This window comes from Pristiophorus japonicus, chromosome 14 (genome assembly GCF_044704955.1).
Source record: "Pristiophorus japonicus isolate sPriJap1 chromosome 14, sPriJap1.hap1, whole genome shotgun sequence".
NCBI classification, from domain to species: domain Eukaryota; kingdom Metazoa; phylum Chordata; class Chondrichthyes; family Pristiophoridae; genus Pristiophorus; species Pristiophorus japonicus.
The window spans coordinates 176,255,776-176,812,750 of NC_091990.1; the positions used below are offsets into that span (position 1 = coordinate 176,255,776).

The window sequence follows — 556,975 nt, forward strand, 5'->3', positions numbered from 1 at the left end:
AAGGCTGGATGTTGACTGGATCCTGTTGCAGGCTGGGCATGGGCTTCTTCATTGAATAAATTTAAGACAGAGATAGACAGTTTCTTAACCGATAAGGGAATAAGGGGTTATGGGGAGCGGGCAGGGAAGTGGATCTGAGTCCATGATCGGATCAGCCACGATCGTATTAAATGGCGGAGCAGGCTCGAGGGGCCATATGGCCGACTCCTGCTTCTATTTCTTATGTTCATTATTGTGAATAGAGCGTAATACTGTAGAATCATCATTAAACACAATGATAAGATTGGTGCAGTCCTTGATTGATGTACCTTGCTTATTCCACAACATGGCCTCAATTCTGGAGCAGTCCACTTCCTGTTGTCTTGCTGCCCCAACTCAAAAATACACAGGCATCCTTGGCGTGGATGGCATTTATTGAATATCTGATGCACAGTCCCTCACAGAACAACTTCGTTGCCAGCCTGAGATTTTCTCATGAATACTCAAACTGCAGTAATACAGGCCATCAGCAACTTGCACTTCCTCAAGCAAAGGTGGGATTGCAGATTGCCAGATTATAGAGGAATCGGTAAATGGCAAGGGTACTTGGCATTGGCCGCCATTATTTTAGACTTGTGGTTGCACACAAGTTACATATTTATGGAATAATTCCCCTTTCTACTTATGTACAAGGCACTCCTCTCCTAAGGACCACCAAGCCCCACGTGAAAATGATTTATTGGTTAGCTACGGAAAACAACTCATCTGTAATCTGCTGAATGCAGCAGACTTAATGGTAAGAATATCAACAAAATAAAGAAGCAATATGTGACTATAAAATAGCTCTACCTTCAAAATGTTGGTGTATTGCACACAATAGAAGCATTCGAAATGATCTTAGTTCTTCGGCAGCATTCTGTTTATATGTGAGTTACCTGTATATAACCTTTGAATTTTTCTAAATGCGGAAATCAAGTCCCAGGTCATTGTGATTTTGTCAGCAAAACTGATTGTGGATATTATGGCTCATCATCTGGTGCAGCCAAGTGGAACCCAGACAAACATACTATCGGAATCTCGGGGATATTGCTATGGAATCGGAGATAGGGCATTTCAAGTCTGCACCCATATTTCTGGTTTGCTGTGCATCTGGCCAGGAAAAATAGCCTCGGAATTTAGCCTCTTGGTTTTGCATTCCATTAAGGACACATATTACAGATGCTTAGATACAAGCATTTCTGTATAGTACTGCTGCTTTGTAAACATATTTCCATGACAGGAAGAGTCCGTCTAAAAATATCATGAATATGCAATATATGATCAAGAGCTTCTCGGGCCAGGATATAAAATGAGGTTAGTCACACTGTTTTCTACTCCAACAATATTGAGGGCCGCTGGTCTCAAATAGTACAATGTGCCAGTTTTACAATTTAAAAAAATTATTAATGTTGCATTTTAAAGTATTCAATAACAAATGGGAAATCCAAAATATTTTTCTTACTCTCCCCATTGCATTCACTCCTGTTAATTAAATTGCACTTGTTAAAATAAACCAGGATTAGACTGGAATATTTTTAGTGTTACAATTTGACTTTGTCCCATATTTAATTTTTGTTCACAGCAAAAAGGTGGTTCCCACAAGTAGCCCAAGTCTCCTATGAATTGAAACCTCCACCCTTATGTATGAGATCAAATGAAATAGCGTATCACAGGACTAACAACTACTCTTTTACCTACCCAGAATCGAATGATAACCACAATCAATAGACAAGCAGATGTTCGCCCTAAGTGGAGGAAGAGCATCCGGGAGGGCGCTGAGCACCTCGAGTCTCGTCGCCGAGAGCATGCAGAAATCACGCGCAGACAGCGGAAGGAGCGTGCGGCAAACCAAGCTCCCCTCCCACCCCTTCCTTTGGCCACTGTCTGTTCCACCTGTGACAGAGACTGTAATTCCCATCTTGGACTGTACAATCACTTGAGAAGTCACTTTTAGAATGGAAGCATGTTTTGCTCGATTTCGAGGGACTGCCTATGATGATGATGATGATGATGATGATGTGATGGTTTGTTTGCTTTTGGCACCTGACCACAATAGAATCAATTCCGAGGGCGGGATTTTCTTGATCCAACCCCTACATGGTCGGGGTAGGACCTTTGCTTGCAGACCTGACTCCGCCATGATTTTCACTCAGTTTCTTGGGTCAGAGGCCATTATGCATTTAAGACCTGCTCCTGGTGGGAGTCCCACCCCCAAGTGGAAGTCCATCAGTGGCTACGAGGAGTAGCCAAGCAGTGTTGCAGCAACAGAGGCAGGAGCCAATTTAATGGGACAGAAGAGCTCCAAAGGCTTTAATACATCTCCCACTGAAGGTCTTTATCTAGTGACGCCATCAACAAGTAAGTGCTGGGGGCTTAATTTGAGATATAGAATGCCTCTCCTAAACCTTCCCCCTCCATTTATCACATGGGGCCATTCCCAGTGCTGTCCCAGATCAAACGCCAAGCATTACGCGCTGAAAACCGGCTTTTCCGATACCTTCCCGGATCCGTAGAAACTTTGTATGGGCCTGGGACGTTGGAATTTCTGCCCCAATATCCAGCTGATTGTATTTTCTTGATGCCAATAAAAGTTAACCACAGAAGATCAATGCATTCAGAAAACATTATTGTATTGTCTTCACTTACCTGAATTAATTACCTTTGTTTATTGGAAACACAATTTCAAGATAATTAGATGTTTTCCTCCATAGTCTTCCTGTTTACTCTCCAACAAATGTTGTCTCTATTTCAGGAGAGTAAATCTCATCTCTGGTAATTTGCCGAGCTTGGAAATAAATGTCTCAATATTACTGCTTCAACCCACTCTCAGTCAAACAACCTTTTTCCATCTTCAATATTTTTATAATTAATAAACAGAAGTGTTCAAAGAATATAAAATATTTTTCAATGATGCCCCTATGGTTTTTCTCCCACGTTGCTCTCAGTCATATCCCGGAGGTTATTCCTCAATTCCTGGAGATACCAGGCCAATCCTGGAGGGTTGGCAAACCTATTCAAAGTGTGTGTAATAGACTCCAGATTATCCAAGGTGATTGGTATGACTTTGATCGTGTGGATGTCAGGGGTGCTTTTCTGAATAGTTGCATAACGTTACAACTATGGTAAATTGTTGTAACTGTTCTAAATTTATGAAACTTGGTGAGATTTACAACAGCTAAAATGGGTGTCTTGTATTTTTTATCTTACCTGTGTAATGCTGTATGGATGCCGCATCAAACAGATAATGACAATACTTTATATTAACTGTGAAAAATATGGTTACTGAGTTCCAACACCTAATCCCAGAGCCTGTATTTGAACGTCAGTCTAAGATTTGAGTGAGTTTTGCCAGGTTTCAATCATGGAATGAGATGGATAACTCTCACAGTAACTGCTCCCTTCAACAGGGCTCAATAAACTGCACATCCTATTCAGTGTATAACTTTAAGGGAAACAAGGGTGACCCGCACTTGTGCAGACAACAGAAGGACAGCACTCAACAGTTTGAAGCTGCAGAGGGTAGTGCATGTCAGTGGGAGAGGAGCTGCGGGGATTTGTTTGGTTTTTTGAGGATTCTTTACCATTTTCACAATTATATAATATTATAAAAGAATATAAGTAATAATTATTAAAATAATAAATCTGAAAAATAATAATGATAAATAAATAAATATTTAAATTGAAATGTGTCTATATATATATAAATCAATATGCAAAGGATGGAGAATCAAGCCATGCAAGTGGAGAGGGCGTTAGGTGGGAGAAAAAGGGCGACGCGTTCCTTGGAGGAAGCCCAGGAGGCATTGCTGGGCGTAGTGGAGGCACGATGGCATCATGGGGTGGGTGAGGGCAACAATCACCGCTCGTGTATCAGCGGTTATAGTGAAAGATCGCTGAGGCGTTGTCCTCCGTCGCGCCAGTGATGCGGGGATCGAAGCAATGCCGCAAATGGTGGAATGACATTGTTGGATCTGCAAGAGTAAATGCTAACTTTTATCATGCATTAACGATTTATTCCTGAATAGTGACACATTTTATGATGTTGTAAAGCTTGGTATCATTTTCATTTTCCATCATTGATATCATTGTGTTAGTCCTCTGTATTTTAATGTGTTCATCATGCAACATTTGCATGCTAACAAAACTGAAATCGTGCAGTCGTTGATGAAAAGATTGGGGATGGTCAATTGGGGATGTGTACCAATATATTGTGTATGTATGTGTGTGTGTGCTCAGTATTAGTGGCAGGGGAGCGGAAGGAGGAGCGTGGTGGCCTGGCCCAGCAGGCTTAGCGGCCCACAGCCTGCGAGCACCATCGGAGCAGGCCGAGTAGCAGAAGGAGCGGCCTGGACCACTCAAGGGAGCAGCACGTGCTGGAGCAGGAGAGCGATGGCTGTGAAGAGGGACGTCACCAAGATCCAGGTCAGTGATTGCAGCATGGCCAGATACAGCAGGAGCGGTGAGGTCGGGGCGAAGGAGCGGCGAGAGATTGTAGAGGGATGTGATCGGGGCCCAAGAGAGGCGTGAGTTCGGGGTCCAGGAGAGGCGAGGGCCCAGGGGCAGCACGGGCCAGCCCACACTGCGATATGTGGGCGCACTAGGTCCGTGTAGCAGAGCTGGTCTCCAGTCGTCTAGGTTAATCCTTGCCACTGGACCAAGACCTAGCTCTGTCAAGCCCGTGTTGTGGCTGGTGTTAAACGTTAAAAAAATCCACACACCAGCATCTTCCACCCTTAGAAAGCAATAAAGAAAGGAAAGATAGATTACAAAAGTAAACCTGCGCAAAACATAAAAACAGATAGTAAAAGCTTTTACCGATATATAAAACGGAAAAGAGTGAATAAAGTAAATGTTGGTCCCTTAGAAGATGAGAAGGGGGATTTAAAAATGGGAAATGTGGAAATGGCTGAGACCTTAAACAATTATTTTGCTTCGGTCTTCACAGTGGAAGACACAAAAATTGCTGGTCACGGGAATGTGGGAAGGGAGGACCTTGAGACAATCACTATCACTAGGGGGGTAGTGCTGGACAGGCTAATGGGACTCAAGGTAGACAAGTCCCCTGGTCCTGATGAAATGCATCCCAGGATATTAAAAGAGATGGCGGAAGTTATAGCAGATGCATTTGTTATAATCTTCCAAAATTCTCTGGACTCTGGGGAGGTGCCAGCGGATTGGAAAGCAGCTAATGTAACACCTCTGTTTAAAAAAGGGGGCAGATAAAAGGCAGGTAACTATAGGCCGGTTAGTTTAACATCTGTAGTGGGGAAAATGCTTGAAACTATCATTAAGGAAGAAATAGCGGGACATCTAGATAGGAATAATGCAATCAAGCAGACGCAACATGGATTCATGAAGGGGAAATCATATTTAGCTAATTTACTGGAATTCTTTGAGGATAAAACGAGCATGGTGGATAGAGGTGTACCGATGGATGTGGTGTATTTAGATTTTCAAAAGGCATTCGATAAGGTGCCACACAAAAGGTTACTGCAGAGTCAGAGGAAATGTATTAGCATGGATCGAGAATTGGCTGGCTAACAGAAAGCAGAGAGTCGGGATAAATGGGTCCTTTTCGGGTTGGAAATCGGTGGTTAGTGGTGTGCCACAGGGATCGGTGCTGGGACCACTACATAGATGACCTGGAAGAGGGGACAGAGTGTAGTGTAACAAAATTTGCAGATGACACAAAGATTAGTGGAAAAGCGGGTTGTGTAGAGGACACAGAGAGGCTGCAAAGAGATTTGGATAGGTTAAGCGAATGGGCTAAGGTTTGGCAGATGGAATACAATGTCAGAAAATGTGAGGTCATCCACCTTGGGAAAAAAAACAGTAAAATGGAATATTATTTGAATGGGGAGAAATTACAACATGCTGCGGTGCAGAGGGACCTGTGGGTCCTTGTGCATGAATCCCAAAAAGTTAGTTTGCAGGTGCAGCAGGTAATCAGGAAGGCGAGTGGAATGTTGGCCTTCATTGCGAGAGGGATGGAGTACAAAAGCAGGGAGGTCCTGCTGAAACTGTATAGGGTATTGGTGAGGCCGCACCTGGAGTACTGCGTGCAGTTTTGGTCATCTTACTTAAGGAAGGATATACTAGCTTTGGAGGGGGTACAGAGATGATTCACTAGGCTGATTCCGGAGATGAGGGGGTTACCTTATGATGATAGATTGAGTAGACTGGGTCTTTACTCGTTGGAGTTCAAAAGGATGAGGGGTGATCTTATAGAAACATTTAAAATAATGAAAGGGATAGACAAGATAGAGGCAGAGAGGTTGTTTCCACTGGTCGGGGAGACTAGAACTAGGGGGCACAGCCTCAAAATATGGGGGAGCCAATTTAAAACCGAGTTGAGAAGGAATTACTTCTCCCAGAGGGTTGTGAATCTGTGGAATTCTCTGCCCAAGGAAGCAGTTGAGGTTAGCTCATTGAATGTATTCAAATCACAGATAGATAGATTTTTAACCAATAAGGGAATTAAGGGTTATGGAGAGCGGGCGGGTAAGTGGAGCTGAGTCCACGGCCAGATCAGCCATGATCTTGTTGAATGGTGGAGCAGGCTCGAGGGGCTAGATGGCCTACTCCTGTTCCTAATTCTTATGTTCTTATGTTGAACATGTCGTTCAGGACCTGGAATTTTAGGTCCTTCGTTGAAACACCTGTGAACTTCTTGACGTGGAAGTAAGTCATCCTCGATTCGAGGGACTGCCTATGATGGTGATGATTAGAAGCTGTCAAATTTGTGCGCACATTTTTTGTCACCTTTGCAGAAAGAACTAGCCGCCAATAGGGCGGAGTTCCACAAAACGTGCGGTGGAGCGCCCAACACTATTCCTCTCACGGACTTGGAGGAACGTGCTGCAGCCCTCAAGGAGGGTGTATGATCGCACCGCCACATGTGTTGGTGCCAAACCAGTTGTCCCGGAGGGTAAGTCTGCATAATCCCTGGACAGTACTGCGGTCATGTAATTGAATGTTATGGCAATATAATGTAGAATATAATTTAATGATGGGACCACGAAATGTTGTAAGTTGTGACATAATTTTTTGTTTGATCACACTGTGCCACTTGGAAACCAAACTGTTTGAGACTAAAGTTTTGTTATGTCATGTACTTTCTCTATCCTTTGCTTATCCTTTGATGTAATGATTCTCAATAAAAAAATGTTTGTTCTCTACATAAGCCTGTGCAACGTGAATTGCTCTGATGTTACCTCTGACCCTTCCCCTCCCCTGTTGCCAACCATTAAGGTTATGTTTTTACAGTTGCAGAGGTGGAGCCATCTGCCGCTCCCAGAGAGGAGTCATTGTAGGGGAGACAAAATCTACAAATGATGGTGGAGGAGATGAAGGAGATGGTGCTGGAGATGGGTCCTTAGCACTTCCATCTTCTCCCCCCCCGCCCCCCCCCCATCAGCAGTCATGCTCGAGGTGCTCTGCTGGTGCAGAACATTCTGGTCCCGACGTGGGCAGAGCCAGGGGTATTGTTAGCAGGGGGAGGAGGAGGAAGGGGTCAGGGCCAAGGGTCAGGGGGGGATTGGGGAGGAAAGGCGTTGGGAAAGGTAGCTGCAGGTAGAATTGTGAGAGGGTGCAGGGTCTTTTCAGTGCTGTTTGTACTGTTGTTGATGTTGTTGTTGTTGCTGTTTGTTCTTTATAATGTTTGTTGTGAAAATTTTTATTCATAAAAACTGTTATTTTATTACATTGTAAACATTTTTAAAAAACTACTTTTATATAAAATTTTATTCAACTAAACCATTATTGTACTGTGTCTCACTCACTTCTGGGAAGGGGAACATATATCCCATTTGACAACTTTTATGAAAGACAACTTTAAATGCGTGATTGCCGGTGTCCCTTATAAACTCATACCTTATCCTGGATGACCTAGACCCAACTGACTGGGGTTTTCTTGAGTCTTGTGAACATCACGTAACTGGGTAAGCCACTCACAATGCACCAGCTCTACCAACTGTGAGCATTCTCTCCGGGGCATACATTACAGTGTGAAGCCTGACACAGTTGAATAGCCCCACGACCACACCGTCAAGCCACGGGAACAATGGTTACACCTAGTGAGTGACTCCCTTCTCCCCACTCCCTCACCCCCCTCCACCTCAGGTCTCCTTGCTCACGCACTGACTTAATCCCCCCTCCCTCTCTCCGCCCGCCCCCCCCCTCCCCCCCTCCCGCCTCTCCTCAGGTCGTTATGTACAAACAGTGACTTGGATGAGGCCCCATTGCGTGGACACAATTCCGTATGAGACAGTGAGCCCCTTTCTTTCTGTAATCCTGTACTGGGAGTTAATTCAGTGCCTGGTGTGTGTCTGAGACAACGAGCCTCTTTGAATACCCGTTAGAATAGAACGTTTTTATTACACAATCCAATCATTTGCAAGGCTTTACAGGTCACAATCCTTCATAGACTTCCTGATACAATGTTTGCACAATGATGAGGTGATGTTCCAGTCCACCACAGAGTCGAAGTGTCAATCAGCTAACACAGAACCAATTTATAGCAGAAACTCAGCATAAATGTCAGCCCAAAGCCTACTGAACAAAAGGTTCTCACAATTCTCCCAATCACATTCAAATGATACAAAAGTTCATATTCTGGATAGAATCACTTCAGTAGTGTAGTGGTGGTCACGTTGCTGAAACCTCACGTTTCTGTTAATATGTACAGCACATATCATTACATTTGCATCAAAAATGGCTTTGCTACATTATCCAGCATCTTCTGGGCCATTGCGAAGCTGCAGCAAAATGGAGGGAGTGATAACATTGGGCCCAAGTCAGGTAAGTCCTCCAGGAATGGACGGTATCCAGCGCAGCATTAACGGGCAGTAATGGGCCTTAAACAACAGATTTTAATGGAATTTAGGGATGGGAGGGAATTTTCCGACTTTTTTCGATCTCCAAAGTGGCCGGGCGATCTGCAGCACCGCCGGCGGTAATGGTCGTCCCAGATTACCGCCGGCACTAATCGCAGGCGGTAACGGGCAGTAAATTCCATTTTCAATGAAAACGGGCGGTAACTGGGTGGTAAGTGGATGATTTGAGAGGAAACTCTAGTCCTTCAAGAGTTATTGTAGCTGTGTAACTGATTCTCATGATTTATTATTCATTTCATGTATGCTCTGCTACACGATAAATCCTAAAGCAATATTACAAAGGACTAAGATAAATGATGTATTTGTAAAATGTCTTCAATACAAGGTTTTTTATTTTGTTTTTGCCTTGTTTATGCCTTCCTGCACGACAAAATTTGGGCCTGATCCCATGGATCTGCAAATGCTGCTCTAAATCCAGCCACAAAGAAGCAAGAAAGAATATCCTGATTATCATTTCAGTTGCTTACCAGTTTGGAATTAGTAGCATAAAAAATGATCTGATTTCCATTTTCTGCTGCTTATTAATTCATCTTTAATACTTACCCTTCTGCTGTACTTCCCAGTCCTGCTGCTCACTTGCCTACACAGCATGAGTGCTTCTTGGTCTGTTTTCTTGCTTGCCTTTCTACCCAGGGGGCTTTATGATCCATGTGTTCATTAGTCTGCCCAGTGCATTTGCATCATCAACATCATCATCACCATAGGCAGTCCCTCGGAATCGAGGAAGACTTGCTTCCACTCTTAAAATGAGTCCTTAGATGACTGAACAGTCCAATACGAGAACCACAGTCCATATCACAGATAGGATAGAGAGTCGTTGAGGGAAAGAGAGGGTGGGACAGGTTTGCCGCACGCTCTTTCCGCTGCCTGCGCTTGATTTCTGCATGCTCTCGGCGATGAGACTCGAGATGCTCAGCGTCCTCCCGGATGCACTTCCTCCACTTAAGGCGGTCTTTGGCCAGGGACTCAGTGAGGATGTCACATTTTATCAGGGAGGCTTTGAGGGTGTCCTTGTAACGTTTCCTCCGTCCATCTTTGGCTCGTTTGCAGTGAAGGAGTTCTGAGTAGAGCAGTGATTTGGGAGTCTCGTGTTTGGCATGCAGACAATGTGGCCTGCCCAGCGGAGCTGATCAAGTGTGCTCAGTGCTTCAATCCTGGGGATGTTGGCCTGGACGATGACGCTAATGTTGGTGCGCCTGTACTCCCAGGGCATTTGCATAAGTGAGACACAACCCACCTATTAACTTGCTCATTGCAATTGCTTTCTGGTTGATATGTGGAAGTCGGTAAAAAAGAGCAAGAGGTGGACAAGGAGACTGAAAAAGAACAGGAAGTGCCAAAAAAGAATGAGCGAGTGTGAAGGAGGAAAGACAAAGAGAGGAAAACGTGATCGAGAAGAGTGAGCAGAGTAAAGTGAAAGAAAAGGAGGAAAGTGAAAAAGAGTGAGAAAAACAAAAATTGAAGAAGAGCAAAAAGTGAAGGCGAGTCAGGAAGTGGGAAGTGATGTAAGAACTAGAGAACCTTTTTTATACAGACTACCTGTACCACGGGAGAGGCTAAACATTTTTGATGCCCTCACACAGTAATGTTTGAGAAGTACTGAATTAGATAATTTTTGGTGATATTTCTTGTCATGGTGGGCATATTGGTTGATAAATCTGTGAGCAAAGGCAAGCTTAATTACATAAAAACAATGTATTATGCTGTAGATCTTCAGGATTTTATTGCAGCAAAATTAGATGTCTACTCCAGGGCCCGACCAGGAGATATGGGGACTCACTTTAATTCGGCTCATTCCCCACAACATCTCTGGCCTGCTTGTCCCCTCTATACCATCTTCATAGGCTCTTAAGCAGTGCATTCTCAACAGAATCTCTTACCTTCTGCTGAATGCTCCTGCTTCACACTATTGCTGCTGTTGGCATCAAACCTTTATTGAGTTACCAGAACATGCCTCTGTTCTGTTCCCAGTCTGGCCATTAATGGGTCTAGGCTCATACTTGGGACCTGTTCTTATACTCAAAGCCCAACCCTGTCCTACATACCATCAATGCTACTGGATTCCTTAAACCCTCACCCCCATCTCATGATTCCAATCTCCTCCTCGGTGCTCCTAGAATCTACCTTCTTCCGTCAGTACACCCAGACTCATCCCAGTCCTCATTGCCTCTTAGTATCCCCTTCTTCCCTTTCTGTGCTTCCATATGGCAGCACTCTGTCATTCCAGTGCACCAATCCGCAGTATTATCATATCCCAGTCTATCTCATTCCTTCAAAGCGCCAGCTGCTTCAACTGGCTTCATACTCAAATCCCTCTTGATCCCAACCCCTCTAGTATATCTACTCCCATCGCTGACTGATTACAGATGCCAATACTTCCCACTTTTCTCAGTACCAGCTTCCTGGGTTCTCCGATTCCTCAAATTCCCCATTAAATGTTCCCATCCGCTTGAGTATTCCCAGGTACCAATTCCGTCTTCACTCGCCCACTTCTCTGAGGCCTCATATCTCATCCTGAGAATATTCCCATGACTGGCCCCGTACACCCTTCCCCCCGCACCGCCCCCCCGCCCCCCCACCCCTCCCAAAGTCATGCCACCATCAAAGTCTTCCCAGGTCATGAACAACAATCTGACCTCAATTTTTTTCAAGATCCCAGCATTCCCACACCCTTATTCTCAGGTACAACTCTTGCCCACTTTGTCTCAGGCCATGACCCTTTCTTCCTGCTCTCCCCCATGGCAAAGTCCAATCCTTTCCTTCCTCCTCATCCCAGCGTTACAACTGAACAGACCCTTATTGCCTCTTTCATCTCTACCACCTATGTTGCAGCACGTCTACAACAGCTGCCTCCATCCCTATCTACACAGCCATGTGTATGTTGCCTGGCCTCCATCTTCCTGCGTAAGGTTGCCCATCAAAAATATAAAACACATTTGTTTTTAACTATACTAAGGATAAGGGGGAAGCCATTTAGGACCGAGATGAGGAGGAATTTCTTCACCCAGAGAGTGGTGAACCTGTGGAATTCTCTACCACAGAAAGTTGTTGAGGCCAATTCACTAAATATATTCAAAAAGGAGTTAGATGAAGTCCTTACTACTAGGGGGATCAAGGGGTATGGCGAGAAAGCAGGAATGGGGTACTGAAGTTGCATGTTCAGCCATGAACTCATTGAATGGCGGTGCAGGCTTGAAGGGCCGAATGGCCTACTCCTGCACCTATTTTCTATGGTTCTATGTTTCTATGTCTACTGGCAAAAGAACGTGTGAGAACCATATTGCGATGTTGGACACATACAAGAGAGAGCGGGATACTCCCGAAAGAGTGAGACAGAAACAATGGGAAATAGAGTTAGGCAAAGGGATACAAGAATGAGGAAAATGGGATCGCCAAGTTATTGAGCCGGGAGAGGCAGAGAAAGAAGGAAGACAGAGAGAAAGTGACGCAAACAAAGGGTGAAAAATAAGCAGAGAAGTAATCACAGAAACATGTTTTTGTTAATGAACAATGGCGTGGGAGATCGACTGGGATACTTCAAATATTGTATTTGTTATAACGGGCAAAAATAGTTTCGAAAGCTTTAATAGCGGGACTATGAAACCATCCAGTGTGGGTTGAGCTTATCTTTATTGCTTCTGAAACAAAATAGACTTTTTGTGATCATTTTAAATCCTGGCATATTTAGAAATGTATCAATTTCTTTCTCATTGTGAGTTAAAACCTTAATGGATAAAATGTTACATTAAAAAAACGAATGAAACACGAATAAGGCTTGCAACTGTCAAATCGCTATCTATTTTAGTGGTGCTTCTGTTACTGTGTTGTTGGAAAAAGCTCCAAATATGTGATTTGGGGTTACTTGTACGTTTTCTAAGGAGGTTCTTGGACCGACTCGGTACTCGGATGGGACTTGGGTTGTGAGTGCCCTTTGTGGATTTCAACAATCAGAGATACAGCAAGCCCAGTAACTTTGTGTAAGACCAGCTTTAGAGGTGCTGCCTCCAAACGAATTGTACTGACACAATGTTGGCTTTTCATTTGCATTGAAGCGAAAGAATCACACATTCGGTAAACAAGTGTTGACATCAGATTGCCTTGCCCCAGGGTCTTCGTTTATGCGCCTTTACATTGCTCAGAGCTCTGCCAAACGAGTGTAAGTACCACGGAGAGCGCTCCATTGCAATCTGATCCGTGTGAAACATCCTACCGCATTGTTCAAACTCACCGGGTCACGGTCGAAACCAAAATGCAGCTCGCCACCGAAACGGGATCTATTTCTTAGCGGTGTCCTTGTCATTTCCCAGTCTCGGTTGCTCTCCAAGTCGGTCAGTACGATCCGCAGTTCCCTGGCTTCGGGACTGCAGCTATCCACCTGAACTCCAGCAGCCAGAGAGATGGCGACAGAACGCGAGTGCGAGCGGCTAAAAATATCATCGCAATAAAGGAATGACAGCGCCGACCTACTTTGGGAGAAAAGATGGAGTTTGAACGATAACAAAGCAGGACAATTCGGGAACAGATTTCACGACCAGAACACTGCAGTTTCAATCTGCGGGACTGGCCCTTTCCTGCTGTATGAATGAGCGCGAACATCTTTTGTAACACTCAATGACACTGTATTTACAACCGGGATCCTGCACTAAAAAATGATAACCAAATATAAAGAGGTAAGTTATTTTTAAAAATCAGAATGTCATGATCATCGCAACTTGAAAACGCGCCTTGTGTGGCCCTTCGGCCAGTGTTGCATTGGTGCACAGTTCGGGTTCTTGGCAGAGACACAGGGACAGATTGGGACAAGGGGGTCCTGTATCCCCACTCCCGGGGGGGGTGGGCTGCTGCAGATACTGTATTCGTCGGAATGCTGTTAAAAATGTGAATGCTTAATTCATTTTTTTGAATATTTATATAAATGTTTTATTTTTTTTAAATGGTATCTACTTTTTTAAAACAAAGGTGAATCCCGAATGAAAGAGCTCGGTGGGTGTCAGAGGCAAAGTCAGTCCAAACTAGGGCATTTTTTTGAAATGATGTTTCCGAGCGGCATGGAGACGCCACTGGAATTGCTGAACCAATGAGGGAGTGGGAGGAGGCGGGCACGCTGCTGCTGGGGCTGAGAGAAGGTCACATTCTGGGATTAAATCGCCACTTTTTCAATCAAATGCCCAATTTAATGACTATCAGCCCTTGCAGAGTCTCAAGCGCATACAATTGGACATACTGAGCAAGTGAACTGCAGCATGATTTATTTCCTATACAGCTCAGGGTATTTTTCCCCCGAATACCCTTTAAGCTTTCATAATTTCTTTACTGCAGAACACCTTTCATTCTCCTATCGGAATGACGTATTGATGTACTTTAAAATTCACCTTCTTCCAACAAAAAGGAACGGATAATGAACACAACACGAAGAAAATATTTCTTTTTGCAGCATTCTTTGAATTAGAAGGCATAGTCTCAGGTTAAGGGGTAGGCCATTTATGACTGAGATGAAGAGAAATTTCTTCACTTAGAGGGTGGTGAATCTGTGGAATGCTCTGCCTCCGAGGGCTGTGGAGGCTCAGTCATTGAGTATAGTCAAGGCTGAGAGCGATTGACTTTTGGACTTTAGGGTAATCAAGGGATCGGGCGGGAAAATGGAGTTGAGGTCGAAGTAGAATTATGAATGTATTGAATGGCAGAGCAGGCTCGAGGGGCCGAGCGCCCTACTCCTGCTTCTATTTCTTATGTTCCCTGTGATCATGTTTGGGTATGTTTAATTTATGCTGTTAAGAATGCAGTATGTAGGTCAGTTTTGTATAAATTGAAACAGTAAATTCATCCCAACATCAAAATAATGTGCATATCCTGGTCTATGGTTTTATATTCTTTAGACGTGTGCACATTAGGTAGTTCCCCACCAGCTATGTTGCTTTGTTACACAACTGCAGTCTTGATTTTGTCTGGAGCAGTGTTTGTTCTTGGTTTTATCACGTGACAAGGGGTCATCTGCTGGGAATGAAGTATGAACATGTCGGCTCTGATTCAATCAGTGCCATGTTTGGAATCAATTTTATTATTAGATATGTAATGCGATGGGAATGTAGATATATTCCAACTAAACATTTTAGAAAATATTTTCATTCTTATGGCCTATTTACCTTACCCTCTGGCTAAGTAGCCCAGACTTTGGCAAAGGGTGCTAAAAGGTGTTAGATGGCAAGACAAACCTGAAGAGATGGTGAGATCCCATGTATTCCCAGAAGAAGCAGCACCAGTCAAGCAGTAATTGCCTTGGGTGGTGGCAGCTCCCTTTGCCCCAGCCATTTCCTGGTTTGTACAGATATATCCAGCATAATGTAATCAGAGCGAAACCACTGCTTTAAAATTCAGTTCGTGAGCTGTGCATTTTTAGAATCTGTCAACCTGAGAGTGTAAATTATGCACCAGCATTAAAAATATTCTATCGGCAAACTCGCTTTAATGTAATACACTTGACTGATCCAAAAGTATATTGTGTTTATATATGAGGTAGAAATATTTTGCCAGGCATAGACAAAAATTGTAAGCAATTCAACTGTGAAATTCAGATCAATTTTCAAGGTAATTGAAGCCAATGAGTAGCATTCACGAGTGTCATTACCATCAGTAGAAAAGGCATTTGTCTATCAGTATTATAGAATTGCAGGTTATAGCCTTTAACAGAATTCACAGAAATGATTCAAATACTTTCTAATTACAGTAGTTCGAGGATCTGATAAGCATCTGCCTTGAATTTTAGGATTTTAATTGGCATATAATTGCTCCTCCCTTTTGTCAATTAAAGGGGCAAGCAAAGCACAAGCATTTGCTTTAGTGAATTGCTATAGCACAAACTTACTGTCCCAGACCCGGAGAATAAATCGGTACTGTAGCAATTCACTAACCAAATACTCATGTATGTTATTGAACACTAGACTCAAAGTATTAATATCATGGGCAACTAATCAGTGCAGGGAAAATAGCTTCTATTCGACATCAGCAAATGTATTCAGTGAGTGATGTTAGAGGCAAAAAAACAGAGACTACTGTCTACCAGTGTTATAAAGCTTAGTCTATCACGCTAAAAAAGCTAAAACCGGATTCCCTTAACAATTAAATGTTTTAAAACAGCAGTCAGAGGCTATAAAACAAATATTGACTTAGAGACTATAAAGTAAACTATTACGTTACTGATGTGACTTTGAAATAATGCTTTTAGCCATTGTTCCTGGCTTTTTTGGACAATTCTCTTTGATATTAAATCAAAAGTTTCCCTTCAAGCTTTTTGGACACATCTCTTTTGATGTTAAATAGTTTCCCATCAGCTGCAGTCAATATTTGTATATATTATACAAATAAATCTACAGTTAAGTAGTCAGATCTTTACTTTAGGGTTATAGATGTAAGCTATCGACCAGGAGTTACAGAAGAGTTGAACATTTTAATGCTGCGCTAATTAAAGTCTGCAATTATTATTGAATTCTTGGATTAATTCTGTAACCTGAGGAATAACAGTTCATTTTACATTGCCTGGAAATGACACTACACTGTACATATCCATGCACCATAAGTTCTTTTTAATGGTAGAAATTGTGTTCACAATTATTCTGTAGGCTTGAGCCCTGTGATGTTGTTAAAAAGTAATGTTTGTTTAGTTGGCCATGTTAAACTTTGGACTCTCTCCAACCCTCTTCCTTCAAACTATCGCAAAAGATGGCTTCCATAAGCAGACCTGCACCTCCTATCATCTCAAACTGATAACCTTGTATATGCAATGAATAGGATTAACAATTACTGAGTTAGTTCACATATTTTACCCATCATATATTCCTGACCCCTTCAATAGGTGCAAAAGAATCACGCTGTCATAGGTCATAGGATAGCTAGACTACCAATCAAATTTCTTGCAAAAGAAAAGTTCACACAGAAGAAAAAATAAATGCATCAGAACTATTTTAAAGTTAGACACAACGTATTTAATAACTTGAAAATAACAAAGCTGTCTAAAATTGGAGAGCCTCTTTCAGAATCTTGAAATTGAGCTCTTTAATGATCTTTTACATACCTCTCGGCTCAAAGTCCAGATTCACTGTTGTGACGTAGAAATATAGTCAAACTGAGTGAACTAATCTGATTAGGTGTTGTTTGAAGGCAATAACATAAAGAGAGACAATTCCTTCCCTTGCAATTATTCTCCAAGCACTATTATATTGCCCATGCCACAAACTCCATTCCATAGCCGCCATTGCTCTTCCTGACCACTGTCTGATCCTGAGCTGCACTTTCGACCCCATATCCTCTCCATCATCAGCTTGCAACCTCCGTAAACTTGAGCTCATCCAAAACTCTGCTGCCCATATCCTAACTCGCACCAAGCCCTATTCGCCCACCACCTCTGTGATCGCTAACCTACATTGGCTCCTGGACCGGCAAAGTCTCAATATTAAAATTGTCATCCTTGATTTCAAAACCCTCCATGGCCTCTCCCCTCCCTATCTCTAAACTTCCTCCAGCCCTGAAACCCTCTGAGATCTCTATGCTCCTCGAATTCTAGCCTCTTGCGCATCCCCAATTTTAAGCACGCCACCCATTGGCGGCTTTGCCCTTAGTCGTCTAGGCCCTAAACTCTGGAATTCCTGACCTAAACCTCTCCACCTCTCTATCTCTCGCTCCTTCTTTAAGATACTCATGAACACCTACCTTACCTGTCCTAATATTTCCTTATGTGGCCAGGTATCAAATTTTGTTTGATAATGCTGCTATGAAGCCCCGTTGGAGGGTTTGCTACATCGATAGCACTATATAAATGCAAGTTGTCATTGTTGTTGGAACTCAAGCCCACAGCAACAACAAAATAAATTCCTTCAGAAGCAACTAACCGAGCCCCATTTTAAATTCAGAGGATATTGGCCTAACGACAATTCTATATGATCAGGATAAAAGGCAGAAATATGTTATAATAGTCTGCAGGATGGAGCCTGTAATGTCACGCACCACTCATGATTTATTAAAGAATATGCTGTTGATTAGCAGTTAATAATACACTCGACTTGCACATAATTTTGTTTCTATGATTCAATAGCGAGATCCCTGTCAAAATTAGGGTGTAAATGTATACTGCCTGTTAATTGCCAAGATGATCACTTGATAAATTAGGAAATGATTACTTTACAATTGCTAATCTTCCAGTGTGGATGTCATCGTGCATCTATTACACAAAGCCATAACTAGACAAAAAAAGCTCATTAAAGTAGAATAAAGCCATCCCAAATGTACAATAGTATATTTACAGGAAAGAAGTAGATACATGGCAATGATTGTAAGACCGTAATGTCAACGAGTTCAGAAGTTACACCACTCAAGTTTCACTCTTAGGTGTTAAGGTACCTAAACGTGCGATGAAATTACTGCCAGATAATCATTTTCATTGACTATTATTTCTATGTATCATTTAAAGCCATGGATTAAATTACAACCCAACATTTATCTTGCATGTAACTCACTTCAATAAAACTGATACCTTATTCAACATGCAATGGTGCAACCAATTAGTGTTGAAGACATGCTGCATTGTGGGCAATGCCATTGTTTTACAAAAGAACATAAGAACATAAGAAATAGGAGCCCCTCGAGCCTGCCCCACCATTCAATAAGATCATGGCTGATCTGATCATGGACTCAGCTCCACTTCCCTGCCCGCTCCCCATAACCCTTTACTCCATCAACGCTCAAAAATCTGTCTATCTCCGCCTTAAATATATTCGATGACCCAGCCTCCACAGTTCTCTGGGGTAGAGAATTCCATAGATTTACAACCCTCTGAGAGAAGAAATTTCTCCTTTTAAATGGGCGGGCCCTTATTCTGAGACTATGTCCCCTTAGTTTTCCCTATGAGTGGAAATATCCTCTCTGCATCCACCTTGTCGAGCCCTCTCATTATCTTATAGGTTTCAATAAGATCACCTCTCATTCTTCTGAACTCCAATGAGTATAGGCCCAACCTATCCTCATAAGTCAACCCCCTCATCTCCGGAATCAACCTAGTGAATCTTCTCTGAACAGCCTCCAATGCAAGTATATCCTTCCTTAAATACGGAGACCAAAACTGCATGCAGTAATCTGGGTGTGACTTCACTAATACCCTGTACAGTTGTAGCAGGACTTCTCTGCTTTTATACTCCATCCCCCTTGCAATAAAGGCCAACATTCCATTTGCCTTCCTGCTTACTTGCTGTCCCTGCATACTCACTTTTTGTGTTTCATGTACAAGGACCCACAGGTCCTTCTGTACTGCAGCAATTTGCAATTTTTCTCCATTTAAATTATAATTTGCTTTTCTATTATTTCTGTCAAAGTGGATAACCTCACATTTTCCCACATTATACTCCATCTGCCCACTCACTTAGCCTGTCTATATCCCTTTGCAGATTTTTTGTGTTCTCCTCACAATTTACTCTCCCACCCATCTTTGTATCATCAGCAAACTTGGCTACATTGCACTCGGTCCCTTCATCCAAGTCATTAATATAGATTGTAAATAGTTGAGGACCCAGCACCGATCCCTGTGGCACCCCATTAGTCACTGTTTGCCAACCGGAAAATAACCCATTTATCCTGACTCTGTTTTCTGTTAGTTAGCCAATCCTCTATCCATGCTAATATATTACCCCCAACCCCAAATCATCTGATGAAATCAAACACATCAATTAGATTGCTCTTTGCAAATCATTTCAAGAACTCAGTATTCTGTATACAAGTCTGAACATCTCAATTAGATTCTAGTCAGCAGTCACTCCCAAGTATTCATTATTCTCTCTGTCATTTTCACTGTATAGGAGCTCATACTCAAGAGGTGGCAGTGTGCCATGCTAAAGTACCTGCAAAAAACTTTTTTAGGACTTGGTACAACTCTTCCCTCTCCTGTAGCACTTCATCTATGCTACATGTTGTTTCAAATTGAACAAGTACTTTGGTTCGGTATACACGAAGGAGCACACGAACAACCTTCCGGTTATAAAAGGGGTCTGGGGGTCTAGTAAGGAGGAGGAACTGAGGGAAATCCTTATTAGCCGGGAAATTGTGTTGGGGAAATTGATGGGATTGAAGGCCGATAAATCCCCAGGGCCTGATGGACTGCATCCCAGAGTACTTAAGGAGGTGGCCTTGGAAATAGTGGATGCGTTGACAGTCATTTTCCAACATTCCATTGACTCTGGATCAGTTCCTATCGAGTGGAGGGTAGCCAATGTAACCCCACTTTTTAAAAAAGGAGGGAGAGAGAAAACAGGGAATTATAGACCGGTCAGCCTGACATCGGTAGTGGGTAAAATGATGGAATCAATTATTAAGGATGTCATAGCAGTGCATTTGGAAAGAGGTGACATGATAGGTCCAAGTCAGCATGGATTTGTGAAAGGGAAATCATGCTTGACAAATCTTCTGGAATTTTTTGAGGATGTTTCCAGTAGAGTGGATAAGGGAGAACCAGTTGATGTGGTATATTTGGACTTTCAGAAGGCGTTCGACAAGGTCCCACACAAGAGATTGATGTGCAAAGTTAGAGCACATGGGATTGGGGGTAGTGTACTGACATGGATTGAGAACTGGTTGTCAGACAGGAAGCAAAGAGTAGGAGTAAATGGGTACTTTTCAGAATGGCAGGCAGTGACTAGTGGGGTACCGCAAGGTTCTGTGCTGGGGCCCCAGCTGTTTACACTGTACATTAATGATTTAGATGAGGGGATTAAATGTAGTATCTCCAAATTTGCGGATGACACTAAGTTGGGTGGCAGTGTGAGCTGCGAGGAGGATGCTGTGAGGCTGCAGAGCGACTTGGATAGGTTAGGTGAGTGGGCAAATGCATGGCAGATGAAGTATAATGTGGATAAATGTGAGGTTATCCACTTTGGTGGTAAAAACAGAGAGACAGACTATTATCTGAATGGTGACAGATTAGGAAAAGGGGAGGTGCAAAGAGACCTGGGTGTCATGGTACATCAGTCATTGAAGGTTGGCATGCAGGTGCAGCAGGCGGTTAAGAAAGCAAATGGCATGTTGGCCTTCATAGCAAGGGGATTTGAGTACAGGGGCAGGGAGGTGTTGCTACAGTTGTACAGGGCATTGGTGAGGCCACACCTGGAGTATTGTGTACAGTTTTGGTCTCCTAACCTGAGGAAGGACATTCTTGCTATTGAGGGAGTGCAGCGAAGGTTCACCAGACTGATTCCCGGGATGGCGGGACTGACCTATCAAGAAAGACTGGATCAACTGGGCTTGTATTCACTGGAGTTCAGAAGAATGAGAGGGGACCTCATAGAAACATTTAAAATTCTGACGGGGTTAGACAGGTTAGATGCAGGAAGAATGTTCCCAATGTTGGGGAAGTCCAGAACCAGAGGTCACAGTCTAAGGATAAGGGGTAAGCCATTTAGGACCGAGATGCGGAGGAACTTCTTCACCCAGAGAGTGGTGAACCTGTGGAATTCTCTACCACAGAAAGTTGTTGAGGCCAATTCACTAAATATATTCAAAAAGGAGTTAGATGAGGTCCTTACTACTCGGGGGATCAAGGGGTATGGCGAGAAAGCAGGAATGGGGTACTGAAGTTGAATGTTCAGCCATGAACTCATTGAATGGCGGTGCAGGCTAGAAGGGCCGAATGGCCTACTCCTGCACCTATTTTCTATGTTTCTATAAAAGGTGGTGGGGGAAGGGGCAACTTTCAGTCAGAAGCATTCCTTATTAAAGGTTAATAATGGAAAAAATAACTTATTGTCTTTCCCAATTCTAACAGTTGGTGGGCATCTTGGCAGAGCCAAAACAAACCCCCGCCCTGCTGATGTATCACCGATTTGACATTGCATCAACATCCTTTTAGATCTGCATACTGATCACAGTGCTCCAGCAGTTGTAGAGAGTTAAATACCAGCTAGGACTTCAATAGGAGAGGGTCTTTACCTCCTTTGGGTTCCTCTAATTTTAATTTAAATGGCAGTTTCTGATTAGTGAAAATTCAGCAACTGCTAAATATATCTATTTATCAACTGAAGCTGCACAGGTGATTGCCTGAAGAGCTGTCATGTATCGGAGGATAGTTTTCATTGATTCCAGCCAGTTTACATCAGTTGGCAATAACCCTGAATTACTGAGAAATAGAAAAATATAGTTGTTTGCTGACATGAAAATAATAGCAACTAAGAGCTTATATGAAATTGGTAGGAAAACAAATCCTCGGGCACTTCGGTGTGGCACAGTTCCACACTTGGAATGTTTTGGGGAGTTGCAGTATTGACACTGATTGTGCATAATGCCCTCTACCTTTTACTTTGAACATTATATTGCCTACAAAATAATAGTGACCACATATCAGAAGTAGTTAATTATCTATGAAGCACTTTGGAACTTCCTGGGGACATGAAGGTGCTACATGAATGCAAGGTCTTTCTATTAGCACTATGTTATTTCTAAAACAAACTAAAACTGAAATTTACTGCTCAAATCTTCAGTTGCAGTCAGTATTTTGTTACACATAACCACATTTAGTTATCCAGCTATTTGCTTACTTATACTTAATTTTGCATTCTTTTGGGTGGATACAAACCCACAGTCCACCTTAGTTTACACTGAGAGATGACAATACCTCAGTATCGACAGCTGCTATTTGGTATGCTAATTGCACAGTACTAACAGCTGAGACAGCCAAGATTATGTAACTGAATTCTGTTAAACTGAACTCTTATAGTGCCTGTAGCCTGCACTTGGTGTAGGATTTTGGTAATTACACAGTCAGAACTGATAAGATGAACTCCTCTTGTTACTATTGATTGAAAGTGTTTTACATGAAGGTAGTGTGAGTTCTCAACTTAGATCTTGGTGGTGAACATTGGTGATGAAAACGTCATAATAGAATGGCCGTAAGAATGATATTTAAAAGGACACTATTGTGTTAAATTGGATGGTGTGTCACATTGCCAGGTTTGTAAACTGGAATGTACAATAATACAGCTGCAGCCACAATCAAGCAGAGGCATCACCAATTAGTTCTCTCTCAAAAAGAAGTATTATTGTTTTAGAATTTTAAAAACTGCATCAAAGCATACTTTAAGAATTTGCTAACAGAAGATGTCACATCTACTATAGTGCAGCTTTTCTGACACTCCAAATGACAGTTCCTGAAAGAAATATATGGTCATCATACAAGACTAGGGTCTGCATTGTGCCAAATTTTCACCTTGTTAGTTGAATCAGAAAAGTACAATTCTCTCTTTCTCATTTAACCAGTGCATTTCTTGCAGCTCTTGTTGTGCACTTTAGCATAGTGCTAGCATCTTCTCCGAACTTCAATCCTGGCTCCTGCTGATTTATGGGGTTCACTTACAACAATAATAGCAACAACAACTTGCATTCATATAGAACCCATAATAGAAAAACATCCCAACATGTTTCAGAGAATTTAAGAGGTGTAATAAAACAGAGAGATAGGTGGAGAAGCAGAGACATTTAGGCACAGAATTCTAGAGCTAAGGGCCTACTAGATAGCTGAAGACACGACCATCAATAGTGGGGCAGAGGCAACAGGGGATGCACAAGACGCCTGCGTCAGAGGAAGACAGAGTTCTTGAAGGTTGAGGGGTTGGATGAGGTTACAGAGATAGGGAGACATGAGACCATGAAGAGATTAAAACACAAAGATGAGAATTTTGATGTTGAGGGCCTACGAGCCAGTGTAGATCAGCAAACACAGGCATGATGGGCGAACTGGACTGATGCAAGTTAGAATATTGGCAGTAGAGTTTTGGATGAGCAACAGGTTTTGGAGGGTGGAGACTGGCCAAGAGAGCATTGGAACAGTTGAGCCAGGATGTAGCAAAGGCATGGATGAGGGTTTCAGCAGCTGATAGGCTGAGACAGGGGCAGCGACAGGCGATATTATGGAGGTGGAAGAAGGCAGTCTTGGTGATGGGGAGGATATAGAGTAAGAAGCTTATATTAGGGCCAAATAGAACATCTCGGTTGCAAATCTCAGATAGTGGCCAGTTAGGAAGATGAAGTTGGTGGTTTGTGAATGGAGTTTGTGGTAGGGGCCGAAGATAATGAATGTGGCCCTCCCAATATTTAAGTGAAGGAAATTTTGCTCCTCCAATCTTGGATGTCGGACAAATCAGAGGCAGTGAAGGATCAAGAGAGGTCACCGTGTAGAAGAGAAAATTGAGGTTCCAGCAATGGTTGGGCTGAGGCAGGGGCAGAGACAGATGATATTCTAGAGGTGCAAGTAGGCTGACTTTGATGGAGAAGATATGGAATCAAAAGCTCAGCCTGGGGTTAAATAGTGTGACAGATTGCAAATAGTCATTGTCAACTTGAGACAGTGGCTGGGCAGGGGGATGAAATCGGTGGTAGGAGTACAAGGTTTTCGACAGGGACTGGAGATGGCAGCTTCAGTCTTCCCAATGTTTAACTGGAGGAAATTGTGGCTCATTCAGGACTAGATGTTGGACAAGCCTAGAAGGGTAGTGGAGAAGGAGAGCTGGGAGTTGGCAGTGTACATATGCAAGCTGATAGCATGTCTTTAGAAGACATTGCCGAGGGGCTGCATGTGGATGAGGAAGTGGAGAGGGCAAAGAATAGATCTTTGGTTGTCTGCACAGGTAACAGTGTGAGGGGGGAAGTTAAGCCATTCTCCTGGAAAACAGGCACAACATGGTACAATTTCATAAGAACATAAGAAATAGAAGCAGGAATAGGCCATTTGGCCCCATGGCTGATCTGATCTTGGCTTCAACTCCACTTCCCTGCCCGCTCCCCATAACCCTTGACTCCCTTATCGTTCAAAAATCTGTCTATCTCCACCTTAAATATATTCAATGACCCAGCCTCCACAGCTCTCTGGGGCAGAGAATTCCAAAGATTCACGACCCTCTGAGAGAAGACATTCCTCCTCATTTCCCTTTTAAATGGGCGACCCCTTATTCTGAAACTATGCCCCCTAGTTCTAGATTCTTCCACGAGGGGAAACATCCTCTCTGCATCTACTCTATCGAGCCCGCTCATTTCAATAAGATCACTGCTCATTCTTCTAAACTCCAATGAGTATAGGCCCAACCTGCTCAACCTTTCTTCATTAAACAATCTCTTCGTCTCAGGAATCAATCTCGTGAACCTTCTCTGAACTGCCTCCAATGGAAGTATATCCCTCCTTAAATAAGTAGATCAAAATTGTCCAGGTGTGGTCTCACCAACACCCTGTACAGTTGTAGCAGGACTTCCCTACTTTTATACTCCAACCCCCTTGCAATAAAGGCCAATATTCAATTTGCCTCCCGATTGCTTGCTATACCTTTGTGTTTCATGTACAAGGACCCCCAGATCCCTCTGTACTGCAACAGTTTGTAATCTCTCCCTATTTAAATAATAATTTGCTTTTTTATTTTTCCTACCAAAGTGGATAACCTCACATTTTACAACATTATACTCCATCTGACAATGTTTTGCCCACTCACTTAGCCTATCTATATCCCTTTGCAGATTCTTTGCATCCTCCTCACAACTTGCTTTCCCACCTACCTTTGTATTTCACCCCCTTTATGTTCTTCCTTGTCCCCGCTCTACACACAATGTGTTGAAATTAAGATTTATTGCCTCATCTCCTACACTACCTCATTCTTTCCCAGGGCTTTAATACCGTAGAGATCCTTAGCTCATTCAATGTTCCCTGCCTTCTAAAATCTACAAGCTTTAAAAACCAAAGTTTAGCAGACCTAATCACAACTTACTCATTCATTGCATTATCTCTCCTATTGCTTTCAACCATAGCATTGTTCTGTACAATTTACTTGTCCTTTAGTTGTGTTTCTCAATAAAAAAGAATTGTAACTGCACATGAAAAAAGCAGTATTTGATTATTTTCAACAAAAATAGTGTTGTAACGTTTAAAAGGGGAATTATTGTAATGTAGTGTAATGGTAAACAGAATAACCACGCAGCAAAAATATAATTATAGTGTCATGCAGAAGTGATGCAATGTCATTTTCAGGATTATGAAGGAAATTGACAAAACTGATTTAAGCAAATTGTCCTTTGTGGTGATGGCTTTGAATATTAGGGGACAAACATTAGGAAGTTAGATATAAGCAGATGAAGTCAAGTGAACTTTTTTAACTCAAAAATAATTGTTATGTAGATTAAGTTAACAGGGGAGGCCATTAAAATGGACAATATAAATGAGGCAATTAGATGGATTCTCTTTCCACCCAATACCATTGAATCTGAAGACCCCAAGGATCTATCTTTGGCCTCCACCGCAAACTCCGTTTCATAGCCACTGATTCTATCCCCCACCCTGGCCACTGTCTGAGACTGAAACAGACTGCTCACAACCTCGGCATCCTATTTGACCATGAGCTGAGCTTCTGCCTCCATATTCTCACCATCACCAAGACCACTGACTTCTACCTCTGTAATATATCACCACTGACTCAGCCCATCTGCTGCTGAAATCCTCCTCCATCCTTTTGTTACTTCCAGACTTGACAACGCTGTCCTGGCTGGCCTCCCAGCTTCCACCCTCCAGAAACTTGAGCTCATTTAAAACTCTGCTGACCATATCCTAACTCGTACTATGACCCATTTACTCACCATGCCTGTGGTCGCTGACCTATATTGGCTCCCGGTTCACCTACGCCTCGATTTTAAAATTCTCGTCCTCATCCCTCACTATCTCCTCCAAGAACTCTGTGTTCCTCCAACTCTAGCTTCTTGTGCATCCCCCCATTCCATTCACCCCATCATTGGAGACCATGCCCTCCGCTGTTTTGCCAATAAGCTCTGAGTCCTTTGCTCAACTTCTCTGCTTCACCACCTCTCTCTTCTCCTTTAAGACGTGCCTTAATACCTACTTCAAACTTTTAGTCAACTGTCCTAATATCTCCTTCTTTGGCTCAGTGTCAATGTTTATCTTATTACACTCCTGTGAAGCACCTTATGACGTTTCATTGGATTAAAGGCATCATATAAATGCAAGTTGTTGTTGTTTTATGGTGGGAAATGCGCCTGAGGAATATGTATCTCTGAAACAGGGGCAGGCTTATTGGACCGAATGGTGATTACCTGTTCCTAACATTCTTATGCACTTATATTGTAATAAGTTTTCAGCATGAATTACATCACTTTGCATGTTGTCAAAAATATTTACCTACTGCTTTTCAGGGATAAAACATGTAACTACGTTTTCAGAGAAAGGATTGTGAAGGAGGAGATTGTTATTGTACTCAAATATTCACATTATTTAGTAACTGCACAGCACAATTCGTGATTAAAAGAAACTATTTTAAACAATTAATTGTTTAAGTGTATGGAAGTTTATTCATAATCACACTGCATAAATATTTTCAGTTTTAGCTTCCAATATTAATTACTAAACTGCCTCAGACATCATCTATTCTGGTTAAATATCTTTATAGGCAGCACGGCTCTGTTTTATCGATGTGCTTGTGACCAGCTCTGAGCGGCTGGTAGATTTGCTTAGGGTTGCAGAAGTGAGCCGCTGCTGCAGTCATTGAAGTTGGATCCTGTTCTCGGTTTACCAGCGAGAGGTACTGATGTAATGAGAGAAATGGTTCTCAACACTCACTAGTCGGGAACGCTGACAGCTCATTGACAGTACATGCTGCTTGAGATTCTCGTGCTTTCTTTTATTTACCCCCGGATCGTTTACCTAATGGTTCTCTGAAAATGTGCTAAAGCTTGTCCTTTGCCTCTCTTCGCTTCGACCAGAGCCCCAGTTCGACCATGTCCTTGTCTTTTTGTGGCAATGACAACGACACGGCTGCCTACAATGTGGACAACGGAGTGCTCAACAACGGCTGCTTTGTGGACGCTTTGAATGTTGTCCCACATGTGTTGCTGCTCTTCATCACCTTTCCCATATTGTTCATCGGTAAGCTATGACTGAGTGGCTCCCAGTCATTTCGGTTAAAGTTATATGTATATATATCTTCGCAGCGTGGTAATTGTGAAAATGGAAATAAAATCTCCGCCTTGTTTTGGATTTTAAGGTTGGGGAAGTCAGAGTTCCAAAGTCCACATTCATCATAGCACGTGGTTGCATTTTCCGGGGCATAATTTGCGATGGATCCTCACTTTCATACTCTTGTTTGTCCTGGTGTGTGAAATAGCAGAGGGGATCGTGTCAGATGGGTAAGTGGCCGCATGTGTTTTCCACATCGTCTCGGGCTATTTTTACTGATGGAGCCGAGCGCGCTTTCCGTCTCAGGGCCTGCTCCAGTTGTCCTCTTCCAACTGTTCACTTCACTGTCAGGAGAGAGAGAGAAACGTATTAACTCCGGCCAGAAGTTGTGTCGGGAAGTCTGCGCCACCATTTCAGTAAAAGAACCTGCTGTGATACACGTTGGCTTGATTAAGACGATGTACTCTCTACTGACTAAAATAGACTCAGGTATAATAGCTAACGTTTTCCTTTAAATTATAGATGAAATAGCAAGTAAAATGCCTCCATGATCCTGAATACCCTTCCATTTGCGTCAGAGTGGATTAAAGTGCTAGCCTTCCACAGTGGGACCTTTATTTAAGTCAAACAAAAACAGATAGGATAAAAAAAAATCTTTGTGCTGGAGAGTAAGTCCAAGGTGAATTAATCTGGGGCCAACTAAATCAATGCCCCAGTGTATCTGAGTTCACAGTTTAAAACGTCGCATAATTTGGCCCTAATTTGGTGCTTCGGTCATGGGAAGGCCACCGTGAGAAATGAACATCCCATACTGGTACATCAGGGGGTGCTCTCTCTGCTCATGGTTCAGGCACAGCACTCAAGAAGCTTTACCCTGCATTTAACCCATATTGTACTTGACCAGCAACTGGTTAATGCAGAGATTTGGTGCAACAGGTGGAAAGATGTTCCATTCCACCACATTGCTCGCCCTAAAAGGTTCGAGGAAGACACTGAAAGACTCGTTTAAATATTGACCTAACATGGCTAGATAAAAGGTTTGATGTAGCCAAGAACATTTAAATTGTCTCTAGGGTCTCTAGAAGATATTAGCAACAAATCTCAATACTTCCAATGGGGTTAGGTTTCCAAATATATAATTGGATGGTTTGACAATATTAAAACATTCTGATTTAAGCAAGTACAGAGGAAAAAGGCCGTGATTCACATTTAGTGATTACTCAGGTTTTGAAGTATGTTATCTTGGTCTAGTCTGGACACTATTTTAGACTGCTTTAGAACAGAGCAAACTGATAGTGCCGAACTATTTTACTGCTGGCACTTCATTGCTTTCAGGTCAGGGAAAGTGGAGTTTTCTGTATGTATACATTCAATTCAGGGTTACATTGCAACGCTACTAAAAAAGCAAAGAGTATTGTCAGCACTTTGCTATCATTGGAAAGTTTTAAAATTAATGTTAGGAAGTTGTTTTTGAGCAGATGTAGTTACACATTGTTATATGTAGCCTCACACCTTGCCAGAATTAAATGCAGTATCTGATCAATGATTTTACTCCCTAGTTATACCAGGAAGTAAACCACATTACATTGCTGAAAACTGGCAGTGCAACTAGGCCATTATTAATTGGTTTTATTGGTCACACAATTTCAACCATAAATGCTTGACCTGTGGAGAGTAATAATTGCATTGGAGTGTTTTACAAAATTGTTATGCAGTTAAAGGTTTAATATGATTTCAAACTGTAAGAATGAAACTAGAAATGTTGTTTTGTGTACCCTGAGCACTGATTTTGCGTTTTAGTTTGCAACTCACTGTTATTTTTTGTATTATATTGTGATTGTTCACTTTATACTTAACATCCAGAAATAGTCTGCAAATATTTACCATGGAAATATTGCTAGTTGTTATGTTATGCGACAGAAATAAAGAGATACAGCAGCAGTTAGAATAAAGCACATATAATGTTACAGAAATACAGTAAAATTTAGTTCTACTGGTAGCTTTGGCCAAAGGTGTAAATGGTCACTAGAATCAGCAGTGAGTCTAAGCGCTGCACGATCTGTAATGCCAGGCATTGTTACTTCATGTTCATTGGCACATTAAATTATCTGCTAAGTCTCTCCTTTTCATAACAGTTGTTAAGTCAGTTGTTCTTAATATCACTTTTAAAAAAAAATTGCGTTCACTCAGTCCTAAATGGGCATTCTGAGCAGAGTACTGCTCAGATGTTTGAAGTTCTGGTTAGTACCAGAGTGCCAGTTTGGGAGTGGATGAATGCAACAGAAACAGTAATAATATTAAAAACCAGTTGATATTAAAAGAACTGATATTAAGAAGAGAGGTTAAGCAACTGATTATTTGGAAACAGTCAGATTAAGAAGTTTGAGTTAGAGTTATCTGGACCAGCAGTAAATTAAGATATTATAAAAAATTACAGAGTCACGGCAGAAGATGGGAAATAATTCACTCGACAGAGGTATCTAGAAAGATAGAAAATCACATGAGGAGGTATATTTTAATACGTGTTGGAGAATTTGCAAATGCATGGAGACAAATTGATGTCAGGAAAAAACACAAAAAGAGTCTGGCTTGAGTTAACGGACAAGCAGAGGACAGAATTAACAATAAGGATCTAATGCAGATGCCCTCAGCAAAGCAAGGATTTTCCAACTTTTTTCTGGTGCAATTAGAAGGATATGTAAAGACAATAATGTTGTTGAAATGGGTGGCTTCAAGCAACCCAAATATAAACTGGGAATGATGGAAGTGAGGCAACCAATGGATTTGGCACAAGAATGCTTTTTGACACAATGGGGTAAATTCTATGATTTGTTATCCCTGCCATAGAAATCTACATGGCAGATGCATATATCAGGAGTTTAGACATCGAGGTCAGTGTGGATGATATTTATAATCTGCATAATCTTCTGTCCAATAGATGGGAAATTTTATGGCCATAAATTGGGCTTGCTAACCTCTGCAGCTAAATTCTTTTTAGATATTCCACTCACACAAAACTCTGCACTGAGAAAGTAGAATTACACAATATATCCCAATGTACTAAGGAGCCACTGATGGTAACTCGCATGTAAAAAGAAAGGCTTACTTATATATAGCACCTTTTAAGTCCTCAGGATGTCTCAAAGTTCTTCACAACCAATTAATTACTTTTTGAAGAGTAGTTACTGTTTTTATAGGCAAACATGACAGCTAATTTGTGCACAGCACACAAACAGTAATGGGATAAATGACAGTTCTAATGAAAGGCCTATGTCTGAAAAATTAGCAGATAGTTAACTCATCTGTATTATTCATGGTTGCTGGCTGACGTGCTGAGTGTTTCCAGCACATTTTCTTTTTGTTTAATGACCACTGAATTTGTTTTGATGGTGTTGGTTGAGAGCTGAACATTGTCCAACACACTGGGAGAACTCCATGTGCTTCTTCAAAAAAGTACATCCACCTCATTTGGCAGATGGGGCCTCAATTTAATATCTCATCTGAAAGACAGTAACTCCAATACTGCCGCATTCCCTCAGTACTACTCTGAGATATGAATCTATATTATTTTCTCATATCGGGAGTAGAAATTTAACCTGCAACCTTATGATAAGATCATCATCATCGGCTGCTCCTCGGAATCGAGGAAGACTTGCTTCCACTTCTGAAGTGAATTTTTTGGTGGCTGAACAGTCCAATACGAGAGCCACAGACTCTGTCACAGATAGGACAGATAGTCGTTGAGGGTAAGGGTGGGTGGGACTGGTTTGCCACATGCTCTTTCCGCTGTCTGCACTTGATTTCTGCATGTTCGCGGCATTGTGACTCGAGGTGCTCAGCGCCCTCCCGGATGCACTTCCTCCACTTAGGGCGGTCTTGGGCCAGGGACTCCCAGATGTCAGTGGGGATGTCGTACTTTATCAGGGAGGCTTTGAGGGTGTCCTTGTAACGTTTCTGCTGCCCACCTTTGGCTTGTTTACTATGAAGGAGCTCCGAGTAGAGCACTTGCTTTGGGAGTTTCATGTCTGGCATGTGAACAACGTGGCCTGCCCAGCGGAGCACTGTGGTCAGTGCTTCAATGCTGGGGATGTTGGCCTGGGTGAGGACGCTGATGTCGGTCCGCCTGTCCTCCCAGGGGATTTGTAGGATCTTGCGGAGACATCATTGGTAATATTTCTCCAGCGACTTGAGGTGTCTACTATACATGGTCCATGTCTCGGACCCATACAGGAGGGCAGGTATTACTACAGCCATATAGACCATGAGCTTGGTGAATGTTTTGAGGACCTGGTCTTCAAACACTCTTTTCCTCAGGCGGCCGAAGGCTGCACTGGCGCACTGGAGTGATAAGAGTGCTACCACTGAACTTAGGTGACACTTAGGTCTGAGTTTAGAAACTGCGGTTGACAATATTAGTGGGCGAACACGCTTGTCACTATTTTATAGAAGGCATTTAAATAGATTATCAAAATTATTAAATCATTGAAATAGAGGACCAATGAATATCACACAAATGTCACATAATCTACTCATCCACTAATATTACCATCAGACATTTTTAGGTTTTGATTTTTATAAGTCATTTGGGTGGCATTCATAAAATAGAAAATAGAATAGAAGCAGTGGTGCGGGGAAAGAGATGGGGAGTGAACTAATTGGATAGGTCTTTCAAAGAGCTGCCACATACACGGTGGGCCAAGTGGCATCCTTCCGTGCCATATCTATGATTCTATGACTAGTAATCATAACGTAATACATTTTGATTGTCAGTTAATCAGCAGAAGCAAAATTGCTGAAAGATAACTCAGTTTAGTACACTTTTAAAACTATAATGCTGAGTATAAAACATAAGTATAGATCCAAGAAAAATAAGTGTGTTATATAGGAATTCTCCAAAAGGGATGAAAAGATCAAAGTATGAATAAAAATAATATTATACAAAGAGTACAGGGAAGAAATCTGGGAAGAGGATAAGACTAGTTGAAATAGATTAAAAGGGATATTTGAGTTGCAAAGAAGAACATAAAAATCAACATAGCTGAAGATGTTAGGCACAATACTAACAAGTTCTTTTGGTATCATAATGGTGAAATAATGATTAAGGATAAAGTGAGAACTATAAAATTATAAAAATGACTGATCTTAAAAAAAGATAAATTAGTTGAAACATTAAATGGAAGTATTCACTGGTTAAGATGAATCAGCAGAGTGAACATACTTTCATGAAAGGGAAATCATGTTTGACAAATCTATTCGAGTTTTTTGAGGGTAAATATGGGGGAACCAGTGGATGTAGAATATTTGGATTTTCAAAAGGCATTCGATAAGGTGCCAGACAAGAAGTTGTTACACAAGATTAGGGCTAATGGGATTGGGGGTACTATATTAGCTTGGATTGAGGATTGGTTAGCAAAGTAGGAATAAACAGGTCATTTTCAGGTTGGCTAGCAGTGAGGTGCCGCAAGGTTCAGTGATTGGGCCTCAGCTATTCACAATCTATATCAATGACTTAGATGAAGGGATCAAGTGTAATGTATCCAAGTTTGCTGGGAATAAAAAGCAAGGTGGGAAAGTAAGCTGTGAGGAGGACACAAAGAGATATAGACAGGTTAAGTGAGTGGGGAAGAAGGTGGCAGATGGAGTATGATGTGGGGAAATATGAAATTATTTACTTTAGTACAAATAGAAAAGCAGAATTTTGGAAAAAATAATTGAGAGACTAGTAATTGTTGGTATGCTGAGAGATTTGGGTTTCTTTGTACATGATTTACAGAAAATTAATGCACAGGTACATCAAGCCTTTGTTGCAAGGAGATTGGAGCATATGAGTAAGGAAGTCTTGCTGTAATTATATAGGGCTCTGATGAGACAGCACCAGGAATATTGTGCACAGCTTTGGTCTCCTTACCTAAAGAAGGATATACTTGAATTAAATGGGGTGCAATTAAGTTTCACTAGATTGATTTCTGGTATGAGAAGGTTGTCCTCTGAGGAGTGATAGAGTAGAATGGGCCTATATTCACTGGAGTTTAGAAAAATGAGAGTTGATCTCATTGAAATGTGTAAAATTCTTAGAGGGCTTGAGAGGGTAGATGCGGAAAGGCTGCTTCCCCTGGCTGGAGAGTCTAGAACCAGGGGTCACAGTCTCAGGATAAGGGGTCGGCCATTTAGGACTGAGATGAGGAGACATTTCTTCACTTAGAGCATTGTGAATCTTTCAAATTTTCCACAATAGAGGGCTGTGGAGGTTCAGTCGTTGAGTATATTTTTGCACACTAAGGAAATCAAGAGATATGGGGATAGAGAGGGAAAGTGGAGTTGAGGTAAATCAGCCATGATCTTATTGAATGGTGGAACAGGCTCAAGGGGTCATATTATAGACCCCCAAACAGTGGGAGGGAGATAGAGGAGCAAATATGTAGGCAAATTGCTGTGGTCCAAAAACCATAGGGCAGTAATAGTAGGGTATTTTAACAATTCTAATATTGATTGGGACAAATATAGTGTGAAAGGTATAGAGGGTACGGAATGCTTAAAATGCATTCAAGAGAACTTTTTTAGTCAGTGTGTAACAAGCCCAACACGAGAGGGGGCGGTTCTGGATTTAGTTTTGGGGAATGAAGCTGGGCAGGTGGGAGAGCAATTGGGTGCTAGTGACCATAATTCAGTCAGATTCAAGCTAGTTATGGATAAGGACAAGAATAGGCCTGGAATAAAAATTCCGAATTGGGGAAAAGCTAACTTTGCCAAGCTGAGAAGTGATTTGGCCACAGTGGACTGGAAACAGTTACTTGTAGGTAAATCAATGTCGGAACAGTGGGAGGCATTCAAGGAGGAGATCTGGAGGGCTCAGGCCAAACATGTGTCCCTAAAGAAAAAGGGTGGGAATAACAATTCTAGAGCCCCCTGGATGTCTAGGGACTTACATGGGAGGATAAAGATAAAAAGGGAAGCTTATGTCATATATCGATGTCTAAATACTGTAGAATCTTTGGAGGAATATAGAAAGTTAAGAGGTAAAATTAAAAAGGATATTAGAAATGCTAAGAGAGAGCATGAAAAATTATTGGCTAGTAAAATTAAGGAAAACCCAAAGATGTTCTATAAATATATTAAGAACAAGAGGATAACTAAAGAACGGTTAGGGCCTATTAGAGACCATGAGGGTAACCTTTGTGTGGAGGCGGAAGATGTTGGTATGGTTCTTAACTAATACTTTGCATCTGTTTTCACAAAGGAAAGGGACAATGCAGATTCTGCTATCGAGGAGGAGTGTGAAATTCTGGATGAAATAAAAATAGTGAGAGAGGAGGTATTAAGGGGTTTAGCAGCTTTGAAAGTAGATAAGTCCCCAGGCCCAGATGAAATGCATCCCAGGCTGTTGAGCAAAGTAAGAAAGGAAATAGCAAAGGCCTTGACCATCATCTTCCAGTCCTCTTTGGATTTGGGCATGGTGCTGGAGGACTGGAAGACTTCTAATGTGGTACCCTTGTTTAAGAGGGAGAAAGGGATAGGCTGAGTAATTACAGGCCTGTCAGCCTAACTTCAGCGGTGGGAAAATTATTGAAAAAAATCCTGAAAAACAGGATAAATCTACATTTGAAAAGGCAAGGATTAATTAGGGACAGTCAGCATGGATTTGTCGAGGGAAGATCGTGTTTAACTAACCTGATTGAATTTTTTGAGAAGGTAACCAGGAGGGTCGATGAGGGTAGTGTGTACGATGTAGTATATATGGACTTTAGAAAAGCTTTTGATAAAGTCCCACATGGTAGACTGGTTATGAAGGTTAAAGTCCATGGTATCCAGCGCAAAGTGGATATATTTCTTATGTTCGTATGTGGCAAGTTGGATCCAAAATTGGCTTAGAGGTAGGAAGCAAAGGGTAATGGTTGATGGATATTTTTGTGACTGGAAGGATGTTTCCAGAAGGGTTCCGCAGGGCTCAGTACTGGGTCCCTTTTTGTGGTTTACATCAATGATCTAGATTTGAATATAGGGAGTATGATTAAGAAGTTTGCAGATGACACTAAAATTGGCTGTGTGGTTGATAATGAAGAGGGAAGTCATGGACTGCAGAAGGGTATCAATCCACTGGTCAGGTGGGCAGAGCAGTGGCAAATGGAATTTAATTCAGAGAAGTGTGAGGTAAAGCACTTTGGGAGGGCTAATAAAGAAAGGGTATGCACATTAAGCGGCAGGTCACTTAAAAGCGTAGATGAACAAAGGGACCTTGGAGTGCTTGTCCACAGATCCCTGAAAACAGCAGGCCAGGTGGATAAGGTGGTTAAGAAGGCATACGGAATGCTTGCCTTTATTGGCTGAGGCATAGAATACAAGAGCAGGGAGGTTATGCTTAAATTGTATAATACTGTGATTAGGCCACAGCCGGAGTATTGCATGCAGTTCTGGTCGCCGTATTATAGAAAGGACGTGAGAGGGTGCAGAGGAGATTTACTAGGAGGCTGCCTGGAATGGAGAATCTTAGCTATGAGGACAGATTGGATCGGTTGGGTTTGTTCTCATTGGAACAGAGAAGACTGAGAGGAAACCTCATTGAAGTGTCCAAAAGTTGAGGGGCCTGGATACAGTGGAAAGCAAGAGCCTATTTCCCTTGGTGGAGGGCTCAATTACAAGGGGGCATAGTTTTAAGGTGGTTGGTGGAAGGTTCAGAAGGGATTTGAGGGGAGGCTTCTTCACGCAGAGGGTTGTGGGGGTCTGGAACGCACTGCCTGGAAGGTGGATGCAGAAATCCACACCACATTTAAAAGGTGCTTGAATGGGCACTTACAGTGCCGTAACCAACAGAACTACGGATCTAGATCTGATAAGTGGGATTAGACTGGATAACCTCTTGTTGTTTGGTTCAGATACGATGGTAAGTACTGCAGGGAATCGAATACGGCCAGGGTGATCTCCTGGACTAGTTTCGTTCGCCTGGATGGATCGGAGAGGAATTGTCCCAGATTTTTTTCCCCTGGGCCTGGGTTTTTATCTGGTTTTTGCCTCTCCCCGGAGATCACATGGTTCCGGTTGGGGTGGAGGGTAGAATGTTTCAGTGTAAGGGGTGTCGCAGTTGTGTGGGGTGGACTGGTTGGGCTGGGTGCTCTTTACCTTTCCGCCATTGTTCATTGTTCATAGGTTTATATGTAACCTTCAGGGCTGCTGACCGAGGGCCGTGCGGCTCTTTGTCGGCCGGCACGGACACTTCTGCACTGTAGATTTCTATGTTTCTATGTATGGTCTCCTCCTGTTCCTATTTCTAACATTCTTATGATACTAATTAACTATCCATTTTCTATAGTACACCCAACATCCTGGAGGATTTTGAAATCCGCATGGCAGAGGTACTTGATATGTTAATTCTTCTGAGGATTAATAAATCTCAGCTAAATGTTACATTACCTAGAGTGAGGAAGGAGTTCAGAGAAGACATTTCTGTATTTCTGTATAGCAAAACGTTAGGTGCATAATAATGCTTCATTGATACTGCATTAACAATTCCTGCTTCACAAGAGCATCCATATCTGCATTTTGCACTGCAGCCATCCTTTGACCTCTGAGAGTGAGACTGCTTTGATTATTTTATGCTATAAACTCAGGTCCATTAGAATCTCAGTTGAGTTTTCATCAGCTTCATTTAATTAGGACTCAGTCATCAGAGAGAAAGGGTGATTTTTTTCCCCAGTTTGTACAGGATTCAAACTATGATCTCAGAAGTAAATAGTATGGTATTCAAATTACGTTATTGTTGCCCTTGATAAAATATTGTGCTATAAAATAAGCAAAGAATTTCCCGCTTTTAGCTACAATGTGATTGTGATCATTGTTCATCTCAATGCAGAATTCCTTTTCCAAATGCACAATAAAAATTACATCGCTGGGAACCTCCTCAGAGGTTCTCTCAATCGGCCACTGGAACTGCACAGAAATCCTGGCTATCCGCAGTTTCTGCTGATCTTCTGTTGAAGTTACACCAGCCGGTTGGGAGAATCCCAGAGGAAATTTCTGGCAAAATATATGTATACACCGATGTAATAAGTGTTAAGGCGGAGCAGGCTCAAGGGGCTAGATGGCCTACTCCTGTTCCTAATTCTTATTCTTATGTTTAAAGTAATTAAATACGCTGATTCTTTTGAAAGTATTGTATTGAAATGTTCACTTTTGGTCTTTCTTTTTGTCTCTATGATCTAGGTTTACTGACTCACGTCACTTGCATCTCTATATGCCGGCTGGCATGGGCTTCCTGGCTACGGTAACATCAATCATTTATTACCACAACATTGAAACATCAAACTTTCCCAAGCTATTGCTAGGTAGGTTTTGCTTTATTAGGAGAGACACTGTGAGGCTGAAACTTGGCTGTGGGATAGCAAAGCAGTCAGGAAATCTGTGGTAGTTTCTTGCAGAACAACTGGTCAGAAAACCGCTTTTACATAAATGAGATGGCCTTTCAGAGGTCACAGTAACTCAGTTGCAAATCTGATGAAGCAGCTATCTTCAAAATATTAATTGGGCACTTATTGAAGTTCTTGGCAAATCATGACCGATCCACTCTCTGGAGCAGTGTGCTGAACAAGATTAACTGCCCGATAAGATCCCAGCCTGATAATGTATTTTAATGGATGATAGTTTGCAAATAGATTGAGTTTATTTGCCCATTTATGGAGATTCTTTTCCAAAATAAATGCAATCCTCTTTGGCCCATCAGGCGACATCCCAGCATCCGGCAAAGAAACATACAGCACACGAGGAGGCCATTCAGCCCAAGACATCTATGTCAGTTCTTTGCCAGAGTAATCCAAAACTAATCCAACTGCCCTGTTCTCTCCCCATAGTCCTGCGTCATCCTTTGCGTCAAATCTTTATCCACTTTTTCCTTAAACAATTCCATGCTCTCAGACATAACTATTCCCTGTGACAAAGCATTCTATGATCCAACAAATCCATGCATAAAGACATTTCTCCCGCGCTTTCTCCTCTGTCTTTTAATGACAATTTTAAAATGTTGACTTTTCATTACTGACTTTCCACCGAGGAGCAAGACGATTTCTTTGGAAACTTTTCAAAACCATCATAATTTTTTTTTAATTCCAGTAAATCCTCTCCCAGTATCTTAAATCTCTCCTCATAACTTTAGATTAAAATCACGGCTATCATCCTGACAATGAAGTTAACAGAGAGGTAGGTATGAGTTGAATTTATATGGCATTATGTGACTAAATGTGTAGTAATTTCAACTTTTTTTTCAGAATGCAGGAGTCAAGTGAAACATTATTTAATATAAAGGATGCCACTGTAATTCTTTACTGTTGATGTTTACAACAACAATAACTTGGATTTATTTGGCGCCTTTAACATAGTGAAACGTCCTAAGGCGCTTCACAGCAGTATTATAAGACAAAATATTTGACACCGAGCCACATAAGGAAAAATTAGGGCAGGTGACCAAAAGCTTGGTCAAAGAAGTAGGTTTTAAGGAGCGGCTTGAAGGAGGAAAGAGAGGTAGAGAGGTGGAGAGGTTTAGGCAGGGAATTCCAGAGCTTAGGGCCTAGGCAACAGAAGGCAAGATGGAAATACACAATTTATCAGATAAATGAGGCAGTTTTGTGAAAATGAAGCAGACACAGCACTCCCTTGGGGATTATTAGAGTAACTAGATATTCAGCTGCAAACTAGATGTAATTGTCATTTGAATGTGTGGATTAAGTATATAATCCTAAGGATAATTGCCTGAATACCACAATTTTTAGGCAAACAAATGGATTTTTTGGATTTTAGCTACCGTATTGAGTTGCAATATTAACTCCTTAACAACAGGAACATAAAGGTAGGATCTCTACAGTAGTTGCTGTGTACTACTGCACAGCCAAGCTATATCATGTTCTCATCTACACGTATAAGTTCCAGCAAGAGCTACAATCAGAAGTGGGAATCCTGGCTGATTTTTTTCTTACCCATTGCTAGTCCAGTGACATTGAGGTCAACTGTAGTCCCTCAATTGCTGTGCTAGCTGAGATCACAAGATACTTACAGATGAGGACAACCCTACGTCCCCCCCATGGCTATATCTACTTGTATCTTAAATGGTTCTAAGGCTTTTGCCTCAATCACTCTGTTTGAAAGTCCATTGTGAATGTTGTTCACTCTTTGCTTGAAAAATAACTTTTTGTCTCAGTTCTAAAGTTCATTCAACTAGTTTAAAAATGTGCCTCCTTGTCCTACTCCCAAAGTTTCATTTAAAGAAAATTCAGGATGACCCTTTTCAAAACTATATCTGTATAAGAGCAGCTGTCAGATGTATCCATTCCTGGCCAAAAATCACCACTTCTTCTTTATAACTCAGGGCAAACACAAAGAATCATCCTCGTGGCTCTTTTTTGCACTATGTCAAGGGCGTAAATATTTCCCTTGTTTCTCTGTGACCAGAACAGACATAATACTCAAAGTGTGGTCTGACTAGAGTGCTGTACAGTTTGATTACAACTTCTCTACCTTGTATTTTATTGGTTTGGTTCTGAAGTTCAATATTCAATTGGCTAAGCTATTTCAGTGCAGATTAAGGATCAAACCAGACACCATATGGGGGGAAAAATTGGGCTTGGTAGTGCCTGTTTTTTGGGGCGCTACTGGGCTTCTTAAGGTTCTAAAATGGTGTCTGCGGTGAGCACATACTTCTGATGCGAAGTGCGCTGGATACCCTATTGGTAAAGGGGTTAGTATGCAGTGCAGGCAGATCATGACGTCACTCAGAGTTAAACGCTGACATCAGCGCTGCCATTTTGGAGCTCCACGCTCCAGCCTCCGCCCTCTCTTAACCCCACACAACTGAACACATGTTAAGCAGCATGATAGCCCACTAGTGCTATTTAAAGGGATCATCAACTACTTACTATTTATTATTTATTCTGGCTGTTGCTGCAATTCTATGCATTTTGGGTATATTTCCATACTTGTTAAAATTTCAATTGTCTACAGGGAATGGTCTGGCTGGTGAAGTACTTTTTTGGTAACTTAAAGGCTTGGGCACAAAATAGTTACTTCCAGACATGTTTGGCCCGGTAGGCCTTCCTCTTGACATTAAGCATATCTGGGAGAATGAGCAGAGGTCATGCAGAGCAGGACAAGCTGCTAGAAGAGGGAGGGTGGGGAGGGGGGTGGGGTGGTGGGGGGTGGGTGTGTGGAGGGGTGACAGCTCTCAGCAGGAGGACATACCCACCCAGTGTTTTCAGGACGCAATTCTCCTATCTGATCTTCAGTGATCACCAAGGTTTGAGATGCCTGCACTACACTAAAGAGGTTGTCACCGAAATCTGCCAACTGCTGCAGCCACAACACCAACCTCAGAGCACAGCGAGCACTGCATTGCCGATGGCTGTGAAGGTGACTATGGCCAGGAACTGTTATGCATCTGGCTCCTTCCAGGCTGGTGTTGGAGATATTAACAGCATCTCGCTGTTTGCAGAGCACTGCTGCATAAAGAAGGTCGCTGAGGCTCTCCATGCCAAGAGAGATAACTGCATTTCATTACCTCTTGCCAGAGAGAAAAAGGTGGGGCGAGCATGAGGATTTGCAAGAACACAAGAAATAGGAGCAGGAGTAGGCCATACGGCCCCTCGAGCCTGCTCCGCCATTTAATAAGATTATGGCTGATCTGATCATGGACTCAGTTCCACTTCCCTGCCCGCTCCCCATAATCCTTTATTCCCTTCTCGTTCAAAAATCTGTCTATCTCCGCCTTAAATATAATTCAAAGACCCAGCCTCCACAGCTCTCCAGGGCAGTGAAATTCACAGATTTAAAATCCTCTGAGAGAAGAAATTCCTCCTCATCTTAGTTTTAAATTGGGGGCCCCTTATCCTGAGACTATGCCCCCTAATTCTAGTTTCCCCCATGAGTGTAAATATACTCTCTGCATCCATCTTGTTCAGCCGTCTCATTATCTTATATGTTTCGATAAGATCACCTCTCATTCTTCTGAACTCCAATGAGTATAGACACAACCTACTCAACCTATCTTCATAAGTCAACCCCCTCATCTCTGAAATCAACCTCGTGAACCTTCTCTGAACAGCCTCTAATGCAAGTCTATCCTTTCTTAAATACGGAGACCAAAACTGCATGCAGTACTCCAGGGTGTGGCCTCACCAATACCCTGTACAGTTGTAGCAGGACTTCTCTGCTTTTATACTCTATCCCCCTTGCAATAAAGGCCAACATTCCATTTGCCTTCCTGATTACTTGTTGTACCTGCATACTAACTTTTTGTGTTTCATGCACAAGGACCCCCAGGTCCCTCTGTACTGCAGCACTTTGCAATTTTTCTCCATTTAAATTGTAATCTGCTTTTCTATTTTTTCTGCCAAAGTGGATAACCTCACATTTTCCCACATTATACTCCATCTGCCAAATTTTTGCCCACTCACTTTGTCGAAATCCTTTTGCAGATTTTTTGTGTCCTCCTCACAATTTGCTTTCCCACCCATCTTTGTGTCATCAGCAAACTTGGTTACATTACACTCGGTCCCTTCATCCAAGTCATTGATATAGATTGTAAATAGTTGGGAACCCAGCACTGATCCCTGCGGCACCCCACTAGTTACTGTTTGCCAACCGGAAAATGACCCGTTTATCCCGACTCTCTGTTTTCTGTTAGTTAACCAATCCTCTATCCATGCTAATATATTACCCCCAACCCCGTGAACTTTTATCTTGTGCAGTAACCTTTTATGTGGCAGCTTATCAAATGCTTTCTGGAAATCCAAATAGACCACATCCACTAGTTTCCCCTTATCCACCCTGCTCATTACATCCTCAAAGAACTCCAGCAAATTTGTCAAACATGATTTCCCTTTCATAAAACCATGCTGACTCTGCTTGATTGAATTATGCTTTTCCAAATGTCCCGCTACTGCTTCCTTAATAATGGACTCCAGCATTTTCCCAACGATAGATGTCAGACTAACTGGTCTATAGTCTCCTGATTTCTGTCTGCCTCCTTTTTTAAACAGGGGTGTTACATTTGTGGTTTTCCAATCGGCTGGGACCTCCCCAGAATCCAGGAAATTTTGGTAGATTACAACCAATGCATCCACTATATCTGCAGCCACTTCTTTAAGCACCCTAGGATGCAAACCATCAGGTCCAGAGTACTTGTCTGCTTTTAATTCCATTATATTACAGAGTACTACAGGTGCAGAGTCCCAAATCCAGAACCCCCGGGACTGAGGCCATTCCGGATTTTGCGTTTTGCCGGACTTTGGAATATCTTTCTGGCGTCACGAATCTGGAAATATCCGAGCCCAGGTTTGGATATTTCCGGATTTCAGAAGGTCAGAAAGGGGGGTGGGGTGCTTGCCGAAGAGCTGTTCAGGTCGCCGGGCGATGAGGTCGCCGGGCGATGAGGTCGTCGGGCAGGGGCCTGCCGCCAAGGAGACGTTCAGGCGGGCTGGCAAGGTGAAATCCCGAGGTCGGGCAGCAGCGGCACCTCGAGGTCGGCAGGGTCCGGATTCCGGAACATTTTACTGATTCCGAACGACCTTGCCACCAATCGGTCCATAGTCCGTATTCCGGAACTCCGGATTTTGGACGCTGCACCTGTAAACATGGAAATATAGAAAGGAGGTGCAGGAGTAGGCCATTCGGCCCTTCGAGCCTACACCACCATTCAATATGATCATGGCTGATCATGCAACTTCAGTACCCCATTCCTGCTTTCTCACCATACCCCTTGATCCCTTTAGCCGTAAGGGCCACATCTAACTCCCTCTTGAATATATCTAATGAACTGGCCTCAACACCTTTCAGTGGTAGAGAATTCCACAGGTTCACAATTCTCTGAGTGAAGAAGTTTCTCCACATCTCAGTCCTAAATGGCTTACCACTTATCCTTAGACTCTAACCCCTGGTTCTGGACTTCCCCAACATCGCGAACATTCTTCCTGCATCTAACCTGTCCAATCCCGTCAGAATTTTATATGTTATTATGAGATTCCCTCTCATTCTTCTAAATTTCAGTGAATATAAGCCTAGTCGATCCAGTCTTCATATGTCAGTCCTGCCATCCCGGGAATCAGTCTGGTGAACCTTCGCTGCACTCCCTCAATAGCAACAATGTCCTTCCTCAGATTAGGAGATCAAAACTGCACACAATACTCAAGGTGTGGTCTCAACAAGACCCTGTACAACTGCAGTAAGACCTTCCTGTTCCTATACTCAAATCCCTTCACTATGAAGGCCATCATGCCATTTGCCTTCTTTACTGCCTGCTGTACCTGCATGCCTACCTTCAATGACTGATATACCATGACACCCAGGTGTTATTGCACCTCCCCTTTTACTAATCTGTCACCATTCAGATAATAATCTGCTTTCTTGTTTTTGCCACCAAAGTGGATAACTTCACATTTTTCCACATTATACTGCATCTGCCATGCATTTGCCGATTCACCTAACCTGTCCAAATCCCCCTGCAGCGTCCTCGCTTCCTCCTCGCAGCTCGCACTGCCACCCAGCTTAGTGTCATCTGCAAACTTGGAGATATTACTTTCAATTCCTTCGTCTAAATCATTCATGTATATTGTAAATAGCTGGGGTCTCAGTGCTAAACCCTGTGGCACCCCACTAGTCACTGCCTGACATTCTGAAAAGGACACGTTTATTCCCACTCTTTGCTTCCTGTCTGCCAACCATTTCTCTATCCACGTCAATATATTACCCCCAATAGCATGTGCCTTAATTTTGCACACTAATCTCTTGTGCGGGACCTTGTCAAAAGCCTTTTGAAAGTGCAACTACACCACATCCACTGGTTCTCTCTTATCCACTCTACTCGTTACATCCTCAAAAACTCTAGAAGATTTGTCAAGCATGATTTCCCTTTCATAAATCCATGCTGACTTGGACCGATCCTGTCACTGCTTTCCAAATGCGCTGCTATTTCATCTTTAATAATTGATTCCAACATTTTCCCCACTACCGATGTCAGGCTACCGAGTCTATAATTCCCTGTTTTCTCTGTCCCTCCTTTTTTAAAAAGTGTGGTTAAATTAGCTACACTCCAATCCATAGGGACTGAACCAGAGTCGATAGAATGTTGGAAAATGACTACCAATGCATCCACTATTTCTAGAGCCACTTCCTTAAGTACTCTGGGATGCAGACTATCAGGCCCTGGGGATTTATCGGCCTTCAATTTCCCTAACACCATTTCCTGACTAATAAGGATTTCCCTCAGTTCCCCCTTCTCGCTAGACCCTCGGTCCCCTAGTATTTTCAGGAAGTTATTTGTGTCTTCCTTAGTGATAGTGATTGTATTACGTTCCTCCCTCCCTTGATTTTCCACTATTGGGATGTTTTTAGGCTTAACAATGGTGCATGCAGATTGCTGCGCGTGCACCTTATGTCAACTCTGCCAAGTACCTAAATCGAAAGGGATTCCACTTCCTCAACGTGCAGTTGATGTGTGACCACAGACAGCGCATCAAGCAGGCCAATGCCCGATATCCTGGCAGCAGTCTTGATGCATTCATTCTGCGGCAGTCCGCTATGCCTGCCGTCTTTCAACCACTATGGCAAACCAAAGGGTGGCTACTGAGTGACAAGGTCTAACCGCTGATGACAAAGCTCCTGACTCCAGTTCACAATGCACTCACACATATGCAGCAGGAATACAAATGAGAGCTATGCTGCCAAAAGATCTTCTGATAGAGCAGACCATTGGCAGCCTGAAACAACGATTCCGCTGCCTGGAATGTCTCTGGAGGAGCCCTGGAGTACTCAGCTGAGTGGGTCTCAAGATTTGTCATGGTCTGCTGTATGCTGCATGCTGCACAACCTTGCAATCATGAGGGAACAGCCCCTGCCACCACCTATCTGGAGGAGGTAGAGGAGGAGGAAACGAAGGAAGACGAGGAGGTGGAGGAAGAGAAAGGAGCTGAAGAAGAAGGGAGGTTGCAACCTAGATAGCCCCTTTCTGCCCGTCTGTACGCAAAGAACTAATTCAAGAGCGATCATTATCATAGGCAGCCCCTCGAATCGAGGATGACTTGCTTCCACGTCAAAAAGTTCACAGGTGTTTCAATGAAGGACCTAATATTCCAGATTCCGAACTATATCTTGAAGGGTGGAAGATGCCTGTGCGTGGATGTTTTTAACATGTGGTGGCCGTTGAACACCAGCCACCACACTTGACAGAGCTAAGCCTTTATCCAGTGGCAAGGATTAACCAAGATGACTGGAGACCAGCTCTGCTGCATAGACCTAGTGCACGCACATATCGCAGTGTGGGCTGGCCCGTGCTGCCCCTGGGCCCTCGCCTCTTCTGGGCCCCGAACTCGCACCTCTCCTGGGCCCCGATCACGTCCCTCTGTAATCTCTCGCCGCTCCTTCACCTCTGCCGCTCCTGCAGTATCTGCCCAAGAGTGATACAAGTAACCTCAACCCCAATTCCCCATTCACTAACAATCCTTACCTTCCCTCTGTCACTGAACATCACATCGTCCTTTTGCCCACATGCAACACTAAAAGCCAACAAAAAGTACACATTGCAATCAAAATTTACAAATGTAATTGTGCCACATTGCATAGAAAAATAAAGCAATCACCCTTGTGCATTGCTTTAGTGCCTGTCTTCCGTGTGCCTTTGCCTGGCCTAGTGCACCTACCATGTGCTTCTCCAGTGACTGCAGCCTGACTGGTGGAAGGCTACTGATCTTCAGTGGAGGAGACTGCAGATGGCCTTGGAGGATGACCTCGAGCATCTCTGGGCCTAGAAATTCCAGCTTCAGACTGCACCATCTCAGCATGACATCACATGCAGTATGCATTTAATTTGAATGAATGAAATTCTAGTACTATGAGTCAGGCAGTTGTATTCAGTTATTGCTATTGAGTCATTTTCATACTTAATATTCCACTCATAAAAAATAAATAAAAATGATACATAAAATTATGTAAAATTGGGCAGGTTTTGCATGGCTCTAATTCAGGGCAGGAAAGGAATAAAAATATTACTATTGTGATTTACTCAGGTATTCAGGTGACTTCATGGGGATAATTATGTGAGGAAAGGTTCCTGGGAAACTGAGTGTCACTTGTTGCAAAGATGCATCAGAACAATGGCCCAGAAATCCCGGTTTCTTCTTCCCGCGGGCATTCGACTAAAAATAAGACAAAAGATGCGCACCTACCTTTTGGTGGAATGCCCGCCCGAAATCCTGGACTCGAGGCCTCCTCTTCTTGCGCAACGGAGCGCGTTCACGTTGGGACGTCCGCAGGAGTCACATGGGCCTGGACACCCAATCACGGTTAAGTATTTTCTCATTCATAGTAATAGGAGTTTCGTAAGTCGGAAACTCCTATTACTATGAATGAGAAACACACCCGAATACTACATAAAACATTAAAAAAACACCTAAATACACTAGAGGAATTAAAGTTGATAGAAATGTTTTGGAAAAAAAAAATATTTGCCGATTTAAAGAAAAAGTTTTGCTTATGTTTTAAAATAAAATGACCTGAGTGGGCAGGGTTTTTAACATAAATATGTATTTTAAAATTTTATTTTAATTTTTTTTGTGTGTTTTTATACTCTTACGCGGGTAAAAGTAGGCTATGCACCTGCTTTTACCAGGCGCAAAGGTTTTAAGGACATTCGCAGGGCAAATAGCGCAGTCTCTGCCGTGGGAATATCCTCCCCGAGATGTGGGAGATCTGTCAAGCCAGAAACTTGACAGATCGGAAAAGCCGGTTTTTAGCACATGCGCATTGCGCGCCGAAAACCGGCTTTTGCGATGCCTTCCCCGGTCCGTACACACTCCGTACAGACCCGGGGAGGCTGGGATTAGGGCGATAATATTGTGGTCGCGACACCACTGTTGTGCTCACTGTCAGTTTCTGTACTTGGGGCCAAGTCCTGCAGATTGCCCCCCATTAGCTACGAAGCAAAGACTGAATGGTATAAGGAGACTCAGAACTCTGAGAGTAAGTTACCTCCTTGTACTCATTTTTTTAATGTAACAAAACATGTAGGGCAATTCTAATTCTCCCCGATTGGCAGGAAAGGAGCAGGGGAACAGCTAAAATGGAGAGGTACTATTTCCTGCTCCTTTTTTGCCGATCTGCAAATTTAACAACTATAAATCGGGGTCCTATGACGTACATAGGAGCCTGATGAATTTTTAGGCTACTCGTCACAGGGAAGCCTGTAACAGCTGCCCCACTAAGTGAAGCCAACTGAAGGTAGGTTTTACTAACCTTTCCTTAGTGTGGCCCAGAGGAACAGGATTGCTTCTCAGGACCCTATCAGTCCGGGCCTCTTCTGCCTCGAACTCCCTATCCCCAGCCATGAGACCCTCACAACAGCACCCCCCTCCCAGCCCCCCCCCCCCCCACTCTCTCCCAGACTTGCTTTACTGCTGGCAGCCTGCTCCTCATGCCAGCAAGCGACTGTTGAGCTGCCTGATTTTCATCGCCTCATGATGGCCAGCTGCCATTCTCTGGCAGCATTCAAATGATGCCCAACTGTTGAAATCTGCTTGGCCTCCGATTCAAACTCTCCGATGGGAATGCTGTCCATTCTTACCGGAGATCTCAATAACATTAAAATAATTTAAAAACTGAAATCAAGTATCCTGAAGAGTATAGCAGGCTGACGTGATGTTGTCAATGCAATATACACAGCCAGAAGTTAATGTAGGAATAGGGTCCCAGTTGTAAAGGGGAGTTTAAAGGTTTAACTAAGAACCTTGCTACTGATTCCATTACAATAAATGTCTGTTTTATTTGGGAGCATGGAATAGTACATATTTAACGTGTCATTATGAGACGTTGCAGAATTACTGATTGGAGATGCTATAGTGCTGAATTTATGCATTAGTCTTGTTGAGCTTGTTAATTCTGGCATAATTGGTCTTTAAATAGAACTTGGACCATTTTTAAGGCTCACACTTTGCATGTTCAGTGCATTCCCAACCCTCATTTAAAACTGGCATTGCAGCAAAGCTAATGAGTTACTGGCTTCTGTGATAGATGATTAGTTGCAGAACAGAACTGCAACGCACAGTATTTTAACTGGAATGGGTTGTGGATTCAGTGCTGCACTTGTACTGCAGTTGCCTGAGGAAGGACATTCTTGCTATTGAGGGAGTGCAGCGAAGGTTCACCAGACTGATTTCCAGGATGGCAGGACTGATATATGAGAAAAGACTGGATCGACTGGCCCTGTATTCACTAGAATTTAGAAGAATGAGAGGGGATCTCATAGAAACATATAAAATTCTGATGGGACTGGACAGGTTAGATACAGGAAGAATGTTCCCAATGTTGGGGAAGTCCAGAACCAGTGGTCACAGTCTAAGAATAAGGGGTAAGCCATTTAGGACCGAGATGAGGAGAAACATCTTCACTCAGAGAATTGTGAATCTATGGAATTCTCTACCACAGAAAGTTGTTGAGGCCAGTTCGTTAGATATATTCAAAAGGGAGGTAGATATGGCCCTTATGGCTAAAGGGATCAAGGGGTATGGAGAGAAAGCAGGAGTGGGGTACTGAAGTTGCATGATCAGCAATGATCTTATTGAATGGTGGTGCAGGCTCGAAGGGCTGAATGGAGTACTCCTGCACCTATTTTCTATGTTTCTATGTTTCAATAAAGGATCAGTAAAAGCAGAAAAAGGCTTTCTGTGATATTAGGTAGCACACAAGATGTACATTAAGAGCCAGAAGGCATGTATTGCATTGGATATGCCTTCCTAGGTATAGCTATCTGGGAATGATTGAGGAGTTATGTCTGAGGATGATGTGGCTAAACAGGATGGTAGTACAGGTAATAGAAATGTGCTTCTCTTCAATAAAAGTGCTTAGGACATAATCAAAGACCTGTACAACAGTGTCAATGACCCAAGAGTTTGGGGAGTCATTGACTGCATGCATGTTGCCAATGAAATCACCATGCACAATGCAATGCCCTATATGAACTGCAAATAATTTTATTCTATATTATTTATGGATAAACTTTGGTTATGTTCCCAAGAGATGACATGGTTAAGGGGATGAACTGATTGAGAGAGTCTAATATAATGAAGGCATTTGAAAGGGTGGATAAATACACCAGTGGATGTGGTGTATTTGGACTTCCAGAAGGCATTTGACAAGGTGTCACATAAAAGGTTACTGCACAAGATAAAAGTTCACGGGGTTGGGTGTAATATATTAGCATGGATAGAGGACTGGCTAACTAACAAAGAACAAAGTGTCGGGATAAATGGTTCATTCTCGGGTTGGCAACCAGTAACTAGTGGGGTGCCGCAGGGATCAGAGCTGGGACCCCAACTATTTACAATCTACATTAACGACTTGGAAGAAGGGACTGAGTGTAACGTAGCCAAGTTTGCTGATGATACAAAGATAAGAGGAAAAAAAATCTGCAAATGGACATAGACAGGCTAAGTGAGTGGGCAAAAAATTTGCAGATGGAGTATAATGTTAGAAAGTGTGAGGTCATGCACTTTGGCAGAAAAAAATATCAAAGAGCAAGTTATTATTTAAATGGAGAAAGATTGCAAAGTGCCGCAGTACAGCAGGACCTGGGGGTACTTGTGCATGAAACACAAAAGGATAATATGCAGGTACAGCAAGTGATCAGGAAGGCCAATGGTATCTTGGCCTTTATTGCAAAGGGGATGGAGTATAAAAGCAGGGAGTCTTGCTACAGCTATATAAGGTATTGGTGAGGCCACACCTGGAATACTGTGTGCAGTTTTGGTTTCCATATTTACAAAAGGATATATTTGCTTTGGAGGCAGTTCAGAGAAGGTTCACTCGGTTGATTCCGGGGATGAGGGAGTTGACTTATGAGGAAAGGTTGAGTAGGTTGGGCCTCTACTCATTAGAATTCAGAAGAATGAGAGATGATCTTATCAAAACGTATAAGATTATGAGGGGGCTTGACAAGGTGGATGCAGAGAGGATGTTTTCACTGATGGGGGAGACTAGAACTAGAGGGCACGATCTTAGAATAAGGGGCCGCCCATTTAAAACAGAGATGAGGAGGAATTTCTTCTCTCAGAGGGTAGCAAATCTGTGGAATTCGCTGCTCAGAGAGCTGTGGAAGCTGGGACATTGAATAAATTTAGGACAGAAATAGACAGTTTCTTAAATGATAAGGAGATAAGGGGTTATGGGGAGCGGGCGGGGAAGTGGACCCGAGTCCATGATCAGATCAGCCATGATCGTATTGAATGGTGGAGCAGGCTCGAGGCGCCGTATGGCCTACTCCTGTTCCTATTTCTTATGTTCTTATATTCTTACAAGATACATTTCTTCCTTTTACTAGGGGAATTCAGAGCACAGAGACAAACAAATCTAGCAACAATTTCTTCTCATAAAAGGTCATAGATGCTGAATAAACTGAGTGTTTAAAAGGGAGATATTGTCTTGGAAGTAAAGATATTTATTATGGAGAAAGGATGGGGAATTGGGATGTAAAGGGTATAATGGGTAGATGGATCAAGTAGCCTACTCCTGTTCCTATGTTTCTAATTCAGAACTTCTTGAAGAAAGTAATAGAATAAAAAATTAAGAATTTTAACAGGACAAATATGCAGATAAGAAAACAAGATTAAATCTTGATGTATGCCACTTAAAGGCTTTTGTTTAAAATTTCTGGTTTCCACAGGCATAAGACTAGTGATGAGCTTAGCTGTGTACACAGTGCTAAATGTTTTAACTGTGGAATTACAAGTTCAATTAAGTTTGCATTTTTTCCTGTTTAATTAAAAGTTGTTATCAGTAATGTGTATTTTTGTTTTGCAGCTTTGCTGATGTACTGGTCTTTAGCTTTCATTACAAAAACTGTCAAATTTGCCAAGTTTTGTGAGCATGGAATTGGGCTGAGCCAACTCCGGTTCTGTCTTGCAGCACTATTGGCCATATTGTATGGTATGTTATTGGCTGTGGAAGTCAATGTCATCAGAGTACGGGTAAGTGAGGGTCCATTATTTTTTTTCCTTTTCCAATTTTCTTCCCCACCTCCAAAGGCAGTGTGAAAGCAGGCCTCCACCAGCTCATCCAAATGATCATTCCGCATGTACTACCCCAGACAGTGAGAATCAACAGGCTATTCGATTCTAGGAGCATCACAGTCTTCATCCATCATCCGCATGTGCATTTTCAACAGGGAATCACTATCAGTCACAGGAACGTAGGAACAGTAGAAGGCTATTCAGCTCCTCCAGTCTGTTCTGCCATTGAATGAGATCATGGCTGATCTCTATCTTAACGCCATCCACCTGCCTTAACTCCATATCCTTTTATGCCCCTTTTGAGCAAAAACCTATCGATCTCATATTTAACATTATTAATTGAGCAAGCACCAACTGCTTTTTATAAGAGAGTTGCACACTTCTACCACCCTTTGCGTGAAGAAGTGTTTCCTAACTTCTCATTTGAATGGCCTGGCTCCGATTTTAAGGTTATATCCTCCTGTGGGGAGGTTTTCTTTTCTCTGTTTCCCTACTCTAGAAAAGTAAGCATTCCTCGAGCTGTCCCATGAGATCTACTTATTTAATACAAATCACATGAATACAGTAATATAACAATTTTCGGGCAGAAATTTACCATTGGACTGTCTAGCCTACCTATCAACTTCCCATAATGTTACCTTGATATATTTCTAAATCTAATAACTGAATCCTATCAAGAATCCAGCTTTGAACTTTCCTGCTGTGTTTGATTCAGTATCACACCTGATGGTACAATAGTCCACTAAGACATTAGAGGAGCTGTGTGAGTCCATTCATGATTACACTGCAAGTTCGTGCGAATCCTTGTCTAACTATCTTGCTGGTTAGTGAGTCTCAGCTTAAATCTTGCTGCTTATACTGTCAGGGAAGGATGGGTCTCTTTTCTCTTGAAAAGAGGAGGTTGAGGGATGACCTAATAGAGGTCTTTAAAAGGATGAAAGGTTTTGACAGAGTGGATTCAGAGAGAATGTTTCTACTGGTGGGGAAGAGCATAACCAGAGGCCATCAATATTATATAGTCACCAAGAAATCCAATAGGGAATTCAGAAGAAATTTGTTTACCCAAAGAATGGTGAGTGGTTGAAGCGAATAGTATAGATGCATGTAAGGGAAGGCTAGACAAGCATATGGGGAGAAGGGAATATAGTATTATGCTGATAGATTTAGATGAGGAAAGACAGGAGGAGGCTCGAGTGGAGCAGAGACGTCGGCATGGACTGGTTGGGCTGAATGGTCTGTTTCTGTGTCATAGATCTTATGTAATCCTATGTAATGTGAGTTGGCGTGACTCTTATTTAACCACGTAAATTATTGCTTTAAAGATAAAGTCAACCAAAGTCTAACCTCTTCAAATGAATACCAGACATCAACAGCATGCTTCATCTGGACAATGGCATGACTGGTAACACAATAATTCCTCCGAAACATAATGCAACACTTAAAGTGAAAAAAATTAGACATATTGTTTATCAATTAAAAAAATGTACAAGGTAACTGAGTGTACTTCTGAGCATAGAAAATATCAAAAGATGATTCTTGGTGAACATTATGTGTAGGTCACAAGCATAAAGCAGGAGGTGAGTGTAACTTAGATAAGTTAAAATAATGGAGACTATTTAAAAGGTGGACAATGGATCATACTTCACCCAGGTTCATTTGCAAGCTGAACACTAGAGGAGTGACTTTTGTAAGTCTTCACTTTTGGTGTGGAGCCTCACTAGGCAGTCGTGCAGGTTGCAAAATCAGCCTTATAGTGTTATTGTTCTGTTTTCGACTTACATTACCATGTAGAGAATCTGCACACCAGGACAGGAGTCTCGCAAAGTTCCCCGAAGATCTTATTAATTTGAAAAAAAGAGGTAAAAATGAAATAGAAATTTTGACCTGCATGTATACAATGCAAAGCTTTATTGTAATACTCCTGGAGAGGCTGAGCAAACCAAGATATAAGAATTACTTTTTACACTCCAATATTTAATGATTAAAAAGCAGGAATCATGTAATTACTAAATCAACTTGAAATCTGTACGGAAATGTCATAAAGAGCAGGTCTCCAGTCGTCTTTGGTAATCTTTGCCACTGGACCAAGACCTAGCTCTGTCAAGCCCGTGTGGTGGCTGCTGTGCAACGGCCACCCCACATTAAAAAAATCCACGCACAGGCACCTTCCACCCGACACTATATAGTTCAGGACCTGGAGTATTAGGTCCTTCATTGAAACACCTGTGAATTCATCCTTTTTTAAGTGGAAGTAAGTCATCCTCGTTTCGAGGGACTGCCTATGATGATGATTACTTAAATTTTTTATGGGTGCGCGGCCTCTTTAAGGGGCTGCGCGGCCCATTCAAACATAGAAACATAGAAAGTAGGTGCAGGGGTAGGCCATTCAGTCCTTCGAGCCTGCACCACCATTCAATATGATCATGGCTGATCATGCAACTTCAGTACCCCATTCCTGCTTTCTCTCCATACCCCTTGATCCCTTTAGCCGTAAGGGCCACATCTAATTCCCTTTTGAATATATCTAACGAACTGGCCTCAACAAATTTCTGTGGTAGAGAATTCCACAGGTTCACAATTCTTTGGGTTAAAAAGTTTCTCCTCATCTCGGTCCTATATGACTTACCACTTATCCTTAGACTGTGACTCCTGGTTCTGGACTAACCCAACATCGGGAACATTCTTCCTGCATCTAACCTGTCCAGTCCCGTCAGAATTTTATATGTTTCTATGAGATCTCCTCTCATTCTTCTAAACTCCAGTGAATAAGAGCCCAGTCGATCCACTCTTTCTTCATATGTCAGTCCTGCCATCCCGGGAATCAGTCTGGTGAACCTTCGCTGCACTCCCTCAATAGCAAGAATTACTTTCCTCAGATTAGGAGACTAAAATTGCACATAATACTCAAGGTGTGGTCTCACCAAGGCCCTGTACAACTGCAATAAGACCTCCCTGCTCCTATACTCAAATTCCCTCGCTATGAAGGCCAGCATGCCATTTGCTTTCTTTAATGCTTGCTGTACCTGCATGCCTACCTTCAATGACTGATGTACCATGACACCCAGGTGTCATTGCACCTCCCCTTTTACTAATCTGTCACCATTCAGATAATAATCTGCCTTCCTGCTTTTGCCACCAAAGTGGATAACCTCACACTTATCCATATTATTCTGCATCTGCCATGTATTTGCCCATTCACCTAACCTGTCCAAGTCCCCCTGCAGCCTCCTAGCATCCTCCTCGCAGCTCGCACTGCCACCCAGCTTAGTGTCATCGGCAAATCTGGAGATATTACATTCAATTCCTTCGTCTAAATCATTAATGTATATTGTAAATAGCTGGGGTCCCAGCACTGAACACTGCGGCACCCCATTAGTCACTGCCTGCCATTCTGAAAATAATCCGTTTATTCCTACTCTTTGCTTCCTGTCTGCCAATCAGTTCTCTATCCACGTCAATCCATTACCCCCAATACCATGTGCCTTAATTTTTGCACACTAACCTCTTGTGTGGAACCTTGTCAAAAGCCTTTTGAAAGTCCAACACTCGTGGGTGTTGTTCCTATTTAAAAACCGATGAGCCGGCTGCGCGGAGCTGCAACGCGTGGCCACACAGCTTAAAGGAAACATTGGACATCACTGTTGCCAATTTGCATTGTACCCAATTTGCACACATGTCCAATAAACAGCAAGTCAATAAGTGATCAGTTCATCTATTCCTTTGATAGTGTGGGTCGAACAATAAATACTTACCAACTAATTTTTGTTCCTATTTTATCCCAATTTGTGACCTGGGAGTAAAAGTGATGTTGTCATTTGTTATAGAACCCTCCCAATTTTAATTTCAATGGAAATAAAAATCGGGCAGTTTCTCTACGTGTGGCCAATCGGCAAAGCTCACTTGATACACAGGCAGCAGGAGTACTGCAACGTATTAGTGCTCAGCGTACTCTTCCACTATCCCACACTTTCAGGTTTAATTTATTTTCATTTTAAATAATGGTACATACATTTTTTAAATCACTTGAAGTATAATTAAATACAACCCAATTTAAAACAGCATTCCTTCCTGAAAGTTGGCCAGTAACTTACGTGCTGATTTGAATACTGAAACACTGAGGTTAATTTGTTGCACACCAGTTAATAACTTTGCTTGTATTAAATTCTTGCAGGTGCTATTTTAATGCAGTCACTAATATATCAAAATAAACAGATTAATTACCATGTAGACTAGCACAGTCAGGCATTTAAACACATTTGTTAAGCAGCGTGTTAAATATAGTACATGGGAGTAATTAATATTCTTTTAAATACAGAAGTTGATATCTGCAGTTGCATTTATGCTGAGCTCTCTGATCACAGGTGGGGGTATTGTGTGGAGGAGAAAGCAGTGGAAGGAAATGAGCTGCTGTCTCATCAGGGTGCAGCAACCCAGAGTTGCTGTGAGAGAAATTAAGGTGAAGAGCAACATTGGCTAAGGCCTGGGTACAGGCTGCCTGTCTGTATTTTTGGTGGAAACGAAGTGGAAATCAGTGTAAGGTGATTTAAAAGCAGCAATGGAAAATAGTAATATATTTGAAAACAATGTAACTAAATGCTAAGCACAGCCCGGTATTAAAATGCACGACAATAGGAATTCAAATCTGAGACCTCCTTGCGCAAGGAAAAATTGGATAAACATTTGAAGCAAAGATAGAAGAGAACATGGTAGTGCGATTAGTTTAGGCTAGCTCGAGCAATGAGCTAGACTTAATGGGCTGAAAAGCCTTCTCTGCACTGTAAACTTCTACAGTTCTATGAGTAGAGGATAATCTATTCACTTTAATACTTGCGTTTCTGAAGATTTTCTTATTTCTGTAATTTCCATGCAGTATGTTTTCTTAATATAATTGCTACACCCAGTGACAAATCTATGACTGCTGTAGCATTCTAGTTCACATGAATATTCCACCCCTCCATGTCTTCAATCCAAACTCGCAACTTGAGAGAATTGATATGTCATCCAAATGGGATTGATTGAAACAGTTATGTTTCTGCTTGTGAGTATCTGCAGAAATAAGGGAATCCCCTTTCGCATTAAACATGAACCGGTGACTCATATGTAGCCACGTGTAATCTGAAAATGAAATTGAGCTGGTTTGGAGCCTGCAGAGATGATCTTGAAAGTGTGTCATACTATGCTACACAAAGACAGGTAATTGATGTAAGACGTATAATGTAGGATATAAAATTATGCAGGTATTTGGAGTTTTGCTTTGTGTAACTTTGGTGGAGGTGAAGGTAGGAAAAGGCATTGGTAGAAACAAGGCAAAAATAGAATCCATATGGATAGAGATAAAATATAAAAAAGGATCTATCATATTAATAGGTGTAATCTACAAATCACCTAATAGTGGAAGGAAGGTGGAGGAAGAAATATGCAGACAAATCAGGGAAATGAGTAAAAAACATTGAATAATAATTATGGGGGATTTCAACTACTATGATATTAATTGGACAGAAGAGGTAGGTAAAGGGGATAAGGGAATGGAGTTCCTACAATATGTACATGACTCCTTTCTAACCTAATATGAAAAAAAGCCCAACAAGGGAGGATTCACTATTGGATCTAATAATGGGAAATGAACCAGAACAGATAGAAGCAAAAGTAGGGGAACATCTAGGCAACAGTAACCATAATATAATATGCTTTAAGATGATAATTGAGAAGGACATAAATATGACAAAAACCAGGGTAATAGATTGGAGAAAAATGGATTTTGAGGGACTGAGAATAGAACTTGGGAAAATAAAATGGGCGACATTATTGGCTAAAAAACGTTGTAGAAAAGCAATGGGAAACATTTAAAATAATGTTCAACAGAGTACTGGAACAATATATTTGACTCATGAACATTTTTCTTGTTTCCTGGGGGCTGTGTTGACATTCGATCCCCTGCTCCGACGTTACCGTCGGATGTTATTTGGCAGAGAGAAAGAGAGGCAACAAGACAAGGAGGAAGAGAAGGAACAAGACAAGAGGAAAGACAGAGAGAAAGAGGGGGAGCAAGCCAAGGAGAAAGGCAAAGAGAAAGAGGGGGAGCAAGGCAGGTACAAGGACAGCAAAATGTGGTCAGAGGGAGAAGGTGCAACAGGGCTGGCAACAAGAGACCTTACCCTCCCAGGGTATTCCGGCAGCAATTCTCATACATCAATTTCACTGAGGAGCAGTGTGTGCGAAGGCTGCGTTTCAGCAAGGACCTGGTCACAGAGCTCTGCCGTCTGCTGCAACCAGACCTCGAGCCTCAGACCAGGGTGAGGATGGCTCTCTCAGTGGCAGTCCAGGTCACCATCGCGCTTAATTTCTACACCAATGGATCCTGCCAGCGTGCAACAGGAGACATCTCCAACTTCTCCCAGTTTGCCATACATTGCTCCATCCACGAGGTTACAGATGCTCTCTTCAGAAGGAGAAGGGACTACATTTCCTTCCCCATGACCAGAGAGAAACAGCACGAGAATGTATGTGGATTCATCAGGAGAGCGGGCTTCTCCATGGTGCAGGGCACCATTGCCTGCATCTACGTACCGCATCATAATCCTAAGATCTTCCGTAACCACAAAGGCTACCACTCACTGAATGTGCCATTGGTGTGCGACCACAAATGCAGAATCCTCACTGTCAATGCCCACTATCCTGGCAGCAGTCACATGCCAGACCGGTGTGCCTGCTCTCTTCCAATGGATGGCTGCTTGGAGACAAGGGCTACCTGCTTTCTACCTGGCGCATGACTCCCCTCTGCAACCCCACCACTCCTGCCCAGCACTCATACAATGAGAGCCATGCCTCCAGCAAGAACATCATTGAGCAGACCATCGGAGTGCTCAACCAGCGGTTCCGCTGCCTTGACTGTTCAGGAGGAGTCCTCCAGTACTCGCCAGAGCGGGTGTCCCTATTCATCATCGTCTGCTGCATGTTGTACAACCTGGTCATCATGAGGGCACAGCCATTGCCACCAGGCATAGCCGCACCACCTGAGGAGTAGGAGGGGGACCAGAAGGAGCAGGAGGAGGAGCAACAGCAGGAGGATGAGGAGGAGCAGGAGCAGCAACAGCCACTGGAGGCAGGCAGCGACTCCAGCACCATCCTACAAGGGAGGTCTGTGACTGTCCTATCAGAGTTCGGTTCCAGTGAATTCCAGCCCATTTCTCGTTTCCTCTGGATGTTCCCATGACCACATCCATTTTCCCTTCTATTCCAAAGCCCCAAAACTGAAATGAGAGACAACGGCAAAGATTAAACATTCCAATCGAAATTTACATCAGAACAACAAAGGCTTACATAATTCATTTACTAATCACCCTTGTGCATTTTCTTATAATCCCCTCTTTTGTCTAACTAATCTAGTGTGTCCCCTGTGGCTGCAGCACAGCTGGTGGAAGGCTGCTGTGTGTCAGGGTCAGTGACTACAGATGGGGAAGTGGTATGACAATAGGCTATAAACATACTATTGTTGCCCCCAGCGGGCTCAAAGCCAGTGGCCACGGTGCCCACCACTGCGGGCCAATGAGCCACAGCACTTGCTCCTCCAGGTCAGAAAGCTGGCACAATTCAGCTTCCCCCCCCCCCTCCAGTCCACTGTTGCTCCCTTCTGTTGTGTGCCATCTTGGCCTGCAAAAGAAAGGAACCTGTGTGAGTAAGATTCCAGCTATGTATGTGGAAGATATGCCTGCCGTGATTTAATAGCTGTGAATGTAGGCAAGGCATGAAATGAGGATGTGATTGTGAGTAGGTACAGATGCTTGATGGTTGCCTGTTGGGTTAAGTGCTGGTTTGCAGAGTGAGCACAGAGAGAGGCTCAGAGGCTGGTATGTAAGAGTTGTGGAAACATGTACTCACCTTGACCACCCGACTGAGGTTGTTGAATTTTTTTGCGGCACTGTGTAGGGCTTCTATCCGCCACAGTGCTGACCGACACCTCCGTGGCCACCTCTGCCCACATGGCCCTAGAAACCAGCGGAGTTTGCCTTCTCCCAGACGGAGGGAACGGTGCCTCCCTCTTTCTCTCCACTGTCCCCACCATGTCCAATGCCACCTCATTGACGAGCGTGCCCCCCGTAGCAGGATTTAGCCATGTCAAAAGTTGCTTCCAACTCTAAGTGACCAGGTGCTGCCTGAAACGACAGCCCCTTTAAGAACTGGAATGAGCAGGAGGCTGCTGATTGCTGAATGAAAGTCACCTGAAATTGGGTAGAGCTCTGGCAATAGTTACAGCCGTTCCCCACTGAGGCCATTAGTGCCTCAGATACCACCCCCCACCCACCTTCCGCCCTGAGGCGAAAATGCCCAAATTTCCAGAATTTGGCATCCCATCTCGCCAGGCGCTAACTTTTCACAAAGTTAAAAGTTAGCGCACCAAATGGGGCGCCCTACCGAATTTCGCCACACAATTTCTAAATTTGCAGATAACACCAAATTGGACAGTGGGGCGGGGGGGGGGGAGGTGGGAGCGGGGGCGGTGGGCGATAGTCAATACTGAGGAGGACTGCAACAAATTACAGGAGGACATTAATAAACTTGCAGAATGGGCATATAATTGGCATGTGAAGTTCAACACAGTTAAATGTGAGGTATTACATTTTGGTAGGAAGAATAGGAAGGTCACTTATTACTTGGAGGGTGCGAGTCTAGGTGGGGTAGAGGAACAAAGGGATCTGGGAGTACAAATACATACATCACTAAAAGTTGCGACACAGGTTAGCAAGGCCATAAAAAGGCAAACCAAGAACTAGGGTTTATTTCCAGAGGTATAGAATTGAAAAGTAGGGAAGTTATGCTAAACCTGTATCGAACCTTGGTTAGACCACACTTAGAGTGTTCAGTTCTGGTCACCATATTATAAAAAGGATAACGAGGCACTGGAGAGGGTGCAGTGAAGCTTTACAAAGGTGATACCAGAAATGCGAGGATATACATATCAAGAAAGGATGAACAGGCCTGGTCTCTTTTCTCTTGAAAAAAGAAGGCTGAGGGGTGACCTAATAGAGGCTTTAAAATTATGAAAGGTCTTGATAGAGTGGATACAGAGAGAATGTTTCCACTCAGGGCCAGAAGAGGCGCAGGGCCAGGGGCAACACAGGCTGGTCACACTGCAACATGTGTGCGCATTAGGTCCGTGCAGCAGAGCTGGTCTCCAGTCGTCTTGGTTAACCTTTGCCACTGGACCAAGACCTAGCTCTGTCAAGCCCGTGTGGTGGCTGGTGTGCAACGGCCACCATACGTTAAAAAAATCCACGCACAGGCATCTTCCACCCTCCAAGATGTAGTTCGGGATCCGGAATGTTAGTTCCTTCATTGAAGCACCTGTGAACTCATCCTTTTTTGGCGTGGAAGCAAGTTATCCTTGTTTCGAGGGACTGCCTGCAATGATGATGACTTGTGGGGAAGAGCATAACTAGAGGCCATCAATATAAGATAGTCACCAATAAATCCAATAGATAATTCAGAAGAAACTTCTTTACCCAAAGAGTGGTGAGAATGTGGAACTCGCTGTCACAGGAAGTGGTTGAAACGAATAATATAGATGCATTTAAGGGGAGGCTAGACAAGCTAATGAGGGAGAAGGGAATAGAGGGTTATGCTGATAGATTTATATGAGGAAAGATGGGAGGAGGCTCGAGTGGAGCAGAAATGCCGGCATGGACTGGTTGGGCTATATGGCCTGTTTCTGTCCCGTATATCCTATGTAATTCCATGTAAAACTTTGAATAAGCTTTCCTTTAGAGATTACATGGGTTGAATGGAATCTGTGATGCAGCAGAATATACATAGTTTGTAAAAGGGACAGGTCTGTTGGGCTTAATGGCCACTTCTTACTTTTGCTAGTGTTCATAAGTCTGTTCATAGTACTGCGTTCCCACAAATGGTTTGCAGCTCAGTTTGTGACAACTGCTTTAAGCTAAATTAAGAATCTGTCACCCTTCTCACGTTTTTGCATTTCGTATATTTGTCTCTACATTTTTAAAAAAATGTAATTTTAAATATTCATGACTGGAAATTTGCAGATTTTTTCACCAAGTATTTAGTGTGAAAATTTAGCGTTCAAAGGATTAATTGTGCCCATGTCTTTTTACCTTTACAGTTCTGAGGTTGCAATTGGTCTGTCATGTGTATTTTATCCAATACTTACACAATTTGAATAAAGTCAAACCTAAGAGGTCAATTCATTGATCCACACCTTAACTGGAGAGCCATGTAAGTGAGAGATAGGACTATGATACTGCAGCACAATTTTCCATTCTACGATGCCTTTCAGGGTCGCTCCACGCTAGGAGCACCAAATCAAGGAACTTACTTTCCGCTGCATTATAGTTTAAAAGTTCATGATTTTCCAATGAATGTGCTGTTCAGCTCTGGTGAAAAAATAACTTTTGAACAGCACTCATCCGTCCCTACACTCCCATTTCTCAATATGTCTGTAAAGCATCAGAACAGCCTTAAAGATTGGACCAGGTAGCCCACTGTGTTGAAACACTGTTCTTTCAGCATCTAAGACATGGGGGCCAAAATTGATGGCCTTACCGCCCACTGCCACCGAGGTCCGCTGACATTCCTCCTCGGGTCCCGCCCTGTGCGAGTTTCCATTTGGTTTGTAGCGGGCGGGAGGGGAATACCACCGGGAACTGTCTGCTGACATCAGCGGACGGCCAAGTGGCGCAAGTGACCTCCCGCCCGCTGAGAGTTGGCGCCAGAACGGGGAAGGACCGCTGCGAGGAGGCTGGTCTATCCCCGACGGTAGGTATGAAAACCTGCAAAAAAAGGTTAGTTAATATTATGCTCATAATAATCATCATCATCATAGGCAGTCCCTCGGAATCGAGGAAGACTTGATTACACTCCCAAAGTGTGTTCTCTGGTTGCTGAACAGTCCAATACGAGAGCCACAGACCCTGTCACAGGTGGGACAGACATTCGTCGAGGGAAGGGGTGGGTGGGGCTGGTTTGCCGCGCGCTCCTTCCGCTGTCTGCGCCTGACCTCTTCACGCTCTTTGCGTTGAGACTCGAAGAACTCAACGCCCTCCCGGATGCACTTTCTCCACCTCGGGTGGTCTTCGGCCAGGGTCTCTGAGGTGTCAGTGGGGATGTCGCACTTTACCAGCGAGGCTTTGAGGGTGTCCTTGTAATGCTTCCGTTGCCCACCTTTGGCTCGTTTACCGTGATGGAGCTCCGCATAAAGCATTTGCTTAGGGAGTTTCGTATCTGGCATATGAACTATGTGACCTGCCCAGCGAAGCTGATCGAGTGTGGTCAGTGTTTCAATGCTGGGGATGTTAGCCTGGACGAGGACACTGATGTTGGTGTGCCTGTCCTCCCAGAGGATCCACAGGATCTTGCGGAGACATCGTTGGTGATATATCTCCAGCGACTTGAGGTGCCTTCTATACATTGTCCATGCCTCAGATCCATACAGGAGGGCGGGTATTACTACAGCCCTTAAGACCATGAGCTTGGTGGTAGATTTGAGGGCCAGATCTTCAAACACTCTTTTCCTCAGATAGCTGAAGGATGCACTGGCGCACTGGAGGCGATATTGAATCTCCGCATCAATATCTGCCTTTGTTGATAAGAGGTTCCCGAGATATGGAAATGGTCCATGTTGCCGTGAATCTTGATGGTTGGAGGGCAGTGTTGTGCGGCGGGGACAGGCTGGTGGAGGACCTTTGTCTTATGGATGTTAAGCGTAAGGCCCATGCTTTCATATGCCTCAGTGAATATATTGACTATATCCTGAAGTTCAGTCTCAGAATGTACGCAGACGCAGGCATCATCCACGAACTGCAGCTCAACGACAGAGGTTGGGGTGATTTTGGACCTGGACTGGAGACGGCCAGGTCCAAGGATGAAACTGAGTACTGTATGCAATGAGTAAGTGTGACCTTAGCTCCTTTAATTAAACTCCAGAGTGCTGGTACAGCGTAGGAGGCCTGCTTATATACAGTGCTCGCAAGGGATGCTGGGATCCCTTGGGACTCCAACAGGTAGGCCCTCTGGCGTTGATGTGATGCAGGTTGCCAAGGGTTACATACATAACAGTTAACATTTTTTTTTAAATTTCTTTACGGCGACTTACCTGGATGCGGTCCCCTGAAGGTGTTCCGATGTTTTTAATGATTTTTATCTCCAGCTGTTCGACTCTCCCTGGGCCTGTCTCCGTCCTCGGTGGCACTTGGGCGGCCCTTGGCCTTCATCAATTTCGGCCTCATAGATTTCAAAGCAGCCAAGACCTATGGGATGAAGGTCTCCTCTCTGCTGCCTATCTGAAATACGTTTGAGCAGTTTCAGTGCACTTCATAATTGGTGTTCATAACTGGGTAATAATTGATAGTAAATTTTTAGTCTTTCTTAGCATGCTCATGGCCAATATTTATCTCTGAAGCAACATCGCCAAAACAGATTATCTGGTAATTATCACATTCAATTTGTGGGAGCTTGCTGTGCGCAGATTGGCTGCGATTCCTACATTACAACAGTGAGTACACTCCAAAAATACTTTATTGGCTGCAAAGTGCTGTGGGACATCCTGAGGTCCTGAAAGGTGCTATACAAATGCAAGTCTTTCTTTAACATCAAAACAAATAACTTGGTCGTCCATCTCAATATTATTTGTAGAACTTTGATGTGAACAATTTGTATCCTGAGGCTGTGAAAAGCATTATATAAGTGCAAATGTTATTTTGCTTCAATGTAAATAGCTTTCTAATCGCAACTGACAACATTTGAGAAATTTGCAGGATTATTAAAAAATTGCAAAGATTCTTAAAAAATGCACGGGGGTTCTTTAAAAACAAGTCTGACGACTTTGCAAATGCTCTCTGTAACCTTCTGCTGGGGGAGAGGGGGGGGTCAGATTTACACCTCATTTCATTTACTTTCCCTCCTTATAAGGAATACCTAAACTTCCATTGACTTTAATGGAAAGTAAAATGAAGCGGGGTGTAAAATGGGTGGTCAATCCGAGACGGTCAGTTTTCCGTGGGGCCCCTTAAGTTAACGTTAACCCCTGTTTAGCAAGTTTCATACAGTCGCTCCTGGGCATTTTCACTTCTGTCTGGAAATGCAGATAGGAAGATACCAACGAGGACATAGACAGGCTAAGTGAGCGGGCAAAAATTTGGCAAATGGAGTATAATGTTGGAAAGTATGAGGTCATGCACTTTGACAGAAAAAAATAAAAGAGCAAGTTATTATTTAAACGGAGAAAGATTGTAAAGTGCCGCAGTACAGCGGGACCTGGGGGTACATGTGCATGAAACACAAAAGGATAGTATGCAGATACAGCAAGTAATCAGGGAGGCCAATGCTCCTGTGAAGTGCCTTGGGACATTTTACTACGTTAAAGGCATTGTATAAATACAAGTTGTTGTTGTAATTGTTGTTGTGTCAATGAAATATCAGTGCCAGAACATTTGGCACAATGAAGGAAAAAAACAAGCAACGTGCACACTTTGGGAAATATAGTAGTAACAACGGAATGGCATAGATGTTATTAACATGACTGGACTGAACTGGATAATTTATGAGATTCAAAATCAGAAGTGAGTTATGGTGTTAATCAAGTGTGCCAATAAAAATCCAGAGCCCAAATTCCAATCAGCCCCTGGACCGAACAAGGGGAGGGGGATATCCCACTGGGGAATTGGAAAATAGGGCAGAACCGGTTCTACCGGGATTCCATTTTGTGGTTTCTGTTCTGCTATAGACGGATCTTCCACACACTCTCCACATGAAGTAGGCTTGTCAGTAGGTAGTTTCTGAGCTCCCCGAAAATGGCCTCAGCAGAGTCCTCGCCGGCTGAGAGCTGGTGTGAGTCCTACTGAGGTCATAACAATATAAGAAATAGGAGCAGGAGTAGGCCATACGGCCCCCCGAGCCTGCTCCGCCATCATGGCTGATCCGATCATGGACTCAGGTCCACTTCCCTGCCCGCTCCCCATAACCCCTTATACACTTATCGGTTAAGAAACTGTCTATCTCTGTCTTAAATTTATTCAATGTCCCGGCTTCCATAGCTCTCTGGGGCAGAGAATTCTACAGATTTACAACCATCTGAGAAGAAATTCCTCCTCATCTCAGTTTTAAATGGGCGGCCCCTTATTCTACGATTATGCCCCCTCGTTCTAGTCTCCCCCATCAGTGGAAACATCCTCTCTGCATCCACCCCGAAAAGGTCTCAGGCCTTGGAAGAAGCCATCAATTCTGGACCAGATAGGTAGCCTAAATTTAAACATTGATGGCTCCTATTGGAGTTGTAAACTTCTTCTGGCTTCGATCCTCTTGATAAAGCAACTCTGCCTTTCAACAGGCGGATCAAGGCAAGTGCCTCTAATGTGCCCTTACAAGCGCAATGCACCTACCGAAACCATGTTAATGACCCAATCTCCGCAATTAGGGATGGGGTCGACAACCTTTGATTTGGACAGCAATAGGTTCCACTCAGCTGCAGTTGCACCAATGGAGCTGGCCCTTCAGAATTCTGGGTCTCTTGCTATATAGCAGTATATTCACTATTCTGTTCATAGCCTATTGCCAAGCCGGACCAGTCTCCGCTTTCCAGTGTCATCGGCTTTATATATAGTTTGCTCATTATTCCTTTGTGTCCCTAAAATTATCTTAAGTTTTGATATTTTTTTTAATCAAGGTTGAAACATCTGGTGATGTCACTGTTATGGAAATGAGCCATTCACTACTGAAGTGGGACATCTTCTAATTCAATCTATCTGTAATGCTGCTTGGATATTGCTGCAGCTGGGGTCCAATGAGCAAATAAAAGCAGTCTACTTTTATTCATTTTGTTAGTGCATTAATAATATCAAAGGCCTAGAAATTCGGGTCACTTGTGCCTCCCGTTGATGGGGAGCAATCGACTTTTCACCTGGGCGCGGCGACAGTAATGACTCCCACTGCATTCCATGGGAGTTTCACGATGGCGGTAACCCATAGTGCCTCACTCCGCTGCGCTGGCGATGACAATGTCATCACCGTGCGCAGCGCCCCATTGTCGCCCCGGAACAAAAATTGGGGAGTGTCCCCTGAAACTGCAGCGGATGATGCCAGCGACAGATTCAGGGGACGTGAACCAGGCTATAGGTCACTCGCGGGGCGATGGTTAAAGGGGAGGTGGCAGCCATTTAAAAAAATAAATCACCTGACTTTCTTTGCGCATTGTTGGCCCTTCGCATGCAGGATCCGTGCCGCAATCGGTCAGCCACTCTGCTCGAGTGCCGGGCTATTGGCAAGGCACCCCCGCTCCCCAGTGGTCCAGGAAGGCCTGTTTCTTAACTGCAGAGTTTGTAACTTGGGCCCTTCCCTTTAACGAAGGAAAGAGCCCCTCCTACACGGCAGCGCCACGCAGCCCAGTGTGTAGCGCTGCGCCCCGCCCCCGGCCTGTCCGCCGCACTACCGCCCCGGAAAGGAAGTGGAGCACGTTATTTCGGGGGCAGTAACCCGAACTTTTAGATCAGGACAGAACTTCTGCGCCTGTTGCAAAATGTCCCGCCTCCCAGATGTTACCGGCACCAAACGGGGCGCGACGAAATTTCGCCACTTTAGTTTGTTGTACTTAACCTAATGGACATTATATCATAAACAGGAGCCACAAAACAAATATACATTTTTGTAGAAAATGCACAAGTGTGTTTTTTATTTGTCCATATCTGTTGAGAATTGCTCAAACATCCAGATGTACAGTCAAGTTACCTGAAACTCTATGTTGCAATAAGTGATTTTGCAAAAGCTGTTAAAATCACTTGAAGTGTGAGAAATATTTCATGCAGGTATCCTTTGAGCTGTATTAGTTTCCATTTCATTATTCGTCACAACTGGAGGTAACACTGTTTCATGCCTGGTTCTGATTCTGATCCTTCAGAAAGCAGTTTATACCCTGAGCACAGTAACCCTTTGAGTGTTATAATAATTCAGCACAAAGATATAAACCCAATACATACATATCTAGGTTTCCTGTGGGGTGTGTGGGGGGTAGAGAGAGAGTGCAGCACATGGATGCAGTATTTTGTTTTATGATGTAAATTTAAATCTAAGATTCCAACATGGAGCGTCTGCAGTCTTGGCTTCAATGCTGGCAAGAAACACAAGGAAAGTCATAACACATCTCGGAGAGAGAAACTCATAGTGGCACAATTTGGGCGCCATCTAATATCTGGAACCAAAACAACGGTGATATGGTTTTGGAAGCAAGTTACCCTGATCAGAGCCTTGGTGCATGTGGTGGGGTAAAGCTAAAGAATGGGTAAAGTACGCCAACATGCTGGAGAGTAAAAAGAAATGAAAAAGAAAGACTTGCATTTATATAGTGGAGTGATTATCTGCAAACACTTTTGTGCTTTTCTGCGAAAACACGTGGTATCCCAGAGCTGCGCACGCGTACCTGATTCCCTTCTGCGCATGCGCGCTATTTACCAAAGCCACGCATGCGCAGTACCCAACAGTTGCAGCCTGCTGTATGGGCCACGTTTTCCTCGGCTCCATGGGAGAAGACCGGTCAAGGGATCCATTGGTGATCGGGAGAAATGAGAGAGGATCGAGGGGGAGAGAGAAGGGAGATCGGAGAGAGAGGATGGAGAAAGGAGGAGAGAGAGAGGAGGGGGGAGAGTGGGGGTAGAGGCAGAGGGTGTGAGAGAGAGGAGGAGAGAGAGATGAGAGGAAGGGAGAGAGAGAGGATCAAAGGGGGAAGAGAGAGGATAGGAGGGGAGGGGAGAGGAGGCCAGGAACTCGGGGCATGGGTAAAGAGCACGGAGAGCACAGGGGGATTGGGGGAGAGAATGTAATCCAAGGTCTAAAGGGGAGAAATGAGAACGAGAATTTGATCCAAATGGTAAGAGGGTTCTTCCAAACCCTCCCCCTTTACACCCACACCACATTCTCCCTGTCCTCCCCCTAGACCTGGTTGATTTCTCAGAAAGCTCGGTGTGTGTGTGGCAAGTGACATCATTGGACTGGACAAAATCCAGAAGTCATGACACTGTCAATATTCACTTCATACCCAATAAACCTGTGAACAATCTATGACCCACACACAGTGCTCCATTTATGGGAGGGGGAAGATCAGAAACTTGTTGGGGGGAAAGGTCAGGAACCGGGGTGGGGCAGGGTGGGGGGGAGATGGGAGAGGAACTCAGGCAAGGTGAGATGTTCAGGAACCCGGGTGGGGGAGGAACTTGGGCAGGGAGAGAAGATTAAAAACCCGGGGGGTGGGGGGCGTTGGGGGGAGGGGGGAGGTGAGGGGTGGTCAGAAGCTTGGGATAGGGAAGGTAAGGAACTTGGGTGGGGAGGAGGTCGGGACTCATGGTGGGATAGAGGTCAGGCACTTGAGCAGGAGGAGAAGGTCAAGAACTTGGGTGGAGGGACAGTCAGGGTCAGGAACTTGTTGGGGCGGGTAAAGGTCAGAAACTCGGGGTGGGAGGAAGGTTAGGAACTTGTTGGGTGGGGCAGGAACTTGTTTGGGGGTGGATGAAGGTCTTAACCAATGAGGGTGAGCCCTGCCTGTCCTATGTGAGCTCTGTTCTATCTGGAGCCTGGCAGTCAGAATGGCTCAAATTACACTTTGCAAAGAAATTGATTACTTCAGCAGGATCTAATTACACATTGCAGAGAAACTGCTGGGTGTGTCTTGTCCTCCAAGATGACCAATGATAAATCTGGTGTTGGAAATAAACGCAACCTTTATATAGTGCCTTCTGGGACCTCAGGACATCCTAAAGTGCTTTACAGCCATTTGAAATACTTATGAAACACTGTTGTTATGGAGGAAACGCAGCAGACAATTGCACATGGCAAGTTCCCACAAACAGCAATGTGATAGTGACCAGATAATCTGTTTTTGTCATGTTGATTGAAGGATAAATATTGGCCAGGACACCGGAGATAATTCCTCTGTTCTTCTTCGAAATAGTGCCAAGGGGTCTTTAACATCCACCTGCGAGAGCAGACGGGGCCTCGGTTTGACATCTCATCTGAAAGGCGGTAACTCTGACAGTGCAGCACCCACTCAGCACTGCACGGGAGTGTCAGCCTAGATTTTTGTGCTCAAGTCTTGGGACTTGAACCCACAACCTGTTGACTCAAAGGTGAGAGTACTACCCACTGAGCCACATAAATACAAATATAACTCTACAAATAGGTACAAGGTATCATATCACTTTGGTTTAAACATCGCAAGACAGTAACCACCAATACATCTTACATTATTCCACCCAGGCCATATTAACTCTCACTCTTTATAATCAGTTCCATTAAATTCCAGACAGGTTCCCGACTACTACAACCTCAAATCAAATCTTAATAAAGCGACTCCAGTAATTCTTGCACTTATTATATGGAATAAAATAAAATAACTGTGTTTCAAGGCTGCAACATACCTTGGCAACATAACATCAAGAACTCAAACTTTAACCCCCATGGTTTCTGATATTATGTGAACCCCACAATGTATTGCAGCTTTTTTAGCATACTCTTCAAAGTACTCCTCTAGTTTATAGAGAAAAGTACTGTACTTACAAAAAAAGCATTGCATTTTTTAATAAAAGCATAATTTTTCTAAGCTGAGTGGACAGCCTTAAATCAGGACCTCCACCCTGTAAAATTGCTCATGGAATTACTTCCCATGCATTCCAAAGCAGATCCACGGAAATCAGCGGAGATCATGAATCCAGATCAGCCGAATATAATTAATAAAATGCTGACACAGACTGGTTGGGGCCAAATGGCATGTTTCCATGTTGTAACTTTTAAGTCTTTTAATGTATTATGCAAATATTTTGAAAATTGCTTTTGGGAGCATTAACTATTGATGATTTGTCATATCAAATTAATTCAGAAGCAGCTAAAATGTTGTTGGTAAAAGAATCCCACCCGTTCCCCTCATCAGATGCCATTTATTGGGATTGTGTGATATCCTAAAGCAAAAAGGCTGATTTCTGAAGAATTAAATGAATATGAAGTAAGGAACTTTAAAGCATTTATATAGTGCCTTTCAAACATTAAGGATGTCCAAAAGTACATCACAGTCAATGAAGTACTTCTGAAATATAATCACTTTTGTAATTTGTAATGGCAGCAAACATTGAACTATAATGAACCAGAACAGATACGAGAAGTAAGCATAGGGGAACATCTAGGCAATAGCAATCATGACATTATAAGGTTTCAGATACAGATTGGGAAGGACTTAAGTAAGACAATGACTAAAGTAATAAATTGTAAAAAAATCTGATTTTGAGAATGGAACTAAGGAAAGCAAACTGAAAAAATTTACTGACAAACATAGAAATAGAACAGCAATGGGAAACATTTAAAATGGTGATCAGTAGAGTCCTGGAGAAACATATCCCAATAAAAAGCAAGAACAAACTAGCCAGTAATTACACACTATGGCTGAATTTTTAAAAAGGGCAAAATTGAAACAAAAAAAAGCATACAGTAAGTACATAGATAACAAAGGAAAGGATGACAAAAGGAACATGAAAAGGTTTGGAAAGAAATCAAAAAAACAATTGGGAAGGCAAAAAGAAACTACAAAAATAAATTATCAAGGAATACAAGAAGAAATAGTAAAGTATTCTACAGACACATAAATCAGGATAAGGATAAGGCCACTAAGGGATACACACATTAAACTACAGGTAATGACAGCAAAATGTCAGAAATATGAAATAATTACTTCATCTCAATATTTACCAGGGAGACTCAGTATAAGGGGTGTCGCAGTTGTGTGGGGCGGACTGGTTGGGCTGGGTGCTCTTTACCTTTCCACCATTGTTCATAGGTTTATATGTAACCTTCAGGGCTGCTGACCGAGGGCCATGCGGCTCTTTGTCGGTCGGCACGGACACGAGTAGTCAGCACTAATTTTAAAAGAGAAAGGTCATGCTTGACTAACTTTATTGAATTATTTGAAGAAATAACAGAAAGGGTAGATGAAGTACTGCAGTAGACGCAACATATTTGGATTTCCAAAAGGCTTTTAATAAGGTACTGCTTTAGGGCCCGAACTCGGTCGAAGCCAAGGCCTGCCCAAGTGCCGCCCAAAACACCACCGATGGCCGCCGAGAGACTGGGCAGTGCTTTGCCAGGAAGATCCCTCTAAAAGAGGTGGCAGTACCGCCCGGCGGTGGCACCACAACAGCTGCCGTCAATCTGGGCGGCAGCTCTCAATCTCGGCGGCAAATGCACTTGCCGCCCAAGTGTCGCCGAGGATGGAGTCGGGCCCAGGGAGGGGGGGGGGAAGCTAAAAATAAAAACCATTACCAAAAATAAATAAATAAACACCTTCAGGGGACCCCATCCAGGTAAGATGCTGCAAAACATTTTTTTTTTTTTAAAAAGGATGTTCACCAACTTTCTTTTGCAGGTCTTCGTACTTACCGTTGTGGTTAGACCTGCCTCCACGCAGCGTCCTTCCCCCTGCTGGCGCCGACTCCCACCAACTCCCGTCTGCACCAAACTTCCAGCTCGGCGGGCAGGAGGACACTTGTGCTACTTGGCCGCCAGAGGCTGTCAGCGGGTGGTTCCCGGCGTTGCTCCCCTCCCGCCCGCTGCAGCCCGAGTGGAAACTGGCACAGAGGGGAGATCGGCGGCAGTGGGCGGTAAGGCCACCAATATCAGGGCCTTAGTATTTAGTGCCACAATGTATGCAATATATAATCCCATCTGCTTTTTTTTTAAAATGACCTTTTCTACCTATACTCCACTCTTTAAAGATTTAATTATCTGCTCCTCTACATTACTGTTCCTCCGCTCACAGAATGTTACCATGTGGATCAGGGTCTGGAGCAGAATGGATAGCAAGCTGGCTACAAAACAGGAAACAGCAAGTAGGGGTGAAAGGTCGTTCCTCAGACTGGCAAAAGGTGGGAAATGGTGTTTCAGAATGATCAGTGCTGGGACCACCCATGTTCATCATCATTATCATCATCATAGGCAGCAACTCGAGTCAAGATGACTTGTTTCCACATCAGAAATTTCACAGGTGTTTCAATGAAGGACCTAATATTCCAGATCCCAAACTAAATCCTAAAGGGTGGAAGATGCCTGTGTGTGGATTTTTTTTAACGTGGGGTGGCCATTGCACACCAGCCACCACACGGGCTTGACAGAGCGAGGTCTTGGTCCAGTGACAAGGATTAACCAGGACGAGTGGAGACCTGCTCTGCTACACAGACCCAGTGCGCACACATATCGCAGTGTGGGCTGGCCCGTGATGCCCCTGGGCCCTCGCCTCTTCTGGCCCCGAACTCATGTTCACCATTTACATAAATGACTCAAGGAATCAGAAGTACAATTTCAAAATTTGCAGGCGACACCAAATTGATGGGTATAGTTAATACAGAGGAGAACTGCGGCAAAATAAAGGAACCATTTAATAAACTTTCAGAATGGACGTATAATTGGCAAATTAACTTCAATATAGATAAGTGTGAGGTTGTACTCAGATTAAGGAGGCCACATATTCCTTGGTCGAGGAGCAAAGAGATCTGGAGGTACGTGTAAGCAAATCACTAAAGTAGCGATGCGGGTTAATATAGCTATTTAAAAATGCAAACAAAGGGGTTAATTTCTGGAGGGATAGAATTGAAAAACAGAGAAGGTATGTCAAGCTTGTATCCGACCTTGGTCTGACCACACAGAGTACTGTGAACAGTTCTGGTCTCCATATTATAAAAAGGATATACAGGTATTGAAGAAGCTGCATAAAAAAATGACTAGAATGATACCAGAACTGAGAGGTTATACCCATTAGGAGATTGAACAGATTGGAGCTCTTCTTTCTACAAAAAGAGAAGTCCTGATAGAGGTCTTTAAGGCTATGGAAGGGTTTGATAGGGTAGACGTAGAGAAGATGTTTACACTTGCAGGGAAAGACCAGAACTAGGGACCATTAATATAAGATAGTCACTATTAAATCCAATGAGGAATTCAGGAGAAACCTCTTTACCCAGAGAATGGTTAGAATGCTACCAGAGGTTGAGGTGATTCGAATAGATGCAGGTAAGGGGAAGCTAGATAAATGCATGAGGAAGAAAGGGTTAGATGAAGAAAGGTGGGAGAAAGCTTATGTGCAGCATAAACACTGGCATGGACCTGTTTTGTCAAATGGCCTGTTTCTGTGCTGTAAATACTATGTAATATCTAATATGACAGATGCACTGGTTATGATGCAAATATCAGATATGAACTGAGTATGTAGGTTGGATCTAGATATACCAGTGATTAGAGATATAATTCATATATGTCTTAATGGCTCAGAAATCCCGGTCTCTCCAGGTCCGTATGGAGCGTACACGGACCCGGGAAGGCATCGCAAAAGCCGGTTTTCAGCGCACAATGCGCATACGCTGAAAACTGGCTGGAGCTTGACAGATCATCCACATATCGGGAGCGAGGACATTTGCGTGGGCAAGATTGCGGTATTTACCTATATCTTGCCCAGCAAATGCGCGTAAGAGTTTTAAAACACACTTAAAACATGCAAAATCAAATTTAAAAAACACATTTTATTTTTAAAAACCCTGCCCACTAAATTAAATTAATTTTAATCCATAATTAAAAAAAACATTTTACAACTCGGAAAACATTTTTTTCTCTAAGATATTTATTAACTTTAATTTCAATGAATATTAATTATGTGAGGTGTGTTTTTTTATTTTTTTTTATTCGGTGTTATTATGTTTGTTTTTCCCATTAATAGCAATGAGAACTCGCAGATACGGAGTTCCCATTGCTATTAATTGAGAATACCGTACCTGATTGGTTGAGCAGTCACACGTGACTGCACCTTCTGCGTGGGAGTGGAGCGCGCTTTGCAGTGCGGGAAGAGAAGGCCTCCCCACCGGAATCCCCGCTCCTTCGGGACCACCAGGTACTTTCGGAAAAATTCTCCGGTTGGAGGCGTTTGTCCAAAAGAAGCCTCTGAACAGAATTTCAGGACCATTATGTTTGATCCCTTTGTCAAAATTCTTCTTTGCCATGAGTTGACTTGGGCATGATTTGCAATACTAAATGAAGCTCGCTAATTCCTTCAGGCTAAGAATCCATTATGCTATTCTATTCAGTAAATTTAAATAGAAGAATAATGTTCACCTCAACCAGAGTAGAACTAGAGGCACTATATTTGCCCTCAATGTTCTCCAATGAAAGAGGGAGGAATTCACCTGTGTTTCTACTGATGATTGCTATCTAGTGACCCTTGCTGGAAAACGTATGGGCGTGTGTGCATGTCTGTCTGTGTGCACGAGAGAGAACAGAAATAGTTTCTGCTGTGATTCTGCCCCACAGTCACAAAGCCTGCTGAAACTCACTGTCTGGACTCACATGAAGAATGGTCATCACCTGAGTGAGGTACCAGAGGGCTATCAAATAACATGGGACTCTACCTCAGTTACATTCAGCACCTTCAGGAAAGGAGGGAATAAAAATGGAAAATAAATGTTTGACAGTGTATGCATGCACCTTTTGTGTTATTATGTTAACAAAATAATACTAATGATTCTTAATTTGCTATAATCAGGAAATATTTTAAACGTTCAACTTCATCACTGTTTACGCAGAAACAGTTATTAACTTGGGTATTCCTTTTCCTGCTTTAGCGCTATATTTTCTACAAACATGTGCGAGAGGTGAAACCTCCTGAAGACCTGCAGGATTTGGGTGTCAGATTCTTGCAACCATTTGTGAATCTACTCTCCAAAGGCACTTACTGGTGGATGAACACCTTCATAAGAACAGCACATAAAAGACCTATTGACCTTAAAGCCATTGGCAAGCTGCCTTTTGCCATGAGAGCTGTGACCAATTATATGAACCTGAAGGATGCGTATGAAGCACAAAAGGTAGAGCACTCAAATATTTGAAAGTTTATTGTTCAGTTTTACATTGTGTTTTTTAATTAATTTAGTGCTGTGTATCGGGGGCTCCGTTGACTATTCAGTGGGCAACTACTCCACGAGACGTGGCACTGGGCCATGTACATCAGGAAGTTCATAGGCTCAGCTGCAGGTCTATGCTGTGTTAGCCGATCTCATCCAGGATAGGGGTGGAAGTGCCACAAAATTACCTCAGTGCCTCCAAGCTAGGAAGGGGGAAATCAGCCCGATTCCTTGCTGCTGATCACATGCCAGTGACGCCTGCTGCAAGGCATTCAAGTGTAAAACATCAGGTGAGAACCACCACCAATGGTTAAGCAGCTTACTAACGCTCACCATTTTAAGTTCATACCAGTACAATGGGCAATTAGGTGAGTACCACAGGGTTGCTGGCACTTATGGAGCAGTACCCCAGCATAAGCCAACACCCTCAGAGGAGGAGTATAAAACTGAGAGAAAAAAGACTGACAGCGGAGGCTAGTTTATTTGGCATTTAAGGGCCCAAGCTTTGGATGTGCTCTCAGAATGGCGCACTCCCAAGAGGCCCAACTATTTTTTTTAAGAATAAAAAAAGCGACTAAAACTTACCTTGCGATCCTCCGAGTGCAGCAGGCCTGTTTCACAATCAACGCAGCGCAGCACAAGCAGCTGGGGGCAGAACTACAGCCCTGGGCCAGAAGGAGTGCCGGAAGCTGCATGCATGCGCAGTGGAGACTGCGCGCATGCACAGTAGCTCCTAGCCCTCCCAGCGCGTCCTGTCTCTGGGCGACCCTATCCCTGGCCAAAGGGACATCGCGATGTTCGCCGCCCCTATCCCGGGCCGAATGACCTGTCTGCTTCACCGTTCCTCGCCTCGTTGCTACTGCCATTACCTCCTTGGCGGCGGGCCCCTCTCGAGCACCTCTTCGGTGGCACCACCGCCCCCCGCCCCCCCGCCGAACACCTCCTTGGTGGCGGGGCCCGCCCGACCAGCTCTTCGGCAGGCTGTCGGAGGGCGCCTGGTGCTGCAGTAGGATTTTATTAATCGAATGATTTTTTTTTTTTAATTGGTTGATTTATTGATTTATTTATCATTTATTATTGATGATGGCTCTTGATTGGTAAAAGTGAAGTGCTTAATGTTTTGTAAAATCCCCTAACTTCTCTCTAACTTCTCTTCACCCCCTATTTCTCGGTCCAAGTCAGCATGGATTTATGAAAGGGAAATCATGCTTCACAAATCTTGTAGAGTTTTTTTTGAGGATGTAACGAGTAGAGTGGACAAGGGAGAACCAGTGGATGTGGTGTATTTGGACTTTCAAAAGGCTTTTGACAAGGTCCCACGCAAGAGATTGGTGTGCAAAATTAAAGCACATGGTATTGGGGGTAATGTATTGATGTGGATAGAGAACTGGTTGGCAGACAGGAAGCAAAGAGTGGGAATAAACGGGTCCTTTTCAGAATGGCAGGCAGTGACTAGTGGGGTATAAGAACATAAGAATTAGGAACAGGAGTAGGCCATCTAGCCCCTCGAGCCTGCTCCAGCATTCAACAAGATCATGGCTGATCTGGCCGTGGACTCAGCTCCACTTACCCGCCCGCTCCCCATAACCCTTAATTCCTTTATTGGTTAAAAATCTATCTATCTGTGACTTGAATACATTCAATGAGCTAGCCTCAACTGTTTCCTTGGGCAGAGAATTCCACAGATTTACAACCCTCTGGGAGAAGAAATTCCTTCTCAACTCGGTTTTAAATTGGCTCCCCCATATTTTGAGGCTGTGCCCCCTAGTTCTAGTCTCCCCGACCAGTGGAAACAACCTCTCTGCCTCTATCTTGTCTATCCCTTTCATTATTTTAAATGTTTCTATAAGATCACCCCTCATCCTTCTGAACTCCAACGAGTAAAGACCCAGTCTACTCAATCTGTCATCATAAGGTAACCCCCTCATCTCCGGAATCAGCCTAGTGAATCGTCTCTGTACCCCCTCCAAAGCTAGTATATCCTTCGAATCCGCAGGGCTCAGTGCTGGGACCCCAGCTATTTACAATATACATCAATGATTTAGATGAAGGAATTGAATGTAATACTCCAAGTTTGCAGATGACACTAAGCTGGGTGGCAGTGTGAGCTGCAAGGAGGATGCTAAGAGGCTGCAGGGTGACTTGGACAGGTTAGGTGAATGGGCAAATGCATGGGAGATGTAGTATAATGTGGATAAATGTGAGGTTATCCACTTTGGTGACAAAAAACAGGAAGGCAGATTATTATCTGAATGGTGACAGATTAGTAAAAGGGGAGATGCAAAGAGACCTGGGTGTCATGGTACATCAGTCATTGAAGGTAGGCATGCAGGTACAGCAGGTAGTAAAGAATGCAAATGGCATGCTGGCCTTCATAGTGAGGGGATTTGAGTATAGGAGCAGGGAGGTTTTACTGCAGTTGTACAGGGCTTTGGTGAGACCACACCTTGAGTATTGTGTGCAGTTTTGGTCTCCTAATCTGAGGAAGGACGTGCTTGCTATTGAGGGAGTGCAGCGAAGGTTCACCGGGCCGATTCCCGGGATGGCAGGACTGACATGTGAGGAAAGACTGGATTGGCTAGGCTTATACTCACTGGAATTTAGAAGAAGGAGAGGGGATCTCATAGAAATATATAAAATTCTGACGGGACTGGACAGGTTAGATGCAGATAGAATGTTCCTGATGTTGGGGAAGTCCAGAACCAGGGGTCACAGTCTAAAGATAAGAGGTAAGCCATATAGAACCGAGATGAGGAGAAACATTTTCACCCAAAGAGTTGTGAACCTGTGGAATTCTCTGCCACAGAAAGTTGTTGAGTCCAGTTCGTTGGATATATTCAAAAGGGAGTTAGATGTGGCCCTTACAGCTAAAGGGATCAAGGGGTATGGAGTGAAGGCAGGGGTGGGGTACTGAGGTGAATGATCAGCCATGATCTTATTGAATGGTGGTGCAGGCTCGAAGGGCCGAATGGCCTACTCCTGCACCTATTTTCTATGTTTCTTTGTTTCTACCTGCGCATAATTTCTAAAGTGCAGGCAAGGTTTTTCTGAGCGTACAAAAATCGACACTTGCTCCATTCGAAGTTAGTTTGGAGTAACGTTTCGCTGTCTAAACTTGCAAAACAGGCGGAAGTGGCTGCTAACGTCCCCTTTTGAAAAAAAAAAACTGTACTAAAACGAAACTATTCTAACTAACTAGAACTGGAGCAAACTAAATGCCAAAATTGTGATTTCTAAGATACTCCATACTAAACTAGCTGCTCCAAAAAAATAGGAGCAACTCGAGCCGAAACTTGGGCCCAATGTTTCTAGATCAATCTAACAATAAACCTGTTACAAATATTTAACAGTCCAAAAAAAGAATAGGTTTTTCACATCTGTAGAGTTGCCACAAATATAAGAAACTGGTTGATAAAATGATTAGCAGACTTTGTTCATAATGGATACATGAGGTTTCTGGCTTAGTGACAAAGCCAAAAGGATGATTTTCTGAAAATGTGTGGCTGGCGGGAGAGAGTCCATTATATATCAACAACAACAACTTGTATTGATATAGCGCCTTTAACGTCATGAAACATCCCAAGGTGCTTCACAGGAGTGTTATGAGATAAAAAATTTGACACCGAGCAGCATAAGTAGAAATTAGCGCAGGTGACCAAAGGTCAAAGAGATATGTTTTAAGGAGCGTCTTGAAGGAGGAAAGAGAGGTAGAGAGGCGGAGAGGTTCAGAGCTTGGGGCCTAGGCAACAGAAGGCACGGCTACCGATGGTTGAGTGATTATAATCAGGGATGCTCAGGAGGGCAGAATTGGAGGAGCGCAAACATCTTGGGGGGTTGTGGGGCTGGTGATTACAGAGACAGGGAGGAGTGAGGCTATGGAGGGATTTGAACACAAGGATGAGAATTTTGAAATCGAGGCATTGCTTAACCGGAAGCCAATGTAGGACAGCGAGCCCAGGGGTGACGGGTGAGCAGGACTTGGTGAGAGTTAAGACATGGGCAGCCAAGTTTTGGATCACCTCTAGTTTATGTAGGGTAGAATGTGGGAGGCCAGCCAGGAGTGCATTGGAATAGTCAAGCCTAGAGGCAACAAAGGCATAGATGAGGGCTTCAGCAGCGGATGAGCTGAGGCAGGGGCGGAGACGGGCGATGTTACGGAAGTGGAAATAAGCGGTCTTAGTTATGCTGCGGATATGTGGTCAAAAGGTCATATCAGGGTCAAATATGACCAAGGTTGTGAACAATATGGTTCAGCCTCAGACAGAAGTTGGGGAGAGGGATGGAGTCAGTGGCTAGGGAACGGAGTTGTTGCAGGGACCGAAAACAATGGCTTCGATCTTCCCAATATTTAATTGGAGAAAATTTCTGCTCATCCAGTACTGGGTGTCAGACAAACAGTCTGGCAATTTAGAGACCGTGAAGGGGACGAGAGAAGTGGTATTGAGGTAGAGCTGTGAGTCATCAGCGTACATGTGGAAACTGACGCTGTGTTTTCGAATGATGTCGCCAAGGGGCAACATGTAGATGAGAAATAGGAGGGAGCCAAGAAGGATAGATCCTTGGGAGATACTGGGGAGAGAGGAGATTGGAGGAGAGAGAGAGAGGAGATCGGAGAGAAACAGAGAAGATCAGAGGGGGGAGAACAGAGATTGGAGCTGGGAGAGAGGAGATTGGAGGGAGGGAAGCGAGGAGATCAAAATGGGGAGAGAGCAGATTGGTCGGGGGAGAGACGATCAAGGCGGGAGAGATGAGATATCAGGAGATTCAGTAACGATTCGTAAAAATGACAATTATTTCAATCTGATCAACAAAACATCCACCATCTCTAAGTGGGTGAATTTAATGATTGTGACTTTCTCAGTGAAATGAAACCAATTAAACTCACTTAGTGAAAATAGCCTCATTATTTTCCCACCATTCTGTCGTTGCAGGAGGGAGAAGGATTCCTCAGTTGCAAATAATTATGCTGTGACTATTGGCACGGTGTCTGGGGGTTGACCCTGAACACCAGCTCACCTCACCCCCCCGCCCCCACCACCAGAACCCCGCATGCACACACCCGATATTGCAGCTGTGCATGCATCTAGCTGGAACCTGCGGCCTGTGGCCAGAAGCACATTTCCTCCCTGTTGCCAGCCGTTTCCTATCAGCTGGAAATCTCAGCGGGTCAGGCAGCATCTGTGGAGAGAAAGCAGAGTTAACGAGCCGAAACATTGACTCTGCTTTCTCTCTCCACAGCTGCTGTCTGGCCCGCTAAGATTGCCAGCATTTTCTCTTTTTATTCCAGATTCCAGCATCTGCAGTATTTTGCTTTTGTTTTCTACATAACATAAGAACATAAGAAATAGGAGCAGGAGTAGGCCATACGGCCCCTCGAGCCTGCTCCGCCATTCAATAAGATCATGGCTGACCCGATCATGGACTCAGCTCCACTTCCCTGCCCACTCCCCATAACCCCTTAATTCCTTATCGATTAAGTCACTTTCTATTTCTGCCTTAAATTTATTCAATGTCCCGGCTTCCACTGCTCTCTGAGGCAGCGAGTTCCACAGATTTACAACCCTCCGAGAGATGAAATTCCTCCTCAGCTCAGTTTTAAATGGGCGGCCCCTTATTAGCTATTTGTATCAGCTTGCTGCTTGCCTGGAGAACATCAAGAGATTAGAGGGGGGGGGGAAAGAGGAGATCAGAGGGTGGGAGAGAGGAAATCGGAGGGAAGTAGAGAGGATCGGAGGGGGGAGAGAGGAGATTGGAGCAGGGAATGAAGAGAGGAGATCAGAGTGGGGAGATTGGAGGGAGGGAAGAGAGGATATCAAGGGGGCGAGGAGATCGAGGTGGGAGAGAGGAGGTCAGAGATTGCTGGACTGCTGTGACACACTGCAAGCCCCTTTCTACACACATAAGCCCAGCCACATTGACAGCAGTCTGAGCTTGTGTGGCGGCGTGCCGAGACTGCGGGAGAGCAGTTTGCAGTTCCACTGCAGCACTGACGCGTTGGGTCCAACGTTCCCTTTAAGCTGCACAGCTGTCCCAAGGTCCCGCATAGCTGGTGAGCTGGCTTCCCAATGCAAAAAAACCGTGCAGGTGTGGAAGTTTGAAAGGGCCGTGCAGCCCATTAAAGGGACTGTGCGGCTCACAAAAATATTAGGGGGAACATTAGTTGGGTCGTTTCCCCTGTGCCGCAATTGAAGCCGTCAGATCACCCATCACACCCAGCGTCACCTTTGGGTCCACAAGATCTCTCATGGAGTTGCCCGTAGTTTCCATCCGTGCAAAACCCCGCCCAACATTGGAGCCAGGCTCCTCCATGCTCCTTGACACTGACAAGAGGCTTGCCCATTGCACCAAGTATTTCTGAGTGTATGCTCATCACTCTTCTTCTGAAGATCGCCCCATCGAGGTCATCATCTGAGTCATGTGGAGTAGAACTCACCCGACGGGGACCCGACACCCGGGCAACCCTCACCCCCCTGGCCTGGCTGCATTCCACTCATTCCTAGTGACTCACCATTAGCAGATCCCATCTCGATACTACCCTCTAAATCTGCGCAGTCATATTCCGAGCTGGTGTCTGTGAGTATCGGATGCAGTGTCGATGTGCCTTCTACTCCTCCATCACTTTCCTCAACAACTTCAGGGACAGTCCGGCCAGTTTGAAGTTCAGGTGCAGCGTCGAGAATCCGCAGTTCCGGAATCCGGACTGTACTGGAATCCGGACTGTACCGGAATCCGGACACCGGGTCGATCCGTGGCGGGGTCACCTGGAAAATGTTCTGGAATCCAGACCCCCACCACGGACGCCTCAGTCCACCACCAACCTCGCCCCTGCCCCCGCCCCTGGCAGACCCTCCCCCCCCCCCCACCCACCTACCTACCTACCTACCTACCTTGGTCCAGGCGTTTCCGCACTCGGGATGTCGGAAAGACATTCCAAAATTTGGTAATACACGAACCTTGGGTCAGGCGTTTCTGGGGACATCATAAAGACGTTCCGAAGTCCGGAAATACACAGAATCAGAAGCGGCCTCGATCCCGAGGCTTCCGGATACTTGACTCTGTATCTGTACTTGTCGATCTGAAAGCAGAAAGGTAGGGTTGGGATGAGGGGAGTAGGGAGGAATGCTTACACCATTAGCAGCTTATAAGTGAGAAGAGATTGTGGGATGAGGGGATAATGGGATGTGAGAAGAAGGATTAGGTATGAGCATACCATCATCATTAGCAATGGTTTCAACTTCCCCGCTTACCATGGACTCTGTCATCATCGCTCCAATGATGTGCAGCACTGCTTCCTCCAGCTCGGTCAGGTGGTCAAGTCTTGCTGGCCACCTCCTGTCTGCTCTCTCCGGCTGTGTGCCACCTTGACCTGAAAGAGAAAGGGACGTGTGTTCGTGAATGTGGCGCAATGTGTTTGGGTGATGTGCCTGCCATGGTTGAATAGCTGACAGTCTGTGCAAGGGGTGAGATGTGGGTATGAGTCTTGCAGCAGTGGTAAGTGTGTAAGGGTGAAGTGAAGCTATGATTGTGAGGTATGAGTGGTGATAGCGAGAGACTGTTGGTAGGTGAGTGATGCATTGAACATTGTGTGAGGCTTGTGGTGCAGATGGTGGGATCTGGCATTTACTGATGCATTCACTGACCTTGACCACCTGTGTGAGGTCATTAAAATTGTTTGCAGTACTGGGGCAACACTTGTCACAGCGACAGATTGAGTGATCTCCTCCCAGATCAACCTTGAAGGCCTCTTGCTACCCCTCAGCAGGTAGAGGATGTCCCAGTGTTGTTATGCCCCTCCACCCCCACCGGACCAAGGCCTACTGTGCCACATCAGAAAATCGTTTTGTCCTTTGTCCTTTGTCCTTTGTCCTTTGTCCTTTGTCCTTTGTCCTTTGTCCTTTGTCCTTTGTCCTTTGTCCTTTGTCCTTTGTCCTTTGTCCTTTGTCCTTTGTCCTTTGTCTCAGCTGTTGGGTCATGGCTTCCGTTCATCTGACACTGAGATGCTGCTGTAAGAAAGCATCTCCGCTTTAACTAGTGGGGAGAGCCTAGGCTAAACTTCGCTGGCCAATAGATGGAGCCTGATATTGCCACCTCCCTCCATTGAGCGCTAAGCCAATCAGCAGTGCATTTAGCGCCGAGATCATCACTGCAATCATGTAAATGAGCTGACAGCATGAATTTTGCATGCTGCCTGCACCACTTATGTCCAGGTCCATCTGTTGCACTAGCTTCATCAATTCTTTCTATTACTTCATCCAACAACTCAATCAGGTTAGGCAGACACAAGTTGCCTTTAACAATCAGTGCTGGCTGCCCCTTATTAACCCATGCTCTCCAAGTGAGAATTAATTTTGTCCTTGACAATGGTCTCCAGTAGTTTTCCCACTACTGTCGTTAGTCTGATTGGCCTGTTGTTACAAGGTTTATCCCTCTCTTCCTTTCTTGAACCTGGAAAGAGGAACTCGGGGGAGAAGGTCAAGACTCTAGGGGGCTGAGAAGATTAGGAACTCGGGGTGGGGGAGAAGATAAGCAACTTGTTGGTGGAGATAGTTCAGTGAGAACAGTGGGGAGGGGTGAAGAATGCGATCCAGGTCTATAGGAGGAGGGGTGAGAGCAAGAATGTGATTCTCCCACCCTCTGTTAGTTCTGTATCACATCCTTCCACCCCCATCCCTTTACACCTGCACCGCATTTGCCCTCTCCTCCCCCCAGACTGCAGCAGTTCAAGAAGGCAACTCACAACCAGCCTCTCAAGGGCATCTAGGGATCAGCAATAAATTCATTAATTTTTAAAAATGAGAGCGCATTTTCTGTTGGACCCATCAACATGCATGACGATACATTTATGTGTTATTAGCGCGACTTGACTATTCCAGTGTTTTCCTCGCCAGCCTCCCATCTTCCACCCTCAATGAACTTGAGCTCATCCAAAACTCTGCTGCATATATCCTAACTCGCAGCAAGTCCCTTCACCCATCACCCTTGTGCTCGTTGACCAACATTGGCTCATGGTCCACCAACATCTTGATTTAAAATTCTCATCCACATGTTGAAATCCCTCCATGGCCTAACCCCTTCCAATCTGAACTGCAGAGTGTGAGCACTGTGTGTTCTCTGAACTCGGGAGTGTGAGCGCTGTGCGTTCTCTGAACTCAGTACTATTATCGCTATGTGTTCACTGAACTCAGTAGTGTGAGCGCTGTGCGTTGTGTGAACTCGGGAGTGTGAGCGCTGTATGTTCTCTGAACTCGGGAATGTGAGCGCTGTGCGTTGTATGAACTCGGGAGTGTGAGCGCTGTGTGCTCTCTGAACTTGGGAGTGTGAGCGCTGTGTGTTCTCTGAACTCGGGACTGTGAGCGCTGTGCGTTGTGTGAACTCGGGAGTGTGAGCGCTGTGCGTTGTGTGAACTCGGGAGTGTGAGCGCTGTGTGCTCTCTGAACTCGGGAGTGTGAGCGCTGTGTGTTCTCTGAACTCGGGAGTGTGAGCGCTGTGCGTTCTCTGAACTCGGGAGTGTGAGCGCTGTGCGTTGTGTGAACTCGGGAGTGTGAGCGCTGTGTGCTCTCTGAACTCGGGAGTGTGAGCGCTGTGCGTTCTCTGAACTCGGGAGTGTGAGCGCTGTGCGTTGTGTGAACTCGGGATTGTTAGCGCTGTATGTTCTCTGAACTCGGGAATGTGAGCGCTGTGCGTTGTGTGAACTCGGGAGTGTGAGCGCTGTGCGTTGTGTGAACTCGGGAGTGTGAGCGCTGTGTGTTGTGTGAACTCGGGAGTGTGAGCGCTGTGTGCTCTCTGAACTCGGGAGTGTGAGCGCTGTGCGTTGTGTGAACTCGGGAGTGTGAGCGCTGTGTGCTCTCTGAACTCGGGAGTGTGAGCGCTGTGCGTTGTGTGAACTCGGGAGTGTGAGCGCTGTGTGCTCTCTGAACTCGGGAGTGTGAGCGCTGTGCGTTGTGTGAACTCGGGAGTGTGAGCGCTGTGTGCTCTCTGAACTCGGGAGTGTGAGCGCTGTGCGTTGTGTGAACTCGGGAGTGTGAGCGCTGTGTGCTCTCTGAACTCGGGAGTGTGAGCGCTGTGCGTTCTCTGAACTCGGGAGTGTGAGCGCTGTGCGTTGTGTGAACTCGGGAGTGTGAGCGCTGTGTGCTCTCTGAACTTGGGAGTGTGAGCGCTGTGTGCTCTCTGAACTCGGGAGTGTGAGCGCTGTGCGTTGTGTGAACTCGGGAGTGTGAGCGCTGTGCGTTCTCTGAACTCGGGAGTGTGAGCGCTGTGTGCTCTCTGAACTCGGGAGTGTGAGCGCTGTGCGTTGTGTGAACTCGGGAGTGTGAGCGCTGTGCGTTCTCTGAACTCGGGAGTGTGAGCGCTGTGCGTTCTCTGAACTCGGGAGTGTGAGCGCTGTGCGTTGTGTGAACTCGGGAGTGTGAGCGCTGTGCGTTCTCTGAACTCGGGAGTGTGAGCGCTGTGCGTTGTGTGAACTCGGGAGTGTGAGCGCTGTGCGTTCTCTGAACTCAGTACTATTATCGCTATGTGTTCACTGAACTCAGTAGTGTGAGCGCTGTGCGTTGTGTGAACTCGGGAGTGTGAGCGCTGTATGTTCTCTGAACTCGGGAATGTGAGCGCTGTGCGTTGTATGAACTCGGGAGTGTGAGCGCTGTGTGCTCTCTGAACTTGGGAGTGTGAGCGCTGTGTGTTCTCTGAACTCGGGACTGTGAGCGCTGTGCGTTGTGTGAACTCGGGAGTGTGAGCGCTGTGCGTTGTGTGAACTCGGGAGTGTGAGCGCTGTGTGCTCTCTGAACTCGGGAGTGTGAGCGCTGTGTGTTCTCTGAACTCGGGAGTGTGAGCGCTGTGCGTTCTCTGAACTCGGGAGTGTGAGCGCTGTGCGTTGTGTGAACTCGGGAGTGTGAGCGCTGTGTGCTCTCTGAACTCGGGAGTGTGAGCGCTGTGCGTTCTCTGAACTCGGGAGTGTGAGCGCTGTGCGTTGTGTGAACTCGGGATTGTTAGCGCTGTATGTTCTCTGAACTCGGGAATGTGAGCGCTGTGCGTTGTGTGAACTCGGGAGTGTGAGCGCTGTGCGTTGTGTGAACTCGGGAGTGTGAGCGCTGTGTGTTGTGTGAACTCGGGAGTGTGAGCGCTGTGTGCTCTCTGAACTCGGGAGTGTGAGCGCTGTGCGTTGTGTGAACTCGGGAGTGTGAGCGCTGTGTGCTCTCTGAACTCGGGAGTGTGAGCGCTGTGCGTTGTGTGAACTCGGGAGTGTGAGCGCTGTGTGCTCTCTGAACTCGGGAGTGTGAGCGCTGTGCGTTGTGTGAACTCGGGAGTGTGAGCGCTGTGTGCTCTCTGAACTCGGGAGTGTGAGCGCTGTGCGTTGTGTGAACTCGGGAGTGTGAGCGCTGTGTGCTCTCTGAACTCGGGAGTGTGAGCGCTGTGCGTTCTCTGAACTCGGGAGTGTGAGCGCTGTGCGTTGTGTGAACTCGGGAGTGTGAGCGCTGTGTGCTCTCTGAACTTGGGAGTGTGAGCGCTGTGTGCTCTCTGAACTCGGGAGTGTGAGCGCTGTGCGTTGTGTGAACTCGGGAGTGTGAGCGCTGTGCGTTCTCTGAACTCGGGAGTGTGAGCGCTGTGTGCTCTCTGAACTCGGGAGTGTGAGCGCTGTGCGTTGTGTGAACTCGGGAGTGTGAGCGCTGTGCGTTCTCTGAACTCGGGAGTGTGAGCGCTGTGCGTTCTCTGAACTCGGGAGTGTGAGCGCTGTGCGTTGTGTGAACTCGGGAGTGTGAGCGCTGTGCGTTCTCTGAACTCGGGAGTGTGAGCGCTGTGCGTTGTGTGAACTCGGGAGTGTGAGCGCTGTGCGTTCTCTGAACTCGGGAGTGTGAGCGCTGTGCGTTGTGTGAACTCGGGAGTGTGAGCGCTGTGCGTTCTCTGAACTCGGGAGTGTGAGCGCTGTATGTTCTCTGAACTCGGGAATGTGAGCGCTGTGCGTTGTGTGAACTCGGGAGTGTGAGCGCTGTGCGTTGTGTGAACTCGGGAGTGTGAGCGCTGTGCGTTGTGTGAACTCGGGAGTGTGAGCGCTGTGTGCTCTCTGAACTTGGGAGTGTGAGCGCTGTGTGTTCTCTGAACTCGGGAGTGTGAGCGCTGTGTGTTCTCTGAACTTGGGAGTGTGAGCGCTGTGTGTTCTCTGAACTCGGGAGTGTGAGCGCTGTGTGTTCTCTGAACTTGGGAGTGTGAGCGCTGTGCGTTCTATGAACTTGGGAGTGTGAGCGCTGTGCGTTCTCTGAAATCAGTAGTGTTAGCAGTCTGAACTCTGGAGCCTGCCTGACAATGACTGGAATAAATTACATATTGCAGAGAACATTGAATTACCTTACGGCAGACAGGATCAAATTACACATTGCAGACAAACTGTTGGGTGTATCTTGTCCTCCAAAAGGACCAATCAGAAATCTGGTGTAGCCCACTTGTGTTGCAAATCGACGCAGCCAAATAATTCTTACATTCTTTATGCATTTAAATAATCTTCATAGTCGCTGGTGCTCGAGAATTAGAATATTGTCTCTGTCTACTGGTAGTCACATATGGGGCAAATTATCTGCTTACCACAGCTTCAGCTTTGATTTCATAAGTGCAAGTAAATCATTCTCCCATTCATTTTTCCTAACTGTGAGCAGAAGTCACAGAACTGAGACTGCTAATTGAGAAGTATCGTTATACAATATCCTGTTGATCACGCTCAACATTTGGAAAGTGGTGACATGATAGGTCACATTTGGAAAGAGGTGACATGATAGGTCCAAGATAGCATGGATTTGTGAAAGGGAAATCATGCTTGACAAATCTTCTGGAATTTTTTGAGGATGTTTCCAGTAGAGTGGACAAAGGAGAACCAGTTGATGTGGTGTACTTGGACTTTCAGAAGGCTTTCGACAAGGTCCCACACAAGAGATTAATGTGCAAAGTTAAAGCACATGGGATTGGGGGTAGTGTGCTGACGTGGATTGAGAACTGGTTGGCAGACAGGAAGCAAAGACTAGGAGTAAATGGGTACTTTTCAGAATGGCAGGCAGTGACTAGTGGGGTACCGCAAGGTTCTGTGCTGGGGCCCCAGCTGTATACATTGTACATTAATGATTTAGACGAGGGGATTAAATGTAGTATCTCCAAATTTGCGGATGACACTAAGTTGGGTGGCAGTGTGAGCTGCGAGGAGGATGCTATGAGGCTGCAGAGTGACTTGGATAGGTTAGGTGAGTGGGCAAATGCATGGCAGATGAAGTATAATGTGGATAAATGTGAGGTTATCCACTTTGGTGATAAAAACAGAGAGACAGACTCTTATCTGAATGGTGACAGATTAGGAAAAGGGGAGGTGCAACGAGACCTCGGTGTCATTGTACATCAGTCATTGAAGGTTGGCATGCAGGTACAGCAGGCGGTTAAGAAAGCAAATGGCATGTTGGCCTTCATAGCGAGGGGATTTGAGTACAGGGGCAGGGAGGTGTTACTACAGTTGTACAGGGCCTTGGTGAGGCCACACCTGGAGTATTGTGTACAGTTTTGGTCTCCTAACTTGTGGAAGGACATTCTTGCTATTGAGGGAGTGCAGTGAAGGCTCACCAGACTGATTCCCGGGATGGCCGGACTGTCATATCAAGAAAGACTGGATCAACTGGGCTTGTATTCACTGGAGTTCAGAAGAATGAGAGGGGATCTCATAGAAACGTTTAAAATTCTGACGGGTTTAGACAGGTTAGATGCAGGAAGAATGTTCCCAATGTTGGGGAAGTCCAGAACCAGGGGTCACAGTCAAAGGATAAAGGATAAGCCATTTAGGACCGAGATGAGGAGAAACTTCTTCACCCAGAGAGTGGTGAACCTGTGGAATTCTCTACCACAGAAAGTTGTTGAGGCCAATTCACTAAATATATTCAAGAAGGAGTTAGATGTAGTCCTTACTACTAGGGGGATCAAGGGGTATGGTGAGAAAGCAGGAATGGGGTACTGAAGTTGCATGTTCAGCCATGAAGTTATTGAATGACAGTGCAGGCTCGAAGGGCCGAATGGCCTACTCCTGCACCTATTTTCTATGTTTCTATGTTTCTAAGGCTTTCTGAAATCCAACTTGCTTACGACTTTGACGTTTCACTGCAGACTAAATAAATGTCTTGGAAACCCAATTTATTTATATTTAAACTTCACTTAGAAAAAGAGAGCCTGTGAGTTATTCCTGCATTGCTTTCAACGAAAGGTATCCATTGTGAAAGCTCACATCAAAGGCTCCACTACTTTTAGTTAGATAAATGATCAATCTAATTTCTATCACCATTTTTCAAGTCATGTTAAAATGATTAAGGATTTGTTGTATACTACTTTGTTTTTTTTAAGCCCTCCATTGCTAGTTTTTTTTGTTCCTCTGCATTAGGTTCCTCAGTGGGTAGTTTTCCGTGGCTGAAAGGAGATTGAGGAGTCAAGCTGCTTCCAGACTTAAGTCAATGCTGCTCTGTAACCTTCTGCTATGAGGTGCACCAAGGATAGTTCAAATTGACAGTTAATTTGTTTTTCTCTCCCTCCCTGTGAGAAATCGCTTCATTTCAGCTTAAAATTCAGATCAGGAGAGCTCACCACATAACAAGGCATGTACTTCTGTTCTGTCGCCAATGGTATAGCCAACACCTATCCATGAAGTGTTGCGTTTAATAATACATTCAATCATTTCTAAAGACTGTTATAAAAAAAAAATGATATTGCATAGAGCGAATGCAGTAATGGCTCCCTGTGGCCTTACACTGCCAGTTGTGATAAATGATGTGTTGTTGCCTTTCTCATTTTTCATTGGGATCTTTAAAGGGCAAGTCATCTGTTCCTCACTGCATTATCATACGCCAACATTAATCATCATCAGCGTATATAACTATCTTTATAAGAGCTGCAGATCTTTTTTCCATGATTCATATTTAGAATGGACACATAAAAATAAAGTTGCAATAACAACTTGAGCATTGAGCCATACCATGCTATCTGACTGCAGAAGAGAAGAGCCTTTGGTTCTGTAAAGAAAAGAACTTAACTATTTGGAATCAACTTTGTGACTTGCTGTTTCACTAGACATTCATGATTGCCATATATCATAGTTGGCAGGCGTGCAGATGTTTGAAAAACTGCCAGCAACAATTATTTCAATTTTTGATACTGTTTTCTTTTGTGTGAGGAAGAATGGAATAGTTGTTGTGGAATGACTTATAGAAATCCAGAGTGTTACCTCTAGTCATATATTAAAGTAGCTAATGAACAGTTGACATTCCATAAAGGCATCATAGAAAAGATTTTAGTTATCAGAAGCAGACAATCTGTTAGTATGATAATCTACCTTTGTTCATTTGTCTTAAGATGACTGCCGCTTGGCTGACAGTTCCACAAGGCGCTCTTCACCTCTATCCATGGGAACCTCCTGCCATCCTTTGCTCTTTCCCAAATCTCCTCGCTTCCATTGGTCAAGTTACCCTGGCTCCATCAGTTGTTGCATTTCAGCCCTAACTGCAAGTTAACTGCAAGTTTACTACAAGTTAACTATTTTAAATCACCATTGCCCATCCCCCACCCCTGCTCTCTGCTTCTCACTGAGCTGTTGAATTCTCTTCTCAAATTTGGTTTCCGAATATCTGAACTTCTTTGGACATTAAGACTACGTTTCTGCATTACACCACTGAGCTTCTACGCTGGACTACACTGGACTACACCATAAGACTCACCTGCTGTGTCTCTGACTCTACTGCTAAAACATTTGAAATAACTTTGAATCATCTTCCCCACTGTGGCTGTCTCTCTGCTGAGCTGGGTGACTCCATCGACTGGTTTTTCAGCTTTGCTGGTCGTTGGCTAGTGTGGTTTTACACTTTCTCCGCTGCTTCTGATCCATGCTGACCTCCAACTTCGCACCAACTTCGCAATCGCCTTTCTGCACTTCAACCGATTCTCATTCCTACGCAATAACCTCAATCCTCCAATTCTCTACCTGTCCCCGAGCTTGAACAACAGCTCATCGATGCTCTATGCTGACTCCATCCTACCTACGTCAACTTTTTCCCTCCACGGGATATCTGGTTTTAACTCGGGACTCCCTGCTATTGTCCTCACCCTATCCCCTGTTACTACCAGGAAATATGTATTCCTATAATTTCTATATAACCAGGCCTATGTAACTTGCATTTTTCCCTGTGTCCATTCGCATGCACACTTTGGCTGCCGCTCCAGAGCTGAGCCATTCATTTCTATTTCCACTTTTTTCTCATCCTTTTTCTTATCTTTCTATCCCTCCCTGACCAATCTCTCCTTTTGCCATGCCACCTTTCATCTCTCCGCTATTGGATACACTGCCCTTCCAAATCCCTTTCCCAACCCTTCAATACTCTTTGACATTCCTACTCCCCTGCCGCCGTCCCAGGCTTGACTCACTCTTGGATAAGCCTGCAGCTTCCCTCTGTGCCTCTCTTGGCGTCCTCCAAAAAAAAACCACCGTGGGACTCATTGCCGCCTCCATATGAGCAGCAACCCCAACTGCCCCATCCTACTCTCTCGCCGACCTTCCCGCCCAGCGCGACAACTGGGGGCTAACCTTGCCAATCTCCTCCCTGTCCAAGTGCTGACCCTGTGGATCCTGGCAGTAGATCCGCCATCACCGACCCTCTCCGCATCTCCATGCAGAAAGTCCGTTCACTTGCGAACAAGGCCCTGCCATCCATGAACTCATCACGGATGATTGCATCGATATGGCCCTGACGGAAACCTGGCTGAGGGATGATGACACCTTACGCTTAAATGAAGCCTCCCCGCCATGCTATACCTACCACCACTTAACCCGCCCAGACCGTCATGGTGGTCATGGTGACGGTGTGGCTCTCATCACCAAATCATACCTTAGTCTGTTCCCCTACTCCTTCGGCACTTTCTCCTCCTTTGAGCATCTCACGTTGGTCCACCCTCTCACCCCTCATTTAAAATTCTTGTTCTCTACCACCCCCCCAAGTACCATAAACGTTTAATCACCGAGATACCTTCATTGTTTTCCTCTCTCAGCCTCTGCACCAAGCGACTTCTCACCCTCGGTGATTTCAACCGCCATCTCAATTCATCATGCTATCTCTCCTCGAAGATCACAACCCTTCTATCCTCCCTTAATCTCTCCCTCCATGTAAACACCTCAACCCATATTCACGGCCACCCCCTTGACCTTGCCATCTCTCGTGGCCTCGTTACTCCCATCGTGTCAATTGCAGGTAAAGCCATCTCTGACCACTTCCTCGTATCGCTCTCCACCCACATCCCTCTTACCCCCGACTCCCCCCTCTCCCCCGCAATCCTACTTCCATCTGTATCCACCCATGGAAAAACTTTCTCCCAACTCTCTTACAACTGCACTTACAAAATACCAACTGTCCATCCTTTGGCCCTCCATTCACCATGATGTTTCTGCTCAACCACACCCTCACCACCATCTTTGATGCCCTAGTGCCAATTAAATCCATTACTCTCTCTCACCTGGCCATTCTCCCGGGACACAAACTTGAACGGATATAGCGGACAATTGGTTGCGCCATTCACTGCTTATGGACCACAACTGTTTACAATATACATAGATGACCTAGAAGAGGGGACAGAGTGTAGTGTAACAAAATTTGCAGATGACACAAAGATTAGTGGCAAAGCAGGTTGTGTAGAGGACACAGAGAGGCTGCAAAGAGATTTAGATAGGTTAAGCGAATGGGCTAAGGTTTGGCAGATGGAATACAATGTCGGAAAATGTGAGCTCATCCACCTTGAGAAAAAAAACAGTAAAAGGGAATATTATTTGAATGGGGAGAAATTACAACATGCTGAGGTGCAGAGGGACCTGGGGGTCCTTGTGCATGAATCCCAAAAAGTTAGTTTGCAGGTGCAGCAGGTAATCAGGAAGGTGAATGGAATGTTGGCCTTCATTGCGAGAGGGATGGAGTACAAAAGCAGGGAGGTCCTGCTGCAACTGTACAGGGTATTGGTGAGGCCGCACCTGGAGTACTGCGTGCAGTTTTGGTCACCTTACTTAAGGAAGGATATACTAGCCTTGGAGGGGGTACAGAGATGATTCACTAGGCTGATTCCGGAGATGAGGGGGTTACCTTATGATGATAAATCTTTATTCGGGGTCTTTACTCATTGGAGTTCAGAAGGGTGAGGGGTGATCTTATCGAAACATTTAAAATAATGAAAGGGATAGACGGGATAGAGGCAGAGAAGTTGTTTCCACTGGTCAGGGAGACTAGAACTAGGGGGCACAGCCTCAAAATACGGGGGAGCTAATTTAAAACCGAGTTGAGAAGGACTTTCTTCTCCCAGAGGGTTGTGAATCTGTGGAATTCTCTGCCCAAGGAAGCAGTTGAGGCTAGCTCATTGAATGTATTCAAATCACAGATAGATAGATTTTTAACCAATAAGGTAATTAAGGGTTATGGGGAGTGGGCGGGTAAGTGGAGCTGAGTCCACGGCCAGATCAGCCATGATCTTGTTGAATGGCGGAGCAGGCTCGAGGGGCTAGATGGCCTACTCCTGTTCCTAATTCTTATGTTCTTATGTTCTTATAAAGCATTATCGTGTCCTACTCTTTTCTGCCAAATCTGCTCACTGTTCCCGGATCATTCTGGAATGCAAAGATAACCCTGGCTTTTTTTTCTCTACTGCAAACCGCCTTCATAAACCCCTCTCCCCAGTCTCCACCCTCACCTCCAACAATAATGCGCGGAGCTCATGAACTTCTTTGTCTCCAAGATTGAGACCATCCGATCGGCTGCCTCTGCCACTTCCCTTCCTTCCTCTAGCCCATCGGGCCAAAGTTCCTCTACGGTTGCCTCCTGCCCTAGCCTGAATGTGCATCATTTTCCAGTTTCTCTCTGACCTCCCCTCCTTTGACCTCTCCATGCTCATCTTGTCCACTTCCCGATTCCTCGACCCAATTCCCACTAAACTGCTGACCATCCAATTTATTTTTCTGGCTCCCATGTTAGCCGACATCATTAATGGTTCTCTCTCCTCAGGTACTATCCCCCACTCCTTCAAATTTGCCGTCATCACCCCTCTCAAAAAAACATCCTTTGACCCCTCCATCCTTGCAAACTACCGTTCCATCTCCAACCTCCAAAGTCCTTTGACATGTCGTCCACCTCACAAATCCGTGCCCATCACTCTGGGCACTCCATGTTTGAACCCCTCCAATCTGGTTTCCACCCCTGCCACAGTACCGAAACGGCTCTCATCTAATTCACAAAAAACATCCTTTGTGACTGTGACAAAGGTAAACTATGCTTCCTCGTCCTTCTCGACCTGTCTACAGCCTTTGACACAGCTGACCACTCCATCCTCCTCCAATGCCTCTCCACCGTCGTCCAGCTGAGTGGGACTGCACTCGCCTGGTTCCATTCTTATCTATCTAATCGTAGCCAGAGAATCTCCTGCAGCGGCTTCTCTTCCCGCCCCTGCATCGTTACCTCTGGTGTCTCCCAAGGATCTATCCTTGGCCCCCTCCTATTTCTCATCTACATGCTTCCCCTTAGTGACATCATCTGAAAACACAGCATCAGTTTCCACATGTACGCTGACGACACCCAGCTCTACCTCACTGCCTCTTCTCTTGACCCCTCCACTGAAGAAAAAAGAAAGACTTGCATTTATATAGCGCCTTTCATGACCACAGGACATCTCAAAGCGCTTTACAGCCAATGAAGTACTTTTTGAAGTGTGGTCACTGCTGTAAAGTGTGAAACTGTTTCTAAATTGTCAGTCTGCTTATCCGACATCCAGTACTGGATGAGCAGATATTTTCCCCCACCACCAGCTCCATTCCCTAGCCAATTATTCCATCCCTCTGCCTAGCATCTGTCTGAGGTTGAACCAGACTGTTCGCAATCTTGGTGTCTTAAAGGAGGAGTAATAGGTAGGGAGGCGGAGAGGTTTAGGGAGGGAATTCCAGAGGCTGAGACCATGGAGGGATTTGAAAACAAAGATGAGAATTTTAAAATCGAGTCGTTGCTTAACCAGGAGCCAATGTAGGTCAGCGAGCACAGGGGTGATGGGTGAACGGGGCTTGGTGCGAGTTAGGACACGGGGCAGCGAGCACAGGGGTGATGGGTGAACAGGGCTTGGTGCGAGTTAGGACACGGGCACTAGAGCTTTGGAGCACCTCTAGTTTATGGAGGGTAGAACATGGGAGGCCGGCCAGGAGTGCATTGGAATAGAGTCAGGTCTAGAGGTAACAATGGCATGGATAAGTGTTGCAGAACATTTTCAGTGTAACAAGTCCACTTTGACTCCTTGAATCTCATATTCAATCCCTTGATTCAGAATTCATGCTCCAATGTTAGAAGTGGCGGATAGAGTAAATAATGTCTGAGTTCCATGTGTGTTTGCTTGGATACAATGTATGCTAAGGGATATCAAAAAGATTAAATTCCGATCTAACAAGGTTCAGCATTCTCTACTGTTCCCTCAATTAAACACCTGGGGTAAAAATTCCCCAGAGTTTCTCCTGACCTCCATCATAATTTAAACGGAAAGCCCGGAGAAACAGCATTTGTCTATGGTTTCCGCCAGGGTTATGACAGGAGATCGGAGAACCCCTCTCGAAATTCTACTCCTTGATCCCTTCAAAACTGCTCAGATGATTAAAAGGTGCCTAGAGATACTTGGAAGGTTTTACATTACACACTTTTTGTGGGCTTGTTAATTTGACTGGAGCGAAGAAAAACTTTAAAAAACTGTAGGTGCGCCCTGCTTCAGGTGGAGGGAAATTTCTACTCCTAGAATTTTTAATATCTAGCTGACCAACCTCCATTGAATATCCATTGTTCGCCTTTAGGACTCTCTTCACTGGATTCAACAATATTTGGAAAGAACCATCATCATCATCATGGGCAGTCCCTCGAAGCGAGGATGACTTGCTTCCACGCCAAAAAAAGGAAATATCCCTTCATATTTGTTGTCTAGATTACTGTCTCTGCACTTGAAAAGCAATTTGTTATATAAAGCACTTTGAGATATTGAATGTGATATGTCATTATATAAATGCAAGAATTATTGCTATTTATTAGCTGTGAAATTTACGTAAATTACCATATATACTCGCGTATCCTACGATCTCACGTATCATGCGACCCCTAAATTTTCATCCCCAAAACATGATTTTATCATATATCTCATGTATCATGCGAGTCACTTTTTTGAGATACCAGATGCCACTAGGCTAGGCTTTCAAACAAGTTTAACAAGTACCCAACACGTAACAAGTACCCTAACACATACCAACGATCGAATACAGACCTTAACAACCGAATCATGAAACATCGAGTGGATTCTGTTGTGAAAGCTGTTCGCGAATCGAACACCGATATAGTTGTGGGTGGCGATCTCTAGACCACAGCAAAGATACAGTACAAGTGACAATAGAGGCTGCAATCCAGCCCAGGAGATACCTGCCGAGATTCAGCGTGGATATGGTCTGCTTAACAGCCTAACAGCCTAATCTTGGCCAGCACTTCACACCCGCAAATTTTGTATCTCGCGTATCATGCGACCCCCCAAATTTAGGTTACAATTTAGGTCTTCAAAAGTCGCATGATACGCAAGTATATACGGTAAGTAAACCCATAAAATGGGATCAACTCTAACATTTTCCCTGAAGTGTTTTCTAAATCCTTCATTTGAAGGGCAGAACATTTTCCTTTCCATCCTTATGTCTTTCCCACAAGTTAATTATCTATAATTTTAAACCTAATCTGGCGAATGATTCACCCTGTCTAATTCAGATGTTTATTTTTACCAGTGGTTTGCCCAAATTACATCAATATTTGATGTAATGGAGGAAATGTGAGCCAAGAGCAAATCAGATGATCTCTGCATCAGTTAGAGAATTGACTGTGAACTTCTCAGATCTCTTAAGATTACTAGCATTGTGTATTTTTGTTTTATCTTTCACAATGCAGTCATTCTTTCTGTGTTCTTTCCAGTCGTCTTGGTTAACCCTTGCCACTGGACCAAGACCTAGCTCTGTCAAGCCCGTGTGGTGGCTGGTGTGCAACGGCCACCCCACATTAAAAAAATGCACGCACAGGCATCTTCCACCCTTCAGGATGTAGTTCAGGATCTGGGATATTAGGTCCTTCATTGAAACACCTGTGAACTCATCCTTTTTTTGGCGTAGAAGCAAGTCATCCTCGCTTCGAGGGACTGCCCATGATGATGATGGCTCTTTCCAAATATTGTTGAATCCAGTGAAGAGAGTCCTAAAGGCGAACAATGGATATTCAATGGAGGTTGGTCAGCTAGATATTAAAAATTCTAGAAGTAGAAATTTCCCTCCACCTGAAGCAGGGCGCACCTACAGTTTTTTTAAGTTTTTCTTCGCTCCAGTCAAATTAACAAGCCCACAAAAAGTGTGTAATGTAAAACCTTCCAAGTATCTCTAGGCACCTTTTAATCATCTGAGCAGTTTTGTTAACATTAACTTCAAAATTGAAAGACGAGATCATCCTCTAAAAAATAATGCAGGATTTAGGCTGCATCGGTCTGTATACACACACACACACACAGAATGTCCTTGTCTCAGTACAATGACGGGGTTGGAATATATCGACCTCAATACACTAAAGTTTAAAAGTGTGATACACTATTATTATCTCTGTATATGACCTAAAAAAACAGAGAGCCTTATTGATTCTGCACAGGAACAATATTAACCATTCAGCCCCTCGAGCACATTTCCCTATTAGATTAGATTCTAGCTAATCTGTACCTCGAGTCCATTCACCCGCCTTTGCTACCTATCCTTTGATACCGTTACCTGTCAACAAATCTAGTGATCTCAGCCTTTAAAATTTTAATTGAGCCAGCATCCATAGCCTTTTGGAGGACAGAGTTCCAGATTTCAACTGCCCTTAGTGTGAAAAAATGTTCCCTGATTTCACTCCTAAATGGCCAAGGTCTAATTTTAAGATTGTACCCTTATTCTGGATTTGCCCACCGAAGGAAATTGTTTCTCCATATGTACCTAATTGAATCCCTTTATTATGTTAAAGACCTTGCTTAGATAACCCATTAATTTTCAAAACGCAAAGGAACACAAGCCAAATTTATACAACCTGTCCTCATAATTTAAGTCTCAAAACCCTGGTTTCATTCTGATAAATTTGGGATGTACCTCCTCCAAACTTAATGACCTAGAATTTACAGTCGGAAGCTTCCGACTGCAAACGTTTCTACGAAAGTACCTGTTGTTCCCGGAGTTTTGGAGACTTCTGGTCCTGGGCCTTTATGCGAAGGCCTGCGTAGAAACCCACATATCCCAGCAGCGTATGCACTTCGCACGCATCACTGGGATCACGTGGGCCGGCCCAACCTATCAGAGTAGAGCTATTCCCATTCATACCTATGATGATTCTAATCACCATAAGTATGAATGGGAACACCCCCAAAAACACACAAGCACTTAAGATTATTATTTTTTTAAATCACAAATTTGAAATAAATCAAAATAGAATTTAATTAATTATATAAAACAAAAATTAAATTTTTTGAGAAATAAATTTACGTATTTTAAAGGGTCTAAAAATAAACTTACCTTATTTAATAGGATTTTTAAATGTTTAAATTATCGAAAACAATGAATTAATCGGTGCTTTAAAAGTCTTACGCTGATAAAAAAACAGGCCTTACGCCTGCTGTTATCAGTCGTAAGAATTTGAAGGACATTCGCTGGGCAGGAGTTGGGCAGATAGCCTGACTCTCCGCCCGCGGAGGCCCTTTAGTTGCGGAGGCGTGCGATCTGCTTGACAGATGGCAGGTTCTGGGTTTAGGCACATGAGCGTCGCATGCTTAAACCCCGAACTTGTGGGGACCTCAAGGGCACATGCGCAGCTCGCACACACCCGCCCGAATTCAGCCCCAATATACCTTTCCTGAGGTTTGATGCCCAAAACTGAATGCACAGCTCCAGATGTGTTCTGACCAAGGCCCTTTACACTGAAGCATCACTTCCTCACTTTTGAATTCCACCTCCTTGAGATAAAGGCCAACATTGCATTAGCCTTTTCGATTACTTCTTGTTCCTGTGCACTAGCTTTTAGTGCTTTGTGTGCACGGACATCCAAATCCCTTTGCTCGTCCTCAGCTCGCAGTCGCTCACCATTAACAAAAGATTGTGATTTGTCTTTCTAGCATCCAAAGTGGATGACCTCATACTTACCCGCATTGAACTCCATCTGCAATTGCTTTAACCTCTTACCTAATATTTCTATGCCCCTTTGTAACTTCCTGCTCCCATCTACTATGCCTCCTAACTTAATGCCATCTGCAGATGTGGATATGCAACTCCCTATTCCTTCATCCAAATCATTTATGTACAAATATGGTGAAAAACTGAGGCCCAAGTTCAAATCTTCTGGGAACATTACTTGCCACTGAGGCATCCGTTGCTGCCTTCCGACCAGCAGCAACCCCAACTGCCCCATCATATCTCTCACCGATAGTCCCACCCAGAGCGGCACTATGGGCTAATCGTGCGGACCTCCTTACTGTCCGACAGCTGACATAGAAACATAGAAACATAGAAAATAGATGCAGGAGTAGGCCATTCGGCCCTTCGAGCCTGCACCGCCATTCAATGAGTTCATGGCTGAACATGCAATTTCAGTACCCCATTCCTGCTTTCTCACCATACCCCTTGATCCCCCTAGTAGTAAGGACTACATCTAACTCCTTTTTGAATATATTTAGTGAATTGGCCTCAACAACTTTCTGTGGTAGAGAATTCCACAGGTTCACCACTCTCTGGGTGAAGAAGTTTCTCCTCATCTCGGTCCTAAATGGCTTACCCCTTATCCTTAGACTGTGACCCCTGGTTCTGGACTTCCCCAACATTGGGAACATTCTTCCTGCATCTAACCTGTCTAAACCCATCAGAATTTTAAACGTTTCCATGAGATCCCTTCTCATTCTTCTGAAATCCAGTGAATACAAGCCCAGTTGATCCAGTCTTTCTTGATAGGTCAGTCCCGCCATCCCGGGAATCAGTCTGGTGAACCTTCACTGCACTCCCTCAATAGCAAGAACGTCCTTCCTCAAGTTAGGAGACCAAAACGGTACACAATACTCCAGGTGTGGCCTCACCAAGGCCCTGTACAACTATAGTAACACCTCCCTGCCCCTGTACTCAAATCCCCTCGCTATGAAGGCCAACATGCCATTTGCTTTCTTAACCGCCTGCTATACCTGCATGCCAACCTTCAATGACTTAGACTGGGGTAAGGCCCTTTGGCTGGAGTAGTGATATACTTGGACTGGTGTAAGGCATTTGGACTGCAATAAAGAATTTTGGCTGGGGAGGGGGCACCTGTGCTGGGGTAAGGCACTCCAGGTGGGGTGGGCGTGCACTATGACTGGGGTAAGGCACTTTGGCTACGGTAGGGATGTACTTGGACTGGGGAAAGGCACTTCGACTGTGGGAGGGATGCACTTGGACTGTGGTAAGGTACTTTGGCTGGAGGAGGGATGCACTTTGACTGGGGTAAGGTACTTTGGCTGGTTTGAGGAACACGCTTTGACTGGGGTACGCATCAGGCTGGGGGAGACATGCACTTGGACTGGTATAAGGAACTTTGGCTGTGGGAGGAACACTCTTTGACTGGGGTAAGGCACTTCGGCTGTGGGGCGGCATGCATTTGGACTCAGTTAACGCACTTTGGCTATGGGAGGCATGCACTTGAACCATTGTAAAGCGCTTTGGCTGGGGAAGGGATGTAGTTGGACTGGGGTAAGGCACTTCAGCTGGGGGAGGCATGCACTTGGAGTTGGATAATGCACCGGCTTGAGGAGGGATGCACTTGGATTGGGCTAAGACTCTTTGGCTTGGGAAGGTATGTACTTGGACTGGGGTAAAGCAATTCGGCTGGGGAAGGCATGCATGTTAACGGGGATAAGACACTTTGACTTGGGGAGTGATGCACTTGGACTGGGGTAAGGCACTTCAGCTGGTTTTGGCAACTGGGAAAGGAATGTTAGCTGTGGGAGGGATGCATTTGGACTGGGCTAAGGCTCTTTGGCTTGGGAAGGGATGCACTTGGACGGGATACGGCACTTCGGCTGAGGGAGGCATGCACTTGGACTGGGGTAAGGCTTGTTAGAGCAAAGCAGATTAGTAGCTTTCTCAAAAGCTCTATCTTGAGACACATCCCAAACCCAGTTGTCGCCTTTTCTTAGCAGCATATGCAGTGGCTCTAATAAGTTGCTCAATCTAGGTAAGAAATTACTGAAGTAGTTGAGTAGACCAAGGAACGAACGCAGCTCCGTCACATTCTGAGGCTTGGGTGCATTCTTGATGGCCTTGTTTTTTGAGTCCGTATGCCTGACACCGTCAGCAGCAATTTTCCTCCCCAGGAATTCGACTTCCGGTATCATGAAGACGCACTTCGAGCGTTTCAATCTGAGTCCCACTTTGTCCAGACGATGTAGAACCTCTTCCAGGTTATTCAGATGTTCGGTGGAATCACGACCTGTGACCAGGATGTCACCTTGGAACAGGACGGTTCTGGGGACGGACTTCAGTAGACTCTCCATCTTCCTCTGAAATATGGCTGCAGCCGAGCGAATTCCGAAAGGACACCTGTTGTAGATAAACAGTCCTTTATGAGTGTTGATGCACGTAAGTTTCTTCGACGTGTTGACCAGCTCCTGTGTCATGTAGGCCAACGTCAGATCCAATTTTGTGAACGACTTCCTCCCGGCTAGCATTGCAAACAGGTCATCAGCCTTCGGTAACGGGTATTGATCCTGTTTTGAAACTCGGTTGATCGTAACCTTGTAGTCTCCACAAATCCTGACAGTGCCATCACTCTTCAACACGGGTACAATGGGGCTGGCCCATTTGTTAAATTCGACCGGTGATATGACCCTTTCACGCTGGAGTCTGTCCAGTTCGCTTTTGACCTTCTCATCATGTACGGAACTACCCGAGCTTTATGATGGACGGATCTTGCATCCGAGTCCACGTGGATCTGCACCTTGGCTCCCGTGAAATTGCCGATGTCTGGTTCAAATAGCGAGGGGAACTTGCTCAGCACTTGAGCACATGGAGTATCCTCCACCGACGACAACGCTTTGATCTCGTTCCAGTTCCATTTGATTTTTTCTAACCAGTTCCTGACCCCACCAGTGGATCTACAATCGTCACCCCACTATGCATCGCCCTCCAGAATGTCCGTTCACTTCTGAGCAAGACCCTTGCCATCCATGAACTTATTGTGGATAATTGTATGAACATCATGGACTTTAGTGGAAATTTGACTCACAGCTGATGGCATGTTTCCCCCGCTGCGCTGTACTCTCCACCACCTGCCCCGCCCAAACCGACATGGTGGCAGTGTGGCATTGCCAAATCTCACGTTGGTACGTCCCCCTACTCTTGGGCAGCTTCGCCTCCTTTGAACATCTCAGATTCTTCCACCCTTCTCACCTCCTGTAAAATCTTCATTCTCTGCCAGCTACCCAAACTCACAAAGATATCCTCACTCCTTTCCTCCTCCATCCTCTGTACAGAGCAACTTCTCATCCTCGGTGATTTCAACCTGCAACTAAACTCACCTTGCTATCACATGTGGCCTCTCTATTCACATCGTCTCAATCACAGACAAGGCCATCTCTGTTTACTTCCTTGTATTCCTCACCACTCGCATTCCCCTTCCAACCCCACTTCTTCCTGCATCACTTACAATGGCACTTTCAAATTCCCCACTGTCTAGCCTTTTGCCCTCATTTGCCACAATACTTCTGCAGTTATCGATTTGCACAGTCACACCCTCGCCACTCACTGTCTTTCATGTCCTTGTTCCCAGTAAAACCTTTATCTCTCCCCCTCTGGTCCTTCCCCTTGGTACCACCCCCATCTTTGCTCCATTAAGTCCAAGAGAGGCAGACTTGAACCTTTACAGTGCACAACTGGTTTAGCCATTCATTGCCAGATTTAGCTGGACTACATCGAGTACTATCAGGCCCTGCTCTCCTATGCCAAAACTGCTTACTACTCCAGGATGCAAAAAACACTAGGGCTAGAATCAACATTTTTGAGCTTATCGCCCAAAAATGGGCGTTATTTCCGACGTGGGCATTAAAAAAGGGTTTTCAGATCGCTGGCTTTTCGTCCATTCTCAAAACATCAAGTTTACATTTTTGAAAATGGGCATTACCACGAGCGATATCAAATGGACGGTAGCGTTAAATTTTTCTGACCTTCTGCTATAAAGTGTGGCCGTCCTTAGCAACGGCATGGCAATGCTCGATTCCTGCGATTCAGGAGGTCAAGGGTCATCATGACATGCGCAGAAGAGGAGACAGGGAGAGAGAGGGAGCTCAGAGGCACTGAAAGCGTGTGTGGCTGTGGTGTGTGCTTGTCTGGCTGTTGTGGGAGGAACAATGGAGATTCACCAGCAGCAAAAAGCCTACTAAGCACGAAGAACATAGTTGGCACCGAGTTTTTGTCCCACAAATAAGATATAACATGGACGGGGTGGAGGAGGCCCTGGAGCTGGTAGCCAGACACACTGGTGGCAGAGGGCTCCCAGTGGTCCTGGAGCGCGGCACTGCACCCCAAGGTGCCACACCCCCATTGCCAACCACACACGAGAGCCAGCAGCAACATCTTGCTTCTGGCTCGGAGCACGTTCCCACCTCGGGACCGTCCTCTCCCGTATCCGTCCAAGCAGCGCTTCAGCCGTTCCTTCCGCCAGTGCCAATGAAGCATCGCCTGAGGACCTCCTCGGCCAGGCGGCTTGGAGTCAGGAAGGTAAGGGGTAGAGGTGGGGAGGAGAAGTGGGGGGATGGGTGGGTGGAGGGTTGGTTTGTACAAAAATACTGATGATTTCAGACTAATGTTCGGTTTAAATGTTTTTTATTTATCAAAACCTTGCAGCACATTGGCTCAAATAGTTCCACCATTACACACTGGTGATTCCTTAACATCAAAGAGTATAATCACATTTAACTTCAATCAACTTAAACTTTAACTGTCACCAAGGTGATGCCCACCACTGATGTATCACCTGCACACCCAGCAGTGTGTCAGCCTTGTAAATATAACCAACGTTCTTTCAGGCAAAGCGATCATTGATGAGCTCCTGACGTAAGGCTCGTGCAGCTATCATGCCACCATGGGCCCTTTCATGCGGTCTACAGGGGGGCAGGGGCATGGCTTCAGCATCAGCCTGATTGTGTGGGCCAATGTCAACGTCTGCCTCCTGGTCCTCCTCTTCCGCTCTCTGGTGAGGTGGACTGTCAGACTCATCAGGCAACTCTTGTCCCCTCCTGATAGCCAAGTTATGTAGCATGGAGCAGACCACCATGAATTGAGCTACCTGCTCAGGGTGGTATAGGAGCTCACCTCCTGAGTGGTCCAGGCATCTAAAGCGCTGCTTCAACACTCCAATGGTTTTCTCCACGATATTGCGAGTGGCTCTGTGGCTCTCGTTGTATCGCCTCTCGGCCTCGGTGTGGGTGTCATGCAGGGAGGTCATCAGCCAGGTGGTGAGGCCATATCCTTTGCCCCCAAGCATCCAGCATTGACCTTGTGGCTCATTGTTAAACAAGTCAGATACAGTGCTCTCATGCAGGATATGAGCATCATGGATGCTGCCCAGAAATTGAGCATTCACTGCCAGTATAATTTGCTGGTGGTCGACAACCAGCTGGACATTCAGGGAGTTGAATCCCTTGCGGTTCCTGAAAACCTCAGTATTCTGAAAAGGTGCCTGCATCACGATGTGCGTACAGTCTAGTGTTCCTGCACCTTGGGGAAGTTTGCAATTCTGGAGAATCCTAGAACCCTCTCACTCTGTGCCTCCCTGGTCATAGGGAAGCTGATCAAGTCCCTTCTGTGTGCATACAGGGCTTCAGTGACCTGTCTAATGCAGTGATGCGTGGCATGCTGAGAAAGTCCGCAAATGTTACCAGCTGTGGCCTGATAAGAACCCGAGGCGTAGAACGACAGTGCCGTGGTGACTTTGACCTCAATGGACAGTTCTGATGGTGCTGGCAGGCTGTAGATCTGCCCTTATCAGCTGGCATACCTCAGTGATAACCTCTTTGTGGAAGCACAGTCTCTGAAGGCAGGTGGTGTCGGGCAAGTCGAGGTAAGAATGCTTCTCCCTGTACTTGCTGGGGGTGTAACGTCTGGTCACATAATGCCGTGCAGTGTTCAGCGTTCCTTCAGCGATGTCGAGTCTGCTGCATGTATTTGGTCTCCAAGAGAGGCTGAGAAAGGACAGGCCCCATTGCAGTAGCTCTCTGTTTTCCACCGATTGCTCACAAACAAGGAATGTCCCGACAAACCACACCTCTTCAATTCCAATCAGTCACAGTGTGGTCAAGATGTTTTTAGAGATGTTCACATCAACTCCAACGACCTGCAGAGTACATCCGAACTCCACCGAGGCTGAAACACAGCAGCCTTTTAAAGAATGCGACATGTGATCTACAACATGGCGTCCATAACGCTGTGATTCGTCCCGGTTAGTTCCACTTTTTGTGCGGGGTTCTTTGGGCGAGTGATATTGTGGCCGATATGCTTGCGAGGTGGTGAAATTGATGATGGCCGCTAGTTTGGGTAAATTTGCTCTTTACGACAAAAAAACAATTGCTGAGCGTTAATATTGAATCTCGGCGTTAATTCTGTGCGGAAAGTAACACTGGCCGATATTATGGGCGTTGAAATCGCCCATTCTGCTGATTCCGCCCAAAAAAGTGGGCGGGCGTAATATTTTTTCTCGCCTTTAAGCACATGGCGAAAGTAACGTTCAGCGCTAGGTTTCCAAAAAATGCCAAAATGGGCGATATATGGGCGTTATACATCACTTCAGTGGTAAAATGGGCATTAAGTGGGCGTTAAGCATGCAAAAAAAGTGGAGATTCTAGCCCCTCGAATGCAAAGATAAACCCTGGCTTTTTTTACACTACCAATCGTGTCCTTAAACCCTTCCCCTGCCCTTTCCACCTCACCTCAAACAACAAATGCGAATGCCTCATGCAATACTTTGTCACCAAGATTGAGGACATCCATTCAACTGCCTCTGCTGCATCCTCTCTTCCCTTTGCCCACCAAGCCAAGGTTCCTGCCTGCTCTAGCCATGAACTCACAGATTTCTCGAGTTACTCTCCTACCTTCCCTCATGTCCCCGAGCACATCTTGTCCAAAAGAACCACCTCCTACTCTTGACAATATTCCCAATAAACTGTTGATCACCCAACTTGCTTTCCCAGCCCCCGTGTCAGCTGGTAATGTGAACTTTTTTCTCTCCTTAGGTACTTTCCCCCTCTCTTTCAAATCAGTTGTCATTGGCCTCACCTCCTCAAAATCCCACCCTTGATCCTTCTGTCTTTGCAAACTACTGCCGCTTTTCAACTTTCCACTCCTCTTTAAATTCCTTGAACGTGTTGTCACCTCCCGAGCGCGTGCCCATTTTTCCTGCAACTCCATGTTTGAACCTTTCCGTTCAGGTTTGTACCCCTGCCACAGCACAGAAATGGCTCTAATCAAAGTCACAAATTGCATCCTTCAACCTGTCTGCAGCCATTGACATGATTGACAACAGCAACCTCCTCCACATCATTTGCAAATCACCAGACATAATATCTACCACGAGCCAGTGCAATCAGGCAGTGTTTTGGAAAGTAATTTTTAAAATTGCTTTAAAAAACATTCCTTGATATATTTAAGAGTGGTACCTTGGTGCAGTTTTATTGATACAGCTGATAATGGGTTTTTCACAAAAAATAAGCATTTTAATCAGTGTGTCTAGTCCAGCACCTGTGAGTAACCCAAATTTAAATAACTGAAAATGACTTTAAAATATTATACAGGACCATTTGCTAGTTATATTGGTGTACAGTAGTCATTTTCTTAGTAAATCTTTTTAAAGAGCTTTTAAAAGTGCCTATTATGTATGGGCTTTGCACCTAGAAAACACAGCTTAATGTTTAGATCCTCCTCAGAGGCCAGTGCACAGGTGCAATTAGCGGAAGCTCGCAATGGTGATTAATTCAATCTGAGTTTTGTGGGTGGGGCTAGCTTCGAATGCATTGTGTTCTGAAGTAGCGCGAAAGATCGTGGAAACTCGATTTGCGCTGAAAGTAATTTGTGCTTAAAATTCCGTGATCTTTTCCACTGCTCTGGCCGATTTTGTGCTAATTGCGCTGAAAAAAACCCAGCACAACTCCTCTATTGAATTCTCTAAGCTCCCCCTCCTCGTCCTCTACTGTGAAAACATGTATAAAGTATTCATTTAATAAATCTACCATGTCCTTATTGTTCATAGAATCTCACCTGCATTTGTGTTTAATGAGCCAAAATTCCCCTTTATCACTCTCTTTTTCTTAACATATTCATGATAACTTTTGTTAGCTAGGAATTTGTTGCCTTTACTACAGAAGTTATTCTGCTCCCCAGTCTGTGTAAAAATTAAAATCTCCCATTATGATAACATTGTTTTTGCTACGCGCTTCCCCGATCTCTGTACTTGTGTATCTCCCCACTGCATCACTATTCATCATTATAGGCAGTCCCTCGGAATCGAGGAAGACTTGCTTCCACTCCTGAAGTGAGTTCTTTGGTGGCTGAACAGTCCAATACGAGAGCCACAGACTCTGTCACAGGTGGGACAGATAGTCATTGAGGGTAAGGGAGGGTGGGACTGGTTTGCTGTGCGCTCTTTCCGCTGCCTGCTCTTGATTTCTGCATGCTCTCGACGTTGAGACTCGAGGTGCTCAGCGCCCTCCCGGATGCACTTCCTCCACTTAGGGCGGTCTTGGACCAGGGACTCCCAGATGTCAGTGGGGATGTCGCACTTTATCAGAGAGGCTTTGAGGGTGCCCTTGTAGCATCTCCGCTGCCCACCTTTGGCCCATTTGCCGTGAAGGAGTTTCGAGTAGAGCGCTTGCTTTGGTAGTCTTGTGTCTGGCATGCGGACTGTGTGGCCTGCCCAGCGGAGCTGATCGAGTGTGGTCAGTGCTTCAATGCTGGGGATGTTGTCCTGAATGAGGACGCTAATGTCGGTGCGTCTGTCCTCCCAGGGGTTTGCAGGATCTTGCGGAGACATCATTGGTGGTATTTCTCCAGCGACTTGAAGTGTCTGCTGTACATGGTCCATTTCTCTGAGCCATACAGGAGGGCAGGTATTACTACAGCCCGGTAGACCATGAGCTTGGTGGCAGTTTTCAGGGCCTGGTCTTCAATCATTCTTTTCCGCATCACTATTATCAGAAGGTCTGTATACAATTCCCAACAGATTCTTGCATCCTTTACTATTCATTAATTCTACTCAAATAGTGTTTCCACTGTCTGATCATCCTTGCTGAAATCCCTCCTTTCTACCAATTTAATTATGTCTTTTATCAATATTGCAAAATGAGGTTTCACTGGATACATTGATTTGTTGCAATTCTATTCTTATATAACACTCTTATACTGTTATAGTATCTGTAGTACTAATTTTGTTTACGTGAATTTTTTTTAAGAGAAAATGTTATATTTCAAATAAAAAGAAAGATTAAATAGGAATTGAAATTGGCAAGCAAGGTACTTCTGGTTATTGTTCCTCATGACTGTTTAGTCGAGTGGTATGACCATAATTCTGGTAGCAGGTTGTGCAGCTGTGTTTGTGTAAAACACGCTTCAAAATATGTTTGTTTTTCTTTCTGTTGCAGAAAAAGAGCACTGCAAGTCCTCAGGACTCAAAGCTGATCTGGCATGTGTTGCGGCAGGCATTTGGTCGTCCCATTGTTCTCAGCAGTATCTTTCGCATTGTGGCAGACTTGCTGGGGTTCGCGGGGCCACTCTGCATCTCTGGGATTGTACACCACCTGAGCGATGAACACAAAACCTTCCGTCCACAGGTACAGCAATTTTATTGCTATTGCAAAACACAGTTAGAATATAAGAACATAAGAAATAGGAGCAGGAGTAGGCCATACGGCCCCTCGAGCATGCTCTGCCATTCATTAAGATCATGGCTGATCTGATCATGGACGCAGCTCCACTTCCCCGCCCGCCCCCCATAACACCTTATCCCCTTATCGTTTAAGATAGCTTCTAGCACAAGTCTAGTTTAATGGAAAATCTGTTTCATAAAGCTCGTGTGGTGAATTCTATTCATTTATGAATAATACTCAGCAAATAGGCATGTGATACTAAATGGGTTGGAATTTGCGGTGGGTAATAATGCCTTTGAAACATAGAAAACATAGAAATTAGGTGCAGGGGCAGGCCATTCGGCCCTTCGAGCCTGCACCACCATGCAATATGATCATGGCTGATCATGCAACTTCAGTACCCCATTCCTGCTTTCTCTCCATACCCCTTGATCCCTTTAGCCATAAGGGTCACGTCTAACTTCAGGATGTAGCACATGCGCATTTAAACGCGGAAATCCTGAAGTTGCGGTCAGTCATTCACTGCTCCGACACTGGCTGCACTTTCCCCCACTCCCTTCCCCCTGGAGCCGGCTATCAGTGAAATCAGTGAAACTGACAAAAACTTGGGCTTTTCTGTGGTAATATCGCCGTTAAATACTCCATTAAATGTTAGGCCTTGTTGGATTAGGTTTAACTGGGGTTTTGACAGCGTATTGACTGCTAAACAAACATTATAGCCCTGAAAAATGACTTTTCATTTTGTGAAGTGTCAAATTTCTCCATTGTGATCGAAATTGCAATTTTAAAGATATTTGAAAATATATATTTTTTTCAAAGTTTGTTCATAATATTTCAGGTTCTCTTTTATCCCCATTTAAGAGCCCCAATCAATATTGGGCTCAATTTTACTCAGTTCTGCGCAGTTCTTTTGGCTAGGATTAACATATCCAAGTTTCCCCAAAGTTTCTGTGCCAGTGTAACTCAGTTAGTTACGACCTTTTTAGGTTAGTATTTTTTTGAGTCACGGTGGGAGGGGTGTAACCTGATGTCTGCGCAAGTTTTTCACATTTAAGCAAGTTTGGCCAACTTACATTTTTCCTAGGATGGCGTATGTGACCACTCCCAAAAAACTTTTCTTATTAAGAAAAACCAGCACACAATAAAGAATCAGCACAGAAAGACGCCATTGTTTTTATGCAAAGTTTTGGAGGGAGTCAAGAAGACAAAGAATATGCATCATGAAGCTTAATTTTTTCAAACTCAAAACGGAGAAATTGGAAGTCTAATGCAATTCTTTAATTTTGGATTTTTTTCGAAGTGCCATGCTACCACTGAACGTCTCCTCACCGGGCTTGAGGGTCGGAGTGTCGGCCGTCAGAATCGCTCCCTCGCCCGGACACAGAGGCTCGGGGCTCAGCTTCAAAAGAAGCCCAGGGTGGGTGGGTAGAAGCCGAACTGAAGGCATGAGAAGCCTTACACTATACAGCAGCTTCAAAAGAAGCCCGGGTTGGGGTGTTTGCCGAGCCCCTGTGTCCGGGCGAAGGAGCCTCGAGCCCGGTGAGGAGACGTTCAGTCAGTGGTGGGCTGGTACTTTGCAAAAAATCCAAAATTAAAGAATTGCTTTAAACTCCGTTGCCCCAAATGTCTTCATTGAATGCCTAGCTTCCCGTTCTAAGCAAGCCTATTGCACATGAGCAGACCAGGGTGTGGTCCATACTTGGGCATCGGCCTTGGGGAGAGAGAGAGGAGGGAAGCTTTAACTCCCTGGCCTGGTGTTTTGAGCTTCTTGCAAAGGTTCAATTTAATTATGGGCGCAATATTGACAATGCCATACCTCGTGCAAGTCTTCTGCAAGATGGTGCTGTGGAGGAGACGATTGATTCGACGTCGTCACATGAGGAACCTCAGAGCACGTAGGATGATGGGCAGGAGGCCTTACCCACATCGGATATGTCGAGACAGGCGTTCATACCTGCACCTGAGTGATGCAGACTGTGTGAGAAGGCTGCGTTTCCACAAAGAAGTTGTAACCGAGATCTGTGAGTTAGTAAAAATAGACCTGCACCCTAGAAGTGTCAGGAGGACTGCTTTGTCAGTTGAAGTAAAGGTTACCACTGTACTTTCATTTTATGCATCTGGATCATTCCAGGCCACAACTGGGGATGTGTGCGCCATTTCTCAACATGCAACACATATCTGTATTCGGCAGGTGATTGCTGCACTATATGCCCGGAGGAATGACTAAATAAAGTTCTCCATGACTGCCCAGGTAATGCATGACAGGGCTGTAGGCTTCTCCAGGATTGCTGGCTTCCCAAAGGTATAGGGCTGAATTGATTGTACCCACATCTCCTTGCGAGCAGTTTTGGAGGATTCCGAGATATACAAGAACAGAAAAAGCTTCCACTCCGTGAATGTGCAGCTCGTGTATGATGACATGCGTTGCATCATGTCAGTCGGTGCAAGATACCCTGGGAGTACCCATGATGCATTCATCCTATGCGAGAGCGCTATATCTGCCATGTTTCAGCAGCAACCAGAAGGACAGAGCTGGCTACTGGGAGACAAAGGGTACGGCCTCGCCACCTGGCTCATGATGACCCTACGCTTAACCCGGACGGAAGCTGACTGGGAATACAACATGTCGCACATTGCGACGTGCAGCATCATTGAGAGGGCATTGGCATCTGGAAGCAGCGTTTCCGATGCCTGGACCATTCCGGAGGCTACTTACTATACTCCTCTGAGATTGTTGGTCAGTTCACTGTTGTGTGATGCATGCTGCATAACTTAGCCATCATGAGGTAGCAGCAGCTGGTAGTAGAAGACCCACCTGAGGTGAGAGTGGCTGATGATGAGGAGGAAGATGCAGATGATGATGATGAGGAGGAGGAAGCCATGCAACTACCTGAACCCAGAGTATGACAGTGGAGGAGGACGGGCAACTATTCCACATGGGCCATGTTTACTGTTTGGACCTGTTCCGTAATGTTGTGTTGTGTTAATGGAACAAATAATGGAAATTATTCTTCTTTAGTTCAAAAAGTTGGGTTAATAATGGAACAATTAATGGAAATGATTCAGTTATCATTTAAAATATATTTTATTCAAAACTTTAACACTTGTTTGTTCTTAACTTAACTTTAACACAAATATTCTTGTATCAAACTTTAAAGTTTTCAGTTAAGATCACATACAACCTTTAAGATCACTTACAAACTTTTAAACTTGTAAATTTACATAATTTACAAAAAACCTTTAATTTGAGAACAGTTATAACAGTAACAACAATAATAACAACAACAACAACAACAGCAGCAAAGAAAGGCTACACCCATCTCTCTGCCACCTTATTCTAAGACCACCCGCTGCGCTCGATCTTAGTGACTCCACCCCTGCCTGCAGGCAGTGGCGCAGCATATCTTGGGTTGGTACCGAGCTTATTCTTTCGAGCATCTCGGGTAATGTGCACTTCTTGATGGGGGGGCGTGGGCAGGCGGTAATGTGGAAGGCCCAGCTTGGGCCTCTTCAGAGGTTGGTCTGGGGATTGGAGTGGGAGTGGCAGTTGATTCTTTCAATGGCCGCAGGGTCTGGGCATGTTCCCTTATTGCAGCAGCTAACTCTGACATTCCCGCCCTCATGTGCCCTGACAGTGTCTCAACTACCTGCAACATTCCCTCCCTAATGTTCACCAACAGTGTATCCGCTGCCTGCAACATTCCCTCCCTCGTGTTCACCGACAGTGTTCCCATTTCTCGTGAGAGTGTTGCTACTTCATCCGATAGTCCCGATACTTCATCACCCACTCCACTGATGGTGTCCAGGAATGATCGTGTAAGGTCAATGCTCTCCGCACTCATGGCCATCTACTGAACCACATCTGTTAGATCCTGCACCTCAGGAGAGCGCTATCGAGCTCACCTTCCACTCCTCACCCTGGGTGTGGCTCGCTGCATCCCACTGGGACCCACAACCTTGGCTGGTGGGGCCCTGGGTGTGCCTTACTGCATCCCACTGAGACATGCAACCTCGGACGGTGGGGCCCTGTGTGTGGCTCGCTGAATCCCACAGGGACCCGCAGCCTCGGATGGCAGGGCCCTGGGTGTGCCTCACTGCAACCCACTGGAACCCGCAGCCTCGGACTGTGAGAAACCATGGAATGTCCCAACACTCATACTACTCAGGAAATGGCCTGGCACCTCAATAGGCAACGCCTGCACCTCCTCCAGCATGAGTACAAGAGTGGGGGCTTCAACCATCCTCTCCCCCTCGCCCATCCATCCATCCTCTCCTCCGCCCCTCCGCCTCCCCCTCACCCCCATGTTCTTGGTCTAGAAGGTGTGATTGGAAGATGTTCTTCTCTTCAGGCTCGTCTGCGTCTGAATCTTCTTCTGCATCGGCTTCAGCCTCGTCAGGGTTGGCCTCAAGTTCTGCAAAATGTAACAGAACAGACAAATGGTTAGCAGCAGAGGAGGGGCCAGGGTGGGTGGCATGAGTAGGCTCACACAGCGCAGGCAGCAGGCTGATTTGAAGGACCACGATGAATGATAGCACATTGCATCAACCGAAGCGTAGCTGATGGAGACATCCCCATGAACCGAAGCATGGCTAGCCCGCACAGTACTTAACATTTAGCAAAGCCAGACTGTGGAATTTGCAGGACTTACCCTCTCCCTCGAGTGTGGGCCCAGCTTGTGCAGTGGTGGTTGCTGTTCTCCAGGCAGGACCCATCAAAGAAGCAACCCTCTCTTCCAAGGGTGTCAGTGGCTGCAGATTTGCCGGGCCTCCTCCTGTTCGAGTTACTTCCCTTTTGTTGTGTGCCACCTTCCTCTGCAAAGATGAAAATATAACTTTTTAGAGAGAATGTCTTTCTGTTGGGTGGGACATATACAGCTGGTCACATTTACAATTGCAATTCCAGTGAATAAATGAAAATATTACTTGCACTAACTATTTCTTTTTGCACTGGCCTCCAGACCTCGAGGTGGTGACCATTGCACAGTAATCTTCTGCAAGTTGGTTCCAGCGTTTCATTTCTTTTGCTGAATCTTTTATGTGACCTCTGCTGGTGTCCAGCTCATGCCACCTGGCCTCAATCACAGTAACTAGTACTTCCTCTTCATCCTGTGAGAAATTCTTGGTCTTTGAGCCGTGTTGCATATTGTATTGCAGTTCCGATTTTTTCACTGAGAATTAAAGTTCTCACACACAACTGGCTCTTTAAAAATGTTCGAATGCAGACCGGGAGGTGTACTGGGCATGTGAGTCCATAGCAATCATATCAAAAACTTATTTTTTTTTCGTGCATGCGCAGAAGCGGGAGCTATCATTTTTTCGGCACAGACATTAGGCTCCACCCACTGAAGCTAAGGACAGGCAGCACGGCGGCAATTAAAAAAATTAAATCGGGGAAAATTGCTAGTTAGTTTTTTGGAGTAGTCGCGGCCAAAAACAAACGGGTGTAACTCTTGCAATACGCCAAAAAACGGCATTGGGAAAAATTGAGCCTTTTGTTTTGCTCTTTGTAACATTTTTTAAAAGTCAGGATAAAAGCAGGTTCTCATTTCCTGGTACCCTTTCTGTCAGAATTCTGCAATGTGATTGGCTGCTTCGACAGCTTGTTGATTCCACAGCAGATCGCGAGTTCCATACGTTCTGATGGTTCTCCATATATTTGAAAGTTATTTAATTTTTTGGAAACCATTTAATTTCTTCAGAGCAGTTCAACCCAGTAACATAGATTTTCATCGGCTGCATTCTAAAATAACATGTTTGAAACATTATGAATCAATCAGTCTTCAAGAGAGATGATTAACTCTGAAATCACTTATACCAATATAAGCACATAATGAGGCAATTCAACTAGAAAGTTGCACATCAACCCCAATGTGAATGAGACAGTGTGACTCAAAGACCACAGAAGGGTTGAAAGCAAGCGCTGTTGAAGTACTTTAAAGTAGCTCAGAAGTGAAAATAAGTCCATGCAGGTAGAAAATAATGCCAGCATCATTTTGTTCAGGCATGCTATTTATTACTGGTACCAAGGAATGTGTTACTGTGCTCCACAAAGAGCACCTAAACATCAGTAATGATCATGCTGCCTAAATAAGGTCACAGTTATGTGAAATAAAAACAGAATTCTCAGAGCAAATATAAGCTGAAAGTATAAATCACAACCTGTCAAACATTTCCCAACACAATGCACACAGTGAATTACAGACTACATTAAATACAACATCATTCTGTTCAGAACAGCAGTTGGTCTAAAACAAAGATAATTGGGGTTCAGCAATCATCTAGATGGGATGTTGGTTTTCAAATGTATTATCCACCTCTTACAGCTAAGTGAAGACTATTTGTACTGGTTATTCTGTGTCTGCTAATTTCTCCATCATTCATTTCTTTAAACGATATCTGTATATTCCTTCAGGGAACGAAACCTGCCCTCCTTACCCAGTCTGGCCTATATGTAACTTCAGACCCACAGCAATGTGGTTGACTCTTAACTGCCCTCTGAAATAGCCCAGCAAGGCACTGTGGAATACCTTCACCACAAGCACAGCAATGGTTCAAGAAGGCGGCTCACCACCACCTTCTCAAGGGCAATTAGGAATGGGTAATAAATGACGGCCTCGCCAGCGAAGCCCACATCCCATGAACGAATAAATAAATTCTTTGTTTACTGTTATGTATTTAACCCTTTGTAACCTGCATCACACCTGACCACCAGAGGGCCCACCTGTTGGAGTCCCAAGGGTTCCCAGCATCCCTTGGGAGCATAGTATATTAGCAGGCCACCCACGAGGTACCTGCACTCTGGAATCTTATTAAAGGAGCTAAGGTCACACTTGCTCATTACACACAGTACTCAGTCTTACCATTTATTATGAGTGTAACAATTGCCGACGAGGTAACGAACAACTGCGCGAAAATGCAAAGAACATTCGGCATCCTGGAGAAGTTCTCAGAAGGGGACAATTGGGAGGCCTTCGTGGAGAAACTCGACCAATACTTTGTGGCCAACGAGCTAGAAGGGGACGAGAACGCCACCAAACAAAGTGCGATCCTCCTAACTGTCTGTGGGGCAACAACCTATGGCCTCATGAAGAGTCTCCCGGCCCCGGCAAAACCAACAGAGAAATCCTACGAAGAATTGTGTACGCTGGTCCGAGACCACCTAAATCCTAAGGAAAGTGTTTTGATGGCGAGATATCGGTTCTACACGTGTCAACGATCGGAAGGCCAGAAATGGCACAGCCAGCGGATTTGCTCATGGTCATGGAGGCATTTGAGAATGAGAAGTCCTCCATCACGGCCCGCCAGATCAGGACCTGGACCAGCCAGGATTCTTTACTGTCCTTAGTAAAAAAACTGTGTTCTCCATGGGAGCTGGTCCAGTGTCCCAGTGGAGATGCAAGAAGCGATTAAGCCTTTCCACAGACGCAAAGACGAGTTGTCCCTGCAGGCGGACTGTTTTTGTGGGGCAATCGCATAGTCTTGCCCAAGAAAGGCAGAGACACATTTATTTTTGAACTGTACAACACCCACCCAGGCATCGTAATGATGAAAGCCAAAGCCAGATCCCACGTGTGGTGGCCTGACATTGACTCAGATTTAGAGTCATGCGTGCGCCAGTGCAACACTTGCTCTCAGTTGAGCAATGCACCCAGAGAGGCACCGCTAAGTTTGTGGTCATGGCCCTCCAAACCATGTCGAGGATCCATGTAGATTATGCGGGCCCATTCCTAGGCAAAATGTTTTTGGTTGTTGTGGACACTTACTCAAAATGGATTGAATGTGAAATAATGTCTGTAAACACATCCACGGCCACCGTTGAAAGCCTACAAGCCATGTTTGCCACGCATGGCTTGCCTGATGTCCTAGTTAGCGACAATGGGATGTGCTTCACCAGTGCTAAATTCAAGGAATTCATGACATGCAACGGGATCAAACATGTCACATCTGCCCCATTCAAGCCCGCATCCAATGGCCAGGCAGAATGGGCAGTTCAGACCATCAAACAAAGCTTGAAACGAATGTCGGAAGGCTCCCTGCAGACCCGGTTGTTCTGAGTACTGCTCAGCTACCGCGCCAGACCCCACTCACTCACCAGGATTCCCCCAGCTGAGCTGCTCGTGAAAAGAGTGCTTAAACAAGGCTCTCTCTTGTCCACCCTGATCTACATGATCACATGGAGGGCAAACGGCATCAACAAAGTGTGTACCATGACCGTGCAAATTTGTCACGCGATATTGAGATCAATGATCCTGTGTTTGTGCTCAATTATGGACATGGCCCCAAATGGCTCGCTGGCATGGTCACAGCCAAAGAAGGGAGTAGGGTGTTTCAGGTCAAACTGACCAATGGACAAATGCACAGAAAACATTTGGACCAAATCAAATTGCGGTTTACCAACAGCTACAAACAACCTGAAGAGGACACCACCAACTTTGACCCTCCAACACACACACACAAGTGGCTACTGACATCATGGTTGACCAGGAAACTGAACTCATCACCCCCAGCAGCCCGGCAAGACCGGCTGCCCAACAGCCCAGTGAAGAACTGACCAACCCAACCACATGAACATTTGTACCGAGACGATCGACAAGGGAGCGCAAAGCCCCAGATCGTCTTACATTGTAAATAAGTGTACGGGAAGTGATGTTATGGATTTAACCCTTTGTAACCTGCATCACACCTGACCATCAGAGGGCCCACCTTTTGGAGTCCCAAGGGATCCCAGCATCCCTTGGGAGCACAGGCAACCCACGAGGTACCTGCACTCTGGAATCTTAATAAAGGAGCTAAGGTCACACTTGCTCATTACACACAGTACTCAGTTTTACCATTTATTATGAGTGTAACATTTAATCCAATTATTTCAGTGACTGGGACTGTAATACGCCTTATTAAAAAAACACTTAACATTTAATTTAGCTTAGCATTTAACTTAAGTTAGTTTAATTGTTCCTGCAATAGCTCAAGTCGTGCTCAATTCGAACATTACGGAACAAAATTGCTATTAAGATACAAATGCTTAACAATAATTCAACACAAGCGGTGTAATATACCCTTCCAGTGTATTCAATTATTTTGTCTGTTATTTCAGTGAAGGCATTACTCAATGGGTTAGCACCTCCATTAAAATACTGAACAGAGGTCTTTAATATGGACACATTAAATGTTTATCCAGTAATAATAAAAAGTCAGATTTCAAGGCACAAGGTAAGTTCAATGTTCAGCTCAGCATGGTACCAGTCTGGTCTGAACTTGATCAAGCCCGAGAGGTTTCACATTTAATCCATCTGCGCACTAACGATTCTGAGGACAGATGCCTCAGTTGTGCCTGACAATATTTGGGAAAGCTCCTTAATGATAATAGAATGAAGCAGAGCTTTTTATTCTGAATGTTAAGCTTTATGGAGCTAAACTTTTGCAATCTTTTCACTCGATTACCACCCGATTTAGCACCCAATTTAAGGTTTCTAATGCATTACCGCCCGATTTAAGCTTGAGATCCAAACTTGTATCCATATACCATCCGATTACCGCCGGCGGTAGTTTCTGGGTCCAATGAACGGCAGCGGTAAATCCAGCCGTCTGCCCAGTAGATACAATAGATTTTCGCTCATAAATGTTGTGCACCGCCCGTTTACCGCCCGCAAGACCGCCCAGCGCTATTTTCGGCTTTTTTAAAAAGTACCGCCCAAAATACCATTGCCAATTAATAGCGCCATAAAAAGCATATACTTAAGTGCTCCTGACCCAGCGATACGGACACCAGTTGAGGGAGGCAATCATTCCATTGGGCTCATTTAGTACTCGACCTGGGAGTATTTGATCCTGACACACCCAACGGTGATATCTGTCACTTTGATAATCACATAAATTTACTAATATTTATGAATGAAAGATGGGGTTCTGAGCCACTGCTGCTTTGGCTTTTTCAGATTTATGATTGTAAACAATATTGAAGCATCATTTATTGAGTATCATTTTGTTTTACAGATTTCCTGCTGGCTTACAATCTTTAAATCTGGTTAACTTAAACTATTCTTGTAGAGCAGTAATAAAGTTTTCCGTAATTAATTTCGGAGTTGTATTTTCAGTCTGCAGTCTAGAACAAGTCACCTAATAAATGTTAAATTCTGTGGGCTCTGCTTTACTTTCAATTACCACCAAATTCTGATGGGATTGGACAGGCTAGATGCAGGAAGAATGTTCCCGATGTTGGGGAAGTCCAGAACCAGGGGTCACAGTCTAAGGATAAGGGGTAAGCCATTTAGGACTGAGATGAGGAGAAACTTCTTCACTCAGAGAATTGTGAACCTGTGGAATTCTCTACCACAGAAAGTTGTTGAGGCCAATTCGTTAGATATAGTCAAAAGGGAGTTAGATGTGACCCTTATGGCTAAAGGGATCAAGGGGTATGGGGAGAAAGCAGGAAAGGGTTACTGAAGTGCACGATCAGCCATGATCATATTGAATGGTGGTGCAGGCTTGAAGGACCGAATGGCCTACTCCTGCACCTATTTTCTATGTTTCTATGTTTCAGTGAACTCCATTTGGCACTCTTGGTTATCCTTGGCATGCTCTGATAGATGAATTTGCCACCTAAGCAGCTATGCTCTGATACCAACTTGATCAACTTTTTTCTCACTCTGACCTTGATTTGGTGAGTTGCTGATTTAGTTGAGCGGGTGCAAGGACCACCAACAGCCCCTTCCAACAAACTACTCTCCCCCCAACCCCCCCACCCGTCCCCGCCCCCCCCTCCCCGAAAATCGTGGGATCCATGTTCTGCCCTATTTTCCGGTGCCCAATCCAGGAATTCAGTATGGCCGTTATCAAAATTTGCATACCAAGAACAATTTATATCACTGTAATATTTTGTCCGGTTGGGTGTGGGGTGGGGTGGGTGGGGAGGTTGAAACGTTGCTAACATGCCCTGGCAGTGAAGGCACACACCAGGTACAGAGGAGGTGGTGAATCAAGAGCAGAGCCCTAGCGCCCATTTTATGGTGACTTGTGCTAGCCTTGACTTTCTCAGTGACATACACTGGTGGCACAGGAGGCTTGCACTGCCATGGAGCATTCATTTACAGTTTTGCATCTTGCCCTCTTCACTCCACCAATGAGGCTTTCCCATTAGCCGCCTAGGTCACAGGAACATAAATCTCCTAATTAAAGTAGCAGCCCTAACTTTCTGTGCTGAATTTGATTCGTATTTTACTGCACAAATGCAGCAATTTCTTGAAACTCACGGGGAGGTTGAGGACGAGCTGTTGGTTCTGCGAGACTAATAGTGGAGCAACACAAATTGTCCAACAAATTGTGGAGATGCGCAATTCATGGGGTAACTCTTCCTCACCACAAGTTGCTGGACGATTTAGACATCAATAATTGTGAGCGCCATTAAACTCACTGTTATTTTGGCAGCAAAATCTGGGCCATTGGCCATGGCAGACACTGATGGAAGATTACCTTGAAGGAAATTGATATGCTGAGAAAGAAAGCTTCAGCAGTTAATGATAAAAAAAAATCGCGCGTGCACACAAAAAAACTCGCGCATGCGCAGTAAGGCCGTTTGAGATGAAGCCGGCCTTATACGACGACTGAGACCACCCGCTGCGGCACACTGCCGCCAACCGCTACCGCCGGGAGGGAATCTGGTAAAAGTTACGGCTTTAGATCTCGGCGATAATCGGGCGCTATGGATGACTCCCTATCTTCATACTGCCCGATTACCACCGAGATATGGGCAGTGGCAGCGGGAAGTGGAAAGTCTAGCCCACATATGCACTTTCAAGTTAAAACTCTGCAGATTAATGTCATGGGGATTAATCCTATGACATAGTAGCTGGATAGATTATATTCCCTGTAGTTCTTTTATGTTTTGCATGCATAGCGTGATTTGCAGCTTTCAAGTTGGGTTGAAGAATTTCCTTACGGCTTCTTGTTACTGAATATTAAAAAGTACAAGTGAACGCTAACTTTGCGTTGCAGCTATTTGGTGGTTAACATAGAGTCTGAGAAGGGCCAAATGTGAAGCAGTGGTTAACACATGATCTGACCGGTGCCAAGTGTATGGGTGTGATTAATGCAAGAGGGCATAATCTTAGAACAAGGGGCCGACCATTTAAAACTGAGATGAGGAAAAATTTCTTCTCTCAGAGGGTTGTAAATCTGTGGAATTTGCTGCCTCAGAGAGCTGTGAAAGCTGGGACATTGAATAAATTTAAGACAGAAATAAACAGTTTCTTAAACGATAAGAGAATAAGGGGTTATGGAGAGCGGGCGGGGAAGTAGAGCTGAGTCTATGGTCGGATCAGCCATGATCGTATTAAATGGCGGAGCAGGCTCGAGGGGCCATATGGCCTACTCCTGCTCCTAGTTCTTATGTTCTTATTTCTCATTAAGATTGACCAGATCAAGGATTGACAAAGTGATAAAAAGAAGCACTGATTGGGGCCGGGAGTGAAACATTGTTTAAAGAAGTGTCTGCCTGGGACCAGGATAGAAGCACTGATAAAGAAGGATCTGTCTGGGACCAGGCGTGAAGCATTGATTACAGAAGGTTCTGATCAGGACCAGGAGTGAGGCATTAATTAAAATTGGGTTTGATCTGAGCAAGATTAAAGCAGTGTCTGTCTGGGGCTAGAAGTGAAGCACTGTTTGTAAAAACAAACCATTTTAATTAACTTTGCATCCATATCCTAATTTCTGTCTTGCTGATAATTTTGCTGAGCTAAATCATTCAACAGGTACTGTTTTCTGCTTGCTCTAATGAAATAATATTTTGCAAGTTGCACGGTGCGGTCTTTACTGCTGAATGCTTACACATTCTGTTTGGTCCTTATAGGTCAAGTTGCTGGGTGTTTACTTCATTTCCTCACAGGAGTTCTTGGCCAATGCTTATGTCATCGCAGTCCTTTTGTTTCTTGCCCTTCTTCTGCAAAGGACATTTCTTCAGGCATCTTACTATGTTGCCATAGAAACTGGAATCAACTTACGAGGAGCAATTCAGGTACTTTTTTATGTGTGTTCCATCCTACATCCAACATAAGGGGTATCCACTAGGCTGCTTTCTCATTAGAAAAATTAAGGTATTTTCTTTCCCAGTAAGGACCAATTCTAAGCAAATGTTCTTGCAATAATAATGGAAAAGTACATTAAAATGAGATTTCCAGAGTATGCACTTCAATAGAAAAGATTACTTTCAATATATAAATTATGCTGAATAGATAGTATGCTGAATTATCACATTGTACATTCTCCCTATGACCTGGGTTACATCCAGCTGTGACCAATGGTCTCTCTCTACCATTTGTAAGTGTGAAATAAATGTTGGTAACCCAAACCTCGTATGTGCAGCGTACATTGACAAAATTCTCAAAAAGCAGTCTCAAGTTGATACTAAGTGATACTAAATCCAATGTGCCAGGAATGCAAATCACAACCTTGCACACTCCCAGTCCTGACTTTCTCTTCATTATCCCTAAACTCATATCTTTCTCTAGTTTCTCTCTGATTTCCCCTCTTGATCTCTTCAAACTCATCTCGTCCCTGAGACCCACTTCCTGCTCTCTTGATCATATTCCCACTAAACAGCTGACCACCCAACTTCCTTTTTTGGCTCCCATGTTAGCAACATTGTTAATGGTTCTCTCTCCACGGGTACTGTTCACCTCTCCTTAAATCTGCTGTCATCACCCCTCTCCTCAAAAAACCAACCCTTAATCTCGCTTTGCTATCTCCCCACCTCCAACGTCCCTTTCCTGTCCAAAGTACTTGAACGTGTTGTCATCTCCCAAGTCATTGACCATCTTTCCATGAATTCAATGTTTGAATCTCTTCAATCAGGTTTTTGCCCTGCCACAGTATCGAAATGGCTGTCATCAAAGTCACAAATGACATCCTTTGTGACTGTGATAAAGGTAAACTATCCCTCCTCGTCCTTCTGGACCTGTCTGCAGCCTTTGACGCAGTTGACCATTCCATCCTCCTCCATTGCCTATCCACCATTGTCCAGCTGGGTGGGACTGCACTCGCCTGGTTCCATTCTTATTTATCGAATCGTCGCCAGAGAATCTCCTGCATTGGCTTCTCTTCCAACTCCTGCATTGTAATCTCTGGTGTCCCCCAAGGAACTGTCCTTGGCCCCCTCCTATTTCTCATCTATATGCTGCCCCTTGGAACTATCATCCAAAAACACGGAGTCAGTTTCTACATGTACACTGACGACACCCAACTCTGCTTCTCCACCACTTTTCTCAACCCCTGCTTGGTATCGAAATTGTCAGATTGCTTGTCCAACATCCAGCACTGGATGAGCAGAAATTTCTCCAGTTAAATATTGGGAAGACCAAAACCATTATCTTTGGTCCCCACCACAAACTACGTTCTCTAACCACTGACTCCATCCCTCTCCCTAGCATCAATCTGAGGGTGAACAGACTGTTCGCAACATTGGTGTCACATTTGACCCTGAAATGAGTTTTCAGCCATATATCCATGGAATAACTAAAACCGCCTTTTTTCACCTCAGTAACATTCCCCGTCTCTGCCCCTGCCTTAGCTCTTCTGCTGCTGAAACCCTCATTCATGCCTTTGTTACCTCTAGACTTGACTACTCCAACTCAGTCCTGGCCGGCCTCCCACATTCTACACATAGAAACATAGAAAATAGGTGCAGGAGTAGGCCATTCGGCCCTTCGAGCCTGCACCACCATTCAATATCATGGCTGATCATTCACTTCAGTACCCCTTTCCTGCTTTCTCTCCATACTCCTTGACCCTTTAGCCATAAGGGCCATATCTAACTCCCTCTTGAATATATCCAATGAACTGGCCTCAACAACTCTCTGCGGCAGTGAATTCCACAGGTTAACAACTCTCTGAGTGAAGAAGTTTCTCCTCATCTCAGTCCTAAATGGCCTACCCCTTATCCTAAGACTGTGTCCCCTGGTTCTGGACTTGCCCAACATCAGGAACATTCTTCCCGCATCTAACCTGTCCTGTCCCGTCAGAATCTTATACGTTTCTATGAGATCCCCTCTCATCCTTCCAAATTCCAGTGTATAAAGGCCCAGTTGATCCAGTCTCTCCTCGTATGTCAGTCCAGCCATCCCTGGAATCAGTCTGGTGAACCTTCGCTGCACTCCTTCAATAGCAAGAACGTCCTTCCTCAGATTAGGAGATCAAAACTGAACACAATATTCCAGGTGAGGCCTCATCAAGGCCCTGTACAATTGCAGTAAGACCTCCCTGCTCCTATACTCAAATACCCTAGCTATGAAGGCCAACATGCCATTTGTCTTCTTCACCGCCTGCTGTACCTGCATGCCAACTTTCAACGACTGATGAACCATGACACCCAGGTCTCGTTGCACCTCCCCTTTTCCTAATCTGCTGCCATTCAGATAATATTCTGCCTTCGTGTTTTTGCCACCAAAGTGGATAACCTCACATTTATCCACATTATACTGCATCTGCCATGCATTTGCCCACTCACCTAAGCTGTGGAAGTCATCCTGCAGCCACTTATCATACTCCTCACAGCTCACACAGTCACCCAGTTTAGTGTCATTTGCAAACTTGGAGATATTACACTCAATTCCTTCATCCAAATCATTAATATATATTGTAAAGAGCTGGGGTCCCAGCACTGAGCCCTGCGGCACTCCACTAGTCACTGCCTCCCATTCCGAAAAGGACCCATTTAACCCGACTCTCTGCTTCCTGTCTGCCAACCAATTCTCTATCCACGCCAGTACATTACCCCCAATACCATGTGCTTTGATTTTGCACACCAATCTCTTATGTGGGACCTTGTCAAAGGCCTTTTGAAAGTCCAAATACACCACATCCACTGGTTCTCCCTTGTCCACTCTACTAGTTACATCCTCAAAAAATTCCAGAAGATTTGTCAAGCATGATTTCCCTTTCATAAATCCAAGCTGAATTGGATCGATCCTGTCACTGCTTTCCAAATGCGCTGCTATTTCATCCTTAGTAATTGATTCCAACATTTTCCCCACTAGTGATGTCAGGCTAACCGGTCCATAATTACCCATTTTCTCTCTCCCTCCTTTTTTAAAAAGTGGTGTTACATTAGCTACCCTCCAGTCCATAGGAACTGATTCAGAGTCGATAGACTGTTGGAAAATGATCACCAATGCATCCACTATTTCTAGGGCCACTTCCTTAAGTACTCTGGGATGCAGACTAATAGGCCCCGGGGTTTTATCGGCCTTCAATCCCATCAATTTCCCCAACACAATTTCCCGCCTAATAAGGATATTCTTCAGTTCCTCCTTCTCACTAGACCATCGGTCCCCTAGTACATCCGGAAGGTTATTTGTGTCTTCCTTCGTGAAGACAGAACCAAAGTATTTGTTCAATTGGTCTGCCATTTCTTTGTTCCCCATTATAATTTCACCTGAATAAGACTGCAAGGGACCTATGTTTGTCTTCACTAATCCTTTTCTCTTTACATAGCTATAGAAGCTTTTGCAGTCAGTTTTTATGTTCCCGGCAAGCTTCCTCTCATACTCTATTTTCCCCCTCCTAATTAAACCCTTTTTCCTCCTCTGCTGAATTCTAAATTTCTCCCAGACCTCAGGTTTGCTGCTTTTTCTGGCCAATTTATATGCCTCTTTCTTGGATCTAACACTATCCTTAATTTCCCTTGTTAGCCACGGTTGAGCACCTTCCCCGTTTTATTTTTACTCCAGACAGGGATGTACAATTATTGAAGTTCATCCATGTGATCTTTAAATGTTTACCATTGCCTATCCACCGTCAACCATTTAAGTATCATTTGCCAGTCTATTCTAGCCAATTCACACCTCATGCCGTCGAAGTTAGCTTTCCTTAAGTTCAGGACCCTAGTTTCTGAATTAGCTGTGTCACTCTCCATCTTAATAAAGAATTCTACCATATTATGGTCACTCTTCCCCAAGGGGCCTCGCACAACAAGATTGCCAATTAGTCCCTTCTCATTACACATCACCCAGTCTAGGATGGCCAGCTCTCTAGTTGGTTCCTCGACATATTGGTAAAAAAAAACATCCCTAATACACTCCAAAAAATCCTCCTCCACCGCATTGCTACCAGTTAGGTTAGCCCAATCTATATGTAAATTAAAGTTGCCCATGATAACTGCTGTACCTTTATTGCACACACCCCTTATTTCTTGATTGATGCTGTCCCCAACCTCACTACTACTGTTTGGTGGTCTGTACACAACTCCCAGCAGTGTTTTCTGTTCTTTGGTATTCCGTAGCTCCACCCATACCGATTCCACATCATCCAAGCTAATGTCCTTCCTTACTATTGCATTAATTTCCTCTTTAACCAGCAACGCCACCCTGCCTCCTTTTCCTTTCTGTCTATCCTTCCTAAATGTTGAATAACCCTGAATGTTGAGTTCCCACCCTTGGTCACCCTGGAGCCATGTCTCTGTGATGCCAATTACATCATATCCATTAACTGCTATCTGCGCAGTTAATTTGTCCACCTTATTCCGAATACTCCTCGCATTGAGGCACAGAGCCTTCAGGCTTGTCTTTTTAACACACTTTGCCCCTTTAGAATTTTGCTGTAATGTGGCCCTTTTTGTTTTTTGCCTTGGGTTTCTCTGCCCTCCACTTTTATTATTCTCCTTTCTATCTTTTGCTTCTGTCTCCCTTTTATTTCCCTCTGCCTCCCTGCATAGGTTCCCATCCCCCTGCCATATTAGTTTAACTCCTTCCCAACAGCACTAGCAAACACTCCCCCTAGGACATTTGTTCCAGTCCTGCCCAGGTGCAGGCCGTCCGGTTTGTACTGGCCCCACCTCCCCCAGAACCGGTTCCAATGCCCTAGGAATTTGAATCCCTCCCTTCTGCACCACTCCTCAAGCCACGTATTCATCTGAGCTATCCTGCGATTCCTACTCTGACTAGCATGTGGCACTGGTGGCAATCCTGAGATTACTACTTTTGAGGTCCTACTTTTTAATTTAGCTCCTAGCTCTCTAAATTCTGCTTGTAGGACCTCATCCCGTTTTTTACCTATATCGTTGGTATCTATATGCACCACGATAACTGGCTGTTCACCCTCCCTTTTCAGCATGTCCTGCACCCGCTCCGAGACATCCTTGACCCTTGCACCAGGGAGTCAACATACCATCCTGGAGTCTCGGTTGCGGCCGCAGAATCGCCTATCTATTCCCCTTACAATTGAATCCCCTACCACTATAGCTCTCCCACTCTTTTTCCTGCCCTCCTGTGCAGCAGAGCCACCCACGGTGCCATGAACTTGGCTGCTGCTGCCTTCCCCTGATGAGTCACCCCCCTCAACAGTACCCAAAGCGGTGTATCTGTTTTACAGGGGGATGACCGCAGAGGACCCCTGCACTACCTTCCTTGCACTGCTCTTTCTATTGGTCATCCATTCCCTATCTGCCTGTGTACCCTTTACCTGCGGTGTGACCAACTCGCTAAACGTGCTATTCATGTCATTCTCCAGCGTTCATCCATCCGCAGCTCCAGTGCCGCAATGCGGTCCGTCAGGATCTGCACTATGGAAACTTGAGGTCATCTGAAACTCACCAGCCCATGTCCTAACTCGCACCAAGTCAAGATCACCCATCACCCCTGTGCTTTCTGACCTACATTGGCTCCCGGTTAAACAATGCCTCGATTTCAAAATTTTCATCCTTGTTTACAAATCACTCCATGGCCTCGCCCCTCCCTATCTCTGTAACCTTTTTCAGCCTCACAACCCCACAAGATGTCTGCGCTCCTCAAATTCTGCCCTCTTGAGCATCCCTCATTTAACAGCGCAACCGTCGGTGGCCATGCCTTCAGCTGCCTGGGCCCTAAGATCTGGAACTCCTTCCCTAAACCTCTCCGTCTCTCTACCTCTCTTTCCTCCTTTAAGACACTCCTTAAAACCTACCTCTTTAACCAAGCTTTTGGTGATTTGGCTTCATTTCTTCTTTTGTGGCTCGGTGTCAAATTTATTTATTTTGTCTTGTAACGCTGCTGTGAAGCGCCTTCGGATGTTTTGCTACATTAAAGGTGCTATATAAATAAAAGTTATTATTTATTGTAAAGAAACATTTCAAGCTGGGAATGCAAAATTTTTCAATATTTTCTCTTGGCACAAACCAGGAGTTCTACCTGTAAATTGTATTGGAGAAAGCTGCAAGGGTGAAGTTTTTCTGGTATAGGCAAGGTATGTTGTTCAAGGATTCCTGCACCTGAATTGCAAGCACTTGATACTATTTTGCTCAGATGCAATGAAAGTGCATGATTTTTCGCACAATGAACCAAAGTGAAAAGTGCCCCAAGTCCTAGCATTGAAACCTTGATGAACCTAAAAAAAACATACAAATATAAAATTTAAAAATAAATGGCAAGTTATGTGTCATTTTGGGAAGCAGCTCGAGCAACTAAAGTTTCACCAGAGAACCGACTTAAAGAAAAGGAGACCCAAATTAACCCCTGAAAATACAGAAATGCTTCCTGTAAGTATACTCATGGTAGAAACTGGTCTATAAGTAAAAGCCGGATTGAAAAATACTGGTAATGTCATGAAATTGCTGGGAATGGCATCAACTACATCCAAGATATGCCAACCTATAGAGATAAAGGGGAAAAATGTCAATTGTCGGCCACCTGTTTCTCACCTGAAAAATGTATGATCAGTCGTTGAAAATGTACCAGGCCCATACTTGAGAGAAGGTCACTCTGTGACCAGTTGCCTTTATTACCAAGACTTCAAGTGATGAAGGTGGATGCAGCTTATCCTTTTATACCTGGAAAGTCCAGGTTAGGAGTGTCTCCCACAAATTTACCCCCTTGTGGTCAATGTTCTCAAGGTGTACAACTTAGGTCAGCTTATATATGGGTTACAATGATAGTTGAATACATGACATCACCTCCCCCCCAAAGTCTTATGGGGATCACAGGTTAAGTCTCTCTGGTGGTTTACGCTCCCTTGTGGAGCGCCTGAGTTGGGGCTCCGGTTGTTGGGCGCTGGCCTGAGTGTCTGCTGTTTGCGGTGCCTCAGGCCTGTCCGGACTGCCCACAGTGTTTTGGCTCTCCTCCACTTGGTTCTGATGTTCGGTCACCTGTGGAGGAGTGAACTCTACATCGTGTTCTTCCTCTGCTTCTTCTCTGGGGTTGCTGAACCTCCTTTTAGTTTGATCGACATGTTTGCGGCAGATTTGTCCATTGGTAAGTGTAACTACCAAAACCCTATTCCCCTCTTTGGCAATCACAGTGCCTGCAAGCCATTTAGGCCCTGCAGCGTAATTAAGGACAAAAACAGGGTCATTGACATCCACACATCGCGCCCTCGCATTCCTGTCATCGTAGTCACATTGTGACTGATGCCTGCTCTCAACAATTTCTTTCATAGTAGGGTGTATATGCTCAAGGCGGATGGGTTGCAGAGTGGTCCTCTGCTCTCGGTAGTGGGTACTGGTCTTGGAGTGACACCCGATTGATGGTGGCCTTGTAATCACCACATATCCTGACCGACCCATCCGCCTTGAGCACCGGCACGATCGGGCTCACCCAGTCACTGAATTCGACTGGCGAGATGATGTCTTCCCTCAGCAGGTGATCCACTTCGCATTCTATCTTTTCCCGCATCACGTACGGCACCGCTCTGGCCTTGTGGTGTACTGGCCTGATGTCCAGGTTTATGTGAATCACTACCTTGGCCCCCATGAAAGTGCCGATGCCGGATTGAAATAATGTCAAATTTGTCCAGGGCCTGTGAGCATGATACTCGCTCCACAGAAGAAATTGCATTGACATCGCCCCCTTTCCAGTTCATGACAGCAAGCCAACTCCTCCCCAGTAGTGCGGGACCGTCCCACGGGACAATCCAGAGTGACAACCTGTTCTCTGAATCTTTGTGGGTCACGACTACCGTGGCGCTGCCTAGCACCGGAATGATCTCCTTTGTATATGTCCGTAGCTGTGTGTCAATCGGCAATAATTTTGGCCTCCTGGCCTTGGACACCCACAACTTTTTGAACTGTTTGATACTCATCAGGGACTGGCTGGCCCCCATGTCTAGCTCCATTAATACTGGGATGCCATTGAGGAGCACTTTCATCATTATCGGTGGCATCCTGGTATATGAACTGTATATGTGCTCCACAGAACTCGCTGAACTTCAGCTTCCAGCAATTTCCCCCAGTATTTATTTGGCCTCGTAGGGTTTACATCGGGCCCGTCCTCCTCCTACATCAACCTGGCTGCAGGCTTCCTGCACATACGCGTCAAATGACCGCTGACATTGCAGTTTCTGCTGGTATATTGCTGATACCTGCAAGCTCTGGCTGGGTGCTTGCCTCCACATCTCCAACATGAACTGGAGGCCCCGTTGTTGGAAACAAAAGGCCCAGTACCAGTCGATCATCTCTGACTGTCTCTGTAACTGTCCTTAAGCGCACCATTAACAGGTGTTGATGGCCCCATTACTGGCCGCATTGTCCATTGCGATGGCATGAGTTGCCGTTCAGCTAGCCATTATCTCTGTTGAATTCCCCCTTTGGGTTCGACTGCATGCTGAGGCATGTCCGATTGCCCTTGTCTGCCTAGAGAACTGTGTGCCACGTTAACAATGTTGACTCCCTGGTCGTTTGCCGAATTTGAGCCAAGATTTTTGACATACATCATTCTGGTCTCTTCCTCCCCTGAGATAAATGTCTGAGCTATCAGAGCCGCCACTTCCAAGATCAAGTCTTTGGTCTTAATCAGTTTCCTGAAAACCCCAGCGTGCCCGATGCCCTCACTAAAAAAGTCTCGCAGCATCTCCGCTCTGCATGCATCTGGGAACTTACATAGGCTTGATAGTCGGCGGAGATCTGCCATGAAGTCTGGAACGCTTTGCCCTTCTTGCCGCCGGTGCGTGTAAAACCGGTGTCTCGGCATGTGCATGCTGCTCACCGGTTTAAGGTGTTCCCCGATCAACTTACTGAGCTCTTCGAACGTCTTGTCTGCCGGCTTCTCTGGCGCCAGAAGGTCCTTCATCAGGGAGTGCATTCTGGATCCACAAACCGTCATGAGATGAGCCCTGCATTTGTTGGCCGAATCCTGTCCCAACCATTGCTTAGTGACAAAACTTTGCTGTAATCGCTCAATAACATCGTCCCAATCATCACCAACACAGTACCTCTCACCTGTGCTGCTAGTGGCCATGCTCGCGTGGTTTAAATCCCAGTTTCTCGTCGCTAATGATATGTCCTTACTATACAGTATCAATGCACACGAGGCCCATACTTGAGAGAAGGTCACTCTGTGGCCAGTTACCTTTATTACCAAGACCTCAAGTGGGTGAAGCTTCCCCTTTTATACCTGGAAAGTCCAGGTTAGGAGTGTCTCCCACAAGTTTACCCCCTTGTGGTCAATGTTCTCAAGGTGTACAACTTAGGTCAGCTTATACATGGGCTACAATGATCGTTGAATACATGACACGTGAGTTGTTTGGTTGTTCACTGGGCTGCTGGGCAGCTGGCCTTGCTGGGCTGCTGGGGATTGTGAGTTCAGCTTCGTGGTCAACCGTGATGTCGGTTGCCACTTGTGTGTGTGTTGGAGGGTCAAAGTTGGTGGTGTCCTCTTCGGGTTGCTCGTGGCTGTTTGTGAATCGCAATTTGATTTGGTCCAAATGCTTTCTGCACATTAGTCCATTGGCCAGTTTGACCTGAAACACCGTACTCCCTTCTTTGGTTATGACCGTGCCAGCAAGCCATTTGGGACCATGTCCATAGTTGAGTACAAGTACAGGCTCATTGATTTCAATGTCGCGTGACAAATTTGCGCGATCATGGTACATGCTTTGTTGATGCTGCCTGCCCTCGACGTGACCATGGAGATCAGGGTGGACAAGAAGGAGCCTTGTTTTGAGTGCCCTTTTCATGAGCAGCTCGGCTGGGGGAACCCCAGTGAGCGAGTGGGGTCTGGTGCGGTAGCTGAGCAGGACTCGGGACAGGCGGGTCTGCAGGGAGCCTTCTGACACATGTTTCAAGCTTTGTTTGATGGTTTGGACTGCCCGTTCCGCCTGGCTGTTGGATGTGGGTTTCAATGGGGCAGATGTGACGTGCTTGATCCCATTGTGGGTCATGAATTACTTGAATTCAGCACTGGTGAAGCACGGCCCATTGTCGCTGACAAGGACATCAGGCAGGCCGTGCGTGGCAAACATGGCTCGTAGGCTTTTGATGGTGGCAGTGGACGTGCTTACAGACATTATTACACATTCAATCCATTTTGAATAAGCATCCGCAACAACCAAGAACATTTTGCCTAGAAATAGGCCTGCATAGTCAACGTGGATCCTCGACAACGGTTTGGAGGGCTATGACTACAAACGTAGCAGTGCCTTTCTGGGTACATTGTTCAGTTGAGAGCAAGTGTTGCATTGGCTCATGCATGACTCTTAAGTCTGAGTTGATGCTGGGCCACCACACATGGGATCTGGCTATAGCTTTCATCATTACTATGCCTGGGTGGATACTGCGTATGAACATTTCCCTGCCTTTCTTGGGCAAAATCACCCCACAAAAGACAGTCCGCCTGTATGGACATTGCGCCGCTGGAACGGCTTGATCTCTTCATGCATCTCCACTGCGACGCTGGACCAGCTCCCATTGAGGACACAGCTTTTTACCAGGGACAGTAAAGGATCCTGGCTGGTCCAGGTCCTGATCTGGCGGGCCATAACGGGTGACTTTTCGTTTTCAAATGCATCCATCACCAAGAGCAAGTCTGCAGGCTGTGCCATTTCCACCCCGGTGGTGGGAAATGGTAGCCGACTGAGAGCATCAGCACAGTTCTCTGTGTCTGGTCTGTGGCGGATTACATAGTTGTATGCAGACAGCGTGAGCGCCCATTTTTGGATGTGGGCAGTGGCATTGGTGTTAATCCCTTTGCTCTCTGAGAATAGCGATATGAGTGGCTTATGGTCAGTTTCAAGTTCAAACTTGAGACCAAACAAATACTGGTGCATTTTTTTCACTCTGTAAATGCATGCCAGAGCTTCTTTTTCAATCATGCTGTAAGCCCTTTCGGCTTTGGACAAACTCCTGGACGCAGAGGCAACCGGTTGCAATGTTCCCGATTCGTTAGCTTGTTGTACACACACCCGACCCCGTATGACGACGCATCGCAAGCTAGCACTAATCGTTTACATAGGTTATACAGAACAAGCAGTTTGTTGGAACATAACAGATTTCTGGCTTTCTCAAAAGCAGCCTCTTGTGATTTTCCCCATACCCAGTCATCTCCCTTGCGTATTAGCACATGTAGGGATTCTAGCAAGGTGCTTAACCCAGGTCGGAAATTACCGAAATAGTTGAGGAGTCCCAGGAATGACCGCAGCTCCGTCACGTCCTGTGGTCTCGGCGCGTTCTTGATGGCCTCTGTCTTGGCGTCGGTGGGTCTGATGCCGTCTGCCGCGATTCTCCTCCCTAAGAACTCGACCTCCGACGCCAGGAAAACACACTTCGAGCATTTCAACCTGAGTCCCACACGATCTAGCCGACTTAGAACCTCTTCCAGGTTCTGCAAGTGTTCGATGGTGTCCCGACCTGTGACCAGTATGTTGTCCTGGAAAACCAGAGTGTGCAGAGCCGACTTTAGCAGGCTCTCCATGTTCCTTTGAAAAATTGCCACGGCTGATCGAGTCCCAAACGAGCATCTAATGTAGATGAACAGACCTTTGTGCGTGTTGATGCAGGTGAGGCCTTTCGAAGATTCCTCCAGCTCCTGTGTCATGTTGGCCGAGGTCAGATCCAACTTGGTGAATGTCTTTCCTCCAGCCAAGGTCGCAAATAGGTCGTCTGCCTTGAGTAGCGGGTACTGGTCCTGTAGCGAAAAACAGTTAATCGTTACTTTATAGTCCCCTCAAATTCTGACCATGTCATCACCTTTGAGAACCGGAACAATCAGACTGGCCCACTCGATGAACTCCACCGCACAATGATGCCTTCTTGCTGCAGCTTGTCCAGCTCGATCTCCACTTTCTCTCACATCATGTGAAGCACCGCCTGTGCCTTGTGGTGGATGGCCCATGTACCGGGAACCAAGTGGATCTGCATCTTCGCCCCCGAGAAACTTCCAATACCCGGCTCAAATAACAACGGGAACTTGCTCAGAACCTGCGCACATGAGGCGTTATCGACGGAGGAGAGCGCTCGGATGTCTTCCCAGTTCCAGCGGATTTTTCCTAGCCATCTCCTGGTACAATCCATAGTTGGAGTTGGTGCACTGCTCCATCATAGGAGACTTTTACTTCTGCGCTGCCAATTACAGGGATCAGCTCTTTGGTGCAAGTTCTCAGCTTGGTGTGAATAGGGCTCAGCTTGGGCCTGTGTGCCTTGTTACAGCCTGTCAAAGGCCTTTTTGCTCATGATAGACTGACTCACACCTGTGTCCAATTCCATGGATACTGGAATTCGCTTCAGTTCAACTTTTAACATGATCGGTGGACATTTTGTGGTGAAGGTGTGTACCCCGTACACTTCTGCCTCCTCGGTTCGAGTCTCTAGTTCAGCCTGATCCACCATGGATCGATCTTCCTCTGCAACGTGGTGGTTTGCAGGGTTTGCAGCTCTTCTGCACATTCGCTGGAGATGTCCCATTGTTTCACAGCCTTTGCACGCATAGTGTTTGAAGCGGCATTGATGGGCTCGATGATCACCTCCGCAGCGCCAACAGCTGTTACCTGCCTCGCATTAACGATTGATGGCAGACTCTGGGTCATCTGAGGTCGTGCAGCTGCAGGCGTGTACGTTCTGCAATATGCATTCCTACCTGAAAACGACGTTACTTTGTGTACAGCACTAACCGTAACCTCTTTATGCTGCAAAATTTGTTTGGTGTTGTTGCTGGTGGATATAAATGCCTGGACTATCGTTATAGCTTTGCTCAGATTCGGTGTTTCAACAGTCAATAGTTTGCAAAGGATAACCTCACGGCCAATGCCAAGCGCAAAAAAGTCTCTTAACATTTGCTCAAGGAATCCGTCGAATTCACCATGTCCTGCAAGATGCCTTAGTTCGGCGAAGTAGCTCGCCACTTCCTGGCCTTCAGACCATTGACACGTGTAGAATCGATACCTTACCATCAAAACGCTTTCCTTTGGATTTAGGTGCTCCCGGACCAGCATACACAGTTCTTCATAGGATTTGGCTGTTGGTTTCACCGGAGCTAGAAGATTCTTCGTGAGGCCATAGGTTGTTGCCCCACAGACGGTAAGGAGGATCGCCCTTCGTCTGGCAGCATTCTCGTCCCCTTCCAGCTCGTTGGCCACGAAGTACTGGTCGAGTCTCTCCACGAAGGCCTTCCAATCGTCCCCTTCTGAGAATTTCTCCAGGATACCAACAGTTCTTTGCATTTTTGCGTGGTTGTTCATTGTCTCGTCGCCAATTGTTATGCTCATAATAAAGTGATGCAACTGAGTACTGTAGACATTGAGTAAGTGTGACCATAGCTCTTTTATTTAAACTCCAGTGTGCTGGTACAGCATGGGAGGCCATATACAGTGCTCCCAAGGGATGCTGGGATCCCTTGAGACTCCAACAGGTAGGCCCTCTGGCGGTAGTTTGATACAGGTTGCCTAGGGTTACATACATAACAATTTTAACCTTCATATTGATTGGACAAAGCAAATTGGTCAGGGCAGCCTTGAGGAAGATTTCATAGAGTGTATCCAGGATAGTTTCCTTGAACAGTACACTGCCGTACCAACCAGGGAGCAGGCTATCTTAGATCTGGTACTGTGTAATGAAACAGGATTAATAAATGATCTCGTAGTAAAGATCCTCTAGGAATGAGTGACCATAACATGGTTGAATTTCAAATTCAGTTGGAGGGTGGGAAAGTTGGTTCTCAAACCAGTGTCCTAAGCTTAAATAAAGGAGACTACAAAGGAATGAGGGCACATTTGGCTAAAGTGGACAGGGAAAATAGATTAAAGTATGGGACGGTTGATGAGCAGTGGCAGACATTTAAGGAGATATTTCATAACTCGCAACAAAAATATATCCCAATGAGAAGGAAAGACTGTAGGAGAAGGGACAACCATCCGTGGCTAACTAAGGAAATAAGGGAGGGTATCAAATTGAAAACAAGGGCATACAATGGCAAGGGCAAGACTAGTGGGAGGCCAGAGGATTGGGAAACTTTTAAAAGCCAGCAAAGAATGACTAAAAAAATGATAAAGAGAGGGAAGATAGATTATGAAAGCAAACTAGCATGAAATATAAAAACAGATAGTAAGAGTTTCTACAGGTACATAAAAAGGAAAAAAGTGGCAAAATTAAATATTGGTCCCCTAGAGGATGAGACTGGGGAATGGAAAACAGGGAAATGGCAGAAACGTTGATCAAATATCTTGTATCAGTCTTCACGGTAAAAGACACTAAAAACATCCCAATAGTGGATAATCAATGGGGCTATAGGGAAGGAGCAACATAATACAATCACTATCATTAATGAAGTAGTACTCGGTAAAATAATGGGGCTAAAGGTGGATAAGTCCCCTGGACTTGATGGCTTACATCCTAAGGTCTTAAAAGAAGTGGCTGCAGAGATAGTGGTTGTAACCTACCAAAATTCCCTGGATCCTGGGGCGGTCCCAGCGGATTAGAAAAGAGCAAATATAACGTCCCTATTTAAAAAGGAGGCAGACAAAAAGCAGGAAACTATAGACCAGTTAGCCTAACATCTGTCATTGGGAAAATGCTAGAGTCCATTGTTAAGGAAGCAGTAGCGGGACATTTGGAAAAGCATAATTCAATCAAGCAGAGCCAGCATGGTTTTATGAAAGGGAAATCATGTTTGACAAATTTGCTGGAGTTCTTTGAGGATGTAACGAGCAGGGTGGATAAGGGGAAACTAGTGGATGTGGTGTATTTGGATTTCCAGAAGGCATTTGATAAGGTGCCACATAAAAGGTTACTGCACAAGATAAAAGTTCACGGGGTTGGGGGTAATATATTAGCATGGATAAAGGATTGGCTAACAAATAGAAAACAGAGAGTCTGGATAAATGGGTAATTTTCCGGTTGGCTAACAGTGACTAGTGGGGTGCCGTAGGGATCGGTGCTGGGTCCTCAACTATTTGCAATATATATTAATGACTTGAATGAAGGGACCGAGTGTAATGTAGCCAAGTTTGCTGATGATACAAAGATGGGTGGGAAAGCAAATTGTGAGGAGGACACAAAAAATCTGCAAAAGGATATAGACAGGCTAAGTGAGTGGGCAAAAATCTGGCAGATGGAGTATAATGTGGGAAAATGTGAAGTTATCCACTTTGGCAGAAAAAATAGAAAAGCAAATTACAATTTAAATGGAGAAAAATTGCAAAGTATTGCAGTACAGAGGGACCTGGGGGTCCTTGTGCATGAAACATTAAAAAGTTAGTATGCAGGTACAGCAAGTAATCAGGAAGGCAAATGGAATGTTGGCCTTTATTGCAAGGGGGATAGAGTATAAAAGCAGAGAAGTCCTGCTACAACTGTACAAGGTATTAGTAAGGCCACACCTAGAATACTGTGTACAGTTTTGGTCTCCGTATTTAAGGAAGGATATACTTGCATTGGAGGCTGTTCAGAGAAGGTTCACTAGGTTGATTCCGGAGATGAGGGGGTTGACTTATGAAGATAGGTTGAGTAGGTTGGGCCTATACACATTGAAGTTCAGAAGAATGATCTTATCGAAACATATAAGATAATGAGAGGGCTCAACAAGGTGGATGCAGAGAGGATATTTCCACTCATAGGGGAAACTAAAACTCGGGGACATAGTCTCAGAATAAGGGGCCGCCCATTTAAAACTGAGATGAGGAGGAATTTCTTCGTTCAGAGGGTTGTAAATCTATGGTATTCTCTGCCCCAGAGAGCTGTGGAGGCTGGGACATTGAATTTATTTAAGACGGAGATAGACAGATATTTGAGCAATAAGAGAGTAAACGGTAAAGCGGGCAGGGAAGTGGAGCTGAGTCCATGATCAGATCAGCTGTGATCTTATTGAATGCCGGAGCAGGCTCGAGGGGTCAAACGGCCTAATCCTGCTCCTATTTCTTATGTTCTTAAATGTTGCCAGTGCATCAGCCTTATGGTACCTATTAGTAAGAGAAGCTAAAAATCCTTGATTAAAATTTCCCAGATAACAAATTATTCTGGAAGGGTGACATGTTGACACAATATATTGGAGTATCACTACACGGTACCACTAAGTGGTGGAACATGATCTTACACCTGTAATTCTCTGACACTGCTGAGTGCAAATTTTAATTGTTTCATTGGGGAAAAGTTGAGAAACGGAAAGCACGACCAGCTTAGGCACAAGATGCGGAAGAAGAGAAAATGAGAAGAAACAACATCCATTGCTGCTCTTGTGTGTTTAAAGGCTCAGTCAGATTGCTGTTACTTTAGCTAACCTAACTATTACGAATTTCAAGCTTATATGCCATATGGCCAGGTAATAACATTCTGAAATCTTTTCTAATAAACACTCGGGGGTCTGAAAGTGCCCCGCGCTGGGTTTGGGGGGTCATTTGGCTGATGAAGATTTTTTTGCACTGGCATGGGATGCGGCAGTCCCAGCGGGGACTTGGGCTTTTTGTGCAAAACAAATGTTGACTGCGCTAACCAGCCGTTCCCCCGGCGTTTGTGTGGCGCTCGTGGGGAAACAATGCTCAGCGCCATGCTCAATCGTTTCTTTTGATAGCCCAGATACAAGGAGAAAACATACTGGAAGACAGTACCCAATGAGCAAACCAAATGTATAACTTCTACTAAGAGGAGTATTACCTCATCCTCGATTTGTACAATAGGAGCAATTGCGGAAGGCAATAGCTTTCTTCGCATGAGTTCTCCTTGCTATAACAAAGCATCTTAATTGTCCTTTAAAATATTCATCTGGGCCATTGCAGCATTTATAAGCTTGAAGGTATAATTGAGCCAAAAATAGCACGACCAAAATATCCCCTAGCATGCCACTAGATACAAGTGGCAATCACAATACAAATCATTATGCATGACTTTCAAAGTACATTTGAGGAAAATTATATTTGTGAACAATTAACACTGGGACCGTTAACCTGAGTGCAAGTGCAGAAAATGTAGAACGCGACAGACGGCATTACCTGTGCTCAAATCAAATGGTTCTGATGCCTTTAACATTGCAAATATAAGCAGACAAGATGCATAAGTCAAAACTATCAGAGTATACTCGTGTGAATTGCAAATTTATATTTTAGCCTTACATCAGTAGTAGGGAAAATGCTAAAAGGAATGTGTTAAAAAAGCACTTAGAAATCATAATATGATTGGATAGAGTCAACGTGGATTTATAAAAGCAAAATCGTGTTTGACAAATCTGTTAGAGATTTTTGAGGTTGTAACAAACAGGGTGGATAAGGGGGACCCAGTGGATTTGGATTTTCAGAAAGCATTTGATAAGGTGCCATACAGGAGATTATTGCACAAAATTAGGGCAAATGGGACTGGAGGTAATATGTTAGCATGGATTGAGAATTTGTTAATGGACAGAAAACAGAGAGTAGGAATAAACTGGTCATTTTCGGGTTGTAATTAATGGGGTACCGCAAGGATCAGTGATTGGACCTCAGCTATTTACAGTCTATATCAATGACTTAGATGAGGGGGCAGAGTGTAATGTATCCAAGTTTGCTGACGATACAGAGCTAGGTAGGAACGTTAGTTGTGAGGAGGATGCAAAGAGTCTGCAAAGGGAGACACTGCAATTATATAGGGCCTTGGTGAGGCAACAGCTGGAGTACGGTGTATAATTTTGGTTTCTTTGCGTAAGGAATGACATACTTGCCTTAGAGGGAGTGAAACGAAGGTTAACTAGACTGATTCCTGGGATAGGAGAATTGTCCTATGAGCAGAGATTGAGTAGACTAGGGGCTAGATTTTCGGATTTTGGCAAATACAGTAGATTTACACCAAAATTACCGTTTATGCTGTGCCACCATATTTAGGCCGAACTTTCGGCCTTTACGTCTGTGTACAGGAGGCGATGCCCGACGATACGCGGCGCAAACCACGAGTTTTGGCAACATTAGTCCGGGGCCGGGAGTGCTGCGAGAGACGTAAAACTCCAAAAAACATTCACAAGACATTCAGAAAACCCTTAGCTACTAAATTGCTGAAAAATTATTTAAAAATAAAAACTTTAACTTACCTTTTTTATATGGTTTTCATACTTACCACTGCTGGCAGGGCTGCACTGACAGATTTGACCTGTCGGTATTCTGGGCGCGGTGTACGGGTTGGGAGAGTGACGCAAGTACGACGGTAAGGCAATCTGTGTTGTTGCACGTCAGTGCACCTCTCCCCGGTGGGACTTGGAAGTGCCAGTGCAAAGAGGTACCAGAGGATCCTGCCGGGTTTTCGCCGCGGAGGGTCAAAGTCGCGGCGAACACCTGGTCGCAAACCTGGTGAAAATCCGGCCCTAGGCCTATATTCCCTAGAGTTTCGAAGAATGAGAGGTGATCGCATTGAAACATATAACATTATTATGGGGCTTGATGGGATAGATGCAGGGAGGATGTTTCTCCTGGCTAGGTTATCTAGAACCAGGGGTCACACAGTCTCAGGATAAGGGGTCGGCCATTTAGGACTGAGATGAGGAGAAATTTCTTCATTCAGAGGGCGGTGAATCTTTGGAATTCTCTAGACCAGAGAGCTGTGGACGCTCGGTCTTTGAGTATATTCAACGCAGAGATCGATAGATTTTTGGATACTAGGCAACCAAGGGATATGGGGATAGGCTGGAAAGTGGGGTTGAGTTAGAAGATCAGCCGTGATCTTACTGAATAGCGGAGCAGGTCCCAGATCCTCTTTAGAGAGCGCCGCAACAAAATGGATTTCAAATTACCGCAAGTTCCAGCGCAAAAGTCCATAGAACGTCTGTAGGCAAGTGTAAGTGTAATGAACGGCTGGGATCGTTCATTCGCTGCTGTCCGCAAAATACTGGCCATAGTATTTGTTTGTTCCAATGTGGTTATATCCTCTCTCCAGCCTGTCAGTAAGAAAGCCAGACTGGGTGTATTTACAATATTTGTGTCGAGTTAGGCTGAGACATAGATAAGTTGTTAACTTCTTCGGTAAGATTTTTCTGCCCGTTTCCTCCAGTATGCCCATTTCCCTGGGCATAAAAGCCAAGATAAAGGGGTGGAGCTCCATTTAAGAGGGCCACTACTCCGTTGACGGGATGCCATAAGATTTCCAGAACTTTCCTTGGTGGTGTGGGAGGGGATTGAGCTGGGCCTGTGGCTGCAGTAGAGAGCATGTTGATGAAATGGGGGGGGGGGGGCATTTCTGGCTTGTCCTCTCTTTGTTCTGGGTCATCGTTGACTGGGTTATCCAAAGCAGAGGCACTCCGAGAAAAGTGACATTATGGTCTGTCTTTCAGCCCCTGTTGGAAGGTCTGTGGTTGTCAGATAACAAGCTGAAGATTCAGAGGTAAGTATAGACACTCCCCACCCCCCACCTCTTCAGCCCAACCCTCCCACCCCCACCCCCATGTTTAAGTCTGATCGAGATACTTGAAGGCCTAAAACAGCTTGCAGTTGTGCTTAAGTTTCCTGCCTCTTCTATTAGTAATTGCAGGTCTTGCACTGGGGGTATCCCTGAGCTATGCTTATGCCCAATGCAGGAATTCCCAATATTCCTGCCCCTAGATGGGCAGGCGCAGGGGAGGAGAAGGAAAATATACCCTCTTATGTCTTGTGACAAAGTTGAAGGAATTTCTACCGTGTTAACACAGGATGGACTGATCTAATTTTGTCACAAGAATGTTCTGACTTTCTTTCCACCTCCTGTGGGAGGTGATTGTGTTCTGTGTGAATCTCCCTAGTGTCGTGGCTGAAAGCAAGAACTCAACAAACTAGAGGGTGAATCCTGGGTCCTGCTCCAGGTTCAAAATGTTCCAAAGTATAACACTAATGTGCTGTCCCCATATTATTTAAGTTTTGCAATTAAAGCCTTGGAACTTCATCACCCAATTCATGCAGAGCAGAACTTGACCACCTTTTAATTACTACGTTTGGATCAAAAGAAAAGCTAGTTATTTAGATACAGGAAGATTATCAGTCACAGGCTACATCTAAATGAAACAGGAATAGAGACTTGCAAGGAACACTGAGGCAGCAATTAAAAATAGTTTAAATTTGATAGCTGGAAGTCTCGGGGCCGGGGGGAGGAGGGATGTGGGAGTGGTGTGGTGAGAACATAAGAACATAAGAAATAGGAGCAGGAGTAGGCTATTCGGCCTCTGGGGTGGTGGGGTGGTGGGAGTTGTGAAGAGCAGGAGGGTAACCAGATCCCAGACAGGCCAGACTGTAGGGTACAAACTAGTTAATCGACAGGTTTGGAGAGAGTAACCCAATGAGACATGCATGGACCAGAGCTCAGGAAAAAGCAGACTCTGGGCGACACGATTCAACCAAGCATGATTCAATCAGGCAGAGTCACCATGGTTTTATGAAGGGGAAGTCATGTTTGACAAATTTACTGCCATTCTTTGAGGATGTAACGAGCAGGGTGGATAACGGGGAACCAGTGGATGTGGTGCATTTGGATTTCCAGAAGGCACTCGATAAAGTGCCACATAAGAGGTTACTGCACAAGCTCACAGGGTTGAGGGGAATATATTAGCATGGATAGAGGATTGGTTAAAATAACAGAAAACAGAGAGTCGTGATAAATAGGTAATTTCCTGGTTGGCGAACAGTGACTAGTGGGGTGCCACAGGGGTCGGTGCTGGGTCCTCAACTATTTACAATCTATATTAATGACTTGGATGAAGGGACTGAGTGTAATTCTCTACCACAGAAAGTTGTTGAGGCCAATTCACTAAATATATTCAAAAAGGAGTTAGATGAGGTCCTTACTGCTAGGGGGATCAAGGGGTATGGCGAGAAAGCAGGAATGGGGTACTGAAGTTGAATGTTCAGCCATGAACTCATTGAATGGCGGTGCAGGCTAGAAGGGCCGAATGGCCTACTCCTGCACCTATTTTCTATGTCTATGTCTATGTAATGTAGCCAAGTTTGCTGATGACATAAAGATGGGTGGGAAAGAAAATTGTGAGGAGGACACGAAAAATCTGCAAAGAGATATAGACAGACTAAGTGAGTGGGCAAAATTTGGCAGATGGAGTATAATGTGGGAAAGTGTGAGGTTACCCACTTTGGCAGAAATAATAGAAAAGTAAATTATAATTTAAATGGAGAAAAATTGCAAAGTGCTGCAGTACAGAGGGACCTGGAGGTCCTTGTGCATGAAACACAAAAAGTTAGTATTCAGGTACAGTAAGTAATCAGGAAGGCAAATGGAATGTTGGCCTTTATTGCAAGGGGGATAGAGTATAAAAGCAGAGAAATCCTGCTACAACTGTACAGGGAATTGGTGAGGCCACACCTAGAGTACTGCATGCAGTTTTGGTCTCCGTATTCAAGGAAGGATATATTTGCATTGGAGACTGTTCAGAGAAGGTTCACTAGGTTGATTCTGGAGATGAGGGGGTTGATTTATGAGGATAGGTTGAGTAGGTTGGGCCTATACACATTGGAGTTCAGAAGAATGAGAGGTGATCTTATTGAAACTTTTAAGATAATGAGGGGGCTCCACAAGATGGATGTAGAGAGGATATTTCCACTCATAGGGGAAACTAAAACTAGGGGACATAGTCTTCGAATAAGGGACCACCCATTTAAAACTGAGATGAGGAGAAATTTCTTCTCTCAGGGGGTTGTAAATCTGTGGAATTCTCTGCCCCGGAGAGCTGTGGAGGCTGGGTCATTGAATATATTTAAGGCAGAGATAGACAGATTTTTGAGTGATAAGGGAGTAAAGGGTTATGGGGAGCGGGCAGAGAAGTGGAACTGAGCCCATGATCAGATCAGCCATGATCGTATTGAATGGCGAAACAGACTCGAGGGGCCAAATGGCCTACTCCTGCTCCATTTCTTAAGTTCTTATGTTCTTATGAAAGGAGGCAAATCTATATTAAGATACTTATACATGAACGCTGGAAGCATTAGACATGAGATGCCAGAACTACAAATAATAGGCAATGTATTAGACTGTCTCAGTAATCAAGAAATGCTTCACACCCATTGTGTTGGAAGCTTTTTGAGCTCTCAGGATGTGAAAAGTCAACAAATAAATTAGAATCACTGCCAACTGCTCAGGCTTTTGGAAAGAGGATGCTGTGCAGGCAGTCAGGTATCAAAAGGCGTTAAGAAGGGAATGCAGTGGAGAGGAGTTAGAAAATTAACTATAAGTCAAGCAAAACAACCTGCTGAAGTTGGATGGTGTAGCATTTTCATTGTTTATATATTATTATGCAAAAGCAAGTTGAATTGATAGAAATAAGTGAATACGATCATATATGTTCTGTATGTTTACCTATTGGCAAATAAAATAGCTTAACAATTCATATCAAGACTCAAGTGAGTCAGCTCCCATAAAAATAAAATACACATACCACTTAATTCGTGGCACTGAGCCTAAGGAGGTATCTACGGTAGATCCAAGTTACCAACATGGGTAATTGAAGTCAATGGAAAGGAAAATCGAGCAGAGTATATAATGAGCAGCCAATCTGCAACCACCAGTTTTGTGTCCCTGCCGAAGCTGGATTTTACCCCATTGTCTCTCAATTCTGTGTAACTTGCAGCCTAGGAGCGACCGTGGGCTGCATTTAGGATAAGCATTAAAACTCTGAACAGTCTCCTTTGTATGGTAGGAAAGGAGGAAATGGAGTATTTTTGTTTAGAGTCAGAAATAAAGAGAGCGATGTTCAACTTCGCTGTAATATTGAGTGTCTTGGTTAAGCTAATTGATCAACTAATGAAAACTGTCTGAATTAAATAGCTTCACCTTGCTCAGAGCCAAGTGTTTGGTAAATGGCTATAAAAAGCCTGGATGAATTTTAGACAGTGCGTTTACACAGTAGGAATTCAGGGAACCGAAGAACATGAGGTTTGCTATTCAGGCTGCTAGGTTGAAGGATCTTATCGTGCATTCCACGTGGGGGTGGGGCAGGGAGCAGACGGGAATCAGAGGAGGCAAATGGTGGTCAAGGGGAGCAGATGGTGGTCAGGGGGAGTAGATGATGGACAGGGGAGTAGATAGTGGTCAGGGGAGCAGATGGTGGTCAAGGGGGGGTAGATGCTGGTCAGGGGGAGTAGATGATGGACAGGGGGAGTAGATGGTGATCAGGGGGAGTTGATGGTGGTCAGGAGGAGTAGATGGTGGTCAGGGGGAGTAGATGGTGGTCAGGGGGAATAGATGATGGACAGGGGGAGTAGATGGCGGTCAGGGGGAGTTGATGGTGGTCAGGGGGAGTAGATGATGGACAGGGGGAGTTGATGGCGGTCAGGGGGAGTTGATGGTGGTCAGGGGGAGTTGATGATGGTCAGGGGGAGTAGATGATGGACAGGGGGAGTAGATGGTGGTCAGGGGGAGTAGATGATGGACAGGGGGAGTTGATGGCGGTCAGGGGGAGTTGATGGTGGTCAGGGGGAGTTGATGATGGTCAGGGGGAGTAGATGATGGACAGGGGGAATAGATGATGGACAGGGGGAGTTGATGGCGGTCAGGGGGAGTTGATGGTGGTCAGGGGGAGTAGATGGTGGTCAGGGGGAGTTGATGGTGGTCAGGGGGAGTTGATGATGGTCAGGGGGAGTAGATGATGGACAGGGGGAGTAGATGGTGGTCAGGGGGAGTTGATGGTGGTCAGGGGGAGTAGATGATGGACAGGGGGAGTTGATGGTGGTCAGGGGGAGTTGATGGTGGTCAGGGGGAGTTGATGGTGGTCAGGGGGAGTAGATGATGGACAGGGGGAGTAGATGGCGGTCAAGGGGAGTTGATGGTGGTCAGGGGGAGTAGATGATGGACAGGGGGAGTTGATGGTGGTCAGGGGAGTTGATGGTGGTCAGGGGGAGTTGATGGTGGTCAGGGGGAGTAGATGATGGACAGGGGGAGTTGATGGCAGTCAGGGGGAGTAGATGATGGACAGGGGGAGTTGATGGTGGTCAGGGGGAGTAGATGATGGACAGGGGGAGTTGATGGTGGTCAGGGGGAGTTGATGATGGTCAGGGGGAGTTGATGGTGGTCAGGGGGAGTAGATGATGGACAGGGGGAGTTGATGGCGGTCAGGGGGAGTAGATGATGGTCAGGGGGAGTAGATGGCGGTCAGAGGGAATAGGTGGTGGACAGGGGGAGCAGATGGTGGTCAGTGGGAGTTGATGGTGGTCAGAGAGAGTAGGTGGTGGACAGGGGGAGCAGATGGTGGTCAGTGGGAGTTGATGGTGTTCAGAGAGAGTAGGTGGTGGACAGGGGGAGCAGATGGTGGTCAGTGGGAGTTGATGGTGGTCAGAGAGAGTAGGTGGTGGACAGGGGGAGCAGATGATGGTCAGGGGGAGTAGATGATGGACAGGGGAAGTAGATGGTGGTCAGGGGGAGTAGATGGTGGACAGGGGGAGTAGGTGGTCAGGGGGAGTTGATGGTGGTCAGGGGGAGTTGATGGTGGTCAGGGGGAGTAGATGATGGACAGGGGAAGTAGATGGTGGTCAGGGGGAGTAGATGGCGGTCAGGGGGAGTTGATGGTGGTCAGGGGGAGTTGATGATGGTCAGGGGGAGTAGATGGCGGTCAGAGGGAATAGGTGGTGGACAGGGGGAGCAGATGGTGGTCAGTGGGAGTTGATGGTGGTCAGAGAGAGTAGGTGGTGGACAGGGGGAGCAGATGGTGGTCAGTGGGAGTTGATGGTGTTCAGAGAGAGTAGGTGGTGGACAGGGGGAGCAGATGGTGGTCAGTGGGAGTTGATGGTGGTCAGAGAGAGTAGGTGGTGGACAGGGGGAGCAGATGATGGTCAGGGGGAGTAGATGATGGACAGGGGAAGTAGATGGTGGTCAGGGGGAGTAGATGGTGGACAGGGGGAGTAGGTGGTCAGGGGGAGTTGATGGTGGTCAGGGGGAGTTGATGGTGGTCAGGGGGAGTAGATGATGGACAGGGGAAGTAGATGGTGGTCAGGGGGAGTAGATGGTGGTCAGTGGGAGTTGATGGTGGTCAGGGGGAGTTGATGGTGATCAGGGGGAGTTGATGGTGGTCAGGGGGAGTTGATGGTGGTCAGGGGGAGTAGATGATGGACAGGGGAAGTAGATGGTGGTCAGGGGGAGTAGATGATGGACAGGGGAAGTAGATGGTGGTCAGGGGGAGTAGATGGTGGTCAGGGGGAGTAGATGGTGGACAGGGGGAGTAGGTGGTCAGGGGGAGTTGATGGTGGTCAGGGAGAGTTGATGGTGGTCAGGGGGAGTAGATGATGGACAGGGGAAGTAGATGGTGGTCAGGGGGAGTAGATGGTGGTCAGGGGGAGTTGATGGTGGTCAGGGGGAGTAGATGATGGACAGGGGGAGTAGATGGTGGTCAGGGGGAGTTGATGGTGATCAGGGGGAGTTGATGGTGGTCAGGGGGAGTTGATGGTGATCAGGGGGAGTTGATGGTGGTCAGGGGGAGTTGATGGTGGTCAGGGGGAGTAGATGATGGACAGGGGAAGTAGATGGTGGTCAGGGGGAGTAGATGATGGACAGGGGAAGTAGATGGTGGTCAGGGGGAGTAGATGGTGGTCAGGGGGAGTAGATGGTGGACAGGGGGAGTAGGTGGTCAGGGGGAGTTGATGGTGGTCAGGGGGAGTTGATGGTGGTCAGGGGGAGTAGATGATGGACAGGGGAAGTAGATGGTGGTCAGGGGGAGTAGATGGTGGTCAGGGGGAGTTGATGGTGGTCAGGGGGAGTAGATGATGGACAGGGGGAGTAGATGGTGGTCAGGGGGAGTTGATGGTGATCAGGGGGAGTTGATGGTGGTCAGGGGGAGTTGATGGTGGTCAGGGGGAGTTGATGGTGGTCAGGGGGAGTAGATGATGGACAGGGGGAGTAGATGGTGGTCAGGGGGAGTTGATGGTGATCAGGGGGAGTTGATGGTGGTCAGGGGGAGCAGATGGTGGTCAGTGGGAGTTGATGTTGGTCAGAGAGAGTAGGTGGTGGACAGGGGGAGCAGATGATGGTCAGGGGGAGTAGATGATGGACAGGGGGAGTTGATGATGGACAGGGGAAGTAGATGATGGACAGGGGGAGTTGATGGTGGTCAGGGGGAGCAGATGGTGGTCAGGGGGAGTAGATGGTGGACAGGGGGAGTAGATGGTGGTTGGAGGGTCCGATCGTGGGGGTAGGGAGCAGACAGATCATGGGAGAGGGTTACTGGTATGCTTGTTGGGCCTGGAGGAAACATTCCTGCACCTCCTGGCCCACAAACAGTGCTGTAAAGGCACTTGCTTCCTGGATTCAGCCTTTCTCGTTACCTTTCACCTGTCAGATTTCCCGAGGCCTGGGAAACCAAACCGACTGTGGTTAAAAATATAATCGCTGTTAAAATGCAGTCACACAGCCTCATTAAAATATTCAAATGACCAACCAGCCTCCTGAGAGCGGATTGGTCGGCCGCCCCTCGTCCCACCTCCGTTAGCATCCGAAGTGGCCGAATTCGAGGCGGGTTGGGTTGCTGCCTCAGATGTTTGAGTTTTTTACCTCCTGCCTGATCCAAACCCACCCGTTTTGGGTGTTTAAAATGACCCCCTATATTTCTGTCCAGAAGCAAGTTTGTCTCCGGTTTGGATGAAGCTGTATTGGTGACCATGGCCATGGAGAACTACAATCCTTTAATTGATGGTGAATGAATGGAGCAGAGAAATGAAGGTGGATAATGTACTGCTAGAAATAGATTATCACTCATGGAAGTTATAGAAATTTTTTCAGGAGTGCGAGACTGAATTGAGCTCGGACCACCAGGCACGACCTGGGTGGTTGCAGCATTGGAGCGCTGCACTTAATCCCCCATTCCCACTCCAATTGTTCCCACCATATTGCCCAGGGCTTAGACAAGAGCGGTCCGGGTGCCCAACTGAATCAGACGAAAACCTCATTAAGTTATGTAAATCTGACTTTGGTGACAACATAGGACACTGATTGCAACTTTGAGGCCGGAGATAACGGAACAACGCTTGTACGTCACCACGCTCTCCCCTTCATTTAAAGGGGCGAGCGTTCGGCATTTTTAAACTGGACCACCGGGGAGGGTTTTGCCCAGACCAATGGCCTGGCACCCAAGAGGGGGTGCCAGGCTGCCTGTTGGCGGCCCAGCCGATCCTGAGGGCAACAATCGCCCGGCCGATCAAGAAGTCGCCCGGCAAAAATTTAAAAATGGCGGCCGCGGCAGTGCGCCCTCCCCTTGAAAGGACGCTGTGCTGCCGTGCTGCACACACACAGGACAAGGTGCCCCCCTGACAGAAAACACCGTCGGGGGCACCGCGCGGCGCATCAAAGATTTTATGAGGTAAATTTGGGGCGGAGTATGCTGGAGGTGCGGGATAGCACTTGCGGCGGCCAGCAGCAGCGAGGCTGAAGTGGGGACAGGCTGAAAAACCCCCGAGCTGAATTTGGGTCTTGGTGGCCAATGGACTGCAACACGAAGGCCACTCAATTCCGCCGCAAAATGGCGGTAACGGGCCTTATACGGACACTGAATTTCGGCCCCAGCAAATCTAAAACAGTGGGGGATGGCGGGGGGGGGGGGGAATTCAACTTTGTTGGGATTCAAAGCAGGAAGTAGCAGATTAACCACCTGTTGTACACATGGCTCAATATTCCTTTCCAGTGACTTCTGTTGCGTATGCAATAACTCAATAGGCTTAGTACCGTGAACTCAATCAGGTGCAACCTGACTACTTTATTAGCTCTCAAAGTGTGCATTAAACATGGAGGCTTTCTTTATATACAAGAGCTGCACATGTGTGTCTGTGGCCCAATGATCTCCGACAGTCACTCCCCCTGGTGGCAGGTAAACCCAGGCATACATACATTACAACTTCAATGCTGCTCACAGCTCTCCTGCAGCATGGTATTCTCTTTCGGCACATAAAATGGATTGGGACTCCCACCGGCAGGATTGGGTGCCTGGCTGGTCTGCCCCAAATAGCTACCACAATGGGTGAGGGGCTGCAGGGTGCTTCTGGATGGATGAATAAACATTGGTCAAAATAGTCTTGCTCATTCATAAGTAACATGCTGTGGGAAAATTCATGCTCCTCACTTTTGGATCACGTGATCCCATGTACTTTTGGATCACGTGATTCCCATGTACTTTTGGATCACGTGATTCCCATGTACTTTCACACAATACTTCCACTACATATATCCCCAGGCAGTTCACCTTTTTCAGTTACTTTTCTTAAAGAGCGAACACACCCATTGGTGAGTTAGAGAGACTGCTGATTCGATGGTTGTAGTGCAGGATAAATTAAGTTCCAAAATCTGTGTCAAAAAAGATTGAGGCCATTATTGCTTTGCTAACACTGTACAATAGTGAAGAAATGAAACTTGCTGTCCAATTTATAGAACGTGGAGTATATTCCCAGTGAGTATATTGGCTAAAGGTCTGATACCTGGTTTTATTAGAGTTGATGTGGCTGTGTAACAGTCATCGTTATTACAACTTATAAGACAGATTTGGAAGACCAAAGCTTGTCTTGAGGCTGTAACTCCTGTCTTACAGTTAAACATTTTATTAAATAAAATTTACATGAGTTCATAAAATTCCACTTTGCTTGTGGTTTATTGGCCTGAAGTTTAGGGCCTCAAACTGGCAGCGTTTGTCGTTATTTCGCCTTTGAAACTGACCACAATTTTAGGATTTAGCGCATGTGCAGCCTGATGCGGAAATCCTGAAGTTATGGTCTATTATTCACTGCTCCTCCACAGGATACGTGGCGGTGGCAACACCTGAGGGGCGGAAGTTGGGAGGGGGTGCGGAATGGCCGCGGGCACCACGACTCTCCCCTTCACTTAAAGGGGAGAGCCTTCGCGATTTTAAAACTTCGGCCCACTGGGCCACCAAGGAAGGTTTCAGCCGGGCCAGCAACCTGGCACCCAAGAGGGGCTGCCAGGCTACCTGTTGATGACCTGGCCGAACCTGGGCGCCCAATTGTTAGGCCGACATGATAGTCGGCCGACCCCAAAAAAACATGGCGGCAGCAGCAGTAGGTCCACCCCTTTAAGGGGAACTGCGCTGCCCTTGCAAAAGACCACAGCCTCAGTGCACCACCGGGAAAAAACGGGTGTTGACACCGCCGGACGGGCCGGCGATTTTCACAGCGGATTTTCGCCATCGCGGGGGGAGGGGGGTTAGATCCGCAGTGTGCACTGTGATGACACACTTAACACGGATCGGCAGAAGCGGAGCGGTGGGGGTGGGGGGCATGGGTCACCGCCAGGATAACACGGGAGCGGAATTTTGATAATGGCAGCCATTGCATGGAAAGTCGGCGGCCATTGCACTCCTCAGCATGGCCGCTAATTTCCGGTGTTAAGAGGCCTTCAGGAAAGGGGCAATTTTGGCCCCTGACTCATCCAAAGTAATTACTCTTGTTAAATATCCCATTAAAAGTTAAACCCAAAGAGATTAAGTATAACTGAGGTTTTAACAGCGTATTTACTGCTAAACAAAGGTTATGGCCCTGAAAAACGACTTTTAATTTTGTGTAGTGTCAAACTTATCCATGTTAATAAAAATGTTAATTTTTAAGGAACTTAAAAAAAATGAACTGTGTTCTTTTGTATTTCAGGTTTGCCTTGTCCCAATGTCAGTGTGCCAATCTTTGTTTTGCTCGCTCCAATATTTTTTTAAAGTTAGAATTTTAAGAGCTTACCCACTTCCTGGTTTGCTGTCTTTGAGAATTCTGCATTTTGATTGGCTGCTTAGACAGCTTGTTGAGGTCACAGCAACTCGCACTATGGGATTCCCACTAAACTACATTGATTTAAATTACGCGTTGGAAAATCCGAATTTCTCGATACAGAGATCGCAACATCTTTGTGCGAAGTTTACTTCGGGGCCAGCGGTGAACGCATTTGCTTCGCCACTGACCACAAATTCGGGGCACATATCACTTCTAATTCCTGACTTATACTGCCACTATTACAGTAGTCTTAGTTTTAGTTGGTTCATAATCTGGCTGAAAATAAATGAATATTTATCTGTGAAGTATTGTCCTGATAATTTCTCACAGCAACTGTATTTCATTACTTTTATTTCAGGCAAAGATCTACAATAAGATTCTTCGTTTGTCAACATCAAACATGTCCATGGGGGAGATGACTGTTGGACAGATCTGCAATCTGGTCGCCATAGATACAAACCAGTTGATGTGGTTTTTCTTTCTCTCTCCCAATCTATGGGCCATGCCTGTGCAGGTAATAACATGGTACATTAACGATTTGGATGAGGGAATTGAATGTAATATCTCCAAGTTTGCAGATGACACTAAGCTGGGTGGCAGTGTGAGCTATGAGGAGGACATTAAGAGGCTGCAGGGTGACTTGGACAGGTTAGGTGAGTGGGCAAATGAGTGGCAGATGCAGTATAATGTGGATAAATGTGAGGTTATCCACTTTGGTGACAAAAACACGAAGGCAGAATATTATCTGAATGGCGGCAGATTAGGAAAAGGGCAGGTGCAACGAGACCTGGGTGTCATGGTTCATTAGTCATTGAAAGGTGGCATGCAGGTACAGCAGGTGGTGAAGAAGGCAAATGGCATGTTGGCCTTCATAGCTAGGGGATTTGAGTGTAGGAGCAGGGAGGTCTTACTGCAGTTGTACAGGGCCTTGGTGAGGCCTCACCTGGAATATTGTGTTCAGTTTTGGTCTCCTAATCTAAGGAAGGACGTTCTTGCTATTGAGGGAGTGCAGCGAAGGTTCACCAGACTGATTCCAGGGATGGCTGGACTGACATATGAGGAGAGACTGGATCGACTGGGCCTGTATTCAGTGGAGTTTAGAAGGATGAGAGGGGATCTCATAGAAACATATAAAATTCTGACTGGACTGGACAGATTGGATACAGGAAGAATGTTCCCGATGTTGGGGAAGTCCAGAACCAGAGGACAGCAACTATCAGTGGCAGGTCGGGGCCATAAAAGGAGCGGTGAGCGGCAGCCATGAACAGCGTGGAGGCCCCAGGAGCTGCGTGGGGGCCACTACAGGGAGCAGCGCGAGCTGGTGCAGGAGGGCAACGGCAGCGAAGAGTGACGTCCTCAAGGTCCAGGGTCGGTGATTGGAGTGGGGGCAGGTGCAGCAGGAGCGGCGAGGTCGGGGCGAAGGAGCGGCGAGAGACTGTGGAGGGATGTGATCGGGGCCCAGGAGAGGTGTGAGTACGGGGCCAGGGGCCCAGGGGCAGCACGGGCCCAGCCCACATTGCGATATGTGCGCGCACTAGGTCCGTGCAGCAGAGCTGGGCTCCAGTTAGTGTTGGGTAATCCTTGCCACTGGACCAAGATCTAGCTCTGTCAAGCCCCGTGTGGTGGCTGGTGTGCAACGGCCACCCCATGTTAAAAAAATCCACGCACAGGCATCTTCCACCCTTCAGGATGTAGTTCGGGTTCTTCTTTCGAAACATCTGTGAACTCATCCTTTTTTTTTGGCGTGGAAGCAAGTCATCCTCGTTTCGAGGGACTGCCTATAATGATGATCAGAGCAATGGAAAGATTGTAGACTTACCTGAAATTGAGTGCAACCTGCATAACCTAAGCATAATAAATCCATTTGCTCTGAAAGTCTCCAGTCATTCCAGTGTCCTCCCAATGTACTTCGATGGGGCTCCGACAGAGAGCTGGAATTTAGGTCGGAATGAATATGCCCTGCATGACCCTCTGCTCACACGAGGTGGTGGAGCACAGATAGGGACTCAGAACAGTACCAGACTGTGTCAGAGTGCTCAAGTCTCTGGCCTCTCAGGTAGTAGGGACAAAATCAATGGCAAGTGTATCTGAGGAAACCAGGTGTACCAGGCTACTGAAGTAGGACTGACCTGAAGATCCAGACTCGAATTACTGATTTTTAAATACATTTTTACGTGTGGCCCTCTTACAAAATGCAGGAACATCTTCTGGACGAGGGGGGTCGAACATCTCCCTATCACATCAAATATACGACAGATTTCCTCACTGAAAATGGTTCAGGATCTTGGAATAACATACTTCATTTGGTAGCATTCTCACCTCTAAATTTGTGAGTTAAAGCCCACTGCAGAACTTGAACACATAATGTATGCTAGAACATCAGTGCAGTACTAAATGAGTATGTCATTGTTAAGGTTCATATGAGATGTTAAACCAAGACTTTTTCAGGTGGAAGAAAAGGAAAATATGTTGTGATTCATTGTGCATTGTCATTGTGATAAACCATGCATTCGAGAGAGAAATATATGCCTGTGTGATTAAAAGTATTTCTTTACAATAAGGAAGCGACATTATTGCCTGAAAGAAGTCAACTTTATTATACAAGAGCATCCAACTGTAGGTGATGTGGGTGGGCAGATTTTTGTGACTCCTGGCCCCACGAAAATCAATTCCACAGATGTTTTGCCACATTTTATGTGCAGCCTGCAGCGGTCCATTTAAGCACCTCTGGTTATGGTGTCTGTGCCTAGTACCAATGGGTGGTGCGTACATGGTGCATGTGTACATGGAGTGCTTTGCATTCATAGTTTCTGTCAATTGTAAAATGCTTTTACTTTGTAACTTAATACAGCACATATCATAGTAAAAGCACTGCACCACACTCAATTCTTGGCATCAGTCGCTTATAGATGATTGGGAATACTATCACCTTCATGTTCCCCTGCAGTCACACAACATCCTGACCTAGACATATCCCACCAGTCCTTCTTCATTGCTGGGTCAAAATACCAGAATTCTATAACACCATTTCAAAGCACCATTAGCACAAGGACTGCAGTTGTTCAAGGAGAAGGCTCACTGTACTGTATTTGCTTCCTGGGTTCTTTGCTTAAGCATTCATGGCAACACATTGCTAGTTGGTTTATTAACAAAGGTTTAGCAATCACACCACACATTAAACTGTTCATCCACAAGGCTCACAACCACTTGCCTCATCGTGGATCCCCTAAACCCAACTGACTGGGGTTTTATTGAGTCTTGTGTACATCACGTGACTGGCTAAGCCACTCACAGTTGAACAGTCCTACAACTATTTTAGTTGAAAACATAAATCAAGTGCCCCTGGTTAAAGTGGGGGGGGGGGGGGGCACTAAAACCGACAAAATAAACCAATTAAACTTGGCTCGGATGTAACCACGGAAGAGAGGCAGGCAGTCAGGCTGGATGAGCCCCTCGTGAACAGCTCTACAACTATTTTGTTGTAATCTGTAAAACATAAATCGTTAACTCAAATGCCCCCTGATTAAAGGGGCACTAAACAGAAACTTTCAAACAAGTGCCCCCATGTTGTTTGTTTTTTTTTTGGTTTTTCTGAGGGCACCAACACACAAATTATACAAGTGCCCCCTGGCTTAAGTTGGGGAGAGGGGGGGGGAGGCACTAAAACCGACACAATAAACAAATTAAATTTTGGACATTAAAGCAAATCAAAATTTGATTACCGGGGGTGACGATGCACTCCAGTCCCTCCGGCGCCCACCTCTCGCGGAAGGTCGCGAGGGTACCGGTGAACACCACGTACTTCATCTCCAGGGACACCCTGGCTCGGATGTAACCGCGGAAGAGAGGCAGGCAGTCGGGCTGAACGACCCCCTCGTGAACAGCTCTACAACTCCTTTGATAGGAGACAAAATAAACATTAAATTAAGTGCCCCCCAATCTGGGGGACACTCCAGACACTTTTCAACTGCCCTTTTTAAAAAAATGTTTTTGTATTTTTTTTTGTGTTTTTTGTGATTTTTTTGGGGGCATTAAAATCATAAATCTTACAAGTGCCCCCTATAAAAGAGGAGGGGGACACTAAAACCCGGCAGTTAAAACAAATTAAACTTTAAAACATAAAATCAAATTAAAATTTGGTTGCCGGGGGTGATGATGCACTCCAGTCCCTCCGGTGCCCACCTCTCATGTAAGGCCGCGAGCGTACCGGTGGACACCGTGTGCTCCATCTCCAAGGACACCCTGGCGTGAATGTAACCGCGGAAAAGAGACAGGCAGTCGGGCTGAACGACCCCCTTGTGAACAGCTCTACAAACCTATGAGTATACTCACAGGTGCATACAATATACCCACCACCACCTCAGAGCTACTAAAGATGGACGATAAAACTTGCAGCTTTACCAGTGTTGACCACGTCCTGAGAATGACTTATAAAAAAGAGGTATTTTTGACAACAGAGATTTAAAAATGTGTCTTTCCTTGCCCCACTGCTAACAAAAGCAGGCAGGCAACATCCACAGGTCCAGGATGCACAAGATTGATGGGATGGAATGCTCACTCTGCTAGCCCCTCTTCCAAGGCCTTGTGTGAGCCCAGTTAACCCTGGAACAGAATCACGCAATGTCCTTGGGCTCTGTTAAAGCCTTTCGAGGCCAATGGGCACCACAAAAAACAAGTCGTTTTATTGATGATGGAAATAGTCTCATATTCTAATTTGACGCATTGGTTTTGAGTTTGTTGGAAGCGGACCATGTACAGTAGACACCTTAAGTCGCTGGAGAAATACCACCAACGATGTCTCCGCAAGATCATACAAATCCCCTGGGAGTACAGATGCACCAACGTTAGCGTCCTCGACCAGGCCAACATCCCCAGCATTGAAGCACTGACCACACTCGATCAGCTCCGCTGGGCAGGCCACATCGTTCGCATGCCAGACACGAGACTCCCAAAGCAAGCACTCTACTCGGAATTCCTTCATGGCAAACGAGCCAAAGGTGGACAGAGGAAACGTTACAAGGACACCCTAAAAGCCTCCCTGATAAAGTGCAACATCCCCACTGACACCTGGGAATCCCTGGCCCAAGACTGCCCTAAGTGGAGGAAGTGCATCTGGGAGGGCGCTGAGCATCTCGAGTCTCATCGCCGAGAGCTTGCAGAAATCAAGCGCAGGCAGCGGAAAGAGCGTGCGGCAAACCAGTCCCACCCACCCTTTCCCTCAACGACTATCTGTCCCACCTGTGACAGGGACTGTGGCTCTCGTATTGGACTGTTCAGCCACCTAAGGACTCATTTTAAGAGTGGAAGCAAGTCTTCCTCGATTCCGAGGATTGCCTATGATGATGATGATGTTAGAAGCGATTACTTTAGTGGCGCTCCCCTGAGAGGACACGTGTTGGGAACTGGCCGTGTTTGTTGCGCTGGAACACCCAATGCCATTTCACTGGTTCAGACAAAATAAGAAGAAGGCTGTGTGATTTAAATTGGGGAGTGCCATTGGCTGTATTTCCTCTGCATTGGGAGTTGATAGCACCATGTTACCATAAAAAATCTTTGAACTAAGAGTAATATATTTCACAAGTATGTATACGTTTCCGGCCATTAAACCCCTGGGAAACCCCCAGAATGAAAGTCTCAAAGATACTCAACAGAGGGTGACACCAAAAGGCTGTCCCACAATCATTTGAGTCAAAAGGAGGAGTTTTTTAGGAAGGGGTGACACAAAGCTTGGTCAAAGAGGTAGGTTTTAAGGATGGCCTTCAAAGAAGGAGAGGTTTAGACAGGGGCCCATTAAAATGACATAGATCACTAAAATGTCATGGACAGATACAGAAAATAATCAAAAAGGCAAAAGGCAAACTGGCCTTTATATGGAGAGGACTAGAATACAAGGGGATCGAAGTTATGCTGCAGCTATACAAAGCCCTGCTTAGACCACACCTGGAGCACTGTGAGCAGTGTCTGGGTACCATACCTCAGCCAGGGTATATTGGCCTTGGAGGGAGTGCTGTTTAGGTTTACCAGAATGGTACCCAGACTCCAAGGGTTAAATTACAAGGAGAGATTATACAAGTTAGGCATTGAACATCTGCACACGAATGACCCTCTCTGTTGTTGCCTTTATATTACAATTCTACTGGCAGTGGCAGCCCTGACTTTAGTTGCAGTGATGGGATATAAACAGGGTGATACGAATGCCTCGTGTGGCATTACATTTTATCTTGAGAAATGCTTGTGGCCTGCTCTGCAGATACAGGCCAGCCATGTGTTTTTTGCATTGCTTTTTAAACCCATCCCAGAGCGGGCAAAATCCTTCGCATCAGCAGCTGCAGCACACTGTAAATAGAAGGAGATGCAATTTACGTATCAAGGCTTATATGAGTGAAGTAGTCAGTGAACATAAAACGGGTTTCTCCATTTTATACATATATTTATTCTGACTTTTCAGCTAACGTTAGTGACAAAAATATAGACAGAAATATACCCCAACATGTTTTCCCTTCTCAACATCACAAGTACTTACCTCCGATACATAACTGATTGAATGCACACCTTTTCTGTACAGTATTGATTGAAGATGGAAAAAAGGCTCAAATTCCTATTTGTTTCTGCCAATTGTCCTGTATTTTATTGACAATAATTTTCCAGAACCCTGTGAATGGTACCAAGTGGTCTTACCGTTGTGGAAATGTATCACCCTCCACTCTAGTCACTGAGTAATTATCACGGATGTTCTAGTTAACAACAATGGCAACCCATATATGAGTGCCTATCATGCCTTCTTAATAGGAGTATTTAGATCAGAATGAAAGCCAATGTGGAATATTGCAGAATTGGTTGAAGATAATGGGCTGGATTTTTGGTTGTCCATCATAGGCAGTCCCTCGGAATCGAGGAAGACTTGCTTCCACTCTTAAAATGAGTCCTTACGTGGTTGAACAGTCCAATACGAGAGTCACAGTCCATGTCACAGGTGGGATAGATAGTGGTTGAGGGAAAGGGTGGGTGGGACTGGTTTACCGCACGCTCTTTCCACTGCCTGCGCTTGATTTCTGCATGCTGTCGGCGATGAGACTCGAGGTGCTCAGCGCCCTCCCGGATGCACTTCCTCCACTTAGGCCGGTCTTTGGCCAGGGACTCCCAGGTGTCAGTGGGGATGTTGCACTTTATCAGGGAGGTTATGAGGGTGTCCTTGTAACGTTTCCTCTGCCCACCTTTCGCTCGATTGCCATGAAGGAGTTCCTAGTAGAGCGTTTGCTTTGGGAGTCTCGTGTCTGGCATGTGGACTATGTGGCCTGGCCAACGGAGCTGATCAAGTGTGGTCAGTGCTTCAATGCTGGGGATGTTGGCCTGGTCGAGGACGCTAATGTTGGTGCGTCTGTCCTCCCAGGGGATTTGTAGGTTCTTGCGGAGACATCGTTGGTGGTATTTCTCCAGCGACTTAAGGTGACTACTGTACATGGTCCATGTCTCTGAGCCATACAGGAGGGCAGGTATCACTGCAGCCCTGTAGACCATGAGCCTCAGTTAGCATTTACAGGGGGGTTATTTGCGCGCGTTAGAGCTTAGCGACCGGGCGCGCACCTTTTAGCATTCCAACGAAAAATTCATTAGAGGCTCACCGGGGGCGCAAACCATTAGTGCCTGGCTGCTGACGATCGCGCCGATCGTGACGTATTCCCGGTGCAACGCCCACACTTGCGCCCCAGTCGGTAAATTCAGTGCGGCTGCCTCATTGAGCGCCCTCCAATAACAAAGTCTGGAAAAACAGTCGGTACATGCTTGCCGAGTCGTTAACTGGTGGCGACTTAAAGGGATGAGGAAGCGCTTCCTTCAGAGGTCACAGTCAGTGCAACGTTTACACACAGCACGGTGCGTGAGCCTCCGAATTTGCAGTGGCAGACAGACATAACAGTTCAGCTTGAGAAAAAAAAGCATTTCTAAAACTTGAATGGGGGAATTACTAGTTCGCCAGTGTCGTACTCTACATGCTCTAGCAAGGTGTCGTGAAGAGAGAAGGGCTGTTGGCCATGTCAGCCGCTGAAGGAGCCCAGCCCCTAGACATCGGTGCAGGAGGCCTTACCTCCCACAGCTTTACCGGCGGCATCGCTCATACCTGGACCTGCCCGAGGAGCAGAAGTGGTCAGAAGGCTGATCTTCCGAAAGGAGGTTGTTACATCTCCTGGAGGCAGACCTGTAGCCTCACATCGGCACCGGGACTGCGCTGCACGTCACATGAAGGTCACGGTGGCACTCACCTTCTATGCCTCCGGCTCCTTTCAGGCTGCATCAGGGGACATATGCAGGGTCTCACAATTCGCAGCACATCTCTCCATCTGCGACATCACACAGGCTCTCTACACCCGTCGAATGGACTTCATTAACTTCTCTATGACCATGGAGAAATAACACGAGCACGCATGTGGGTTTGCCAGGATAGCGGGCTTACCGGAGGTGCAAGGAGCAACTGATTGCACGTGGTCTTACGAGCAGCATTCCAGAATGCAGAGGTCTTCAGAAACAGAAAAGGATACCACTCCCTAAATGTGCAGCTGATGTGCGACCACACGCAGCGCATCCTCGCAATCAATGCTCGGTATCCTGAAAGCGCACGTGATGCGTTTATCCTGCGGGAGAGCACTGTGCCACGATTGTTTCAGCCACCACGGCAAGGCCGAGGCTGGCTGCGTGGGGACGAGGGATACAGCCTGGCCACTTGGCTAATGTCCCCCCTCCACAATCCCACTACACAGAGCCGGAGGAACGCTGCAATGAGCACCATGCTGCCAATCACAACAGGGACTGTGGTTCTCGTATTGGACTGTTCAGCCACCTAAGGACTCATTTTTAGAGTGGAAGCTTCGCTTAAATGGAGTGAGCCGAGTGATGCAGCTAATAATGACCACGCATTGTGCCATGTTAATGCCACATCTCCATCACAAGTCCACGGTCATACACCAGAGGCTGAAGGAGACGGGCAAAGTAGCACTTTATTAAACACACAGTTGTAACATTCCCAAAAACCTCACACCCTCAAATAAATCAACATGGAGCACCCGCCCCTTCAAAGGAAAAAAAAAATCAGACCGTGGACCTTTTCATTAAAACACCACACCCTCAAATAATACACAATGGAGCAGCAGACCCTTCAAATTATACAACAGTGGAATAACACTGACACCATGATGTACATGGGACCCATGGGAATACCTTTAATCAGTGTGTTTTTGGTTGGCATTTCCCACCCTTCTGCCTCACTCCCCCGCCGACACCCCCCCCCCCCCCCACCTCGCTTCCTGCTCCTCCTCAATTTTTTCTCAGTGCCTGCAGCAAGGCCGCTTGAGGGCTGCTGTGTGTCTGAGGGAGACAGGACAGATGGCCGTGGAGGATGCCTGGATCAGCTGGACGCCCGACTGCTAACTGCACTGCTTCACGATGGGCGGCAGCAATGTGGGACAGCTGGGGTGCAGGCCGTGTCGGGTGTAAAGGCGGGAGCCGGAATGCTGTCATCGTGAGGAAGGACAGCACCTTCTATATCCTACGGTCCACTGACACTCCTCCATCATCCTCATAGGCAGTCCCTCGGAATCGAGGAAGGCTTGCTTCCACCCTAAAAGTGAGTCCATAGGTGGCTGAACAGTCCAATACGAGAACCACAGTCCCTGTCACAGGTGGGACAGATAGTCGTTGAGGGAAAGGGAGGGCGGGACTGGGTTGCCGCACGCTCTTTCCGCTGCCTGCGCTTGATCTCGGTGACGAGACTCGAGGTGCTCAGCGCCCTCCCGGATGCACTTCCTCCACTTAGTGCGGTCTTTGGCCAGGGACTCCCAGGTGCTGGTGGGCATGTTGCACTTTATCAGGGAGGCTTTGAGGGTGCCCTTGTAACGTTTCCTCTGCCCAGCTGTGGCTTGTTTGCCGTGAAGGAGTTCCGAGTAGAGCACTTGCTTTGGGAATTTTGTGCCTGGCATGCGAACAATGTGGCCCGCCCAGCATATGACCCTCCTCTGGGGTGGTGCCAGAGCATCGGGAGCAATATGTGCCCCCACAGATTGCTGAGCTGCTGCAGCACCGTGTGTTCCCCGTCCGACTGTGGGGCAGACAGAGAGTATAGCGGCAGACACAGCTTGCATTGCAACACACTGACACTGAATAAACACAGGGAGTGCCTGAAACATAGAAACATAGGGCTAGATTTTCCACTTCACATCGCTCATTTAAAGCCCATATATCGCCCAAAACGGACCTCTATCGCCCATTTTGAGCATAAAGTGGAAACTAGACCCAAAATATCGTCCGAAAAACAGGTGCCTAAGTTTCCACTTTGATCGCCGAGAAGATCGCCGAAATTATAGCCCACACAAGGCCCATCCCAAGTTTTAGCATCTAGCATGCACTTCGCTGGGCCGTTGCAAGGCTCAAAAGAGTGCTGAAAAATAGTTGCTTTTTCTGGGCTTAAAAGAAAGAAATGGGCACTACAGACGCCATTTTCACTTCAGAGGAAGAGTGGAGGAATAGTTGTGATATAATTAGAGAGTTGGTTGTAATCAGAATATTGGGATCAATAGGTATTATGTTATTTTTAGTAAATATATAGTAGAATTTACTGAGAGCTTTTTCACATAGGCATATTTACGTTATTCTTAGTAAATGGGTTTTATATAATAGAATGTAATGAGAGCTGTAATTTTTCATACAGGTATTATTAAGTTGTTTTTAGTAAATAGGTTAGAATTTATTAGAAGGTATTATATATATAGCAAGCTTTTACATATTTTACTGATATTGTTGGAGAGTGCAGAGAACAGTGATTAGATATTGTTGAAAGATTAAAATCACACAGTAACACGCCACACACAGCTGCATTTGTCAAGTGACTGAAGCTCTTTACGCTCGTGGATTAACTTCATGAGCTTCACAATGATCAGGAAGGCACAGACTGTGAGTACTTTTCGGAAAGGGGTTCCACTCGCTAAATGTGGACATTTCAGATGTTGATTTACAGTTAGGGTTAATCAATACTTTCAATTGCTTGGGGTGTCCTTTAGGTCTTGCCTGCAATGGCCTATCATCAAAACTTATGCTTAATTTAGTCTTACTGAAATGTTACTAAAGTACTCGTATATTAAAAGAATGAACAGATATGGAATAACATAGTTGATAACTAATGTAAATAAGAGAGAAGACACACACAATTTATTGAATTAAAGAAAAAAAATGTTATTAACAAAAAGACAAATAAAAATGGAGAAATTATCCCTCCAAACCCCCGCCCCCGGCACCAACCCACCCTTCCCTCAAATACACAACAATCTTAAACATTTAACAATTAACAATTAACAATTTTCAACTAACCTTTAACCTTTAACAACTAACAACTAACAAAAGTAACAAAACAGGAACAAGAACAATTGAACTAGTGAACAAACTGTGAAAAAATGCCCCCCTCCCTACCAGCGGCCACGTTTCCCTCCAGGTCCAGCCCACCCCGTGTTCGCACCCCACCCGCCCGTTTTGGTCTACGCAGACCGACACCAAGTCGTCGAGCAGAGTGGGACGGCAAGACTTCCTGCCGTGGTGGAGGTGACGGAGCGGAAGCGGAAGCCTAAAGCTCCACTTCCGAGTCAGGAGGAACTGTGCCCTCTGTACTCGCTTGTGTGCTCGGGGTCTCACTGCGAGCAGACACGACGCCTTGGGGTGCAGCGCCGTGTCCAGCCAGCATCGCATGCCGTAGGGCATTGGTTGCGGCTGTCTGCTGACGAATAGCCTCCAAGGTCTCCCTTGCAGTCTGTGCAGAACTCGCTCCAGGATGCTGGAAAGTGGCTCCAGTTCGCAGAGAATCCCGAGAACCCCTGGATAAGATCGTGACCAATCACGACCGTCTCCCTGCACAGGGAAATCAAGCTCTCTGTCTGGCCCTCCAAGGTAGGCAATTGCTCGCCACGCTGACCGGACCTCCGTGGGGTCGGCATTTGCAATATGACATGCCTTGGCGTCGCCACCTGCACACCGCTTGGTACCGGTGCTTCTTCCATCTCAACCGACGCCGCAGGTTGTTACCACCCCCCCAAAAAAAATCACTTCATCATCCTCCTCCTCCTGCTCCTCCACCTCCTGCTCGTCCTGCGCAGTCTCACCCTCCTGTGAGGGGTCTGTGAGTGGTACCGAGCAGTGCTCAACGGACACTTCACCTTAGAAAGAGGAATGAAATTTCTTAAACAACTCATAACAATACATATCAATATATTTCAATATTTCAATATCAATAATTTAAATATAATGCAAAACATTGCAATATTTTGCAAAACCACAAATGCAGAAGGGTTCATCAGCGTTAACATGGCCTCACTCATAGATCAGACTACATCTGAACTAATGAATTATAATTGCATAACAAATGCATAACTACGATATTTTGCGTATGTTATTAATAATGTTTGATATTTTGCACATTCCGCATTACTCACCAGGCTCAAGGGTGGGCTCGGCCAGGCCACGAGTCGTGACCGTATGGCTTTCAGGACCCACCAAGGCCACTGCAAGCTCCTCATATGGGTTGAGAATGTGCACTGCAGTGGGGCCGCCACCCGTCCTCCTCTGCTCCGCGCGGTTTAAACTTATCTTTTTCTGTAAATGATAATTTAACATTGCATGACATAAGCTACCTTTCCTGACAATAAATATTGAAGACTGATTTAAATGTTCCATTATTACGTAACCTCGTATTGCATATGAATAATTTTTAATATTATTCTAATTATTCACGGTAATTATACCACACATATGTACGTATGATTTTAAATATGACTTTTAAATATCTTTTAAATATTACAATGCAACGTACTATGGTGGCTGCATATGAATAATTTTTAATACTATAACATGCAACTTAGTATTAGGGTGAATAAATGTAATTGGTAATGTAATTTTTTTTTCATTTAATGTAGTTTTTAAACTTCACATTATAAATAATTAAAATTGAGGAATTTGCAATTAATAAACATCAAGTAAATAATACATAATTATTTATAAACATGAGTTTTATATATGTTTTAAATACACAGTAGAATCAAACTTACTCCGGCAGCTGCCAGGAGGCTGTTCCACCTCTTGCGGCACTGGTCAGACGTCCTCACCTCATGGGATGCCGATGTGACCACATCAGCAATCTCCTGCCAGATCCGTCTGTAAGCACGGGGTGCAGGTTTCCCAAGGGCACCCCGTGTCAAGTCCTCCCACCTTGTTGATACAACATGGACAAGTGCCTCGTTAGCCTCTTCACTGAAGGCTTTGGCCCTTCTTCTTTCAATTTCACTTTCATTTTGATTTTGAATGGACATGGCCATTACTGAAACATCTGTAATGATAACTGATAACAATCTACCGACGAACTCCTCTCTCTCCTCTCTCCCACTCGCGCCGACCCTCCTTTTCCTTCTGAGCATGTGCAATGACCCATGAACTCTCCAAACGCGGCAAAAAAAAATCGATCCAAAAAAAAATCCCACACATGCGCACAATATCGTTGCTAGTGAAGCTTTTTTTTAGACTTCCGTTTCACTTCCTCTTTTTTTGGGCGATCGTGAGATGGCTGAGAAATCTGATCGCCCATTTGACATCGCTGGGGTAAGGCCGAGTGGAAAATCGTGAAAAAAAAAATGGGCCTTATGCCGGCGATCAGCATGGGTGATACATCACAAATCGCTGCATTAAGGTCCATTTTTTGGGGCCTTAGCCAGCTAGTGGAAAGCCTAGCCCATAGAAACATAGAAACATAGAAAATAGGTGCAGGAGTGGACCATTCGGACCTTCGAGCCTGCACCACCATTCAATAAGATCATGGCTGATCATTCACCTCAGTACTCCTTTCCTGCTTTCTCTCCATACCCCTTGATCCCTTTAACCGTAAGGGCCATACCTAACTCCCTCTTCAATACATCCAATGAACTGGCATAAACAACTGTCTGCAGTAGAGAATTCCACAGGTTAACAACTCTCTGGATGAAGAAGTTTCTCCCCATCTTAGTCCTAAATGCCGCTTACCCCTTATCCTTAGACTGTGTCCCCTGGTTCTGGACTTCCCCAACATCGGGAACATTCTTCCTGCATCTAACCTGTCCAGTCCCGTCAGAATTTTATGTTTCTATGAGATCCCCTCTCATGCTTCTAAACTCCAGTGAATATAGGACCAGTCAATCCAGCCTCTCCTCATATGTCAGTCTCGCCATCCCGGGAATCAGTCTGGTGAACCTTCGCTGCACTCCTTCAATAACAAGAACGTCCTTCCTCAGTTTAGGAGACCAAAACTGAACACAATATTCCAGGTAAGGCCTCAGCAAGGCCCTGTACAACTGCAGTAAGACCTCCCTGCCCCTATACTCAAATCCCCTAGATATGAAGGCCAACATACCATTTGCCTTCTTCACCGCCTGCTGTACCTGCATGCCAACTTTCAATGACTGATGTACCATGACACCCAGGTCTCGTTGCACACCCCCCTTTTCCTAACCTGCCGCCATTCAGATAATATTTTGCCTTCGTGTTTTTGCCACCAAAATGGATAACGTCACATTTATCCATATTATACTGCATCTGCTATGCATTTGCCCATTCACCTAGCTTGTCCAAGTCACCCTGCAGCCTTTTAGTGTCCTCCTCACAGCTCACATTGCCACCTAGCTTAGTGTCATCTGCAAACTTGGAGATATTACACTCAATTCCTTCATCTAAATCATTAATTTATATTGTAAATAGCTGGGGTCCCAGCACTGAGCCCTGCGGCACCCCACTAGTCACTGCCTGCCATTCTGAAAAGGACCCGTTTATCCCAACTCTCTGCTTCTTGTCTGCCAACCAGTTCTCTATCCACGTCAGTACATTACCCCCAATAACATATGCTTTAATTTTGCACACCAATCTCTTGTGTGAGACCTTGTCAAAAGCCTTTTGAAACTCCAAATACACCACATCCACTGGTTCTTCCTTGTCCACTCTACTAGTTATATCCTGCAAAAATTCTAGAGGATTTGTTAAGAATGATTTCCACTTCATAAATCCATGTTGACTTGGACAGATCCTGTCACTGCTTTCCAAATGCGCTGCTATTTCAACTTTAATAATTGATTCCAACATTTTCCCCACTACTGATGTTAGGCTATAATTACCCATTTTCTCTCCCTCCTTTTTTAAAAAGTGGTGTTACATTAGCAACCCTCCAGTCCATAGGAACTGATCCAGAGTCGATAGATTGTTGGGAAATGATCACCAATGCATCCATTATTTCTAGGGCCTCTTCCTTAAGTACTCTGGGATGCAGACTATCAGGCCCCGGGGATTTATCGGCCTTCAATCCCATCAATTTCCCGCCGAATAAGGATATCCTTCAGTTCCTCCTTCTCACTAGACCCTCGGTCCCCTAGTACTTCCGGAAGCTTATTTGTGTCTTCCTTCGTGAAGCCAGAACCAAAGTATTTGTTCAATTGGTCTGCCATTTCTTTGTTCCCCATTATAAATTCACCTGAATCTGACTGCAAGGGACCTACGTTTGTCTTCGCTAATCTTTTTCTCTTCATGTATCTATAGAAGCTTTTGCAGTCAGTTTTTATGTTCCCAGCAAGCTTCCTCTCATACTCTATTTTCCCCCTCCTAATTAAACCCTTTGTCCTCCTCTGTTGAATTCTAAATTTCTCCCAGTCCTCAGGTTTGCTGTGTTTTCTGGCCAATTTATATGCCTCTTCCTTGGATTTAACATTATCCTTAATTTCCCTTGTTAGCCACGGTTTTGCCATCTTCCCAATTTTATTTTTACTCCAGACAGGGATGTTACAATTGTTGAAGTTCATCCATGTGATCTTTAAATGTCTGCCATTGCCTATCCACCGTCAACCCTTTAAGTATCATTCGCCAGTCTATTCTAGCCAATTCACATCTCATACAATCAAAGTTACCTTTCCTTAAGTTCAGGACCCTAATCTCTGAATTAACTGTGTCACTCTCCATCTTAATAAAGAATTCTACCATATTATGTTCACTCTTCCCCAAGGGGCCTCGCACAACAAGATTGCTAATTAGTCCTTTTTCATTACACATCACCCAGTCTAGGATGGCCAGCCCTCTAGTTGGTTCCTCGACATATTGGTCTAGAAAACGATCCCTAATACACTCCAGGAAATCCCCCTCCAGTTTGGTTAGCCCAATCTATATGTAGATTAAAGTCGCCCATGATAACTGCTGTACCTTTATTGCACGCATCCCTAATTTCTTGTTTGACGCTGTCCCCAACCTCACTACTACTGTTTGGTGGTCTGTACACAACTCCCACTAACATTTTCTGCCTTGGTATTCCGCAGCTCCACCCATACAGATTCCACATCATCCAAGCTAATGTCCTTCCTTACTATTGTGTTAATTTCCTCTTTAATCAGCAACGCTACCCCACCTTTTCCTTTCTGTCTATCCTTCCTGAATGTTGAAAACCCTTGGATGTTGAGTTCCCAGCCTTGGTCACCCTGGAGCCATGTCTCGGTGATACCAATTATATCATATTCATTAATTGTTGCCTGCGCAGTTAATTCATCCACCGTATTATGAATACTCCTCGCATTGAGGCACAGAGCCTTCAGGCTTGTCTTTTTAACACACTTTGCCCCTTTGGAATTTTGCTTTAATATGGCTCTTTTTGATTTTTGCCTTGGGTTTCTCTGCCCTCCACTTTCACCTTTCTATCTTTGGCTTCTGCCCCCATTCTACTTCCCTCTGCCTCCCTGCATAGGTTCCCATCTCCCTGCCATATTAATTTAATCCCTCCCCAACAGCACTAGCAAACACTTCCCCTCGGACATTAGTTCCGCTCCTGTCCAGGTGCAGACAATCCGGTTTGTATTGGTCCCACCTCCCCCAGAACCGGTTACAATGTCCCAGGAATTTGAATCCCTCCCTTCTGCACCGCTCCTCAAGCCACGTATTCATCGCTGCAGTCTGAGCTTCAACCACTGTAGTCTGAGAGTACATGCCAGCAACCTTGTCTGCCTGACATCACGAAGACCTTACGTGGCTTCGGCCTGTGATATCATGGCTGCTGCCACGGCAACCATGGCACGCACGCACTATCACCTCTGGGACCCCACTGCCTGACTGTGAGCAGGACTCCTGGGCCGACTTACCCTCCGGAGAGCTGTCCCCCGAGCTTCCCTCGCGCTGTGCTTTGCTGCAGACCACTGGGTCCAGGTGTTACGTCCTTAATAAAGTAATGTGATTGAGTACTGTAGACGTGAGTAAGTGTGACCTTAGTCTCTTTATTGTATCTCCAGACTGCTGATACAGCATGGGAGGCCTGCTTATATACAGTGTTCCCAAGGGATGCTGGGATCCCTTGGGACTCCAACAGATATGCCCTCCGGTGGTGGTAGAATGCTGGTTGCATACATAACATCACTCCCTGCCAAAGTCAATATTCCACTTATTTACAGGGTGAGACGATCTGGGGCCTTTCGCTCCTTAGTCGATTGTCTCGGTACAAATGCAGGTGCAGGTGAGTTGGTTGGGCTTTCGCTGGGCTGCTGGGGATGATGAGTTCAGCTTCGTGGTCAACCGTGATGTCGGTTGCCACTTGTGTGTGTGTCGCAGGGTCGAAGTTGGTGGTGTCCTCTTCAGCTTGCTCGTGGCTGTCTGTGAATCGCAGTTTGGTTTGGTCCAAATGCTTTCTGCAAGTTAGTTGATTTGCAAGTTTTACCTGAAACACCCTACTCCCATCTTTGGCTATGACTGTGCCAGCAAGCCATTTTGGACCATGTGCATAGTTGAATACAAATACAGGGTCATTGACTTCAATATCGCGTGACAAATTTGCACGACCATGGTACCTGCTTTGAAGATGCCGCCTGCCCTCGACGTGATCATGGAGATCAGGGTGGACGAGAGAAAGGCTTGTTTTGAGTGCCCTTTTCATGAACAGCTCGGCTGGGGGAACCCCGGTGAGCGAGTGGAGAGTGGTGCGGTAGCTGAGAAGGACTCGGGACAGGCGGGTCTGCAGAGAGCCTTCCGACACACGTTTCAAGCTTTGCTTGATGGTTTGGACTGCCCGTTCTGCCTGGCCATTCTTCGGGCTTGAACGGGGCAGATATGACGTGCTTGATCCCATTGCGGGTCATGAATTCCTTGAATGCAGTGCTGGTGAAACACGGCCCTTTGTCGCTGACAAGTACATCAGGCAGGCCGTGCATAGCAAACATGGCTCGTAGGTTTTCGATGGTGGCCGTGGACGTGCTTACAGACATTATTACACACTCAATCCATTTTGTGTAAGCATCCACAACAACCAAGAATATTTGCTAGAAACCTGCCAGCGAAGTCAACGTGGATCCTAGACCACGGTTTGAAGGGCTATGATCACAAACTTAGCGGTGCCTCCCTGGGTGCATTGCTCAGTTGAGAGCAAGTGTTGCATTGGCGCACACAAGACTCCAAATCTGAGTCGATGCCGGGCCACCACACATGGGATCTGGCTATAGCTTTCATCATTACTATGCCTGGGTGGGTACTGTGTAGGTCGTGTATGAATGTTTCCCTGCCTTTCATGGGCAAAATAACGTGATTACCCCACAAAAGACAGTCCGCCTGTATGGACATTTCGTCTTTACACCGATGGAACGGCTTGATCTCTTCATGCATCTCCGCTAGGACACTGGACCAGCTCCCATGGAGGACACAGTTTTTTACAAGGGACAGTAAAGGATCCTGGCTGGTCCAGGTCCTGATCTGGCGGGCCGTAACGGGTGACTTTTCATTTTCTAATGCATCCATCACCAAGAGCAAGTCTGCAGGCTGTGCCATTTCCACCCCGGTGGTGGGAAATGGTAGCCGACTGAGGGCTTCAGCGCAGCTCTCTGTGCCTGGCCTGTGGCGAATTACATAGTTATAGGCGGACAGTGTGAGTGCCCATCTTTGGATGCGAGCAGAGGCATTGGTATTGATACCTTTGCTCTCTGAGAATAGCGATATGAGTAGCTTATGGTCAGTTTCTAACTCAAACTTAAGCCCAAACAGACACTGATGCATTTTTTTTACCCTGTAAACACATGCCAGAGCTTCTTTTTCAATCAGCCTTGGACAAGCTCCTGGATGCATAAGCGAGCGGTTGCAATGTTCCCGATTTGTTTGCTTGTTGTAACACACACCCGACTCTGTATGAAGACGTATCGCAAGCTAGCACTAAACGTTTACATGGGTCATACAGGACAAGCAGTTTGTTGGAACATAACAGATTTCGGGCTTTCTCAAAAGCTGTCTCTTGTGATTTCCCCCGTACCCAATCATCTCCCTTGCGTAGCAACACGTGTAGAGATTCTAGCAAGGGGCTTAACCTGGGTAGGAAATTACCAAAATAATTGAGTCCCAGGAACGACCGCAGCTCCCTCACGTTCTGTGGTCTCGGCGCATTCTTGATGGCCTCTGTCTTGACGTCGGTGGATCTGATACCGTCTACCACGATTCTTCTCCCTAAGAACGCGACCTCTGGTGCCAGGAAAACACAATTTGAGCGTTTCAACCTGAGTCCCACACAATCTAGCCGACTTAGAACCTCTTCCAGGTTCTGCAAGTGTTTGATGGTGTCCCGACATGTGACCAGTATGTCGTCCTGGAAAACCACGGTGCGCGGAACCGACTTTAGCAGACTCTCCATGTTCCTTTGAAAAATAGCCGCGGCTGATCGAATCCCAAACGGGTATCTGTTGTAGATGAACAGACCTTTGTGCGTGTTGATGCAGGTGAGGCCTTTCGAGATTCCACTCGCTCCTACGTCATGTAGGCCGAGGTCAGGTCCAACTTGGTGAATGTCTTTCCTCCTGCCAGCGTCGCAAATAGGTCGTCTGCCTTGTGTAGCGGATACTGGTCCTGCAGCGAAAAACGGTCAATCAACTGAGGAGAAAGGCGGAGAGAGAGAGGGTGGGAGGTAAGGGAGAAAAGCAGCCCACTGTCACCTGTCGGTTAATGTAAGTGCCGGAAACTGTCGAAAAGGACAAGAAATTGTAACTTTTGAAATATTTCGATCAATATATTAGAAGGACGAGAAACAGTTTGGAATCAGCGAATCTGACAGTACAAAAAGGGCCCGTTCGGTAGAGCTATCCAATTAGTCCCACTCTCCTGCTCTTTCCTCACAAATCTGCATTTCTCCTTTTTAAGTCAAGATCCAATTCCCTTTTGAAAGCTACTATTGAACCTGCTTCCATCACCCTTTCAGTCAGCGCATTCCAGATCAGATAACTCCCTGAGTTAAAAAAAAATCTAATTTCCCCTCTGGCTTTTTTTTGCCTATTATTTTGAATCTGTGTCCTCTGATTGTCTACTGCCAGTGGAAACTGTTTTTTTCCTATTTCGTTGAGGATTTGTTTTTAAATGATCTGAAAGAGAGAGTGGAAAGCATCAGTTCCAACTGTCACAGGATGGGAGAGTGGAGAGCACCAGTTCCCACTGTCACAGGACAGAGAGTGGAGAGCACCAGTTCCCACTGTCTCAGGACAGAGAGTGGAGAGCACCAGTTCCCACTGTCACAGGACAGAGAGTGGAGAGCACCAGTTCCCACTGTCACAGGACAGAGAGTGGAGAGCACCAGTTCCCACTGTCACAGGACGGGAGAGTGGAGAGCACCAGTTCCCACTGTCACAGGACAGAGAGTGGAGAGCACCAGTTCCCACTGTCACAGGACAGAGAGTGGAGAGCACCAGTTCCCACTGTCACAGGACAGAGAGTGGAGAGCACCAGTTCCCACTGTCACAGGAGAGAGAGTTGAGAGCACCAGTTCCCACTGTCACAGGAGAGAGAGTTGAGAGCACCAGTTCCCACTGTCACAGGACAGAGAGTCTAGAGCACCAGTTCCAACTGTCACAGGACAGAGAGTGGAGAGCACCAGTTCCCACTGTCACAGGACAGAGAGTGGAGAGCACCAGTTCAAACTGTCACAGGACAGAGAGTGGAGAGCACCAGTTCCCACTGTCACAGAACAGAGAGTGGAGAGCACCAGTTCCCCCTGTCACAGGACAGAGAGTGGAGAGCACCAGTTCCCACTGTCACAGGATGGGAGAGTGGAGAGCACCAGTTCAAACTGTCACAGGACAGAGAGTGGAGAGCACCAGTTCCCACTGTCACAGGACAGAGAGTGGAGAGCACCAGTTCCCACTGTCACAGGACAGAGAGTGGAGAGCACCAGTTCCCACTGTCACAGGAGAGAGAGTTGAGAGCACCAGTTCCCACTGTCACAGGACAGAGAGTGGAGAGCACCAGTTCCCACTGTCACAGGACAGAGAGTGGAGAACACCAGTTCCCACTGTCACAGGACGGGAGAGTGGAGAGCACCAGTTCCCACTGTCACAGGACAGAGAGTGGAGAGCACCAGTTCCCACTGTCACAGGACAGAGAGTGGAGAGCACCAGTTCCCACTGTCACAGGACAGAGAGTGGAGAGCACCAGTTCCCACTGTCACAGGACAGAGAGTGGAGAGCACCAGTTCCCACTGTCACAGGACAGAGAGTGGAGAGCACCAGTTCAAACTGTCACAGGACAGAGAGTGGAGAACACCAGTTCCCACTGTCACAGGACGGGAGAGTGGAGAGCACCAGTTCTCACTGTCACAGGACAGAGAGTGGAGAGCACCAGTTCCCACTGTCACAGTACGGGAGAGTGGAGAGCACCAGTTTCCACTGTCACAGGACAGAGAGTGGAGAGCACCAGTTCCCACTGTCACAGGACAGAGAGTGGAGAGCACCATTTCCCACTGTCACAGGACAGAGAGTGGAGAGCACCAGTTCAAACTGTCACAGGACAGAGAGTGGAGAACACCAGTTCAAACTGTCACAGGACAGAGAGTGGAGAACACCAGTTCCCACTGTCACAGGACAGAGAGTGGAGAGCACCAGTTCCCACTGTCACAGTACGGGGGAGTGGAGAGCACCAGTTCAAACTGTCAGAGGACAGGGAGTGGAGAGCACCAGTTCAAACTGTCACAGGACAGAGAGTGGAGAGCACCAGTTCAAACTGTCACAGGACAGAGAGTGGAGAGCACCAGTTCCCACTGTCACAGGAGCATCCAGTCGTGCCCCGGTAACTGCCCCTAATGGAAGTGGAGTGTGGGAAATTACACTCCGCTTCCATTGAGGGGGGGTAAGGCCAATTCTGCGGCGGGAGCAGGACTTCCACGCTGCGGGCTAAAATTCCCGGTCCCAGAAGGTTACCGCCCCCAAGATGGGAGCCTGTGCGGGGAGGCGGAGGGAAGATGAGGGGAGACGGGGCGGGGGATGGAGGGGAGAGTGGTGGAGGTGATGGGGTGGAGAAACCCAGGGCGGGGGACAGGAGGGGCCACATTGCAGCAAAGGTCTGGGGGGGGGGGGGCGAAGTGTGTTGGAGGGGCGGGCCTGGGGGCTCTGTGCTTCGGTGCGGGGAGTGTTCAGAGTGGGGTGGACGGGTTGACTGCGCAGATGGTGATTGGTGGATGTGGTGTGGTTGGTGTCGCGGGGGCGTGGCTCTGGGGTGGCCGGGGCTGGGGGCTCGACATCCGGGGGTGTTCGGCATTTGGGAAGGATTCTGACGGGACGGGGCGGGTTGGGTGCGGGGGGAGTGTTCCCGGTGTTGGGTGGGTCCGGAGCCGGGGGGGGGGGGGGCGCTCTTGGAATGGGGGGTGGGCTGTTTGGGGCTGGGATTGGGAGAGACTGCTTCACTCGGGGAGTTGTTGGCCTGTGGGGTTCCCTGCCGCGGAGAGTTGTTGATGCCAGTTCATTGGATGTGTTCGGGAGGGAGTTGGATGTGCTCCTTGCAGCTGGTGGGGTCGGGGGGGGGCGGGGGTGTGGAGGGGGTGTGTGGGGGAGGTGCTGGGGTGGGTGATCAGCCATGATCTTGTTGAATGCCGGTGCAGCTCGAAGGGCCGAATGGCCTACTCCTGCACCTATTTTCTATGTTTCTATGTTACTTTATAGTCCCCGCAAATTCTGACCGTACCATCGCCCTTGAGAACCGGAACAATCGGACTGGCCCACTCGTTGAACTCCACCAGTGTGATGATGCCCTCTCATTGCAGCCTGTCTAGCTCAATCTCCACTTTCTCTCACATCAGATATGGCACTGCCCGTGCCTTGTGGTGGATGGGTCGCGTAGTGGGAATCAAGTGGATCTGCACCTTCGCCCCCAAGAAACTTCCAATACCTGGCTCAAACAATGACCAAAACTTGCTCAAAACCTGGGCACATGAGGCATTGTCAACGGAAGAAAGTGCTCGGATGTCTTCCCAGTTCCAGCGGATTTTTCCCTGTCAGCTTCTGCCGAACTGTGTGGGGCTATCTCCTGGTACTATCCATAGTGGCAGTTCGTGCACTGCTCCGTCATAGGGGACTTTTACTGCTGCGCTGCCAATTACAGGGATCAGCTCTTTAGTATAAGTTCTTAGCTTGGTGTGAATGGGACTCAGCTTTGGCATGTGTGCCCTTTTACACCTCAGCCTGTCGAAGGTCTTTTTGTTCATGATGGACTGACTCGCACCCGTGTCCAATTCCATGGATACTGGAATTCGGTTCAGTTCAACTTTTAGCATGATCGGTGGACATTTCGTAGTGAAGGTATATACCCCGTACACTTCTGCCTCCTCTGATCGAGTCTCTAGTTCAGCCTGATCCACCATGGATCGCTCTTCCTCTGTAACGTGGTGGTTTGCAGGGTTTGCAGCTCGTCTGCACAATCGCTGGAGGTGTACCATTGTTCCACAGCCTTTGCACGCATAGTGTTTGAAGCGGCATTGATGGGCTCGATGCAGCGCCTACAAGGTGTTAACTGCCTCGCATTAACGCTTGATGGCGGACTCTGAGTCATCTGAGGTCGTGCAGCTGCAGGTGTGTACGTTCTGCCATATGCATTCCTGCCTGAAAATGACGTTACTTTGTGTACAGTACTTACCGAAACATCTTTATGCTGCAAAATTTGTTTGGTGTTATCGCAGGTGGACATAAATGCCTGGGGTATCGTTATGGCTTTGCTGAGGTTCGGTGTTTCAACAGTCAATAGTTTGCGAAGGGTAATCTCATGGCCAATGCCAAGCACAAAAAAGTCTCTTAGCATTTGCTCCAGGAATCCATAAAATACGCAATGTCCTGCAAGGCACCTTAGTTCGGCGACGTAGCTCGCCACTTCCTGGCCTTCAGACCGTTGACATGTGTAAAATCGATACCTTGCCATCAGAACGCTCTCCTTCGGATTTAGGTGCTCCCGGACCAGCGTACACAGTTCTTCATACGATTTGGTTGTTGGTTTCACAGGAGCAAGAAGATTCTTCATGAGGCCCATAGATTGTTGCCCCGCAGACGGTGAGGAGGATCGCCCTTCGTTTGGCAGCGTTCTCATCCCCTTCCAGCTCGTTGGCCACGAAGTATTGGTCAAGTTACTCCACGAAGGCTTCCCAATCGTCCCCTTCTGAGAATTTCTCCAGGATACCAACAGTTCTCTGCATTTTCGCATGATGGTTCATTATCTCGTCGCCAGTTGTTATGTCCTTAATAAAGTAGTGTGATTGAGTACTGTAAACATGAGTAAGTGTGACCTTAGTCTCTTTATTCTAACTCCAGAGTGCTGGTACAGCATGGGAGGCCTGCTTAGATACAGTCCTCCCAAGGGATGCTGGGATCCCATGGGACTCCAACAGATACGCCCTCTGGTGACGGTAGAATGCTGGTTACATAGGGTTGCATACATAACACCAAGAATGTTATGCCAGCATCTGGGAAGCCCCGGAAGTTGCTGGTGTCCTCCACCGAGCTGGAGTCCCCATTCGCGGGCACTGGGGTCGGGTCCTGGTCGGTGGGTACACACATCCCGACAACCTCCTCATCCTTCCCCTCGTGTGAGGTTGCTGGCTGATGGGCAGGCTGCGGCACATTTGGTTCATCATCTGTAAGCACAAAGCAACACAAGTGTGGGTAGCAGTTGGGGAGGGGGCAGGAAGGCACGAAGGAGTGGGCCTCTTTATTTTACAGATACACATTGCAAGGCATGTGGGATGAAGGGTGGGAGGTGTTACAGAAAATGGACGTCTCATTGACAAACCATCAGTGTCCTGCGGGGGCTCTGCCTGTCCGACGACCACCGCTCCGACTCCAATGAGGGCAGACACTGGTTCCTCAATGGCGGTGAGGTCCTGGAGGTGTGGCTCCCTTCCTCCCGTCCGCTCCTGATCTCGCCTGTTGTGGGCGAGCTTGGCCAGCAATGAGCAAAACAAGACACTGTCTTTGGTGCAACATCTGTCTGTAGTAAGTGACTCACTGTTGATGTCGCAAGGTGTGAATGTCTGCATCTCAGACTGCGTGGAAGCTCACAGTAGATGTTTAAAAGGTGGCGTCTGGGCATATGGAGCTACGAGTAAGTATGAGGCCGAAGGCCTGTAACTTGATATGGAGACTTAAAAGGTGTCGTTGGTGTCCTCAGGCTGCGTCGGGAGCTACAAGGGGAGAGATGCTTGGACGCAGGGAGTGCCTGAAACGCTGCAGTCTGCACTTCAACCGCTGCAGCAACCAGAGTCTGCATGACATCACAAAGACCTTGTGTGTCAACCATGGCGCACGCTATCACTGCTGAGACCCCACTGTCTCTCATTGAGGCCGTTTCCTGGTTTAGACGGGCATTGATAGTGAACTGCTGAGGGGCATAGGCCATGCTGGAGTCGGCCTCCGCCCCACTCACAGCAAGTACAGTGTCCTCATGAATTGGAATAGTGAGTTATGCATAGTTATCCTAACCTTTGAGGTATTCAGTTTTTTTCTATTTTGCTCCTCTTGTTTTTCAGAGTCCTCCTGTTTGACACAGCAATCATGACTGTGACAGCAAGTGGATCACATGTTTTCAGACTTCTGTTAAGACCATTTTAACAGTGACCAACCATGCCATTCTGCCTCTTTCCCTCGGGGTGAAAATGCCAAGCTTTCATCGCTTATCTTTCCGTGATGATCCTAAACACAAACTTAAGAACGGGTGGTGGGGTTGTGGAAAGAAAGTTCACATTGATGTAATATGAAGAAGCTCTTCTAAGTTTAGAGGCAAAGGGATATAATGGGAGTTTGGTGCTCCATTTAACCTGTGCTATAACTGATCTGATGCTGGATGGCAAAAGGAGTAAGTAAGGAACTCCAATCTCCGGCACTGACATCACTCACCGAATGCAGTCACAGCCATCTGACCGGTGATTTCCATCAGCGGGCAAACGATCCTGATCTCAGTGGCCAAGTGCTTCAGGCCCTGGACTGCAGCAATGCACTTAGATTTCCTGCTCCAGTCCAGTGCAGAAGGGGGCCAGGAAATTCAGCCCCGCTATCGCCAAAGAAAATGTACACTCATTCATGCATTGCACAGTATTCCACTAATTTTAAAAGCTAACATTATTTTAATCCAAATATATAAATCGTCTCCAGTACATTTTACTTTTGGTTATATCTGACCTTCTCTTTTTAAACACTTGCATTTCAATAACATTTGCTTGTAGGAAGCAGGGCGTGCCAGTATTTATTTTCAGGGATCGTGTGGTTGGAAGCGACTAACTATCTGAGATTTAAGCTCCCCCAAGCTTCAAAGGCAGAATGTGACAGCTAATAGTAGCTCCAGTAGAATAGAGGGTTTGAAGCCTCTGGAGACTGTAATTTCCAAGAAGAGATTAATTAGACAATCAAGAATCCATAGTGCTGCCAAACAAAAACAACACATGGATGTTGATGAAAGATAGAAACAGATCTCGAAGCTGGTGAGAATTTGCATTTGAACTCTGCAAGCCATTCTGGAATTGGATTGTATTATATGGCCTGTAGTTATACTGCATGACCAGTTTGAGACTGGTGGCTGCAGATCACAGAATGCAGCCAACAACAAGCATGTTATATTGTAGGTTTCTCCTCGCTGAGAATCGCAGTGACTGGACACCAGCTGATAAATGTTATTGATCTGAGAATGCCGATAGATATGCCCGCTTTCTCAAAATCATCATCATAGAAACATAGAAACAAAGAAAATAGGTGCAGGAGTAGGCCATTCAGCCCTTTGGGCCTGCACCGTCATTCAATAAGATCATGTCTGATTATTCCCTCAGTATCCCTTTCCTGATTTCTCTCCATACCTCTTGATCCCCTGAGCCGTAAGGGCCATATCTAACTCCCTCTTGAATATATCCAATGAACTGGCAACATCAACTCTCTGCGGCAGAGAATTCAACAGCTTAACAACTCTCTGAGTGAAGAAGTTTCTCCTCATCTCAGTCCTAAATGGCCTACCCCTTATCCTAAGACTGTGTCTCCTGGTTCTGGACTTACCCAACATCGGGAACATTCTACCCGCATCTAACCTGTCCTGTCCCGTCAGAATCTTATATGTTTCTATGAGATCCCCTCTCATCCTTCAAAACTCCAAAGTATAAAGGCCCAGTTGATCCAGTTTCTCCTCATATGTCAGTCCAGCCATCCCGGGAATCAGTCTGGTGAACCTTCGCTGCACTCCCTCAATAGCAAGAACGTCCTACCTCAGATTAGGAGACCAAAATTGAACACAATATTCCAGGTGAGGCCTCACCAAGGTCCTGTACAACTGTAGTAAGACCTCCCTGCTCCTATACTCAAATCCCCTAGCTATGAAGGCCAACATAGTATTTGCCTTCTTCACTGCCTGCTGTACCTGTATGCCACCTTTCAATGACTGATGAACCATGACATCCAGGTCTCGTTGCACCTCCCCTTTTCCTAATCTTCCGCCATTCAGATAATATTCTGTCTTCGCGTTTTTGCCCCCAAAGTGGATAACCTCACATTTATCCACATTATACTGCATCTGCCATGCATTTGCCCACTCACCTAACCTGTCCAAGTCACCCTGCAGCCTCCTAGCGTCCCCCTCACAGCTCACACCGCCACCCAGTTTAGTGTCATCTGAAAACTTGGAGATATTACACTAAATTCCTTCATCCAAATCATTGATGTATATTGTAAACAGCTGGGGTCCCAGCACTGAGCCCTGCGTCACTCCACTAGTCACTGCCTGCCATTCTGAAAAGAACCCATTTATCCCGACGCTCTGCTTCCTGTCTGCCAACCAGTTCTCTATCCACGTCAGTATATTACCCCCAATACCATGTGCTTTGATTTTGCACACCAATCTCTTGTGTGGGACCTTGTCAAAAGCCTTTTGAAAGTCCAAATACACGACATCCACTAGTTCGCCCTTATCCACTCTACTAGTTACATCCTCAAAAAATTCCAGAAGATTTTTCAAGCATGATTTCCCTTTCATAAATCCATGCTGACTTGGACTGATCCTGTCACTGCTTTCCAAATGCGCTGATATTTCATTCTTAATAATTAATTCCAACATTTTCCCCACTACTGATGTCAGGCTAACCAGTCGATAATTACCCACTTTCTCACTCCCTCCCTTTTTAAAAAGTGGTGTTACATTAGCTACACTCCAGTCTATAGGAACTGATCCCGAGTCGATAGACTGTTGGAAAATGATCACCAATGCATTCACTATTTCTAGGGCTACTTCCTTCAGTACTCTGGGATGCAGACTATCAGGCCCCGGGGATTTGTCGGCCTTCAATCCCATCAATTTCCCCAACACAATTTCCCGCCCAATAAGGATATCCTTCAAGTTTCTCCTTCTCACTGGACTCTCGGTCCCCTAGTACTTCCGGAAGCTTATTTGTGTCTTCCTTCGTGAAGCCAGACCCAAAGTATTTGTTCAATTGGTCTGCCATTTCTTTGTTCCCCATTATAATTTCACCTGAATCAGACTGCAAGGGACTTATGTTTGTCTTCACTTATCGTTTTCTCTTCACATATCTATAGAAGCTTTTGCAGTCAGTTTGTATGTTCCCGGCAAGCTTCTTCTCGTACTCTATTTTCCCCCTCTTAATTAAACCCTTTGTCCTCCTCTTCTGGATTCTAAATTTCTCCCAGTCCTCAGATTTGTTGCTTTTTCTGGCCAATTTATATGCCTCTTCCTTGGATTTAACACTATCCTTAATTTCCCTTGTTAGCCATGGTTGAGCCACCTTCCTGTTTTATTTTTACTCCAGACAGGGATGTACAATTGCTGAAGTTCATCCACCTGACTTTAAATGTTTGCCATTGCCTATCCACCGTCACCCCTCTAAGTATAATTTGCCAGTCTATTCTAACCAATTTACGCCTCAAACCATCGAAGTTACTTTTCCTTAAGTTCAGGATCCTAGTTTCTGAATTAACTATGTCACTCTCCATCTTAATAAAGAATTTTACGATATTATGATCACTCTTCCCCAAGGGGCCTCGCACAACAAGATTGTTCATTAGTCCTTTCTCATTACACATCACCCAGTCTAGGATGGCCAGTCCTCTAGTTGGTTCCTCGACATATTGGTCTCGAAAACCATCCCTAATACACTCCAGGAAATCCTCCTCCACTGCATTTGCTACCAGTTTGGTTAGCCCAGTCACTATGTAGATTAAAGTCGCCCATGATAACTGCTGTACCTTTATTGCATGCATCCCTAATTTCGTGTTTGATGCTTTCCCCATCCTTATTACTGCTGTTTGGTGGTCTGTACACAACTCCCACTAGCGTTTTCTGCCCTTTGGTATTCCGTAGCTTCACCCATACAGACTCCACATCATCCAGGCTAATGTCCCTCCTTACTATTGCATTAATTTCCTCTTTAACCAGTAACGCCACCCCACCTCCTTTTCCTTTCTGTCTATCCTTTCTAAATGTTGAATACCCCTGGATGTTGAGTTCCCAGCCTTGCTCACCCTGGAGCCATGTCTCTGTGATGCCAATTACATCATACCCGTTAACTGCTATCTGCGCAGTTAATTCGTCCACCTTATTCCAAATACTCCTCGCATTGAGGCACAGAGCCTTCAGGCTTGTCTTTTTAACACACTTTGCCCTTATAGAATTTTGGTGTAATGTGGCCCTTTTTGCTTTTTGCCTTCGGTTTCTCTGCCCTCCACTTTTACTTTACTTCTTTCTATCTTTTGCTTCTGCCCCCATTCTACTTCCCTCTGTCTCCCTGCATAGGTTCCCATCTCCCTGCCATATTAGTTTAACTCCTCCCAAACAGCAGTAGCAGACACTCTCCCTAGGACATTGGTTCCGTTCCTGCCCAGGTGCAGACCGTCCGGTTTGTACTGGTCCCACCTCCCCCAGAAGCGGTTCCAATGTCCCAGGAATTTGAATCCCTCCCTCTGTACCATTCCTCAAGCCACGTATTCATCTGAGCTATCCTGCGATTCCTACTCTGACTAGCACATGGCACTGGTAGCAATCCTGAGATTACTACTTTTGAGGTCCTACTTTTTAATTTAGCTCCTAGCTCCCTAAATTCATATTGTAGGACCTCATCCTGTTTTTTACCTATATCGTTGGTACCAATGTGCACCACGACAACTGGCTGTTCACCCTCCCTTTTCAGAATGCCCTGCGCCCACTCCAAGACATCCTTGACCCTTGCATCAGGGAGGCAACATACCATCCTGGAGTCTCGGTTGCAGCCGCAGAAACATCTATCTATTACCCTTACAATTGAATCCCCTATCACTATCGCTCTCCCACTCTTTTTCCTGCCCTCCTGTGCAGCAGAGCCACCCACGGTGCCATGAACTTGGCTGCTGCTGCCTTCCCCTGATGAGTCATCCCCCTCAACAGTACCCAAAGCGGTGTATCTGTTTTGCAGGGGGATGACCGCAGGGGACCCCTGCACTACCTTCCTTGCACTGCTCTTCCTGTTGCTCATCCATTCCCTATCTGGCTGTGTACCCTTTATCTGCGGTAAGACCAACTCATTAAACGTGCTATTCACGTCATTCTCAGCATCGTGGATGCTCCAGAGTTCATCCACCCACAGCTCCAGGGCCGCAATGCGTTCCCTCAGGAGCTGCAGGCGGATGCACTTCCCGCACATGTAGTCGTCAGGGACACCGGAAGCGTCCCTAACTTCCCACATCGTACAGGAGGAGCATAACGCATGTCCGAGCTGTCCTGCCATGACTTAACCCTTAAATTGGCAACAACAATGCTAAATCTTACTTACTGATATAGAAAAGAAAAAGAAAAACTACTTACCAATCACCAGCTAATCACTTACTCCCTTGGCTGTGAAGTCACCTTTCGATTTTTTTCTACATCTTTTTTGCCATAGGCAGTCCCTCAGAATCGAGGAAGACTTGCTTCCACTCTTAAAATGAGTCCTTAGGTGGCTGAACATTCCAATACGAGAGCCACAGTCCCTGTCACAGGTGGGACAGACAGTCGTTGAGGATAAGGGTGGGTGGGACAGGTTTGCCGCATGCTCTTTCCACTGCCTGTGCTTGATTTCTGCATGCTCTCGGCGATGAGACTCGAGGTGCTCAGCACCCTCCTGGATGCACTTCCTCCATTTAGGGCGGTCTTTGGCCAGGGACTCCCAGGTGTCGGTAGGGATGTTGCACTTTATCAGGGACGCTTTGAGGGTGTCCTTGTAATGTTTCCTCTGCCCACCTTTGGCTCGTTTGCCGTGAAGGAGTTCCGAGTAGAGCGCTTGCTTTGGGAGTCTCGTGTCTGGCATGCGGACAATGTGGCCTGCCCATTGCTCAAAAAACAAGGCAAAGGCACTATGTTGAATCTGACCGCACTGGAATTATACTTCCACCGTGCCAAACCAAATTTGTGAATAATGGCATCACTCACACCAAATTTCCTGGGACTTTTGCACTGGAAAATGAACCCTGTGTTGTATTAAAGAGACTAAGGTCAAATCAGTTTTAGCTCATGGTACTCAGTCTTGTGGAGTAAATCCATACTTAACAAACCCAATGCCATTTTAGTGGATTTTTCATCTAAATTCCTAACCTCAACTTGTCTGTTCATCAGTAAATCAAACAAAATAGCACTGCCTTTTTTCAGCAAGGAAAACATCTCTGAGCCTTTAGACTTTTGAAGAACATTCAATAAATGATGGCACTTTAATGCCGATATCCTTTGGCTACTTTTAAGACATGAGACTTTAGTTGTGCTTATTAGAACTGTCCAGTTACTCTGTACTAACTTATTTCTGGTCCATGAGGCTAACTATGTTAGTTGTTAATTTCTGAAACCTCCAAAGAATTAGTTGTGAATTGCTGATCGGTAAAAATAAACGCTGACTACATATCTGAGGATTTATATTACAGTGCTTTATAAAAGCAGTTTGATGTGGAGAGTTTGGATACAAAAAAGGCCACTTTCAACTGTGTAAAGGAGGCTATCTGAGAGCAGTATGAGGAATTAGAAAAACGATCAATCTGGTGGCAATATTGTCAGAAGCAGTGACAGAGAATTTATAACTTTTAGATGCATCCTCACATAGCCCATTATTTATACCACGAACAAGACTTCATGGGAACATTTCATGTGGTTGAGCCTCTAGCACTAAAGCAGTGCTCATTTTTTTCCTGGTAATTAAAAAATCATTTTTTGAACAGCTGATGAAGTTCACGTTCCAATTCTAAAGTCATTAACCACTGCTCAGCATCAGCAGATTCCATTCAATTGGCATTCCATGGCAAGCAGCTGTTGTGAAATATTATCTTGTTGTCACACTTTCAGCAGTGGCGGAAAACCAGCGGTAGAGGATGAGCTGCCTGTTGCACACACCGCCGGATTTTCCTTTAGCAGTTAGCCTCATGGACGAGAAATAAGTTAGTACAGAGTAACTAGACAGGGTTATGGGGAGCGGACAGGGAAGTGGACCTGAGTCCATGATTGGATCAGCCATGATCGTATTAAATGGCGGAGCAGGCTCGTGGGGCCATAAGGCCTACTCCTGCTCCTATTTCTTGTGCTCTTATGAAAGGAAAATGGGGAAGGGTGTATAATGGCCGGCCCATCTGCTACTGCCCATTTTCCGCCACAGCAACAAGTTAAAATCTCTGCAGTTTTGTCCAGATACAGAGCCTTTGAAGATTAATGTATTGTGTGTCTCGGTACTAGTGCATTGTGTCCATATTAATTTGAGGTGCCTGTAAAGTGAAGGCAGTCGTACTTATTGATATGCGATTCTATAGAACCTGGAAAAGCTCTGGACAATCAGCGAAGTCGCCATTCTTCGTGTTGAGCCTGAGCAGTGACTGAAAGCGGGCTATTCAACATCACAGTCAAGACCAATCTTGTCATCAGTGATGTCGATGCATGCACTTGCCAGCAGGATTCCCTGAATAGCAGTCAAGAGCAGGAACACTGTTTCAATTTCCTTTTCTGAGGCTAACCACACTGTCTGGCATAGAAATAAAAAAGGGAAGGTGGCTCAACCGTGGCTATCAAGGGAAATCAGGGATAGTATTAAAGCCAAGGAAGTGGCATACAAATTGGCCAGAAATAGCAGCGAACCTGGGGACTGGGAGAAATTTAGAACTCAGCAGAGGAGGACAAAGGGTTTGATTAGGGCAGGGAAAATGGAGTATGAGAAGAAGCTTGCAGGGAACATTAAGACGGATTGCAAAAGTTTCTATAGATATGTAAAGAGAAAAAGGTTAGTAAAGACAAATGTAGGTCCCCTGCAGTCAGAATCAGGGGAAGTCATAACGGGGAACAAAGAAATGGCGGACCAATTGAACAAGTACTTTGGTTCGGTATTCACGAAGGAGGACACGAACAACCTTCCAGTTATAAAAGGGGTCGGGGGGTCTAGTAAGGAGGAGGAACTGAGGGAAATCCTTATTAGCCGGGAAATTGTGTTGGGGAAATTGATGGGATTGAAGGCCGATAAATCCCCAGGGCCTGATGGACTGCATCCCAGAGTACTTAAGGAGGTGGCCTTGGAAATAGTGGATGCGTTGACAGTCATTTTCCAACATTCCATTGACTCTGGATCAGTTCCTATGGAGTGGAGGGTAGCCAATGTAACCCCACTTTTTAAAAAAGGAGGGAGAGAGAAAACAGGGAATTATAGACCGGTCAGCCTGACATCGGTAGTGGGTAAAATGATGGAATCAATTATTAAGGATGTCATAGCAGTGCATTTGGAAAGAGGTGACATGATAGGTCCAAGTCAGCATGGATTTGTGAAAGGGAAATCATGCTTGACAAATCTTCTGGAATTTTTTGAGGATGTTTCCAGTAGAGTGGATAAGGGAGAACCAGTTGATGTGGTATATTTGGACTTTCAGAAGGCGTTCGACAAGGTCCCACACAAGAGATTGATGTGCAAAGTTAGAGCACATGGGATTGGGGGTAGTGTACTGACATGGATTGAGAACTGGTTGTCAGACAGGAAGCAAAGAGTAGGAGTAAATGGGTACTTTTCAGAATGGCAGGCAGTGACTAGTGGGGTACCGCAAGGTTCTGTGCTGGGGCCCCAGCTGTTTACACTGTACATTAATGATTTAAATGAGGGGATTAAATGTAGTATCTCCAAATTTGCGGATGACACTAAGTTGGGTGGCAGTGTGAGCTGCGAGGAGGATGCTGTGAGGCTGCAGAGCGACTTGGATAGGTTAGGTGAGTGGGCAAATGCATGGCAGATGAAGTATAATGTGGATAAATGTGAGGTTATCCACTTTGGTGGTAAAAACAGAGAGACAGACTATTATCTGAATGGTGACAGATTAGGAAAAGGGGAGGTGCAAAGAGACCTGGGTGTCATGGTACATCAGTCATTGAAGGTTGGCATGCAGGTGCAGCAGGCGGTTAAGAAAGCAAATGGCATGTTGGCCTTCATAGCAAGGGGATTTGAGTACAGGGGCAGGGAGGTGTTGCTACAGTTGTACAGGGCATTGGTGAGGCCACACCTGGAGTATTGTGTACAGTTTTGGTCTCCTAACCTGAGGAAGGACATTCTTGCTATTGAGGGAGTGCAGCGAAGGTTCACCAGACTGATTCCCGGGATGGCGGGACTGACCTATCAAGAAAGACTGGATCAACTGGGCTTGTATTCACTGGAGTTCAGAAGAATGAGAGGGGACCTCATAGAAACATATAAAATTCTGACGGGGTTAGACAGGTTAGATGCAGGAAGAATGTTCCCAATGTTGGGGAAGTCCAGAACCAGGGGTCACAGTCTAAGGATAAGGGGTAAGCCATTTAGGACCGAGATGCGGAGGAACTTCTTCACCCAGAGAGTGGTGAACCTGTGGAATTCTCTACCACAGAAAGTTGTTGAGGCCAATTCACTAAATATATTCAAAAAGGAGTTAGATGAGGTCCTTACTGCTAGGGGGATCAAGGGGTATGGCGAGAAAGCAGGAATGGGGTACTGAAGTTGAATGTTCAGCCATGAACTCATTGAATGGCGGTGCAGGCTAGAAGGGCCGAATGGCCTACTCCTGCACCTATTTTCTATGTTTCTATGTTTCTATGAGACCAATTGTAGCCCTCAGTACTGCTGCTCTGCCTGAGATAAGCTGACTCAGCACAGACCAGGAATTGGATGTAAGACCTTGCTAGTCTGCAGTTCAGCTCCACACTGTGTGATGTATCTAACAATCGGGAGTCCTGATGTCTCTAATCTCATTATCATCATCATAGATAGTCCATCGAATCGAAGATGACTTGCTTCCACGTCAAAAAGTTCACAGGTGTTTCAATAAAGGATTTAAATCCAGGTCCCGAACTAAATCTTGAAGGGTGGAAGATGCCTGTGCGTGGATTTTTTTAACGTGTGGTGGCCGTTGCACACCAGCCACCACACAGGCTTGACAGAGCTAGGTCTTGGTCCAGTGACAAGGATTAAGCAAGGCGACTGGAGACCAGCTCTGCTGCACGGACCTAGTGCGCACACATATCGCAGTGTGGGCTGGCCCATGCTGCCCCTGGGCCCTCGCCTCTTCTGGCCCCGAACTCGTGCCTCTCCTGGGCCCCGATCACATCCCTCCACAGTCTCTCGCTGCTCCTTCGCCCCGACCTCGCCGCTCCTGCTGTACCTGCCCATACTCCAATCACTGACCTGGATTTTGGTGACATCCAACCCAGTCGCCCTCTTCACACCGCTGCTCTCCTGCTGCAGCACGTGCTGCTCTCTGGAGTGGTATGGCGCCACACTGCTCCTTCCGCCCCCCAGCCTGCTCCGATGGTGCTCGCAGGCCAGAGGCTGCGCAGACTGCTAATCTAATTTCATAATGATAGCATTTTTATTAAGGAGGAGATGGTTCCCACTGGAAAAAAACCCTCCAATTACTTGGTATTGAATGAGGATGTTAGCTATAAACTCAGCAGAATCTGGACCACTTAGAATTCAAATGGTCTGAATCATTAATCTGAAGAACATTAGTCTATTGATTGAAGTACAGTTCAGGAAAAGGGAACAAAGATGTATCTCACCACAGCTACCGTCATCATCATCATCATAGGCAGTCCCTCGAAATCGAGGAAGACTTGCGTCCACTCTAAAAGTGAGTTCTCAGGTGACCGAACAGTCCAATACGGGAATTACAGTCTCTGTCGCAGGTGGGACAGACAGTGGTCGAAGGAAAGGGTGGGTGGGGAGTTGGTTTGCCCCATGCTCCTTCCGCTGCCTGCGTTTGATTTCTGCATGCTCTCGGCGATGAGATTCGAGATGCGCAACGCCCTCCCAGATGCTCTTCCTCCACTTAGGGCGGTCTTTGGCCAGGGACTCCCAGCTGTCGGTGGGGATGTTGCACTTTATCAGGGAGGCTTTTGAGCATGTGCTTGAAACATTTCCTCTGCCCACCTTGGGATCGCTTGCTGTGCAGGAGTTCCGAGTAGAGCGTTTGCTTTGGGAGTCTTGTGTCTGGCATGCGAACAATGTGGCCTGCCCAGTGGAGCTGGTCGAGTGTGGTCAGTGCTTTGATGCTGGGGATGTTGGCCTGATCAGGACGCTAACGTTGGTGCGTCTGTCCTCCAAGGGGATTTGCAGGATCTAGCGGAGACATTGTTGGTGGTATTTCTCCAGCGATTTGAGGTGTCTACTTTATATTGTCTACGTTTCTGAGCCATACAGGAGGGCGGGTATCACTACAGCCCTGTAGACCATAAGCTTGGTGCCAGATTTGAGGGCCTGATTTTCGAACACTCTCTTCCTTAGGCGGCCGAAGGCTGCGCTGGTGCACTGGAGGCGGTGTTGAACCTTGTCATCGATGTCTGTCCTTGCTGATAGTAGGCTCCCGAGTATGGAAAGTGGTCCACGTTGTCCAGGGCTGCGCCATGGATCTTGATGACTGGGGGGGACAGTGCTGTGTGGCGGGGTCAGGTTGGTGGAGGACCTTTGTCTTACGGATGTTTAATGTAAGGCCCATGCTTTTTGTAAGCCTTGGTGAAGATGTTGACTATGACTTGGAGTTTAGCCTCTGAAAGTGCGCAGACGCAAGCATTTTCCACGTACTGTAGCTCGACAACAGAGGATGGGACGGTCTTGGATCTGGTCTGTAGGCAACGAAGGTTGAACAGGTTCCCACTGGTTCAACAGTTTATTTTCAATCCAGCGGGGAGCTTATTGAGTGTGAGATGGAGCATTGCAGTGAGGAAGATCAAGAAGAGGGTTGGTGCGATGACGCAGCCCTGCTTGACCCCAGTCCTGATGTGGATTGGGTCTGTGGTGGATCCATTGGTCAGGATCACGGCCTGCATGTCATCGCGGAGCCGGCAGAGGATGGCGACAAACTTTTGGGGGCATCGAAACGGAGGTGGACGCTCCATAATCTCTCGTGGTTAAGAGTGTCAAAGGCCTTTGTAAGGTCAAAGAAGGCCATGTAAAAGGGTCGGTGCTGTTCTCTTGCAGTTGTCTCGCCGTAAATATGTCGTTGTGCCCCGTAGTGAACGGAATACTTATATAGCTACCAATAAACATTGATCCCAATACCCCTCCTCCATTGCCATTAAGCAACAAGGTGCCCTCATCCACCACCACCAAGAAACTCTGATGTACTTCTCCCTACTTTCCACAATAGGCAGCTCGGCAACACGGACAGTAAACAAATTGCAGCAAAGACACCGATATTCTGTTGTTGCTTCATTTTTATGATAACCCCACCAACTAGCAAATACATGGGATATGTTTCTAAAAGGACAAGCAACCAACTTATAATGCATATAGATGACATATAATTGTTTTGTGTACTGGTCAATCTGAATTGCATTACCAGTTAGATTTCTTCCACAAACATCCAAATCTAGATCAGTGTGGAATTTAGCTTTAGAGTCCATCCTTGTAAAGAAATCGTTTTCACCTCACTTTTAACATTCATTAACAATAATGTTGTTTAAACTGGCAGTCACAGCCACAAAATGAACAAACCTGTTTGGCATTTTGAAGTGATGATTGCTATCCAGTATCACTTTTGTGTATGAGTCACACTTCAAGATTTAAAGGGCACAAAAGCAGGTCTAAAAGCAGAATATATCTGGGTTTTTTTTACTATCATTACATTGCAGTGCTAAGTGAATACCTGTCTAAATTGTCATTTTGTTTTATTGCAGATTATTGTAGGCGTGATTCTTCTCTACTCCCTCCTTGGAATTAGTGCCTTAATTGGAGCAACGGTGATAGCAGTGCTGGCCCCTGTCCAGTATTTTGTAGCGACCAAATTCTCTCAGGCCCAGAGAAGCACATTGGTGAGTATCACTTAAATAAAAAAATGACCCTATAATACGTCTTAGCTTTCGGCTAATGCTGATTTGTTTATCAAAATTATTTTTGTTCCTTTTATCTCTTTCACACCCACTAAGCAGGTAAACAAGAGACCTGATCCCAAAGTTATGTCTTTGCTGCACTGTCATTATCATAGGCAGTCCCTCGGAATCGAGGAAGACTTGCTTCCATTCTAAAAATGAGTTCTTAGGTGACTGAACAGTCCAATACGAGAACCACAATCTCTGTCTCAGGTGGGACAGACAGACAGGGAAAGGGTGGGTGGGGCTGGTTTGCCGCACGCTCTTTCCGCTGCCTGTGCTTGATTTCTGCATGCTCTCAGCGATGAGACTCGAGGTGCCCAGCGCCCTCCCGGATGCTCTTCCTCCACTTAGGGCGGTCTTTGGCCAGGGATTCCCAGGTTGGGTGAGGATGTAGCATTTTATCAGGGAGGCTTTGTGGGTGTCTTTGAAACGTTTCCTCTGCCCACCTTGGGCTCGTTTGCCATGAAGGAGTTCCAAGTAGAGCGCTTGCTTTGGGAGTCTCGTGTCCGGCATGCGGACAATGCGGCCCGCCCAGCTGCTCTGTAACCACTTACTAGTGGGTCGGGTGCACGTGAGCAGCACAGGTTAGTCTCGATGCCAGTTCAACCATTCTGAGGGAAACATCTTTGAATTGGTACCTCCCTTTAATAACCCAAACATGAAAGAAGCTTTGTTATGTGAAGAATTGGGGCCATGAGCCCACTTCTGTCACTTTGTGGCACAGAATGATAGCGCATCAAACTGCGCTGCTCCACAAATCCCCAGTTCAATTGAACGAAGGACCAATAATACATATATCTCGGAGTAATAATAGGGAATATTTGGATGTCAGAGGTTGTCAGATCCTTAAACTTCTGAACCTACACATTTTAAGGTTACTTGGGAAAATGATATAATAATTTGCTATTATATGGGTTTTTTTTTAAATAAAATTAAAATACTTTTAAATATAAGGGGGATGCAATGCTAGCTCAGTGTACTGTAGTACCTGTGTGTCATGCCACAGAGTGGTGGGATACTGGTTTACTCCACCATTCCACTAGTGTCTATTTCAGCTACGTTGCTGTGAAAATATACTGAGTGGAAGCTGTTATGTAATGATGTGTGTATCGTCCCAGTATCTTAAATGTAATGTAAGTACTATGCCACACCACAGAGGGCGCTGCGGTGGGAAACCCTGGTAGTACCTGTAATAAGGACTATATAAGGCTGACCACCACACCTGGGAGGCACTCTGGAGCTGAACAATAAAGGACGAAGGTCACAGCAGTTAGACTTACACCAGACTGTGTGAAGTCAGTGATTTGTGTGCTACATACACCACATTATACACCACAGAAGCAAACATTTTACCACAAGGATGTAAAACTGGATGGATTCCCAGCCCTTTTTCACATAGCTCCTTGCAGCTAAGAACACCTCTAACAGAATTCTGAGGGCAAGCCACCTGACTTCACGCATGACACACAGGCACTACAGTAAACTGAGCTAGCATTGCATCCCCCTCATATTCAAAATTATTTTTATTTTATTTAAAAAAAACATATAATAGCAAATTATTATATCGTTTACCCAAGTAACCTTAAAATGCGTAGGTTCAGAAGTTTAAGGATCTGACAACCTCTGACATCCAAATACTCCCTATTATTACTCTGAGATATATGTATTATTGGTCCTACGTTCAGTTGAACTCGGGATTTGTGGAGCAGCGCAGTTTGATGCGCTATCATTCTGTGCCACAAAGTGATAGAAGTGGGCTCATGGCACCAATTCTTCACATAACAAAGCTCCTTTCATGTTTGGGTCATTAAAGGGAAGTACCAATTCAAAGATGTTTCTCTCAGAATGGTTGAACTGGCATCGAGACTAACCTGTGTTGCTCACGTGCACCCAACCCACTAGTAAGTGGTTACAGAGCAGCTGGGCGGACCGCATTGTTCGCATGCCGGACACGAGACTCCCAAAGCAAGTCTTCCATCATTCTGTAGCTGGGGGAGAAAACAAAAGTATTCAGACCCTCACATAAAACAAATAAGCCCAACTAAGTTGGGTTTATTTTTCTTTTACGAAAAATAGGAATCTACATCCCAAATGCTTAATCTTGCTAGAAATGGAAAGTAATACATTTGCTGATAAATGGATAGGAAAATTGAAATAAATTTGGAACATAAAAAAACCCTATTACTTAAGAACATAAGAAATAGGAGCAGGAGTAGGCCATTTGGCCCGTCGAGTCTGCTCCACCATTTAATAAGATTATGGCTGATCTGATCTTGGCCTCAACTCCACTCCCCTGCCCACTCTCCATAACCCTTAACTCCCTTATTGCTCAAAAATCTGTCTATCTCCACCTTAAATATATTCATTAACCCAGCCTCCACAGCTGTCTAGGGCAGATGACCAAAAGCTTGACCAAAGAGGTAGATTTTAAGGAGCATATTAAAAGAGGAAAGAGAGGTGGAGAGGTTTAGGGAGGGAATTCCAGAGCTTAGGGCCTAGGCAGCTGAAGACACAGCCACCAATGGTTGAGTGATTAAAATCAGGGATGCTCAAGAGGTCAGAATTAGAGAAGTGCAAATATCTCGTGGGGGGTTGTGGGCCTGGAGAAGATTACAGAGATAGGGAGGGGCGAGGCCATGGCGGGATTTGAAAACAAGGAGGAGAATTTAGCCATAATGTTACCCCCTGCATTGGTGATGAGTGTGAAAGGAATGGCTTGGTTATTGTACCGATGCTTTATGGTGTTGGTGTGGGGTGGTGCCAACCTAGCGCATCATGTGGGGCTCATCGTGGTCCGATTCTAAGGACCAAGGTGAGACAGTATAAATGGCACCCATGCTGATGGGATAGATGGCAGGTGAAGTACAGATGACAGAAGCAATCTATCATTGGTGAGAGAGGTAATGAGGTGAAACTGGATGGAGACTTGAGGAAAGACTTGCAGCATGCTGAATCTGTTGTGGAAATGCAGCGAGGAACAGCTTGTGGCTGAGGAAAGTGATGATCTGTCAGGTGGGAGCTTTTACTGTACATTTGAAGCTGTCAAGTAGTCAGCGGGAGCAATGACCACTGAACTCCCGCCTCAGGTTGACAGACATGGTCACCAAACAGCGTGGTTCCTGTGACCATGAAGTTAAAGTAAAACGTAAGGTAAAAAAGCCAGTTAAGGGTTTGGTAAGTACATTATAATTAGTTTAATTTGGTCGCCGCCGCTGCCTGTCAGGTCTGCTCAGCGCTGACAGACCCGACATTGGGAAAGGTACATTGTGGAGGGTTGACAGCGGGTTCCCGACCCGCTGTCAAAAGAAAACACTTTCCCAGCCGACCTGCCACTGATCCCACCCGCTGACACTCTGGAAAATTCCAACCAATTTTCAGGTCCATGACCTTTCATCAGAACTGGAAAAGTGAGAGATGTAACAGGTTTTAAACAAGTCATAGGCCCTCGAAAGGAAGATGACTTGCTTCCATGCTGAAAAGGTGTTTCAATGAAGAACCTAATATTCCAGATCCCGAACTACATGTTGAGGGGTGGAAGATGCCTTTGGGTGGATTTTTTTAACATGTGGTGGCCATTTCACACCAGCCACCACACGGGCTTGACAGAGCTAGGTCTTAGTCCAGTGACAAGGGTTAACCAGGACGACAGGAGACCTGCTCTGCTGCACGGACCTAGTGCGCACACATATCGCAGTGTGGGCTGGCCCGTGCTGCCCCTGGGCCCTCGCCTCTTCTGGGCCCCGAACTCACGCCTCTCCTGGGCCCCGATCACTTCCCTCAACGAACTTAAGCAAGTGCAGAGGCAGGGAAAGGAGGGAGGGGAGGAAGAACAAAAGGGTAGGTCTGTGATAAGGTGGAAGGCAGGAGAGGTTAAATGACAAAATGGTGCAAAGGCTAAAGGGGATGATAATGGGACAAGAAACAAAAGATGGTTCCAGAGGAGGTGTAAATGGGAATCAACATATAGTTCAACAAATTCAGATCATAACCTCTGCCCTCATTTTTTTGGACGGCAACTGTTGCTGATACTGCTGATATTCCCATTTACACCTCCTCTAGATATCAGTTCTCAACATCTGTGGTGCCGTTGGCAAGAATTCAAAGTGGTGTGAAGAGATCTTCCACTGCATGTTTTAGTGTACTTGGGTGTTATACTATGATTTCTTGTGTGTATACTTAGGAAACATGCTGTACATCTACGTGAAAATGCCAGCATAACTGCACCGTAACCATCCTCTGTAAAATGAGTTTGAGTTGCCCTCTCCCTAACTCTGAAACCTGCTCCCGTCATACAACCCTTCGAGAGGTCTGCCTTCCTCCAATTCTGGCCTCTTGTGCAGCCCTGACCTCCTTCGTCCCACCATTGGCGGCCGTACCTTCAGTTGTCTAGGCCCTTAGTTCTGTGATTCTCTCCCTAAACTGTTCCATCTCTCCACCTCTCTGCCTCTCTCTCCTCCTTTAAGACGCTCCTTAAAACCTACCTCATTGACCAAGCCACTTGTCCTAATGTCTTCTTATTGGCTTGGTGTCAACTTTTTCTGATTACACTCCTGTGAGGTGCCTTGGGACATTTTACTATATTAAAGGTGCTATATAAATGCAAGTTGTGTGTTGTTGTTGAGTCAATCTAAGCACAATTCCTACCTGGCAGACCAAAAGCTGCCTATAATTCAACAAATATTCCAGTAGCATTCTGGGAGATTATTAAAGTGTGAAATATGAGGACTGGTGCTTTTTGGAGTACATTTCTCTTCTCAGGGTAAAGCACATAGTTGGATCAGAACAGAGTAAGTTTTATTTTACATATGCCTATGCTACTTAACCTGGGAGTGCTTGGTGCTGACATTTGTTACAAAAGTGTGAATGTACTCCATTCACCAACAATGAATTTTCTAACCTTCATGAGCCAAAAAAAAAAGTAAAGAAATGAATTTGAAAGAAAAGGACACCATCACATACCATGGTTGAGATAATCAACAGGGCTGACAGACAGTTCTGCTGCTTCGATGTTCTTGTTAGATTAATTTGTCCTTCTCCAGGTTCAGCCATTAATTGTCCTTCCTATTGCAGGATTATTCAAGTGAGCGTTTGAGAAAAACTACTGAACTGCTGCGAGGAATCAAATTACTTAAACTCTATGCTTGGGAGCAAATCTTCCATAAGAGTGTGGAAGAGACTCGACACAAGGAGCTAACAAGTCTCAAATCCTTTGCCCTCTACACCTGCATATCTAGTAAGAATCAGTTCCCATTTCATTTTAAAAGGTGCAATGTCACTTTGATGTTTGCTTATTTTTATTTTTATTGCACTTATTCATCAAACTTGATTGAAACTGTTTCTTTATTCTTTACACTCCATAGAACTTGGATAAGATAAGTCATGCAACCAAAACAGGACTGCTTTTTTTTAAAAAAAAGGTCGACTTGTGTAGCAACCTACAGGAAGCATTTTATAATCGGGTTTAGTTATAACAATGTATAGCCCCCTTCTCTTTACAGGAGATGACATGGTTGGGAAATCATTCCTTCTTTAATTATTGAAGGGATCTTCAGTTTAGACATGAGTAGTAATGTGAATATGGTGACCCTGAACAGACTTCTGGAAGGTCGGAACTAATCTCACTGCTCCTTTCATAAAGAAAATAAGGATGGCAAAGTTAATTGTATATATCTTTCTTATATATGAACACGTCACCAGTAAATAAATTGTGAATCATGTGGAGTCATCATGTGCAAGACCCCTTTTGACATTTGACTTTGTCCCAGTATCTGATCAACTCTGTCAGAAACTTGTTGGTCCATAGTGATTCATTTTTATATTCCTTAATTGCACATCATAACTGAAAATATCTTCTTGCCTTACAAAAGATCAAATATTTTAACATGAAGGTTGTTATATCACACCTATTCTCTCCCTAAAGTGTTACTATTTGGCAGTCGATCTTGGTCGCTGATTGCAGTGCGGGCAGGCACAGCAGGAGGGCGAAGGAGCGGCAAGAGTTTGTAGAGGGAAGTGACCGGGACCCAGGAGAGGCGTGAGTCTGGGGCCCAGAAGAGGCGAGGGCCCAGGGGCAGCACGGGCCAGCCCACACTGCGATATGTGTGTGCTCACTAGGTCCGTGCAGCAGAGCTGATCTCCAGTCGTCTTGGATAACCCTTGCCACTGGACCAAGACCTAGCTCTGTCAAGCCCGTGTGGTGGCTGGTGTGCAACGGCCACCACACGTTAAAAAAATCCACGCACAGACATCTTCCACCCTTCAACATGTAGTTCGGGATCTGGAATATTAGGTCCTTCATTGAAACACCTGTGAACTTATCCCTTTTTTGGTGTGGAAGCAAGTCATCCTCGCTTCGAGGGACTGCCTATGATGATGATTCTGTCCTATTAATAGCAATCATAATAAATAAACATAAGGGGCTAGTTATAAAACAAGTATAAAAGGACTGTTAAAAATAAAGTAAAAATAACAACTATTAAGGATGAATTAAACTGCCTGTACAGCAATATACACAGCATCCAAAATAAAACAGGGGAACTGGAGGCGGTAATCCATAGCGAGCAATCAGATGTAGTAGGAATAACTGAAACATGGCTATATAAAGAACAGGACTGGCAACAAAATATTGCAGTTTATAACATAATCATAAAGGATAGGAAAGGAAGAAGAAGGTGGGGTTACTGTACTGAACAGAGATAATAGAAAGGCAGTAGTAAAAAACGAAATAACTAACAGAAGGATAGAAACAGAATCCATATGTATTGCAATAAAAACAAGAAGGGATTGATCACGCTAATAGGGGTATACTACAGACCATCTAATAGTGGAAATTGGTGGAGGGAGAAATATGTAAGCAAATATATGAAATGAGCAAAGGATCTATATAGAGTAATAATCGTGTGAGATTTTAACTACCCCCAAATGAGCTGGCAAGAAGAGATAGCAAAAGGGGTACAGGAAATGGTGTTTTTACAATGTGTGCAGGACTACTTTATTATCCCGTATGTAAAATTCCCAACAAGAGAGGGAGCACTGGATCTAATAATGGAAAATGAACCAGAACAGATACGAGAAGTAAGCGTACGGGAACAACTGGGCAACAGCAATAACAACATAATGTTTAAGATAAAGATTGAGGGCTCGAAATTGGGTCCCGCTGTTTTTGAAGCGGTGTCACCGCCTGAGTGCTGATTTTACCGCCGGGCGTTAGGTGCAGCCTCAAAGTTCTAATTTCAGTTTTTACGCCCAAAGATGAGAGAGCAGCACTAAAAGGTGGCGTTGCACACTCATCTCGGGCGGGAGTTCAGGGGGCTTACTCATTTTCCTGACGGGAGGCTGCCACCATGCTAGAAAAAAACGGGAAGAAAAGAACTAAAACTTCTCCAATCCACACACACACACACACACACAAACATGCTGAAATAAATAAAGAGAAAAACTTACCTTCCTTTCTGGGTGATTCTGCCCGAGATCCGCTCTTTTACGACAACTTTTTCCTGGCTGTACCGCTGCCTGTTTGTACGGCAACCGTACAAAGCAAATGTAGCGACAGGCATTAAAGAGGCGTTGTACACTGGATGACATCACCACGCAGGAGGCGTTAGCTGGCGCAGTGTTAACTCTTGGCGCCTCTGCCAAAGAGCCGACTGAATTTAGGTTGCGGCATCAACACCGCTTACCGACGACGGTGGGCATTTGACGGCCGTTAGCCGCTTCCCGCGCGCAGTAACAGGTGACGTCCACAACCCAATTTCAACCCCTGAGAATGGAATGGAATAAACTGGAAAATTTTACTGACAAAGAAATAAAGCAGCAGTGGGAAGCATTTAAAACAGTGATCAATCGAGTTCAGGGGATACACGTCCCACTAAAGAGAAAGAATAAGCTTGCCAATAATGACACACCATGGATGAATCAATAAATAAGGGCAAAATTAAAACTAAACAAAAAGGCATACACTAAGTACATAGACAAAAAAGGAGAGGATCACAAAAGAAAATACAAAAAGGTTAGGAAAGAAATGTTTAAAAAAATTAGGAAGGAAAAGAGAAATTACAAAATTAAATTAGCGAGGAATATAAAAAGAAATAGTAAAGTTTTCTGCAGACACATAAATAACAAAAGAAAAATCAGGATAGGGATAGGGCCACTTAGAGATACACATGATAAACTCTCAGATAATGACAGTAAAATGGCAGAAATTTTAAATACTTACTTTGCCTCAGTATTTACCAAGGAGACTAATATGGCGGGCATGACATTAGAAGAAGAGATCAAAGAAGATATATAGAAATTTAAGATAGAAAGGGGGAGAAAATTAATAAACGAGTCAAACTTACAAAGGATAAAAACCCTGGTCTGGATGAATTGCGTAGGCGTATATTCAAAGAGGTTAGGGAAGAGATAACAATGCCACTATTACATATGTATATATAAATTGATGTATATATAAAAGAGGGAGCAGCGTGCGGCGGCATACCACTGCAGGAGGGCGACGGCTCCAAAGCCAGGTCACTGATTGCAGTGCGGGCAGGCACAGCAGGAGGGCGAAGAAGCGGCAAGAGTCCGGAGAGGGATGTGACCGGGGCCCAGGAGAGGCGTGAGTCTGGGGCCCAGAAGAGCCGAGGGCCCAGGGGCATCACGGGACAGCCCACACTGCGATATGTGTGTGCACTAGGTCCGTGCAGCAGAGCTGGTCTCCAGTCGTCTTGAATAGCCCTTGCCACTGGACCAAGACCTAGCTCTGTCAAGTCCGTGTGGTGGCTGGTGTGCAACGGCCACCACACGTTAAAAAAATCCACGCACAGGCATCTTCCACCCTCCAAGGTGTAGTTCAGGATCTGGAATATTAGGTCTTTCATTGAAACACCTGTGAACTCATCTCTTTTTGGCGTGGAAGCAAGTCATCCTCGCTTCGAGGGACTGCCTATGATGATGATGATATAAATTGATTAGAAAAGGGAATAGAACCAGAGGGCTGATAGACAGCTAATGTGATTCCTTTACTTAAAATGGGAGATAGAATAATCCAGGGAACTGTAGATAAATTAGCTTAACATTGGTGGTAGGATAGATAATGGAATCCCTACTCAAAGATATAATATAACAACATCTAGAAACTGAAAATATGATAAAGAATAGTCAGCTCATGTGTCAAAAGGGTAGGTCATGCTTGACAAACCTTATTGATTTTTTGTAGAAGTATCAGAAAGGATAGACGAGGGTAATGCAGTAGGCGTAATATAGTTGAATTTCCAAAAGGCCTTCAATAAGTTAGCACACAGTCGTCTCATGGCTAAGGTCAGAACATGTGGAGTCAGGGGAAAAGCAGTAAAATGGATCGCAAGCTGACTACAAAACAGAAACAGAGAGTAAGGGTGAAAGGTAGGTACTCAGTCTGGCAAAAGATGGGAAGCGGTTTTGCAGAAGGATCGGTGTTGGGACCACTGTTATTCACTATTTACTTAAACAGTTTGGACTTGGGAATCGGAAGTATTCCAAATTTGCAGACGACATTGGGGAGGTACAGTTACTACAGAGGAGAACTGTGACAAAATGAACAAAGACATTAATAAATTTGCAGGATAGGCATGTAATTGGCAAATTAACTTCAACATAGATAAGTGTGAAATGATACATTTTGGTCAGAAGAATAAGGAGGCTACATACTCCTTAGAAAATGTGTCTAAATGAGGTAGAGGAGCAGAAGGATCTGGGGCTATGGAAACACAAATCACTAAAATTAGTAACGGAGGTTAATAAGGATATAAAGAAGAAAATAAAGCACTGGGGTTCATTTATAGAGGGATAGAATTGAAAAGCAGAGAAGTTATGTAAACTTGCATAGAACCTTGATTCGATCACAATTGAAATACTGTGAACAGTTCTGGTCTCTATTAATTAAAAAAAGGGATATGGAGGCAGTGGAGAAGGTGCAAAAAAGATTTAATAGGATGATACCAGAGATTATACCGATCAGGAAAGTACAATGTTTACATTGTACATTAATGATTTAGATGAGGGGATTAAATGTAGTATCTCCAAATTTGCAGATGACACTAAGTTGGGTGGCAGTGTGAGCTGCGAGGAGGATGCTATGAGGCTGCAGAGCAACTTGGATAGGTTAGGTGAGTGGGCAAATGCATGGCAGATGAAGTATAATGTGGATAAATGTGAGGTTATCTACTTTGGTGGTAAAAACAGAGAGACAGACTATTATCTGAATGGTGACAGATTAGGAAAAGGGGAGGTGCAACGAGACCTGAGTGTGATGGTACATCAGTCATTGAAGGTTGGCATGCAGGTACAGCAGGCGGTTAAGAAAGCAAATGGCATGTTGGCCTTCGTAGCGAGAGGATTTGAGTACAGGGGCAGGGAGGTGTTACTACAGTTGTACAGGGCCTTGGTGAGGCCACACCTGGAGTATTGTGTACAGTTTTGGTCTCCTAACTTGAGGAAGGACATTCTTGCTATTGAGGGAGTGCAGCGAAGGTTCACCAGACTGATTCCCGGGATGGCGGGACTGACATATCAAGAAAGACTGGATCAACTGGGCTTGTATTCACTGGAGTTCAGACGAATGAGAGGGGATCTCATAGAAACGTTTAAAATTCTGACGGGTTTAGACAGGTTAGATGCAGGAAGAATGTTCCCAATGTTGGGGAAGTCCAGAACCAGGGGTCACAGCCTAAGGACAAGGGGTCAGCCATTTAGGACCGAGATGAGGAGAAACTTCTTCACCCAGAGTGTGGTGAACCTGTGGAATTCTCTACCACAGAAAGTTGTTGAGGCCAATTCATTAAATATATTCAAGAAGGAGTTAGATGTAGTTCTTACTACTAGGAGGATCAAGGGGTATGGCGAGAAAGCAGGGATGGGGTACTGAAGTTGCATGTTCAGCCATGAACTCATTGAATGGCGGTGCAGGCTCGAAGGGCCGAATGGCCTACTCCTGCATCTATTTTCTATGTTTCTATGTTTCTATGTTTCTATTGAACAGACTGGGGCTCTTTTCTCCAGAAAACAGATAACAGGGGTGACCTGATAGCGGTCTTTAAGGGGAGACCACAACTAGGAGTCATAAATATAAAATAGTCACTAATAAATCCAATAGGGAATTCAGGAGAAACTTCTTTACACGGAGAGTGGTTAAAATGTGGAACTCGCCACTACAAGGAGTAGTTGAGGCAACTAGCACAGATGCATTTAAGGCGAAGCTAGATAAACACATGAGGAAGAAAGGAATAGAAGGATATGTTGATGGGGTTAGATGAAGGATGGTGGGAGGAGGCTCATGTGGAGCATAAACACCGGCACGGTCCTGTTGGGCTGAATGGCCCTATTTCTGTGCTGTAAATACTATATAACAACCTTTACATGTCGAGATAGGGCTTTATTATGTTCATGTGATAGACCCAGCCCCTGTGTAGTCAATTGCATATCTTGACCAGATAGCTTACCTCACTGTGTCATTCCACCACTGTGTACGGACCTGCTGAGTGAGCCCGCAACTTTTTGCACTTTCCTCAGAATAGCACACACATGTCTACCTATTACTCCCGGTGCTTTGTACTTTTCTAAAATTACTTTCTTCCTGGTATTAAAGAATTGTTTCATTAGTAAAATAAAAGTTCCTAATCAATAGGCCATTCCAAACCCTACCAAGCTCACAAATAAATGTACATTGTGAATTAGCTTTTAGCCAATATTTTGATCAGATATGCTAAATCGTGGGTGAACAATGTGAAGCACTGCAGCAAAATGGTTCCAAAATATCAGTGAACACAAATTGGTGCGCGGGGTGCTGACTTTTTAAATTTTGAAAAGTTAGCGCCAGTCACAAATGAATCTTAACTTCTAAGTTGGGCTTTAGCGCCCCAGGAAGGAAGGGGAACGGTAAATCAAGCGCTAATGACCTCAGTGGAGTGCTCCAGGGGCGCTAACACCAGAGCATTACACAGTTTCAGGTGACTTGCATTCAGCAATCGTCCTTCAATCCTTCACACTGGCTCATTCCAGCTCTTAAAGGGGACGTTCTATCAAGTTGCAGCTGCTCATTTTCAGCAGTTCTGCATCTGAAGGAGGCCTGAGAGGAACTGCAATAACTTTTTGCTATGGCTGCTGCTAATCCAGCTGTAAGGGAGGGAGATCGCCGTTTCAATGACGTAGCATTGGTGGCGGCGGTCGAGCAAAGGAGAAAAGCACTGCTCCCAGCAAGTGGAAGGAGGCCATTAGGAACATAGAAACATAGAAAATAGGTGCAGGAGTAAGCCGTTCGGCCCTTCGAGCCTGCACCGTCATTCAATAAGATCATGGCTGATCATTCCCTCAGTACCCCTTTCCTGCTTTCTCTCCATACCCCTTGATTTCTTTAGCCATAAGGGCCATATCTAACTCCCTCTTGAATATATCCAATGAACTGGCATCAACAACTCTCTGCGGCAGGGAATTCCACAGGTTAACAACTGTCTGCGTGAAGAAGTTTCTCCTCATCTCAGTCCTAAATGGCCTACCCCTTATCCTAAGACTATGTCCCCTGGTTCTGGACTTCCCCAACATCGGGAACATTCTACCTGCATCTAACCTGTCCAGTCCCGTCAGAATCTTGTATGTTTCTATGAGATCCCCTCTCATCCTTCTAAACTCCAGTGAATAAAGGCCCAGTTGATCCAGTCTCTCCTCATATGTCAGTCCAGCCATCCCTGGAATCAGTCTGGTGAACCTTCGCTGCACTCTCTCAATAGCAAGAACGTCCTTCCTCAGATTAGGAGACCAAAACTGAACACAATATTCCAGGTGAGGCCTCACCAAGGCCCTGTACAACTGCAGTAAGACCTCCCTGCTCCTATACTCAAATCCCCTTGCTATGAAGGCCAAAATACCATTTGCCTTCTTCACCGCCTGCTGGACCTGCATGCCAACTTTCAATGACTGATGAACCATGACACCCGGATCTCGTTGCACCTCCCCTTTTCCTAATCTGCCGCCATTCAGATAATATTCTGCCTTTGTGTTTTTGCCCCCAAAATGGATAACCTCACATTTATCCACATTATACTGCATCTGCCATGCATTTGCCCACTTACCTAACCTGTCCAAGTCACCCTGCAGCCTCTTAGCGTCCTCCTCACAGCTCACACCGCCACCCAGTTTAGTGTCATCTGCAAACTTGGAGATATTACACTCAATTCCTTCATCTAAATCGATAATGTATATTGTAAAGAGCTGGGGTCCCAGCACTGAGCACTGCGACACTCCACGAGTCACTGCCTGCCATTCTGAAAAGGACCCGTTTATCCTGACTCTCTGCTTCCTGTCTGCCAACCAGTTCTCTATCCACATCAGTACATTACCCCCAATACCATGTGCTTTGATTTTTCACATCAATCTCTTGTGCGGGACCTTGTCAAAAGCCTTTTGAAAGTCCAAGTACACCACATTCACTGGTTCTCCCATGTCCACTCTGCGAGTTACATCCTCAAAAGATTCCAGAAGATTCGTCAAGCATGATTTCCCTTTCATAAATCCATGCTGACTTGGACCAATCCTGTCACTGCTTCCAAATGGGCTGCTATTTCATCCTTAATGATTGATTCCAACATTTTCCCCACTATTGATGTCAGGCTAACCGGTCCATAATTACCCGTTTTCTCTCTCCCTCCTTTTTTAAAAAGTGGTGTTACATTAGCTACCCTCCAGTTCATAGGAACTGATCCAGAGTTGATAGACTGTTGGAAAATGATCACCAATGCTTCCACTATTTCTAGGGCCACTTCCTTAAGTACTCTGGAATGCAGACTATCAGGCCCCCGGGATTTATCGGCCTTCAAGCCGTCAATTTCCCTAACACAATTTCCCGCCTAATAAGGATATCCTTCAGTTCCTCCTTCTCATGAGACCCACTATCCCCTCGTACATTCGGAAGGTTATTTGTGTCTTCCTTCGTGAAGACAGAATCAAAATATTTGTTCAATTGGTCTGCCATTTCTTTGTTCCTCATTATAAATTCACCTGAATACGACTGCAAGGGACCTACATTTGTCTGCACAAATCTTTTTCTCTTCACATATTTATAGAAGCTTTTGCAGTCAGTTTTTATGTTCCCTGCAAGCTTCCTCTCGCACTCTATTTTCCCCCTCTTAATTAAACCCTTCGTCCTCCTCTGTTGAATTCTAAATTTCTCCCAGTCCTCAGGTTTGTTGCCTTTTCTGGCCAATTTATATGCCTCTTCCTTGGATTTAACATTATCCTTAATTTCCCTTGTTAGCCACGGTTGAGCCACCTTCCCCATTTTATTTTTTACTCCAGACAGGAGTATACAATTGCTGAAGTTTATCCATGTGATCTTTAAATGTTTTCCATTGCTTATCCACCGTTAACCCTTTAAGTGTCCCTTGCCAGTCTATTCTAGCCAATTCACGTCTCATACCATCGAAGTTACCTTTCCTTAAGTTCAGGACCCAAGTTTCCGAATTAACTGTGTCACTCTCCATCTTAATAAAGAATTCTACCATATTATGGTCACTCTTCCCCAAGGGGCCTCGCACAACAAGCTTTCTAATTAGTCCCTTCTCATTACACATCACTCAGTCTAGGATGGCCAGCTTTCTAGTTGGTTCCTTGAAATATTGGTCTAGAAAACCATCGCTAATAGACTCCAGGAAATCCTCCTCCACCGCATTGCTACCAGTTTGGTTAGCCCAATCTATATGTCGATTAAAGTCGCCCATGATAACCTCTGAACCTTTATTGTACGCATCTCTAATTTCTTGTTTGATGCTGTCCCCAACCTTACTCCTACTGTTTGGTGGCCTGTACACAACTCCCACTAGCGTTTTCTGCCCTTTGGTATTCCGCAGTTCCACCCATACTGATTCCACATCATCCAGGTTAATGTCCCTCCTTACTATTGCATTAATTTCCTCTTTAACCAACAATGCCACCCCGCCTCCTTTTCCTCTCTGTCTATCCTTCCTAAATGTTGAATACCCCTGGATGTTGAGTTCCCAGCCTTGGTCACCCTGGAGCCATGTCTCTGTGATGCCAATTACATCATATCCGTTAACTGCTATCTGCGCAGTTAATTTGCCCACCTTATTCCGAATACTCCTCGCATTGAGGCTCAGAGCCTTCAGGTTTTTTATTTTAACACACTTTGCCCCTTTAGAATTTTGCTATAATGTGGTCCTTTTTGTTTTTTACCTTGGGTTTCTCTGACCTCCACTTTTACTATTCTCCATTCTATCTTTTGCTTCTGCCTCCATTTTATTTCCCTCTGTCTCCCTGCATAGGTTCCCATCCCCCTGCCATATTAGTTTAACTCCTCCCCAACAGCACGAGCAAACATATGTTCAGGGCAATGAGGAGGGAAGTAGCAGCGGGGATCTCGGCCAGCACTGTCATCCAACGCAGCCTCATGCAGTGCTGTAAGAAATTCAACAACCACAGTCAAGGTCAAGATGGTCAAGGTGAGTACATGCTTCAACAACTCCTACTTACCAGCCTCGCAACCTCTGTCTCTACACACTGCGCAAACCACCACTCCCCAACTAAACATGTGCAGCTACTCAAACTCACATCCTCATCTCACACCTTTTCTACATTCACAGCTATTCAACCACGGCAGGCATATCTCCCAGACACATAGCAGGACTCTGATTCACACCCATTCCTTTCTTTTACAGGCCAAGATGACACACAATAGGAGGGAGCAGCAGAGGACAGACAGGGGTGAACCTCAGCTCCAGCAGCTCTCAGACCTGGAGGAGCGAGTGCTGCATCTCATTGGGCAGCAGGTGGTGGGCACCGTAGTCGACGGCGACGTCAACCCCGCTGGGGGCAACAACGATATCTTTATACTCTCTCCATTTCTCATCCCACTTGCCTCTCACACCAGAAGGCTTTATCACTTTTCAGCTCCTGATACTGTCTGCCTTCCTTGCTCCATTCCTGCCTCCCTGCCCTCACTTTAACACGAGTTTTGTGCCTTTTTGGCTTTCAGATAATGAGCAAGCAGATGACCAGCCTGTCCCTGAGCCCGCCAATGATAGTGAAGAAGGAGAAGAGGAGGAGGACCCAAGCACCCCGTCACTGCATCTCTCACCCGCAGGCACCAGCTCAGAGACTGGCACTATGCATTCGTTAGAGGTTAGCTTAGTAGAGAGTAGCTTAGTAGCACTGGGTGATGCACCAGGGACTAGCGGGCTGCAGAAAGGCCATGGGGAAAGGGTAGCTCGGGAGCTGGCTCCCCGAAGGATGAGTTCGTGTGCGAGTTCTGCTCCTCAGGACTCAGATGAGGACCTCGATAGAGAGGCGTTCACAAGAAGGGTGATGGCCATGCATCTGACATGATAGATGCAGTGGGTGTCCGAGAGCCTCTCGGCAATAGTGAAGAGTGTGGAGGAGCCCACCTCCACTTTGGACAGAGCTCTGCGCACACCATTGAGCCCATCACTGCCAATGTGAAGATGATGGTGGACACCCAGAGAGTCCGTGGGGATCCAGACTTCATGACGCAGGCCATGGGCGATGTGGCAGCTTCCATTGCAGCACAGGCAGAAGCAACAAACCGTCTTAGTGCTGTAATGGTTGGTGGCATCAAAGTTCAGACCACTCTCATGCAGTCTCAGCTGGATGCTACGCGAGCTAAGACTGCTGCCATCGTCGCTGGGTCCACTACAATCGACCAGGGATCTCACAGTGTCGCAGTAGGCCACCAATCTGTGTTCCAGCACATTGGGAGGGATGCTGAGGTGCTTCCCCGGGGGAGTGGCAGTGAGTCAGTGGAGCAGGAACCTGCTGTCCTCTCTCATGATGACATAGAAACATAGAAAATAGATGCAGGAATAGGCCATTTGGCCCTTCGAGCCTGCACCACCATTCAATAAGATCATGGCTGATCATTCACCTCAGTACCCCTTTCCTGTTTTCTCTCCATACCCCGTGATCCCTTTAGCCGTAAGGGTTATATCTAACTCCCTCTTGAATATATCCAATGAACTCGCATCAACAACTCTCTGCGGTAAGGAATTCCACAGGTTAACAACTCTCTGGGTGAAGAAGTTTCTCCTCATCTCAGTCCTAAATGGCTTACCCCTTATCCTTAGACTCTGACCCTTGGTTCTGGACTACCCCAACATCGGGAACATTCTTCCCGCATCTAACCTGTCCAGTCCCGTCAGAATCTTCTATGTTTCTATGGGATCCCCTCTCATCCTTCTAAATTCCAGTGAATATAGGCCCAGTCGATCGACAGCATTCATGAGCTCACCACTGCCACTCTGCCATTGCCCTTGTCATCCAGCCAACCCAGACTGCCACTGCCCAGCCTGAGGTGGTGCCAGAGTTAGCCCAGAGCTGGTCGAGGGCATCCTACAAGGCCACCTGTAGTTTCTGAGCCTGACACTCAGCAACCTTCCACCAGCCGTGCTGCAGACACAGGGGACACACTACAAAGGAACATTAGAATCAGTATAGCCAGTATTAAGAGGGGATATCAGATTTTGCAGAAGGGTGATTAGTAAATGTAATTGTTGTTTATAATTGTGGTGAATGTTATGAGATAACATTTTAATTGGGATGTTGCATATTTAGTGCTGACTCTCATTTCAGTTTTGGGGCTGTGGTATAGAAGAGGAAACTGATGTGCTGATGGGAACGTGCAGAGCAACCGGGAAATGGGCTGGAATTCATTGGAACCGAAGTCTGATGAGGCGGTCGCGGACCACCCTTGCAGAATGCCGAATGAGTGGCTGCCTCCTCCGTCACTGCTGTTGCTGCTCCTCCTCCTTCTCGTCCTCCTCCTGCTCCTTCTCCTCCTCCTGAGGTGGTGGAGATATGCCTGGTCGAATTGGCTGCACCCACATGATGGTAAAGTTGTGTAGCCTGCAGCAGATGATGTCAAAAAGGGACACCCGCTCAGCCAAGTACTGGAGGACTCTTCCCGAGTCATCAAGGCAGCGGAACCGTTGCTTGAGCACTCCGATGGTCTGCTCGATGATGTACCTGGTGGCAGCATGGTTCTTGTTATGCAAGTGCTGGGCAGGAGTGTTGGAGTTGTGGAGGGGAATCATGAGCCTGGTGGAGAATGGATAGTCCTTGTCTCCAACCAGCCAGCCGCGAGCTTGATGTGGTGGCTGGAAGCGAGCAGGCACACCGGTCTGATACAGGAGGAAGGCATCATGGCTGCTGCCATGATAGCGGGCATTGACGGTGAGGATTCGGCATGTGTGGTCACACACCAACTGCACATTCAGTGAGTGGGAGCCTTTCTGGTTATGGACTACCTCAGGATTGCGATGCGATGCCCTCAAAGTGACATGGCTGCAGTCAATGGCGCCCTGCACTGTGGGGAAGCCCGCTCTCCTGACAAAGCCACATGCACGCTCGCGCTGCTTCTCTCTGGTCATAGAGAGGGAAATGTAACCCCTTCTCCTTCTGTCGAGAGCATCTGTGACCTCACGGATGCAGCAATGGACAGCAAATTTAGAGTTGGAGATGTCACTTGTTGCACACTGGAAGGATCCATTGGCATAGAAATTGAGTGCACTGGTGACCTTGACTGCTACTGAGCGAGCCGTCTTCAGCCTGGCCTGAGGCTCCAGGTCTAGTTGCAGGAGGTGGCAGAGCTCGGTGACCATGACTTGCATAAGCACAGCCTTTGAACTCATTGTTCCTCAGTGAAATTGATGTAGGAGAACTGCGGCCGGAATACCCTGGGAGGGTAAGGTATTCCTTGTTGGCCCTCCCCCCTCTGGCCATATTTTGCTGTCTTTATCTCTGCCTAAGTTGCCTCCAACAGTGACGTTGAAGCACAAATTCCAGTACCAACACAGCCCCCATAAATAATATAAATGTTGGACTTTCAAATGTGCCCTCAATGAAAGTCACAAATCTTTAATAGCCGGAACACTCCTTCAACTGAAAATCGGTGAAATCTGTCAAAACACCTGTCTGCCTATTTGGAGCTAAGCATCAACTATTGTTGGCCGACTAAAACTTTACCCGATGCTGGTGCCTTTAAATAGTTCTCCTCCAGCTGACATCCAACTGAAACTCGACTGCAGTTGTAAGCACCAGGCGCTAAAACGGGGGGCGAGGGCCAATTTCTCCTTCTGGGGCAGTAACGGGGTGCTGCGCATGGTGACGGCGTCAACATCGCTGGGCACAGCCAAGCGGCATGCTACAAGTTAGAGTCGCCGCAAAACCCCCACCAAATTTAGCGGGAGGCGCTGTTCTCGCCGCGCCCGGGCGGAAACTCATTTGCGCCTCGCTAGCGCTAACGGGAGGTGCAAAGTAGACCAATTTTCCTCCCATTGAACCGACTACACTCACAAGTACTAAAAGCTGATAGTAGCAATATTGGTCATTGTTTGCGCCGCTTCTGATTCGCCACAATGTTCACTGCGGTATATTCAAGTTACAAATCCAGGAAGATTTGGAATAAGTTTGCAACCGCGAGATCGGTGTGCAAAAAGGAAAAATCAGCATACATCACTGATCTCATCATTGCAGCAAGTTCCGGATCATTATATAGGAATAAGGAATGCATAACTTTAAAATGGGGATTGAATTATGTCTATAATTATCTCCTGCCTTTTATCCCCACTTTAACTAAAGAATATGCTCAGTATTGACTCCCTGTGTGCAACACCATCAGAGAGTTTTATTATTTTTCTGTCCTCCTCAATGGAAACATGCCTCTCTGATAGTGTTAACAGACCATATACTCGGTGTTTGTATAGCAATGCAAATAATGAGAGTCCTGCAGATTCTCGGCTACCTCCCTGTAAACAAATCACAAACATGTCAACATTTCATCCTAGTCAGTGGGGTTCAGTGTATGAGGGTAGCATACAGCTCAGATTGCCAATAAGCTCCTCTTCCAGCCCATTCATCTAAGGATTGTATAAGTTGGATCGAAGTTGTTTTATTTCGAACTTTTAGCATAATTGAGTGACTAGTTGAGACATAAAATCAGACCCATGATCAGACAAAACCTCTTTTGGCAGCCAGCTCAAGTATACATGAGCCAAGTTTGAAGTGGGTATCCCTTGTCTCCCATGCGTCAGTCCCTAAGTCTGCTTCCTGGAAGGAAAATGTCTGTAATGTTGAATTTCTGTAGCATGATAGCATCATGACAGCTCCCAGGGAATCTGGCAGGCGCCGGCCTGATCCACCACTTGTGGTTGCACACCAGCAGCGCACTGATGGTAGAATATCCCTTGTGGTTGATTAAAAACTCCTGGTTGTCGTGGTGGTGCTTCGATTGCCATATGTGTGAGGCAAATGCCTGCTCATTCTGGCTATTTTCATCACAGGGGAAGATTACATAACACCCAGCTCTGGGAAGCAATCCATCCCTCACCTACCTTATTCATTTAAAAGCAGTGGATTGCGAGACCCTCGATATGGTCTCCAGTAGTAACCTGGAAGGAACCAGAGGCAAACAAATTGAGTGTAGTGTTGACTTTCACGGCCATTGGTAATGGGCGACTGCCGGGTCCAGCAGGTATCAGGTCCTCCTCTAGGAGGCTGCACATGTCTGCGACCACCTGCTGTGACAGCCTCAGCCTGCGGAAGCATTGCTCTTCTGAGAGGTTGAGGAAGCTCAGCTGCTGTACCCCCTGTTACATTGGTAGTGTCCCCTGTGACCTTGGCCCCTCTCCCTCTCCTGTGCACCTCCCTCCCATGCACTTATCCCCTCTGCATCGGTGGATCCCCTACCGTCGCTGCCATGGATGGTGATTGTCTTCCTCTTCTGATGTATTGCCAAAAACATCCAAGGTGCCTCCCCTCCTGCTGATTTCTGTGTGGAAGCCCCCAAAGTTCTCCAAAAGCTGTATGGTGACAAGAATTCTCAGCGAAACGTTTGCCAGAGAGAACTGACAAAGCAGCTGCAAGAACTGAGCATTTATTAAGTTTGGGCTATTTGAAATGAATAGACCCCAATGAAGGGCACCAGAAATTCGCCGCCTTTTTACTGGTCAGATTCCCGAGCCTGCTAGAAGCATTCAATCTGAAAGAAAGTTTAATTCCTATGAAAAGGTATTTATTTGCATCCAATTATCACCTGAAATGATGCCTCCATTGCCCAGCCGCCTGCACTGATAATCGCGCCGACTTTGATGAGCTGGTTACTCGCACACAGCCAACCGCAACTCACTGAAACCTGGCAGCTAGGTTACAGTCGCGATTGTTTTTTTCTCCAAATTTAACTATGCACCCGACCCCCAACCCACCCATTCTTGCATTTTAAAATTTCCCCCATTAATTCTACCCATTAACTTTGCAGCACAGAGGAAAATCTGGGCTAGTGAAACTGATCTAAAGCGATATGTGATTCATGATATAAAAGGGGTCAGAGGGTCTAGTAAGGAGGAAGAACTGAGGGAAATCTTTATTAGTCGGGAAATTGTGTTGGGGAAATTGATGGGATTGAAGGCCGATAAATCCCCAGGGCCTGATGGACTGCATCCCAGAGTACTTAAGGAGGTGGCCTTGGAAATAGCGGATGCATTGACAGTCATTTTCCAACATTCCATTGACTCTGGATCAGTTTCTATCGAGTGGAGGGTAGCCAATGTAACCCCATTTTTTAAAAAAGGAGGGAGAGAGAAAACAGGGAATTATACTGACCTCAGTAGTGGGTAAAATGATGGAATCAATTATTAAGTCATAGCAGCGCATTTAGAAAGAGGTGACATGATAGGTCCAAGTCAGCATGGATTTGTGAAAGGGAAATCATGCTTGACAAATCTTCTGGAATTTTTTGAGGATGTTTCCAGTAGAGTGGACAAAGGAGAACCAGTTGATGTGGTATATTTGGACTTTCAGAAGGCTTTCGACAAGGTCCCACACAAGAGATTAATGTGCAAAGTTAAAGCACATGGGATTGGGGGTAGTGTGCTGACGTGGATTGAGAACTGGTTGTCAGACAGGAAGCAAAGAGTAGGAGTAAATGGGTACTTTTCAGAATGGCAGGCAGTGACTAGTGGGGTACCGCAAGGTTCTGTGCTGGGGCCCAAGCTGTTTACATTGTACATTAATGATTTAGACGAGGGGATTAAATGTAGTATCTCCAAATTTGCGGATAACACTAAGTTGGGTGGCAGTGTGAGATGCGAGGAGGATGCTATGAGGCTGCAGAGTGACTTGGATAGGTTAGGTGAGTGGGCAAATGAATGGCAGATGAAGTATAATGTGGATAAATGTGAGGTTATCCACTTTGGTGGTAAAAACAGAGAGACAGACTATTATCTGAATGGTGACAGATTAGGAAAAGGGAAGGTACAACGAGACCTGGGTGTGATGGTACATCAGTCATTGAAGGTTGGCATGCAGGTACAGCAGGCGGTTAAGAAAGCAAATGGCATGTTGGCCTTCATAGCAAGGGGATTTGAGTACAGGGGCAGGGAGGTGTTGCTACAGTTGTACAGGGCCTTGGTGAGGCCACACCTGGAGTATTGTGTACAGTTTTGGTCTCCTAACTTGAGGAAGGACATTCTTGCTATTGAGGGAGTGCAGCGAAGATTCACCAGACTGATTCCCGGGATGGTGGGACTGACCTATCAAGAAAGACTGGATCAACTGGGCTTGTATTCACTGGAGTTCAGAAGAATGAGATTGGACCTCATAGAAACGTTTAAAATTCTGACGGGTTTAGACAGGTTAGATGCAGGAAGAATGTTCCCAATGTTGGGGAAGTCCAGAACTAGGGGTCACAGTCTAAGGATAAGGGGTAAGCCATTTAGGACCGAGATGAGGAGAAACTTCTTCACCCAGAGAGTGGTGAACCTGTGGAATCTCTACCACAGAAAGTAGTTGAGGCCAATTCACTAAATATATTCAAAAGAGAGTTAGATGAAGTCCTTACTACTCGGGGGATCAAGGGGTATGGCGAGAAAGCAGGAATGGGGTACTGAAGTTTCATGTTCAGCCATGAACTCATTGAATGGCGGTGCAGGCTCGAAGGGCTGAATGGCCTAATCCTGCACCTATTTTCTATGTTTCTATGTTTCTATTTTATTTCATTGCACCACGGTGACTGGGAGAAACTGAAGCTTTTCAAACTGCACATTAGTCAGATGCACCACAATTTTTGATACAGTTTACACTGTTTCGAGCTGCTTCACTAATTTAAAACCATATAAAATATCCTATAAAATACCATATATAATCTCTTATTGCAGCATGTTCTTTATATAACTCATGAAGGCCACATCAATTGTTGTAGTGAACATTAAATCACAGCACAAAACTGCTGAGAGTTCAGTGCTAATTGTTCACATACCAGACACGAGACTCCCAAAGCAAGCGCTCTACTCGGAACTCCTTCACGGCAAACGAGCCAAAGGTGGGCAGAGGAAACGTTACGATGACACCCTCAAAGCCTCCCTAATAAAGTGCAACATCCCCACTGACACCTGGGAGTCCCTGGCCAAAGACCGCCCTAAGTGGAGGAAATGCATCCGGGAGGGCGCTGAGCACCTCGAGTCTCATCGCCGAGAGCATGCAGAAATCAAGCACAGGCAGCGGAAGGAGCGTGCGGCAAACCAGTCCCACCCACCCCTTCCCTCAACGACTATCTGTCCCACCTGCGACAGGGACTGTGGTTCTCGTATTGGACTGTTCAGCCACCTAAGGACTCATGTTAAGAATGGAAGCAAGTCTTCCTCGATTCCGAGGGACTGTCTATGATGTTGAATGGTAATTGGTACTAAATTACCAATCTCACAAGAGTCCACAGGATGGTTGTTGTGGGTAATGGAACTATTATTGAGATTTAATGGAGATGATTTTTTGAGCTTGGAGCTAAGACAGATTATTGGGATAGAGTACATACGTAGTCTGATTCTTCATCTATCTATGCTATATATGTGAGTACTTGATGCTCACACTGTGCAAAACATGGGAAAATATTCCATTCCTCCGCACTCTTAGCTCTCCCATTCATTGCTCCCCATAAAAACTTAAAATATCAATTTACACGTGGCTATTTTGAGTGATTCTCAGGAAAGGAAACAAGAGATGAAAATACACTTTCAAGCTCATTCGTTTTCTTGTCAATTGAGTCATGTCATTAATGCCTGTTTACTTAATATTTCAATATATTGTCAGCACCAAAGGGAGCAGCATAAACAGGCAAGGCAGAAACATGTTTGGCAGTTAACAGAATGGCTTGCAGTATTTAATATTAACATGGCGCTGACATTCTAAAGATATTTTCAGTTCCGTGACAGCTGATACATATATCTGGAACTAATGGATGTCTAAGACAAATTAAATGCATGAAGTGACTAAAGGTAAACATTAGTGCTGCTAACCATGGTCAACAAATATCCGAGGTCAATAAGCTTGAACTTGACTATCACAAGACTGCTTTCGGGAGAAGCGGTAGATACTGAATTAGCCTCATGCAATCACAGAATGCATTTTATATAAAAATATTGTACGACTATCACTACATCCCATCATTGCAAAGAAAATACATTATTTGCCAAGTATTCTGACTATAACAGGCTGGAGATACATATCTCTGACTAAAATGTCACAACCACACTGGAATGTTTCATTGTTTGGAATTTGCCATTACCGATTTCTTAGCGACCCTGCTTGATTCCTGGAGTGTCCCAATAAACAGTCAATAAAGCATTTTAGCCCCAATTTTAACCCTGCTTGCCCGGCAGCAATGATGTGGGACCAGTGCTAAAATGGTGTTCAAAAGCTACTCACTATGGGCTCAATTTTCCCCAAAGCCTTTTTTTGCCATACTTGAAGAGTTACGCCCGTATTTTTGGGTCCTAATTATGCCAAAAAAAATATTCTAAATTTCCCCGTTGGATTTCTTCATTTTGGCGCGGCCTAATCCGACCTTTAGTTTTGGGGGTGGAGCCTTGATCTGCACCAAAAAGATCGGGCTGCCGTGGTAACCAGGGTCACAATGCGAGTTGAAGCAGAAAGCCAGCTCCCAACACATTAAAAGAATTGAAAAACACATAGCACCAACTTACCTCCAACCCCGCCCGAAGGACTTGCCGGTCCGGTCCCATTCTCGGTCCCCATTCTCCCGGTCCGGTCTCTCTCTCTCTCTTCTCTCTTTCTCTCTCGCTCTGTCTGTCTCTCTGTCTCTCTCTCTCTCTCTCTCTTCTCTCTCACTCTCTCTCTCTGTCTGTCTCTCTCTCTCTGTCACTCTCTCTCTCTCTCTCTTTCCTCTCTCAGTCTCTGTCTCTTCCTCTCTCTCTGTCTCTGTCTCTTTCTCTCCTCTTCTCTCCTTTCTCTCTCTCTCTCTCTCTCTGCTGCAGCATTAGGCTGGATTCAAGGCCAGAAGAAGCCCAGGTAAGCAATTTTTAATCTAAAGATTCCCTTATGGGCCAGGAGGAGCAGGAGTGGACCTCCCATCCTGAACCCCTCCCTCTCCCCCCCGCAGCCCTAATCACAATTACCATTGGACCCCAACCTCACCCCACTCGATAACTTACCTTCGTGTTGGAGACTGTTCCTTCAAGTTCCCAGGGGCGGTCTCCCACTGCGCAAGTTCCCGCCCATTGGCCTCTATGCCAATCCCGCCGGCCTCAGACAAGAGTCAGCATAGCAACATCTAAATGAGGCTCAGAGGTTACATTTGCCCGGCCCTCACGTTGGCGCCATTGTTGGCACTTCCCTCCTATCCCAGCCCCCACAAACTGCATTCCTGCCCCAGGTTAAACTTCATGCGGTATAAACCAGAAGAGCCCATTCAACTTTGTTCTAGTGTCCAGGTCCTTTTTCAGAACAAAATCTGATCTTGACTTACCCAAACTCACATCTCTTCCTTCCATGTTGAATCAGAAATTGATCGAATTAGCTTTGGAAATCTTTAACTAAGTTAACATTCACTGCAGTAGGTGTCATTGTATTCCATAAGTTGATTATTATACATGAAGAGGTTGCCCTGTAAGTTAACTTACAGTTTCTTTTACTTATAGTGCTCTTCCATTTTGGTTTTGCACAATAAAAAGCTCTGCCATTCATTTAATTGATATATAATGGATGAAGTCTAATCTGACTAATAGGGAGTAATCCAGGTGTGTAACATTGGGAAAGCCATCATACATCCAGTCACATTGGCTGAGATTTTTGGTAGAGGTTCTGGGGTCCAGTCACTCATCATCATCATAGGCAGTTCCTCAGAATCGAGGAAGACTTGCTTCCACTCCAACAATGAGTCTTTAGATGGCTGAACAGTCCAATACGAGAACCACAGTCCCTGTCACAGGTGGGACAGATAGTTGTTGAGGGAAGAGGTGGGTGGGACAGGTTTGCCGCACGCTCTTTCCGCTGCCTGCGTTTGGTTTCTGCACGCTCTCGGCAACGAGACTCGAGGTGCTCAGCGCCCTCCCAGATGCACTTCCTCCACTTAGGGCGGTCTTTGGCCAGGGACTCCCAGGTGTCAGTGGGGATGTTGCACTTTATCAGGGAGGCTTTGAGAGTGTCCTTGTAATGTTTCCGTTGCCCACCTTTGGCTCATTTGCCGTGAAGGAGTTCCGAGTAGAGCACTTGATTTGGGAGCCTCATGTCTGGCATGCGGACAATGTGGCCTGCCCAGCGGAACTGATCAAGTGTGGTCAGTGCTTCAATGCTGAGGATGTTGGCCTGGTCGAGGACGCTAATGTTGGTGCGTCTGTCCTCCCAGGGAATTTGTAGGATCTTGCGGAGACATCGTTGGTGGTATTTCTCCAGCGACTTGAGGTGTCTACTGTACATGGTCCATGTTTCTGAGCCATACAAGAGGGCGGATATTACTACAGCCCTGTAGACCATGAGCTTGATGGCAGTTTTTGAGGGCCTGGTCTTCAAACACTCTTTCCAGTCCAGTCACTAGTGGAGGGATCGATGTCAGTGCCATTGCTCATCACCATCTTTATCAAAAATCAGAATGAATGTACTGAGGGAAATATCCACAAGTTTCTGAATGACATGAAGATGTGTGCAGGTGTGAGGACCTTAGATGAAAAAAATATACTGTAGATGGATCCGGATGTTTATAAAGTCAAATGTAGCATGATGCATTTGGGTAGGGACAACTCCAAGCATGTATACACCATGCAGGAACTTTGACAATTGGCCACGCTCACTCTTATATCACTTGCATTTTATGGGGTAGGTAGAGACTCTATCTCTTATAAGATCATCCTTTCTAAGACCCAGCAAAAATATTCATATAAGGCTCTTCTGGCACATGCTCACCAAAGCTATGGTGGTCATATATCAGAAGGTCCATGGATTTTCAGGACAGTTATGTCCAGTCCACATTTTCTCTGTCACATCACATTTCTGGTGTTACACTTTAGCATGACATTTGTATGTATGCTGATTGATGCAGATGATTATTTTTTGTAAAACAACAATAAATTGCAACTGAAGAAACTGGGGAGGTATGAATCAAATGTGAGGAAAACAGGTAGATACATTTCCAATAAAGAATCACAAAGACCTTATGAAAACAATAAACCAAGCATATCATCATCATCATAGGCAGTCCCTCGAACGAGGATGACTTGCTTTCACGTGAGTTCACAGATGTTTCAATGAAGGACCCGATGTTCCAGTCTGAACTCCAATTGAGCGGGTGGAAGATGCCTGTGCGTGGTGACCATTGCACACCAGCCACCATATGGGCTTGACAGAGCTAGGCCTTTATCCAGTAGCAAGGATTAACCAGGACGACTGGAGACCTGCTCTGCTGCACTGATCCAGTCCGCACACATATTGCAGTGTGGGCTGGCCCTTGCTGCCCCTGGGCCCTCGCCTCTTCTGGACCCCATACCCTCATTTGCCGCACCTCCACCACGATCTTTTACCGCTCCTCCGCCACAAACATTCGCCGCACCTCATATTTCTTATACTGATCTATTGTCCACCCGCCAATCACAATGTTGTAACAGTAGTAGTTGTTGTGGAGAGCATAAGCAGTTAACTAAATCTACCAAGGAAAGGAAGAGCAGCCAATTAAATTGGCATCTTGTTTTCTACATTGTGGATTTACTACTGTAAATTTGGTTTGCAACATAATAAAGGCAGAAAAAAATTACAAAATTTGTAAGCCAATGATTAAACTTGCTTAACTAGCTGTGATGTTGTTTTCTGTTAGTCGCCTGTGCTTATGTGGAAAGCCTAACCCTTAGATTTATTCAGATTCCCAGGCAGATCATTATCAGAGACTTAACAAATTACCAAAGGCTTTTTATAAACATTTAAAAATAAAATAATAGTTAAGGAATGGGTAGAACTTATCAGGGATGATGGTAGATGCAGATTGTGGCCTGCAGGTATATTAAATAAACATTTTGCATTGGTTTTTACAAATGATGGTGGAAGTGAGAATGTAAGTGTACTAGAGGAACATATGAAACAATTGTCAGAAATAACTGTAGAAAAGGAATTGGTTATGAAAAAATTAGCAGCGCATATGGTGGATAAATCACTGGGATGTGATGGCATGCACTCCAGGCTGTTGATAGAAGTTAGAGAGGAGATAGCAGAGGCTCTGACCACAATTTTTCAATTCCTTTTAAAGATGTAAGTTGTGACATTGGATTGGAAAGTAGCTGATGTAACACCTTTGTTCAAAAAGAGAGAGAAGGATAAACTGGGTAACTATCAATCAGTGTGGGGAAACTTTCAGAGTTCATAATTTGAGATAACATTAGTGAGCGTTTAGAAATGCATGGGTTAATCAAAGATAGTCAGGAAAGGCAAGTCATGTTTGACAAATTAATGAGTGTTTTTGAAGAAGTAATCAATTGGATAGATAGAGGCAATGCAATAGATGCAGTGTATATGGATTTCAAAAACATTTGATAAAGTATGACACTTGTTAGGAGAATTCAGGTATATGGTATAAAAGGATATTTTCCAACCTGAATAGAAAGTTGTTTTCTGGACTGGAAGCAAAAAGGGAGAGTAAATGGGTGTTGCTCAGAATGGGAAAAGATTGAAGTGACCCAGATGGTCATTTAAAAAAAAAGCCAACAGCATTTTACTTTTTTATAAGTAGTGGTATAGCTATAACAATAAAGAATTAATAATACATTTGTGCAAAATATTAGTAACGCCACAATTTTTGGCATTCTATAATAGAAAAGACATTTAGTCACCGTAAGTGCAAGGGAAACTTTAGCTATGTGGAGAGACAGGACTCTTTTTACTGGAATGGAGAAGGCAAAGAGAAGATTCAATAGACATTTGTAAAATTATGGTTTTGATAGTGTGTATAGGGAAAGAGTCAATGACAAGGAGTGACACATTTTACGTTGTTCCTAAGAAAGTGAGAAGAGTGATTCTCACTCTTTATGCAGAGGATTGTTAGCGCATGGAATGCTTTGTCACAGGGAATGCTTTAGATAAAGACAATTGTGACTTTTAAGGGAAACTTGATTAAATATTTGAAGTAGAGGTAGATATTGGATATATTCAAGAGGGAGTTAGATGTGGCCCTTACGACTAAGGGGATCTAAGGAGAGAAAGCAGGAAAGGGGTACTGAGGGAATGATCAGCCATGATCTTATTGAATGGTGGTGCAGGCTCGAAGGGCCGAATGGCCTACTCCTGCACCTATTTTCTATGTTTCTATGTTTCTATACAGGACTATAGGGAGACAGCTGGGAGTGGTATCAGACTTGGATTGCTCTAACAAAGAACAGCACAGACACGGTGGGCTAAATGGCCTCTTACTATTCTGTAGACTTCTAAGATAGCAGGATATAGCTTGCACCTGTGCGATAACTTATAGAAATATTATAATTAACAGCTAGACATATTCGCTATAATTCATAGAGCGTAAAAAATGTGTTGTTTGTAAACCATACCTCTTTCAATAGAAAGTTACTGATGATGAAAGGAAAACACCAGGGAAACCATTTTTGGGGTAATCAAAATTACCAGAACTTGATTTTCTGGTATAAACCATTTAAAATAAAGTTTATGAGCTCTTCAAACATTTACTGAGGCAACTTTGAAAGTAAAAATACCAGCTGAATACCTGCAGCTGCAGTCAGCAAGCTCACTGAGAACAGAGATTCAGCTGAGAAGGAAAATAGTGAGTGGGGAAGAGATCAGGCTGGATAACGTTGGTATTTATATTAATCTATTCTAAATTGTTGCATTAGCAACATTATATTATGTTTATCTAACAAAAACCATCATTGTTCACGTAATCAGTAACAACGTCTGGAAGGATGACAATTCAAGTCTGTCGAGAGGTTCTGAATAAAAGCACTGAATTTAAATATCTATTTAAAGATAAGCTTTTAATAACACTGTACTTTTGCAGTGGTATTTGATAAAGAAGACAAGATACAAATTAGTTTAATATTTTCTTTAGCTTTATATATTTCTTAACATTTGCTATGAAAACTCATACACTAATCAGTAAAAGTAAAAATTTGCACCCCTCAAGAGAAGATGGGAATGTGCGCTCTCCCCTCCTCACAAATAACCCCAGACTCGCCATAAACTATATCATGGGGAGTTCTGCCATTGTTAAAATAAATCTGGCATCTTGCATCTTGAGTCACTGGTTGTTGTTTTAGTTTAGTTGCAACTTCCACCTATTTCAATGCCAATGTGACAATGGGCTAGAGTTTCCCTAACCTGTTTTTCTGGCGCCCTCACCCAAGGTGCGCCGTTTCTGTCCGCCTCCAAGCGCGCCGAAAAAAGACGTCCATATTCTGGCCGCTCTCTTTGGTCGTGGCGCAATGTGGCCCAATGGATTTGGGGCGGAGCCAGGTCCCGACGCTGAAAACAGTGCCGGGACCTCTGCACATGCGCGCTAGAGTCTGCGCGCATGTGCAGTAGCTCCTGGCAGGCCGTTTCTGTGAGTACGCGCAGCAGGCTGTGTGGGAGGGGCCCGAAGCACGCCGTCCCTAGCCCTGGCCGAATGGGCTCCCTCATCGGCAGCTCGCTGCGTTCCCTAAGGTAGGACTTCTATTTTTTATTATTCACTGATTGATTTTGGTGCTTTAGGTGCAGGGTTCCTTCTATTTTTTATTTGTTATGTATTGATTGCTTATTACTGTGGTCTTGGTGCTTTAGGTGTAGGGTTCCTTCTATTTTATTTGTTAATTAATTGCTTATTACTTTTTGTGCTTTGTTTGGTGCTAGGTGGTGCTTTAAATGTAGTTACTTGCGCCGATTCCTTAACTCTAGGTAAGGTTTTTCTGTGCAGACAGAAGTGGCAATATACACTGGGCTAAGTTAGTTTGGAGCAACCATTTGCTGGCCAAATGCCTAAAACAAGGGTAAGTGGTTGGGAACACTCCCTTTTGAAAAAAAAACCTAACTAACTCACTTACACTGGCGCAAATTAAATGGCCAGAATTGCAACTAAAAAGATAGTCCAGAAAAATCAAGTTGCTCCCCAAAAAAAGGAGCAACTCCTGGGGAAACGTGGGCCCAATATTGTTTCAGGCAGGTTTTTTTCAGCTGGTCCCCTTTTGATTCAACTCCTCATACAGGATTGATGGACAAGAATAAGACGATGGTTGTCTGGGAAGCAAGCAGATGTGTCAGCTATTGTGACAGACATGCATCAAGGTGCAATAGAAATGTAGGTGCCCCAAAATGACAACTAAGCTGTGATAGATTAGAACATTGGGCCCAGTGAACTGGTAACATTCAAGCCACATTTCCAGCATGAAACGTATTTGTTTGTCTGTTGTAACTGTTAGTACTGAGCTGCTTTCACTTGATAACTTCATGAAATTTTCTCCTTATTTGCAGTTTTCATGAATGCAGCGATACCCATTGCAGCAGTCCTCACAGTAAGTAGCTGGTATTCAATTTGCTCTGAAACAATATTTCCTTTGCAAATGTTAGCCTTGCATTACATGAATTGAAATAATCAATATGTTAACAATTCAAAAAGTAATCGATTTCTGAGGGTAATGACTTTTCTAACTCTCTGGTCCATGTGACTAAGATTACAGGTGGCTGATGCGCTTCAGGTCTCCACTTATCCCATTGAGATCTGACAAACGGATAAAGCTAGTCTGTCTCCAATTTACCCTTTTCCCCCATCTGGAGATAAATTTTACTTCCGCTCGGTGCTAACACCCATGTTCCACATTGACATATAGTACTCAGTAACGAGCAGGGTGGATAAAGGGGAACCAGAAGATGTCATGTATTTGGATTTCCAGAAGGCATTCGGCAAGGTACTACACGAGGGGCTCAATTTTGCCCAAGCCCGTTTTCTGACATATTGCCAGAGTCACACCCGTTTTTCGAGGCCAGAAAAGCGTCAGAAATATTTTGCCAAAGTTTCCCCGATGTATAATTCAAATTTTGCGCCGCGCAGCGTGTCCAGTCGCCTCAGGGGCCTGCTGTCTGCGCCGAAAAAAAGATGTTGCACCTTCTGCGCATGCACGACAATAAAAGTGAAGTTTTTGACGTTATTTCAATGGACGCACATGCGCAGTACAGCTCCGGGTTGGCCTTTCTTTGCTGCTGCTGTTGTTGCTGTTATTATTGTTACAGTTGTAACTGTTCTCAAATTAAAAGATTTTTGTAAGTTATGTAAATTTACAAGTTTAAAAGTAAGTATTGTGTTACTAACACAGATGAGGCTGTACACAGGAAGGTTAAAGTAACAGTGACCTCAGTCTTTAATAAGACACTCCAGAGTGAGGAACAGGCCTTCGGGGCCGGCCTATATACAGTGCTCCCAAGGGATGCTGGGATCCCTTGGGACTTCAGGGGATGCGCTCACTGGTGGCGGAACATGGGAGTGCACGCTTTACAGATACACACCATCACTGCCCCGCCAAAGTCAAAGTGAAAACTATTTACAAGGTGAGGCGGTCGGGAGCCTTTCTTTCCCTGGTGGACCGCCTCGGTACAAATGTCTGTTAGAAAGATAGAAACATAGAAAATAGGTGCAGGATGAGGCCATTCGGCCCTTCTAGCCTGCACCGCCATTCAATGAGTTCATGGCTGAACATTCAACTTCAGAACCCCATTCCTGCTTTCTCGCCATACCCCTTGATCCCCCGAGTAGTAAGGACCTCATCTAACTCCTTTTTGAATATATTTAGTGAATTGGCCTCAACAACTTTCTGTGGTAGAGAATTCCACAGGTTCACCACTCTCTGGGTGAAGAAGTTCCTCCGCATCTCGGTCCTAAATGGCTTACCCCTTATCCTTAGACTGTGACCTCTGGTTCTGGACTTCCCCAACATTGGGAACATTCTTCCTGCATCTAACCTGTCTAACCCCGTCAGAATTTTAAATGTTTCTATGAGGTCCCCTCTCATTCTTCTGAACTCCAGTGAATACAAGCCCAGTTGATCCAGTCTTTCTTGATAGGTCAGTCCCGCCATCCCGGGAATCAGTCTGGTGAACCTTCGCTGCACTCCCTCAATAGCAAGAATGTCCTTCCTCAGGTTAGGAGACCAAAACTGTACACAATACTCCAGGTGTGGCCTCACCAATGCCCTGTACAACTGTAGCAACACCTCCCTGCCCCTGTACTCAAATCCCCTTGCTATGAAGGCCAATATGCCATTTGCTTTCTTAACCGCCTGCTGCACCTGCATGCCAACCTTCAATGACTGATGTACCATGACACCCAGGTCTCTTTGCACCTCCCCTTTTCCTAATCTGTCACCATTCAGATAATAGTCTGTCTCTCTGTTTTTACCACCAAAGTGGATAACCTCACATTTATCCACATTATACTTCATCTGCCATGCATTTGCCCACTCACCTAACCTATCCAAGTCGCTCTGCAGCCTCACAGCATCCTCCTCGCAGCTCACACTGCCACCCAACTTAGTGTCATCCGCAAATTTGGAGATACTACATTTAATCCCCTCATCTAAATCATTAATGTACAGTGTAAACAGCTGGGGCCCCAGCACAGAACCTTGCGGTACCCCACTAGTCACTGCCTGCCATTCTGAAAAGTACCCATTTACTCCTACTCTTTGCTTCCTGTCTGACAACCAGTTCTCAATCCACGTCAGTACACTACCCCCAATCCCATGTGCTCTAACTTTGCACATCAATCTCTTGTGTGGGACCTTGTCGAACGCCTTCTGAAAGTCCAAATATACCACATCAACTGGTTCTCCCTTATCCACTCTACTGGAAACATCCTCAAAAAATTCCAGAAGATTTGTCAAGCATGATTTCCCTTTCACAAATCCATGCTGACTTGGACCTATCATGTCACCTCTTTCCAAATGCACTGCTATGACATCCTTAATAATTGATTCCATCATTTTACCCACTACCGATGTCAGGCTGACCGGTCTATAATTCCCTGTTTTCTCTCTCCCTCCTTTTTTAAAAAGTGGGGTTACATTGGCTACCCTCCACTCCATAGGAACTGATCCAGAGTCAATGGAATGTTGGAAAATGACTGTCAACGCATCCACTATTTTCAAGGCCACCTCCTTAAGTACTCTGGGATGCAGTCCATCAGGCCCTGGGGATTTATCGGCCTTCAATCCCATCAATTTCCCCAACACAATTTCCCGGCTAATAAGGATTTCCCTCAGTTCCTCCTCCTTACTAGACCCCCCGACCCCTTTTATAACCGGAAGGTTGTTCGTGTCCTCCTTCGTGAATACCGAACCAAAGTACTTGTTCAATTGGTCCGCCATTTCTTTGTTCCCGTTATGACTTCCCCTGATTCTGACTGCAGGGGACCTACGTTTGTCTTTACTAACCTTTTTCTCTTTACATATCTATAGAAACTTTTGCAATCCGTCTTAATGTTCCCTGCAAGCTTCTTCTCATACTCCATTTTCCCTGCCCTAATCAAACCTTTTGTCCTCCTCTGCTGAGTTCTAAATTTCTCCCAGTCCCCAGGTTCGCTGCTATTTCTGGCCAATTTGTATGCCACTTCCTTGGCTTTAATACTATCCCTGATTTCCCTTGATAGCCACGGTTGAGCCACCTTCCCTTTTTTATTTCTATGCCAGACAGGAATGTACAATTGTTGTAGTTCATTCATGCGGTCTCTAAATGTCTGCCATTGCCCATCCACAGTCAACCCCTTAAGTATCATTCGCCAATCCATCCCAGCCAATTCACGCCACATACCTTCAAAGTTAGCCTTCTTTAAGTTCTGGACCATGGTCTCTGAATTAACTGTTTCATTCTCCATCCTAATGCAGAATTCCACCATATTATGGTCACTCTTCCCCAAGGGGCCTCGCACAACGAGATTGCTAATTAATCCTCTCTCATTACATAACACCCAGTCTAAGATGGCCTCCCCCCTAGTGTGCTGGCTGTGCCCTCGCTGGGCTGGCGTGTTGTTGGCCCTGCAGGGCTGTTGGGTGTGATGGGTTCAATTTCCTGGTCCGGCGTGGTGTCGTTGATCCTTTGGGTGTGTGTTGTGGGCTCGAAAAAGGTGATGTCTGCTGTGGGTTGTTCAGGGCAGTCTGTGAACCGCAGCCTTGTTTGGTCCAGGTGCTTTCTGCAAATTTATCCATTGTCTAGTTTGACTACATAAACCCTATTCCCTTCTTTAGCTATCACCGTGCCTGCGATCCACTTGGGACCATGTCCATAGGTTAGCACATACACAGGGTCATTCAGATCAATTTCCCGTGACACAGTGGCGCGACCATCGTTTACATTTTGTTGCAGCTGCCTGCTCTCTACCTGATCATGCAGGTTGGGGTGAACCAGCGAGAGTCTGGTTTTAAGTGTCCTTTTCATGAGTAGCTCAGCCGGGGGGACCCCTGTGAGCGAGTGGGGTCTTGTGTGGTAGCTGAGCAGTACTCGGGACAGGCGGGTTTGGAGTGAGCCTTCTGTGACTCGTTTGATTGTTTGTACTGCCCGCTCTGCCTGCCCATTGGAGGCTGGTTTAAACGGGGCCGAGGTGACATGTTTGATCCCATTGCAGGTCATGAATTCTTTAACTTCGGCACTGGTAAAACATGGCCCGTTGTCACTGACCAGTATGTCAGGCAGACCGTGGGTAGCAAACATGGCCCTCAGGCTTTCAATGGTGGCGGTGGCGGTGCTTCCCGACATTATTTCACATTCAATCCATTTTGAAAAAGCATCCACCACCACCAGGAATATTTTACCGAGAAACGGGCCCACATAATCGACATGGATTCTCAACCATGGTCTGGAGGGCCAGGACCACAAACTTAGTGGTGCCTCTCTGGGCACGTTGCTCACTGAGCACACACGCTGCATTGCCATACACAGGACTCGAAGTCAGAGTCAATACCGGGCCACCACACGTGGGATCTGGCTATCGCTTTCATCATTACTATACCCGGGTGTGTGCTGTGGAGATCCCGAGATGAACGTCTCCCTGCCCTTTTTTGGTAGCACTACGTGGTTACCCCACAACAGGCAGTCTGCCTGAATGGACAGCTCGTCCTTTCGCCGCTGGAACGGCTTGATTGGCTCTTGCATTTCAACGGGGATGCTGGCCCAGCTCCCATGCAGTACACAGATTTTTACTAGGGACAGCAGAGGATCTTGGCTGGTCCAAGTCCTAATCTGGCGGGCCGTGACAGGTGATTTATCATTTTCAAACGCTTCCATGATGATCAACAAGTCTGCGGGCTGCGCCACCATCAACACGTTTGCATGTTGTGCCATTTCCACCCCCGTGGTGGGCAATGGTAGCCGACTGAGAGCATCCGCACAGTTCTCGGTGCCTGACCTGTGGCGGATGGTATCGTTATACGCTGATAGCGTGAGTGCCCACCTTTGTATGCGGGCTGAGGCATTAGTATTTATCCCTTTGTTTTCAGCAAACAGGGTTGTGAGGGGCTTGTGATCGGTTTACAGCTCAAATTTGAGGCCAAACGGGTACTGATGCATTTTCTTTACCCCGAACACACACGCTATTGCCTCTTTCTCATACATGCTGTAGGCCCTGTCGGCCTTAGACAAGCTCCTGGAAGCATAGGCGACAGGTTGCAACTTCCCTGCAATGTTACCTTGTTGTAACACACACCCGACTCCGTACGACGACGCGTCACATGCTAGCATAAGTCTTTTACACGGGTTATACAATACAAGCAGCTTGTTGGAGCATAAAATGTTTCTGGCTTTCTCAAAAGCAATCACTTGGTTTTTTCCTCATACCGAGTTATCACTTTTGCGCAATAACACATGTAGGGGCTCTAAAAGGTTGCTTAACTCTGGTAGGAAGTTACCAAAATAGTTGAGGAGTCCCAGGAACGACCGCAGCTCCGTGACGTTCTGTGGCCTGGGTGCGTTCCTGATAGCCTCTGTCTTGGTGTCTATGGGCCAAATGCTGTCTGCCGCGATCTTTCTCCCCAAAAACTCCACTTCTGTTGCCATCAAGACGCATTTTGACCTCTTCAGCGCAGCCCTACGCGATGCAGTCGCTGGAGGACCTCCTCCAGATTTTGTAGGTGCTCGGCGGTGTCCCGACCCGTGACCAATATGTAATCCTGAAAAACCACCGTGAATGGTATCGACTTGAGTAGGCTCTCCATGTTTCTCTGGAAGATCGCTGCAGCTGACCGAACGGGCATCTGTTGTAGATGAACAGTCCCTTGTGCCTGTTGATGCAGGTGAGGCCCTTCGAAGACTCCTCCAGCTCCTGCATCATGTAGGCCGACGTCAGGTCAAGCTTGGTGAACGTCTTGCCTCCTGCCAGTGTGGCAAATAGGTCGTCTGCCTTAGGTAGCAGGTATTGGTCCTGTAGCGAGAAACGATTAATAGTTACTTTATAATCGCCGCAAATCCTGACCGTGCCATCACTTTTGAGTACTGGAACAATCGGGCTGGCCCACTCGCTGAATTCCACTGGGGAGATGATGCCCTCGTGTTGCAGCCTGTCCAACTCGATTTCCACTCTCTCCCTCATCATGTGAGGTATCCCTTGCGCCTTGTGGTGAATGGGTCGTGCCTCTGGGACCAAGTGGATCCGCACCTTCGCCCCAGAAAAGTTTCCAATGCCTGGCTCAAAAAGAGAAGGAAATTTGTTAAGAACCCGGGCACATGTCATCCCAGTTCCAGCCGATTTTGCCCAGCCAGCTCCTTCCAAGCAGTGTGGGGCCATCACCCGGGACAATCCAGAATGGCAGTTCGTGCACCGTGCCCTCGCAGGTGATCTTGACCATGGCGCTGCCCAGGACAGTGATCAGCTCTTTGGTGTACGTTCTGTTTCATGTGGATGGGGCTCAGGGCCGGTCTGAATGCCTTGTTGCACCACAGTCTCTGAAACATCTTTTTAATCATGATGGATTGGCTAGCGCCAGTGTCCAGTTCCATGGCTACGGGTAAGCCATTCAATTTTACGTTTAGCATTATAGGCGGACATTTCGTCGAAAATGTGTGCACCCCGTGTACTTCAGCATCTGCCTCCTCTCTCTGAGGCTCGAAATTGCTTTGATCCACCATGGACCGATCTTCCTCTGCCACGTGGTGGTTAGCAGGTTTTGCAGAGGTTGCAGCTCATTTGCAAGCTTGTTGGAGGTGCCCCATTGTTCCACAGCTCTTGGAAACATACCCTTTGAAGCGGCATGAATAGGCTGAATGGAAGCCTTCACAACGCCAACAAGGTGTGAATTGCCTTGCATTCATCCTTTGTTGGGGAGTCATCTGGGTCACCTGAGGCCTGCTGGCAGTTGCAGACTTGTGGGTTCTGCCCTGTACATTTCTGCTCGCAAACACAGTTCCAGTTAATTTATGAACATTGCTAGCACTTGTGTGCTGAGAGATTTGTTTGGTGTTATCACTGGTGGACATAAACGTCTGTGCTCTCGCATTGGCCTTACTGAGGGTCGGTGTCTCTACAGTCAAAAGTTTTCATAGGATGGTCTCGTGGCCAATGCCCAGTACAAAAAAGTCTCTGAGCATTTGCTCCAGGTAGCCAACAAATTCACATTGTCCTGCAAGTCGCCTTAGCTCGGCGACGTAGCTCACCACTTCCTGACCTTCAGATCGCTGGCACGTGTAGAACCGATACCTCGCCATCAGCACGCTCTCCCTCGGGTTAAGATGCTCCTGAACCAGTGTACACAATTTGTTCCATCAACACAACATTACGGAACAGGTCCAAACAGTAGACATGGTCCATATGGAATAGTTGTCGCTGAGCCGTCAGGCAAAAAGCGTTCACAGATGAGCTGCTGGTGCAAGGCTCGAGCAATCGTTAAAGGGGCACGATGGCCCGCTCTTCTCCGCCGTTGTGCTCCAGGTTCAGATACTTGCATGGCTTCCTCATCCTCATCCACCTGCTCATCATCTGCATCTTCCTCATCATCATCATCAGCCACCCTCACTGCAGGTGGGTCTTCGACTACCAGCTGCCGCTGCCTCATGATGGCTAAGTTATGCAGCATGCAACACACAACAGTGAACTGACCCACAATCTCAGGGGAGTACAGCAAGTAGCCTCCGGAATGGTCCAGGCATCGGAAATGCTGTTTCAAGATGCCAATAGTCCTCTCTATTAAGCTGCACGTCGCAAGGTGCGACATGTTGTATTCCCGCTCAGCTTCCATCCGGGTTACGCGTAGAGGCATCATGAGCCAGGTGGCGAGGCTGTATCCTTTGTCTCCCTGTAGCCAGCTCTATCCTTGTGGCTGCTGCTGAAACATGGCAGATATAACGCTCTCGCATAGGATGAATGCATCATGGGTGCTCCCAGGGTATCTTGCATCGACTGACATGATGCGATGCATGTCGTCACACACGAGCTGTACATTAATGGAGTGGAAGCCTTTTCTGTCCCTGCACATCTCGGAATCCTCCCAATGTACTCGCAAGGCGATGTGGGTAAAATCAATGGAACCCTGTACCTTTGGGAAGCCAGCAATCCTGGGAGAAGCCCACAGCCCTTTCACGCATTGCTTGGGTGATCATGGGGAACTTTATGCGGTCATTCCTCCATGCATATATTGTAGCTGTCACCTGGTGAATGAAGACATGTGTTGCTTGTTGAGAGATGGCACACGCATCCCCAGTTGTAGCTTGAAATGATCCGGAGGCATAGAATGAAAGTGCAGCTGTAACCTTCACTTCAACTGAAAAAGCAGTCCTCTTGACGCTTCTAGGTTGCAGGTCTGCTTTCATCAACTCACAGATCTCAGTTACAACTTATTTGCGGAAACGCAGCCTTCTGATGCAGTCTGCATCACTCCAGTGCAGGTAGGAATGCCTGTCTCGATATACCCGATGTGGGTAAGGCCTCCTGCCCAGCACCCTACCAGCTCTGATGTTCCCTATGCGATGACGTCAAATCAATTGTCTCCTACGTAGCACCATCATGCAGAAGGCTCACACAAGGTATGGCATTGTAAGTATTGCCCCCATAGTTCCGCCATTCAATGAGATCATGACTGATCTGCGACCTAATTCTATATACCCGACTTTGCCCCAATACTCTTGCTTAACAAAAATCTATCAGTCTCAGATTTAAATTAACAATTGACCCAGCATCAAGTGCCGTTTGCGGAAGAGAGTTCCAAACTTCTAGCAACCTTTGTGCGTAAAAGTTTTTCCTAATTTCATTCCTGAAAGCTCTGGCTCTAATTTTTAGAATATGACCCCCTAATCCTACACTCCCCAACCAGTGGAAACAGTTTTTCTCCAACTATCCTATCTGTTCCCCTTCAAGCAAATCACCCCTTAACCTTTTAAATTACAGGGGATACAACCTTTGTAATTTAACCCTTGGAGTGTGGGTAGCATTCTGGTAAACCTATGCTGCACTCTCTCCAGAGTGCCAATATATCCTTCCTAAGTTGTGGTGCCCAGAACGGCTCACAGCCCATCAGGTGTGGTCTTACCAGGGCTTTGTACAGCTGTCGCATAACATCAACCCCCTTGTATTCTAGTCCTCTAGATAAAAGGCCAGCATTCCATTAGCCTTTCTGATTATTTTCTGTACCTGTTTGTGACATTTTAATGATCTACATTCCTGGACCCCCAGGTCTATGTACCTGGACAACTATTTGCAATCTATATTAATGACTTGGATGAAGGGACAGAGTGTAATGTAGCCAAGTTTGCTGATGATACAAAAATGGGTGGGAAAGCAAGTTGTGAGGAGGACACAAAAAATCTGCAAAGGGATATAGACAGGCTGTGAGTGGGCAAACATTTGGCAGATGGAGTATAATTATTATTTAAATGGAGAAAAATTACAAATTGCTGCAGTACAGAGGCACCTGGAGGTCCTTATGCATGAAATGTTAGTTTGCAGGTACAGCAAGTAATCAGCAAGGCAAATGGAATGTTGGCCTTTATTGCAAAGGGGGGTGGCTTATAAAAGCAGAGAAGCCCTGCTACAATTGTACAGGATGTTGGTAAGGCCATATCGAGAGTACTGTGTACAGTTTTGGTCACATTATTTAAGCAGGGATATACTTGCAATGGAGGCAGTTCAGAGAAGGTTCACTTGGTTGATTCCGGAGATAAAGTGGTTGATTTATGAAGATAGGTTGAGCAGGTTGGGCCTCTACTCATTGGAGTTCAGAAGAATGAGATGTGATCTTATTGAAACATGTAAGATAATGAGTAGGCTCGACCAGTTAGATGCAGAAAGGATGTTTCCACTCATGGGGGAATCTAGAACTAGGGGCATAGTTTCAAAATAAGGGGCCGCCCATTTTAAACTGAGATGTGGAGGAATTTCTTCTCTCAGAGGGTTGTAAATTTGTGGAATTCTTTGCCCCAGAGAGCTGTGGAGGCTGGGTCACTGAATATGTTTAAGGCAGAGACAGACAGATTTTTGAACGATAAGGGAGTAAAGGGTTATGGGGAGCGGGCAGGGAAGTGGAGCTGAGCCCGTGATCACATTAACCATGATCTTATTAAATGGCAGAGCAGGCTCAAGCAGCCAAATGGCCGACTCCTGCTCCTATTTCTTATGTTCTGATGTCTCTCTCGACCGCCACTGTTTCTAGCTTTACACCATTTAGAAAGTACTCTGATCTATCCGCTATAGGTCCAAAGTGGATGACCTTACATTTGCCTAAATTGAAATCTATTTGCTATAGTTTTGTCCGATCACTTAATCTAGCAATATTCCTTTACGTTTTCATTTACTCTGCCAAAGTAGGAGTGCTTCTCTGGGTTCCACAAAAGATAACCTAGACCTCTGCCACTTCAGGCTTCCCATCCCCTCCCCCATTCTTGCCTTTCTACCAGCTGGGTGACCTTTGTGCCAGCCGACATTGTGCCCACCCACCTGTATCCGGCGAGCTGCATTGAGGCGCCATTTGGGCCAGCAGCTCTGCCAATTCTATTTAAATGAAGCCCAGGCCTCAAAATGGCGTCAATCTCCTCACTGCTAGAATGGGCCGGTGAGCAGCTCAAAAGTTAAAATTGACCTCTTTGAATTTATATACCTTTTTAAATGGTGATTAATAGTGGTCGCACCCCACCCAAAATGAGTGGGAAGTAACTGCCAGCCTCAGGAAAATGAGTTCAAGGCTAGGAAGGTTTAAACTTTCCTTGTGGCATCCGGAGGAGCCTCTTCAGCTTCCCGATGCTCTTCACATTAGCATTTAGCTGGTGGAAAAGCCAAGGCAGCTTCTCCCCTCAGGCCGACGTTAACATTGCTAGCAGGGTCTGATGATGTTGTTGGATGCCGATTAGCAAACGCGAATCAGGACCCCATCGGCTTTGGCCTGGCCGCGTCATCATCATCGTCATCATATGCAGTCCCTCGGGATCGAGGAAGACTTGCTTCCACTCTTAGCATGAGTCCTTAGGTGGCTGAACAGTCCAATACGAGAACCACAGTCTCTGTCACAGGTGGGACAAATAGTCATTGAGGGAAAGGGTGGGTGGGACAGATTTGCCGCACACTCTTTCCGCTGCCTGCGCTTGGTTTCTGCATGCTCTCGATGACGAGACGTGAGGTGCTCAGCGCTCTCCCGGATGCACTTCCTCCACTTAGGGCGGTCTTTGGCCAGGGACTCCCAGGTGTCAGTGGGGATGTTGCACTTTATCAGGGAGGCTTTGAGGGTGTCCTTGTAACGTTTCCTCTGCCCTCCTTTGGCTCGTTTGCCGTGAAAGAGTTCCGAGTAGAGCGCTTGCTTTGTGAGTCTCGTGTCTCACATGCGAACGATGTGGCCTGCCCAGCGGATCTGATCAAGTGTGGTCAGTGCTACAATGCTGGGGATATTGGCCTCGATGAGGACGCTAATGTTGGTGCGTCTGTCCTCCCAGGGGATTTGTAGGATCTTGTGGAGATATTGCCGGTGTTATTTCTCCAGCGACTTGAGGTGTCTACTGTACATGGTCCATGTTGCTGAACCATACACGAGGGCAGATATTACTACAGCCCTGTAGACCCTGAGCTTGGTGGCAGTTTTGAGGGCCTGGTCTTCAAACACTCTTTTCCTCAGGTGGCCAAAGGCCGCATAGCCGCATGTCCAAAAACATCTGGTAAAATTGAAAACGGTGGGATCAGGCAACTTTCTGGCAGGTAAATAACCCAGGCATTTTAATTACCAACCCGTCTGATTTTCACTGGGTGTCTAGAATTAAAATCCCCCCACTAACATGTTTGAACCTGAGACTCATTTCATAAGAACATAAGAAATAGAAACGGGAGTAGGCCATACGGCCCCTCGAGTCTGCTCCGCCATTCAATAAGATCATGGCTGATCTGATCATGGACTCAGCTCCACTTCCCCGCCCGCTCCCCATAACCCTTTATTCCCTTATCATTTAAGAAACTGTCTATTTCTGTCTTAAATTTATTCAATGTCCCAGCTTCCATAGCTCTCTGAGGCAGTGAATTCCACAGATTTACAACCCTCTGAGAGAAGAAATTTCTCCTCATCTCTGTTTTAAATGGGTGGCCCCTTATTTTATTATGCCCCCTAGTTCTAGTCTCCCCTATCAGTGGAAACATCCTCTCTGCATCCACCTTGTCAAGCCCCCTCATAATCTTATACGTTTCGATAAGATCACTTCTCATTCTTCTGAATTCCAATGAGTAGAGGAATAACTGAATGACTCAGTTCTTTGTGTGTGATTGCTTTGCATATCTAATGTTGAATTCAAATGTATTTTTTATTCATTTATAAAGAGCTGATTTTAATTTTTTTTTCTAATTTCCCAAAAGACTTTTGTAGTTCACACCCATCTCTATGAGGATCCAGACCTCTCTCCAGCAGTGGCCTTCGCCTCACTCTCCCTCTTCCACATCCTGGTCACACCCCTCTTCCTGCTCTCCAGTGTGGTTCGCTGTACTGTCAAAGCTTTAGTGAGGTAAAATACAGTTCAAAGATGATGTTTGATCTTTTGCTCTACTTAACACTTTCATAATGCCTGGGTGCTAACACTGAGACAGCAACAACAAGAGCATCATGCATTTATGTAGTGCCTGAGACACAGAGAAGCAACTTGTATCTGCAAGTGCACAACAATAGTCAACGTTTAAATAGTGGATAGATAATTAGTTTTACAGCCTTTCCCTTTAATATTTTCTTTAGCGCTGGAGGGCAGGAGCGGGAAGATGCCTTGGGGGCCTAAGGATGCCTTGGGAGTCTTAGAGCGAGAGGCAAGGCTGGGGCTGGGGAGGCCCAAGGATTGCTTGAGGGGCCTGGAGGGAGCACGCCTGCTCCTCCTGGCCCACAAGGATTTCACTGAATAGTAATTGTTTTTAACTTTCCTGGCCAGTCAGACCCCGCACAGTGCGGGACTCCCCCTGACATAGTGTTAAAAGCGCATCACATCGCAGCATCAATGACATCATCAAGCTGCAACTTTTTCATTTAAATTAGGCCCCTGCCTGCCTATAATGGGAGCCTTAGTCGACTTGAAAGTCAGTGAAGATATTAAATGGCGCTGCGCGGGAATGAAGCAAACTCAGGCCGATAAATGGACCTGACCTAATCTTAACCCCTGCCATGCACCATTCTTGTTGGGTGAGGGGTGTTAAAATCGAGGCCATGGATTATATTTTTAATGTAACTGGTTTGAAATAATTCGCATTAACTTTTAAATCACTTTTTCTATGATTTCTATGTAAACAACGGAGTGTTGATGGCGTAGCAGGAAAAATATCTTAGTGGAGTCAAGCAGGCAACTGAATTGATATACAGATACTAAAGAGAAAATTGGTGTGGGCTTCTGTTGCTGACCACTGCTGAGTGGTACACGTATAGACATCAGTTGGTATGTATTTCTCCACATGCCAGTGTTAGCAACAAAAAAAATCGGAGTGGATATAAAGTGCGTTTTGCAAACTTTAGCAAATTAAGGAAAATATTAAGGGTTAGAACTGGTTTAGGTTCAGTTGCATTTTCTCCCCTCATTCACCCCAGTTTGTTGAATAATCTGTTAATATGCATGCATACAACAAAAATACATTTTTGGACAAGTTATTGGAGTACAGCCACCACCTGTGCACCTGTACAGTGACATCTGTCATGGTGCCCAAAGAAAAGGGGACAACATTTGTAAAAACATTTGAAACATTTCTTGCATTGAATTGTGCTGTTTTATCAGATATCAATGCACGGATAACTAAATGTACTTTCACATGTTCTCCTGACTATCCCGGTGATTTGCTATAAGTCGCTGTATTTTTCTTTCAGTGTGCAGAAACTAAGCGAATTCTTCTCCAGTGAAGAAATTGGAGAGGATCAAAGTAAAGTTGTGGTGGAGCTGAACATTGACAATAGTAGCAAGTACCAGACTGTAGTGAGTATACGTTGACATTTTCCGCAAGGCAGCCAGCCAGCTCCTCAGTGCTATCCACCTGTTTTTATTATTCCTGCATCTTCACCATCAGCAGTACAGTACAGTGACCCAGTAATTGAAATTCCATCACAGTCATTCCTTGTATTAATAGCATCCTTACTGCAATGCACGAGCTGTTAAGAATGTGTTTGTAGGATTCAAGCTATATGTGTGTGTCTGTGTGTATTTATTTAATTGGCACTTCTCATGCAATGAACACTTACCCTTCCGTTTTCCACTCACTCCTGCACAGCCCCTTAAAGTTATTAACCGCAAACGACCCACCAAGGAGGAATGGCACAATTCTGAACCTCTGTCCAGACAGCAAATAAGCTTCACAGAAGGAGATGATGTTTTTATAAAGGTGAAATAAATGTCAATTACATCTACTTTTAGTAGCTACTTTTAAAAATCTTTCTAAAGATGAGGAATGCTAGTTTAACGGTGCAGGTTTATTTGTTTTTATGCACCTTTAATTTAAAAGGAATTAATATTAATGTTGCAATTATCTCAGGACTGTGAAGATCAAGAAAATATTAGCAGCCAGATATGTGATCTGAAATAGTGAAACCAATTACAATAATTTGTACAAATGGAGCTCTGCTTACTTTAAATTTATAATAAGTGACTTTCATCAAAAATAGGTAACAACATACGAACACAAGGACAAAAGAAATAGGAGCAGGAGTAGACCATTCGGCCCCTCGAGCCTGCTCCACCATTCAGTAAGATCATGGCTGATCTTCTAACTCAACTCCACTTGCCTGCACTGTCCCCATATCCCTTGATTCCCTTAATATCCAAACAATCTATCGATCTCAGCCTTGAATATACTCAATGACTGAGCCTCCACAGCCCTCTGGGGTAGAGAATGACAAAAGTTCACCACTCAAAGCAACTTTTTGCCGGTAACGGGTGGCATTAAGCTCCCAAATTTTTACCGCTAGTCTGTTTTTCTTCCTTCAATGGGTGGAATCCAATGCAATTGCCTCCAATCACATTCTCACATGTCTCACAAGGTCACCTTGCTCCCGATGTGCATTTGATGTATTTCTCATGAGTAGGACAACTGAGATTTAAAGATGAAGCACTCCAACGGTGAATGCGATATGGTAATTCACTGCTGAAGATCAACAAAAGTGAATGTTTCGGCTTTAGGAAAAGTAATTTTTGGCAAATAGATCATTGTGTAAATGGGTTATGAGAACTGATGTTGATGATTTTTTTTAATGGACCAGGTTAATTAGATTTTAAAATCTCAGCTACAACCAAGATGTATGCTTCATCATCATTTTCTAACATTATGAATGAAGCTCTTTGGAACTGAACAGAAGGCCCATCCAAGACTCTTCCATACAAATAGATCAAGGGATAGATCCCTGTGCCTGAATGAGTAGGCCTCAATTAAATTACTCCGGTGAGCTGCAGACACCTAATAGGCATCCCCAGGCAGCTTGCTGACGAAGAGGGTTCGAAGATCACGCTGCTGCGATGTCAGCAGGGCCCTTGGTTAAGTGATTAAAGGGGGAGGAAGGCGATCAGGTGAGGAGGGAGGGTAGCGATGGTCAGGCGGGGGAGTTATCAGGTCGGGAGGGAGGGTAGCCGCTGGCAGGGATCGGGGCCAGCAGAGGTCAGGACCACAGTGGGGGAGGGGGGACAGGGGAGGAATGCAGAGACCAGAAATGGAGGCGGGGGGGGGAAGGACGGAAGACAGAGGGTTGGTGACGGTGATCAGGGGCACTCCAGCTCTTCCCAGCTCCATGTCCAGGCAAGTATTTTTTAAACATTTCTATTTCTGGTGACAGCCTGCAGCTTTCCCTTTATGGACTGCCTATTTGGACACATGTAGACCTGGTTTTCCGGCTGCCTCAGGGCATACCATTCTTGCACAAGGAGCCTCAAACAGATGATAGATTCCTTATTTGTATATGCAAAGGAACTAAAGCCTGCTTCAGGCGTGGGCCCTGGACACCTCGGACTAGATATAGAAATATAGAAACATAGAAACTTACAGCACAGAAGGAGGCCATTTCGGCCCATCGTGTCCGCGCCGGCCGACAAAGAGCCGCACGGCCCTCGGTCAGCAGCCCTGAAGGTTACATATAAATCTATGAACAATGAACAATGGCGGAAAGGTAAAAGCACCCAGCCCAACCAGTCTGCCCCACACAACTGCGACACCCCTTACACTGATACATCCTACACTCCACCCCAACCAGAGCTATGTGATCTCCTGGGAGAGGCAAAAGCAGATAAAAACCCAGACTGTTCTTCTTGTCTGCAACCTTTGACATGGTTGACCACTCTATCCTTCTCCAACGCCTCTCCACCGTTGTTCAGCTGGGTGGGACTACACTTGCCTGGTTGCATTCTTATCTATCTAACTGGAGCCCAAGAAACACCTGTAAAGGCTTCTCTTCCACTCCAGCATCGTTATTCTGGTGTCCCCAAAAGATCTATCCTTGGCTCCCTCCTATTTCTCATCTACATGTTGCCCCTTGGCGACATCATCCAAAAACACAGCGTCAGTTTCCACATGTACGCTGACGACACCCAGCTCTACCTCACCACCACTTCTCTCGACCCCTCCATGGTCTCTAAATTGCCACACTGCTTGTCCGACACCCAGTTCTGGATGAGCAGAAATGTTCTCAAATTGAATATTGGGAAGACCGAAGCCATTGTTTTCGGTTCCCGCCACAAACTCCTTTCCCTAGCCACGACTCCATCCCTCTCCCCAACTTCTGTCTGATGCTGAACCAGACTTTTCGCAACCTTGGTTTCATATTTGACTCAGAAATGAGCTTTCGACCACATATCCCCATCATAACTAAGATCGCCTATTTTCGCCTCCGTACCATCGCCCGTCCCCGCCCTTACCTCAGCTCATCTTCTTCTGAAGGTCTCATCCATGCCTTTGTTACCTCTAGACTTAACTATTCTGACACACTCCTGGCTGGCCTCCCACATTCTACCCTACGTAATCTAGAGGTGATCCAAAATTTGGTTGGCTGTGTCCTAACTCGCACCAAGTCCCATTTGCCCATCACCCCATGTACTAGCTGACCTATGTTGGCTTCCGGTTATGCAACGCCTTGATTTCAAAATTCTCAGCGTTATTTTCAAATCCCTCCTGGCCTCACCCCTCCCTATCTCTGTAATCTCCACCAGCCCCACAACCCCCCGAGATGTCTGCGCTCCTCTAATTCTGCCCCCTTGAGCATCCCTGATTATAATTGCTCAACCATTGGTAACCGTGCCTTCTGTTGCCTCGGCCCCAAGCTCTGGAACTCCCTCCCTAAACCTTTCCACCTCTCTACCTCTCTTTCCCCTTTCAAGATGCTCATTAAAACATGCCTCTTTCACCACGCTTTTTGTCACCTGTGCTAAGTTCTACTTATGCGGCTCGGTGTCAATTTTAAAAAATCTCATAATACTCGTGTGAAGCTCCTTGGGATGTTTCACTGCGTTAAAGGCGCTGTATAAATGCAAGTTGTTGTTTTGAGTTCGGGGAAACCCGGAAGTACGAGTTTCCTGAAAACTGAAGGATGTCTTTAAACATTTTTCTGTAGGTTTCTCACCCACAGCCAACCTGATTGACAGCTGGCTGCCTGTCGGGTGGTAAATGAAGGCACACAGCCTCATTAAAATACTTAAATGACCAACCTGCCTCCTGAGAGGGGATTGGTCGGCCTCCGTTAAAACTAGAAGTGGGATGATTCGAGGCGGTTTGTATTTTTATGCTTTTAACTTCCTGCCCGACCCAAAACCACTCGTTTTGGGGGGTTAAAATTCCCCTTTCCCTATTTTTTTGACGATACCAATATGGCAGCTGGTGCACTTTCGCGTCAGAGGCTTTGGAGGCCATTTAGTGTCTAAAAAACGGACACTGTGCAGTCAAATTTCTGGCTTAAGTGTTACTACAAGTTAATCCTTCTTGACAACATGATCCGAAAACATGGCGTCAGTTTCCACGTTTACGCTAACGGCACCCAGCTCTACCTCACCATCCCTTCTCTTGACCCCTCCATGGTCTCTAACTTGTCAGAGTGCTTGTCTGACAACCAGTACTGAATGAGCAGAAATATTCTCCAATTAAATATTGGGAAGACCAAAGCCATTGTCTTTGGTCCCCACCACAAGCTGCGTTCCCTAGCCACCGACTCCATCCCTTTCCCTCGCATCTGTCTGAGGCTGAACCAGACTGTTCGCAACCTAGGTATTATAGTTGACCCTGAAATGAGCTCCCGGCCACATATCCACGGCATAACTAACACCGCCTATTTCCACCTCCATAACATCAGCCGTCTCTGCCCCTGCCTCAGCTCATCTACTGCTGAAGCCCTCATCCATGCCTTTGTTATCTCTAGACTTGACTACTCCAATGCACTCCTGACTGGCCTCCCACATTCTACCCTCTGTAAACGTGAGGCCATTCAAAATTCGGCAGCCCATATCCTAACTCGCACCAAGTCCCGCTCACCCATCACCCCTGTGCTCGCTGACCGACATTGGCTCCCGGTTAAGCAACGTCTCTATTTCAAAATTCTCATCCTTGTTTACAAATCCCTCCAAGGCCTCGCCCCTCCCTAGCTCTGTAATCTCCTTCAGCCTCACAACCCCCCGAGATATCTGCACTTCTCAAATTCTGCTCTCTTGAGCATCTCTGATTATAATCGCTCAACCATTGGTGGCCGTGCCTTCAGCAGCCTGGGCCCTAATCTCTGGAATTCCCTCCCTAAACCTCTCTGCCTCTCTTTCCTCTTTTAAGACGCTCCTTAAAACCTACCTCTTTGACCAATCTGCCGTATTTTCAGCTTACCTGGCTCGGTATAACATATTTTATTTTTTTGTCTTATCATCATCATAGGCGGTTCCTTGAAACGAGGATGACTTTTTTCCACACCAAAAAAAAGGATGAGTTCACAGGTGTTTCGAATGAAGAACCCGAACTACATCCTCAAAGGTGGAAGATGCCTGTGCTTGGATTATTTTAACGTATGGTGGCTGTTGCACACCAGCCACCACACGGGCTTAACAGAGCTAGGTCTTGGTCCAGTGGCAAGGATTACCCAAGGCAACTGGAGACCTGCTCTGCTGCACGGACCTAGTGCGCACACATATCACAGTGTGGGCTGGCCCGTGCTGCCCCTGGGCCCCTGGCCCCGAACTCACGCCTCCCCATGGCCCCGATCACATCCCTCCACAGTCTCTCGCCGTTCCTTCGCCCGGATCTCACCACTCCTGCTGCATCTGTCTTATAACACTGCTGTGAAGCGCCTTGGGACATTTCACTACGTTAAAGGCACTATATCAACACAAGTTGTTGTAATTAGGTTTTTATTTTTGAATCTAATAGCTTATCATGATGCAAGTGTAAATGCGCTTGTGTACAGAGATGTGTTTTTTAATGCAATATTGAAAAGAGTCACATACATTGATCATTCCTACTTGCGCTAAGAATGTGCTGGTGGGCCTTCTCAATGAACCTCTGCAGTCCTTGTGTTGTTTGTGCTCCCATGGTGGTGTAAGGGATGGAATTTCAGGATATTGATCCAGTGACGATTAAGGAACAGAGATATATATTTAAGTCAAAATGATGTGTGACTTGGAGGATGTAATGTATGTACATAAGGCCTGCCCACCACCAGAGGGCACTACCGTCGGAGGTCCTAGGGTCATAGATACACTCGTGCTGGGCCCGGTATATAACCTGAACTTCACCTTTGTAGCTTCACTTCTGGAAGCCATTAAAGACTGACCAGGTTACACCTGGTCACTGGCTCACAGTACGGAGTTCATTGTATCATTTCATACACTATAGAGGGGAATTTAGACCCAATGGTGTTCCTATGACAATGCTACTCTTGACCTTTTCAGGGAGGGAGGTGCAGTCAAAGTAAACTTTGTGAGTTGCTGCAGTGCATCCTGAAGATTGTACCTACTACAGCCACAGTGCGCTCATCGTGGACATTGAGTTCAGTAGCACAGGAACTAATTAAGTGAACTACTCTGACATGGATGGTGTTGAGCTTCTTGAGTGTTGCTGCATTTGCAGCCATCTAGACAAGTGACGAGTATTCCATCACATTCCTGGCTTGAGCCTTTTAGATGATGGAGAAGTTTTAAGGAGTCAGGAGTTGAGCCACTCTTTAGAGAACCAGCCTCTGCCCTGCTCTTGCAACCACAGTGTTGATATGGCTTGTCCAGTTAAGTTTCTGGTCAAAATTGAACCCAAGATGTTGATGGGTGGCTCAGCAATGGTGGTGCCTTTAACGGTCATGGCAAGATGGCTGGGCTTTCTCTTATTCAAGATGGTCATTATCTGGCATTTATCTGGATGTTATCAAGATCATGCTGTAGGTTGGTATTACTTCTTTGTTGTTGGAGGAATTGTAACTGGAGCTGAACACTGGAATTGCTGTTGTCACGCATTGATGGCATGACCATTTAATGCAACCATGTACCAACATGCATTCATTGCACAGGAGTATTATCGCTTAAAGAGACATTGGATGTGAAAGAGGTGTCCTCAACAATATGATCAGGCTGCAGTGACATCATAAAATCACCAATCACAGCTGCTGCAGATCTTTTACTTGAAGTTCCAGTTGTTTGAGCATTTTTTGGGCTATAACATGTCCGTTGGTATCCGAGCCACAATATCTCTTGTGCTTTGGTGCTTCCTGCAGCCATGAGGATCAAATCTGTGAGATACCTATTCTTCTTGCAGTTCTTTTCTTGCAACTCACAAATATACAGAACGAAAATATTCCCAGGTTAGGCACAGCAAAGGCCAGATGCAGAATAAAACTTTCTCAATTCTGATCAAAAAATGTCTTAATCCCTGTCTCCTAAGAACCTCCTGCCCCTCACCCCACCACACACACATAACCGCCACATAAGTGACTTATTTCTATTTTCCATACCTGCTATGTGTTCTATGAAACTATCAACTTAAGTCAAATTATGGGCACTTTTGCACTGTGCCCAGTAGGAATTGGTTTTAGTTGTCCAGTCTCACATCACATAAGACCCTTACATCCAGGAGAGAGAGAAAACTCTCATCCCCTGTCTATACTGGGATATCTTATGTTTTCTATATCTGATAATATAGTCCAGAAGTTTTAAGAGCTAAGTAAACAGTTATTTATTGATGAATTAGCTGCATCTCAACTCAATCCTTTTTATGTCGGTAGCCATTACAGTCATATTTTAGTATTTAGCGATGGCCATGGGCAGCGTGGTGGTGTACCACTTCAAGGTACAGCGTGAGCTGGTACAGGAGGGCATCGGCAGCGAAGAGGGATGTCATCAAGGTCGATGTCGGTGATTGGAGCGTGGGCTGGTACAGCAGGAGCGGTGAGGTCGGGGCGAAGGATGGCGAGAGAATATAGAGGGAAGTGATCGGGACCTGGGAGAGGCGTGAGTTCGGGGCCAAAAGAGGCGAGGGCCCAGGGGCAGCACGGGCCAGCCCACACTGCGATATGTGCGCGCACTAGGCCCGTGCAGCAGAGCAGGTCTCCAGTCGTCTTAGGTAATCCTTGCCACGGGACCAAGACCTAGCTCTGTCAAGCCCGTGTGGTGGCTGGTGTGCAACGGTCACCCCACGTTAAAAAAATCCACACACAGGCATCTTCCATTCTTCAACATGTAGTTCGGGATCTGGAATATTAGGTCCTTCATTGAAACACCGGTGAACTCATCCCTTTTTGACGTGGAAGCAAGTCATCCTCGTTTCGAGGGACTGTCTATGATGATGATTTTAGTATTACTGCAGTTAAATCTTAACCATTTTACCATAATTTGCTTTGTTGTGATTTAAATTTAAAAAAATTAAATTGCTCCACATTCCAGAGCTATAAGGACAATCTACTCACCACTGCATCACTCAGTTCACCATGGATATCAATTTATTAAAAAACGTGCCTTTTAATAAATGTTTACCATTAATTATCTCCCCTCAATAAGTGTCTTTCCTCACCCTGGGTTTCTCCTTTCCGCTCTGCTTTTCCTCAATTTCAGATTTTATCTTATCCACAAATGATTTCCTCTCTTCAGTGCATCGCCTCACCCCAATTGGGAACTTTTCACTTGAATTATAAGCAAACACAAGCACAAACTCATGCCCTACCACACTAGGACTCAGCATAAAGCATCAATGCATTTTTACCACAGAGCCATCCTTATTTTGCAATTAATTATGTAACTATTGCCTGTAAGTATAGACAGTATTTCATATTCATCCGGAATTTGCGGTCAACGGCAAAGTAATGGCATTCGCCATTGGCCCCCAGGTAAGCTTCTCACAAATATCTTGTGATCTCTGTGTTGAAGTTTGGGTTTTCTGACGTTTAATTCAAATCAACATGGTTTAGTGAGAATCCCATAGTACGAGCTTCCAGTTCACTGTCATCAGGACCGCAAATTCTGGGCCAATATGTTTGTAAAGCTGAATAAGATACAAAGTCACGCAACATTATAACTGTGCACTGAATTACAAAACTCACATAATATCACCAGTAGTGCACTTCCTTGAATGAACTTTGGTCTAGTCTGAAGATACTGTGATTTGATATTGCATTGAATTTTGGTTGCTATATCAAATCGCCCCCCCGCACTGCTTGGAAGCCCCCCCTCTAACCATCCTGGGCCCAGCACTTACTTTGTCCTGTGGCCTCCTTGTCTCTGTTCTCCGTACGACTAAAAGCCACCCTATCAATCAGCAATTTTTCGGACAGCAATTTTTGAATATTCGCATTTAACCACGCATCTGCAGCTCACCTGAAGTTGCTGTACCATTTACCTATAAATAACAGTGAGCGCCATTAGCCTTGCCGCTATTTTGACAGCAATTTCTGGCCCAATGTCTGAGGGTATTTTTATCTTTCCCATAATGCCATGTGAGCTACCTCTGACCTATCTGGAGGTGAACAACTGCACGCAATATTGAACATCCCTTAACTGGAGATTAAGGGCCCAAGTTTCGGGCAGCGCCTAAAACGGCACAGCCCGGACCTGGACGCCCGTTTTTCGCACCACAAAGTGCGCCTAAAAAAAACTTCCAGATTCTCGGGCTCCCTGCAGGCCCTCTGGAGTTCGGCACGGCGCAGCACAAGCAGTAGGTGGCGGAGCCAGGTCCCTGCGCTGAAAACAGTGCCGGGACCTCTGCACATGCGCGCTACAGTGGGCACGCATGTGCAGTAGCTCCAGGTGCCCAAAACTGTGTGGGCGGGGCCCGAAGCATGCAGCCCCTAGCCCTGGCCGAATGGCCTCACAGGGGCTGTGTGCATAAGACTCACCTCCCACCCGACCCGACCTCCGCTTCCCTCTGCCCGGCGACCCGACCTCCGCTCCCCCTCCCTCCCCCGACCCGACCTCCGCGACTCTCCGACCCCCGGACCTCCACGACTTCCCACCCCCCGGACCTCCGCGACCCGGGACCCCCGAGACCCAAAGCCACCTACCTGGAAATCCAGCCTGATGTCTTGGGCCCGGCCATTCAGCTCCTTCTCTCCCTCCACTCCCCTCCCTTCCCTTCCTTCCCTCCCTCCTCCCCCACCCCTCCTCATCCCCTCCTCCCCTCCAATCCCTCCTTCCCCTCCCGACCCCTCCTCCCCCCACCCCCCTTCCCCTCCCCCACCCACCCTTCCCTTCCCCTCCCCTCTCCCCTCCTCCTCCTCCTCATTCCCCCTCCCCCTCTCCTCATCCCCCCCTCCTCCCCTCCTCATCCACCCCTCCCCCGCCACCCCCTCTCCCCCTACACCCTCTCCCCCTCTCTTTCCCCCCCAACCCTCTTCTCCCCCCACCCCCCTTCTCCCCCCACCCCCTCTCCCCTCCCCTCTCTTTCCCCCACCCCCCTTCTCCCCCAACCCCCCTTCTCCCCCTCCCCTCCCCCCACCCCCTTCTCCCCCCCATCCCCCTTCTCTCCCCTCCCACCCTCCTTCTCCTCCCCTTCTCTCTCCCCCCCTTCTCCCCCCTCCTCCCCCCTTCTCCCTCCTTTCTCCCCCTCCCATCCCCCCTCTCCCACCTCCCCTCCCTTCCCACCCCCCCTTCTCCCCCCCCCTTCTACCCCTCCCCTCGCTGTCAGAAACACAGACACTGACAGAGAGTGAGAGACACACACACAGCTAGACAGAGAGATAGAGACACTGACAGAGACACACTGGGGGGGCCGTCCCAGCACGCTGTTGGAGGACTCCCGGTGCTGCAGTCGGTAAGTAGAAAATGTTTTATTTATTGATTTTTTTATTTTTTTTTATTTTTTATTAATTTTTTTTGATTGACTTATTGGTTGATTTATTGATGTATTTATCATTTATTATTGATGATGGCTTTTTATTTGTAAAACTGTAGTGTTTAATGTTTGTAAACTTCCCTTTAAACCCCCCCCCCCCATTCCCTACACCTAATTTGTAACCTACGCCTGATTTTCTAAAGTGTAGACAAGGTTTTTTCGAGCGTACAAAAATCTTCACTTACTCCATTCTAAGTTAGTTTGGAGTAAGTTTTCACTGCCAAAACTTTGAAAACAGGCGTAAGTGGCCGGACACGCCCCCTTTTGAAACAAAAATTTTGTTCCAAAGTGAAACTGTTCTAACTGACTACAACTGGAGCAAACTAAATGCCGAGAATTCCAATTTCTAAGATACTCCGTTCTAAACCAGTTGCTCCTAAAAATCAGGAGCAACTCAGGCCGAAACCTGGGGCCTAAGTGTTACATTCACAGGGCCATGGCAACTCCAAATAGAACTTGTTTCACTGGTAAGTTCCAGAACAGATGTGAATTTCTAGCTGTGGGCTATGCAAAAAAAGAGTAATTACCTATCATAGTATTTCAGTTCTATACAGCATATAATAAATAAGATGCTGTTATTGTGCAGAGCCAGAGTACAGGCACACTTAGCTTTTCTAATACGATGACAATAAGTCCGCATCATCCTGAAATTCTTGGAATTATCCGCATAGCCCGTTTCCAGTCATCATCATGTCAGCTGACTGATGTAGTGCTTCCCAATCGTTAATGCACATATTGTCAGGTTGTTATCTTTTTACAAATCCAAAGTCAAAACTGGACAAGGATAGTTGCAGAGCAAGGCATAGGATCAGAATTGAAGTTTGAATGATTGCTTTGCCGATGCTAAAAAATAGTTTAGAACTTCAATAACAAATGTCACCACAACACCAAATGGCACCGAAGTAGAAAAACTGACTCTTTGGAAGATTTTCGGTTTGCATTTTAGAAAGTTCAGGACAATCTGCACGAAGACCAAACTGTCTGGTAAAAAAATCAGATAGGTGGCAACCCTAAATTGCATAGACTTACTATGGATACAGTAGAGGTGATTCTGTTTCCCTCTGCCTGCCATGAATAGGGAGCAACAAATTTAAAATCGAGGTGGTCAACTTAGTCACTCATTTCAGCACTGCCGCCATTTTAACGCAGGCCTTCCATTGGGCGGTCCAGGAACTTGCCTGGATCAGGCGGGGACCTCATGAATCCATGCTAATTCGGGTTCAATGTCGTACATAGGACCCTGATGCAATTTTAACAACCTACTGGGGGAGTGTGCACAATGAACACTCCACTTGGTAAAATCAGGTGGGCAAGGGGAAGAGACCAGAAAAGGTAAGTGTTAAAATTATTTCTGTGGGACGAGGAAGAGCATGAGTGTTTCTCCAGGCTCCACAATAATAATGTGGGCTGCTGCCACCCCATGCTCTCCCTAGCTGTAGCTCCCCCCTCCCCTCACCCACCCACCCACCCCCATCCCTCCACGACCTACCTTCCTGTTGGCTAGCTGACGCAATAGGGCGCCAGCCCGGAGTGGCAGAACATCTGTGTGGGTCATGCAGCTCGGTAATACAATGGTAATAAGGGCTTGCACTAAATGGACCGGGCCTCCTGCTCAATAATTAAAATGCCCATGTTGCATCATTGAATTTCCAGACATCGTTAACTATCGAAGTAAATAGTGTCGATGGGAGCAGAAAGATGCAAAGGGACATTGATAGATTAAGTGAATGGACAAAACTGTGATAGATGGAACATGTTTGGGAACATGAGCAGTCATCCACTTTGCACCAAAGAAAGATAGATCAGAGTATTTTCTAAATGATGAGAAGCTGGGAACTGTGGATGAGCGGAGATATTTAGAGGTCCAAATTCAGAAATCACTAAAAGCTAGTGGATAGGTGTAAAAAAAATCATTATAACGGCAAATGGAATGTTGGCCTTTATCTCAAGAAGGCTGGAATACAAAGGGGTGAAGTTATGTTACAGATGTACAGAGTTCTGGTGCAAACTTATCGGGAGTACTGCATTCAGTTCTGGCACTGCACCTCAGGGAGGATATATTGGCCTTGATGGGGGTGCAGCACCTGAATGATACCCTAAAAGGGTTCAATTATGAGGAGCGTTTGCCTAGACTAGGCTTGTATTCCACTCCATGTAGAAGATTAACGGGGGATCTAATTGAGGTGTTTAAGATGATTAAATAATTTGATAAGGTAGATAGAAAGAAACTATTTCCTATGGTGGGAGAGTCCAGAACAAGGAGACTTAGCCTTAAAATTATAGCTAGGCCATTCAGAGGTGATATCGGAAAACACTTCTTCACACAAGTGGTAGTGGAAATCTGGAACGCTCTCCCCCACAGAGCTGTTGAAGCTACGTCAATTGAAAATTTCAAAACTGAGATTAATAGATTTTTGTTAGGTTGCTAGGCGAGGGTATTTAGGGTTATGAACCCAATGCGAGTAGATGGAGTTAAGATACTAATCAGCCATGATCGAATTGAATGGCAGAACAGACTCAAAGGGCTGAATGGTCTACTCCTGTTCCTATAATCCAAACTGTTTTACTGCAGATTGGCTAAGTGCAGTGAGAGTCAACACAGAGTGCTTCCAAGTGTTTAAATGCAGTGAGGATACGTCACTGTGGGAACTATGTCACTGTACTCCAGGCATGGAAGCATAGCTGTGTAACATACACTACGTACAATTGTTCCTGAAACACTAATGTTGATCCCTGATGTTTAAGAGCTAATTGTATTCTACAGATTTTTCTAATACATTTTTATATGAATGCAGGTGACAAATGGATTTTTTACCTGGACGTCTGATGGAGCCCCAACTTTGTCTAACATTGATATCAAGATTCCTCATGGTAGGACAGTGAATGAATTAAATTATCAATTATGAAAAATGTCTCAATAATAAACCCCTGTTATGCTGATTGGGAAAACACACTAATCACCTCCTTTTACCTGTGGATAGTGTTGAGGTGCAGCTAATAAAATCAGCTGTTGTGCTTTCTGTTCTATTCAATCTGGAAGTGCTGTTCAGCTGAGCTTGGAGCAACACCAAAATTCATATTGTGAGGTGCATAAAACTCTTGCAAATGTGAAGCAAACCATGAAAACAGGAACTCCCAAGTTCACGTTGCCTTGAACCCCCATTATTGCAACTGCCACAAATCTCCATAATCAGCCTTCGTTTATGGATTCTGAAATGGAAACAGAGATAGCCATGATTCTAAAACTGGGGTATAGTACCGCTATAGCATTAAACAGTGAATTGATTGATAATATTTTATCACTAACATTGGAACATGAGCCCTAAAAATGTGCAGGCATTCCCCATAACTCGATAAAATGCTTGAGAAATAGACCAGGGTTCAAATATGATGGGTCCAGACCCTCACAGTTAGTTTCCAGGAGGCCTTGTCTGGGGTGGAACCTCCATCCGACCAAACATATTTCCCCACTTCAAAGGAGACAGGGCCAGAGAACTGGGACCCTCTACACTGGAGTCATCAGCTCCATAGCCTCAGTGGGACCCAGTTTATGTGTATGTATGACCCACACTGCGATTATGTGTACGCGCTAGGTCTGTGCAGCAGAGCTGGTCTCCAATCGACTTGGGTAATCCTTGCCACTGGACCAAGACCTAGCTCTGTCAAGCCCATGTGGTAGCTGGTGTGCAACAGGCCACCACACGTTAAACAAATCCATGCACAGGCATCTTCCACCCTTCATGTAGTTCGGGACCTGGAATATTATGTCCTTCATTGAAACACCTGTGAACTCATCCCTTTTTGACGTGGAAGCAAGTCATCCTCGTTTTGAGGGACTGTCTATGATGATGATGTGTGAAGGCTGGCACACCCAGTGAGATGAGACATAGCAACTTCCTGAAGGGCAAAAATGGGCCTCACCTAAATTGGGTAATTTAAATAAAAATTAAAATTCTCTATCAGTAAGAGGGCCAAAAGAACCAAAAAAATCATTACTCCATTGCAGGGCTGGGTGAGGTTGGGGGAATGGAGGTACCCGCACCCCTAGATGGCAGTAGATGCCAGAGCTTTTGGCCTGTTTAGGCTGATGAGCACCCAATGTAAGCTCATAATAGCACAGGCACCTGCAGGGCCCATGCTAATTAGATATCCTACCCCTGACTTTATATACTGTGGTGGGGTCCCTGCGTAACTGCTAGGATCGTGTCCCCAGGCAATTTTGGGGTTGTTGTAATTATTATCTGTGGAAATGTGCTGCTTTCATTGCTCAAACACTTACTTAAGTAAAACACAAGGACAGTAATGCAGTCAACATTCATGATATGGTGAGTTTTGACACTGATATTAGCAAAATAGCTATAATACTGTGACATTGAAGGCTATGAATGCACTATTCGTAGGCATTGGGTTAAATTTGTCTCTAAAATGACATGAAATGTACTGTTTCCAGGGAGAAGAAAGTGCTGAGGTTTGGCTGGTGTAGTTGATGAAAACATTGTTCTGAGAATAAGGATTGAATCTAGCCTGCACCAATATCTTCTGTGCTGTCTGGCAGAGTCATAGAAACGTAGAAATTAGGTGCAGGAGTAGGCCATTTGGCTCTTTGAGCCTGCACCGCCATTCAATAAGATCATGGCTGATCATTCCCTCAGTACCCCTTTCCTGCTTTCTCTCCAAACCCCTTGATCCCCTTAGCCGTAAGGGCCATATCTAACTCCCTCTTGAATATATCCAATGAACTGGCATCAACAACTCTCTGCGATAGGGAATTCCACAGGTTAACAACTCTCTGAGTGAAGAAGTTTCTCCTCATCTCAGTCCTAAATGGCCTACCCCTTATCTTAAGATAGGTCCAACCTACTCAACCTATCTTCATAAGTCAACCCTGTGTCCTGTGTAGAATGAGTTTGTCCTGTTTAAAGTCAGTTTTTAGATGGTCAAAAACTGCCCACAGTTTAATACACATTGAAGGTCATTTTAACTTTTGGCGAAAGTGTAAAATGGACAATATCGGATCAGCTGTCTGTCATACACTTCTACTAATTTTTTTAAAATGTATTAATTCATGGGATGTGTGCATCACCGGCCATGCCAGCATTTATTGCCAACCCGAATTGCCCTTGAGAAGGTGGTGGTGAGCCACTGTTCATTGGTACAACTGAGTGGCTTGTTCGGCCATTTCAGAGGGCAGTTAGTCAATCACATTGTTATGGGTCTGGAGTCACATATAGGCCCAAACCAGATAAAGACAGCAGATTTCCCACCCTAAAAGGACATTAATGAACCAGATGGGTTTTTACAACTACTGATACTAGATTTTTAATCTAGATTTATTTAACTGACTGAATTTAAAATCCCCCGCTGCCGTGGTGGGACTTGAACTCATTTCTCCCAATCATTAGTCCAGGCCTCCGAGTGTAATGTAGCCAAGTTTGCTGATGATACAAAGGTGGGTGGGAAATGCAAGTTGTGAGGAGGACACAAAAAATCTGCAAAGGGATATAGACAGGCTAAGTGAGTGGGCAAAAATTTGGCAGATGGAGTGTAAAGTGGGAAAATGTGAGGTTATCCACTTTGACAGAAAAAATAGAAAAGCAAATTATAATTTAAATGGAGAAAAATTGCAAAGTGCTGCAGTACAGAGGGACCTGGGGGTCCTTGTGCATGAAACACAAAATGTTAGTATGCAGGTACAGCAAGTGATCAGGAATGCAAATGGAATGTTGGCCTGTATTGCAAGGGGGATAGAGTATAAAAGCAGAGCAGTCCTGTTACAACTGTACAGGGTATTGATGAGGCCAGTTTTGGTCTCCGTATTTAAGGAAGGATATACTTGCATTGGAGGCTGTTCAGAGAAGGTTCACGAGGTTGATTCCGGAGATGAGGGGGTTGACTTATGAAGATAGGTTGAGTAGGTTGGACCTATGCTCATTGGAGTTCAGAAGAATGAGAGGTATTTATCAAAACATATAAGATAATGAAGGGGCTCGACAAGGTGGATGCAGAGAGGATATTTCCACTCATAGGGAAAACTAAAACTAGGGGACATAGTCTCAGAATAAAGGGCCACCCATTTAAAACTGAGATGAGGAGGAATTTCTTCTCTCAGAGGGTTGTAAATCTATGGAATGCTCTGACCCAGAGAGCTGTGGATATATTTAAGGCGGAGATAGACAGATTTTTGAGCGATAAGGGAATAAAGGGTTATGGGGAGCGGGCAGGGAAGTGGAGCTGAGTCCATGATCAGATCAGCCATGATCGTATTAAATGGCGGAGCAGGCTCGAGGGGCCAGATGGCCTACTCCTGCTCCTATTTCTTATGTTCTTATGAATTATTAGTCCAGTAACAGAACCAGTATGCTACCGTTCCTATTTTCTGGAAACAAAAATTGGGAGAGACGTATAATGGGCAGCCGATCCAATATAGTTTGTTTTACTCTATCAAAATTTAAAATGACCCCATTGGCACTTTAAACTGTGGTCATCTAAACATCAAGGTACCGGGCACTTTCCAGGTTGTATTGCATGGATCCTTTGACCATGTGGAGAGATGATGACTGTCATATAATCGATGAAGAAAGTCTGAAACTTTGGATGACAGTGGTTGGAAGGTGTTAACTGGAGGCCGGGCATGAGAATATCGGGGAGAAATTGGCCTCCTTTGCACCTCTCGTTAGCCTCTCCGGGGGAGCGATAACGGGGCGCTAACGGCTTACCGACTGAGCACAGCGAAATTACGGACGCCTTCGAACTTGCATGGTGGGAAAACTTACCACCTCAATCTCTTGCGGCCCAGAGATCGCGACGTCATCCGATGTGCAGCGTCCGTTATCGCCCCGGGTATTAAATTCGCTCCCGCCCCCTGCAGCATCACCGGGCGTCATCAACGGCAGTTGCAGGAGGTGTTGTGACCTCGGCCAGCCGGTTGGAGAGAGGCAATGAAAGGCAGTATTGGGGAGGTAGGCCAAAATGTTACTATCACCCCAGTGTACTATTTTTACAGTGCTTGGGGCTGCAATTCGCAGATCGCAGATGCCATCGCCAACTATTCCCAGAGTTATCCTACAATGAAGTCAGCATTGGTCTTTCCCTTTATGGGAAGGAAGGTGTTGTGTATGGAGAAAGAGTCAGACTGAACACTGTGAGCTCAAAGTAAAGTGTGACCTTAGTCTTTTATTGCAGGTATCCAGAGTGCCTCTCCAACCTGTGAGGCCTCCTTAAATACCTGTGCTCCCAAGAGATTATGGGATCCCTTGGGACACCAGGGGATGAGCCCTCTGGTGGCTGTACAGAGTAAATACAAGTCCACATATAAAATAACACTCGCCCCCCCCCCTCCCCAAAGTCAATAGTGTAACTATTTACAATGTGAGTCGATCTGTGCCCTTCTTGCCCTGGTTGATCATCTCGGTGTGAAAGCTGGTGTTGTTGAATCATTTGTTTGGCCCTCGCTGGGCTGCTATGCAGCTGGCCTTGCTGGGCTGCCTGGTGTGTTGGGCCCTGCAGGGCTGCTGTGGATGATGGGTTCTGCTTCGTGGTCAACCGTGGTGCCGGTTGCCATTGGTGTGTATGTTGAGGGATCAAAAAAGGTAGGGTCCAAGGTGGGTTGCTCAGGGTAGTCCATGAATCTGAGTTTGATTTGGTCCAAGTGTTTCCGGTGAATGAGTCCATTTGAAAGTTTGACCCGAAACACCCTGCTCCCCTCTTTGGCCATGACAGTGCCGGGAAGCCACTTGGGACCTTGTCCATAATTTAATACAAATACAGGAGCATTGATTTCAACCTCGCGTGAAATATTTGCACTATCATGGTATGCACTTTGTTGAAGCCGCCTGCTCTCTACCTCTTCATCTAGATCAGGGTGAACTAACGAGAGCCTTGTCTTAAGTGCCCTTTCATGAGCAGTTCAGCAGGTGGGATCCCAGTGAGTGAGTGGGGTCTCGTCTGGTAGCTAAGCAGGACTTGGGATAGGCGAGTCTGCAGTGAGCCTTCAGTTACCCTCTTCAAGCCTTGCTTGATGGTTTGCACTGCTCTCTCTGCCTGACCATTGGACGCTGGTTTAAACAGAGCCGATGTGACATGTTTGATCCCATTACGGGTCATGAATTCTTTGAACTCAGCACTGGTAAAACATGGCCCGTTGTCGCTCACCAGGACATCGTGTAAGCCATGAGTGGCAAACATGGCCCGCAGGCTTTCAGTAGTGGCAGCGGACATGCTAGTCGACATTATCTCACATTCAATCCACTTGGATACGTGTCTACAACCACAAGGAACATTTTACCATACAACGGGCCTGCATAGTCAACGTGTACCCTAGACCACGGTTTGGAGGGCCAAGACCATAAACTTAGCGGCGCCTCCCTAGGTACATTGCTTAACTGCGAGCATGTATTACATCTGTGAACACAGCACTCTAAGTCCGCATCGATACCGGGCCACCACACGTGGGATCTGGCTATCACTTTCATCATTACAATGCCTGGGTGGGTACTGTGGAGGTCATTGATGAAGGTGTCTCTGCCCTTCTTGGGGACCATTACTTGATTGCCCCACAGAAGGCAGTCTGCCTGTAAAGACATTTCATCTCTGCGCCGCTGGAATGGCTTTATCTTTTCCTGCATTTCCACTGGGACACTGGACCAGCTCCCGTGAAGCACACAGCTTTTGACTAGAGATAGTAAGGGGTCCTGGTTGGTCCAGGTTTTGATCTGCCGGCCAGTGACGGGTGATAGCTCACTCTCAAATGCTTCCAAAACCATGGCTAGATCTGCGGGCTGCGCCATTTCCACCCCCATGGTGGGCAATGGCAGCCTACTGAGAGCATCGGCGCAGTTTTCTGTGCCTGGCCTGTAGCGCATGGCGTAGTTGTATGCGGACAACGTGAGCGCCCATCTCTGGATGTGGGCCGATGCGTTGGTATTTATTCCTTTACTCTCGGAAAACAGGGATATGAGTGGCTTATGGTCAGTTTCCGATTCGAATTTTAGCCCAAACAGGTATTGATGCATTTTCTTTACCCCATAGACACACGCTAACGCTTCTTTTTCAATCATGCTGTAGGCTCTTTCAGCATTAGACAGACTCCTGGCTGTATAAACAACCGGTTGCAGTTTCCCGAAATCATTAGCTTGTTGTAATACACACCTGACGCCATATGACGACGCATCACATGCTAGTACCAAACGCTTACATGGATCATACAACACAAGCAATCTGTTTGAGCATTGGTTCTAGCAGTGTACTGAGACCCGGTAAGAAGTTACCAAAGTAGTTCAAGAGTCCCAGAAACGACCGCAGCTCTGTCACTTTCTGTGGCCTCGGTGCGTTCTCGATTGCCTCCGTCTTCGCGTTGGTGGGCCTGATGCCGTCCGTCGCAATACTCCTTCCCAAGAACTCCACTTCAGGCACTAGGAAAACGCACTTTGAGTGTTTTAACCCGAACCCCATGCGGTTGAGTCGACTAAGAACCTCCTCCAGGTTCTGCAGGTGCTTGACTGTGTTCCGACCTGTGACAAAGATGTTGTCCTGGAAGGTGAGCGAGACTGACTTCAGTAAACTTTCCATGTTTCTCTGGAATATTGCCGCAGCTGATCGGATTCCAAATGGGCACCTGTTATAAACAAAAAGACCTTTGTGCATGTTGATACACGTGAGGGCCTTCGATGATTCCTCCAGTTCCTGCGTCATATAGGCTGAAGTCAGATCCAGCTTCCTCCCGCCAGCATTGCAAAGAGGTCGTTGGCCTTTGGTAGTGAGTATTGGTCCTGCAGAGAGAAACAATTGATAGTTACTTTGTAATCGCCACAGATTCTGACGGTGCCGTCTCCCTTGAGGACTGGGACAATAGGACTGGCCCATTTGCTGAACTCGATCGGTGAAATGATGCCCTCTCTTTGCAGCCGGTCTAGCTCGATCTCTACCCTTTCTATCATGTACTTCGCCTTGTGACGGATGGGTCGCATCCCTGGAATTAGGTGGATCTACACTTTTGCTCCTTGGAATTTCCCAATGCCTGATTTGAACAGCGAAGGAAATTTGTTTAAGACCTGGGCAGGATGGAAAGGATGGGTGGGACAGGTTTGCCGCACGCTCTTTCCGCTGCCTGCGCTTGATTTCTGCATGCTCTCGGCGATGAGACTCGAGGTGCTCAGCGCCCTCCCGGATGCACTTAGGGCGGTCTTCGGCCCGGGACTCCCAGGTGTCGGTGGGGATGTCGCACTTTATCAGGGAGGCTTTGAGGTTGTCCTTGTAACGTTTCCTCTGCCCACCTTTGGCTTGTTTGCCATGAAAGAGTTCCGAGTAATGAGACATGGAGGGATAGACCTGGCATTAGGAATCTTTCCACATGATTCCAGATAACCCTGTAAGTCAATGCCCAAATGAGGGAGAGTGATCCTACCTGGACAGTGGAAAGCTTGCCAGCGCTCTGTGCTGGTAAATTGCATAATATCAGCTTATTAACCTCCAAACGCAACCCCATACTCTGCCAACCTATACCTAAGTTTTCTGCTGGGGTGATGAGAAGAAGGTTTGCACTCCATACACGTAAACAGAAACTGCATCTGTGTAGTTTTCTAAGTAGCTCAGTTTGGAAACTGTTGAGCATAATAGGTTTCTGCACATTTTAGATTAAAATAAAAAACGTGTATCCAAAATTTGGAATGGTGTAGAGGAAACTATTTGGTTGAGCGCTGAAGAAGGTCATCATGGATGCCGTTGTCCTTTTGAACTCCACTGAACTGTTGAACACTGGGACAACAGTAGTTTTTTTCACATGGCTCAAATAAAACCTCTGAGGCTGGAAATTCATCAAATACCGCTACCACTAGTTTGCCGCCAAAAAAACTGATATGAATCCGCTATGATTTTGAGGCGGAAGAATTGGGAAAAAATCCGCCCGGCGGGAAAAATTGCCGTTGTACGAGGATTCATGGCAGAAACCACGATCCTCGCCAATTTTAGTCCAAGGCCGATTACCGCTGTGAGTTGGGCCTAGGAAGGGGGAAAACACACAAAATATTTTTCCCCCCCAAAAAATCGCAGAACATTCACTAGACATTTTAGTGAATCGCTGCAAAATAATTAAAAAATGTTGGGCTCAATTTTCCCCAGTGATTTGTGCCTTTTTTTTTTGGAGCAAGCTGCTCTTTTTGGCCTAAGTTGAAAAAGCAGAGTTTCCCCAATAAAGTTGCACCAGCGTAACTCAGTTAGTTACGATTTTTTTAGGTCAGTGTTTTTTTTCAGCCAAAGGAGGCGTAACCAGCCACTCGCGCCAATTCTGGCCATTTAGGCAAGTTTGGCCAGCTGAGAGTTACTACAGTTCTGTTTAGGCCAGCATATGTGGCCTCTCCAGAAAAACCTTGCGGAGAGTTAAATAAATTGGCGCAAGTAAGGAAATCGTCACAGCAGGTGCCTGGACACACACTAAAAGAATTGAAAAACACATAGCAGTAACTTACCTCCAAACCCGCCCGAAGGCTGTCCGGTCCCATTCTAGGTCCCCATTCTTCTGGTCCGGTCCCATTCTCAGTCCCCGGTTCACACACACACACACACACACACACACACACACGAGAGAGAGACCGAGGCCCGGAAATTGCAGAATAGGATCGGGGACCGAGAATTGGAGCGGACAGGGAGACTGGGGACCGAGAATGGGACGGAACCGGCAAGCTCTTCGGGTGGGGTTGGAGGTAAGTTGCTGTTATGTGGGAGCTAGCTGTATGCTTCACTTTGCAGCCTCAGTTCGCACTGTGTCTCTGGTTACCATGGCAGCCTGATCTTTTTGGCGCAGATCAAGGCTCCACCCCCAAACCTAAAGGACAGGTTAGGCCACGCCAAAATGAAGAAATCCAAAGGGGAAACTTAGAACATTTTTTTTTTGCCATAATTAGGCCCCAAAAAATCAGGCGTAACTCTTCAAGTACGCCAAAAAGAAGCTTTGGGGAAAATTGAGCCCAAAAACTTTAACTTACCTTTTTGCAGGGTTTCATACCCACCGCCGTTCCAAGGGCTGCTCTGTCAGGTTTTTCCTCTGCGTTTTTTTTCCCATCTACGGGTCACCGTTGTGACCAAACTCGGCCAGAAACGCTTTTTCCAGTCTTGCACGCCAACAGTCCGCTCCCCAGCGGTATTTCAAAATCAGCGGCGGAAGACTTCGATGAATTTCTCGCCGGACCGTTTTCCGCCAAAATGCCGAAATACTGCCGAAAAACATGGCGGAAGGCTGATGAATTTACAGCCCCGATGATCCTGGTGATGGTGTTAAACTTAACTGCCCTGGTGTGTTCCTTCAAATATTTTAAATAGTATTATTCTTGAATGACTGGAAATGTCATCACCATGTAACTTAACATGTTTATAGAAGGGATGGTTTATGGGTGCAAGGTTACATTTTGTAGCTCATATTTCAAGATCACAGGATACTTATGGGTGAGGATGGTCACTCAACCCGTTCTAATACATCCATCCAGAACAACCCTACTCATTCCCCCATTGCAGCCTCTAGTTGTTTCTTAAATGATTCCAGGATTTCCACCTCTACCACTCTGCCCAGAAGTCATTCCAAGTGTTGATCATTCTCTGTGTGAAGAAGAACTATCTGATATCAGCCCTGAAGTTACCTTTTACTAGTTTGAACTTGTGTCCCCTTGTTCTCTCTCAGTTTGATTTATAGCAGTATAGTCCAATACATTAGCTGCGAGCCACATGTGGCTAATTGGGAATCCAGATGCAAATCATTGCATTTATGATTAGTAAATAAAAAATTAGTAATAGACACTGTCCATATCACTACCATAGAATTACCAACTACATTGTATGGAGAGGGGAGCTGTCATCGTGGCCAGCTTGACCAATCGGAATAACCACTCCAGGCCAGCAGAGGAAAGCAAGCCCAACCAACACTGAGCAGCTCCAATAGGACCTGTCCTGGCAATGGACGGGCAGCCTCCAACCGTGTTCTGAATGGAGATTGGGGTGGGTCTGCTATTTTATTATGCAAGTCAACATTCTCATCAATGAATCTGAGGAAGTCAAGGTACACGCATGAAAATCTAGAAACTGCACAAAGATGTGCTGTGTTTGATAAATTCATGGCAGAATTTCAAGATAAATTTTGCACTGAATGATGGTAGATGTTTATAAAGTAAATGCATACATGTGAAGTACATTTACCTATATTGTGTGAATCTATGTAAGGAATTTTGTAGTTAAATTAGTGCATGTGGCCAAAACAGTGTCACTGGAGTCACACCTGTGGCTAGTCAACGATTTCTATTGGACAACACTAACTTTTTGGATTAGCCTTTTCCATACACTTTACGATCATATATCCTTTATAAGATCAGCTCTCAGACGCCTCATTTCCAGGCTGAAAATGTCTTTCCCCATAACTCAAACCCCTGACACTAGCCCTGTGGTTCTTCTCTGCATTGCCTCCATCACTGGAATGTTTACTTTCTTATCCAAGTCCACATTTTCATGAGTATTTGTGCATTTTGGTTATTAGAATATGAGCTGCATAGAGAAACTAAACAAGAGCCAACATTCCATCCTCATTACAAGTTCACTGACCAGAAACAACTCAAATTGCAGTAAGCACTGAAGTAATGTATAGATAATGTGAAGCTGAAATGTTTCCCTTTTTTTTCAGGACAGCTAACCATGATAGTTGGTCAGGTCGGCTGTGGCAAATCTTCCCTGCTCTTGGCAGTTCTTGGAGAAATGCAAAAAAATTCTGGAAATGTCTACTGGAACAGGTATCGATCCTGCTAATCCTATTAAGATGTGTGCTGAATTGTAAGGGCTTTGGTAATATGTTAAATCGGTTGTAATCAGCCATAGGTTTGTGTTTCATGAATGGTGTAAAGCAAGCGCTCTACTCGGAACTCCTTCACGGCAAACGAGCCAAAGATGGGCAGAGGAAACGTTACAAGGACACCCTCAAAGCCTCCCTGAAAAAATGCAACATCCCCACCGACACCTGGGAGTCCCTGGCCAAAGACTACCCTGAGTGGAGGAAGTGCATCCGGGAGGGTGCTGAGCACCTCGAGTCTGATCGCCGAGAGCATGCAGAAATCAAGCGCAGGCAGCGGAAAGAGCGTGCGGCAAACCTGTCCCACCCACCCCTTCCCTCAACGACTATCTGTCCCACCTGTGACAGGGACTGTGGTTCTCGTATTGGACCATTCAGCCACCTAAGGACTCATTTTAAAAGTGGAAGCAAGTCTTCCTCGATTCCGAGGGACTGCCTATGAGTGACTGGGATCTTGATATTCCAAAGCGAGTTTTGTTTTGTTCTGTAAACTAGATGATATTAATAAACTACAATCCAAGACTGTAATTTTCGCAAAAAGGAGACAAAACAATTGTAATTAGTGAAACCTTGTCCCGACTCTCTCCTTTGAAATTCAGTTTATGAAGAGTCAGGGCTGAGAGCTCGTTTCCTGCCGGTTTTCACTCTGCCCTCACACCATGCACTTTTACATGGTATCTTTATTCATTACACCCGTCTTTTGGATAAAACATTAAATTGAGGCCCTGTCTGCCTTCTTAGGTGAACAGTAAAAGATTTCAAGGCGCTATTCAATGAATAGTGGGGGATCTTTTTCAGTGTTCTGGCCAACATTTATCCTTCAACTAACACCTAAAAATAGATGATCTAGTGATTTAGTTCTTTGCTATTTGTGGGACCTTGCTGTGCGCAAATTGGCTGCCGTGTTTTCTAAATTACAACAGTGACTACACTTCAAAACATACTTCATTGGCTGTAAAGCACTTTGTGTTGTTCTGAAGTTGAGAAACATAGAAACATAGAAAATAGGTGCAGGAGTGGGCCATTCGGCCCTTCGAGCCTGCACCACCATTCAATATGATCATGGCTGATTATGCAACTTCAGTACCCCTTTCCTGCTTTCTCTTCATACCCCTTGATCCCCTTAGCCGTAAGGGCCACATCTAACTCCCTTTTGAATATATCTAACCAACTGGCCTCAACAACTTTCTATGGTAGAGAATTCCACAGGTTCACAATTCTCTGAGTGAAGAAGTTTCTCCTCATCTCAGTCCTAAATCCTTAGACTGTGACCCCTGCTTCTTGACTTCCCCAACATCGGGAACATTCTTCCTGCATCTAACCTGTCCAATCCTGTCAGAATTTTATATGTTTCTATGAGATTTCCTCTCATTCTTCTAAATTCCAGTGAATATAAGCCTAGTCGATCCAGTCTTTCTTCATATGTCAGTCCTGCCATCCCGGGAATCAGTCTGATGAACCTTTGCTGCACTCCCTCAATAGCAAGAATGTCCTTCTTCAGATTAGGAGACCAAAACTGTGTACAATATTCAAGGTGTGGCCTCACCAAGGCCCTGTACAACTGCAGTAAGACCTCCGTGCTCCTGTACTCAAATCCTCTCGCTATGAAGGCCAACATGCCATTTGCTTTCTTCACCACCTCCTGTACCTGCATGCCAACTTTCAATGACTGATGTACCATGACACCCAGGCCTCGTTGCACCTCCCCTTTTCCTAATCTGTCACCATTCAGATAATATTTTGCCTTCCTGTTTTTGCCACCAAAGTGGATAACCTCACTCACCTAACCTGTCCAAGTCACCCTGCAGCCTCTTAGCATCCTCCTCACAGCTCACACCGCCACCCAGCTTAGTGTCATCTGCAAACTTGGAGATATTACATTCAATTCCTTCGTCTAAATCATTAATGTATATTGTAAATAGCTGGGGTCCCAGCACTGAATCTTACGGCACCTCACTAGTCACTGCCTGCCATTCCGAAAAGGACCCGTTTATTCCTACTCTTTGCTTCCTGTCTACTAACCAGTTCTCTATCCACGTCAATACATTACCCCCAATACCATGTGCTTTAATTTTGCACACTAATCTCTTGTGTGGGACCTTGTCAAAAGCCTTTTGAAAGTCCAAATACATCACATCCACTGGTCCTCCCTTGTACACTCTACTAGTTACATCCTCAAAAAATTCTAGAATATTTGTCAAGCATGATTTCCCTTTCACAAATCCATGCTGACTTGGTCCGATCTTGTCACTGCTTTCCAAATGTGCTGCTATTATATCTTAATAATTGATTCCAACATTTTCCCCACTACCATTGTCAGGCTAACCGGTCTATAATTCCCTATGTGGATGGCGCTATATAAAGGCAAGTTCTTTCTTAGAACGTAAGAACATAAGAAATAGGAGCAGGAGTAGGCCATACGGCCGCTCGAGCCTGCTCCGCCATTTAATATGATCATGGCTGATTTGATCATGGACTCAGCTCCACTTCCCTGTCCGCTCCCCATAACCCCTTATCGTTTAAGAAACTATCTATTTCTGTCTTATATTTATTCCATATCCCAGCTTCCACAGCTCTCTGAGGCAGCTAATTCCACAGATTTACTACCCTCTGAGAGAAGAAATTTCTCCTCATCTCAGTTTTAAATGGGCGGCCCCTTATTCTAAGATCATGCCCTCTAGTTCTAGTCTCCCCCATCAGTGGAAACATCCTCTCTGCATCCACCTTGTCAAGCCCCCTCATAATCTTATACGTTTCAATAAGATCACCTCTCATTCTTCTGAATTCCAATGAGTAGAGGCCCAACCTACTCTTCTTTTGTTTCTACTTGTACATGAACAAACGTTATTCTTTTTTTCTAACTTGTTCTCCTTTTACGCTCCTCCAGCATTCCTGACAATGAACCCATGGAAGGAAGAGGCAGGTATGGTCTCCATTTCTGTTTGCTATACTTCACTGCCCTAATTTCCTTCAGCTTTAGATGCACAGTTACAGGACAAGCTTAAAAAAAGATGATTTTCTTCAACGTTTCTTTGTCAGACTCCGGCTTGTTTATCACCACGTGCTGCTTATTTCCATGGATTGGTGCTTTATAAACAGACTGAATTGTTTTTTTTATTGTGTTCCTCTATAAATGATTTATCCCTTCAGGTTAATGCTTGTTCGTTGCTTGGTGCTGTAAGAAGGGGAGCTATTGCTGGCAGTATACGACACTGAGGTGGTCCTGCCAAATGCTGTGATTTTTCTTTGAACATTTTGATATAATTCTAGCCTAGCACTTCTGATCAACATTCTCCACCCCCTCCCCCCCCACCCCCACTCCCCCCACCCCAATTCGTCTGAAACACCTCACTAAAGTTTAAGATATGTCAGCTTCCCTTTATTTTGTTGTTTCTGAGTGATTGATGCTCATTTAAAAATGTTAATGCAACTTTCCAAGATGCATTACTCAATTGACATACAGTACTAACCTTTGGTATGTGTATCCAGATGAATTTTCAACAGGCTAATGATAATTCTGTTGAATAAGATATCTTGTGAAATTAGGTTTGCATAAAAAAATAGTCTGCACTCCCAGTGCACATCACCTGTAATTTCTCATTCATTAAAATTAATGGATTTAAAATCACTTGCCAGTATGTGGAATTTTCTAATATGTGCTGCAAGCACAGATGCAGACATGTTGCTCTCTAATTCATATATCAAAATTTTACTCATCATACATCATCGTTTGGGAGAATAGAGATGGATAGAAAGAAATGGTAATTCATTGAGAATAATATGGGATGAAAATTAACAGAAATAACATTTCATTTGGTGTGTATTTGTTACAGTTAAAATGAAGAAAACTAAGGTTTATTACAGAGAATTACATTGAATTTACAGCACTGAAATAGACCACATATGCCGGTGTTTATTTTCCACACGAGCCTCATCCTGGACTATGTATTTCACCTCACACACCCTAACGTAACTTTCTATTCCTTTCTTCCTCATGTACTTATATAGCTTCCCCTTAAATGCATCTATGCTATTTGCCTTCATCACTCCACGTGGTAGCGAGTTCCACATTCGCACTACTCTTGTCAACACAAGTTCATAAACATCACTCTTAATTCCACCTATAGCAGCATACTAACTAGGGTCTTTGTTGTAAAACGTGTCACCATAAAATAAACTGTGACTCACTAATATATCATAATGTACTGCTGGTTTATTATTTCAAAGGATGTGCTTCCATTGGATGATTTTATAAACTGGGCAGTAGAAGCAAATGAATTAATTTAATAGTAAAGCATTTTTATCTGTAAGACCTTTAATACTTTAATCTTAAAATCACTATAACGTGTTCCACCCAGTGTGCTTGCAAACCTCAAATGATTAATCAGCCCAAACTATTTCAATTTGAGCTTAGGACCTGTTAACAATATTCTTCCTCCAATCCTCCCCCCAAAAATAGCAGGTACTGAAGACTGTTGGCAAAACAGTCTAATGAAAGCTGTAACGTGTATTTAACACACGTCTTTTCAATATTTCACAACTGGAGCACAAATCACCTGCTGGCAGAGCACGCTCAATAAAACATTCTGGAACAGCACTGCCATTTGTGTGAAGCTGGAGTGTGGGCTGTGTGTTTGAGGGATAACAAGAGAAACTGCAAATGCTCGCATTCTGCAATAACAGCAATCGAGGCTTGAAATGGTGAGCAATTGAATCAGCATCTGAAATAGAAACATGAGTTCATGTTTAAGTGGGATCTTTTATCAATTTATTTTCCAAAACAGAGAGATGGGGAGAACAAGTGATGGGTACAGTTATCATCAGCAGGCCGGGACCATTAGAGGGAGCAGAGTGCGACGGCATACCACTGCAGGGAGCAGCACACGCTGCTGCAGGAGGGCGACGGCTGATTGCAGTGCGGGCAGGTACAGCAGGAGCGGTGAGGTCGGGGCGAAGGAGCAGCGAGAGACTGTAGAGGGATGTGATCGGGGCCCGGGAGAGGCGAGAGTTCGGGGCCCAGAAGAGGCGAGGGCCCAGAGGCAGCACGGGCCAGCCCACACTGCGATATGTGCGCGCATTAGGTCCGTGCAGCAGAGCAGGTCTCCAGTCGTCTTGGTTAATCCTTGCCACTGGACCAAGACCTAGCTCTGTCAAGCCCGTGTGGTGGCTGGTGTGCAACGGTCACAACATGTTAAAAAAAATCCACGCACAGGCATCTTCCACCCTTCAAGATGCAGTTCGGGATCCGGAATATTAGGTCATTCATTGAAGCACCTGTGAACTCATCCCTTTTCGGCGTGGAAGCAAGTCATCCTCGTTTCGAGGGACTGCCTATGATGATGACCGTTATGCTCATTTCTTTTACAAAGAGGCAACTAATATGTTTGACAGCCTGTAACAGATTGGAAAGATGTGTAAAGATCTATCCTCATTCTGTTAAAGGGTGCAGATTCTGACTGACCTATGTATTTCCTGCATTTTCTGTTTGTATTTATGCATTTAGGAGGATTTAACTGAAGTAATAAATGCTTCACTGTCCTAAAGAAACATAATACGTTGTCCTCTTTCTGTTTAAAATATTGCAGCAGTACCGAGGAGGACACGGCTGTTGATGTTGAAGTGAGGTATATCAAGTCATTCTTTCCCAGTCATTGGAACGCTGTTCTCTTGCCCAAATTCCTCCTAGTGTTGCTTCACGATTTAAGATATGAGCAGACTTTGTTGGGTGTGTCTCCTGAGTTTTGGGTTTCCAACTCTCCAGGATTGTCCTGGAGTCTCCAGGAATTGAAGATTAATCTCCGGGACACTGCTCCGAGCAAACCCGGAGAAAAATCATCGGATCATTTAAAAAATATTGGTTGTGATTTTTTTTTCATTTTCTTTGAAACATTTATTAGTTTTAAAAATATTGGAAATGGGATAAAAAGACTGTTTGACTGACGTCCAATCGGATTATTAAGAGCCTATTTGCTTTCCAATTGGTGTGGGAAGTCAACGTGCTACAAGGATGCACATGCTGGGCGGCCAATGGCGGGAGTGGGGAGTGTTGGAGGCTGGAGGTCATGTGATGGAACCTCCAGGAATATATCCAACCAGAGTTGGCAACCCTACCTGAGCTGTACTTACTCTCTGATTTATCTTTGCATCCTCTGTCTACACGCCTGTCATTAATCCTTTTGTAACAGAACTTCACTGGCCCTTATATGTGTGTTCCGTGTAAAGATTAATTTTTAACTTTCATTTTAAATTCTTTGTGTGCTGTGCCAGACTGCTGTGTTTTGTTGTGTACTAAACAAATATATTTGTAAATTGTTTTATGAAGTTTAGGTTCTGCAGTGCCACAAGAAGATTACTACAATTAGAAGCTCTACTTATAGACCAGTGAAACCCCTTTCAAAACAATCTGATTAATATTTTGCATTGTAGCTTTATTTTTTCCAGTAATATTTTTGCATCAACAGCAAGCCTTGATAACTTTTTGTGTGAAATTTCATTCGACCCCAAGTCTCTAAGTGCAGAGGCACTAGATTAAAACAAGCATGCGTGCACATTCTTAAAACGGTATGTGAAACATCTGGTTAAATTAATATATCATCAGCTTCCTCATGCCGTTGAGTTCAGTCAGTCCTCCCAGAAGCGCAAGTCCTTTCTGTAAAAGCAATGCCCCGGAATTTGCGGACAGAAGCAAAGCAAAGGTGTTCACCACTGGCCCCGAAATAAGCTTTGCACAAGGATCTCGCAAAATCTGTGTCAACAATTTTGGGTTTTCCGACGTATAGTTGAAATCAATGGCAGTTAATAAGAGTTCCCAGCGAAGACTTGCTGTGTCATCAACAAGCTAGCTAAGCAGCCAATCAAAATGCAGAATTCTCACACGAACCAGGACGCTCTTAAAATTCTAACTTTTTAATAATGTTAGAGAGAGCAAAACAAAGATTGGGTCTCTCACATAGGGAAACGGCAAATCTGAAATAAAGGTGAACAATCTTTTTGTTAATTAATTTTTAAAGTTTCTTAAAAATGTTAATTTTTCTTAAAATGGCTACATTTGATGCTCCACAAAATTTTAATTAGTTTTTCAGGTCCGTAATCTTTGTTTAGCAGTTAATTAGGCTGGATTTTTGGCTTTGATGATTTCGGGGCAGTAATGGCGGTGGGGCGGTAAGGTTTGCGCCCGGGAACAGTTTGCGCCCCAGTCACCAAAATTGGGCAGCTGGGCCCTGAGTCTGGAGTGCAGCGCTAAGGGAGGCGTTGTACACCTCTCTCAGGGTGTAATCGCCCTAAAAATCCCGGGCTAAAGAGCCGGCCTGAGAGCACACTGAGAGACGCCTGGGGAGGAAAATAAAAGCTGAAAAAAATCCCACAAAAACATTCCCAATACATAGCCCACGCCACCACAACATAACTCGCAAAAAAAGTTAAAGGACAAACAATCACACTTCCCTTCGGACGGCATGACTTACCTCTCTGCAGTCAGTATAAGTTGGACTGTGCGATTTCCCAGGCGGTCACTGTGGGGGGCGCTGTGGGGCAGACGGGTCGGGCGGGAGTCACAAAGCCCGCCGGTGTCACAACGAGGGGTGTTGCACACCCGGTGTAGCTCTTCCAGGCGGTGCTGCTCCGCACTGCCCCGAAACTCCCCGCGGGGCGCTGGAGTATGAACGCCCGCCCAGAAGACTTCATCGCCACCATTGCTGCTGCTCCGGGCTGAAAAATGGTGCGCAAAAAACTGAAAATCTGCCAAAATGCTGTTAAATCCTCAGTTACAATTAGTCCCTTTGAGACTAATGTTTAATGGGTTATTTAACAGCATACTTACTGCTAGCCAAAGTTTTCGGCAGTTTCCATGATTTGAGAGATTTCACTGATTGCAGGCTCTATTGGGTTGTGGGAGGTCGGGGGGTGGGGGGGGACAGTGAATGACAGGCCGCAACTTCAGGATTTCTGCATTAAGCTACTCCTGCTCTAAATCCAGCTTAAAGGTGAAATGATGGGGAACGCTGCCAGTTCATCGTCATCAGGACCATAAATTCTGGGCCATTATTTTCATCCATCTCTTTTTAAGAATTTTCAGCTCAAATTTTGACAGTGGAAAAATCCTAAAATTGCAGGTTAATTTATGAGCCTGTTTCTTTGGGAAAATCTTTCTCATATCCATGAAAGGTAATGGTGTTTAAACGAATACCACAAGAATATTTCAAGCAGAGACGATACCACAGTTGTGACAAGTTGGCAAATCTCTGTGTAATCACGCTGTATGAAATAATTAGCGAAAATCAGAAGCATTGACAAATTTAACCGATTATACTTGTAATGCAATGTAAAAGGTTGACAAGGCCCGAGTACTATAACTTTCCAACAGATGGAATTCTCGTTGTCCTGTGAATCCCATGACATCACTAACAGACTATGGGCTGCAAGATCCTAAAGAGAATGAAAATCTCCTGAAGAGTGACACTCGAAGTTCTGAATAGGTGATTGTGATCATGAGCAAAAATGCACCACAGTCCCTCACAAAGGTCTCCGCCATGTACTATATTGTAATATTATCAACCGGGACACTGGGGAGGAAGGTCTTTGCACTGTGTCTGTCATCTAAATATATTACACACTTTATTAGCACTTATCAAAGCAGTTTATTTATGTGCACATATTTTGTAAACTGTCTTTGTTGTCTTAGGAGAAAGAGTTCTGTGGCCTATGCAGCACAGAAGCCATGGTTATTGAACACTACAGTGGAAGAGAACATCACCTTTGGAAATCCTTTTAACAAACAAAGGTAATCAATGTTGCGTAAGGGTAGACTAGACATGTAGCAGTGATTACTATATAACATGGAAACTTTCTCTCTATTTTTGACCTCATACAGTATTTATTTAATCTAGTTTATTAAACAATGAAATGACAGCTTGGTAGAGGATATTAGTGTATCAGTGATTTGTGCAATGGAGGCAGCAGGAATGGATTCTTGCACAAAAGTTTCTACATGGTAAGTCCCAGATCTCACTTTGCTTTTTTTCATGAAGGGGCACTGGGGTTAATTTTAACCCTATTCATTTGGCGGAAACTGGGTAGGTGGGCCATTAAAAACAAGCAAGTTACTTACCCGCTCAAAACTTGACCCTTTCACTCCATTTCCCATTTTAACCTGCAGGCAGATGAGGCGGCTATCTAAAGCAGGTGGCATGCTCATGGATTAATGCAAATCGGGGTTTTATTGTGTCAAAAGGACCCCAATTGCATTTTAACCGGGGTGTGAGTGGAGAAGCTTTGCCAAAAGGCTGACTATTTTCAGGAAAGATTGAAGAGACCGGGGATGAGGATAGAAACAGTTTATTAAGGCGGGTAAGTGGAGCTGAGTCCACGGCCAGATCAGCCATGATCTTGTTGAATGGTGGAGCAGGCTCGAGGGGCTAGATGGCCTACTCCTGTTCCTAATTCTTATGTTCTTATAACAACAGTTAAACAAAACAGTACTGCAGCTTTATCTATGTATACAGGTGCAGGGCTTGAATCAAACTTTAAAAACTGACTCTGTTTTATAAATGATCATTTTCAGCGACACACACTTTAACTAGCTGTGTAATTATAGAAAAAAGAGCTAGAGATACAGGGGTTAGCATCTCCAGCCCTTGGCTATGATGCGGGCTATCAGTTGACATCTACACTTGTTTCAAGATTGGATTGAGTGCTACGAAGTCAATGGAAATAAAGGTAGGGAGAGATGTAAAACATGCTGCCAATACGCTGTCACTCGTTTTACACTATCGCACAAAGTCAAGATCTACTAATTCAAATTTGGCACCGCGCAGTGTGTCCAGTCGCCTCAGGGGGTGGAGCCTGCTGTCTGCGCCAAAAAAACGATACCACACCTTCTGCGCATGCGCGATAAAAAAATGATTTTTTTTTTTTGACGTTATTTCAATGGACGCGCATGCGCAGTACAGCTCCGGGTTGGCAATCGGCCATTTTTAAAGAGACAGTTGTGTGTGAGAGAAAGAGTGCTGCACAAGTTGGGCCCACACTTGAGGGAGAGGGTAAGTCCTGCAAATTCCACAGTCTGGCTTTTCTAAATGTTAAGTACTGAGCGGGCTAGCCATGCTTCGGTTCCTGGGGATGTCTCCATCAGCTACGCTTCGGGTGATGCAATGTGCTATCATTCATCGTGGTCCTTCAAATCAGCCTGCTGCCTGCGCTGTGTGAGCCTACTCCTGCCACCCACCCTGGCCCCTCCTCTGCTGCTAACCATTTGTCTGTTCTGTTATATTTTGCGGAATTTGAGGCCAATCCTGATGATGCAGAAGAAGATTCAGACAAGGACAAGCCTGAAGAGGAGAACATCTTCCAATCCCACCCTTCAGACCAAGAGCATGGGGGCAAGGGGGAGGGGATGGAGATGGATGAAGCCCCCACTGTTTTACTGACTTTGGTGGAGGTGCAGGTGCCGCCCATTGAGGTGCCAGCCCCTTCCGTGACGAGTGGTTTGAGTGTTGGTGGGACATTCCATGGTTTCCTAACGTCCGAGGCTGCAGGTCCCAGTGGTGGGGTGCAGCGAGGCACATCCAGGGCCCCACCTTCCGAGGCTGCAGGTCCCAGTGGTGGGGTGCAGCGAGGCACATCCAGGGCCCCACCTTCCGAGGCTGCAGGTCCCAGTGGTGGGGTGCAGCGAGGCACATCCAGGGCCCCACCTTCCGAGGCTGCAGGTCCCAGTGGTGGGGTGCAGCGAGGCACACCCAGGGCCCCACCTTCCGAGGCTGCAGGTCCCAGTGGTGGGGTGCAGCGAGGCACACCCAGGGCCCCACCTTCCGAGGCTGCAGGTCCCAGTGGTGGGGTGCAGCGAGGCACATCCAGGGCCCCACCTTCCGAGGCTGCGGGTCCCAGTGGTGGGGTGTGAGCCACACCCGTGGGGAGGAGGGGAAGGAGAGCTCGACCGCACTCTCCTGAGGTGCAGGATCTAACAGATGTGGTTCAGATGATGGCAATGAGTGCGGAGAGCATTGACTTTACGCGATCACTCCTGGACACCATCAGTGGGGTGGGTGATGAGGTAGCGGGACTGTTGGGAGAAGTAACAGCACTCTCACGAGAAATGGAAACAATGTCAGTGACCATGAGGGAGAGAACGTCACAGGTAGGTGATGCGCTGTCGGTGAACATCAGGGGAATGTCAGAGATGGTGCAAACACTATCACTGAACATGAGGGAGGGAATGTCACAGGTAGTTGAGACAGTTTTGTTCAACATGAGGGAGGGAATGTTGCAAGTTGTTGAGACACTGTCATGCGCATGAGGGACGGCATGTTGGAGTTAGCTGCTGCAATAAGGGAACACGCCCAGACCCCGTGCCCATTGACAGAATCAACTGCCACTCCCACTCCAATCCCCAGACCAGCCTCTGAAGAGCCCCAAGCCGGGCCCTCCACATTGCCGCCTGGACCCTCCAATTGCCGACTGTCACCCCCCTCCCCTCCCGCCCCCCCCCACCCCCCCCCCCACAAACCCCAGAAACACTGTGCCACCGCCTGCGGACAGGTGTGGAGTCACCAAGACCGAGCGCGGCGGGCGGTCTTAGAATAAGGTGGAGGAGAGAAGGGTGCAGCCTTTCTTTGCTGATGCTGTTGTTATTATTATTGTTACTGTTGTTCTCAAATGAAAAGATTTTTGTAAATTATGTAAATTTACAAGTTTAAAAGTTAGTAAGTGATCTTAAAGTTTGTAAGTGGTCGTAACTGAAAACTTTAAAGTTTAATACAAGAATAATTTATTAAAGTTAAGTTAAGTACAAACTGTTAAACTTTTGAATAAAATATATTTTATAATAAATCTGAATCATTTTCATTATTTGTTACATTATTAAGACAGCGGGCAGGACAGGTTCTTTGTTCTCTCTCTGTATGGATGGACTTCTCTCCCCGCCCCTCCCCACCCCAACTCATTGAAGTCTTGTGACTTCTCCCCTTCTCCCCCCTCCCCCAAACTCATCGCAGTCTTGTGCCGAGTGCAGATGCCTTCCGATCACCATCTCTCCCCCCCACCCCCGCACCCCCGGGCTTGTTTTCCAGCCGAGTCCCGAATCCCGAGCCCCTGGGTCCGGGTGTGGGGCCGTTTCTGACAGCCGACACTACGATCCTCCAGCCCTGCTTGAAGCCCTGGTGGTGGTATATGAGTAAAAAAAAATGAAAACTTCAGAAATCCAAGAATCTTCCATGTACTCCGTAGAAAGGTAAAAAAAAAGTTGAACTTTATCGTGGATATTTCAAGTGTTAGAGACTCCCTCTAAAAACTTTGATGAAAAACAATGGCGTTTTCAGCGACAATTTTTCAATTTGCTCTGCGTCTGTTAACTCACCAGAAGGTATTTCGGGAGTGGCCAGATATGCCGACATAGGATAAAAACATTTTGGGGCAAACTGCCACAGACATGAGGGACATGACGTCAAAAAAACCTAACCTAGAAAAATCGTAACTAAAGCAGTTACGCTGGCGCAAATTCCAGGGGGAAACATTGAGTTAAATAATTACGCCAGAAAAATGGCGCGCACCAAAAAAAAGCGCAAATGACCCGGGAAAGTGGAGCAGTATAGTTAGGTTGGAGTCAGATCTAGCACAGGTGATCCAGAATCCTCCTGGATGACTGGAAAAGAATATTGGGCCATAAATTGCGGCCTCTCTGGGTGTGTACGATGTGCATACACGCCCGAAGAGGCCTCGCAAGTGTCAGTCTCGGCGTGCGATGCACGTGCGCCAAGAACCAGCAACTTGCGAACTGTCAACATTCCTTTTGACAGTTCGCAGCATCCCCGGGATTTTCCCAATCACTGCCCAGCGAATGTCCTTCAAACTCTAACACTTGGTAAAAGCAGAGGTATAGCCTGCTTTTCCCGATGTTGGGGAAGTCCAAAACCAGAGGCCACAGTCTAAGGATAAGGGGCAGGCCATTTAGGACTGAGATGAGGAGAAACTTCTTCACTCAGAGAGTTGTTAACCTGTGGAATTCCCTACCGCAGAGAGTTGTTGATGCCAGTTCATTGAATATATTCAAGAGGGAGTTAGATGTGGCCCTTATGGCTAAAGGGATCAAGGGATATGGAGAGAAAGCAGGAAAGGGGTACTGAGGCAAATGATCAGCCATGATCTTATTGAATGGTGGTGCAGGCTCAAAGGGCCGAATGGCCTACTCCTGCACCTATTTTCTATGTTTCTATGTTTTTACCAGCGTAAGAGTTTAAAAAGATAGAAAAATTAAATGTTATCACTAATTTGTATATTAAACACCCTGTCCATTAAGGTAAGTTTATTTTTACCCCTATTGAAACATATATAAAAAAAAATCAAAAAAATACATTTTTGTCTAAAACATTTAATTAAATTCAATTTCAATTAATTTGAAATATGCGAGGTGTTTTTGTTTAATTTGTTGTGTTGTGTTTATGTTTTTGGGGGTATTCTCATTGATAGTAATGGGAGCTCGTACAAACGGAACTCCCCATTATTATCAATAAGAATACTCCATGTTCATTGATGATCCAGGCCCACGTGATGCCAAGTTGCGCTTACTTTTCTGGGATGCGTGGCCCGTACGCTGGGCTGCGAATGGAGGCCTTGAACCGCAGGACTACGGTCCTCCGGGACCACCAGGTACTTGCGGGGAAAAAAATTCTTGCCGGGGGCGTCCACCCGCAGGAAGCCTCCAACCGCAATTTCTGGGCCATTATATCCATCTTTAACACATGCGCTACATTTTAACCTACAAGCCCTAGATGCCTTTCTTTCTCCTTCCTCCAGCCAGAGATAGCCTTACAGTAATGACCTAATACAATCAAACATTTTAATGGTATGTGCATAGTTTGGGACATGAGGTTGCACTATACTTCACATATGGTACATAAATAACTTTTAATGATAGTTGCACTGTCACATCAACCTCTTTGTCAATATTTGCAGCATTTTAATGGTTCAGTAAGCAATTCTCAAAATGGTAATGTTTTGCAGACCATGACAGATGGTGGTTTTTTTTGTCTGCTGTTAATACGTAGTTTGTTCAATGGTTTGACAACATTGTTTTTCTCAGAGGACACAATGGGCTTGGGGGAGGAGGAGTTCTACATGTCTGGAGCCACCACCAGGTCTGGAACCCTCAATGAGGAGTAATTAAAATGATTCAGTATTTGCGCTAAGTTTGGCGAACAGAATGACACAGAAATCTTTTATTTCACCTCGACGGCATAAGTTCTAATGCAGCCCAGATGGATGGGAAAAGCAGCTCTTCTCTCCGAAGACAAATTCTATAAAGTGAATTGAAGCCAGCGAAAATCCTCTTCTAATTGGACATAGGCCTACAGAACAGTATTACTCAAATAAGTCTTGTGCTGATTCAGCTGTTGAACTCCAATTGGCCATAAGATGAGACTGTCATTCAGCGGGTGGTGTTCATCTGCCATTGGCATCAAGGGGCCTCCAGTTGTCTTGGTTAACCCTTGCCACTGGATTAAGACCTAGCTCTGTCAAGCCCGTGTGGTGGCTGGTGTGCAACGGCCACCCCACGTTAAAAGAATCCACGCCCAGGCATCTTCCACCCTTCAGTATGTAGTTCGGGACCTAGAATGTCAGGTTCCTCATTGAAACACCTGTGAACTCATCCCTTTTTGTTGTGGAAGCAGGTCATCCTCGATACGAGGGACTGTCTAATATAGATTGCTAGAGTAGAAAGAGTGAATTTTGAATTTCATTTACCTTGTGATTTCAAGGGCATTTTTTTTGTATTTAGATGCCTGTGCGTGAGTTCTTTTAACGTGGGGTGGCCATTGCACACCGGCCACCACACGGGCTTAGCTGAGCAAGGTCTTGGTCTAGTGGCAAGGGAGTCCAAGACGACTTGAGACCAGGCACTGCCAGGCACCAGGGCATTATTAGCACCCTGATTAGAGTCATATACTGTCACCTTTGTGCAGCTGCTGGGCCCAGCAAAGCCCCCCTTGCTATATTAAAATGCTAGATAAATGTTATTGTGAAAGAGCCAACAAGTCAATCAGCCAGTTCTTCACCGATATTTAAGAAAAGTTTAAAAATTAAGTTTGAAAGGTTACCTCAGAATCTTTTTAAACTTCATTTCACACTGCATTCTTTTATACTGTTGATGTAACGTAGCAGTATAAGATTCCCTGTTTCACATGCTCACAATTTGAGTAACTTTACACTGGTTACACCACAGGGTTAGTGCTAATCCAGAGCTGAAACCGTTTCATATTGTCTCAACTAAACTAACTAAGCTATAAAACAGTCTCTACTAGCATGGGGTGGCGGGAAGTGAAGTCGTCCATGGTCTAATTCCTCGCAATCAGCCCTTATCTTAACTAGAGCGTGGAAATAAATCACTGCCTAATCAATTACATCACTTAACTGGTTTAAGCTCCGAGTCGTTGCTTTCTTTTACTCTGATAAAACATACAAGATTGTGGAAAATAAATGATTGCTGCTATCAACAAAACAATGTAGAGGCTTACTGTTTACTTGAAATCAATAGGATCCCGTAAGGCTTTCAGATAAAACCAAGAAGGAGTTTCCAACTCTGCAGTTTGTGTTTGATTTTCCCGAATCTATTAACTAGATGTAATAAAACGATTCCCATTGACTCTTTGCTGCTCTCTCCACAGATATAAAGCAATAATTGATGCTTGTTCACTTCAGCCAGATATTGACATCCTTCCTCAGGGAGATCAGACTCAGATTGGTGAGAGGGTCAGTAAACACATTGTTAATCTTTGATTTTTTTAAAACAATTTTTCCCATTAAACTAAACGAAGTATGGTTGAATAGAAGGCAATCACTGGATTTTAGTCATCATTTGCTTTTCTCATTTTTTCCATGCCTGACAATTAATAGAAACAGCAATGTACAGCTGCTACAATATTAGCTTTGCACTTGAGCGAATGGTAGGGCTGGTGTTGTGAGATTCACACTAATTCCCAAAGTAATACACACCCATGAGAAGCAACCTCTGCAAATTAGGGTATTTTTTGGGTTTTATTTTCTACACATCTTTGAGGTCACTGCGACACGTTACACCAGTCACTGGTGGAGAGGGCCGGCAAAAGTCCTGTCCCCACACCACAGGGAATATCTCGCCATTATGAGGGGTGTTTGAGTAGCACTTATATTCATTTTGCCCCCTTTCTACTCTTGGGAAAGTGTTCAGCCTCTGTTCAGCAATGGCATGGTTGAGATAGAAAATTACAGCTAGGATGTCATATCCTATTAGTACATGGCACAAGATGTAGTTAGTCATTTATTATGACATCCTGTTAAACATGTATATATTAACTTTAGTTAGACATAAATCCAGTTCCATATACTTTGTTATACTAACTCCATAACTTTCTGAACCCATTCATAGTCCTCTCCTGTGAATCACATCATGCTATTTTGCTTTGTGGATGTCACAATAGTTGTTCATGAAACGGGTGATCATCATCACTCTCAGCCAGTTTTGTTCATTATAATGTGTACAGATCATGTTTTCCTTTAGCAAGCATTTCTCTTCATGCTTGACTGTTATCATTTATTTTTCCTGTTATCATTTCCCCCTTGCTAACAGCAATTTGACTGTTGAGATTTTCAAAATAGTTTCCATTACGAACAAAGAGTTGTAAGATTAGGTCAGATTTGCAATATCTGTCAACAGCAATAGAGATGCTGTAGAAAATAATATCCTCCTCGACTGGATGTAATAGCCAGTGCACATTGTGATATTTAGTAATAGGTCACTGCGACACATTACACCATTGACTGGTGGAGAGAGCGGGCAAAAGACCAGTCCCCACAGTTGGCCATTATGAGGTGTGTTTGAGTGGAGCTTATTCATTATTTTTTTACCGCCTTTCGTCTCTTGGAATGTATTCAGCCTCTGCTCAGTGATGGTGCCAGTCACAAACTTCATTCTCTAGCCATCGGCTCCATCCCTTTCCCTGGCAATAATCTGAGGCTGAACCAGACTGTTTGCAACCTTGCTGTCATATTTGACCTCGAGATGAGCTTCCTACTACATATTTGTGCCATCACTAAGACCGCCTATTTCCATGTCTGGAACATTGCCCAACTCTGCCCCTGCCTCAGCTGATCGGCTGCTGAAACCCTCATCTATGCCTTTGTTACCACTAGACTTGACTATTCTAATGTGCTGCTGGCTGGCTTCCTATTTTCTACCCTCTGTAAACTTGAGGTCATGCAAAACGCTGCTGCCCATGTCCTAACTCGCACCAAGTCGCATTCACTTATCACCCCTGTGCTCGCTGACCTACATTGGCACCCAGATAAGCAATGGCTCAGTTTTAAAACTCTCCTCCTTGTTTTCAAATCCCTCCATGACCGCGCCCCTCCCTATACTGTAATCTCCTCCTGCCCTACAGTCCTCCATGATCTCTGCGCTCCTCCAGTTCTGGCCTCTTGAGCATCCCCGATTTTAATTGCTCCACCATTGGTGGCCCTGCCTTCAGCTGCCTAGGCCTTAAGCTCTGGAATTCCCTTCCTAAACCTCTCCGCCTCTCCTTCTCCCATCTCCTTTAAGATGCTCCTTAAAACCTATCTCTTTCATCTGCCCTAATATCTCCTTGTGGCTCGGTGTCACATTTTGTCCGATAATGCTTCTGTGAAGTTCCTTAGGATGTCTACGTTAAAGACAAGTTGTTGTTGTAATGGGATATTTAATCAAATGAGTTTAACACTCTATCTTGGTGAGGACAGCCAAGGTCTACCCTACTCTAGCAAATAAAGGGAAGCATGGAATGAAAAAATGCTATTCCTACCAAGTCGGCTCCAACTTAATCTCATCAGGGATAGTCCTGCATAAACGCTGAATAATTTCCCAATGTAATCAAGCAAAACTCAACATTTACCCATTTATTAACTCCTCACAAGCAATATTACCACTGGCAACCAGCACTTGATACATCATTTACTATAGAGCACTTATCATCTCAGTGTCTGTCTATCGATATAACCTCCAGAGATCTTCATCACATCTTAAGAAAAAAGAACCTTGTATTTATATAACAGTCTATCACATTCCTCAAAAACTAATCAAATAGCTTCATAAACAGTGAATTGCTTTCAAATGTAATCGCTGTTGTTATGTAACAAAATGCAGCATCCACTTTGCAAACAGCAAAGCCCCACCAATAGCATACAGGTGAGAGCTGGGAGTTAAAAAAATCACCCGGCCCTCATGGTGCTGAGATCAACACCCTTTGAAACTCACCTCAGCCCGCGCCCACCAGTTCCCACCAGAAAAAAATGTATTGCTATTCTTTCAATATAAACACAGTCTAGTCGCCTCATCATTTTGCCCCAGATTGCCCCGGGTTCTGTAGATAAATAGACCCAGCTTTATAAGCAAGTTATTTTTGGTGATGTTGGTTGAGGAAAGAATGCGAGCCAGTTACCAGGAGAACTTGCTGCTCTGCTTAGAATATGAGAACGTTGACTTTCACATGGAAAAGGCAGATAGTGCCTCAGTTTAATGTCTCATTAGAAGGGCAGCACTCCCTTGGTATACTGCACGGAAGTGTCAATCTAGATTTCATACTCAAGTCCTGAACTGTGGCTTGAACTTGCTTGGGTTGCTACTATCACCAGGAGGTCAATTTAACGACAAGTTCAGTGTCCTTTGAGATAACATTAATTGTGATCTAAGATCACGTAACAGGGTGGGCCACGAGAAGGTTGTCATCATCCACCCCATGGCTTGAATTCAACAGCCTTCATGACTCAGAGGAAAGCATACTGCCAACTGAGCCACGTTGAGCTGTAAGTCATTGAATCATCTTTGTTGCACTTTTGTGAACTCTTTCAACACACACAAATGTGCTGAGGCTCTCTCTAATTGGGAGTTCCCCCACAGGATGCCTACACAGATGCCGGGGCAGTAGTGTTGCATATACTTTGCCATTCCATGCGGAGAGCTCTAACGGTTATGCCTAGATGGGGAGATAAGAAATGGCCAGTGTCTTGTTAAAACGCTGCAAACAGTTGAGCACATCATCAGGTTAAATAAGTGCTTTAATGGTGTACCAACATTGAAGGGTGTGAGCCTCTTCATTTCATTCTAATTAAATGTCAGTGAGTTTGTGGGGAATGAACTTGAGTCTATATAGCTTTGTTCCGCTTGCTGTATTTAAGTGGTTGAATTGAGTTTGTCTTGTTTTGATTATTTTTTTTCTCCTCAGGGAATTAACCTAAGTGGTGGTCAGCGACAGCGTATTAGTGTTGCAAGATCCCTGTACCAGCGAACTAACGTGGTATTTCTGGTGGGTTTGGTTATTTACTTGTCTCTATGTAAAATGCGTGTCTTGTGCCCTGGAATTCTTTGTTGGTTTCTAATTTTCAATTTCTAATCAGTAATTAAGTTTGCAGATTTAATTTAAAATCCAATCTGCTGACGTTAAAAAATTGTCAATTTTTAAAGGTGCTTTTAAGCTGGAATAACTTTTGACTTCATGAAAACACACAGCCATTAGTATAGACACCCTGGGCTACAACTTTGATTGCGTAGCATCTCTTGTTTGGGCGCAATGGGTCCCACTTTGAGTCAAAGATGGCGTCCAAGCCGCCCATGCACACATCTGGTGTGGGCCGTGCTGGATGCCATCTTAGTGAGGGCATTAGCGGGCGCCGGCAGCGGCACCAGAAGTATGTACAGTAGGCAGATCATGATATCGCTAAGCGTGAAATGCTGATTTGACACCAGCACTGCCATTTTCATCTTCAATGATGGAACTAACATCCTATGTAAACCTCACGCATATGTGTTTAGCAGCTGCAATGACCTTGTATCCGCAATACTTAATGGGAACATTAACCACTCTCGGGTGAGTTGCTAATTAATTTCTACTGGTTATGGAAGTGTTTGGAGATTTCTGGAGTTGTTTAAAGTTGGTGAGGTGACAGGGAGTGGTGCTACAAGTTGAGAAGGCCTTGCTTCTGACTTCAAGGGTTCTGGTCAGACCACTTTCTCCCAGTCATATGTGCTTTAGTTGTCATCCCCCTTGGCCTGCAGAATTTTTTTTTTTAATTCGTTCATGGGATGTGGGCGTCGCTGGCAAGGCCAACATTTATTGCCCATCCCAAATTGCCCATGAGAAGATACTGGTGAGCCGCCTTCTTGAACCGCTGCAGTCCGAGTGGTGAAGGTGCTCCCACAGTGCTGTTAGGGAGGGAGTTCCAGGATTTTGACCCAGCGACGATGAAGGAACAGCAGTATACTTCCAAGTCAGGATGGTGTGTGATGTGGAGGGGAACGTGGAGGTGATGGTGTTTCCACGTGGCTGCTGTCATTGTCCTTTTAGGTGGTAGAGGTAGCGGGTTTGGGAGGAGCTCCTGAAGAAGCCTTGGTGAGTTGCTGCAGTGCATCTTGTAGATGGTACATTTTGCAGCCATGGTACGTTGGTGATGGAGGGAATGAATGTTTAAGGTGGTGGATGGGGTGCCAATCAAGTGGGCTGTTTTGTCCTGGATGGTGTCGAGCTTCTTGAGTGTTGTTGGAACTGCACTCATCCAGGCAAGTGGAGAGTATTCCGACACACTCCTGACTTGTGCCTTGTCAATGGTGGTAAAGCTTTGAGGAGTCAGGAGGTGAGACACTCGTCGCAGAATACCCAACCTCTGACTTGCTCTTGTTGCCACAGTATTTATGTGGCTGGTCCGGTTAAGGTTCTTGTCAATGGTGACCCCCAGGATGTTGATGGTGGAGGATTTGGCAATGGTAACATTGTATGTCAAGGGGCAGTAGTTAGACTCTTGCTTGTTGGAGATAGCCATTGCCTGGCACTTGGGTGGTGCGAATGTTACTTGCCACTTATCAGCCCAAGCCTGAATGTCATCCAGGTCTTGCAGCATGTGGGCACGGACTGCTCCATTATCTGAGGAGTTGCAAATGGAACTGAACACTGTGGAGTCATCAGCGAACATCGCCACTTCTGACCTTATGATGGAGGGAAGGTCATTGATGAAGCAGCTGAAGATGGTTGGGCCTAGGACACTGCCCTGAGGAACCCCTGCAGTGATGTCCTCCAACCACCACCATCTTCCTTTGTGCTAGGTATGACTCCAGCCAATGGAGAGTTTTCCCCTTGATTCCCATGGACCAGTTTTACTCGGGCTCCTTGATGCCACACTCAGTCAAATGCTGCGTTGATCTCAAGGGCAGTCTCTCTCTCCGCACCTCTGGAATTCAGCTCTTTTGTCCATGTTTGGACCAAGGCTGTAATGAGGTCTGGAGTCAAGTGGTCCTTGCGGAACCCAAACTGGGCATCAGTGAGCAGGTTCTTGGTGAGTAAGTGCCGCTTGATAGCAATGTTGACGACATCTTCCATCAACTTGCTGATGATTGAGTGTAGACTGATGGGGCGGTAATTGGCTGGATTTGTCCTGCTTTTTGTGGACAGGACATACCTTGGCAATGTTTCACATTGTCAGATGGATGCCAGTGTTGTAGCTGTACTGGAACAGCTTGGCTAGAGGCACGGCTAGTTCTGAAATACAAGTCTTCAGCACAGCAACTGGAATGTTGTCAGGGCCGATAGCCTTTGCTGCATCCAGTGCGCTCAGTCATTTCTTGATATCACATGGAGTGAATCGAATTGGCTGAAGATTGGCTTCTGTGATGGTGGGGACCTCAGGAGGAGGCCGATATGGATCATCCACTCGGCACTTCTGACCGAAGATCGTTGTAAACACTTCAGCCTTGTCTTTTGCACTCGCGTGCTGGGCTCCACCATCATTGAGGATGGGGATATTCATGGAGCCTCCTCCTCCTGTTAGTTGTTTAATGGTCCACCATCATTCATGACTGGATGTGGCAGGACTACAGAGCTTTAATCTGATCAGTTGTTTGTGGGATCACTTAGCCTTGTCTGTAGCATGTGGCTTCCGCTTTTTAGCATGCATGTAGCCCTGTGTTGCTGCTTCCCCAGGTTGGTAAATCATTTTTAGGTATGCCTGGTGTTGCTCCTGGCATGCTCCTCTACACTCTTCATTGAACCAAGGTTGGTTGACAGGGACATGGAGCAGAGGCAGTGAAGAAGAGGACAAGCTGCTCACATTTGGAGGAGGAGGACGGAGACAAGGGCTCTCAGCAGGAGGCCTTACCCACCTAGGGTTCTCTGAGAGCAATTCTCTTATCTCACCCAGGAGCAATATGCGAGGCATCTACGCTTTACGAAGGAGGTGCTCAGAGAACTCTGCCACCTGTTGTAACCAGACCTGCAGCCTCTCACCAGGGCAAAGACAGCAGTGCCAGTGGCCCTGAATTTATTTACATCGGGATCCTTCCGAGTTAGAGCAGGCGACATCTGCAACATCTCCCAGTGTACTGCATAAGAGAGGTGACAGACGCTCTTTATGCTAGGAGAGAGGACATCATAGTCTTCTCTCTGACTGGAGAGAAGCAGGCGGAGAGTGCACGTGGCTTTGCCAGAATAGCGGGAATTCCCATGGTACAGGGCGCCATCTACTGCATGTACGTGGATTTGCGGGCACCGCATCTAAATGCTGAGATGTACTGCAGCCGCAAACATTATCATTCGCCGAATGTGCAACCTTGCTCAGCATATCATGATGGTGAATGCCCGGTACCCTGGCAGCAGTCATGATGCTTTTATTCTGCGCCAGTCCACTGTTCCCTCAGACTTTGATTCGCCACGACAAACCAGAGGGTGGCTACTGGGTGACAAGGGCTATCTGCAGACCATCTGGCTCATGACTCCACTACACAACCCTTCTTCCAACCACACGGGGGCAGCATGTAAAGAAAGCCATAATGCCACACAGAATCTGATGAGGCAGACCATTGGCGTCCTTCCTTAAACAATGCTTGCACTGCCTGGACCTCTCTGGAGGAGCCCTGCATTATTCAGCAGAACACGTCTCAAGATTCGTCGGATGCATTCTCATCATGACGACACAGCCCTTGCCACAAGACATACAGCACCAGCTGAGGAGGAGGAAATGGAAGGAAGGAGTAAGCAGAAGGAAGCAGCTCCTTTCTGCCCGGGCTGTCTGGGATCACTCATCCAACTGCAGCACAAATGAACACAAATCGAATTCCCCGTTCAACAATAAACCCACACCTTACCTTCGTTTGTTATGGACCTCTTGGCCATTATGCTGGGATAAAAGCCAACACTAAAGAAACATTCTAATCCAACTTTATCCATCAATCCATCCAATACAACATAACAAAGTGAACTAATCACCCCTTGTGCATTCCCTGAATGCCTGTCTTCAGTGACTGTGGAGGGATGTGATCGGGGCCCAGGGGAGGCGTGAGTTCGGGGCCAGGGGCCCAGGGGCAGCACGGGCCCAGCCCACACTGCGATATGTGTGTACACTAGTTCCATGCAGCAGAGCAAGTCTCCAGTCGTCTTGGTTAACCCTTGCCATTGGACCAAGACCTAGCTCTGTCAAGCCCGTGTGGTGGCTGGTGTGCATCGGCCACTACACGTCAAAAAAATCCACGCACAGGCATCTTCCACCCTTCAACATGTAGTTCAGGACCTGGAATATTAGGTCCTTCATTGAAACACCTGTGAACTCATCCTTTTTTGGTGTGGAAGCAAGTCATCCTCGTTTTGAGGGACTGCCTATGATGATGATGATGGTCTTCAGTCTCCCTTTGCCTGTCCGAGTGCTCCTACGAAGTCCTTCCCCAGTGGCTGCAGCATGGCTGGTGAAAGGCTGCTGACTTTAAATGGCTTGGGGGGGGGACACTTCACATGACCTTGTAGGATGACCTCATGCACCTCTGGACCTAGAAGGCAGAGTGTCCCACCTCAGCATGGGCAGCAGCAGTCTGGGTTGACTGGCCAACAGACAGCAACAAGGGTGGAGCGGCAGTGCTGGGAGGACGAATGTTGTCATCCTGAGAGAGGACGTCTCCATGCTCCTTGATATTGCACTCTGGCTTTCTGGCAGACCTGCCAATGCACGAAGCATTTCGTTGTGCATCAGCCACCTTCTGTAGGCTTCCCCATCAAAGTCTTCATCTGAATCCTCTGCAGCAGAGCTCATGTGCAAACTTGCCCTCCAGGGAGCTGACACCCAAGCGACCGTTTCTCCCAGTTCTTAATGTAGCCCATTCATGCCCGGTGACTCACCATGTGCCGATCCCGCCTCTAAGCTACCCTCCAAACTCCACACAGTGCCAGTATCTCAGATGGTGGCCTCGAGTGTCAGATCGAGTGACGATGTTTCTTCTTCATCAGTCTCCTCTCCCCCTCTTCTTCAGCCACTAGTTGGATTTCTTGGGTCTTTGAAATAAGAAAGGCACAGGTTGTAATGAGGGAGGGGGCCGAGAGGTGCATACTTGCATCATGTGCAGCCTGTAAATCAGAAGGGATTGTGGGATAAGAGAGAAATGGGATGTGAGTAGGAGGACAAAGGATGAGGATGCTGGCTTCTTGCATTCTTTCAGTCCCGCAGCTGTGCCCCTCCCAAGAATGGCCAGCACCAACTCTTCCCCGGGGGTGAGGACATGCAGGCGAGTCTCTACCCCACCAGTTAGGTTCTGCTGGCACCGGTTATGCACCACCTTTTCCTGCAAGACAAAGGGAAGTGTGTCAGTGAGTGTGGTACAATGTGTTTAGGTGATGTGCCTGTCACGGTTAAGTAGCTGACATTGTATGCAAGCTGTGAGATATGAGCATGAGGCTTGCAGCCGTGATAAGTTTGTGAGGTTTTAGATGAAGCTATGAATGTAAGGTATGAGTCGTGTTTGGTCGAGATGGTTGGTAGGTAAGCGATAGGAATGTGGTGCATTGAGCAGTGTGTGAGGCTAGTGGTGCAGATGGTGGGATATGGCATTTGAAGATGCATTCATTGACATTGACCACTCGTGTCAGGTCATTAAACTTCTTCCTCACTGTGCCCACATCCTCGGGGCTACACTGCTGGCATTCACCACAGTGGCTATCTGCTCCCACTGCACTTTGTTCTGATGCCGGAGGGCCTCCTGTGGAAAGAGGACCTCTCTCCTCCTATTGACCTCCTGCACCAAGGCCTCCGGTGCTGCATCGGGGAACCTTGGTGCACTCTCCTGTTATGCCATCATTAATAATTATTTTCCACGGTCTTCCCCAGGCATTTCAATGATCTGCTGCAGGAAGAATGCGCCTCCCCTTTAAGAGGTGCAGACTGCCTTTAAGTAGTGCAGGCTAGCTTTAAATGGTGCTAGCCTCACACAAACTTGGGGCCCTCTGCTGAGTGTTCAGCCACTCAGCACCACATTGAGTGCTGGGCTGACGGCCACAATCATGGAAATGAGCAGACAACGGGAAGTTTGTATGCTGCCTGCAGTCCACTGAACGGGGCGAGTTGTTAGCGCATTGCGATCCCTGCACCCATTTTCGGGGGTGAATTAATTGCTAGGTCCCTGACTTTACACAAAGAGGACGTAAATTAAATGTGGCTTGAAATTAAAGTGACTTGTAAGATTTGAATCATTATCGGTTATGTTGTAATTCATGTGTGATGATTTATTTAGTTCCAGTTTTTTCCAACTAAATTAGTACAAAATATAACTCCAGCACAGATAGAAGAATTCTATTGAATTGCTAAAGCAAATTGACATAGTGCATGTGTTTCGGTCATGTGAGAAACTACAATTTGAAACATTTCAAATGGGTTTTAATGGAGGCAGGATGGGGGTGGAGGGGCGTCGGGCAGCGGGCGACCCATCCACTCTTAGGAGGGAGGTAAGTAGATAACAGCTTTTAAGGAGGCTGCATGTCTCCATTTTATGTGTATTTTTAAACTCATGTTAGCTGGGTTTCCCTGGCCTCTGGAAACCGAGCAGGTAAAAGGAAGTGAGAAGGGCTGGATCTGTAACGTAATTGCCTTTACACCACATCTTTTGGGCCTGAGGGAGCAGGAGTGTTTCTGCAGGCCTAACAAGCTTGCCTGGAGACCACCACCAGCCCCCCTCCCCCCCCGCGTGATCTGTCCGGTCACACCCCCACCCCCACCCTGTGATCTCCCCCCCATCATCATCTCATTTCCCCTGACCTTCATCTCTTTCCATTCCCCCCCCCCCCACCCCCTCCGCTCGCCCCCATTATTAGATGTCCCCTCCTGACGGTGATCTCTCACTGCCACCCTACCTGCCCTCGGCTACGTCCTTCTGCTGCAGACATGCCCGTCAAACAGCCAGCCAGCTTGTCAGTCAGGCTGGCTGCAAGGCAGGGAAACCGGGTGCAGAAACATTTTTAAAGATATCCTGCAGTTAAAAACTTCAAGATTTCCAGGTTTCTATTTAATAACTCCTTCCACCCACTCCGGGATTGACAGGGTAGATGCTGAGAGGTTGTTTCCCCTGGCTGGAGTGTCTAGAACCAGGGGGCACTGTCTCAGGATAAGGGGTCGGCTATTTATGACTGAGATGAGGAGGAATTTCTTCACTCAGAGGGCTGTGAATCTTTGGAGTTCTCTGCCCCAGAGGGCTGTAGATGCTGAGTCTCTGAATATATTCAAGGCTGAGAGAAATATATTTTTGGAGTCTAGGGGAATCAAGGGATATGGAGATCGGGCGGGAGAGTGGAGTTGAGGTCGATGATCAGCCATGATCTTATTGAATGGCTGAGCAGGCTCGAGGGGCCGTACGGCCTACTCCTGCTCCTAATTCTTATGTTATTGTGTTCCTAATACGTGGGCCCATAAATATCTGGGCCATTGGGATGGATCTTGCTGCAAAAATAATGACATGTTGATGATGCAAGCCGTTATTAATGCGCAAATCAACCAGCAAGTTCAGGGGATTAAGAGATAGAGCATGAGTTGCGAAACTCTAGAACTTGCTAGTCTGTTTACGGCACTCCAGCGTTTGCTTCACACAAACGGAATCTTGCCCTTAGGGTCCCCATTATTTTCAAGTACTTGCTGCATTTTCACATTAATTGCCCATTAAACTCGCCACAGAAATTTAGGGCCGGAACTTAACAGATGTTAATAAATTGATAATTGTTAATACCTCTCTGGGCTTGAAGGGAACAATTTAAATTGTTCAATCTCATTCCTGCATGTGGTAAATTGTTGTTAGAGATTTTTTAAATGTCACATTTTAATTTTTTTATTACTTTTTCTTTCTGTCTCTTTTTTCTCTCAATCCAATTTTTTCCCACTCTTTAATTCTCTTTCTGTACCTGATTTGACTCTAATTTGACTCTGTCGTTTCTGTGTTTCTTTCTCAATGCTTAAATCTCATTGGTTAATGAGATAGACCATTGGTTGTACCATTCACTAAGCTCACACTTCCAGCAAGTAAATGTGCAAACAATTTTGAGCCAGAGGGTGCAGGGTAAAGTCTATCTAACAGTGTGTGCCACAAGAGGCCCCACTCCAGCAAGATTTGGCCAAATAATATGAGGAAAACTCAACCAAAATGTGCACTTTTTCTTGCATTCATTTTATTTAAATGTTTACATTTGGGAGCTTAAAACTGGGACATTCAAACATTTGAGATAATGCAGAGAAGATCCAAGAGGCTGATCCCTAATGTCAGAGGACTGAGTTATGAGGAAGGATTGGAGAAACTTGGAAGCAAGAGGGACAGAAACAGGACACCCGAAGGAGAAATAAAAGATATTAACCAGTAGATAAAAGGTAAATCTAAAACACCACTTCAAGTTTACCCATGAGCATAGAAAAAGAGGGCACAAGTTCAACCAAGTAAAACACAAATTTAGGAGTAATCTGGGAAATTCTTCCACATAATGAGTGATCAACACATGGAATAGACTTCTGGTAGAACTTTTGGTTTTGGTAGGACATTCTCAGCACTGGACATTCACCTGAGCGAGCACCTTATGCAAGGGAAACTTTAAAATAATTTGAGAAACAGTTGGACAATGTGATGAGTGGAGAAGGTTATTTTCTGGCAGGCCTTCCTTATTCACCTTTAACTTATGATCCATAGCAGCTATGTATGTTGGACGCGACTCTTGCCAACAAAATTAAGTAGTTGCGCAGTTGCAGTGACGTAATATAAGAACATAAGAAATAGGAACAGGAGTAGGCCATACAGCTCCTCGAGTATGCTCTGCCATTCAATAAGATCATGGCTGATCTGATCAAGGACTCAGCTGCACTTCCCGCCAGCTTCCCATAACGCCTTATCCCTTATTGTTTAAGAAACTGTCTATTTCTGTCTTAAATTTATTCAATGTCCCAGCTTCCACAGCTCTCTGAGGCAGCAAATTCCACAGATTTACAACCCTCTGAGAGAAGAAATTTCTCCTAATTTCTGTTTTAAATGGAAGGCCCTTATTCTAAGATTATGCCCCCTAGTTCTAGTCTCCCCTATCAGTGGAAACATCCTCTCTGCTTCCACCTTGTCACGCCCCCTCACAACGTTATACGTTTCGATAAGATCACCTCTCATTCTTCTGAATTCCAATGAGTAGAGGCCCAACCTACTGAACCTTTCCTCATAAGTCAACCCCCTCATCCCCGGAATCAACCTAGTGAACCTTCTCTGAATTGCCTCCAAAGCAAGTATGTCCTTTCGTAAATATGGAAACCAAAACTGCACGCAGTATTCCAGGTGTGGCCTCACCAATACCTTATATAGCTGTAGCAAGACTTCCCTGCTCTTATACTCCATGCCCTTTGCAATAAAGGCCAAGATACCATTGGCGTTCCTGATCACTTGCTGTGCCTGCATACTATACTTTTACATTTCATGCACACATATCCCCAGGTCCCGCTGTACTGCGGCACTTTGCAATCTTTCTCCATTAAATAATAATTTGCTCTTTGATTTTTTTCTGCCAAAGCGCATGACCTCATACTTTCCAACATTATACTCCATCTGCCAAATTTTTGCCCACTCACTTAGCCTGTCAATGTCCTTTTACAGATTTTTTGCATCCTCCTCACACATTGCTTTTCCTTCCACCTTTGTATCGTCAGCAAACTTGGCTACGTTACACTCGGTCCCTTCTTCCAAGTCGTTAATATAGATTGTAAATAGTTGGGGTCCCAACATTGATCCCTGCAGCACCCCACTAGTTACTGGTTGCCAACCAGAGAACAAACCACTTATCCCAACTCTCTGTTTTCTGTTAGTTAGCCAATCCTCTATCCATGCTAATATGTTACCCCCAACCCCGTGAACTTTTATCTTGTGCAGTAACATTTTATGTGGCACCTTGTCAAATGCCTTCTGGAATTCCAAATATACCACATCCACTGGTTCCTCTTTATCCACCATGTTCATTACATCCTCAAAGAATTCCAACAAATTTGTCAAACATGACTTCCCCTTCATAAATCCATGCTAACTCTGCCTGACCGAATTTTGCTTTTCCAAATGTCCTGCTACTGCTTCTTTAATAATGGACTCCAATATTTTCCCAATCACAGATGTTAGGCTAACTGGTTTATAGTTCCCTGCTAAAACGACTTCACGTCTTCCAGTTTACTTCCTGTTCGTTGGCAGCAGTCACTCTGATGTAGCACACGTTAATACATTTCTTTATGCAATAATTATCCAAAAATATATTTCAGAGATAATTTCCCAATTATGAATAGATTAATTAGTTAAATTTCAATCTAACTTTTATTATTTCAGTCACAATTAAACGTACCCAAGATATAACATTCCACATAAGGGTATTACAGGGAAGAGCCCTGTAATGGCTCTTTATAGATATACATGGATCTTTTGTAATGTAAAGCTTTAGGTCCTTTTCTCTGCTTTTCTAACAGGTGATCAAGAAGCATTAAAGCAACAAATATGTGTTAATTGTACCTTATAATTTCATATAATATTCTGGTTATCCATGGGTCATTTTGGTGCATCCTCCAATGTAGTTGAGAGAAGGGACTAAATTGAATAATAATCAAGTTTTGGTTTTGGTAGGATGACCCATTCTCAGCACTGGACATTCACCTGAGCGACCACCTTATGCAAGATGGAATTCTAAAGCTGCTGCAAGAGGAGAAACGGACTGTGGTGTTGGTCACTCATAAGCTGCAGTACCTGCCCCACGCAGACTGGGTGAGACGGCCTCCATTTTCTATTTCTTCTTCTGGTTTTGTAAATGGTGTCTGCAAGAATCTGATGATGAAATCCCCCTCTATTGCAAACATTGTCAAACACATTTTTACATATAAAGTTATGATAAAATATTGATGGTTCAAGGACCAAGCTTAAAATGATGAGAATTTATGGTGCAACATTGTCTTTGTTAAACATGCACCTTATTTCTAGAAATTACTAATCACTGTAGGGTAATACAGTTAAAATATAAGGTTAGAAATCAGCTATGAGTAATGTAAAAATCCCAAGAAATGGACTGCTGAGTGAGTACAAGGTAGACCACTGGGGGCAGTTTGCAAAGAGAAAAAACAGGTTGGGGCAACAGGTGGAAACCTACAAGAGAAGTACCTTGGAATAAAGTACAGGTTCCACCTCTGTGTTCCGGCACCCTCGGGACCTGACCAGTGCCGAAACAGAGAATTTTCTGGACCACGGGAGGTCACGCCTAGCCTAGGCTTACCTGTCGATAGCAACTGGGCTCCTGTGTGCGCATGTTGGCAGCCTGTGGGCGACTTCCGCAGCACCTGCGCACACACACACTGACTGACAGCTGCTCCAGCCAATCGCCGCTCAGACTCACTGACTGACAGCCGCTCCAGCCAATCGCCGCACGCACTCACTGACTGCTTTTGATAAGGTCGCACATGGCAGACTGATCACGAAAGTAAAAGCCCATGGGATCCAGGGCAAAGTGGCAAGTTGGATCCAAAATTGGTTCAAAGACAGGAAGCAAAGGGTAATGGTTGATGGGTGTTTTTGTGACTGGAAGGCTGTATCCAGTGGGGTTCCACAGGGCTCAGTACTGGGTCCCTTGCTTTTTGTGGTATATATCAACGACTTGGACTTAAATGTTGGGGGTATGGTTAAGAAGTTTGCAAATGACACTAAAATAGGCTGTGTGATTGATAATGAAGAAGAAAGCTGCAGACTGCAGGAAGATATCAATGTACTGGTCATGTGGGCAAAACAGTGACAAATGGAATTCAATCCAGATAAGTGTGAGGTAATGTATTTGGGGAGGTCTAACAAGGTGAGGGAATGCACATTAAATGGTATGACATGAAAAGTGTAGAGGAACAAAGGGACCTTGGAGTGCAGGTCCACAGATCACTGAAGGTAGCAGGCTGGGTAGATAAGGAGGTTAAGAAGGCATATGGAATACTTGCATTTATTAGTCAAGGCATGGAATACAAGAACAAGGAGGTTTTGCTTGAACTGTATAAAACACTGGTTAGGCCACAACTGGAGTGCTGTGTGCAGTTCTGGTCACCACATTACAGGAAAGATGTGATTGCCAAGGAAGTGACATACAAATTGACCAGAAATAGCAGCGAACCGGGGACTGGGAGAAATTTAGAACTCAGCAGAGGAGGACAAAGGGTTTGATTAGGGCAGGGAAAATAGAGTACGAGAGGAAGCTTGCATGGAACATTAAGACGGACTGCAAAAGCTTCTATAGATATGTAAAGAGAAAAAGGTTAGTAAAGACAAACGTAGGTCCCCTGCAGTCAGAATCAGGGGAAGTCATAACGGGGAACAAAGAAATGGCAGACCAATTGAACAAGTACTTTGGTTCGGTATTCACGAAGGAGGACACAAACAACCTTTCGGATATAAAAGGGGTCAGAGGGTCTAGTAAGGAGGAGGAACTGAGGGAAATCCTTATTAGTCGGGATATTGTGTTGGGGAAATTGATGGGATTGAAGGCCGATAAATCCCCAGGGCCTGATGGACTGCATCCCAGAGTACTTAAGGAGGTGGCCTTGGAAATGGCGGATGCATTGACAGTCATTTTCCAACATTACATAGACTCTGGATCAGTTCCTATGGAGTGGAGGGTAGCCAATGTAACCCCACTTTTTAAAAAAGGAGAGAGAGAGAAAACAGGGAATTATAGACCGGTCAGCCTGACATCGGTAGTGGTAAAATGATGGAATCAATTATTAAGGATGTCATAGCAACGCATTTGGAAAGAGGTGACATGATAGGTCCAAGTCAGCATGGATTTGTGAAAGGGAAATCATGCTTGACAAATCTTCTGGAATTTTTTGAGGATGTTTCCAGTAGAGTGGACAGGGGAGAACCAGTTGATGTGGTATATTTGGACTTTCAGAAGGCTTTCGATAAGGTCCCACACAAGAGATTAATGTGCAAAGTTAAAGCACATGGGATTGGGGGTAGTGTGCTGACATGGAGTGAGAACTGGTTGGCAGACAGGAAGCAAAGAGTAGGAGTAAATGGATACTTTTCAGAATGGCAGGCAGTGACTAGTGGGGTACCGCAAGGTTCTGTGCTGGGGCCCCAGCTGTTTACATTGTACGTTAATGATTTAGATGAGGGGATTAAATGTAGTATCTCCAAATTTGCGGATGACACTAAGTTGGGTGGCAGTGTGAGCTGTGAGGAGGATGCTATGAGGCTGCAGGGTGACTTGGATAGGTTAGATGAGTGGACAAATGTTTGGCAGATGAAGTATAATGTGGATAAATGTGAGGTTATCCACTTTGGTGGTAAAAACAGAGAGACAGACTATTATCTGAATGGTGACAGATTAAGAAAAGGGGAAATGCAACAAGACCTGAATGTCATGGTACATTGAAGGTTGGCATGCAGGTACAGCAGGCGGTTAAGAAAGCAAATGGCATGTTGGCCTTCATAACGAAGGGATTTGAGTCTAGGGGCAGGGAGGTGTTACTACAGTTGTACAGGGCCTTGGTGAGGCCACACCTGGAGTATTGTGTACAGTTTTGGTCTCCTAACTTGAAGAAGGACATTTTTGCTATTGAGGGAGTGCAGCGAAGGTTCACCAGACTGATTCCTGGGATGGCGGGACTGACATATCAAGAGAGACTGGATCAACTGGGCTTGTATTCACTGGAGTTCAGAAGAATGAGAGGGGATCTCATCGAAACATTTAAAATTCTGACGGATTTAGACAGATTAGATGCAGGAAGAATGTTCCCAATGTTGGGGAAGTCGAGAACCAGGGGTCACAGTCTAAGGATAAGGGGTAAGCCATTTAGGACCGAGATGAGGAGAAACTTCTTGACCCAGAGAGTGGTGAACCTGTGGAATTCTCTACCACAGAAAGTTGTTGAGGCCAATTCACTAAATATATTCAAAAAGAAGTTAGATGTAGTCCTTACTACTAGGGGGATCAAGGGATATGGCGAGAAAGCAGGAGTGGGATACTGAAGTTGCATGTTCAGCCATGAACTCATTGAATGGTGGTGCAGGCTCGAAGAGCCGAATGGCCTACTCCTGCACCTATTTTCTATGTTTCTATGCCCTGGAAAGGGTGCAGTGGAGATTTACAAGAATGTTGCCTGGGCTGGAGAATTTTGGCTATGAGGAAAGATTGGAGATGCTGAGTCAGTTTTCTTTGGAACAGAGGAGGCTGAGGGGAGACCTGATTGAGGTGTATAAAATTATGAGGGGCCTGGATAGGGTGGCTAGGAAGGACCTGCTTCTCTTGGCAGAGGGGTCAACAATCAGGGAACAAAGATTTAAAATAATTGGGAGTAGGTTTAGATGAGATATGATGGGAAATTTCTTCACTGAGAGGGTAGTGAGGATCTGGAACTCACTACCTGAAAGGGTGGTAGAGGCAGAAATCCTCACCACATTTAAAAAGTACTTGGATGTGCACTTAAAGTGCCGTAACCTGCAGGGCTACGGACCAAGAGCTGGAAAGTGGGATTAGGCTGGATGGCTCTTGGTTGGCCAGCACGGACACAATGGGCCGAAATGGCCTCCTTCCGTGCTGCAAATTTCTATGATTCTATGGCAGCCGCTCCCAGTGGTGGTTAACACGCTGGTTTGGTACTTGTTTTTTTTATAAACCCTCTTCTCCCACAGGCCCAACCTGTGCCGAACCACAGATGTTTCTGACCCAGAGAATCCCAGATCAGAGAGGTTCAACCTGTACTGTTGTTATTGGCCCATGTCTAAGTACATTTAAATAAAGCTCTCACACAGAATCTTAATTTTTAACTTCTTGTCATTAGACACTTCTGTCATGTTTGAGAATAAATACCCGGGTAACAGCATCGCATTGTCACAGCTGGAGAGAAAGGCCAGAAGTGTGGCTGATGCATAAAATGCTTTGACACAAAGAATATTTGAAGCAAATATTATTGCATTTTTTAAGAAAAAAGTGGATAAATATTTAAAGCAAAGGAAAATACAAGGCTGTGTGGAGACAGCAGTAGGATTAGTTTTGGATTATTTTATCAAATATCCGGCACAGACATAATGGGCCCAATATCCTCCTTCTGTGGTGCTATGGATTCACCAGCGCCATTATTAAATTTGGAATACTGAGACAAGATGACTCCTCAGAGCCCAGCAATTATTTCTCAAGAATGCAGCAATGGAGTCAGAAAATCTAAATGCACCACAATTGGGGATGTAATAATTATCTGTTCCTATATTGTTTCAGCATGATTTACAGTTGTGGGATTTACTAAACTGCTAATGATATCTAGAGGCATAATATTTGTACTGTACCAACCTTTATTTTGATTTTTGCATTATAATTCTGTCCGAACTGATCATTTTCTAATTGGGCCCATACACTGCAATAACTTTAGATGCTGTGGTGTATCTGTTGCCATGGAGATAGATTTGCTCTGGGAATCAACAGGATGGGTATTTTGGTGCAGGGTATTTGAGGAACTGAGCCCACTTAAAACTTCACAACACTGCAGAAACAATTCATTTCATTTTTCATACAAAATGTACTTAAAAATTACTTTGATCCAGTTTACATCCTTTTTAGATTGCTTCAGCAATCCATCCAAATGACAATAAATCACCTAATTTCTAAAGGTTTACTTTGCAAGTCTTGTACCATGTACAAAATGATGACCAGCTTACGATCCTGTCACCTGTGTTCCTGGATCAGGATGCTCGTGCCATTTACTATTTATTGGCCAGAAATTCGATTAGGCCGGAAAAGGGCCGATGCCACTCAGTGCAGCAGTTAACGGCTGCCCGTAAAAGAGCGCAGGCAGTTCTTTGGTGCTGGCTGCTAATTTACATGAGCGGAACACAGCATCTCTTGTGCAATGCACGCTTTCTGGCAGAAGGCCGAAGGTCATGTCACAAGGATCGGTGCGGCATTCTCGGACATTCTGCTGTTTGGGATCATTTGGTGCTGGCTCCTGGGTTTTGCTGGGTCAGGAGTTCTCGAGTCCGTTGATGGCCTTTGTAGGGTTGGAGCATTTTCAGATGCGGCATATTAGGTGGCATTTGTTTGTCCACAGCTCCCCCTCTTACTGCCTTGGACATTAGTCTGGGTCTTGTGTGGGGTCCACAAATGGGTACCAGACGTCCTGGTACTCCCAGCTTCACTGGCTGCCATGGATCCACAGATGTTTCACCCAGATGTTTGCTTTGGGGAGGTTGGTGGTGGAGAGGGAGATGGATGGGGATGCATTGTTTTGCAGCTAGCCGTGTCAGTGCACTAGCCTGCATGTCACATAGGGGATTCACTCCCGGTGAGTGGATCTTAAAGCACAGGCTCAGATCTGGAGGGACTGTAAACACCACATAAAGACTGTGACATATATGTCATTAAACCGTTGCATGAGCAAACAATTGAAATACATTTTTAAAAAGGTCAGAAGTTTACTTTGGCAAATGAGCCAAAGGTGGGCAGAGGAAATGTTACAAGGACACCCTCAAAGCCTCTCTGATAAAGTGCAACATCCCCACTGACACCTGGGAGTCCCTGGCCAAAGACCGCCCTAAGTGGAGGAAGTGCATCCGGGAGGGCGCTGAGCACCTCGAGTCTCGTTGCAGAGAGCATGCAAAAACCGAGCGCAGGCAGCGGAAAGAGCGTGCGGCAAACCAGTCCCACCCACCCTTTCCCTCAACAACTATCTGTCCCACCTGTGACAGACTGTGGCTCCCGTATTGGACTGTTCAGCCACCTAAGGACTCATTTGTAAAGTGGAATCACGTCTTCCTCGATTCCGAGGGACTGCCTATGATGATGATGATGGTGTAAATCACATAGAAGAGAGTTCAATTAAATTTTTAACAGCAGGAGACTTCTGAAGGACTCTTGATGAGACTATGGTGTTAAGCCATTTAAAAACAGACTTCCAAACGTTGCATATTATTTTATTAGTTCTTAAACTAGAAAACCCAATGTATAAAATTTAAGGATTTGATTTTCTTCCTAAGATTCTTACGACTGTAGTACAGTATAGTTTATTTTAAAAGTATTTACCTTCTGCAATGTATGTCTGACCAGGGGGGAGATTTGATGCATCTCGTTAAAAGAAGTTTTCACTCCAGTTACATAGTCTGAGCTCTCTGTAGTTACCAATTATCTCAGCAGCCATTTATTCTACGGTCTATAGCTCACTGCCGCTTTCTCCCAGCTTTTCATGCTGTCAATGGCTGCACACACAGGGGGGCTTTGGAGAGGAGAGGCGAGCTCCAAAATTGGATGAGCGTGCGTCAATTAGTTGTTGCACGACATTTAACGTCACGCTGCTGGTAATTAAGATATTTGCGGTGAGCGCAGGCAACGGCAGCACTGCCGACCTGCCCAATATGGCAGCCGCTGCGATCCACACCAGAAGTGGGTGGGAGCAAGACAAAGCCAGCCTTAACGGCTGGAGTTAAAGTATTGAATTTCTAGGCTATTATGTTGAGGAGGCCACGTAATATTTTTCATATATAGTATAATGCTCAATAACTTTTACCAATTGGACTAATTTAATGGTGTATGTTTTCTTCAATGTGCTTTGTATTTCCATAGATTATAGCTATGAAGGATGGTACTATTCAGAGAGAAGGGACTCTCAAGGATATCCAGAATTTTGATCCTGAACTCTTCGAACTTTGGAAAACACTAATGAACAGGCAGGATCAGGAACTAGAAAAGGTTCTTCAATCTTCTCAGCTTATAATATCATATCAGTTTATAATATCGTATCAAAACAAGTTTAGGCCATGTTTTGTGACTGACCATTTTATGTAGTGACAAAAAGAAAGACTCCAAAACCACAATACAATATAAACAAAAATCCTTCATTTAATCACAAGCTAAAACAGAATTGTATTTTTTCAGGGTTATCCAATGTACAACATCTAAACATGTTTTCCAATCCAAAATACTAGAAGCCCAGTACCTGTACAGCACTGAACTCTCATTTTAGTGCTGGTTTTGAAACCCAGCCTTGGCGATTATTTGAAATACTTTTTTAAAAATTCGTTCATGGGATGTGGGCGTCGCTGGCAAGGCCAGCATTTATTGCCCATGAGAAGATACTGGTGAGCCGCCTTCTTGAACCACTGCAGTCTGTGTGGTGAAGGTTCTCCCACAGTGCTGTTGGGGAGGGAGTTCCAGGATTTTGACCCAGTGACGATGAAGGAGCGGCGATACACTTTCAAGTCAGGATGGTGTTCCCATGCGCCTGCTGCCCTTGTCCTTCTAGGTGGTAGAGGTCGCGAGTTTGGGAGGTGCTGCCAAAGAAGCCTTAATCTTTTTTATTCTCTCACGTGGAATGTGAAAAAGGGTAAAATTGTTACTTTATTCTCCAGGAGACTGTAGCGGAAAGCAAGACTGCACTGGAACGGAAGAACCTGCGGAGAGCAATGTATTCCCGGGAGGCCCTCCTCAAAACGTTGCAAGAGACTGAAGATGAAGGTGTTCATCTAATTTGTAACAATTAAATAGTGTTCAGAAATATATGTGAGGCAAGGAATTATCTGGAAATGAGAACATATGATTGATATAGCATATACTCCTTTGTTCTGTTCCACAAACATTCCCAACAAAGAGCACCAGTGTGATATTTGCATTTCCGACAGCAGTCATGTTTATGATCACTCTCTGGTTGGGACTAATTTCAAATCAGTACAGAGTTGCAGGCAATTCTGAATGGTGGGCTATGACCATTAGGTACTGAATTGAAACTGCCCAAATGCACTTCATTTAACAGTCTGGGTGGATTCAAACCCAGATCTGAGGTTAAAAGTCATTCCTCGTGATGCCTTTTCTTTTTGTACGCTTTTGGATAAATGGTTGAAAGCTTAAGCTTCGGAAGGAAAAATGGTCATAGAGAAGTGTTGTCTGCACGAGGAATGACTTTTGTTGCTCTTTGTTGGTAATGTTTTTGAAAGAGAACAAAGAAGTATACACTGCATCAATCATGTGTTCTGCCTCACTTGAGAATACTTTCAACTATCTGGCCGCAAGTCACTTTATTCTGATGCTGAGTACTGAAGTGGAAACATGTTCCATTCCGTAGCATAGACATCCCTTACTTTAATGAGCACAAAAGTGCACTTAAATATGGGCCCCATGCTAGAACAGATAATTAGGCAGAGAAAGTCCAACTTGTCTCCCCGTTCTTGGCCAGCAGTGGGGTGGGGCCTTGGGTGCTTGGGCCGTGGGTGGCCTCGACTGCGGTGAAGAATGCTCGCACATCATGGCTATCAGCCAGCTGTTGAATCTCTTGTGCTTTCTCCACCCACCATCTCTTTCGGACACGGGTTTTTTGTTGGACCTTGGCCTTAAGCCACCTGTAATGCTGTCTTGCTGTTCCTGAGTTGGGTTGTTGTTTAAGGCTCAGAAATGCCCTGCGCTTGCCATTTATTTATTAGCTCTTGGATCTCCTGGTCATTCTCATCAAACCAGTCCTGGTGTTTCCTGGTTGAATAACTGAGCGTCTCTTCGCAGGCACTGGTTGTGGAGGCCTGGAGGTCAGACCAAGCGCTGTGGGCATTCTGCGTCTTGGGGTCATCGAGGGTCGCCAGGTTGGCAGTGAGGCGCTGGCTGTATAGGGCTCTCTTAGCTGGGTCTTTGAGTGCCCCAGCGTTGATTTTTCTGCGGAACTGCTTCTGTTGCTTACTTCGTTTTGGGACTATATGGATGTTGGTGACGGAACGGATTAGGCGGTGGTCCGTCCGGCAGTCGTCATGGCTCGGGTAATGCGCACGTCTTTGCGATCCCTTGCTCGAATGATAAGGGAGTAAAGGGTTATGGGGAGCGGGCAGGAAGTGAGCTGAGCCCATGATCAGATCAGCCATGATCTTATTGAATGGCGGAGAAGGCTTGAGGGGCCAAATGGCCTACTCCTGCTCCTATTTCTTTTGTTCTTATGTTCTTTAATAAAAACTTAAGTGGGTGATATATGTAAGAATCCGAATGTAGGAGAGGAAGATTATAGTAGCTTGTTGCAAGAGGCCACACAGTGCAAAAAGATCATCAGTAAATGATTTGACAACTTCATCTGGTGGATTACAAATAATCAATGCATTAATTCTTAGAACTGTGTCACCAAATATAAACTCGAGTTAAAACCCCAACAGGATAATTATCTTGCTGTGTAACCCAGATTCACACATTTTAGAAACATAGTAACATAGAAAAATAGGTGCAGGAGTAGGCCATTCGGCCCTTCGGGCCTGCACCGCCATTCAATAAGATCATGGCTGATCATTCCTTCAGTACCCCTTTCCTGCTTTCTTCCATACCCCTTGATCCCCTTAACTGGGAGAGCCATATCTAACTCCCTCTTGAATATATCCAGTGAACTGGCATCAACAACTCTCTGCGGCAGGGAATACCACAGGTTAACAACTCTCTGAGTGAAGAAGTTTCTCCTCATCTCAGTCCTAAATGGCCTACCCCTTATCCTCAGACTATGTCCCCTGGTTCTGGACTTCCCCAACATCGGGAACATTCTTCCCGCATCCAACCTGTCCAGTCCCGTCAGAATCTTATATTTTTCTATGAGATCCCCTCTCACCCTTCTCACTCCAGTGAATAAAGCCCCAGTTGATCCAGTCTCACAGCCCAGCCATCCCTGGAATCAGTCTGGTGAACCTTCGCTGCGCTCCTTCAATAGCAAGAACGTCCTTCCTCAGACTAGGAGACCAAAACTGAACACAATATTCCAGGTAAGGCCTCACTAAGGCCATGTACAACTGCAGTAAGACCTCCCTGCTCCTATATTCAAATCCCCTAGCTATGAAGGCCAACATACCATTTGCCTTCTTCACCGCCTGCTGTACCTGCGTGCCCACTTTCAGTGACTGATGAATCATGACATCCAGGTCTCGTTGCACCTTCCCTTTTCCTAGTCTGCCGCCATTCAGATAATATTCTGCCTTCGTGTTTTTGCCCCCAAAATGGATAATCTCACATTTATCCACATTATACTGCATCGGCCATGCATTTGCCCACTCACCTAACCTGTCCAAGTCATCCTGCAGCCTCTTAGCGTCCTCCTCACAGCTCACACCGCCACCCAGTTTAGTATCATCTGCAAACTTGGAGATATTACACTCTATTCCTTCATCCAAATCGTTAATGTATATTGTAAAGAGCTGAGGTCCCAGCACTGAGCCCTGCAGCACTCCACTAGTCACTGCCTGCCATTCTGGAAAGGACCCATTTATCCCGACTCTCTGCTTCCTGTCTGCCAACCAGTTCCCTATCCACGTCAGTATATTACCCCCAATACCATGTGCTTTGACTTTGCACAACAATCTCTTGTGCAGTACCTTGTCAAAAGCCTTCTGCAAGTCCAAATACACCACATCCACTAGTTCTCCCTTGTCCACTCTGCTAGTTACATCCTCAAAAAATTCCAGAAGATTCGTCAAGCATAATTTCCCTTTCATAAATCCATGCTGACTTGGACCGATCCCGTCACCGCTTTCCAAATGTGCTGCTATTTCGTCCTTCATGATCGATTCCAACATTTTCCCCACTACTGATGTCAAGCTAACCGGTCTATAATTACCCATTTTCTCTCTCCCTCCTTTTTTAAAAAGTGGTGTTACATTAGCTACCCTCCAGTCCATGGGAACTGATCCAGAGTCGATAGACTGTTGCAAAATGATCACCAATGCATCCACTATTTCTAGGGCCACTTCCTTGAGCACTCTGGGATGCAGACTATCAGGCCCTGGGGATTTATCGGCCTTCAATAGGCTCCATCATTTTCTTTACTGTCGATCAACTTTATACATACCAAATTGAGTTCAATGCAACAGGAAAATAATAATCGACATTCACTAATTACCTATCCAGACATATATTACGTTCTGAATAAGATTTTCTTTAGTGGCTAATGATTTTATCACCAAGTTTCCGTCATTGAGGAAAATGTCTTCTTAAGCCGCTCCCTCTGAAGATAGGAAATCAGAGGGTCTGAGCAGATCATAGCACACACCATCAATGTAAACACATTTAGCAATCACATAACAAAATAGAGAATACTTTCTACTATCTGTCCATACAAAAATAATTCAAAAATGACACTATGCCAAAAAAATTATAATTGTAAAATTATAATACTAAACTAAAACTTCAACGTTTTTTTTATTGAGAAACCTAAGTCAGTGCCAAGGCTAAAATGCAGCATCACTATATAGGTAGAAAAGAATAGGAGAGAGCAGATTAATGAAGTAATAGTGGCAAAGTGATACTAGGTTTGGGTTTTAAAAGCCTGAAGATTTTTGGAGAAAATGAATATGAAAGGGACGATCAGGAGTTCTAAGGCCCTAGGAAAGAATGACAGTCGGAGATGATGTGATAAGTTTTGATTTCAACACAGTGAGGATGTGAGGAATATAAAGAGTATGTAAAATTCTGTAACGAGGAACAAGAGAAGAAAGTTCAGAGGAGCAACAGTGTTTATGCGTGTGTGTGTTTGTACGTGTGTTTCAGGGGAAGTATGTGGAACTCTTACATGCTGTAAATATGAAATATACAGTAAATATTACAAGAATGGGTGGGAAAGCAAGTTGTGAGGAGGACGCAAAGAATCTATAAAAGGTTATAGATAGGCTAATTGAATTGGCAAACATATGGCAGTTGGAGTATAATATGGGAAAATGTGAGGTTATCCACTTTGGTAGGAAAAATAAAAAAGCAAATTATTACTTAAATGGAGAGAGATTACAAAATGTTGTGGTACAGAGGGTGTACACGAACACAAAAAGTTAGCATGCATGTACATAAGTAATTAGGAAGGCAAATGGAATGTTGGCCTTTATTGCAAGGGGGATAGAGTATAAAAGTAGGGAAGTCCTGCTACAAATGTAGCCGAAGTCCTGCTTCAACTGAGACCACACCTGGAGTGCTGCATACAGTTTTGGTCTCCTTATTTAAAGAGGGTTATACTTGCATTGGAGGCAGTTCAGAGAAGGTTCACAAAGTTGATTCCTGAGGTGAAGGGGTCATCTTATGAAGAAAGGTTGAGCAGATTGGGCCTATACTCATTGGAGTTTAGAAGAATGAGCAGTGATCGTATTGAAACGTATAAGATTCTGAGGGGGCTTGACAGGGTAAATGCAGAGAGGATCGTGGGGGAATCCAGAACTAGGGGGCATAGTTTCAGAATAAGGGGTCGCCCAATTAAAATGGAAATGAGGAGGAATTTTTTCTCTGAGGGTCGTGAATCTTTAGAATTCTCTACCCCAGAGAGCTGTGGAGGCTGGATCATTGAATATATTTATGGTGGAGATAGACAGATTTTTGAATGATAAGGGAGTCGAGGGCTATGGAGAGCAGGCAGGGAAGTGGAGTTGAGGCCAAGTTCAAATCAGCCATGATCTTATTGAATGGCGGAGCAGGCTCGAGGGGCTAAATGGTCTACTCCTGCTCCTATTTCTTATGTTCTTATGAAGGAATAAAATAATATATTGGGCTTATGTTCTTATGGCCTCCTTTGTATACTCGCTGCAGAAGATGTTATTGAAAGTGATGATGAGGACAACCTTTCCTCTGTCATGCGCCAGAGAGCGAAGATGCCATGGCGCGCCTGCGGAAAGTACCTGAGCTCGGCAGGTTGCCTTTTGCTGCCCCTGCTGATCTTCTCACAGCTCTTCAAGCACACAGCGATGGTGGCAATTGACTACTGGCTAGCAAAATGGACCTCGGATGCTATTCAAGTTAAGATTGAAGCAGAAAAAGGAAATTGTTCTCTGATTCAGGTAAAAAACTGCTAGCTTCCATTCTAAACTTTTGAGCCATTCCCCTACTATGTACAGCACTCTTTACCACACTCAATTTTATAGCCAAGGATTTATTGCAATGCTTGACACAATCAGCTGAGCTTTCACACAGTATTCATACAACAATTGCAATGTAATGAGTAGGGGGAAGTCAGTGAACTGATGCCAGATAGACTTATTGCAAGTGATGTTGGACCATCTCTATAGGAGGTACTCTCTTACTTGTTGGATGGCCTAGGAACTTAAGTTTCTTTTCTAAACTTTTCAGGGTTAACAAAGAGCTGCCTGTCCTGCAGACTTCCAATCATTAAAGATCTAACTATTTGGATATAAGTTAGCAGAGCTCTGCATGGTTGCAAGTATATATGCACGGAATGCAGTTTTGCTTAGCCAGTAAGCAATGTAGAACTAACAATATAGCTTTGAATCTGCCAGTCCTGCAGATACAACCAGTAGTATAACAGTTTGATAGATAAATGCTCTAAATAATATTTCAGTTGTGATACTATTACTATTCCCAAGGAGTGAAATCAGTAAGTGGACTTTCTATTCACAAAAAAATTGTAAAACCCACTTTAACCAGAGGAAGTGAGTTTTAAAATGGAAAAATATACGCCATTGGCTAAGACCATGAGTTAGGTGAGGATAAAAAAGATGTTCCAAAGAATATGGGAACAGAGAGAAAAAGCAATGAGATACTCAAGATAATGGCACAAGCACAATTCTGTGTTGTATGATTTCATGATATCAAAACCAAGGTTGGAAAATAGCTTGTTCCCGTAAGATTGCCAAATAGAATTAATTGAATTTTCACTTATATGGCCGGACGGAAATGGATCGGCTGCCTGTTTTACACAGTGCCTGATCTTTGTTTCCTTTTCAAAGTAATTCTAGCCAACAGCTACAGAAGAGTGCGACAAGGTAATCTATGTTTTACTCAAAACAAGCTTCCTTTATGAGTGGTGGATGCAGGATCTGAAATCTGCTCCATATTAAACAACTAAGTGTCACATGTGCCTGCAGCGTTAAAATTTCCTCCCAAATTCAGAGCTCCAGTGATTATGTGCTGACATCCCACATGTGGTGATGATATCTTTGATGATGATGGGAATAAATACTGGCAGCCAGTGCATTCATTCTACTTCACTTGGGTACAGATCCTTGAATCTACTTTACAGGGCAGGTTGGTCTCATGCAATCTACTTAGGTGATCTTACAGGAAGAAAATAATAATATACAATTAATTTGCTATATACTGGAATTTTTGTATTTAATTCCCACTGCTTCTAGCATAATTTTGATATGAAACTGCCTAAGAAAATGAGCAATTATTTTTGTCTCTGACAGGGGTAGCTGCCCAATGATCCCTAGAATATAGACTAAATATATTCCTGGTATAGAGTGTTGCCAGGTACTGCATAATATCTAATGACATGGGTGAATTCTGCTGTGGCTGCTAGCTTAAGTGTCCGATACCATTGTGATTATCTCAAAACTTTGAGTGCAGCAGAGCAAAGGGATCAGTTTATCTGTTACACTGCCAGGCTGCCCTGGAAAATAAACTTTTATGTATAGTTCAGTCTTAAAACTGCAGAAGAGCAGTTTCACGGTTACGAAATAATTAGTGCTGATGAGTTTTGAATTATCCTCTCTCCTCTCTGAATGTGAGCTGTGGCTCAGTGGGTAGCACCCTTGTCTCTGAGTCAGAAGGTTGTGGGTTCAAGTCCCACTCCAGTGCAGTGCTGAGGGAGTGCTGCACTGTTGGAGGTGCCATATTTAAACTGAGACCCTGTCTGCCCTCTCAGGTGGATGTAAAATTGCACTATTTCGAAGAAGAGCAGTGGAGTTATCCCCAGTGTCTAGCTAATATTTATCCCTTAATTAACAACACGAAAACAGATTATCTGGTCATTATCATAATGCTGTTTGTGGGATCTTGCTGTGCACAGATTGGCTGCCGTGTTTCTTACATTACAACAGTGACTACACTTCAAAAAGTATTTAATTGACTGAAAAGCGCTTTGAGACGTCCGGTGCTATGGAAATGCAAGACTTTTTTCCTCCACACTCCACCCAACTCGTTGTGGTTTCACTAACACTAAAAAGAAATGATGCCATTGCAGTGCATAAAGAAGTTAGTCAGTGCTAACTAAAGTTTCTGCCTAGTAGTTTCCTTTTTGGGGAATGTTTCATGTTCAGTATCATCAGTGATTATAAACTGTCTGATAAACTGTTTGTTCCCACCAGTATTATGATCTCAATGCAGCCAGATCTGTTGACCTTAATTTCCAGAGAGCCTATTGTAGTCTAGGAAATCTTTGTATTGGTATCACTGGTATATAGAATCATAGAAATTTACGGCACAGAAAGAGGCCATGTTGGCCCATCGTGCGTGTGCTGGCCAAAAAAGAGTTATCCATCCTAATCCCACTTTTCAGCTCTTGGTCCGTAGGCTTGCAGTTTACGGCACCTCAAGTGCATAATCCAAGTACTTTTAAAATGTGATGAGGGTTTCTGCCTCTACCACCCTTTCAAGCAGTGAGTTCCAGACCCCCACCACCCTCTGGGTGAAAAAAGTTCTCCTCAATTCCCCTCTAATCCTTCTACAGTTGTAACAAGTAGTTAGAGTCCATCCCATTGACCAACTTTGAGAGTTTGTATATTGAGTTCAACTCATTGATTTTCAGGATTTCTTTTTCCTTTTGATTTTCGTGCTTCTCAATGTCCGTGCTGGGAATGGAAAATGTTTTCACAACTTACCCCCAAATGCAGCATTGAGCACTTCTCGGTCAACTATGGTAAGAGTCGGATGCAGAGTAAAGCTCTTTCTACTCTGCCCCAACAATATGCCTTAACCCTGATCTCCGAAGAAAAGCCCCTCTCCTCTGACTGTATCAGTGTAATATGTTTACTTCTTACAAACCTTCTGACGAAAGGCCAGCGACCTGAAACATTAACTCTGTTTCTCTCTCCACAGATGCTGCCTAACCTGCTGAGCTATTACAGCATTCTCTGTTTTTATTTAAGCATTAAATGCCATTTATTTTTTTTAAAAAGGGAAATTTAAGAAACTTTTGGAGAGATAATGCTACGTGACTGAGAATCACTGAATGGGACAATGATAGAAATATAGGAATAGATTTACAGCTTTACCATCTGATTATTAAGCATTGTCTGGGCAAACCACAGGCAGGAATATCAGGCAGGGAGGATTACAGCCTGGAATAAAGCTTCTCAGATTTTCCTTCCATTAATTTAAATGTAAAGAAAATTTGGAGGGCTTCATTACAGGTATGCCCGTTACAGGGCTCTGTTAGTAATACACATAAAAGCCATGGAACTCACTCTAAGGAAACAGACGTACTTTGCTATTTTATTTTCTTGTGGTCAGCATTGCATCCTTGCACATTGCTTTTATTTTATATTTGCTACCCCAGGACTGTCGCTTCAACCATTCCTCCTACACCATAGTTTTCAGCATACTCTGCTGCCTGGGAATTGTCCTCTGCTTGGTTACCTCTATTGCTGTGGAATGGACAGGCCTCAAAGTGACCAAGGAACTGCACAAGAGTTTGCTCAACAAGGTCATCCTGGCACCAATGAGGTACTGGACTACCTTTTTAAATTATATTTCATTAATATCGACTTAAAATTATACGGAGTAATGTTAACCTAACCCACCCGTCAGGAAACTAACATGATCAGGCCGGCAGCCTGTTTTATACTCCGCCCAATTATATTTTCTATTGACTTCAGTTTCCTACCATCCCAGGTTAGGTTAAAAGTACCCCCATAGTTTAAAAAAACAACTCCTGACATTTGTGTAGTTTTATTACTGTAATTGCTCGTGTTTATTTCAAGCAAAATGAGAGAGTCAAAATGTAAAGACAATAGGTAACCCAGGAACCTGTATTTTCTAGATTGGTCAGCAGTTTAATGGTTAATCTGCTTTGATGCCGATCATTGAGGAATACCAGCAGACAGATAAATTAGAGTAATGCTATTACTTCTTGGCAGTTTTTCAGACTTTAAAAAAAAAGCTGGCCAGTGCATAGCTGGTTAAAAGTGGCAATAGGTAACAATTTCAAAAATTGCAATGGCAACTCTAATTTTGAAAGCAATCAACAAAATTGATCCAAGCAAGTAATTCACTATAGTGTAGGCTTCACTTGCCAAGGACCACAAGTTAACAACTAGAACGTTAGAAGTAACTCTTTCACTCTTAGGGCATTAGAGTTGTGGATACCTGTTTAGCAACATGTAATTTAAACATTAAGAACTAGTTGCTGACTCAATTACACTGCTGATTAACCACCAGAGATCACTGCAAATAGACAGAAAGTGACTGTTGTAGCAGAGCTAAGTCTCATGGGCAAGCCAAGGGAATGAAGTGGAGCACCACAAAATGGAAAACCATTGCCTATAAAAGTTCAGTGCAAATTCCTTATTGGTGCTTTTGTTTTCCGTCAGATTTTTTGAAACCACCCCTCTTGGGAACATCTTGAATCGATTTTCTGGTGACACTAATATAATTGACCAGGTAAGATATTTTTGTAGTTTTCAGGAGTCCCCTATTGTGGCAATTTTCAGAACCTTCATGAAACTCCAATAGGTAGAGGTGAAAAATCAAGCAATTACCACCTTGTAAAAGTGTGCAGTATTTAAGAATTGATGTAAAAATGTGTTCAGGAAAATCTGCAAAGATTGTGGACTGTGGAATGGAGGCAGTAATGGTTTAGCCATTCTTTTGCATTCATCATCATCACCATCAATTTAATTATAAATTATAATGTGCGGGTTTTCCATTTGTCATTTGGTTCGTCTTCATGTTTCCAAACTATTAAAAAATACATTGCACAGTATTATCTGTGCCACTGCTGAGATTGTTGGAGCATCATAGTGTTTCTCAGATTTGATTTGAATTCTCCAAAATGTTTTATTTTGGTTCAGGTGGTGTTCTTGGCCCAGAAATCCTAGCATACTTTACAATTTCTGATAGCCCTAGACTGTGGAAGACTCCAACTTTATCTCTGAGCTGCTACAACTCAATGTATTGTAATTCTGAATACTCTCTAAATATCTACACTCTACATAGCGCACTAGCAACTGTCCCATGGTAATTCAAATTTTCATCATCATCATCATTGGCAGTCCCTCGGAATCGAGGAAGACTTGCTCCCACTCTAAAAATGAGTCCTTAGGTGGCTGAACAGTCCAATATGAGAGCCACAGATTCTGTCACAGGTGGGACAGATAGTTGTTGAGGGAAAGGGTAGGTGGGACTGATTTGCCGCATGCTCTTTCCGCTGCCTGCGCTTGATTTCTGCATGCTCTCGGCAGTGAGACTCGAGGTGCTCAGCGCCCTCCCGGATGCACTTCCTCCACTCTAGTGCGGTCTTTGGCCAGGGACTCCCAGGTGTCAATGGGGATGTTGCATTTTTATCAGGGAGGCTTTGAAGGTGTCCCTGTAACGTTTCCTCTGCCCACTTTTGGCTCGCTTGCCGTGAAGGAGTTCCGAGTGTCATGTCATGCACACAATATTATCCTGTAGCTACAGTGGAATTGTGTTAAACTGACCAAACGGTCCGATTGCTGTAAGTAAACACGGCCTGAAGTCAAAGAAAGTTTAATTGCTGATTAGTGAGGAAAATTTGCAGATTGAAAGGTACTTGTAAATATCTGGCTCTAAGTCAGAGAAAAAAAACTTTGAAGCGTGGTGTCATGAGATTCGCTTCGTTGGCAGCACTCACATATGAGTTAGCAGGCTGTGTGTTGTCAAATCCACTACAACAGCTGAGCACATAATCTAAGCTGACACTCTAGTGCAGTACCGATGGCAGGCTGCTTCACTTCAGGCATCAGCTTTCCACTGGGCTCCGGATCTCAGGCCCCACTGAGCAATCCATGCTGTGGTTCAATCTGCTCTCGAGCTGCAATCTCTTCTACCATGGAGGTGGAGGCACTGACTAGTCCGCCTCTCATCTGGGGAGCTGCTGCAGAGTTCAATGCAGCTGCCGTTTGCTATATTGGTACGTGACAGGAGCACAAAACTTCTTTAATGTTGCCACAAAGGCAGCACATGCTGGGAGATTGTCCTCAGAGTCTTCGTGTAGGTATGATGTTATTTAAAGCTTCTTTTTAAGTGATTGCCCCTAAGTTCTGGGTTCCACATTTAATTTTGAAGCCATAGTTAGCTTGTCCTCAGCCTCAACTGGGAAGGGGGGCACATCCTCCCCCACTTCCCACTGTATCCACTACCCCATCAGGCAGTTCATTCCAAATCCTATCCTATCCACTTATTGCATAAAACATGTTTTTCCTTGTTATGTATTGTCCAGGTACATTAAATGTATAAGTACAATGGTGCGCCACAGAGGGCGCTGTGGTGGGAGACCTGAAAGTACCTGCAAGACAGAGTATAAAAGGCTGACCACCACACCTGAGAGGCACTCTGGAGTTACATAACAAAGGACTAAGGTCACAGCAGTTACTACAACACCAGACTGCGTGGAGTCAGTGATTTGAGTGCTGCATACGCTACATTCCTCACCTCTTTTTTTGCCAATCACCTTAAATCTGAGCCTCTCATTATCGACCCTCAGCCATTGGAAACAGTCTCTCTTTATTTACTCTATCTAAACACTACATGATTTTAAATACGTCTATAAAATCTCCTCTTAACTTTCTCTGCTCCAAGAACAACTCCAGCTTCTCCAATCTATCTATTGATATTGGTAGTCTGCCGTATTCAACAAAGATGTTGATGTGCTAATCATCAATGGCATGTGTCTTCAAGTGGCTGTATAGGCCAATTCTGGATGCACATAGTCTCTTGCATGTCGGACAAGGGAAGTTCGATGTGCCTGATGCTGACAGTGCTGCCACCTGATGTCGTCTATCTCTAGTGTCCCGCAGGCGTTGACATCGGCTTTCTTCGAAAGTCTGGCAGGCAGCCCTCGTGAGGGTTCGCCACGGGATTTTATTAGCTGCTGTATTCTCGAGGTCCTTTGGTCGGATGCCACAGTACTGGAGGTTAGCCTTGATGCAATCTTTGTAGCGCTTGCGGGGGCGCCCCTGGTGTCTTCGGCCTTCACAGAGCTCGCCGTGAAGAAGCTGACGAGGGATCCTTGACCCATCCATGCGGATGACATGTCCAGCCCACCGGAACTGGGCTCGCCTGATCATCACCTCGATGCTAGTTGATTGTGCTCTCTCCAGAACCTCAAAGTTTGACACCCGGTCTTGCCAGCGTATGTGGAGTATAGATCTGAGACTGCGCATATGGAAAGCTTCCAACTTTTTGATGTGATGTCTGTAAGGTGTCCAGGTCTCACATCCATAAAGGAGAGATGAGAGAACGACTGCTCTATACACCAATAGTTTAGTTGACAGTCGGATGTGGTGGTGACTCAACACCTTAGTGCGCAAGCGACCAAGTGCCTGGCTGGCTTTACAGATCCTTGCATCAATTTCCTTGTCCAAGGACCCATCACTTGATATGGTGCTGCCAAGGTACTTGAAGCTGTCCACTGACTTTAGTTGTATACTGCCGATGAAGACTGTGGGAGCAGGTGCTGTGGTGCCAGGGGCAGGCTGATAGGGAACCTCGGTTTTACTAAGGCTGATGGTTAGGCCAAACAATTCTGTTGCCTCAGCAAATTTGCTGAGTATGAATTGTAGGTCCCTCTCCTTGTGTGCCATAAGGGCGCAGTCGTCAGAAAGAGTGCCTCTAGGATGAGTCGTTTCCGTACTTTGGTCTTTGCAGCAAGGCGGCGGAGGTCGAACAGTGAACCATCTAATCGATATTTACATAATCTAATCTACGTAACTGTAATCCTTCATCACTGGAACCATTCTCGTAAATCTCTTCTGTACCTCTTCATTTCCTTCCTAAAGGGCAGTGACCAGAATTGACACAGTATTCCAGCTGGGATCGAGCTAGTGTTTTATATAAGTTCAGCATAACTTCCAGGCTTTTGTGCTCGATGCCACTATTTATAAAGCCCAGAATCCCATATACTTTATTAACTGCTTGTAACCTGTACTGCCACCTTCAAAGATTTGTGTACAAACACCCCCAGGTCCCTCTGTTTATGCACCCCCTTTAAAATTGCACCATTTTAACTTGTATTGTCTCTCCTCATCCTGCTAAAATACATCACCTCACACTTTTCTGCATTGAATTCATCTGCCACGTGTCCGCCCATTCCACCAGCCTGTCTATGTCCACTTGCAGACTATTATTACTATCTTCTTCACCGTTTACTACTACACAACAACAACAACTTTTATTTATATAATGCCTTTAATGCAGTAAAAAATCCTAAGGCGCTTCACTGAAGTGTTATAAGAAAAAACAGATAAATTTGACACTAAGCCACATGTATGGGTAGAGCTGCAGAATACCAAAGGGCAGAAAACGCTAGTGGGAGTTGTGTACAGACCACCAAACAGTAGTAGTGAGGTTGGGGACAGCATCAAACAAGAAATTAGGGATGCGTGCAATAAAGGTACAGCAGTTATCATGGGCGACTTCAATCTATATATAGATTGGGCGAACCAAACTGGTAGCAATACGGTAGAGGAGGATTTCCTGGAGTGTACTCAATATGTCGAGGAATCAACTAGAAGGCTGGCCATCCTAGACTGGGTGATGTGTAATGAGAAAGGACTACTTAGCAATCTTGTTGTGCGAGGCCCCTTGGGGAAGAGTGACCATAATATGGTAGAATTCTTTATTAAGATGGAGAATGACACAGTTAATTCAGAGACTAGGGTCCTGAACTTAAGGAAAGGTAAAGTTGATGGTATGAGACGTAAATTGGCTAGAATAGACTGGCGAATGATACTTAAAGGGTTGACGTTGGATAGGCAATGGCAGACATTTAAAGATCACATGGATGAACTTCAACAATTGTACATCCCTGTCTGGAGTAAAAATAAAACGGGGAAGGTGGTTCAACCGTGGCTAACAAGGGAAATTAAGGATAGTGTTAAATCCAAGGAAGAGGCATATAAATTGGCCAGAAAAAGCAGCAAACCTGGGGACTGGGAGAAATTTAGAATTCAGCAGAGGAGGACAAAGGGTTTAATTAGGAGGGGGAAAATAGAGTACGAGAGGAAGCTTGCCGGGAACATAAAACCTGACTGCAAAAGCTTCTATAGATATGTGAAGAGAAAAAGATTAGTGAAGACAAACGTAGGTCCCTTGCAGTCAGAATCAGGTGAATTTATAATGGGGAACAAAGAAATGGCAGACCAATTGAACAAATACTTTGGTTCTGTCTTCACGAAGGAAGAGACAAATAACCTTCTGGAAATACATGGGGACCGAGGGTCCAGCGAGAAGGAGGAACTGAAGGAAATCCTTATTAGTCAGGAAATTGTGTTAGGGAAATTGATGGGATTGAAGGCCGATAAAACCCCAGGCCCTGATAGTCTGCATCCCAGAGTACTTAAGGAAGTGGCCCTAGAAGTAGTGGCTGCATTGGTGATCATTTTCCAACAATCTATTGACTCTCGATCAGTTCCTCTGGACTGAAGGGTAGCTAATGTAAAAGGAGGGAGAGAGAAAACAGGGAATTATAGACCGGTCAGCCTGACATCAATAGTGGGGAAAATGTTGGAATCAATTATTAAAAATGAAATAGCAGCACATTTGGAAAGCAGTGACGGGATCGGTCCAAGTCAGCATGGATTTATGAAAGGGAAATCATGCTTGACAAATCTTCTAGAATTTTTTGAGGATGTAACTAGTAGAGTGGACAAGGGAGAACCAGTGGATGTGGTGTATTTGGACTTTCAAAAGGCTTTTGACAAGGTCCCACACAAGAGATTGGTGTGCAAAATTAAAGCACATGGTATTGGGGGTAATGTACTGATGTGGATAGAGAACTGGTTGGCAGACAGGAAGCAGAGAGTCAGGATAAGCGGGTCCTTTTCAGAATGGCAGGCAGTGACTAGTGGGGTGTTGCTGGGCTCAGTGCTGGGACCCCAGCTCTTTACAATATATATTAATGATTTAGATGAAGGAATTGAGTGTAATATCTCCAAGTTTGCAGATGACACTAAGCTGGGTGGCGGTGTGAGCTGTGAGGAGGATGCCAAGAGGCTGCAGGGTGACTTAGACAGGTTAGGTGAGTAGGCAGATGCAGTATAATGTGGATAAATGTAAGGTTATCCACTTTGGTGGCAAAAACATGAAGGCAGAATATTATCTGAATGGCGGAAGATTAGGAAAAGGGGAGGTGCAACGATACCTGGGTGTCATGGTTCATCAGTCATTGAAAGTTGGCATGCAGGTACAGCAGGCGGTGAAGAAGGCAAATGGCATGTTGGCCTTTATAGCTAGGGTATTTGAGTATAGGAGCAGGGAGGTCTTACTGCAGTTGTACAGGGCCTTGGTGAGGCCTCACCTGGAATATTGTGTTCAATTTGGTCTCCTAATCTGAGGAAGGACGTTCTTGCTATTGAAAGAGTGCAGCGAAGGTTCACTAGAATGATTCCCGGGATGGCAGGACTGACATAGGAGAGACTGGATCGACTGGGCCTGTATTCACTGGAGTTTAGAAGAATGAGAGGGGATCTCATAGAAACACATAAAATTCTGATGGGACTGGACAGGTTAGATGCAGGAAGAATGTTCCCAATGTTGGGGAAGTCCAGAACCAGGGGTCACAGTCTAAGAGTAAGGGGTAAGCCATTTAGAACCGTGATAAGGAGAAACTTCTTCACTCAGAGTTGTTAACCTGTGAAATTCTCTACCGCAGAGAGTTGTTGAGGCCAGTTCATTAGATATATTCAAGAGGGAGTTAGATATGGCCCTTAGGGATCAAGAGGTATGGAGAGAAAGCAGGAAAGGGGTACTGAGGTGATTGATCAGCCATGATCTTATTGAATGGTGGTGCAGGCTCGAAGGGCCGAATGGCCTACTCCTGCACCTATTTTCTATGCTTCTATAAGAAGAAATTACAGCAGATGACCAAAAGCTTGGTTAAAGAGGTAGGTCTTAAAGAAGGAAAGAGAGGTAGAGAGGTTTAGAGAGGGAATTCCAGAGTTTAGGGCCCAGGCAGCTGAAGGCATGGCCACCAATGGTTGAGCAGTTATAATCAGGGATGCTCAAGGTGGCAAAATTTGAGGAGTGCAGACATCTCATGGAGTTGTGAGGCTGAAATAGATTACAGAGATGGGGAGGGGCAAGGCCATGGAGGGATTTGTAAACTTCCAAGTTTTGAGTCATCTGCAAATTTCAAAATGTGCCCTGTAACGCCAAGTCCAAGTTATTAATGTATAGCAAAAATAGCAGTGGTCCTAGTACTGAACACTGCAGAACACCACTGTATACCTCCTCCAGTCCAAAAATCATCCATTCACCACAACTCTCTGTTTTCTATCCCTAGCCAATGTTGTACCCCTGCTGCTACTGTCCCTTTTATCCCATGGGCTTCAATTTCACTAACAAGCCTAATATGTGGTACTTTATCAAATGCCTTTGAAAATCCACATACACAACATTAACTGCACTGCCCTCATCCACCCTCGTTGTTACCTTATCAAAAATCTCAATCACGTTAGTCAAACACAATTTGCCCTTAACAAATCCATGCTGGCTCTCCATGATTAAATCCATGCTTTTCCAGGTGTTGTTAATTTTCTCCTGGATTATTGTTTCTGAAATATTTTTGTTCAAAAAAAGTGGGCTTTGACTGGATAGCTCTTTTTTGGCCGACACAGACACGATGGCCGAATGGCCTCCTTCTGTGCTGTAAATTTCTGTGATTCTAAGTGTTGAGAGCTGCTAACATCATGGGAGAAGTGTTGTAGATTTGAGTTAATGAGGCTATAACTATATGCGGAAGCTAATCTGATGATAGCCGAGTTACCCAGCCATCTTTTAGTAAGTCCAGTTCCTTGTCATTGTTGGGTTTCTCTTTCCTCACTGATACCAACATTACTCTTTGAGTGCTAATTTGTTTTGATCAATTGAAGTGAACGATGGATGCTGATGGTGAAATCCTGCCCTTTTGGTTTTGAATGGATTAATGATATTGGTGTGTTTATTTTCAGCACATTCCTGCCACCCTGGAGTGTCTCAGTCGATCAACTCTTCTGTGTGTCTCTGCCTTGGCTGTGATCTCGTACGTGACACCTGTGTTCCTCATCGCACTTGTTCCCCTTGCTGTGGCTTATTACTTCATCCAGAAATACTTCAGAGTGGCATCCAGGTAACTGTCTATCGGGAACTGAATTTGATGTTGGATAGGGAGTTAAATTTATAGAACCAGTCCATTGATAACATCAAGGTGAAGGTTATTAGCACTCGGGAATGGAAATTCTCTTTCAGGCACCCAGGCCGGAATCTTACCAGCCCTGCGAGTGCGAGTTTGGAGGCAGGCCTGGTGTCAAAATGGCCATGATTGACAACGGAATGGAAGTCCGTTCTGAACCCGCCTCCTTGTGAATTTCCAAAGTGCCGGCTTTGACTGCAGTTTGAAGATCTGACACTAAGCGACGTGTCAGGTAATTGTGCTAGTTAAGAAGCCTCTTAAAGCTATTTAGCAGCTTTTACCAGTAGGTCCAAAGGATTTTTCCAATCTTTTTACGAGGTTCACGTCCCTCTGGTATCACATCAGGTAAGTGTGTCAGGTTCTCAACAGCTCTGGATTGGTTTGACTATTTGATAACTGCAGAGTTGGTATAAAACCTGTTCAATTTCCAATCAAAGAAGCTGGAGCCTTCAGGATTTGGAATACATTTTCAGCTTTATGGAGGTTTGAAGTGTTTGCAGTGAACTCTCTATCCAGTGTCACCTCCTTGGAGCAACCTCTCTCACCATTGACAGATTGCTTCTGTCATCTCAAATTCAGTTGCCATCTATTCCATCAGCATCGGTGCCCTTGAAGAAATATTACCTTGGTCCTCAGAATCCCAACACGATCAGCCCCAACACAACAGCACCAGGCACACCAGCATCACCAACAACAACACCAACCTTCTCTGCAATCACCTGATGCTGCACAGGACACAGGGCATCAGCACCCGACCACATTGCTGCCAGGGATGGCCTCACCATGGCCACACTTCCTTCACTTGACGCTGTACACCCTGGCTGTCACATGATGTGCCAGGTTGGCATCACACCACACCAGCACCATAAAGCATCCCTACAATGCACAAGCCATTCCTTTCACACTCATCACCATTGAGGGGGCTTGAGGGGGCAGTAACTTTATGTCTCTCCATTCACTGCAACTCAGTAAGCCACTTCCAAAGGTGCACACAGATCTGTCCAAAAAGGCAAAGTTTTAAAAATATAGATTTCAGTGTTTGGCACCACATTAGCAGAAACTTTACATCAGCTTTGGCGATAACCCCCAAGTGCTTATCCTTGAGTGTTGTTGGTTGATATGATTGGACAAGGATGAGGGTGACTGGGAGGGGTGGCGAATGACATGGGGATGTAGATAGAGAGAGGGCTGGGTGGAGGTGCAAGGTAAGTTGGTGTGAGTAAGGATGTGCAGGGGTAAAGTAGGGAAGGCAGAGCGATGGGGATGTGATGAGTGGCACAGCAGGATGAGGTTGAGTGTGGCTTTGCAGTAACATTTTGTGATTCACTGAGATGATTGAAAGGGTTGCGCCACTGTCGTCAGGTCCTCCTGGACGACATCCCTGCTTGTGCCCTCCTGTACAATGTGCAACCAGGCTGCATTGGGTTCATAGGGAGATCTCTTGCACCCATTGGAAGGGAAGAGAACCTCCCTGTGTGCTATAACTCCCTCCATAAGCATATGGAGGGAATCATTGGAGAGCCTGGGTGCAGCCGTGCACCTCCGTGCAGTGCGTGTCAGTGCTTGCAGCATCTCAATGCTGTAGAACACAGCGCAACTATCAAAATGAATGTGGGCATGGTCCCTTTAAGGAAACCGGATGGTGACGCGTCATCAGATGATGTCATCAGACCTGCTTCCTTTTAATTGACAGGGCAGGCTTAACAAGCCCCATCAAGATAAAAGGAGGCCTGGATCAACACAGTTGTGTAGTCGGGACCAACCATGGAGATCACATGCCCCGGACCCGCCGAGCTTGGTAAAATCCAGCCCCCAGTATCTGCATTAAGCAGTCCCAGGTCAAGTATAGCGCAGCTAGGTGCAGAGTAAATCGCCCTGTACTCCCCCTCCCCAACAATGTAGATTACTCTCAAACCCCAATGTCTGAAAAGCACTTTCTACTGCACCAGTGTGGCACTTTTCCATTTCTGAGTGAGATTACCAATTGAGTGCAGATTTGTGTCATAGGCCTCTGCCCACTAGGAATTGAATTAAGACTATTGGGTCGCTCTTTCAAACAGCCAGCACAGGCACGAAGGACCAAATGGGCTCCTTCTGTGCTGTAAATTTCCTATGATTCTGCTCTCACTCATTTGATGTGGCACCCTTATGGCCACCAGAACTGGAGGCTTTCATTTCATCAGTCCGCTCTGGGTTTGAATCCAATTCCAAAGGTGAAAGATGTCTAGCTAACTGCACTACCCAATTTCAATAACAATTTTTTAATGCAATATGATTCACCAAGTGGTATAATAACATCAGAGCTGGAACTTTTAGCACTTTGACTGATGCCAGATCTGCCATATTAGACTCCCTCGTACCATACGTATAACTTGAAATCAGTGTGTTCTTTTTCTAGGGTCTTGCTAGCATGAAATTGCCTCGAGTCATTTTTGTATGCTAAAGGCACTATAAAACTGCAAATAGTGGTTGCCAACCTGTTCTTTCTTTGCCTTTGCCTTTGTTTGGAGACATATAGAATACAATTATCACACACGTGTCATGTCTTTGCGGTGAATGGCTCTGCAACATTAATGCTTGAACTCTATTATGAGGATTTTCAAAGTAGAGAGAGGTGAGATGCACTCAAAGAACATACAGAAAATCAAAGCACCCTCAACTTTCGAATAAAACTCATTAAAACAAAATGTATAAACATTTAAACCCACTATCGGCACATCTGTTGCATCAGAAGAGTTCACAAAGGGATATAGCAGAATGCCCAGCTTATTGCATCAGAAGTAAGAAATTCCTAACTCATGCATGACATTATCACTGATAATTTTAGAATTCTTCCTTCATATAATTCAGATTTTCAAGTTTGTAATTAACAATCCCATTGCACCTGAGGATTTCTCCAGAGCGCACGTTTATCAGAATATATTCCAGCATAGCTGAAACAGAATGTCCATCATGTTAATGAAGCAGTGTGATAAAATCTTTAACACGGCAACAGAATTCTCAATCATTCTCCTATTTACTGTCTTGCTGTAGGGACCTCCAGCAATTGGACGACAGCACACAGCTTCCCCTGCTGTCCCATTTTTCTGAGACTGTGGAGGGTCTGACCACAATACGAGCCATGAGGTAAAGCAATATAAACCCGGGTTGAAATGTCATTCTTATTCTTTCAAAATGTTGCATGTAAAATGCTACTGATTAATAATGTGCTATCGATGCTTTTGCTGTGGCTTGTTACTTCATCCAGAAATACTTCGAGTGGTGTCCAGCTAACTGCCCATTAGGAACTGAATTTGATGTTGTATAGAGAGTTAAATTTACACAACCAGTCTAAAATTAAAAAAAGCAAAATGCTGGAAAAACTCAGCAGATCAGGCAGCATCTGTGAAGAGAGAAACTAAGTGAATGTTTCAGGTCGATGATCTTTTCGTCAGAGCCAGACAAAAGGTCGAGATGTACCAGGTATAGAAGCAGGGAAGGGGGGGAGGAAAGAATAAAACAATAGTCTGTGATAGGGTGGAAGGCAAGAGATCACGGGGTAGAAATTCGATCTGTTGTCGCCTCTGTTTGCACTCCCGAGAGGCGACAATGGCGGAGGTAATAGTTTCTGGGCGGGCAGCCAGCTTCCAGCGCCCTGCCGGGACATTCGGTGCTGGGTTTGCGGGGACACGGAGCAGTACCGCCCGGGAGAGGCGAGCCAGTGTGCAACGCCCCTGATTGCAACACTGTTTTGAAATTTGGTTTCTGGGGATCCGTAGCGCCTCCAGTGAGACAGCCGAGGAAAGCGGGCGGTCCGATCTGTATCGGCCGCAGTGAGGGAAGGAATGTCCACCTGAGGTAAGTGTGATTGTTTGTAATTTTTTTTATTTATGCGATTTATGTTGATGTGGCATCAGTCAGGTATTGGGAATGTTTTTGGTGTTTTTCCCCCCCAGGGAAGCCTCTCTTAGGGCAGTCCGAGGCCAGCTGTTTAGCTCGGTATTTTCAGTTGCTCAGCTGGCCTAGCGCCCTAAAAGAACACCTCCCTAGAAACGTATAAGATTCGAAGGGGGCTTGATAAGGTAGATGCAGAGAGAATGTTTCCCCTCATGGGGGAATCCAGAACTAGTCTCAAAATAAGGGGTCGCACATTTAAAATGGAAATGAGGAGGAATTTTTTCTCGCAGAGGGTCGTGAACCTTTGGAAGTCTCTATCCCAGAGAGCTGTGAAGGCTGGGTCATTGAATGTATTTAAGGTAGAGATAGACAGATCTTTGAACGAAATGGGTAGCGGGCAGGGAAGTGGAGTTGAGGCTAAGATCAGATCAGCCATGATCTTATTGAATGGCTCGAGGGGCCAAATGGCCTACTCCTGCTCCTAACTCTCATGTTTTTGTATAATTGGTTAAATGTATACATATTTCTTATGTTCGTATGTGGCAAGTTGGATCTAAAGTTAGCTCAGAGGCAGAAAGCATGGGTAATGGTTGATGAATGTCTTTGTGACTGGAAGGCTGTTTCCAGTGAGATTCTGCAGGGCTCAGTACTAGGTCCCTTGCTTTTTGTGGTATATATCAATGATTTAGACTTGAATGTAGGAGATATAATTAAGAAGTTTGCAGATGATATAAAAATTGGCTGTGAGGTTGATAGTGAAGAAGAAAGCTTTAGACTGCAGGAAGATATCAATGAAGTGGTCAGGGTGGGCAGAACAGTGGCAAATGGAATTCAATCCGGAGAAGCGTGAGGTAATGCATTTGGGGAGGGCTAACAAGGCAGGTGAATACATATTAGATGGTAGGACACTGACAAGTGTAGAAGAACAAAGGGACCTTGGAGTGCATGTCCACAGATCCCTGAAGGTAGCAAGCCAGGTAGCTAAGTTGGTTAAGAAGGCATACAGAATACTTGCCTTTATTAGCCGAGGCACAGAATATAAGAGCAGTGGGGTTATGCTTGAATTGTATAAAATACTAGTTAGGCCACAGCTAGAGTACTATGTGCTATTCTGGTCACCACAATACAGGAAAGATGTGATTGCACAAGAGGTTACAGAGGAGATTTACAAGGATGTTGCCAGGACTGGAGAATTTTAGCTATGAGGTAAGATTGGACAGGCTGGGTTTGTTTTCTTTGGAATAGAGGAGGTTTGAGGGGAGACCTTATTGAGTTGTATAAAATTATGAGAGGCCTAGATAGAGTGGAAAGGAACAACCTATTTCACTTTGCAGAGAGGTAAACAACCAGGGGGTATAGATTTAAAGTAATTGGTAGGAGTTTTAGAGGGGATTTGAGGGGAAATATCTTCACCCAGAGGGTGGTGGGAGTCTGGAACTCACTGCCTGAAAGGGTGATAGAGGTAGAAACCCTCACCACATTTAAAAAGTACTTGGATATGCACTTGAAGTGTCGTAACCTACAGGGCTACGGACCAAGAGCTGGAAAGTGGGATTAGGCTGGATAGCTCTTGGTCAGCCGGCAGGGACACGATTGGCCAAAGTGGCCTCCTTCTGTGCTGTAAATTTCTATGAAAATACCCTGCTTGTTAGAGCTGCTAATTTTATCAAGTTTAATAGTGCATGGAGGCAAATTTACAAATATGCTGTCAATTTTTGTAGAGTGTTAGGACTTGCCAGGATTTTAAGTGCTATTGACTGTGCTCAGGTTGCTATATGTGCTCCAGCTGACAACCCTCATCATTTCATCAACAGAAATGGATTTCACTACCTGAGTATTCAACTAGTTTGTGACTCTAGGCACCAGTTCCTTCATGTGAAGGCCAAGCATGCTGGCCACTACAATGATGCATTTAATCTCGGGCAGTCCAACATTCTTGCTATCTTTCAAAATGAAGGGCAAGTTTCAGGATGGCTTCTTGGAAACAAAGGCTACTGTCTCTTTCCATGAATTCTGACACCACTGTAAAGGAACTTGCATGCAGCAGATGAGTAGTACGATGAAATTCATATAAGAACAAGATATCCGCATTGAATAAGCAAAAGGAATCCTCAAAACAATGCTCGGATAGCTTAAGGGGGGCTTTTCAGTATGCTGCTAGCATGGTATCCTAACACAGCATCACAAATTGTGATAGTCTTTCTGGATTGTGAACAGGCTTTCAGCTTGACATAGCAGAGTAGGATGGCGATGCAGATGGTGACATCATGAAGATTGAATATCAGCCAGAGGAAGAGCAAGTAAACTAACAGTCACACCAGCTACAGCTTGCTCAATACTCCTTTACTGAAGCTTAAAGCATCGCTTGTCAACACACACACTTTCTTTAATAGAGAATCGCAGTGTTGCCCAATCTGCTTTTATATTAATTCTATCCATGGAGTAGATTTTTATCTTTACCGACTGAGCGCCGAAAGAAAAATTGGGCGGGGAGCATCACACCATAGTTTACAGAGGCTGCCTGATTTTCTTTCTATTAATTTAAATTGAAGGAAAATTAATGCAGGTCCTGTTACCAATGTGCAATGCTTCCTGGCCAATTTTCCTCTCCGCACTCCATCGTTAATGCTCAACTGTTAGGCTGCAATGACAAAAATCTACCCTCGTTTCTCTTTGAATGTAGCAGTGAATGGAGAACACAAAGTCACCACATTAATAACAGTATAAAATATAACATCATGTTTACTATCTTCCAAAAGACATAAAAGAACATAAACCATTATCCAAATGGATGAAAAGGTCATGCACATGTTTAGAATGATGCTTCACCGTGCAACCCCTGGTGAATTTCCTAATTTTCCTAAACCCTATTCTAATACTACTTTTAAGTGCAACCTGAGAGCCAAGGGTCTGAGATGAGGATGGCACCTCAAAGATCATGAGTCTCTTGGGACAGAGGTGGCCCTTCATTCAGCATTGCTGATTCTTAAGATGAGCCTGCAATAGGTGGTGTATTTGATATGGGCTCCGTCAGAACCTGGTCCTGCTCGGACTGTTCTATCTCCTGAAGGCATCTAGGGATAGTGTCTAGAGAACTATGTTATGCAGCTGTACTGAGGGAAAACCGACCGACCAATCAGCAGGCCTACCTGAACTGAGAACAGAATACGAGTGCCCCACCACCTACAGGAGAACAGACCGAATGGAAGCACTAATATCGCTGAGACCCTGACAGTGCACCAGATATCCTCTAAGCTCTCCCAGACGTTACTCTGGAGAGTTCAGAATCCAACAATTATCAGGCCCCCCATATGGATCAGCACTCTGATGGTGCTGCAGAAGATGGCCTTGCCATCACCATGCCAGTCAGCTGCTCTACATTACATAGGATATACAGCACAGCAACAGGCCATTTGGGCCAACCAGTCTATGCTGGTGTTTATACTCCACTCGAGCCTCCACACATCTTTTCTTTTCTAACCCTATCAGCATAACCCTCTATTCCCTTCTCCCTCATATGATTATCTAATCACCCCTTAAATACATTTATGCTATTTGCTTCAACTACTCCCTGTGGTAGCGAGTTCCACATTCTCACCGCTCTCTTCTGAATTCCCTATTTGATTTTGTGGTGACTATCTTGTATTGATGGCCTCTAGTTATGCACTTCCTGGCAAGTGGAAACACTCTTTCTGTATCTACTCTATCAAAACCTTTCATGATTTTAAAGACCTCTATTAGAGACCCACACTGTCCATCCTTTCCTGATAGGTGTACCCTCGTATTTCTGGTATCATCCTTGTACATCTTCTGTGCACCCTCTCTAGTGCCTCTGTATCTTTTTTATAATATGGTGACCAGAACTGTATGCAGTACTGTGGTCTAACCAAGGTTCAAGATAAGTTTAGCAAAAATTCACAACTTTTCAATTCCATCCCTCTAGAAATAAACTCTAGTGCTTGGTTTGCCTTTTTATGGCCTTATTAACCTGTGTGATTTTGTGTATTTGTACTCCAAGATCCCCTTGCTCCTCTACCCCATTTAGATTCTTATTTTCCAAGTGAGATGTGACCTCCCTATTCTTCTTACCAAAATGTAATACATTTATCTGTGTTGAATTTCATTTGCCAATTTGGTGTCCATTCTACATGTTTATTAGTGCCCTCCTGTAATCTGTAATGTGCTGCAGTCTTCAGTATTGGCTATCCCTCCTCTTCCCCCCCCCCCCCACCCCCCACCCCCCAATTTGATGATGTTCACAAATTTAGAAATTGTTTTTGATTCCAAAATCTAAATCGTTACTATAACTTGTGAACAACAGTGATGCCAGCACTGCTCCTTGTGCAACATCACTACCCACCTTCTGTCACTCTGAATAGCCACCTGAATAGTTAAATCTGCTGAGAGGCTGCACAATACTGGAGCCTGTAACTGAGGCTCTGTGATCATACTTCATTTCATTGCAGGACTCCTGAAGTTTTTATCTGCGTGCACAGTAGGCAGGCACTGACATTTCCTTAGCCTCCAGTCAGCAACACCAGGCTCCAGTTCCACACATTCAGCCTTTGGCTTCCTTGTACTCTTTGACTAGCCATTGTCATCTTCTCATGTATCCCCACTTACTGATCCCCACTGACTGTCTTGGCTAATGAGTGCAAGTGAGAGTGAAAGGGATAGGTTGCGCTAATTAAATAGCAGCAGCCAAGATATGGAAACGGCCTGGAGTTTCTTCCTCTACTACCTCGCTTCATGGTTCTAAACATAGAAACAGAGAAACATAGAAAATAGGTGCAGGAGTAGGCCATTCGGCCCTTCGAGCCTGCATCACCATTCAATAAGATCATGGCTGATCATACACCTCAGTACTCCTTTCCTGCTTTCTCTCCATACTCCGTGATCCCTTTAGCCATAAGGGCCATATCTAACTCCCTCTTGAATATATCCAATGAACTGGCATCAACAACTCTCTGCTGAAGGGAATTCCACAGGTTAACAACTCTCTGAGTGAAGAAGTTTCTCCTCATCTCAGTCCTAAATGGCATACCCCTTATCCTTAGACTATGTCCCCTGGTTCTGGACTTCCCCAACATCGGGAACATTCTTCCTGCATCTAACCTGTCCAGCCCCATCAGAATTTTATATGTTTCTATGAGATCCCCTCTCACCCTTCTAAACTCCAGTGAATACAGGCCCAGTCAATCCAGTCTCTCATATGTCAGTCCTGCCATCCCAGGAATCAGTCTGGTGAACCTTCGCTGCACTCCCTCAATAGCAAGAACATCCTTCCTCAGATTAGGAGACCAAAACTGAATACAATATTCCAGGTGGGGCCTCACTAAGGCCCTGTATAACAGCAGCAAGACCTCCCTGCTCCTAGCTAGGAAGGCCAACATACCATTTGCCTTCTGCACCTCCTGCTGTACCTGCATGGCAGCTTTTAATCACTGATGTACCATGACACCCAGGTCTCGTTACACCTCCTCTTTTCCTAATTTGCCGCCATTCAGATAATATTCTGCCTTCATGTTTTTGCCACCAAAGTGGATAACCTTACATTTATCCACATTATACTGCATCTACCATGCGTTTGCCCACTCACCTAACCTGTCCAAGTCACCCTGCAGCCTCTTAGCATCCTCCTCACAGCTCACACCGCCACCCAGCTTAGTGTCATCTGCAAACTTGGAGATATTACACTCAATTCCTTCATCTAAATCATTAAAGTATATTGTAAATAGCTGGGGTCCCAGCACTGAGCCCTGTAGCACCCCACTTGTCACTGCCTGCCATTCTGAAAAGGACTCGTTTATCCCGACTCTCTGCTTCTTGTCTGCCAAACAGTTCTCTATCCACGTCAGTACATTACCCCCAATACCATGTGCTTTAATTTTGCACACAAATCTCTTGTGTGGGACCTTGTCAAAAGCCTTTTGAAAGTCCTAATACACCACATCCACTGGTTCTCCCTTGTCCATTCTACCAGTTACATCCTCAAAAAATTCTAGAAGTTTTGTGAAGCATGATTTCCCTTTCATAAATCCATGCTGACTTGGACCGATCCTGTCACTGCTTTCCAAATGCGCGGCTATTTCATCTTTAATAATTGATTCCAACATTTTCCCCACTACTGATGTCAGGCTAACCGGTCTATAATTCCGCGTTTTCTCTCTCCCTCCTTTCTTAAAAAGTGGTGTTACATTAGCTACCCTCCGTACAGAGTTGATAGACTGTTGGAAAATGATCACCAATGCATCCATTATTTCTAGGGCCACTTCCTTAAGTACTCTGGGAAACTCTTGTTGCTACCATCACAGTCGCTGGAGAAATACCACCAACGATGCCTCCTCAAGATCCTACAAATCCCCTGGGAGGACAGTCGCACCAACATTAGCGTCCTCGATCAGGCCTACATCCCCAGCATTGAAGCACTGACCACACTTGATCAGCTCCGCTGGGCAGGCCACATCATTCGCATGCCAGACACGAGACTCCCAAAGCAAGCGCTCTACTCAGAACTCCTTCACGGCAAAGTAGCCAAAGGTGGACAGAGGAAACGTTACAAGGACACCCTCAAAGCCTTCCTGAAAAAATGCAACATCCTCACTGACACTTGGGAGTCCCTGGCCAAAAATTGAGTCTCATCGCCGAGAGCATGCAGAAATCAAGCACAGGCAGCGGAAAGAGCGTGCGGCAAACCAATCCCATCCACCCCTTCCCTCAGCAACTATCTGTCCCACCTGTGACCGGGACTATGGTTCTCATATTGGACTGTTCAGCCATCTAAGGATTCATTTTTAAGAGTGGAAGCAAGTCTTCCTCGATTCCGAGGGACTGCCTATGATGATGACTGCTATCCTCATAATGTTATGTTGCAGTGACCAGCCCTATTCATATTGTCTTCTATTTCCATAATCAGAGCTTTCAATGCAATGACTTGACCATCAAAAACAGACTCAGGACCTCCAAATTCTCCATCTGGCACAGCTTGAAAGGAGTTATTCCCTAGGCTAGCCATGGCCTTTGCCTCCATCTGGGTCAATTGCCTGATGTCTGGGAAACCTCCACCTGTGGTCTGCCTCTATGTCATTCTATGCTAACTTCGCCTGCAAAAATAATTCAAAAGTGGGAAATAGCAGCAACATGCTTGGATCTTTATCTCAAATTGACTGTCAGCATTCAACATATGCAGTGAAGTAGAAGAATGTGTGTGGATGCTTTGACATGGCAAGTAAGTTTCAATGGACAAACATATAAGGTAATATGTATTGCAGAGAAAATTAAGGAAGGAAGGGGCATTGGTGGCTGAAGATACAGCCTCCAATGGTAAAACATCACCTGCCAGCACCCCTGCCTCAGGGATATAATGCTGAAACCCTCATCAATGCCTTTGTCACTTCTAAATTCAACAATTCGTATCTTCTCTTGGATCGCCTCACTTATCCAAAGCTCTTCTGATGTATCCATCCCGCACCAAGCCCTACTAGGTGTCAGAGGTCAAGCTCTCAATTGCCTCTCTGCCTCTCCAATGAGGGAACAAGAAGAAAATACATATGCTGTGTAATTGGCATGTTCTGCTGAGAAAGGCTGGTTAGGCCCTAGGCCATTTAAGAAGAAAGTCAATAGGTCCAGAGGAAACCTGGGTTTGATTCAGTAACATGGTCTGGCCAAAGGAAAGGGTTACTTAATCCACCAGCAGGCACCGTGCATTGTGGTTTATTTATTTTATTACAAGGAGTGATTGTAAATAAAGCTAAAGTGAGATTTGCTATAATTGTTGCTCTGCATGTTCACTTAGTGACTGTAAAATATAGCAGCTTAATTATTCATATCTAGCCTCATCTAACTAAAGCGTTTAGTCAATCCATTCAGAAAATGAGAGAAGCAAGCAGAGGGTTACAGGGTATCCAATGGAATGAAAATCAGGCAGTGTCTATAAAGGACATGCATTATTGCCCAGATGGTAAAGATCAAACTCTACCATTTAGTATTGGGAAATTGAGGAATGTAAAAGTTAGAGCAGAGGGTGGTATTTTTTGAATTCTGGGACATGCCAGATGGATCATGATTCTTTTTTCACAATCCGGTACATTCCTACGTTCCAAGGTACCATTGTGGCATTGATTGGGCTGTAGCCTAGCAGTTAGTTAATAATGAGTTGATGAATCTAACAAACACGAAATGACAAAAAGCTTGCTCCTTCTGCAGACTGTGTACAATCTATTTGATCATACATTATACCCCACCTGCGTAAGCTGCTGGAGGAAAGCCATGTGTGAATATTCACTGATCCTGAATGGTGCTTAAGGAAAACTCCAGATTATTCGAGCGACTTTTGACAAATGAGCTTTCTTTTGGCTAGTTTTTAAAAATTTCCCTCCTGAAGGCACCGATTCCTGAAAGTACAGTTCCACCAATAACGTTCCCAAGTTGCTTTTCATCACCTGTTAGCCTAGACTGAGAATGCTTGCAGGCTGTTTGACCATGGCGAGTATCCCAGCTGAGCCCAATCTGACAGCCACACATATGCATGAGACAACACCTGCCATTACATCACCATCAGGAGCAGAAAGGTTGTCTAATTTCTTCCCTGCTCCTTTATTTGGGTACTGATGCTAACTGAAGCAATCCTACTCCCACCCTGGTTCAGATCAACTAACTCAGCACAGACCAGGTTTGGAACCTGGGGTTATGTGCTCTGTGTAGATCAACTACGTGCTGTGTTTATCAGTAGAGTTAGCGGGAGCTAAAATAGCTTTTCTGAACTGAATGCAGAATCTGAATAAACTATTTTATAATGCTGAATAAGCATCGAGAGGGAAGAATGCTTATTTTCCTGTAATTTCGCCAAGTATGTACACCTAGCAAACCTCCTGTAATGAAATCTATATGGCTGTGTTTTCAGGGAAGAAAATCGCTTTCGACAGCAGCTGCTGGAGCTCACCGACACTAACAACATTGCTTCATTATTCCTCACAGCTGCCAACCGCTGGCTTGAAGTTCGTATGGTAAGGGCTTCACACCCTCGTCTTTAATAATTACTGCTGCCTTTTTTTTACTTTTTGTGCTCACATTGATGGAATTAGAATTTGAGCTGTACATTTAGTATCTCTACTATAGTTTACGGGCCCATATTTAAAAAGGACTCGAGATATTTATTTTTAATTGAATTCATTTACATTAAAAAATACCCACTGAAACCAGCTCTGATACTGCCACATACTTCAATTTTTACCTCTGAATGTGTTAGCCCTGAATGAGGTCCTGATCTCACTCTAATTCGAAGCACTGTGAGACCTCCTGGAAGGTGCCACCTCACACCACTATCTCACTATCTGGCATCAAGCCTAGCTGAAAAATGCTCAGTCAACTTTACTTCATGGGCGCTTCATAAACTGAAACATAGCCTACATAAAATTTTTGAGAGTATGGATGCTCCTGCCTGCGTATTCTGTCCAACCTGGAAGCAGCGCTCTAAAGAGGCTGCTGAGTAGGACTGCCTCCTGGCTGCAAGAGTCAGGTTCACAACCAGGAACTACAAACCGATGATAACTGTGATGCAGCTTCAGCCAAAGTCTTCTGGTTGCAGTCCTGTTGGTTGCACCAGTTACGGGAGAGCGAGGTTTATAAACGTTGTCTTCCTGTGAAAGTTTAAACGTTCTGTTTATTTTACAATAGTGCTCTAATTTAAAAAGGTTAGTAAGTGGATAAGTATTTCTGCATGGTTTTGTGATTTAATGCACTAGCTTAGACAAGCCTGTTGACAAGTGTAGCGGTGGCTACAGAGCCACTATACTTATCTAAGCCCCAAATTCTCAATATGTGCTCCTACTGCCGGGAGTGTTAAAAATGGTAATTTTATCATTTGATTGCTCGGATCACTGGGTGAACTTTGCCTGTTCTGTTGGGCTGCAGGATCAAGGGCACAACCATCCAAAGAGCAAAGTGTTCTGGAAAAAGTAATATTGCGTTCAGACACTCCCACTTACTGAGATAATGCTTCTTGTTAGCTGATCAGAGGATAATGTCCCAATTGTGTCAACCTTCATCACTGAAGACGAGAAATGAACTTGGGGAGAATATAAGGGCGAGCATATTACCAAATGGGCTCAATTGTATAAATTCAGTGTCTATAATTCTGCAGGAATTCTCCCAGTCTCCTGTCCGAGCTTTCTGGAAGACCCAGAATAACTGAATGACACCAGTCTCTGCCATTTTTAGGGGGGTTCTATCAGAGATATATCATCTGCTACTGAAACTTTCATCCACGCCTCTGTTACTTCTAGACTTGACTTTTCCAAAGCTCTTGTGGCTGGCCTCCCATCTTCTGCGCTCCAAAAACTTTAATTCATCCAAAACTCTGCTGCCCACATCCTAACTCGCACCAAGTCCCACCCATCCTTCACCCCTGTGCTCGCTGACTTATATTGGCTCCCAGTCCAGCAGCTCCTCAATTTTAAAATTCTTATCCTTGATTTCAAACCCCTCCATGGCCTCACCCCTCCCTATCTCTGTAACTTCTCCAGCCCTCCAACCCTCAGAGATCTCTGCACTCCTCCAATTCTGGCCTCTTGTGCTCCATCATTGGCAGCCGTTCCTTCAGCTGTCTCCATCCTAGGCTCTGGAATTCCCTCTGCATCTATCTTTCCTCCTTTTAACATGCTCCTTTAAACCTACCTTTTTGACAAAGCTTTTGGTCACTTGTCCTAATATCTCCTTATGTGGCTTGGTGGCGCATTTTATTTGATAACGCTCCTGTGAAGTGCCTTGGGACATTCTACTATGTTGTTGTTGTTGTTCTATAACAGGAGACTGGGAGAACCCCTGTAGAATTTCAGGAGCAATTACTGTCAAAGTAGGTAATTAAGTTTGAAGTTTGTTTTGTGACTGACAGGATAATAAATTACATGATGACAGTCAGTGACAATATACAGTTAATTTCTTATGCTATAACTGCAGTAATACACTCGTGGGATTTTCAGAGTTCATGTAAGTCCTAAGATACTTTTACATCACTCCATGCGAAATCAAGAAACAGCTGGATGCACTGGACACAGAAAAGGCTACAGGCCCGCACAACATTCCGGCTGTGGTGCTGAAGACCTGTGCTCCAGAATTAGCCCCATCCCTAGCTAAGCTGTTCCAGTATAATTACCGCACTGGCATCTACCTGATGGGGTGGAAAATTGACCAGGTATGTCCTGTCCACAAAAAGCAGGAAAAATCCAATGTGGCCAATTACCACCCTGTCAACCTATTCTCAATCAGCAGCAAAGTGAGGGAAGGATTCGTCAACAGTGCTATTAAGTGGCACTTTCTCACCAATAACTTGCTCACTAATGCTCAGTTTGGGTCTAACAGGACCACTCTGCTCCAGACCTCATTAAAGCCTTGGTCTAAACTTGAACCAAAGAGCTGAATTCCAGAGTCACTCCCTTGAGAGCAAGGCAGCATTCAACCAATTGGAGCATCAAGGAGTCCTCGTAAATCTGATGTCAATGGAGATCAGAGGGAAACATTTCCAGTGGCTGGTGTCATGCTTGGCTTTGGTTGTTGGGGGCCGATCATCTCAGTTGTCGGACATCGCTGCAGGAGTTCCTTGGGGTAGCATGCTAAGCCCAATTATCTTCAGCTGCTTCATCAAGATTTTCCCTCCATCTTAAGGTCAGCAATGGGCTGTTTGCTGATGATTGCACAATATTCAGCTTCTTTCTCAATTCCTCAGATAATGAAGCAGTCTATGCCTGCATACAGCAAGACCTAGACAATATACCAGGCTTGGGCTGATAAGTGGCAAGTAACATTCACGCTACGCAGGTGCCAGGTAATGTCTAGCTCCAACAAGAGATGGTCTAACCACCTCTTCTTGACATTTAATGGCATTACCATCACCAAGATCCCCATCATCAACATCCTGGGGGTCATCATTGATCAGAAACTCAACTGGACCAATTACCCACATGCTGTGGCTCCGAGAGCAGGTCAGAGGTTGGGTATTCTGTGACGAGTGGCTTACTTTCTGACTCCCCAAACACATTGAACAACCTACAAGGCGCAAGTAAGGAATGTGAAAGAATACTGTCCACTTGTCTAGATGAGTGCAGCTCCAACAACACTCAAGAAGCTCGACACCATCCAGGATAAAGCAGTCTGCCTGATTTGGTACTTCACGCACTAGCCTAAACATCCAACCCTTCACCTTTGGTATACCGTGGCTGCAGTAGGTGCATGGAAACACCATCAGCTCCACGTCCACGTCCATCTCCATCTTCAAAGTCAGACACCATCCTGACTTGGACATATATTGTCACTGGGTCAAAATTCTGTAATCTCTCCTTGATATAATTATGGGAGCACCTTCACCATACAGACTGCAGTGGTTCAAGAAGGTGGTGCACCACCACCTTAAGGACAACTAGGGATGTGCAATAAATGCCAGTAACACCCATATCCCAATATGAATTAAAAAAACTATACTAGTGCCATCAACTATTAAAGCACAAGTCCTCTACAGTTGATGGTATACCACTATGACCACTATTATTACTATTACCTGTACTACTAATACTATTAATATGACCAAGAGTTGGAAAATGGGATTAGGCTGGATAGCTCTTGGTCGGCCAGCACAGACACGATGGGCCGAAATGACCTCCTTCCTTGCTGTAAATTTCTATGATTCTATGACTACTGCTACAATTACTACGACTATAGCAACAAGCATTTATATGGTGTCTTTGATATAGAAAAATGCCCCAAGTCATAATGAAAATAGTGTATGTTAAGTCAAAGAGGGGATATTGGGAGGAGTGATGAGAGTCCTAAGGAATGCAGAGAAGTATAGAGACAGAAGCGTTTAGAAAGAGAACTTCAGAACATGGGGTCCAAATGACAAGGCATGACAGTCAATGGTGGGGTTAAGGGAGGGGGGATGTACAAGTAGGGGAAGGAACAGTTTCAAGGTGGATCTTAGTGCTCCAGGAGGTTACAGAGAAGGGAGGGGTGAGGCCATGGATGAATGTAAACACAAGGATGAGAATTTTAAATTTAAGGAATTGAGGGAATCAGTGTAGGTCAGGGTGCAAAGGCACACGATAGTATAATCATGAGAGGATACAGAAGGAGCAATTTGTCATTGCTTTCCCAAAGCCCAATACAAAATTCTGTCTCTACAACATGTGAATACTGAGTTCATGGACTGCGCTCTGTGCCAGAGGCCAAGTGTCCAGGTTGAGTTCCTTTATAAATAGTGACAAACTGGTCAGTGTATCATCCCACCAAAAATTAAATGTTGAACATTTGCCAAATTCCTGCGTCAAAGTATTAAATGTTGTCTGGATTATGTTCAGTGGTTTTCTTGTAATTCTGCTCAAGCTCTCTGTTACTGCACACATACTCATTCATTATAGCTTTTCTCCAGCACCAAAGTTACATGTCTGTAATGGTATTTCTTATGATTTCTCTAGGAATATATTGGAGCCTGCATAGTTCTCATTGCAGCAGTAGCCTCTATCACCAAATCATTGTATTATGGACTTTCATCGGGACTTGTGGGTCTGGGACTTATCTATGCACTTATGGTAAGAATATTTTATTGATCTTTGTAAGCGAGTTTGAATACTGAAATTACCAGATATTTAAACAATATGCGAACATGAATACTTCAATTATATTTTTAGTCAGCTTACACTAATATCACAAAGTTGCATAGCCCAACCCATTTGAATAGTTGAAATGCAACTTAAATGTGGATGGTGAGCTGCGTACAGAAGGAAACTCTCACTAAAATAGCAAATGAAGTCTAGGAAATCACTTATGTTTTGGAACCCCCTTAGAAAATATAGATGAGTCTGTAATTGAAATTTGTGCTTTGGCCCACATTTCCTTTTTAAGTTAAGAAATGGAGAGGAAGAGGAGAATGTGTAAAGTAAGAGAGAAAAATGAAGAAGCAGGGAGAGTTAAAGAAAGAATTGGGAGAGCAAAACAGGAGTAAGGGAGAGGAGCGTGAGTTGGGGGGGGGGGGGGGGGGGGGGGAGGTGCCAAGTTATGATAAGAAGGCAGGTAGTAGGGTCAATCTGTGAAAAAGGGGACAAAACCTTTCCTGTTCCTGAAAATTTGTATACAGGGTACTCTTAAGATTCAGGAAAAAATAATGTGAGCAGAAATTGGGAGATGAGGCAGAAGAATTGGGGGAAAAAAGTATATCTGTGAACTGGAGGGAGGGAGGGAGGAGGTGAAGAGTGTTTCTGTGAATTGAGCATTTGGTGAAGAGTCAGAGTATGAACTGGGGAAGAAGGAAGAGGTAAAGAGTGTGAGCATAAACAGGAGCACGGAGAGGGGACATTCATTTTTAAACTCAAATATTCTCTTAACTCTGTACTTTTCTCCTGTTTATAGCACAGTTAAATGCTGATAAATGTTTAATTTTACCAAAATGCCTGGTTTCAAATTCTGCCAGGATTAGGTATGCATTTAGACAAGTTGTACTTTTTTTGAAAATGGAGAGAATATGATTATTTGTGACTGTTCCAAATTAAAATGAATTGAATGTTGCAAGGGTTAATTTGCTGTTGATTCTATGGTTCCTAACATTGCTATTAGATCTGAGATTCTGAAAGTCAGACTATTTCATCCACTTGCTGGAGGTTTATATTAGATTCGAAGCCAAAGTAGAAAAAATACTGTGCCCTGAAGTCATACTTATCTTATTGTATAAATATATGATTTATGTAACATTAAATGTGTTATTGGTGGAAGGTGAATACTGCAGCAGGTTTTGTTATTTCCTATTGACAGTTGCACACTTGGCTTGGCCTAATTTTGCCAGTGACAATACAATTAATTGTTTTTTATTGGTATCTCTGCAGATTTCAAACTACTTGAACTGGATGGTACGCAACCTAGCAGATATGGAAGTACAACTGGGCGCCGTGCAAAGAATAAACAGTCTCCTTAAAATTGAAACGGAAAATTATGATGGACTTCTCTGTGAGCATTCCCAGATAGCACATTTAATAGAAAAGCTAATTGTAATGAATGTAATGACTCAAAAGACTTGTTATTGTAAACTGCCTCAGGTGTAAACCTGATCCAACTTTATTCGCACCCAAAGTAACCCGCGTGACATGGTACTGACACTTATATACCAGTGACCGCACACGCGCACGTACAGCCCGATGACCTCCGACAATGGCGCCCCCTGGTGTCTGGTGACCCCAAACATAAATACATAACACTAATTGTCATGTATCTCACACTACTGTATATAACTGTATCTTACCATGCTATACATGACTGTAACTAGATATGACCTGTAACCATAAGCATACTTTACCACCCGGGGTGCACTTGCAGGAGACACTGCATACCTGTTCCACACAGGTATATAAAGACAGGTCTCAGGCAAGTGTGGCACTCGAGAGCTGTGAAATAAAGGTGCAGGTCCAGAGTGACCTTGACTTTAGCATGTGCCTCGTGTAAGTCTGTACTGCAGGGTCATGACTTTACAGTGGCGAAGAGTTACGGGATCACAGAATCCACAGAATGGCTACCAGTGACTCAGATGAGAAATACAATGAAGGAGACAATTGGGAGGACTTTATAGAAAGGCTCCAGCAAAGCTTTGTAACCAAAGACTGGTTGGGCGATGATAAGGCAGACAAGAGAAGAGACCATCTCTTAACCAGCTGTGGCTCGAAAACATACGCCTTAATGAAGGACCTGCTGGCACCCGAGAAACCAGCAAGCAAGTCGTTTGAAGAGTTGAGCACACTGGTGAGAGACCACCTAAAGCCAGCGAGCAGCCTACACCTGGCCAGACACAGGTTCTACAACTACAGACGCTGTGTGGGCCAGAGCATACCCGACTTTGTGGCGGAACTTCGGAGGCTGGTAGTTTATGTGAGTTCTCCGATGAACTAAGGAGAGAAGTACTGAGAGACTTTTTTATTGAAGGAATAGGCCACGCAGGCATATTCCGAAAGCTCATAGAGACCAAGAACTTGACCCTAGAGGCAGCAGCACTGGTCGCACAGACATTCTTGGCAGAAGAAGAAGAAACGAGGTTGATCTATACTGCGTGTACGACAACTAACGAAACATCGGAACAAGGGGTTCACAGCATGAAACGAGCCGCTACCCCCACACACAGACAAAGGCAGGAGAGCAGGCCCTCAACAGCAGGCAGTGGCACCAGAAGCCATCAAGGGCCACATGAACGGCAGTTCACACCTCATCAACCCACAATGCGAGCAATCAACTACAGACTGAGAGAAGCTCAAGAGAGATCAGCCAGAAGCAGCTCATCCTTCGGAAACAATGGAAGCGGTCTGTGCTGGAGATGTGGGGGAAGGCACTCAACAAGAGGGTGTCGATTTCAGCATTCTGTTTGCAGAAACTGCAACTACACAGGGCATCGGGCTCACATGTGCAGAAAAACAGCAGCTCGGCTGGTATACGAATCGGAAGGGTCGGAAAGCGGACCAGAAGACGGTGGGGTCAGTGCCCGGGATACCGGAGTACAGCAGGCCAACACGATCAATGTCCACTGTTCTTACAATAAGACGCCTCCAGTAATGATGAGGGTCCTACTCAATGGGATACCCATCAACATGGAACTGGACACAAGAGCTAGTCATACTCTCATGAGCGTCCAACAATTTGAACAGCTGTGGCCGCACAAAAGCAACAGACCAAAACTCACAAGGATCGACACCAAACTAAGGACCAATAACAAAGAAATCGTCCCATTCCTTGGCAGCGCCATGCTCTCAGTCACACACAAAGGGACAGTGAACCGACTTCCCCTGTGAATTGTCCCCGGAGATCTCCCAGCACTGTTGGGGAGAAGCTGGCTGGCAAAACTAAATTGGAAATAGGATGATGTTCACGCCATGTCGTCAGAGGAACAGACCTCCTGCTCAACAGTTCTAAGTCGTTTTGAACATCTCTTTCAGCCAGGTGTGGACACCTTCAAAGGGGCTAAAGTTTAAAATCTACATCACACAGGATGCCAGACCGGTGCATCACAAGGCTAGAGCTATGCCTTTTGTGATGATGGAAAAGATTGAACACGAACTGGACCAGCTTCTGCAGGAAGGCATTATCTCACCCATGGAATTTAGCGACTGGGCAAGTCCCATCATCCCCATCATGAAGCCTGATGGATCCGTACGAATATGTGGGGATTACAAATCTACCATAAACAGAGTCTCCCTACAGGACCAATACCCGCTGCCCAGAGCGGAGGACCTATTTGCCACATTGGCTGGAGGAAAACCTTTCTCGAAACTAGATCTCACATCTGCGTATAGGACGCAAGAACTGACCGAAGAGTCTAAGCTACTCACCACCATCAACATTCATCGAGGCCTTTTTATGTACAATCGATGCCCATTCGGCATCAGGTCGGCAGCTGCTATATCCCAGCACAACATGGAGAGTCTGCTCAAGTCCATCCCGGGGACGGTTGTGTTTCAAGATGACATACTCATCACGGGCAGGGACACCGACTCCCATCTCCGCAATTTGGAGGAAGTACTAAGTCGATTGGATCGGTTAGGCCTAAGTGTTAAGAAATCTAAGTGTCTATTTCTCGTGCCCGAGGTTGAATTTTTGGACAGATGGATTGCCGCTGATGGAATCCGCCCAACAGAATCCAAAACCAAAGCAATTCGTTTGGCACCCAGGCCTCGGAATGTCTCGGAACTGCGCGCCTTTCTCAGGCTACTCAATTACTTTGGGAACTTTATGCAGAACTTGAGCACGCTGCTGGAGTCTCTCCATGTGCTACTCAGAAAGGGATGCGATTGGTTTTGGGGGGACGCCCAAGAACGCACCTTCAGTGTACAGTGTCAAAAAGATGCACCAATACCTTTTTGGGGCCAAGTTCGTGTTAGAAACCGACCACAAACCCCTCACGTCCCTGCTTTCCGAGTGCAAGGCATTAAACGCCAACGGCTCGGCGCGCATTCAGCGGTGGGCACTCATGCTGGCGTCTTACGACTACACAATAAGGCACAGACCAGGCACAGACAACTGTGCCGACGCGCTTAGCAAGCTACCCCTGGCGACCACGGAAGGGTCCGACGAACAGGACTGTGAGATGGTCATGGCAATCAATGCCTTTGAATCCACAGGTTCGCCCATGACGGCTCGCCAAATCAGAGCCTGGACGACCAGCGACCCCACATTAGCCTTAGTCAAAAGATGTGTTTTAACTGGTGACTGGGCAGAGGCTCGCGATGCCTGCCCTGAGGAGATCAAACCTTTCCATAGGCGCAAGCATGAACTCTCACTACAGGCAGACTGCCTGATGTGGGGCAGCCGAGTAGTTATGCCCTTGCGAGGCAGAGAGGCGTTTGTCCGGGAGCTCCACCGCGAGCACCCAGGGATCATCCTTATGAAAGCCATAGCCAGATCCCACACCTGGTGGCCTGGCATTGACGTGGACTTGGAGCTCTGCGTCCGACGGTGCACCATTTGTGCCCAACTCAGTAATGCCCCCAGGGAGGCCCCCCTAAGCCCCTGGCCCACCAAACCGTGGTTGTGGGTGCATGTAGACTATGCGGGCCCATTCATGGGCAAAATGTTCCTCGTAGTCGTCAATGCATTTTCAAAATGGATCGAGTGCACCATTTTAAACTCGAGCACCACCTCCACCACTGTGGAGAGCCTTAGAACCATGTTTGCAACGCACAGAATTCCTGACATATTGGTCAGTGATAATGGTCCGTGCTTCACCAGCGCAGAATTTAAAGATTTTATAGTTGACCATGGCATAAATCACGTTAAGACGGCACCGTTCAAGCCGGCCTCCAATGGCCAGGCGGAGCGAGCAGTGCAAATCGTTAAACAAGGCATGCTAAAAATCCAAGGTCCCACGCTGCAGAGCCACCTGTCATGACTGCTGCTGGCATACAGATCTCCTCCGCATTCGTTGACTGGGGTTCCCCCCGCGCAACTATTGATGAAACGGACCTTAAAAACTAGACTCTCGTTAATCCTCCCAGACATGCATGAAATTATTGAGGCATAATCCCGTAAGCTAACTGACCGAAATTTGAGGGGGAGGTGGAATGAGATAGGGGACAAAGTGTTTGTGCTAAACTATGGCAGGGGTCCCAAATGGCTTCCAGGGACAGTAACAGGCAAGGAAGGAAACAGGCTACTGCTTGTACAAATGGACAATGGTCAAACCTGCCGGAGGCATGGAGACCAAGTAAAAAGTAGATTCACCAACAACACTGCAGAACCAGAGGCAGACTACAATGTGGAACTCGCACCACACCTGGTGGACAGACAGAGGGAACAACCTGAGGAAAGGGCAGTCTCAACAGACAGCCCAGGCGAGATACCAGCAATCACACCGAAAGAAAAACAGGCACCAAGGCAAACAACTGAACCACAACTAAGACGCTCCACGCGAGAGCGTAGACCACCTGAGAGACTGAATCTATAAAGACAATAAGACCTTGGGGGAGGGTGATATCATGTATCTCACACTACTGTATATCACTGTATCTTACCATGCTATACATGTCTGTAACTAGAGATGACCTGTAACCACAAGCATACTTTACCACCAAGGGTGCACTTGCAGGAGACACTGCAGACCTGTTCCACACAGGTATATAAAGGTAGGTCTCAGGCAAGTGTGGCACTCGAGAGCTGTGAAATAAAGGTGCAGGTCCAGAGTGACCTTAACTTCAGCATGTGCCTCGTGTAAGTCTGTACTGCAGGGACAGGACTTTACACTAATAATAACCAAATTGCTAATTTAATAACAGACACTTCTAACCATTGTTTTTTTCCCATCCTGGTTACTCTGCCATAGCATCTTCCCAGATACCTCCCAACTGGCCTGACGAGGGTGAGATCAAAATCCAGAACCTCAGCGTCCGGTATGATAGCACCCTAAAACCAGTCTTAAAGAATGTGAATGCCCACATCCGTCCTGGACAGAAGGTAAGTTGGCACATTATGTTTGGCTCATGTGGAGCTGTTAAATGGATATTAACAAACTATGAACTTAAATAATTTGGACAAAATGCTCCTTTTAATTGCCGTTCTAAAGATTGAATTACATTTTAGGGTAAAAATCATGCAGTGGAGTGGTGCAGTGGAACTATTCTCTCCAGAAGAGAGGTTTGCCCCATTGGTTCACAGTACATCATCCCATGGGTTAATGGGGAGGGGAAGGGTTGTGTTCACATTCTCTGCATGGCGGGTACCTGATCGTAACTGTGACATAAAATGAAGCATGGAATGAAGGTCTGGTACTATCCTGCAATAAGAAGGGGAAACTTAAAAGGAAAGTGACCCCAGCCATACTCGTGTGTCTATTTGCAGCCAGCTTGAGAGTAATGCCCCTATGGTTCATCAGAAAACAGGTTATGTTATGAGAATAAACCAGCGAAGTGGGCGATGTTTAAAAGCACTGTCCATTTGGCTCAGTGTTAATGATGTGGTATTTGTGCTGAATAAAGGCAGATTTCAGCAATGCAATGTGTTCTTTTCCTCGACACATTTGTCTAGTCTCTGGTTTAGAGGGTAATATTTCTACTGTTCTGAGTGGCCCATTATGCAGGAATCCCAGTGGCAAGACTGGGCTCTGGTAAGGCATTGTACCTGTGTCATACACGCTGTAGCAAACTTTTGAAGAATGCCTTATTGGATGATTACCATAGGGCTGCTAATGCAGGGGTTAGTAGGCCCAAGCAAAAACAAATGTCTTTGGGTTAGGAGAGAAAATACAGAAATATATTTTAAAAGAAAGGATTCAGGTTTGTTATGTCTCCTTTCATTGTTTGTACCTAGGAGAGTTAATTATTTTATCTTGAAGCCAGTTGGAGCATTGAAGCCATGTGAGTCTGAAACACCTGCTGTTTGATGAGTATTTATTGATACCAAATCAAAAATTGGAATATTAAGAACCTTAAAGCCATGCATCAGTATAACAATAAACCAGAACAAGTAAGTTATCATCAATAATAGTTGATGGGAAAACATGAGGTTAATTGAAATGGATTAAAGTCGTTCCTTACTGTAAAATTCTGACATAACATACGTAAAAATCTGCAATATTAATGATTGTTGAACAAATGTCAGCTTGGCTCAGTCGTTACCACGCTGCCTCGCAGACAGAAGGTTGTAGATTTAAGTCCCACAATGTGACTGGAGCTCATAATTTAGGCAGACACTCCAGTGCAGCACTGAGGGAGTGCTGAATTGTCAGACCAGCTGTCCTTTGGATGAGAGATTGATCCGCGGCCCCACCTGTCTGTTCAGATTAGCACAATTTGACAGAGAGCAGGGAGCTCTTTCAGTGTCCTGGCCAATATTCCCCCCTCAATTAATACAACCACCAAAACTTAAAAAGTTAAAGTCATTCGTGTCATTGGAATTTTGATGGTACAATATCGCTGCTTTGTTTGCTTATTTAACAGTAATTTATTACATTGAGATGATAAGACACTAGTGGCCCGGATTTTGTGGTCAGCGGCGAAGGAACAATGCTTGCCGTTCATTGTGCTTACAGCTGCCCACAGACTTTTTATGGGCTTTTGAGCAGCAGCTTACAGTTCCTGGAGATCATTACCAGAGGATCTGTGGTGTGTTTGAGCAGGGAAAGCTACAGCCTAACACTTCAATCAATCAGATTGAAGAATCCTGACTGACATGCAAGAGGGAATTTTAACCCCAAAAAACGGGTGGGTGGGAGGTTAAAGAGTTAACAATATGAATCCTGACCCCCAACCCACCCACTTCCAGTTTTAACAGAGGCAGACTGGGGGGGGGGGAGGGGGGGAAGCCAACCCACTCTCAGGAAGCAGGTTAGCATTTTAAATAGTATAATGAAGCTCTGTGTCTCATTTGAAAGCTCCATTTTAGATTTCACACTGGCTGGCCGGGTTTCTCGGGCCTCGGGGAACACGACAGCTAAAGTAAGGAGAGAACAACTGGATCTAGGAGGTAGGGCCTTCCACTTTCCTGCTGGACACAGCTTTCCTTCCTCACCAATCCCCCCCCCTCCTCCACCCATGGTCGAATAACCCCTATCCATCCAATCTCTCCCCAATACCTCCCACACCTGCCCAACAGGTCTCCAATCTCCCCTCCGGCCTTATGATCCCCAGTGGCTCCGACCTCCCCTCCAATCATCCAGGCCATGACCTCCCCTCCCAACAATCTGGCCCCCAACCTCCCTTCCGATATTCCAGGCCATGACCTCCCCTCCCAACAATCCAGCCTCCGATGCTCTGGGCCCCGACCTCACCAACGATCCCCACCCTCCTGTCTCTGGCTTGGTGCCGCAGGCCTACCTGCCTGGCAGCCACCGGAACAGAGAATCAAAAGGCTCATCGGGCCCTTCCGTTAAATTCGGCAGGGCCTGGTGGAAACCAGTTCTCCCGGTCTTACCGACCGCTTTCCAGAACCGCCCCTCCTCTCCATCTTCAAATTGAAATTCCAGTTGTAGAGTCCCAACCAGGAAGTATAAATTCAAATATTTAATTAATTGTAAAATCATGTACAGAAGGTGAAATAAAGAGAGGGAACGATAGTTGGGATTGAGAGGGAGAAAGAAAAGCGACAAAAAGGAAATGTTTTTTATTAAAGATTTAATTTAATTTTTTTTAAATCTCCATTAAATTCTGAAGGAATGAGACTCCACACTTGTAAGATTAACTTTTCAGGGTCAGAGAGATTATTCGGCAGTAATTAAGACTTACTATACCGTTAGAAAATAACTTACACCTGACTGCACCAGCTCTAACTTGGTCTGGCGTGTTCAGAGGGTAACTGGTGGGTAAGTACAGCAACTTCATGCTTGTATATGGATTTCAATGCCGAGTCTCTCAGCGAGGTACTGGTGGAGGAATAGTGCAACTGGGACAGCAACTTCCGCATTACCACGTTTACCTCCTACATGCAGACTCCAGAAATTGCTGTTTGCTGTTAACCTCACCATTGTTGTTAATGCACAATCCAGGCCACTATATATAAATGCAAGCATGACATTTTAATGTAATATTTATGTTAGTGCAACATGCCTTTGGTATGCATCTCAAAAGGCTTTACTAGCGACTATATTATAATATTCCATACTATAATGTATTTATTACACAGGTTGGAATCTGTGGACGAACTGGCAGTGGGAAGTCCTCCTTTTCTTTAGCCTTTTTCAGAATGGTAGATATGTTTGAAGGTAAAATGTTTTAACTTGGTTTTGTTTTGTACATTCGCTCATTCAGTTTTTTTGTACCTACCGATCACACCCTGCTGGAGTGTTTTGCTGTCTTGAATCTCGGCCACAGATATTGATGCTTTTCAGTGCATAGTGTCAGCTGTGGCTCAGTGGGTACTCTCGCCTCTGAGTCAGAAGGTTGTGGGTTCAAGTCCCACTCCAGAGACCTGAGCACACAAATTTAGATTGATGCTCTAGTGCAGTACTGAGGGAGTGCTGCACTGTCGGATGTGCCGTCTTTCGGATGAGATGTTAAACCGAGCCCCTGACTGTTCTCTCAGGTGGGCGTAAAAGATCCCATGGCACTATTTCGAAGAAGACCAGGGGAGTTATCCCCGGTGTCCTGGCCAATATTTATCCCTCACTCAACATAACAAGAACAGATTATCTGGTCATTATCACATTGCTGTTTGTGGGAGCTTGCTGTGTCCATTTGGTTGCCACATTTCCTACATTACAAAAGTGACGACTCCAAAAGTACTTAATTGGCTGTAAAACGCTTTGAGACTGCCGGTGGTTGTGAAAGGTGCTATATAAATACAGGTCTTTCTTATAGGCTGGAGTACATGGTTCTGAAGAGCCACGGTGCTGGCAGTGCTGCCCAGTAGAGTGTCACAATGCACCTGTAGTTGACCCACTAAACACAAACTAGCAAGTCTGTAATTCTGTCACTCAACTTAGATATTTTCTAGGGATATTTTATGTGTAAAGCAATAGAAATGTTTCAATTATCTGTTACCTTGACAGGAACTTTGTGATATAATGTCCCCTTTCCTAGTCACTCCTGTAAGTGGTCTAAATGTCTTCCATTCAGGAATGTGCTTTTACTGCCCAATATCTAGCTATACAATAGGGTGTAAGATCTATTCTGGATATTGTGTCTTTTGCACATGCACTCACATGCACTTCTCCAATTTTTCAGTCAGCACTTTAGTGATAGGAGGCTAAATACCAATCATTAAACTTCTTTATTTTATAGATGCAACTAAACGTACAGAATAACAGTTGTAATCGAATCGTACCTTAATCTAACTAACTTCATATCCCTCCTTACAAACAATAAAAATAAAACAAATACACCGCACTATCCCTATTAGAGGGCTCACTTAAATATTCCTGGCCAGCTTTTTGATTCTGACTGGCTGTGGACATAAAATGAGGAAGTTTTCCCCTGCCAGACCAGGCTTCCTTCTCAGACTTAGCAAATTGATTGACTGCCCATGTGTCTATTTTCTTTCCCTGCATTCACAAGAAATGAGAGACTGATGGCTAAAGTAGTAAACTCCAGTGTAGCATGGTAGCGTACATGTGGTCTACAAACAATTCATGATGGGTCTAGACAGAGTAGATAGAGAGAAACTGTTCCCATTGGCTGAAGGGTCAAAAGCCAGAGGACACAGGTTTAAGGTGATTGGCTTTCCTGTTTTGTTTTGTACATGGCGGCCCGGCCCGGAAATCGGCGCGGTCCCGGCCTGCAAGACCATCAGCAGGCCGGGGCCATTAGAGGGGGCAGCGTGCGGCGGCATACCACGGCAGGGAGCAGGGCGTGCTGCTGCAGGAGGGCGACGGCTGACTGCAGTGCGGGCAGGTACAGCAGGAGCGGCGAGGTCGGAGCGAAGGAGTGGCAAGAGTTGGTAGAGGGATGTGATCGGGGCCCAGAAGAGGCGAGGGCCCAGGGGCAGCATGGGCCAGCCCACACTGCGATATGTGTGCGCGCACTAGGTCCGTGCAGCAGAGCTGCTCTCCAGTCGTCTTAGTTAATTCTTGCCACTGGACCAAGGCCTAGCTCTATCAAGCCCGCGTCCAGAACGAGGGGGGGGGGGAAGGGAACTCATTAAATTCTACAATAAATCCTTATTTATACTTCTACAAATATTATACAAATAAATCCAACCTGAATAAACATTTATAAGCAAAGAAAAGATTAAATAAACCATCTTTCTACCTGAGTGAAAGTGCTTCAGGCACAGAGAATTCTGCAGGCGTTCGTTCCCGCGGGGGAGGGGGGATGGAGACAGTGAGAAGGCTCAAGTGCTAATGTGCTTTTATTAAAAAAATGTTCAAAAATTAAACAGCTACAAAGAACTACAAAAATGGCCGAGTGCCAATGTTTTTTTCACACTGAGCATGCGCCAACGCTCCAACGAGCACGCGCAGCGTTGCCGGCAGGAAAAAAAACAAATTTAAATAGTACCCGCTACCTCCCACTTACAAAATCGGCGCGAGTGTAGACTCCGCCCCCCTGGGCGCTGCGCCAGGCAGACAAGGAGCTGCAGGGCGCTCCACAATCGCGAGTTTTTTTTTAGGCGCCGTTTTAGGCGTGAAAAACGGGCGCCCAGCTCGGAGGGGCGCCCGTTTTTTATCCTGTGGAAACTTGGGCCCAATACCCCAGTTGAGGCCGAACTGGTGGTTTATAAAGATTCATCTTAACTTCTTTGTATAACCACCACTTATGTGTGATAGTAGAAAACCTTTGCCCAATGTTTACACAGAGTTGAAATCCATATCACTCCACTCTGTAGCATAGTAAGGAAGTGCATCCATTATAGTACATTCTCATAGGGCTTTGAATCTTTCTCTTTGGTCAGAACAGCATTCTGCTTTTTATTAAAGTCAGGTTATTTTTACGCAAATTATGCATTTGGAACAGCTGAATATTTATTTAAATCTTACAGAAAATTAGAATATTACTGCTGCATTTGCTTGGAGTTCTCCTGTTGTTTTCAAGGTTTTTTACTACATCTATTTAAATATATATTACTGAAACTGAGCACACCATTTTCTATCCCATATATAATCTAATATATATTATGTGCTGTGATAGTTCTTATAGCAGCATAACTTAAAAGCAACACTTTGCTGAGTGCTGTTGTGTTTTGCTACAATAGGGAGGATAATTATTGATGGAATAGACATTTCCAAACTGCCGCTAAGTACTTTACGATCCAGACTTTCCATCATTCTTCAAGACCCTGTGTTATTCAGCGGTTCAATACGGTGAGTATCGACCATCAGATCATTTGGACCTATTGTCAGTAATTCTGCAAAGGGCTTTACACAGGTTCTGTGTGAGTCAGCCCCTGATGCATGTCCTTCTGGGGCAGGTTACTTTGTGTACTAATCTGCATAACAGTTTATTCCTTCTGTCTTGACTTTGTTGGTAAAGGTGTAATTCTGGCCGGAGTGTCCCAAGTTCAATTTCTAATCTGATATGTCAGGGTGGCGTGGCATCTCTGGAGTAGGAGGCGAAAATCAATTGTGCTTTGCACTTTTGAATGAGAACAGGGTAGTGTTCAACTCTGATGTCTGAAAGAGTTTCTTTTTAGTCTTACTACTGTTGATAAAATCTGACAAATCTTATTTTTGTGTTGAATCACTGACGTTACGTTGGGATGGCATCAATCAACTAATACCTACCTCAGCCAATATTAGTCAGACTCAGCCATCAGTCAGTGTACAGGCCTGCATATTGTATTTGAAAGGGTTATACCAACACAAACCGGGATACAATATAAAAAGTGTCAACAGGGGCTAAGTGTGGGGAAGGAGTGTACCACCATTAACTGGTGAAGGGGAGGGGTGGAGTGGAGTGTCAACAAAAACTGGTGATGGGGGAAAAGGAGAGTGCAGCATAAACTGAGAGTGGGGGGAGGGGTGTGGGTAGCGGGGGGGTTGAACATGGACCTGGGGTTGGCTAGAAAGGAGAATGCCAGCTTCAACTGATGAGGTAATGGAAAGACTGTCAGGTTGAATTGAGGGAAAAAGAAGAAAGCACCACCAGGAACTGCAAGGGTTGGAGGGAGGGATCGTGCTTCTGTGAATTGAATAGAGATTTAAATGAGGTAAAGTGTCCCTGTGAACTAGGTACGGAGGGAATAACATGCCTCGGTGTACTGGGAAGTTGGGGGTGGGGAGAGGTGCTGTTGGAGACAGAAACGCCCCGATTGTCACTTGGAATGGGAATCAGGCAGGTAGGGGCCAAGATGGACAGCACACTATTCTGAGTTCATCAGCATGAGGCCCTGGCAAATTTTTACTCTCATTTGCATGGCCCTGATCAATTGCCCGCCGGTGGGGGGCAGCGAATTGAAACAGGCGACCAAACAGAACGTTGGGCGGGTACCGAAGGAACGGACCCTGGCACTCAAGTAAGTCGCACGGGGGGTGTTGTGGGAGGACATCACAATTGGGAAGGGGAGCCCTAAACTTTTCTTGTGGGACCCGAAGGAATGCTCCTCTAGTCCCAACTCTTCTTCCCGCTGAGTTCACCTGGTTGGAAAGCCACAAGTTTCCCCGCTCAGGTCACTGCTTGAAATAATACTCTGATGATGTCATCAAAGCCCAATCTGCATATTTAAAGGTGGACTCCAGCAATCCACTGGGTAAAGGCTCACGGGCACCCTCAACAGTATTAGGATCCAGCTACAGAAACTGATTTTCTGGCTGACCCGGTTTTTGCTCATTGGGATGATCTGGAAATAGCTCGGTCACGTTTTAGAATAAGAGGCTTTTCGTTCCGGGCCTGAGACAACAGTGGTAGATCTTGATAAGTCTGTCGACTTCTTTGCAGGAGAGGTTAACCTAGGCTTTTCTCTATTTCCGTTCATAGTACAGATCATTTCTAATATGTGGACAGAGAAACAGTAATTCTGCTGAGGAAGATGTGGTTCTGTTCACTTCTTCTGAACCTCACCGTCAATTAACCCATCCGAATCAAACACTAAATATCTTCAAATAGAATGATTGTTAGGTTTGCAGTGCATTCCTGCATTGGCATTTATTTGTAATTTCAAACTTTAAAGTGTTGTTTTTCAGCTCAAAGGTCTGCATATTAGTCTCTGTTAGCAAGGAAATAACAGATTTAACATCTGCTTATAGCATTGGAATTTGTCTTTATTTTATACCAAAGAATGGTACTTCAAATGTTGAAAAGTTCTTTCTTAAACGTAACTTTGGTTCCATAGTAATCCATGATTAAATGGATAGGAAATAACTTTATTAAGGTTCAAAATAACTTGTCTTAAAACAAGTTTAGGTTACAAACTTAGGTTACAAACTTCATCTTGCAGATGCCCAGCTTGTAGTCTAGATGAACCCGGTTCTCTGATTGTAATGTTAAATATTGATTGTTTGTAAACATTCAAACTGACATTTTCCCAGAGTAAGTGAACATCAATAAATGCTTGTTATATTCCATTGCAAACGCATTGAACAGCAAGTGTGGAACTGACAGGTTGGCAGATTGTTGACCAGTATTTTGTAACACAAGAATCAGGAGAACTTTTTGCAGGGTTGCATTCTGAACCGAGTTTCTTTTCATAGATTTAATTTGGATCCAGAGAAAAAATGCACAGACAGCGTGTTGTGGGAGTCCCTGGAGATCGCCCAGCTCAAACATGTGGTGAAAGCATTACCAGGAGGCTTAGGTAACGTAAGCAGTGAAATAACATGCAACCAAAGCACAGGGAAGCCACTAACAAAATTAGTGCTTTCATGATAGCTAATCCTCAATTATGTTTGAGAATAAGTGCATTCATTCTATATGCCCTTCTTTGTTTCTGTAGGGATATTGTTTGATCAACACATTTTTCATAATATGTTTCAATTCATTGTACACACAAACTTTCCAATAATGCATAAAATTGATTTTAAAATAAGGTTTACATGAAATAAAAACGTAAAGCAATTAATTTCAAAATAGCATGATTAAACCCGTCTACAAAGTTGAATTTTGTATGTCTGATTACCTTCGTCAATGTTTTTATTTTGTTTTATTCAGCCTCTCTCAAAACCTTGGCCTCTCAAACACATGGGCCGAGAAATTCGGGTCGTTTGCGCCTCCCATTACTAACGGGGCGCTACCAACTTTTCGCACGGGCGCAAGCGCCGTAAACAACTCCCGTCAAATTCTGCGTGGCGGTAACCCGTAGCACCCCGCTGCGCCAGCGATGACAAGGTCATCACCATGCCCAGCGGCTCGTTATCGCCACGGACCCTAAGTTGCGCTGGGCGATGACAGCGACAGCTTCAGGGGATGTGAGCCGAGCGGTAGGCTGCTCGCGGGACGATAGTTAAAGGGGAAGTGCAGTGCTTTGTGTAAAAAAAAAAGGCAATGTCTTTTTGCTGCGCCCCATTGGCACTTTGAACATGGGGTCCATGCTGCAATCTGGCAGCCCGGTACTCTGCTTGAGAGCCGGGCTCTTGGTACGGCAACCCCGCTTCCCAGTGGTCCAGGTAGGACCATTTTTATAATGTAGAGTTTGCAGCTTGGGCCCTTCCCTTTAATTAAAAGAGCCCCTTCTACGCGACAGCGTTCCGCGGCCCAGTGTATAGCGCTGCAGCCCCCTCCTGATGCATCCGCCCCACTAGCGCCCCAGAAAGGAAGCAGAGCATGTTATTTTGCGGGGCAGTAACCACAATTTTGCGCGAGAGGCAAGACTTCTGCATCTAGCGCAAAGCCTCGCGCCTCGCGGGTGTTACCGTCCCCAAACTGGGCACAACGGAATTTTTCCCCCATGATGTTTTGGCCTGGGCATTAAGTTTATATTTCGATGTACAGCTATCATGTTGTTAGCTTCAAGTCTAAGGAGTCTAAATTGTTCTGTGCCCCATTTGCTGGAGGTAACCGAGTCGGGGCGGGACCTCCATCTCCCGCCGCGGAAGTCCTGCCCCAGCCGGGAAATCCGGGTTACCGCCCCTCCCAGGCAGTGGAGTGCAATCTCGCGCACTCCACTTCCTGTTGGGCCGGTGTCCGGGGAGCTACATAGAAACATAGAAAATAGGTGCAGGAGTAGGCCATTCGGCCCTTCTAGCCTGCACCGCCATTCAATGAGTTCATGGCTGAGCATTCAACTTCAGTACCCCATTCCTGCTTTCTCGCCATACCCCTTGATCCCCCTAGTAGTAAGGACCTCATCTAACTCCTTTTTGAATATATTTAGTGAATTGGCCTCAACAACTTTCTGTGGTAGAGAATTCCACAGGTTCACCACTCTCTGGGTGAAGAAGTTCCTCCGCATCTCAGTCCTAAATGGCTTACCCCTTATCCTTAGACTGTGACCTCTGGTTCTGGACTTCCCCAACATTGGGAACATTCTTCCTGCATCTAACCTGTCTAACCCCGTCAGAATTTTAAATGTTTCTATGAGGTCCCCTCTCATTCTTCTGAACTCCAGTGAATACAAGCCCAGTTGATCCAGTCTTTCTTGATAGGTCAGTCCCGCCATCCCGGGAATCAGTCTGGTGAACCTTCGCTGCACTCCCTCAATAGCAAGAATGTCCTTCCTCAGGTTAGGAGACCAAAACTGTACACAATACTCCAGGTGTGGCCTCACCAATGCCCTGTACAACTGTAGCAACACCTCCCTGCCCCTGTACTCAAATCCCCTTGCTATGAAGGCCAACATGCCATTTGCTTTCTTAACCACCTGCATGCCAACCTTCAATGACTGATGTACCATGACACCCAGGTCTCTTTGCACCTCCCCTTTTCCTAATCTGTCACTACGTGGGCGGGATTGGCAGCGCTACGTGGCCTCTTTGCGTAGCGCTGAGGTGTTTCAACGCCCCTCCTCTTCCGTTAAAGGGGAGGGACGCTGCGAATTGTGCAGGTGCTTTGAAGCCCTTCACTGGGCCACCAGGGGCTGTGAGGTGCCATGGCCACAGCCCGGCACCGAGATGGATTGGCGGTCTGCACGATCACGACCCGGACCATGCGGCACTGATGGTGCACCGGCCGACCGGTGCATCGGCTGAAGAAATGAAATGGCAATGCAGCACACCCCTTTAACTTCCGCCCCCGGGAGGACGGCCGGTTCATGACCCGCGAGGTTGGCGCTGAAATCGCCCACGGCAGCCTTGCAGGACGCTGACCAATTTCCACTGCGAGTCAGAAAAGGGTCACTGCGGAGCACAAATGTGTCGCCACAGGGTTCAAGGGGGTCGGCACGCACGGTGATGACACCATCGGCGGAGGTGCGGCGGTCTGCGGCTACCGTGTTCATGCTTCCGTTAACTTCACTGAAGCCGGTAGTACCCCCCCCCCCCCCCCCCCCCACCCCGGGTGAAAACAGGATCATGCCCCATTAGCACCCCCCGGAGGCGCACAAATGGGGAATTTCTCCCCCTAAGTGTGTGAACAATTATCCACCTTTATCTGTGTTTTGAGGGAGGGACAGAGTGTATGTGAGGGAGAAACTGTGTTTATGAGAGAGAGGGCACCAAAGAGAATATGTGAGAGAAAAAAACAGCATGACAGAGCGAGACAGTGGGGTGAAATTAGCCTTGTCAGGTAGTGCAAAATGGGCAATAGTAAATTGTCAGCTTGTTTTACAGACTGCCTGATATTCTTTTCCATTGAAGTCAATGAAAATGTAAATTGGCTGGAGGGTAAAATGAGCTGTGAATTCACTATTGTCCATTTTGCGCTACCAGCCAAGACAAACGTCACCTCCATTGTCAAAGACTGAATCGGAGGTTAGAGCAGCAATTACAAATTTGGTTTTCAAAATCATTTCAAAACCAGCTGCAGCATGTTTTGACAAAAGAAAGCTATTTAAGTTTTTATTTTTAGTTCAGAGCGAGAGGTTGCAGAGTGAAAGCTTGGCAGTGTGCGAGGGGCAGGCCAAATGGTTACCGCACCTGTCTTTTTTTTAATTTATGAGAATTCAAAAATGACTGGCTCACGGAACGGATTTTTCAATGCAGTTATGTTATCTTTTGTTTATTTGTCTACTTTTAGTGGCTAAGGAAAAAAAAATATATATTTTTATGAACCAATCAAAAACACTTGCTTCACTGTCTCCGTGGAAGAAACATTACAAGCTTCTGTAATTCAAGGTGTACACCCCTCACATTTTCACTCCCAGGTACCCCACTTTGGAACAGCATAAACCAAGGTGCCTCTGCTTCCTCCTGATCCCAGATTTTCCACTCCCTCCCAGGCTGGGTTTCTAGACTCCTCCCCCTCCCCCACTTTCTTCCTCACTTCTATCACTTCCCAAATAGCCTCTCCTGTCCAATTGCAATACCTAGCTCCAACCTGGTACATGTTGGTGTGTATCCTAGCTTCCGAAATGGATAAAAACTGAGTACACAGATGAATGAACATCACTAATGATTAAGGCTGTTCAGAGGGAAATGGATAGATTCATGGCATTTGGTTTCCAAAACACTGGTAAAATTCCAGAATGCCATATAATAATGCAATTTGGTTTATTCAGTAACCCTTGATGATGATACATTTTGTTACATGGCATAACACCATGTTATAAGATGGCATATCCTCCGATTCACTAAGCCAAGAGTTCCACTAATCCGTTTAAAAGTTCTAAGAGTATCGGTTACATTTCAGGCATTACACTTCAAAATATCAAAAATAAATATAAAAAAACATTTATTCGGGAAGTGGCCACAAAGGAACTTGCCAGATTAGTAGGTAAACATTACATTAATGCTGCAAACTCCAAATTACCTGTGGTAAATACCATATAGAGATCAGCTTGTAGTTATAAAATATTACACCCCAAAATTTCAGTGCAGTAAAACTTCACAGGAAGCTTACAGCACAGCTGAGATGCAGGAGGAGAATTTTAACCACCAAAAACAGATGGGATTGAGTTGGGTGAGAATTAAAAATGTAAAAGGTCACAAAATTCAACCCAACCCACCTCAAACCCATTCATGTCTGGTTTTAATGGAGGCAGGACAGACGGGCGGGAGACCAAACCACACCCAGGAGGCAAGTTTAAATATTTAAATAATTTTAATGAGGCTGCGTGCATCAGTATTCTTCCCTGGCCCAGCTTTAATGCTGGCCGGCTGGGTTTCCCGCAGCTTAGGATCTCCTGGCAGATGAAGGGAGGCGAGGACTACTGTATCGAATAGGCAAGTGCTTTTTCAGCACTGCTACTGGGCCAGGAGGAGGCCCACTAAGCAAACCTGTAAACGTCCCCAGCCATCGGAGCCGCCACGCCCACCCTCTTTCCCCCCCCCCAAACGTGATCTGATGTCCTCCAGGCCTATGATCTCCTCCCACCCCCGCTCTCCATGTCCTCCACGGGCCTCCCGTAATCCTCTCCTCCCCTAACCTCTCTAGCCCCATCCGCGATCGTTTCCCGTCCTCCTGCGATCTTTTCCCCTCCTCCTGCAATCTTTCTGGGCCTCCCATTGAAGTCCCCCTCCCTCCCTCCTCTGCTCCCCGACTGCAGCCTAGTGGTGCAGGCTTCATCATCATCATCATCATCATAGGCAGTCCCTTGGAATCGAGGAAGACTTGCTTCCACTCTTAAAATGAGTCCTTAGGTGGCTGAACAGTCCAATAAGAGAGCCACAGTCCCTGTCACAGGTAAGGGAGGGTGGGACTGGTTTGCTGCATGCTCTTTCCGCTGCCTGCGCTTGATTTCTGCATGCTCTCGGCGATGAGGCCTACCTGCCCAACAGCCAGCCAGCCCCTCAATCAAGTTAGTTGCAGCCAGGAAACCAGGAAACAAAGTGTTGAGGAATAAGGGATGAAATATTTGTCAACAAGATGCATTATTTTAATTTTATTTAGTTTCTGAGGGGGAAATATTTATCTTAAATCATGTGGCTTCATTTGATTAGACCAGAAAGAGCTCTTGGGGCTGAAAATCCATAAGGAGGTCAGTGGAAAGGCTGCAAATTTTGCCGGGACACAGATATACTAGGTCCTGACCTTGTTGAGAACCAAGTATCTGCCTGGCTCAATCAAGGCCAGTGGCATAAGTGAGGGTGTGACTTCCAGACCAGGAGTTTACGCACCTTGGCCTGGCAGAGTACCTAGCACCCATTCTCCCCACCCAACCTCAGATCTTGACTAAAATCCTAGGTCACATTTTTCAGCCAATATTCTGTGGCAGGTTGCTGAGATGCATCTCTAGTGGTGCAAGTGTCTGCCTCCACTATTTAAATTAAATGACCTCCCCCTTGATCTCTCACACTTTGGCACGATCAACGCTGGAAGTCATCAGCAGGCACATTCTGACACTTGGGTCAGATTATCAGGCCCTTTGTATTTGGTCCATCAAAGTAATTTCAGTTCTGAAACATTAGACAAGACAGCAATAAATTGCAGTATATTAAACCGAAGAGTAGATAGGAACCTCTTGATCTCATTGGAGAAGCAGAGAGTCGGGATAAACGGGTCCTTTTCAGAATGGCAGGCAGTGACTCTTGGAGTGCCGCAGGGCTCAGTGCTGGGACCCTAGCTATTTACAATATACATCAATGATTTAGATGAAGGAATTGAGTGTAATATCTCCAAGTTTGCAGATGACACTAAGCTGGGTGGCGGTGTGAACTGTGAGGAGGATGCTAAGAGGCTGCAGGATGACTTGGACAGGTTAGGTGAGTGGGCAAATGCATGGCAGATAAAGTATAATGTGGATAAATGTGAGGTTATCCACTTTGGTGGCAAAAACATGAAGGCAGAATATTATCTGAATGGTGGCAGATTAGGAAAAGGGGAGGTGCAACGAGACCTGGGGGTGTCATGGTACATCAGTCATTAAAAGTTGGCATGCAGGTACAGCAGGTGGTGAAGAAGGCAAATGGCATGTTGGCCTTCATGGCTAGGGGATTTGAGTATAGGAGCAGGGAGGTCTTACTGCAGTTGTACGGGGCCTTACCTGGAATATTGTGTTCAGTTTTGGTCTCCTAATCTGAGGAAGGATGTTCTTTCTATTGAGGGAGTGCAGCGAAGGTTCACCAGACTGGTTCCCGGGATGGCAGGAATGACATATGAGGAAAGACTGGATCGACTAGGCCTGTATTCACTGGAGTTTAGAAGAATGAGAGGAGATCTCATAGAAACGTATAAAATTCTGACGGGACTGGACAGGTTAGATGCAGGAAGAATGTTTCCGATGTTGGGGAAGTCCAGAACCGGGGTCACAGTCTAAGGATAAGGGGTAAGCCATTTAGGACCGAGATGAGGAGAAACTTCTTCACTCAGAGAGTTGTTAACCTGTGGAATTCTCTACCGCAGAGAGTTGTTGATGCCAGTTCGTTAGATATTTTCAGGAGGGAGTTAGTTACAGCCCTTACGGCTAAAGGGATCAAGGGGTATGGAGAGAAAGCAGGAAAGGGGTATCGAGGTGAATGATCAGCCATGATCTTATTGAATGGTGGTGCAGGCTCGAAGGGCCGAATGGCCTACTCCTGCACCTATTTTTTATGTTTCTATTGTAAGGAATATGAAAGCTTACATATCAAAGTTTAGGTTAAGGTTACCTGTTACCAATGATCATCATGGTTCGTAATTTATATTTTTCACCTTTGAATGGTAGATGCTACAGTTACTGAAGGAGGAGAGAATTTTAGCTTGGGTCAGCGTCAACTGTTTTGCTTGGCGAGAGCATTTGTACGCAAGAGTAGCGTGCTGATCATGGATGAAGCCACAGCCTCGATAGACATGGCAACAGTAAGTACCAAAACCCAGTTTTCACTTATGAATTACTCACCTGTGTGACATCACCCCAGGAATCTATTAAATTATTTTAGGAATTGTAATGTAAAGCTATTTTAGGCCTGGAAATTCCAAACAGTTCTCCCAGTCTCCCACCATAACTTGGGAGATTAGCAATACTCCCAGCCAAACGGTGCAAAGAGGCTAGTTAGTTTAACATCTGTGGTAGGAAAATGTTGTCTCATTAACTAAGGATGAAATTACCATGTATCTCGTTAAATGTAGCCAGTACATGTTTCAAAAGGGACGTTTGTTTTTCACAAACCTTATAGAATTGTTGAGGTCGTAACAGACATGGTAGATGGGACAATTGCAATTGATGATGTGTGTATGGACTTTAGGAGTGCCTTTGACAAGATATCACATGCGCGATTATTAGAGAAGATTAAAGGGTATGGAATTAATGGGAGAATAGCAAACTAGATTTTTTTAATTGTTTGGAGTGAAAAGGGCAGAGTAGGAGTTAAGGGCAGTTTTCCAGTGATTGGAATTGGTAATGGTGTCCCACAGGGTTCACTGTCTACATCGATTATTTTGATGTGGGTCTAGAGAGAATGGTGTTGAAATGTGTAGATTACAAAAATTGAGGTATAGTTAATTGTTTTGATGACCAATGGAGGCTGCAAAAGGTTAAAATGGGGGAGTGAACCAAAAAGTGACAGATGGAATTCAATGTCAGTGTGAGGTGATATATTTTGGTAAAAGAAATAAAAGTAGAAATTAAACTTAATGGAAATATGCTCAGTACTGTGGAAGAGCACAGGTTCACAGGTCATTAAAGGCAACACCTAGGCTTCATAAGGCTATGGAAAAAAACTCATAAAATTCTAGGTTTTATATCAAGAGATACAGAATATAATAGCCAAAAGATAATGATGAGCCTATATAAAACCTTAAGAGTACTGTGTACAGTTTTGGGCTCCACACTATGGGAAGGATATTGAGGCTTTAGAAGGGATACAACATAGATTCATTAGGGTGTGGTCAATGTTGTCTGCATGTTGGATTCCAGCAACTTAGTGATGAAGCATAACTTGCAAAGACAATTGTCCTCCGATATTTCCAGGTAGATGAGCATGGGTCACTGTACATAGCAGCATGGAAAGGGAGAGGTGCATACAGTTCACCTCCGGCACAAATGAATCTGCTTCACATCACTCCCTTAATCATCTTCTTCCACCTCCAAAAACTTAACCACAGAGGAATATCCATTGCAATTCCTATATTCAGAATTTAGATTGTAGTAATCCAAAAGACAGCTTTAAGTATTCACATACTGGAAGGCCATAATGTTACTGATCTTTATCACCCATTTTATGTAGGTGAGCTGAGCACACAGTGAGAAGATTAATTCCATGATTACTTATTTTATTGCATTACCATGAAATTTAAAGGACACACTCACACATCTTTTCTGAATTTCCGAATACCAATTTCACCCCCAATGTAACCAACATTAAGATGCAGAATTAATGTAGAAGTAAATGCTAATTAGTATAATTGGCATGGACAGATGAGGGAGTAGGGTAAACTCCTGTACCAGACTGGAAATGGAGAGATTGTCGTATGAAGAATCTTAACAGTCCGCACCATAACCTGAGACTGAATTTCCTTTTTATTCCTCACTTGTCCCAAAAGCACCTCTGCAGCTGTTTCAGAAAATTGGGAGCGCATGGATATCATGATACATGCTGCCACAGTAATACACTCTCCATTGAATCCCTTTGAAAAGTACATTTCCCCATTAAGTATTGCAGGCTATCTTTAAGTGTTGCTGGTTAGCTTTAAATGGTGGGAAGCCTGCTGGATTTCACACCATCCCAAAGGACAAGCCATCTATACAAAGCCATTTAGTGCTAGCAGCTCATCTTTTATATTTAAATGGAGTCCAACCACGAAAACTGATCATGTCTCCCATCGACTGGGCAGAACGAATGCCCCACCCACGCAATATACATACATGAAAAATCACCCCCTATGCATGTACCTCCCCACTGATGCTCTATGGTAGACAGCCCAGGAAGATATTAAAAAACCTGGACACATCTGATATAGTATTATTTCTGTGAAGAAAATGGGTGAGAAAATGATTCATTGTTGGGGATTGAGTTCATTTTTGTGCCCTGTATTGTATTATTTACCATGTGCATCAAGCTGAGTTTTGGGCTGTATTTTTCACTACAAATATAACATCGGAGGAAAGTGGTTTCCCTTTACATCAATGCCAATACGTTGTGGTATAAATCTGGAGTCAAACCTTGACCTAAAGCAAAGTGAGCTATCCTTCTCCAGAGGATCTTTCTTAGCTTAGACTGGAGTGAGGTTGGGTATAAAGACAGCCATAGAAAGCAAGGATGTAATAGCAGTTACCAGTTGGATAATGTAATGCACAGTAAAAAATATAAAACTATAATGAAGGGCAGAGGGGTGCTATAGTTATTGGTATGTAGAATTTGTTGGAAAAGGAACTAATATTGATTGTTATTCGTATCATAGGAAAATATTTTACAGAAAGTTGTGATGACAGCGTTTGCAGATCGGACAGTTGTGACGATCGCTGTAAGTATTACCTGTTTTATTGGTTTTACATTCCGCTAAGACTTTGGTCACAGGGTTTCAGGTTCTTGGGTGTCATTGATTGTAGATGAAGCAGGCGTTTGAAGGACTGTATTTTCAATAGGAAAGTATTTTCAGGGAATTGCAGTTGCACAGGACATTGAATTGTTCAATGTTTTGCACACTGATTTGAATAGAATTTTTAAAAATTCATTCTTGGGATGTGGGCATCAATGACAAGGCTGACATATTTTGCCCGTTTGTAGTTGCCATGAGAAGGTGTGGGGAGCCACATTCTTGAACCGTTGATAGTAGTTTAACACAATTGCCACTTCAGAAGGCAATTAAGAGTCAACCACACTGGAGTCACATATAGGCCAGACCTGGTAAGGACAGTAGTGAATCAATTGGGTTAATCTGAGAGCTTCATGGTCACTTGTACTGAGTTTTTTTTAATAAACTGAATTCAAATTCTCAAATTGCCATGGGGTACGATTTGAACTCAACTTCTATGGATTATTCATCCAGGCCTCTAGTTTACTAGTATCAATACACTACCATATCCAGTGCATTGAGGTAGGCAGTCAGGTACAATAATGGGGCTGAGAGAAGTGTTGAATTTGTGACAGTTCAAACAGAGAAGGGGATTTACCCACTACCTTCCTGTCCCAATCTTGTCAAGTGCAATTTTAAATTGCAGTCAGAATCAGGGGAAGTCATAATGGGGAACAAAGAAATGGTGGACCAATTGACAAGTACTTTGGTTCGGTATTCACTGAGGAGGACACAAACAACCTTCCGGATATAAAAGGGGTCAGAGGGTCTAGTAAGGAGGAGGAACTGAGGGAAATCCTTATTAGTCGGGAAATTGTGTTGAGGAAGTTGATGGGATTGAAGACCGATAAATCCCCAGGGCCTGATGGACTGCATACCAGAGTACTTAAGGAGGTGGCCTTGGAAATAGCGGATGCATTGACAGTCATTTTCCAACATTCCATAGACTCTGGATCAGTTCCTATGGAATGGAGGGTAGCCAATGTAACCCCACTTTTTAAAAAAGGAGGGAGAGAGAAAACAGGGAATTATAGACCGGTCAGCCTGACATCGGTAGTGGGTAAAATGATGGAATCAATTATTAAGGATGTCATAGAAGCGCATTTGGAAAGAGGTGACATGATAGGTCCAAGTCAGCATGGATTTGTGAAAGGGAAATCATGCTTGACAAATCTTCTGGAATTTTTTAAGGATGTTTCCAGTAGAGTGGACAAGGGAGAACCAGTTGATGTGGTGTATTTGGACTTTCAGAAGGCTTTCGACAAGTACCCACACAAGAGATCAATGTGCAAAGTTAAAGCACATGGGATTGGGGTAGTGTGCTGACATGGATTGAGAATTGGTTGTCAGACAGGAAGCAAAGAGTAGGAGTAAATGGGTACTTTTCAGAATGGCAGGCAGTGACTAGTGGGGTACCGCAAGGTTCTGTGCTGGGGCCCCAACTGTTTACACTGTACATTAATGATTTAGACGAGGGGATTAAATGTAGTATCTCCAAATTTGCGGATGACACTAAGTTGGGTGGCAGTGTGAGCTGCGAGGAGGATGCTATGAGGCTGCAGAGTGACGGCAAGGACACCCGCCCAAGCCAACGTGGTCCTCTTTAAATATGCAGATCAGGCTCCAATTACATAATTGGGGCTCGATCTGCTATCTTAACCCAAGGCTTGAGCCCGGGAGCAGTGTTGGCTTTCCCGCCAGGCAAGACCTGCCAGCAACAGCAGCTCCAGCCAGAAGAGGCCCAGTAAGGCAAGTTTTTAAAATATTTTTACAAGTTTCCTTGTGGGCCAGGAATGCTCCTGCAGGCCCCACAAGAAAACCATGGACCTCTATTGCCATGGACGCCTATCCAACCGGCATTCCCCTACTTATCTTGTGGCAGGGACCATTCCCCTGGGTCCCCAGTGGCGGCCTCATGCCACTCAATTTAACGTCCTGGCACCAGTTTCCCCATCAACTTCCCAGCCCTTTTGATCAGGAAGTTGGCAAGTGGCATGTTAATGAGGCTAGGCCATTAAATCAGCTGAGCCTGCCTGCTGCCGTTTCCAGATGGGCACACTGCTCGCCTTGCCATGTTCTCACCTGGGCATTCAAAATTGAGCCCCATGTGTATGAGATTTTAGTCTCCTAAAGCAGCACAGTAGAAGAGAATAGTGGAATGGTTTGGGCAAGGTGGGTAGGGATGATTTGTAACTGATGTGATGCAAACTTTAGAGAAAGGGAAGTTTAGAAAGAGAAAAACTAAGGCAGAATCATCTGATTGCTGAGAATGTAATATCAATCTGGCAGGAGTGGAAGTCAAATTGTTTGGGGGAGGGGGCGAGCAGGGAGATTCTTCATGAGAACGGTGGATTGGAGTTTGGAACTTTATTTAGAAGGGGTTGAAGATTTGATAATGCTGCAATATATGCTGATGGCGTTTCATTGGACGGAGAAAGATGCAATTAGGAGATGGATTACAAGAGGCAGGTCTGGCATAAAGATTGGAAGATTTGGAAATACTGCAATAATGTAACTGAACAGCAGAACAGGCACGAGAGGTTGAATGGCTTACTCCTGTTCCTATGTCCCTGTGTGACAGAAATGTTTGAATAATTAGAGATATTTTTTGACTTGTAAAGGTAACTTAGTTGAAATGGAGTTTGATGATTGTAAAAGGAAAATCAGTGATGAATGTAATAAATGGGATAAATTAAATTTGGAATGGTACACAACTCTGAGGCCGAAATTACCCTTTTCCTTAAGGCTTGTTAACACCAGAAATTGACGGCCACACTGGAGAGTGCAATGGCCACCGACTTTTTGTGTTAATGGCCGCCATTATCAAAATTCCGCTCCTGCGGTATCTCGATGGTGACCCACTCCGCTTCTGCCAATCCGTCCTAATTGCGTCATCACAGTGCGCATCGCTGATATTCCCCCTCAACGGCGCAATTCCGAGAAAATCTTCCGCCAGCTGGACAGTGTCAAAACCTGCTTTGTTCCGATGGTGCACTGAGGCTGTGGCCTTCTGAAATGGCGGTGCGTTTTCCATTAAAGGGGAGGATACACTGGCACTGGCGCTGCTGCCGTGGTTTTTTTGGTCGGCCGACTGCCATGTCGAGCCGACAATTATGCCTCCCAGGTTTGGCCGGGCTGCCAACAGGCAGTCTGGCACCCCCTCTTCAGTGTCACACTACCGGCCCTGCCGAAACCCTCCCTGGTAGCCCAGTGGACCGAAGTTTAAGAATCGTGCAGGCTCTCCCCTTTAAGTGAAGGGGAGAGTCGTGGTGACGCGACGCCATAATGACGTCATCAGTGCTACGCTGATGATTGACAGCGCCGGCCGCTCTGCACCCCACAAACTTCCGCCCCTCTAGAGTGCTCATTACCGCGTATCCGCCCCAATATGAGCAGCTTCCGGTCCACCTGAAAAAAAAAGCCAAAGAATAGAATTTCGCTCAAGAGGCGACCTCAACCACCGCGGCAGTAAAAACAGTAGAAACTGGGTGCTTGCGCCCCGTTTCCAACGGTGGGCAATTTAGACCCGTGACTTGGTATTTTACGATGGTGAGTGGGACAGGGCAGTTCAAAGCAAATGGCAACAATATATTGTGAACTATTAAGGCAGTGGATATTACGGAAACTTTATGACTTGGCTCACCTCAGGATTGTGTGAACCTGGGTGAAAGATTTATTTACCTTTTTTTTGTAGCACCGAGTTTCACTAATTCTGGAAGCGGATCAGATTATAGTTCTGTCAGAGGGCACAGTAGCAGAAAACGATTCTGCATCCAATTTACTGAACAGGAACAGCATATTTTCCTATTTAGTGAAGTCCAATAAGTAGAGACGGTCGCAAAGATGGCCTGCTGGGTTTGTATGGGAATGGCGTGTTATCCCTCACACATAGAGGAATATTCTGCTTTCACACTAACACAGGCTGTGTTTTATTTTTCAGCGTGTGTGGCTAACCAAGTTTCATACTTTTCAAAGGTACCTTGATTTGCAATGCACCATGCTCATGTGCGTTTCTGTTTTCCAGCATCGGGTGCATACCATTTTAAATGCAGACTTGGTGATTGTGATGAAAAGAGGAATTATCCTGGAATACGACACTCCCAGCATACTCTTGGAACAAAGGGATGGAATCTTTGCCTCTTTTGTGCGGGCAGATAAATGATACATAGCAATAGTTGCATTCTGGAGTTGCTTTTGTAATTTCATTTGATCTGTAAATAAAATTGGCACATTTCTTATGGTTGTGTTGAAGTGGGCTAAGTTGTTCACCGCCACATCAAAATGTTAAAAGTCACACCATTACTTCAGAGTTGATGGCCTAGTCAACATACTTTGTACAATTTAATACAAAGGGATTAGTACAACAATTCACACCTAAACTCTACATTAACACAAAACCATTTCAAACAAAAAAAACATTCAACATTACTGTCACTTAAAAGACCTCCATAATGTTCCAAATCCACATTCTTCTAATGTATACCTAATGCACATAATTGACATTTAACACACCATATAAATGCACACAACTATAATTCCCAATTCAGATCAGCAAAAGAAAACTTTTACAAATTCTACAATATATACTCTGAAAACATTCCATCTCACAATACATCAGAAACACATCCCAAATAAACATTCATTCCATTCTAACATTCCACAGAAATCTAAAAACCTCTCAAATACATAAACTAATTACATATACAGTCACAAAACAGTTTTAATCTGTTCTCCCTGTTCAGAATTACATAGCACTTAGCACTGTTAGCTACTTATATACAAACAAGGTCTTGGTAACAAATAATCTTCACTTCATCTATGATGCATTTCCACACAGCAATAAATAATATATTTCTGATACGTTCTTCAGAAACACCTGTAGTTCCACCTGATCTCCAGCTCTGAAACCAGCTAATTTCGCTGTTGGTGCCATTCGTTATGCTACTCAGGCAGAATACACAAAACAAACACAAATTTCCACCATTGTTACCGGAAAAAAGGCAAACTAAATATTTTTCACAATTCATAAAACAAGTCAACATTTACCCCATTACACAGTAACCCCCCACCATACACAAACACGAAATGCATTATCATACCTAAATTAAATATATGGTAAAACTACTCCAGCAGGTATACTCTACTCAGCTAGTTGCTGTACTATCACAGTACTAATGGGAACAAATGGGACACTGCCTAGCTGGAACAGGTATTGGAATAGTAAATGTAGTTGACAGGGAGACCGGCAATGGGCACTCGCCCTCCCACACTTAAAATTCCACTCGAGCACAAAGCATAGGGTCCGAACCAAGAGCATATTTCATTCTAATTCTTGGTTTAAACTGCAAATTTAAACATGAGTAACACGCGGAACAACAGATTTAGGCGCGCACATAATCAACTTCCCAGCAGTGCATTTAATAATCATTTGTTTGAGGAACCGAGGGGTATTATTTGACATTCAGGACGCCAGCGCTTGAAAATGAAGCGATGAAAACCGTCAGGTGGAAATAGTTTCCTGCGCTGACAACAGATGATCTGAATTTCCTGAAGAGAAAAAACGTTGCAGATATTGAACCGGCTGTTTCGGGCTCATCTGAGATAGTTTGCGGTGACTCATCTCCAAACACCAATACCACGCAAGATCATCGGATGGTACGACGCAAGATCATCGGATGGTACCATGCAAGATCATCGGATGCAAGTCAAAGACCTGAAGATAGTTATCTTTCTCTGGGTGAAGAAAATTCGGCCAATGAAATGTATTTAAATCAATGATGGGTGTGTGGGAGTGGGGAGGGGTATCTTGTCCTCTCCGATAGTAATCGGTGGCTTAAGAAATGTAAAGATCCATATGGAAATTAAGACCTAAAAAAGTCCACAGCCAAATCTCAGAGGTAGCTCAAGGGAGTGCACAGCAACCTATTCAATCATTTTGGCGTTTAGCAATGTACTACTAAATTCCACTGTTGCCCAGTGCTGTTCATATTTTAGTTAACTATTCACTCAGCACTCTCTGGGCCGCTCACCACCAGCACCCAGACATCGAGCATTCAGAGCATACTATCGTATTGCACACAGCAGGCGAAAGACTATCCGGCGATAGATTTGATGGGGAGGTGGGCCTCCCATCTGTTCCCATCTGATACATTTCGGGTGAACTCATCATAATCCTGCGCCACAAATACCTATCGATCGGGTCAACAAGACAAGTTCAAAAGTTAGGTTTAATCTGTTTCTTTGACAGCTGCAACAACCCAACATCCCCACTGCAACTGTGCACCACTACAGGCAGCGATCACAGCAAGTAGCCAGGGCTCTATTTGAAGCTGAGAATGAGGGACATGTTTGCCAATGAACTACTCGGTTCGCAAATGTCCGACTTGTTCAGTCGAGTGGTCCGCGGTTAGGATATCTCAGTTGGCTTGGGTTACAGAGAATGCCAGCGCACCCCATACCTCATCATCATAGGCAGTCTCTCAAAACGAGGATGACTTGCTTCCACGCCGAAAAGGGATGAGTTCACAGGTGTTTCAATGAAGGACCTAATATTCCAGATCGCGAACTACATCCTGAAGGGTGGAAGATGCCTCTGCATGGATTTTTTTTTAACGTGATGACTGTTGCACACCAGCCACCACATGGGCTTGACAGAGCTTGGTCCAGTGGCAAGGATTAACCAAGACAACTGGAGACCAGCTCTGCTGCACGGACCTAGTGCACACACATATCGCAGTGTGGGCTGGCCCGTGCTGCCCCTGGGCCCTCGCCTCTTCTGGACCCCGAATTCACGCCTCTCCTGGGTCCCGGTCACATCCCTCTACGAACTTGCGCCATACCTACAATGTGAGTGAGTGCCTATTGTGGCTACATTTCCACCGCCACACTTCAACTACTTGCCAAATAGCAGTCAGGGATCCCACAACCCAACCGCACAAAGAATTTCCTTCAAAGGAAGTTCACAAATAAAAACAGCAAATTATTCATTTGGCAAGAGTAATTTCTCTTCGAAATCTACAGTGGTCTGCAAATACTGCCCTTTACAAAACTCTTAACTGGTGATCTGATTGGATTAAGGGATAGTTTAATTGAGCTGTTTAAGATGATTAACGGATGTGATAGGGGTAGATGGAAACAATTTCCTCTGTAGGAGACTTTAGAACAAGGGAGCATAACCTTAACACTAGAGGTTTGTCATTCAGGAGTGAAGTCAGGATGCACTTCCTCACACAAAGGGTAGTGAAAAACTGGAACTCTTCCTCAAAAAGCTGTTGAGGCTAGGTCAAGATTCTGAAGGGGATTGACGGGGTAAATGCTGAGAGGTTGTTTCCCCTGGCAGGAATGTCCAGAACGAAAGGACATAGTCTCCGGATAAGGGGTCGGCCATTTAAGACAGAAATGAGGAGGAATTTCTTCATTCAGAGGGTTGTGTATCTTTGGAATTCTCTGCCCCAGAGGGCTGTAGATGCTGAGTCTCTGAATATATTCAAGGCTGAGATAGAGATTTTTGGAGTCTAAGGGAATCAAGGGATATGGAGATCGGGCAGGAAAGTGGAGTTGAGGTCAATGATCAGCCATGATCTTATTGAATGGCGAGGCAGGCTCGAGGGGCTGCATGGCCTACTCCAGCTCCTTTTTCTTATGTTCTTATGTCAATTGAAAATTTCAAACTGAGGTTGATATATTTCTGTTCAGCAAGAGTATTAAGCATTATGGAACTAAAGTGGTAAATGGAGTTAAGATACATGATCTAATTGAATGATGGAACAGGCTCAAGGGGCTGAATGGGCTATTCCTGGTCCTATATTTTAACACGTTACTGTATTCAGGACACCAGCCATTTACAATATCACATCAAAATACTGTAATGCCATTTGAAGGTGATGAGATGAATGGCAATTCTGAGTCCCAAGAATCAGCAGACTGAATTATGAGGAAAGACTCCAGGAAACTTTGGGTTATCTGCCTTGAAAAGAGACTCTCAAGGGAGGTATAGACCATAAAAATATGAAATGCTAAATCCAAAGCATTACCTCACCATAAATTACACAGAGGGTACGGCGGGTATTTTTTTTTTAAAAGAAGGCAGGCATTAGCTCCTTCCTGCCTTTTAAAGATTTACATTTTTAACTGTATCCAGGCATATACACAGCTCTCTCCTATTACGGTTCCAGCAAGGCAGAAGGCGGCTATGTGAACATGGTTCTGCCTGGCTGGAACCCGAACCAGTCCGAGATAAATGCACCCTCAGATTGTAAAAGTATCATAGTGGTCTTAGGTCACTATGGGCCTCATTATGTCACCAGCCTATATGCACATTCAAGTACTAACTGCCAGCACTAAATAATTTCAAGACAAAAACTAATCATCCAAAAATCCCACTGCAAACTTAAATCATAGAATCATAGATATTTACTGCACGGAAGGAGGCCATTTTGGCCCATTGTGTTCGCGCCAGCCGACAAAGAGCTATCCAGCCTAAACCCACTTTCCAGCTCTTGGTCCTTAGCCCTGTAGATTACGTCACTTCAAGTGCACATAGAAACATAAGGAGGCCATTTCAGCCCATCGTGTCAGCGCCAGCTGACAAAGAGCCACACAACCCTTGGTCAGCAGCCCTGAAGGTTACATATAAACCTATGAACAATGGCGGACAGGTAAAGAGCATCCAGCCCAACCAGTCTGCCCCACACAACTGTGACACAACTCATAACATTATACACTCTATCCCCACCGGAGCCATGCGATCACCCGGGAGAGGCAAAAACCAGATAAAAGCCCAGGCCAATTTGGGGAAAATAAAAATCTGGGAAAATTCTTCTCCGACCCATCCAGGTGATCAAAACTAGTCCAGGAGATCACTCTGGTTCTATTCGATTCCCAGCAGTACTTACCATCGTATCTGTGACAGCCAACAAGAGGTTATCCAGTCTAATCCCAGTTACCAGCTCAAGGTCCGTAACTCTGCAGGCTACGGCACTTCAAGTGCCCATCCAAGCCCCTTTTAAATGTGGTGAGGATTTCTGCCTGAATTCCAGATCCCCACAACCCTCTGCGTGAAGAAACTTCCCCTCAAATCACTTCTGAACCTTCCACCAACCACCTTAAAACTGTGCCACCACATAACTGACCCCTCCACCTAGGAAAATAGTCCCTTGCTATCCACTATATCCAGGCACCTCAAAGTGTTATACACCTCAATTAGGTCTCCTTTCAGCCTCCTCTGTTCCAAAGAGACCAAACCCAGCCTATCCAATCCGTCCTCATAGTTAAGATTCTCCATTCCAGGCAGGATCGTCATAAATCTCCCCTACACCCTCTCCGTAGCAATCATATCCTTCCTATAATATGGCGACCAGAGCTGCATGCAATGTTCCAGCTGTGGCCTAACCAGAGTATTGTATAATTTAAGCATAACTTACTTGCTTTTGTATTCTATGCCTTGGCCAATAAAGGTAAGCATTCCATATGCCTTCTTAACCATCTTATCCACCTGGCCTGCTACTTTCAGGGATCTGTGGACAAGCACTCCAAGGTCCCTTTGTTCATCTACACTTCTAAGTGGCCTACCATTTAATGTGTACACCCTTTCCTTATTAGTCCTCCCCAAGTGCATTACCTCACACTTCTCTGAATTAAATTCCATTTGCCACTGTTCTGCCCATCTGACCAGTAGATTGATATCCTCCTACTGTCCATGATTTTCCTCTTCATCAACCACACAGACAATTTTAGTGTCATTTGCAAACTTCTTAATCATACCCCCTATATTCAAATCTAGATCATTGATGTATACCACAAAAAGCAAGGGACCTTGCACTGAGCCCTGCCCAACCCCACTGGAAACATCCTTCCAGTCACAAAAACACCCATCAACCATTACCCTTTGCTTCCTACCTCTGAGCCAATTTTGGATCCAATTTGCCATTTTGCCCTGGATCCCATGGGCTTTTACCTTCGTGACCTGTCTGCCATGTGGGACCTTATCAAAAAGCTTTGCTAAAGTCCATATACACTACATCGTACGCACTACCCTCATCGACCCTCCTGGTTACCTCCTCGAAAAATTCAATCAGGTTAGTCAAACACAATCTTCCCTTAACAAATCCATGTTGACTGTCCCTATTTAATCCTTGCCTTTCTAAATATAGATTTATCCTGTCTTTCAGGAGTTTTTCCAATAATTTTCCCACCACTGAGGTTAACAGGTCTGTAATTACTTGGCCTATCCCTTTCTCCCTTCTTAAACAAGGGTACCACATTAGCAGTCCTCCAGTCTTCCGGCACCATGCCCAGATCCAAAGAGGACTGCAAAATGATGGTCAAGGCCGCGGCTATTTCCTCTTTTACTTCACTCAACAGCCTGGGATGCATTTCATCCGGGCCTGGGGACTTACCCACTTTCAAAGCTGTTATGCCCCTTAATAACTCCTCTCTCACATCCAGAATTTCACACTCCTCCTTGATAGCAGTATCTGCACTACTCCTATCCTTTGTGAAAACAGATGCAAAGTATTCATTCAAAACCATATCAACATATTCCACCTCCACACAGAGATTATCTTCATGGTCTCTAATAGGCCCTGCCCTTTCTTTAGTTATCCTCTTGCTTTTTAATATATTTATAAATCATCTTTGGGTTTTCCTTAGTTTTACTTGCCAAGAATGTTTCATGCTCTCTCTTAGCATTCCTAATATCCTTTTTAATTTTACCTCTAAACTTTCTATATTCCTCTAGAGATTCTACAGTATGTAGCCGTCAGTATATGACATAAGCTTCCCTTTTTTTCTTTATTCTCCCAAGTCCCAGGGGGCTCTAGAATTGTTATTCCCACCCTTTTTCTTTAAGGGCTCATGTTTGATCTGAGCCCTCTGGATCTCCTCCTTGAATGCCTCCCACTGTTCCGACACTGATTTACCTACAAGTAGCTGTTTCCAGTCCACTGTGGCCAAATCACTTCTCAACTTAGCAAAGTTAGCTTTTTCCCAATTTGGGACTATCGTTCCTGGTCTATCCTTGTCCTTATCCATAACTACCTTGAATCTGACTGAATTATGGTCACTGGCACCCAAGTGCTCTCCCACTGATACCCCTTCCACCTGCCCAGCTTCATTCCCCAAAACTAAATCCAGAACCGCCCACTCCCATGTTGGGCTTGTTCCATACCAACTAAAAAAGTTCTCTTGAATGCATTTTAAGAATTCCACACCCTCTATACCCTTCACACTATATTTGTCCCAATCAATATTAGGATAGTTGAAGTCCCCTATTACTGTGTATGATTTTTGGACTTCACAGAAATTTGCCTACATATTTGCTCTTCTATCTCCCTCCCACTGTTTTGGGGGTCTATAATACACATGCAGCAGTGTAATCGATCTTTTTATTTCAGTTCGACCCATATGACCTCATTTGATGATCCCTCTAACATATCATCCCTCCTCACAGCTGTAATAGTTTAAGGGAATCTGCGACAACACACCCCCCACCTTTTTTTAACCCCCTCTATGTCTTGTCTAAAAATCCTGTAACCTGGAATATTGAGCTGCCAAACCTGCCCCTCTTTCAGCCATGTCCCTGAAATGGCTATGTCATACTCCCAAGTGTCTACCTGTGCTCTCAGCTCAACCAGCCTTATTCGCTATACTCTTGCATTGAATCATCCGCCTTATTCGCTATACATCTATGCACTTTTTAAATATGGTGAGGGTTTCTGCCTTTACCATCCTTTCAGGCAGTGAGTCCCACCACCCTCTGGTTGAAGATATTTCCCCTCAAATTCCCTCTAACCCTCCTACCAATTACTTTAAATTGATGCCCCCTGGTTGTTGACCACTCTAAGGGAAATAGGTCCTTCCTAACCACTCTATCTAGGCCCCTCATAATTTTATACACCTCAATAAGGTCTCCCCTCAGCCTCCTCTGTTCTAAAGAAAACAAACCCAGCTGATCCAATCTTCCCTCATAGTTAAAATTCTCCAGCCAGGCAGCATTCTCGGAAATCTCTTCTGTACCCTCTCTAGTGCAATCACATCTTTCCTGTAATGTGGTCTCCAGAACTGCTCACAGTACTCTAGCTGTGGCCTAACTAGTGTTTTATACAGTTCAAGCATAACCTCCCTGCTCTTGTATGCTATGCCTCAACTAATAAAGGCAAGCATTCCGTATGCCTTCTTAATCACCTTAGCTACCTGTCCTGCTACTTTCAGGGATCTGTGGACCTGCTTTCCAAGGTCCCTTTATTCTTCTACACTTCTCAATGTCCTACCATTTAATATGTATTCCCTTGCCTTGTTAGCCCTCCAGAAGTGCATTACCTCACACTTCTCCGGATTGAATTCCATCTGCCAGTTCTGTCCACCTGACCAGTTCATTGATATCTTTCTGCAGTCAGCGGCTTTCTTTTTCATTATCAAGCCGATTTTAATATCATCTGCAAACTTGTTAATCATACCCCCTACATTCAAGTCTAAATCATTGATATATACCACAAAAAACAAGGGACCTGGTATTGCGCCCTTCCAGAAAAAAACACCCATCAACCATTAGCCTTTGCTTCCTGCCACTGAGTTAATTTTGGATCCAACTTGCCGCAGGTAAAGGGTCCACAGCCAGATAGGGAATGGAAGACCAACAGGAAGAGCAGTGCAAGGAAGATAGTGCAGGGATCCCCTGCGGTCATCCCCCTGCAAAACAGATACACCGCTTTGAGTACTGTTGAGGGGGGTGGCTCATCAGGGGGGAGCAGCAGCAGCCAAGTTCATGGCACCATGGCTGGCTCTGCTGCACAGGAGGGCAGGAAAAAGAGTGGGAGAGCGATAGTGATAGGGGATTCAATTGTAAGGAGAATAGATAGGCGTTTCTGCGGCTACAACCGAGACTCCAGGATGGTATGTTGTCTCCCTGGTGCAAGGGTCAAGGATGTCTCGGAGCAGGTGCAGGACATTCTGAAAAGGGAGGGTGAACAGCCAGTTGTCGTGGTGCACATTGGTACCAACGATATAGGTAAAAAACGGAATGAGGTCCTACAAGACGAATTTAAGGAGCTAGGAGCTAAATTAAAAAGTAGGACCTCAAAAGTAGTAATCTCGGGATTGCTACCAGTGCCACGTGCTAGTCAGAGTAGGAATCGCAGGATAGCTCAGATGAATACGTGGCTTGAGCACTGATGCAGCAGGGAGGGATTCAAATTCCTTGGGCATTGGAACCGCTTCTGGGGGAGGTGGGACCAGTACAAATCGGACGATCTGCACCTAGGCAAGACTGGAACCAATGTCCTAGGAGGAGTGTTTGCTAGTGCTGTTGGGGAGGAGTAAAACTAATATGGCAGGGGGATGGGAACCAATGCAGGGAGACAGAGGGAAGCAAAATGGAGACAGAAGCAAAAGACAGAAAGGAGATGAGTAAAAGTGGAGGGCAGAGAAACCCAAGGCAAAAAACAAAAAGGGCCACTTTGCAGCAAAATTCTAAAGGGTCTAAGTGTGTTAAAAAGGCAAGCCTGAAGGCTCTGTGCCTCATTGCGAGGAGTATTCGGAATAAGGTGGACGAATTAACTGTGCAGATAGCAGTTAACGGATACGATGTGGTTGGCATCACGGAGACATGGCTCCAAGGTGACCAAGGCTGGGAACTCAACATTTAAGGGTATTCAACATTTAGGAAGGATAGACAGAAAGGAAAAGGAGGCGGGGTGGCATTGCTGGTTAAAGAGGAAATTAATGCAATTGTAAGGAAAGACATTAGCTTGGATGATGTGGATTCGGTATGGGTGGAGCTACGGAATACCAAGGGACAGAAAACGCTAGTGGGAGTTGTGTACAGACCATCAAACAGTTGTAGTGATGTTGGGGAGGGCATCAAACAGGAAATTAGGGATGCATGCAATAAAGGTGCAGCAGTTATCATGGGTGACTTTAATATGCATATAGATTGGGCTAACCAAACTGGAAACAATATGGTGCAGGAGGATTTCATGGAGTGCATAAGGGATGGTTTTCTAGACCAATATGTCGAGGAACCAACTAGGGGGGAGGACATCTTAGACTGGGTGTTGTGTAATGAGAGGATTAATTAGCAATCTCGTTGTGCGAGATCCCTTGGGGAAGAGTGACCATAATATGGTGGAATTCTACATTAGGATGGAGAATGAAACAGTTAATTCAGAGACCATGGTCCAGAACTTAAAGAGTAACTTTGAAGGTATGAGGCGTGAATTGGCTAGGATAGATTGGCGAATGATACTTAAGGGGTTGACAGTGGATGGGCAATGGCAGACATTTAGAGACCGCATGGATGAACTACAACAATTGTACATCCCTGTCTGGCGTAAAAATAAAAAAGGGAAGGTGGCTCAACCGTGGCTATCAAGGGAAATCAGGGATAGTATTAAAGCCAAGGAAGTGGCATACAAATTGGCCAGAAATAGCAGCGAACCCGGGGACTGGGAGAAATTTAGAACTCAGCAAAGGGTGTCAAAGGGTTTGATTAGGCCAGGGAAAATCGAGTATGAGAGGAAGCTTGCAGGGAACATTAAAACGGACTGCAAAAGCTTCTATAGATATGTAAAAGAGAAAAAGGTTAGTAAAGACAAACGTAGGTCCCCTGCAGTCAGAATCAGGGGAAGCCATAACTGGGAACAAAGAAATGGCAGACCAATTGAACAAGTACTTTGGTTCGGTATTCACTAAGGAGGACACAAATAACCTTCGGATATAAAAGGGGTCAGAGGGTCCAGTAAGAAGGAGGAACTGAGGGAAATCCTTATTAGTCGGGAAATTGTGTTGGGGAAATTGATGGGATTGAAGGCCGATAAATCCCCAGGGCCTGATGGTCTGCATCCCAGAGTACTTAAGGAGGTGGCCTTGGAAATAGCGGATGCATTGACAGTCATTTTCCAACATTCCATAGACTCTGGATCAGTTCCTATGGAGTGGAGGGTAGCCAATGTAACCCCACTTTTTAAAAAAAGGAGGGAGAGAAAACAAGGAATTATACATCGGTCAGCCTGACATCGGTAGTGGGTAAAATGATGGAATCAATTATTAAGGATGTCATAGCAGCGCATTTGGAAAGAGGTGACATGATAGGTCGAAGTCAGCATGGATTTGTGAAAGGAAAATCATGCTTGACAAATCTTCTGGAATTTTTTGAGGATGTTTCCAGTAGAATGGACAAGGGAGAACTAGTTGATGTGGTGTATTTGGACTTTCAGAAGGCTTTCGACAAGGTCCCCCACAAGAGATTAGTGTGCAAAGTTAAAGCACATGGGATTGGGGGTAGTGCGCTGACGTGGATTGAGAACTGGTTGGCAGACAGGAAGCAAAGAGTAGGAGTAAATGGGTACTTTTCAGAATGGCAGGCAGTGACTAGTGGGGTACCGCAAGGTTCTATGCTGGGGCCCCAGCTGTTTACATTGTACATTAATGATTTAGACGAGGGGATTAAATGTAGTATCTCCAAATTTGCGGATGACACTAAGTTGGGTGGCAGTGTGAGCTGCGAGAAGGATGCTATGAGGCTGCAGAATGACTTGGATAGGTTAGGTGAGTGGGTAAATGCATGGCAGGTGAAGTATAATGTGGATAAATGTGAGGTTAGCCACTTTGGTGGTAAAAACAGAGAAACAGACTATTATCTGAATGGTGACAGATTAGGAAAAGGGGAGGTGCAACGAGACCTGGATGTCATGGTACATCAGTCATTGAAGGTTGGCATGCAGGTACAGCAGGCGGTTAAGAAAGCAAATGGCATGTTGGCCTTCATAACGAGGGGATTTGAGAACAGGGGCAGGGAGGTTTTACTACAGTTGTACAGGGCCTTGGTGAGGCCACACCTGGAGTATTGTGTACAGTTTTGGTCTCCTAACTTGAGGAAGTACATTGTTGCTATTGAGGGAGTGCAGCGAAGGTTCACCAGACTGATTCCTGGGATGGTGGGACTGACATATCAAGAAAGTCTGGATCGACTGGGCTTGTATTCACTGGAGTTCAGAAGAATGAGAGGGGATCTCATAGAAACGTTTAAAATTCTGATGGGTTTAGACAGGTTAGATGCAGGAAGAATGATCCCAATGTTGGGGAAGTCCAGAACCAGGGGTCACAGTCTAAGGATAAGGGGTAAGCCATTTAGGACCGAGATGAGGAGAAACTTCTTCACCCAGAGAGTGGTGAGCGTGTGGAATTCTCTACCACAGAAAGTTGTTGAGGCCAATTCACTAAATATATTCAAAAAGGAGTTAGATGTTGTCCTTACTACTAGGGGAATTAAGGGGTATGGCGAGAAAGCAGGAATGGGGTACTGAAGTTGCATGTTCAGCCATAAACTCATTGAATGGCTGTGCAGGCTCGAAGGGCCGAATGGCCTACTCCTGCACCTATTTTCTATGTTTCTATGTTGCCACATTTCCCTGGATCCCATGGGCTTTTACTTTCGTGACCAGTCTGCCAAGTGGGACCTTATCAAAAGCCTTGCTAAAATCCATATACACTACATCAAATACCCTGCCCTCAATGACCCTCCTTGTTACCTCCTCAAAAAATTCAATCAAGTTAATCAGACACGACCTTCCCATAACAAATCCGTGCTGACTTTCTAAATGAAGATTTATCTTGTCCCTCAGAATTCTTTCCAATAATTTTCCCACCACCAAGGTTAGGCTGACTGGCCTGTAATTACTCGGTCCATTCCTTTCTCCCTTTTTAAACAAAGCTACCAGTTTGCAATCCTCCGGCACCACACCTGTAGCCAAAGAGGATTGGAAAATGATGGTCAAAGCCTCTGCTAGTTCCTCTTTTGCTTCTTAACAGCCTGGAATACATTTCATCTGGGCCTGGAGACTTATCCACTTTCAAAGCTACTAAGCCCTTAATACTTCCTCTCTCACTTTGTTTATTTTATCTAATATTTCACACTCCTCCTCCCTGATTGCAGTGTATGCATCGCCCCTCTCTTTTGTGAAAACAGACGCAAAGTATTCATTAAGAACCATACCGACAACTTCCGCCTCCACACACAGATTATCTTTATGGTGTCTAATAGGGCCTACTCTTTCTTTAGTTATCCTCTTGCTCTTAATATATTTATTAAACATCTTTGGGCTTTCTTTGATTTTACTTGCCAAAACATATTCATGCCCTCTCTTTGCTTTCCTAATTTTCTTTTTAATTGCGCCCCTGCACTTTCTATACTCCTCTAGAGTTTCTGCAGTATTGAACTCTCGGTATCCGTCATAAGCCTCCCTTTTTTCTTTACATCCAGGGAGCTCAAGATTTATTAGTCCCACCATTTTTTTTTAAGGGAACATACTTGCTTTGAACCCTCAGGATCTCCTCCTTGAATGCCTCCCACTGCTCTGACATTGATTTACCCTTCAAGTAGCTGTTTCCAGTCCACTTTGACTAAATCCCATTTCAGCTTAACAAAATTGGCTTTTCCCGAATTGAGAACTTTTATTCCTGGTCGATCTTTGTCCTTTTCCATAACTACCCTAAACCTGATTGAATTATGATCACTAGCACCAAAATGCTCTCGCACTGATACCCCTTCCAGCTGCCCAGCTTCTTTACCTAAAACCAAGTCCAGAACCGTCCCTCCCTTTTTGGGCTTGTTATATACTGGCTAAAAAGGTTCTCCTGCATGCATTTTACGAATTCCGCACCCTCTATACCTTTCACACTCATTTTATCCCAGTTAATATTAGGATAGTTGAATCCCCTACTGCCCTGTAGTTTTTGCACGTCTCAGAAATGTGTACATATTTGCTCCTCTATCTTCCTCTGACTGTTTGCGGGTTCATAGTAGATTGCCAGCGGTGTGATCTCCCCTTTTTTTTTGTTCAATCCAAACCATATGGCCTCATTGGATGGTCCTTCTAACATATCATCCCTTCTCACAGCTGTAAATGTTTCTTTAATCAGTACTGTGACCCCCTCCTCCTTTTTTACCCCCCTCTCTATCTCTTCTGAAAACCCTGTAACCTGGCCTTCTGCGAGAGGTGGGCGCCGGAAGGACTGGAGTGCATCATCACCCCCAGCAACCAACTTTTAATTTGAACCACGTAATGTCTAAAGTTTAATTTGTTTAAGTTTGTCGGTTTTAGTGCCCCCCCGCCACCCCCCCCCCCCCCCCCCACCGCTTTATTCAGGAGGCACTTGATTTAATGATTTATTGTTTTACAGGTGTAACTAAAAATAGTTGTAGTACAAATGGAGAAGTGGGAGACCCACCTGATTCCAGAAAGGAGCCTTCTTATAGTAGGAGGTCCTCTCATACTATTTGTGCATGGACTATCACTCCAGTACCATTTCAAACCAGGTCTAAAGAATGACCGGTCTTATTTTTGTAAGACAACCTGGAGTTAATTTAAATTGCAGTCCATTCCTCCAAACATTTACATTTTATTTGCTGAGTAGGAAGCATCGCAAGAGCTCATAAACATACTTGCACATAACCCTTTTCTAGGCAGGAAAATGTAACTTGAAACCTGGAGTACACATATAGTTGGCAGAGCCTGGAGCGTCCAAGGTCCCTCCACATTACAAATTTTGTGGTAAAAATAATGGTGAGGTTATCTGCGTTCATGATCATTGGTGGGGGGAGGGTTGGTTGGAAAGAGAGGCGGCGGGCAGGGGGGAAGAGAGAGATGGCGGGGGGGACGGGGGACGGGGGAGAGATAGTGACACGTGGGGAAGAGAATGAGACACGGTGGGGAAGAGATTGAAACACGGCAGGGAGAAATAGTGGGGAGAGATACAGGGGGAGGGGGAGAAGCACGGGGTGGGGGGGGGGGGAGAATAGAGAGAAATGGGGTTGGAAGGAGACACGGGGGGATGGGAAGCAGTGAGAGAGATGGGTGGAGAGACGGGGGGGGAGGAAAGAGAGAGAGATGGGGGAGAAAGAGATGGGTGAGAGATAGAAACATAGAAATTAGGTGCAGGAGCAGGCCATTCGGCCCTTCGACCCTGCACCGCCATTCAATAGATCATGGCTGATCATTCAACCTTAGTACCCCTTTCCTGCTTTCTCTCCATGCCCCTTGATCCATTTGGCCGCAAGGGCCATATCTAACGAACTGACCTCAACAACTCTCTGCGGTAGAGAATTGCACAGGTTAACAACTCTCTGAGTGAAAAAGTTTCTCCTCATCTCAGTCCTAAATGGCTTACCCCTTATTCTTAGATCCCTGGTTCTGAAACTCCCCAGCAACGGGAACATTCTTCCTGCCTCTAACCTGTCCAATCCCGTCAGAATTTTATATGTTTCTATGAGATCCCCTCTCATTCTTCTAAACTCCAGTGGCTACAAGCCCAGTTGATCCAGTCTCTCCATCCCGGGAATCAACCTGGTGAACTTTCGCTGTACTCCCTCAATAGCAAGAACGTCGTTCCTCAGATTAGGAGACCAAAACTGAACACAATATTCCAGGTGTGGCCTCACCAAGGCTATGTACAACTACAGTAAGACCTCCCTGCTCCTATACTCAAATCCTCTAGCTATGAAGACCAACATGCCATTTGCCTTCTTCACTGCCTACTGTACCTGCATGCCAACCTTCAATGACTGATATATCATGACACCCAGGTATCGTTGCACCTCCCCTTTTCCTAATCTGTCACCATTCAGATAATATTCTGTCTTCCTGTTTTTGCCACCAAAGTGGAGAACCTCACATTTATCCACATTATACTGCATCTGCCATGCATTTGCCCACTCACCTAACCTGTCCAAGTCACCCTGCAGCCTCTTAGCATCCTCCTCACAGCTCACACCGCCACCCAGCTTAGTGTCATCTGCAAACTTGGAGATATTACATTCAATTCCTTCATCTAAATCATCGATGTATGTTGTAAATAGCTGGGGTCCCAGCACTGAACCCTGCGGCACCCCACTAGTCACTGCCTGCCATTCTGAAAAGGACCTGTTTATTCCGACTCTCTGCTTCCTGTCTGCCAACCAGTTCTCTATCCACGACAATACATTACCCCCAACACTATGTGCTTTAATTTTGCACACTAAGCTCTTGTATGGGACCTTGTCAAAAGCCTTTTGAAAGTCCAGTTGCACCACATCCACTGGTTCTCCCTTGTCCACTCGACTAGTTACATCCTCAAAAAAATTCTAGAAGATTTGTCAAGCATGATTTCCCTTTCATAAATCCATGCTGACTTGGACCGATCCTGTCACTGCTTTACAAATGCGCTATTTCATCTTTAATAATTGATTCCAACATTTTCCCCACCACCGATGTCAGGCTAACCAGTCTATAATTCCCTGTTTTCTCTCTCCCTCATTTTTTTAAAAAGTGGGTTACATTAGCTACCCTCCACTCCATAGGAATTGATCCAGTCAATAGGATGTTGGAAAATGATCACCAGTGCATCCACTATTTCTAGAGAGACGGGGGGGGGGGGGGGAAGAGAGAGACGGGGAGAGAGAGAGACGGGGCGAGAGAGACGGGGGAGAGGAGACGGGGAGAGAGATGGGGAGACGGGGAGAGAGAGAGAGAGATGGGGGGGGAGAGAGAGAGAGAGATGGGGAGAGGGGAAGCGGGAGCGGGGATCAGGGGGGAGAGAGGGAACTCAGGGAAGACATATCACATTCTTCCAACCCCTTTTATACCCACACCTGCTTTCTCGGAAAGCTCGGTGTGTGTGTCTGTTACAAGGGATATCGTTGGGAGTGGATGAAATCTAGAAGTCACGACACTGTCACTATTCACTTCATACGCAATAAACCTGTCAGGAACTTCAGCTGGGGGAGGCATGTACTTGGGCTGGGGTCAGGGACTTCGGCTGGGAGTGGTATGCACTTGGGTGAGAGACTTGGGAGGCTTTTGTTGGGTTTGTGGAGCTCTATCCTCTCTGTGACTGCTTGCAGGGGAGTTTTGAAGTCAGAATGGCTCAAATTACACTTTTCAAAGTCACCCAGAATTGGGTTCCTCGGTTCCAATTACATATTCCAGAGAAACTTCTGGGTGTGGCTTATCCTCCAAGTGGACGAATCAGCAATCAGGTCATGTGATAATGGAGAGCCAATCAGACCATTATCCATTTTTTAAGGCGTGATTAGCCTTAATTACTGCCAAACAACCTCTCTGGCACTGAAAATTAACTCAGATAAGCATGGAATTTCATAGCTTCATATTTTAATTATTGTTGGAAATTTAAAATGATAAAAACTTGAATAAATTAACTATTTTTTCAACATTTTCTTTCCATCTCTTTTATCTCTCTCTTAAACCCATCTATCTCTTTATTTCGCTTTCTGTACCTGATTTGACATCGAATTCACTATTCTAATTTACACTTCCTGGTTCAGCCTCTAAGCTGCTCAGGTACAATTGTTAAATCGGAGTTATGGCGATGCACAGTCGCTTTCCCTGTTCACACAAGTCCCAGATCCTCTTTGGTGGGCACTGTGCGGAAGTGTCTCTCCAATCACAGCAAGTTCCAGCGCAAAAGCCCATTGACCGCAAAATCCGGCAGGGTAGCCACTACCACACGGACTAATCCCTCTGCTGTGCTGGAACTCGCTTTCAACAGCCAGGTTCAAAATATCAAAGGGTGGGGCGGATGTCCCGCCGAAGCAGGGACAGTTTGTCCTGCCATTCAAAACCCAAATGAACCGCAAAATCCGGCAGGGTAGCCAACAACACATGGACTAATCCTTCTGTTGTGCCCCGCAGTGCTGGAACTCGCTTCCGACAGCTGCAGCCCGTCACCTTTCGGCAAACCTTGTCTGCACTCAAGCCAAGTGGAATTGCGGCATCTCTCCGCCAATTCTCCTCCACGGCTGATGACATGTAAAACAAAAAAGTGTCGCGTTCAAATGCACTCGGAGCGGATGCTTTTTCATAGCATTATTGCCGACGAGAAATGAATTCCGCACACAACAACCGAGCTGTCTAGTGGCGAGCCCAGAGGTAAGAAAGAGCTGCCGCGAACTCCGAATTTAGCGGGGGGAGGGGGGCAGTGCCCACCTCCGGCCTGCCGCTCTGCCACAGAGGGGGCGGGAACTGGTGTCGAGCGATCCCTCCCTCCGCAATATATGCAGCGGGCTGCCGAGTCCCTGCGGGGGCGGGTTATTTATTCCCAGGCAACTTGATGCCCTCATTGCTCTCGGATGGCCGCCCCTATCCGGTTACCGCCCTGATTGGCGTCGCCAGCCGCTGTGAGAAGCCGCCATGTCCTCCCCTTGCCTTCCCTTCCCCTCCCCTCCCCTCGCCTCATTCCTCCCCTCGATCTCCCGGCTGGATGAACGTAGCAGAAAGCGTCGAGCTGAGGTGAGCCGGGCTGCGCTGCTCTCTCTCGGTGAGCTGAGGTGAGCCGGGCTGCGCTGCTTTCTCTCTCGGTGAGCTGAGCTGAGGTGAGCCGGGCTGCGCTGCTCTCTCTCTGTCGGTGAAGGTCGCCCGGCGATGGGCCGGAGATGTTGGCCAGGAAAGGCCTGGTGCCCGAGGAGTACGTGCTGCGGCTGGTGGAGGACGTGTCGGAGCCCCGCCACAAGCAGCAGCGGCTGCGGCGCCCGGTGCGCTTCGTGACCAAGCACGGCGCCTGCAATGTGGCGCACACCAACATCCGCGAGCAGGGCCGCTTCCTGCAGGACGTCTTCACCACCTTGGTCGACCTCAAGTGGCGCCACACGCTGCTCATCTTCACCATGAGCTTCCTGTGCAGCTGGCTGCTCTTCGCCATGATCTTCTGGCTGATCGCCTTCGCGCACGGCGACCTGCACCGCGCCCGGCCGCCGGCCGTGCCGTGCGTCACCAGCCTGCACTCGTTCACCTCGGCCTTCCTCTTCTCCATCGAGGTGCAGGTGACCATCGGCTTCGGCGGCCGCATGGTGACCGAGGAGTGCCCGGCCGCCATCACCGTGCTGATCGCGCAGAACATCGTCGGCCTGGTCATCAACGCCATCATGCTGGGCTGCATCTTCATGAAGACGTCGCAGTCGCACCGGCGCGCCGAGACGCTCATCTTCAGCAAGCACGCCGTCGTGTCGCCGCGCAACGGCCGCCTGTGCCTCATGTGCCGCGTGGGCGACCTGCGCAAGAGCATGATCATCAGCGCCAGCGTGCGCATGCAGGTGGTGCGGCGCACGGCGTCCGCCGAGGGCGAGGTGGTGCCGCTCGACCAGATCGACGTGCGCACCGAGGGCGAGGCGGGCGGCGCCATTTTCCTGGTGGCGCCGCTCGTCGTGTCGCACGTCGTCGACCGCCACAGCCCGCTCTACCCGCTCGCCGCCGCCGACCTGCAGCGCCAGGACTTCGAGCTGGTCGTCATCCTCGAGGGGGTGGTGGAGACCACCGGCATCACCACCCAGGCCCGCACCTCGTACCTGGCCGACGAGATCCTGTGGGGCCACCGCTTCGTGCCGGTGGTGAGCGAGGACGAGGGCCGCTACTCGGTCGACTACTCCAAGTTCGGCAACACCGTGCGGGTGCCCATGCCGCCGCTCGGAGCCCGGCAGCTGGAGCGCAGGCCCGAGCACCGCCAGCAGCAACAGCCGGAGCCGGAGCCGAGCCCGCCGCCGCCGCCGCCGCCACACGGCACCGTCACCTTCGACATCTTCCCCGCCGACAGCCCGCTGAGGAAGAGGAGGGCCTCGGCTCCTCAGACCGGGGAGTCTTGACCGGCGTTTCCCCGCCGATGTCGAGGAGGACGAGGAGGCCTAGTACTACCCCCCCCCCTGAGCGCCATCAAAACACCACATCGACATCACTCGTTCATTACCGCGAACTTTTCAGATCCAGAAAGGTAGCTTTCAACAAAAAAAAAGAAATGGGAACTGTCTGTTTCAAATGTGTTTTGTTTGTGTGTGTGGACCTAGTTAGTCTCAGAAGCAACAGGAGGTTGCAGTCACTTTCCTGGGGCTCTGGGTAGGTAGAAGTGTTGAAGTTGACAGTTACTTAACGTTAAGCAATCAGTCGGATTAGCCGACCGGAGAAGCATTGCTCGCTCGCACAGTATCTCAGAAAGGAGAACAGAATGGCTATTGCAGTGGAGGACAAGACGAAATTCTAAAGAGGGCCAAACGACCCGTTTCCAATAAAGCGCCGTTACAACTGTCCCTAAGAACTCGGCAGCGTGATGATCATGCTGGTTGACACAGTGAGAGAGCCCCGGTCGAGCAGTGAACACATATTCAGGAGTGCGCAATACCTTTTTGTGGAGGCATAAAAAGCCACCTAAAGTCGGTCACATGAATGTTCTGATTGGGAACACATTTCCCAAATCATCCAAATCTAGTTTATACATCTATCCCAACTACCGCAAAGAACCACCCCAGCCTCCGACACTAAAACCATCATGTGATAATTTTTAATATGTATGCCTCAAACTAATACTCGCGAGTACATAACACATGGAAAGCACATTTTTCGGACTGTTGCTTTATGGCAACAACATTCAAGATTAGCGGTAACGTGTTCTCATCGTCCGTTTCCCTGCCCCAATAGCTGGTTTCCTTAGGGTGCATTAACAGTTTACAAACCCATAGCAATGCAAGTGTCATCATCATTATCATAGGCAGCCCCTCGGAATCGAGGAAGACTTGCTTCCACTCTTAGCACGAGTTCTTAGGTGACTGTACAGTCCAAAACGAGAACCACAGTCGTCTGTAAGCACTCCGAGTAGCAGGGTGAGCTTATCGTTCCGTGCGTTTTCTTTCAAACCACTTCACTTTTTAAACCATGAGAGTGGCAGTTTAAGTGTATGAACGTTCACCAGGTTCGATGCCGATAAGGCACTACAGTTAATTCCTTCTCATCGTCAAATAAAATTTACACTGATACTTACTACTAAGCTACCAATTATGAAGAATTTACAAATATTTCTTGATTTTGGAAAAATAACATGAAAGGAATGAAGACAACTGAATTCACCCGGTAAATATTGAATCTGTAGTCTAATTGAATTTAATTCTATGGTAATTCTTACATTCACAATAAATAAAAATGAAGCCATCCTGGAAAGTGCCCTAAAATCTGGTTATTAAAAAGCTATCTCGAGGTACATCCAACCAACATTAGAGATCTTAATCTATGATCTTTCAGTTTAACACAAGTCGGTCTAAAACTGAAGTAAAATCTTTTGTGGTGTGGAGGGAGTGTCGGTTCCAAGGCCCTGTCCTCCATTCTGAGAGAATTGCATTACAGAGTATTTGGGCTCTAACTCCATCAAGTCAACATCTTATTAAAGTAATCAGCGAATTAACAGAAATTGATCAATCTAAAGGTCTTTTTTGGCAATAATATCCTCCCATCGATACTTCCGTTATAAGCATGCTGCATTTGCTATTCAAATTATTTACAATAGATGACCCGATTCAGGGCTCAAATTTTGCACCCATACATTTTAGGAAAAGCTTCCTTTATTATTCTCGATTACTGAAACAGTTAGTCTATGATAATTAGGAGCAAGTGAGAGAGTTTACCACAGCTCCCAGGCTGATGCATATTTTCTGAAATCAATACTGGAGATGCTACCTAGTTTCATCATTCCAACCAAAGATTGCAAGCAAACATTGAGAACTTACATCTGGAACCAGTTTATCTCACCTGCATCTGCAGAATATACAGTAGCAGCATAAGTGCTCCCATGTAGGAATAGAAACCCAATTCAAACAAAATAAACCAAGCCAATAACTGAGCACTATCCCTCTCATGCACAGCAAGATTTGTAACTTAAAAAGTCAATAGAAGAGACTGATTTTCCAGTAGAAACCAAACTATTTAGATGCAGTAAGGGTGTGCTTATGTGCAACTTTAGTGTCAAACCTTGCTTTGCGGCAACCCAGGTCAAGACCCAAACTAGCTGAACTTCAGAGTCTAATGATGAAACTCCCTGGAGGAGGGCTTTTCATTGCTTGGATTTTGATACTAAATAAGGTTTAACACCAGAGTGCTGTCAAATCTGGTTTAAAAGATGCTCATGGGCCTCTTCAATCACCTAGGCACTTAAAAAAAAAAATAACCTGGAGTTGATTTAAAATGTTTAGAGAATTCAGATGTTCTTGCTGTGTTCTGTAAACATTTAAAATGTAACTGTTGTAAAGCACACATGTACCAATCTCCCTTATGGATAGAACAAATGCAGTTGGAAGCTGGTATAATAAATATAAAAATGGTATAATAGATATTGCCTAGAATCAGACTGATAGCTACAGTATAAATGCACCATAATGTAAGGCCACTGATTTATGTTTTTCATGGGAAAATGGACAGAATTGTGGAATTTGATCCCTAAAATGCTGCAAAGACAATTGGAATCCCATACAGTAAGAGAAATTTGACAGCATTAAACAATGGTCCTAAATATAAATGGATTTGTAAAAAAAAGGAAATAGTTATATAAAACATGCATTAATTGCAAGGGCATTATGTAGTAATTTATATAAATGAGATCCTATGTTTCACACCTAGTGCATGAAACAAGATTGAGAAATCATCCAGAAAGTCTTAAATGCACGTAATGTACAAACGATTGACAATGTGATAGTTGAGGTTCCTAAAGAAAAAACAAATTGAATTTCAAAATCTGAGTGGTTTCCTTGTCCAACAAGTCCAACACAAGGCTTTAGGAAAGAGAAAATCCTATGTAAACTGAAAACAGAGCAACCTACAAAAGCTTCTGTGGTACGATACTCTGTACAGAAAATCAAAGTATTTTTTGTCTTGCTGGTAATCCCACCAACAGCAGTACTGCACACAGTTAATACTGCACACATTTAATACTGCACATTTCAGACCTTCAGGGAGAAAGGTTTCTTTTGCGCTAGCAAAGCAACAAGTAAACCTAATACAAAAGCACAATACTGCGGATGTTGGAAATCTCAGCAGGTCAGGCGGCATCTGTGGAGAGAAAAACAGTGTTAACGTTTCGGGTCAACAACCCTTCGTCAGAACTGCCGAATGTTTGAAAAGAGCACATTCTTGAGCACTGAAAGGGGGAGGGGAAGAAAGAACAAAAGGGAAGGTCTGCGATAGGGTGGAAGGCAGGAGAGATTAGAAAGACAAAAGGGATGATGGGCCGAATTGAAATGGTAACGATAGAGGTTAGAAAAAGGTTAATCTGCATAGGGTGTGAATGGCATAGTAATGACCAGCTGCCATTATAGACAAAGAGAAAAATTAAACCTGATAGTTTTTAAAGTTTCATTTTTAAATAGAAAACAATTCATCTAATATTTCAAGCAAAGTTGTCCATGCAACTCAGATTTTTATCCTGGGTCACAGTAATTTAGATTTGAAAGCAGGCTCCGTAGCACATTTTGAACTGTAACAAATCCACTCTATTCTCTTTATTCTATTCAATTAGGGTGTATTGGTGGATTATGATTCGTGGTTCACACCTGCACAGAACACAGCTAGGGTTATTTTTAGTTAAATCAGTTTCATCAGCCTATCTAATAGAAATGTTATTTTCTTTCAAGTGGTTATGTTAGCACCTCTTAATCAGTTATCCAACCCCAAACACAGATTTTGGTCTAATTATCTTTTCATTCCAGTCTCACTACATCTGAACTACTAAATGCAGTCAGTTTGAAGGGGAAAAAGGTAAACATTAAGCAGTCCAATGTGCTGGCAGTGATTGAGGACTTAGAAAATCTATCCTCTGGAGTCAAGCTTCTGTAACTACAGATCAAAAATCTACCAGCCTTGTGGACACTGGGGCTCCAAACTACAGTTTGAAGTGGAGTCAGCAAAGGCAACTTAATTCTAGCTATTTCTGAAACATATTTATCATGTATATCTACAGTCATAAAAATGATCAAAGTCTCAAAGTTAGTTATTTTTGTCTGTTCTTATTCTTCATTATCCAAATCCTCAGAAATCCAAGGAAACATTTTCTCCCCAGCCTTTGGTTTTGTTATTCACCATCTAAAATTTCTCTTTCTTTCCATCCTCACACCATGTAATAAAAAGCCATGTATTCAAAGTGCAAACATCAGGATATAACATCTGAAGCTACTGGTATCAGTTGGATTGCCAACTGTTACCCTTGTATAAGGTCCTTATTAAGTGCATGGCGCCCTCTATTGTTTTCCCAGATAAATTCATACTTCAAAAGAATTATTCAAAGAATAATAGACTTCCAAGAATTTAATTTGTAATTCAAGCTTATATTTTATTGATCAGAAATGGCAAAAAAAAAACACTTAGCTATTTAAATGAACATGGATTTATATGTAGTGTAATGCAGGGGTTCACAACCTTTTTGCCTCTGAGGCCCCCCCTCCCGTGTTCAAATTGCACAGACCCCCTGTAACATAACACAACTATATGTTCTGTATAAGCGATTGCACGGTTTTTAATTATGTTTTAAAAGGTGAAATAATCACAGGAGAGATTGAATCAACTACGGCATAGAGGTTACACAAATGGGGCATATTCCTGAAATCTAAGTACGCAACCCCCTGAAAAGTTACCAGTGAGCTGTTGTGAGCCAAACAGGAAACAATCTCAAGCAGAAACCAATCTCCTGTTGCTGGCTCCTAGTTCACCAAGATACATAATTGCTGGGCTTGGCAGAGACTTTTTTTTTCAAATCATGGATAACATTCAATTTCATGCATATATGAAAACATGCATGCTCCTTTCATGAAGATTTTAATAACCAACTGAATATATGAATCCAGTACTCACTCCATGATTAAATACACATCTGCAACATTTAACTAAGACAAATGATCATGGGTAGGCATTATTTCTAACCTTGAACTTTGAGTCAGTAGTAAGCTGAATGGCATTGTATCTTCAACAAAGCCCCTGTGGGAAATAGACAGTAATGGATTGTAACTAAAATAATTCAGTAACTAAGCTTTAAAGAGAATGTTGTTACTGTGCATTTCCTATTACTGTAATCAGAAGATTAATGAAGCTCTGAGCTTGATAACAATATAATTAGGCTGCCAGGCGGAGAGCCTAATCACGTCCATGTGATTGGCAGACCTGTCCAGCCACTGATGTGCTCTGGGAAGGTCCTGCCTTTTCCTGGCACCTTTGATAACTTATCGTGGAGCCCCCAGTTGAAAACCCCTGGTGTAAATGATACCCAACACACCCCTCCACTGTCATTCCCTCAGAAAGCAGAAGGGTTCCCAGACTCAGTGCTATGAGGCAGTTTTTAAAACAGCAAACTGTTTGAATATTGAAGAAAAACAGGTCATCTAGTATTCAGAGTATAAATAAAAATAGAAAATACACCAGGTTCATCAGTATGGCAGAAGAAACAGGTTAAAAATAATCATTCATCATCACTGATCTACCCAAAATGTTAAGCTATCTTTTAAAAGAGAGACTCTTTCTCATGCTTAATGCATATTGTGCATCAGTCTGTACACCTTAATAATCATCGAATGGTTGCAGCACAGAAGGAGGCCATTCAAGCCTGTGCCGGCTCTGCAAGAGCACTTCAGCTAGTCCCACTCCCCTGCCCTTTCCCCATAGCCCTGCAAATAATTTTCCTTCAGGAAAAATTCTGCCTCATTTACCATTGCAATTTATAAAGCAAACAATATCAAGTGGGACACATTTTACTTAAACATTGAAATGGTCAAGTAATTTTATCTGATTTTAGAAGATTCAAAATATAGTTTTATCCAGATAAATTGGCAATGATTTAATGTAATCTATTTTAATTAATTAATTGTAACTAATTAATGATTTAAAGTAATCTATTATTCTACACGCTAAGAAGGGGATGTTAGGAAATGTGAAAGCTAAATCTTGCACAATGCTTAGGAAATATTCTATTGAAAAATTCCAATATGCAGCCTATAGTAGCTGGAAGGGTATCAAATGCTTCTTCCTCCATCCCTTACACGCATGCACAATTAATTTTGAATTGCTGTCTGTACATTCATATATGGTGCCTAAATTAACTCACTTTGAATCATCCTACATTATAGTCCAAAATATATTGACAAGTGAGGCAGCCAAGTTTGTCAACAGAACCAAGAGAGCACAACATTGAATGAAGTACAATTAGCTCATACTTTACAGAGGCCTCAAATTTAAATCATACACAGAGATACATTACTTTCAGCAATTTATTTATCTGTGATAATATAATTATAACCATGACAAGCTTTGGTATCGATGATTATGGTAAGAGTAAAGTGATTAAAAACAAATCTAAACCATTATAAACACATCAATTTGTTTTAATTATGCATATCATATCTTAGCACTAGCTGTGTATGGGAAAATGGAGTTTTGCCTATATTGAATTTTTTAATGTCATATTTTGTACTGCTAGAAACATGCAAGAAGTTTTCAAAGGATTTCTTAAAAAAGAACATATTAGTTTAGTCCCAAATGAGCTGGCTACAGTGGTCTCCATAAGTGCAAATTGATAAGGCTGAGAACAGTTGTAGGTTCAAGGTGTCAACTGGATGGAGTTATATTCAATGACTTGGGCCATTATCAGAGACTGCTCTCATTCAATATTGATGAATGTCAATTTGTTGTAATGAAATCATAAGAGGTGTATCATCTGTTGCTTTGGTGTCGGGATGTTCACAAACTACCTGGGCACTGATCAAATGACCTCATGTTGGGATAGTGACGCCTTTTCAAAAGTCCTTTGAGTTGACAGCTCAGCACCCAGAGCACACTTCTCAGAGAATTATATTGGGAATCAGCAAGCAATCAATAGGTGAATATTGCAGCCAGGAGCTGCAAGGTGCTTTGGTTTTAAAATCAGTGCCAGCCTAGCCAGAGAGGGAAACTAAATAGCATTTACAATAAGTGGACTTCTCTTTAGAATCTATGTTTCGAGACAAAGCGAATGGCCTCATTACTTTTATAATGTAATTGAGATGTACAGGAATGTATATATCATTGTTGTATTGTTTATTGTTCAATCATCTTATGTAAATAAAGCCACTTAGTGGTCCAAAATTTGCATCTTGATTCGGTAAGTTTATATCTAGGCCACTGTTCGATAAGGAAAGTCACATGGTGGCACTTGACATATTCCAGTATGCGGCATTGCAGTTCCTGGCTCTCACTATCAATTACCTAAATATTGGACATACAATATGTAGCCGGATCGTAGGAGACAAAAGGTTTACTTATAAATTGGCCGTATTAAAGTAACTCAAAGTGACACTGGATTTTGCTTAATTACAGTTGGGGTCCCTAGAATTCTGTGACACCTCAAATCAAATTCCAACCAAATTGTGCAGCACATTACCTAAATGCTGTAAACATTTGTCAGCAATTATATTCATACAAACATAATTATAATCATGACTATGTTTACAATCAAACATTAACATTAACTCAACCATTATTACAATCAAATGTTGATTTCTTAAAGAAAAGTGTAAGTTGTAAGCATTTAAAATCTCAACCATGTTTTTCCAACGGCTTTATTTGCTCAGACTAAATATTCATTCACTCTTGTAGCTTGAAGCATAGATTACAAAAATAAGGAGACAATGTTGAGCTTGTACAAGACCATACACTGACATTTGATCACAGGAGTTTTGGGATAGAAAGGATATTAAAGCAACAAAAAGGTGCAGCATAGATTCACTTGGATATTACCAGGGATAAAGGCACTCCAGCAAGAAGTTGCATTTATGAAGCACCTTTAACATAGAAAAATATCCCCAGACTTTACCGTTATGAAGGGAAGCATGAGAAGCTAGGGTTTTTCTTTGCTGGAACTGAGACGGTTAAGGTATGCTGTGAGGTCTTCAACATTATGAAGCATTATAAATAGTAATAGATTGTTTCCAGTGGTCAGCGGGATGATGTTGAGAAGGTACACATTTAAGCTAATCACAAAATTAATTAAACAAAGGTTAGAACAAAGGTTTTTAAATCAGATGATTGTTAGAATACAGAATTCTCTGCCACAGCCCATTGATGCAGAATCCATAATTCTTTAAAAAATGTTGGATTGTTGCTTCAAAAGAAGCACAGAGTACCAGTGGATTGATATAGTCTCATCCAGTAGTGAATCAATACATCCATAGAGCAATAGGCAGCAGGGAATGGAAAATAAAGTGAATCAACAAATTAAGGAAAACAAAAACATACCTTTTATGAATCCATGGCTGGAATTTTCACATTGGAGAGCATGCAGGTTTGGGGACGGGTCGGTTAAAAGCACAGAAATTGACCGCGTTGAGAACCTGCCGACTTCTGCCTTTAACTCTGGCGTGTTTCGAGGTGGGCTACGGACCCGCTCAGGAGAGGCAGGTGACCTCATTGAGGTCATTAACTGTTCATTTACGGACTCTTAACTGCCTTTTAACATCAGGCTTAGAACCTAACTGGTTACGCATGAGATTCACACACCTCGGGATCCTCGCCTGTGAAAGGGAGGTGGAAGCCATTGTGCGAGTTCATTAAGTGATAGCTGGAAAAAGCATATAAATACTCAGACCTTACACCTGCTTCCTTGCCTAAGGGAAAGGCTCTTGCTGATACCATTTTGTGCAGAGATGTAGCTTTCAGGAGTTTGCAAGTCACTTCTGCAACCTCTGAAGCCACTCTCACCACATTGTTAGTCACTCTCACTACATTAGAGGATTGTGCCTCTGATCTCCAGTTTACCTGCCAGCTATCAGATCCGCAGGGGTGCCGCTTATGCTGCCTCATCTTGGATCTCCGAATCCGACCAAAATAAGCCCCAGCACAAACAACAGCAGCAGCACCCACACCAACAGTCTTCTCCTTTCCGACCTGATGCTCCACAGTAGAGAGCGGATCACCACACCAGAGGCGATACCCCCAACACGGGATATAAAGACAGAGGATGAGCTTCCTGCACATGACTGAGCAGCAGTGCTTCAGGAGGCTCAGGCTATCGCACCAGGTGATTGCAGACATTTGTAGCTTGCTGGAACAAGATCTGCTGCCCAGAACACCTGGTGGACAAGCCTTACCAGTGGCTGTCAAAGTCACCACTGCCCTCAATCTCTTCGCCTCAGGCTCCTTCCAGGGATCTGCAGCAGACATTTGCAGGATCTCGCGGTCAGCCACCCACAGGTGACTGATGCCATGTTTCACAAGTCGGCCAATTATGTGAACTTTGCCACTGATGAAGTCGGTGTTTCTGAACTGCCGCTCGGCTTTGCACCTCAGGCTGGCTTCCCATAGGTGCAGGGCGTCATCGACACGTGTGGCCATCAAGGCAACCCCACATCACCCAGCAGTGTATGAACCACAAGGGCTTGCACTCCCTCAATGTGCAGCTCATCTGCAGCCACAAAAGATCATCATGCATGTGTGTGCCAGATTCCCTGGTAGCTGTCATGACTCTTTCATGCTACATCAGTCCACCCTCCTGCAGCTCTTTGCACCTCCAACCAGACTTACCAGCTGGCTGCTTGGAGACAAAGGGTATCCACTGAAGATGTGGTTGAAGACACTTATGAGGAGCCAGGCAGTGAGGCCCTGGAACCCTATAATGACAGCCACATGTCCACCAGATTTGTCATTAAACAAGCAAACGGCTTGCTGAAGATGCGCTTCTGATGCCTTGACAGATCTGGAAGTGCCCTTCAGTATGCACCAGCCAGGGTCTCCAGAATCATCATTGTATGCTGCGCTCTGCACAACACAGTGCAGCAGCGAGGATTGGAGCTCCATACCCCTTGATCCTCTTAACTATGTTTCTATGTTTCCCCATTATAAAATTTGGAATTAGCCTTACAGAAATCCCTGGAATAATCAAAGTACGATACAATCAATTGCAGCCGATTACTCAGCCATGGTGACACATGCAGTGCATTCTTTCTTCATTCTGGCTTCACGCAATGGGCCAGTGGTTCTATCCTGTTGCCCTATGTACCCTATTCCATTTTACAAGTATGATAATGATGTGGAAATCACTACTGAGAGATAACACACTAGCCACAACCTGAAATAATTAATTATTAGCTAACTCAAAGTTACTGTATGATAACAGCAATAACTTGCATTTATATAGCACCTTTAACATAGTAAAATGTCCCAAGGTGCTTCATAGGTGCATTATCAAACAAAATTTGACACTGAGTCACATAAGGTGATATTAGAACAAATGACCAAAAGCTTGGTCAAGGAGGTAGATTTTAAGGAGCATCTTAAAGGAGGAACCATAGAATAGTTATAGCACAGGAGGAGGCCATTTGGCCTGTCGAGCCCGTGCCAGCTCTCTGCAAGAGCACCTCAGCTAGTCCGACTCCCCCGCCTTTTCCCCGTAGCCCTGCAAATGTTTTTCCTTCAGGTACTTGTATAACTCCCTTTTGAAAGCCACGATTGAATCTGCCTCCACCACCCTTTCAGGCATTGCATTCCAGATCATAACCACTTGCTGCGTAAGAAAGTTTTCCTTCATGTTACCTTTGGTTCTTCTGCCAATCACCTTAAATTTGTGTTCTATGATTCTCGACCCTTCCGCCAATGGGAACAGTTTTTCTCTACCTACTCTGTCTTGACCTCTCTTGATTTTGAACACCTCTATCAAATCTCCCAATACCTACTCTGTTCTAAGGAGAACAACCCCAGCTTCTCCAGTCTATCCATGTAACTGAAGTCCCTCATCCCTGGAGCCAATCTTGTAAAACTTTTCTGCTCCCTCTCTAAGGTCTTCACATTCTTCCTAAAGTGCGGTGCCCAGAATTGGACACAATACTCCAGTTTGAGGTTGAACCAGTGCTTTATAAAGATTCATAACAAATTCCTGGCTTTTGTACTCTCTGCCTCTTTATAAAACCCAGGATGCCGTATGCTTTTTAGCCGCTTTCTCAACCTGCCCTGCCACCTTCAGCAATTTGTGCACATATGCACCCAGGTCTATCTCGACTCTTTTTTTTCTCCCCTTGTCCAGTCTTTTCCCACCTACATCCACAACTTCTCTGACGCCCTCAACCACTTTAACAGTTTCCCGGCCCCAACCATCTCCTTTTCACTTTGGACGTCCAACTCCTCTACACTTCCATCCCCCACTAGGATGGCCTAAGGGCGCTCCGCTTCTTCCTTGAGCAAAGGCCCAACAAGTCTCCATCACCACCACCCTCCTCCGCCTGGCTGAACTTGTTCTCACATTGACCAACTTTTCCTTTGACTCCATACACCTCCTCCAAATTAAAGGTGTTGCTATGGGAACCCGCTTGCCTGCCTTTTTGTGGGATATGTGGAACATTCTTTGTTCCAGTCCTACTCGGGTCTCCTCTCTCACCTCTTTTTCTGGTACATTGATGACTGCATCAGTGCCATTTCCTGCTCTCGCCCTGAACTAGAAAATTTCATTCACTTTGCATCCAATTTCCACCCTTCCCTCCCCTTCACATGGTCCATCTCTGACTCCTCCCTTCCCTTCCCGTCCCTTCCTCGACTTCTCTCTCCATTTCTGGGGATAGGCTATTGACAAGACATTCATTATAAGCCCACTGGCTTCCACAGCTACCTGGACTACACTTCCTCCCACCCCACATCCTGTAAGGACTCCAGTCCATTCCCTCAGTTTCTTGGTCTCCATTGCATCTGCTCTTGACGGCGGTCACCTTCCACATTAGTGTGTCTGATAGATCATTTTACTCAACAGAGGTTTCCCCTCCACCGTGGTTAACATGGTCCTCAACTGTGTTCATTCTATTTCCTGTACCTCTGCTCTCACCCCTTCCCCTCCCTCTCAGAACTATGACAGGGTTCCCCTTGTCCTCATCTTTTACCCCACCAGCCTCCACATTCAATGGATCATCCTCCGTCATTTCTGCCACCTCCAGCGTGATTCCACCGCCAATCACACCTTCCCCTCCCCTCAGCATTCCGAAGGGAATGCTCCCTCTATGATACCCTGGTCCATTCCAGTTACCCCCTCCCCTTCCCGTGCAAGTGCGGGAGATGCAACACCTGCCCTTTTACCGCCTCCCCACTGCCCAGGGCTCCAAATACTCCTTCCAGGTGAAACAGTGATTTACTTACTGTACTTTCAATTAAGTATACTGTATTCGCTGCTCACAATGTGGTGGTGTCTACATTGGGGAGACCAAAAGCAGATTGGGTGACCGCTTTGTGGAACACCTCCATTCAGTCTGTAAGTGTGATCCCGAGCTTCCGGTCACCTGTCACTTTAATTCTCTGCTCCACTCCCACTCTGACCTCTGTCCTCGGCCTCCTACACTGTTCCAATGAAGCTCAACACAAGCACGAGGAATAGCACCTCATCTTTCTATTAGGCACTTTTCAGCCTTCTGGACTCAACATCGAGTTCAACAATTTCAGACCGTAACCTCTGCCCATATTTTGCTCTTTCCTCTTTTTTTTAACCCCTGCCTCCCCCAATCTTTATTTTTATATATATATATATTTTCTCTCTTTCCCATGGCAGCTGGTAATTATTCTGCCATTTACACACTATTTAGATTCATCAGACCCCCAGGTCTCTCTCTGTTCTTGTACCCCCTTTAGAATTATATCCTTTAGTTTATATTGCCTCCTTGTTCTTCCTACCAAAATGTATCACTTCACATTTTTCTGCGTTAAATTTCACCTGCCATGTGTCTGCCCATTCCACCAGCCTATCTATGTCCTCTTGAAGTCTATCACTATTCACTATACTTCCAAGTTTTGTGCCAACTTTTTTGAAAATTTTGAAATTGTCCCCTGTACACCTAGGTCCAAGTCATTAATGTATATCAAGAAAAGCAGTGGTCCCAGTACTGACCCCTGGGGAACAGCACAGCTCAAAGTGTAGGGAGGGGTTCACTTGTTCATCCAACTTGCTGACACACCAGCGAGTTCACACTGAGGAGAGACTGTTCACCTGCTCGGAGTGTGGGCAGGGATTCACTCACTCTTCCAGTCTGCTGAGACACCAGCGAGTTCACAAGTGATTGCAGGGTTTGGATTCTGCTGTTATCGCTGCTGTTACTCACATCCTACTGACTCGTGTTCATTCTGTTAGTTGGTGTTTGTTTCTGCTGATGTTAAATAACCCTTCAACTAGGCTGGAGTTTAATATTTTGATATTTCAAATAACAGTGTTGATATTTGATGTCTCCAAGGTAAGAAGAGACCAATTGATGTCCTGTTTCTGACTGCTCCATTTTTGATTGGGGCGGAGGAGTGTTGTGATCGGGGCCCAGGAGAGCCAGGGGCCAGGGGCCCAGGGGCAGCATGGGCCAGCCCACACTGCGATCTATGGATAGTAGGAGCGTGCGTGTGCACTAGGTCCGTGCAGTAGAACTTGGTCTCCAGTCGTCTTGGTTAACCCTTGCCACTGGATCAAGACCTAGCTCTGTCAAGCCCGTGTAATGGCTGGTGTGCAATGGCCACCCCATGTTAAAAGAATCCATGCACAGGCATCTTCCACCCTTCCATATGTAGTTTGGGAACTAGAATGTCAGGTCCCTCATTGAAACACCTGTGAACTCATCCCTTTTTGATGTGCAAGCAAGTCATCCTCGATACGAGGGACAGCCTAATGCTATACTATATATCTTCCTCCAGTCCGAAAAACAACCATTCATCACTACTCTCTGTTTCCTGTCACTTAGCCAATAGGCTTCAACTTTGCTGGCAAGCCTATTATGTGGCACTTTATCAAATGTCTTTTGGAAATTGAAGTACACCATCAACTCCCTTGCCCTCATCAACCTTCTGTTACCTCATCAAAAAACTCAATCAAATTAGTTAAACACAATTTGCCTTTAACAAATCCATGCTGGCTTTCCTTAATTAATCCACACTTGTCCAAGTGCCTGTTAATTTTGTCCCAGATTATCGTTTCTAAAAGCTTCCCTGCCACCGAGGCTAAACCCATTGGCCTGGAGTTGCTGGGTTTATCCTTACAGCCTTTTTTGAATAAGGATGTAACATTTGCAATTCTCCAGGCCTTTGGCACCATCCCTGTATCTAAGGATTGAAAGATTACAGCCAGTACCTCTGCAATTTCCACCTTTATTTCCCTCAGCATCCCAGGATGCATCCCATCTGACCCTGGTGACTTATTTACTTTAAGTACAGCCAGCCTTTCTAGTACCTCTATCAATTTTTAGCCCATCCACTATCTCAACTACCTTCTCTTTCACTATGATTTTGACAGCATCTTCCTTGGTAAAGATAGATGTAAAGTAGAGAAAGCAGAGAGCTTTAAGGGGAGAATTCGAGAGCTTAGGGTCTCGGCAGCTGAAGGCAAGGCCACCAATGGTGCAGTGATTAAAATCGGGAATGTGCAGAGGCCAGAATTGGAGGAGTGCTGAGATCTGAGTGCTGTAGACGGTTACAGAGATAGGGAGGGGTGAGGCTATGGAGGGATTTGAAAACATGAATTGTATGGAATTGCTGACCACAGGGTATTGAACTATTTTTCAATGTATTGTGAAAATTTTATATGAATAAAATATATTTTTGAAAAAAAGACAACCGGCCGTCAACGAACCATGTACTGAACTAGTGCCTCTTCTACCAGGTGCAAATCTAAAAGAATAGAGGTGAGATGGCGAAAGCAAGGAACAAAGAGAGAGAAGTTTGACTAATTTGTTTTTTTAGTTTTTTGAGGATGTAACAAGCAGGGTGGATAAAGGGGAACGAGTAGATGTTGTATATTTGGATTTCCAGAAAGCATTTGATAAGGTACCACATAAAAGGTTACTTCAGAAGATAAGAGCTCATGGGGTTGGGGGGTAATATATTAGCGTGGATAGAGGATTGACTAACAGAAAGCAGAGTTAAGATAAATGGATCATTTTCAGGTTGGCAAACTGTAATTAGTGGAGTGCGACAGGGAGCAGTGCTTTGGCCTCAACTTTTTACAATCTATATTAATGACTTGGATGAAGGCACCAAGTGTAATGTAGCCAAATTTGCTGATGATACAGAGATAGGTGGGAAAGCAAGTTGTGAGGAGGACACAAATAATCTACAAAGGGATATAGATTGGCTAAGTGAGTGAGCAAAAAATTGTCAGATGGAGTATAATGTGGGAAAATGTGAGGTTATCCACTTTGGTAGCAAAAATAAAAAAGCAAATTATTATTTAAATGGGGAGCGATTACAAAATGAGGTGGTACAGAGGGATCTGGGGGTCCTTGTACATGAAACACAAAAAGTTAGCATGCATGTACAGCAAGTAATTAGGAAGGCAAATGGAATGTTGGCCTTTATTGCAAGGGGGATGGAGTATAAAAGTAGAGAAGTCCTGCTCCAACTTTACAGGGCATTGGTAAGACCACACTAGAGTGCTGTGTACAGTTTTGGTCTCTTTATTTAAGGAAGGATATACTTGCATTGGAGGCAGTTCAGAGAAGGTTCACGAGGTTGATTCCTGAGATGAAGGGGTTGTCACATGAAGAAAGGTGGAGCAGGTTGGGTCTATACTCCTTGGAGTTTAGAAGAATGAGCAGTGATCTTATTGAAACATATATCATTCTGAGGGGGCTTGACAGGGTAGATGCAGAGAAGATGTTTTCCCTCGTGGGGGAATCTTAAACTGGAGTAAGGGGTTGCCCATTTAAAACAAATGAGGAGGAATTTTTTCACTCCAAGGGTTGTGAATCTTTGGAATTCACTACCCCAAAGAGCTGTGGGGTTCGGTCTTTTGAATATGTTTAAAGTGGAGATAGTCAGATTTTTATATGATTAAGGGAGTCAAGGGTTATGGGGAGCAGGCTAGGAAGTGGAGTTGAGGCCAGGATCAGATCAGCCATAGAAACATAGAAAATAGGTGCAGGAGTAGGCCATTCGGCCCTTCTAGCCTGCACCGCCATTCAATGAGTTCATGGCTGAACATTCAACTTCAGTACCCCATTCCTGCTTTCTCGCCATACCCCTTGATTCCCCTAGTAGTAAGGACATCATCTAACTCCTTTTTGAATATATTTAGTGAATTGGCCTCAACAACTTTCTGTGGTAGAGAATTCCACAGGTTCACCACTCTCTGGGTGAAGAAGTTCCTCCGCATCTCGGTCCTAAATGGCTTACCCCTTATCCTTAGACTGTGACCTCTGGTTCTGGACTTCCCCAACATTGGGAACATTCTTCCTGCATCTAACCTGTCTAACCCCGTCAGAATTTTAAATGTTTCTATGAGGTCCCCTCTCATTCTTCTGAACTCCAGTGAATACAAGCCCAGTTGATCCAGTCTTTCTTGAAAAGTCAGTCCCGCCATCCCGGGAATCAGTCTGGTGAACCTTCGCTGCACTCCCTCAATAGCAAGAATGTCCTTCCTCAGGTTAGGAGACCAAAACTGTACACAATACTCCAGGTGTGGCCTCACCAATGCCCTGTACAACTGTAGCAACACCTCCCTGCCCCTGTACTCAAATCCCCTTGCTATGAAGGCCAACATGCCATTTGCTTTCTTAACCACCTGCTGCACCTGCATGCCAACCTTCAATGACTGATGTACCATGACACCCAGGTCTCTTTGCACCTCCCCTTTTCCTAATCTGTCACCATTCAGATAATAGTCTGTCTCTCTGTTTTTACCACCAAAGTGGATAACCTCACATTTATCCACATTATACTTCATCTGCCATGCATTTGCCCACTCACCTAACCTATCCAAGTCGCTCTGCAGCCTCACAGCATCCTCCTCGCAGCTCACACTGCCACCCAACTTGGTGTCATCTGCAAATTTGGAGATACTACATTTAATCCCCTCATCTAAATCATTAATGTACAGTGTAAACAGCTGGGGCCCCAGCACAGAACATTGCGGTACCCCACTAGTCACTGCCTGCCATTCTGAAAAGTACCCATTTACTCCTACTCTTTGCTTCCTGTCTGACAACCAGTTCTCAATCCATGTCAGTACACTACCCCCAATCCCATGTGCTCTAACTTTGCACATCAATCTCTTGTGTGGGACCTTGTCGAACGCCTTCTGAAAGTCCAAATATACCACATCAACTGGTTCTCCCTTGTCCACTCTACTGGAAACATCCTCAAAAAATTCCAGAAGATTTGTCAAGCATGATTTCCCTTTCACAAATCCATGCTGACTTGGACCTCTTTCCAAATGCACTGCTATGACATCCTTAATAATTGATTCCATCATTTTACCCACTACCGATGTCAGGCTGACCGGTCTATAATTCCCTGTTTTCTCTCTCCCTCCTTTTTTAAAAAGTGGGGTTACATTGGCTACCCTCCACTCCATAGGAACTGATCCAGAGTCAATGGAATGTTGGAAAATGACTGTCAACGCATCCACTATTTCCAAGGCCACCTCCTTAAGTACTCTGGGATGCAGTCCATCAGGCCCTGGGGATTTACCGGCCTTCAATCCCATCAATTTCCCCAACACAATTTCCCGGCTAATAAGGATTTCCCTCAGTTCCTCCTCCTTACTAGACCCCCCGACCCCTTTTATAACCGGAAGGTTGTTCGTGTCCTCCTTCGTGAATACCGAACCAAAGTACTTGTTCAATTGGTCCGCCATTTCTTTGTTCCCCGTTATGACTTCCCCTGATTCTGACTGCAGCGGACCTACGTTTGTCTTTACTAACCTTTTTCTCTTTACATATCTATAGAAACTTTTGCAATCCGTCTTAATGTTCCCTGCAAGCTTCTTCTCATACTCCATTTTCCCTGCCCTAATCAAACCCTTTGTCCTCCTCTGCTGAGTTCTAAATTTCTCCCAGTCCCCAGGTTCGCTGCTATTTCTGGCCAATTTGTATGCCACTTCCTTGGCTTTAATACTATCCCTGATTTCCCTTGATAGCCACGGTTGAGCCACCTTCCCTTTTTTATTTTTATGCCAGACAGGAATGTACAATTGTTGTAGTTCATCCATGCGGTCTCTAAATGTCTGCCATTGCCCATCCACAGTCAACCCCTTAAGTATCATTCGCCAATCCATCCCAGCCAATTCACGCCATGATCTTATTGAATGGCGGAGCAGGCTCAAGGGGCCAAATGGCCTACTCCTGCTCCTATTTCTTATGATCTTATGGTCAAGGATGTTGGAGGTGAGGTTGGCAGGCCACATCCATCCATTTGGGCTCTGTCTCTTGAGAAATTCTGGGTAAATGCCATTGATCCCAGTGGCCTTCCCAAACCTGATGGTTGTCAGTGCTGTGTCCTCCACTTCTGTGGTCAAGGCTACCGAAAAGGTGGTGTGTGGGACAGTTCTTTCAGAGACAGCTTAAGCAGTTTTTTCATGCTGCGGTTGTCTTTGATGGTAGTCATTACCTTTGTGTTGGTTAGGAGACAGGCTGCAATGGCATCTGTACTGATCTTTTGGTGCTTCACGTGGGGACAGTGAGAGGGTGTCAAGCCAGCGGAGCAGTTTGCAGGGTTTCCTGCTGAAGTGTGAGAAACCTAGGTTTTCGATGGTTTCTCATCATCGCACTAATCTGCCGTCGTCAAGGGAATCCATAAGTGCTGTTGCTATGTCCGGGTGGTGAGTGGCATTGAACTTGTGCCAGCAATCTCTCGCTCTCCTGGGACCAGTATGGCATGATTCTTTCCTGTTTCCGGACAGGATGCATCTAGCAGCTCCCACTTTCAGTAGTCAAACAAAGCGGTCATAGTTGTTTGGGGATGGAGGTAATCTCTGGATTGTCCTTGATAGTGTTCGTGAAGGTGGGCCATGAAGCTTTACAGAAGTTACATCTTGGTTTCGGGACTGAGTCGACTTTCAGTACTTCGGTCCCTACATGTACGATGCTGGGTCGGTGTTGAGTTTTTAAGGATCAATATCCCGACAGTGGATAGTCAAGGGGCTATAGGATGGGGGAGGAACGTAACACAATTACAATCACTAAGGAGGTGGTACTCAGTAAGATAATAGGACTAAAGACGGATAAATCCCCTGCACCTGATGGCTTGCATCCTAGGGTCTTAAGAGAAGTAGCAGTAGGGGATTATGGAATCATTAGTTGTAATTTACCAAAATTCCCTGGATTCTGGGGAGGTCCCATCAGATTGGAACACTGCAAATGTAACACCCCTATTTAAAAAAAGGAGGCAGACAAAAAGCAGGAAACTATAGACCAGTTAGCCTAACATCTGTGGTTGGGAAAATGTTGGAGTCCACTATTAAAGAAGCAGTAGCAGGACATTTGGAAAAGCAAAATTCGGTCAGGCAGCCAGCATGGATTTATGAAGGGGAAGTCATGTTTGACAAATTTGCTGGAATTCTATGAGGATGTAAAGAACACGGTGGATAAAGGGGAACCAGTGGATGAGGTCTATTTGGACTTCTAGAAGGCATTTGACAAGGTGCCACATAAAAGAGTACCATACAAGATAAAAGTTCACATGGTTGGGGGTAATATATTAGCATGGATAGAGGATTGGCTAACTAACAGAAAACAGAGAATCGGGATAAATGGTTCATTCTCGGGTTGGCAATCAGTAACTAGTGGAGTGCCGCAGGGATCCATGCTGGGACCCCAACTATTTACAATCTATATTAACCACTTGGAAGAAGGGACCGAGTGTAATGTAGCTAAGTTTGCTGACGATACATAGATGGGAGGTAAAGCAATGTGTGAGGTCACAAAAAATCTGCAAAAGGACATAGACAGTCTAAGTGAGTGGGAAAAAATTTGGCAGATGGAGTATAATGTTGGAAAGTGTGAGGTCATGCACTTTGGTAGAAAAAAATCAAAGAGCAAGTTATTATTTAAATGGAGAAAAATTGCAAAGTGCTGCAGTACAGCGGGACCTGGGGGTACTTGTGCATGAAACACAAAAGGTTAGTATGCAGGTACAGCTAGTGAGGTCGTAAGGGCCACATCTAACTCCCTTTTGAATATATCTAACGAACTGGCCTCAACAACTTTCTGTGGTAGAGAATTCCACAGGTTCACAACTCTGTGAAGAAGTTTCTCCTCATCTCGGTCCTAAATGGCTCACCCCTTATCCTTAGACAGTGACCCCTGGTTCTGGACTTCCCCAACATCGGGAACATTCTTCCTGCATCTAACCTGTCCAGTCCCGTCAGAATACATGGTGTTACCACGCGTCCACAGCACACAGAAATTGGCCATTCAGCGCAACTGGTCCATGCCGGCGTTTATGCTCCACTCCCAGCCGACTTCACCTCATCCTATCCTGCTATTCCAGTGTCATCCGGGGCCCAGGGTGCAGCACTCTCGCCTCTGAGTCAGAAGGTTGTGGGTTCAAGTACCACTCCAGGGACTCGAGCACAAAAAAATTCTAGGCTGACACTCCCAGTACAGTGCTGAGGGAGCGCCGCACTGTCGGAGGGGCAGTGCTGAAGGAGCGCCGCAATGTCGGAGGGGCAGTGCTGAGGGAGCGCCGCAATGTCAGAGGGGCAGTGCTGAGGGAGCGCCACACTGTCGGAGAGGTAGTACTTAGGGAGTGCCGCACTGTCGGAGGGGCGGTACTGAGGCAGCGCCGCACTGTCGGAGGGGCGGTGCTGAGGGAGCGCCGCACTGTCGGAGGGCGGTACTGAGGCAGCGCCGCACTGTCGGAGGGGCGGTGCTGAGGGAGCGCCGCACTGTCGGAGGGCGGTACTGAGGGAGCGCTGCACTGTCGGAGGGGCAGCACTGAGGGAGTGCTGCACTGTCGGAGGGGCGGTGCTGAGGGAGCGCCGCACTGTCGGAGGGGCGGTGCTGAGGGAGCGCCGCACTGTCGGAGGGCGGTACTGAGGGAGCGCTGCACTGTCGGAGGGGCAGTACTGAGGGAGTGCCGCACTGTCGGAGGGGCAGTGCTGAGGGAGCACCACACTGTCGGAGAGGTAGTACTTAGGGAGTGCCGCACTGTCGGAGGGGCAGTGCTGAGGGAGCGCCGCACTGTCGGAGGGGCGGTGCTGAGGGAGCGCCGCACTGTCGGAGGGGCGGTGCTGAGGGAGCGCCGCACTGTCGGAGGGGCGGTACTGAGGGAGCGCCGCACTGTCGGAGGGGCAGTACTGAGGGAGTGCTACACTGTCGGAGGGGCGGTACTGAGGGAGTGCTACACTGTCGGAGGGGCGGTACTGAGGGAGCGCCGCACTGTCGGAGGGGCAGTACTGAGGCAGCGCTGCACTGTCGGAGGGGCGGTACTGAGGCAGCGCCGCACTGTCGGAGGGGCAGTACTGAGGGAGTGCTACACTGTCGGAGGGGCAGTACTGAGGGAGTGCTACACTGTCGGAGGGGCGGTACTGAGGGAGCGCCGCACTGTCGGAGGGGCAGTACTGAGGCAGCGCTGCACTGTCGGAGGGGCGGTACTGAGGCAGCGCCGCACTGTCGGAGGGGCGGTACTGAGGGAGTGCTACACTGTCGGAGGGGCGGTACTGAGGGAGTGCTACACTGTCGGAGGGGCAGTACTGAGGGACCGCCACACTGTCGGAGGGGCAGTACTGAGAGTGCTGCACTGTCGGAGGGGCAGTACTGAGAGTGCTGCACTGTCGGAGGGGCAGTGCAGAAGGAGCGCCGTACCGTTGGAGGTGCCGTCTTTCAGATGAGATGTTAAACCGTCTGCTCGCTCAAGTGAACGTAAAAGATCACGTGGCATTATTTCGGAGAAGAGCAGCGGAGTTATCCCGTGTCCTGGTCAATATTTATCCCTCAACCAGCGTGACCAAAACAGATGACCTAGTGATAGAATCATAGAAATTTAAGGCGCAGAAGGCCATTTAAAATCGCATTTAAACAGTACGTGGATGTGCACTTGAAGTGCCGTAGCCTACAGGGCTACGGACCAAGAGCTGGAAAGTGGGATTAGGCTGGATAGCTCTTTGTCGGCCTCCTCCTGTGCCATTATTGTCCATGATTCTTTGATTATACTTCATTGACTGTAAAGCGCTTTGGGACAACCAGTGGTTGTGAAAGGTACTATAGAAATGCAAATCTTCTTTCATACCACTTGTACCAATTTCTATCTTTGATCTCGACATTCCATACATATTACCAATACATCATCGTACATCAAAGCTACAGACAAATGCTAACAGAATAACAACAAAGAATTAATTAACAGTCCTAATTATTTCATTGCTGCAATAAATCTCTTCCCATCCAGTTTATTTCTATTTATTCAAAGGAGGGATATACTTGCATTGGAGGCAGTTCAGAGAAGGCTCACGAGATTGATTCCTGAGATAAGGGGGTTGACTTACGAAGATAGGTTGGGCCTCTACTCATTGGAGTTTAGAAGAATGAGAGGTAATCTATTGAAACGCTTGCTTTTCTTGTGCGTTTTGTTTTCTAAAAACGGGTTCGCCGAATGGCCACACTTAGGCGGTGTGTTTTTTTTCCCCGCATTGCACCAAGGCGATTCACTTTTTGGCGATATTTTGAAAACGCCATTCTTAAGGTTTGGGGAAATTTGACCAATTCAGTTTAAGGATAAAAAAGCACGTTTAACGCAAATAAATCGCGTTAAAACATGCGTTAGGGTGGGGGAAATCTAGTCAATAGATCTTTTCCTTAAATCCGAACATACCATTATATATTTTTTTACAAACAATACACTCAGAGGGACTGTACATAGCAAATCACCTCAAAAGAACACTTGGGATGCACACTAGACATTAATTGGGACTTGTAATTAATTACATACATATTAGAACATTACATAATTAAACACATTATATATTTTTGGACCTGCAACTTTAAATGTTTACAAAAATTCCAATAATTTGTTTTGAACCTTACGATGATAATCAACAAACTTTAGAACCATCACAATAGCATAAATTCAGCCAAAATGGTAGGTAGAACATTTTAAAACATCACAATTCTAAAGTGGCAAATACTAGACTTTGTTTTGAGTGCAATTGTGTATAAAATTACAAAATGACATATCTTCAATTGTCTAAAAATGTACAATTAATAATCAATTGTTTTCATGATTTATACAGCATTATGTTACCTTTTGCGAACACATGATAAAAACATAGAAACATAGAAAATAGATGGAATCGGCCATTCGGCCCTTCGAGCCTGCACCGCCAATCAATGAGTTCATGGCTGAACATGCAACTTCAGTATCCCATTCCTGCTTTCTCGCCATACCCCTTGATCCCCCTAGTATTAAGGACTACATCTAACTCCTTTTTGAATATATTTAGTGAATTGGCCTCAACAATATGAAATATTCTCATTTCAGGAAAACAAACTTCTGCGGCAGTTAGAACATAAGAATTAGGAACAGGTTGTAGGCCATCTAGCCCCTCGAGCCTGCTCCGCCATTCAACAAGATCATGGCTGATCTGGCCGTGGACTCAGCTCCACTTATCCGCCCGCTCCCCGTAACCCTTAATGGTTAAAAATCTATCTGTGACTTGAATACATTCAATGAGCTAGCCTCAACTGCTTCCTTGGGCAGAGAATTCCACAGATTCACAACCCTCTGGGAGAAGAAATTCCTTCTCAACTCGGTTTTAAATTGGCTCCCCCGTATTTTGAAGCTGTGCCCCCTAGTTCTAGTCTCCCCGACCAGTGGAAACAACCTCTCTGCCTCTATCTTGTCTATCCCTTTTATTATTTTAAATGTTTCTATAAGATCACCCCTCATCCTTCTGAACTCCAACGAGTAAAGACCCAGTCTACTCAATCTATCATCATAAGGTAACCCTCATCTCCGGAATCAGCCTAGTGAATCGTCTCTGTACCCCCTCCAAAGCTAGTATATCCTTCCTTAAGTAAGGTAACCAAAACTGCACGCAGTACTCCAGGTGCGGCCTCACCAATACCCTATACAGTTGCAGAAGGACCTCTCTGCTTTTCTACTCCATCCCTCTCGCCTTCCTGATTACCTGTTGCACCTGCAAACTAACTTTTTGGGATTCATGCACGTCCCTCTGCACCGCAGCATGTTGTAATTTCTCCCCATTCAAATAATATTCCCTTTTACTGTTTTTTTCCCCCCAGGGTGGATGACCTCACACTTTCCGACATTGTATTCCATCTGCCAAACCTTAGCCCATTCGCTTAACCTATCTAAATCTCTTTGCAGCCTCTCTGTGTCCTCTACACAACCCGCTTTCCCACTAATCTTTGTGTCATCTGCAAATTTTGTTACACTACACTCTGTCCCCTCTTCCAGGTCATCTATGTATATTGTAAACAGTTGTGGTCCCAGCACCGATCCCTGTGGCACACCACTAACCACCGATTTTCAACCCGAAAAGGACCCATTTATCCCAACTCTCTACATTCTGTTCGCCAGCCAATTCTCTATCCATGCTAATACATTTCCACTGACTCCGCGTACCTTTATCTTCTGCAGTAACCTTTTGTGTGGCACCTTATCGAATGCCTTTTGAAAATCTAAATACACCACATCCATCGGTACAATGCTCGTTATATCCTCAAAGAATTCCAGTAAATTAGTTAAACATGATTTCCCCTTCATGAATCCATGCTGCGTCTGCTTGATTGCACTATCCCTATCTAGATATCCCGCTATTTCTTCCTTAATGATAGTTTCAAGCATTTTCCCCATTACAGATGTTAAACTAACCGGCCTATAATTACCTGCCTTTTGTCTGCCCCCTTTTTTAAACAGAGGCGTTACAATAGCTGCTTTCCAATCCGCTGGTACCTCCTCAGAGTCCAGAGAATTTTGGTAGATTATAACGAATGCATCTGCTATAACTTCCGCCATCTCTTTTAACACCCTGGGATGCATTTCATCAGGACCAGGGGACTTGTCTACCTTGAGTCCCATTAGCCTGTCCAGCACTACCCCCCCTAGTGATAATGATTGTCTCAAGGTCCTCCCTTCCTACATTCCTGTGACCAGCAATTTCTGGCATGGTTTCTGTGTCTTCCACTATGAAGACCGAAGCAAAATAATTGTTTAAGGTCTCAGCCATTTCCACATTTCCCATTATTAAATCCCCCTTCTCATCTTCTAAGGGACCAACATTTACTTAATCACTCTTTTCTGTTTTATATATCTGTAAAAGCTTTTACTATCCGTTTTTATGTTTTGCGCAAGTTTACCTTCGTAATCTATCTTTCCTTTCTTTATTGCTTTCTTAGTCATTCTTTGCTGTCGTTTAAAATTTTCCCAATCTTCTAGTTTCCCACTAACCTTGGCCACCTTATAAGCATTGGTTTTTAATTTGATACTCCTTTATTTCCTTGGATATCCACGGCTGATTATCCCTTCTCTTACCGCCCTTTTTCACTGAATATATTTTTGTTGAGCACTATGAAAGAGCTCCTTAAAAGTCCTCCACTATTCCTCAATTGTGCCACCGTTTAGTCTGTGTTTCCAGTCTACTTTAGACAACTCTGCCCTCATCCCACTGTAGTCCCCTTTGTTTAAGCATAGTACGCTCGTTTGAGACACTACTTCCTCACCCTCAATCTGTATTACAAATTCAACCATGCTGTGATCACTCGTTCCGAGAGGATCTTTTATTATTCCTGTCTCATTACACAGGATCAGATCTAAGATAGTTTGCTCCTTTGTAGGTTCTGTAACATACTGTTCTAAGAAACAATCCCGTATGCATTCTATGAATTCCTCCTCCAGGCTACCCCGTGCGATTTGATTTGACCAATCGATATGTAGATTAAAATGATTACTGCCGTTCCTTTTTCACATGCCTCCATTATTCCCTTGATTATTGCCCGCCCCACCATGAAGTTATTATTTGGGGGCCTATAAACTACGCCCACCAGTGACTTTTTCCCCTTACTATCTCTAATCTCCACCCACAATGATTCAACATTTTGTTCATTCGAGCCAATATCGTCTTTCACAACTGCCCTGATATCATCATTTATTAACAAAGCTACCCCAACTCCTTTCCCTTCTTGTCTATCTTTCCGAATCGTCAGATACCCCTGTATGTTTAATTCCCAGTCTTGGCCACCCTGCAACCACGTTTCTGTAATGGCCACCAAATCATATCCATTTGTAATGATTTGTGCCGTCAACTCATTTACTTTATTTCGAATGCTGCGTGTGTTTAGGTAGAGTGTTTTAATACTAGTTTTTAAACCATGATTTTTAGTTTTGACCCCTCCTGCAACCCCTTTACATTCAGTGGCCCTTTTTGTTTTTTGCCTTGGGTTTCTCTGCCCTCCACTTTTACTCATCTCCTTTCTGTCTTTTGCTTTTGTCTCCTTTTTGTTTCCCTCTGTCTCCCTGCATTGGTGCCCATCCCCCTGCCATATTAGTTTAACTCCTCCCCAACAGCACTAGCAAACACTCCCCCTAGGACATTGGTTCCGGTCCTGCCTAGGTGCAGACCGTCCGGTTTGTACTGGTCCCACCTCTCCCAGAACCGGTTCCAATGCCCCAGGAATTTGAATCCCTCCCTGCTGCACCACTGCTCAAGCCATGTATTCATCTGAGCTATCCTGCGATTCCTACTCTGACTAGCACGTGGCACTGGTAGCAATCCTGAGCAACGCCACAGGATATCAACAAGTTATTCTAAAAATGACCAATACTTGAATTACTAACATGTCTTAAAATCAGGCAAAGAAAACTCAGCAAATTGTAGCAATCCTGAGATTACTACTTTTGAGGTCCTACTTTTTAAATTTAGCTCCTAGCTCCTTAAATTCGTCTCGTAGGACCTTGTAGAAAGTGGTGATTCAAGGGAAACATTATTAAAAACTAGAAAATCATGGCACTTGCTTGATTTTATAAAGCCTGTATGTTTTTAACAATTCTTTAGTACTCAGTGTGGCAGCCCCAACCTGTGAGGAAACACCAGCGGCAGGTCGGGGCCATGAAAGGAGCATACCACTTCAGGGAGCAGTGCGAGCTGGTGCAGAAGGGCGACGGCTGTGAAGAGGGCGGATTGAACGTCGCCATAACCCAGGTTGGTGATTGGAACGTGGGCAGGTACAGCAGGAGCGGTGAGGTCGGGGCAAAGGAACAGCGAGAAATTGTGTGCGCACTAGGTCCGTGCAGCAGAGTTGGTCTCCAGTCGTCCTGATTAACCCTTGCCACTGGACCAAAACCAAGCTCTGTCAAGCCGTGTGAGGGCAGGTGTGCAACGGCCAACACACGTTAAAAAAAATCCACACACAGGCATCTTCAACCCTCCAATATGCAGTTTGGGACTTGGAATATTAGGTTTTTCATTGAAACACCTGTGAATTCACTGAACTCATCCTTTTTTGGTGTGGAAATAAGTCATTCCCCAATCCGAGGGACCACCCAAGAAATCAAGAGAGCTTTCAATTCAGGTTTCACAAGAGTTCAGGTCTTTTTGTTTATAAATTAGGGTAGAACACAGCTTGGCTAACTCACTTCAGTGTCATAGTTCAGGTAATGAAACTAAAAATAAAGTGAAATTATGGGAGGCAAAAGATTGTCCCCAGAATTGATTCCGAAATTTGAATTATAATGAAATGAGTCACATCAGCAAAACATTCTTTTTAGTCCATATTCCCTTACCTATGATTTGTTGTTGGATATATCTCCTGCTCTGCATCTTCATTAGTTGGATTTATTAGGCTCAAATTTTCAAAAAGAGCTGTTATTAAAAAGAAATTAAGTTGCACCAAAATTACAGAATATACCTAAATCTGCAGAATGAATGTCTTCTCTACAATATCATTGGTTTTTGTGTGTCGAATTTCACAAGTATACTCTTCTGAACCTGCACCTACAACGATAGGTAGTTTTGTAATTGTAGAGTAAAGTCCCTTGGCATCAATTTTAGGCGTTTCTACGATTTGTTTATTCTTGTATTCCGTCCATCCCTTGCTCCAAACAACATGGATGTCCACAGGGCAAAAATGTTCAATCTTGCAAGTAAGAGTTGCGTTTCCTCCCTTTTTGGGATGAGGAGGGTCACACTTGATTTCTGTTACTTTGGGAACCACAGCTGTGAAAAGATGCAGTAACAAAATATAATTCTCACAACTATAATCAGATTCTTAAAAAGACAATTTTTTTCATGGGTTCAACAGTTCAAAACTTTAATAACTGCTCAAATTGAATTATTTTATGTTACAAAAAATAGTATAACGTATTTACAATTCATGTGTACAAAGCAAAAATATTTCAAACATGTACCAAGTAATTTCCACTGAATACATACGATAAATGCTTCTTTCTTCAATTAATGGCCTGCACTTTGTTGTACAGGTGCAGCGTCCAAAATGCGGAGTTCCGGAATCCGGACCGATTGGTGACAGGGTTGTCCGGAACCGTAAAATGTTCCAGAATCTGGACCCGCCGATCTCGAAGTCCCGCCGCTGCCCTTACCCCGGGACCTCCTCGGCGGGGCCCCGCCCAAACAGTTCCTCCACGGCGGGGCCCCGCCCAAACAGCTCCTCCACGGCGGGGCCCCGCCCAAACAGCTCCTCCACGGCGGGGCCCCGCCCAAACAGCTCCTCCACGGCGGGGCCCCGCCCAAACAGCTCCTCCACGGCGGGCCCCGCCCAAACAGCTCCTCCACGGCGGGGCCCCGCCCAAACAGCTCCTCCACGGCGGGGCCCCGCCCGACGACCTCATTGATGGGACCGGCAGCTCTAACAGCTTCTCAGCGAGTCCCCCCCGTGGTGTCAGAAAGACATTCCAAAGTCTGGAAAAACGCAGAATCTGGAATGGCCTCGGTCCTGAGGGTTCCGGATTCTGAACGCTGCACCTGTACTATTAACAACAAGGCTGTCAGCGCTTGCCATTATTACTGCGTAAAACTGACAGCAACCTCTGCGCATCTGCACATGTGCAGTTAAACGTGGAAATCTGGAAATTTTTGTCAGCGATACCCTGCTCCTTCACTGGCTTCACTGTTGCAGTCTTTGTCGATGGAATCTGCACAGAGATCACTGTAATGGCATGAGCTTGGACTAATTACTCGCTATCCACACTTTAAAAACAAAACACTTGCATTTATATAGCGCCTTTAACGTAGTGAAACATCTCAAGGCGCTTCAATGAGCATCCCAAAGAGCATTATACAATTAACATTTGACACCGAGCCACACAAGTAGAAATTAGCACAGGTGGGCAAAAGCTTGGGGCCTAGGCAACAGAAGGCACGGCCACCAATGGTTGAATGATTATAATCAGGGATGCTCAAGATCGGCAGAATAAGAGGGACGCAGACATCTTGGGGGTGGGGGTTGGGGGAGGGGTGGATGGGACTGGAGGAGATTAGAGAGAAAGGTAAGGCTTGTTCAATCAGAAGTAACTGCGTAAGTGATAGTTACTGCTGAACAACCATTCTAGCCCTGAAAAATTAATTTGAGATGTGTGGGGTCTCATTCCGTCAGAAAATTAATGTTGCAAATTTAAAAAAAATGTATATGTTTAAATAGTTTTCCTGTTTTGCTCTTTCATGTATTTCTCTTAATCCCACGTGTCTGTCCCAATCTTTAATTTGCTTGCTGTACAATAACTAAAATTTAATTCAAATGCTGTTTTTATTTTACTTCCTGCTTTGCTGTCTGTGCATGTCAGTAAGGATTCCTCACTCTGATTAGTTGAACTGCTTCCCTGATGCTTTCCCTGCTCACAGGCACCACAGATCCCCAGTAGAGGACGGCAAATTCAAACTGACGCCGGAAAAGAGGAAGTCTCCGCTGACAAGCCCGCTAAAACTGTGAGGACAACTGGACGCGAAGTGAATGGCGAATCCCTTCCTTCGCCACAATAAAATCCGGGCCATTATCTTCAATGCTGTATCATACATATATTTTAACAGAAATTAACAAAATCTACATTAAAAAATATTTAAATATCAATGCATGAGATACACTCACCTTTGAGGGGCAGTTGAATCCGTCTTTTGAATACCTCACTTTTGGTATTGTCTTTAAACTGAAAGATTAACTCTCTTTCAAAGTCTTCTGCAGTCACTAAAAAGTTCAGACAACTATCTATCTTGTAAGTGTTTTCATGGGTAACCACAGGACCTGAAATCTTCACTCCATCTTTAACATGCTCAGATGCTTTGTACCACTCAACAGTAATTTTTTCATGGAGAAGACCACACACTGAATGGTACACAGATAAAGGTTTGCCATACAAAGGGTTCTCTGGCTCTAGTTTGAACTCTGAAAATTTGGGTGAGCCTAAAACACATAGAAAATAATATACTTAATAGTTACAAAAGGCCAGATTAATCCACATCCTATCTGCCAAAAATTAAATTTTTATTCATTCTTTGGATATGGGCACCACTGACAAGGCTGGCATTTATGCCCATATCTATTCACCCTCAAGAAGGTGATGAACCGCACCGTGAAGGTACTCCCACAGTCCTGTTAGGTAAGGAATTCCAGGATTTTGACCCAGCTACAATTATGGAATGGCAATATATATATGTCCAAGTCAGGATGATGTGTGACTTGGAGGGGAACTTGGAGGTGACAGTGTTCCCATGCACCTGCTGCCCTTATCCACGGGTTTGGGAGGTGCTGGCGAAGAAGCTGTGGCAACCTGCTGCAATGCTTCCTGTACATAGTACACACCGCATCCATAGTACGCCGATGGTGGAAGGAGTAGATGTCTATGCTGGATAGGGTGCTGATCAAGCAGCCTGGTTATCCTGGTTATTATTGAGATTCTTAAGTGTTGTTGCAACTTCACCATCCAGATAAGTGGAGCGTATTCATACACTCTCCTGAATTGTGACTTGTAGATGGTGGGGAGGCTTTGGGGAATCAGGAGGTGAGTCATTCACCACAGAATACCCAGTCTCTGACCTGCTTTAGTAGCTATGACATTTAGGTGGCTGGTCCAGTTGAGTTTCTCATCAATGGTAAGCTCCAGGATATTGATGGTGGAATATTTGTCAATGATAATGCCACTGAATGTCAAGAGGAGGTGGGTTAAGATTTTTCCTTCATATTCAAAACTTAGATCAATAGACAGTAAGCAGACTTTTCATTGTTGTACTCATTTTTCTCAGCCCACTTAGGCCAAGATAAAGCAGTAAATGGCAATGGCAAATTGGCAGATGGTTGTATGATCAGGATATTTCTCAACAATGCTACTTAAGCAGCAAATATCAGTCATAAATTGAGTTGTCCTTATTTAGAAGAAAAGTGAAAAAATGTATAATTGCACAATTAAGATGTTTTAGCATTTGAAATACATTTCCATTAACCTTTCACAGGGCAAGTACAGATTCTGCAATCAATCCTGGTTAGCCTCTTGATTACGATCTTTGAACAGTTGTCAGCACACAGAAAATTTTAACTCACCTTTAAAAAATAGCTGGAAACATTGCTTCAAAGGTTTGGTTGAAGATTTTGTATGACAAACTTCAATTTTATATTCAGCTTGATGATCATCAGTACTTGGAGTCAAGGTTACTTGGGTAACTTTCTTGTACAGACCATTTTCATCGGAGGGTATTTCCACAATGTTTCCATATTTTGGATTGTCGTTCACTTTCATCTCATCTCTGAACCAATCAATTTGAATATCCTCTGGATAAAAGTTACTTATATCACAGGTTAAAGTTAATTCCTTCCCTGGTTCAGGAATGGCAGGATTGCAGACAATTTCAGATAATATGGGGAAAGATACTGAAATAGAGAGAAACATGAAGTAAAACTTTCCAAATTTTGTTTCAGATATTAGTATTAAAAATCTAAGTAACAAACTATTTTGAATGTATTCAATGTTTGTAAGATAATTGGAAAAGCACCAAATGCATAAACTATTAAACATTCATCCACACATTTATGTACTCGCACAAATGTAAACGAGTCTTACTATTTTAAACTAATGACATTCTTTAAACTAGAGTTTGTCATTTTTTTAAATGCTCCACAAAAATGGTTACATCAGTCCTTCTTCCCAAATAACAATTACATTTTAAGCACCAGAATAGCTCAGTATGCACAATGTGGTAAACTATACACACCAGGAAGATCCAAGATTCAATTCCTAATATATGCTGAACTACCGCAGGATTGTCACCAGGTTTTCGGCACGTCACCTGGCATTCCATGACACCAACCAGCATTGCACTTGCAAACTTTTCAACAATGGAGTAATGTGTGTTTTAACTCATTTCTAACTATGGGAACATACACGATGCAAGAATTTTACTGCTGATACATTTAGATCTGACATTTCATGGCAAAAAAACAATTTGCTTTACTGTAATATCACTTCATATAAAATTTACTTTATCCCTGATCAGGCACTATTTCCTGAACATCACTGTTCACATTTCTGGGAAATAAAGACTTTTTAATGCCCCATGTGATTTCTCTGATACCAGGTCCACTCTATATATGCCTAGTAACCATGGCCCGGATTTTCCACTCCCCATGACAGTGTACGCCATCTCAAGCCTTGTAAAAGGCTTCGGGTTTCCGCATGAGCAAAAACCCAGAACTTGCGATTTGTCACGGTTCACCTCGACAGATTATCCGCAACCCAAAAATCACTCACTGGTGCAGTGTTGGGCTATTGGCGTAACTACTGCCCAGCAAATACCCACAGAACCCTTATGTCTGGTAAAAACAGGCATAGGGTCCGCTTTCAAGTGTTAGGGGTAATATAAATGTTAAATAAAAAAAAATTTAAATCACACAAGCATTTTTTGATTTAGGATTAAAAAGTTTCAAATTATTTTTTTTTAATTACATTTTTATTGTAAATTAAAGAGACTTAATAACATTTTGAGAATAGGAACATTTAGTTTTATTCCAGTTGTGTAAATTATTGAATTATTTGGGGATTGGGTTTATGCATATGGGGGATTCTGTTCGTAAATGGAATCCCCTTAAGCGTATGAGGAATCCTCATTTATGATAGGAGGACCTGGCCCACGTGATCCCAGGGAGACTTCCGAACCACCTGCAGCCCTGGGATCTGTGGGCCTTTACGCAAGCTTATGTCTGGAGGCCCAGGATCCAAAGTCTCCAAAGCGAGGGAGACAGCAGGTATGTGCAGATTTTTGAAAAGAATCAGGTCGAAGGCATACTCCAGAGGTATGCCTCCAACCACAAATTCTAGATCATTGAAACCTTGTGTTCAAATCAATTTAGTCCCCTTTCCCCTCCACTTCACCCACATTATTTTAAGTGTAGCTCTTCAAAGTTTAAAAGTTATGAACACTCCCATGTGGTCTGGGGAACTTAATGTTCCATCAATGCTCCACTAACATTAAAATTTAGTTTTATTTTGATTACAGTGAGCTCAGTTTACCGTGGTCGGAGTAGGATGACTACCAGTATAACTTGAGTCTTGGCTAATATCCTCTCTGAACAACTACTTTTACTAGTCAAATTCTCTTGCTTACCTATTTAGGGTACGATTAGGTTTGCCTAACTGCCTGAGGAACTGTAACATGAAAACATAGTTAAACTCCAATAATACTGTTTTGCACACCAGAAACTGCTGACTGCTATACTCAACCATCCTGGTGAAAGATGGGGAGTGGTAACAAAAATTTGAGTGAATATAGTTTATGAAATTAGAACACAATTTAATTTACTTATAAACAAAAAGTTCAATTTTTTGTACTGCAGAAACATTTTTAAACTGAGAATAAACATACCTAAATTTTCAGGAGTATATTCTGCAAATCTTGGATACAGAAGGCTCTGATGATCAACCTGGCATTTATATTTACTCTGTCGCTCTAATAATGTTGGAATAATTGTGCATGAACTGGTAAGTTCATACAACTTATTCTCGAGATTCAAAATTACTTCAGATGTTTCAGCACCCTCAATAACTTTGTTATCTTTAAGCCATTGGATAATAATAGTTTCAGGATAAAATGAATGCACTTTGCAGGACAGAGTCAACTTTTCTTCAATTACTGGGTTCACTGGTTCACACGAGATGGCATTAACTGAAGGAAAAGCTGTAAAATATAAAACAGTGGAACATTAACTACATACATACATATAAAACATATTTATGATACTCATTTTTCAAAACAGAATCCTTTTTGGAGGTGTTGGTTGAAAGAAGAAGAATGTCCTTGACACCACTGTTTTTCTTTAACACAAGATGGGGCCTCCAAAGGATGGCACCTCCTGCAGTGCAGTACTCATTCTGCACTGTACTGAAGGGTCAGCCTGGAATGTGGTTTGAACCCACAACCTTCAACTACCAACTGAGCCAAGATATACAAACGGAATGGTAAATTTGTGTAAAATCTTAAATGTTCGTTAGCAGGGGTACACAAAGGATTGATGACTGATCACATCCTAAAACTTTCTAGCCAATCAATTAGACAATTCACAATCTGGGATCCAGCGTGCAGGGGGGGGGGGGGGGGGGGGAATGGAATTATAAATCAGAGTAGAGAAAATAAAAAAATGTCCCAATGCGATTTACAATTAATTATTGTAATGTAGGAAATGCGGCAGCCAATTTTTACACTGCAAAGTCTCACAAGCAGCAATATGATAGCAATCAGATAATCTATTTTTAGTGCAAAAGCAAAATACTGTCGATGCTGGAAATCTTAAATAAAAACAGGAAATGCTGAAAATACTCAGATGATCAGGCAGCATCTGTGGAGAGAGAAACAGTTAACATTTCAGATCAATGACCTTTTGTCAGAACTGGGAAAAAGTTAAGAGATGTAACAAGTTTTAAGCAAGTGGGACAGGGAAAGGAGATGGATAGGAAAGAACAAAAGGGAAGAGCTGATGGTGGGAGGCAGAAAGATTAAATGACAAAAGGTATGATTGTACAAAGCAAAAGGAGATGGTAATGGGACAAGTAAAGAAATAGATGGGTCGAGAAGAGGTGTAATTGCCATCTGAAAAAATAGGGGCAGAGGTTATGGTCCAAAATTAAACTCTATGTTGAGTCCAAAAGGCTGTAAAGTGCCTACTAGAAAGATGAGGTGTTGTTCCTCAAGCTTACATTGAGCTTTGTTGGAACAGTCTTAGAGGCCAAGGACAGAGAGATCAGAGTAGGAATGGAGCAGAGAATGAAAGTGACAGGCGACTGGAAGCTCATGGTCACGCTTACGGACAGAACGGAGGTGTTCCGCAAAGCGGTCACCCAATCTGCATTTGGTCTCCTCAATATAGAGGAGACTGCATCGTGATCAGTAACTACAGTATACTAAATTGTTAAAAGTACAAGTAAATCACTGTTTTACCTGGAAGGAGTGTTTGGGGTGGGTAGGGAGGAGGTAAAAGGGCAGGTGTTGAATCTCCTGTGCTTGATCCGTTGAATGTGGAGGCTGGTGGGGTGAAAGGCGAGGACAAGGGGAACCCTATCATGGTTCTGGGAAGGAAAGGAAGGAGTGAAAGCAAAAGTTCGCGAAATGGAACGGATATGGTCGAGGGCCATGTCAACCACAGTAGTGGGGAATCGTCGATTGAAGCAAATGGAAGACATATCGAAAGCACTGATATGGAAGGTGGCATCGTCAGAATAGATGTGACGGAGAGGAGAAACTGGGAGAATGGAATAGAGTCCTTGCAGGAAGCGGGGTGGGAGGAAGTGCAATCCAGGTAACTGTGGGAGTCAATGGACTTATAGTGGATTTTTGTTGATAGCCTATCCCCAGAAATGGAAACTGAGAAGTCAAGCAATGGAAGGGAAGAGTCGGAAATGGACCATGTGTATGCGAGGGAAGGGTGGAAATTGGAAGCAAAGTTGATGACATTTTCCAGTTCAGGGCGAGAGCAGGAAAGAGCATCAATATACGGAAAAAGTAGTGAGGGAGGGACCCGTATAGGACTGGAACAAAGAATGTTCCATGTATCCCATGAAAAGGCAGGCATAGCTAGGACTCATACAAGTTCCCATAGCAGGGGTTAGATGGCCTACTCCTGTTCCTAATTCTTATTTAGAGGAAGTGTGTGGTGTCAAAGGAGAAGTTGTTCAATGTGAGAACAAGTGCCACCAAGCGGAGGAGGGTGGTGGTGATGGGGACCGGTTGGGCCTCTGTTCAAGGAAGAAGCGGAGCGTCCTCAGGCCGTCCTGCTGGGGGATGGAGGTGTATAGGGAATGGATGTTTATGATGAAAAGGAGACGATTGGGGCCAGCAAACTGGAAACCGTTAAAGTGGCAGAGGGCGTTGGAGGAGCCGCAGATGTAGGTGGAAAGAGACTGAAGGGGAGAGAGAAAAAAAAGTCGAGGGACTGCTCCCTCCGCGACACCCTCATCCACTCACAACACCCCCTCCCCCTCCCATGGCACCTTCCTGTGAAACCGGAGATACACCTGCCCTTTTACCTCCTCCCTTCCCACTGTCCAGGTCCCCAAACTCTCCTTCCAGGTGAAAGTGATTTGTTTCAATTTCGTATACTGTATTTGCTGCTCACAATGTAGTCTCCTCTACATTGGGGAGACCAAACACAGATTGAGTGTCCGTTTTGCAGAACACCTCCGTTCAGACCACAAATGTGACTCCGAGCTTCCGGTCGTCTGTCACTTTAATTCTCCGCTCCACTCCCACTCTGACCTCGGCCTCTTACACTGTTCCAACGAAGCTCAACGTAAGCTCGAAGAGCAACACCTCATCTTTCTATTAGACGCTTTACAGCCTTCTGGACTTAACATCGAGTTCAACAATTTCAGGCCATAACCCCTGCCCCTATTTTTTCAGATGGTTGCTGTGGTTGATTCTGCTATACCCATTTGCACCTCTTCTAGACCCATCTTTTGTTTCTTCACTTGTTCATTACTATCTCCTTTTGCTTCATACAATCATACCTTTTGTCATGTAATCTCACCTGCCTTCCACCCTGTCACATACTTTCCCATTTATTCTCCCCTTCCCCTACACTTGCTTAAAATCTGCTGCATCTCTATCCCATCTGTCAAAAAGTCATTGACCTGAAACATTAACGTTGTTTCTCTCTCCACAGATGCTGCCTGATCTGCTGACTAATTCCAGCAATTCCTGAATCTATTTTTAGCGATGTTGGTGGAATAATTTATAACTATAAAAAGAAGAAACTGTATAACAAGTAGAGAATGCTAGAAATAAACAGCAGGTCTACCAGCATCTGTAAAGAGGCAAGTTATTGTTTGGGTATAGACACTCGAGATGAAAGGTGCATTTTTCCACTAATTATATCCAATATCAACATTAAATATTTGGAATAAAAACAGAAAATGCTAGAAATCTCAGCGGGTCAGACAGCATCTGTGGAGAGAAAGCAGTTAAAGTTTCGGGTCAACGACCCTGCGTCAGAATTGGAGAGTGTTCAGGAAGAACAGATTCTTAACAAGCACTGAAAGGGGGAGGGGAAGAAAGAACAAAAAGGAAGGTCTGTGATAGGGTGGAAGACAGGAGAGATTAGAGACAGAAAGGGATGATGGGCCAAATTGAAATGGTAATGCCAGGAGTTAGAAAAACATTATTCAAGATAGGATGCAAATGGCCAGCTGCCTTTAGAGACAAGGAGAAAAAAAGAAACAGGCTGGTGGGGGGGGGGGGGGGGGGAGCCAAAGATTGGCAGCGGCTACGCTCTGAAATTGTTGAACTCGATGTTAACTCCAGAAGGCGGTACAGTGTCTAAACGAAAGATGAGGTGCTGTTCCTCCAAAAATATTTTGAGTTCTGCTGTAGAATCAAATAGATGCAGGATACCCACCACTAAAGATGTCAAGCTCCAGCTCAAAGAGCTTTCATATCACAATTTTCAATTTTCTCAGATAATGTATAAAAGTACTCTGGATGTGTAATATTCACAAAGGCTGAATCTTTATGGAATTTGGGTCATGGTGCTTGATAAAACTATATTCATACAGATCTATGAAAAATTTAAGCAATCTAAAGGGCTGGGATTGGGTGCACCATGACTTAGCACATTATTTGGTCACCTCTGGGACTTGGATTTAAATACATTCCAAAATCAAAGAGCAAGTTATTATTTAAATGGGGAAAGATTGCAAAGTGCCGCAGTACAGCGGGACCTGGGGGTACTTGTGCAGGTACAGCAAGTGATCAGGAAGGCCAATGGTATCTTGGCCTTTATTGCAAAGGGGATGGAGTATAAAAGCAGGGAAGTCTTGCTACAGCTATATAAGGTATTGGTGAGGTCACACCAGGAATACTGCGTGCAGTTTTGGTTTCCATCTTTACGAAAGGATATACTTGCTTTGGAGGCAGTTCAGAGAAGGTTCACTAGATTGATTCCGGGGATGAGGGGGTTGGCTTATGAGGAAAGGTTGAGTAGGTTGGGCCTCTACTCATTGGAATTCAGAAGAATGAGAGGTGGATGAAACGTATAAGATTATGAGGGGGCTTAACAAGGTGGATGCAGAGATGATGTTTCCACTGATGGGGGAGACTAGAACTAGAGGGCATGATCTTAGAATAAGGGGCCGCCCATTTAAAACTGAGGTGAGGAGAAATTTCTTGTGAGGGTTGTAAATCTGTGGAATTCACTGCCTCATAGAGCTGTGGAAGCTGGGACACTGAATACATTTAAGACAGAAATAGACAGACAGTTTCTTAAATGATAAGGGGATAAGGGATTATAGGGAGCGGGCGGGGAAGTGGAGTTGAGTCCATGATCAGATCAGCCATGATCTTACTGAATGGCGGAGCAGGCTCGAGGGTCCGTATGGCCTACTCCTGTTCCTATTTCTTATGTTCTTATGTAAAAAGATAAGATGAACGTGCCCTCATTTTAATGACTTGTAAGAATCCTACACAAGGGAAGTTATAGTTATCGCAACAGAATTAACAGACTAGGGCCCATGGAATAAATCTGCCCGCGAATTGATAAGTTAGATATCTCTGAGTGAAATTAAGAAATGATCAAATTTACAATAGTTGGTCACATCTTTACAATTAAACACATGGGAGTGCTTGATGCTGACAACAGATGCCCCCAGTTTAAAATTCTTCATATCAATGTGAACAGAGGAAAGAAGACATCAACACATTTTAAAAGGGACTGAGCAATATCAAAAACTTTGGGTTTGGTTTACCTTTTACTTGCAGTTTAATCTGTTCCTTTGCTGGATTTCTCAAACTAATGTGCTCAACTTCACAGAAATATTCACTCTGATCATCTTCTTTGATCGTTGGATTAAAGAACAACATACTGTAGACACTATGAGAATGGTCAGAAAAACTAAACTCATTTGCAACATGAGAATATTTGTTCGAATAGAAATGGTCTTTACTTTCACTGAGTTTCAGCAAAGACTCTTTCTTTCCATTCATTTCTTTATACCATGTGATCCTTAAAGGGCGTGGCTTGAAAAAATGTATCGGACAAGTCAGCACCACTGAATTGTTATGATGTACGATATGGGGTCCAATTATTTTAGCCAACTTAGGAGCAACTAAAGGGGAAAAACACAAAACACCAGTTTTAATTGTACACAATTTCTGAAGATAAATGTTATTGATTTATCTTTTATCATACATTATTCACAAAATGAAAAGGCATTCTTTATATACGTGTTAAACAAACAATGGTGTGTGTCCATTAATCTTAAGCCATTTTAGTTTTCTCAGGCAATCATGCAAATGGTCTTCTCCCTATCCTTCTTCCACCACCCGAACCCATGCTGCAACTCGAGATTCTTTTTCACCTGTAGCAATTTCCAGACATGTCAATAGTGCAGTTCCAAATTCAGGACAATGGTCCCTCTTAGTTTTTTGGGGTGGACGGCCCCTTTAAGGAGCTGTGCAGGATTGGCAGAGAGCCACGCGACTGCACAGTTTAGAGAGAATGTTGAGTGTAACAGAGAGAAAATCTCACCCAGAACAGAGTTAGGAACATGGGAACAGGAGTAGGCCATTCAGCCTCATGAGCCTGTTCCGTCAGTCAATTAGATAATGGCTGATCTGTACCTTAACTCCATCTATTTGCCTCAGGAGAGATCAAGGAAAAAGGGGGTGGGGTAGCAGTATTGGTAAAGTATTCTGTCCCAGTGTCAAAATGTAAGAATGTTCTAAAGGCTTAGGTTAAGACAGAATCTATATAGATAAAGCTAAGGAAAGAAAGAAAAATTGTACTATATTGCCACTGCTGCAGACCACCAAACAGTGGATAAAATACAAGAGGAAATATGTAAACATTTCACAGAGACACAAGAACAACTGGGCAATAAATTAGGGTGATTTTTAAGTTCGAAAACACGGTTCGGCAGTGAAGAATCTTCAAATGTTAGATGAAAGGTGTCAAAAATATACTTCTATCAGGCAAAAAAAGAATGCAAGAAAGAACAGAGTTAGTCAACAAAAACTAAATTGAAACTTAAAAAGGAGGCATATGATAAAATAAGGCTAAGAATACTAAAGAAAATCAAATATAGAAAGTATAGTGAGGTGAAAAGGGGTAGAAGGGCCAAAAAATACGAAAAATGGCTACTGTATAAAATAGAAGTTCTTCAATATTTATTAATAAGGAGATTGGAAATAAAATAATAAGAGTGGGACCTCTGGGATGAAGGAGGAAATCTAATTATTAAAGTACGGTGGATATATTAAATAGTTTGTTTTTATATTAAGAGGAGGATGTGGAACAATTGTTGGTGATAACTGTAGAAAAGGAATTGGTTCTGAAAGTTAGCAGAACTCATGATGACTAACTCACTGAGCCCTGGAGGCCTCTATCCTATGATCACAATTTTTCAATTTTTCTTAAACATGTAAATTGTGCCATGGTACCAGATAACTGTTGTCCAAGGATAAAGCAGATAACCATAGTCTAGTTAATCAGTTGTGGGCAACTTTTTAAAATCCATAATTTGTAATTAAATTAACCAGCATTTAAAGATGCATGGGATAATTGAAGGATACCGAGCACAAATTTGTTAAAGGCAAATATTGTTTGACAAATTTAATAGATTTTCTGAAAAAAAAGGGAGGGATTTTCGGCTTTTTGCATTTTCACCCATTTACGAGCACAATTCGCGGCAGAGCGAAAAATTTAGCGCTGGGTTAATGTTAGCGCCAGAGCGAGGAACTGTCGCTGAATGAAAGGTCACAAGGAGCGTTAGCGTTAACTTCGGCGTTGCACCACAGACTTTGTGCGCCGGAGCCAAAAGTTCCGGCGCTGGAACATTCGGCTGTTCTGCGCATGCGCAATTTCTTTTTTCTTCTTCGCTTCTGGTCTGGTCTCCTGTCCCAAACGCGAATGCGGGGCGCAGCCACGCACATGCGCAGTACAACCGGGGCTGAATCAGCCATTTCACATTTGGATTTTGATCATGGAGGACAACGATTCCAGACAGCGTGCCAGGCGATTCAGCCACGAGGCTAATGAAGCTCAAGTGGGGGCTGTGGAAAGGAGATGGCAGGAGTTGCATCTTCGGGGTGGCTCTAGACCACTGCCATCCATATTTAAAAGGATTTGTAGGGAGATAGCAGAGGAAGTTTCTGCCTCATAGACACTGCGGTCAGGACTGGCGCACAGTGCCGAAAGAAGTTTAATGATCTAACCAGGTTCATCAGAGTGAGTACAATTTCAATTCATGCACTCCTTCATTACTTCAATTATAAATCTGACACACTATTTGTTCTCATGCTGTTGGTGCATCTCAGCACTCTGTGGGTTGCCTCCTAAAATGCATGACATATAGGTAGGCTTAGTTCGGCACCCTTTTTGCCATGAATGATCTTTACACATTAAGATTGCTTTCTGAGATCTCATAAGATGGCTTCCCACTTCGATGTTCTCCTGATGAACCACATTCAACTTCAAAGGCCATTAAACAGAGGACTGTATCACATTCAGACAGTATAGTATAAGTGCTTTGGTGGCTATCTGTGCCACAAGAGCAGATGGACACTCTTGTAACCATTCCCATTTTCACCTTTTCAGGCAAAGAAATCGCGGTGAGCAGGTGTGGGGTGTGGACAGGCGGTGGTCCACCTCAGACTCTGCCACTCACCGGCATTGAGGAGTGTGTGGCAGGCCTCATCAGCATCACAGGTCGGGCAGCTGCCACTGGGGGCACTGACTCCCGCTTGGACACTGAAGTTAAGTCCTGCACACTCCCTGGGATAGGTTGGGGCAATGTCCTGCAGTGTCTCTGGACTAGGGTTGGGGCAATGTCCTGCACACTCCCTGGGATAGGTTGGGGCAATGTCCTGCAGTGTTTATGGACTAGATATAATCGAGTAGATGCGGTCCTTCAAATGAGCCTGTACTACGCGACCTTCATGTCACCCTGTCCCCATCCCTGCTGCTCACCACTCGTCTGTTGCTTTCTACTTCCAGATGACCGGTCACAGACGCAGCATCCCTCAAGGGACCACACCACGTCAGGCCATCATCTGGAAGAGGATACCGATGAGCCGAGTGCGGCGCAGCATCATTCGACTCCTGTTCCACTATCGGCACTCAGCTCCTCTGAGGACAACGTGATGTCCTCAGGGTTCGAGGAATCCAAGGCTCCTAGGACCAGTGGGGTGCAGCAACGCAGTGCTGGGGTTGAATCCCGCAGGCCAGCTCTCCGAAGGGTGAGTCGGCAAAGTCGGTCTGCTGACAGATAGGCAGACGTGGAACTGGACATGGTGGGAATGTCCAGGGAGAGCATCCAGATCAGCCGTCAGCTCCTTGATATCTTGGGTTGGATTCCCGCGAGCATTGACAGTCTGAAAGCGACCATTACGGAGGTAGGGTCATAGATTGTCAGTGCAAGCCGTGATACCAGCGAGGCCATCAATGCCCACACAAGTCTGGTGGCCTCCAGCAGTGACACTGGAGTCCCGGAGAGTGTGGCGCGAGCCCTAGCAGAATATGGCGCATCACAGGCACAAGCTCTGCTTCTGCTTGGGCAGGCGATGCAGTCCATGCCTGCCTCCATACTCTCTGCGTTCCACACTGTCACATGGGGAAGTGACGGTTCCGAAGCAGGCCAGCAAGGTGCTCTGGTTGCTAGGAACCAGCCCCGTCAGCAACGGAGTGGCTCCAGGGATCTGGGAGGTGGTGTCATTCCTCCGGATGACAGCATTCCGTCAGTCGCCAACCAAGCATCAGCGACGGTTGTCACCCAAATCACCTGTGACTGGCGACGCCAATGAAGGGGCGAGACAGTCAGAAGCCGGGCCTTCCACGCCACGAGCTGGTCCAGTGCATCCCCAGACGATGTCTCTCCCCCCGCCACCCCTCCCCAACACAGCAGCGCACCATCATGGTGCCACTTTGGGTAGGAGCAGCAGGCAAGGGAGGGTGGTAAGGGGAAGGGAGCAAAAAACGGGGAAAAAATAGTGCTGCGGGATACGGTGTTGCTGCATTAAGTTGTTGATGCTGGATGCATCACATATTTTATGTTACAGTATTATGTTACAGATTATGCTACAATATCACACCGGATTATGTTCTGATAATGTTGTTGAATTATCACACTGCTGGATGCAGCTTATTTTATTTAAGTCTCACAATGAAGGTTACAAAGTTTGCAATGTTACAATGTTAAATGCATTTTTTCTTTACCTTAACCATTTCTGTGTCGTGTCTCATTTGCAGAATAAGGGGGTAATAATAGCCAACATGGTGGGATAGTGTGGCCAGGCAACACTGAAAAGTGCCGTTCACTCTTTAAGCAAAGTGTTGAATTACGAGCTGCCGACGTAAGGCTTTTGCAGCGGCGAAAGCTCCACGTGTCCTCCCCCGTGGTTGCGGTGGTGGCATGGGTTCCTCACCAGGCTCCTCCTCCTCCCCCCCACTTTCTCCTGAGATAGTCCTGCAATCCCCATTGGCAATTCCTGTCCCCTCATGGTGGCTAAGTTGTGTAGCATGTAGCACACCACAATGAACTCAGAGACCTGCTGAGGGGAGTATTGCAGGCTCCAGAGTGGTCCAGGCATCGGAAGCGCTGCTTCAGCACTCCAATTATCTGTTCGACGATGTTGCGTGTGGCTGCACGGCTCTCATTCTAGCGATGCTCGGCTTCTGTCTGAAGGTTCCGGAGTGGGGATCATGAGCCAGGTGGAAAGGCCGTAATCTTTGTCCCCGAGCATCCAGCTCAGGCCTTGTGGTTGACACTGGAACATGCGTAAGTCACCGCTCTCACGCAAGATCAAAGCACTATGGATGCTCCTTGGCTATTGGGCATTGACTGCCATGATGCGCTGAGTAAGGTCGCAGACGATCTGTACATTCATTGAGTGGAATCTGTTTTGGTTTCGGAAAACCTCTGCATTCTGTAAAGGTACTCACAGGGCAATGTGCTTGCAGCCAAGGGCACCCTGAACCTTGGGGAAGCCAGCAAATCTTCCAAAACCTATAGCCCTCTTATTTTGGGTCTCCCTGGTCACTGGGAAGTTTATGAAGTCCATTCTGCGTGCATACAGTGCATTAGTCACCTGGCAAATGCAGCAATGTGTAGCGTGCTGCGAAATGGAGCAAATGTCCCCCACTGATGCCTGAAAGGAGCCCGAGGCATAGAAGGCAAGGGCCACAGTCGCATTCACCTCGACAGGTAGGACAGTCCTGTTGCCGCTGGTAGGCTGTAGGTCTGCTCGTAGGAGCTGGCATATATCTGTGACCACCTCTTTTCGGAAGCGTAGCCTTCTAACGCACTGTGCTTCAGAGAGCTGGAGGTATGAGCAACGTTCCCTCTAAACTTGTGGGCGGGATAAGGCCTCCTCCCCATACGTCTGTGACCTCTTCGATTACGTTGCAAATGATCAACAATAAGCCTTTTACCAGCTTGAAGCCGTATGAACATAGCAGCCAGGATTACTGGCTCCCGACTTAGCATGACCCCATCTTTTAAAATATCCTTTATAAAACAAAGTAGAAACTCTCAAACTTCACAATTAAAAGTATGCAGTAATACAGCGTTCTTCTGCCAATCTTTCTAATCACAACTGCAACTTTCTCCTTCGCTTTCAACATGGCGTCATTAGTGCCTGGTGCACCCTGGGTCCGTCTGGTTTTTCTGGACGGGTTCTTTGCAGGGGGGGGCGGGGGGGAAGAACGCTAAATCGGGCGAAATGCTCAAAGGTTCTGCCCGGGGCGCAAGTGCAGCGACGCACGACGATTTACGTCATCTCAACGGTTAAAACAGCGATGGGGCAGTTAAGTTTTTGTGCCGCCGCAAAACCATTGGCGAAAGTTCCACCCGGGCGCAAAATCTTGTACGCCTTGTTTCACGCCCCCAAAAAAATCATTTTTGTGCCCTGCCAAGGCGCTAAATGGGGCACAAACCAGCCCAAAAGATAAAGGGAATTCAGTAGATGAACTGCATGTGGATTTTTCAGAAGAAGTTTGATAAGGTTGTCAAGACGCTGGTTACAGAAACTCAAGTATATAGTAGAAGAGGAAATGTAGCAGAAAGTTGGTTGACAGACATCAATCAAGGGTCAGGATTAATAGGTATTTCACAGATTGGAGCAGGGTTGTAAGTGATATGGATGCAGCTATGTGCACTACAAAATGCTCTGATTGGCTCTCCATGATCACATGACCGGATTGCTGATTGGTCCCCTTGGAGGATAAGACACACCCAGAAGTTTCTCTGGAGTGGCAGACATTTAAGGAGATATTTCATAACTCTCAGCAAAGATATATTCCAGTGATAAACGAAGACTCTAAGGTAAGGATAAACCATCCATGGCTAACTAAGGAAGTAAAAGATGGTATCAAATTGAAAACGAAGGCATTCAATGTTGCAAAGATTAATGGAAGGCCAGAGGATTGTAAAATTTAGAAACCAGCAAAGGATGACTGAAAAAATAATAAATAATAAATAGAATTTAGATTATGAGAGTAAACTAGCAAGAAATATAAAAACATACAGTAAGGTATATAAAATTGTAATTTACCAAAATTCCCTGGATTCTGGGGCGGTCCCAGCAGATTGGAAAACTGCAAATGTAACGTCCCGGTTCAAAAAAGGGAGGCAAACAAAAAGCAAGAAACTATAGACCAGTTAGCCTAACATCTGTGATTGGGAAAATGTTGGGAGTCCATTATTAAACAAGCAGTCGCATTTGGAAAAGCATAATTCGGTCAGGCAGAGTCAGCATGGATTTATGAAGGGGAAGTCATGTTTGACAAATTTGCTGGAATTCTTTGAAGATGTAACAAACAGGGTGGATAAAGGTTGCCAATCAGTAACTAGTGGGGTGCCGCAGGGATCAGTGCTGGGACCCCAACTATTTACAATCTATATTAACGACTTGGAAGAAGGGACCGAGTGTAACGTAGCCAAGTTTGCTGACGATACAAAGATGGGAGGAAAAGCAATGTGTGAGCAGGACACAAAAAATCTGCAGAAGGATATCGACAGGCTAAGTGAGTGGGCAAAAATTTGGCAGATGGAGTATAATGTTGGAAAGTGTGAGGTCATGCACTTTGGCAGAAAAAAAATCAAAGAGTAAGTTATTATTTAAATGGAGAAAGAGTGCAAAGTGCTGCAGTACAGCATAACCTGGGGGTACTTGTGCATGAAACACAGAAGGATAGTATGCAGGTACAGCAATGGAATCTTGTCCTTTATTGCAAAGGGGATGGAGTATAAAAGCAGGGAAGTCTTGCTACAGCTGTACAGGGTATTGGTGAGGCCACACCTGGAATACTGCAGGCAGGTTTGGTTTCTATATTTACGAAAGGATATGCTTGCTTTGAGGCAGTTCAGAGAAGGTTCACTAGATTGATTCCAGGGATGAGGGGATTGACTTATGAGGAAAGGTTGAGTAGGTTTGGCCTCGTTCTACTCATTGGAATTCAGAAGAATGAGAGGTAATCTTATCGAAATGTATAAAATTATGAGGGGGCTTGACAAGGTGGATGCAGAGAGGATATTTCCATTGGTGGGGGAGACTAGAACTAGAGGGCATGATCTTAGAATAAGGGGCCGCCCATTTAGAACTGAGATGAGAAATTTCTTCTCTCAGAGGGTTGTGAATCTGTGGAATTCACTGCCTCAGAGAGCTGTGGAAGCTGGGACAGTAAATAAATTTAAGATAGAAATAGATAGTTTCTTAAATGATAAGGGGATAAGGGTTATGGGGAGCAGGCAGGGAAGCAGAGCCGAGTCCATGATCGGATCAGCCATCATCTTATTGAATGGCAGAACAGATTTGTGAAAGGGAAATCATGCTTGACAAATCTTCTGGAATTTTTTGAGGATGTTTCCAGTAGAGTGGATAAGGGAGAACCAGTTGATGTGGTATATTTGGACTTTCAGAAGGCGTTCGACAAGGTCCCACACAAGAGATTGATGTGCAAAGTTAGAGCACATGGGATTGGGGGTAGTGTACTGACATGGATTGAGAACTGGTTGTCAGACAGGAAGCAAAGAGTAGGAGTAAATGGGTACTTTTCAGAATGGCAGGCAGTGACTAGTGGGGTACCGCAAGGTTCTGTGCTGGGGCCCCAGCTGTTTACACTGTACATTAATGATTTAGATGAGGGGATTAAATGTAGTATCTCCAAATTTGCGGATGACACTAAGTTGGGTGGCAGTGTGAGCTGCGAGGAGGATGCTGTGAGGCTGCAGAGCGACTTGGATAGGTTAGGTGAGTGGGCAAATGCATGGCAGATGAAGTATTATGTGGATAAATGTGAGGTTATCCACTTTGGTGGTAAAAACAGAGAGACAGACTATTATCTGAATGGTGACAGATTAGGAAAAGGGGAGGTGCAAAGAGACCTGGGTGTCATGGTACATCAGTCATTGAAGGTTGGCATGCAGGTGCAGCAGGCGGTTAAGAAAGCAAATGGCATGTTGGCCTTCATAGCAAGAGGATTTGAGTACAGGGGCAGGGAGGTGTTGCTACAGTTGTACAGGGCATTGGTGAGGCCACACCTGGAGTATTGTGTACAGTTTTGGTCTCCTAACCTCAGGAAGGACATTCTTGCTATTGAGGGAGTGCAGCGAAGGTTCACCAGACTGATTCCCGGGATGGCGGGACTGACCTATCAAGAAAGACTGGATCAACTGGGCTTGTATTCACTGGAGTTCAGAAGAATGAGAGGGGACCTCATAGAAACATTTAAAATTCTGACGGGGTTAGACAGGTTAGATGTCGGAAGAATGTTCCCGATGTTGGGGAAGTCCAGAACCAGAGGTCACAGTCTAAGGATAAGGGGTAAGCCATTTAGGACCGAGATGCGGAGGAACTTCTTCACCCAGAGAGTGGTGAACCTGTGGAATTCTCTACCACAGAAAGTTGTTGAGGCCAATTCACTAAATATATTCAAAAAGGAGTTAGATGAGGTCCTTACTACTAGGGGGGATCAAGGGGTATGGCGAGAAAGCAGGAATGGGGTACTGAAGTTGAATGTTCAGCCATGAACTCATTGAATGGCAGTGCAGGCTAGAAGGGCCGAATGGCCTACTCCTGCACCTATTTTCTATGTTTCTATGTAACAGGCTCAAGGAACCATATGGCCTACTCCTGCTCCTATTTCTTATGTTCTTAAAAAGGAAGAGAGCAGCTAAAGTAAATGTTGGTCCCTTAGAGGATGAGGATGGGGAATTAATAATGGGAAACAGGGAAATGGAAGAGGCTTTGAACAAATATTTTGTATCAGTCCTCGTGGTAAAAGATACTAAAAGCATCCCAATAATTGATTATTAAGGGGCTATTGGGAGAGGGGAACTTAAAACAATCACTATCACTAGAGAAACAGTACTAGGAAAACTAATGGGACTCAAGGTGGACAAGTCCCCTGTACCTAATGGCCTGCATCCTAGGATCTTAAAAGAAGTGGCTGCAGAGATAGAGGATGCATTGGTTGTAATCTACCAACGTTTCCTGGATTCTACAGAGGTCCCAGCGGATTGGAAAACAGCAAATGTAACTCCACTATTTAAGAAAGGAGGCAGACAGAAGGCAGGAAACTATAGACCAGCTAGCCTAACATGTTAGTGGGAAAATGCTGGAGTCCATTATTAAGGAAGTCATAGCAGGATATTTCTAAAATCGTAATAGTCGAGCAGAGTCAGCATGGTTTTATGAAAGGGAAATCATGTTTGACAAACTTTCTGGAGTTCTTTGAGGATGTAACGAACAGGATGCTTAAAGGGGAACCAGTAGATGTCGTGTATTTGTATTTCCAAAAGGCATATAAAAGGTTACTGCACAAGAGCTCACAGGGTTGGGGGTAATATATTAGCATGGATAGAGGATTGGTTAAGTAACAGAAAACAGAGAGTCGGGATAAACAGGTAATTTTCAGGTTGGCAAACTCTAACTAGCGGGGTGCCAAAGGGATCAGTGCTGCAGCCTCAACTATTTACAATTTATATTAATGACTTGGATGAAGGGACTGAGTGTAATGTAGCCAAATTTGCTGATGATACAAAGATAGGTGGGAAAGCAAGTTGTGAGGAGAATGCAAATAATCTGCTAAGGGATATAGATAGGCTAAGTGAGTGGGCAAAAAATTGGCAGATGGAGTATATAGTGGGAAAATGTAAGGTTATCCACTTTGGTAAGAAAAACAAAAAAGTAAATTATTTAAATGGGGAGAGATTACAAAGTAGGGATCCTTATATATGAAACACAAAAAGTTAGCATGCAGGTACAGCAAGTAATTAGGAAGGCAAATGGAATGTTGGCCTTTATTGCAAGGGGGATGGTGTATAAAAGTAGGGAAGCCCTGCTACAACTGTACAGTACTGTGAGACCACACCTGGAGTACTGCATACAGTTTTGGTCTTCATTAGAGGCAGTTCAGAGAAGGTTCACGAGGTTGATTCTTGAGATGAATCGGGGGACCCAGGGTCTAGAGAGAAGGGGGAACTGAGGGAAATCCTTATGTGTCAGGAAATGGCGTTAGGGAAACTGAAGGCCGATAAATCCCCAGGGCCTGATGGTATGCATCCCAGAGTACTTAAGGAAGTGGCCCTAGAAATAGTGAATGCATTGTAGTCATTTTCCAACATTCTATAGACTTTGGTTCAGTTCCTATGGATTGGAGGGTAGCTAATGTAACCTCACTTTTTAAAAAAGGAGAGAGAAAACAGGGAATTATAGACCGGTTAGCCTGACATCGGTAGTGGAGAAAATGTTGGAATCAATTATTAAAGATGTAATAGCAGCGCATTTGGAAAGCAGTGACAGGATCAGTCCAAGTCAGCATGGATCTATGAAAGGGAAATCATGCTTGACAAATCTTCGAGTTTTTTGAGGATTTAACTAGTAGAGTGGATAAGGGAGAACCAGTGGATGTGGTGTATTTGGACTTTCAAAAGGCTTTTGACAAGGTCCCACACAAGAGATTAGTGTGCAAAATTAAGGCACATGATATTGGGGGTAATGTATTGACGTGGATAGAGAACTGGTTGGCAGACAGGAAGCAAAAAGCGGGAATAAACGGGCTGTGACTAATGGGGTGCCGCAGGGTTCAGTGCTGGGACCCCAGCTATTTACAATATACATTGAAAGAGAATTCAAGCAAGCTGCAAAGTTGGGAGAAAACACAGACAGCAGTTAGATTGCATACGTGTGAGATGGCACAATGCATTAAGCCATCAATCACACTTGACATCTCAGGACTTTGGGCTGAGAGCCAACCATGGGTTAACAACACATACTGTTGAATCAATTGAGCCAATAAGATCAAAGGGGGAAGAGTTCATTGTTGTAAATTGATCCAGGTATAAATTCAGTCATTTTAGCCATGTGCTGGCAGTGTAACAAAGACCTGGAATTCTGCCAAGAAGCTTGTTGCTGCTGCTAAAATAAAGTTACTTTAAACCACCACCGGAATTCGAATCTCATTGAGAATTAAGAGATCTAACATACATTAATGATTTAGATGAAGGAATTGAATGTAATATCTCCAAGTTTGCAGATGACACTAAGCTGGGCGGCAGTGCGAGCTGTGAGGAGGATGTTAGGAGGCTGCAGGGCAACTTGGACAGGTTAGGTGAATGGGCAAATGCATGGCAGATGCAGTATAATGTGGATAAGTGTGAGGTTATCCACTTTGGTTGCAAAAACAGGAAGGCAGATTATCTGAATGGTGACAGATTAATAAAAGGGGAGGTGCAACGAGACCTGGGTGTCATTGAAGGTAGGCATGCAGGTACAGCAGGCAGTAAAGGCGGCAAATGGCATGTTGGCCTTCAAAGCGAGGGGAATTGAGTATAGGAGCAGGGAGGTCTTACTGCAGTTGTACAGGGCCTTGGTGAGACCACACCTTGAGTATTGTGTGCAGTTTTGGTCTTCTAATCTGAGGAAGGACATTCTTGCTATTGAGGGAGTGCAGCGAAGGTTCACCAGACTGATTCCTGGGATGGCAGGACTGACATATGAAGAAAGACTGGATTGACTAGATTTATATTCACTGGAATTTAGAAGAATGAGAGGGAATCTCATCGAAACATATAAAATTCTGACAGGATTGGACAGGTTAGAAACATAGAAAATAAATGCAGGAGTAGGCCATTCGGCCCTTCTAGCCTGCACCGCCATTCAATGAGTTCATGGCTGAACATGCAACTTCAGTACCCCATTCCTGCTTTCTCGCCATACTCCTTGATCCCCCTAGTAGTAAGGACTAGATCTAACTCCTTTTTGAATATATTTAGTGAATTGGCCTCAACAACTTCCTGTGGTAGAGAATTCCACAGATTCACCACTCTCTGGGTGAAGAAGTTTCTCTTCATCTCGGTCCTAAATGGCTTACCCCTTATCCTTAGACTGTGACCCCTGGTTCTGGACTTCCCCAACATTGGGAACATTCTTCCTGCATCTAACCTGTCTAAACCTGAGAGAATTTTAAACATTAGATGCCGGAAGAATGTTCCCGATGTTGGGGAAGTCCAGAACCAGGGGTCACAGTCTAAGAATAAGGGGTAAGCCATTTAGGACCGAGATGAGGAGAAACTTCTTCACTCAGAGAATTGTGAACCTGTGGAATTCTCTACCACAGAAAGTTGTTGAGGCCAGTTCGTTAGATATATTCAAAAGGAAGTTAGATGTGGCCCTTACGGCTAAAGGGATCAAGGGGTATGGAGAGAAAGCAAGAATGGGGTACTGAAGTTGCATGATCAGCCATGATCATATTGAATGGCGGTGCAGGCTCGAAGGACCGAATGGCCTACTCCTGCACCTACTTTCTATGTTTCTATGAAGGGATTGTCATATGAAGAAAGGTTGAGCCAATACTCATCGGAGTTTAGAAGAATGAGAGACGATCTTGTTGAAACGTATAAAGTTCTGAGGGGAACCTAGAACTAAAGGGCATAGTTTAATAATAAGTGGTTGTCCATTTAAAACGGAGAGGAGGAGGAATTTCTTCTCTCAGAGGGTCGTGAATCTTTGAAATTCTCTACCCCAGAGAGCTGTGAAGGCTGGGTCATTGAATGTATTTAAGGTAGAGATAGACAGATTTTTGAACGATAAGGGAGTCAAGGGTTATCGGGAGCAGGCAGGGAAGTGGAGTTCAGACCAAGATCAGATCAGCCATGATCTTATTGAGTGGCGAAGCAGGCTCGAGGGGCCAAATGGCCTACTTCCGCTCCTATTCTTATGTTCTTATGATGTGTAATTGGAACCGCCCAGATCAAGTTCTGAGTGACTTTGCAAAGTGTACTTCGAGCCATTCTGACTTCAGACCGGACAGGATAGAGTTACCCCATGCCAACCCAAGTTCCTGACCCTATCTCAGCCCAAATTCCTTCCCCATTGATGGGGCATTGTGTGTGGGCACGGATTGTTAACAGGTTTATTGGGCATGAAGTGAATAGCGACAGTGTCATGACTTCTGGATTTCATCCACTCCAACGATGTCCCTTGTCACACAGGCACCGAGCTTTCTGCGAAATCGGGTGTGGGTGTAAAGGGTTTTGGAAGAACGTGATCCGGCTTTTCTGGGTTCCCTCTTTCCCCTCCGATCATTTCTCCGCTTCCCGCCTCTCTTCCGCCTCTCTCTCTCCACCCGCCCCCCAGTCTCTCTCTCTCTCTCTCTCTCTCTCTTGACCGCACCCCACCCCACCGCCCCTAGTCTCACTTTCCACACCACCCCCCTCATCTCTCTTCCTATACCCACCCACCGTCCCTCTTTCCCCGCCCCTCTTCCCACCCCGGCCCCCCGTCTCTCTTACCCCCTCCCTCCCACCTCTCTTACCCCCTCCCTCCCGCCTCTCTTACCCCTCCGCCCCCCTTCTCCTTCCCCCTTTCCCCCGCCCCCTCTTCCCCTTCCCTCCCTCTCCCCGCCCCCCCTCCCCCCCTCCACCTCCCCTGCCCCCCTCCCTCCCCACTTCCCCCGCCCCCCTCCCTCTCCCCCCCGCTCAGCCCCCTCTTCCCCCCCCCTGCCCTCTTCCCCCCGGCCTATTCCCTCTTCCCTCCACCCCCCCAACCCCCCGCCCCTCCCCCGCCCTCTTCTCTCTTCCCCCCCCGCCCTCTTCTCTCTTCCCCCCCCCACCCACTCCCCTCTCTGTTCCCCCCACCCCTCTCTGTTCCCCCCCACCCCTCCCCCTCTCTTCCCCCCCACCCCTCCCCCCTCTCTTCCCCCCCACCCCTCCCCCTTCTCTTTCCCCCCCCCACCCCTCCCCCTTCTCTTCCCTCCCCACCCCTCCCCCTTCTCTTCCCCCCCACCCCTCCCCCTTCTCTTCCCCCCCACCCCTCCCCCCTCTCTTCCCCCCATCTCTCTCCCCCCCTCCGCCCCCGTCTCTCTCCCCGTCCCCCCCCGGCCCCTCGCGTCTCTCTTCCCCCTGCCCCCCCAGGCGCTTTCGCACCCCCTCCCCGGACTCTTCCTCCCTCCCCCCACCCCCCCAGAATCTTCCTCCCTCCCCCCACTCCCCCAGACTCTTCCTCCCTCTTTCCCCCCTCCCCTGTCTCTCCCTCTCAGCACACCCGCACCTCCCGTCTTTCTCTGTCTCCAACTACCTTCGATGTTTTCCCTCCTACAGGCCACACAAATGTTCCAAATAATCCAAAAACTAGAAGCAGCTCCACGCGGCTGTCTCTGTCTCGAGCCCTACTTCCGATTTCCTCGCACGTCGCACACGTGACCGAATCGACTGCCCTTGCTCAAAAAGAGGGCGAAGTCCAACGCGCGCATGCGCAGAAGGACACAGAAAAGCCTAGTGCAAATAGTCACTCTGAAGTTATATATCCCAGGGTCAGTGCTGGGTCCACTTTTGTTATCACAATTATGCACAAATGAATGTAAGCGGGAGCCATTTTTTTGTTGGTCATAAGAACATAAGAATTAGGAACAGGAGTAGATCATCTAGCACCTCGAGCCTGCTCCGCCATTCAACAAGATCATGGCTGATCTGGCCGTGGACTCAGCTCCACTTACCCGCCCGCTCCCCATAACCCTTAATTCCCTTATTGGTTAAAAATCTATCGATCTGTGACTTGAATACATTCAATGATCTAGCCTCAACTGTTTCCTTGGGCAGAGAATTCCACAGATTCACAACCCTCTGGGAGAAGAAATTCCTTCTCAACTCGGTTTTAAATTGGCTCCCCCGTATTTTGAGGCTGTGCCCCCTAGTTCTAGTCTCCCCGACCAGTGGAAACAACCTCTCTGCCTCTATCTTGTCTATCCCTTTCATTATTTTAAATGTTTCTATAAGATCCCCCCTCATCCTTCTGAACTCCAACGAGTAAAGACCCAGTCTACTCAATCTATCATCTTAAGGTAACCCCCTCATCTCCGGAATCAGCCTAGTGAATCGTCTCTGTACCTCCTCCAACGCTAGTATATCCTTCCTTAAGTAAGGTGACCAAAACTGCACGCAGTACTCCAGGTGCGGCCTCACCAATACCCTATACAGTTGCAGAAGAACCTCCCTGCTTTTGTATTCCATCCCTCTCGCAATGAAGGCCAACTTTCCATTCGCCTTCCTGATTACCTGTTGCACCTGCAAACTAACTTTTCATGCAAAAAAGTTTCATGCACAAGGACCCCCAGGTCCCTCTGCACCACAGCATGTTGTAATTTCTCCCCATTCAAATAATATTCCCTTTTACTGTTTTTTTTCCCCCAAGGTGGATGACCTCACACTTTTCGACATTGTATTCCATCTGCCAAACCTTAGCCCATTTGCTTAACCTATCCAAATCTCTTTGCAGCCTCTCTGTGTCCTCTACACAACCCGCTTTCCCACTAATCTTTGTGTCATCTGCAAATTTTGTTACACTACACTCTGTCCCCTCTTCCAGGTCATCTATGTATATTGTAAACAGTTGTGGTCCCAGCACCGATCCCTGTGCCACACCACTAACCACCGATTTCCAACCCGAAAAGGACCCATTTATCCCGACTCTCTGCTTTCTGTTAGCCAGCCAATTCGCTATCCATGCTAATACATTTCCACTGACTCCGCGTACCTTTATCTTCTGCAGTAATCTTTTGTGTGGCACCTTATCGAATGCCTTTTGAAAATCTAAATACACCACATCCATCGGTACACCTCTATCCACCATGCTCGTTATATCCTCAAAGAATTCCAGTAAATTAGTTAAACATGATTTCCCCTTCATGAATCCATGCTGCGTCTGCTTGATTGCACTATTCCTATCTAGATGTCCTGCTATTTCTTCCTTAATGATAGTTTCAAGCATTTTCCCCACTACAGATGTTAAACTAACCGGCCTATAGTTACCTGCCTTTTGTCTGCCCCCTTTTTTAAACAGAGGCATTACATTAGCTGCTTGCCAATCCGCTGGTACCTCCCCCAGAGTCCAGAGAATTTTGGTAGATTATAACGAATGCTATAACTTCCGCCATCTCTTTTAATACCCTGGGATGCATTTCATCAGGACCAGGGGACTTGTCTACCTTGAGTCCCATTAGCCTGTCCAGCACTACCCCCCCTAGTGATAGTGATTGTCTCAAGGTCCTCCCTTCCCACATCCTCTGACCAGCAATTTCTGGCATGGTTTTTGCGATTTCCACTGTGAAGACCAAAGCAAAATAATTGTTTAAGGTCTCAGCTATTTCCACATTTCCCATTATTCAATCCCCCTTCTCATCTTCTAAGGGACCAACATTTACTTTAGTAACTCTTTTCCGTTTTATATATCTGTAAAAGCTTTTACTATCCGTTTTTATGTTTTGCGCAGGTTTACCTTCGTAATCTATCTTTCCTTTCTTTATTGCTTTCTTAGTCATTCTTTGCTGTCGTTTAAAATTTTCCCAATCTTCTATTTTCCCACTAACCTTGACCACCTTATACGCATTGGTTTTTAATTTGATACTCTCCTTTATTTCCTTGGTTATCCACGGCTGGTTATCCCTTCTCTTACCGCCCTTCTTTTTCACTGGAATATATTTTTGTTGAGCACTGTGAAAGAGCTCCTTAAAAGTCCTCCACTGTTCCTCAATTGTGCCACCGTTTAGTCTGTGTTTCCAGTCTACTTTAGCCAACTCTGCCCCCATCCCACTGTAGTCCCCTTTGTTTAAGCATAGTACGCTCGTTTCTGACACAACTTCCTCACCCTCAATCTGTATTACAAATTCAACCATACTGTGATCACTCATTCCGAGAGGATCTTTTACTCGATCATCGTTTATTATTCCTGTCTCATTACACAGGACCAGATCGAAGATAGCTTGCTCCCTGGTAGGTTCTGTAACATACTGTTCTAAGAAACAATCCCGTATGCATTCTATGAATTCTTCCTCCAGGCTACCCCGTGCGATTTGATTTGACCAATCAATATGTAGGTTAAAATCCTCCATGATTACTGCCGTTCCTTTTTCACATGCCTCCATTATTCCCTTGATTATTGCCCGCCCCACCGTGAAGTTATTATTTGGGGGCCTATAAACTACGCCCACCAGTGACTTTTTCCCCTTACTATCTCTAATATCCACCCACAATGATTCAACATTTTGTTCATTAGAACCAATATCATCTCTCACAACTGCCCTGATATCATCCTTTATTAACAGAGCTACCCCACCTCCTTTCCCTTCTTGTCTAGCTTTCCGAATCATCAGATACCCCTGTATGTTTAATTCCCAGTCTTGGCCCCCCTGCAACCACGTTTTTGTAATGGCCACCAAATCATACCCATTTGTAATGATTTGTGCCGTCAACTCATTTACTTTATTTCGAATGCTGCGTGCGTTTAGGTAGTGTTTTAATACTAGTTTTTAAACCATGATTTTTAGTTTTGACCCCTCCTGCATCCCCTTTACATTCAGTGGCCCTTTTTGTTTTTTGCCTTGGGTTTCTCTGCCCTCCACTTTTACTCATCTCCTTTCTGTCTTTTGCTTTTGTCTCCTTTTTGTTTCCCTCTGTCTCCCTGCATTGGTTCCCATCCCCCTGCCATATTAGTTTAACTCCTCCCCAACAGCACTAGCAAACACTTCCCCTAGGACATTGGTTCCGGTCCTGCCTAGGTGCAGACCGTCCGGTTTGTACTGGTCCCACCTCCCCCAGAACCGGTTCCAATGCCCCAGGAATTTGAATCCCTCCCTGCTGCACCACTGCTCAAGCCACGTATTCCTCTGAGCTATCCTGCGATTCCTACTCTGACTAGCACGTGGCACTGGTAGCAATCCTGAGCAATGCCACAGGATATCAACAAGTTATTCTAAAAATGACCAAACCTTGAATTACTAACATGTCTTAAAATCAGGCAAAGAAAACGCAGTAAATTGTACCTCTACTTTTCTACAATATGCTGTTTATTCTTGGAAGAATAAATGAACATATCTGAAGAAAAAATCCATGTATACCACAAAATAGTGATGTTCATATCCTCCTCCATTATAACTAAATTCTCACTTCTGCCATCATATAAAACATTGACAAATGATCTATTTAATATCTCCACCATATTTTCATCTTTCCTAATTAGATTTTCTCCTCAGCCAGAATGGTCCTCCCCTCTTTAATTATGAGAAAACCTGAGCGCCACAATACTATAAAGCACTAATTTGAAAATTCAATATTGTCAGTTCTAGGGTGCATGACTTGGGATTGCAACATTTAATGATTGTAATCAACAAATGGCAGTGGAAATTGGAGATGTGATCAACCTGAATACAAAGTGTCCCACATATTCTACCTAACAGAATAGTGACTTTTGATTGACTTATAAAAGCTTACCTCCTTCAACTTGTAAACAGATGCTTTTGGAGATGACTTCACTGCTGGCTGGATGGCTCACTTCACAAGTGATTTCTGCTTTATTGTGCTCATTGATGTCAGGATAAATCTCAAGAATGCTAGAAATGCTGAATGATCCATCACCATTTTTCTGGGAAATGCCTGGCTTGACTTTCCAGCCACGCCCAGTTTCAATCCTTTCACTGATTTCTATTTTTCTGTCCGTGACGAATGGTATACGGACCATGTTGTCTTTTTGCCAGTCTCCAATGAATTCCTTGCCAGAGTCCTTACACGTCTTCAAATACCAGCTGACCAAAATAACATCAGGTCGGAATCCAGACACATGGCAGATAATCTCTGCAGGTTCTAGGTGTACAATTCGGGCAGGTATTTGAATGTCTGATACTTCCGGTGCAACTGGGAATAAAATAAAATTTAAAGAAATTTCAAGTTGGATTGTTCCAAATTATCTTTGACACGCTGCAAAATCCTAGCAGTTGGTATAAAGTGGTCTTCACTGATTGTGAAATGCTATCATTTGATTTAATTTTCATGTTCACCATCGAGATTAGCCAAAAACCTTCTTAAAATGATTAACACTAGCAGATCTCCTGTGGAATTGCTCACAGTCAGACAAGGGATTTATGTCAACATTAAGTAGACTCTAGTGTTAGCCTAAATTTAACTGAATTACATGAATATTAAGATTCACAATCTGGCATGAGCTTGGAGAAACTGATTAGTGGAGGGGGAAGATCTTCTCTCTGCACAAGGCATAGCAAAATAGCAAAAAAAATTATGAAGAGCAGAGTTACAATTTCACTACACCAAGTGCATGGTGGACATCTTCTCTTATGGTAACTTACCAGCTTAGAGATTACTGGAAGGTAGTGATCAAGGAACAGGTTAGTGAAGTGAGCACAAAAATATACAGGCTAAGTGAAAAATGGAGTTAAGCAAAAAGGAAAACAATTAAATATCAGAAAATGTGGGTTGCAACAGAGTATGGGTGCAGTTCAAAATATTATTGGAAGTTTAGAGATGAAGAGGATTTAAAAAAGAGCAGCAGATGGGGGTGTTACACAGAAGGGAACTTGGGTAATGGAATGCAGGAGAAATTGCAAAAGAGAACTGAACTTTTTAAAAAATAGGAGAACAAATGAGAAATAGCAAAAATAATGATGTATCTGCATTCCAAGTCTATAGAACGGTTTCAAGGCACCAGAGTGCCCGCAAGTCAATTTGAAGATTAACGGGTACGAAGACCCTACTTGAGGACTTTTCAGTTAGTAGAAAAATGTACATTTTTGAAGTAAATATTAAATAAATTGAAAGCAAGCTCATTTTCTTCTTTGAAAAAGGTAGAGTATTTTGAATTAACAATTACTCCCTTTCGAGTTTCCTTCCCTTGCAAATATTCACCCAATACATTGACAGTAAATTCCAGAATATACCAAGTAATGGTCATCAGCAACACTGGAAGATACAATGGGGCTAAGTTTCGGCCTGAGTTGCTCCTGTTTTTTGGAGCAACTGGTTTAGAATGGAGTATCTTAGAAATTGCAATTCTCGGCATTTAGTTTGCTCCAGTTCTAGTCAGTTAGAACAGTTTCAGTTTGGAACAGATTTTTTTTTCAAAAGGGGGCATGTCCGGTCACTTACGCCCATTTTGAAAGTTTAGGCAGTGAAAACATACTCCAAACTAACTTAGAATGGAGTAAGTGTAGATTTTTGTACGCTCAGAAAAACCTTGTCTACACTTAGAAAATCAGGCGTAGGTTACAAATCAGGCTTGGGAATGAGGGGGGGGTGGTTTAAAGGGAAGTTTACAAACATTAAACACTTCAGTTTTACAAATAAAGAGCCATCATCAATAATAAATGATAAATACATCAATAAATCAACCAATAAATCAATCAAAAAAAATTAATACATTTTTTTTAATCAATAAATAAAACATTTTCTACTTACCGACTGCAGCACCAGGAGTCCTCCAACAGCGTGCTGGGACGGCCCCCCAGTGTGTCTCTGTCAGTGTCTCTATCTCTCTGTCTGTGTATGTGTGTGTCTCTCACTCTGTCTGTCAGTGTCTGTGTTTCTGACAGCGAGGGGAAGGGGGTGGAGGGGAGGGGAGGGGTGGGGGGAGGAGAGGAGGAGGAGGGAGGTAGAGGGGGTGGGGGGAGGTAGGGGGAGGAGGAGGGGGGAGGGAAGGAGAGGAGGAGAAGGAGGGAGAGGAGGAGAAGGAGGGAGAGGAGGAGAAGGAGGGAGAGGAGGAGAAGGAGGGAGAGGAGGAGAAGGAGGGAGAGGAGGAGAAGGAGGGAGAGGAGGAGAAGGAGGGAGAGGAGGAGAAGGAGGGAGAGGAGGAGAAGGAGGGAGAGGAGGAGAAGGAGGGAGAGGAGGAGAAGGAGGGAGAGGAGGAGAAGGAGGGAGAGGAGGAGAAGGAGGGAGAGGAGGAGAAGGAGGGAGAGGAGGAGAAGGAGGGAGAGGAGGAGAAGGAGGGAGAGGAGGAGAAGGAGGGAGAGGAGGAGAAGGAGGGAGAGGAGGAGAAGGAGGGAGAGGAGGAGAAGGAGGGAGAGGAGGAGAAGGAGGGAGAGGAGGAGAAGGAGGGAGAGGAGGAGAAGGAGGGAGAGGAGGAGAAGGAGGGAGAGGAGGAGAAGGAGGGAGAGGAGGAGAAGGAGGGAGAGGAGGAGAAGGAGGGAGAGGAGGAGAAGGAGGGAGAGGAGGAGAAGGAGGGAGAGGAGGAGAAGGAGGGAGAGGAGGAGAAGGAGGGAGAGGAGGAGAAGGAGGGAGAGGAGGAGAAGGAGGGAGAGGAGGAGAAGGAGGGAGAGGAGGAGAAGGAGGGAGAGGAGGAGAAGGAGGGAGAGGAGGAGAAGGAGGGAGAGGAGGAGAAGGAGGGAGAGGAGGAGAAGGAGGGAGAGGAGGAGAAGGAGGGAGAGGAGGAGAAGGAGGGAGAGGAGGAGAAGGAGGGAGAGGAGGAGGAGGAGGGAGAGGAGGAGGAGGAGGGAGAGGAGGAGGAGGAGGGAGAGGAGGAGGAGGAGGGAGAGGAGGAGGAGGAGGGAGAGGAGGAGGAGGAGGGAGAGGAGGAGGAGGAGGGAGAGGAGGAGGAGGAGGGAGAGGAGGAGGAGGAGGGAGAGGAGGAGGAGGAGGGAGAGGAGGAGGAGGAGGGAGAGGAGGAGGAGGAGGGAGAGGAGGAGGAGGAGGAGGAGGAGGAGGAGGGAGAGGAGGAGGAGGAGGAGGAGGAGGGAGAGGAGGAGGAGGAGGGAGAGGAGGAGGAGGAGGGAGAGGAGGAGGAGGAGGGAGAGGAGGAGGAGGAGGGAGAGGAGGAGGAGGAGGGAGAGGAGGAGGAGGAGGGAGAGGAGGAGAAGGAGGGAGAGGAGGAGAAGGAGGGAGAGGAGGAGAAGGAGGGAGAGGAGGAGAAGGAGGGAGAGGAGGAGAAGGAGGGAGAGGAGGAGAAGGAGGGAGAGGAGGAGAAGGAGGGAGAGGAGGAGAAGGAGGGAGAGGAGGAGAAGGAGGGAGAGGAGGAGAAGGAGGGAGAGGAGGAGAAGGAGGGAGAGGAGGAGAAGGAGGGAGAGGAGGAGAAGGAGGGAGAGGAGGAGAAGGAGGGAGCGGGAAGGAGAAGGGAGGAGGCAGGAAGGGAGAAGGAGGCTGAATGGTCCGGGCTTCTTGGGCTGGATTGACAGGTAGGTGGTGTCGGGTCGGTCGCGGAGTTTGGGGGGGGGGGGGGGGGGGACGCGGAGGTCGGGGGTTGGGTCCGGGCGGGGGGGGGGGGGGGGGGAGAGCGGGAGTCAAGTCGGGTTGGGTCCGGTCCAGGGGGAGCTGGGCGTGGGAGGTGAGCCTTATCCACGCAGCTCCAGTGAGCCCATTCAGCCAGGGCTAGGGGCTGCGTGCTTCAGGCCCCTCCCACAGTTTTGGGCGCCTGGAGCTACTGCACATGCGAGCCCACTGTAGCGCACATGTGCAGAGGTCCCGCCACTGTTTTCAGCGCAGGGACCTGGCTCCGCCCCCCACAGCTCATGCTGCGACGCGCCCAGCTCCAGAGGACCTGCAGGGAACCGGAGAAGAGGTGAGTTGTTTTAGGCGCACTTTGTGGCGCAAAAAACGGGCATTCAGGTCTGGGCTGCGCCGTTCTAGGCACGGCCCGAAACTTAGGCCCAATAAGTCAGCATAAAGGTCAGAATAGCAAAGAGCAAATTATTAAGGAGTTTATGAATGCAGAACAAAGATACTAAGCAGAACATTTTTGAAAATTATCCACCAAAATACAAAACACAAATACACTGGGCTCTATTTTCGCCACGAATGTACGCCGATTTTTGGCGTCCAAACGTTTGATGGCGTGAAATACTCACTTTCTAACTTTTGCAACGTTTGGACGCCAGCGCCGACCATGTGCGCCAGTTAAAACATTTTTGGCGCAGACACGAGTCAAAATGGGATCGGCCGCTGTTTTTGTGGACTTAAATCAATTTTGGCCGACCACAAATGTTTTCAGTGTGGCACATACTGCCCAAAAGCCCCACAAAAAAAACGTACATTAACTTAAGGAATCAGTGTGGCGCACAAGAGGACAGGAGCGAGGCAAAAAGAATACGCAATAAAATACTTAAAACATTTTTGGCGCAGGCACGGGTCCAGCTTGGGGTTGGGGGGTGGAGAGAGAGCGGTGCCCGTGGATCCAGCCGGGGGTGGGGGGGGGGGGGGGGGCCAGTGGCCGCAGATCCACCAGGCGGGGGGTGAGAAACTCGGGTTCAGCATTGGGGAGAGGTCCTTTGTGGCCCTTTCGGCAGCAGTGGGCTAGCAAGTCCTTTTGGGGAAGCGGGCTTCAGCGTCTCTGGTTGCCCTGGCAACTTCACCTTTTTGCATATGCCAAGAGTTTTTAGCGCATACTTTAAGCTCCATGCCCCCCCCAAACTAACTTCAGAGAGCGCAACGCCAAATTCAAATATTTCTTTGGCAAAAGTACCGCTTTTTTTTCTGCCGCAAACGTACACAAAAAAAACATACAGGCGGGCGCCAAAAATCTAGCAAGTGGAAAATAGGGGCCAATGTACTTCATGGTTAAACATTTCATATGTAGTTTGCATCTCAATTAAGCATTCAAATTGGCAGATTAACCATCTAATAACACTACAGATTGGTGCTGCTACAACTTGATGCAAAAAAAAATCAAGCAATTGTCGAAAGCTTGGGGCAGCATTGGTTAGAAACATAGAAATTAACAGCGCAGAAGGAGGCCATTTCAGCCCATCGTGCCCGCGCCAGCTGACAAAGAGCCACACGGTCCTCGGTCAGCAACCCTGAAGGTTACATATAAACCTATGAACTATGGAGCCATGGGATCTCCTGGGAGAGGCAAAAAAGATAAAAACCCAGGCCAATAGAAGAAAAAATCTGGGAAAATTCCTCTCCTACCCATCCAGGTGATCGAAACTAGTCCAGGAGATCACCCTGGCCGTATTAGATTCTCTAAAGTACTTACCATTGTATCTGCGCCAGCCAACGAGGTTATCCAGTCTAATCCCACTTACCACCTCTAGGTCCGTAACTCTGCAGGTCACGGCACTTCAAGTGCCTATCCAGGCACCTTTTAAATGTGGTGAGGTTTTCTGCCTCTACCACCTTTCCAGGCAGTGAGTTCCAAACCTTCACAACCCTCTGCGTGAAGAAGTTTCCCCTCATATCCCCTTTAAACGTTCTCCAACCACCTCAAACCTATGCCCGCTCGTAACTGACCCCTCCAACAAGGGAAATAGGCCCTTGCTATCCACTATCTCCAGGCCCCTCAAAATTTTATACAACTCAATGAGGTGTCCCCTCAGCCGCTTCTATTCCAAGAGGAACAAATCTAGCCTATCCAATTTGTCCTCATAGCTAAGATTCTCCATTCCAGGCAGCATCCTCGTAAATCTCCTCTGCACCCTCTCCAGTGCAATCACGTCCTTCCTATAATATGGCAACCAGAACTGCATACAGTATTTCAGCTGTGGCCTAACCAGTATATTATACAATTTAAGCATAACCTCCCGACTCTTGCATTCGATGCCTTGGCCAATCAAGGCAAGCATTCCGTATGCCTTCTTAACCATCTTATCCACCTGACCTGCTACTTTCAGGGATCTGTGGGCAAGCACTCCAAGGTCCCTTTGTTCATCTACACTTCTAAGTGGCCTACCGCTTAATGTGTATACCCTTTCTTTATTAGCCCTCCCCAAGTGCAATACCTCACACTTCTCTGAATTAAATTCAGTTTGTTACTGTTCGGCCCACCTGACCAGTAGACTGATATCCTCCTATTGTCCATGACTTTCCTCTTCATTATCAACCACACAGCCAATGTTATTGTCATCTGCAAACTTCTTAATCATACCCCCTATATTCAAATCTAGATCATTGATGTATACCATAAAAAGCAAGGGACCCAGTACTGAGTCCTGCGCAACCCCACTGGAAACATCCTTCCAGTCACAAAAACATCCATCCTTTGCTTCCCACCTCTAAGCCAATTTTGGATCCAACTTACCACTTTGCCCAGGACCCCATGGGCTTTTACCTTCATGACCAGTCTACCATGTGGGACCTTATCAAATGCTTTGCTAAAGTCCATATACACTACATCGTATGCGCTGCCCTCATCACCCTACTGGTTACCTCCTCGAAAAATTCAATCAGGTTAGTCAAACACGATCTTCCCTTAACAAATCTGTGCTGACTGTCCCTGGTTAACCCTTGCCTTTCTAAACTTAGGTTTATCCTGTCCTTCAGGATTTTTTCCAATAATTTTCCCACCACTGAGGTTAGGCTGACAGCCTGTAATTACTCGGCCTATCTCTTTCTCCCTTCTTAAACAAGGGTACCACATTAGCAGTTCTCCAGCAACCTGCCTGAATCCAAAGAGGACTGTAAAATGATAGTCAAGGCCTCTGCTTATTTCCTCTTTCGCTTCACTCAAAAGCCTGGGAAGCATTTCATCCAGGCCTGGGAACTTATCCACTTTCAAAGTTGCTAAACCCCTTAATACTCCTCTCTCACTAGGTTTCCATAATTTCACACTCCTCCTCGACAGCAGTATCTGCATTGCCCCTTTCCTTTGTGAAAAAAGACAAAGTATTCATTTAAAACCATACCCACATCTTCCGCCTCCACACAGATTATCCTCATGGTCTCAAAAAAGCCCTACATCCTTACTTTAGTTATCCTCTTGCTCTTAATATATTTATAGAACATCTTTGGGTTTTCCTTGATTTTACTTGCCAAGAATTTCACAGTGGAAGACACAAAAACCATGCCAAAAATTGCTGGTCATAGGAATGTGGGAAGGGAGGTCCTTGAGATGATCACTATCACTAGGGAGGTAGTGCTGGACAGACTAATGGGATTGAAGGTAGACAAGTCCCCTGGTCCTGATGAAATGCATCCCAGGGTATTAAATGAGATGGCGGATGTTATAGCAGATGCATTTGTTATAATCTACCAAAATTCTCTGGACTCTGGGGAGGTACCAGCGGATTGGAGAGTAGCTAATGTAACGCCTATGTTTAAAAAAGGGGGCAGGCAAAAGGCAGGTAACTATAGGCCAGTTAGTTTAACATCTATAGTGGGGAAAATGCTTGAAGCTATCATTAAGGAAGAAATAGCAGGACATCTGGATAGGAATAGTGCAATCAAGCAGACGCAGCATGGATTCATGAAAGGGAAATCATGTTTAACTAACTTACTGGAATTCTTTGAGGATATAACGAGCATGGTGGATAGAGGTGTACCGATGGATGTGGTGTATTTAGATTTCCAAAAGGCATTCGATAAGGTGTCACACAAAAGGTTACTGCAGAAGATAAAGGTACGCGGAGTCAGAGGAAATGTATTAGCATGGATAGAGAATTGGCTGGCGAACAGAAAGCAGAGAGTCGGGATAAATGGGTCCTTTTCCAGTTGGAAATCAGTGGTTAGTGGTGTGCCACAGGGATCAGTGCTGGGACCACAACTGTTTACAATATACATAGATGACCTAGAGGAGGGGACAGAGTGCAGTGCAACAAAATTTGCAGATGACACTAAGATTAGTGGGAAAGCGGGTTGTGTAGAGAACTGAGAGAGGCTACAAGGGGATTTGGATAGGTTAAGCGAATGGGCTAAGGTTTGGCAGATGGAATACAATGTCGGAAAGTGTGAGGTCATCCACCTTGGGGAAAAAAAACAGTAAAAGGGAATATTATTTGAATGGGGAGAAATTACAACATGCTGTGGTGCAGAGGGACCTGGGGGTCCTTGTGCATGAATCCCAAAAGGTTGGTTTGCAGGTGCAACAGGTAATCAGGAAGGCAAATGGAATGTTGGCCTTCATTGCGAAAGGGATGGAGTACAAAAGCAGGGAGGTGTTGCTGCAACTGTATAAGGTATTGGTAAGGCCGCACCTGGAGTACTGCGTGCAGTTTTGGTCACCTTACTTAAGGAAGGATATACTAGCTTTGGAAGGGGTAGAGAGACGATTCACTAGGCTGATTCCAGAAATGAGGGGGTTACCTTATGATGATAGATTGAGTAGACTGGGTCTTTACTCCTTGGAGTTCAGAAGGATGAGGGGTGATCTTACAGAAACATTTAAAATCATGAAAGGGATAGACAAGATAGAGGCAGAGAGGTTGTTTCCATTGGTGGGGGAAACTAGAACTAGGGGGCACAGCCTCAAAATACGGAGGAGCCAATTTAAAACCGAGTTGAGAAAGAATTTCTTCGCCCAGAGGGTTGTGAATCTGTGGAATTCGCTGCCCAAGGAAGCAGTTGAGGCTGGCTCATTGAATGTTTTCAAGTCAAAGATAGATAGATTTTTAAGCAATTAGGGAATTAAGGGTTATGGGGAGAGGGCGGGTAAGTGGAGCTGAGTCCACGACCAGATCAGCCATGATCTTATTGAATGGCGGAGCAGGCTCGAGGGGCTAGATGGCCTACTCCTGTTCCTAGTTCCTATGTGCTCTCTCTTAGCATTCCTAATATCCTTTCTAATTTCACTACTGAATTTTCAATATTCCTCCAGAGATTCTACAGTATTTAGCCGTCAGTATATGACATAAGCTTCCCTTTTTTTCTTTATCCTCCCCTGTAAGTCCCTAGACATCCAGGGGGCTCTAGAATTGTTATTACCACCCTTTTTCTTTAAGGGCACATGCTTGGCCTGAGCCTTCCAGATCTCCTTCCTGAATGCCTTCCACTATTCTGACACTGATTTATCTTCAAGTAGCTATTTCCAGTCCACTGTGGTCAAATCACTTCTCAACTTAGCAAAGTTAGCTGTTCCCCAATTTGGGACTTTTATTCCTAGTCTTATTCTTGGCCTTATCCATAACTAACTTGAATCTGACTGAATTATGGTCACTAGCACCCAAGTGCTCTCCCACTGATACCCCTTCCACCTGTCCAGCTTCATTCCCCAAAACTAAATCCAGAACCACCCCCTCCCATGTTGGGCTTGTTATATACTGACTAAAAAAGTTCTCTTGAATGCATTTTAGGAATTACACACCCTCTATACCCTTCACACTATATTTGTCCCAATCAATACCACGATAGTTGAAATCCTCTACTATTACTATCCTATGGTTTTTGGACCACAGAAATTTGCCTACATATTTGCTCTTCTATCTCCCTCCCACTGTTTGGGGGTCTATAATACACGGCCAGCATTGTGATCGCCCTTTTTTTATTTTTCAGTTCGACCCATATGGCCTCATTTGATGATCCTTCTAACATATCATCCCTCCTCACAGCTGTGATAGCTTTTTTTTTTAAATCAATACTGCGACTCCCCTCCCCCTTTTTACCCTCCTCTCTGTCTTGTCTAAAAATCCTGTAACCAGGAATATTGAGCTGCCAAACCTGCCTGTCTCTGTAATGGCTATAATGTCATACTCCCAAGTGTCTACTTGTACTCTTAGCTCATCCGCGTTATTCACTATACTCCTTGCATTGAAGTATATACCATTTAGCACAGGAAGACCTCCTTGATTACTACTAACTAACCCTTGTTTCCTCTGTCTTATAGATTCACTTTCTACATTCTTGCTTTCCAATTTCAGCTTTACTTCCTTTCCTTTTGAAGTTACTTCCTTCCTTATTGAATTTGTTCTCAGGTTCCCATCCCCCTGCCAAGCTAGTTTAAACTCTCCCCAACAGCACTAGCAAAACTCCCCATGAGGATATTGGTCCCGGCACTGTTCCATGCCACAGGAATTTAAAACCCTCCTAAACTTAACCAGAAGTTATAAGAATTTGCTGTAACAGCAGGAACTATGCGATAGTCAAGAGTTTTCATTGCCCCCTCCCCCCTATAATCCAAGTTTCCTTTGAGTCATTTTACTCCCAAATTTATTCCCTAATCTGTCCAAAGTAGCACACAGTAACGAGAATGTAGGTTTACCTTTATAATAGAGCCGCATGTAGAGGAAAATTCCTGTTGCTATTACTGCAACAGAAATAATAATGCTCGCAATGATGCTTCCAACTATTGATCCTGTGGCCAGACGAATTTCTGCTTCTGTAAAAGAAAAGTTACATATTTCCCATATTGGATCTTTTTTAATGGTTCCACAAGTCACTAGTGTAAAACTGCATTAAGTGTAAAACTATATAAAAGAGTAAAGTATACCAGGGAAATACTTAGCACAGCTCTGGACCAGCCAATCAGAGAAAGTGCTCACAAATATCAGGCATTTGTTTTAACACCCGAGTGTCTCATATTTGCAACTATATAAAAGAGTAAAGTGTACCAGGGAAATACTTAGCACAGCTCTGGACCAGCCAATCAGAGAAAGTGCTCACAAATATCAGGCATTTGTTTTAACACCCGAGTGTCTCATATTTGCAACTTAGTTGTGTTTCTTGGAAAACTGGCTATTGGCAAGTTAGAAAGCAACGTCCCACAAGGATCAGCAATGGGCTTACATTAATGATTTTGGCTTCGGAACAAGCAAACCAATATCAAAATTGCAGGTGATACTAAACTCGGGGGGTGAGGAAGGACAGGTATGGCTAACACTGAGGAAGAATGCAACACGAGAAGACATTGGGGGGAAAATTGCAGTCGGTACGAACGCATCAGACCCGAAAAAAATCTTTGCAAGTACCTGGTGATCCCAGAAGAACGTAGGATTCAGGTCAGTGGCCTAGATTCACTGTGCAGCGCACAGGGAGATGTCTTTCATGTACGTACATGCTGGACCACCAATCACTATGCAGTATTCTCATTGATACAAATGGGAGCTCTGTTTGTACGGGCTCCCATTACTATCAATGAGAAAACCCCCTAAAACACTGAAACACAACATAATAAATAAATAAATAAATAAATAAAACACCTCACATATTTTAAATTAACTGAAATTAAATGTAATTAAATGTTTTTAAAAATATTTTTTTTTGACTTTTTTTTTTAAAATGTGTTTTAATAGTGTTAAACTTACCTTAATGGACAGGGTTTTTAATATAAAAATAAGTGTTAAATGTAATTTTTATATGTTTTAAAAGTGTTACACTGGTAAAAAAGTAAGCTATGCGCCTGCTTTTACCAGGCGTAAAAGTTTGAAGGACATTTGCTGGGCATGAGTTGAGCAAATAGCCCAATCTCTGCTGCGCGGATGGATGTCCTTCTCCCGGGGATGCGTAGGATCTGTATGCAAAAATCTTGACAGATCGCAAAAGTTGGTTCTCGGCGCATGCGCATCGCGCCCCGAAAACCGGCTTTTGCGAGGCCTTGTTGGATCTGTGCGCACTTCGTACGGACCCAGCGAGGCTGGAATTTTCGGTCCATTAGAAAATGTGCAGACTGGGCAGTTAAGTAACAAATGAACATTAACATGGATAACTGTGAGGTGATGCACCTTGGTAGGAAAAATAGAAACATCACCCGACATCCTAGAACATAAAAAATGGAGTAGAAGATCAAAGGGATCTGGGGATACAAGTGAACAAATTAGTAAAAGCAACATCGCAGCAAAGGCATTAAAATTGTTAACAAAACACTGGGATTTATTTCTAGGTGTACAGAATTTGTTAAATTTGTATAGGACCCTGTTCAGGCAGCAATTAGGAGTACTGTGCACAGTTCTGGACCCCTAATATAAAAAGGACATAGATGCACTGGAGAAAGTGCAAAAAAGATTTACAGGGATGGTACCAGAACTGAGATATTACAGATATTGGAAAAGATTGAACAGGTAAAGACTTAGAGGTCACCTGATAGAGATCTTTAAAATTATTAATGGGTTGGACAGTATAGATGTGGAGAGAATATTTCCACTTATGGGAGAATCCATAACTAAAGACCATAAATACAAGATAGTTACTAATGAATCCAATAGTGAAATAAAGAGAAATTTCTTTACTCAATGTGGTTTGAATGTGAAACTCATTACCATAGGACATGGATGTGGCAAATAACTTGGATGCTTTCAAAAGCAAACTAGACGAGTAAATGAGAGAAAAGGGAATAGAAAGATATACTGAAAGGCTGAGATGAAGCAGATGGAATGGGAGAAGACTCGTGGAGTATAAACACCAGCACAGCCTAGTTGAGCCGAATGTTCTATTTCAGTGTTGTATATTCAATGTAAAAATCTTAGTCAAGATTGGAACCTACTCTCTGAGGAACAATGGTCGTAGGCTAATTTCCTACTAAAAAGATTTGTTAATGTAATGAAGTGGAAAATATTGGTCAAATAAACAAATTACAATTAACCTTTCACAAGAGTCATGAAAAGTCATTGAGACATATGTTGAGGTCAGAACTGGATGTTTGGAAAGGAAAAGGTGTCCAGGTTATTGGATGGAACACAAGTCTAGTATTTAAAAATGCTTTCCATGGATTCAAAAAACCTCCCACAAAATGCTCAAAACCGTAGAAAAATAATTATTCACAATATATACATGTAATCTAATTTACTGTGGGAAGAAGTCAATAGCAGAGTTCTGTATTAACACCAATTTAAAACCTTTTGTAAAAATACATCAGTTTAATAAACAAATTACAATTAACCTTTCTCAAGAGTCATGAAAAGTAATTGAGACATATGTTGAGGTCAGAACTGGATGTTTGGAAAGGAAAAGGTGTCCAGGTTATTGTTCAAAAGGCCATTGCCTTTCTGTATCAAACGAATCCATAAAAAAGCGTAAATTGCATCCTCTATAAAAATTAAAACTACAATACATCGGTTAACACTGGAGTGCTTTTCAATACTAACTTAACCAAAATGTTTTGTGCTTTGCATTTTAATAAAAAGCCAAGACCACCACAACTGACCTTTCAAAGTCACGAAAGCAGTCACCAAGTATGGCTCTGAAAAAGTCTTGTGTGTCACACGGCATTGGAAAGTACTGCCAATGTCTTCTACATGAGGTTCCAATCTAACTTCAGTGGTTACATTACATGTTCCATCGGGGTTTTTAACTGGTGGAGCGATGCAAATGTCAGTTAATAGTTTTGTTTCTCCTTGTGATGGGGTTGACTGAAGCCATTCAGCATTGCTGTCACAAGGATAATAGCCACTTAACTGGCAACCCAAGGCCATCTCTCCACCAGTGCCAACTTCCACAATTTTTTCTGAAACCACAGTCACTGTGGGACGTGCTGCCAAAACAAACAGGTACATTAGCATCACTAATAACAGTGACGATACTTCAAAAGTAATTAATTGGATTGGATCTGTGCATATTAAAATAAATTGGAGAAAAGGTAGCAGAGGCATTATTACATATATATATTTATATATAATCATTAGAAAAGGGAATAGTGCCAGAGGACAGGTATTTAAAAGGGGTGTTAAACAGGGGTCATGGAACTATAGAACAGTATGTGTAACATCAGTTGCAAGAAAAATAATGGAATCTTTACTCAAAGATGTAATAGAAAAACATCTAGGGCCCAAGTTTCCACACGATAAAAAACGGGCGCCCCTCTGAGCTGGGCGCCCGTTTTTCGCGCCTAAAAAAAACCGCGCTATTCTCGAGCGCCCTGCAGCTCCTTGTCTGCCTGGCGCGGCGCCCAGGGGGGCGGAGCCTACACTCGCGCCGATTTTGTAAGTGGGAGGGGGCGGGTACCATTGAAATTAGTTTTTTTCCTGCCGGCAACGCTGCGCGTGCGCGTTGGAGCGTTCGCGCACGCGCAGTGTGAAGGAAACATTGGCACTCGGCCATTTTTGTAGTTCTTTGTAGCTGTTTAATTTTTGAACATTTTTTAATAAAAGCACATTACCCTTCCATGATCAGCACTGAGGCTTCTTGCAGCAGTGAGAAGGTACAGGAAGCCTCAGAAAGTTGAGGCAGCCGTTTCCCTCCCCACCCCCGCCCGTCATCGGGAACGAACGGAACGGCTCCTCCCCCCTCTCCCCCCCGCCCCCGCGGGAACGAACGGAACGGCTCCCCCCCCCCCGCGGGAACGAACGATGGCTGAAGCACTTTCACACAGGTAGGAAGATGGTTTATTTAATCTTTTCTTTGCTTATAAATGTTTATTCAGATTGGATTTATTTGTATAATATTTGTAAAGTATAAATAAGGATTTATTATAGAATTTAATGACTTCCCTTCCCCCCCCCCCTCGTTCTGGACGCCTAATTTGTAACCTGCGCCTGATTTTTTTAATGTGTAGAACAGGTTTTTTCAGTTCTACAAAAATCTTCACTTGCTCCATTCTAAGTTAGTTTGGAGTACGTTTTCACTGTGGAAACTTTGAAATCAGGCGTCAGTGGCCGGACACGCCCCCTTTTGAAGAAAAAATTGTGTTCCAAAGTGGAACTGTTCTACCTGCCTAGAACGGCAGAAAAAAAATGTGGAGAATTGCGATTTCTAAGATAGTCCGTTCTCCACCAGTTACTCCTAAAAATCAGGCGCAAATCATGTGGAAACTTGGGCTCCTAGAAACCAAAAATATAATTAAGAGTAGTCAGCAGATTTCAATAGGGAAGGTCATGCTTGATCAACCTTATTGAATTCTTTGAAGAAGTAACAGAAAGAGTAGACAAGGGTAATGCAGTAGTTACAATATATTTGAATTTTCACATGGCCTTCAATGAGGTACCACATAGTAAACTCATGACTAAGATCAGCTCAAATGGATTCAGGAGACATGTAGCAGAGTGATTAGCAAGTTGGCTGCAAAACAGAAGAGAGTGGATAAAGGTGGGAAGTGGGGTTCCACAGGGATCGGTCCTAGGACCACATTGTTCATAATTTACGTAAACGATTTGAACTCAGGAACCGGAAGTAACTACGGTTAATTATGATTGACAATTAAGTGTTAATGCAGCACACATCAGTGGGCAACAATATGCTTATTTGAGGCTTATGTTTTATTTCCCTTTGTATATGCTGACTGTTACACTTTTACATTACATCTAGCTCTTGTTAATTCAATTAGTGAATGATATACAATACATTGAAAAATACATGATTTGATACCAATATGTATTGTTTTGTATTTGATATTGTTAAATATATAAAGGAACATGATTGGGGATACATTTGGCAATGTTGTGAAGTTTACATTGGTATTATTTTGTTCTGTTAGCTATAGTTCATTGCGTATGCTGTAAGCAAGGTTTGTGAAATGTAAAAAAAAGTTTGCATTTTAAGAAACTCCAGCATTTGTACAAATACTTTGTCTAAAAACTTGATCACTTAATCAAGTGATTTGCCTATGTTTATATCATTCCATTATTAGAATTTGAACAATACCAAGCAGAGAGAGATATCCATAAATCTGGCAAGTTCCCTAAAGGTGATGAGAAAGTTCCAACTAATTGTGAGCTCTGCATGGCTGTCTGAAAATTAGACGGCATTCATTGGTTATTACTAATTCTTATTATTGTATCAGCTGTAGTGTGCCAGAAGGATCAGATAATCATAGTGTGCAAGTGAAGGTAAAGAAAAATTGTTGTTAGAACCTCCTTCTACTTCTGCTGGGATGAAAGTTAGAATGCTTTCAAACTTTCATTTTGATGCTACAGCACATAAAAGTCAGCGTCAACTGAGTACTTTAACTCCCACCAACCCAAGCACCTTACAGAATCAACTACCTTTGACCAGTCCTTTTGGTGATCACCTTAATTAAATTTTACTGTGCATCATACAAATAAAATGTTTCAAAGTCTGAATGAGGATTGTCAGATTGTCTGGCAACTTCTACACACATGTATTATTGGGCCATTAATAAATGTATACTAATCAGTTCAGAAAGCTTAAGACAGTAGATGCAAAGCATTTTCTTTTTTAATACAGGTAGTTCGGATGAAAGATCAACCTGAAACTTTAACTCTTTCTCTTCACAGATTCTGCCTGGCCTGCTGAGAGTTTCCAGCATTTTCTGTTTTTATTTCAGATTTGCAGCTTCAGGTGTATATCGATTTTATATTTAAGGGTATTTCATTTGCAAGATTTTGTTTCCAAAAGCAGCTTTCATAGAAAGACAAACTGTTATGATATATGAACACGCATGGCATTGTTACACTGCAATGTGCAACAGTTTACAGTATTGTACATAAATCAGCTTACCTAAAACCTCTAGCTTTATTGTCTTAGAGGCTTTATAATTTGGTGAAATAAAAACATCACATCGATACTGTCCAGTGTGTTTAAATGTGACACTTTTTAGCAACAGTGACATGTTTCCACTTAGAATTGAGCTTTCTGACAGCTCAGCTTCTTTCCATTGCTCATTTATTACTCCATGCATGTAGACAAAGGGCTTTGAATTTCCAGTGTCACTAGTGAAAGCCCATAAAACTCCCAAGTTGTTTGCGCTCAGTGTAGACCCGGTGAGTTCAGCAATTTCGCACTGTAGAAGTCCATTTTCATGAAACATTACTTCCACAGAAGGTTGACTCACTTTCAACTCCAACTTTCCATCTGCAGATTCAATAAGAACATGATGCTGTTTTATTAGCGTCCACCATACAAGTGTGCCGATATTTACTTCAACTAACATAGGTGGTGCGGCAAAGACCATTTGGTCCAACTGTTCCACACAAGCCTCTCCCACCCTTCATCTAACCCCAACAGCATAACCCTTCTATTCCTTTCTCTCTTATGTGATTATCTAAATATTCCAAAAACTTCAGCTCATTGTGATCTCTGCTGCCATATCACAATTCGCACCAAGTCCCGCCTCAACCTTGATCCACCCCTGTGCTCGCTGACCTTCAATAGTCCGGCAATGCCTCAATTTTAAAATTATCATCCTTGTTTTCAAATCCCTCCAACCTATACCATATATGTATAGCCCTACAACTCCTCCAATTTTGGCCTCTTGCACATCACCGATTTTAATCACTCCAAAATTTTTGGCCATGCCTTCAGCTGCCGACGCCCAAGCTCTGAATTTCCCTCCTAAAACCTCCCTGCCTCTCTCTACTCCTTTAAGACATCCCTTAAAACCCACCTCTTTGAACAAGCTTTTAGTCAGCTGTCCAAATATCCCCTCAGTGTCAAATTTTGTTTGATAACACTCCTGAGAAGTGCCCACCCACCTTCTAAAGGCAGAATCCTTGCTGGAATGTGCTCCCAGTACCTCACCCAGGTAATCATTCATTCACAGACAAGCCAAAAGAGCAAGTTTCAATCAGAAGAGGAAAACATCGTAGCTGAGCAACTTTGGAGGGTATCTTCTCACCAAGTTTCTCCCAAAAGTGAGTCCTTGCTCGGCTATAGCTCCACAGGCACAGCTGAACTGGACTTTGCCTATCAAGTAGTCACTATTTACCTGCGAGCCACAACAGTGAGTGTCAGCAGCTGATACGACCAAGGAGAACATCACAGGTAAGCCTAATCCTGTCCTCACCCAACATTCACACACGCAAGATTCCAGTAACCCCAAACAGCAATGAGAATGCTAGACAATTTCAAATTCTCCAACTCCCAGTGCTGAAGCCATAAGTACAATCCTACTGCCGATTGAGCACTGGTAAAACGTTGTGTGCGCGCGAAGGGGAAGGGGTCGAGGGAGTGGGGACGGAGGGGCAACGCGCGGGGGGTCGCAGGTCGTGCGCGGGGGAACGGGGGGCGCACGCAGGGACCGGGGGGAGATCGTGCGTGGGGGAACGGGGGGCCGGGGGGGGGGGGGAGGTCGTGCGCGGGGCGAAGGGGGGCGCGCGGGGGGACGGGGGGGCGGGCCACGGGGGGGTTGGGGAGACGCGCGCCGTGACAGGGGGGGGGGGGCGCGCGGGGACGGAGGGGGTGCGGGGACAGAGAGCGGGGAATGGTGAGAGGGGAATAGTGACAGAATGGGCTTAGAGAGAGTGGGTATAGAGAGAGGGTGGGGAAGGAAGGAAGGATGTGAAAGCCTTGGAGAGGGTACAGTGGAGATTTACTAGAATGGTACGAGAGATCAGGTACTTCAATTTTGTGGAGAAACTGGCATTTTGCTCCTTAGAGTAGAGAAGGTAAGGGGAAGTAAAAACACAAAATGCTGAAAATACTCAGCAGGACAGGCAGCAACTGTGGAGACACAAGCAGAGTTAAGGGTTCTGGTCGATCATCTTGCGTCAAAACTGGAAAAGATTAGAGATGCAACAGGTGTTAAGCAAGTACAGAGGCAGGGAAAGGAGGGAGGGGAGGAAAGAAAAGGGAAGGCCTGTGATAGGCTGCAAGCCAGGAGAGATTAAATGACAAACGGGTGGCTGGATATAGGACTAATCATCATAGGCAGTCCCTCGGAATCGAGGAAGACTTGCTGCCACTCTTAACACGAGTTCTTAGGTGGCTGAACAGTCCAATATGAGAACCACAGTCCCCGTCACAGGTGGGACAGAGTTGTTGACGGTAAGGGTGGGTGGGACAGGTTTGCCGCACGCTCTTTCCGCTGCCTGTGCTTGATTTCTGCATGCTCTTGGCGATGAGACTCGAGGTGCTCAGTGTCCTCCCGGATGCTCTTCCTCCACTTAGGGCGGTCTTTAGCCAGGGACTCCCAGGTGTCAGTGGAGATGTTGCATTTTATCAGGGAGGCTTTGAGGGTGTCCTTGTAACGTTTCCTCTGCCCAGCTTTGGCTCGTTTGCCGTGAAGGAGTTCAGAGTAGAGCGCTTGCTTTGGGAGTCTCGTGTCTGGCATGCGAACTATGTGACCTGCCCAGCGGAGCTGATCAAGTTGCTCAGTGCTTCAATGATGGGGATGTTAGCCTGGTCGAGAATGCTAACGTTGGTGCGTCTGTCCTCCCAGGGGATTTGTAGGATCTTGCGGAGACATCGTTGGTGGTATTTCTCCAGCAACTTGCGGTGTCAACTGTACATGGTCCATGTTTCTGAGCCATACAGGAGGGCGGGTATTACTACAGCCCTATAGACCATGAACTTGGTGACAGTTTTGAGGGCCTGGTCTTCAAACACTCTATTTGCGGTTAAGAAAGCAAATGGCATGTTGGCCTTCATAGCAAGGGGATTTGAGTACAGGGGCAGGGAGGTGTTGCTACAGTTGTACAGGGCATTGGTGAGGCCACACCTGGAGTATTGTGTACAGTTTTGGTCTCCTAACCTGAGGAAGGACATTCTTGCTATTGAGGGAGTGCAGCGAAGGTTCACCAGACTGATTCCCGGGATGGCGGGACTGACCTATCAAGAAAGACTGGATCAACTGGGCTTGTATTCACTGGAGTTCAGAAGAATGAGAGGGGATTTCATAGAAACATTTAAAATTCTGATGGGGTTAGACAGGTTAGATGCAGGAAGAATGTTCCCAATCTTGGGGAAGTCCAGAACCAGAGGTCACAGTCTAAGGATAAGGGGTAAGCCATTTAGGACCGAGATGCGGAGGAACTTCTTCACCCAGAGAGTGGTGAACCTGTGGAATTCTCTACCACAGAAAGTTGTTGAGGCCAATTCACTAAATATATTCAAAAAGGAGTTAGATGAGGTCCTTACTACTAGGGGGATCAAGGGGTATGGCGAGAAAGCAGGAATGGGGTACTGAAGTTGAATGTTCAGCCATGAACTCATTGAATGGCGGTGCAGGCTAGAAGGGCCGAATGGCCTACTCCTGCACCTATTTTCTATGTTTTCTATGTTTCTATTCCTCAGGACTAATAGGACTAGTAAAGAAACAAAAGATGGATCTAGAGGTGTAAATGGGACGATCAGAACCAAAAGATCCAAAAGAATGGCGGCAGAGGTCATGATCTGAAATTGTTGAACTCGATGTTGAGTCTAGAAGGCTGTAAAGTGCCTAATAGAAAGATGAGGTGCTGTTCCTTAAGCTTACATTGGAACAGTGCAGGAGACTAAGGACAGAGAGGTCAGAGTGGGAGTAGTCCAAAGAATTAAAGTGACAGGCGACCAGAAGCTCGTGGTCATGCTTAGGGACTGAATGGTGTGTTCCGCAAAACGGTCACCCAATCTGCGTTTGGTTTCCCAAGTGTAGAGACCAGCGCAGAGACCAGCACAATGTGAGCAGTGAATACAGTACACTAAATTGAAGGAACTATAAGTAAATCGCTGTTTCACCTGGAAGGAGTGTTTGGGGCCCTGAACGGGAGGAAGTAAAAGGGCAGGTGTTGCATCTCCTGTACTTGCACGGGAAGGTGCTGTGGGAAGGGGAGTGGGTGTTTGGGGAGTGGACCAGGGTGTCGCAGAGGGCACGGTCCCTTCAGAATGCTGAAAGGGGAGGGGAGAGGAAGACGTGTTCATATAATCATAGAAATTTACAGCATGGAAGGAGGCCATTTCGGCCCATCATGTTCGCACCGGCCGACCAAAAGCTATCCAGCCGAATCCCACTTTCCAGCTCTTGGTCCGCAGCCCTGTAGGTTACGGCATTTTAAATGCACATCCAAGTATTTTTAAATGTGGTGAAGGTTTCTGCCTCTACCATCCTTTCAGGCAGTGAGTTCCAGATCCCACCACCCTCTGGGTGAAGAAATTACCCTTCATATTTCCTTTAACCTCTCCCCAATTACTTTAAATCTATGCCCACTGGTTGTTGACCCCTCTGCTAAAGGAAACAGGTCCTTCTTATCCACTCCATGAAAGGCTGCATTAGAGGGAGTACCGTGCGGCGGCCCGGAAATCGGTGCGGTCCCAACCTGCAAGACCATTAGCAGCAGGCCGGGGCAATCAGAGGGAGCAGCGTGCGGCGGCATACCACTGCAGGAGGGCGACGGCTGCGAAGTTAGGTGCAGATTGCAGTGCGGGCAGGCACAGTAGGAGGGCGAAGAAGCTGCAAGAGTTTGTAGAAGGAAGTGATCGGGACCCAGGAGAGGCATGAGTCTGGGGCCCAGAATAGGCGAGGGCCCAGGGGCAGCACGAGCCAGCCCACACTGCTATATGTGTGCGCACTCGGTCCGTGCAGCAGAGCTGGTCTCCAGTCGTCCTGGTTAACCATTGCCACTGGATAAAGGCCGAGCTCTGTCGAGCCTGTGTGGTGGCTGGTGTGCAACGGTCACCACAAGTTAAAAAAATCCATGCACAGGCATCTTCTACCCTCCAAGATGTAGTTCGGGATCCGGAATATTAGGTCCTTCATTGAAACATCTGTGAATTCATTCCTTTTTGGCTTGGAAGCAAGTCTATCCTCGCTTTGAGGGACTGCCTATGATGATCCAGGCCCCTCATAATTTTATTCACCTCAATCAGGTCTCCCCTCCTCTGTTCCAAAGAAAACTGACCCAGCCTATCCAATCTTTCCTCAGCCAAAATTCTTCAGTCCAGGCAACATTCTTGTAAATCTCCTCTGCACCCTTTCCAGTGCAATCACATCTTTCCTGTAATGTGGTGACCAGAACTGCACACAGCACTCCAGCTGTGGCCTAACCAGTGTTTTATACAGTTCAAGCATAACCTCCTTGCTCTTGTATTCCAGGCCTCAACTAATAAAGGCAAGTATTTCATATGCTTTCTTAACCATCTTATCTACCTAGCCTGCTACCTTCAGGAATCTGTGGACCTGCACTTTTCAGTGTCGTACCATTTAATGTGTATTCCCTTGCCTTGTTAGACCTCCCCAAATACATTTTTGGACTTTCAAAAGGCTTTTGACAAGGTCCCACACAAGAGATTGGTGTGAAAAATTAAAGCACATGGTATTGGGGGTAATGTATTGACGTGGATAGAGAACTGGTTGGCAGACAGGAAGCAGAGAGTCAGGATAAATGGGTCCTTTTCTGAATGGCAGGCAGAGACTACTGGGGTGCCGCAGGGCTCAGTGCTGGGACCCCAGCTATTTACAATATACATCAATGATTTAGATGAAGGAATTGAGTGTAATATCTCCAAGTTTGCAGATGACATTAAGCTGGGTGGCGGTGTGAGCTGTGAGGAGGATGCTAAGAGGCTGCAGGGTGACTTGGACAGGTTAGGTGAGTGGGCAAATGCATGGCAGATGCAGTATAATGTGGATAAATGTGAGGTTATCCATTTTGGGGGCAAAAACAGGAAGGCAGAATATCTGAATGGTCTCAGATTAGGAAAAGGGGAGGTGTAACGAGAGCTGGGTGTCATGGTACATCAGTCATTGAAAGTTGGCATGCAGGTACAGCAGGCGATGAAGGCGGCAAATGGCATGTTGGCCTTCATAGCTTGGGGATTTGAGTATAGTAGCAGGGAGACCTTACTGCAGTTGTACAGGGCCTTGCTGAGGCCTCACCTGGAATATTGTGTTCCGTTTTGGTCTCCTAATCTGAAGAAGGACGTTCTTGCTATTGAGGAAGTGCAGCGAAGGTTCACCAGACTGATTCCCAAGATGGCAGGACTGACATATGAGGAGAGACTGGATCGACTGGGCGTGTATTCACTGGAGTTTAGAAGAATGAGAAGGGATCGCATAGAAACATATAAAATTCTGACGGGACTGGACAGGTTAGATGCAGGAAGAATGTTCCCGATGTTGGGGAAGTCCAGAACCAGGGGACACAGTCTAAGGATAAGGGGTAAGCCATTTAGGAGAGGTGATCTTATCGAAACGTGTAAGATTATGAGGGGGCTCGACAAGGTGGATGCAGAGAGGATGATGGGGGAGACTAGAACTAGAGGGCATGATCTTAGAATAAGGGACCGTCCATTTATAAACAGAGGTGAGGAGGAATTCCTTATCTCAGAGGGTTGTAAATCGGTGGAATTCGCTGCCTCAGAGAGCTGTGGAAGCTGGGACCTTGAATAAATTTAAGGCAGAGATAGAGAGTTTCTTAACCAGGAAGGGGTTATGGGGAGCGGTCTGGGAAGTGGACTTGAGTCCATGATCGGATCAGGCATGATCGCATTAACTATCATAGGTACAGGAGTAAGCCATACGGCCCCTCGAGCCTGCTCCGCCATATAATAAGACACGGGGAGAGGGCGGGTGGGAAAGAGCTGGTCACTTGTCACCATTTTAGCCCCGGCTGCTTCAATTCCATCTCCAAGCCTTCTTCCCTGGGACCCCGCCGAGCCCCAGCACAGCCCCACCCGACCCGACCCCGGTCAGACCGTGTGATTCCCAGCCTCCAGGCCCGAGGCCCAGGAGCCGCGCACTTTACCTGAAAGCCGCATCAGAGCGGCCAGCGCGACCACCGCCGGCACCAGGAGCGGCAGCGAGTCCCGGCTCGGGCCCATCACCCCCTCTCCGGGGCTCCGCTTTTCTCCCGCACCGACCGTCAAACAGCCGCCTTCTCACTTTCACTTTCGCCGCCAGCAACAGGCGGAGGTGCGCGCGCAGCCGCCCCCCGGCAACGGATGGAGGTGCGCGCGCAGCCGCCCCCGGCAACGGATGGAGGTGCGCGCGCAGCCGCAGCCGCAACCGCAGCCGCCCCCAGCAACGGATGAAGGTGCGCGCAGCCGCAGCCGCCCCCGGCAACGGATGAAGGTGCGCGCAGCCGCAACCGCAGCCGCCCCCAGCAACGGATGGAGGTGCGCGCAGCCGCAGCCGCAGCCGCCCCCGGCAACGGATGGAGGTGCGCGCAGCCGCAGCCGCCGCCGCCGCTGGGGGGCGCTGCCAACAAAGTATGGAGCGTTGTCGATGGGCAACAAAGTCAAAGTTGTTCGACAAATCATCAACACAGGCAGTCCCTTAGAATGAGTCTTTAAAGGGTGGCTGAACAGTCCAATACGAGAACCACAATCCCTGTCACAGGTGGGACAGAGGGGAAGGGAGGGTGGGCAGGTTTGCCGCACGCTCTTTCCGCTGTCTGCGCTTGTCTTCTGCGTGCAATCAGCGACAATACTCGAGGTGCTCAGCGCCCGTCCGAATGCACTTTCTCCACTTAGGGCGACCTTTGGCTCATTTGCCATGAAGGAGTTCCGAGTAGACCGCTTGCTTTGGGAGTCTCGCATGTCTGGCATGCGGACAATGTGGCCTGCCCAGTGGAGCTACATAAAAACATAAGAACATAAGAATTAGGAACAGGAGTAGGCCATCTAGCCCCTCGAGCCTGCTCCGCCATTCAATAAGATCATGGCTGATCTGGCCGTGGACTCAGCTCCACTTACCCGCCCGCTCCCCGTAACCCTTAATTCCCTTATTGGTTAAAAATCTATCTATCTGTGACTTGAATACATTCAATGAGCTAGCCTCAACTGCTTCCTTGGGCAGAGAATTCCACAGATTCACAACCCTCTGGGAGAAGAAATTCCTTCTCAACTCGGTTTTAAATTGGCTCCCCCGTATTTTGAGGCTGTACCCCCTAGTTCTAGTCTCCCCGACCAGTGGAAACAACCTCTCTGCCTCTATTATGTCTATCCCTTTCATTATTTTAAATGTTTCGATAAGATCACCCCTCATCCTTCTGAACTCCAACGAGTAAAGACCAAGTCTACTCAATCTAACATCATAAGGTAACCCCCTCACCTCCGGAATCAGCCTAGTGAATCGTCTCTATACCCCCTCCAAAGCCAGTATATCCTTCCTTAAGTAAGGTGACCAAAACTGCACGCAGTACTCCAGGTGCGGCCTATACAGTTGCAGCAGGACCTCCCTGCTTTTTTGTACTCCATCCCTCTCACAATGAAGGCCAACATTCCATCCGTCTTCCTGATTACCTGCTGCACCTGCAAACTTTTTTTGGGGGGGATTCATGCACAAGGAGGCCTTGAAAATGTCTGCTGTGTCACCCAGGCGGGTGGCACGGTTTAATGTTTATGTTTATTTTCAGGTAAACTCAAAAGAATTTCATGCACAAGGACCACCAGGTCCCTCTGCACCTCAGCATGTTGTAATTTCTCTCCATTAAAATAATATTCCCTTTTACTGTTTTTTTTCCCAAGGTGGATGACCTCACACTTTTCGACATTGTATTCCATCTGCCAAACCTTAGCCCATTCGCTTAACCTATCCAAATCTCTTTGCAGCCTCTCTGTGTCCTCTACACAACCCGCTTTCCAACTAATCTTTGTGTCATCTGCAAATTTTGTTACACTACACTCTGTCCCCTCTTCCAGGTCATCTATGTATATTGTAAACAGTTGTGGTCCCAGCACCGATCCCTGTGGCACACCACTAACCACCGATTTCCAACCCGAAAAGGACCCATTTATCCCGACTCTCTGCTTTCTGTTAGCCAGCAAATTCTCTATCCATGCTAATAGATTTCCTCTGACTCCGCGTACCTGTATCTTCTGCAGTAACCTTTTGTGTGGCACCTTATCGAATGCCTTTTGGAAATCTAAATATAGAAACATAGAAACATAGAAAAAAGGTGCAGGAGTAGGCCATTCGGCCCTTCTAGCCTGCACCGCCATTCAATGAGTTCATGGCTGAACATGCAACTTCAGTACCCCATTCCTGCTTTCTCACCATATCCCTTGATTCCCCTAGTAGTAAGGACTTCATCTAACTCCTTTTTGAATATATTTAGTGAATTGGCCTCAACAACTTTCCGTGGTAGAGAATTCCACAGGTTCACCACTCTCTGGGTGAAGAAATTCCTCCTCATCTCAATCCTAAATGGCTTCCCCCTTATCCTTAGACTGTGTCCCCTGGTTCTGGACTTCCCCAACATTGGGAACATTCTTCCTGCATCTAACCTGTCTAACCCCGTCAGAATTTTAAACGTTTCTATGAGGTCCCCTCTCATTCTTCTGAATTCCAGTGAATACAAGCCCAGTTGATCCAGTCTTTCTTGATAGGTCAGTCCCGCCATCCCGGGAATCAGTCTGGTGAACCTTCGCTGCACTCCCTCAATAGCAAGAATGTCCTTCCTCAGGTTAGGAGACCAAAACTGTACACAATACTCCAGGTGTGGCCTCACCAAGGCCCTGTACAATTGTAGCAACACCTCTCTGCCCTTGTACTCAAATCCCCTTGCTATGAAGGCCAACATGCCATTTGCTTTCTTAACCGCCTGCTGTACCTGCATGCCAACCTTCAATGACTGATGTACCATGACACCCAGGTCTCGTTGCACCTCTCCTTTTCCTAATCTGTCACCATTCAGATAATAGTCTGTCTCTCTGTTTTTACCACCAAAGTGGATAACCTCACATTTATCCACATTATACTTCATCTGCCATGCATTTGCCCACTCACCTAACCTATCCAAGTCGCTCTGCAGCCTCATAGAATCCTCCTTGCAGCTCACACTGCCACCCAACTTAGTGTCATCCGCAAATTTGGAGATACTACATTTAATCCCCTCGTCTAAATCATTAATGTACAGTGTAAACAGCTGGGGCCCCAGCACAGAACCTTGCGGTACCCCACTAGTCACTGCCTGCCATTCTGAAAAGTCCCCATTTACTCCTACTCTTTGCTTCCTGTCTGACAACCAGTTCTCAATCCATGTCAGCACACTACCCCCAATCCCATGTGCTTTAACTTTGCACATTAATCTCTTGTGTGGGACCTTGTCGAAAGCCTTCTGAAAGTCCAAATATACCACATCGACTGGTTCTCCCTTGTCCACTCTACTGGAAACATCCTCAAAAAATTCCAGAAGATTTGTCAAGCATGATTTCCCTTTCACAAATCCATGCTGACTTGGACCTATCATATTACCTCTTTCCAAATGCACTGCGATGACATCCTTAATAATTGATTCCATCATTTTACCCACTACCGATGTCAGGCTGACCGGTCTGTAATTCCCTGTTTTCTCTCTCCCTCCTTTTTTAAAAAGTGGGGTTACATTGGCTACCCTCCACATCCATCGGTACACCTCATCCACCATGCTCGTTATATCCTCAAAGAATTCCAGTAAATTAGTTAAACATGATTTCCCTTTCATGAATCCATGCTGCGTCTGCTTAATTGCACTATTCCTATCTAGATGTCCCGCTATTTCTTCCTTAATGATAGTTTCAAGCATTTTCCCCACTACAGATGTTAAACTAACCGGCCTATAGTTACCTGCCTTTTGTCTGCCCCCTTTTTTAAACAGAGACGTTACATTAGCTGCTTTCCAATCCACTGGTACCTCCCCAGAGTCCAGATAATTTTGGTAGATTATAACGAATGCATCTGCTATAACTTCCGCCATCTCTTTTAATACCCTGGGATGCATTTCATCAGGACCAGGGGACTTGTCTATCTTGAGTCCCATTAGCCTGTACAGCACTACCCCCCTAGTGATAGTGATTATCTCAATGTCCTCCCTTCCCACTTTCCTGTGACCAGCAATTTTTGGCATGGTTTTTGTGTCTTCCACTGTGAAGACCGAAGCAAAATCCGTTTTATATATCTGTAAAAGCTTTTACTATCTGTTTTTATGTTTTGCGCAAGTTTACCTTCATAATCTATCTTCCCTTTCTTTATTGCTTTTTTAGTCATTCTTTGCTGTTGCTTAAAAACTTCCCAATCCTCTAGTATCCCACTAACCTTGGCCACCTTATACGCATTGGTCTTTGATTTGATACTCTCCTTTATTTCCTTGGTTATCCACGGCTGGTTATCCCTTCTCTTACCACCCTTCTTTTTCACTGGAATATATTTTTGTTGCGCACTATGAAAGAGCGCCTTAAAAGTCCTCCACTGTTCCTCAATTGTGCCACCATTTAGTCTGTGTTTCCAATCTACTTTAGCCAACTCTGTCCTCATTCCACTGTAGTCCCCTTTGTTTAAGCATAGTACGCTCGTTTCTGACACAACTTCCTCACCCTCAATCTGTATTACAAATTCAACCATACTGTGATCACTCATTCCGAGAGGATCTTTTACTAGGAGATCGTTTATTTTTCCTGCCTCATTACACAGGACCAGATCTAAGATAGCTTGCTCCCTTGTAGGTAAGTGTGGTCAGTGCTTCAATGCTGAGGATGTTGACCTGGACAAGGACACTGGTGTTTGTGCGTCTGTCCTCCCAGGGGATTTGTAGGATCTTGGGGAGACATCGTTGGTGGTATTTCTCCAGCAACTTGCGGTGTCTATTGTACATGGTCCATGTCTCTGAGCCATACAGGAGGGCGGGTATTACTACAGCCCTGAAGACCATGAGCTTGATGATAGATTTGAGGACCTGGTCTTCAAATACTGTTTTCCTCAGGCAGCCGAAAGCTGCGCTGGCGCACTAGATGTGGTGTTGAATCTCCTCATCAATGTCTGCTTTTGTTGATAAAAGGCTCCCGAGGTATGGGAAATGGTCCACGTTGTCCAGGGCCGCGCCATGGATTTTGATGACTGGGGGACAGTGCTGTGCGGCGAGGACAGGCTGGTGGAGGACCTTTGTCTTACGGATGTTTAGCGTCAGGCCTATGTTTTTGTATGCCTCAGTAAATACGGCGACTATGTCCTGGAGTTCAGCCTCTGAATGTGCGCAGACACAGCCGTTGTCCGCATACTGTAGCTCGACGACAGAGGTTGGGATGGTCTTGGACCTGGTCTGGAGGGGTGAAGGTTGAACAGGTTCCTACTGGTTCTGTGGTTTAGTTCCACTCCACCGGGGAGCTTGTTGCCTGTGAGGTGGAGCATGGCAGCGAGGAAGATTGAGAAGAGGGTTGGGGCGATGACGCAGCCCGGTCCGGACGTGAATTGGGTCTGTAATGGATCCGTTGGTAAGGATCACGGCCTGCATGTTGTCGTGGAACAGGCGGAGGATGTTGACGAACTTTTGGGCGCATGCAAAATGGAGGAGGGCGCTCCATAAACCCTCGTGATTGACAGTGTCAAAGGCCATTGTAAGGTCGAAGAAAGCCATGTATAATGGCTGGCGCTGCTCCCTGCATTTTTCCTGCAACTGTCGCGCTGCAAAGATCATGTCCGTTGTGCCCCGTAGGGGACGAAATCTGCACTGTGACTACAGGAGGGCACCCCGTTCTACAAAGAGGGGGCAATGACACCAGTTTTGAAAAGGAGAAAGTACCTGAAAGGGAAGCCCCAAATATGAATATGTTTGATTTATCTGCGCTGATTTTTAACTCTTGCTTTAAATTGACAAATCTGTAAGTAAATTTTACATTACATTGGATCTACAGCTGAGAAACAGGCCATTCAGCCCAATCAGTCTATGCCAGTATTTATGCTCCACTCGCGCCCCCTCTCATCTAACTCTATCAGCATAACCCGCTATTCCCTTCTCCTTCCTATGCTTTTCTGTACTCTCCTTAAATGCATCTGTACTATTTGCTTCAACTGTTCCCTGTGGTAGCAAGTTCCACACTCTGGATAAAGATGTTCCTTCTGAATTCCCTATTTGAATTCTTGGTGACTATCTTATATTGCTCTTCCCCACAAGTGGAAACATCCTCTGTATCTACTCTATCAAAACCTTTCATACTTTTAAAGACCTCTATTAGGTCACCCCTCAGCCTTCTTTTTTCAAGTGACCCAGTCTGTTCATCCTTTCCTGATATATACCTTTACATTTCTGGCATTGTAAGGGATAAATTGTAAGAGTTGCAAATAGGTGGTCAGAATTATGCTGAAGTTAGTGAACTTATCAATAGTAGGAGGGTCTGTATAATTACCCATAGTATGTAACACTTGCTTATGTAGGTATAGCACAAATGTATAACGCATTAAACTGAATCCGTAACTTCTGTAATACTTAAACAGCAAAATCAGCAGTTGTTAATCAATACTTAAACAGCAAAATCAGCAGTTGTTAATCAGTAATCTCTGAGGAAGAGATAAGGAAGCCAGTTTAGGCATCTATTATACTGTGGCAAAGTGCAAGTCATGGAGCAACACCATAAAGATGGGCAATTGCATACACCACTCAGAGACCGTTTGATAAGAGTCGACAAATCAATGTAACTTCACTGATAGCATGAGACCTGTGGTGTATCTAGCACACAAATCACTGACTCCACACGGTCTGGTGTAAGTCTAACTGCTGTGACCTTCGTCCTTTATTGTTCAGCTCCAGAGTGCCTCTCAGGTGTGGTGGTCAGCCTTATATAGTGCCTGTTCGAGGTACTTCCAGGTTTCCCACCACAGCGCCCTCTGTGGTGTGGCATAGTGCTTACATTACATTTAAGGTACATGGACGATACACACATCATTACATAACAAGACCTATGGAGGATTTTGTAGGAAGGTGCTCCTATTCAAAACCTGTATAAATTGTACTTGAAACCTCTTGTATTTCGGAGGTTTCAGGCTGAAACTTCCCATGCATTGCTCGTAATAAAACCGGTAAACCTGAGGTTTTGTTTGTTTACTTCCGTAGTCATTATACAATGGGAGCTGGGCGAGGTGTCAATTAACTATATCAGTTAATCCAACCCGAGGAAGAGAAGCCTTCCTTTTAACCCCAACTGATGGGCGAGGTGTTGATTAACTATATCAGTTAGTCCACTTTGAAGGAGAGAAGCCTCCTTTGTACCCCTACAGGCATCATACTTGTAAATCTTTTTTGCACCCTCTCCAGTGCTTCTATATCCTTTTTAGAATATGGCGACCAGAATTATAACATTTTTTTGGTAACATTTTGCTACTTATTTTCTTTAGCTGTTAATGAAAGTTAATATGGATTTAGAAAAAGTCAGTCACTTTCTAACAATTTTAAAAGAGCTCTTTGAGGAAATCGAGTACATTGATAAAGGAAACAGTGTATATTGTGTACATGGATTCTCAAAAGGCATTTAATAAGGGTGCTGCATAGAACAATTACCGGTTTTATTACGAGCAATGCACAGGAAGCACACAATATTAAAGAGAATATGAAAGCAGGGATAGGATGTCGGTTTAAGGACAGAAAAGAAAGAACAGTTGTTGATGGGCGTTCTTGGACTGGAGGGATGTAAACAGAGGTCATCCCCCAGGAATCAGTGTTGGGGACATGGCTCTTAATCCATATTCATAATCTGGATTTAGGCATGGGGCTTGATAACAGAAATTGCAAACACAAAATAAGATGCATGGGCAACTGTGAAGAGGACCGTTGGCGACTACAGGACATAAACTCGTTAGTACATTTTGAAGATAGATGTCAGATGAAATTTACAATAACTTGCATTTATACAACACATTTAACGTAGAAAAATGTCCCAAGGCACATCACACAAAAGTAGTCAGACAAAAATGCACACCAAGCCAAAAATGAGATAGTAGATGGGGTGACTAAAAGCTGAGTAAAATCACTGGGTTTTGAGGAGGGTCTTAAAACAAGAGAGGGAGGTGAAGAGGTTAAGGGAGGTGATTATGTTTAGGGAGGGAATTCAGTGTTTAGGGCCCAAACGGCTGAAGGCACAGCTGCTCGTAGTGGGGCGAAGGAACTGGGGGAAGTGCAAGAGGCAAGAGTTGTAGGGACAGAGTCCTATGATGGTTGTAGGGCTGGAGCAAGATATAAAGATAGGGAAGGGGGGGGGGCGGGAGAAAGACACCATGAAGGGATATGAACAACATTTAATGATGAGAATTTTAAAATTGAAGGTGTTGGGGGGGACCAGGAGCCAAAGTCAGAGAGCACACAAATGATGGGTGAGGGGGGCTTGGTGCAGAATAGGATACGGGCAGCAGACTTTTGGATGACCTAAAATTTATTGAGGGTGCTGGATAGGCGGCCAGCCAGGAGAGCACTGGAATAGCTGGAGGTGACCACCAGCATCAATGAGGGATTCAGCAGCAGATGGACTGAAGCAAGCAATGTTACGAAGGTGGAAGTAGGCACTCCTTAATAATGGAGAGGATATGGGGTCAGAAGCTCAACTGGGATAAAATAAGGCACAGAGGTTATGAAGAGTCTGATTCAATGTAGGGACAGTTGCTGGAGAGGGGATGGATTCAGTGGCAAAGGTGCTCAGTTTGTGGTGAGGGCCAAATAGGATGGACTTCCTAGTGTTTATCAGTATTAATAACTTTTATTTATATAGCACCTTTAACGTAGTAAAACGTCCCAAGGCGCTTCACAGCAGTGTTAACAAGACAAAATAGATAAATTTGACATAGAGCCACAAAAGAATTAAGGCAGAAAGCCAAAAGCTTGGTTGAAGAGGTAGGTTTTAAGGAGCATCTTAACGGAGCAAAACAGGTAGAGAGGTTTAGGGAGGGAGTTCCAGAGCTTAGGGCCCAAACAGCTGAAGGCACAGCCACCGATGGTTGAGGAGTTATAATGAGGGATGTTCAAGAGGGCAGAATTTGAGGAGCGCAGACATCTTGTGGGGTTGTGAGGCTGAAAAAGATGAGATAGGGAGGGCAAGGCCATGGAGTGATTTGTAAACAAGGATGAGAATTTTGAAATTGAGGTGGTGTTTAACTGGGAGCCAATGTAGGTTAGAAAGCACAGGGGTGATGGGCGATCGTGATTTGGTGTGAATTAGGACGCAGGCTGCTGAGTTTAGGATGACCTCAAGTTTACGTAGTGTGGAATGTGGGAGGCCGGCCAGGAGTGAGTTGGAGTAGTCAAGTCTAGAGGTAACAAAGGCATGGATGAACTTTCCAGCAGCAGAAAAGCAGGCGGAGGCGGGCAATGTTATGGAGGTGGAAAAAGGCAGTTTTAGTTATGCCGTGGATATGTGGCCAGAAACTCATTTCATGGTTAAATATGACACCTTGGTTGCGAACAGTCTTTTCATCCTCAGATTGATGCTAGGGAGTGGGATGGAGTTAGTGGTAAGAGAATACAGTTTGTGACAGGGACCAAAGATAATGGCTTTGATCTTCCCAATATTTAATTGGAGAAAATGTCTGCTCCTCCAGTACTGGATGTCGGACAAGCATCTGACAATTTAAATACCAAGCAGGGGTGGAGAGGTCGAGCTGGGTGTCGTCAGTGTACATGTGGAAACTGACTCCGTGTTTTTGGATGATAGCGCCAAGGGGCAGCATATAGATGAGAAATAGGAGGGGGCCAAGGATAGATCTTTGAGGGACACCAGAGGTAACGATTCAGGAGTGCGAAGAGAAGCCATTGCAGGAGATTTTCTGGCTACGATTAGATCGATAAGAATGGAACCAGACAAGTGCAGTCCCGCCCAGCTGGATAATGGAGAGTTGGAGGAGGATGGAGTAGTCAGCTATGTTAAAGGCTGCAGACAGGTCCAGAAGGACAAGGATAGTTTACCTTTATCAGTCACAAAGGATGTCATTTGTGACTTTGATGAGAGCCGTTTCGATACTGTGGCAGGGGCAAAAACCAGATTGAAGTGATTCAAACATTGAATTCAGGAAAAGGTGGTCATTGATTTGAGAAGCGACAACACGTTCAAGTACTTTGGACAGGAAAGGGAGGTTGGAGATGGGGCAATAGCTAGCAAGTGAAGTGGGGTCAAGGGTTGGTTTTTTGAGGAGCGTGGTGATGACAGCAGATTTGAAGGTAAGGGGAACAGTACTTGAGAGAGAACCGTTAACAATGTCTGCTAACATGGGAGCCAAAAAAGGAAATTGGGTGGTCAGCAGTTTAGTGGGAATAGGGTCAAGGGAGCAGGGTGTGGGTCTCATGGATAAGTTGAGCTTGGCGAGGTCAAGAGGAGAGATCAGAGAGAAACTAGAGAAAGATATGAGTTTAGGGTTAGGGAAGGTGGGAGTGTCAGAGGAAGTTTGGCTCTGTGGGCTAGGTGAAGGAAGGGAACTCAGAGGCAGCTGATCGGATGCTCTCAACCTTGAAGACAAAGAAGTCTATAAGCTCCTCACACTTGTTGGAGGAGAGTGTGGTGGAGACAGGAGAGAGGGGTTTAAGGAGACAGCAGTAGCAAATAGTAGCCGGGAGTTATTTTTGCATTCCAGAATGATCCTGGAATAGTGAGCAGTTTTTGTAGACAAAAAGAGTAGGAACTGATGTTTTGTGTGTTCGAGCCAGATCTGGCGCTGAATGGCTAAACCAGTTGTCTGCCACATTCGTTCAAGTCTGCGCCCTTTTGACTTGAGGGAGCGAAGATGAGGGCTGGGGACCAGGGGGAATGGCCAATGTGGAAGAACGTAATCTTTTTAAATAGAGCATCAAAGGTGATGGTGAGGGTGTGGTTGAGCAGATCGATGACTGCAGAAATGTCATTGTTAAAAGAGGGCCAAATGTTGGACAGTTTTGAGTTGATAAGTTGTAGAGAGTTGAGAGTTTTTTTCCAGGGGCGGATGCAGAAGGAAGTAGGTTTGGATTGGGGACAGGGGATGTGGGTCAAGAGCGATACAAGGGAATGGTCACGGTTGGAATAGCAAGACCAAGAGGGTAGCTGTGAATATGGTTTGAGGAATTTACATGGAGCGAGAGATTACGGGAGGACAGGAGGGTAGTGAACTCAGAGGGGAGAACACAATGAATTAAAGTGGAGGTTGAAGTCACCAAGGATGAGCAGTTGCTCGGTGCATAGGCTGAGGGAGGAAAGCAGTGAGGATATATCCGTAATAACATTTTTTAATCATACTTAGGTGGACAGTAGAGAACGAGAATTTTGAAATGAGGCGAGCGGGGTCGAATAAAGCAAGATGTTCAAAAGATGAGAAAGTGCCGGTGGAGTAGGGGGGGGGGAGACCAAGATATGATTTGGTGATGAGAGCTATACTGCTACCACAGCAGTCTGGGCGGAGCAAGTGGTGGAAGATATAGACGGGAAGGGAGGATTCAATTAAAGGTAGTGTCATTATCCCTCAGCCACGTTTCTGTTAGTGCCATGATGTCAATGCAATCATCTTCAATAAGGTCATGGATGGCAAGGGCCTTATTTGCAAGTGAACGGACATTCTGCAAGGAGATTTTGAGATGATCTGTGATGGCTGATGTACTACCAACATTCACAGGGTCACTGCTTGGAGGGGTGAATTGTACAGGGAGGTGATTTGGGCAAGCTAGGCAGTAAGGTCACATACAGTAGGATAGGACAGTTGGGGTTGTTGCTTGTGAGGAGACATTGACGAGTGCCACAATGGGCCCTTCGGAGAATGCCAAGAGAGGCACAGAGGAAACTGCAGGCTTGTCTAAAAGGGATTCAAGTCTGTGACGGTGGCACGAGAGTAGGAAGGTTGCAGAGTAATGAAGTGTTGCCATAGGGATTTGGAGTATACGAGACCGGAGAGATGAGAGGTGACATAACGACATAAGAGACTGACCAGGAAGGGAGAGAAAAAGCAGGAGAAGGAAGTGTAAAAAGTCAATGGCTTGGGACAGAAGCGGCAGCCAAAAAGCGCACACAAATAGACACAGGCGGAAAACTAAAAAATAAATTCAATTTACATGGTAAATATTACAATATGGATTCTACAATAATAGATTCAGTATAATCAAGATTAATTATATCAAAATTAAATATATAGAATTATAAATGAAGTTAAAATCAGTAATTGAAAAGTTAACTCAGTCTTTAGCTGTCTTAATAATTCACTCTGTCCAATCACTTCCGCCTTTGTTGATTATTTTTTATTTATTTTTGACAGGTTTGTTTCCAAATCCCGACAGCTCCACTCACGTGATTAACTAGAGAAAATGGCACCTCCCTCAGAGCTAGTGGAGGAATCAAAGAGTGGTGGCATGGTAGAGCTGTGTGCTATTAGTGCACTTGTGGAATCTAACTTCCGATGATGTTGCCAAGGGGTAGCATGCAGATAAGGAAGAGATAGCTAGATTAGCTTGGGGCACTCCAGAGGTAATTTAATGAGAAATGTGAAGAAATGTATATTAATTTGTAAAACTTTAAAAAGGAAAAGGGAGAATCTTAAGGGTACAGATACACAAATCATTCAAAATGGGAAGCCAAGTCAACATAGCTGTAATTTAAAAAAAGCAGAAAAGGTGTTATGAATAGGGTGTAGCATAAAAGGCAGATTCTAAATCTATACAAGACATTGAATAAACCATAATTGGAATACTGCGTCCAGCTTTGCCGGCCTTACTTTAGGAAAACATCAGAGTAGCAAGTTTACCCAATTTTCAGTGTCTTCCAGGGCAGTTCAAAGTATCACTGAAATGGCTCTGGAGGCATTTATAAGCAATTGTAAAGAAGGTATTTGTCAATAAGGAAGCAAACAGAATATTATTCAGTGGTATATATTTTATTTTTTTACTATTTATTTATCCCTTTTATATTTTAGCACAATGCAATACAATCACTCAATTAAAAATAATCTTACATGTCAAATGCCATCATTTTGTATTTACAGACATCCATATACAGTAGAAAAATAAAGATTCAGTAACAATTCAGCAGTTTATAAACATGATGTGGGAAACATTGCAACATTAACTAGAGCAGTATTTTGGTTAGGCTAGAATAAAACGCTAGCATAATTAAAACTGGAAATAATAGAAATGCATGATAGATTGATCAGCATCTAAAAGAGAATTTTCAGTATTGTAAGATCTGTAAATCTCTGGCATTGACAGCGAGACTGATTCTTTTAAAACAATTCAGAATAATTTATTAAAACACACACACGTACACATTTATCAGAGGTCGTCAGCTATCCCACGGATCTACTTAGTTACAACAGAGATACAATGAGGTTACAATAAAAACAGTATACTTTACTTCCCTCTGGCTGGTTAGCCGAGCAGACGGTCTGCTGTTTCGGCTGGTCTTGAGCAGGCGGTTTGCCGTGTGCTCAGGAGAGGAGAGAGAGAGCTGTCTTTGGCTTGAGTTTTTATACCTCTCAAAGCTATTGTTCCTCAGAGTTGGATCTTGGTTCCAGGGCAGTTCCTTATTGGCTCTCCTCACACGTGTCTGTCTGGGGGGTTGCTGGCATTCCTTGATTAGGTCAATGGCTTTCCAATACACATCTTTAAGCTCTGTCCAGCCAGAAGATAATAGACACACAGAACATGCTGGAAGTCAGAGCGTCCATTTTGTCTCTTTCAAAACTGTCTTTTCGTACAATCTCATTTTTTTAGCAATTATACATACACAGAATCAATTTTATCATTACTGAACACTTTTATTCTTACAGTATTTACATTTGTTAAATCTCTTACTGATAGAATAGACAGACATGGAGTCTTATTATTTCTATTGATTTATTTTAGATCAATTTTAAAGGGGACATTAAACGCAAAAAAAGAATTAAGGACAATTTTCTTACTCTACCTCACTGGAAAAAGATGGATTCTATTGCAACAATTTTCCAGGCTCAAGAGATTTTCTGCAAGTGGTACTCACGTTATTACATTAAGGCTATAGGACTAGAACCCACTGGATAAGGGGTAAATTTAAAATTAAACAAAATGAGTGTCCCTGGACTGCCTTTTATGTTCTAAAATTTCAGACTGGAGAATCTTGTAGTTACCACCAATTACTCAATTAACCAACATGAAGTCTTAATACCAGTGGGTTTTTTTTCAGTCATGGGATGTGGGCATTTATTGCCCATCCCTAATTGCCCTCAAGAAGATGGTGGTGTGCCACCTTCTTAAACCGCTGCAGTCCGTGTAGTGATGGTGCTCCCACAGTGCTGTTAGAGAGGGAGTTCCAGGATTTTGAACCAGCGACGATGAAGGAATGGCGATATGCTTCCAAATCAGGATGGTGTGTGACTTGGAGGGGAATGTGGAGGTGGTGGTGTTCCCATGCGCCTGCTGCCCTTGTCCTTCTAGGTGGTAGAGGTCGCGGGTTTGGGAGGTGCTGTCAAAAATGCGTTGGCGAGTTGCTGCAGTGCATCTTGTAGATGGTGCACACTGCAGCCATGGTGCGCCGGTGGTGGAGGGAGTGAATGTTGAAGGTGGTGGATGGGGTGCCAATCAAGTGGGATGCTTTGTCCTGGGTAATGTCAAGCTTCTTGAGTGTTGTGGGAACTGCACTCATCCATCACACTCCTGACTTATGCCTTGTAGATGGTGGCAAGGCTTTGGGGAGTTAGGAGGCGAGATACTCGCCACAGAATACCCAGCCTCTAACCTGCTCTTGTTGCCACAGTATTTATGTGGCTGGTCCAGTTAAGTTTCTGGTCGATGGTGACCCCTAGGATGTTGATGGTAGGGGATTCGGCGATGGTAATGCCGTTGAGTGTTATGGGACGGTTGTTAGCCTCTCTCTTGTTGGAGATAGTCATTGCCTGGCACGAATGTTACTTGCCACTTATCAGCCCAAGCCTGAATGTTGGCCAGGTCTTGCTGTATGCGGGCATGGACTGCTTCATTATCTGAGGATTTGCGAATGGAACTGAACACTGTGCAGTCATCAGCGAACATCCCCACTTCTGACCTTATGCTGGAAGGTAGGTAATTGATGAAGCAACTGAAGGTGGTTGGGCCTAGGACACTGCCCCCAGGAACCCATGCAACGATGTCCTGGGGCTTTGATGATTGATCTACAACCATCTTCCTTTGTGCTAGGTATGATTCCCGCCAGTGGAGAGTCCTCCCCACCCCCCCTCTATTTCTATTGACTTCAGTTTTACTAGGGCTCCTTGATGCCACACTTGAGAGGGTAGTCACTCTCACCTCACCTCTGGAATTCAGCTCTTTTGTCCATATTTGGACCAAGGCTGTAATGAGGTCTGAAGCAGAGTGGTCCTGGCGAAACCCAAACTGGGCATCAGTGAGCAGGTTATTGGTGAGTAAGTGCCGCTTGATAGCACTGTTAACGACACCTTTCATCACTTTGCTGATGATTGAGAGTAGACTAATGGGTAGCAATTGGTCGGATTGGATTTGTCCTGTTTTTGTGGACAGGACATACCTGGGCAGTTTTCCACATTGTCGGATAGATACCAGTGTTATAGCTGTACTGGAACAGCTTGGCTAGAGGTGCGGCTAGTTCTGGAGCACAAGTCTGTAGGAAATATTTTGGATGATGTTTGGAGTGAACTTTACAGCTATAAACCGATTTTGGTTACAAGTCACCGCAATATTAAAAAAGGATTCAAAAAAGGTACATTAAAACATTACAATGATTATTGAAAGTGCATTACAGCACTAATAAGACTTAAGCCTTAATCTTAGAGACATCAAGGACATGATCTGATAAAACTAGGAACTGGGAGTTGATTAGTTAACACATTGGACACTATGGCCTAGATATTCTATTTTAGCATGGTGGAACTTCTGCACATCCCCCCTTTTTACCTCAGCTAATTTTCAAGTTCCTTTAAATATTTCTGGCAAGCTCCCCTAACTCTACTGGGGAGTCTGCCTAATGTGGGGCAGAGATTGGCTACAGCAGGCCTCTATTTATCTAGCAACTTATTTGCTTCTGTACAAAAACAGTCAATTTTTCCACAATTTGGCACTTAGAACTATAGGAAATTGAGCATTTAAATTTTAAATGGCCACTATGCTGCCATTGGAACAATTTGACACAAATAAAATGTATGTCAGATGATGTATTTGTGTCATGTGCATATGATTTTGATGCACCCACCCATATATTGTATACCCCCTTGTTGGCAGAAATCCCAAAAGTGGCAGGGAGCAGCATAGAACTGGCAAAGCAGCTCTGAAGCAGTTTCCCACCAATGTCCAATGGAGTTTAGTCAGCTTGCCAGCTTAAGTCCATCTATATTAACTCTAAAAATGAAATATTACAACAAACAATCATTTCAATCTGGCAACAGATGTGTAGAAATTCCTGGGGTACAGTTCAGACTCAGTCTGGTAGTGACCAGCAGTTGGTCTACCTTCCGGTTCAGTATACCAATTGAAATGTCTTGGGTTTGCTGGACTGCAGATCAAGTCTTATGCTGCTAAACTCTTCTCATTTTGTTATCTTCTATTCCAATGGACCTGGTTTCTTCCCAGTCTGAGGTTGCAAGAGGAAAGAGGAGCAGATGTCTTTCTGAAAATCCCCGACAGAAAATACATACTGAATTCTATTTCTAAAGTCAATCCTGAAATATAACAATATATTATTAAACTTGGTGTGCAAATGGAGAACCAAAAATGCATTACAAATCTAAAACTGCTACTTGGATATTCTCAGTTTTAGGCACATCAAATTCAGCTATCGGGGATGTACTAAAATCAAATTAAACACCTTGATCCTCTCCTTTGTCCTTCTCAAATATTTAACAAGCTTCCTTGTTTTAACGATAAAACTTTACCTAATATTGTGCCCGATAAATGGATAGAAAGTTTAGTCTCTTATTGAGAAATAACTTGTATTTATGTAGTGTCTTATCATGTCCATAGGACAGCCCAAAGTAGTTCATGTCCAACGATTTACTTCAAAAAGAAATGTGTAGTCAGTGTTATGTGGCAAATTTGTCTATTGGCATACAGCAAGATCCCGAAAACAGTAGATTTGATGAATGACCAGTTAACCTGTTTCGGTGGTGCAGTCTGAGGGAGGAATGCTGGCAATGGCTCTGGGAGAACTCCCAATTCTTCAAATAGTGCCAAGGGATTTCTATGCCCATTTAAATAAGACAGATGGTTTAACGTTCCATGCAAGCAATGGCATCTATAATAATACAAACCCCCTCAACACCTTGGCTGCCCGTGCTTACAAACATCGCACCACCACTCCTACACCGCGAATATTCAGTCTCCAGAGAATATAACCGCTACACCAGCAAAGACATGTCGATCCAGGACGACTTGAACAACCTACCACCAACTCGTCTCAAATATAGGAGGCCATTTTGGGCCATCGCCGAAGCCCTTCAGCAATCTCCCCTCCGCTTCGATGACCCATGGTGAAATTCTTGGAAAAACTGAGACATACGGAATGGATTCCTTACAGAGGACCCCACAGTACACCCTGAAAGATCAAACCTGCCTCGCAAACAGTGGACAATCATCAGCCGCCTCAGAACTGGTCATGGTAGATGCTGTCACCTTCTCCATAGATGGAGAAGCATCCCCATCGTGCGACTAATCCAAATCAGACCCTGGAGGACATCACTGAGCAATGCCCTCAGAGCAAATTCGCAGGCAGCGTACGAGCTGTTACACGGGAAGCTTTGGCCTGGATATCTGACTTAGATATTGACATTTGATTTGCTTTGCTGCTACCATACGAAAGTAGCAGTAGTGGTACTGCACTGAACTGTCAGCCGAGGTTATTCATAAAATCCTGGATGGGGCTTAGAACCACAACTTTGAGTCATAGGTAAAAAAATACTGCCGGCTGGTTTGATTATTACCCATAAATGCATTACAACTTCAGTTGGATCAGGTTGATTTGAAATTCCACGTGTCAAAGCAAAAAGCAGCAGCAGAACTTGGGTTTCATAAGAAGATAAGAAATAGGAGCAGGAGTAGGCCATACAGCCCCTCGAGCCTGCTCTGCCATTTAATGCGATCATGGCTGATCCAATCATGGACTCGGGTCCACTTCCCTGACCGCTCCCCATAACCCTTATCGTTTAAGAAACCGTCTATTTCTGTCTTAAATTTATTCAATGTCCCAGTTTCCACAGCTCTCTGAGGCAGCGAATTCCACAGATTTACAACCCGCTGAGAAGAAAAAATTTCTCATCTCAGTTTTAAATGGGCGGCCTCTTATTCTAAGATCATGCCTTCTAGTGCTAGTCTCCCCTATCAGTGGAAACATCCTCTCTGCATTCACCTTGTCAAGCCCCCTCAATCTTATACGTTTCGATAAGATCACTTCTTATTCTTCTGAATTCCAATGAGTAGAGGCCCAACCTACTCAACCTTTCCTCATAAGTCAACTCCCTCATCTCCGGAATCAACCGAGTGAACCTTCTCTGAACTGCCTCCAAAGCAAGTACATCCTTTCGTAAACATGGAAATGAAAATTGCACGCAGTATTCCAGGTGTGGCCTCACCAATATCCTGTATAACTGTAGCAAGACTTCCCTGCTTTTATACTCCATCCCCTTTGCAATAAAGGCCAAGATTCCATTGGCCTTCCTGATCACTTGCTGTACCTGCATACTATCCTTTTGTGTTTCATGCACAAGTACCCCCATGTCCCACTGTACTGCAGTACTTGGCAATCTTTCTCCGTTTAAATAATAACTTGCTCTTTGATTTTTTTCTGCCAAAGTGCATGACCTCACACCTTCCAACATTATACTCTATCTGCCAAAGTTTTGCCCACTCACTTAGCCTGTCTATGTCTTTTTGCAGATTTTGTGTATCCTCCTCACACATTGCTTTTCTCCCATCTTTGTATCGTCAGCAAACTTGGCTACATTACACTCGGTCTCTTTTTCCAAGTCGTTAACATAGATTGTAAATAGTTGGGGTCCGAGCACTGATCCCTGCAGTACCCCACTAGTTACAGATTGCCAACCCGATGGGCCCAAGTTTCCACATGATTCGCGCCTGATTTTTAGGAGCAACTGGTGGAGAATGGACTATTTTAAAAATCGCAATTCTCCGCATTTTTTTTTCTGCAGTTCTAGTCAGGTAGAACAGTTCTACTTTGGAACAGAATTTTTTCTTCAAAAGGGGGCGTGTCCGGCCACTGACGCCTGATTTGAAAGTTTCCACAGTGAAAATGTACTCCAAACTAAAGTAGAATGGAGCCAGTGAAGATTTTTGTAGAACTGAAAAAACCTGTTCTACACATTAAAAAAATCAGGCGCAGGTTACAAATTAGGCGTCCAGAACGAGGTGGGGGGGGGGGGAGAGGGGGGAGGGAACTCATTAAATTCGACAATAAATCCTTATTTATACTTCTACAAATATTATACAAATAAATCCAACCTGAATAAACATTTATAAGCCAAGAAAAGATTAAATAAACCATCTTCCTACCTGTGTGAAAGTGCTTCAGCCAGGGAGAATTCTGCAGCCGTTCGTGCCGCTGAGCGAGAGAGGGAGGGAGAGAGAGAGAGAGAGAGAGAGAGAGAGGGTGTCGGGTTGGTTCGGCGGGAGGGGGAGAAAGAGAGCGGGTGTTGGGTCAGGTCGGCAGGGGGGGGGGGGGGGGAGCAGGTGTTGGGTTGGGTCGGGTCGGGTCGGCGGGGGGGGGGCGCGGGTGTCGGGTCGGGGGGGTGTCGGTTCTGGTCCGGAGGCAGGGGGGAGCGGGTGTCGGGTCCGGTCGGGGGGGGGGTGGGGAGCAGGAGCTGGCCGTGGAAGGAGCCTTATTCACGCAGACCCAGTGAGGCCACTGGGCCAGGGCTAGGGGCTCTGTGCTTCGGGCCCCTCCCACACAGTTCGGCGCCTGGAGCTACTGCACTTGCGTGCCAACTGTAGCGCGCATGTGCAGAGGTCCCGGCACTGTTTTCAGCGCAGGGACCTGGCTCCGCCCTCCCACAGCTCGTGCTGGCTGCGCCTAGGGCCAGAGGACCTGTAAGTAGGTGGAGAATACCGAGGATTTTTTTAGGCGCCGTTTTAGGCGCGAAAAACGGGCGCCCAGCTCGGAGGAGCGCCCGTTTTTTTTCTTGTGGAAACTTGGGCCCGATAAGTGGTGTAATATCTCGTCCAAGAATCTATCACAGAGTGCTTTGAAATTACATTGGCTGTGATATAATTCCAGTCCACTAAAATACATTATAAAAATGCATCGGGTTTAAAACTTTGTACAGGTGGAACCTCTCTGGTCCGGGAACTTCTGTGGTTCGGCATTAGTTTGTAGAATTGACGCTTTGCGTGGGTGGCATCCCAGTTCCAACGTATCACTCTAAACTGTCTGCAAATCTTCCCCTCTAACTCATTTCTGCTGTTTGGTGGTCTTAATGTATACTGAGAATTATATTACAATATTTCCTTCCTACTGCTTAACCCTATCCATATGGATTATGTCTCAATACAACCCTGTAGATTTAATTTAATCTAAGAGAATGAAAAATAGTAAGCAAGTGCACTCCAAGTGAGGAGTCAGATTTGCAGCCATTAAAGTCTAATTTTGGGAGAAAGAGGCCCCTTAACATTTCATATAAAATAGATTATCTGCTGGTCTAACTGTTTTTGAAGCTGCTTCTACAGATGTGCACCCTAGTATTTGAAAAAGATTTATAATGCAAGGATGAATATTTTTCTTTGCTTTGCTCAACAACACTGGGGAAAGAAGAGCATAGCGCACTATGTGCCCTGGGGTAATGCAGAGTCAAGGCACCATAAAAGAGCAACAGACTACAACTGATCTGCATGCCACAATATTTGAAACTGGAATTGATCTGCCCAGGAGAGCGGTGAGCAGCACTCTACAGGTACCGGTAAGCCTAGGCTAGGCGTATGCTTATGTAGGGTGTATCGGTACAGTCATATACTGACCTCCTGTGGTTCGGAAAATTCTGTTTCAGCACCAATCAGGTCCCGAGGGGGCTGGACTACAGAGGTCCAAACTGTATACAGCCTTTTTAACGTTAGAACAAAGCTGATGCTCCAGCTCACAAACTCCTTTCATTGAAATTAGCCATTGGGGGACTAGAGTTCTGTGGATGAACTGTGAACCAATATTGATGCATTACAGTGCTGGTTTGACTGAAGTCAGTCTGCAGTTTAACAAGAGTCCACAGAGAGTGCAATTGTAACCTAACATGCTCACAAACCCCCCCCCCCCCCCCCCCCAAAAATGCTGAAATGTGCCAAACTCAATACGGTAACATTTAGGACCCGAAATACATCGACATACCGCCCAAAAATTTTATTTTGGTGAAAAAATACCTTCATGCCACACCGGTATGCACACCGCCCGCCCATGCATACCGCCGACATACTGCCCAAAAGTGCAAAATTCATGACATACCATCGGAACGGCATACCGTCCTGGAGAAGGTGCTTTTAAGTGGATCTTAAGTGGGCGGTATGTACACAGAGCTGACAGGTTTGTTTGATATTATACAGATCTTTATAGTTCTCCATGTATTTTTAAATGGATTGTAGTATTTTCTAATGTTAGGCAATAGTATAAAAGGTCTAATAAAGCCTTATTTACTCCTTTATTAATGAACTACAATAAAAATATTAGTCTCTCACCCAACAGTCTCTCCCATACCTGTCTCTCTCCCCCCTGCCCCACAGCGATCTCGTCCCTTTCCCACTCCCCCCAGCGGTCTCTTCCCTTTCTCTTTCCTCCACCCCCCCCTCCCAGCGATGTCTTCCCTTTCCCCCCCGCCCCCCCCACCCCATCCCCCCCGCCCCCCCCACCCCATCCCCCTGTCTTCTCCACAATCAACTGATGCTGCACAGCACACAGGGCATTAGCAACTGACCACAATGCCACACCATGGCCACATTTACTTCCCTTGACGCTGTGCACCCTGGCTGCTACATGATGCCCCAGGTTGGCATCACCCCACACCAGCACCATAAAGTAACCTTGCAATGCCCAAGCAATTCCTTTCACACTCATCACCATTGTGCAGGGAACCCTTATGTCTGGCCATTCACTATGCCACTTCCAAAGGTGCACACAAATCTGACCAAGAACATAAAGTTTGACAACATATCTGCAGAAACTCTACATGAACATTGGCTAAAACACCCAAGTTCCTACCCTTGTTTGTTGTTCGTTGGTATGATTGTAGAAGAATGAGGGCGACTAATGAGATGAGGAAGTGATAATGTAGATAGAGAGGAATGATTGGAGGTGCAAGGTCAATTGGTGTAAGGATGTGTAAGAGTAGGGTTCGGAAGGCAGAGTGATGGTGATGTGATGAGTGGCACAGCAGGATGAGGTTGAGTGCGGCTTTGCAGTACAATGATCTACTGAGATCATTGAAAGGTTTGCACCATTGCAGCCAGGTCCTTCTGATGACATCCCTGCTTGTGTCCTCCTGTGCAGTACGCAACCAGGCTATGTTGCTGTCTTGAGGAGGTCTCTTCCATCCATTGAAAGAGAAGAGAACCTCCCTGCAAGCTGAGACTCCCTCCATAAGCATCTGGAAGGAGTCATTGGAGAGCCTGGGTGCAGCTGTGCACCTTTGTGCAGTGCTTGTCAGTGTGTGCAGCAGCTCAATGCTGTAGAACACTGACAGAACAGTAAAAAAAAACCCGACTGATGACGCGACATCAGACTGGCTTCCCATTAATTGGCCAGGAACCTCGCAGGGTGGGTTTAACAAGCCCAATCATCGTAAAATTGTGTTGAGAGGGCAGGAAGGAGGCAGGAACGCATTCCCCACAAGCCACCAGTACTGGCTGCACCCGAAATCATGGCCTTTGTGCGTGAGGCTAGATGCCGTACCAGTCGGGTATTCCACTGTGATGATCATCTAGACATAATCCCATCTTCATCCAACATCCTCACTTGCACTTACCAGTCGGAACAATTGGATAGTAATCAACGAGAATCCCTCCCTAACCCAGGGGTACACAGAGTTGAAATATAGCAGTAATTAACTGATCCAAGATCTGCTTTTTCAACACAATCTGAAAATTGAACCTAGGTCCAACGTTCTCGCCAAGCCGCATGGCGGTCTGGAGGTGCCACACAGGCCACACGACAATGTGAATGGGCCACGTAGCCGCGTACCTAAAACAAAAATTAGAGGGAACATCGCCTGGAACCCCTGATTTTAATTGCTCACTACATCAGATGGTACATTTGCCTATTGAGCCACTGAAATCAAAAGGGTCAATACAAACTCCAAGAAGGTAATTAAAATCCCATTTTTGAATGGGCTAAAAATTTAAAGCTGGGTTTTTCATTTTAATATCTACCTGCTTCATAAAACACTACTTGTCAAATTTCCAAATGTTAAAAGCATAATGAAGTAGTTTGTTTTGCCTGCGGGAACAATTTAAAATAACATTTGGACTGTCTAAAATTGACAGACAAAACAGGTGCAACAAAATGTTATATTTACCTTAAAATTCCAAAGAAAAAGTTTGTTCCACAACTTCTTTAGTTTCTGAGTGAGTAACCTTGCAACTGATTACTGTGCCCTGATCAGATGCATCAGGAGCGAATTCTATTTTTGTTACTGAAGAGAAGAGACCATTTGCAGCAATTTCAGGCTTTGTATTATCCACTGGTCCTATGAAAGGCTGCTTTTCTTTGAACCACTTAACTTCAATTTCTTGAGGTGCATAATCAGTCAGTGAAACAGTGAACGTTGCCACTTTGTTTTTCTCTGGACGTGTTGGGTTGCATCTGATTTCAGACACAGTGGGAGCAGAACCTTAAAACAGAATGGAATATGCAAATACTGAGTTTTCTGTGGACTGAAATACATTTACCAGAATGTTGAGACAAATTAAGATAACTTTGGCAAACTGAATTCTTTAATTTGGAAAATTCAGTTATTATACTGATACGGTGCAGCTGGGACCACGAGTGACGAAGGTAGGACCGGAGGAGGATGTGGAAGAGCCACAACTGCAGATAAATATTCAACAGGACACCATTTTTTAAAGACTAAAAATAGATGTCATCGGCCCAGATGATATGCATCCCACAATACTGAAGGACGATACTAAAAATCTTTGGGAATGGGAATTCTTCCAAGTTGACTAGAAAACTGCAAATGTTAAAAATTTTGTTCAAGAAAGTGAAAAAAATTCAGGGAATTAGTCTTGCCTCAATTGTGGGGAAACATATACACACAGTCCATAAGACATAATTAAATGACTCAACAATTAGAAAGGCATGGACAGTCAGCAGGAGTTTACAAAAGGCAAGTTGTGTTTTGGGTGAGCCCAAAAGGTAGTACCTCTGCATGGCAAACATCTGCACCCAGACGGGTGGTTTTAGTTATCATCATCGGCAGTCCCTCGGAATCGAGGAAGACTTGCTTCCACTCTTAAAATATGAGTCCTTAGTTGGTTGAATAGTCCAATAGTCCCTGTCACAGGTGGGACAGATAGTCGTTGAGGGAAAGGGAGAGTCTGGTTTGCCGCACGCTCTTTCCGCTGCCTGCGCCTGATTTCTGCACGCTCTCGGCGATGAGACTCGAGGTGCTCAGCACCTTCCCAGATGCACTTCCTCCACTTAGGGCGGTCTTCGGCCAGGGACTCCCAGGTGTCAGTGGGGAATGTTGCACTTTTTCAGGGAGGCTTTGAGGGTGTCCTTGTAACGTTTCCTCTGCCCATCTTTGGCTCGTGAAGGAGTTCCGAGTAGAGCGCTTGCTTTGGGAGTCTCGTATCTGGCATGCGGACAATGTGGCCTGCCCAGTGGAGCTGATCAAGTGTGGTCAGTGCTTCGATGCTGGGGATGTTTGCCTGGTTGAGGACGCTAATGTTGGTGGTTTTAGCAGCAATTGGTCCTGATGACACACCCAGCTCTCACTTAAGGCTCCAAGCACCACACCCGGGACCTTGCCTCAGCTGGCATGCTAAACTTGGAGAGAGTAGTCAAGGAGTAACGATTGAACACGTGTCGAATTCCAGTCCTCTGAAACCAAACATTCAGCCCCGTCACTGCTGATCTGACAGATGGGAATTTAGTAGTTGTGATTGACTAACTGAATTTCTTTGACTAATTCACATTTCCTATCAAGTTATACTGGCTCCCTGCCATAACTACAGCGGGCAGAAGAAAATTGGATGGAAAGCCATTCCACTAGCCTCCTGCATTGTCACTTCCATGATTTCCCACTGAAACCCAGTCATCAGGTGTCCAATCCATTCACTTAAATATGATCAGAAGTATTGTCGAGAGGCAAAAGAAAGAAATAGGACTTTTGACTTTTTTCTCATAATTTTACCACAGCAATGTTGGATGGTATGAATGCCTTATCTTATTGGTGAGCTACTGCTGTCGCGTGTGATGGTGGCGGTTTAAAATTTAAAGGACCCAAGGGAGGGCAAGAGACTGTAGAGGAATTAATTGCACTCCCTGACTCCAATTTTACAAAGTTTAAAAAAAGGCTACTTCTCTTAATTCAACATTTCTTAATTTTCCTGTAATCTTATTAATTCTACTATCAAGGTCCTGTACCCATCTAGGTCCATTTACAATGAATAGAAATACATTAGAAACAAACATTCAAGCACAAATTGCCTTCTTCAAAAATTAAATTTTATTGATAACTATGATCAGTTGTTACCTAAATCAATCATTATTATAGATTCCAGCATAATTAGGGTTTTACACCAGTTTAACGTACCTGGAAGTGTTAAATATAGCTGTTTTTTTATACTGTTGGATAAAGCTTTATGTTCCAATACAAAGGCAAATTCCTTATTGTGATCCAAAGCTGTTGGTGTCAACTTCAGGCAGGAAACTAACCGATAATATCCACCTTCTTCCTTCTCAGGGTCGGTATTTTTGACTCCATTATGGACAGGCTTGTCATCCATTAGCCAGTTGGTTGAGATTATTTTTGGAGAAAAATTACTTACAACACACTGAAGAAGAAGAGGCTGGCCATATGATGGAATTTCTGGCTCAAGAATGATGTCAGAAACTATTGGAATTCCTGTTTGAAAAGAAGAAGAATTGTTTACAAGAATGACAATGAGCAATATGTACCTGGTGTACCTGTAGTCAACCCTGCCCCTCCCAGACCATGAAGTATTGTAATTTGATGAAATTCTGCGGACCAATACTATAGCACAATAACAAAGTAAACTAACAATCTGAAAGATGGCACTAATACTATTTTAAATTGTATCCATGTTAGCAAACCAGTCTGACATGGTAAATGATTGATGCATACTTTAAAACATTTAACTCCTCGTTATTGTGGGTAAACAACAACAAACGGGTATCAACTTTATTACCGTTGTAATCTTAAATTCAACATTAAAAATCTGTAATTTTAAAGTTAACTTGGCCTCTCAACATTCTACTTCTCAACTTTCAATCCCTTCGTTAGTTTATTGCAAACAACCTGAAATTGGACTCTTCAAATACTGTATTACAAACAATTAACGCTTTCAGACAATAACAAAGCATTTATTTTACCTTTACGTTCTATTACTATCCAAGACTGTTTTAACCATCAACATTTTGATGCAGAAAAGACAAAGGCTTGGATTTCACAATCAGCGCCGAAATGACAGCGCTTGCTGCTGACCTCGAAGAAAGCTGCCCACAAAGATCTAGCGATCTCTGACATGGATGTCACCTTTCCCAATGTTAAATTCATTCTGGCGTCACCTATAGGGGATCTTCAGCAACAGTGATGTCATCAAGCAGGCTAAGCAACCAATCACATTGAAGAATACTCAAACAGCAAACCAGGAAGTAAAATGTACTTTTTAATCATTTTACAGAGAATGAAATAAAGATTGAAAGCTACACATGGGATTAAGAAACTCGTATCATAAACAAACTTAAAAAATATTTTTTTTACATTCCAGAAATATAAAATTAGTTTTTCAGGCCCAGAGAGGGTTTTCACCAGTAATTATGACTTATACACTGTTTAAAAACCCAGTTACACCTCATTCAACAAGGTTTAACTTTTTGGGGTGTTTTTACAGCAAAATTAGAATGTAAAAAATGGAGGTTCACGTTAATTCAAGTGTTTTATAAAGATTTCTGTCTGCGGGGACTTCAACAGTGCACCCTGTGGAGGTGCAGGGAATCACTGAAAGCAACTTCTGGATTTTTGCGATTAACTGCGCATGTGCGGACGCCAGAAGTTTGTGTCAGTTTCACGAGGAATGCTGACAGTTTCACCGTCATTCCAACTGCAAGTTCCAGGCCAGTAAGTTCTGAGGCTAAATGAAATTGTGCATTTACTGGAATTTCAGAATAACTTACCCATTATATGTTGATCTATGAGCTAGTAAGAGTAGTACTGTAAATCAAGATTAGTGCAAGGAAGGTTTAATATGTTGATATTCAAAGAGCTCAATTTAAAGGCAAAATTTTTGCATCACCCATTACTTATAATAATTCCCCTTGGGTCGGTTTGCCCCTTAATTCTTAGTCCATGGTAGTAACATTTGATATTTTCAGCTGCTCGCAATGTACTGAAGGTGATCAGTCACTTACTTTGGCTTGATTCCTGACCATGTTTTGCCTTTTATCCCGTTTTCAGAATTAGTCAATCTCTGAATTCCCCCATCTCCACCCCAATGCCTAGAATTCCAGGCATGGTTGGTCTGTCAGGTAAAACTACTATGCTATTTATTCAACCTATTCCAAATTATGAGCATTCTGTGTTGTGGCCCTGGAAGCAGCTAGGTTGAGTCTCCCAAAAAGATTAATCATTCTTGGCTAAATTCAAACCTAGGCGGTGGAAGGACAATACTAACCAAACACTTCTTCTCAGTTTTTCTAGGTTTTTAAGCCCAAGTAAATTGTAATTATTCAAATCAGTCAATAATCAAGAAATTGTGTGTTTATCATGGATCTTAGCAACCCAGGTATTACTCAGATATGAGATGATCTGAAGTATCATACCAGGCCTGTGCGTGCTAAAACCAAGATCAACTCGTAGATTTGATAAGATACAGTACAGGTACAGTAGCATAGTGGTTATGATATTGGACTATTAATCCAGAGGCTTGGACTAATAATCCAGAGACAGAAGTTCAAATCTCAACATGGCAGCTAAGGATTTATTTTAGTTAAATAAATCTGGAATTTAAAAATAAGTTAGCACCAGTAATGGCGACCATGAAACTACCAGATTGTCGTAAAAACACAACTGGTTCACTAATGTCCTTCAGGGAAGGAAATCTGCCGTCCTCGCCCGGTCTGGCCTATACGAGACTCCAGACCCACAGCAATGTGGTTGACTCTTAACTACCCTCTGAAATGGCGTAGCAAGCTACTCAGTTGTACCAAATCGCTACGACAGAGTCAGCACTGTGGGAGTACTTTCATCACAAGGCGGCGGCTCAACCCCACCTTCTCAAGAGCAATTAGGGATGGGCAATAAATGCCTGCCATGTCAGTGACGCCCACATCCCATGAACGAATAAATGATTTGAGCTCAATATTACCACTGTATAATAATTGGGTTACTTGCTTATAAACATTCATAATTATTAATATTTTAACAGCTGTTTTGATGCAAAAATAAAAATAGTTTATGGTTGAATATAAGTATTAGAATTTCAAAATAACTCTAATCCAACCAGGACCCCATTTCATACTCATCTAATAAAATAGAAAGGGAGTGGAAAACAAAAAATATTACTATAAAGTATATATTCCATAAGCAAGAGTGCATCAACATTTTCTGTCAAAATTATTTTGATACAACATATTTGCGTTAAATTTGCATTTAGTTACTTAAGTATGTGAAAATTTGTAGAAAACAAATTGAAATGTGCAGCTTACTAGAAGTTTAGTGTTATTGCAGTCCAGTATAGAAACAAATATGCATTTAATTCATACCTCCAAGATGTAAGGTGAAACAGGACCTTGAAGGTCTGTGTGAAGTTGGGAAATGAAGAACCTCAACTTTGAATTCAATTTGATGATATTCTGGCTTAATTAACAATTTCCATTGACTTTCACAGCAGAAATAACCAGTTTTTTCATCTATACGGGGCTCCGCAGAAATGATTCCTGGATCATCAGTTCTCTCATCATTTTTGAACCACATGAACATGGAGTCCTTTGGATAAAAGCCATGTGCATAGCATACAATTGTTGCTTCTTTTCCTGCTGCTGGGAATTCTGGTTCACATCTTATGTATCCTACTAATGGAGAAGATACTGTAACAACACAAAAAAAGTTAGATGTAGTATCTTGCAAGCTACTTCAATAACCCTCAGAAAATAAACCAGCACGGAAGTGGCCAAAACTCGCGGGAGGACAGAAGATTGGGAAACTTTTAAAAGCCAGCAAAGAATGACTAAAAAAATGATTAAGAAAAGGAAGATAGACTATGAAAGTAAACTAGCACGAAATATAAAAATAGATAGCAAGAGATTCTGCAGGTATATAAAAAGAAAAAAAAAGAGTGGCTAAAGTAAATCTTGGTCCCTTAGAGGACGAGAGCAGGGAATTAGTAATGGGGAACATGGAGATGGCAGAAACTCTGAACAAATATTTTGGATCAGTCTTTACGATAAGAGGACACTAACAATATTCCAACAGTGGATAGTCAAAGAGCTATAGGGGGGGAGGAACTTAACACAATCACTAAGGAAGTGGTACTCAGTAAGCTAATGAAACTAAAAGGTAGATAAATCCCCTGGACCTGATGGCTTGCATTCTAGGGTTTTAAGAGGAGTAGCGGCAGGGATAGTGGATGCATTGATGTAATTTGCCAAAATTCCCTGGATTCTGAAGAGGTTCCAGCAGATTGGAAAACTGCAAATCTAACACCCCAATCTAAAAAAGGAAGCAGACAAAAAGCAGGAAACTATAGATCAGTTAGCCTAACAACTGTGGTTGGGAAAATGTTGAAGTCCATTATTAAAGCAGGAGCAGGACATTTGGAAAAGCATCATTCAGTCAGGCAGAGTCAGATGGATTAATGAAGGGAAAGTCATGTTTGACAAATTTGCTGCAATTCTTTGAGGATGTAACAAATAGGGTGGATGTGGTGTATTTGGACTTCAAGAAAGCATTTAATAAGGTGCCACATAAAAGGTTACTGCACAAGATAAAAGTTCACGGGGTTGGGGTAATATATTGGCATGGATAGAGGATTGGCTAACTAACAGAAAACAGAGAGTCAGGATAAATGCTTCATTCTCGGATTGGCAATCAATAACTAGTGGGGTGCCACAGGGATCAGTGCTGGGACCCCAACTATTTACTATCTATATTAACGACTTGGATGAAGGGACTGAATGTAACGTAGCCAAGTTTGTTGACAATACAAAGATGGGAGGAAAAGCAATGTGTGAGTAGGACACAAAAAACCTGCAAAAGGACATAGGCAGGCTAAGTGAGTGGAGTATAATGTTGGAAAGTGTGAGGTTATGCACTTTGTCTCGAAGAGCAAGTTATTATTTAAATAGAGAAAAATTGCAACATGCTGCAGCGGGATCTGGGGGTCCTGGTGCATGAAACGCAGCAAGTGATCAAGAAGGCCAATGGAATCTTGGCCTTTATTGCAAAGGGGATGGAGTATAAAAGCAGGGAAATCTTGCTACAGTTATACAGGGTATTGATAGAAACATAGAAAATAGGTGCAGGAGTAGGCCATTCGGCCCTTCTAGCCTGCACCGCCATTCAATGAGTTCATGGCTGAACATGCAACTTCAGTACCCCATTCCTGCTTTCTCACCATACCCCTTGATTCCCCTAGTAGTAAGGACTTCATCTAACTCCTTTTTGAATATATTTAGTGAATTGGCCTCAACAACTTTCTGTGGTAGAGAATTCCACAGGTTCACCACCCTCTGGGTGAAGAAATTCCTCCTCATCTTGGTCCTAAATGGCTTACCCCTTATCCTCAGACTGTGCCCCCTGGTTCTGGACTTCCCCAACATTGGGAACATTCTTCCTGCATCTAACCTGTCTAACCCCGTCAGAATTTTAAACGTTTCTATGATGTCCCCTCTCATTCTTCTGAACTCCAGTGAATACAAGACCAGTTGATCCAGTCTTTCTTGATAGGTCAGTCCCGCCATCCCGGGAATCAGTCTGGTGAACCTTCGCTGCACGCCCTCAATAGCAAGAATGTCCTTCCTCAGGTTAGGAGACCAATACTGTACACAGTACTCCAGGTGTGGCCTCACCAAGGCCCTGTACAACTGTAGCAACACCTCCCTGCCCCTGTACTCAAATCCCCTCGCTATGAAGGCCAACATGCCATTTGCTTTCTTAACCGCCTGCTGTAACTGCATGCCAACCTTCAATGACTGATGTACCATGACACCCAGGTCTCTTTGCACCTCCCCTTTTCCTAATCTGTCACCATTCAGATAATAGTCTGTCTCTCGGTTTTTACCACCAAAGTGGATAAACTCACATTTATCCACATTATACTTCTACACATGGAATACTGTGTAGTTTTGGTTTCCATATTTAAGAAAGGATATATTTTTGCTTTGGAGGCAGATCAGAGAAGGTTCACTAGGATGATTCTGGACATTAGGGGGTTGACTTATGAGGAAAGGTTGAGTAGGTTGGGCCTCTACTCATTGGAATTCAGAAGAATGAGAGGTGATCTTATCGAAACGTATAAGATTATGAGGGGGTTTAGTAAGGTGGATGCAGAGAGGATGTTTCCACTGATAGGGGAGACTAGAACTAGAGGGCATAATCTTAGATTAAGGGACCGCCCATTTAAAACTGAGATGAGCTCTCTGAGGGTTGTAAATCTGTGGAATTCGCTGCCTCAGAGAGCTGTGGAAGCTGGGTCATTGAATAAATTGAAGACAGGTAAAGACAGTTTCTTAACCGATAAGGGAATAAGGGATTATGGCGAGCGGGCAGGGAAGTGGACCCAAGTCCATGATCGGATCAGCCATGATCGTATTAAATGGCGGAGCAGGCTCGAGGGGCTGTATGGCCTACTCCTGCACCAATTTCTTACGTTCTTATGTTCACTTCGGGACCAGCGGCGAATGCATTCACCTTACTTACCCACTGGAACCAGTTTAAGGTCAGTTTTTCTGGATTTTGCGATACTTTCGTGCTGGAATTCACAAGTTAATGTCTTCCCCAAATCTTCCCTAACTGGAATGAATTTTAAACGACTTATAAAGAAATAAAGGTGATCCTTTCCAAAGACTGCTTCAGTATCAGTATCCATTTCGTCCATGACGATATTATCCTTTTTCCAAATAACTTTAATATCTTTTGGAAAGAAGGAATATATTCTACAAGATGCGTGTGCATATTCATCTGCAATTGCGGCTTCTGGCATCAGTTTTATATTATCACATTTTGGGATAGCTGAGCAAAAAAGGAAAATACAAATTGAAGAATTTTGAAAATAACAGATTTTTAAAAACTTTAAATTGAATCATTGAAAAGAAAGTTAACAGCTTAAACAGAAACTGATATTCAGCTCGACAGGTACACTGTCACAAGCTACAGTACAAATGTTTGATATTATACATCTGTATCATCACCCCTCCACAAAATCCAACAAACCAGAAGTAAAAATAAAAAGCTACTCCACTATCACTGGAAAGGTCCATTCCTTGCACCTCCCCGATCACTTCTGATTGTGCCCGCTCTTGAAGGGATATTCTAACCACCCACAGGAACTGTATTCTGTGAGATCCACAGAATCGAACAATAAGTGTCGTATACCAACACACTGTTAAGCAAACAGCTGGTTTTGGAAAAGTGTGCATTGTAATGAAACCACAGTCAGGTTTCAATATATTTTAGACCAGAGAACAAAACACTTGCTTATATTCAAGCTTTGCTACATCAAGAGGTCTGTTTTGGTGCAGAGATCAGGCAATTTGTACACCACTGTGCCTACCCATTTCAAACTAACAAACGCAGTGGAACAGATAGAAGTAACCCTGACTATTCTGAATCCTGATCTCATGCTATTAGGTACACGACAGAAGAAAGCAGCAGACCCCTCTGAAAAGTTATGTAGAGGACTACTTGGCCACCTTATGGAACAGACAATCAGTCCTGGGATTGCAACACAAGTAATGTTAAGTGATCGTTCTTAGTGCTAACTAACCACCCAAATCAATATTCTTTTAACCTCTTTAAAAATACACTCATTGTTCATTCTGTGCGGATTTTGAGAACACTTAAATATTGCAGCTAAGATTGCAAAAATATATTTTAAACAAAATGATCAGAGAAATGATGACAGTACCTTTTATATTTAATTTAACCTCTTTTTGTATTTTGGAAGCCGTGGCTGGATGCATCACTTCACAAATATACACTGTGTTATGGTCTTCACTAATGGTTGGTATAAAAGCTAGAACACTGGCAACACTGTACGTGTCGTCTTCGTATTGCTGCTCAGTTATACTGTGTAAATATTTGGGTTGCTCGGTTTCGTTCCCAGCAATGAACACTGGTTTCCCTGGCTCAAGTTTCACAATTTCTTTCAATTTGTTGTTCTGTTTTGTGTACCAAATGATAGTCAGCGGTCTTGGTTTAAATCCATTAATTGGACAGGTCACAGCGAGCGCTTCTTCATGAATAATATGAGGAGGTATCACAATATCCGTCATCCTTGGTTCAACTTTTTTTTTTTTTAAAAAGGGAAAAAATATTACGTATGTTTACAAAGTTCTCAGAATTCATTGAATATCGACTACTTAAAAACACATTTAAAGAGTTTATGTTATGTCATATCAAGTATGAAAAGTGATTCAGCAATCCTGGCAAATAAAGCTGCTAACACTGCTGTACAAGGTCCAAACTGGGTATTGGCAGAATGGTCAGGTGCTACAAACCAGGAATATACTTTTAAAATAAAAACAGAAAATGCTTGAAATACTCAGCAGGTCAGGCACTTGAGAGAAAGAGAAACAGAGGTAACGTTTCAGGTCAATGAATGTTCACCAGAATCGAACCGAAATGTTGGGTTGAACTTTCCGGATTGGTGGCACGTGCGAACAGTGGCGGGTCAGGTGGGAAAGTTGTTATTTTTGACAGGGGGTCGGAAACTCGCTGTCATCTTGCTCCCACGTGCCTTTCCCCCAGGTGCATCTGTCTTTGTGGATCCGACCCGACCAGCGGCAGACCCAATTGAGATAATTATCAGACACTTAAGAGTCTTTTTTCACTTTTTAAATTTCCCTGCATGGTCATGTGATTCATGCATCTTGGAGTGTGTGCGCTCGCGCTCGCGCGCGCGTGCGGCTTTTCTGCAGAGGCCTAAAAAGATCCTAACTAGCTGAGTTACACTGCTGCAAATTGATTGGGGAAACTGTGGTTTTTCAACTTAGGCCAAAAAGAGCAGCCTGCTCCAAAAAAACGGCACAAATCACTGGGAAAAATTGAGCCCAATAATCCTGTCATAATTAATTTTACCATTGCATCACTTCATTTATGAAAGTGTATTTGAGGCATTTTAAAAATAAAATTACAAGTAAAAATTGTCTCCTAAAAATTGCTAAAAAAAACATTAAAAATTTCAATATGAAAAAATGCCAAAAAGGTCCTGTAAACATTGCAACTAAAAATGTAACGCCTGTGGCACATTAAAAGCTCCTTCGTGTGCAGCTTTCCTTGCTCTCATTCTCATCAATTCACAAAGGATAAAGAGGAAACCTGGCACAAAAGTTACAGAATTGTGCTCGATGTGGGCATAAATGACACCAAGACACAAAATGTGCACAAATACTTCATCTGACTAAAAGCACAAGAATGCTGAATTATAAACCAGTAACTAATATAGAACCTGCTCTTCAAATTTTGTGATCCGACCGCATCTGTTGCACAACTGCTCTTAATGCAAGGTTAAAATTAAACACTAGGGGGCCGAAATTGCCCCTTTTTGAGCCATCAGTGAAGGTGCAGAAAGCACTCACTGCTCGGTCGAGTCACCGACAATCGCGACATTGCCCTCATTTTGGGGGGGGGGGGGGGGCGGTGGACGCTCCTGCCCCGACGGAGTCCCCGCCCCGTCGACCCCTTACTGACTAGTGGCGACCCCCTTTCTGCCCCACATGGGAAATTGCCCCGTGGGAGTGGATCGGTGTCCCCAACAGCTTTCCCCTGTGGGGAGCTGCCTGTGACTGGGCAGCACGTCCGCCCATTAAAGGGGAGTGCGCACTGCCGCGGCTGCCATTTTATTTTAATTGTCGGCTGACTCAGAGGTCAGCCCGACAATGGCGGCCGCAGGTTCAGCCGAGCCGCCAACAGACAGCTTGGCAACCCCTCTAGGGTGCCAGACCGTTGGCCCGGCCGAAACCCTCCCTGGTGGCCCAGTGGATGCCACTAACGTGGCTGCAGAGTTCGCAGTGGCCCTCCCCTTTAACTGAAGTGGAGGGATGTTCATAGAAACATAGAAAATAGGTGCAGGAGTAGGCCATTCGGCCCTTCTAGCCTGTACCGCCATTCAATGAGTTCATGGCTGAACATTCAACTTCAGTACCCCATTGCTGCTTTCTCGCCATACCCCTTGATCCCCCTAGTAGTAAGGACCTCATCTAACTCCTTTTTGAATATATTTAGTGAATTAGCCTCAACAACTTTCTGTGGTAGAGAATTCCACAGGTTCACCACTCTCTGGGTGAAGAAGTTCCTCCGCATCTCGGTCCTAAATGGCTTACCCCTTATCCTTAGACTGTGACCTCTGGTTCTGGACTTCCCCAACATTGGGAACATTCTTCCTGCATCTAACCTGTCGAACCCCGTCAGAATTTTAAATATTTCTATGAGGTCCCCTCTCATTCTTCTGAACTCCAGTGAATACAAGCCCAGTTGATCCAGTCTTTCTTGATAGGTCAGTCCCGCCATCCCAGGAATCAGTCTGGTGAACCTTCGCTGCACTCCCTCAATAGCAAGAATGTCCTTCCTCAGGTTAGGAGACCAAAACTGTACACAATACTCCAGGTGTGGCCTCACCAATGCCCTGTACAACTGTAGCAACACCTCCCTGCCCCTGTACTCAAATCCCCTTGCTATGAAGGCCAACATGTCATTTGCTTTCTTAACCGCCTGCTGCACCTGCATGCCAATCTTCAATGACTGATGTACCACGACACCCAGGTCTCTTTGCACCTCCCCTTTTCCTAATCTGTCACCATTCAGATAATAGTCTGTCTCTCTGTTTTTACCACCAAAGTGGATAACCTCACATTTATCCACATTATACTTCATCTGCCATGCATTTGCCCACTCACCTAACCTATCCAAGTCGCTCTGCAGCCTCACAGCATCCTCCTCGCAGCTCACACTGCCACCCAACTTAATGTCATCCGCAAATTTGGAGATACTACATTTAATCCCCTCATCTAAATCATTCATGTACAGTGTAAACAGCTGGGGCCCCAGCACAGAACCTTGCGGTACCCCACTAGTCACTGCCTGCCATTCTGAAAAGTACCCATTTACTCCTACTCTTTGCTTCCTGTCTGACAACCAGTTCTCAATCCATGTCAGCACACTACCCCCAATCCCATGTGCTCTAACTTCGCACATCAATCTCTTGTGTGGGACCTTGTCGAACACCTTCTGAAAGTCCAAATATACCACATCAACTGGTTCTCCCTTGTCCACTCTACTGGAAACATCCTCAAAAAATTCCAGAAGATTTGTCAAGCATGATTTCCCTTTCACAAATCCATGCTGACTTGGACCTATCATGTCACCTCTTTCCAAATGCACTGCTATGACATCCTTAATAATTGATTCCATCATTTTACCCACTACCGATGTCAGGCTGACCGGTCTATAATTCCATTTTCTCTCTCCCTCCTACGTATCAGCGCGACGCTGCTGACACCGACCGACATCCGTCCAACTCCACATCGACTTCCGCCCCGAAGAAGAAAAATTATTTGAAGAACTCAATTTCGAACCTCTCTCCGCCCCATGGATTTGGGCGCAGAAAAATCTTAAATAATGGTGGGTGCGCCTCCTTTCAGTAGGGGGGCATTTCCACCCCATGGAATGCAGTGGTATAAGAGGAGGCAGCTCAGAATTTATAGAATGAGTTGAATAAAATACATAAATGGTCAGAGCAATTTGGGACTTAAGTGTCAGTGACAAGTTTTCCAATTCGTGTAATGGTGGATCGTTTTACCCATAATCTTCTGGAAACCATTCTATAACAAGTTCGTTTCATCTGTGTCAAAATAAATGTATACATATATCTCTTCATAAACAAAAATTCTTCAGTTATGTTCGCTTGGTATCACTTGTAATTCACACTTACTTCCTTCAACACTCAGCTTGATCATCTTAGTAATAGGCCTTCCAAGAGTGGTATGTATGACTTTAACTCGGAGGATAGCTTTATCATCTTTATAAATGTCAGGACATAGTGAAGCTTTGCAGTTCACACTGGAGCTACCATCTTTGTTGTGTTTCACAGCTGGCATCTCAAACTTGAAGGATCCATCAAGTTGAAGTCCATTATTTGAAATAAGTTTGTGCTGGTCATCTGGTACAGGTTCTAGTGGGTTCCTCGTTTCATGAGTCCACTGGTAAATCACTTTTGGGCTATTTTCCTCTTTTCTTTGCAGTAACCAGTGAACAGAAATGTTCTCAGGCTTATACCCAGAAATCTGACAATTCAGAACAGCCTCTTGCAAATGTATAAACCGTGGAGGTTTGCTTATATCAGAAACTTTTGGAGGAACTAAAAAAAATGTTTAAAAACATTTAGAAATGTATCCATTCTTTGCCACAAGGTCTTCCTATTACTTCAAAAACATCAGCATGAATCCATTCTAAGACTAAACATAACTATTACTGAAATAAAAACACCTACATGACAATACAACAGTTGGTTTAATAGATCGCTAAATATGAAATGAAATAAGTTGTTCCTTGTTGAAACAAATTTGCCTTGCCCATAATAATCATCAGCAACTCTAGTTAAAATACAAGTATGAGAGGTAGAGAGACACAAATAGACAGATTAGAGACAAAAAGAGAAGCTGAGGCAAAGGGAAGGAAACATCAAGACTCAAGGACAGAAATCAGTGAAGAAACACAACAGCAGAGATCAGTAATGCATGATGGATGCCAGAAACAAAGCGAGAAAGATCAAGAAAAAGCTAGACACAGACAAATCAGGTCGGCACACAGATCTGGGGAGAAAGATAAGGGGCATAGAGATCTGGCAGAAAAACACCACAGTGATAGTGAGACACAAACCTCCAAAGGGAGAGAGATGACAAAATAGAAACACATCAACTGCGCAAAAAACAGACTTACAGCGATGAATGGACAGATCGATACAACCAAATGAGAGACAAAGATCAAGAGATCAGAGTACTTATCATGAGTAGCATCATGGGAGATCCACCATATTGGTATCTTAATAAAAATCTTACACCTTCACACATGCCCTGCACCACTTGACTTCCAGCAATTACGGTCTTCTCACACTTTATGAATTGCTATGTTCACATTTACTATGGGTTTTGCCGATGTAAACAAGTCACTCTACAATCTGGCAACCGGGTTCCCACAAATCGCTCAAAATGCTGAGAGAAATATTTTCGCATCTAACATTATTTCCCTCGGTAACTAATACTTTTAATGTCAAAATAAGGATTTAAATAAAATATTTTTTTAATTACATATTTCACATTAACATGATTAAATTTGTCCATTGAATTGTCATGTCTTTTAATGCCTTCATTAAAGTTTTTATTTGAAGATCTCAGCCTCTCTTAAAGACTAGGTTTGGATTTGATCTCTTTGCTCGGAGCTATGACTTTCAGTTGAATTTGATTTCTGCAGTCTGACCATGAGCAGTGCATCGAATTTCCCAGACTACATCAGTACCAGTCAGCTGTACCAATGGAATATTTTCCATCAGCTTCTAGCACTTTCTGCCCAGTAGCATTTTTTCAAAAAAAACAATGGAATAAAGTTCAAAAGTTTAACTTAAGTAACACTTTATTTTGATTTTATTTTAAAAAGACTGTCTTTGTGAGTGGAAAAGGTGATTAGTTTAACTGTAGTACAATATGCTGTGTTTATAAACTTCTGAACATACATTAAATTAAATGAGAGTATAAGTGAGAGCACAGAGAGAGGTGAGAGCATGAGAGCTGGGGATCTGGGGGACAGGGGTTGGGGAGGGGGAACGGTTTGTTTTCTAGCTGCTTTTCTCACTCTGGATTTCTACATTCCCTGCTCCTCAGTTCAGATGTTACTATTTCATTTTGAGTCAAACACTGAAGCCAGAAGTGCATGATATCTTACCAATATTTACATTTTCCTCTTTTTATGGACAATGTAGTTTTAAACGGAAGTGTTCAAAAGTAAACACATGCAAAGTAATATTCCGTCAAATGCAGAATAAAAAACTTTTTTTAAACTGTGGAGTATGGTAACTTAAAACTGGGAAGAAAAGTCTTTGTTCACAGTACTCTTTATTGACTATTTGCAAGTTATGTTTATAAACAAATGCTTCATTTTATTTTAAACCTGAAGTTTCTTATTTGAACAGATCCACTGTGTTGGGTCTCCTTGCCTACAAGCTGCAGTGACACTCATGGGAAGCTGCTCATTACGCACAATGCAATGGGGCCCATAATTTTAGACTGACCTCTGAACAAACCTGCACTGCCCAGCCCCAAGAGAAGCACTTTAAACAAAAACACTGACAGAGATCAGCTAACTCGGTGCAGATCAAGGATTATCTGATAGCTCAGCTTCACATGGGGAAATGTATCAAATTAATTAGACACAGCAAAAGAGATCAAGACCATTTTGAAAGATTATATGATGTGCTTCTTACATTTCTGAAGTGTACAGAAGGATATTTTACCTTTTCGGAAATACTTTAGATACGTAAAAAATCCAACGCCCAAGATCGCCATACACATCAATACACTAACAATTACACTTCCAGCTATTGTTCCCGTTGGTGTAACAAATTCTGGTTCTGTGGGTAAAACACACAAGGTACATTTTAACAGTGAATAGCAAAATAGAGCAACATCTGCAAATTAAGCCTTATTCCAAGACACTGATTTACCTTAAAGCAAAACATAACACACTACGAATACACAGTAAGTTGATCGAGAAAGGTTAACATTTCAGGTTGAAGATTCTTCAGAGTTCTGATTAACATTAACCTATCTCCCTCAGCTGCTGCTCAGTCTGTTGCACCTTTTAGCATTTCTTGATTTGACTTGAGCTCCAAAATTTGCAGATTTAAAAAAAAATCTTCACAATGGATTACTTTTATGAAATAAAAATGTTACAGCAATGTAGCTTTCTTAAGTCATGGTACACTGCACTGAATACCTAAAGCAAATTACATCAATTAAAACGTTAAACACAAAAATGTCCAGGTGCTAGAAATCTGAAACACAAACAGAAAATGTTGCAAACATTCAGCAGATCAAGCAGTATCTGTGGAGAGAACACCAACAACTTAACGTTTTGGGTGCTGAACTGTCCTCAAAACAGAGAAGGAAGAGGCAGACAGGGATATTAATACAATTAGAAGGGATGGAGAAAATATATATTTTTTTAAACTGCCAAACCCAGAGAGGAATCACGAGTGCAAAAGACCATCTCCGTAATGGATTAAATCATAAGTGAAACAAATAGAATATGACAAATGAACAGCATTTAAAAAGGAACAGAACAACTGGAACAGCAAAGAATGAGACAATTGGAAGCATAATGAGAGAAATCAAAAAAATTTAAAAAGGTATTTATTACATTACACCGAGAACATGTGAATAGCTGAAGCTGTGGGAAGTTAGGCAGGAATAAATTAAAGTACAGAATATTGGCAAAGTGGAGTAGAGTCCAGAAACTCCAGAACCTGGGAAAAGAATAAAAGCAGGTTGACACCAAGAATGCAGGATTTACCTCGAACAGAGCCTTCACTACCCCCTGCAAACACCAGCATACCTATTCCACATCACCAGTACTTTTTCTGACAAAGAAAAAGTGGGATTTGGTTAGTAAAGTCAATATTAAGGCATGTAGGTTCCAGAGCGCTTAATAGAAAGATATGATGCTCTACCTCAAGTTTCTATAGAACAAAGACAGAAAGGTCAGAGTGGGAGTGGGACGGAGAACTGAAGTGGCAGGTGGCAAGGAATTTAGGGGTACACTTATGGACAGAACAGAGGTGTTCAGCAAAATGATCACTAAATCAGATGTTGGAGGTGGTGGAAATGGAGGAAGGTGACCTACCTGTTGAATGTGGAAAAACATAAGAAATATGAGGAGTAGGCCATACGGCCCCTCGAGCCTGCTCCACCATTTAATACGTTCATGGCTGATCTGATCATGGACTCAGGTCCACTTCTCTGCCCGCTCCCCATAACCCCTTATCGGTTAAGAAACTGTCTATTTGTGTCTTAAATTTATTCACTGTCCCAGCTTCCACAGCTCTCTGAGGAAGTGAATTCCACAGATTTACAACCCTCAGAAGAAATTCTTCCTTATCTCAGTATTCAATGGGTGGCCCCTTATTCTAAGATTATGCCCTCTAGTTCTAGTCTCCCTTATCAGTGGAAACATCCTCTCTGCAGCCACCTGGTCAAGCCCTTTCAATCTTATACATTTCGATAAGATCACCTCTCATTCTTCTGAATTATAATGAGTAGAGGTCCAACCTACTCAACCTTTCCTGATAAGTCAACCCCCTCATCTCCGAAATCAACCGAGTGAACCTTCGCTGAACTGCCTCCAAAGCAAGTATAATCTTTTCTTAAATATGGAAAGCAAAACTGCACGCAGTATTCCAGGTGTGGCCTTACCAATACCTTGTATAACTGTAGCAAGACTTCCCTGATTTTATACTCCATCCCCTTTCCAATAAAGGCCAAGATTCCATTGGCCTTTCTGATCACTTGCTGAACCTGCATACTAACCTTTTGTGTTTTGTGCACAAGTACCCCCAGGTCCCGCTGTGCTGCAGCACTTTGCAATCTTTCTCCATTTAAATAATAACAACTTGCTCTTTGATTTTTTTTCTGCCAAAGTGCATGACCTCATACTTTCCAACATTATTCTCCATCTGCCAAATTTTTACCCACTCACTTAGCTTGTCTATGTCCTTTTGGAGATTTTGTGTGTTCTCCCCATTACATTGCTTTTCCTCCCATCTTTGTATTGTCAGCAAACTTGGCTCCGTTACACTTGGTCCTTACTTCCAAGTCGTTAATATAGAAGTCATTAATATAGATTGTGAAGAGTTGGGTTCCCAGCACTGATCCCTGCGGCACCCCACTAGTTACTGATTGCCAACCCGAGAATGAAGCATTTATCCCGACTCTCTGTTTTCTGTTAATTAGCCAATCCTCTATCCATGTTAATATATTACCCCCAACCCCGTGAACTTTTATCTTATTCAGTAACCTTTTATGTGGCACCTTGTAAAAGTGGAAAGTGACCAAAGGGAGACCCCATCAATGCTGTATGGGGAGTGGAGGGGGTGAGCGCAAAAACATGAAAAATGGAATGGACCCAGTCAAGGGTTGCAAAAGTTCAGCAAGGTAGAAGTTCTCCCTCCATACAACAACCCTCTTTGTCAGTGAGTTTGATAACAATGCTGGGCTTGAACTGAAGAGAATGGAGTGCTGCAAGTTCAGACAGAGAAAGATTTGAGTCTGAGGAGTGGAAGAAACAGACTAGGTTGATATCATGCCAATAGCTGGCATGATATCAACCTAAAGATCTTGAGAGGGTAGGTGGTGAGAGGGATGGATCCATGTGGATCAGGAAGGCAGAAGCCAGGAGAAAGATGTGAGAGAGGAAGCCACTTGGCCAAAAAGGTAACTATGGAGATACAGGTGACAGAAGAAGAGCTCAGTATCATGTCAAATTTGGAATTTGTTTTTGTGAGGCTGTAGGGAGCTGAAGCCCTTGCAGAGGAAGGATGGCTTGAGGACAGATCATAGTTAAAATACAACAATCGCCTGCATTCATATTGAAAGATTTTAGACTTTAATACCAGTTTTTAAAGAAAACTATAAAGGATGGGCTAGAAACCCTGGATTGCTCAAAGAGCAGAATTTGGTTAAAAGTATTAATAACAATGGATATAACACACAACTGTCAGTTTGGAAGGCATGCTGGGAAGGTTGATCAAGTTCAAAAGGTTGTGGGCCAGATTTTGCCGGAGTGGGACATCTCACAGCGTGCGGCGTTAGTTAGACTTGTTTGTGCATGTTTAAAGAAAATTTGCTCGAAGTGTGAGCTGATAACGGTGCAGTGAGGGCAACAGGGCATCTGGGACCTTGGTGAATGGGACAAACAGTGTATCTCCTTAGCTAATGAGATTTAAGGGATGAAAAATAAACAAAGAGACAGGAGTGAGGAGGAGGGTGAAATTGAGTTGGTTAAATTCAGGTATAGAAAGAGAGAGAGAGAGAGGAAAAGAAAGGTTGGATTAAGAGAGAGAGAAAAACACAATGAGAATTTTACAAAGGCAAGAGGGGTGGATCTGAACAAGGTGCTCGAACGTGTCAGAGGCAATGGGCGTGAGACACATCAAGGTGTGCCTTGGTGATAATGGCCACACTGGCAGTGTGACAAATTGGATGGGACAGTTAAAACAAGGGACTACTGTAGGAGGAAATTCCACCTATTTTCTGAGATTTGAAAGACAGGTTTCAACATGCAAAATGAAAGACAAAGGACTGGCAGGATATACAGTACTAATAAGTAATGACACATTGCCTGGGTCTCACACCAGCCAAAGCCTGGAACAATGTACATTAAAACTTCAATAAGAGAATATTTTTGATGGTTCTGCCATTGGAGATAATCCATTTCTCTCTCAATCTGTAAATTTATATACATTAGCATTTCAAAAACATGAGATTAACTTGTAAATGCAGGCAATTGAACAGGCTGGGTGCAAGTGGCCCCCAGGACATGTGAATGATGCCTAGGTAGTTCAGTATATTCTTATTCTCCTTCAACACCAAGACAAGAGAGCTCATATCTCAGTTACTGCTAACTAAATTCCATTTTAAATACATATTTTTTTTTAAAAACATTAAAAATTAGAAAATTATCCTGTGGGCATCTAGCACAAAAATACTTATTGCATTCATCTGAAATTACCCTCTTTGCTGCACTTAAAATCATTCCGTCCATTCTGGGAAATAGAATATTCATGCAGCTGGAATCAACCCGCCATCCAGAGGAACGGAAACGTGGGACACATGCAACATAGAGAACCAACACGTCATCGCTGACCCAATAGCAGAGGTCCCTGGCTTCGCCCTCCCAGTGGACAACACTCAATCGAACCCTGCTCCGCATGTGGAAGATGGAGGATGACCTGAAGTGTGACTGTGGCCATGAGCCCCAGACCGTGGAACATATCACGTCAACCTGCCCTCTAAGACCTCATTTCTTCGCAAAGTATCTCAGGAGGCCATCGAATGGATAGCCAAACTAGACATCCCATGATAATCTTTTCCCGTCATACGAAATAACAATAACCCTCTTGGCTATTTTATCAAAGCTATTAACCCCAAACCGCAGAATAATTTCAGTTGAACACATTAAGCTTTCATGCACTATTGTTTCACAGCAAAAATGTTAAGACTTCATTTTATATCTACATTTTCTAACACAAGACTTCACGTGTGCGTTCATCAAACACAAAACTTACCTTTGACAGTCAGGTGGGACATCAATGTTAAACCAGTACTAAGTGATCGATGTTTCACAAAGCATATAAGTGTATTACCGCTGTCTTTGAGTGTTGGCCGCAACCTCAAACGGCTAGAAACGCTGTAGGTTCCATTATCATTTTTAACTGGCGATCCCGTGCAGATATGGTTTAAAATGTATTGTTCCCCATCTTGTGTTTTCTGTATCCAATTCATCTCAATTGTGATAGGATAAAAGCCAACACTCTCACACTTCAAATACTTCTCTGTACCATTCACAATTGTGATAGCGGCTGAAGATAAGCTCACCTGTGGTTTGGCTGTGAAAATCAATACAACAGTTGTTAGACATTTAATACTACAAGTTGAACCTCCCTTATCTGGCACCCTCAGGACCTGGCCCGTGCCGGATGGGGGATTTTGACGGATGAGGGGAGGTCTTTGGCCCGGGGGGGGGAGGGCAAGAGAAAGAGGAAGAGGTGTGGGCCTCGAAGAGTTGACACGGCCTGAGCCGGCCCGAGGATGAGACCGCCGGCCCGACTCCCCAGAGGGAGCGCTATGGGGAGGAGCAGCTGGTCCGAGGACTGTGACTGCAGGAGTTCCAGCGGGGCGACGAGGCGGAGGCAACCGATAACCCCCACATTGAGGAGAAAGATTATATTGGTGAGAACCCTGTACGAATTTGTTTTTAATGTATATTCTGAGACTGGGGAAGGAAGGATTTTGATCAGCCATGTTTTGCACTTGCGCCACCTGGGAATGGTGCCGGACGAGGGATGGTGCCGGATAAGGGAGTCCCGGATAAGAGAGGTTCAACCTGTAGTCGTTTTTTTCAGCCTTTACATCCCACAAGGTCAAGTAAATACTGAATATATTGAAATGACTGGAGCTGAAAATATCTTTTTCCTCACAACTGAGGTGACAGGACATCAGCAGAACATTGGATAATCAGACATCTCTACCCACAGAAAACAGAAACTTGATCATGTTGCCATTTCCTAGTTTAATGCAATGGAAAAAAATAGGAAAACATCGTGCACGGAATTTCACTGCCCATTAACCCGATTTCTCCTTCCATGCCCATGCACAGGCTTATTTACATGTAACAATGGTACTGAGGGTAACATTTTTTTTTTTACCTGCAGTAAGGAAAGCATTTTATTTCTCAGTCATCAATGAAAACACAATTACTTCACATCCAAGCTCAACTCTCGCAATCTTCTTTCAAAATCCTAAGGGACCATATGTACCCTCCCTCTCTTGCAGCAGCATTACCTTCAACTCAATATCATGGGTAATCTTCTAGAATACTAATAAGTCAGCAAGTAAATTTAACAACATGAACTCACCAAGTTTGAAATAAGAATATAAGAAATAGGAGGAGTAGGCCATACGGCCCCTCGAGCCTGCTCCGCGATTCAATAAGATCATGGCTGATCTGATCATGGACTCAGTTCCACTTTCCTGCTCGCTCCCCATAACCCCTTATCGTTTAAGAAACTGTCTATTTGTGTCTTAAATTTATTTAATGTCCCAGCTTCCACAGCTCTGTGAGGCAGCGAATTCCACAGATTCACAACCCTCAGAAGAAATTTCTTCTCCTCTCAGTTCTAAATGGGTGGCCCCTTATTCTAAAATCATGCCCTCTAGTTCTAGTCTCCCCCACCATCTCTGCATCCACCTGGTCAAGCCCCCCCAATCTTATACGTTTCGATAAGATCACCTCTCATTTTTCTGAATTCCAATGAGTAGAGGCCCAACCTACTCAACCTTTCCTCATAAGTCAACCCCCTCATCCCCAGAATCAACCTAGTGAACCTTCTCTGAGCTGCCATCAAAGCAAGCACATCCCTTTGTAAATATGGAAACCAAAGCTGCACGCAGTATTCCAGGTGTGGCCTCACCAATAACCTGTACTGCTGTAACAAGACTTTCCTGCTTTTATACCCCATCCCCTTTGCAATAAAAGCCAAGATTCCATTGGCCTTCCTGATCACTTGCTGTACCTGCATACTATCCTTTTGTGTTTCATGCACAAGCACCCCCAGGTCCCGCTGTATTGCAGCACTTTGCAATCTTTCTCCATTTAAATAATAACTTGCTCTTTGATTTTTTCTGCCAAAGTGCATGACCTCACACTTTCCCACATTATACTCCATCTGCCAAATTTTTGCCCACTCACTTAGTCTATGTCCTTTGGCAGCTTTTTTCATGTCCTCCTCACACATTGCTTTTCCTTCCATCTTTGTATCGTCAGCAAACTTGGCTACGTTACACTCAGTCCCTTCTTCCAAGTCATTAATATAGATTGTAAATAGTTGGGGTCCCAGCACTGATCCCTGCAGCACCCCACTCGTTACTGATTGCCAACCAGAGAATGAACCATTTATCCCGACCCTCTGTTTTCTATTTGTTAGCCAATCTTCTATCCATGCTAATATATTACTCCCAACCGTGTGAACTTTTATCTTGTGCAGTAACCTTTTACGTGCCACCTTGTCAATTGCCTACTGGAAGTCCAAATACACCACATCCACTGGTTTCCCTTTATCCACCCTGTTCGTTACATCCTTAAAGAACTCCAGAAAATTTTTGTCAAAAATGACTTCCCCTTCATAAATCCATGCTGACTTTGCCTGACCAAATTTTGCTTTTCAAAATGTTCTGCTACTGCTTCTTTAATAATGGACTCCAACATTTCCCACCCACAGATATTAGGCTAACTGGTCTATAGTTTCCTACTTTTTGTCTGCCTCCTTTTTTGAATAGGGGCGTTACATTTGCAGTTTTCCAATCTGCTGGGACCTCCCCAGAATCAGGAATTTTGGTAAATTACAGCCAACGCATCCACAATCCCTGTCACTACTTCTCTTAAGACCCTAGGATGTAAGCCATCAGTCCAGGGGATTTATCTGCCTTTAGTCCCATTATCTCACTGAGTAGCACCTCCTTAGTGATTGTGATTGTGTTATGTTCCTCCCCCCTCCCCCCTCCCCCCTCCCCCCACCGCCCATAGCCCCTTGACTATCCACTGTTGGAATATTGTTAGTATCCTCTACCGTGAAGACTGAAACAAAATACTTGTTTAGAGTTTCTGCCATCTCCATGTTCCCCATTACTAATTCCCCGGTCTCGTCCTCTGAGGGACCAACATTTACTTTTGCCAATCTTTTTCTTTTCATATACCTATAGAAACTCTTGCTACCTGTTTTTATTATATTGTGCTAGTGTACTTTCATATTCTATCTTCCCTTTCTTAATCATTTTTTTTAGTCATTCTTTGCTGGCTTTTAAAAGCTTCTATCCTCCCACTAGTTGGCCACTTTGTATGCCCTTGTTTTTAAATCGGATACCGTCCTTTATTTCTTTAGTGGAATATATTTTTCTTGAGTTGTGAAATATCTCTTTAAATGTACACCACTGTTCATCAACTGTCCTACATTTCAATCTGTTTTCCCAGTTCACTTTAGCCAACTCTGCCCTCATACCTTCATAGTTTCCTTTATTTAAGTTTAGTACGCTGGTTAGAGATCCAACTTTCTCACCCTCCATCTGAATTTGAAACTCAATCATGCTATGATCACTCATTCCAAGGGGATCCTTTACTAGGAGATTGTTTTATCAATCTCATTACACAGGACCAAATCTAAGATAGCCTGCCCCCTGGTTGGTTCCATTACATACTGCTCAGGAACCTGTCCCTTATGCGCTCTTCCTCAAGGCTACCCTGACCAATTTGATTTGTTCAACCAATATGGAGGTTAAAATCACCCATGTTTATTGCTGTTCCCTTTTTACAAGCCCCCACTATTTCCTGGTTTATGCTCCGACCAACAGAGTCGCTACTGTTAAGGGGCCTGTATACTACGCCCACCAGTGATTTTTTTTCCCCTTATTATTCCTTATCTTCACCCAAACTGTTTCAACATCCTGATCCTTTGAGCATATATCGTTTCTCACGATTGCAGTGATTCCATCCTTTATCAATAGAGCTACCCCACCTCCTTTTCCTTTCCATCTGTCCTTCCGGATTGTCAAATACCCCTGAATATTTAATTCCCAATGGTACCTTGTTGATAGAATTGTGCATGTCGATATACAATGAGAGACAGGAAAAGACTCCCTGGTCCATCAGTCCGTCCCTCACAATTGTGATAGCTTGTACATCACAATACAGTATATACCATGCAATCTCCTGGGAGAGGCAAAGAAACAGATAAAAATCCAGGTCAATTTGGGAAGAAAAAATCTGGGTAATTCCTCTCGGACTCCCTTAGGCGATCAAAAATCGTCCGGATCATCACCTTGGCCCTGATAATGTTATGCTGTACCTACCTTTTGTATGAGATGATCGCCACCCCAGTCCAAAACGGACCCAGCTCTCACCTGAAGGAATTCAGCACATCGGCTGAATATAGTACAAAGTGTTACATACTTCAGGATCTGGATTATGCCAAGTAGGGGGGACGGAGAAGGGCTAGTTGCTCAGGATGCATATGAGCTATCCTGTAATACTATACCAACACATGCAATTATGTTAACACTTATTGTTTCAATGGGGGCTCCTCAGGTACCCATTAAAAATGATCCAACTCTAACAATACTAAAATCAATTTACTGTTTTTTAAATTAAAAAGTACAATAATACCATGCAACTGCTTATAGTTGCATGCATATGATGTCATTGAATATCTTTGCCTGATCTGCTTTCATTTTAGCATAGTAGCAATTCAGCAGATTGAATGAGCAAAGGAAGGAATCATTCTTGTTGATTCTTACCTGAAACAGTCATTGATGATTTCCCATTTCCACTATCTGGGGTTATAAAAATAACACAGGTGTAATCTCCTTCTTCAGTAAATTGCACACTTGGAAGATAGAGGGAAGCGATTCCCCTCTTCAAATCATCTTCATAAATCATGGCTCCTTTTCTGTATGGTGTACGTTTGCCACCAATGAATTGATACACTTCTCGCCTGGTAGAATCCAGAGAACCTAATTTTTGGAAGAACCACTGAACTCCCACGTTTTTAAGATCAATTTCTTTAGCCGTGTAACCAGACACTTGGCAGTCAAGAACAACATCTGTATTTATAATGGCTTTCACAGTTCTTGAATTCATGGACACAATTAGGTCACTTTCCTCTGCAATAATGAAGATCAAAATTATCAGTATAAAAATCAATTTCGTAAAAAAACAAAGGACAGTTTTAGAAAATAATTACTAATATTAAAATAGACGTGAATTGATGATACATTTTTGTTATGATGGTGCCTGACAGCCTGTGCTTTCTATAAATGGCACGTCCATAGGATGACAACAAATTCAAATAAGCGCTTTTGGTGGTACATTATGGGGCGAATTTTGCTGGAGGGGGGTCAACGGGCCCGATTGGTGGTGGACCGGCTGGGAAAATTGCTTTTTTTGACAGGTCAGGACCCTCAGCACATTTCAAAAGTATTTGGATGTGCACTTCAAGTGCCGTAACCTACAGGGCTACGGACCAAGAGCTGGAAAGTGGGATTAGGCTGGACAGCTCTTTGTTGGCTGGCGAGAACATTATGAGCCGAAATGGCCTCCTTCCATGCTGTAAATTTCTATGATTCCTGCTGTCAACTCGCCGCCATGCGCCTTTCCCCAAATGTCGAGTCAGTCAGCGCTGAGCAGACCTCACATGCAGCAGTGGAGGTAATTCATGTCACGACAACCTTGTTAATAGAGGATTAATAACTACTTTCAGCTCATCCTCAGAGTTTACCAGGTCGCCCATGGGGTCCACTCTGCTCATGGATCACATCTGGAAACCAGGGTGGGAATTGATGGCCATGGAATCATCTCATTACTTGACAGCTGGAAATGTGTTATAAAAACTCCCATCTCACAACTCTTCACTTTCCAAGCTCAGAAGCTGCTGCTTACTGCATTTGGAAGAAAAATTGAGCTTTATGCAGGTTGCAAGGATTAGGAGAAAACGCGCTATCCAATGTCACATCATTGGAACAACCTATCTCACCACTGACAGATTGCTTCTGTCATCTCAATTTTGCCTGCCACCTATTACATCAGAATGAGTATGGTTTATACTGTCTCACATTGGTCCTCAGAATCCTACCACAATCAGCCCAAACCCAGCAGTGCCAGGCACACCAGCAGTACCTTCTCCGCAATCACCTGATGCTGCACAGGACACACGGCATCACCACCTGACCACATTGCTGCCCGGGATGCCAGGGAGGGACTCACCATGGCCAGATTTACTTCACTTGACACTGCACACCCCTGGCTGCCACATGATGCGCCACGTTGGCACCACCTCACACCATAAAGCATCCCTACAATGCCAAAGCCATTCCTTTCACTCATCAGCATTGCAGGGAGTACGTTATATCTCATCATTCAAAAAGGTGCACACAGACCTGACCAAGAATGCAAACTGTTAAAAATAAAGATTTCAATGTTTGACAGCACATTAACAGAAACTTCACATGAACATCCTTGTGTGTGGTTAGCTGGTGTGATTGGACGAGGATGAGGGTGAGTGGGAGGGGTTACTAATGAGATGGGGAAGTTATAATGCAGATAGCGAGGGATGGGTGGAGGTGCAAGAAGTTGGTGTGTGTAATGATGTGCGATAGGGAAGGCAGAGTGATGAATGGCACAGCAGGATGCGATTGAGTGTGGCTGTGCAGTAACGTTTCATGATCTAGTGAGATCATCAAAAGGTTTGCACCACTGCAGCCTAGTCCTCCTAACGACATTTCTGCTTGTACCCTTCTGTACAATGTGCAGCCAGGCTGCGTTGGTCTCCTGGGGATGTCTCTTCCGCCCATTGGAAGGGAAGAGAACCTCCATGCATGCTGTGACTCCTTCCATAAGCATCTGGAGGAAGTCATGGGAGAACCTGGGTGCAGCCCTGCACCCTTGTGCAATACTTGTCCATGTTTACAGCATCTCAATGCTGTAGAGCATTGACAGCACAAATGTCAAAATAAATTTGCATACGGTCCCTTTAAGGAAACCGGCTGGTGAAGTGTCATCAAATGGCATCATCAGACTCGCTTCCTTCAATTGGCTGAGAAATTATCTCTTTACTCTCCCACAGGTCCATCAAGAGCTCCCCCCTCCCCAAATTGTCCAGGAGGAAGAGAAAGACGACTCCTCAAAAGGAGCCTCCAGCCTCTGAGGGCGCACCATCACAAGACATAAGTGCACCCAACACCAGCACAGATACGCACACCTCGGTGAGTGCCACACGACATAGAGTAGTGTTGTTACCTGGTGTCGCACAATTCACAAGTGAGCAAGAGGAGATGGTGGAGACAGGTTGAGCTGTGGAGACTCCTCGCCGGAGGGCACAGGAGGCTCCTAGCTCTGCTCAGCTACAGGCAGACACTGAACCTCGGGGCCATCCAGAAAGAGGGCGATCCTGGAGGTTCAGCAAGAAGTGCAGGAGGCTCAGACAGGTTTCGCAAGCAGGTCGACAAATGTTCAGAGAATGGAAGAGTCCATCTCCAACATGAGCACCAACTTTCCGACCCAACCTGTGTCCAATCACGCCCACTACCACCCCGGAAAATTGCAGCCACAGTTCTGAACACAATGCACCAGTCAAACAGCCCGTGGACAATCACGGTTTGGGTTAGCACGCCCACTTTAGGCGAGTAATATTGCATATTCTTTAAATGCATACAACTTCAACTAAATGTTAATAAAAACAGAAAATGCTGGAAATACATAGGTCAGTTATAGTTACTCGGCACTTTCAGCTTTGATTTCAGATTTCCAGCATCCACTGCATTTTGCTTTCAACTAAATGTTGTTTAAATAAAAGTGAAATGTTCAGGAATAATAATTTTTTTTTGGGGGGGGGGGAACTGCATTAATTTCTGGTTTGCAAAACAAGCCCAAAAGGAACATCGGTTACAGACCGCGGGGGGAGGGGGGGGGGGGGGGGTGGCTCTGCTCCAATTTGATCCTGAGCTCCGGGGGAAACCCAACCTCCAGGCCCGAGGCTCAGAGGCCGCCTCCAGGCCCCGCGCACTTTACCTGAAAGCCGCATCAAAGCGGCCAACGCGACCACCGCCCGCACCAGCGAGTCCCCGCTGCGGCCCATCACCCCCTCCCCCGGACCCTCTCCCTCTCCCTCTCCCTCTCCCTCTCTCTCTCTCCGGGGCCCCGACTTTCTCCTGCTCCGGCCAGGAAACAGCCGCCGGCAACAACGGACTGGGGTGCGCGCGCAAGCCGCCGGCAACAACGGACTGGGGTGCGTGCGCAGCCGCCGGCAACAACGGACTGGGGTGCGTGCGCAGCCGCCGGCAACAACGGACGGAGGTGCGCGCGCAGCCAGGGCTGGGCGGGGTCACTGAGCTACTGTTTTTATATATATATATATCCTCCCACTCAATCGTGCATCCCTCAACCAACGCCACCAATGCACCAGGTTGAATAAGATTGTACGTTGCCTGTGTTTCAAATCAGGAAGTGCACACAGCTCACTAAAATTTACCCCAGCTGAATTTAAAGGCTCTGAAAAAAAAATGACAACATCCTAACCCATCATCATCATCATCGGCTGTCCCTCGACACCGCCTCCAGTGCGGCCTGAGGCCGTTTGAAGATCAGGCCCTCAAATCCACCACCAAGCTCAAAGGTGGGCAGCGGAAACATTACAAGGACATCCTCAAAGCCTCCCGGGGCCCAGGAGAGGCGTGGGCCCAGGGGCAGCACGGGCCCAGCCCACACTGCGATATGTGTGCACACTAGGTCCGTGCAGCAGAGCTGGTCTCCAGTCATCTTGGTTAATCCTTACCACTGGACCAAGACCTAGCTCTGTCAAGCCCGTGTGGTGGCTGGTGTGCAACGGCCACCACGCATTAAAAAATAATCCACAATCCACGCACAGGCATCTTCCATCCTTCAATATGCAGTTCGGGACCTGGAATATTAGGTCCTTCATTGAAACCTGTGAACTCATTGAACCCTTTTTGGCGTGGAAACAAGTCATCCTCGATTCGAGGGACCGCCTAAGAAGAAGACTGTGCTAAAGATGGTCATGATTACGGCATCTCTGAGATCTCCTGGCATGCTCTCCTTCCAGATAAGAGAGATGAGATCATGCATTCGTGCCAATAGTGCTTCTCCACCATACATTAGTGCCTCAGCAGGTATTCCATCTGCTCCTAGTGCCTTGTTGTGCTTGAGCTGATGGATGGCCTTTTCTATCTCGTGCAGGGCTGGGGTTTTGCTGAGCTGGTGGCGGTAACATGCTGCGGGATGGAGATGAGGACACTCGTGTCAAAGGCAGAGACTCGATTAAGGAGATCTTCGAAGTGTTCCTTCCAGCAGGCCCTGACTGCATACGGTTTCCTTAATAAGTGTCTCCCCAAATTTGGCCAGTAGTGGGGTGGGGCCTTGAGGGCTTGGGCTGAAGGTAAACTTGACTGCGGTGAAGAATCCTCGCACATCATGTCTGTCGGCCAGCAGCTGAATCTCCAGCAATTTCTCCACCCATATTCTTTAGGTCGCGGGTTTTTTGTTGGACCTCGGCCTTCAGCCATCTGTAGAGCTGCTTTGCTGCTCCCAAATTTGGTCGCTGCTCCCAGATGTGGACCATATACAGTAGATACCTCAAAGCCCTGGAGAAATAGCACCAACGCTGCCTCCGAAAATCCTGCAAATCCACTGGGAGGATAGATGCACCACCGTCAGTGTTCTCGATCAGGCCAACATCCCCAGCATCGAAGCACTGACCACACTTGACCAGCTCCGTTGGTGGGCTACATCATCCGCATGCCCGACACGAGACTCCCAAAGCATGCTCTCTATTCAGAACTCCTATGCTGCAAGCGAGCCCCAGATGGGCAGAGGAAATGTTTCAAGAACACTCTCAAAGCCTCCTTGATAAAGTGCAACATCCCCACCGGCACCTGGGAATCCCTGGCACAAGACTGCACTAAGTGGAGGAAGAGTATCTGGGAGGACGCTGAGCACCTCGAGTTTCGGCGCCGAGAGCGGAGTGGGCGTGCGGCAAACCTGTCCCACCCATCCTTTCCTTCAACGACTGTCACAGGTGGGACAGACAGAGACTGTAATTCCCGTATCGGACTGTTCAGTCACCTGAGGGACTGCCTATGATGATGACTGTGCTAAAGGAATGTGCCATTGGCGGAGATGTTGCTTTTTCAATGACATATTAAACCCAGGCCCTGCCTGTTTAAGTGGATGTAAAAGATTCCATGGCACTATTTAGAGTCCAGGAAAATTGATCAACATTTATCTCTTAGTTAATACCACCGAAACAGTATAACTGGTAACTTATCTTGTTGCTGTTTGTGGGACCTTCGTGAACAGAAATTGGTTTGTTAACCTAAATCGCAACAGTGACTACTCTTCAATCATCATTTGTTGGATAAGAAATGTTTTGGGATCTCCCGAGGATGTGGAAGTCACTTCATGAATGTAGTTCCTTCTTTTTAAATAGTTCCTGCCTGTGGCACTTGCTCTTGTCATAAGTGTTATATATGTGGACTTGTATTTACTCTGTACAGCCACCAGAGGGCTCATCCCCTGGAGTCCCAAGGAATCCCATAATCCCTTGGGAGCACACGTATTTAAGGAGGCTTCACAGGTTGGAGAGACACTCTGGATACCTGCAATAAAAGACTAAGGACACACTTTACTTTGAGCTCACAGTGTTCAGTCTGACTCTTTCTCCATACAAAACAACTGGCGACGAGATACAGATAGTGAACCCAAAGATGCAGAGAACAGTGGGCATCCTGGAGAAATTTTCGGAGGGAGATGATTGGGAAACCTTCGTGGAGCGACTCGACCAGTACTTCATGTCCAACGAGCGAGCTGGGGAAGAGAACGCTGCCAAATGAAGGGCAATCCTCCTCACCGTCTGTGGGACACCAACGTATGGCCTCATGAAAAATCTGCTCCCTCCAGCGAAACCCACGGAGAAATCATACGGCGATTTGTGCACACTGGTCCGAGAGCATTTGAACTCGAAGGAAAGCGCTCTGATGCCGAGGTACCAGTTCTACACCTACAAAAGGTCTGAAGGCCAGGAAGTGGCGAGTTATGCCGCCGAACTAAGATGCCTTGCAGGACATTGCGAATTTGAAGGACATTTGGAGCACATGCTCAGAGATTTTTTTCGTTCTTGGCACTGGCCACAAAACCATACTTTGCAAACATTTGACTGTAGAGACCCCAACCTTGAGTAAGGCCATAGCGATAGCCCAGGCGTTCATTGCCACCAGTAACAATACGAAGCAAATCTCTCAGCACAAAAGTGCTGCTACAAGTTCTGTGAACAAAGTGAAGTTGTTTTCGAATCGTAATGTACAGGGCAGGTCACACATACCTCCAGCTGTACGTCCGCAGATGACTCAGAGTCCACCATCAAGGGTGATGAATGCAAGGCCATTAGCATCTTGTTGGCGCTGCGGGGGTGATCATCGTTTCCATTCAAGCCGATTCAAAGAGTATGTTTGCAAGGGCTGTGGAACAATGGGACACCTCCAATGAGTGCTAAGCCTGCTAAACCTGCAAACCACCATGTTGCAGAGGAGGACAGATCCACTATGGGAATCATGGCCCAAAATAACTGACCAGGAAACTGGACAATCCTGACACAATGCAAGGCCGGTAATAGCACATTATCATACTCTAATCGAGTAATGGCTGACTGGCCCACTAATAACCCTGACAAAGGAGACATTTGGAAACCATGTCAAGACAAGGATGTGATACTTAACTCTTTATCTATATTCACTGACTGCAAAGACAGAGCCAATACACAGGATGAGACCATAACTTGTTTTTTACTGTATAAATACCTCGTGAAACTTTACCATATTGAAGGTCTTCACTTAGCCTTTGACTGAGTCAGACTCTTCCCTTGCTGCAAGTAAAAATTAAAAGAACATCTGCTGGAGCTGAAGGTGTCAGAGTCATATATTGTGAGTCGAGATTTCATAGAAACATAGAAAATAGGTGCAGGAGCAGGCCATTCAGCCCTTCTAGCCTGCACCGCCATTCAATGAGTTCATGGCTGAACATGAAACTTCAGTACCCCCGTCCTGCTTTCTTGCCATAACTCTTGATCCCCCGAGTAGTAAGGACTTCATCTAACTCCCTTTTGAATATATTTAGTGAATTGGCCTCAACTACTTCCTGTGGTAGAGAATTCCACAGGTTCACCACTCTCTGGGTGAAGAAGTTTCTCCTCATCTCGGTCCTAAATGGCTTACCCCTTATCCTTAGACTGTGACCCCTGATTCTGGACTTCCCCAACATTGGGAACATTCTTCCTGCATCTAACCTGTCTAAACCCGTCAGAATTTTAAACGTTTCCATGAGGTCCCCTCTCATTCTTCTGAACTCCAGTGAATACAAGCCCAGTTGATCCAGTCTTTCTTGATAGGTCAGTCCCACCATCCCGGGAATCAGTCTGGTGAATCTTCACTGCACTCCCTCAATAGCAAGAATGTCCTTCCTCAAGTTAGGAGACCAAAACTGTACACAATACTCCAGGTGTGGCCTCATCAAGGCCCTGTACAACTGTAGCAACATCTCCCTGCCCCTGTACTCAAATATGGCGTCGGGTGTGTATTGCAACAAGCTAATGATTTCGGGAAACTGCAACCGGTTGCTTATGCATCCAGGAGTCTGTCTAAGGCTGAGAGAGCCTACAGCATGATTGAAAAAGAAGTGTTAGCGTGTGTCTATGGGGTAAAGAAAATGCATCAATACCTGTTTGGGCTAAAATTCGAATTGGAAACTGACCATAAGCTACTTATATCCCTGTTTTCCGAGAGTAAAGGGATAAATACCAACGCATCGGCCCGCATCCAGAGATGGGCGCTCACGTTGTCCGCATACAACTACGCCATCCGCCACAGGCCAGGCACAGAAAACTGCGCCGATGCTCTCAGTAGGCTACCATTGCCCACCACGGGGGTGGAAATGGCACAGCCCGCAGATCTAGCCATGGTTATGGAAGCATTTGAAAGTTTGACCCGAATCTGTGGCGATTACAAAGCAACTATCAATCGTTTCTCCCTGCAGGACCAATACCCACTACCAAAGGCCGACGACCTCTTTGCAATGCTGGCGGGAGGAAAGATGTTCACGAAGCTGGATCTGACTTCAGCCGACATGACGCAGGAACTGGAGGAATCATCGAAGGTCCTCACCTGCATCAACACGCACAAGGGTCTTTTTGTTTATAACAGATGCCCGTTTAGAGTCCGATCTGCGGCGGTGATATTCCAGAGAGACATGGAAAGTTTACTGAAGTCGGTCCCGCACACCGTGGTCTTCCAGGATGGCATCTTGGTCACAGGTCGGAACACAGTCGAGCACCTGCAGAACCTGGAAGAAGTTCTTAGTCGACTCAACCGTGTGGGTCAGGTTAAAATGCTCGAAGTGCGTTTTCTGGTACCTGAAGTGGAGTTCTTGGGAAGGAGGATTTCACCGGACGGCATCAGGCCCACCAATACGAAGACAGAGACAATCACCCGTCACTGCCCGGCAGATCAAAACCTGGACAAGCCAGGATCCCTTATTATCTCTAGTCAAAAGCTGTGTGCTTCACGGGAGCTGGTCCAATGTCCCAGTGGAAATGCAGGAAGAGATAAAGCCGTTCCAGTGGCGCAAAGATGAAATGTCTATACAGGCAGACTGCCCTTCATCAATGATCTCCACAGTACCCACCCAGGCATCGTAATGATGAAAGTGATAGCCAGATCCCACAAATGGTGGCCTGGTATCGATGTGGACTTAGAGTGCTGCGTTCACAGATGTAATACATGCTCGCAGTTAAGCAATGTACCCAGGGAGGCGCTGCTAAGTTTATGGTCTTGGCCCTTCAAGCCGAGGACTAGGGTACACATTGACTATGCAGGCCCGTTCTTGGGTAAAATGTTCCTTGTGGTTGTTGACGCGTACTCCAAGTGGATTGAATGTGAGATAATGTCGGCTAGCATGTCTGCTGCCACGACTGAAAGCCTGCAGGTCATGTTTGCCACTCACAGCTTACCCGATGTCCTGGTGAGCGACAACGGGCCATGTTTTACCAGTGCTGAGTTCAAAGAATTCATGACCCGTAACGGAATCAAACATGTCACATCTGCCCCATTTAAACCAGCGTCCAATGGTCAGGCAGAGAGAGCGGTGCAAACCATCAAGCAAGGCTTGAAGAGGGTAACTGAAGGCTCACTGCAGATTCGCCTATCCTGAGTCCTGCTTAGCTACCGCACGAGACCCCACTCACTCACTGGGATCCCACCTGCTGAACTGCTCATGAAAAGAGCACTTAAGACAAGACTCTTGATTGTTTACCCTGATCTACGTGAATAGGTAGAGAGCAGGCGGCTTCAACAAAGTGCATACCACTATAGCGCAAATGTGTCATGCGAGATTGAAATCAACAATTGTACACCCCTGTCTGGCATAGAAATAAAAAAGGTAAGGTGGCTCAACCATGGCTATCAAGGGAAATCAGGGATAGTATTAAAGCCAAGGAAGTGGCATACAAATTGCCCCAAAATAGCAGCGAACCCGGGGACTGGGAGAAATTTAGAACTCAGCAGAGGACAAAGGGTTTGATTAGGGCAGGGAAAATAGAGTACAAGAGGAAGCTTTCAGGGAACATTAAGACGGACTGCAAAACCTTCTATAGATATGTAAAGAAAAAAAGGTTAGTAAAGACAAACGTAGGTCCCCTGCAGTCAGAATCAGGGGACGTCATAACAGGCAACAAAGAAATGGCAGACCAATTGAACAAGTACTTTGGTTCGGTATTCACTAAGGAGGACACAAACAACCTTCCGGATATAAAAGGGGTCTGAGGGTCTAGTAAGAAGGAGGAACTGAAGGAAATCCTTATTAGTCAGGAAATTGTGTTGGGGAAATTGATGGGATTGAAGGCCGATAAATCCCCAGGGCCTGATGGACTGCACCCCAGAGTACTTAAGGAGGTGGCCTTGGAAATAGCGGATGCATTGACAGTCATTTTCCAACATTCCATAGACTCTGGATCAGTTTCTATGGAGTGGAGGGTAGCCAATGTAACCCCACTTTTTAAAAAAGGAGGGAGAGAGAAAACAGGGAATTATAGACCTGTCAGCCTGACATCGGTAGTGGGTAAAATGATGGAATCAATTATTAAGGATGTCATAGCAGCGCATTTGGAAAGAAGTGACATGATAGGTCCAAGTCAGCATGGATTTGTGAAAGGGAAATCATGCTTGACAAATCATCTGGAATTTTTTGAGGACGTTTCCAGTAGAGTGGACAAGGGGGAACCAGTTGATGTGGTGTATTTGGACTTTCAGAAGGCTTTCGACAAGGTCCCACACAAGAGATTAATGTGCAAAATTAAAGCACATGGGACTGGGGGTAGTGTGCTGACGTGGATTGAGAACTGGTTGGCAGACAGGAAGCAAAGAGTAGGAGTAAATGGGTACTTTTCAGGATGGCAAGCAGTGAGTAGTGGGGGTACCGCCAGGTTCTGTGCTGGGGCCCCAGCTGTTTACATTGTACATTATTGATTTAGACGAGGGGATTAAATGTAGTATCTCCAAATTTGCGGATGACACTAAGTTGGGTGGCAGTGTGAGCTGCGAGGAAGATACTATGAGGCTGCAGAGTGACTTGGATAGGTTCGGTGAGTGGGCAAATGCATGGCAGATGAAGTATAATGTGGAAAAATGTGAGGTTATCCATTTTGGTGGTTAAAAACAGAGAGACAGACTATTATCTGAATGGTGACAGATTAGGAAAAGGTGAGGTACAACAAGACCTGGGTGTCATGAGGGGCGGGAGCAGGACTTCCACGCTGGGGGCTAAAATTCCCTGCCCCAGAAGGTTACCGCCCCCAAGATGGGAGCCTGTGCGGGGAGGCAGAGGGAAGATGAGGGGAGACGGGGGGGCAGGGGATGGAGGGGAGAGTGGTGGAGGTGGGGGGGGGGAGAAACCCAGGGCGGGGGACAGGAGGGGCCACATTGCAGCGGAGGTCTGGGGGGGCGAAGTGTGTTGGAGGGGCGAGCCTGGGGGCTCTGTGCCTCGGTGCGGGGAGTGTTCAGAGTGGGGTGGACGGGTTGACTGTGCAGATGGCGGTTGGTGGATGTGGTGTGGTTGGCGTCGCGGGGGCGTGGCTCCGGGGTGGCCGGGGCTGGGGGCTCGACATCCGGGAGTGTTTGGCATTTGGGAAGGATTCTGACGGGACGGGGCGGGTTGGGTGCGGGAGGAGTGTTCCCAGTGTTGGGTGGGTCCGGAGCCGGGGGGTGGCACGCTCTTGGGATGGGGGGTGGGCTGTTTGGGGCTGGGATTTGGAGAGACTTCTTCACTCGGGGAGTTGTTGGCCTGTGGGGTTCCCTTCCGCGGAGAGTTGTTGATGCCAGTTCATTGGATGTGTTCGGGAGGGAGTTGGATGTGGTCCTTGCGGCTGGGGGGGGTCGGGGGGGGCGGTGTGGAGGGGGTGTGTGAGGGAGGTGCTGGGGTGGGTGATCAGCCATGATCTTGTTGAATGGCGGTGCAGGCTCGAAGGGCCGAATGGCCTACTCCTGCACCTATTTTCTATGTTTCTATGGTACATCAGTCATTGAAGGTTGGCATGCAGGTACAGCAGGCGGTTAAGAAAGCAAATGGCATGTTGGCCTTCATAGCGAGGGGATTTGAGTACAGGGGCAGGGAAGTGTTACTACAGTTGTATAGGGCCTTGGTGAGGCCACACCTGGAGTATTGTGTACAGTTTTGGTCTCCTAACTTGAGGAAGGATATTCTTGCTATTGAGGGAGTGCAGTGAAGATTCACCAGACTGATTCCCGGCATGGTGGGACTGACCTATCAAGAAAGACTGGATGAACTGGGCTTGTATTCACTGGAGTTCAGAAGAATGAGAGGGGATCTCATAGAAACGAAAAAATTCTGACGGGTTTGGACAGGTTAGATGCAGGAAGAATGTTCCCGATGTTGGGGAAGTCCAGAACCAGGGGTCACAGTCTAAGGATAAGGGGTAAGCCATTTAGGACCGAGATGAGGAGAAACTTCTTCACCCAGAGAGTGGTGAACCTGTGGAATTCTCTACCACAGAAAGTTGTTGAAGCCAATTCACTAAATATATTCAAAAAGGAGTTAGATGTCGTCCTTACTACTAAGGGGATTAAGGGGTATGGCGAGAAAGCAGGGATGGGGTACTGAAGTTGCATGTTCAGCCATGAACTCATTGAATGGCAGTGCAGACCCGAAGGGCCAAATGGCCGACTCCTGCACCTATTTTCTATGTTTCTATGTTTCTATGATCCTGTATTTGTATTAAATTATGGACACGCTCCCAAGTAGCTTCCCGGCACTGTCGTGGCCAAAGAGGGGAGCAGGGTGTTTCTGGTCAAACTTTCAAATGGACTCATACACCGGGAACACTTGGACCAAATCAAACTCAGATTCGCGAACTATCCTGAGCAACCCACCTTGGACCCTACCTTTTTTGATCCCCCAACATACACACCAGTGGCAACCGGCACCACGGTTGTCCACAAAGCAGAACCCATCATCCACAGCAGGCCTGCAGGGCTCAACACACCAGGCAGCCCAGCAAGGCCAGCTGCACAGCAGCCCAGCGAGAGCCCAACAAATGATTCAACAACACCAGCTTTCACACCGAGATGATCAACCAGGGCAAGAAGGGCCCCAGATCGACTCACATTATAAATAGTTACACTATTGACTTTGGGGGGAAGTGTTGTTATATATGTGGATTTGTATTTACTCTGTACAGCCACCAGAGGACTCATCCCCTGGAGTCCCAAGGGATCCCATAATCCCTTGGGAGCACAGGTATTTAAGGAGGCTTCACAGGTTGGAGAGGCACTCTGGAGACCTGCAATAAAAGACTAAGGTCACACTTTAATTTGAGCTCACAGTGTTCAGTCTGACTCTTTCTCCATCCACAACAATAAAAACATAAGAACATAAGAAATAGGAGGAGGACTAGGCCATATGGCCCCTCGAGCCTGCTCCGCCATTTAGTACGATCATGGCTGATCCGATCATGGACTCAGGTCCACTTCCCTGCCCGCTCGCCATAACCCCTTATTCCCTTATCATTTAAGAAACTGTCTATTTCTGTCTTAAATTTATTCAATATCCCAGCTTCCACAGCTCTCTGAGGCAGTGAATTCCACAGATTTACACCCCTCTGAGAGAAGAAATTCTTCCTTATCTCAATATTAAATGGGCGGCCCCTTATTCTAAGATTATGCCCTCTAGTTCTAGTCTCCCCCATCAGTGGAAACATCCTCTCTGCATCGACCTTGTCAAGCCCTCTCATAATCTTATACGTTTCGATAAGATCACCTCTCATTCTTCTGAATTCCAATGAGTAGAGGCCCAACCTATTCAACCTTTCCTAATAAGTCATCTCCGGAATCAACCGAGTGAACCTTCTCTGAACTGCCTCCAAAGCAAGTAGATCCTTTCGTAAATATGAAAACCAAAACTGCATGCAGTATTCCAGGTGTGGCCTCACCAATATCCTGTGCAACTGCAGCAAGACTTCCCTGCTTTTATACTCCACCCCTTTGCAATAAAGGACAAGATTCCATTGGCCTTCCTGATCACTTGCTGTGTCTACATACTATCCTTTTGTGTTTCATGCACAAATACCCCCAGGTCCCGCTGTACTGTGGCACTTTGCAATCTTTCTCCATTTAAATAATAACTTGCTTTTTGATTTTTTTTCTGCCAAAGTGCATGACCTCACACTTTCCAACATTATACTCCATCTGCCAAATTTTTGTCCACTCACTTAGCCTGTCTATATTCTTTTGCAGATTTTGTGTGTCCTCCTCACACATTGCTTTTCCTCGCATCTTTGTATCGTCAGTAAACTTGGCTACGTTATACTCAGTCCCTTCTTCCAAGTCATTAATATAGATTATAAATAGTTGGGGTCCCAGCACTGATCCCTGCAGCACCCCACTGGTTACTGATTGCCAACCCGAAAATGAACCATTTATCTTTACTCTCTGTTTTCTGTTCGTTAGCCAATCCTCTATCCATGCTAATATATTACCCCCAACCGCATGAACTTTTATCTTGTGCAGTAACCTTTTATGTGGCACCTTGTCAAATGCCTTCTGCAAGTCCAAATACACCGCATCCACTGGCTCCCCTTTATCCACCCTGTTCATTACATCCTCAAAGAATGCTAGCAAATTTATCAAACATGACTTCCCCTTCATAAGTCCATGCTGACTCTGCCTGATCGAATTTTGCTTTTCTAAATTTCCTGCTACTGCTTCTTTAATAATGGACTCCAACATTTTCCCATCCAGAGATGTTAGGCTAACTGGTCTATAGTTTCCTGCGTTTTGTCTGCCTCCTTTTTCAAATAGGGGTGTTACATTTGCAGTTTTCCAATCTGCTGGAACTTCCCCAGAATCAAGGGAATTTTGGTAAATTACAACCAATGCATCCACTATCCCTGCCGCTACTTCTCTTAAGACCCTAAGATGCAAGCCATTAGGTCCAGGGGATTTATCCGCCTTTAGTCCCATTATCTTACTGAGTACCACCTCCTTAGTGATTGTGATTGTGTTAAGAATCCCCCGCTATAGGCCCTTGACTATCCACTGTTGGGATATTGTTAGTGTCCTCTATAAAGACTGTCATGCTGGGACAGCCTATGGGAAAACAGTTTTCTCAAACCCCTCCTCTCAAAATCTACTTGCCTTTATAGGCAAATATTGACCTCATCGAGACATCAGAAAGGTCATGAACACATGCGCATTTGGCCCAATGATGTCCAATTTGCTTTGCTGTGCAATCAGATGATTTGGCACCAAGGGAAGTAGGCGTATTTATGGCACTGTTTTCAATATCATCATCATAGGCAGTCCCTCGAAACGAGGATGACTTGCTTCCACGATAAAAAAAAGAATGAGTTCACAGGTGTTTCAATGAAGGACCTAATATTCCAGGTCCTGAACCACATCCTGAAGGGTGGAAGATGCCTGTGCGTGGATTTTTTTAACGTGTGGTGCCCGTTGCACACCAGCCACCACACGGGCTTGACAGAGCTAGGTCTTGGTCCAGTGGCATGGGTTATCTACTCTGCTGCACGGAGCTAGTGCACACATATCGCAGTGTGGGCTGGCCCGTGCTGCCCCTGGGCCCCTGGCCCCGAACTCACACCTCTGACCACGTCCCTCCACAGTCTCTCGCCGCTCCATCTCCCCGACCTCGCCGCTCCTGCTGTACCTGCCCACACTCCAATCGCTGACCTGGACCTTGATGACGTCACTCTTCGCTGCCGTCGCAGCTCGTGCTGCTCCCTGAAGTAGTACACCTCCACGGTGCTCCCAGTCGCCGCAACTCCGCTCCTTTTATGGCCCCGACCTACCGCTGGTGTTCTCGCGCAGGTCGGGGCCTCCACGCTGCTCCCATGCTTCCAATAAAGGGGTATTAGAATCAAGTGGTGATTCCGTCATTGAGAACTTAGCTGGTACTGCCAGGCAGATGAAGAAAGCTTGCACTTTATGCAGGACAAACAGAACCAGGTAGTATACTTTACACCTTTCTTCACTGGAGGAAATATTTAATGCAGGTACATAATACTTTTGTAACATTTGTATGTGAGCTTCATTTTCCTGTAATCAAATGCAAATGATTTCTCACATGTAATTTCTCATTGCTAATGCCCTGATTCATGCAGTATGTTCATCCTGTCTATATAACATGGGTGTTAAATCCCAGTCATGTTGTGTCAGCTTAGGAAGTAAATTCTCTGAATTTTGACTGCAGCAACAGTCAAAATAGCATTTACTGATTCTCTATCCCCGCATATTTGGAAGGCTGAGCAAGAGGGTGCACAAAGGGAGATTCACCTGCACAGGTGGCTATCTCTTCCAACCATTATTATGCAGTGAATGTCGTAACATCACCTGCATCCACCTCTGTCTCAGCCCGCCTACTGCTGAAACATTCATTCATACTACTGTCACCTCAAGCCTTGACTATTCCAAAGACCGCCTGGCCAGCCTCCCATCTCCACATTCTTGCTATTGAGGGCGTGCAGCGAAGGTTCACCAGACTGATTCCCGGGATGGTGGGACTGACCTATCAAGAAAGACTGGATCAACTGGGCCTGTATTCACTGGAGTTCAGAAGAATGAGAGGGGACCTCATAGAAACGTTTAAAATTCTGACGGGGTTAGACAGGTTAGATGCAGGTAGAATGTTCCCAATGTTGGGGAAGTCCAGAACCAGGGGACACAGTCTAAGGATAAGGGGTAAGCCATTTAGGACCGAGATGAGGAGAAACTTCTTCACCCAGAGAGTGGTGAACCTGTGGAATTCTCTACCACAGAAAGTTGTTGAGGCCAATTCACTAAATATATTCAAAAAGGAGTTAGATGAAGTCCTTACTACTAGGGGAATCAAGGGGTATTGTGAGAAAGCAGGAATGGGGTACTGAAGTTGCATGTTCAGCCATGAACTCATTGAATGGCGGTGCAGGCTAGAAGGGCCAAATGGCCTACTCCTGCACCTATTTTCTATGTTTCTATGTTTCTATACATTAATTTTAACTTATCGAAAACTCTGCTGCCCCTGTCTTATCTCACACCAAGTCCTGATCACCCATCACTCCTGTCCTTGCTGAACTACAATGGCTCCTGGTTCTCATGTTTAAATTTCTCCATGGCCTAATCCCACTGTATCTCTAAGCTCCTACTGCTCAACAGCTCCACAGCTCCTCCAAAGTCTCATATCCTCTAACTCTGGCCTGCTGTGCGTGCCCCCTCCCCTTGCCCCAACATTGCTGGCCATACCTTCATCCACCGACCCACACTATGGAATTCCCTCCCGAGACCCTTGCAACTTTCCACTTTTGTCTCCTCCTTTAAAAGCTTCCTTAAAACCCACCTCTTTAACCAAGCTTTTTGTCACCCCTATTAATAACACTTTTCTTTAGCTCAGCATTTCTTTTGATTACGCTTCTGTGAAGTGACTTGGGACACTTTTCCTACGTTCAAGGCATTATATAAATGCAAGTTGTTTTTGTTGTTGAAGCACAATCATCTGGAACTGTCAGAAAAGAACAAGTTTTGTGGTTAAGGTTCAGCAGGAAGGCAGTGACAGAGTTGTACTATCTGCTTTAAGTGAGGACATTAATGATTTGCATGAGAGAATTGCGTGTACTATCTCCAAGTTTGCAGCTGACACTAAGCTGGGTGGCGGTGTGAGCTGTGAGGAGGACGCTAAAAGGCTGCAGGGTGACTTGGACAGGTTAGGTGAGTGGGCAAACGTGTGGCAGATGCAGTATAATGTTGATAAATGTGAGGTTATCCACTTTGAGGGCAAAAACACGAAGGCAGAATATTATCTGAATGGCAGCAGATTAGGAAAAGGGGAGGTGCAATGAGACCCGGGTGTCATGGTACATCAGTCATTGAAGGTTGGCATGCAGTTCAGCAGGCGGTGAAGAAGGCAAATGGTATGTTGGCCTTCATAGCTAGGGGATTTGAGTATAGGAGCAGGGAGGTCTTACTGCAGTTGTACAGGGCCTTAGTGAGGCCTCACCTGGAATATTGTGTTCAGTTTTGGTCTCCTAATCTGAGGAAGGACATTCTTGCTATTGAGGGAATGCACGAATGTTCATCAGGCTGATTCCCGGGATGGCAGAACTGACATATGAGGAGAGACTGGATCGACTGGGCCTGTATTCACTGGAGTTTAGAAGGATGAGAGGGGATCTCATAAAAACATATAAAATTCTGACGGGACTGAACAGGTTAGATGCAGGAAGAATTTTCCCGATGTTGGGGAAGTCCAGAACCAGGGGACATTGTCTAAGGATAAGGGGTAAGACATTTAGGACTGAGATGAGAAGAAACATCTTCACTCAGAGAGTTGTTAACCTGTGGAATTCCCTGCCGCAGAGAGTTGTTGATGCCAGTTCATTGGATATATTCAAGAGGGAGTTAGATATGGCCCTTACGGCTAAAGGGATCAAGGGGTATGGAGAGAAAGCAGGAAAGGGGTACTGAGGTGAATGATCAGCCATGATCTTATTAAATGGTGGTGCAGGCTCGAAGGGCCAAATGGCCTACTCCTGCACCTATTTTTTATGTTTCTAGGATCACAACCACAGGGACTACACTGCTGGTGGCTATCAACCTTGATAAAATGCAACATCCCCACTGACACCTGGGAGTCCCTGGCCAAAGACCGCCCTAAATGGAGCAAGTGCATCTGATTGCCAGTGACGATCCCCAGGACTCCCTGCTACATAGAAACATAGAAAATAGGTGCAGGAGTAGGCCATTCGGCCTTTCGAGCCTGCACCACCATTCAATAAGATCATGGCTGATCATTCCCTCAGTATCCCTTTCCTGCATTCTCTCCATACCCCTTGATCTCTTTAGCCGTAAGGGCCATATCTAACTCCCTCTTGAATATATCCAATGAACTGGTATCAACAACTCTCTGCGGTAGAGAATTCCACAGGTTAACAACTCTCTGAGTGAATAAGTTTCTCCTCATCTCAGTCTTAAATGGCCTACCCCTTATCCTAAGACTGTGTCCCCTGGTTCTGGATCTCCCGATCATCGGGAACATTCTTCTCACATCTAACCTGTCCAGTCCCGTCAGAATTTTATATGTTTTTATGAGATCCCCTCTCATCCTTCTAAACTCCAGTGAATACAGGCCCAGTCGATCCAGTCTCTCCTCATATGTCAGTCTCGCCATCCTGGGAATTAGTCTGGTGAACCTTCGCTGCACTCCCTCAATAGCAAGAATGTCCTTCCTCAGATTAGGAGGCCAAAACTGAACACAATATTCCAGGTGAGGTCTCACCAAGGCCCTGTACAACTGTAGTAAGACCTCCCTGCTCCTATACTCAAATCCCCTAGCTATGAAGGCCAACATACCATTTGCCGCCTTCACCGCCTGCTGTACCTGCATGCCAACTTTCAATGACTGATGTACCATGACACTCAGGTCTCGTTGCACCTCCCCTTTTCCTAATCTGCCGCCATTCAGAAAATATTCTGCCTTCGTGTTTTTGCCCCCACAGTGGATAATCTCACATTTATCCACATTATACTGCATCTGCCATGCATTTGCCCACTCACCTAACCTGCAGCCTTTTAGCATCCTCCTCACAGCTCACACCGCCACCCAGTTTAGTGTCATCTGCAAACTTGGAGATATTACACTCAATTCCTTCATCTAAATCGTTAATGTATATTGTAAAGAGCTGGGGTCCCAGCACTGACCCCTGTGGCACTCGATTAGTCACTGCCTGCCATTCTGAAAAGGACCCATTTATCCCGACTCTCTGCTTCCTGTCTGCCAACCAGTTCTCTATCCACGTCAGTACATTACCCCCAATACCATGCGCTTTGATTTTGCACATCAATCTCTTGTGTGGGACCTTGTCAAAAGTCTTTTGAAAGTCCAAATGCACCACATCCACTGGTTCTCCCTTGTCCACTCCACTAGTTACATCCTCAAAAAATTCCAGACGATTTGTCAAGCATGATTTCCCTTTCATAAATCCATGCTGACTTGGACCGATCCTGTCACTGCTTTCCAAATGCGCTGCTAATTCATCTTTAATAATTCCTTCCAACATTTTCCCCACTACTGATGTCAGGCTAACCGGTCTGTAATTACCTGTTTTCTCTCTCCCTCCTTTTTTAAACAGTGGTGTTACATTAGCTACCCTCCAGTCCATAGGAACTGATCCAGAGTCGATAGACTGTTGGAAAATGATCACCAATGCATCCACTATTTCTATGGCCACTTCCTTAAGTACTCTGGGATGCAGACTATCAGGCCCCGGGGATTTATCAGCCTTCAATCACATCAATTTCCCTAACTCAATTTCCCGCTTTATAAGGATATCCTTCAGTTCCTCCTTCTCACTAGACCCTCGGTCCCCTAGTATTTCTGGAAGGTTATTTGTGTCTTCCTTCGTGAAAACAGAACCAAAGTATTTGTTCCCCATTATAAATTCACCTGAATCTGACTGCAAGGGACCTATGTTTGTTTTCACTAATCTTTTTCTCTTCACATATCTATAGAAGCTTTTGCAGTCAGATTTTATGTTCCCAGCAAGCTTCCTCTCACACTCTATTTTCCCTTTCCTAATTAAACTCTTTGTCCTTCTCTGCTGTATTACAAAAATCTCCCAGTCCTCAGGTTTGCTGCTTTTTCTGGCCAATTTATATGCCTCTTTCTTGGATTTAACACTATCCTTAATTTCCCTTGTTAGCCACGGTTGAGCCACCTTCCCTGTTTTGTTTTTATTCCAGACAGGGATGTACAATTGTTGAAGTTCATCCATGTGATCTTTAAATGTTTGCCATTGCCTATCCACCGTCAACCCTTTAAGTATCATTTGCCAGTCTATTCTAGCCAATTCACGTCTCATACCGTCGAAGTTACCTTTCCTTAAGTTCAGGACTCTAGTCTCTGAATTAACTGTGTCACTCTCCATCTTAATAAAGAATTTTACGATATTATGGTCACTCTTCCCCAAGGGGTCTCACACAACAAGATTGTTCATTAGTCCTTTCTCATTACACATCACCCAGTCTAGGATGGCCAGTCCTCTAGTTGGTTCCTTGACATATTGGTCTAGAAAACCATCCCTAATACACTCCAGGAAATTCTCCTCCACTGCATTTGCTACCAGTTTGGTTAGCCCAGTCACTATGTAGATTAAAGTCGCCCATGATAACTGCTGTACCTTTATTGCATGCATCCCTAATTTCGTGTTTGATGCTTTCCCCATCCTTATTACTGCTGTTTGGTGATCTGTACACAACTCCCACTAGCGTTTTCTGCCCTTTGGTATTCCGTAGCTTCACCCATACAGACTCCACATCATCCAGGCTAATGTCCCTCCTTACTATTGCATTAATTTCCTCTTTAACCAGTAACGCCACCCCACCTCCTTTTCCTTTCTGTCTATCCTTTCTAAATGTTGAATACCCCTGGATGTTGAGTTCCCAGCCTTGGTCACCCTGGAGCCATGTCTCCGTGATGCCAATTACATCATATCCGTTAACTGCTATCGGCGCAGTTCCTCCACCTTATTCCGAATACTCCTCGCATTGAGGAACAGAGCCTTCAGGCTTGTCTTTTTAACACCCTTTTCCCCTTTAGGATTTTGCTGTAATGTGGCCCTTTCTGCTTTTTGCCTTGGGTTTCTCTGCCCACCACTTTTACTTTTCTTCTTTCTATCTTTTGCTTCTGCCCCCATTTTACTTCCCTCTGTCTCCCTGCATAGGTTCCCATCCCCCTGCCATATTAGTTTAACCCCTCCCCAACAGCACTACAAACACTCTCCCGAGCACATTGATTCCGGCCCTGCCCAGGTGCAGACCGTCCCGGTTTGTACTGGTCCCACCTCCCCCAGAAGCGGTTCCAATGTCCCAGGAATTTGAATCCCTCCCTTCTGCACCACTCCTCAAGCCGTGTATTCATCTGAGCTATCCTGCGATTCCTACTCTGACTAGCATGTGGCACTGGTAGCAATCCTGAGATTACTACTTTTGAGGTCCTACTTTTTAATTTAGCTCCGAGCTCCCTAATTCGTCTTGTACCTATATCGTTGGTACCTATATGCACCACAACAACAGGCTGTTCACCCTCCCTTTTCAAAATGTCGTGTACCCGGCACTGCTTTTCTCACCCATTCACCAGCCAAGCTGTCAATTTAGCCACCTGCCGGGCAGAAAACATAAAAGAAAAATGTTACAGTTTAACGGCAGGACCTCTATGTTCCCATCTTGCCTTATTCTTTGGCCATTTTCAGTCCCCACCCCCCCACCCCACCCCTCCCGTAAATATCAGGGGCTTAAGACTTTTAATGGGGTAGAGGAACAAAGAGATCGAGGGGAACAGATACACAAATCATTAAACGTCGGTTGGTAAAGCCATAAAAAAGCAAGCAAAGCACTGGGGTTCATTTCTAGAGGGATTGAATTGAAAAGTAATGTTAAACGTGTATAGAAACTTAGTTAAACCACACTTGGGAGTACTGTGCACAGTTCTGGTTTCCACATTATTAAAAAAAATATAGAGGCGCTAGAGAAGGTGCAAAAAAGATTTACAAGAATGGTACCAGAACTGAGAGGTTATACCTATCAGGAACGATTGGATAGGCTGGGGCTTTATTTTTTATTAGAAACAAGAAGACTGAGTGCTGACCTGAGAAAGGTCATTAAGATTATGAAAGGGTTAGATAGGAGAGACATAGAAAAGTTGTTTCCACTTGTAGGGGAGATCAAAAATATGGGGCCATAAATATAAGATGGTCACTAATATATCCAACAGGGAATTCAAGAGAAACTTCTTTACCCAGAGAGTAGATTAGGATGTGGAACGCGCAGGGATCAATTGAGGTGAATAGCATAGATGAATTTAAGGGCAAGCTAGATACACACATGAAGGAGAAAAAAGTAGATTAAGCTGATAGGGTTCGATGAAGATGGGTAGGAGGAGGCGCTTGTGTTGCATAAACACGGGTACAGACCTTTTGGCCAAATTTAAGGAGCTAGGAGCTAAATTAAAACGTAGGACCTCAAAAGTAGTAATCTCAGGATTGCTACCAGTGCCACGTGCTAGTCAGAGTAGGAATCGCAGGATAGCTCAGATGAATACGTGGCTTGAGCAGTGGTGCAGCAGGGAGGGATTCAAATTCCGAGGGCATTGGAACCGGTTCTGGGGGAGGTGGGACCAGTACAAACCAGATGGTCTGCACCTGGGCAGGACCGGAACCAATGTCCGAGGGGGAGTGTTTGCTAGTGCTGTTGGGGAGGAGTTAAACTAATATGGCAGGGGGATGGGAACCAATGCAGGGAGACAGAGGGAAACAAAAAGGAGACAAAAGCAAAAGACAGAAAGGAGATGAGTAAAAGTGGAGGGCAGAGAAACCCAAGGCAAAAAACAAAAAGGGCCACTGAATATAAAGGGGCTGCAGGAGGGGTCAAAACTAAAAATCATGGTTTAAAAACTAGTATTAAAACACTCTACCTAAACGCACGCAGCATTCAAAATAAAGTAAATGAGTTGACGGCACAAATCATTACAAATGAGTATGATTTGGTGGCCATTACAGAAACGTGGTTGCAAGGTGGCCAAGACTGGGAATTAAACATACAGGGGTATCTGACGATTCGGAAAGATAGACAAGAAAGGAAAGGAGTTGGGGTAGCTTTGTTAATAAAGGATGATATCAGGGTAGTTGTGAGAGACGATATTGGCTCTAATGAACAAAATGTTGAATCATTGTGGGTGGAGATTAGAGATAGTAAGGGGGAAAAAGCCACTGGTGGGCGCAGTTTATAGGCCCCCAAATAATAACTTCACGGTGGGGCGGGCAATAATCAAGGGAATAATGGAGGCATGTGAAAAAGGAACGGCAGTAATCATGGGGGATTTTAACCTACATATCGATTGGTCAAATCAAATCGCACGGGGTAGCCTGGAGGAGGAATTCATAGAATGCATACGGGATTGTTTCTTAGAACAGTATGTTACAGAACCTACAAGGGAGCAAGCTATCTTAGATCTGGTCCTGTGTAATGAGACAGGAATAATAAACGATCTCCTCGTAAAAGATCCTCTCGGAATGAGTGATCACAGTATGGTTGAATTTGTAATACAGATTGTGAGTGAGGAAGTAGTGTCTCAAACGAGCGTACTATGCTTAAACAAAGGGGACTACAGTGGGATGAGGGCAGAGTTGGCTAAAGTAGACTGGAAACACAGACTAAACAGTGGCTCAATTGAGGAACAGTGGAGGACTTTTAAGGAGCTCTTTCATAGTGCTCAACAAAAATATATTCCAGTGAAAAAGGACGGTAAGAGAAGGGATAACCAGCCGTGGATAACCAAGGAAATAAAGGAGAGTATCAAATTAAAAACCAATGCGTATAAGGTGGCCAAGGTTAGTGGGAAAATAGAAGATTGGGAAAATTTTAAACGACAGCAAAGAATGACTAAGAAAGCAATAAAGAAAGGAAAGATAGATTACGAAGGTAAACTTGCGCAAAACATAAAAACGGATAGTAAAAGCTTTTACAGATATATAAAACGGAAAAGAGTGACTAAAGTAAATGTTGGTCCCTTAGAAGATGAGAAGGGGGATTTAATAATGGGAAATGTGGAAATGGCTGAGACCTTAAACAATTATTTTGCTTCAGTCTTCACAGTGGAAGACACAGAAACCATGCCACAAATTGCTGGTCACAGGAATGTAGGAAGGGAGGACCTTGAGATAATCACTATCACTAGGGGGGTAGTGCTGGACAGGCTAACGGGACTCAAGTTAGACAAGTCCCCTGGTCCAGATGAAATGCATCCCAGGGTATTAAAAGAGATGGCGGAAATTATAGCAGATGCATTCGTTATAATCTACCTAAATTCTCTGGACTCTGGGGAGGTACCAGCGGATTGGAAAGCAGCTAATGTAACGCCTCTGTTTAAAAAAGGGAACAGACAAAAGGCAGGTAACTATAGGTCGGTTAGTTTAACATCTGTAATGGGGAAAATGCTTGAAACTATCATTAAGGAAGAAATAGCGGGACATCTAGATAGGAATAGTGCAATCAAGCAGACACAGCATGGATTCATGAAGGGGAAATCATGTTTAACTAATTTACTGGAATTCTTTGAGGATATAATGAGCATGGTGGATAGAAGTGTACCGATGAATGTGGTGTATTTAGATTTTCAAAAGGCATTCGATAAGGTGCCACACAAAAGGTTACTGCAGAAGATAAAGGTACGCGGAGTCAGTGGAAATATATTAGCATGGATAGAGAATTGGCTGGCTAACAGAAAGCAGAGAGTCGGGATAAATGGGTCCTTTTCGGGTTGGAAATTGGTGGTTAGTGATGTGCCACAGGGATCAGTGCTGGGACCACAACTGTTTACAATATACATAGATGACCTGGAAGAGGGGACAGAGTGTAGTGTAACAAAATTTGCAGATGACACAAAGATTAGTGGGAAGGCTGCAAAGAGATTTAGATAGGTTAAGCGAATGGGCTCAGGTTTGGCAGATGGAATACAATGTTTCAAAGTGTGAGGTCATCCACCTTGGGAAAAAAAACAGTAAAAGGGAATATTATTTGAATGGGAGAAATTACAACATGCTGCGGTGCAGAGGGACCTGGGGGTCCTTGTGCATGAAACCCAAAAAGTTAGTTTGCAGGTGCAGCAGGTAATCAGGAAGGCGAATGGAATGTTGGCCTTCATTGCGAGAGGGATGGAGTACAAAAGCAGGGAGGTCCTGCTGCAACTGTACAGGGTATTGGTGAGGCCGCACCTGGAGTACTCCGTGCAGTTTTGGTCACCTTACATAAGGAAGGATACACTAGCTTTGGAGAGGGTACAGAGACGATTCACTAGGCTGATTCCAGAGATGAGGGGGTTACCTTATGATGATAGATTGAGTAGACTGGGTCTTTACTTGTTGGAGTTCAGAAGGATGAGGGGTGATCTTATCGAAACATTTAAAATAATAGACAAGATAGAGGCAGAGAGGTTGTTTCCACTGGTCGGGGAGACTAGAACTAGGGGGCACAGCCTCAAAATGTGGGGGAGCCAATTTAAAACCGAGTTGAGAAGGAATTTCTTCTCCCAGAGGATTGTGAATCTGTGGAATTCTCTGCCCAAGGAAGCAGTTGAGGCTAGCTCATTGAATGTATTTAAATCACAGATAGATAGATTTTTAACCAATAAGGGAATTAAGGGTTATGGGGAGCGGGTGGGTAAGTGGAGCTGAGTCCACGGCCAGATCAGCCATGATCTTGTTGAATGGCGGAACAGGCTCGAGGGGCTAGATGGCCTACTCCTGTTCCTAATTCTTATGTACTTATGTTCTTTTGTAAATGGTCTGTTTCTGTACTGAACATTCTATGTCATTCATATCCAATTCCCTCACATACTTCTTGTACAAACCTTGAGCCTGAATGTTTGTCTGACTTTAATCACATTACAGGTTTTCTGTTTATAACTCCTGTCCTTTATTTCTCCTTCAATAGTCTCCTTGCACCTCGAGTAATATATTTTCTGTTTTCACTGTGAAGTCAGGGTAAATTGTTAATTTTATCAGTGATACATTGATCTTACCTTTTACTGTCATACCTACATGAGTTTCCAAAAATAGATCACGCAAGATCCCAGCTTCAATCCCCAGTCTGTGCTAATTTCAAACTGAGTAGCTGTGAGGACTACAATTGGTCTCAGCCAATTACCTCGGAGAAAAAGATTAGGGTTCCTGTGCCTGATGATTATCCATCAAGCAGGGATGGAATGCATATGTGGATGTCAGGTGACAGCAGGATTGGACTCAGCTGTAATGCTGCTCTCCCTGTTGGAACAGCCTGCTGAATTCAACATCGAGGTTCCTTTGTGAATCATGGCTACTTGGATGAGTTAGCAGTTAGCAATCGTAGTCCACCTAAAAATTAATGCCTTCAGCAGAGAGGGAAAACAATGTGAGAAACTTTATTTCTGTAAGGTTCGGAGCAATTCTAATAACTATTTGTCCTGTACTTTATTTGACAGACAGGTGGCAAGCCCCGCCCCTGCCCAGACTGCATGTTTAAAGCCCCGCCCCTGCCAAGCCCCGCCCCTCCACTCCCCCCTGAGCCACTCCATGCACGAGGTGCTAGAAGCAGGACCTGAGACTCCGGCTCTCTGCCCCCCCCCCCACCCCCAACCCCGTGGGGCGGGCTGCTGCTCCTCCGACCGACCGGGCCCCGAGCCTGGAGATAATTCTCCTGTTTCTGGAGCTCCCCGCTGGGCCTGGTTAGAGAGAGAGAGAGAGAGAGAGAGAGAGAGAGAGAGAGACTGGTTGGGGGAGGGAAGAGAGACTGATTGGAGGGGGGTGGCAAGAGAGAGAGGCTGAGGCTGCGGTTGCGGGGGGGAGGGAGAGAGAGGCTGGTTGGGGCGGGAGGAAGGTGAGAGATGACAGGGAGACACCAGCAGAGTGAGTGAGATAAAGGTGAGAATGAATGAGCTGTAATACATCATCATAGGCAGTCCCTCAGAATCGAGGAAGACTTGCTTCCACTCCTGAAGTGAGTCCTTAGGTGGCTGAACAGTCCAATATGAGAACCACAGACTCTGTCACAGGTGGGACAGATAGTCGTTGAGGGAAAGGGTGGGTGGGACAGATTTGCCGCACACTCTTTCCGCTGCCTGCTCTTGGTTTCTGCATGCTCTCGGCGATGAGACTCGAGGTGCTCAGCGCCCTCTTGGATGCACTTCCTCCACTTAGTGCGGTCTTGGGCCAGGGACTCCCAGGTGTCAGTGGGGATGTCGCACTTTATCAGGGAGGCTTTGAGGGTGTCCTTGTAACGTTTCCGCTGCCTACCTTTGGCTCGTTTGCCATGAGGGAGCTCCGAGTAGAGCACTTGCTTTGGGAGTTTCGTGTCTGACATGCGTACTATGTGGCCTGCCCAGCGGTGCTGATCGAGTGTGGTCAGTGCCTCAATGCTGGGGATGTTAGCCTTAATGAGGACGCTGATGTTGGTGCGCCTGTCCTCCCAGGGGATTTGTAGGATCTTGTGGAGGCATCGTTGGTGATATTTCTCCAGCAACTTGAGGTGTCTACTGTACATGGTCCATGTCTCTGAGCCATACAGGAGGGCGGGTATTACTACAGTCCTGTAGACCATGAGCTTGGTGGTGGATTTGAGGGCCTGCTCTTCAAACACTCTTTTCCTCAGGCGGCCGAAGGCTGCACTGGCGCACTGTAGGCGGCGAGAAAGATTGAGAAGAGGGTTGGGGCGATGACGCAGTCCTGTTTGACCCCGGTCCAAACGTGGGTTGGGTGTGCTATGGGTGCGGACGAAATCCCTGCTGCGGCATTGAATTATGGCGGAGAGGCGCTGCTGGCGCGAATACACAACCTCATCTCTCTCATCTGGAGGGAGGACAGCATGCCAGGGGATCTCAGAGATGCAGTAATTGTGACCATCTTTAAAAAAGGGGACCAGTCTGACTGCAGCAACTAGAGAGGAATCTCCCTGCTATCAGCCACTGGGAAAGTCGTTGCTAGAGTCCTCCTCAACCGTCTTCTTCCCGTGGCCGAGGAGCTCCTCCCAGAGTCGCAGTGCGGATTTCATCCCCTACGGGGTACAACGGACATGATGTTTGCAGCACAACAGCTACAGGAAAAATGCAGGGAGCAGCGCCAGCCCTTATACATGGCCTGCCTTGACCTTACAAAGGCCTTTGACACTGACAACCACGAGGATCTATGGAGTGTCCCCCTCCGTTTCGGATGCCCCCAAAAGTTCATCACCATCCTCTGCCTGCTCCACGATGACAGGCTGTGATCCTTACCAACGGAGCTGTAATACAGGTAGACACCAGCAGGGGGAGTGAGATAAAGGTGAGAGTGAGTGAGTTGTTATACAGGGAGACACCAGCAGGGGGAGTGAGATAAAGGTGAGAGTGAGTGAGCTGTAATACAGGGAGACACCAGCAGGGGGGGGGGGTGAGATAAAGGTGAGAGTGAGTGAGCTGTTATACAGGTAGACACCAGCAGGGGGAGTGAGATAAAGGTGAGAGTGTGTGAGCTGTAATACAGGTAGACACCAGCAGGGGGAGTGAGATAAAGGTGAGAGTGAGTGAGCTGTGATACCATCATAGGCAGTCCCTCGGAATCGAGGTAGACTTGTTTCCACTCTTAGCATGTGTTCTGAGGTGGCTTTACAGTCCAATATGAGAACCACAGTCTCTGTCACAGGTGGGACAGATAGTCATTGAGGGAAAGGGTGGGCAGGGAGCCTGGTTTGCTGCACGCTCCTTCTGCTGCCTGTGCTTGATTTCTGCATGCTCTCAGCGACGATACTCGAGGAGCTCAGCACCTTCCCGAATGCACTTCCTCCACTTAGGGCGGTCTATGGCCAAGGACTCCCAGGTGTCAGTGGGGATGTCGCACTTTATCAGGGAGGCTTTGAGTGTATCCTTGTAACGTTTCCTCTGCCGGCCTTTAGCTTGTTTGCTGTGGATCAGTTCCGAGTCGAACGCTTGCTTTGGGAGTCTTGTGTCTGGCATGCAGACTATGTGGCTTGCCCAGCGGAGCTGATCAAGTGTGGTCAGTGCTTCAATGCTGGGGATGTTAGCCTGGATGAGGACACTAATGTTTGTGCATCTGTCCTCCCAGGGGATTTGCAGGATCTTGCAGAGACATCGCTGGTGACTTGAGGTGTCTACTGTACATGGTCCACGTCTCTAAGCCATACAGGACAGCAGGTATTACTACGGCCCTGTAGACCATGAGCTCGGTGACAGTTTTGAGGGACTGATCTTCAAACACTTTTCCGAAGGCGACCGAAGGCTGCACTGGCGCACTGGAGGCGGTGTTGGATCGCATCATCAATGCCTGCTCTTGTTGATAGGAAGCTCCTGAGATAGGGGAAGTGGTCCACGTTGTCTAAGGCCAAGCCGTGGATCTTGATGTTTGTGGGCCAGTGCTGGGCGGCGAGGACAGGCCTGGTGGAGGCCCTTTGTCTTACTAATGTTTTGCGTAAGGCCCATGCTTCAATATGCCTCAGTAAATACGTCGACTATGCCCTGGAGTTCAGCCTCTGTGTGTGCGCACATACTGTAGCTCGACGACAGAGGTTGGAGTGGTTTTGGACCTGGCCTGGAGACGACGAAGGTTGAACAGCTTCCCACTGGTTCTGTAGTTTAGCTCCACTCCAGCTGGGAGCTTATTAACTGAGGTGAGAGTGAGTGAGCTGTAATACAGGGGGACACCAGCAGGGGGAGTGAGATAAAGGTGAGAGTGAGTGAGCTGTGATACAGGGAGACACTAGCAGGGGGAGTGAGATAAAGGTGAGAGTGAGTGAGCTGTGATACAGGGAGATACCAGCAGGGGGAGTGAGATAAAGGTGAGAGTGAGTAGCAAGATAATGGTAGACTGTACAGACATCTTCCACCCTTCAAGATGTAGTTCGGGATCCGGAATATTAAGTCCTTCATTGAAACATCTGTGAACTCATCCTTTTTTGGTCTGGAAGCAAGTCATCCTCGATACGAGGGACTGCCTATGATGAATGGTAGACTGTTGAATATCGCCTTGTTAAGTATTATATCTTTGTCCTGGAAGTAAACCACTTAATAAAATCTGTTGTGCTTATGTACCTGCACACAGCGTGGTTTGTTGTGGTCACGGACAAGTCTCTCTGTCGGATCTTGTAGATCTTACAAGATAGCAAAAAAATGCCCTCTCTATCTTAAGTACAGTATATTTACAGATCTCACCAAAGTTTAGTGATAGAACTCTCGTCACAAACTCATCTTTGAAATCAAATCTATGGGGCCGACTTTCGTCGCTGTTCCGCCTGCAGCCGCCAAGGTCCCGCCAGAAATGGTAGTTTTCTGGGCGATTCCTCCAGAGCCGCCCTTCTGCTGTTGAGGTTCCGCCCGGCAGGACCCTGGTTTGGAAGGGTTCCGCCCACGTCACATCGTCCCGCCCGCCAGCCCCTGCCGGATGTCTGTAAACGGCCATTGTGATGCTTTTCCCTGGCCTCCCGTCAACCTGCCGCCCGCCAGAAGGACCGCTCTGGAAAAGCAGGTCTGACCTGGGCGGCAGTCGGCCAGCACTCACACATCGGGTGGGAGGGAGAGAGACAGAGGTGGAGTGCAATGGGGCAGCACTTGCAGATTGGTTGGGAGGGAGTGCTGGTGGCCATCACATCACGGCAGCCAGTCGGATTCTGCACCATATCAGTGGGACTTCTGGAAAGAAGTTAGGTCAATGTTGCATTACTTTATTGCTGATGGTGATATTTAAATTGGATGACATAAAACCGACTGAAATGTCTTTAGGCTAATGGAGGCTTTTTTGTTCAGTATCTTACATTTTGTAAGCTGATTGCAGTACATTGTGCGAGACAATTAATGAATGTAACTGATGACCATGTCAGCTCAGGGGTGGCACTCCTCCATGTTTGGCTTCGCAAAAAGAAGGTGAAGTGCAAACCTTAAGGTCTGCCCTGCAACTTGGTAAATTAGAATATCGCTTCTCGGCCTTTTGGCTGGGATCGTGCGTGGCTGACCTGGCAGGGGAGTGGCCACCGTGGCCCCAGGGTGGTTCTCCCTGGATCAGGAAGGTATATGCTTGCTTTTTTGGAAATAGGAGGTGGGTGGGGTGGCTTGACCCATCCACCTCCACGGAGGTGTGTGGGGGACCTGACCCATCCACCTCCATGGCACGAACCTGGTATTGCAGTACTTCCAGGAACGGTGCAGTGGCTCTAGGCCTTTTGGCTAAGAGCATTGGTGCAGAGTGATCCTTGAATGGGCCCAAGGTGACCTCTGGCGTTTGTGATTTGACAAAGAATTGGAACGATTGGCTACGAATTTCAAAAAAAAAAATTTGAATGGTCGCCTTCCTGCATTCATTGTCGTCTTGCGATGGCCTGATGACAGGACCCATTATACACTGCAGTCAGATGTGGATGGGAAGATATTCCTGATGAAGCAGATGACCTGAGGGATAGATGTGTGTGTTGTGCCACGCACCACACATAACGTTAAAATGACACACGCACAGAGGGTCAACAATGTAAGTGTATTTACAAGTGCACAATGACAAACGTTACATAATATTGACATATACATACATTTACACCAGGAAGCAAAACCCACCACTCTACCCGGCCCCACCACCTCTCTTCCCCCCTCCCCCTCCCACCCTGCAATCATTCCCGATTTCCTCTTCCTCCCCACACCTACACGACGGAGTGGCACCATCCCCAGACCCTCACTGCCTCTGATTGAGGAGGTTATGCAGGAGGGCAGCAGGATGTGTGCAGACATGTGCGTATCGGTGAGAACGTAGGATGTGGGACTGAAGGCGCCGGGATCTCCTGCTCCTCCGCCTGTCCACCTTGAGGGTGTGGGGTCGGGGGCTTGAACCACGCGTGCAGAAGCCATCTCCTGCCTTATGGCCTCCACGCTTTCTGCTGAGCGCTCCAACAGTGTGAGGAGGCGCTCCATCCTTTGATCGTGCTGCTGGCTGAATGTGGCGATGCTGCCAGCTATTCCAGCCATGGTCTGAAGCATCTCGCGACTTACTTCCACGACGGTGGTTGATAGCTGCACTAGCTGGTTCATTAGAGCGAGCCATGCTGCATCTGCAGGTGGTTGCTCGCTGCTGCTGGGTGCTGGGGCCTTGCTTTCCTGAGAGCCACCGCCTCTGCACTTGTTTAAGTCGAGTCTGTTGGAAACCCCAGGAAATCTGAGCCCGACGCCAAGGCTGATGTCAGCAGCTTCCGGCTCCTCCAGGTCACAAATATGGACCCTTCTCCCTCCTGCTCTCTCCTGTTTTTCCTGGCCCTGGGTGGAGGATGTGGGAGCAGTGGACATGGGCGATGTGGACTCGGGGTGCAGGAAAGATCCAGTGTCCTCGGGTGTGGAGAACGTCGGGACGGGAGATGCTGGGGTGTGACAGCTTCTGTGAAGGCCAGAGGTCGATGGTGTCCGACTCAGCACCTGCAAGTAGAGGACAACATTTCAGTCTGGGGGGGGTGGTGCTGGTGCTGGTGAAAGTGAGCTGTGAGCCGTTCCATCTCACATTATACCAGCAAGGAGTTCCATCTCTACATGTCCACACCAATAATGGGCGACAAAGTGTGCGTTCAACCGCGAGTGCCTTAACATTGCATGTACTTTCATGCCATGAGTGTCGCTGACATCAGAGATGATTGTAGCCTTACCCTGCGGTAGCACCGGATCTGCAGAAACGTTTGTGGTTGGAATGTGGTGATGACCCACTAATGCCAGACGCCAGCTCCTCCAGCCTAGTGAATTGGACCACATCTGGGCCCCCTTCGGTCACACTCAGGCTTGCATGTTTGGCTGCTTGTTTTCTCTGCACAAAGAAATGTTGCATTCTTTACCCCCTTTGCTCATGCACCCCACCCCTCCCCCCCCCCCCCCCCACACACACACACACACATCTGGTGCACATAATTGACCTGGAAGAGGGGACAGAGTGTAGTGTAACAAAATTTGCAGATGACACAACGATTAGTGGGAAAGCGGGTTGTGTAGAGGACACAGAAAGGCTGCAAAGAGATTTAGATAGGTTAAGCGAATTGGCTAAGGTTTGGCAGATGGAATACAATGTCAGAAAGTGTGAGGTTATCCACCTTAGGAAAAAAAACAGTAAAGGAGAATATTATTTGAATGGGGAGAAATTGCAACATGCCGCAGTGCAGAGGGACCTGGGGGTCCTTGTGCATGAATCCCAAAAAGTTAGTTTGCAGGTGCAGCAGGTAATCAGGAAGGCGAATGGAATGTTGGCCTTCATTGCGAGAGGAATGGAGTACAAAAGCAGGGAGGTCCTTCTGCAACTGTATAGGGTATTGGTGAGGCCGCACCTGGAGTACTGCGTGCAGTTTTGGTCACCTTACTTAAGGAAGGATATACTCGCTTTGGAGGGGGTACAGAGACGATTCACGAGGCTGATTCCGGAGATGAGGGGGTTACCTTATGATGATAGATTGAGTAGACTGGGTCTTTACTCGTTGGAGTTCAGAAGGATGAGGGGTGATCTTATAGAAACATTTAAGATAATGAAAGGGACAGACAAGATAGAGGCAGAGAGGTTGTTTCCACTGGTCGGGGAGACTAGAACTAGGGGGCACAGCCTCAAAATACAGGGGAGCCAATTTAAAACCGAGTTGAGAAGGAATTTCTTCTCCCAGAGGGTTGTGAATCTGTGGAATTCTCTGCCCAAGGAAGCAGTTGAGGCTAGCTCATTGAATGTATTCAAGTCACAGATAGATAGATTTTTAACCAATAAGGGAATTAAGGGTTACGGGGAGCGGGCGGGTAAGTGGAGCTGAGTCCACGGCCAGATCAGCCATGATCTTGTTGAATGGTGAAGCAGGCTCGAGGGGCTAGATGGCCTACTCCTGTTCCTAATTTTTATGTTATATTCACAACCTTTTTGGCCTTGGACTGGAGTGGGTGAATACATTTGTGCTCACTTTAGCCCTCTCTTTACATGCTTTCAAATCTACCCCAACCCCAAAGTGCTCCCAGAATCCATACTGCAAACCCACAGTATTCCTTCATGTCTAGAGACGTACAAAAGAAAGATATGGAGTTGAGGAGAGAATTATAGAATACTTTAAAAACAAATCAAAAATGTCAGAGCGATATAGGCATTATATGACGGAGAAAGTGAGCGAATGAATGTGAGCAGAAGACAAAAGCCACTTTTTGGTCTTTTAATTTAGATTCCAAGGACCCTGCCATCAGAGCCAACTGACTTCATTTATGATGTTGAATCCAATAGCAGCAGACCTTCACATGCAGTTTATTTTGATTTCATATGTTTCTTGCCAATCCATGGAAAATGGATGCAACAGCATAAATTCTGAAAATCAGGGCATGGATCCCACGATTCAAATTAAAAACCGATATAAAATACGGAGTGACTCCTGCCATCCAACCCGAAGCTGTGCAGAAGCATTCTGCATATAACTGTCAGGTCTCAAATTTTAAAAATAACATTCACCACAACAGACAGAGAATCTGAGAAGTGCTGAAGCACATCACCAATAAAGTTTCATTGTTAGAAATTCCCAATTTACCTTCCCTATGATTGTTACAGGAATCTCCGAATGTTTCCAGTCTCAGGACAATAATTTGCTAAATATTAACAAACCCAACTACCCGTAGGCAAAAGATACGGTGCTGGAGCCAGATATCACCCACCTGAAAACTGCCGACTCTGACCAACCACAATTTAGTGCACAAACAAGTGGCTCATAACTGAATAAATTCTACAATTCACACAATTAATAAGTTAAACTACAACTGAACAAGATTTTTTTTTTAATCCGCTTCTTCATTCCACCTTTTCAGAAGTCCGGCGACAAACAAAAAAACCGGAACTGCGCATGCACAGCTACTTCCGGTTCGTTGGCAGCAGTTGCGTCTTATAAAATATAATTGCAAGGATGCTTTTTTTGTTCTTGAGCAATGCCACAGGAGAACAACTATATTATGTGTCACCTGTATAACACTCCTGTGATTAGAAAATAGAATATCTTCCAACCTCACCTTCAGCAACAACACAAGAGATCGTCCTAATAAGCACTGAAAGGGGGAAGGGGAAGAAAGAACAAAAGGGAAGATCTGTGATAGGTTGGAAAATAGGAGAGGTTCGAGAGAGAAAAGGGATGATGGCCCAAATTCAAATGGTAATGCCAGGAGTTAGAAAAACATTAGTCAAGATAGGGTGTGATTGGCTGGATAATGACCAGCTGCCATTAGAGACAAGGAGAAAAAAAGAGACAGGCTGGGGGGGGGGAGGCAGAGTTGAGTCCAGAAGGCTGTAAAGTGCCTAATCGAAAGATGAGGTGCTGTTCTTTGAACTAACTCTGCTTTCTCTCCACAAATGCTGCCTGACCCACTGAGATTTCCAGCATTTTCTGTTTTTATTCCCGATTCCAGCATCCACAGTAATTTGCTTTTGTACGCGAGATCATCTCGTAGTTTGTGAAAGTCTTAGAAACAATTCACACATGTTTAACCCAATAATACCAAATCGTTATTAGATGTTTATTTTATGATACAGAGCAAGTCAATTGTTGACTTTCAAATGCAGAAATATGCTGATATCCAATGGGCTAATATATATATATATATTTTTTAAAAGTTAACATGCAAGTAAAATACAAATATACAGGGACATTCTTGGCAGTTGAATCTTACCAGCACATTTCTTTTAAATACAAATAAAATTGTTTTTGTTAATATTAACAGTAAATTTTAATTTTAAAACTTTTGAGCAATGAGAATAGCTATCCGATGACTATTTGTGGCCTAATCATCAATCTTACAACACAATTTTGAATTTACAGAATGAATGTGAACTAAGATATTTGCTGCCACAGGGCAAAGGAATTAATGAAACACCAATCACCATTCCCTTACATCGAATATACGGCACAGAATTAGTCCATTCGGCCAACTAGTCCCTGCCGGTGTTTATGCTCCACTCGAGCCTCCTCCCGTCTTTCCTCATCTAACTCTATCAGCATATCCCTCTATTCCCTTCTCCCTCATGTGCCTATCTAGCCTTTCCTTAAATGTATCTATACTATTCCCTGTGGTAACAAGTTCCACATTCACACACCACTCTCAGGAAAGAAGTTTCTTCTGAATTCCTTATTTGATTTGTTGGTGACTATCTTATATTGATGACCCCTAGTTTTGCTCTTAACCGCAAGTGGAAACATTATTTTTGTGTCTACTCTATCAAAATCTTTAGGTCACCCCTCATCTTTCTCTTTTCAAGGACTGGGAGAAATTTAGAACTCAGCAGAGGAGGACAAAGGGTTTGATTAGGGCAGGGAAAATGGAGTATGAGAAGAAGCTTGCAGGGAACATTAAGACGGATTGCAAAAGTTTCTATAGATATGTAAAGAGAAAAAGGTTAGTAAAGACAAATGTAGGTCCCCTGCAGTCAGAATCAGGGGAAGTCATAACGGGGAACAAAGAAATGGCGGACCAATTGAACAAGTACTTTGGTTCGGTATTCACGAAGGAGGACACGAACAACCTTCCGGTTATAAAAGGGGTCGGGGGGTCTAGTAAGGAGGAGGAACTGAGGGAAATCCTTATTAGCCGGGAAATTGTGTTGGGGAAATTGATGGGATTGAAGGCCGATAAATCCCCAGGGCCTGATGGACTGCATCCCAGAGTACTTAAGGAGGTGGCCTTGGAAATAGTGGATGCGTTGACAGTCATTTTCCAACATTCCATTGACTCTGGATCAGTTCCTATGGAGTGGAGGGTAGCCAATGTAACCCCACTTTTTAAAAAAGGAGGGAGAGAGAAAACAGGGAATTATAGACCGGTCAGCCTGACATCGGTAGTGGGTAAAATGATGGAATCAATTATTAAGGATGTCATAGCAGTGCATTTGGAAAGAGGTGACATGATAGGTCCAAGTCAGCATGGATTTGTGAAAGGGAAATCATGCTTGACAAATCTTCTGGAATTTTTTGAGGATGTTTCCAGTAGAGTGGATAAGGGAGAACCAGTTGATGTGGTATATTTGGACTTTCAGAAGGCGTTCGACAAGGTCCCACACAAGAGATTGATGTGCAAAGTTAGAGCACATGGGATTGGGGGTAGTGTACTGACATGGATTGAGAACTGGTTGTCAGACAGGAAGCAAAGAGTAGGAGTAAATGGGTACTTTTCAGAATGGCAGGCAGTGACTAGTGGGGTACCGCAGGGTTCTGTGCTGGGGCCCCAGCTGTTTACACTGTACATTAATGATTTAGATGAGGGGATTGAGTGTAGTATCTCCAAGTTTGCGGATGACACTAAGTTGGGTGGCAGTGTGAGCTGCGAGGAGGATGCTGTGAGGCTGCAGAGCGACTTGGATAGGTTAGGTGAATGGGCAAATGCATGGCAGATGAAGTATAATGTGGATAAATGTGAGGTTATCCACTTTGGTGGTAAAAACAGAGAGACAGACTATTATCTGAATGGTGACAGATTAGGAAAAGGGGAGGTGCAAAGAGACCTGGGTGTCATGGTACATCAGTCATTGAAGGTTGGCATGCAGGTGCAGCAGGCGGTTAAGAAAGCAAATGGCATGTTGGCCTTCATAGCAAGGGGATTTGAGTACAGGGGCAGGGAGGTGTTGCTACAGTTGTACAGGGCATTGGTGAGGCCACACCTGGAGTATTGTGTACAGTTTTGGTCTCCTAACCTGAGGAAGGACATTCTTGCTATTGAGGGAGTGCAGCGAAGGTTCACCAGACTGATTCCCGGGATGGCGGGACTGACCTATCAAGAAAGACTGGATCAACTGGGCTTGTATTCACTGGAGTTCAGAAGAATGAGAGGGGACCTCATAGAAACATATAAAATTCTGACGGGGTTAGACAGGTTAGATGCAGGAAGAATGTTCCCAATGTTGGGGAAGTCCAGAACCAGGGGTCACAGTCTAAGGATAAGGGGTAAGCCATTTAGGACCGAGATGCGGAGGAACTTCTTCACCCAGAGAGTGGTGAACCTGTGGAATTCTCTACCACAGAAAGTTGTTGAGGCCAATTCACTAAATATATTCAAAAAGGAGTTAGATGAGGTCCTTACTGCTAGGGGGATCAAGGGGTATGGCGAGAAAGCAGGAATGGGGTACTGAAGTTGAATGTTCAGCCATGAACTCATTGAATGGCGGTGCAGGCTAGAAGGGCCGAATGGCCTACTCCTGCACCTATTTTCTATGTTTCTATGTTTCTAAAAGAGGCCCAGTTGTTCATCCTTTCCTGATAGGTATAACCTCACAGTTCTGTATCATCCTTATAAATGCCTCTATACTTTTTATAATATGGTGACCAGCACTGTACACATCTCCAAATGGCTATGTAAAGGGCAGCACCGACTTGAGGGAGAAAACAAAGAAGGAAGGAATGAAGGAAATACATTTTAGTGATGTTAGTTGAGAGACAAATGCTGGTTAGTACACCAGGAGAATTTCCCTGCTCTTCTTCGAATAGTGCCTTTTCTGTTCACCTGGGAGGGCAGATTGGACCGCCATTTAATGTCTCATACAAAAGACAGCAAGGCCGAAATTGCCCTCCACCTGCTTGGGGCGCATAATTCGAATTATGACCGCCCGGCGGGAGTCAGAGGGAAGAGCCGGACAATTCTGCTCTTTACCTCTGACACTGCCCCTCGGCGCTTTGGGGCCGGATCGGGTTCGGAACGAGGCAGTGACGACGTCAGCGTGACACAGACATGCCACGTCGCAACATCCTGCCCTTCACTTAAAAGGTGAGGGACGCTGAGAGGCCTATGTCAAGCCCACAGGGCCATCGGGGAGGGTTTCGGCCAGGCCAGTGGCCTGGTACCCAAGAGGGGGTGCTGGGCTGGGTGTTGGCGGCCCTGCCGTACCAATGGCTGCCGTTGCCCAGTGCACCCTCCGCTTTAAGGGCGGCCGAATCACCCTGCCGCTTTACGCCGCGCAAAGCTGTCGGGCGCACTGACCGGTGGTGGTCGCGCCGGGCGGTAAGGGGCCGGCACGCGGCTGACAAGCAGTTTGAACGCAGGGCAGGGCGGAAACACGGGGTGCCGTCCCCGATCCGGGGGCAATTCCGGGTGGGCCGCATCATCCGCTTGCTGCCGGTCGGAAAGGCTGTAGCGCTGTACGGGCCTTAAAAAAAAAAAGGGGCAATTTCAGCCCCAGCATCTCCAACATTGCAGCACTCCCTCAGTACTGCACTGAAGTATCAGCCCAGAATATGTGCTCAAGTCTTGAACCCATGACCTTCTGCCTCAGAGGTGTGAGTGCTACCACTGAGCCAATGCTGAAATTCAGCGCTGGGGTCGAAGTTCGCGTTTGTGAGGTTAAGTTGACGTTGCACGCCGATTGATGTCACAACCCTGCCATTTTGTTTGGGATCGCAATGCCAGTTACCAGCAGCACAAAGGCAAGGACCAAAATAGCAGCAGCCGCGGGACCCGCCACCAGCTGGCGAAAGAGCGGCGGCCGGCATTTTAGCGGCATTTAATGGTGCTACGGAGTGGCGCTAAGGCCACAAATTTCTAGCCCAGTGTGCTGCCGGGGAGACTAGAGAGGGAAAAGTGGAAACATCTATTCCTATACTCATTTCTCAAAAACAACTTTCAGTTAACAGGATAGGTGTGTCAAATTACAAAAAAAATTATAGGATGCCTTTCAATCTTCAAAAAATATATTAGTAATCCGCCGCTTTATAAACTTACTCAGAACAAACATCTAAACAAATTAAGCCTTAAAATCAAATCAAATAAAATGTCTCCATTTAAAAGTAGATCTAACTCACAACTCTCAACTGCTGCATCTACTTGTTCCAAAGCACATATGCATTACTTATTAATATGTTATCCTTTTCGTAATCTATTAAAATTAATGGAATTGTTAAGACCTAAAAAAGGTACATGTACTCATTGTAATGACACTGGGTGTAAGATTTCTGAATCTCTCTGGGCTTACATTTGACAGTGAGACGATTCTTTCCAAACAATTAGAAGAGTTTATTAAAAACATACACACATGCACATTAACAGCAGTAATCAGTTATCTTAAAAAGACACACATATGCACATTGCCAATAGTTGTCAATTGTTAGAACAGAGTTACAATGAGGTTATAATAAGGAGTGATATACATTATGTTCCTTTTGCTGGCTGGTTTGGACACACAGCTTGCTGTTTTAGCTGGTCTTCTGGGATTTAAAAAAAAATATTTCAAAATATACTTTATTCATATAAAAATTTGCACAATACTTTGGAAAGCAGTTCAGTACATTTGGATGCGGTCAGCAATTCCATGCAATACATTTGGATGCTGACGGCAGTTCCGTTCAATACATTTGCTTGCTTTACATTTTGAGCTTCAATTCAGTACAATCCAGGATACATTGCAATAGCCATCAAATTACGTTACATGTGGCACTATACGGTACACGGAATGGGTGAGGGTACAGTTACATTTCTTTGCAACATACATTACTAAACAGAACTTGCATTATACATGGCACTACATAGGTGTTTTCAGATCATGGTGCTCTATGTATACAAAAAGTTCATAAGTACAGCCCGAGGGGAGTTTTATAGTGATTCCAGCCCCTGGGTTTACCGTGGTAGAAGGGCTTTAAACTGTGGCCCTTCCCCACCGTGCCTTTGCGGCGACTGCACCAATTTTAAGTGCGTCCCTCACCACGTAATCCTGGATCTTGGATTGCGCCAGTCTGCAACACGCAGACGTGGACATCTCCTTCCTCTGGAAGACCGCCGAGTTTTGTCAAGACCAAAGTGCGTCTTTCACCGAGTTGATGGTCCTCCAGCAGCAGATAGAAACATAGAAAATAGGTGCAGGAGCAGGCCATTCAGCCCTTCAAGCCTGCACCGCCATTCAATGAGTTCATGGCTGAACATGAAACTTCAGTACCCCCTTCCTGCTTTCACGCCATACCCCTTGATCCCCCAAGTAGTAAGGACTTCATCTAACTCCCTTTTGAATATATTTAGTGAATTGGCCTCAACTACTTTCTGTGGTAGAGAATTCCACAGGTTCACCACTCTCTGGGTGAAGAAGTTTCTCCTTATCTCGGTCCTAAATGGCTTACCCCTTATCCTTAGACTGTGACCCCTGGTTCTGGACTTCCCCAACATTGGGAACATTCTTCCTGCATCCAACCTGTCCAAACCCGTCAGAATTTTAAACGTTTCTATGAGGTCCCTTCTCACTCTTCTGAACTCCAGTGAATACAAGCCTAGTTGATCCAGTCTTTCTTGATAGGTCAGTCCCACCATCCCGGGAATCAGTCTGGTGAACCTTCGCTGCATTCCCTCAATAGCAAGAATGTCCTTCCTCAAGTTAGGAGACCAAAACTGTACACAATACTCCAGGTGTGGCCTCACCAAGGCCCTGTACAACTGTAGCAACACCTCCCTGCCCCTGTACTCAAATCCCCTCGCTATGAAGGCCAACATGCCATTTGCTTTCTTAACCGCCTGCTGTCCCTGCATGCCAACCTTCAATGACTGATGTACCATGACACCCAGGTCTCGTTGCACCTTCCCTTTTCCTAATCTGTCACCATTCAGATAATAGTCCGTCTCTCTGTTTTTACCACCAAAGTGGATAACCTCACATTTATCCACATTATACTTCATCTGCCACGCATTTGCCCACTCACCTAACCTATCCAAGTCACTCTGTAGCCTCATAGCATCCTCCTCGAGATGATGTCCGTCTCGGTGTGTGTCCCTGGGAACAGCCCGTAGAGCACACAGAGTCCTGTGTTACGGAGCTGCTTGGGATGAACCTCGACAGTAACCACTGCATCTCCTTCCAGACCTGCCTTGCAAAGGGGCAATCCCGAAGGAGATGGCGGACAGTCTTGTCCGCACCACAGTCAACTCGGGGTCAGAGTGCCGTGTCTCTGAAACCCTGGCTATGCATGAAGGATCTGACGGGTAGGGCCCTCCTCACCGCCAACCAAGCTACGTCTTGGTGCTTGTGTGAAAGCTCTGGCGATGAGACGTTCTGCCAAACGAGTTCGACAGTTGCTCGGGGAACCACCCGATAGGGTCCACCCTCTCCTTTCGTAGGGCGTCCAGGACCTTACGTGCCAACCAGTGCTTTATAGCTGGTCTTCAGGGATGTCTCGTGCCATCTGTCCAAGAGAGAGAAGAGAGAAGGGAAAAGTTCCTGGCTTGCGTTTTTTATATTCCTCAAGGCCATTGTCCTCAGAAAGCCTCCCGATTGGACTTTGGTTCCAGGGCAGCTTCGTATTGGCTCTCCTCACACATGTGGTTGTCTGGTCTGGCTCAGCCATCTCTGATTAGTTTAAATGGCTTCCACACACAAAACCTATGCGGCAGCTCTGGGGGTTTTCATTTTGTTTCTTACAAAACTTAGCCCATGCTGGCAATATGTGGGCTTCCATTTTATCTCAACACAAACAGGCCTTTCCATTAATCTACACTTTTAACATTTATACATACACAGTCAATTTTAATCATTAATAAACACTTTAATTCAGGGCTTGCCTTTCAATTGCAGTTTTAATGGAAATCTCCAGCACCACTGAGTTTGTTAAATTTATCTGTCTAGTTCTTATTTAAAAACAATAAAAGCACATGTGCAGCAGACTTTGCACAATGTATACTACTTCTTCACTGCTCAGGGCACCACGCCACTACAGTGGGATGGAAAACAAAACCCACCTGAATTTTATGTGTTGCCAATTTATAAATCAAGCAAGTTACCGTACCCCAACTAATAGAAACAGACCCCCAAAAATGATGTCTTCATGGACAAAACACTCCAGCTGAAAGAGACAAGGGCCCAGAAGTTCAACCACACATGAAACTGGGTGCAGGGATCACATGAAATTGGCGCTGGTGGTTCATTATCATGGGTCAGTTGGGCAGCCATGCTGCTTGCCTGTTTGGGGGGGTGCAGGAAATCGGGCATCTCTGATGCCACTTAAAGGCAACCATCACCTTAGGGAGGTGAACTATGGTTGCCGACACCAAGAAAAGTGCTACATGGCTGAAAAAGTTCAAGAGATAGTTCTCCGATGCAGTTTTGGAGGCTCTCATCCAGGTGGGAAGAAGGAGGTCCTGTTCCCCCTGAAAGGGAGGGGGGAGGGGGGGGGGTAGAGAGGGAAGTGGGTAAATAGTCCTCCAGGCAACACCTTCATCACCAGTGAGAAGAGGTGGCTGAGGAGGCCAATGCCAGCTTATTGCAGCTCCCAGGACATGGCTGCAATCCTGAAGTAAGTTTAATGATATCCCTAGCGTTGTCAAGGTAAGAATTCTACCTCTCGACTCAACTGTTCTCTCCTCAACCTGCAGCCACACTAACACTCTCTTCCCCCGCTTCTCTTCACTCTCCTACAATCACTGCACCACACCACCTT

At 45.1% G+C, this 556,975-nt stretch overlaps 4 protein-coding genes across 17 annotated transcripts; 2 read left to right on the forward strand and 2 right to left on the reverse strand.

Annotated features, from left to right (window-relative positions):
* The first annotated feature begins 13,262 nt into the window (after positions 1-13,262).
* On the forward strand, positions 13,263-362,857 carry abcc8 (ATP-binding cassette, sub-family C (CFTR/MRP), member 8). Of its 7 annotated transcripts, none has more exons than XM_070899875.1 (41): positions 13,268-13,582; positions 27,687-27,849; positions 27,968-28,109; positions 38,074-38,195; positions 51,694-51,860; positions 75,542-75,784; positions 109,553-109,741; positions 122,625-122,789; positions 152,964-153,119; positions 191,036-191,170; positions 196,301-196,463; positions 222,989-223,029; positions 235,308-235,453; positions 236,785-236,890; positions 237,183-237,293; positions 250,022-250,097; positions 260,884-260,989; positions 263,933-263,968; positions 266,631-266,669; positions 269,726-269,824; positions 276,699-276,783; positions 280,266-280,346; positions 290,951-291,088; positions 297,906-298,031; positions 298,691-298,796; positions 303,852-304,099; positions 307,558-307,724; positions 308,591-308,660; positions 316,187-316,344; positions 319,441-319,533; positions 329,186-329,288; positions 333,747-333,860; positions 335,148-335,268; positions 340,115-340,245; positions 343,408-343,486; positions 346,414-346,522; positions 348,848-348,951; positions 355,831-355,964; positions 358,506-358,568; positions 362,314-362,478; positions 362,644-362,722. In XM_070899875.1, exons 1-40 carry the CDS (start codon positions 13,562-13,564, stop codon positions 362,446-362,448), a joined length of 4,791 nt encoding a protein of 1,596 aa, XP_070755976.1. In that variant the 5' UTR covers positions 13,268-13,561; the 3' UTR covers positions 362,449-362,478; positions 362,644-362,722. The 7 variants fall into 7 exon arrangements, with proteins under 7 accessions (XP_070755980.1, XP_070755976.1, XP_070755974.1 ...); XM_070899874.1 differs by having other exon boundaries at positions 13,269-13,582; positions 362,314-362,474; positions 362,644-362,732; XM_070899873.1 differs by lacking the exon at positions 362,314-362,478 and having other exon boundaries at positions 362,644-362,857.
* A 17,819-nt stretch (positions 362,858-380,676) lies between these two features.
* Positions 380,677-414,056, forward strand: LOC139280247 (ATP-sensitive inward rectifier potassium channel 11-like). Of its 6 annotated transcripts, none has more exons than XR_011596644.1 (3): positions 380,677-382,370; positions 409,161-409,307; positions 413,565-414,056. XR_011596644.1 is itself a non-coding variant. In XM_070899882.1 (2 exons), exon 2 carries the CDS (start codon positions 381,043-381,045, stop codon positions 382,243-382,245), a length of 1,203 nt encoding a protein of 400 aa, XP_070755983.1. In that variant the 5' UTR covers positions 380,677-380,899; positions 380,938-381,042; the 3' UTR covers positions 382,246-389,522. The 6 variants fall into 6 exon arrangements, 1 of the variants encoding a protein (XP_070755983.1); XR_011596641.1 differs by lacking the exon at positions 413,565-414,056 and adding an exon at positions 411,963-412,188; XR_011596645.1 differs by lacking the exons at positions 409,161-409,307; positions 413,565-414,056 and adding an exon at positions 411,905-411,921.
* LOC139280246 (uncharacterized) lies at positions 407,317-464,003 on the reverse strand. 2 transcript variants are annotated; one of them, XM_070899881.1, is made up of 10 exons: positions 463,828-464,003; positions 456,887-457,240; positions 453,639-453,965; positions 450,762-450,875; positions 440,348-440,767; positions 421,334-421,693; positions 415,968-416,279; positions 413,653-413,979; positions 412,207-412,518; positions 407,317-410,321 (listed from the first exon to the last, which is right to left on the reverse strand). In XM_070899881.1, exons 1-10 carry the CDS (start codon positions 463,901-463,903, stop codon positions 410,014-410,016), a joined length of 2,910 nt encoding a protein of 969 aa, XP_070755982.1. In that variant the 5' UTR covers positions 463,904-464,003; the 3' UTR covers positions 407,317-410,013. The 2 variants fall into 2 exon arrangements, with proteins under 2 accessions (XP_070755982.1, XP_070755981.1); XM_070899880.1 differs by having other exon boundaries at positions 450,762-450,878.
* Positions 464,004-476,620: 12,617 nt separating this feature from the next.
* Positions 476,621-516,578, reverse strand: LOC139280248 (uncharacterized). 2 transcript variants are annotated; one of them, XM_070899884.1, is made up of 11 exons: positions 516,507-516,578; positions 513,239-513,604; positions 508,459-508,779; positions 503,632-503,748; positions 501,058-501,483; positions 497,035-497,412; positions 495,828-496,139; positions 492,674-492,997; positions 489,483-489,794; positions 487,242-487,556; positions 476,621-480,316 (listed from the first exon to the last, which is right to left on the reverse strand). In XM_070899884.1, exons 1-10 carry the CDS (start codon positions 516,571-516,573, stop codon positions 487,243-487,245), a joined length of 2,937 nt encoding a protein of 978 aa, XP_070755985.1. In that variant the 5' UTR covers positions 516,574-516,578; the 3' UTR covers positions 476,621-480,316; position 487,242. The 2 variants fall into 2 exon arrangements, with proteins under 2 accessions (XP_070755985.1, XP_070755984.1); XM_070899883.1 differs by having other exon boundaries at positions 476,621-480,404.
* Between the last annotated feature and the right edge of the window lie 40,397 nt (positions 516,579-556,975).

Excerpts from the sequence above, each read along its gene's own strand:
- abcc8 (XM_070899873.1), top strand. The coding sequence starts at position 13,562 with ATGATAACCAAATATAAAGAG. Across the intron at positions 13,583-27,686 it reads TGATAACCAAATATAAAGAG|AGCCCCAGTTCGACCATGTC; the intron begins GTAAGTTATTTT and ends CGCTTCGACCAG. Across the intron at positions 329,289-333,746 it reads GCTGGCTTGAAGTTCGTATG|GAATATATTGGAGCCTGCAT; the intron begins GTAAGGGCTTCA and ends TGATTTCTCTAG.
- LOC139280247 (XM_070899882.1), top strand. The coding sequence starts at position 381,043 with ATGTTGGCCAGGAAAGGCCTGGTGCCCGAGGAGTACGTGCTGCGGCTG.
- LOC139280246 (XM_070899880.1), bottom strand. The coding sequence starts at position 463,903 with ATGGGCCCGAGCCGGGACTCGCTGCCGCTCCTGGTGCCGGCGGTGGTC. Across the intron at positions 457,241-463,827 it reads CGCTCTGATGCGGCTTTCAG|ATGGAAAGTTGGAGTTGAAA; the intron begins GTAAAGTGCGCG and ends TTGAATCTGCAG. Across the intron at positions 413,980-415,967 it reads ATATACTCCTGAAAATTTAG|TATCTTTCCCCATATTATCT; the intron begins GTATGTTTATTC and ends TCTCTATTTCAG.
- LOC139280248 (XM_070899884.1), bottom strand. The coding sequence starts at position 516,573 with ATGGGCCGCAGCGGGGACTCGCTGGTGCGGGCGGTGGTCGCGTTGGCC. Across the intron at positions 513,605-516,506 it reads CGCTTTGATGCGGCTTTCAG|AGGAAAGTGACCTAATTGTG; the intron begins GTAAAGTGCGCG and ends TCATTATTGCAG. Across the intron at positions 508,780-513,238 it reads ATCATCAATGACTGTTTCAG|CCAAACCACAGGTGAGCTTA; the intron begins GTAAGAATCAAC and ends TGATTTTCACAG.